The sequence below is a fragment of the Phyllobates terribilis genome, unplaced genomic scaffold, assembly GCF_046119375.1.
Source record: "Phyllobates terribilis strain yellow unplaced genomic scaffold, ASM4611937v1 Scaffold_11__3_contigs__length_659146591, whole genome shotgun sequence".
NCBI lineage: Eukaryota > Metazoa > Chordata > Amphibia > Anura > Dendrobatidae > Phyllobates > Phyllobates terribilis.
The window spans coordinates 340,438,515-340,988,422 of NW_027362771.1; the positions used below are offsets into that span (position 1 = coordinate 340,438,515).

The window sequence follows — 549,908 nt, forward strand, 5'->3', positions numbered from 1 at the left end:
TTTGGGCTTCTAGCAGTGTGTGGGACTTGTTCTATTAGTCCTTCTATACTGACCTCCAGCAGGTTGCAAATTGAATATAATTTTTTTCTGCATCTAGCTCTGAAAAAATATTTGGGCTTCTAGCGGTGTGTGGGACTTGGTCTATTAGTCCATCTATACTGACCTCCATCAGGTTGCAAATTAAAAATAATTTTTTTCTGCATCTAGCTCTGAAAAAATATTTGGGCTTCTAGCGGTGTGTGGGACTTGGTCTATTAGTCCATCTATACTGACCTCCATCAGGTTGCAAATTAAAAATAATTTTTTTCTGCATCTAGCTCTGAAAAAATATTTGGGCTTCTAGCAGTGTGTGGGACTTGGTCTATTAGTCCATCTATACTGACCTCCATCAGGTTGCAAATTGAATAAAAAAATTTTCTGCATCTAGCTCTGAAAAAATATTTGGGCTTCTAGCGGTGTGTGGGACTTGGTCTATTAGTCCATCTATACTGACCTCCATCAGGTTGCAAATTAAAAATAATTTTTTTCTGCATCTAACCCAGCCAATAGTTTTGGCCTAATACCACAGTTTGGCCACTCAGCTCTGCTCGGTTACCATCCATTGTTTTTTTGTGCAAACAACTCCAGAGTTGTGAATTAGTTAACCACCAAAATGAGTGGAAAAAGGCCTGCTGCTGGTGGAAAGGGGAATAGGCGTGTTGGGAAGGGGAAAAAAGGTTGTGTCCGTGGGGTAGGTGCAGAAGAAAGACCATCTTCCAGCCAAACTAAAATGTCTACTTCTTTTAGCGGACAATGTGATAAGATCCCTTTCTTACGGCCACGCCAATCGCTACAAATTCCAGATGAGGCACAAAAACAGCAGGTGCTTCAACGGATATCAAGTGCTCCTTTAAGTGGGCTCTCCTCCACATCAACTTCAACATCACAAATACTCCAGTCCTCAAAGGTGTCACCCAAATCGCACTTGCTTCCTCACAGCTCCCAAATCTCCAGCTGCCCGTCTGAGTATGAGGTAGAACAGATGGTTGAGTCTGCAGAGCTGTTTACTCATACTATAGCCTGGGAATCAGAGGTCGACTCCAGCGCTTCTGTGAATCCAGACGAGGAAATGATCTGCACTGATGCCCAGAATCTTTATGAGTCGGATCCAGGACCAGACGCAGAAGGTTCTGACCATAATGTAGACCCTCATTCCCAAACTGTAACTCCTGTTGGTGGAGACAATGAGGAAGACGATGATAAGACTCAAATACCTGATTGGAGCGACAACTTTAGTTTTTTGTCAGGGCAGAAACAGGTTGGCTCTGAGGACGACGGGTGTGATAACGCACAGGGTGATGATGATGAGGTCGGAGATCCCACTTACTGTCAACCCACAGTCAGCCAAGAGATGAGGTCAGCAGAGGAGGTGGAGGAAGATGCTAGTGACGACGAGGTCAGGTTGCGCCTTCCTGGACAGAGACGTAGTACTGGAAGCACGTCAACAACTGCATCCTCAAACACAACTCTGCCTCTCACCACAAGTCGTGGTGGCTCTTCAGGTCGCATGGGTGCTAAGCCTTGCATAGCCTGGGCATTTTTTCAGATCGATAAAGATGACCCAACTCGTGTTATCTGTAACATTTGTCAGCAAAAGCTAAGTAGAGGCCAAAAAATACATAGTTTGAGTACTTCATGCATGAACCGGCACATGGACATGAAGCATAAGTTGCAGTGGGAAGCTCAGTGTGCTACAATGCGGTCTAGCCGGCCGGGCCAACCACCGTCTGCCATATCTTGTGCATCCGCGGCCTCTTCATCCTCTGTGACTGGGGGGACAGCAGTCACACCTGTTTTGGGGCGCAGACCTGCCACCTCTTTACCCGCAACAGCCAGCGTGATTGGCAGGTCATCATTTTCTTTGGAGGTGGTAACACCAGCTGGTCTTGAGCGCTGTCCGACATCGATAGCACCACCTTTGGATCAAGGCAACCTAACATGTCCGCCTGCATCTTCCTCACAGACCGGCAGTTTGCCGGGGACACCCTTATCAACCCCGTCTAAGCACAATAGCCAGCCCTCGGTCCCTCAGATGTGGACAAGTAAAAGACCATTTCCTCCTAGCCATGAGAAAGCTAAGAGGTTGAATTTCACCATCTGCAAGCTCTTGGCTACAGAAATGCTGCCTTTCCGCCTGGTGGACACAGAGGATTTTCGAGACCTTATGTCCGTCGCAGTGCCCCAGTACCAGATGCCCAGTCGGCACTACTTCTCAAAGAAAGGTGTGCCTGCGCTCCACCAGCATGTCGCACACAACATCACCGCTTCTTTGAGAAACTCTGTGTGTGACAGGGTGCATTTCACCACAGACACTTGGACGAGTAGGCATGGACAGGGGCGTTACATGTCGCTGACTGGGCACTGGGTAACTATGGTGAGAGCAGGACAAGGGGCTGCTGTCCAAGTCTTGCCGTCCCCACGAGTTGTGCGTCAATCCTCTTTATGTCATTTTTCCTCCACTGCTTCTGCCTCCTCAACCTCCTCTCGGTCTTCCACCTGCACCCAAAGCCTGTCTGGTCATGCCACAAGCTTTCTAACTGCGCAGAAGGGATCCTGCACACCTCCTTACTATGCTGGCAGTAGGGCTCAACCTCATCAGGCGGTTTTTACATTGAAATGTCTGGGAAATGTGAGTCACACAGCTGAGGAGTTGTGGTCAGCTCTGGAGAACCAATTTCATGAATGGTTGTCTCCACTGGACCTGAAACCAGGGAAGGCCGTGTGCGACAATGCTGCAAACCTGGGTGCGGCCCTTCGCCGGGGCAATGTCACACACGTGCCTTGTATGGCTCACGTGTTGAACCTGGTTGTCCAGCAATTTTTAGCCCACTATCCCAGACTAGATGGCCTTCTGCAGAGGGCACGGTCGCTGTGTGCTCACTTCCGCCGTTCGCATCCCGCAGCTCAGCGACTTACATCTCTACAGAAGTCGTTGGGCCTGCCACTTCACCGGCTAAAATGCGATGTGCCTACCCGGTGGAATTCAACTCTGCACATGTTGCAGCGACTGTGGCAGCACCGACAAGCCCTGGTGCAATACGTTCTGACGTATAGCCTGGGCCAACGAGATTCAGAGGTGGGGCAAATCACGCTGGAAGAGTGGTCTCAGATCAGGGACCTATGCACCCTTCTGCACAGTTTTGAAATGGCGACGAAGATGTTTAGTGCTGACGATGCCATTATCAGCATGACTATTGTATTGATTTACATGCTGGAGCACATGTTAAACAGAATTCGGAGTCAGGTGGTGGCACAAGAGGAGGTGGAGGAAGTAGAGGAGGAGGAGTTGTATGCGGAAGGGCTAACATCTGCAAGGTCCAGACGGTCGGCAGCACCAGGGCGGCAGGCATGTGAGGGTGGGGGAGATGATTTTACCAGGGCGCATGGTAGCAGCCAAACTAGTGAGGAAGGTGCAGGAGCCCAGGAAGAAGTGGAGGACGAACTGATGGAAGACTCATCAGATGAGGGAGACCTTGATCACATTTCTGTTGTGCGAGGTTGGGGGGAGAGGACAGAGGAAGGAAGCATGATTGTTACCTCGCCACCAACACAACAGGGACTTGGTGCTCCTGGATGCGCAACACACATGAGTGCCTTCTTGCTGCACTACCTGCAACATGACCCTCGAATTGTGAGAATTAGAAATAATCCTGACTACTGGGTTGCCACACTGTTAGATCCCCGGTACAAAAGTAAATTTGCAGAAATTATTCCTGCCATAGAAAGGGATGCACGCATGCAGGAGTATCAGCAGAGACTGTTGCAGAATCTTACATGTGCTTTTCCACAAAATACCAGTGGTGCACGTAGTGAATCTCACAGTTCCAACTTGCCAACCGTGGTCTGTATGGAATTGTTCAATAAAGGGCCCAAAATTAAGATAACATAGATGGGAGAGGTCTCTATGAATAGGAATTCCTAAGTATTTGATACCCTGTGAGGGCCAGGCAAAGGGAAAGTTGGACTGGATGGAATCCTATATGGATTTAGGGAGGGAGACATCGAGGGCCTCAGACTTCGCTGCATTGATTTTAAAATTTTACCATGTAACAAAGTGATCTATTTCAGCCATAACAGCAGGGATGGATATATGTGATTGAGTGATATATACTAGGACATCATCAGCAAATAGAGAGCACTTGTACTCAGTGCCTCCCACCTCAATCCACCTAATATTGGGGTTATGGCGAATTGATGAGAGCAGGTGCTCTGTCACTAGGATGTATAAGAGAGGGGACAGAGGACATCCCTGCCTTGTCCCATTGGTGATTGTGAAAGGTGATGAAAATGTTCTGACGCACCCCCTGGGCCTTGGGACACCCGGAGCCGGACCCTTTTTGGTGGATGCTGGTGGTTGTAGTCTTCGTGGCGGCGATCCGGTTCCGTGGCTCAGGGCGGTCAAACCAGTGGCGGAACTATTTATGTGGTTTTGATGTTTAAATGTCCGACTACGCCACCCGTGGATTGCGGTCAGAGTGAACCGCCGCTACAGGGCAGACCGCTAAGGCTGGTGTTGTGGGTGCAGCAGAGCGTAGCATAACTCCCCACGGGAGGAGTATAGCCTCAGGGCAGTGTATGCGGAGGATGGGGGTGATGGTGCAGGGCAGCAGCAGTAACGACACGGAGTCAGTGATGCAGTTCAGGGCCTTTACTCACAGTTCTTATTATCCAGACCACGTCTGCAGGTAACGGCTGCCCACGTCGTACTGTGCTCACCAGGTGAGGGGCTCAGACAACTCCCAGATAACTTTGGAGCGCTTCACAGGACCCCCTTTGTGTGTCCTTTGTCTGGCCTTTCTTACCAACACTTCTGTCCGGCTGCCTCGGGCCTCCTCTTGGTAAACTTGGCGCCAGTTTCCCTGACCCTATGTGGTGCCTTCCCAGCGGGTGGAGCAAGGGGCTGCGCCACATAAAATGTCAGAGCCTCCGGTTTCTAGCTGAGGGTCGTTTCCTGCCTCCACTAGTTCGGGGACCGGTCTCCCCCTTTGGCCTGACCCCTCCACGCAGGTGGATTCGGGCGTGCGGTGGCGACTCGCCCGTCCGCACCCCTGGGATCCCTTCATTCCTCGTTCCTGGAGCCTTCTCCGCTCCTCTTCCTTCCTTCTCCCTCTTGCAGGCCTGGGCCTCTGTTACTAGGCCCGCCTCCGGAGCAGAGCTCATGCAGAGCCCCTGCTCCCTGCCACTTCTGCTCAGACTTCTCTGCACTGAACTAAGATGGTGCCCACCTTTTATACTCCCTTCTCAATGCACCCAGGAACTGCTTCCTCCCTGCTCCTGCACTGCAGGGTTCCCCTTCCTCAGTGTTCCCTCCCCCCACTCCAGCCAGGGACAGGGACTGTCGTGCCCATCTCAGGGGCATATTGGTCGCCCTGCCCCACGGCAATGTGGTGTAATGCATGCAGGTGTCGGGTCCTGATCCACACTCCATCCTTATCTGAGAGTGAGATATCACACCTCTGGGTGAGGTGCAATACGTCTGTAGCAACCGAGCCCTCGGTGCTACAGTTCCATTTATCTTCAGCCTAGGTGACGTATTGTGATACAGGGCCGTGATTTTGGCTATAAAAGGGTCCCCTAGACCCCTACCCCAAGCTTTTTAAGAGAATCATATATGGCGTGCCAGGAGACTCTATGGAATGCTTTCTCAGCATCCAACGAGAGTATCTACTTACAAATTTTTAACTGCATCTAGCCCAGGAAATACTTTGTGCCTAGTAGCAGTGTCTGCTAGTCAGCGGATTATCCCGGCTGTTAAGCAAGCTACACCACCTGTAGTTTGGACACTTAATTTTTTCAAAGGAAATGCTTCGGGACCACGGGATACTTAGTGAAGAGCATCAGGAGGCACCCCAAGGCATAGGGGCTGGGACTGGCACTAGGATGCCTTGCGGTGGACAGCCGAGCTCGATCCTTATAAAAGCTTTTTAACTGCAGCAGCTTTAGTGGACGCTACTGGAGCTGGAATTACACGGCTGCTGGCATGAGACTTGCCCTCCAATAGATCCTTGTAAATGGATTTAAAGTGTATTCATTCAAATTAGAAGGACAATTTAAATTAAAAAGCTTAGAGCTGCATCCACCACAGGGGGGCTCTCTCGACCCACCAGCGGACAGGCACCAGTATTGGGAGAGGGGGGCTGGCCGTCAGGGTTCACCGTGGCTCTGGCACAAACCCGGCGACACGGAGGTGGCACGGGCAGGAGCGGACTGGCCGTCTCGGCTTCTCACTTTTTGGATTTTAGAAGGGCATGACATGCCTATATCTGTGTCTCCCCCTCCTTTTACTCCTCCACCTCTTTTCTTTTCGCATGACTATATGTACTTGTCACTTTTCCATGTGTTAGTTGTGTCTTCTGAGCAGTTTGTCAGCTTTTGGACACCTTTGAAGGTGTTTTCTATGTGTTTCTATGTGTTTTTGTTTGCCTGCCATTGGTTTTAACGGTGTTCGAAGGTGTTCGACGAACAGTTCGACGAACAGTTCGGCGAACACACGGGTGTTCGACGAACCGAACCGAACTCGAATACTACGGGGGTGGCTCAACACTAGTGAAGACTGAGAGGAGGGGGCATCTTTGCATGCAGTATGGACAGGGGATTGCCTTGCACACACAACAGGGGGTTCTATTGCACGCACAACAGCGGAAGAAGCAGTGGTGACACCCGCTGACAATGGTCGTGGACCCTGGGGTTCACCCCACAAAGTCGGGTGCTTTGCTGCCATGTGCCTGATCATGCTGGTGGTGGTCAGGCTGGTAGTTTTGTCACCCTTGCTGATGCTGGCATGGCAGGTGGTACAAATGGCCTTTTTGGGGTTATCAGCAGAGTCTTTAAAAAAATTCCAGACTCTGGAAGACCTACAGGCTGTACTGGCAATGTCCCTCATGTTGGTGTTACGCGGAACTGTTGCCTGCCTTCTGTGTGCGGCCACCACACTGCTTCTTCCTGCCTGTTGGGGTACTCTGCCTCCCTCACCCTGTGTGCTGCTGGCCTCGCTCTGCATGTCCTCCTGCCACGTGGGGTCAGTTACTAGATCATCCACCACCTCCTCCTCTTCCACTTGTGCACCACGATCCTCCTCCTCACTTCCTGGCAATTGTGTCTTGTCATCGTCCACCTCTTGTGACAAATTGCCAGCGTCGACTTCCTGTGGCCGTGGCTGTTAAAATATTTGGGCATCGCTACATGGGATCTCCTCTTCCACCACTTCAAGCGGAGCAGGCGAGGGGCACAAATCTGGAAATGGACCAGCGAACAGCTCTTCAGCGTGTCCAAGTGTGGGATCAGTTGCTGTCTGACGACACTCGGCATGGTGGGAGGAAGGAACATCAGGGTGAGGAGAAGTATGCGGTCGAGACTCATGGCTACTAAGATTTGACCGTGTGGAACACAGACCGGAGCTGGTGGTGGCCAGGTAACTGGAAGTATTATCTGCTCTCCAATTAATAACCTATTCACACTGATCAGGTCGCAATACTGGTGTTGTTCTGTGCTTCCCTAGTAATTCGGTCAAGAACTGGGAGTGAGAAGATGTGGCTGTTGGTTGTGGCACATATTCACCTTGGCCAAGGCCACGTCTTCTGCACGCACCATCACCAGAACGTCCAGTTCCACGTCCCTTGCCACGCGCCTTGCCCATTGTAAATGAAGTAAAATAGCTTACACTCGCACTATCAATGGAAAAAGGGTAATAAAAAGGAGATTACAACCGTGGAAGAGGAAAACCACAGTTCTATTTCTCTGGCCTACACCCGACTCTTTTAAACAATCTGAACAATCAGGGAGAAACTATTACTGTTTTTCTTTACGGGAAAAATACCAAAAGCTGGATATTAGAGATTTTTTACCGCGGAACGGCAAAACCACAGTTATAATTTACTGGTGTATACCAGACTCTTTTAAACAGATATATTGGTGTCTGAACAAGCAGGAGACACTATTACTGTTTTTCTTTACAGCAAAAAATGCCAAAAGCAGGATAATACAGAGATTTGACCCGTGGAACTGTAAAAACCACAGTTCTATTTCTCGGGCCTACACCAGACTATTTTAAACAGATATATTGGTGTCTGAACAATCAGGATACACTATTACTGTTTTCTTTACAGCAAAAAATGCCAAAAGCAGGATAATACAGAGATTTGACCCGTGGAACTGCAAAACCACAGTTCTATTTCTCGGGCCTACACCAGACTATTTTCAACAGATATATTTGCGTCTGAACAATCAGGAGACACTATTACTGTTTTTCTTTACGGAAAAAATACCAAAAGCTGGATAATAGAGATTTTTTTACCGTGGGACGGCAAAACCACAGTTATAATTTACTGGTGTATACCAGACTCTTTTAAACAGATATATTGGTGTCTGAACAATCAGGAGACACTATTACTGTTTTTCTTTACGGCAAAAAATGCCAAAAGCAGGATAATAGAGATTTTTCACCGTGGAACGGCAAAACCACAGTTATAATTTACTGGTGTATACCAGACTTTTTTAAATAGATATATTTGTGGCTGAACAGTGAGCGACACACTCAAACTGTTTTTTTTTAGGTAAAAATGGCCCAAAAGTGGATAATACAGAGGTTTGAACCGTGGAACTGCAAAACCACACTTCTGTTTCTCTGGCCTACACCAGACTCTTTTAAACAGATATATTTGTGTCTGATCTGTCACAGACACACTTTTTTTTGGGGGGGGGGGGGTGACACCAAAAGGTTAATAAGACAGGTATTTGTACAGTGTGAAGGAGGAAAAAAGAAAGAGGATTTAGATGAAAAAAAATGGATTTTTCCTGGCCCCCGAGACCTGGAGCTAAGGCCAGAAATTTCAGCAACAGGAGCACACAGGACTGTAATGCAGCGTTTGCTGGTATAACCACTGCGTCTCCTATACAGCCTGCCTGTCTGCCTGCCTGATATCTGGGATGGATATTAGTCCTGAGAAGGACTGTTTGTTTGATCTGGCTGCCTTTAGAGACCCTACACTACCTATTTCGCAGTATAAATCTCTCCCTAGCTCAGCAGCACTTTCCCTACACCGGGTGTCTGTGTCCAAGATGGCGGCGCCCGGTTTTAAATACTCGAGGTGACGCTGTGCGGCCAGCCAATCAATGTAATGCCCACAACCAACATGGCTGCGGCATTACAGTGACTGGCTGGCAATCCCTGCATGTTCATTGGCTCTGTAAAGAGCGCCAAACATGCAGGGCGGAGACCCGAGCTCCCGCCCGAGTAACCCGGAAATGCTCGGTGCTCGCCGAACATCCTGAGTAGCGTGATGATCGGGCGAGTACCGAGCAGTGTCGAGCATGTTCGCTCAACACTAGTAACCACCCTTGCACGTCTAGAGATGTTGAAAGTCTGTTGAGACCATCTCAAACAGATAAGTAGTTTGGATGTTACCCATAGGTGCCCGGGTTGATGTGTTGGGATGTTTATCTTTCAGACACCCACACTCCCTGGTCACGTACCTCTTAATATTTCTGTGCATGTACGGCCAGAAGAAACATTCACGGATAAAATTTGTAATCCTTTCCACTCCCAGGTGTCCCATGTTTTCATGCAGTTCTTTGAAGACCAACCTGCGGAATACTCTGGGTAGTACCAACTGCCGGTTTTGTCCATCTTTACGATACAGGATATCGTCTTCACTGAGGTAGAGCTTTGTCCATTCTTTAATTAAAACAGATACTGCTGGTGACTCATTGTCTCTTTCTCATTTATTTGGAAACCGATTTTGGTCCACATAAAGTAGTATTCTACCAATTATCTGATCTTCCCGTTGTGCTCTATGGATTTTCCCTTTTGGTAGTTGTTTAATAGACCGGGGGTGATCTTGTTCTCTTGCTTTTATGGTGGTTTCCACCATCAGCGGACACACATGGTGTGTCTTCCGCCTGATAAGCTTGTGACTCGCCCCCTGGGCCTTGGGGCACCCAGGACCGGGCTTCTGTGCGATGCTGGGGGTAGTAGTGGCAACCCGATCCCGTGGCTCAGGGTGGTCAGACCAAATTGTGGCAGTCTATTTATCAGTGTTTTGAATGTCCGACTACGCCACCCGTGGATTGCGGTCAGAGATAACCGCCGCTGCGAGGCAGACCACTGAGGCTGGTGTTGGTGTGCAGCACAGGGGTAGGACAACTCCCCACGGGAAGAGTGTAGCCTCAGGGCAGTGTAGGTGAATGCTGGGGGTGATAGTGCAGGCTGCAATAGTAAGAGTTCAGAGTCCGCTTCAAACAGTCCAGGGTCTTTATTGCAGATGTTATTACTGACCCAACAGGAGTACCGGTTAGGAATGGGCCTGGGTATCTGAGAGCATTCGGGCGAGCCCCAGTCTCTCCTCTGCCTCACGGACTCCTCAGCTGCTGCTGACCTGTCCCTCTTCTCTGAGAACCCTTCTGGACATTTCAGAAGTGGGTTCTTGTCTCTCTAACCCTGCCCCAGTTCCAGCTTTTAAAGGGGCAGCCTGCTCCCCCTACTGGCCTGGGACAGGAGGTGCTGCATGCTAATGGTCCCTGACCAGGGAACCTCCCTCCTGCTCTCAGACACAGCCTTTAATATTTGTGGCATCCAGGCCTGGGGTGACACACTTGTACTGCTTGAGTAGTGCTCTCTATTGCTTCCAGACAGACTTCCTCCGAGCATTCTTACATGAACTCCTCAGGCTCTAGTGGCATTCTTGACAATCCGTCAGCATCCGCATTGCATTTTCCTGGCCTGTACTTGATGCTGAAATTGAAGTCAGCTAGTTCAGCGATCCACCTCTGACCCATTGCATTCACTTTGGCTGTAGTAAGGACATAGGTCAAAGGGTTGATGTCAGTGTATACCTCAAACTCTTTTCTGTAGTAGAGATAATCTCTAAATCGTTCACAGATAGCCCATTTCAATGCCAGGAACTCCAATTTTCCGGAATGTAGATGGTAATTCTTCTCAGTGTCTGTTAACGTTCTAGAACCGTAACCGATGACTCTCAATTATCCATCTTTATGCTGATACACGGCAGCTCCCAACTTGAGAAGCATCACAGTGAAGAACAAATGGTAAATTGAAATCAGGATATCCCAAGATGGGTGGTTTTACGAGGTAGTCTACTAGTTCTTACAATACCTCTTGGTGGTCTGCTGTCCAGAGAATGGGCTGTTGGGACGAAATGGCGCTCTTTCTTTTAAGCCCCGTCCTACCCGTTCTCCTTTTTCTCCATGGGTGTTGTTGTCTCTGTCGTCCCCCCCAAGAGGAGGTATAGTGGGACGGCAATCCTGGAAAAGTTCCGAACGTAAGTACAATAGTAGGAGAGGAATCCTAATATCTGCCTCAACTTCCCGACGATAGAGGGCCGCTTGTCTTTTAAGGCCAGTATCGGAGCGATTTCTGCTGGGTCCATGGTATATCCTTCTCCAGACACAATTTTCCCTAGAAATCGGACTTGTCTTTTGAACAGTTCACACTTCTTTGGGGTCAACTTAACTCCGTGTTGTTGATACTGTTGTAATACGGTCCTCACGTGTTCAACATACTCCCGGAAGGTTTTGCTGTGTACTACATTGTCATCCAAGTACGGCTGGCAGATATCGTCTCTCAATCCTTCTAAACATGTCTCCATGCTCCTCTGGAATTCTGCTGGAGCTGAACTGAGCCCAAACGGTATGCGGATCCACTCACATAATCCCCATGGTGTGATGAATGCTGTCAAAGGTCTACTGGACTCTTAAACAAACCCTTGATGGTATGCTTTACCCTGATTGAGGACAGAGAACCAGGTATTTCCTGATAAGCTATCCAGCATATCTTGGATCTTTGGTATCGGATGCCGATCAGGCACTGACTTTCGGTTTAGTTCCCGGTAATCACAGCAGAGTCTCAACGTACCGTCCTTCTTCCTAACACAAACAATAGGAGAAGAATAAGACGACTTCGACTTTTGGACCTAACCTCTGTTGATTAGTTCTTGTAAATATTCTTTCACTTCACGGTGTAATGGTTTCGGCACAGACATGTAACTTCTGGTTACTGGGGTTGTGTCTTTCAAATTAATTTTCAGCTGCAACGACGGCCTATATCAGAGACATCTTTAGAGAATGCATGACACTCTTCTCTCAGCATCTGTTTTGCTACCGCTCGATCTTCAGCACACAAGTGTTCCAGGGGTACTGGGGATCCCCGGACTCCGAGTTGGGTCGTGCAATTTCTTCCCCTGGGTATCTCCTGTTCCTTGGTGGGAAGACTGAATTCACTGTAGACCCGTGGGCAGGTCTCACACTGGCTGGATACACTGTTTTAATGGTTTCGATGTGACCTAACACAGTCTTTGGATACAGTCTAATTTTGTGTCTCATAGTATTCATCACCGGTACTGTCACTCGAGCAAACCCACCAGTAGGAATCGTAAGCACAGTCTGACCTTGAACTAGGTCTTCCGGAAGTTCTGAGGAGTCTTTTGGCATGAACAGTCTTTTCTGGACCTTTCTTCCCGGTTCTACCCGGACTCCACCCCTCACCCCCACCATTTGGTTTGCAGGGATGATGGTTGGGCACAAGCCTACCTTGACTTCTTTTAGGTCCATTGTATTCTGTGCTTTCTTTACTCTATGAATCACATTTTCCCCCACGGTGTTAGGTATGGCGAGCGATGTGGCGATTGCATCCACCACCAGCGCCCCTGCCTTGTGTTTCGTGATGACCTCACTGATTACATTATAACCCAGGATAGGATCCTCTGCCACGTTCTAATCACTGGTCACGAGAAAAGGTACCAAAAGCTTGATGGTGTTGTTGTTCTTCGTGGCCCTGAGTTGGAAAGTCACTTCCACCCAGCCTATGAAAGGGATTTCGGTCTGGTTGACGGCTTTGCCGTGGAGTTCCACTGGTTCCAAGAGTTATTTTAGTGACCGAAGGCTAGTGTGTAGCACGTAGCGGCTTCTCCATGCTTTATTTAAAAGGCTCGCTTGGGCTCCTGTGTCCCACAGTGCTTTTACTAGGAGTCCATCTAGCTGGCACTGTATAAAGCACCTTTCACCGATTAGGCTGATGAGGCTGTCTTTACTGACTGAGGAATTCTCCTCCCAGGAGTACATCGTTTGACCTCTGCACTAGGCATTAAGTAACTGATGCCCCTGTCTCCCTTGCAGCAGTTGTAGACGGGAACACACTTGGGGATAGTACTGACGCAGCCGTTTTACCTCATGCGCCATTCTGGGGTTTGGTGAGATTTGGATTTGCTTCTGTGGCCTTCTCCGTGTCACAGTTAAAATCTGGTAATCTCCTGTCTTTTAACCCAAACGACCGTGACCATTGGCATTCCTCGGCATAATGTCCTTCCTCACCACATCTTAGACAGTGGACACACACCGTACTCTGATTTGATGAACGGCATGCTACACAAGCAGGGTATCTTCTGTTTTGGAATCCACTCCTGGGTCTGAGGGATACCGGTTCTGGCCTGGAACTAATCAACTGGGGGTCTCCAACTTCAGCTCACTCATTTTGGTGATTTTAAGAGCAGAGCATTTCTTTAACTTCTGTTCGCTATCTGACTCCAAATGAGCTACCTGATTCATTTTTTCAATTAGGACTTCATCCAAAAGGCCAGGATCTTCTATATACTGTTTAAGCAGCAACTTGATGTCTTTGCTGATTAACCCCGTTCCTAATGATCTCAAGAACTTCTTCTGGATTAGTCCAGCATCAAACTTCTGTTCCACTTCTACATCTCTGAGTGCAAACAACAGTCTGTCCTTCAGTTCAATTGCTCTGAACAAGAAACTTTGGGGTGATTCATTATTTTTCTGTGAGAGATTAATGATTCGGTGGAACAATTCTGAAGTACTCTCTTCTTCATAGTGCCCTTTTAAAATCATCTTCAGCTGTGGCAAGGTCAATTGAGTCTTCATTTCTAGCATACTACGGAGGTTCAGTCCTGGGCTGATTGCTTTCACAACCCCCTCAACGATCTCATCTGGCTGGTAGCCTTTCCATAAGCCTGTCATATAAGACAGTTTCTCTTTCTGTTCACACTCTCCAATCTTTCCCAGGATCTTGAATTCTTTCCTTATGGTGATTTGTGGTGTTAGAGAGGACTGTCTCACTGATTTATCTAACCCGAGCAGGTTAAAGGTCTATCACCCATTCAGATGTTTTGGTCGATTCCTGCAGGGCTGTTGTTAGGGCTTTGAATTGTTCTTTCAATTCCTGTAGTTCAGTCTGTGGACGGAGATTCCCGCTTTTGGTAATTGTTGCCGCCCCTCCTTCCTCCAACTTCAAACTGGTTAGAAACTGTGTTAGTTCCTGGAGTTATGTCCCCATGATGTCTTCAGCTTCTTTCTCCCCCAGCTCATCCATTTTTTCATTAATGGCAGCTAACAGTTGCCTGCGGTTGTGTGCTTTGGAAATCTGTTCTTCTGAAATCTTTATATGTTCTGCTACTGTTCTCAATTCTTCACAGGTTAGCTGAAGAAGCAACTCACTAATTTTGTCCATTTGTATTTCCACATCCATTGCTGCTAGTGAGTTTTCTTTAGGGATGGTCCCCTTTAACTGATGTAGCAGAGTTGAGTTGAGGTGCTGTGCTGCTGTGTTTTTCCAGACACTTTTCCTCTTCTCACTCTACACACTAATTCCCACTCAGGACTCCCCGTACAGGCCACTAATGTTACACATGCCGCTAGGTTCAGATAGGGGCTACACAGGTTACATGAATTCTTTGGAATCCTGGGGGTACCGTTACTCAGGGCGACCATAGACCATGTGCTGCAGCTTCTCTCAGGCACACAGGGGCATTGACCCTCAGGCACATACATGTAGGTTGTTTCACTTGCTGACCAGACACACTTGACAAGAGTCCTCATAAACGGTAGAACAGTAGCATTTAATAAGAAGCCACACAGCCAGTGCAAGTTAAGTCTTATGAGCAACAGGCTCCAGTGACAAACAGTACAGTTTCCTTAGCAGCACAGCAGTTCACAGTCTTCCCAGTAGTACAGGACAGCACAGTTCTAATGCAAAGGCACATTAATGAACACAGCATTCTTTACCGCACAGTGAGATGGAGGAGGATAGAAGGGGAGTTTGCCGAGGGAATTGATGCCTGTGACACCATTTCTTCCAGTCCTTATCTTTCTGCCTGATAATACTCTGCACTGCTAGTTCAGGAACTCTACCTGACCTGTGCTTAGCTTCACCCTGTACCCTTCGCAGACCCCCAATTGCCAGGTAACCCTTCAGTGACCTGCAATCACGTTGCAGAGGTCAGATGGGAGCTCCATTTAAATGCTGCTGTCACAAATTGACAATGCAATCTAAATAGTTAACAGCAGCGATTGGAACTCAACTCTACTCACTACGGTTAGGGACAGATACCAGCTATGTAACATAGCAGCTACTATGTGTGAAGGGTGCTCAGCTCATGAGCTCCCTCCACAATTGTGCTGAAGTACAGGTACACCATTTTGTACTAAGGGGTTAACAGCTTCCATTAAGAATATAAAGAAGGAAAAGCTGCCTTTATATTGTATATGTTTAAATTATGCATGTAATGGATGTAATACAGTGTCATCTGTCCACCATAGGCTGTCATGTTAAAAACTCAAATACACAACAAAATTTTTGTTTTTGAGTGCCTATACATAACAAAATAAAACCATAAACTTCAAAGAGGGTGTATTTAACAGGATCATAATTAAAAACAACTGGTCCTTAGAAGGTCTTAAAATCAGGTAACTGCAGACTCAAATGTATAACATTTGTAAAATTATGTGTCAATATTTATTTTACGAAAACCAAACCAAGACATGCAGAAACAGTGTGTGAAAAATGAAGTACTCCTTTACTGCTTCCATAGGAATTAAAGGGAACCTATCACCATAAAAAACACTATTAACCCAGTGCCCACACTTAGCTGAACACTGCGGGGAGAAAATCAACTTTATTCTCCCTGCAGCGTTCCGGTTTCAGGCATGGGGGTGGCACCGCCGCTCGTCCAGTCACAGCTCTGAGTATACAGAGTGGTGGCTGTAACCGTGCCCCTGGCACTGACTGAAAGCCAGCCCCAATGCAGAGCCAGTGTCAGTCAAGGCCGGGGGCACGGTTACAGCCGCCCTCTGTATACTCAGACCTGTGATGAACCAGTGCTGTGCCGCCCCCATGACTGAAACCCGAATGCTGCCAGGGGGAAAAAGTTTATTTTCTACCTGCAGCGTTTGGCTAAGTGCGGGCAACGGGCAGGTTAGTAACACTATTAACCTGCAGATTAACCCCAAATCTGCAGGTTAATAGCATTTTATTCTGGTAATTGGTTCCCTTTAAGAGGGTAAATAGTAGTCAGGTACTGCTAACCAAATGCCCTTGGTTAACTGCCCATCAGCAATTGTGAACACTTCTCTAAAAGCAGAAGTTTTATCAGTTTGCTGGTCTTAAGCATGCAGGTGTGTGTTAACACAATACAAAGGCTAGATAGATAGACTTGGCTCCAAAAGGGGTTTTTACATAAGAGGTAGTCTCTACACTGTGTGCAGAATTATTAGGAAAGTTGTATTTTAGAGGATTATTTTTATTATTGATCAACAACTATGTTCTCAATCAACCCAAAAGACTCATAAATATCCAAGCTTAAAATTTTTGGAAGTTGGAGTGGGTTTTTTTTAGATTTGGCTATCTTAGGAGGATATCTGTTTGTGCAGGTAACTATTACTGTCACGAATTATTAGGCAACTTAATAAAAAACAAATATAATCCCATCTCACTTGTTTATTTTCACCAGGTAAACCAGTTTCAGTGCACAAAATTTAAAAATAAACATTTCTGACATGCAAAAGCAAAAACCAAAATAATTAGTGATCAATATAGCCACCTTTCTTTATGATGACACTCAACAGCCTTCCATCCATAGATTCTGTCAGTTGCTTGATCTGTTTTCGATCAACATTGCGTGCAGCAGCCACCACAGCCTCCCAGACACTGTTCCGAGAGGTGTACTGTTTTCCCTCCCTGTAGATCTCACATTTTATGATGGACCATAGGTTCTCTATGGGGTTCAGATCAGGTGAACAAGGGGCCCATGTCATTGTTTTTTCTTCTTTTAGACCTTTACTGGCCAGCCACGCTGTGGAGTAGTTGGATGCATGTGATGGCGCATTGTCCTGCATGAAAATCATGTTTTTCTTGACCGATACTGACTTCTTCCTGTATCACTGCTTGAAGAAGTTGTCTTCCAGAAACTGGCAGTAGGTCTGGGAGTTGAGCTTCACTCCATCCTCAACCCGAAAAGGTCCCACAATTTCATCTTTGATGATACCAGCTCATACCAGTACCCCACCTCCACCTTGCTGGCTTCTGAGTCGGAGTGGAGCTCTCTGCCCTTTACTGATCCAGCCTCTGGCCCATCACAAGTCACTTTCATTTCATCAGTCCATAAAACCTTTGAAAAATCAGTCTTAAGATATTTCTTGAACCATTCTTGAAGTTTTATCTTATGTTTCTTGTTCAAAGGTGGTCGTTTTTCAGCCTTCCTTACCTTGGCCATGTCCCTGAGTATTGCACACCTTGTGCTTTTTGATACTCCAGTAACGTTGCAGCTCTGAAATATGGCAAAACTGGTGGCGAATGGCATCTTGGCAGCTTCACGCTTGATTTTCCTCAATTCATGGGCAGTTATTTTGTGCCTTTTTTGGCCAACACGCTTCTTGCGACCTTGTTGGCTATTTTCCATGAAACGCTTGATTGTTCGGTGATCACGCTTCAAAAGTTTGGAAATTTCAAGACTGCTGCATCCCTCTGCAAGACATCTCACAATTTTGGACATTTCAGAGCCCGTCAAAACTCTCTTCTGACCCATTTTGCCAAAGGAAAGGAAGTTGCCTAATAATTAAGCACACCTTATATAGGGTGTTGATGTCATTAGTCAACACCCGTCCTCATTACAGAGATGCACATCACCAGATTTACTTAATTGGTAGTTGCCTCTCAAGCCTATGCAGCTTGGAGTAGGACAACATGTATAAAAAGTATCATGTGATCAAAATACTCATTTGCCTAATAATTCTGAACACAGTGTAGTGATGAGCGAGTGTGCTCATTTAAACTTTTAACCGAACATGCTCAGGTGCTTGCTGAGTATCTTCGGCGTGCTCGTATATTATGTTCGAGTCCCTGCATCTGCATGATTTACAGCTGTAAGAAAGCCTCAACACATGCAGGGATTGCCTGTTTTTTAGGGAATCCTCACATGTGTAGAAGCTATCTTACAGCTGTAAATTGTTCAGATGCAGGGACTCAAACATAATATACAAGCACGCCACAGCTACTCGGCAAGCACCCGAGCATGCTCGGGTAAAGGGTTAAACGAGCGCGCTCGTTCATCACTATTAGTCTCCTTTACTAAATGTGGCTACCAGAGCAAGCAGCTGATCAATCAGTAGCAAATAATTTATTTTGCTAGGTGACGTATTATTAGTACTATTGGTATACATTAACAAGGAACAGAAATAGCAAGGTGTGTCACGGATGCAACATTAACTTACACTAGCATGTTGGTGTACCCATCAACAACTCCACCTAGGAATATGGCCCACCAGCTATCCTCAGTTGACATTTGCTTTCTTTATGCCATAAACATAACAACTTGGCCAAAACAAGTGTGTATGCTTATGGGGAAACTGAGGGAGAAATGCAAGGGCAGACATACCACTGGTGCAACCTGTGAAGTCGCACAGGGGCCCAAGATGTAAGAGGGCCCACTTCTACCACCAAAGAAGGTGAAAATGTGCATTATGATGAGCTATTGGACTACAAAGGGCCCATAAAATGTTCTTGCGCAGGGGCCTTCTTCTGTCCATGTCTGCCACTGGAGAAATGTGTGAAGACAGCATAAGTTACCCACACATTTAGTGACATAGCTAAGTGGACACCACTAACCTAGCGGTCAGAGAATATTGGCTAAGTTGTCCAGAAAGGGAAAGAGACACAGAAAAAAGATTGGCAAACCCGAAAACAACACTACATACTGTATGTCATTGCAGTGCCATGCTGGAAACATTTTCATCTTGCCTGGGGATCTGGACAGACATAATTTTATTTAAATTTCCTTCATTTCCTCCAAATATGCCCCCCATTTTATAATTATCATGGAACCAGTAAAAATGTACATTTAATGTGGAAGCAATTTAGGTGTCCTGTGTACAAATTATTCCAGAGAAAATGATTCTGTTTCCGTTTGTGACCCAGGCACTGTGAACAGCTGCTGAATTAATGATCTGGGTGCGCTGGGTACACAGCATTCCAGGGCAAATACACATTTCTTTCCATCAGTGAAGCGGTTAGAGAGAGCACTTATGCATTAGGGCCGTCAGCTTGCAAACAAATGGAGCCCCTTTTTTTAAAAAATATTTGAAGACAGCAAAGTGCAGGGATGCAGGAAACATCCATTATACCCGTAATATACAGTGAATTAGGTACATATATGATGGAAAGACAGGCACTCTTAAGGTATATAGACAAGGCGTATCTTAGACATAGGTGTTCCCACATTAATTATTTTTGAAGCAGAAGATGCTCCAGGAAAACGCTGGAGGTGTTTTCCCTGAAGCCTCTTTTCTGACGTCCGGTTGGATATCTTTTGTGGCGCCTTTGCTGTTGGTGTTCTTTTCTTTAATTCCATATCTAGCATAGTGGTGGCTTCTAAATGGAAGCTGCCAGAAGAATCGACCAGTTGCTTCTTTTACCTGCTTTAGTGGCTTTAAAATCCTGAAAAGTTTTTTAAAAAAAAGTTATAAAAGACCGAACATATAGACAGCAATTCATTTTGACATTGCTGTGCATATGTTCCTTCTTTCTGTATTTTTCTTTAGAGTTCTTGGCATTTGCACAAGCAGTTAAAGAATTCTGTCGATCTTCATAAATACAGTATATCAGAAAGTGAGTACACCACTCACATTTTTGTAAATAATTTATTATATCTTTTCATGGGACTACACTGAAAATATGACACTTTGATACAATGTAAAGTAGTCAGTGTACAGCTTGTATAACAGTGTACATTTAGTGTGCCCTATAAATAACTGAATACACAGCCATTAATGTCTAGAACAATGGCAACAAAAGTGAGTACACCCCTAAGTGAAAATGGCAAAATTGTGCCCAATAAGACATTTTCCCTCCCCGGTGTCATGTGACTCATTAGTGTTACAAGGTCTCAGGTGTGAATGGGGAGCTGGTGTGTTAAATAGGTGTTATCGCTCTCACACTCTTTTATACTGGTCACTGGAAGTTCAACATAGCACCTTATGGCAAAGAACTGACTGAGGATCTGAAAGAAAGAATTGTTTCTCTACATAAAGATGGCCTGGGCTATAAGAAGATTGCCAACACTGTGAAACTGAGCTGCAGCATGCTGGCCAAGACCATACAATGGTTTAACAAGATAGGTGCTACTCAGAACTGGCCTCGCCAAGGTCGACCAAAGAAGTTGGATGCATGTGCACCGCGTCATATCCAAAGATTGTCTTTTCAAAATAGACGTATGAGTGCTGCCAGCATTGCTGCAGAGGTTACATAGATGGGGGGCTTAGCCTGTCAGTGCTCAGACCATACGCCACACACTTCATCAAATAGGTCTGCATGGCTGTCATCCCAGAAGGAAGCGTCTTCTAAAGATGATGCGCAAGAAAGCCAGCAAACAGTTTGCTGAAGACAAGTAGACTAAGGACATGGATTACTGGACTGTTCTGTGGTCTGATGAGACCATGATAAGCTTATTTGGTTCAGATGGTGTCAAGCGTGTCTGCATGAGTGCTGCCGACTGTGGGGAGCTACGGATCATTGAGGGAACCATGAATGCCAACATGTACTGTGACATAATGAAGCAGAGCATGAACCCCTCTATTCGGAAACTGCACTGCACGGCAGTAATCCAACATGATAACGTCCCCAAAGCCAGTTCTTGACAAGTTAACACTTTTCTGTTCATTTGTTTACAGCTCTTGTCTTGGAGTTACCTCCTAATCCTGCCCAATTCCAGTACAATGCATACAAGCTAGGCAACAGCAATGGTCGGTCTCCTAGGTTTTACTTTCTATCCTGTGTCTAACCAACAACAGCAATGCCACATTGTGCAGATGCTGCTTCTCATGGGCTTGTAGTTGAAAAGGCAAAAAGAAATTACTAAGTATCTATCATTAGGTCATCTGCTGGCCTACTCCTTCCTGTCTCACCGTCTTACTTTTGGAAAACTGAGATATGATATTTTACAACATCCTATGTTTAAATGCTTATGTGCTTAAAGGGAACCTGTCAAGTCCTTATTCGATATTAAACTGCTCCCAATGTGTAACTAATGATGCAATGTGCATCATTAACATGGTCTTCTCAAGCAAAGCTTCCCACTATTTATCTCAAAAAAACTTTTTAACCTTAGGTGATTTCTTCACATATGTTCTTTTTCAGTCATAGGAGTGGTGCTTTCTATCCTTCCATTCACGGTCAGTCACAGTCTTCTTTAAATTATTCATGCCCATCGCAGCCTGATTGATTGCCTGAACTGCCTCGATGTCACGACAATCGCTCAGTAAATTTTATGCTTGCGCACTATCAGGTTCTCGTGCATGCGCACTGTATCTGGGTGTACGTCCCCAGCTTTATTTCATATCTGGGCATGCTCTGGAGCTGCGGGAACAGAGTGCCGCGCGCTCACAACGCATACATCACCTAGCCACTGACTCACCGTGGCTCCAGAGCATACGCAGATATGAAATGAAGCTGAGTAACTACACCCAGATTTAATGCGAATGCGATTGCCGTGACATGAGAGAAGTCCAGGCAATCAATCAGTATGCAATGGGCATGAATAATTTGAGGAGGACCGTGACTGGAAGGATAGAACGGACCACCCCTATGACTGAAAGAGAATGTACTTTAATGCAATTACCTAAGGATAAAAAGTGTTTTTTTTAGATAAATAGTGGGAAATTTTGCTTGGGAAGACCATGTTAGTGATACATCGGAGCTGCTAGTATTTTTACTTACCGTAATTATAAATTGGTGAATGAGGGAGTTTATCTTGTTTTTCTTTATTTAACTTTCTTTTTACGTCTTTCAAGTTCCCCTTTTTAGACTACTTCTGATTTGCTGGATTACGTCGGATCCTCATGTTTTTTTTTTTGCTTTTTAATAAATTAATGAAAGTGTGGGGGAGTGTTTTTTCTAAATAAACTATTTTTTCCTGTGTGTGTGATTTTTTTTTATTGCTGGGTTAGTAATGGGGGTGTCTGATATATACCTCTCCATTACTAACCCCTGGGCTTGATGCCAGCTGACATTGCAAAGCTAATGATGACCCTAGCAGAGGCTGGACAGACATCTGTCAGAGACAGTTTAGTGAATCCTGCATTGAGCAGGGGGTTGGACACGATGACCCTGGATGTCTCTTCCAACGCTAACATTCTATGATTCTATGATGCACATTGCACAAATTAGTAAGACATTGGGAGTAGTTTAATATCAAAAAAGGACGTGGCAGATTGTACAAGCAGCATAGATCTGTAGTGAGCACATTAAGCAGAAAAGCAGAAATATGATTGTTTCTGGAACTTAAACATGGACATATGTTACTTCGTCAAACCTTTTCAGTAGGTCACCTGATGGGAAATATCTTAATAAACAGTGTTGTGTCCTTCATATCTTTTTTTTGGAGTGGGTGCTTACTTTGATATGCTAAAATGTACAGGAAGATCTAATGGTTTTCCTAAATCTACCACCAAACCATTTTGCTGTTGGGTAGGCAGATCTGGAAACTACTATGCAGAACTGAGAGGAAGAGAACAAGGAGGTGAAAAAAATTGCAGCTGGTGCTTTACAACTTTGAAAGGAAAAAGTAAAACATTTTAAGTACATGTAATAAGAAGCAGTGATTTCCCTGAAGAACCCTTGCAGTATGTGCCATTAGTGAGTAAAGACTGCCATCTGCTGGCCAGCCGAAATCAAGCAGAACCAAATTGTGCTGGAAGATTTGCAGGGGGAGTGAGTTCGGGTGTTAGACCTGATCAGATGACCCACAGGAAGGACTTCTCTGTGAGCCATACCGCAGGCAGATTTGGCGCAAGCAAGAGAGCAAAGCAGATGTGCTCCAGAGACACCACTGTGACAGTGTGACAGGCCTCAGCTGGAAGTCTGCGCCACCTAGTTGCCGGTCACCGCTTGGCAAGGACCGAATTCTCCTCAGGAGAACTCCAAGTTCCGTTTATGCTGGTCAGGACCAGGATCTGCGCCCTGCGATTGAGGAGGAACAGCAAGAGTGAGCAGTGCAGTCACTTCCAGCTTTCACCTATGGTACCAGGGTCGCCTGGGACTAGGATTTCAGGTTGGGAGGGGGCCGGTTGGTGCGTGGGAGGCTCAACGGGCTTTGATAGACTAGGTCAGAGAGAGGCTTGTGGCCTAGCAGGAAAACCCGTTGACCACGCCAGGGCCTGATCGGGATAGAGAACTTACATGGTGACTCCCACGACTGGGCGCACCACCCTTGTGAAAAGAACATTACTGTTAAGCTATGTGCCCACGATGCAGAAATGAAGCAGAAATTTTCCTGAGCATTTCTGCATCTCCTTGGCAGAAAAAATGCATGCGGATTTTACATGCGTTTTTTCTACCAGGGAGAAGCGTTTTTGCATGCATTTCTGCATGCGGGTTGTCAAGCGCTTTTCCAAGCAATTTTGAGCATCACTTGGAAAGTGCTTGACAAGTTGGTCACACAATATAAATCCATGCAACTGGCATGGATTTATATTGTGTGACCAACTTACGCTGCTTTAAATGCAGCATCAATAGTAAAAAAAAGAATTAAAAAGTAAAAAATGAAAAAACACATTATACACACCTCTCTGACGGCCCCCAGTCCCCTCTCCGGTGGCGTCCTCTGTCCTCGGCGTCCCGCGGTGTACTGAAAGGACCTGCGGTGATGTAATTTAGTCAGCTGACAGGTCACATGACTAAATGACGTCACCGCAGGTCCTTTCAGAACACCGCGGGACGCCGAGGACAGAGGACGCCACCGGAGAGGAGACCAGGAGCCGTCAGAGAGGTAAGTATAATGTTCTTTTTTTTTTTTTAAGTTTTAATTCTTTTTTTACTAATTGTACCTGGGTCGAATGAGAGTCTCCTCTTCTGCAGGCCCGGGTAACATCCGCGCATTGAACCGCATAACATCCGCATGCTTACATGTATACATGTGAATGTTATGTGGTTCAATGCAAGTCAATGGCGGTGATTTCGCCGCGTTTACGCACAAGAAATGCTTGAGCTGCGGATATTTCCGCAATGATAATCCGCAGCGGAAATTTCAGCAGCATGTGCACAGCACATGCGGATTATCATTGGGAAACATGGCAGACAACTTAACATGCGTTTTTAATGTGTTTTCGAGGCGGAAATGGCGCCGCGGAAACGCATTAAATCTCGTGGGCACACAGCCTAAATTAGTGAAAGATTTTCTTTGCTATTCCAAGATTATTGGTATACTGTTGATTTTTGCCTTGCTACTAACACTAATTGTTTAAAGTCATTGCTATATATAAATTGAGTTATATTAATCCCTGACTGTTTTCCTCCTTGTGATCTCTGTGTTGCATCCCGGCACCTGTATTACATACACATCAGCTGATGGTAGACATGCCTCCTGCATCTGGGACGATGGGGAGAGAGAGTGGTGAGGGGACAGTGATGCTACATTCTCTTTCAGCACTTTGTCAAGCATGGCTATAAAAGTAAATTGAGACAATATTTCCTGGTTTGCAATGGGGAACTATCAAAAAACTCCTTGATTATAAAGCTAGCAGACTGTATTACCGTTTTTCAGAGGTTGAGGTCCCTTTGTGCTCAGCAAAACATTTTATTCTGCTGCCTGTCACTGATGGAAACAAGAAAAGTTCAGTATTGGCAGACAATTCAGTAATATAAATATGATTGAAAGACTTTCAGCTACTTTGAGCCAGTTAGCCTTCAGCCAAGTGACAAGACTGTAGAGACAAAACAACCATAACTAAGGCCCCATATATATATTAAAATAAACACAAAACACCAAGATGGGTGGAAGTCGGTCACAGCTTTACTCTCTTTTTCTTTTACAAAAAACAACAATAAACTTGACACAAGGATCCAAGGGATGTGCGAAACACCAAATCGGTATGCAAATCCACGAGGTCACCAATTTTCGCCATCATATACGCGTTGTGACTTGATTGATTACAGAGAACTGTTGACAAACAGTAAACAAATATTATAAAGTGCTTGTTTAGAAATATACCTTAAGGAGAGAGAGTGGGAGATGCAACTGGACCCCAAGTTACTGGGGGAAGAGGGATGGACCCTACAGCATAACATACAGTATATGTATGGGAAGGCCACAGAATCCTATTGGCTACGGGGATGAGGAGGAAGAGGAACTACCGCTCTTTGAAACAGAGAAAGCCAATCAAGGAGTATGAGGCAGAAATTGATAGCTATCAAAGATACTTGCTCCACAGTCTGGGACACAAAATTTAACCCTATCAGTGTCCATCACACTGGAAGCAACCATAAGCCAACCCCCTAGTTTCACCAGAATATCAAGCTGCAGTTCAACTGAGCCTTTTTAATAAACAGACTAGGACAGTGGCCAGAATTTAGTTTGGTATAAATGCAGAAGCTTGTGTCCTGATATAAACATATTTTTGGAGAGGGCCTTCTGACACTAATGGGGTTATAACCTCAAACACACAAAATTATGCGGTGCCAGCATGAACGTAATCACTTGTTCCTTAGGCTGCGTGCCCATGATCAGGAATAGTAGCATTTTGGAAGCAGCGTATTTTCACTGCGTTGTATAGTACAAGCAGTACAAGCACAGTGGATGGGATTAATAGAAATCCCATGACCACTGTGCTTTTTTTTTTATGCCGCTTAAACTCCGCGAGCCACTGCATGTCAATTTCTCTTGCTGGAACGCTCAGTCTTCTGTGTGGACTTTCTCCTTAGACTTGCATTAGATGTGGTAAATCCACAGTTAAAAAAAAGGACATGCATTGTAAAGTGCGTTTATGCAGCTCAAACGCACACAAAAAACGCATCTATATCATAAATAAATAAATAATGTAAAAAAATGATGTGGGTCTCCCCTAATTTTGATAACCACCCCAGGTAAAGCAGACAGGTGCGGGCTTATATTATCAGGCTGGAAAGATCCATGGATATTGGTCCCTTCTCAACCTAAAAATACAAGCTACTCCAGAATTGGTGTACCACATGAGATGCACCAATTCTGGCGCTTGGTCCAATTCTTTCCCAATTTCCCTGGTGCAGTGACAATCGGGGTAATACTTTATGGGGTTGATGTCAGGTTTGTAGTGTCAGCTGGCATCCAGCCCAGGGGTCTATCAGACACCCCCATTACTACCCCAATAATAAAAAAAAACACACAGGAAAACTAGTTTATTTTAAAACACACTTCCCCACTCCTCATTCACCAATTTATTCCAAAGCAAAAAAAAAACATGAAGATCCGACGTAATCTAGCGAATCAGAAGTAGTCCAAAAATGGGAACCTAAAAGACATAAAAAGGGTTAAATAAATGAAAATAAGAAACATTCCCTCATTCACCAATTTATTATTAAATAAAAACTGATGCAGCTCCGTCGTAATCCATTGAGGTTCCCACTACGTCCAGCAATTCTGTACAGCATCCTATGGTATTTCTTGTTTTAATTTATCTAACTCTTTTTATGTTTTTCAGGTTCCCAGTTTTGAACTACTTCTGATTCGCTGGATTGTGCTGACAGTACAAAGCTAACATCAACCCCATAAACCATATCCCCGATTGCCACCACATCAGGGCAATCGGGAAGAGCCAGGCAAAGTGCCAGAATTGGCGCATCTAGTGGATGCACCAATCCTGGGGCGGCTACATAATTTTTAGGCTGGGAAGGGCCATATAACCATGGCCCTTCCCAGCCTGATAATATAAGCCCGCACCTGTCTGCTTTACCTGGGCTGGTTATCAAAAATAGGGGGGATCCCACGTCATTTTTTAAAATTATTTATTTATTAATTAGGTTAATACAAGTATGCAAGGCTCTAATTAATCTCAGGAATATCTATCTATCCCATATCTATTTAATCTATCTCATATCTATCTCATATCTATCTATACTTTACAAAAATGCATGAGTCAAGAATGCATGTGTTTTTGCGGCATACAAAAACGCATAAAAAAACGCAAATGAGCAGAGGTGCGGAATTCATGCGGAAATTCACCTACGTCAAAGCCTGTACAAACATTGATCATGTGCACATATCCTTAGAATTAATAAATACCTGACTTAGGGCAGGTGCAGACGACCATAGATTCTCTCATCCGAGAGAATCAGGCTGATTATGCAAATGACACTGTGATCAAACTCTAATCCAGCATGCTGCGACTTTTCTCTCCGACCAGCTCAGTCCAAGGAATAAATTGGATATGTGCGCAGTCCCATAGTATAACATTGGTTCAAGTGCAATCCGATGTTTTGTCGGATTGCACTCGGACGGAAGATATGGTAGTATGAGAGAGCCCTTATTTCTACCTTTTAGGCTATGTGTGCACATTCAGTATTTGATTGCAGAAATTTCTGCAAGGTTTCTGCATCTCTTGGCAGCAAAAACACACGTTTTGCCACGATTTTGGTGGGTTTTTTTGGTGCGTTCTTGACGTTTTTTTATGCGGTTTTGTACAGCAATGAATGCTTTTTGGAGCTAAATAAAAATATTTGAAAAAAGAAAAGAGGGAGATCGCTTTAACCCTTGGATTACCGTCGGACCTGGGGTGAGTATATTAGTTAATTTAAATGGTTAAAGAATGTGTCTGTTTTATTTCAAATAAAGTGTTTTATTCTCAGTGTGTGTGTTTATTTAACTCTTTACTTACAGGTTTAGTAATGAGAGTGTCTGGCTTCATTACTGAAGCTAGGGTTAGGTATCAGCAACACCTAATACCATTAACCCTAATCCCATTACTCCTAATGCTGCACTTGTTTTGTCAATACATGCAGATCCACCACATGTAATGACATTTCAGTAGGTTAAAATCTGCGTCTCCGTTACAGAAATTGCTGCGGGTGAGTTTGGGTACGTGCCTATGATCAGGAAATGCTACGGGTTTGACGCTGCATATTTATGCAGCATCAAACCCGCGGCGGCCAGATGTTACAGCATAGTGAATGGTATTTCTAGAAATCCCATGTCCACTATGCATCTGAGGCTGCGGATCACTTGCGGACACTGACATGCCTTTTCCGTCTTTCAGGACCACAGCATGTCAATTTCTCTTGCGGAGTCGCAGGTCTCTGCAACAGAAATTTGACCACTAGAATGTATTAAATGCAGTAAATTTGCATAGTTCAGTGAACACATGTGGATTTACCTGTGTTCAATAGAACGCAGCATTTTGGACACAGCTAAAATATGCTGCCTCCAAAGCGCTGATACGTCCGGATCGTGGACACATAGCCTAAAATTAAAAAAATGGCATGGCCTCTCGAGCCATTTTCATAACCAGCAGAGGGAAAGCCAACCTCTGGGGGCTGATATTACTAGCGTGGAAAAGGGCCATTAGCCAAAAATGTTCCCTGGCTATTAATAACATCCCACAGCTGTTTACTTAGCCTTTACTGGCTAGATTACAGGGGGACTCCAGAAAAAAATTGACGTAGGGTCCCCCTATAAAATCTAACCAGCAAAGGTTAGGCGGACAGCTGCGAGCTGATATTAATACCCAGGGAAGGGGCCATGTAGCCCCCTTCGAGGCTAATAATATCATCTCTCAGGGGCCCCAGAAAGGGCGCATCCATAAGATACGCCAAATCTGGTGCTTAGCCTTGGCTCTTCCCACTTGCACTGGTCCGGTGGCTAGTGGGGTAATAGGGTTGGGGTTCATGTCATCCTTGTATTGGCAGCTGACATGAAGCCCAGGTTAGTAATGGAGGGCATCTATAAGACACCCCTATTACTAACCCCGTAGTAAAGGTTTGGAAATAAAGAGATGGCAAGAATAAAGTATTTTATTTTAAATAAAATTCCACACCATTTTAATCATTTATTTAAAAATAAAAAACACAGTATACTCACCTAATGCCCATTCTGCTGAAGCCATTGCCTCCTGTAAAAAAACAAAAAGTAAAAAACAACCATATCCCTCACCTGTCCGACGTGATGACATAAACCAGAGTGTCCGACAAAAATCTGGGTCGCTTCTAGAGCAGTCACATCAGCAATCACTGGTGTGACTGTTCTAGAGGACACTACTCTTTACACTGACAGGAGTGTAATCATTCCTGTCAGTGTGTAGCGCTGAGCTGCTGGGAGTGAGGTTACATGAGTTCATCAGCTGATGATCAGCTGATGAGCTACAGTGACCTCACTTACGGCACCAGTGCTGCGTGAGAACATTCTCATGCAGCACTGGTGCCGTAAGTGAAGTCACTGGAGCTCGTCAGCTGATCATCAGCTGATGAACTCAAGTGACCTCCATTCCGGCATCTCAGCGCTATACACTGCTGGGAACGATAATGATCCTGTCAGTGTATAGAGTGCTGCTGGGTGATCCATTCACCGTGGGACACTCGCGATTACAGCGGATAAGTGAATATAAAGTGTTTTTTATTTTAATATTGATTTATTTTAACTTCTTTTTCTTTTTTTTTTACACTGAGCAGAGACGCCAGCTGAGGAGACTACGTCTCCCCTGAGCCATACCTGCTCTCGCTATTATCAGCGGGAGTGGCCGTAAGATGATGGGAGGAGTAGTCTCCCGCAGTCAATTCTTTGTGCGTTTTTGCCGCGTTTTTGACTCATTGACTTGAATTGAGTCAGTCAGATACTCAGCAAAAATCTGCAGCAAATCCGCAAATATTTTTATACCTGCGTTTTTGCTGCGGATTTGACTGACTCAATGGAAGTTAATGGGTGAAAAACACTGCAAAAACACACAAAGAATTGACATGCTGCAGATTTAAACGCAATGACAATCATGACAGGAAAATTCCTTATCATGTGCATGCCACTTCAGGATTGCCATTGCATTAGCTGGCACAAGGATTCCTTAACATTTTTGGCCCACTTTAGCGCAGAGAAAATGCACCAAAAACGCACAGTGTGCACAGAGCCTTAGGGTTCGCTCACACTGGCGTATGACACGGCTGAGTTCTCTCCGATGTTTTATCAGATAGCACCCGGCCCAGTGTTATATTATGGGGCAGTGCATATCTGCAATTATTTTATCATGCTGATTTGGCATGAGAAAGCAATCACAGCATGCTGCGAGAGGCTCCAACATTCAGATCACGCTCACCCATGCAAGTCTATGGGTGATTGTGAAACATCTAACTGCACTTGAAAAACAGATAATCTTTAATACTACCACAGGTCATTGGTACCTTTACCACAGACTATAGATGATTTAATCTTTTGAAATTTAAATTTGTCAACTTTGGTGATTGTTTCCAAAATATTTAATTCATGGTGAATTTAGTAGGTACTCCAATTGCCCTAAAATGTATAGGTGTGGCATGTATGTGTTGAAAAATTGGGATAGTAAAATAGGAGTTGAAAAACAGATATAAACAGTTCCTTCCCATCACCCCAATCTGTTTTGCTCCATGACTAGCGGTGCCTGACTTCTAGTAAGCTTCTGGGGGCCCCCACTTCCCTTGGTTGTACCATATACTGCCCACTTTGGCTGTTATATTTATTTCTCATAATATGAGGACTTTGGGTGCACAGACCTGCCTGCACGACACTTTATTTGGCAGCAATCAGTGGGCGTCCCCTGTCTTTGATTCTTCACAGCTGTTACTTGGGGTATCATATTCTGTCGTTTGTCCATTCCATTGTTTTCCATTTAATGTAATCATGTCTTATGATATTTCCTATTTCAATTAAATAATGTTTTTTTTTATGCCAGTTAAACTCAATATTCTCCTTTTGAAACATGATTAATTGAGTTGGTATTCATATGCGGCTATCGGCACTCTTTCAGGCTGGTCATGCTGTGTATTCTTTGGTAATGTGTTTGGCCTTTTTTCTTCTATGAACAGTTAATTGTCTACATAAAAAAAATATTTTTCCAAGAAAATTCAACCCCTTCCCAAAAATAAATGACAAAAGAAAGTTAGATAGGTATGTGACTAAATAGCATTGACATTAAACATATACAGTCATGACCGAAAGTGTTAGCAACCTTAAAATTGTTTCAGAAAATGAAGTATTTCTCCCAGAAAATTATTGCAATTACACATGTTTTGTTATACACGTTTATTTCCTTTGTGTGTATTGGAACAGCACAAAAAAAAACAGAGAAAAAAGGCAAATTGGACAACTCTTTCAACCATGACTCTACATGACACATCACAGTATATAAAGTATTGTGCAATACATAGAGATAAATGCGGCAGGGCATGTAAGAGCAATATCAAGATATATATAATGACCAAAGAATTTGCATTGATGTACAGTGGCGACCAAAAGATGTGCATTTTTTTAAAAAGTGTGATTACTTCTGTCTGGTTGTTTTGATGCCATTTTCCTGGTGATTTTAGTAAATCAGAAGCAAATGGCTGTCAGCTATAAGGACGAAAATTGTGTTTGACATTGTTTTATCCCTTTATATGTTAGTTTTCAACATTTGCTGGGCCAAATTTTTTGTATATTTTGTCATGGGTAGTCAAATTTTGCCTAAAATTCTCTCTTTTTTTGTGTGTGTTTTTAGGTAAAACATGGCAAAAACAAAGCCAAATTCATCACCCGATGTCAGGAAGCTTATTATTCTGAGAGGGAAGTCAGGCAAAAGCCAAAAAGAGGTAGCTATGGAATTCAACTGCTCTCAGAGTCAAGTGTCACGTATATCAAAGAAAGAAAAAGAATGTTATGGAACATCTGACAAACCTAGAAGTGGACAACCACTCCAGAGTTGATCAGATTATTGAGAGCAAGTCAGTATCTGATGTCCATAAAAGTGCTGTACAGATTTCGCACTAAATGAACAAAGACTATGGGGTCAAAATGAGTTGCCAAACTGTGTTGCGACAGATAAGAGCAGTAGGGCTGAATGCAGTAGGGCTGAATGTAGGAGTTCAAGAAGCCTTTCATCTCTGCAAAGAACTAGAAGGTCTAACTTGAGTTTGCCAAAGAGCACAGCCAATGGAAAGAGACAGATTGGTCTAAGGTGTTGTGGTCGGATAAAGTCAAGTTCAATCTGTTTGGTAGTGATGGCAAGCACTATAGCAATTTGAAAACGTAATGATGTAAGGTACCAAACACCTACAGTGAACCATGGTGGTGGCAATGTCATGGTTTGGGGCTGTTTTCGGCATCTGCCATTGACCATCTGCATAGAATTGATGGAAATATGAATGCTACCATGTACAAGGATATACTAGAGAATGTAATGCAGCCATATGGTAAAACCAAAGTAAACAGGGGATGGAAATTCCAACAAGACAATGATCCTAAGCACACATCCAATTTAGTAAAAAATTGGTTAGCAAAGAAAAATGTTCGCCTGTTGCAATGGCCAAGCCAATCACATGATGTAAACCCTATAGAGCAGCTTTGGGATGAGTTAGGGCAACCAGTTGGGGCCAGTACCCATAGCAATGAAGATGAATTGTTTGCACATTTGCAAATGGAATGGAGCAAGATACCTCAAGATGTATTGATTACCCTAGTGGCTTCAATGCCCCGTCGATGTAGTGTAGCAATTAAAGCAAGAGGTTATGCAACAAAATACTAAGTTATGACATTGTAAACAATGAATTACTCTCTATGTTGTGATCAGTAAATAGTATATGCAGCAAAACTTTTGGCCGTCAGTTTTCTTTAATTAAATGACCATTCCTATACGCTATGTAAAGGTAGTAACTAGTGTTGAGCGAGCATGCTCGACACTGCTCGGTACTCGCCCGAGCATCTCACTACTCACTACTACTAACTCGGGCGGGAGCTCGGGTCTCCGCCCTGCACATTTGGCGCTCTTTACAGAGCCAATGAACATGCAGGGATTGCCAGCCAGTCACTGGAATGCTGCAGCCATGTTGTTTGTGGGCATTACAGTGATTGGCTGGCCGCACAGCGTCACCTCGAGTATTTAAAACCGGGCGCCGCCATCTTGGACACAGTCGCTCCGGATCAGACAGTGTAAGGAGAGTGCTGCTGAGTTAGGGAGAGATATATAGTGCGAAATAGGTAGTGTAGGGTGTCTAAAGCCTGCCAAATCAAACAAACAGTCCTTCTCAGGACTAATATCCATCCCAGATATCAGGAAGGAAGGCAGGCTGTATAGGAGACGCAGTGGTTATACCAGCAAACGCTGCATAACAGTCCTGTGTGCTCCTGTTGGTCAAATTGCTAGACTTATCCCCCGGTCTCAGGGGCCAGGAAAAATCCTTTTTTTTTTCATCTAAATCCTGCATTTTTTTTTTTCCTCAGTCAGACTGTACACGTCTTATTAACCTTTTGGTATTCCCCGCCCCCCAAAATCAAAAAATTGAGTGTGTCTGTGACTGTTCAGACACTAATATATCTGTTTAAAAGTGTCTGGTGTAGGCCAGAGAAATAGAACTGTGGTTTTGCAGTTCCACGGGTCAAATCTCTGTATTATCCTGCTTTTGGCATTTTTTCCATAAAAAAAACTGTAATAGTGTCTCCCTGACTGTTCAGACACAAATATATCTGTTTAAAAGAGTCTGGTGTAGGCCAGAGAAATAGAACTGTGGTTTTGCAGTTCCACGGGTCAAATCTCTGTATTATCCTGCTTTTGGCATTTTTTCCGTAAAAAAAAACTGTAATAGTGTCTCCCTGACAGTTCAGACACAAATATATCTATTTAAAAGAGTCTGGTGTAGGCCAGAGAAATAGAACTGTGGTTTTGCAGTTCCACGGGTCGAATCTCTGTATTATCCTGCTTTTGGCATTTTTTGCGGTAAAAAAAACTATAATAGTGTCTACCTGACTGTTCAGACACCAATATATCTGTTTAAAAGAGTCTGGTGTAGGCCAGAGAAATAGAACTTTGGTTTTTCTCTTCCAAGGTTCTAATCTCCTTTTTATTACCCTTTTTCCATTGATAGTGCGAGTGTAAGCTATTTTACTTCATTTACAATGGGCAAGGTGCGTGGCAAGGGACGTGGAACTGGACATTCTGGTGATGGTGCGTGTAGAGGACGGGGCCGTGGCCAAGGTGAAATTGTGCCACAACCAACAGCCACATCTTCTCGCTCCCACTTCTTGACCGAATTACTAGGGAAGCACACTACAACACCAGTGTTGCGAACTGATCAGTGTGAACAGGTTATTAATTGGATAGCAGATAATACTTCCAGTTACCTGGGCACCACCACCTCAGGTCTGTCTTCCACACGGTCAAGTTTTAGTAGCCGTGAGTATTGACCGCATACTCCTCCTCACCCTGATGCTCCTTCCTCCCACCATGCCGAGTGTCGTCAGACAGCAACTGATCCCACACTTGGACACTCTGAAGAGCTGTTCACTGGTCCATTTCCAGATTTGTGCCCCTCGCCTGCTCCGCTTGAAGTGGTGGAAGAGGAGATCCCATGTAGCAATGCCCAAATATTTGAACAGCCACGGCCAGAGGAAGTCGACGCTGGCAATTTGTCACAAGAGGTGGACGATGACGAGACACAATTGCCAGGAAGTGAGGAGGAGGATCGTGGTGCGGAAGTGGAAGAGGAGGAGGTGGTGGATGATCTAGTAACTGACCCAACGTGGCAGGAGGACACGCAGAGCGAGGCCAGCAGCACACAGGGGGAGGGAGGCAGAGTACCCCAACAGGCAGGAAGAAGCAGTGTAGTGGCCGCACACAGAAGGCGGGCAACAATTCCCCGTTACAACAACACGAGGGACGTTGCCAGTACAACCTGTAGGTCTTCCAGAGTCTGGAATTTTTTTAAAGACTCTGCTGATAACCCCAAAAAGGCCATTTGTACCACCTGCCATGCCAGTATCAGCAGGGGTGACAAAACTACCAGCCTGACCACCACCAGCATGATCAGGCACATGGCAGCAAAGCACCCGACTTTGTGGGGCGAATCCCAGGGTTCACGACCAGTGTCAGAGGGTGTCACCACTGCTTCTTCCGCTGTTGTGCGTGTAATAGAACCCCCTGTTGTGCGTGCAAGGCAATCCCCTGTCCATACTGCATGCAAAGATGCCCCCTCCTCTCAGTCTTTATTTGTTATGGCAGTTTCTCAAGAAACAGCATCAACGTCCACGTCCCACAGCAGTGTTCAATTATCCCAGAGCTTTGAATGAAAGTGGAAATTCGCAGCCAACGCCCCACAGTCCTAAATTCGCACATTTCACTACTGCTTGCATTGGAAATGCTGCCTTTTAGGCTGATGGAGAAGGAATCCTTCCGCAACCTTATGGCGGTGGCCGTCCCTCGGTACTCGGTCCCCAGCCGACACTATTTTGCCCGGTGCGCCATCCCCGCACTGCACAAGCATGTGTCCCAAAACATCTGCCGTGCTCTCAACAACGCAGTGACTGGGAGAGTCTACCTGACAACGGACACGTGGACAAGTGCTTGTGGCCAGGGACGGTACATCCCCCTGACGGCACACTGGGTAAACAAAGTGGAAGCCGGGACCCAGTCGGACCTTGGGACGGAACACATCCTCCCCACACCGAGGATTGCGGGCCCTATGTCAGTCAGAGTTGCCCCCACAGTGTACAGCTCCTGCACATCCTCCTCCTCCTCCTCATGTTCAGCCTCCATCTCAGATATCACCACATCAGTTACAAGCTGGAAGCACTGCAGTACTGCCTCAGCCAAGCGGCAACAGGCTGTGCTGAAACTCATAAGCTTAGGTGATAAACCTCACACTGATTGTGAGTTGTGGACAGCTGTGAAAGAGCAGGCAGATCTGTGGCTGAGACCGCTGAACCTACATCCAGGCATGGCCGTGTGTGACAATGGCCGTAACTTGGTGGCGGCTCTGAGGGAGGCGAGATCACACACGTACCATGCCTGGCTCATGTGCTTAACCTCGTGGTTCAGCGGTTCTTAAATCGTACCCTGAGTTGCCAGATCTGCTCGTCAAAGTACACCAACTGTCAGCTCATTTTCGGAAGTCGGCTACAGCTTCCGCCGCCCTTACTGTGTTGCAGCAGCGTTTCAGCTTCCGGTACACCAACTGGTGTGTGATGTCCCCACACGTTGGAACTCTACCCTCCACATGTTGCAAAGGATTTGTGAGCAGAAGAGAGCAGTTGTGGAGTAAGAGCTGCAACAAGGCCGTTGATATTCAGGTCAGACTCCACACATAAGACCTCATGAGTGGACCTGGATGTCTGACATATGTACCATCCTGACAAACTTTGAGGAGTCCACCAAGATGGTGAGTGGCGATGACGCCATCATTAGCGTCAGCATCCCACTTGTCTGTCTTTTGCAATGCTCTCTGCAGAGAATTAAAGACGAGGCATTGCAGCCAGAGTATGATGAGATGGATCAAGAAGCCGTAATGGGCGATTACACACAGCCCAGCCTCATCTCATCCCAACGTGCATTGAGGGACAATGAGGGAGAGGAGGAGGAGGAAGAACAGGAGCTGGTATCATGCGCTGTAGACGGTAGTACCTATACAACTGTCATACAGTCGGTTCAGCTTGGGTGGCCTGAGGACAGGGGGGAGGAGGAGGAGGAGGAGAGCATGGTCAGTCGTCATCTTGGTGAGGACACAGAAGTCTTGCCCGTTACCAGTCTGGCACGCATGGTTGACTTTATGTTACGCTGCCTTAACCATGACCCTCGGGTTGTTAAAATGTTGGGTGACAGTCATTACTGGTTGGTGACACTTTTAGACCCCCGCTACAAGGAGAACTTTCACTCTCTTATTCCTGAGGTGGAGAGGTCTACAAAAATGGAGCAGTACCAGAAGGCCCTGGCTGCAGAACTGTTAAAAAAATTCCCATCTGAAAACACTAGCAGCAGAGGTCACAGTTCGTTGACCAACCAAGGCGTACAGGCGAGAGAGACACAACTCCAATCCAGCAGATGCAGGGGAACACTGTCAACGTTCTGGGACAGTTTTCTGAGACCCGCCCAGCTTACAGGCCCTGAGGCGTGGGGTACTCTCACAAGGAGTGGAAAGTTTCAAAAGATGGTGAAGGAGTACCTTGCCGACCGTACCAGCGTCCTCCGTGATTGCTCTGTGCCTTTTAATTATTGGGTATCCAAGCTGGACACTTGGAAAGAACTCGCTCTGTACGCCTTGGAGGTCCTGGCCTGCCCTGCCGCTAGCGTGTTATCGGAGCGTGTTTTTAGTGCCGCTGGGGGAATTATAACTGATAAGCGCACTCGCCTGTCAATTGACAATGCTGACAAGCTGACCCTTATCAAAATGAACAAGGGCTGGATTGGGCCAGACTTCTCATCACCAACAAATGACACTAACATAAAGTCAAATCCACTGTGTTATTTCGGGAGGTGTATTCACATGCACCGCTTCACACCCACACATGGGTATACGCTTCTTCATTTCGGCTGTATTTTGCTCTTCTCCTTATCCTCAGCCTCCACCACCACTATACCACCAGGGTGACCGTGGTCCGTGTTGCCAGCATTGCAAGTTCCTCCGTCCTAATTTTTGGCAGCTTTTGCTTGGAAGGCATATGCCAAGACTATGGGAGACCCACTCCCCAATAATGGGAATAATGTTTTTAATATGCTGTACTGCATGGCTCTTGTAAGGGGCATGAAAACCGTCTTGTTAAGCTACTCTGAACTCCATGTCTCTTCCAAGGGGCATTAAAACCGTCTTGTTAATCTACTGCGACCTCCACCACTTTTCCAAGGGGCATTGATATTGTCTTTTTATTCCACTGCGACCTCCACCATTATTCCAAGGGGCATTAAAATCGTCTTCTTAAGCTACTGCGACATCCACCACTTTTCCAAGGGGCATTGACATTGTCTTTTTATTCTACTGCGACCTCCACATTCTTCCAAGGGGAATTAAAAAAGTCTTGTTAAGCTACTGCGACCTCCACATCTCTTCCAAGGGGCATTAAAACCGTCTTGTTAAGCTACTGCAACATCCACGTCTCTTCCAAGGTGCATTAAAACCGTTTTATTAAGCTACTGCGACCTCCACGTCTCTTCCAAGGGGCATTAAAACCATCTTGTTAAGCTACTGCGACCTCCACCACTTTCCAAGGGGCATTAAAACCATCTTGTTAAGCTACTGAGACACACACATCTCTTCCAAGGGGCATTAAAACCGTCTTGTTAACCTACTGCGACCGCCACCACTTTTCCAAGGGGCATTAAAACCGTCTTGTTAAGCTACTGCGACCTCCACCACTTTCCAAGGGGCATTGATATTGTCTTTTTATTGCACTGCGACCTCCACCATTCTTCCAAGGGGCATTAAAATCATCTTGTTAAGCTACTGAGACCCACACATCTCTTCCAAGGGGCATTAAAACCGTCTTGTTAAGCTACTGCGACATCCACGACTTTTCCAAGGGGCATTGATATTGTCTTTTTATTCCACTGCAACCTCCACCATTCTTCCAAGGGGCATTAAAACCATCTTGTTAAGCTGCTGCGACCTCCACGTCTCTTCCAAGGGGTATTAAAACCATCTTGTTAAGCTACTGTGACCTCCACCACTTTTCCAAGGGGCATTAAAACCGTCTTGTTAAGCTACTGCGACCTTCACCACTTTTGCAATGGGCATTGATATTGTCTTTTTATTCCACTGCAACCTCCACCATTCTTCCAAGGGGCATTAAAACCGTCTTGTCAAGCTACTGTGACCTCCACCACTTTTCCACGGGGCATTGATATTGTCTTTTTGTTCCACTGCGACCTCCACCATTCTTCCAAGGGGCCTTAAAACTGTCTTGTTAAGCTACTGCGACCTCCACGTCTCTTCCAAGGGGCATTAAAACCGTCATGTTGAGCTACTGCAACCTCCACGTCTTTTCCAAGGGGCATTAAAACCGTTTTGTTTAACTACTGTGACCTCCACGTCTCTTCCAAGGGGCATTAAAACCGTCTTGTTAAGCTACTGCGACCTCCAACACTTTTCCAAGAGGCATTAAAACCATCTTGTTAAGCTACTGTGACCTCCACCACTTTTCCATGGGGCATTGATATTGTCTTTTTATTCGACTGCGACCTCCACCATTCTTCCAAAGGGCCTTAAAACTGTCTTGTTAAGCTACTACGACCTCCACGTCTCTTCCAAGGGGCATTAAAACTGTCTTGTTGAGCTAATGCAACCTCCACGTCTTTTCCAAGGGGCATTAAAACCATTTTGTTTAACTACTGCGACCTCCACCATTCTTCCAAGGGGCATTAAAACCGTCTTGTTAAGCTACTTCAACCTCCACATCTCTTCCAAGGGGCATTAAAACCATCTTGTTAAACTACTGCAACCTCCACGTCTCTTCCAAGGGGCATTAAAACCGTCTTGTTAAGCTACTGCAACCTCCAACACTTTTCCAAGGGGCATTAAAACCATCTTGTTAAGCTACTGCGACCTCCACCACTTTTCCAAGGGGCATTAAAACCATCTTGTTAAGCTACTGCGACCTCCACGTCTCTTGCAAGGGGCATTAAAACCGTCTTGTTAAGCTGCTGCGACCTCCATGTATCTTCCAAGGGGCATTAAAACGTCTTGTTAAGCTACTGCGACCTCCACCATTCTTCCAAAGGGCATTAAAACCGTCTTGTTAAGCTACTGCGATCTCCACGTCTCTTCCAAGGGGCATTAAAACCGTCTTGTTAAGCTACTGCAACCTCCACGTCTCTTCCAAGGGGCATTAAAACCATCTTGTTAAGCTACTGCAACCTCCACCACTTTTCCAAGGGGCATTGATATTGTCTTTTTATTGCACTGCGACCTCCACCATTCTTCAAAGGGGCATTAAAACCATCTTGTTAAGCTACTGAGACCCACACGTCTCTTCCAAGGGGCATTAAAACCGTCTTGTTAAGCTACTGCGACCGCCACCACTTTTCCAAGGGGCATTAAAACCGTCTTGTTAAGCTACTGCGACCGCCACCACTTTTCCAAGGGGCATTAAAACCGTTTTGTGAAACTACTGCGACCTCCACGTCTCTTCCAAGGGGCATTAAAACCGTCTTGCTAAGCTACTGCGACCTTCACCACTTTTCCAAGGGGCATTAAAACGTCTTGTTAAGCTACTGCGACCTCCACCATTCTTCCAAAGGGCATTAAAACCGTCTTGTTAAGCTACTGCGATCTCCACGTCTCTTCCAAGGGGCATTAAAACCGTCTTGTTAAGCTACTGCAACCTCCACGTCTCTTCCAAGGGGCATTAAAACCATCTTGTTAAGCTACTGCAACCTCCACCACTTTTCCAAGGGGCATTGATATTGTCTTTTTATTGCACTGCGACCTCCACCATTCTTCAAAGGGGCATTAAAACCATCTTGTTAAGCTACTGAGACCCACACGTCTCTTCCAAGGGGCATTAAAACCGTCTTGTTAAGCTACTGCGACCGCCACCACTTTTCCAAGGGGCATTAAAACCGTCTTGTTAAGCTACTGCGACCGCCACCACTTTTCCAAGGAGCATTAAAACCGTTTTGTGAAACTACTGCGACCTCCACGTCTCTTCCAAGGGGCATTAAAACCGTCTTGCTAAGTTACTGCGACCTTCACCACTTTTCCAAGGGGCATTAAAACCGTCTTGTTAAGCTACTGCGACCTCCACCACTTTTCCAAGGGGCATTGATATTGTCTTCTTATTCCACTGCGACCTCCACCATTCTTCCAAGGGGCATTAAAACCGTCTTTTTAAGCTACTGCAACCTCCACGTCTCTTCCAAGGGGCATTAAAACCATCTTGTTAAGCTACTGCAACCTCCACGTCTCTTCCAAGGGGCATTAAAACCGTCTTGTTAAGCTACTGCGACCTCCAACACTTTTCCAAGGGGCATTAAAACCATCTTGTTAAGCTACTGCGACCTCCACCACTTTTCCAAGGGGCATTAAAACCGTCTTGTTAAGCTACTGCGACCTCCACGTCTCTTGCAAGGGGCATTAAAACCGTTTTGTTAAGCTGCTGCGACCTCCACGTATCTTCCAAGGGGCATTAAAACCGGCTTGTTAAGCTACTGCGACCTCCACCATTCTTCCAAGGGGCATTAAAACCGTCTTGTTAAGCTACTGCGATCTCCACGTCTCTTCCAAGGGGCATTAAAACCGTCTTGTTAAGCTACTGCAACCTCCACGTCTCTTCCAAGGGGCATTAAAACCATCTTGTTAAGCTACTGCAACCTCCACCACTTTTCCAAGGGGCATTAAAACCGTCTTGTTAAGCTACTGCCACCTCCATGTCTCTTCCAAGGGGCATTAAAACCATCTTGTTAAGCTACTGCAACCTCCACGTCTCTTCCAAGGGGAATTAAAACCGTCTTGTTAAGCTACTGCAACCTCCACCACTTTTCCAAGGGGCATTAAAACCGTCTTGTTAAGCTACTGCGACCTCCACGTCTCTTCCAAGGGGCATTAAAACCGTCTTGTTAAGCTACTGCAACCTGCACCACTTTTCCAAGGAGCATTAAAACTGTCTTGTTAAGGTACTGCGACCTCCTCCACTTTTCCAAGGGGCATTGATATTGTCTTTTTATTCCACTGTGACCTCCACCATTCTTCCAAGGGGCATTAAAACCGTCTTGTTAAGCTACTGCAACCTCCACATCTCTTCCAAGGGGCATTAAAACCGTCTTGTTAAGCTACTGCGACCTCCACCATTCTTCCAATGGGCATTAAAAGCGTCTTGTTAAACCACTCTGAACTCCACAGCTCTTCCAAGGGGCATTGAAATGTTGTTTTTAACTAACTCTAACCTCCACGACTCTTCCAACGGGCATTGCATTTCCTCCTAATTTTAGTCAGCTTTTGCTTTTAAATGCATAGGCGAACACTAAGGGAGACCCACTCCCCAATAATGGGTAGAAGGTTTTAGTATGCTGTAATCCACGTCTGTTTCAAGGGGCATTGCAATTCCTCATAATTTTTAGAAGCCTTCCATTCACTGCTTAGGCCAACAGTGCACAGGAGACCCAGTTGCTATAAATGGAAAAAACGGTTTAGTTAAGGCCCTCTGACTTCCATGTCACTTCCAAGGGGCATTGGAGTGCCTCGAAATTTTTTGTAGGCATTGCACTCACTGTATGCGCTATAACTGTGTAGCCGAACCGCTCCTTTTGGTATAGAAACATATCCTACAGGACATTTTCGGTTTACTGGTCTGATATTGATGTGAATGGTCCCTGTTCCTCCTGCTCTTTCTCCTTTGCCACCACCTCATCCATCATTCATCACCTGAAGCTTTGTTTTAACGGGAGTCATAGAACTGGGATAGTAGCAGGAAAACATCCAGCAATCCTCGGAGGAGGTAGGATATGCGCCAAATCGCTGACCACCTCAGGCCTAGCCGCTACTACAGACATGCTCTTGCATTCCAAGAAAACAAAGCAGATGCTAACTTCTATCATCATCATGCTCCTCACCTTGGCACTCTCAAATCCCCTGATGGAGAAGCCAGGGCCCACCAGAGGAGTCTGGTTCTTTGGTGGGCTCGTCCAATGCTGCCCTAAAGCAGGCCAGGCTAAGAAAAGTGTGGGGGAAGTTCACAGGAGAAATAGGGGCGGCTGAGGACCGTTTATGGACACCCGGCCGCCCCCAGGTGGCTGGGGACCGTGTGTGGAAACCCGGCCGCGGGGTGGCTGGGGACCGAGTATGGACACCCGGCCGCCCCCTGGCGGCTGGGGACCGAGCGTCAACACCCGGCTGCCGGGCGGCTGGGGACTGAGTATGGATACCAGGCCGCCGATGCAGCCATGACATGGTGGCCGACATCTGCCTCCACATGCCTAAAAGGCCCAATTTCAAGTGCAAGCAAGCTAGCAGTATGGTATTGCAGCCAGGGGGTGGGTGGGTGGCAGGTTGCACACTTACACTTGCATTCCAAGAAAACAAAGCAGATGCTAACTGCTATCATCATCATCATGCTCCTCACCTTGGCACTTTCAACTCCCCTGATGGAGAAGCCAGGGCTCACCGGAGCAGTCTGGTTCTCTGGTGGGCTCATCCAATGCTGCCCTAAAGCAGGCCAGGATAAGAAAAAGTGTGGGGGAAGTTGACAGGAGAAATAGGGGCGGCTGGTGACCGTTTATGGACACCCGGCCGCCCCCTGGCAGATGGGGACCGTGTGTGGACACCCGGCCGCAGGGCGGCAGGGGACCAAGTGTGGACACCCGGCTGCTGGGCGGCTGGGGACTGAGTATGGATACCAGGCCGCCGACGCAGCCATGACATGGTGGCCGGCGTCTGCCTCCACATGCCTAAAAGGCCCAATTTCAAGTGCAAGCAAGCTAGCAGTATGGTATTGCAGCCTGGGGGTGGATGGGTGGCAGGTTGCACACTTACGCTTGCATTCCAAGAAAGCAAACCAGATGCTAACTTCTATCATCATCATCATGCTCCTCACCTTGGCACTCTCAACTCCGCTGATGGAGAAGCCAGGGCCCACCGGAGGAGTCTAGTTCTCTGGTGGGCTCGTCCAATGCTGCACTAAAGCAAGCCATGCTAAGAAAAGTGTGGGGGAAGTTCACAGGAGAAATAGGGGCTGCTGGGGACCGCTCATGTACACCCGGCCGCGGGGCCGGCTGGGGACAGAGTATGGACACCCGGCCGCCGGGCGGCTGGGGACTGAGTATGGATACCTCACTGCCGAAGCAGCCATGAGGTAATGGCCAGCTTCGGCCTCCTCCAAACTAAAAGGCCCCATTTCAAATGCAAGCTAGCAGTATGGTATTGCAGCCTGGGGGTGGGTGGGTGGCAGGCTGCATACTTGCGCTTGCATTGCAAGGAATGGGGGAGGTACAATTGAACACTGCCCTGGGACAAGGACTTGCACGGGGATAGTTGCAAGTCTGCATCTTCTGATGCGGCAAGGATCACTTCTGATTGGCACACTTTTAGGCAGTGACCTGGGTGTCAGAGATGCTTCCAGGGGTCTTCCCCATGCTGTTCCCATGTCTTTTCAGCACTGTATGCATGTGTCACACAGCACATGGCCAGATAAGATTGTAAAATGTTAAAATGACATTTCCCGGTGAATGCATTTGTCACGGTTGAAAGCAATACAAAAGTGCAAAAACGCATAAAAAATGCTACTTGTGAACATAGCCCAAAGTGAGGAGGAGTATTTTTGTTTTTGGTTATTTATTTTACCTTATAAACAAGTCTTTACCCTGGAAAGGAAGTTCCTTAACATATTTCACAGGAAAACAGTTTCAGTTTCGTTTTTGAACGTTTTATTGTGAGCCCGTAAAAGTGGTTTAATACCTCTGACCACGTTGTTGACAGCAGTGACCTGGGAGTCAGAAATGCTTCGTGGGGCGATCCCCATGCTGTCCCCATGTCATTTGAACACTGTCACTATCGTTTTGGGCATTTTTTAGGCTTTCTACAGACTGCCGGGGGTGCCGCTGCAAAAATGCTCGGGTCTCCCATAGACTAACATTGGGCTCATTGCTCGGGTCGAGCACCCGAGTATCACAGTGAGCTTGGCCCGAGCTTCAAGCACCCGAGCATTTTAATGCTCGTTCAACACTAGTATTAACGTAGCCAATAGAGATCAATTGAGAACAATACCTTGAGACATGGTGTATGGGCACAATAGGGAGGTGCACAGAGGGGGGCGCACAGTCAAATGTTAAAATATTCTCTTATGTTATACTAGATGGTGGCCCGATTCTAACGCATCGGGTATTCTAGAATATGTATGCGGCCGACCGGGCGCAATTAGCAGAGCGGTGTTTAAGTTTGGCGCCAAAATCGCTGATTGGTCGCGGCCGGTAACCGCGACCAATCAGCAAAGCGGTGTTTAAATTTGGCGTCAATATTGGTGATTGGTCGCGGGCGGTGGCCGCGACCAATCAGCGAACCGTGTTAGTGAGGACTGGAGGACGCGACCAATCAGCAGAGGGGTGTTTAAATTTGGAGCCAAAATCGCTGATTGGTCGCAGTCGCGACCAATTAGCAGAGCGGTGTTTCAATTTGGCGACAATACTGCTCATTGGTCGCGGCCGGCGACCAATCAGCAGAGTGGTGTTTAAATTTGGCACCAAAATTGCTGATTGGTCGCGGCTGGCGGCCGCGACCAATCAGCAGAGTGGTGTTTAAATTTAGCGCCAAAATCGCTGATTGGTCACGGCCGGCGGCCTCGACCAATCAGCAGAGCGTTGTTTAAATTTGGCGCCAATCTCGCTGATTGTTCGCGGTTGGCGGCCACGACCAATCAGCAGAGCGGTGTTTAAATTTTGCGCCAAAATCGCTGATTGGTCGTGGCTGACGGCCGCGACCAATCAGCAGAGTGGGGTTTAAATTTGGGGGCAATAATGCTGATTGGTCGCGGCCGGCGACCGCAACCAATCAGCAGAGCGGCGTTTAAATTTGCCGCCAATATCGCAGATTGGGCGTGGCCGGCCACCGCAACCAATCAGCAGAGCGGCGTTTAAATTTGCCGCCCATATCACTGATTGGTCGCGGCCGGGCACCGCGACCAATCAGCAGAACGGTGTTTAAATTTTCCTTCCATATCGCTGAGTGGTCACTGCCGGCCACCGCGACCAATCAGCAGAGCGGGGTTTAAATGTGGCGCCAATAATGCTGAGTGGTCGGGCCGGCGACCGCGACCAATCAGCAGAGCAGTGTTTAAATTTGCCGCCCATATCGCTGATTGGTTGCGGTGGACGGCCGCGACCAATCAGCGATATGGGCGGCAAATTTAAACGCCGCTCTGCTGATTGGTTGCGGTCGCCGGCCGTGACCAATCTGCATTATTGGCGCCAAATTTAAACCCCGCTCTGCTGATTGGTCGCGGTGGCCGGCCGCGACCAATCAGCGATGTGGGCGGCAAATTTAAACGCCGCTAAGCTGATTGGTCGCGGTGGCCGGCCGCGACCAATCTGCATTATTGGCGCAAAAAATTTAAACCCCGCTCTGCTGATTGGTTGCGGTGGACGGCCGCGACCAATCAGCAGAGCGGGGTTTAAATTTTTTGCGCCAATAATGCAGATTGGTCGCGGCCGGCCACCGCGACCAATCAGCTTAGCGGCGTTTAAATTTGCCGCCCACATCGCTGATTGGTCGCGGCCGGCCACCGCGACCAATCAGCAGAGCGGGGTTTAAATTTGGCGCCAATAATTCAGATTGGTCACGGCCGGCGACCGCAACCAATCAGCAGAGCGGCGTTTAAATTTGCCGCCCATATCGCTGATTGGTCGCGGCCGGCCACCACGACCAATCAGCAGAGCGGGGTTTAAATTTGGCGCCAATAATGCTGATTGGTCACGGCCGGCGACCGCAACCAATCAGCAGAGCGGCGTTTAAATTTGCCGCCAATATCGCAGATTGGGCGTGGCCGGCGACCGCAACCAATCAGCAGAGCGGCGTTTAAATTTGCCGCCCATATCACTGATTGGTCGCGGCCGGGCACCGCGACCAATCAGCAGAACGGTGTTTAAATTTTCCTTCCATATCGCTGAGTGGTCACTGCCGGCCACCGCGACCAATCAGCAGAGCGGGGTTTAAATTTGGTGCCAATAATGCTGATTGGTCGCGGCCGGCGACCGCGACCAATCAGCAGAGCGGCGTTTAAATTTGAAGCCCATATCACTGATTGGTCGCGGCGGGGCACCGCGACCAATCAGCAGAACGGTGTTTAAATTTTCCTTCCATATCGCTGATTGGTCACGGCCGGCCACCGCGACCAATCAGCAGAGCGGGGTTTAAATGTGGCGCCAATAATGCTGAGTGGTCGGGCCGGCGACCGCGACCAATCAGCAGAGCAGCGTTTAAATTTGCCGCCCATATCGCTGATTGGTCACGGCCGTCCACCGCAACCAGTCAGCAGAGCGGGGTTTAAATTTAGCGCCAATATCGCTGATTGGTCACGGCCGTCCACCGCAACCAATCAGCAGAGCGGGGTTTAAATTTTGCGCCAATAATGCAGATTGGTCGCGGCCGGCCACCGCGACCAATCAGCAGAGCGGAGTTTAAATTTGCCGCCCATATCGCTGATTGGTCGCGGCCGGCCACCGCGACCAATCAGCAGAGCAGGGTTTAAATGTGGCGCCAATAATGCTGATTGGTCGTGGCCGGCCACCGCAACCAATCAGCTTAGCGGCGTTTAAATTTGCCGCCCATATCGCTGATTGGTCGCGGCCGGCCACCGCGACCAATCAGCAGTGCGGGGTTTAAATGTGGCGCCAATAATGCTGATTGGTCGCGGCCGGCGACCGCGACCAATCAGCAGAGCGGGGTTTAAATTTGCCGCCCATATCGCTGATTGGTCGCGGCCGGCCACCGCGACCAATCAGCAGAGCGGGGTTTAAATTTGGCGCCAATAATGCAGATTGGTCACGGCCGGCGACCGCAACCAATCAGCAGAGCGGCGTTTAAATTTGCCGCCCCTATCGCTGATTGGTCGCGGCCGGCCACCACGACCAATCAGCTGAGCGGGGTTTAAATTTGGCGCCAATAATGCTGATTGGTCACGGCCGGCGACCGCAACCAATCAGCAGAGCGGCGTTTAAATTTGCCGCCAATATCGCAGATTGGGCGTGGCCGGCGACCGCAACCAATCAGCAGAGCGGCGTTTAAATTTGCCGCCCATATCACTCATTGGTCGCGGCTGGGCACCGCGACCAATCAGCAGAACGGTGTTTAAATTTTCCTTCCATATCGCTGAGTGGTCACTGCCGGCCACCGCGACCAATCAGCAGAGCGGGGTTTAAATTTGGTGCCAATAATGCTGATTGGTCGCGACCGCGACCAATCAGCAGAGCGGCGTTTAAATTTGCCGCCCATATCACTGATTGGTCGCGGCGGGGCACCGCGACCAATCAGCAGAACGGTGTTTAAATTTTCCTTCCATATCGCTGATTGGTCACGGCCGGCCACCGCGACCAATCAGCAGAGCGGGGTTTAAATGTGGCGCCAATAATGCTGAGTGGTCGGGCCGGCGACCGCGACCAATCAGCAGAGCAGCTTTTAAATTTGCCGCCCATATCGCTGATTGGTCACGGCCGTCCACCGCAACCAGTCAGCAGAGCGGGGTTTAAATTTAGCGCCAATATCGCTGATTGGTCACGGCCGTCCACCGCAAACAATCAGCAGAGCGGGGTTTAAATTTTGCGCCAATAATGCAGATTGGTCGCGGCCGGACACCGCGACCAATCAGCAGAGCGGCGTTTAAATTTGCCGCCCATATCGCTGATTGGTCGCGGCCGGCCACCGCGACCAATCAGCAGAGCAGGGTTTAAATGTGGCGCCAATAATGCTGATTGGTCGTGGCCGGCCACCGCAACCAATCAGCAGAGCGGCGTTTAAATTTGCCAACCATATCACTGATTGGTCGCGGCCGGGCACCACAACCAATCAGCAGAACGGCGCTTAAATTTTCCTTACATATCGCTGATTGGTCACGGCCGGCCACCGCGACCAATCAGCAGAGCGGGGTTTAAATTTGGCGCCAATAATGCTGATTGGTCGCGGCCGGCGACCGCGACCAATCAGCAGAGCGTCGTTTAAATTTGCCGCCAATATCGCAGATTGGTTACTGCCGGCCACCGCGACCAAACAGCAGAGCGGCGTTTAAATTTGCGCCCATATCGCTGATTGGTCGGGGCCGGCCACCGCGACCAATCAGAATGCAGTTTAAATTTTCCTTCCATATCGCTGATTGGTCGCGGCCGGCCACCGTGACCAATCAGCAGAGCGGGGTTTAAATGTGGCGCCAATAATGCTGATTGGTCGCGGCCGGCCACCGTGACCAATCAGCAGAGCGGGGTTTAAATGTGGCGCCAATAATGCTGATTGGTCGCGGCCAGCGACCGCGACCAATCAGCAGAGCGGCGTTTAAATTTGCCGCCCATATTGCTGATCGGTCGCGGCCGGCCACCGCGACCAATCAGCAGAGCGGGGTTTAAATGTGACACCAATAATGCTGATTGGTCGCGGCCGGCGACCGCGACCAATCAGCAGAGCGGAGTTTAAATTTGCCGCCCATATCGCTGATTGGTCGCGGCCGGCCACCGCGACCAATCAGCAGAGCTGGGTTTAAATTTAGCGCCAATAATGCTGATTGGTCACGGCCGGCCACCGCGACCAATCAACAGAGCGGCGTTTAAATTTTCCGCCAATATCGCAGATTGGGCGTGGCCGGCCACCGCAACCAATCAGCAGAGCGGCGTTTAAATTTGCCAACCATATCACTGATTGGTCGCGGCCGGGCACCACGACCAATCAGCAGAACGGCGCTTAAATTTTCCTTACATATCGCTGATTGGTCACGGCCGGCCACCGCGACCAATCAGCAGAGCGTCGTTTAAATTTGCCGCCAATATCGCAGATTGGTCACGGCCGGCCACCGCGACCAAACAGCAGAGCGGCGTTTAAATTTGCCGTCCATATCGCTGATTGGTCGCGGCCGGCCACCGCGACCAATCAGCAGAGCGGGGTTTAAATGTGGCACCAATAATGCTGATTGGTCGCGGCCGGCGACCGCGACCAATCAGCAGAGCGGCGTTTAAATTTGCCGCCCATATCGCTGATTGTTCGCGGCCGGCCACCGCGACCAATCAGCAGAGCTGGGTTTAAATTTAGCGCCAATAATGCTGATTGGTCACGGCCGGCCACCGCGACCAATCAGCAGAGCAGCGTTTAAATTTTCAGCCAATATCGCAGATTGGGCGTGGCCGGCCACCGCAACCAATCAGCAGAGCGGCGTTTAAATTTGCCAACCATATCACTGATTGGTCGTGGTGCCCGGCCGCGACCAATCAGCAGAACGGCGCTTAAATTTTCCTTACATATCGCTGATTGGTCACGGCCGGCCACCGCGACCAATCAGCAGAGCGTCGTTTAAATTTGCCGCCAATATCGCAGATTGGTCACGGCCGGCCACCGCGACCAAACAGCAGAGCGGCGTTTAAATTTGCCGTCCATATCGCTGATTAGTCGCGGCCGGCCACCGCGACCAATCAGAACGCCGTTTAAATTTTCCTTCCATATCGCTGATTGGTCGCGGCCGGCCACCGCGACCAATCAGCAGAGCGGGGTTTAAATTTGGCGCCAATAATGCTGATTGGTCACGGCCGGCGACCGCAACCAATCAGCAGAGCGGCGTTTAAATTTGCCGCCAATATCGCAGATTGGGCGTGGCCGGCGACCGCAACCAATCAGCAGAGCGGCGTTTAAATTTGCCGCCCATATCACTGATTGGTCGCGGCCGGGCACCGCGACCAATCAGCAGAACGGTGTTTAAATTTTCCTTCCATATCGCTGAGTGGTCACTGCCGGCCACCGCGACCAATCAGCAGAGCGGGGTTTAAATTTGGTGCCAATAATGCTGATTGGTCGCGGCCGGCGACCGCGACCAATCAGCAGAGCGGCGTTTAAATTTGCCGCCCATATCACTGATTGGTCGCGGCGGGGCACCGCGACCAATCAGCAGAACGGTGTTTAAATTTTCCTTCCATATCGCTGATTGGTCACGGCCGGCCACCGCGACCAATCAGCAGAGCGGGGTTTAAATGTGGCGCCAATAATGCTGAGTGGTCGGGCCGGCGACCGCGACCAATCAGCAGAGCAGCGTTTAAATTTGCCGCCCATATCGCTGATTGGTCACGGCCGTCCACCGCAACCAGTCAGCAGAGCGGGGTTTAAATTTAGCGCCAATATCGCTGATTGGTCACGGCCGTCCACCGCAACCAATCAGCAGAGCGGGGTTTAAATTTTGCGCCACTAATGCAGATTGGTCGCGGCCGGCCACCGCGACCAATCAGCAGAGCGGAGTTTAAATTTGCCGCCCATATCGCTGATTGGTCGCGGCCGGCCACCGTGACCAATCAGCAGAGCAGGGTTTAAATGTGGCGCCAATAATGCTGATTGGTCGTGGCCGGCCACCGCAACCAATCAGCTTAGCGGCGTTTAAATTTGCCGCCCATATCGCTGATTGGTCGCGGCCGGCCACCGCGACCAATCAGCAGTGCGGGGTTTAAATGTGGCGCCAATAATGCTGATTGGTCGCGGCCGGCGACCGCGACCAATCAGCAGAGCGGCGTTTAAATTTGCCGCCCATATCGCTGATTGGTCGCGGCCGGCCACCGCGACCAATCAGCAGAGCGGGGTTTAAATTTGGCGCCAATAATGCAGATTGGTCACGGCCGGCGACCGCAACCAATCATCAGAGCGGCGTTTAAATTTGCCGCCCATATCGCTGATTGGTCGCGGCCGGCCACCGCGACCAATCAGCAGAGCAGGGTTTAAATTTGGCGCCAATAATGCTGATTGGTCACGGCCGGCGACCGCAACCAATCAGCAGAGCGGCGTTTAAATTTGCCGCCAATATCGCAGATTGGGCGTGGCCGGCGACCGCAACCAATCAGCAGAGCGGCGTTTAAATTTGCCGCCCATATCACTCATTGGTCGCGGCCGGGCACCGCGACCAATCAGCAGAACGGTGTTTAAATTTTCCTTCCATATTGCTGAGTGGTCACTGCCGGCCACCGCGACCAATCAGCAGAGCGGGGTTTAAATTTGGTGCCAATAATGCTGATTGGTCGCGGCCGGCGACCGCGACCAATCAGCAGAGCGGCGTTTAAATTTGCCGCCCATATCACTGATTGGTCGCGGCGGGGCACCGCGACCAATCAGCAGAACGGTGTTTAAATTTTCCTTCCATATCGCTGATTGGTCACGGCCGGCCACCGCGACCAATCAGCAGAGCGGGGTTTAAATGTGGCGCCAATAATGCTGAGTGGTCGGGCCGGCGACCGCGACCAATCAGCAGAGCAGCGTTTAAATTTGCCGCCCATATCGCTGATTGGTCACGGCCGTCCACCGCAACCAGTCAGCAGAGCGGGGTTTAAATTTAGCGCCAATATCGCTGATTGGTCACGGCCGTCCACCGCAAACAATCAGCAGAGCGGGGTTTAAATTTTGCGCCAATAATGCAGATTGGTCGCGGCCGGACACCGCGACCAATCAGCAGAGCGGCGTTTAAATTTGCCGCCCATATCGCTGATTGGTCGCGGCCGGCCACCGCGACCAATCAGCAGAGCAGGGTTTAAATGTGGCGCCAATAATGCTGATTGGTCGTGGCCGGCCACCGCAACCAATCAGCAGAGCGGCGTTTAAATTTGCCAACCATATCACTGATTGGTCGCGGCCGGGCACCACAACCAATCAGCAGAACGGCGCTTAAATTTTCCTTACATATCGCTGATTGGTCACGGCCGGCCACCGCGACCAATCAGCAGAGCGGGGTTTAAATGTGGCGCCAATAATGCTGAGTGGTCGGGCCGGCGACCGCGACCAATCAGCAGAGCAGCGTTTAAATTTGCCGCCCATATCGCTGATTGGTCACGGCCGTCCACCGCAACCAGTCAGCAGAGCGGGGTTTAAATTTAGCGCCAATATCGCTGATTGGTCACGGCCGTCCACCGCAAACAATCAGCAGAGCGGGGTTTAAATTTTGCGCCAATAATGCAGATTGGTCGCGGCCGGACACCGCGACCAATCAGCAGAGCGGCGTTTAAATTTGCCGCCCATATCGCTGATTGGTCGCGGCCGGCCACCGCGACCAATCAGCAGAGCAGGGTTTAAATGTGGCGCCAATAATGCTGATTGGTCGTGGCCGGCCACCGCAACCAATCAGCAGAGCGGCGTTTAAATTTGCCAACCATATCACTGATTGGTCGCGGCCGGGCACCACAACCAATCAGCAGAACGGCGCTTAAATTTTCCTTACATATCGCTGATTGGTCACGGCCGGCCACCGCGACCAATCAGCAGAGCGGGGTTTAAATTTGGCGCCAATAATGCTGATTGGTCGCGGCCGGCGACCGCGACCAATCAGCAGAGCGTCGTTTAAATTTGCCGCCAATATCGCAGATTGGTTACTGCCGGCCACCGCGACCAAACAGCAGAGCGGCGTTTAAATTTGCCGCCCATATCGCTGATTGGTCGCGGCCGGCCACCGCGACCAATCAGAATGCAGTTTAAATTTTCCTTCCATATCGCTGATTGGTCGCGGCCGGCCACCGTGACCAATCAGCAGAGCGGGGTTTAAATGTGACACCAATAATGCTGATTGGTCGCGGCCGGCGACCGTGACCAATCAGCAGAGCGGCGTTTAAATTTTCCGCCCATATCGCTGATTGGTCGCGGCCGGCCACCGCGACCAATCAGCAGAGCTGGGTTTAAATTTAGCGCCAATAATGCTGATTGGTCACGGCCGGCCACCGCGACCAATCAGCAGAGCGGCGTTTAAATTTTCCGCCAATATCGCAGATTGGGCGTGGCCGGCCACCGCAACCAATCAGCAGAACGGCGTTTAAATTTGCCAACCATATCACTGATTGGTCGCGGCCGGGCACCACGACCAATCAGCAGAACGGCGCTTAAATTTTCCTTACATATCGCTGATTGGTCACGGCCGGCCACCGCGACCAATCAGCAGAGCGTCGTTTAAATTTGCCGCCAATATCGCAGATGGTCACGGCCGGCCACCGCGACCAAACAGCAGAGCGGCGTTTAAATTTGCCGTCCATATCGCTGATTGGTCGCGGCCGGCCACCGCGACCAATCAGAACGCCGTTTAAATTTTCCTTTCATATCGCTGATTGGTCGCGGCCGGCCACCGTGACCAATCAGCAGAGCGGGGTTTAAATGTGGCGCCAATAATGCTGATTGGTCGCGGCCGGCCACCGTGACCAATCAGCAGAGCGGGGTTTAAATGTGGCGCCAATAATGCTGATTGGTCGAGGCCGGCGACCGCGACCAATCAGCAGAGCGGCGTTTAAATTTGCCGCCCATGTCGCTGATTGGTAGCGGCCGGCCACTGCGACCAATCAGCAGAGCGGGGTTTAAATTTTGCGCCAATAATGCTGATTGGTAGCTGCCGGCGACCGCGACCAATCAGCAGAGTGGCGTTTAAATTTGCCGCCAATATCGCAGATTGTTCGCGGCTGGCCACCGCGACCAATCAGCAGAGCGGCGTTTAAATTTGCCGACCATATCACTGATTGGTCACGGGCGTCGATCGCGACCAATCAGCATCGTATTAGTGAGGACCGGGGAGCGGCGCTGCTTGTGCGGCTACTTCCGCTGCGAGAAGCCGGGAGATGAGCGGCAGCTCGCAGCAGAAGCATCCCGATCGGCGGTGCCGCTCCCCAGTCCTCCGTTCACACTTGCCGTCCGGAGATCAGCGGGCCAAGCCGCTGATCTCCCGACGTTAGCCGCATGGAGGTGAGCGGCGCCGCCTGTCGGGGTACTTGTGCTGCCAGCAGCGGGGAGATGAGCGGCTAGCACCGCTCATCTCCCGACTGCATCGCCGCTGACCTCCGTGCGGCAGATGAGCCGCTAACGGCCACCATCTTTTCTGAAATCCCGCGTCGCTGATTGGCCGCGGCCAGACCAATGAGCGACGCGGGATTTCCTGGACAGACAGACAGACGGACAGACAGACAGACAGACGGGATAAGACAATCATATATATAGATAGGATTACAATTACCAATTAGGAGTACAGATATAGGGGACTTTTTTGCCTCTTATTTTAGGAAATATATAATCCATTCTCTCTTTTATTGTTTTTAGCTATACTTCTTCCCTACCTTAATTGTACACTACCAATTGTTGTCATAGTTGATGTAATAAACTTATTTTTGCTTTGTGAGACTGTCCCCTGGGACTCTATACTTGCATCTTACTATGGGTGAGTTTCATCACTTGGTGATTGATTTATGCACATGTACCTTATTAGTACTGTGTCATTATTGTTAACTGACACTAATAGGAGAGTTAGAAGATTAGTGAGCCATGATTTCAGCATATGCAAAAAGAAAAGAAAGGGCGCAAGAAAAGAAATTTTACCTGTAATCACAGAGACATCAAATGTAAATATGCATGCACCTCAAAAGGAAAGAAATTCCAATGAAGGTAACTTACTAAAGTCTATTATCCAAACAAACCTAAAAGACTCAAAAATCACTCAATTTTTTCGGGTGGCCCCAGGGCGACACCCCAAAAGAGAAAGAGAACAAGAGGGTGTAGGCAGTGGAAGAACTAGAAGAAGACAACCCCACGGCACAGAGCACCACTCTGAAAAAGACGAAATCAGGTTAAACCCAATAAGCATGATACCAATAGGGAAACCTGATGATCAGGATAGTGGTATATATAACTTATCGAGCTATACACTTACTAATGATGAATGCTCCCTTCTAAGTAAGGGGCTCTCATTTTGTCCCACAGCAGAAATAGACACATTCTCGCTTTACCTTGACTTTAATTAGTTTTTTAGGAAACTCACCGTACAAAGACATTTTTTACTTGAAGAAAAAAATGGTAAAAATGTTAAGAGAAAACACCCCCATGATGAACAAGAGACAGAAAAGGATAGAACCACAATAGATGAAATGATACATGTAGACATCAAACACCCAAATAAAAATTTTTATCCTCTACACCATAAGGGGTCACATATTGAGGCATTCCAACAATTAATATTAAAGGAAGTAAGATCAATTCCCCGCATGAAAATGAGGGATAATTTGAAAAAAGAAGAGAGAGCAGCCATTGAATCTATCAGAGAAAATAATGATATTATCATTCGTAATGCAGATAAAGGAGGAGGAACTGTCCTTATGGACAGATCTTGGTATGTGGAAGAGGGCATGAGAATATTGAGTGATACGGAATTTTATGAGAAGTTGGAGGATGATCCTAATATCAGTATCTTTATAAAGTATAATCTTCTAATTAAGAAGGCTTACGAAAAGGGGATACTCAATAAAAAAGAAAAGAACTTTTTAGATATTGCGCAATATAGAATACCTTTTTTCTATTTTCTGCCCAAACTGCATAAAGATCCAAAAAATCCTCCTGGACGCCCAATAATATCAGGGATCCAATCCATTACAAGTAATCTATCGCATTATGTAGATTTATTTTTGCAGACATATGTGCTGAGATTAACATCATATCTAAAGGACTCGTCACAATTAATTAAAGAATTAAGGGCTCTACCACCCATGGAGGGATGCGTTTTTCTCTCTCTGGATGTAGTGGCCCTCTATAATAATATTTCACATACGTTGGGAATAAAGGTCATCAAAGAGGTTTTAACTGGAGACACTAATATGCCTATAAACCAAAGAGAATTCATTCTGAACGCAATAGCGTTCATATTGGAGAACAATGTGTTTTCCTTTGAGGATGGATTATATAAACAGATCAAGGGCTGCGCGATGGGGACGAGATTCGCACCAAGCTATGCTAACCTTTTTATGGGCGCGGTGGAATCCGTCCTCATCGCGCAGCCAGGATCATCCACGAGTGGAGTACTTTTCTATAGGCGCTTTATAGATGATTTATTCATTATTTGGCATGGATCAATGGAGGAGGCATTGAGCTTTGCGTATAAAACTAAATAACAATGATTTGGGGTTAAAATTCACGGCCACAGCATCATCCACTTCTCTCCAATTCTTAGATCTATGGGTGCAGTTCGACCACCTGGGGAGAATATTCACAGCCACGTTTTTTAAACCAGTGGATGTGAATAGCTACCTCAAATTCAACAGTGGACACCTTCCTGGATGGATCAAAAATGTCCCTTATGGGCAGTATTGGAGAGTCAGGAAAAATTGTACTCTGGATTCTGACTTTAAGGTGGAATCCAAGATTCTCAAAAAGAGATTCTTGGAAAAAGGCTATCCAAAAAAACTTTTAAAAGATGCATATAAAAGAACGTGCACCCTGGACTCGTGCTTGGACAGAAGGGAGAATCCGGATAGGGCTTCTGTAAGAACAGAGGAAAAGACAAAGTGGAGTTTAATTACTACATTTTGCCAATCCAGGTCAGTAGTACGGGAGTTATTACAGAAACATTGGTTTATTTTAAAAGGTGACCCCATTCTCTCCAAAAGTATTCCAGAGAAACCAAATATTATCTTCAGGAAGAATAGAAGTTTAAAAACCTTGCTTGCTCCCAGCAACACGAATAGAAAAAAAAAAAGAAAAAAATAAGGGATGTGACGACTAATACTAACACAGGAGGCTGTTTCGCATGCAATACACCTAAATGTATGTGTTGTGGCGTTATAACCAATAATGCAAAAACCTTTAAATCTAATACCACTAATGAGGTTTTCCAGATCAAACAGAGATTAACATGCCAATCCACCTATGTAGTATACCTGTTGGAGTGCCCTTGTGGCTTGCAATACATAGGCCGGACAATTCAGACGGCCCATGCCCGATTAAATAAACATAGATCTAATATAAGGGCAGGATATCAATTACATAGTGTCTCTAGACACTATGCAAACCATCACCACAAAGACCCGAGTAAGATGAAAATAACCATTATTGACCATATTGTGGATAATGGACCAGAACGATTGAGTACACTTATAAAGAAAGAAAGTTTTTGGATATACAAAATGGGTACTTTGTACCCTGAGGGTTTGAACCTTACGATTGAAAACACATCAAACCATTAAATCTGAGAAGGTTTAATGTTGTCCCTCTCATATCTTTCCCGGGTTGTCATCAGCCGTTCAATGATGGCTTGCGGGGTTACCTGCACAGGATTAAAGGTATGGTATGACGTAGCATAGCAGGAGATTTGCTTGCCCTTTCGGGTTGGTATTTAGTTCATTTTTCCTATTGTCGTCAGTTACTTAGTCTACTGGAAGCATAGATCATGTTAATGGATAGCATTGGGTTTTATGAGCTTTATAATAGTAGTGGGCAATTGTACAAGGTTATTTTTGGCCATTTTATATGAAAGTGTACTGTCTCTTTAAGAAACTTAACTTTTGAATTGGGGGTTGGTAATCGTAGTATAGCATTGTCAGGACACCCTGGGAAGGTTCCCAGGGTGTTTTTAAACATTTATGGGGTTTATAATCGTAGTGGGTAATGGTACAAGGTTATATTCGGCCATTTTATATGAAAGTGTACTGTCTCTTTAAGAAACTCAACTTTTGAATTGGGGGCTGGAAACTGCAGTATAGCACTGTCAAGACACCCCAAGAAGATCCCCAGGGTGATTTTAATAATTTTTAATAGTTGGTAATAAATATTTAAAAAAAAAAAAAAAAAAATGTTATTTATTTTTTTAAACACAAATAGGAAGTTTTTACTAAGAATTGTGATTTTATGAATCCATGTAGGGATTTTTTAGTGCACAATGCTGTTTCCAGGGGAAATAAGAGGTTAATTGGTTAAGAATGCATTACATGGAGTTTTTCAATGAAAGGGTTAATTGATTACAACACGTGGTCTAAATTATGTAAAATACCACCCCTTTATAAAGCTGTCATTGTAACATTCTCCTTTACCCCACCTGATGAAGACGGCTTAGACCGTTGAAACGCGTTGTGGCAGTGGTATTGGAGGAAGAATAAAAGTCGGTTGCCATCTATTAAATTGTCCAGTATTCCTTTGGCGCTCCCTGAGACCGCTGCACCATTGTTTACTTATGATTTCAGCATAAGCACTTTATGTATTTCTCCTAGAGTAATATAAACAATCATGGGATTCATATGAGTGGTGTGTTAAACTTTTTTGTAGATTAATTTTTCTCCCTCCTATATGAATTATCTCAATTTTTGGCCTGTGCATTGTTACTGATGATTCTTTTTGCCCATTATCATTGTTCCCAGGGTGACATTGCATCCTCTTTTTGTTCACCTCGTCTTTGACCAGTTTTTATGTTTGTAATGAATTTTTGCATAATTAATAAAGTATTGTTAATAGATTATATTGATGAAGTCAGCACTCCATTTTTTTCTATTGTTATCAGTCAATAGGAATTTCTTCCAAAAATGTATCCATTATATTAAAACTTGATAGGGTATCAAGTTACTGGCACAATGAAATTGCTATTAACCTACCTAATCATCAATGTTCCTGTGAACCTTTTAATAAGTTGCAGTTAAATGTCAGAATTTTGGGGAGTTTTCTTTTGTAGTTTTAAAAAACAATTATTCCCCCATTCACAAAAGCTATTGCACAAGAAATGCAAAAAAATAATTATATTTGCTTGTGACAAGCAATCACATTTGACATTGATCAAAGATCTTTTTTTCAGTTGCTGTCTTGCTTCTGCTTTCTAGTGCATTAAAAATGTAAACATACTTTAATTCAAATAGATATAGACTTGGAGAATACAGGACCTCTATTTCTGTGACTGGTGGGCATCCCTACAGTGAGACCTTCAGCGATTAGACAGTTATCAACCACTGCCTTCTGTGAAGAAAATATACTAAATTCACATTCATCATGATAGGGTTAGTTTCAACTTGTCTTGAGCAGCACATAGCTCTGCAGTCTCCTTCTTTATTGCTGGGGAGCGGATACTCCTCTTTGAGTGACAGTTTTGGTTAGTAGCTTCGCACTAATGCTGAGTGTATGCTACTGTGACACATTAATAGTTAGTCAGTCCTTCTGAAATCTATACTGTTATCACTATATTTGCATAGCAGTGCACTTGAACATGCACATGGCTGGAGAAGCTCAGAACTGCGATTAGGAGAAATGATGTGCAAACTACCGATGGTGGGAGTCAGCGGATTGTGGTTTGGAATACAGATAACAAGTCAAAAGCTTAAAAGGAGGAGGAGTTGAGCAGCTAGCTGATGTATAGTAATCAATGAGCTGGAGAGAGGTAGCTGGGATCTCAGCCTGAAATATAACTACTGTGCATACTTGGCCAGGCTCATGGCAGCAAGCTGTACACTATGTAAGATAAAAGTACTCACAGCAGGAGAGTAACAGTGGATAGAAAAAAAATGTTATTCACAAACTTGCTTATTCTCATGGTGTCTAACTAACTAACTATACCAATTTCAGAACATGACAATACCCCTTTCAGGTCTTGCACACATGCTCATAGAAATGCATGAGGCCTTACTGTACATCTCACAGAAAAACAAGAATTAGTACTTCTCTACTGTGAAGCTATTCTCCTAAGAAATATTTTTTAAAAGTGAAAAACTCTCCCATACCTGGCACCCAAAAGAGCATGGAATAGTGGCTTCACGAGTTCATCAGGAAGTGGTGGTAAAATTCTGTAAAGAACCCACTGGGACCCTGACCGGATGAGCCTAATGCACTAGCAAGTGTCCCTTTTACAGCTGTTACACCAAGCTTTTTGCTGAACTAAACTTATCATCTCCACATTTACTAGATAAATGTTGGATGAACACACTGACTTTTGTGGGATTGATTTCCTATCTAATAATTACCTTCATTGAGTCCAATAATTGTAGAAACATAAATTTGTTCTGGGCTAAGTTATTACACTGTGTACACAGCCAGCAACCCTTTGGCTTTATTGCCTTGTGGCTTACAGTGAAGTCATCACAGATTCCCCTGACTTTAAATGGATTTGTTTGTACCATATAACTAATGTTTATATTACAAGAAGCAGAGGAAGGAGAGATATCTGGGAGTGCAGGCCCGTAACATTTTGTAACCCTTTCCTTTCATGCAGCTAGCAGAGACTATCATTCTAGAATTAAGTAACTCGATCAGGTCAGATGACATTCTGGAAACAGATTGAAAAGAGATTCTCGCTGCATCTGTATACAGCAGTTACTGAGAATTTATTACAAGTCATGTGAGCTGCCAGACCTTCCATTAAAAATTACTTAAAGCCTTGAACACTATATTGAAAGAAATTGTAAAAGCAAAGGCATTTGGATGCCCAAGAAAAAGGTGCAAAATGTGGTTTACTGTGTTCATCTCTTGACAAACTTGCCAATGTATGCCTCGGTAAAATAATGCAGGGTAAATTATGTCCTGCATTATTGAAAGAGAAGCAATTGTTCTAAATACTTATCTAACAGTTAATATTTAGGTCTGCGCATCCTTTCACGTGGTGTGTCATAGGGTGGGTGACTGACTACCTTACTACTCCTTGTCCCAGCCCCACATTAGCTTTTGTTGTCTCAAGTTAAAATTAAAGCACCACTCCAGCGTTTTTTTTATTGCAGTGTACCATTGCGCGGGGCAGTAGCCGTGGGCAAGGTACTCATTTCCCCAGCATGTTACATGAAAGTAGAGGTCCTGGCTGGGTGTGTGGACTTGTACTATGGCAGTGCTACGCCATTTCAGACTGCATGTTACCAATGACTTGGGTTGGCCAGGACCAAATGTTGAACAGTTCAATGAGGGAGACCACAAGTCAAAAATAAACTTTTTACTGAATGATAACTTGGTGGGGATTATATAAAGTAGATAGTGGGTACCCAAATGTTTCCTTCACAATACGGAGCATTTTCTACACACAGTTCTAATTGCTTTCTTAGCAGCAATAAGAGAAAAAGCCGGCACTATTCAAAAACGCATACCTTGCTTGAAGATCAGAAGATATTCCAACTGGAGCCGGCCCATGCCGTGACAAGCAGGTGCACACACTGAAGGAGAGATATCCAGATGCAATAGAAAGTAGATGAAGGTGGCACTCTGCAGCACGGTAAGTGCAATGATAAAGGAACTTTATTCCAAAAGCACACACATATTACATGGAGCTGGGGAAGCAGGAGTCATCATAGACAACGGCCGTTTCGCTTCTTAACAACGCCTCAAAAGGTCCAGGTCCAAACAATCAACCACCCCTCCCATTGATTGTTAGTACCTGGACTCGTTGAGGCATCGTTGAGACATGAAACGGCCGTCGTCCATAAGGACCCCGGCTTCCCCAGCTCCATGTATTATGTGTGTGCTTTTGGAATAAAGTTCATTTTTCATTGCCCTTACCGTGTTGCAGAGTGCCACCTTCATCTACTTTCTATTGCTAAATGCTTTCTTATTACTCATCACCCACTTTCACTTTCCTTCACCACAACCCAGCTCAGTACCACAGTCCAGCTAGCAAGACTCCTATTCTGAACTTGCGGTTCCGTGTCTTCTTTCCCCTCAAGTGAACCATGTTGCCAGTATCGCAGGTACTTAACTTTTCTGTCACTGACGCCTTGGAACTCCTGCCACTCTCTTCAACATGCGTTCTTTGTCCCGTCTCGGCCTCTCTGAGCTATAAACTCTTGGATGAACTACTAGGCATCCTCTCCCAGAACTCGTCTCAGATTGATCACTCTGTTCTTCTGCTGGTTTTCCTTTTTTTCATTGCTCCAGTTCACACTAACCACTGTCTTGGTGGCTCCTCACTTCTGAACACCCACATCATGCGGCACTGCTTACTGTACAGACCTTAGGTCTACTTCAGACGTACACTGGGCCCTATCTTATGTCCTGACAGGAAACTTTCTCTGCCCCTTCACCTTATTCCCTCCCACTCTGGGCTAGTCTCAAACATTAACCCTAACTTTTCCTACTGTAGGGTAGAACACAACACCATCCCATCACTATAATGCATTACAGATCACAATAATACTCTTATTCTTCAAGGGGGAACATGGGCAGTATGTCCATCTCCTTATAGCAGTGCTGGAGTGGTGCTACTAACGTAAGGTCCCTGCACCTAGTATTATACTGATCACTCAACACTTGTAGACATTTTTTTAGTAAATATCAAGGTTAGCCTGCTACTTTGTACAAGTTTTTAATTTTGACCCACTGTGTATTTGAGCTTGACATTCCTGCTTTAGACTGTGCACCCTAGTTTAGCTGGTTCCAATACATTAACATTATTCTGTCAGGTGTAACTTGTCTGTCAATTGACAGTATCCATCTAATGCTAATTGTTACAAGTCTGCTGTCTTTAATTACCTACCTATCCTCCTACTTTCATGGATTACTCTTTGACCAATACATGTGTAGCGCCTCGTGAGTTCGGCCGCTACAGGGGTATTGCACCTCTGCCTGAGGTGTGATATTCCACTCCCGGGTAAGGATGGAGTATGGACCAGGGCTCAGTTAGCTGCATACAGCACACACACCCCATTTCCGAGGGACAGCTCAACGGTGCTCCCACTAGACAGAAGTGCAGGCACGACCGACTATGTCCCTGTCTGGAGTGGGGAGGGGGGTGGAACACCCAGTGCTGTACTGTAGGGGCAGATAGGGGTTGGTTCCTGAGCGTAGGTAGGAGCCCATTGGTTGCTGGTCACCTGGGTTCATGGTCAGAGGGAGGTATAAAAGATGGGCACCATCTTAGCTCTAGAGAGAGAAGTTTGTTCTGTCCAGAGAGGAGAAGACAGGGAGTAGAGGCTCTGTAGGAGCTCTGCTCCAGAAGGGCCTAGTGAGAGGCTGAGGAGGAGGTGAAAGGGAGCTGAGATTGTGGCTCATCCCAGCTCCAAGAGAAAGGAACAGAAAGGAACAGGAAGGAACAGAAAAGGAGAAGAAGAGACAGAGAAACAGAAGGGCTCAGGAACAAGAAGGTGGAAGGGACCCTAAGAACCCATGAGAATCCAGGGTGAAGGGTCAGGCAGATTAAGGGTACCGGACCCCAAGTTGGTGGAGGAGAAACTACCCTCAGCCAAAGACCAGTCGTCGTGATCATTTATTGGTGCGACACCTCATCAAACCTGCTAGGAAGGCACCATATAGGACAGCGGAGCACGGGGCCCACGTTTACCCGCACAAGTTCGCGGCAGCTGGACAAAAGAGGGTCACTGGTGAGGCAGGCCAGAGAAAAGACAAAAGGGGGTCCTGAGCCATACTTCTGAACTGCCTGGGAGTTGACCGAGCCCCACAGCTGGTGGACGCAGCACGGCTCAGGCGGTCACTCCCGGTGCCGAAGTGACCCGGAGCACATGAACTGTGAGTAAAGACCCTGGACTGTAACTTGTTGTCTGTGTGCTCCTTTGCGCCTCCAGCACTACCGGTACTGGGACTCTCACCACCATCATTCCCACCATCTACTACACTGCCCTGGGGCCGCACTCTTCCCGTGGGGAGTCACACCACCTCAGCTGCACCCACCATCAGCCCCAGCGGTCTGCCCTGCAGCGGCGGTTCCTAATAACCGCAATCCACGGGTGGCGTAGTCGGACATTACTTAAAACACCTAAAAGACTGCCACTGGTCTGACCACCCTGAGCCACGGAACCGGGTCGCCACTACTACCCCCATCGTTCCCCTACTGCCCGGATCCGAGTACCCCACGGCTCAGGGGGCGAGTCAGCTTTGGCGTAGTCGGCAGGATTTCGTGCCCGCTAACAACGGGTACTGCGCGCCTGAAAAGAGACTGTTTCGTTGTACTAAAGATGGCGCCCGCCCTAGAAGAACGAGCGCCATAATGTGCGCGCCAAAAGACCACAGGAGGCCGCCTCCCATCGTGGGCCGGGTACCAGAATGGCGCCAAAGAGGAAGCCCGCCCCCAACAACCATGAGCACGGCTGTAGAAATGTCCGTTAACGTGGGGGGGGCTGCCCCTGAGAGTGATTGTCAGCAGAATGCCCCAGGACCACCCCCCATGGGGGCGGAAAGAGAAGAAAACTGAGGGGCAGGGGGTGGTCTGGATCAGTCCAGACAGACCGCACCCGGGGATGGACGCCCTCAGCAGCATCAGCCTCCTGGCCCGAAGCCTGCTGCAGGCCGAACCGCTCTGCAGCCTAGCAGAAGTCCTAGCGCAGCTCCCCCGAGACCCGGAGCGTGCGCGAGCTGCACTGGAGGATCTGGAGAGGAGGATGGTCCAAGCGCAGCGGGGTGCGCTCAGCGAGTGGAGAGAAGAACTGGCCCGGCAGGCTGGAATCCACCAGCGACAAGCCTCAACCGCGCCCCGGAGTCTGCCTGCCTCTGAGGACGGCGCAGGAGGAGAGAGGACCGGAGGCGACGCCGCGGAGGAAGCCACGAGGACTGAGGCAAGTGAAGGGGACATCACCACCCCAGGCCCAGCAACCGCAAGCCTGCCCCAGCCTCCCGTCGCAAAACCTGAAGCCCCACTCACCGCACCTGTTGCCGCGCCGCCACTGCTCCCAGCTAGGCCTCAAGCGGCGAGCGCCGCGGCCCGCCCCGCCCGGCGCCACGCCCCTTGACCCCGGGCGCCGTAAAGCGAGAAGCGTCATCGGCCCGGTCGCAAGGCCTGGATGACCCGGGCGCCATTACTAAGCCTGCGCCCCTGTCCCGGACGGGACTGCCACCTAGCGCAGCCGAGAGACCCCCGGCCTGGTCGCAAGGCCGAGTGCCCCCGGGCGCTGCTCCCAAATCAGGTCCCCCCACTATACCACGGCTGGGTGTGGACCTGATTGCACATCATACCGGTCCGGATGGACTGCCGCTGGAGTGGCCGGCTGAAGTGACCAGCAGTCAGCCATGGAAAATCCAGCCCCCGCGCGAGCCTCTGATACCGGCTCCAGAACCCGTAGAGGTCACCCTACCCCCACTGGAGGACGCCCAATTTGAGTGGGACCCCGCCGGCGAGAACTTGATGGGGTTCTCTCAAGAGACCCGGGCAGACGCGGTCCGTCGTCTGGAGGCCTGTCATCAGCAACTGGCGACCTTTGAGTGGGAACGACGAGAGAGGCGCGTCAGAGAGGAACGGCTCCAGGCCCAGAGTGCTGAACAAAAACGTAAGGCTCGCCAAGACCCCCGAGCAGCCCGTGGTCCCCGAATCACCGGGACCATAGTCAAATTCCACATGGAAAACGGCTGGGGTTTCATCAGGGGCCCAGAAACCGCAGGCGACGTCTTTGTGACCCGCAGGGACGTTGAGAGTCATCTACCTGAGGGACACCGTGGCCGTGACTTGTACCCTGGTGATGTGGTCACCTTCACCCGCCATGTAGGCGCAAAAGGACCGTGCGCCCTACATGTTCATCGGCTCACTGAGGAGGAGCTACAACACCGCGGCTATGAGGAGAGCCAAGAGGACCCGGACGGGTCTGAAGAACCGTATGAGGAAGAAGAAGGAGCATATGGAGGACACCGCTACTAGTAAGTAGCCACGTACCTGTGTACATAGTTACCCGTCAGGGTACAGAGACCTGTTTACTGCTATGGAACTGTTGACCGTGTGAAAGTTGCCCCTCATCCCCTACCAGGCTGAGGACTGTGAGCAGCCAATCCCCTATCCCCACCGGCCGAGGACTGGGAACGGCCAATCCCTTGTATATAGTTGCGCTTCTTAAAGCGACCCCTACTGGTTTTATACAAAAACCGCAACGTCTACCTCAAGACAAGTTTACTGGACTGTTGCACCTTTACCTGGTCGCAAGTTGCACCGCGGCCATGATCCAAGAATACAAGAATGTGTTTTGCCTAAAAATGTTTTATATGAAGAGTTTAATATGCTGCTAGAAAATGTTTTACATGATCTTGAAACCGTTTTATATGACAAGTGACAAAAGAGTTCCAGTAGTGTTGAAAATGTTTTATAATGCCTGGTGAAGAAAAAGTATGTCCCATAAAGGGAATTGAGCTGTGTTGTCTGTTTCTAAATGTGAAAAGTTTTAAAAAGTTTTGCATGTCCTGTAATCAACTGTTTTGCTCTTTTCCAGCCCGAGGACGTGCTGTGCTTTACCAGGGGGGAATGTAGCGCCCCGTGGGTTCGGCCGCTACAGGGGTATTGCACCTCAGCCTGAGGTGTGATATTCCACTCCCGGGTAAGGATGGAGTATGGACCAGGGCTCAGTTAGCTGCATACAGCACACACACCCCATTTCCGAGGGACAGCTCAACGGTGCTCCCACTAGACAGAAGTGCAGGCACGACCGACTATGTCCCTGTCTGGAGTGGGGATGGGGGTGGAACACCCAGTGCTGTAGGGGCAGATAGGGGTTGGTTCCTGAGCGTAGGTAGGAGCCCATTGGTTGCTGGTCACCTGGGCTCATGGTCAGAGGGAGGTATAAAAGGTGGGCACCATCTTAGCTCTAGAGAGAAAAGTTCGTTCTGTCCAGAGAGGAGAAGACAGGGAGTAGAGGCTCTGTAGGAGCTCTGCTCCAGAAGGGCCTAGTGAGAGGCCGAGGAGGAGGTGAAAGGGAGCTGAGATTGTGGCTCATCCCAGCTCCAAGAGAAAGGAGCAGGAAGGAACAGAAAAGGAGAAGAAGAGACAGAGAAACAGAAGGGCTCAGGAACAAGAAGGTGGAAGGGACCCTAAGAACCCACGAGAATCCAGGGTGAAGGGTCAGGCAGATTAAGGGTACCGGACCCCAAGTTGGTGGAGGAGAAACTACCCTCAGCCAAAGACCGGTCGTCGTGATCATTTATTGGTGCGACACCTCATCAAACCTGCTAGGAAGGCACCATATAGGACAGCGGAGGACGGGGCCCATGTTTACCCGCACAAGTTCGCAGCAGCTGGACAAAAGTGGGTCACTAGTGAGGCACGCCAGAGAAAGGACAAAAGGGGGTCCTGAGCCATACTTCTGAACTGCCTGAGAGTTGACCGAGCCCCACAGCTGGTGGACGCAGCACGGCTCGGGCGGTCACTACCGGTGCCGAAGTGACCCGGAGCACATGAACTGTGAGTAAAGACCCTGGACTGTAACTTGTCTGTGTGCTCCTTTGCGCCTCCAGCACTACCGGTACTGGGACTCTCACCACCATCACTCCCACCATCTACTACACTGCCCTGGGGCCGCACTCTTCCCGTGGGGAGTCACACCACCTCAGCTGCACCCACCATCAGCCCCAGCGGTCTGCCCTGCAGCGGCGGTTCCTAATAACCGCAATCCACGGGTGGCGTAGTCGGACATTACTTAAAACACCTAAAAGACTGCCACTGGTCTGACCACCCTGAGCCACGGAACCGGGTCGCCACTACTACCCCCATCGTTCCCCTACTGCCCGGATCCGAGTACCCAACGGCTCAGGGGGCGAGTCACATGCATATGTCCTGACAGGTAATACACCTTTATCTTTTGCTACCCACTCAAGGGTCACTCTGTAAGTTACAAGCGTTCCTCTGGGCTTAATGCTAAACTCATGTTTTATATTCTCTCAATGGAATCTTAAAACAATGTCAGAAGCAGAAAGAGAAGCTAGCTGCAAGTATGAAAATCACATATGATTGGTCAAGTGAGGACCATTCGAATTGGCAAGGAAAGCATGTTACATACTGTTAGGATTCAGCATGATACTGTCACTGCCAAAGTTCCTGACTTACCCAGAAAGGGCCTCTTTAATGATTTTTTTTCAATGGATAGTTTCGATCAATTCAGGAAGGTCATTAACTTACACACACGATTAAGCTGACGTAAATACATTTTGCAGGCCTAGACCTGACAAAGTTGATCAAGGATATAGAAATAAGGCATAGTGCAGGACTGAAGGGGCTTTCTCCATCATTTTTAAAACTGGTTAAACAAAAGGGGTCATTATAAACTAAAAAAAGATGTGATATTTATCACTTTTCCCCCTTACTTCAGCATTTGATGGTCTTCACTGATTGGTTGAAGGGTCAGGTGACTGATGGATAAGATGTCAACACTCCCAGTGGGATAACATACAGTCAACTGAGCCTGCAGCCAATCATTGGCTCAGTAGTTGGGAAGCTGAATGGACCAGCTAATGGTGAAACCTCTGCAGCAGCACTAGAGTAGTGGGGGTTTGGATAGGTAACTAGAACATATTTTTAAGCATGAGAATCAGGACAGATGCTGGTCATTCTAGACTATACCTGGTCCCCTTGTTGCTGGAAACTATGCACTTAGTCCCAATTCATCAATCAGTTTTCAACAGACTTCTGGTGTAAAATTGTTTGAAATGTTGCAAAATGTTTGCGCATTTGTTCACTGTTGGTATTTTTACACCAGTCCCAGCCAGCTCCACCAACTTTTCAAAAGGAGGGGGTATGGCCAAATACATCCGACAAATACATTTTAAATTTACGCCACAAACATGGCATAATTTAGGGCATAACTGAAATGTACATCAGTCTCTGAGTGGCATACAGTTCTTACAGCAGCTATGAGTCTTTCCAAACTCATTAAAAAGCGCATGCTTCTTAATAAATTTGATGCATCTTACTCCCCCCCCACAGGCTTCATTAAGACTGGCATTCAAAATACTAATCTTGATAAATTGCTGTAGTGTTTGCAGATACAGAGAGACAGGTCTTTCCATAGGTCCCAAGACAACCAATCTCTTGATAGCTCGCTCTCTATTCTGACTCCATACCTGCGCTGCGAGTGTAGGGTGCTCTTGAGAAACTGTTTCTAGGCTGTCTCTATGTACCATTACTCACATGAAGAGATTTCATCATGTATCTTGACTCGACTGCAGGTGGAACGTATGAAGATTCCAGAAGAAGGTTTATTTTCAAGCTGAATTATTGTATTATGCACAATTACAGTAGCTGTAACAGCTGCAGTAGGTAAGAATAGACTATTCTGAACCAAAGCTGCAAGAAAAGAGGCTTCATAAGATGGCTGATACAGAATGAGGAAGAAAAAGAAGGGTGGTTGCTGACATCAGAGCTAAGGAGGCAGACAGGAAAAGAGTGAGGGCAAACTTCTAAAGGGCAAACCTTATTGCATAGCAGCAATACAGTACAATACTATATGATTCCCAAGTCGTTTGACATGGCACTCTCTCATTAGCCAGCTCTGTCTTAATATCCACCTAAAGTTTAGGACTATCTGTAGTGGCCCAACACAGGGCAGCTGCTTTCTTAAAGGGATTATCACATGAGCCCACCACTACCCTGCCTCCCGGCTTCCTGCGTTCCGGGGACTGTGCACTCTTGAAGACTGACAGTTCAGACCAACAGCATGGCTGTGCTGCTGGACAGACCTGTGCGCTCTGTGATGCTGCAAGCAGAGGCAGCTTTGCCTCTGTAAGCACTGGAGGAGCGCAGGGCAACTGAAGGTGGATCCAGCCGCTGACAAACTGCAAAGGTGATCAGTAATGGAGTCAACGAGCAATAAACTCTAGAATAAAAAATCCCACTGTTCTTGAGAACAGAAAAGATTTTTAATAACAGGCAAATTGCAAACATGCTTGTTTTTACAGGCACTTTGAAATTTTAACCATTTAATAAGATGAAATTAACCCTTTAAGGGCTCAGAACTTATACAGGTCTGGTTTCCCATCGTGTGCAAGCAGCAGGTCCTGCTACATATAAATGTGGTTACTGCCGCACACAATGTAGGGGCTCTGGCTTCCTTTACTGTCCTCCTGGGCACACCATGTGGCCACATACTGACTAATATCCAGCCTCCTAGCTCTTTTTATAGTCTATGATTCTACAGTGTCATCTAGTTGCAACAAGTAGCATTGCAAACCTACCTTCACTACAAGCAGGGTTTCCCCATGTCCACATAGCATTTGCTTTCTCATTTAGCACAGAAGCACTGGGACTCTATATGCCTCCATTCATTCTTTGTGCTATTTGCAGTATCATTAACACTGCATAAACTTACAGATAGGTTTTTTTTATTAACCTACTCAATAAATATATCTGTGAAAAATCAAATGAACATTGGAGCAGCAGATAGAGCTGCATGAATTTTGGAGGTAAAAACTGTGCTGGTGTGATTGGGGTACATTAAAGAGAGTCTGTCATCACAGAATTACTGATCAAACCATGTACAGGTGTTCAGTGCTTCATGGCGTGACAAAACATTTAAGTGCATCTTCCCACCTACTTGTTTTCCCTCTATCTCTAACCTCCCTACTTTGCATCATTCGTCTGAGTTAGAACCCTTGAGCCTGTGGTTTGTGGTTGGCTTCTCTGTCTGCCGAACCACAGCAGATACACCTTTTCTCTGGGTGTTTAGTTTCTGTTTTCCTTGCTTTAGTCTTTTTAGTATAAGGGTATGTGCACACGATGCAGAAATGAAGCAGAAAATTTCTGCAGCATTTCTGCATCTCCCTGGCAGAAAAAACGCATGCAGATTGTGCATGCGTTTTTCCTGCAGAATACATGCGGATTCACATGCGTTTCCGCATGCAGATTGACAAGCGCTTTCCAGGCGATTAGCATCACTTGGAAAGTGCTTGACAACTAGGTCACACTATATAAATCCATGCAAACAGCATGGATTTATATAGTGTGACCGTAAAACAATGCTTAAAATAAAGCTATACTCACCTCCGATGTCCCGGCGTGTGCTGCAGCGCTCGTTCCTGTCTGGTTCCTGGCTGCCGGCATATCGCGAGACAGAGCGGTGAAGGGCCTGCGGTCACATGACTGTGACGTCACTGAAGGTCCTTCAGCGCTGCCGGCATGCAGAGAGAAGCCGCCGGACAGGTGAATATAAACTTTATTTGTTATTTTATTCTTTTTTTCACAGATACAATGGTACCCAGGTCTGGATGAGAGTCTCCTCTCCTCCAGACCTGGGTACCATCCGCACATAGAAACGCATATTATCCGCTTGTACAAATGTACAGACACGGATTATATGCGTCTCAATGCAAGTCAATGGCAGCAATTCCGCTGCGCTTCCGCAAAATTAATGAACATGCTGCGGATTTATGAGCGCTGCAGAAACGCTGCGGAAAAATCCGCAGCATGTGCATTGACATTGCGGAATGCCATTGGGGACCATGGGGTGCGGATTACCAAGCGTTTTTGATGCGATTCCGCTGCGGAAATTCCACAGCGGAAACGCATGAAAAACGCATCGTGGGCACGCAACCTAAGGCTATGTGCCCACAATGCGGATTTGGTGCGTTTTTTGTGCGTTTTTTTCCGTGTGGAAATGCAGCCTATCTTATCCCATGACTTCATATGACATTTTGCTGTGCACATGTTCAGGATTCAGCTTTGTGAGCCGGCGCGTTATCTTGGTGAAACATCACTCCAGCCCGCAGTTTGCCGTGCCTTTTCTCCTTGATAGCCTCCCGCAATCTTCTTATTTGTTCTGCGTAGTAGGAGCCCGTAATAGTGGCTCCCTTCTCCAAATAGTCCACCATAATAATTCCTTCAGCGTCCCAAAAAACGGACGCCATAACCTTCCCTGCTGAGCTTGACACTTTGAATTTCTTCGGCGTCGGTTCGTTGGCTCGTTTCCATGTCATCGATTGTTGTTTCGTTTCGGGATCAAAGTGGTGGATCCAGGTCTTGTCCATGGTCAAAAAACGTGACAAAAAATTTTCCTTGTCTGCTTGGAACTTTTTGAGATTTGCTATTGAAATGTCAACTCGTTTCTTCTTTTGCTCGTCGGTTAACATTTTTGGCACCCAACGCGCCGAGACCTTTCTCATATGCAATTCTTTTGCAAGGATTCTTTGAATACTGCCATATGAGATCCCTGTGACCTCAGTTACATGCCTGATAGTCACTCTTCGATCGGCCAATACAACTTCTTCAACTTTTTTCACGTTTTCTTCATTGAGGGACGTGGATGGGCGTCCTTCACGATGTTCATCTTCCGTCGATGTTCTTCCCAGCTTAAATTTCTTGGCCCAGCGTACAACTGTGGAATATGGAGGAGAAGAGTCCCCCAATGTTTCCACCAAGTCGCTGTGTATGTCTTTGGTAGTCATTTTTTTCAAGCAGAGGTATTTGATGACAGCTCTGAGCTTGTTTTTTTCCATTTTGATGTTCACTCCTCGGCAGTTCCTATTCAAATGAATGTAGCTCCCGGGAATCGTGGCATATTTAAGTGATTTTTTTTTCCTGGACTAGTGGGTACCTAAGAGAGAAGAAAACATTTTATTTTAATTTCTGTGTGCAATAGAAATAACCAATTATCATTACTTTTGGATCGCCCTCGTATCTTCTGTTTCTTTTTAGGAAGTAGGCGGCATATTCACTAACAGTATGTACTTAATCCTTTATTTCATATTTCGTGGTTTGTTTTACTCGCTCTGGGATCTCTTTCTATTTCAGCACACTTTCCCTTCTGTAGGTAATTTACACTCTGCTCTGCCCTTTGGTTCTTTGAGAAGAATGTGAAGCGCTCGACGGCCTTTCAGGCAGCATAGGTCGGAGTTGCCATCTTCTCGCAGGGTCAGTTGCAGTTTTTAGTGTTGCCTATTTTCCCGAGTGAGTTGCTACACTATCATAACACTTTGACTGACAGATCTGGCTTTATAGAGCCAGACAAGGACGTATATATTCTGTGCTGACAGACAGTCTCCCTTTAAAGACTAACCATTGTTTTAATTTTTATTTCATAAATTAATAATACACATGAAAGTAAGAAACCTTAAAGTATATCTTATCAGAGTAATTTGCTTCTTTCTCCTCCTGGACTGATCTTTCACTCAATTCATGGGTAAAATCAGTATTTGATGAAGACAGATTTTCCCTTTATTGAGATAGGAGAGATGACATTTAGTGCTTTTAAAATTTTATGGAGAGGGGAGGAGGCGCTAGAGGTAGACACAGACATTCTGCTGCAAGTTGCCCTTGAATGATACAGTTCTTCGTTGAACTTCATGAGCACCAACTCTCATCTTCTATCTAAGTAATGGGAAAATCTGATTTTACTGAATACAAATGTTACCTATGAGTTGAGAATTTTTTAAGAATATAAGATTCAATAGAAGAAAGAAGCAGATTTCTCTGATAAGATATATTACAAAGTTGCTTATTTTCATGGGTACTATTGATTTACAAAATGAAAATAAAATGACGCCTACTCTTTAGGGTGAAATATAACTGGTTATATTAAAACAAAAGGAAAAGTTCCAAAACATGTTGTGCAGTCCATGCAACAGGACAGGTACATACATGCCTACACAAATAGCGACTTCAAGGGGTTCATTAGTAAAAAAGGGTCATTTCAACCTGTGCCTTGTTCTCTCTGTTGCAGGTGACAAACATAAACCTTTAGGGCATATATAAAATGCTATTATCACTATTAATACCCACGCTGGGAGGTTTGTACGTGGTAGGCGGCAGTACGATGCAGCTGTTTGTCTTATGTAAAATGGGCAGTCAGCTGTGACTCTTTACAGAAGGCAGTAACTTGAGATATATTCGTGCACTTTATGAGTGATTTAGTCACTTGCAAACCTCTAATAAACACTCATAATTTGCAGTTTACCAATATATGATATGCAGCTGCCCTCACTCTGCTACTTCTAGGCAATTGATTTGCATAAGAGCCTTTTACGCAATGAATTATATATGAGGAATTTGGAATGTAACACTGATAAAACCCCACCACCCAAAAGCCTTTTTTTTTTACAGAGAATATATTAGTATATAGAAAAAATGCAAAATGCTTGCAAAATTACGTTGTCTGAAACAAAAATTAAGAACGTAGACAACCGTAATGAGTAGATTCACAGTTAGCAAAGCTGTACTTGCATCATACAGAGTTACATGAATAGCTGTTACTTAGTATAGTACTGATAGGAGAACTGGTACCTTCATGAGGTTATCAGTCCAATAAAAGAGCAAGGAATCATAGACAAATCAGCATAGTCTTGTTTTGTCATATGCATAGTATACAAAGCTTATGAACATGGCTATTTAACACTTTTGAGCTTGAGCAGCATATGTAGTGCCAAGGGGAGAATACTTTTCCCAGTAGTCATGAGAAAAACTAAGTACACCCCCACTTAATTCTATGGTTTTATATATAAGAGCATAATAAAAAAAATGTGTTCCTTATAAGGTGTTAAAATTAGGTAATTACAACCTCAGATGAAACACAGCACATGACAAATTTCATCATGTCATTATTTATTTTCCAAAAACCAGGCCTAAATGCAGAAGCAGTGTGTAAAAACTTAAGTACATCCTTACTGCTTCCATAAGAATTAAGATGGTGAGTAGCAGCCAGGTGCTGCTAATTAAATACCTTTGATTAAATGCTCAGCAAGTGTGACCACATCTAAAAAAGCAGATGTTTTGGCAGTTGTTGATCTGGGAGCATTCAGGCGCATTTTACCACAATGTCTAGGAGGAAAAACATCAGCAATGATCTTAGAAAAATAATTCATGCTGCTCATCTATCTGGGAAGGGTTGTAAGGCCATTTCCAAACAAGTATAGAATCTATATTTCTACAGTAAGGCTGTGTGCCCACGATGCATTTTTTAAGCGTCTCCGCAGCAGCAAAAATGCTGCAGAAACGCTTAAAAACGCATGGTAGAAGGCCTGCCATGTTCCCCAATGATATTTCCGCTGCGAATTATCATTGCGGAAAAAAACGCAGCACTACCAATTATTTTGCGGAAGTGCTGCGGTTTCGCCGCCATTGACTTGCATTAGACCGTATGGATTACACATCACTGTATATGTAGATGCGCATTCCATGCGTTCCAATGTGCGGATGGTACCCAGGTGTGGAGGACAGGAGACTCTCCTCCGGACCAGGGTACCATAGAAAACTGTAAAAAAGTAATAAAATAAAAAATAAATATATACTTACCTTCTGGCGGCCCGCACTGCGCTCCTCCTTGCATGCCGGCAAATCGCGATGTACTGAAGGACGGGTCACGCGACGCTGACGTCGGCAGGTCTTTCAGTGCAGTGTACCGCTGCTGGCAGCCAGGACCTAGGGAAAGCAGGACACCGGGGGCCATCAGAGGGTAAGTATATATTTGTTTTTTTATTTTTTGACAATCTCTTGGGTCACACTATATAAATCCATGCCGTTTGCATGGATTTATATAGTGTGACCTAGTTGACAAGCACTTTCCAAGTGATGCTAATATCGCTTGGAAAGCTCTTGACAACCCGCATGCGGAAATGCATGTGAAGAACGCTTCACTTCCGCTTGTCCCTGGCAGGAAAACGCATGTACAATCCGCATGTACAATCCGCATGCGTTTTTTTCTGCCAGGGAGATGCAGAAACCTTGCAGTCATTGAGTTGACCATGAACTTCTCTGTATGCCAAAGTATTTTAGAGTCAACATATCCAAAAGCTAAAGCTTGGCTAAAACTGGGTCAAGCAACAGCAGTGATCCAAAGCACATCAGCAAATCTATATAAGAATGACTGAAAATTAAGGAATCAAGGGATTGGAATGGCCCAATCAAAACAATTAAAATATTGGGGCGGGCGCTGAAGAAAACTGCACAAATGAATACCCACAAATCTCAATGAACTTAAGCAACGTTGTAAAGAAGAGTGGCCAATGTGAGAAACTGATAAAGTCATACAGGAAACGATTACTTCACATTATTGCTGCTAGAGATGGCTCAACAAACTATTAATTCATAGGGTGTACTTAATTTTTCACACACTACTTCTGCATGTTAGCCAGGTTTTTGTTAAATGAATAATGACACTGTGAAACTTGTCATGTGTTGTTGTTCATCTGCGATTGTATTTATCTAATTTTACAACTTTCTAAGGACCATATTTTTTAAAAATTATGTCCAGATACTCAAAATCATAGAAGTCAAAGAGGGTGTACTTAGTTTTTCTCATGACTGGAGATACACTATATGGTAAAAAAAAAGTATCACACAAACCTTAATCATTTAATTCAGGTTTTTAATTAAGTCCCATTGCCACAGGTGTGTAAAATTCATGCAATACAGTCTGCCTAACATGTGTGAAAGAATGGGTCATTCTAAAGAGATCACTAAATTTGAGCGTGATTTTGTAATATTGTCACTATTGTAACAAGTCAGTTCATGAAATCTCTTTGTCCTAAATATTTCACAATCAGTTGTGAGTGATATTGATGGAGAATGAAACCGGTTAGGAACCACAGCAAATTAGCCAAGAAGTGGCAGACCACGTACAGTTGGCTAGTGGGGCCACAGAGCGCAAATATGCATAAAAATTCCCAACGATCTGGTATCTCAATATTTGCAGAGTCCAAACCTCTTCTGGCTTTAACATTAGCACAAATACTATATACCCAGAGCTTCAAGGCATGGGTTTCCATAGCCAAACCACAGCAAGCAAGTGCTACAACTCCAAGCACAAATTGTTGGATGGAGTGGCATAAAGCATGCCAACACAGTGATAAATCACACTTCTCTTCAGGCAGTCTAGTTAGTCCTCATAGTTCCAGTGAAGGGAAATCCTAATGGTTCATCATACTAACACATGTTGTACAATTGTATACTTACAACTCTGTGAGAACAGTTTGGGGAAGGCTCTTTTCTGTTCCAGTATGACTGTACGCAATGCACAAAGCAATTTCCATAAAGGTACATTAGGGGAGTTTGATGTGGAAGAACTTTCCACTGATCTGCACAGAGCACAGATCTCAACCCCATCAAAAACCTTTCATTGACAATGGTTTGCTCAGTGCTCAGCATAATTGAGTACATCCCAACAGATGTGTCAGAAAACTTTTAGTTTCCTTTAAGAAACAACATTTTTTATGGGATACCATACTAAAAATCCTCCCACAATTGTGGGTTATTGATTGCAAACAAGATTTGTTATTTTGTATACCCAAAAAAGTAATTTTCCTAACAAATTCATTAAAGAACATGTTGTAAAAATGATTATACCCCAATGCAAGTCTTAGGAGCAAAGCTAAAGTTTACACTACAAAATTCTGATTAACAAGAATTCAGTCACAGGTAAGTTTAATTATTCATTAAACAGTTGCAGAGCAGATAGTTCACTATGAAAAGGACAATACTTAACCAAGAAAACCTCTTTCCATTTAAAGCTGTCAGCAATGGCACCACATGGAAAAGAAATGTCACAAGACTTGACAAAGAAAATAATTTCTTTACATAAGAAAGGTGAATACTACAAGAAGATCAGCAAAGTTTTAATTATCAGTCAGAATACTGTAGCAAAAGTCATACAAAATTTTTACAAAGATGGAACTGCAATCATCTCACAGTGATGTCCAGGCCAACCATGGTAGTTAAAACCTAAACAAGAGAGGTTTCTGATGAGAAAGGTTGAAGAGAATTGATATGCTAGGTCACTGCAGTTGCCTAAAGAAGTAGAAAGCCAAAACAGGATAAGTGTTTCCTGACACAATACAGTATACTGCAAAGGAATGGCATACATGGGTGCCGTCCATGAAGTAAGCCTCTCAGGGCTGGCTCCAGGTTTTCGTTGGCCCCAGGTGAAAGACTTTCAGTGTGCCCCCTTAACACATGCCACAATGCATGATGCACATATACGGCAGAGAAATACAGGTATAGTACAGTATAGAATAAATATGACCACTCATAATGTGCCCTAAACAAGCCCTACACTATGCCGTGGAATAAATAATTGCCCCTCACTGTGCTCTTTGCACAAAAATTACCCCACATCGCCTCTCTTATGTTACATAGTGTCCACACTGTCCCCTCTTATAAAATATTCCCATTATACTGTTCCACTTTTTTTTTATAATGACTACCACCATACTGTACGTCTTGATGAACTACAATTGTCCTCCATTATGAGATATACCCAAAACACCTTCCTTCTTTATGAACTATGACCTCCACATTGATTTCCCCCAATGCTGACCCTCCACTATGCCTCCACTCCATCTTGAGCCCCCTCTTCACATTGTCCCCTCACTTCTTACTGAGCCTCATCTTAACACTGTCTTTCCAATGCTGCCGCTTCTCCATTCTGATCCTCATACTGCCTCTCCTTCATAGACAGTCACCCATACTGCCCCATCTCCAGTCACAGACTCCCCACATTGAGTTCCCCCTATATACTGCCAATCTCCATACTGAATCCTCGCACACTTCCCCAACTCCATACAGAGCTCCCCCCCATTCTGCCCGATCTACATACTGAGTCCCCACACTGTCTTATTTATACACAGTGACCCCCAACACTACCCTATCTTCATATAGGGCCCTGTATACTGCCCCATCGCCATCGTCCCTCTATTCTTCTCATTCCCCATACTGAGTCCCTTATACTGCAGCATCTGCATAAAAACGCAGCTGTACTACCGCATCCCCATACTGGCCCCTTTCCAAATTAATCCCCTCTGTGTATTAAGGCAATGGAGGGGAAATACGGGGTCTTGTCGGACAGAGGAGTTGGGAGAGTGAGGGATCTAGAGGCACATAAGAGTCTTGAAAGGAACAAGAGAGGTAGTTCTTGAGGGAAGTACCAGTGTCTGGAGCGAGATTAATGAGTGCGAGATGTATGTGGGGTGGAATGAGAGGTCTATAGGAGGGCCAGAGGAGTCTGATGGTGGAGTTGGGAGTCTGAAGCGAGACATAGAAGGATGGAGGAGCTTGGGTGGCAGACAAGGTGTCTTGAAAACAAAAAAGTCTGGCAATGGGGACAGTGGGGTCTGGAAGAGAATATGGCTTTCTGGCAGTGGCTTTCTCCTCTCTCCCCTTTGAAAGCCCATGACAAAAGATCCGAACTGAGAATTGTGTGTGGGCAGGGGTGGATTAAGAGTAGCAAGGGCCCCGGGCAGTTTAGAAGGCACGGGCCCCCTCCACACACACACACACCTGATGTATCACATGTCACATGATCCCCTGTGATAGATGATGTGATAGTTCACGTGAAATTAATTTGGCACAATATTAATTATAATATTTTTTTTAAGGCTGTGTGCCCACTATGCGTTTTTTAAGCGTTTTTCCGCTGCGGATTATCATTGCGGAAAAATCTGCAGCATTACCAATTATTTTGCAGAAGCGCGGCGTTTTCGCCGCCTTTGACTTGCATTGGAACGCATGGAATAAGCATCACTGCATCTGTACATGCGGAATCCATGTGTTTCAATGTGCGGATGGTACCCGGGTTTGGAGAAGAGGAGACTCTCCTCCGGACCCGGGTGCCATAGAACCTGTAAAAAAAGAATAAAATAAAAAATAAATATTATACTTACCTTCTGATGGCCCCGGGTGTCTTTATCCGATGTGTCCTGGCTTGCCGGCAGCTCGCGATCGTCTGAAAAGGACCTGTCGTGACGTCATTTAGTTATGTGACGGGTCACGCGACCGCTGACGTCGGCAGGCCATCAGAAGGTAATTATATATTTATTTTTTACTTTTTACCATTCTTTTACGGTCACACTATATAAATCCATGCTGGTTGCATGGATTTATATAGTGTGACCAAGTTGTCAAGCACTTTCCAAGTGATGCTAAAATCGCTTGGAAAGCGCTTGTCAACCCGCATGCAGAAATGCAAGTGAAGAACGCTTCACTTCCGCTTGTCCCTGGCAGGAAAAAACGCACGTAGCCATCTATGCACAGCAGGAGGCCGCACGGTGCCATCTATACACAGTGGGAGGCTGCACGTAGCCATCTATACACAGCGGGAGGCCGCACATAGCCATCTATACACAGCAGGAGGCCACACATAGCCATGTATACACAGTGGGAGGCCGCACGTAGCCATCTATACACAGCAGGAGGCCACACGGTGCTATCTATACACAGCAGGGGGCCGCACGGTGCCATCTATACACAGCAGGGGACAGCACGGTGCCATCTATACACAGCAGGGGGTCGCACGTGGCGATCTATACACAACAGGAGGCCGCACGGTGCCATCTATACACAGCAGGGGGCCGCATGTAGCCATCTATACACAGCGGGAGGCTGCACGTAGCCATCTATACACAGCGGGAGGCCACACGTAGCCATCTATACACAGCGGGAGGCCGCACGTAGCCATCTATATACAGCGGGAGGCCACACGTAGCTATCTATACACAGCAAGGGGCCACACGGCGCCAACTATACACAGCAGGGGGCCGCACCGCGCCATCTATATACAGCAGAAGGTTGCACGGCGCCATCTATACTCAGCAGGAGGCTGCACGCAGTCACACACACACAAACATATACAGACATATACATACATACACGCAAAACACATTTGAAACACAAAAATACATATAAACAGACATCACACAATGATATCTGCCTGCACACACACACACTCACACACACACACACTCACTCAATCACACATACACACACTCACTCTCACACATACACACTCTCTCACATACACACTCTCTCACACACACACTCTCTCTCTCATACACACACACTCTCACACAGACTCACACAGACTCACCATCCCCCGGCTCGGCTCCATTCCTCCAGCTCCTCTCCGATGCAGCACTGCAGGCCGGGCACGCACTGCTTGATGTCACAGCTAGGAGACACGGCCGCGCACAGGGCCGTGTCTCCTAGCAGTGACGCGGCCGGGCCAGCACAGGGAAGTTAACTGCTGCAGTGCTGGCCCGGCCGAAGAAGAAGTAGCGGCCGTGCGCCACTGCTGGGGAAGCGGTCCGGGGCCCCCCCGCCACTGTCTGCCAGTATGTGCCGCGGCGCCGCACATATAATGAGGGCAATCTGGCCACAGACACCCCAGAGCCCTGGGCCCCCTGGAGGCGCGAGGCCCCAGGTGGTAGCCCAGATTGCCCTCATTATAATCCGCCTATGTGTGTGGCGGAATCAGGAGAGACATTTGATGACTGAATGAGCTGACTGTGGTCACACAGCCTCTTGTTTTACTTTGTGGAACCTTCTTGAATGCTTAATTTCCAGGGCTTCCTGTAGAGCCTGTGTCTCTGCACATGTCTCCTCTCCCATGTCAGAGACGCAGATTCACTCACCGCTGTGGCCCCGTCCCGCTCCTTCCCCTCCTCCACCTGCTGCCACCTCCCGCCCTCTTACAGTGGCAGCGCGCCTTTCTAAAGTGCTCCCAACCTGTTGAGAGGTGCCTGAGCAACGTGTTAGTTTTCTCTTAGATGCTTGATAGTTCTCAGGTCCCCAGTGCTCATATCCCAGTATACATGACCTGTATATCCACGCCTGCCAGGCCTGCCTGTGTTACAGCTATATCTTCCAGCTCACCTGCCTGCCTGTATGCCAGCCAAGTTTGCCAGCATCTGCCTGCCTGTATTTCAGCCGTGCCCGCCAGCTCCAGCCTGTCAGTGAATCAGCAGTGCCAGTCGGCATACCTGCCTTGTCTGCCTGTACTTGCTAAGTCTATCCATTCCTGGCCATTCCAACTTCCTGTCCCTTGGGGGTTAGCGCCCAGTTTTTTGTCTGGGATGTACTATGCCCATATCTTCAGCTCCTCGAGCACTTACCGTCTCTCTGCTGCTGCACCCACTTCGTCTGGTCCTCTGCGGCGCTTTCATGATGTCTGCAGCGTGATGAGATGAACTCATCATGTTGAACGTCGGACAGGGAGAAGATCCCAAAAGTGCCAGCGCTCACATCTTCATTTGCATTGGCGTCTGTAAAACGAATACAAATGAATGCCCTCAGAACCTGCACTACCTCCCCCCACCTTCTAACGGCGAGTGCGCCCCCCCCCCCCCCCCATTTGTCCAGGGCCATGGCACTTGCCCGGGTGAGACGGGCTCTGAAGCCCATGAACAAAAAATTCTACAATATGCCAAGCCTCATGCTGAAAAATAAAATATGAAGATTACTGGGACTCTACACTGGAGTGATGAGACCAAGATAAATGTTTTTGGAACTAATGGCTTCAAAACTGTATGGTGCAAAAGTGAGGGGTATAAAGAAAAATGCATGTTGCCTACCGTGAAACATGATGGCAGTGTCCTTACGTGAGGCTGCATGAGTACTGCAGGGGTTGGGGAGCTTCATTTCATTGATGAGTGTCATGATTTCACAGATGTACTGCTCAATATTGAAAGCAAAGATGCTACCATCACTCAGTGCCCTTGGTAATTGTACACTTTTCCTGACATGACAATGATCTTAAACACACATCTTAGGCCATTGTTGCATTTCTAAAGAATAACAGGGTGAAAGTGACTCAAGTATGTCTCCTGATGTGCACCCAATTGAACATCTATGGAGAATTCTGCAGAGTCAAGTTGAGCGTCACTCTCCATCCAGCATCCTGGCCCTAAAAGAAGTAATTCTTGAAAAATGGAAAAAGATAGATGTTGCAATATGTCGCTAATTTGTTCATTTCATGCATAGAAAACTTGGTGTTATTCTTAAAAATTATGGAGGTCATACAAAATACTAGATGTAATAGTTTTTGATATGGGCTGTATTCATTTACCCTTTTACTAATTCGAGTAAAACTGAAGATTTTGTAACGAAAATTATATTACTAACCTTACTTTCATGTTAAGGGGTAAAAAATGTTCTATAAAATTCAGTCTTTGAAATTGTTCCTGTGTTCAGTGAGATATTGATTAAAACCTTACTTTTCAAAGGGGGTGTACTCAATTATGCTAAGCATTGTATCGTTACATACACTTCAGAATCAAGAAGCAATGTGTACAGTTGCACACATATACCGCAGACTCCCATTGTAATGAAAAAGTACACCATACAAATCTATCCAGTAAAATACTATAGACATATTAGATAAATAAATGTTAAGGGCATACCACAACTTACTGTATATACCAAATGTGAAGCTGAAACATAGCGTGAATTTAGCCTTAAGGTTAATAAATGTGTTAAGTTGTAATGGACATAGAACTTCTTTCCTGGAAATTTGTTTTTACATAGACTCTATAGCCTAGTTTATAGTTTATGTTGATTAGTGTGAAAAAAGCTTAATTAAATTCACAGCGATTCAAACTTGTTACAAAATAAAACATGAAAAAATCCAATGGAGGGGGTGAATACTATTTACAGGCACGGTACATCACAGAATTGCTGAATATGCACTTGTTTTGAAAAATGCATATTCAAACTCAGATTTTTTATACCTGTAAACATCTATAACTATTGAACATTTCTTTTAAGCAAATATTTCAAATGCTTCAAAAATCCTAAATAGCATTAAATATAGCAGAATATTTAATAAAGAGGTATGTTATGTCTAAAAAAATACTTCCCAACAAATCAAGTTCTGCACTTCTTTCAGGAAAGCTAATATTTTACCAAATTGTTGATTTGTACAAAATCCTTCATCTGGTAACTGGTGTAGATACCGTAGCTGTCACACCAGTCAGTGCGCACCTTTTTGCTTGGGCTTCATGGCAACATGTGTCTTTGGCGAGTCACGTGCAACTAGCGACAGAGAATCCAACACATTTGAAAATATTTGACACTCTGTGTCGCAGAAGTTCCTTGGTCGCAATGTGACACCATAGCAAATCGTTACATGCGATGTTGCAATTTGACACTGCAATCTCAATGTTACGCTATACATGTCACTATATAGCCCTAGCCCAGGCCATACGTACCAACCCTCCTGAAACAGTAATAATGGTCTCGATTCATCAAGAATCTGCAGCGTCTGAAAGTGGCGTGTGCCTTTCCACAAACCTTACTTCAGTTGGTGACTGGAGTAATATTAGTGAAGGAAGGAATGCCACAGCGCATCATGAATTTGACAAGTAGGGATTGCCATGTCCCTGTAAAGGTGGATAAGTTGTTTTTACACCCTCTGTGAAGACTTCTTATGTTAATGTATTGTAATAACCTGTTTTGTATGTAATTTTACATGTACTTTGTAGCAGTTTGTTAGACTGTTACAAGTGTTGAGAACCATATTGAAGAATTCCAGTAAAGTTGGCCTCCCTGATTCGTCACATGAATTTAAGGTCCCCATTCCATCATACCACTTGTGGCCCAAAAAGGGGTAAGCAACAAGTCCCCACAAAGCACACACACTCAGGGGTAATGTAGTTTCCGTGTATAGGGATACGGAAGTAACCATCGGCAAGTCTTGTCCCTAACATCTAAATTGGCATAGTTGGCAGAGTGGCGATGCCTTGCAGAAATTTTGTTGTGGGGAAGTCATGTGGCATAGTGAAGATGGTGCCTTAATACAGTTCCAAAATGGAGGATGGTGTTGAAGTGAAGATAGAAGATACCGGCCATCATGGAAGTGGAGGACATGGAAGAGCGTGAACGTTTGGCCATCCCATAAGGCGTACAGCCCAAGGAAGAAAATGCCCTGCGGAGATGGCCCCACCCACTGTGGGAGGTGTGCACCGGCAAAAGGCGTGAAAAGTCCTGCCTACCGCGAGGTAATCGACGAACACAGGATGAGTGGCTGATTGGCGCAGCAAAGATGGCGCCTGAAGTGAACTTCTTAATAGTGAATGGTGTCATAGTAAGAAAAGAAAGTACCACTCATTGTTGGAGTGGAGGGCACCTTCCATGACGTCATTCAGTCATGTGACAGGTCACGCAACCGCTGACGTCGGCAGTCGCGTGACCTGTGACATGACTAAATGACGTCATGGAATGTCCTTTTACACCACCGCGAGACACCGGGAGAACGGACGCATTGGAGGCCATCGGAAGGTGAGTATAATGTTTTTTGTTTTTTTTAACCATTTTTATTCTTTTTTTTAACTAACTTGGTCACACTATATAAAATCCATCATGTCGGTTGCATGGATTTATATAGTGTGACCTAGTTGTCAAGCACTTTTCCAAGAGATGCTAAAATCGCTTGGAGAGGGCTTGACAACCTGCATGTGAAATCGTATGTGCAAAACGCATGATAAATGCTTGTCCCTGGCTGAAAAAATGCATGTAAAATCCGCATGCGTATTTTCTGCCAGGGAGAAGCAGAAACGCTCAGGAAAAATCCGGAGCATTTCTGCATCGTGGGCACATAGCCTTAATCAGTAGGCCACAATTGGTTATTGAGGAATCAAAGGCTAAAAATTCAGAACAGTGTTACAGAAGGCTACTACTATGTGCAAGGCCGGAGCGCGGAGATAGGTAAGGAAGTCACAACGACACACATTGTGTGACTATTATACTAAGGAAGATTCTTCCTTTTCTGTGAGTACCTGTGTCACGTACACACTTCTCAGCACATGAAGTGAAGTATGCCTGCAGGGGTTAATTTATCTCCTCTCACTCAATCCAGCACTCAATCTCTGTTTTAGGCTATAAAGTGAGCTTAAATCACACCCTGACACATTCAGCACACCCCAATTTCTTACACTTCCACCACTCATCAAACACACGGGGTGATGAGTCGCGAAATCTATGTTACTGTCAGACAATCAAAAAGGTCACACACTCTCTTAAAGGCTATAGGTTATTTAGAGCGAACAAGCATCAACTTATTAAAGGTTTTAAGCTTTAATATAAAAATATACAGTGCTTACAATAAATATATAAAAAGGTAAAAAACAAATGTGCAAAACAAAAAATGAAATAAAAAGGGAGAAAATTACAGACACACCTAAATGTTTCCATCTGCAGTTATCATCTGTTTTCCTGAGGGAACGAGAAAGGAATCATGGAGCACATTAGCCTTTAAGCTGCATCAACGTGTGAACACTTCTCTTTGTGTCACACAGCTTTTTCTAGTCTGGACCTTGGGTTCATATTTCCCAGATGACCTGGATTGGTCTATTTAAAAGATGCTGTCTGTGAATGGACAATGAGCAAAGATGTGGCATTTCAAATATCCTGTGTCTAGTACAGACCATTTGCTAACCCCTTTGAAGCTCATGGTTCAGGAGCTAAGGTGCCAGGTTTGACACCTCCAGCAAAAGTACCTCTGTGCTTACGATACTGGTATATCCAGTTTCAGCCTTTTGTCAACTAAATGTAACTCTACTGCTGTTATACTTTTTCCCTTATTGATTTTATATTTTCCTTCACAAACTGCTGTAGCATAAATAGAGGTGATGAAGGTATAACTCTCATAGGCAGCTGCCAAGGACAACGTGACAACAGGGCAATGTGTCAAACCAGTCCTGGAGGACTAAGTAGAATCTTACTATGACCACTAAGGAGCATGGGATACTGCACCATCGTGGAGGATATTAATAGTGTGACTTTGTCACACTGATACTGTACTGAACATCTTGTTATGCCATTCACTATGAAACCAAGGTATTTGCCTCTGACTTACGCAAAAAGAAATGTTCAAGAGAATACATGGCTGTTGCCATGTGTTGAGAGCCATATTAAAAAAATCCAGTAAAGATGTTTTTAATATGGCTGTTGTCCTCCCTGATTCGTCTTATAAATTTAAGGTCTCCATTCCATTATACCACTTTTTGGCCCAAAAAGGATAAGCAACAAGTCCCCACAAAGCATACGCACACGTAGGGGTACCTGAGCAGGGTGTATAGCGATACAGAAGTAACCATCAGCAATTTCTGACCCTTTCTCCCCCATCCCGCCCCAGCTCTGTGCACTTTGTCAGAGCTGAGTGAAAATGTAAAAAACCACAAAATTTTGCAACTTCACATTGCGCCAAAATTTTGCAACTTTTTAAAGCTTTTTACACCATAATTCTGGCATAAAAGCTTTGAAGAATTGGGCCCAAAGTTTCCAAATCTCTAAGGTGCTTCCAAAGCCTTCCAAAACTTCCTGGAAAGCAAGTTTCAAGAGGCTTTAGAGGTACCCAAACAAACATTCATGGGGTTTACAAGGTGTGGGGGGGGGCATGCAAGAGATGTGGAGGGTGTGACCTGAAAAAGGTAAGTATCTATAAGAAAAAAAAATTCCTGCAGTGCTTTTCCTGTGTCACATTCATTTTATTCCCAGTTGGTGTCACAATTCCACCAATCAGTGTGTCTGGGATGCAGTTACTGACAGCTCAGCCGTCCAATCTGGTGCAGGAGCGTGTTAAAGCTTTCAGTACTTTGATTGACAGTCATCCTGTCTGGTGCAGGAGTGTGCTGAGCTGTCGGTGTTTTGATTGACAACTTGGCCGTCCAATCTGAGGCTGCCTTCAGGTGTTCCCTGTCCCAAGTGTTTGCCCAGCTACTCACCTGGGCTGTCAGTGCTAGATCTCTGCCAGGTGTAAATTCAGCTCTGTGTGGTTTGTTCCTCTGTGCCTTGCTTTGCTTGTGGATCTTTTTGCTGCCTGACCTTGGACCTCATTCTGACCATGCATTTTTCCTAGCCCCTTTGCTCTGATCCGTTATTCGGCTGATATTCTTAACTCGGACCATTACCTGACTACACCTTTCTCTCTTCCCTCTGTTTATGACATACCCTCCTGGCTCCTGACCTCGGACTCCTTGACTACCCTGACTCACGACTTGTCCGTGAGAAGTGACGCAGCATCACAGTTAGGCTGCCAAGTAATCTGCATTCATAATGTAATTTTATTCATATTTTTATGGATGAAGTCTCCCTCAAAATTTTATGACAGAAAGGATAAAATATAACTGTAGGAAAAAAAGATCACACATCCAAATATTATACATTGTACAATTACAGCTAAGCAAAGTAACTTAGTTCTTAGTATACCTTTTGATCAGAATTTATAAAGCCCCGTCACATCAAGGTGAACGTATTACTGGGTCCCTAACCTATAAGGTGTAGCACCACATGGCAACCACCGCTGCAGCTACACCAAGCTGGCAGGGCAAGCAACCCATGTGCCCACAGCATCAATGCTGAAAGGCAAAGCCCCCACAGTCCCAGGTCATACCACCTCAAAGGCACGGCACCAATGACCCGCCAAAGCGCCAACACCAAATGAATAGATCTAACAAACTCACCTGATATGTTGTCTCAGACAAAAACCTGAGCGCAAACTAGGTGAGACTAGTGATGAGCGAGTATGTTCGGTTAACCCTTTTGCCGAGTATTCTCGGGTGAGTACCGAGTATCTTCAGCGTACTCGGTGATATGTTTGAATCACTCCTGTGTGCATGATTTGCGACTGTTTGACAGCTTTAATACATGTGAGGAATGCTTGTTTCTTAAGACTAGACCTTCTGTGAAATAAAATATGATTTTGCTATACTCTGTCAGGTGATGTCTATGCTTTGTGTGTCTATATGTGTCCACAGAGCAGCTGTAACGTGAATTACTTGCTGTCGAGATCATGATGTGATCTATTGACTTTGTATCATGACAACCTGGGAGTGTCTAAAAAATTTTGCAAAAAGGAAAGGAAGCACAAATTTGTACATGCATGTTTGAGTTTTGAGGGGTGTTTGGCTATCATTCTGGCAACAAGCATACACAGAAGATGCTATTCATGGTCAGTGGATTGCGTGGTGTAATATGTTATGTTTTAATACGATTTTTTTTGCCAATGCTTTTAATGAAAATCTTGCATTGTGGAACTTTTGGATGCTGTATGTTTTCATTAAAGAAAATCTTACATCGAATCAATAATTTAGAGTAGGAAATGCAATAAGAGTGGTCTCATCTAATATTAACAAAAGTTGCCAGCTTTATTGTTTTAAGCAAAAATACACTGTAAGTGGAAATAATGGGCTCTGCTCTTCATGGGTAAGGGTTGAATTGGCCATACTATGACTGCTATCAGGAAGAACTTTATACTGTGTGATTATGTCACCAGAATGTGCTATGCTGTTTCAACAGTATAATGCTGTAAGTGAAAACTCAGCAGCTACAACTCAATAATAAGACTTAGGCCACGGCCCCACTATCAGTATTTGGTCAGTATTTTTCTTTGGAGTGGGAGCCAAAACCAGGAGTGGGTGATAAATGCAGAATTGGTGACTTGTTTCTATTATACCTTTTTGTCTGATTGTTTCTCACCTGGTTTTGGCTCCCACTCCTGAGAAAAATACTGACCGAATACTGACCAAATTATGGCAGACACAGTGTATATATATGGTCAGTCAAAGAACAGACAAAATATAGGCGAGGAAAAAAGCGTGATTATACACCTATATCAACCCTATCAGTGAGTCAGATGAAGTAACCCTAACCTCCGCAATGATAGTGGGTCATGTAGATGAGTAGAGATCCTGCGTCATTGTTAGTAAGAAAGAAAAGACTCAAAATAGTGTAATACCTGGTGGTCTGTGGTGTGTGTGGCACGCTGACCCCTAAAAATGTATATGAGCCCACAGCTAACAACAAAACATACCTTTATTGTTGGCTCCCTGTCCTGAAAAAAGACACCTCTCTTGGACTAAAAGGACAGGGACCCAACAATAAAGGTATGCTTTGTCGTTAGCTGTTGGGCTCACATACATTGGATAATTTATGTGCTAAGTACCTTACTTCTACTGTGGATTTTCCTAGAGCGAAATTTTTTGCTGTTGCATTTTTCCAAAAATTCCATATGTACATTATGTAGCACTTATCTATTTTTCATGGCAGTAATGCAGTTCCAATTGTCTATATTTACATTCTAGCAACCTAGAGTGCAGCTAAGTATATATTTTAATAACTGTTTTCCTAGCTGGCACCTAGGAGGTGCTGGTCAGTAAGTATCTATAAGAAAAAAAAATTCCTGCAGTGCTTTTCCTGTGTCACATTCATTTTATTCCCAGTTGGTGTCACAATTCCACCAATCAGTGTGTCTGGGATGCAGTTACTGACAGCTCAGCCATCCAATCTGGTGCAGGAGCATGTTAAATCTTTCAGTACTTTGATTGACAGTCATCCTGTCTGGTGCAGGAGTGAGCTCAGCTGTCGGTGTTTTGATTGACAACTTGGCCGTCCAATCTGAGGCTGCCTTCAGGTGTTCCCTGTCCCGAGTGTTTGCCCAGCTACTCACCTAGGCTGTCAGTGCTAGATCTCTGCCAGGTGTAAATTCAGCTCTGTGTGGTTTGTTCCTCTGTGCCTTGCTTTGCTTGTGGATCTTTTTACTGCCTGACCTTGGACCTCATTCTGACCATGCATTTTTCCTAGCCCCTTTGCTCTGATCCGTTATTCGGCTGATATTCTTAACTCGGACCATTACCTGACTACACCTTTCTCTCTTCCCTCTGTTTATGACATACCCTCCTGGCTCCTGACCTCGGACTCCTTGACTACCCTGACTCACGACTTGTCCGTGAGAAGTGACGCAGCATCACAGTTAGGCTGCCAAGTAATCTGCATTCATAATGTAATTTTATTCATATTTCTATGGATGAAGTCTCCCTCAAAATTTTATGACAGAAAGGATAAAATATAACTGTAGGAAAAAAAGATCTCACATCCAAATATTATACATTGAACTATTACAGCTAAGCAAAGTAACTTAGCTCTTAGTATACCTTTTGATCAGAATTTATAAAGCCCCGTCACATCAAGGTGAACGTATTACTGGGTCCCTAACCTATAAGGTGTAGCACCACATGGCAACCACCGCTGCAACTACACCAAGCTGGCAGGGCAAGCAACCCATGTGCCCACAGTATCAATGCTGAAAGGCAAAGCCCCCATGGTTCCAGGTCATACCACCTCAAAGGCACAGCACCAATGACCCGCCAAAGCGCCAACACCAAATGAATAGATCTAACAAACTCACCTGATATGTTGTCTCAGACAAAAAGCTGAGCGTAAACTAGGTGAGACTAGTGATGAGCGAGTATGTTCGGTTAACCCTTTTGGCGAGTATGCTCGGGCGAGCACCGAGTATCTTCAGCGTACTCAGTGATATGCTTGAATCACTCCCGTGTGCATGATTTGCGACTGTTTGACAGCTTTAATACATGTGAGGAATGCTTGTTTCTTAAGCATTCCTCACATGTATTAAAGCTGTCAAACAGTCGCAAATCATGCACATGTTAACCTAACATACTCACTCATCACTAGGTGAGACCCATTTTGTAGGCTCCTGCTAATTTTAAAAACATCTGGGCCAAATGGGAGGAGTGCTGATACCAAGAAAACCTTGAAAATGAGGAGGTAAGGTTCGCTGTTACATGGCAGTGGACTTTATACATTGTGATAAAAATGTCTACCAAGAACTTCATTATTTTGCTTAATCACAATAGATCAATGTAGAAGATTTGCAAAGATTTGCAAGTAAGGTCCATGTCTTTTTTCTACATTTATGTTTTATGACAGAAATGACATGCAGCAGATTTTACAATCGATGGTTTGAGTGCAAACAACTGTCTACAAATCTGCAGTGTGTGAATGAGGTTTTGTAAAACACCAAGTATATGAATTGTACTGTACTTTAGATTCTTCATGAAAAAAACTGAAACAAATACAAAACACATATAAAGACAATACAACACAGCATAGAAAGCTGAGAAACTTTATAGGTTCATTGCTTGCTTATCCGATGTTACAGACTGTATTATAATATTAAAGTATGTCCAGAGATTTTACTGGCGATTGGAATTCTGAGAAGTGTAGTCTTTAGACAAGTACTGATACAAAATATCCAGTAAAAGAAGAAATAACTGACTGCATTATAGAAGCTGGGACTACCAGCAGTCCTGAACTATTTTACAAGTAATAAGTCAGAATTTGCAAAGGATAAGTAATGTAATGTTATTGCAAGTTTTATGTCCATTATATCTATAAATACAATATAACATTGTGTTCACTAGAGTTTAAAATGTTTGGTGCCTACTCCATATATTAATCAATATAATAATTTTGATTTTCCTTTTTTTGACAGTGTAGCTTCTTTTTTGTAAGTAAATCACTCCAGTTGGTTGGAGTAAATGTCATGAAGTTGTGCCTTTCCTTACCTGTCACCTTGGATCAACATGTTCTGAGATGACTAGACCTTCTGTGAAATAAAATATGATTTTGCTATACTCTGTCAGGTGATGTCTATGCTTTGTGTGTCTATATGTGTCCACAGAGCAGCTGTAACGTGAATTACTTGTGTAGCGCCCCGAGGGTTCGGCCGCTACAGGGGTATTGCACCTCAACCAGAGGTGTGATATTCCACTCCCGGGTAAGGATGGTGTGTGGACCGGGACTCAGTAGGCTGCATGCATCACACACACCCCATTTCCGGGGGACAGCTCAACGGTGCTCCGACTAGACAGTAATGCAGGCACGACAGATTCTGTCCCTGGCTGGAGTGGGGAGGGGGGAGGAAAACCAAGTGATGTAGGAGCAGATAGGGGTTGAGTTTCTGGGCATAGGTAGGAGCCCATTGGTTGCAAGTCACCTGGGCTCATACACTAGAGGGAGGTATATAAGGTGGGCACCATCTTAGTTCAGACAGACAGACAGTGAGTAGGGTGAGTTGAGAGAAGAGGAGTTCAGCCAGAGAGGGCTGACAGGGAGCTGTGGCTCAGTCTGGGCCCAGCTCCACGAGGCAGGCCTAGAGTGAAGGCCAGGGCCAGAAGGAACAGAAACAGAAAGGAACAGAAACAGAAAGGAACAGCAAAGGAAAGAGAAGCACCCAAAGTGTAGAAAGGCCCAGAGACACGAAGGCAGAAGGAACCCTAAAGGCCCAGGAGATTGCAGGTGACGGGTTGGCAGAACAGGGTACCGGATCCCAAGTTGGTAGAGGCGACTAATCCTTAACCAAGAACCGGAGGTCGTGATCATCTCTTGGTGCGACCCCTCGCTACACCTACTAGAAAGGCTCACCACATAGGGTCAGGGAGGTGAGCACGAAGCCCTCCCAAGAGAAGGCCCGCGGGAGCTGGACAGACGTAGTGTCACTGGTGGGGCACGGCCAGAGAAAGGAATAGAAGGGAGTCCTGTGACACACTCTGGAATTGCCTGGGGGTTGACCGAGCCCCCGCATCTAGTGGACGCAGCACGGCTTGGGCAGTCATTGTCGGCGGAGTGATTTGGAATATAAAGAACTGTGAGTAAAGAACTTGAACTGCAACCCCACGTCTCTGTGCTTCATCGCCGCACCAGCACTACTAGTGCTGGGACGCCCGTGAACTATCACCCCCATCATCTACTACACTGCCCTGGGGCTGCACTCTTCCCGTGGGGAGTCACACTACCTCATCTGCATACACCATCAGCCCCAGCGGTCTGCCTTGCAGCGGCGTTCCGCACTGACCGCAATCCACGGGTGGCGTAGTCGGACAATTAACCTAAAACTTACCAATAGACTGCCACTGGTTTGACCACCCTGAGCCACGGGACTGGGTCGCCGCCAGGGAGACTACAACCCCCCCAGAGACCTGGTTCCGGGTAACCCACTACACGCGTACGCTAGGCCCAGGGGGCGCGTCACTTGCTGTCGAGATCATAACGTAATTTATTGACTTTGTATCATGACAACCTGGGAGTGTCTAACAAATTTTGCAAAAAGGAAAGGAAGCAAAAATTTGTACATGCATGTTTGAGTTTTGAGGGGTGTTTGGCTATAATTCTGGCAACAAGCATACACAGAAGATGCTATTCATGGTCAGTGGATTGCGTGGTGTAATATGTTATGTTTTAATACGATTTTTTTGCCAATGCTTTTAATGAAAATCTTGCATTGTGGAACTTTTGGATGCTGTATGTTTTCATTAAAGAAAATCTTACATCTAATCAATAATTTAGAGTAGGAAATGCAATAAGAGTGGTCTCATCTAATATTAACAAAAGTTGCCAGCTTTATTGTTTTAAGCAAAAATACACTGTAAGTGGAAATAATGGGCTCTGCTCTTCATGGGTAAGGGTTGTATTGGCTATACTATGACTGCTATCAGGAAGAACTTTATACTGTGTGATTATGTCACCAGAATGTGCTATGCTGTTTCAATAGTATAATGCTGTAAGTGAAAATTCAGCAGCTACAACTCAATAATAAGACTTAGGTCATGGCCCCACTATCAGTACTCGGTCAGTATTCTGTCAGTATTTTTTCTCAGGAGTGGGAGCCAAAACCAGGAGTGGGTGATAAATGCAGAATTGGTGACTTGTTTCTATTATACCTTTTCTCTGATTGTTTCTCACCTGGTTTTGGCTCCCACTCCTGAGAAAAATACTGACCGAATACTGACCAAATTATGGCAGACACAGTGTATATATATGGTCAGTCAAAGAACAGACAAAATATAGGCGAGGAAAAAAGCGTGATTATACACCTATATCAACCCTATCAGTGAGTCAGATGAAGTAACCCTAACCTCCGCAATGATAGTGGGTCATGTAGATGAGTAGAGATCCTGCGTCATTGTTAGTAAGAAAGAAAAGACTCAAAATAGTGTAATACCTGGTGGTCTGTGGTGTGTGTGGCACGCTGACCCCTAAAAAATGTATATGAGCCCACAGCTAACAACAAAGCATACCTTTATTGGTGGCTCCCTGTCCTGAAAAAAGACACCTCTCTTGGACTAAAAGGACAGGGACCCAACAATAAAGGTATGCTTTGTCGTTAGCTGTTGGGCTCACATACATTGGATAATTTATGTGCTAAGTACCTTACTTCTACTGTGGATTTTGCTAGATTGAAATTTTTTGCTGTTGCATTTTTCCAAAAATTCCATATGTACATTATGTAGCACTTATCTATTTTTCATGGCAGTAATGCAGTTCCAATTGTCTAAATTTACATTCTAGCAACCTAGAGTGCAGCTAAGTATATATTTTTATAACTGTTTTCTTAGCAGGCACCTAGGAGGTGCTGGTCAGTTTTTTCTATTTACAGGTCATACATAGTTTGGTCTTTTCTGTGGTAACATACAGATGAGAAAATCTGGACTATAAAAAATCAACGCCTTCGAAATGTGGTGCTGGAGAACAATATTATCAATACCATGGAAGGCAATAAGGATAACCAAATCAATTTTCGAACAAATCAGGCCAGACATGTCACTCGAAGCTAAAATCACTAACATACGACTTGCCTACTTTGGATACATCATACAAAGAGAACAATCGCTGGAGATGAACATCATAGTCGCAATAACAGAAAGAACAAGGCAAAGAGGAGACCAGCATCCAGATGGCTTGATACGATCAAGATAATGGCAGAGAAGACCCTGATGGACCTATCTAAGCTTGCATAAGATCGATCTTCCTACAGATCATTCATCCATGAAATTGGCATGGCTTGAGATCGAAAAAAAAAAACTTCTGAATTATAACCTCTGGACAAACCTAGCTCTTCAACTTTTGATACTACAATGAGTAACTCTATATCCATGTGCAAATCTGTATTATATTCTGTGACAAACACAGCTCTGTTACACCTGTGCCTTGCTGTTGTGTTAATGTCACTACATTGTTCATCTAGTTCTGCAATTGAGCTCAACTCGGCTGTCCTGCTATGCATCTCTGCTTTGTACTCTGTGACAAACTCAGCTCTGCAACACCTGTGGCTTGCCACTGGGTTAACTTTACTGCACTGCTGGTCTGGTCCTGCCAGTGAACTCTGTTACATCTCTATGCCGGTTCTGCCTTTGCATATTATAGCAAATTCAGCTATGAAACACCTGTGCTTTGCTGCTGATTTAACTCCACTACATCGATGGTCTGGTCCTGCCACTTAAACTATTTCGCTGTGCAGTTCTACACTATTTCATATCCCAGTCTCAGCACTGTTGTTTAGGTTGCTTCCTGTGTCAACTCTTCTACATCATTAAGCCTGCCAAGCTTATTTGTGGATTACAACTCTGCTTCTACAGTTGCCATAAACCACTGGGTAGCACTGTAGCCTTGTAACACTGGGGTCCTGGGTTCAACTCCCACCAAGGACAACGTCTGCAAGGAGTTTGTATGTTCTCCCCGTGTTTGGGTGGGTTTCCTCAGGGTTCTCCGGTTTCCTTCCACACTCTAAAGACATACTGATAGGGAATCTAGGGAAAGTGCCGATAATGTCTGTAAATAATTCCTACTCTGCTACATCAGCTGTCATTGCTCTTGCTCAGCTACTTCAATTGTTGTTGTTCCAGGTCTAACTTTTCTGACACTGTTAAACCTACTTCTTTGCCCTTCTGCATCACTGCCACCCAATAGTGCTGCATAACAATTGCTCTTTCGGACTTGGGGCTTCATGTATCCTTAAGAAAGATAAATAAACTAAACTGAAAAATCTGCATTTGCCATTTTACAGCAGTTAAAAAAAAAAGTATACAGCCAGAAATTCAGTATGCTAAAAAGACACTAGCTTTGCATACTATTATACTATGGGCCCATCATATTGCAGGTTTGCCTTATATACTTCAAGTGCCTTATAAATATACTATACACAGTATTTATTTTTAGCTACTGTGATTGTCGGAAACGTATAAACGTATGAAACATTAAGGGTGTTAAAGAAGTATTTTTAAAGAACGGCAGGACAAAATCTTGGCTTACTGACATTACCCTTGCTATTTATAAAATGTAGCATTTATACTATATGAACATGCATAAGTAAATTGCAATTACTGATGCCCGCTGAAAAAAACACATTTAATAAAGGATGAAAAATGTTTCTGGCTTTACCATGAATTGCAAGATATTTTTCAAAAACGAAAACCCGAACCATGAATGGATACATTTTAATTAGCACCCATTCAAATACATACCTGAAGGGAAAACAAGACTGACAGTTTCTTTTTTAGTTTTTCTTAACGTGTAACGTTGTATTACAGTTGCAGTCAAAATGCCTGATTCAGTTCCAGTTATACACAATGTCACTGTGTGCTGTGAAAATCACCTCCACCCAGAACACATTAGGTGAAATTACATCATCTCAGCAGAAGTGAAGCAAACCATTTTCAATGTACGCCATTTGTGCAAACAAGAATCAGTGAGACCATAAAGATTTATTTACATAAGATCCAGCCACAGTTTATCAGGAAACTCCATTATTTCTAATGAAGAGACCCATTGCTTCATCTTAGTAAAAAAGAGAAAAAAATTGTAGTATTCCAAATCTTGCAAAAATATTTAGACCTTTATTGAATAATTATTTTAGATATTTCTCCCAGGAAGATAGCATAACTTGTTTAGGCCATGTTAACCTATCGGGTATATTTGGTGTATGCCAATCTTTAAAGCAAACAAGAATTCTTAAAGGCTACAAGTCTGCAGTCTCTCTATGTGACTGCAGACTTGTGAATCCTCAAATCACATACACTATGCTCTGTGAGGATTCTCCACTGCTGACGCCAGGAACGTCGATCAAGTGACCGCAAATATGTGATTGTCAAGATTTCTGTTGCCTTCTACAGTTTGACCACTAGTGGCCACTATTGTTCACTTTAATAATTATTCTGCGGTTTCACTCCTTACCACTGGAGGCTGCTGTTGTGTTCTGCAACTGCCCTTTACCAAGATGGCAGATTCTGAATCTATGGAATCCATCTTGTTTCCTGTTTGGGGGTACTTAAAGCCACATGGATCTCTCACTCATGGCTTGAGTATTTTGTCTAGCTGTTAGCCTAGTTTCAGTCTCCAGCTCCTGAACATTCTTATCCAGACTGTTCTAATTTATCTATGGATTGTTTCCTACAACTCCTTGCTATCTCCAAGAACTTCTACTACCGCTTGCTGTTCCTGCTTGTGATCCTTCAGCCACTGGCTTCCAGCAGGAAGATAGGTTAACATGGCCTAAACAAGTTATGCTATCGGGTATATTTGGTGTATGCCAATCTTTAAAGCAAACAAGAATTCTTAAAGGCTACAAGTCTGCAGTCTCTCTATGTGACTGCAGACTTGTGAATCCTCAAATCACATACACTATGCTCTGTGAGGATTCTCCACTGCTGACGCCAGGAACGTCGATCAAGTGACCGCAAGTATGTGATTGTCACGATTTCTGTTGCCTTCTACAGTTTGACCACTAGTGGCTGCTATTGTTCACTTTAATAATTATGCTGCAGTTTCACTCATTACCACTGGAGGCTGCTGTTGTGTTCTGCAATTGCCCTTTACCAAGATGGCAGATTCTGAATCTATGGAATCCATCTTGCTTCCTGTTTGGGGGTACTTAAAGCCACATGGATCTCTTACTCATTGCTTGAGTATTTTGTCTAGCTGTTAGCCTAGTTTCAGTCTCCAGCTCCTGAACATTCTTATCCAGACTGTTCTAATTTATCTACGGATTGTTTCCTACAACTCCTTCCTATTTCCAAGAACTTCTACTACTGCTTGCTGTTTCTGCTTGTGCTCCTTCGGCCACTGATTACCAGCAGTATTACGCTAGTATCGTAACAGTGATATGCATACTCTTGGCCACATTCCAACTAGACTGTTTTCAGCCCCGCTCAATACACTTGCATTGAGCAAAGCCATGTGCATCTAGTCGTAATGTGACCGGGAGTATGCATATCACACACTTGCGGTCACTTGATCACTGTTCCAGGCTTCGGCACCAGAGAATCCTCACAGAACGCAGTGCGTGCAATGTGAGGATTCTTAAGTTTCCAGTCATATAGAGTGACTGCAGAATTGTACAGTAGTTTTAGACCAGACAACCCTTTTAACTATGTCACAAAAGTAGCAATAAAAATTACAAAAACTGGATAATAGATTGTCAGTTTGACAGAGGTTAGGTTTTTTAGGACATTTGTTGAAACAAATCCAATGTTACATGACAATAGGAATTTGTCTGTATTTGCAAAACAAGCCTGTAATATAAAGTGCCTATTAATTACCACAAAAGCATAATAAAATCCTAAAATGTTCCTTAATAAATCCGCAAATGCTTTTTGTGGTTGCTTGTGTGAGTGATAAACTTAAGAGGACCTATGTGTCACTGATGCAATGGAAAATAAGCTTTAGTTCCCATGGAATATTGTAACTGTATAAGCTAGACTCATAGGCCATCCTACTTATCCTGGTCAGAGGAATTTACAAAGGTTTATATCGTACCATTCTACAAGCTGGATCTGACCTTATGATGGATCCAAATTAATGAGGTGTATCAGAGTTCCATCAGAGCGTCTGTCATTTTGAGGGTAAGCATAGCGTCACTCAAATTTTTCATGTTGAACTGAACATATAATGTAATAGTGACTGCAGAGTGGAATAAAAGTTTAGCACTTAGTTTAGTATTTAGCACCTAATGAGTTAACTTTTTAAAGTCCAAATGGGCATTACCAGACGGCTTTCCCTGGGGGGGGTGTACTTCTTCTCCCTGTATGATGTTGACCAATCATAAGATGGCGGGAACACTTAACCCTGCTGTTCTGTTTGTATTATTGACTATACATTTGTACTGTTCGGGACAACATGACCCGATCTTGTAAAGTCTGTTAATTTTGACATTTAGCTATTCAAAACGTATTATATGAACACCAGTTGCATTACTTAGATGTATGTGAATATGGTTGGTCAAAAACAAATGAAAAATAGAAATCAAAACTTTAGTTTTCTAAAGAAAATAAAGCAAAGTGTTGTACAGGTTCACTTATTTCTATATTCAGGCATTCTTACATTCTGCACATAAATAACTCACCTGAGCTGTACATAAATATTTACTACAACTAGAACATGTAATATTTGTTTTATCACACAAAGATGGACAAATGCTGCATTTTTTCCTTTTTTGTCTTTTTCCAGTGCTGGTGGAGGCCATGGGTTCGCTTTGTTGAGCATGCTGCTGGATACGCTTTACTATGACTGCTAATCTTTCACCTTGGGGTTTTACTTTTCTTCCTAAAATAGATGGCATAACAAGTGACTTTCCTAATTCTTCCAGAAACAGTCTTTGTTTATGCAGTTTATTGGCATTCCAATTGTGGTTCATTTCACGCTATAAAACAGATGCATTGTAGGCAGATACATCAACAATGTTATAAAATAAAACCATTGGCCACCGATTGGTTTTTCGTCTACTTGTGTACCTAGCTATTAGTTGATCTGGTGTATCAACTGCCCCTTTGGTGGAATTATAATCTAAAATCATCTACGACTTTTTGTCATCTCGACTACTTATTGCATTGTTATGGGGCATCATGCTCATCAGAATGACCTGTTTGATTTTTTTGGGGAATGTAAGAAACCACTGTCATATCTCCAGTAAAGTAAAACGTTTAACTATGAACAGGATACCTTGCGGCAGTTCAGGCTTGCTTTTTCTTACAGTGCCCAGCATTGTAAGTTTTGGTTTTAGCAACAGCTGCCCCAATTGGTGTGATGTAAAAAAGTTGTCACATGTCACATTTTGTCCATATGTAAAATCTGAAATGACTCACATACCCTGATTCTTTTCAGGTTTTTCTCCATGCATTTTTCCTGTATATACCTGAGCATTTAGAGCAGGGGTCCTCAAACTTTTTAAACAGGGGGCCAGTTCACGGTCCCTCAGACAATTGGAGGGCCGGAATATAGTTTTTTAAAAAAACTATGAACAAATTCCTATGCACACTGCACATATCTTATTTTGAAGTAAAAAAAACAATACAGGAACAAATACAATATTTAAAATGAAGAACAAGTAAAGTTAAATCAACCGGTATTTCAATAGGTAGGTAACTGTACCCAATAGGTAGCATAGGTCCCCAATAGGCAGGTAAATGTCCCCAATAGGCAGGTAAATATCCCCAATAGGCAGCAAAGGTCCCCAATAGGCAGCAAAGGTCCCCAATAGGCAACATGGGTCCCCAATAGGCAGCATAGGTCCTCAATGGGCAGGTAAATGTTCCCAATAGGCAGGTTGTTTCCCCCTTATAATGCCATATGCAGGCTGTTCCCCCCTTATAATGCCCCATGCTGGATGCCACCCCCCATATAATGCCCCATGCAGGATGTCCCTTTCTCACACCATATAATGCCCCATGCAAGATATCACTCCCCTGTCTTTATAATGCCACATGCAGGATGTCCCTTTCTCCCCCATATAATGCCCCATGCAGGATGTCACCCCCATATCATGCCCCATGCAGGATGTCACCCCCCATATAATGCCCCATGCAGGATGTCACCCCCCCATATAATGCCCCATGCAGGATATCACTCCCCTGTCTTTATAATGCCCCATGCAGCATGTCACCCCCCCATATAATGCAGCATGTCACCCCCCCATATAATGCCCCATGCAGCATGTCACCCCCCATATAATGCCACATGCAGGATATCACCCCCCATATAATGCCACATGCAGGATGTCACCCCCCATATAATGCCCCATGCAAGATGTCACCCCCCCATATAATGCCCCATGCAGGATATCAGTCCCCTGTCTTTATAATGCCCCATGCAGCCTGTCACCCCCCCATATAATGCAGCATGTCACCCCCCATATAATGCCCCATGCAGCATGTCACCCCCCATATAATGCCACATGCAGGATGTCACCCCCATTATAATGCCCCATGCAGGATGTCACCCCCCCTTATAATGCCCCATGCAGCATGTCACCCCCCCATATAATGCCCCATGCAGCATGTCACCCCCCCATATAATGCCCCATGCAGCATGTCACCCCCCCCATATAATGCCCCATGCAGCATGTCACCCCCCCCATATAATGCCACATGCAGGATGTCACCCCCCCATATTATGCCCCATGCAGCATGTCACCCCCCCATATTATGCCCCATGCAGCATGTCACCCCCCCATATTATGCCCCATGCAGGATGTCCCTTTCCCTCCATATCATGCCCCATGCAGGATGTCACCCCCCCATATTATACCCCATGCAGGATGTCACCCCCCCCATATTATACCCCTTGCAGGATGTCACCCTCCATATAATGACCTATGCCTCCATACATTAAAAAAAAAAATCCAATACTCACCTCACTTCTCACTTGCTGCCGCTGCCGCTGCTCTGGTCTGGACTCCAGCGTCGCGGCGGCGTTGTCCCGCTCTGCGTTGCCTGTGACGGCACTCGGGAGGGCGCGGTGTAAAGACGTCACCGCGCCCTCTGACCTGAGACGTCACAGGAAGCGCAGAGCACGGAAGACAGCAGATCTGCGGAGGCACGGGGAGAGGTAAGTATCCGCCTGCCGGGACCCTGAGCAAGCGGGGGGAAGGGCGGGCAATGGCACCACTCTCCGCTCCTCCGCCCATAGCCCGGCGGGCCGGATGAAAGTCCTCCGCGGGCCGCATGTGGCCCGCGGGCCGTAGTTTGAGGGCCCCTGATTTAGAGTGTATGAACTGCTGCTGTCACAAAGTGTTCATATCTTGATGCTGTACTTTGCTGGCTTACTTGGTATATATTGTTTGAGTGGGCACCTACCTAAATAAAATAGCACTATATAAATAAACAATAATAATAATAATAATAATAATAAAATAGCAGCAAACACTAAACAGTGTAGCAACAATAAGAGATTATACACTAAAGTGAAACAGACCTGTACACAAAGACCATCCATCTGCAGTAACTGAACATATGGAGGGAGACCTGTTTAAAACACTATCGGGTCATATTGACCTGAACAGTATATATGTAACAATCTTTATTTCATACAGAAAGAGTTTAAAAAAAAAGAAAGAAAAAGAAAAAACACTCATAATAAGAACATCTATCCATAAACAAACTCGCCTAACCACGATTTACAGATCCTCATAATGAATAATCTGCAGCTTCACAAACTTTTTTTTTGGGTCAAATAGACCCGAACAGTACAGCGGGGTTAAAGGAACCAAGGACATGCCCCCACCATAGCTTAGAGGAGGTTTCTCAGTGACAGACAGCCCTGATCTCCTAATCTAACATCTTGCATGAGTCAGCGTGGGCAGCGGCAGTGCAACTGAGTTTAGCTATGTCACTTTACAAATATTTGTAGGATCTTGTTGCTTAGTGCAGAGAGACTAGAGAGAGATTGATATTGAGCCAGGTTCATCGTTTCAGGAGAAGAGTCACTAGGATTAAATACTTTATCAGTTTCCCTAATAAAGAAATAGTTACCATTAATATTTTTAAATCAAAGCTGAGTTTAGCTGATAGTTCATCATAATTAAAGAGGACCTATCTTTTAAACGTTTAAAATGAAGTGCTAATCAACCTATTTGGATAGAGCTGGACAAATCTAGCTTCTTTTTTACAACTGATCACCATAAGTGGCCTCATGCAGCAGAACATCAGCCACTCAAATGTGGATATATTTTCATGTGCTATTCAGTCAAAAATCAACATTGGACAATTCTGTCAGATAGGAGTCATTTATCTCTTCTTTCCAGACAGATGTGTACTAATTCTAGACACTTGTGTGGCATGGGATTAGGTATTAGAAGCAGGATTTTAGGGTGCCAGGAACCACAAATGGCTTTATATCTGACAGTCTCTAAGCTCATAAAGGGCTGGCAGAGAAGTCAAAAAATATTTATAGACAAACTTTTACTGAGTTTTAAATTATTACATTTTACATTATATCAGCTCTTTAGTATGTGACCAAACGAATATGCAGTAGAATGGACATGGGGTACAGTAAGAGTGTCTGAGGCAGTGTCAGTGTAGTAACCAAGGGTCAGGCTTGGGAGAAATACTATGTTATGACTTTCACAAGTTGTAGCAAGACAAGAAGGAATAGACAAGGAGTGTTGATGAACTCAATAGTCTTTTACTTTTCTCCAAAGCATTACATTTATACCTTTATGAGGGACATAGAATATGTGATTATTGCATCAGATGTGGGTATGTGTCTCCATATTGCCGTGCACTTGGCTTTGCACAACCCACATGCTTATTAATCTTCCTATCAAAATGATCATGATTAGGCATGCTGGAGTGTCTATAGCCAACAGACTGAGTGCTTAGATCTTCCATCACCAAAGAAAGTCGAAACATAATCTATGTGCTTACCTTTGGGTGCAAAAACAGCGCATATGTTACCAGCTTTATGTTGCTGCAGATTTCACAGCTAAAAAATGCAACTTAAATTTGGTTAAATTTTTCTACCCTGTATATTGTAAGCCCATGAGAGCAGGGTCATCTTCCCCTCAGCACCTCAGTACCTGGCTGTCATTGCTAGCTTGTTTACAGAAGGGGCCGGAGCTGTACTTGCAGGCAGAGGCCTACATGACGATGATTGGGCCCAAAGAGCAAAGCAAGTTTGAATTGGGGCTATGAGATTGGATCAATAAGCGGAGGGAGGAGAAAGTAAAGGGGAGTATAAAGGAAAAAGTGAGGGAAAGGAGGCCATTCTTGGTCGGATCCCGGAGAGAAGAGTCCCACTTGCCCACCCTCTTTTTCATGGAATTTAGGCATTTATTATGGATATGTTTTATAAGACTGTTTGGCTTATGTTTAACATTTGAGAATTCTTTATTGTGAGTCACAGTGGGGGGTGCTTGGGGTTGGTTGAATTTGTTATGGGGGAATTTACATGGATGGTTCCCTTCAGGACGGAATTATGATTGGCTGATCTGGCACTTAGTGGGGCTCTGGACGGGGGTGTACCCTGAGAACCAGCGGTCGTGTTCTTTTACCACTGATGGTTGTGTGGTGCCCTCGAGTTGGGAGTTACGGCCGAGGGTAAAAAATAATTCTTTTGGAAAATACTTTGTTTTTTTCATGTGCCGGATCTTGTAGCCTCAAGGACATCCCCCAATTCTTTCAGTAATTTATATTTGGTTATTATTGTTGTTTGCTAATAAATGGCCGCTATGGCCAATTATATCCAAAAGAAAGTTTTCAGTGTATTATTATTATAAGTTAAGAGGTATGGGGGCTGAGGGAAATTAATATAGGGGATTGTTTCAATGGACCGATTTGGGCCATATACTGTCTTGTATTTGTATATTCATACCTCCCAACTTTTGAAGAACAGAAAGAGGGAAAGTGGAGCCAAACATTTTGACCACGCCCATTTACCATTTCTTTCTCCCCTGGCTGAAGGAGATGTCAGAGGGGCGGCAGTAGTGAGAGAAATTCAGATGCCTGAGACTGCAGGGCACAGACCCAAATCCTGGACTCTCCGCTGTATCTGGAACAGTTGGGACTAGAAATTAGCGGATCGATTCATGGGTCTCTGCTCCAGTGTCCAGGTCGGTGGTACCTGGCAGCTGGATGGGTCTTACCGTCTAGCTTCCCCAATGCAGCTTTTGATCATCCAGGGCCATAGCGACGTCATCTGTGCATCCTGCTCATCTCTAGTTGGGACCTGTGGATTATTTTTTGTTCCTTCATTCACAGTCAGAGCCGCCAGAACTTTCTCATCTTTATGTAGCTTCACTATATGACATCAGGCTGTTTGATGTCTGTAAGGCTGTGTCACACGTAGCATAAATACTGTGTTTTTTTTGTTTTCTTCAGATGTCCGTGTAGCGCCTCGAGGGTTCGGCCGCTACAGGGGTATTGCACCTCTGCCAGAGGTGTGGTATTCCACTCCCGGGTAAGGATGGAGTATGGACCAGGGCTCAGTTAGCTGCATACAGCACACACACCCCATTTCCGAGGGACAGCTCAACTTCTAGACAGAAGTGCAGGCACGACCGACTATGTCCCTGGCTGGAGTGGGGAGGGGGGGTGGAACACCCAGTGCTGTAGGGGCAGATAGGGGTTGGTTCCTGAGCGTAGGTAGGAGCCCATTGGTTGCTGGTCACCTGGGCTCATGGTCAGAGGGAGGTATAAAAGGTGGGTACCATCTTAGAACAGGGTTCAGTTCAGTCTGTGCAGAGAGAGGAGAAGACAGGGAGCAGAGGCTCTGTAGGAGCTCTGCTCAGAGGCAGGCCTAGAGAAAAGGCCGGAGCCTGAGAGGAGAGGGAGAAGTGGTCCTGGAGAAGAGGCCAAGGGAAGGAGGAGAAGACAGAACAGAAAAGGAAAAGAAGAGACAGAGAAACAGAAGGGCTCAGGAACAAGAAGGTGGAAGGGACCCCAAGAACCCACAAGAATCCAGGGTACAGGGTCAGGCAGATTAAGGGTACCGGATCCCAAGTTGGTGGAGGAGAAACAACCCTCAGCCAAAGACCGGAGGCTGTGACCATTTATTGGTGCAGCACCTCATCAAACCTGCTAGGAAGGCACCATATAGGACAGCGGAGAACGGGGCCCACGTTTACCCGCACAAGTCCGCGGCAGCTGGACAAAAGTGGGTCAATGGTGAGGCAGGCCAGAGAAAGGATTGAAGGGGGTCCTGTGCCATGCTCCTGAACTGCCTGGGGGTTGACCGAGCCCCTCACCTGGTGGACACTGCACGGCTTGGGTGGTCACTGCTTGCGCAGAAGTGACCCAGAGCACCTGAACTGTGAGTAAAAGAAATTGGACTGCAGTACGTTGTCTGTGTGCTCTTTCGCTCCTCCAGCACTAACGGCACAAGGACTCTCACCACCATCACTCCCACCATCCACTACACAGCCCTGGGGCCGCACTCTTCCCGTGGGGAGTCACACCATCCCAGCTGCATACATCATCGGTCCCAGCGGTTCCTAATAACCGCAATCCACGGGTGGCGTAGTCGGACATTATCTAAGACATCTAAAAGACTGCCACTGGTCTGACCATCCTGAGCCACGGGACCGGGTCGCCACTACTACCCCCATCGTCTCCCTATTGTCCGGTTCCGAGTGCCCCACGGCCCAGGGGGCGAGTCATCCGCATCAAACTACATAATAACAATCTTCTCTGATTGCATTTTTGCTGCATTTTGTATGCATTTCCGCTTTGTTTGATGCGTTTTTGGTGCAGATGTGAAGCTGCTATTCTCTGCAATCAAACCTCTGCTATGGGCCATACAGGTATGTATAGATTTACTATTCTATACCCTGTATGGCCATAGTAGAGGTCTGATAACTCCAAAGTGGTGACAGATTCCCTTTAAGGGAAAAATAAATTCAAACCTACAAGGCCCTGTGTGAAAAAGTGTTTGCCCCCTAAACCTAATAACTGGCTGGGCCACCCTTAGCAACAACAACTGCAATCAAGCGTTTGCGATAACTGGCAATGAGTCTTTTACAACGCTCTGGAGGAATTTTGGCCCACTCACAAAATTGTAGTAATTCAGCCACACTGGAGGGTTTCCGAGCATGAAGTGCCTTTTTAAGGTCATGCCACAGCATCTCAATTGGATTAAGGTCAGGACTTTGACTAGGCCACTCCAAAGTTTTAATTTTGTTTTTTTTAAACCATTCGGAGGTGGACTTGCTGGTGTGCTTTGGATCATTGCCCTGCTGCATAACCCAAGTATGCTTCAGCTTGACGTCACAAACAGATGGCCAGACATTCTCCTTCAGGATTTTTTGGTAGACAGCAGAATTCATGGTTCCATTTACCACAACAAGTCTTCCAGGTCCTGAAGCAGCATAACAGCCCCAGAACAAAACACTACCACCACTATATTTTACTGTTGGTATGATGTTCCTTTTCTGAAATGCTGTGTTACTTCTATGCCAGATGTAATGGGATATACACCTTCCAAAAAGTTCAACTCTTGTCTCGTCAGTCCACAGAGTATTCTTCCAAAAGTCTTGGCGATCATCAAGATGTTTTCTGACAAAACTGAGACGGGCCTTTATGTTCTTTTTGCTCAGCAGTAGTGATGAGCAAGCATGCTCGCTACTGCTCATTGCTCGCCCGAGCATCTCACTGCTCGAGATGCTCGGCTCTCACCGAGTATTTCCGGGGTAGCTCGGCGGGAGCTCGGGTCCCCTCCCTGCATGTTTAGAGCGCCAATCAACATGCAGAGATTGCCTGCCACTCATTGAAATGCCGCAGCCATGGTGCTTGTGGCATTACAGTGATTGGATGGCCGCCCAGCGTCATCAGGTCTATAACAGACCTGGCGCTGCTGTGCTCGTCACAGTAACTCCGGAATCAGGCAGAGTAGGGAGAGGTGCTGCTGCATCAGGGAGAGATTTGCTTGTGTATTAGGTAGTGTAGGGAGAAAAACCGTACATTACACATATCCATCTTAACAAACAGTCCTTTTGAGGACTAACTAATCCATCTGCAGAAATATCAGGCAGGCAGGGTATATGCAGGCAGTGTATATAGCAGACTGCAGTGCATATAGCACAAGAGGCTCCATTCCAATTCTGCCTTCTGCTGCTGTTAGATATTTCTTTACAAAGGCCCAGGTCTCAGGGGACAGGAATAATTCTTTTTGGATCTTAATCCTCATAATTTGCTTAAAAAGCAATCCAGAGAACACCGTTTGTCTGCGCCATTTGCTTGTTGGCACTGCAGAATACAGCCAGGTCCTTTCCATATTACAGCGCTAGAAATCCAGCTGTTTAAAACCGTGTTTTCTCCGTCACACGGATCACATATACGTTGTCAGAAAATACTGCCATTTCTGGCCTCCATTAAAAATTTCTTTCAGTGTGTCATTGAAGCAATTCACACCAGTTTGCTGTTCAAACTAGTTACCTACAGGCCAGGTATTTAAAACTCTGCTTTCTCCGTCACACGGATCATATATACGTTGTCAGAAAATACTGCCATTTCTGGCCTCCATTAAAAAATTTCCTTCAGTGTGTCAGTGAAGCAATTCACACCAGTTTGCTGTTCAAACTAGTTACATACAGGCCAGGTATTTAAAACCCTGTTTTCTCTGTCACACGGATCACATATAAGTTCGCTCCAAACTCAGTCATTTGTAGTGAGTGTGGAAGATACTGTCTTCCATTTAAAATGGGCAAGGCACGTGGCAAGGGACTGGGAAATGGATGTGATGGTAATGGTGCATGCAGAGGCCAAGGACAAGGCCGAGGGCAAGCTGAAATTGTGCCACAACAAACACCAATATCTTCTCGATCGACCTTCTTGTCCCAATTTCTAGGGGACCGCAGCACACCACTATTGAACCCAGAGCAATGTCCAAAGGTTGTTGGTTGGATAGCGGATAATGCTTCCAGTCACTTAGTCACCACCACCACCCTGTCTTCCACACGGTCAAGTCTCAGTAGCCGTGAGTCTGGACCGCATATTCCTCACCCTGATCCTCCTTCCTCCCACTATTCCGAGTGCCCGGAGACAACTGATCCCACACTTGGACACTCTGAAGAGCTGTTCACTTTTCCATTTATAGATTCGGACCTCTCGCCCGGTCAACTTGAAGTGGGGAAAGAGAAGATCGCATGTAGCGATGCCCAAATATTTGAGCAGCCACGGTCACACGAAGGCGACGGAGGGAAAGTGTCACAAGAGGTGGACGATGATGAGACACAATGGCCAGAAAGTCAGGAGGAGTACCAGGATGCGGAAGTGGAAGACGAGGTGGTGGATGATATAGTAACTGACCCACCCTGGCATGAGGACATGCAGAGCGAGGACAGCAGCACACAGGGGGAGGGAGGCAGAGCACCCCAACAGGCAGGATGAAGCAGTGTGGTGGCCGCAGACAGAAGGCAGGCAACAGTTCCCTGTAACACCAACACAAAGGAAGTTGCCAGTACAACTGTTAGGTCTTCCCGTTTCTGGTTGTTTTTTAAAGACTCTGCCGATAACTCCAAAAAGGCCATTTGCACCACCTGCCAGGCCAGCATCAGCAGGGGTGGCAAAACGACCAGCCTGACCACCACCAGCATGATCAGGCACATGGCAGCAAAGCACCCGACTTTGTGGGCCGAACCCCAGGGTCCAGGAACAGTGTCTGCGGGTGGCACCATTGCTTCTTCCGCTGTGCATACAAGCCAATTCTCTGTCCATGGTGCATGCGAAGATGCCTCCTGCCCTGCACCTGTCGTTGCACACTCTCAAGTAGCAGCATCAGGAAGCACGTCCATGTCCTTGTCCCAGCACAGCGTTCAGTTGTCCATACGCCAGTCCTTGGAACGCAAGCGCAAATATGAAGCCAATGCCCCACAGGCCACACTATTAAATTCTCACATTTCACGACTGCTTACGCTCGAAATGTTGCCTTTTAGGCTCGTGGAGACGGAAGCATTCCACAACCTGATGGCGGCGGCCGTCCCTCGGTACTCGGTCCCCAGCCGCCACTATTTCTCCCGGTGTGCCGTCCCTGCATTACACAAGCACATGTCCCAAAACATTAGCCGTGCCCTCAACAACGCAGTTACTGGGAAAATCCACCTAACCACGGACACGTGGACAAGTGCTTGTGGGCAGGGACGGTACATCTCGCTGACGGCACACTGAGTTAACATAGTGGAAGCCGGGACTCAGTCGGACCTTGGGACGGAACACGTCCTCCCGACGCCAAGGATTGCGGGCCCTAGGTCAATCAGGATTGCCCCCACGGTGTACAGCCCTGCACCTTATCCTCCTCAGCCTCCTCCTCCTCTTCAGCCTCCATCTCCGAAATGACCACATCAGTCACAAGCTGGAAGCACTGCATCTATGCCACGGCCAAGCGACAACAGGCTGTGCTGAAGCTAATATGCTTAGGTGACAAACTGCACAATGCTGAAGAGTTGTGGACAGCTCTGAAAGAGCAGGCAGATCTGTGGCTCACACCGCTGAACCTACAGCCAGGCATGGTCGTGTGTGACAATGGCCGGAACCTGGTGGCGGCTCTGCTCTGAGGCGAGGCAAGCTCACACACGTACAATGCCTGGCCCATGTGCTTAACCTTGTGGTTCAGCCTTTTCTCAAATCCTACCCGGAGCTGCCGGATCTGCTTGTTAAAGTACTCCGCCTTTGTGCCCATTTTAGAAAGATAGCTACAGCTTCCGCCGCCCTTGCCGTGTTTCAACAGCGTTTGCAGCTTCCGGCTCTCAGACTGGTGTGTGATATCCCCAGGCATTGGAACTCTACACTGCAGATGTTGGAAAGGATTTGTGAGCAGAAGAGGGCATTTGTTGAGTACCAGCATCAACAAGGCCGTCGGTATTCAGTTCAGACTCCACACATAAGACCACAGGAGTGGACATGGATGTCAGACATATGTACCATCCTCCAAAACTTTGAGGACTCCACCAAGATGGTGATCGGCGATGACGCCATAATTAGCGTCACCATCCCGCTTCTCTGTCTTCTGAAACGCTCTCTGCCCACAATCAAAGAGGATGCATTGCAGGCAGAGCACAATGAGATGGAGCAAGGAACTATACAGGGTGATTACACACAGCCCAGCTTCATCTCATCCCAACGTGGATTGGGTGACAATGAAGAAGAGGAGGAGGAAGGACAGGAGCTAGTTTCATGCGCTATTGACGGTACTACATGCACAGCTGTCATACCGTCTTTTCAGCGTGGATGGCCAGGGAACAGAGAGGAGGAGGAGGAGAGCATGATCAATCATCCTCTTGCTGAGGACACGGACGTCTTGCCTGTTAGTAGTCTGGCACGCATGGCTGAGTTTATGTTACGCTGCCTTTCCCATGACCCTCGCGTTCTCAAAATTTTGGGTGACAGTCATTACTGGTTGGTGACACTTCTAGACCCACGCTACAAGGAGAACTTTATATCTCTTATTCCTGAGGCGGACAGGTCTACAAAAATGGGGCTGTACCAGAAGGCCCTTGTTGCGGAACTATTAAAAAAATTCCCATCTGAAAACGCTGGCGGCAGAGGGCACACTTTGTTGGACAACCAAGGAGTACAGGCGAGAGAGACACAACTTCAGTCCAGCAGAGGCAGGGGAACACTGTCAAAGTTCTGGGAGAGTATTCTCAGCCGCTCCCATCGCACAGGCCCTGAAGCGCGGGGTACTCTCACAAGGAGTGCAAAGTTTGGGAAGATGCTGAGGGAGTACCTTGCCGACCGTACCAACATCCTCCGCAATTCCTCTGTGCCTAACAATTATTGGGTATCCAAGCTGGATACGTGGAATGAACTGGCTCTCTATGCCTTGGATGGCCTGCCCTGCCACCAGCGTTTTATCAGAGCGGGTTTTTAGTGCCGCTGGTGGAATTATAACTGATTAAGCGCATCTGCCTGTCAACTGAAAATGCTGACAGGCTGACTCTTATAAAAATAAACAAGGGCTGGATTGGGCCTGACTTCTCAACACCACCGATTGATAGCAGCGTAACATAAACTCAAATCCAGTGTCTTTTCTTGGGAGGTGTATTCCCATGCACCTTTTCACACCCAGACATGGGTATACGCTTCCTGATTTTGGCTATTTGCTCTTTTTCTCCTCCTTCTCCTCATCCTCCACCACCATATCACCAGGGTGTCCGTGGTCCGTGATGCAACACCCACATAATTTTTTTAAATGGTGTTCATGATGCCCGTAAAAAAAAATTTTTAGACAGTATGTTCATGTGGGGGTAAATGTTTATCAGCCCTTACACTTAGTGCATGGGCATTACAAGTATAGGAGGCCCGCTCCTTTCTAATGGGAACATTTTTTTATGAGGCCCTCCTCCACGTCTCTTCCAAGGGGCATTGGAGTTCCTCCAAATTTTTGGCAACCCTTGCATTCACTGCATAGGCCAACACTATGGGAGACCCACTTCCTAATAATGGGAACATTGTTTTCAGGAGGCCCTCTGACCTCCATGTCTCTTCCAAGGGGCATTGAAGTGCCACCAAATTTTTGGCAGCCCTTGCATTCACTGCATAGGCCAACACTATGGGAGACTCTCTCCTTCCTAATGGGAATTTGTCGTTACTGTGGCCCTGCTCTCTGTGTCTCTAAAATCTTATTGGCGTTTTTCCTAAATTTGGTCAGCCGTTGGACTCACTGCATACCCTATAATTGTATAGCAGACTCTCTCCTTTCTAATGAGAATTTGTCATTACTGTGGCCCAGCTCTATGTGTCTTTAATTTCTTATTGGGGTTTTTCCAAAATTTGGTCAGCCGTTGGACTCACTGCATACCCTATAACTGTATAGCAGACTCTCTCCTTTCTAATGGGAATTTGTCGTTACTGTGGCCCTGCTCTATGTGTCTTTAATTCTTAGTGGGTTTTTTCCTAAGATTGGTCAGCCGTTGGACTCACTGCATACCCTATAACTGTATAGCAGACTCTCTCCTTTCTAATGGGAACATGTCGTACTCGTTACTGTGGCCCTGCTCTATGTGTCTTTCAGAGTCCCTCCATCATCAATGAAACAGGATGTGTCTAATGATGTGTCACACACCACATTGCCAGATAAGGTTGTAAAATATTAAAATTACATTTCCCGGTGAATGCATTTGCCTTAAAAAATGACATTAAAAAAAAAAATCTTCCTTTAGTATAAAAACAGAGTCGCCAATGTTACCTCAATGTAATCACATTGTTCAGCTCCTGCACCTCCTCCTCCATCTCCGAAATGACCACATCAGTCACAAGCTGAAAGCACTGCCCCACTGCCTTGGCCAAGCGGCAACAGACTGTGCTGAAGATAAAATGCTTAATGCTTTGGTGACAAACTGCCCAGTGCTGCAGAGTTGTTGAAAGCTGTAACACAGCAGCTTGATTTGTGGCTGTCACCGCTGAACATACAGCCAGGCATGGTCGTGTGTGACAAGGGGTGGAACCTGGTGAGGGAGAAATGACAGCCGGAGTAGATACGGTTTCCCTCTATGCCAGTCCTTTCACTGAGCTAAAGAATATGGCTGTGGTAAAATACAACTCCCACTGAGAAGCTGTTTCAGATTGAAAAACATTGTGCCCACCAGAGGATTTGATTCTGAGGGCTCACCTTTATCCCCAGCTCAAGAGCCCCATAGCAGCTGTAAAGTTACATGAACTTTCCTGATGTAGAAGCCAGGGCACACCAGAGGATTCTCTGGTGGGACCGTCCAACCCTGCCGAGAAGCAGCCCTGGCTAAGAAAAGTGTGGGGGAAGGTTCTCGGACACTCTATGGCTGTTTTTTTAATGTGGATCGGACATGCTTATGCAAGTTATTTCTCAAACCGCATTGCAGATCAGGCCATTGCCCAACTCAGTAGTCATGAAATTAAATGCGCAAAGAAAGATGTTTGTGTGTCAAAGCACCACCGAGAAGTGCGAGTTGATGTTGGGCAGGATGCAATTGCTTCTGCAACAAGCTGCTTTAGAGGACTTCCTGGGAGACATGACACCCAGAGTAGATACGGTGTTCCTCTATGCGAGTCCTTTCACCAAGCTAAAGAATATGGCTGTGGTGAAATACAACTCTTAGCAAAAAAAGCTGTTGACTGGCTCCGTACTGTCCCTGGCCACATTCACCTGTCCACGTGCTTGTGGTTAGGCGGTCCTTCCCAGTAAGTGCACTGGGGAGGGCACAGGTAATGTTGTGGGACCCGTGCTTTTGGAAGGCGGAGACGATACTGGGAGAAACAGTGGTGACTGGGGGCCGAGTATGGACACCCAGCCGCCGCCGGCATGAGGTTATGAAAAGCTTCCGCCTCCACGAGCCTAAAAGGCCACATTTCAAGTGAAAGCAGCTTTAGAGGACTTCCTGGGAGAAATGACAGCTGGGTAGATATGGTTTCCCAAGTCCTTTTGTGTCACCCAGGGGGAATATAGGGGACTCTGTACCCGGGCCTTTTACCTTGTTTAGGAGGTCACGGCAGTCGGCTCCCGGGCCAGTACTCTGGGTCTCTCTTTAAAAAGGGGTTTTAGTGTACAGTTTGTCTCGTGACGCCACCTGTGGTTTCCGGTAATGGTTATCGGCGCTGCTGCAGACCTCTGGGGGGTGATGGGATGGCAGCTGGGATGTTTCTGCTCCCCACAGGCGCGGAGCGGGCCCCCGGGGCAGTGCAGGTGCAAATGGTGGTGATGCTGGTGCTTGCAGTGCAGGAGAGATGGCGCAGCAGGAGTAACTGACAGAGACAGGGGATTCACTTCAGTATCTTTACTGGTGCGGATGTCAGGTACGGTCCAGGGTACTCGGTAGGAAGGGTGCACTTCAGGACTTCTCCCCAGTGAGCGGGTATAAGGCCTCCTGGTCCGTGTCTCCCTCTCTCTAAGCTCCTGGCCAGCCTGCAACTGGGCCTAGCGTCTGTGTCGTGCTGTTCCTCCACCTGTCGCTTGGTAATAGGACCTTTTTCTGGCAACCACTATCCCTGGACACCGGGGCCTTCATGGTTCCTAGTCCTGTCAATGGTTTAGTGTCAGGGTAAAAAAGAATATATATTTTCTCTATTTTTCCACTTTTATACTTTTATACGCTTTGCTTATGTACTAACCACCATTTTGTGTCTTATAACAATAAGCTTTCCTTGCTACGTGTTACTCAGATCGAAACTTATGCTAAGATGGCGCCGGTATCAGCCAAGCACCTGTTTCAGAGAAATGAAACCAAAACATCAACTGACTGTTGTCTGCCCAGAGACTGAGTTAAGGAGATGTGGACCAATCAGGAGTGGCCAGATACTAGACATTTATGGCTTACCCTGCCCCGAACAACCCCTTTCCCCTCCCCATTATGTAGTGTATTTAAGTTTGTGCATGCGGAAATAAAGACAGAACATTGCTGAGATCGTGGCTTGCCAGTAGCCTTCTGAGCATGCTCTGAGTTTGAACCAGCTTGTTGTCTGACTCATTCTTTGAATGGTTGACCCATGCTCATAGCCTTAATTTGGAGTGACTGGAGGACGAGTGGAATGTCGCTACGACCCCGACAAATGGCGCCCAACGTGGGGCGTGGCTAGCGGTACGCCGCCCTCCCGGACCCATATTGCTGACTTCCCTGGTGGTGACCGCGGCGGCTGAATTTGAGGCCTGATCAACCTCCATCGAACACGGTAAGTCGAGATGTATTTTATATGTCTCACTTGCCTGTGTGTCAGCCGCAGCAGTTCCTGTGGGATTATCAGTTTGGATCTGGGTGGGTGACCGGTCGAGTGGTGAGACCTCAGGCGTCCCGCGCCACGTCCCGTACCAGCAACTGTGAGACCGAGTGACGTCGCATGCCTGCGCGTGCTCGTGTGCACACCACCTCCTCCTCCCCCGGTCACTGTACTTTTCTTAGATAGCTGCCTCCCGTGACTGATAGTCGATTCCAAGCCATCCCTAGATTGTAGTGTAAGGAAGAAAGAATCTGTGACGAATTGAGGAGTGCTCTTCGTCTACCACAGAGACTGCTGTAAAGTCAAGGTTAGGAAAGGAGATAGATTGAGGCGTCTCTCTATCTCATCAGTGTATTGAGGTGTGCTCTACACTGACGGGTGGTGACCTGTAATCAGGGTGCCGTGGTGAGTCGCACTGTAAAGTCGCCATTCAAGGTTAGGGAAGGGGATAGATTGAGGTGTCTCTCTATCTCACCAGTGTATTGAGGTGTGCTCTACACTGCCCGGTGGCGACCTGTGGACTGCATCAGTGATCTGAGTCGCGACAGATCATTGCATTCTATAAGAAAATGTTGCGTATGTTTAAATCTGAAAGACCTGGCAAGTTGCCGGATGGTGCTGTGGGAGTTATCCAGCTACTAGAGTCACGGGAAGGCAAGGAGGCTGTTAAGAATGTTAGGAATCTGTATTAAATGATAAGACTACACAGTACGGGCAAGCTTCAGCCTTCAGTGTGAAAGAATGCGTTATACAAAATAAGGGAAGTAGACTGATGAAGGACACCTGCACCAGGCTCAGACACATCTTAGAGTAGATGGTGCAGGGGGGAACAGAGAATGCCGAGCCTTTGTTCGGATACATGAAAGCTGCAGAATGTGATTTGTTATGTGACCCTAAATTGGCCGTAACCCCTTGATGCCTGTTACTACACCGAGCCCTCAGCCACCACCCTGTAATGGCGCCGACGCTAAATCATCGGAAGGATGGACGTGTCGTATGTGTGGAGAGCAGAACCCGCCCTGGGCGGAGTTCTGCTGTGTCTGTGGGGCGGGCCGCCCATGGCACGATGCCCAGCCTGCCTCCAAGAACAATCCCACTCCCACTCCAACTCCTCCCTCCAACGGCCATCTTACTACACCTTTTCCTGCCTCCAAGAACAATCTCACTCCCACTCCAACTCCTCCCTCCAACGGCCATCTTACTACACCTTTTACTTGTTGTGGGAGGCCCGGAAAGTCCCAATCCGGCCTATATCCACTACTAGATCCGTCCGGTGCTTATTACCAGCCGCCAGCACGGGTGGAAAAGCCCGCAGTCCCAGAGCACCCATCTGAAACTAATGTGATACCCTCTGCTCCAGTCCACGATGCTGAGGCGCTCCCTCTGTTCCCCATAGGGGTCGCCCATAATCCTGGAGATATCCTCCTCAACTCCTCAGAATTTCAGGCCAGACTGCTCTCCCTCCGCCAACATACTGTTACTCAAGACGATACGGAGCCAGATGAGGGATGGGCTCAAGATACTCCAGCGCCCCCCCCCTTTACCCCATACGTCTCCTACGGCATCCTCCACCCCACATTCATAACCCATACTCCGGCCCTTGCTCCAAGCAACTGCTGAAAGAGCACCACCCCCCAGCCCCTCAGAAGTCTGGGACCCCTGCCGCTCCCGGAACCTAGTAGACCCATCAGGACGCCCCGTCACTCTGTCAATAGGCTATGGTGACATCCTTACACATCGGGTGGGGGCCATAATCAACCCTGCAAACACCCGTATGAGCCATGCTGGAGGATTGGCTCGTAAAATTGCCCTTGCTGCTGGTTCCACTCTGGCTGCAGAATGCCAGGCTCACTTAGCCGAAAACGGAGAGCTTTCAAAAGGCCATGGATTCCACAAAAGCAGGATCCCTTAGTACGTATGAATCTGGCCTAGAATACATGAAACAGTTAAAAGCCTGGGCTCAGAATCGCTTGTCAGATCAAGCTGGGTCTGTACAAGATGTTCAACAAGATCCTGATGAATCTGTGGAAAGATATGCTGCAAGACTCAGCATGCATTTTGAGGATCTCGGATACAGTCCTCACGTCAAGACGCAGGCCGCCCTGTTGGTTCAGGCCCTAGTAGATGGCCTACAAGACGCTCTCAGAGATGAGGTTCTGAGGGTACGCCCCGAGATCCGTTCTTCTTCTTTTAACGACGCGGTGGACATTGTCAAAGCTTTCCAAAAAGCCATGCTAAAAATGGAAAAGGATACTAAGCCAAAGAAGAAAGCCGCTCCTGCCATGGTATATCAAGCTCAAGAAAGCTACCCACCCCCCGGCAACCAACATGGAATCAAGTGGGTAATGGTTAAAGGCACAGGTGATGATACTCCTCCCACATATAGAAAACAAGACAGAAGAAATGACAAGGGGCCACCTAGAGACAAGAGACAATCTCGTGATTCTGAAGGACGCATACTGTGTTGGGAATGTGGTAGCCCTAATCACCTTCTCAGAGACTGTCCAACCCTGCCACTTTGCTTCCACCTTCTAGGGGGGAAGACGAACAGGGTGAAGGTCCATTGGTGGAACCTCATGATTGTATAAAAATTTTGCAGGAAGAGACTTCTGCTCCAGAGAATATGGTGGCACATCCGCTCGCACACCCTGCCTTGCACCTATGGACTGATGGATCCCGTTTCGCAGACCCTCAAGGGAAGTTCCACACGGGATATGCTGTCACAACAGATCTAACAGTCCTCAAGGCTGAAGCTCTACCACCATACATGTCTGCACAAGAAGCTGAACTTGTAGCTCTCACAGAAGCCTGCCACCTGGCAGCTGGAACAACGGCAAACATATATACCGATTCTAGGTATGGACATGGAATTTGCAATGATTTTGGACTCTTGTGGAAGTCTAGAGGATTCATCACAGCTGCAGGTACACCAGTGAAACATGCCTCATGGATTAAGGCCCTAATGAAGGCCCTGGAACTACCCATTCAGGTTGCTGTTATCAAGGTCAAGGCTCATGGAAGACTAGATTCCAGGGAAGCCAGGGGCAACCACCTAGCTGACCAAGCAGCCAAGACTGCAGCAGTGGAGAATGTGTCATCAAAGTGGCAGGAAAAGGAAGAAGAGATGGGGGAGACCCTGCAAACCGTAGCTGTGGCGCTCACTAGAGCAAGAGCCAAAGAACAGCCGGCGGAAGACCATACAAGTCCAGCGGAGACACGAGTGGAATCCAGGGGGGTCAGGATGCCTGCAGAAAAATTGTGTGAGGAACAAAGGAAGACCCCCACTGAAGAAGTCAAGCAATGGAAAGCGGCAGGAGCCGTGCTGGCAGGTCGCAAAGATTTAAAGATCGACTCAGCTCTTTATCAAGTGGACGGAAAACCTTGCTTGCCCAGGCGCATGTACTCAGCCGTGGCAGCATGGGCTCACGGGCCTACACACAGAGGAAAGAATCAAGCCTTGGCATGTATCAAGAAACTGTACTTTGCACCCGGAATCTCTTCCACTGTGACTGCATACTCAAAATCCTGCTCTGTCTGCGCTACCTGCAACCCAACGTGTACGGCACGGGTCCCTCTCCAACACCTGGCTAAACCAGACTACCCTTGGCAGAGAATACAAGTCGACCATATCCAAATGCCTAAAGCAGGAAAATATGAGTACGTTTTGGTAGCCGTGGATATGTTCTCAGCCTGGCCCGAGGCCTACCCGGTTGTCAACATGACTGCTAAAGTCACAGCCAAGAAACTGATCACTGAAATTGCCTGCAGATTTGGAGTTCCCCAAGTCATAGAATCGGATCAAGGACCAGCTTTCACAGCAAATATCTACAAAGAACTTTGGAACATGTTGGGAACAGATTTGGGCCTCCACACTCCATACCATCCTGCCAGTTCAGGCAAAGTGGAAAGGATGAATTCCACACTCAAGACCCAGCTCTTTAAAATGACCCAAGATCATCCCCTCCCCTGGCCCGACCTACTCCCTATAGTATTGTATCATATCAGACACACCCCACAAGCTAAACATGGGCTAACTCCCTATGAAATTTTGTTTGGGACCCCACCTAAAATAGGAGAAATTAGGCCCCAAGAGTTGTCTGAAACACATGATAGAGTAGTAAAATTTGTGATTGCTCTGTCTAAAGAATTGACTAACACCCGCTCTGCAGTGTCTGCTTCTCTCCCAGAATCCACAGGTGATGCGGTACATGATTTCACCCCAGGCGACCTGGTGTACGTAAAGAAGTTTGTCCGGAGAGACTGTCTCCAACCCAGATTTGAGGGCCCCTACACTGTGATCCTGACTACTCCTACAGCTCTGAAGCTTGAGGGCAAGAGCACCTGGATTCACGCCTCCCACTGCAAGAGAGACAGAACGAGCCTATAAAAGATGACTACCTTCTTCTATATCCTTTCCATATGCTTACTGTCTGTCCCAGGGTGGACAGCTACCACATTCTGGGTAGATACTCACGCAAAAATCCAGACGTATCGATTCGATTACTGTGACATAGTGAATTGCGCAGGAATAACATGGTATGCTGCATAGTCCCCTTATACAGGAAAGCTATAAACAATGCTGTTCCAACCCCCCATGACAGAGTCCAATTGAGAGATCTAGTTTAGGGTCAGTTGGGAGAACTCCATGTGTCATTTAGGCTAGGGCTAAATTGTTTGGGGGCGTCCCATAAGGGTGCAGTCTCTAAAATGATTGGGTGAAGAAATCCACCTCCCCTCTCCCCACACATGGACAGTCTCAAAGGCCCCGAAGCAAGGGAAAGCTTAGTGTTTAGGGGGGAATGTCAGGGTAAAAAAGAATATATATTTTCTCTATTTTTCCACTTTTATACTTTTATACGCTTTGCTTATGTACTAACCACCATTTTGTGTCTTATAACAATAAGCTTTCCTTGCTACGTGTTACTCAGATCGAAACTTATGCTAAGATGGCGCCGGTATCAGCCAAGCACCTGTTTCAGAGAAATGAAACCAAAACATCAACTGACTGTTGTCTGCCCAGAGACTGAGTTAAGGAGATGTGGACCAATCAGGAGTGGCCAGATACTAGACATTTATGGCTTACCCCGCCCCGAACAACCCCTTTCCCCTCCCCATTATGTAGTGTATTTAAGTTTGTGCATGCGGAAATAAAGACAGAACATTGCTGAGATCGTGGCTTGCCAGTAGCCTTCTGAGCATGCTCTGAGTTTGAACCAGCTTGTTGTCTGACTCATTCTTTGAATGGTTGACCCATGCTCATAGCCTTAATTTGGAGTGACTGGAGGACGAGTGGAATGTCGCTACGACCCCGACATTAGCTTCAGGTCGACCAGGGACTTGTAGTCCTCCTGGTATGCCGATGATCCCTACTGGGTATAAAGGACCCTGTAGGCGCGGACCCGGTGTCCGGTTTGTGTCTCGGGGTGAGCCTATGATCCTCCTCTGCCCCCTCAACTCCTTTCTCCTCTCCTCTTGCCTCCGGCCACACTGGGGGCCCTCAATACAGCAGCAGACGTGCTGCGTCTTCACTGCTCTCAGTGGCAGCACACTCTCTGAACTACTAACTAACTGAACTGCCTGGCTCCACCCTCCATATATATATCCCTATCCAGGCTCCCTCTGGTGGTATGAGGTGGAAGGGTGGAGGTGTTTGTTTGTCATGAGGGCCTCTTGTGGAGAAGTTTATCCATGCACCCTTTTGGGTCCTGTGGTACCTGTAAACAGCAGGGTGCCACATTCCCCCCTAGTACAATTCAGTACTCCTGGACTGAAGCATTTTGTAACAGGTTACAACAATAACAATAATTATAATAACAATAATAAAGTTGCAGTAAGTCCCGTAACCCGGTGTCCATTTCACCGAAGATGGTATAACATGAGTAACATGAGGGACCCGCCTGAAAACCCTCAACGTAGGCCCTGGGTGTGGCTACAAGGCATAAGTGATCCAGGTGTTGGACCACGTCTTCGGCCACTCCAAACGGGTTTTTGTTCAGTGGTCAAATAAGGGGGGCACTTTTGATGAGTGCAACTATTTACAAGGACAGTTTTTGGCTGCTCACAGTCCTCAGCCTACAAGTCTCTGTACCCTGACGGGTAACTACAGGCACACATTCATTTCAGTTTATACAATAAACAATAGGCAATACCCAACTGGGTAACTATTTATAATGTAGGCACTTTGTATTTTAATCCATAAACCTGGCAGGGATTTGTCCTTGTGTGCTGCGTGTGGACCTTCGTAGCACTGGGGTGATACTGGTGTCTGTGCATGCACTCTCTGCTAACCTATCAGGTGTACGTGCTGGTAGATTATAAAACTACAATTTGTAGAACTCACGGGTATGTGGTTATACAGGTCCACTAGGTCAGGTAGCTTTTCTGGCCACTGATTCCTTTCGTCCAAGGGTAGGGTTTTCAACAGGTCTATAACAATGTTGTTCATTTTCTCGCACATACCGTTGGTTTGCGGATGATATCGCATAGTCCGGATCTTCTCGCATCCATACAGGTGGCAGAATTCCTTGAATAGCTTAGCATTGAAAGCAGGGCCTTGATCTGTGAGCACCTTTTCCGGATATCCATGGGGTCTGCAGAAGTAGGCTTGGAACGTTCTTGCTGCAGTTTCTGCTGTCAGGTCCTTGACAGGGGCTACCACCAGGAACTGGGAATAGTGATCCACCATGGTCAGGGCATAGGAGTAGCCTGACCTGCTGGGTGACAGTTTGACGTGATCCAGAGCAACAATCTCCAGGGGTTGGATTGTTTTGATGGACTGCAAGGGTGCTTTCTGGCTGCCGTAGTCTTTCCTTCTGAGGCTACAGGGTCCACAATTCCGGCACCACCTTTCTATGGAACTCCGCATTCCAACCCAATAGAACCGGTCCTTCAGCAGGGTTTCCAGCTTCTTCCAGACAAATCGACCTGCTTGGTCGGGGTAGGCCTCTAACACCATCTGGATATCTGTCCTAGGTAAAACAATCTGCCACACCATTTCATGGGTCTTGGGGTTGACATACCTTCTGCACAGCTTCTCTCTGTAGATGAACAGCCGGCTTCTCTCATTCCACAGGTGTTTGGCTTGTGGGGGAGCATTCTTCTCCAGGTGAGAACCTTCTTGGGTTATCAGTCTTTTGATGAGGCTGACAACTGGGTCACTGTCCTGGGTCTCCTTCCAGCTGTGATGGGGTAGAGGGTTTGGCGTCCTACCCTGACATCTTCTGGAGGCGTGCTGCTCGTGGACCATTCCATTTCTGTGGAAAGCAGGTAGTTCAATTTCTTTGAGATCATCCACTTCATCCTCGGTGTCCGACTGGTGGGGCATTCTTGACAAGGCATCAGCATTGGTATTCTTGTGACCAGCCCGGTACTTGATTGTGAACTGATACTTCGACAACCTGGCTACCCAACGCTGTTCCATGGCTCCCAACCTGGCTGTCTCCAGGTGTGTCAAGGGATTATTGTTGGTAAAGGCCGTGAATTTAGTTGAGGCTAGATAATGCTTGAATCTTTCAGTGATAGCCCAGACCAAGGCCAGGAATTCCAGCTTGAAGGAACTGTAATTCTCCGGGTTCCTCTCAGTAGGGCGAAGCTTCCTACTGGCATAGGCAATTACCTTCTCTCTGCCGTTTTGCTTCTGGGACAACACTGCTCCCAGTCTTTCGTTGCTGTCATCGGTGTACAACAGGAAAGGCTGGCTGTAGTCAGGGTAAGCCAGGATTTCTTCACCAGTTAGGACTTCCTTCATTACAGCAAAGGATTCAGCCTGTTCCTTACCCCACTGGAATGGGGGATTTTTACCTCTCTTGGACTGTCCTACCAGGAGATCTTGTAAAGGTGCGGCCTTTTTTGGTGTAATCCTTTATGAACCTCCTGTAGTACCCGACCAGTCCCAGAAACTGACGTACTTCTTTGATGTTTCTCGGTTCAGGCCATTTCTGGATGGCAGTGACCTTCTCCGGGTCCGGTGCTACTCCCGCTGAGCTGACTACGTGTCCCAGGTACTGAACCTTCTGCTTGAGCAGGTGGCACTTGGAAGGTTTTAGTTTCATCCCATACCGGGACAATGCTTCAAATACCTCCGCCAGGTGCTTCAGATGGTCTTCATACGTCCTCGAGTACACGATAACGTCATCCAGGTACAGCAGCACTGTCTCAAAGTTCCGGTGTCCTGAGCAACACTCCATCAGCCTCTGGAACGTCCCGGGGGCGTTGCAGAGCCCAAACGGCATACTGTTGAACTCGCATAATCCCATCGGGGTGGTGAAGGCTGTCTTCTCCCGGTCTTCCTCAGCAACAGAGACTTGCCAGTACCCACTAGTGAGATCCAATGTAGAGAAGTAATTGGCAGATTTTAGTGCAGCCAGGGATTCCTCTATATGGGGCAAAGGGTATGCATCTTTATGTGTTATTCGATTAATTTGTCTATAATCTACACACATCCTCATGCTACCGTCCTTCTTTCTGACCAGGACCATGGGAGCTGCCCAGGGGCTACAACTATCCCTTACTACCCCTGCCTTTTTCATGTCATGCAACATTTCATTGGCTTTTTGGTAATGTGCTGGTGGTACGGGTCTGTAACGCTCTTTAATGGGTGGATGGTTACCGGTGGGTATGTGATGTTGTACCCCTTTAACCCTTCCAAAATCAAGTGGGTGCTTACTAAACACTTGTTCATATTCCTGAACCACCCTGTAAACACCGTGTTTCTGATGGACAGGAGTGACGTCAGTCCCAACATGGAGCTGTTGACACCATTTCTCCTGCTGAGCTTCGGAGTCATTGTCCTCCACTGTATCTGGTGGGGTCAAGGATTCCGCTGTGTGTATGTGTCGTGCCCCCGGTGGGGCCTTACTGTCTGGGGCAGTATATATGTATATCACGGTGGCTGGCCCAGGGTGGACAGTGCGCCAAAAAAGGGGTTTAATAATATGAAAATAAAAGTTTGTGATGCCACCTGTGGATTCTGGTAAGAGGTTACCAGCGCTGCGATAGTCCACTGAGGCTGATGTTAGGGGCAGCTTTGATGGGACGGCTCCCCACAGGTGGAGCAGGCCTCAGGGCAGTGTAGGATGAATGGAGGTGGGTGCGCTGGGCGTTGTGGTGCGGTGAGGAAAGTTGGCGCCAGTAAAGAAACAGACAGAGGCACTTCATGCAGTCGTCCAGGGCTTTACTTACAGTTCTTTAAGGCAATTCACTAGTGCGCTTACAGGTGATAGCCTCCCTCGTCGCGCTGCGTTCATCGGGCAGGGGTTCAGCCCTCATTCAAGCAGCTTAGGGTTGCTTGGCAGAACCCAACTTTCAGATGTGCCTAACTTGACCTTCTCACCGTTGCCCTACGCTGCCCACTCTCAGTCCCGCTCGGGTATGCTGAAGTCCTTCCTGTACGTCGGATCCGGGACCAACCTGACCCACTGGGGTTTTGAATGCGGCAAGCACGATCCCTCCTGTCTCCTGGCAGGAGCGGGGCGTACGAGTGCCGTCCTGTACGCGCCTTTTCCCTGGGATCCTTTTTGTAGAATGGAGCCTGCTCCCTGCTCCCCTCCGGGCCTCTATCCTGGGCCCTAACCTGTGGAGCAGAGCTCTGACTGAGCCTCTGCTCCCGGACTGTACTGAACTGACTGGACCCTAGACCTAATATGACTTCCTATTATATACTTACTGTATATGTGCTTTCTGTTTCTACTTCCTCCACCCACATCCACTACTGGTTCCCCCTACCTTTGGGTTCCCCCCTACTCCAGCCAGGGCCAGGGCTCAGCAGAAAAACTACGTTGCGTCTTGCCCCTCCTGCTGGCCTGGAGCGGTGTAGTGTTGGATGTAGGTGGTTGGGGTTCTGTGCAGCTCTCCCATCTTACCTGAGAGAAGGGAGACACCACACCTCGGGGTGAGGTGCAGTATCTCTGTGGCGACTGAACCCTCAGGGGCGCCACATATGGCATCATCATTCACAGTATACAGTCGGGCAACAGTGGCGTATCGTGGCAATTTAACTTCTTCCTCCCCACAATTTAGGCGACGTACAGGTACCCTTCCATTGCGTACATCAACTACCCCTCTAGCAGTTAAAAATGTAGGTCTGTGTTCTGAACTGATGGGCTCCACTACCGCCTGGTAGTTCTGTCCCTTGAGACCTATTGCTGCCCTACACCAAATCAGCATTTCACTCATTGGGGGAATCACAATGGGTATCGGGTCTGTCACCCGTACATTACCAATCTCACCACCTGTTAGTTTTAACTGTCGCTGGTACATGAGGGCTCGAATTTCTTTCTGGATCACCTTCCTCTGCCTTGGTTTGGCAGTGTCAGCCATCTGTTGGAGTAAGAACAACACTTCTCCCAAACAGTTACCAACAATATTTGTACCAAGTATCATATACAAGTTCGTATCACCAGGGTTAGACTCCACTACAATCAGCCCTTGGTCCTTTAGTTCCGCTCTCCCCACCTTCACTGTCACGTCCTTAATCCCTACTAGGTTAAGAGGAAGGCCATTGGATGCATACAGAGAGAGATTTGGGGCTGGCGGATGGAATTCATCTAGGCACCAGTACCTTTTGTAGAGGATGTCAGGTATGATGGTTACCTGTGACCCGGTGTCCAGTAGTGCAGGTGTTGCTATTCCGTCCAGCACGATGGACAGGAAAGGCCTTCCTCCTACAAACCGGTGGTACCAGCTTGATGGGCCTGGTTGGTCTACTCCTGGGTGTCGGCCTTTGGCCCCAGGGTTTGCTCATTTAAAGGACAGTTCCGCGCGGTGTGGCCTGCCTTGTGGCAACGGTAGCAGATGAACTCTCCCGGAGGGCGACGTTGGTCCTCCCACTGGGTGGCGTTTTCTTCCTTCTTCTCCTCATCCAGGAGACATCCTCAGGACTGTCGGTGAGTAGGATCCTTCCTTCCGGCTCAGGCTCCGTCTGTAGCTGCAGGGTGCTCAGGACAGTGGCCAGGGTTTTACTTAGCTGGCGCACTTCAGAGCGCAGGCTGTCCAGCTCGCTAGGGGGCACTTTTTGCGTCTTTGTTTCAGCCGTTAATGAAGGAGCAGTGGGTGCTGCGGGCACTGGGGTGGCCCCACCCTGGTAACGCTGGATAGCAGTATCTGATGGTTCCAGGGGCTGCAGACCCTTAATAGCCATGTCCTTCAGGGTGTCAAAGGTGGCATCTGGATGATCCAAGGCCCACCACCGTACAGTTCTGCTCTCCTCCTGGGACCTCAACCCCCGGATGAACTGTTCCGTCAGCATTTTATTTTCATCTTGTATACTGGCTGGACTAACCTGTTTCAGGGCCCGCAGGGCTTCCTGTAAGCGCCAGGCGTAGTCTCGGATACTGTCCTCAGGTTTCTGGACACAGTGGTAGAACCTCATCCGGAGATCCGTCTCAGTGCGGTTTTCAAACACAGTTTTCAGTCTCTTAAAGATAGTGGATACTGATTCCTGGTCTGTCGCTGGCCAGGTTTCAACTTACCGCTCTGCGGCACCAGTCAATTGTCCCAGCACAACAGCGGCTCTCTGCTTACCAGTCATAGAATACATGTCCAGTACACCGCATATTTTCCTTTTGAATCCAGACAGGGTGTCTGGTTTGCCATCATACTGGGGAAGCCATTTCGCTCCAGGGATATACGGCAGGGCCATGGGTATCAACGAAGTCACGACCCCTGCTGGTGGGGCGGCCGCTCCGGCTTGAGCAGCGCCGGGCGCAAGTTGAGCATCAGGAGCGTTAACCAGTGCCCCAGCGTTTTGGTGGTCGTCGGCCATGGTTGCGCCCCCCTAGTAAACCGTAGCCTACCTCCTGTTTCTTTTTCGGGTAGGCCGCAGCTCCGCAGACGACGGTCTCCTTCCAGGACCTGACACTTCCTGGTGCTGCGTCAGAGCGCGAGGCGGGGCTTGAGTTTCGCGCGCTTCCAAAAGTCACGCCTCTCTGATTCCCGCGGTTAGCCCCTCTTCTTCCCGCGCAGCGGCGCGGTAATGGCGGCGATGTTCACCACAGTACAAACACAGTTCAATTAAGGCACACAGTACCCGGTGGCAACGGGCACGAAATCCTGTTCGTGACGCCAGGAAAGAGAGCTGTGTCACCCAGGGGAAATATAGGGGACTCGGTACCCGGGCCTTTTACCATGTTTATAAGGTCACGGCAGTCGACTCCCGGGCCCGTACTCTGGGTCTCTCTTTAAAAAGAGGTTTTAGTGTACAGTTTGTCTCGTGACGCCACCTGTGGTTTCCGGTAATGGTTACCGGCGCTGCTGCAGACCTCCGGGGAGTGATGGGATGGCAGCTGGGATGTTTCTGCTCCCCACAGGCGCGGAGCGGGCCCCCGGGGCAGTGTAGGTGCAAATGGGGTTATGCTGGGGCTTGCAGTGCAGGAGAGATGGCGCAGCAGGAGTAACTGACAGAGACAGGGGATTCACTTCAGTACCTTTACTGGTGCGGATGTCAGGTATGGTCCTGGGTACTCGGTAGGAAGGGTGCACTTCAGGACTTCTCCCCAGTGAGCGGGTATAAGGCCTCCTGGTCCATGTCTCCCTCTCTCTAAGCTCCTGGCCAGCCTGCAATAGGGCCTAGCTTCTGTGTCGTGCTGTTCCTTCACCTGTCACTTGGTAGTAGGACCTTTTTCTGGCAACCACTATCCCTGGACGCTGGGGCCTTCGTGGTTCCTAGTCCTGTCAAGGGTTTAGCTTCAGGTCGACCAGGGACTTGTAGTCCTCCTGGTATGCCGGTGATCCCTACTGGGTATAAAGGACCCTGTAGGCGCGGACCCGGTGTCCGGTTTGTGTCTTGGGGTGAGCCTATGATGCTCCTCTGCCCCCTCAACTCCTTTTGTCCTCTCCTCCTTGCCTCCGGCCAGACTCGGGACCCTCAATACAGCAGCAGAGGTGTTGCGTCTTCACTGCTCTCAGTGGCAGCACACTCTCTGAACTACTAACTAACTGAACTGCCTGGCTCCACCCTCCATATATATATCCCTATCCGGGCTCCCTCTGGTGGTATGAGGTGGAAGGGTGGAGGTGTTTGTTTGTCATGAGGGCCTCTTGTGGAGAAGTTCATCCATGCACCTTTTTGGGTCCTGTGGTACCTGTAGACAGCAGGGTGCCACACTTTCACCAAGGTAAAGAATATGGCCGTGGTGAAATACAACTCAGCAAAAAAAGCTGTGGACTGGCTCCGTACTGTCCCTGGCCACATTCACCTGTCCATGTGTTTGTGGTTAGGCAGTCCTTCCCAGTAAGTGCACTGGGGAGGGCACGCGTAATGTTGTGGGACCCGTGCTTGTGGAAGGCGGAGAAGATACCGGGAGAAACAGTGGCGGCTGGGGACCGAGTATGGACACCCGGCCGCCGCCGGCATGAGGTTATGAAAAGATTCCACCTCCATGAGCCTAAAAGGCCACATTTCAAGTAAAAGCAGCTTTAGAGGACTTCCTGGGAGAAACGACAGCTGGGTAGATATGGTTTCCCAAGTCCTTTCACCAAGTTAAAGAATATGGCTGTGGTGAAATATAACTCAGCAAAAAAAGCTGTGGACTGGCTCCATACAGTCCCTGGCCACATTCATCTGAGCATGTGTTTGTGGTTAGGCGGTCCTTCCCAGTAAGTGTACTGGGGAGGGCACGGGTAATGTTGTGGGACCCGTACCGTACTTGTGGAAGGCGGAGACGACATCGGGACAAATAGTGGCGGCTGGGGACCGAGTATGGATACCTGGTCGCCGCCGCCATAAGATTGTAGACAGCTTCCGCCTCCACGAGCCTAAAAGGCCACATTTCAAGTGCAAGCAGATGTCAAAAATTTGGCAGTATAGCATTGCAGCCTGTGGGTTGGTGGGTGGCTGGCTGCATACTTGCGCTTGCATTCCACGGAATGGGGTAGGGACAACTGAACGCTGCACTGGGACAAGAACGTGGACAGTGATTGCTGCAAGTCTGCAACGACAGGTGCAAGGCTTGAGGCATCTTCGCATGCGCCAAGGATCACTTATAATGGGCACACTTTTAGGCAGTGACCCAGTCAGAGATGCTTCCAGAGGTCTTCCCCATGCTGTTCCCATGTCTTTTCATCACTGTATCTAATGATGTGTCACACACCACATGGCCAGATAAGGTTTTAAAATGTTAAAATGACATTTCCTGGTGAATACATTTGTCTTGGTTGAAAGCAATGCAGAAGTGCAAAACGCATCAAAAACGCTACGTGTGAACATAGCCCAAGGTGTGGAGGAGTATTTTTGTTTTTGGTTATTTTTTTGCCTTATATACAAGTCATTACCCTGGAAAGGATGTTCCTTAACATATTTCCCAGGAAAATCCATTTTGGTTTCGTTTTTGTATGTTTTATTGTGAGTCCGTAAAAGTGGCGTAATACTCTGACAACGTTGTTGACAGCAGTGATCTGGGAGTCAGAGATGCTTCCAGGGGTCTTCCCTATGCTGTTCCCATGTCATTTGAGCACTGTTCCCATCGATTTGGGCAATTTTATAGGCCCTCTGCAGACCGCCGGGGGGAGCCGCCTGGAAAATGCTCGAGTTTCCCATAGACTTATACTGGGCTCGTTGCTCGGGTCGAGCACCCAAGTATTCCAATGTGCTCGACCCGAGCGTCGAGTACCCGAGCATTTTAGTGCTCGCTCATCACTACTCAGCAGTGATTTTCATCTTGGATCTCTGCCATGCATGCTATTTTTGCCCAATCAAATTAAAGTAATTTGAGAACTTGAGATACCCCTCTAACAAGATTCACAGAAAGATCCTATTATCAAATTCTATATAATAAAACACAGCCTCCATAACAGAATCTGCTGTGGGTCAAGCACCTGCTTAGTACATTCTTAGATATAAGTGTGGCCTGATGCAGGGCCGGCGTCAGCACCCGGCGCACCCGGGCAAATGCCGGGGCCCTGAGCAGGCAGAGGGGCCCACTGGCGGTCGCGCACCCCGCTGGGCTATGGGCGGAGGAGAGCGGTGTCAGCGCCCGCCCTTCTCCGCCGCTTGCTCAGGGCCCCGGCAGCTGGATACTTACCTCTCCCCGTGCCTCCACAGATCAGCTGTCTTCCTGCTCTGCGCTCCATGTGACGTCTCAGGTCAGAGGGTGCGGTGACGTCTTTACACCGCGCCCTCCCCTGAGCCGTCACAGGGAGCGCTGAGCGGGACAACGCCGACAACGCTGGAGTTCGGACCCGAGCAGCGGACAGCAGGTAGCAGGTAGCAGGTGAGGAGAAGGGAGGTGAGTATTTGATTTTTTTTTTAATGTATGGAGGCATGGGGCAGTATAAAGAGAAGTGGGGGTGGCATCCTCCATGGAGCATTATAAAGAGAGGGGGGGGGCATCCTGCATGGGGCATTATAAAGAGGGGGGGTGACATCCTGCATGGGGCATTATAAAGAGAGGGGGGGACATCCTGCATGGGGCATTATAAAGAGGGGGGGGTCCTGCATGGGGCATTATAAAGAGAGGGGGGGACATCCTGCATGGGGCATTATAAAGAGGGGGGGTGACATCCTGCATGGGGCATTATAAGGTGGGGAACAGCCTGCATGGGGCATTATAAAGGGGGGGGCAGCCTGCATAGTGCATTATGTGGCGGGGGAACAGCCTGCATGGAGCATTAAAAGGGGGGGGCTGTATGGGGCATTATGTGGGGGGTAACAGCCTGCATGGAGCATTATAAGGGGGGGGACAGCCTGTATGGGGCATTATGTGGGGGGTAACAGCCTGCATGCAGCATTATATGGGGGCCAGTATCCTGTATGGAGCGTTATAAGGGGACCGGTATCCTGTATGGAGCGTTGTAAGGGGACCGGTATCCTGTATGGAGCGTTATATGGGGGCCAGTATCCTGTATGGAGTTTTATAAGGGGACCAGTATCCTGTATGGAGTGTTATATGGGGGCCAGTATCCTGTATGGAGCTTTATAAGGGGACCAGTATCCTGTATGGAGCGTTATATGGGGGCCAGTATTCTGTATGGAGCCTTATATGGGGGCCAGTATTCCGTATGGAGCCTTATATGGGGGCCAGTATTCCGTATGGAGCCTTATATGGGGGTCAGTATTCCGCATGGAGCCTTATATGAGGGCCAGTATTCTGTATGGGGCCTTATATGGTGGCCAGTATTCCTTATGGGGCCTTATATGGGGGCCAGTATTCCGTATGAAGCGTTATATGGGGGCCAGTATTCCGTATGAAGCGTTATACGGGGGCCAGTATTCCGTATGGAGCCTTATATGGGGGCCAGTATTCTGTGTGGAGCGATTCACTGGTTTCTGAGCTATTGTGGAATTTACAATAGATATCACTCATGTAATGTAAGAAGTGAAATCTTTACATTGTACTATATATATATATATATATATATATATATATATATATATATATTTCTCCGCCGTATCTCTGCATCATGAATCGTGGTATGTGTTAAAGGGGCCCACTGAGACTCTTTCGCCCGGGGCCCAGAAAAACCTGGAGCCGGCCCTGGCCTGATGGCTGTTTGCCCTGAGACTAAGGATGCACACTAGAGATGAGTGGATTTGTTGAGATTCGAATTTTCAAAATCGCACGGATTTTACAGAAAATTTGATTTGCAGCTAATATATTCTCTGTGAATTGAATGTCTTTTATTGTGCTTTGAAATTTGTAGAGACTCCAGAGCATAATAAACATAAGATATATAAGAAAAAAATCCTCACCTGACCTCTCCAGCCACCCCTACTGCTTGCTATCCCTCGTCCGGTCCTCGGCGCCTCTTCTCACTGTCACCAAGCTCGGAAACACCGGTCCCCTTCATTCTAGGCCATGACTTCAGGTGAGTGTTAATTTTTTTTTTTTTTAACCTTTTGACGACCCTCTATGCTTCAGTAAAATGGTGGCCAACTGGTTGCCATTGTGTTGAATTTATGTGGAGTGAATTAAAAAAAATCAATATTCTGGAGAATATGAAATTTTGTAAAATTTTGTAAAATTAAATTCCACTTGAATAAATTCGCCCATCTTTACTACACAATAATATAGAGCGGGAAATGTAGACATTACTCTTACAGCATCTGATCACTTCTTACTTGTACAATAGGGAATTACCTACGCAGCAGTTCAATAGTATACATCTATTATCAGGATTGAGATGTTGTAAAAGCCTGTGTCCTCCCATTGATGCTGGAAATCAGTAGGGAATTTAATCTTACAATTATGACCACTAGGTTTCTAAATGTCATTTTTAACAATGTGTCCGCAGGCAAGGTAAGATGGCTGGAAGCGAAACACAGCAGCAGCACAAACCACTCTCATGATCTGGACTTTAGGATAATGGCTCTTACTAACACTGATACTAACACTGAAACACTGTAACAAACTCTCTGAGCAGCACTAAGTTAGCCATTCTTAGCCACTGATTGTAAATGAGAATTCTTTCATTTCATGATAGTATTGAGAAAATGGGAAAAGAGATCATGAGCTAGTTACACACTAATTAGAAAGTAGTCATTATGCAAGGATTTAATAATATTTACATAAGGCATGGGAAACACTTCAACTTAATAGGAATCTCTCACCATGTTTTTGCTACCTAATCTGAGATCAGCATAATGTATGGACAGAGACACTCATTCCAGTGATGTATCACTTACTGGGCTGCTTGCTGTAGTTTTTATAATATCAGTGTTTTATTAGCAGGAGATCATCACCAGAGGACTAGCAAACTTGCTGACAGGTAGTCCAAACACGGCCCTACCATAGATTGGCAACTTTCTGTCTATGCACAGTGTACACAGAAAGCTGTCAATCAGCAGTGTGGATAGAGCTCTGCATTCATCGAAGATCAGCAGGAGATAATACAGTATTTAATCAAAACTGCAGCATTCAGTAAATTAAGTGACACATTGCTGGAATCAGTGCCTCTGCTTCTACATTATGCTGCTCTCAGATGGGGTAGCAAAAACCTGGTGACAAATCTTCACTTATGAATACCATTCTTTATCTTAATGCTTAAAAGGTCTTGCAGAAAGGTGCAAAAAGTGGAGTCTGATGCATGTACAATTATAAATTTTTCTTGCAAGAAAAAAAACAGACATTTTTCTGTGCGTGGTAAACTGGCAGCTCTTAATAGGGCTTCCACAGAAAGAATTACTGCCAACCACTCTATCAGATCCCAGGGGTTTCCCTGACCTTCACTCTTTAACCTCTGTGCAGGGATCTGGCCTAAAACACAGAGACCCCTTAGCTGGTGTCACAAAGTAGACTGCTGACCGATGTAGCAAGCTGGTGGCAAGAGGGGTCTTAGAGTGGTTACCAAGAGGTAAAGGTCAAGGACAGAATCATAATGCTAGGAGGCGATCAGAATACAAGCAAAGGTTAGACAACAGAATAATCAAAATAGCACCACAGGAGCAGAGAGCCTGGATGTGGACCAGGTAAATCTGAACTTTATAACTAGCAGAGTGAGACAGGGATCAAGGAACTTAACTAGGAAGCAGCCCTGCCCAGGTTCTAGAGAATTACACAGTAATGCCATGTTATCGCCTCACTCCACCTGCAGCCAAGTCGTGGGTGTTATACATGTGCCCCTGCTATGTACTGTGTAATGGCTGTGTCTGACCTACAGGGACATGTTCTGATTATACCAAATCTCCTGGACAGGGAGGACACAAAAGAGTATACAGGCAGGAAAACATGGGATCGCAAATGGGCAGTGAAAGGTTTTGTCTCTCAGAAAGGATCATCCATGATCCCACACTGCCCTGTCTGTTTACTCTTTAGCTTTCTCCCCTACCAAGGAGATGTGGTATGATTAGTGATGAGCAAGCACTAAAATGCTCGGGTACTCGTTGTTCAAGTTGAGCAAATTGAAATGCTCGAGTGCTCAGTCCGAGTAACACGCCCAATATAAGTCTATGGGAAACGCGAGCATTTTTCCGGCGGCTCCCCCCGGCAGTCTGCAGAGGGCCTAAAAATTGCCCAAATCGATGGGAACAGTGCTCAAATGAGATGGGATCAGCATGGGGAAGACCCCTGGAAGCATCTCTGACTCCCAGGTCACTGCTGTCAATAACGTTGTCAGAGTATTACGCCACTTTTATGGACTCACAATAAAACATACAAAAACGAAACCAAAATGGATTTTCCTGGGAAATATGTTTAGGAACATCCTTTCCAGGGTAATGACTTGTTTATAAGTCAAAATAAATAAACAAAAACAAAAATGATCCTCTACACCTTGGGCTATGTTCACATGTAGCGTTTTTGATGCGTTTTTGCACTTTTTCATTGCTTTCAACCAAGACAAATGCATTCATCAGGAAATGTCATTTTAACATTTTACAACCTTATCTGGCCATGTGGTGTGTGACACATCATCAGACACATCCATACAGTGCTGAAAAGACATGGGAACAGCATGGGGAAGACCCCTGGAAGCATCTCTGACTCACAGGTCACTGTCAAAAAGTGTGCCCATCATAAGTGATCCTTGGCGCATGCGAAGATGGATGCCGCCATGCACCTGTCGTTGCAGACTTGCAATAATCACCGTCCACGTCGCAGCGCAGCGTTCAGTTGACCCTAACCCATTCCTTGGAATGCAAGCGCAAGTATGCAGCCAAACACCCACCCACCCACAGGCCGCAATAGTAAACTGCCAGATTTCTGGGCAGGTGCTTGTGATGCGCCTCCTGGGCCGTGGGGTACTCGGTAGCCGGGCCAGTCGATGCTGGGGGATGTCACGGTGGCAGTGAACCGGTCCGTGACCCAGGGCAGTCAATTAAAGGAAAAGGTAAAAGGGGAATAAAGTTCTTAGAGATAATGTTCATGACGCCACCTGTGGTATGCGGCTATATGGGGCCGCCACTGTGGTGCAGATCCTCTGGAGCTGAGAGTGATGCAGCAGAGTTGGTTCAGCTCTCCACAGGCAGAGCTTAGCTCCAGGGCAGTAGCTGGTGATTTTATGAGATAGATGTTGTTGGCGCGGTGTAATGCAGGTGATGGCGCGGTGTAATGCAGGTGATGGCGCAGATAATGACCAGTCTACAGCTTAATGACGGTTTCCTCTTATCTTTACTTGCGGTTTGTTAAGCGGACCGGGGCACGGGTATGAGCTGGTAGTAGAGGTCCGGGCGGCCTGGGAGCAAGTTGGGGATCCACCTCGCCAGGTGAAGTTTTAGGCCTTCCCTCTGCGCTAATCTCTTTGGCCCTGCTGCTTGAAGGTATGCTGCGGCCCTCGTACCTGAGTAAAACGTCTTTTTCCTCACCTGTATGGCAGGCAGCTCAGGCCTTCCTTAAGTGTTGCTCCCACATGGCGGTGCTGGGCCCTATGGTGCTGCTGTGTTGCAAGGCGTCTGGTAGGGCCAGGAGACCTGCAGTCTCCTGCCTTCCAGATTCTGCTGCTGGGCCTTCAGTGCCCAACAGCAACGGACTCCGGTGTCCGGTTCCTTTGCGCTTCTCTCCTTTGGGGCGAGCTTGTACACAGCTCCCTTCCCCAGGTCCTTCCTCGTCGCTCTCCTGTCTCCAACTCCTTCAACTCACTCTTACTAACCCCGCCTCCAGATTCCAGTTTGAAGGAGAGGAGCTCCCCTTTCTGGTCTGGAGCCAGGAAAGTGTTCTATGCTGGTAAACCTGATTAGGGGACCCCTCCTTGCTTCCAGGCATGGCATCACCCATTCTGAGGGAGGCAATGCCACTGTGGCAACCGGAACCATGGGGTGCCACATTTGCACTTGAAATGTGGCCTTTTAGGCTTTTTGAGGCGGAAGCTGTCCACAAACTCATGGCAGCGGCGGCGGCCGGGTGTCCATACTCAGTCCCCAGCCGCCACTATTTCTCCTGGTGTCGTCTCCGCCTTCCACAAGCATGGGTCCCACAACATTACCTGTGCCCTCCCAAGTGGACTTAAGTGGGAAGGACCGCCTAACCACAAACACGTGGACAGGTGAATGTGGCCAGGGACGGTTCATCTCATTCGAGCCAAGTCCACAGTAAAAAAGCAGCCATAAAGTGTCTGGGTACCTTCCCACACACTTTTCTTAGCCAGGGCTGCTCCTTACTTGGAATGCAAGCGCAAGTATGCAGCCAGCCACCCACCCACAGGCCGCCATAGTAAACTGCCAGATTTCTGGGCAGCAGCTTGCACTTGAAATGTGGCTTTTTAGGCTCGTGGAGGAGGAAGCTGTCCACAGCCTCATGGCGGCGGCCGGGTTTCCATACTCGATCCCCAGCCGCAACTATTTCTCCCGTTGTCGTCTCCGCCTTCCACAAGCACGGGTCCCACAACATTACCTGTGCCCTTCCCAGTGCACTTACTGGGAAGGGCCGCCTAACCACAAACACGTGGACAGTTGAATGTGGACAGGGACGGTACGGAGCCAGTCCACATTAAAAATGCAGCCATAGAGTGTCCGGGAACCTTTCCACACACTTTTCTTAGCTACGGCACGGTTGTATGGGCCCACCTGAGAATCCTCGGGTGGGCCCTGGCTTCTCCATCAGGAGAGTTCATGATAGGAGCAAACTTTGCAGCTGTAATGGGGCTTCTGAGCGGGGGAGAAAGGTGGGCCCTCAGAATCAAATCCTCTGGTGGACCCAATATTTTTCAGCCTGACACTGCTTCTCAGTGAGAGTTGTATTTCACCACAGCCATATTCTTTAGCTTGGCGAAAGGATTGGCATAGAGGGAAACCGTATCTACTCCGGGTGTCATTTCTCCCAGGAAGTCCTCTAATGCAGCTTGTTGCATAAACAATGGCAGCCCGTCCAACAGCAGCTCGCAATTGTCGGTGGTGCTTCAACACACAAACATCTTTCTTTGTGCCTTTGATTTCAAGACTACAGAGTTGGGCATTGGCCTGATCAGCTATGCGGTTTGAGAAATAACATGCATAAGCACATCCAATCGACATTTAAAAAGCAGCCATAGAGTGTCCGGGAACCTTCCCACACACTGTTCTTAGCCAGGGCTGCTTCTCGGCAGGGTTGGATGGGCCCAACACAGAACCGGAGACTCCTTCGGTGGGCCCTGGCTTCTCCTTCAGGAGAGTTCAGTGCCGAGGTGAGGCCATGATGATGATAGAGGCCACCATCTGCTTAGTTTTTCCGTTACTTGGAATGCAAGCGCAAGTATGCAGCCAAACACCCACCCACCCACTCACAGGCCGCAATAGTAAACTGCTAGATTTCTGGGCAGCTGCTTGCACTAGAAATGTGGCCTTTTAGGCTCGTGGAGGCGGAAGCTGTCCACAACCTCATGGTGGCGGCTGGGTGTCCATACTTGGTCCCCAGCCGCAACTCTTTCTCCTGGTATCATCTCCGCCTTCCACAAGCGCGGGTCCCTGTGTAGCATCGGCGTCCCTGCCTCCTGCTAGGCAGGGACGCTGTTCCCCTCACCTCTCCGCTCCGTGCCCGGCGTCTTCCTCCCGCTCTGCTGGCAGCGCGCGCTGCTTCCCGGCCACTGTGCTTAGGGCGCGCGCGCGCGCGCTCCCCCTCTCTTAAAGGGGCCGCGCGCGCCGTCCTAAGGAGTCCCCGGCCAATGGCCAGAGGACCTCACCATATATAAGGCACCTCCTCCAAAATGGAGGTGCCCGAGCAATGTTGTTGCATAGTCTATCACTCTGCTTCAGCCCTCAGGTCCTGTTACCAGTTACCTGCCAGTTACCTGCCAGATTCCTGCTTGATACCCGCCTGATACTTGTCTATCTACTTGCATTCCTGCGGTCTGACAGTCTGCCTACCAGCCCTGCCAGTCTGTCTATGGATCTGATTGCCCGCTCACCTGGGAGCGCTCATCTGCTACCTGCCTGCTAGCCTACCTGGAGGCTCTGCCGTCACGTGCTGTGACCACCTGCCTGCCCAGAGACTCTTACCCGCTCACCTGGGAGCGTCCGCCTGCTACCTGCCTGCTAGCCTACCTGGAGGCTCTGCCGTCACGTGCTGTGACCACCTGCCTGTCCAGAGACTCTTACCCGCTCACCTGGGAGCGTCCGCCTGCTAACAGCCTGCTAGCCTACCTGGAGGCTCTGCCGTCACGCGCTGTGACCACCTGCCTGTCCAGAGACTCTTACCCGCTCACCTGGGAGCGTCCGCCTGCTACCTGCCTGCTTGCCTACCTGGAGGCTCTGCCGTCACCTGCTGTGACCACCTGCCTGTCCAGAGACTCTTGCCCGCTCACCTGGGAGCGTTCACCTGCTACCTGCCTGCTAGTCTACCTGGAGGCTTAGCCATCACTTGCTGTGACCACCTGCCTGTCCAGAGACTCTTACCCGCTCACCTGGGAGCGTCCGCCTGCTAACAGCCTGCTAGCCTACCTGGAGGCTCTGCCGTCACGCGCTGTGACCACCTGCCTGTCCAGAGACTCTTACCCGCTCACCTGGGAGCGTCCGCCTGCTACCTGCCTGCTTGCCTACCTGGAGGCTCTGCCGTCACCTGCTGTGACCACCTGCCTGTCCAGAGACTCTTGCCCGCTCACCTGGGAGCGTCCACCTGCTACCTGCCTGCTAGCCTATCTGGAGGCTTCGCCGTCACTTGCCGTGACCACCCGCCTGTCAAGAGACTGTCCCCATCACTTGCCGTGACCTCCTGCCCTTCTACCCAGAGACTGTCCCCGTCACTTGCCGTGACCTCCTGCCCTTCTACCCAGAGACTGTCCCCGTCACTTGCCGTGACTACCTGCCCGCCTACCCTGGGAGCCACCCGCTTCCTTACAAGGACTGCCCCTTTGTATCGTAGCTCAGAGGTTCCACCTCCCAGACCCGTTACACCCTGAACATTACTGCTGTTACTTTTCTACGGGAATCTGCTTGCCTCCTACCAGTGTGGAATATTTCCAGTAAATTATGGTACAACTTCATGGTATTAGCACTGCCCCCAGTACCAGTAGCGAATCCATCCCCAATTTTCTTCTCAGGAATTTTATTTGGTAGACTGAGTGGCTGCCCAAATACATTAGTTTCTCATAAAGTAGCTGAAGATAGAGTGGCAGTAGGTGCAAGTTTCTCCAGCCTGTTAGATATCAGAGGGTGAACGGCAGCACATTGGCTCAGTGGTTAGCACTGAAGCCTTGCAGTGCTGGGATCCTGGGTTTAAATCCCAGCAAGGAAAACATCTCCCCGTGTTTGTGTGGGTTCCCACCTCAGTAAAAAAGTAGCCATAGAGTGTCCGGAAACTTTCCAACACACTTTTCTTAGCCAGGTCTGCTTCTCGACAGGGTTGGATGGTCCCACCAGAGAATCCTCGGGTGGGCCCTGGCTTCTCCATCAGGAGAGTTTCATGATAGCGCAAACTTTGCAGCTGCTATGGGGCTCTTGAGCAGGGGAGAAAGGTGAGAATCAAATCCTCTGGTGGGCCCAATGTTTTTCAGTCTGAAACTGCTTCTCAGTGGAAGTTGTATTTCACCACAACCATATTCTTTAACTCAGTGAAAGGACTGACATAGAGGGAAACCGTATCTACTCCGACTGTCATTTCTCCGTCACCAGGTGCTGCCCATTGTCACACTCCACCATGTCTGGCTGTATGTTCAGCAGTGAGAGCCACAGATCAGGCTGCTGTGTTACAGCTTTCAACAACTCTGCAGCGGTGGGTGGTTTGTCACCTAAGCATTAAGCATGTTATCTTCAGCACAGGCTGTTGCCGCTTGGCCAAGGCAGTGCTGCAGTGCTTTCAGCTTGTGACTGATGTGGCCATTTTGGAGATGGAGTCCGAACTGGAAGAGGAGGTGCAGGAGCGGAACAATGTGATTACATTGAGGTTACATTGGCGAGTCTGGTTTTCATACTAAAGAAAGATCCTACTGTGCTTTTATTTATTTATTTTTTTAACGTTATTTTTTAAGACAAATGCATTCACCCGGAAATGTTATTTTAACATTTTACAACCATATCTGGCCATGTGGTGTGTGACACATCATCTGACATATCCTGTTTCATTTATGATGGAGGGACTCTGAAAGCCTATTTTTATTGGGCCATCAGGCGGCCCTTACTATTCTTAAAGGGCCAGCAGTTGGCTGTCGCTATTGTTAGAGAACTATCAGCCGCGCATGCTTTGATGTTCCCATTATTAATTAAAAATTTGGATGCAACCCAATACCCCTTTGAAGAGACATAGCGGAGGATTTCAGTAAAAAATTGTTCCCATTATAAAGGAGCTGGTCTCCTATAGTGGTTATGCCCATGCTGTGACTGCAAGGGCTGCCAAAATTTGGGAAAAAACCCACTAACAATTTAAAGGCACATAGAGCTGGGCCACAGTAACGAGTACAACATGTTTCCATTAGAAAGGAGAGGGTCTGCTATTCAGTTATAGAGTATGCAGCGAGTGCAACGGCTGCCAAAATTTAGGAAAAACCATAGTAACAATTTAAAGACACATAGAGCTGGGCCACAGTGATGACATGTTCCCATTAGAAAGGAGAGGGTCTGCTATACATTTAAAGGGTAAGCAGTGAATGCAAAGGCTGCCATTGCAAGAGACGTAGATATGTTGATATGGTACATATGGTAGTGATATGGTGGTGGAGGATGAGGATGCGGAGAAAGAGGAGGACAAGAGCAAATAGACAAAATCAGGAAGCGTATACCCATGTCTGGGTGTGAAGATAGAAGTGCATGGGAATAGAGTTAGACCTCCCAAAAAAAAGACACTGTATTTGAGTTTATGTTACGCTGCTATCATTCGGTGGTGTTGAGAAGTCTGGTCCAATCCAGCCTTTGTTAATTTTTATAAGAGTCAGCTTGTCAGCATTTTCAGTTGATAGGCGGATGTGCCTATCAGTTATAATTCCACCGGCAGCATTAAAAACCCGCTCTGACAAAACGCTAGTGGCAGGGTAGGCCAGGACCTCCAAGGCGTAGAGAGCCAGTTCATGCCACATATCCAGCTTGGATACCCAATAATTATAAGGCACAGAGGAATCACGGAGGATGTTTGTACGGTTGGCAAGGTACTCCCTAAGCATTTTCCGCAACTTTTCCCTCCTTGGGAGATTACCCCGCGCATCAGGGCTTGTGCGATGGGAGGGTCTGAGAAAACTGTCCCAGAACTTTGACAGTGTCCCTCTGCCTCTGCTCAATTGCATTTGTGTCTCTCTCGCCTGTAATCCTTGGTTGTTCAACAAAGTGTGCCCTCTGCCACCAGCGTTTTCAGATGGGAATTTTTTTAATAATTTCGCAACAAGGGCCTTCTTGTACTGCACCATTTTATTAGGCCTGTCCTGCAAGGGAATAGGAGACAGAAAGTTCTCCTTGTAGCATGGGTCTAGAAGTGTCATCAACCAATAATGACTGTCACAGGAAAGGCAGCGTAACATAAACTCAACCATGTGTGCCAGATTGCTAACAGGCAAGACTTCCATGTCCTCACCAAGAGGACGACTGACCATGCTCTCCTCCTTATCTTCCTCCTCCTCTTCTTCCATCTCCATGTCCTCAGGCCATCCATGCTGAACAGACGGTATGACAGTTGTGCAGGTATAACCATCTAAAGCGCAGGAAACTAGCTCTTGTTCTTCCTCCTCCTCTTCCTCATTGTCACCCAATCCATGTTGGGATCAGATCAGGCGGGGCTGTGTGGAATAACCCTGTATGGTTCCTTGCTCCATCTCATTGTGCTCCGCCTGCAATGCATCCTCTTTAATTGTGAGCAGAGAGCGTTTCAGAAGACAGAGACGCGGGATGATGACACTAATTATGGCGTCATCAACGCTCACCATCTTGGTGGAGTCCTCAAAGTTTTGGAGGATGGTACATATGTCTGACATCCATGTCCACTCCTGAGATCTTATGTGTAGAGTCTGACCTGAATACCGACGGCCTTGTTGATGCTGGTAGTCCACAACTGCCCTCTTCTGCTCACAAATCCTTCCCAACATCTGCAATGTGGAGTTCCAACGCGTAGGGATATCGGAGATCAGTCGGTGAGCTGGAAGCTGCAAATGCTGCTGAGGCACGGCAAGGTCGGCGGAAGCTGTAGCTGACTTTCTAAAATGGGCACACAGGCAGCGTACTTTGACATGCAGATCCAACAGATCCGGGTAGGTTTTGACCACGAGGTTAAGCACATGGGCCAGGCATGGTATGTGTGTGAGAACACCTCGCAATCCTCGGGAGGACGTGTTCCATCCCAAGGTCTGACTGGATCCCGGCTTCCACTATATTAACCCAGTGTGCCGTCAGCGAGATGTACCATTCCTGCCCACAAGCACTTGTCCACGTGTCCGTCGTTAGGTGGACTTTTCCGGTAACTGCGTTGTTGAGGGCACGTCTAATGTTGTGGGACACGTGCTCGTGTAATGTGAGGACGGCACACCGGGAGAAATAATGGCGGCAGGGGACCGAGTGCAGAGGGACTGCCGCCGCCATCGGATTGCGGAAAGCTTCCGTCTCCACGAGCCTAAAAGGCAACATTTCGACTGCAAACATTCGCAAAATGTGTGAATTTAGTAGTATGGCCTGTGGGGCGTTGGCTGCATATTTGCGCTTGCGTTCCATGGACTGGGATAGGGACAACTGAATGCTGTGCTGGGACAAGGAAGTGGACGTGCTTGCTGATGGTGCTAGTTGAGAATGTTCAACGACAGGTGCAGGGCGGGAAGCATTTTGGCATGCGCCATGGACAGGGGATTGGCGTGCAGACAAAACAGTGGAAGAAGCAGTGGTGTCACCCGCAGACACTGTTGCTGGACCCTGGGGTTCGGCCCACTTAGTCGGGTGCTTTGCTGCCACGTGCCTGATCATGCTGGTGGTTGTCAGGCTGCTAGTTTTGCTACTCCTGCTGATGCTGGCCTGGCAGGTGGTGCAAACAGCCTTTTTGGGGTTATCTGCAGAGTCTATAAAAAATAACCAGACTCGGGAAGACCTAACAGTTGTACTGGCAACTTCCGTTGTGTTGGCGTTATGACAAACACTTTCCCGCCTTGTGTCTGCGGCCACCACACTGCTTCTTGCTGCCTGTTGTGGTGCTATGCCTCCCTCCCCCTGTGTGCTGCTGTCCTCAATCTGTATGTCCCCCTGCCAGGTTGGGTCAGTTACTATATCATCCACCACCTCGTCTTCCACTTCCGCACCTTGGTCCTCCTCCTGATTTTCTGGCAATTGTGTCTCATCATCATCCACCTCTTGCGACAGTAATTGCACTTTCCTACCATTGCCTTTGTGTGATCTTGGCTGCTCCAATATTTGGGCATTGCTACACGCGTTCTCCTCTTGACTCGCTTGAAGCTGGCTGGGCGAGAGGCCCGAATCTACAAATGGAAAAGTGAACAGCTCTTCTGAGTGTTCAAGTCTGGAATCAGTTGTCTCCGGGCACACGGCATGGTGGGAGGAAGGAGGATCAGGGTGAGGAATATGCAGTCCAGACTCACGGCTACTGAGACTTGACCGTGTGGAAGACAGGGTGGGGGTGGTGTTGGCAAAGTGACTGGAAGCATTATCTGCTATCCAACCAACAACCTTTTTACACTGCTCTGTGTTTAATAGTGGTGTTCTGCGGTCCCCTAGTAATTGGGACTGGAAGGTCGAGCGACAAGATGTGGGTGTTTGTTGTGGCACAATTTCAGCTTGCCCACGGCCACGTCCTTGGCCTCTGCATGCACCATCATCATCACGTCCACTTCCCCGCCACGCACCTTGCCCATTTTTAATGGAAGACAATATTTTCCATGTTCGCGAGAAATGGCTGATTTTGGAATGCAGTTATATGTGATACATCTGACAGAGAACCACAATTTTAAATAGCAGGCCTGTAATTTGCTAATACTATTCTTCACAGACACCTAGTGTGAATAGCTTGACCAACACACTGCAATGGAATGAAAATGGAAGAAATGTATGATTTTTGAACAGTCTTATAGGTGATATGCCTGACAGAGAACCACGGTTTTAAATAGTAGGCCTATAATTTACTAATATTATTCTACACGGAGACTTAGTGTGAATAGCTTCACCGACATACTACAACGGAATGGAAATGGAAGAAATGTATGATTTTTGAACAGTCTTATAGGTGATATGTCTGACAGAGAATCACGGTTTTAAATAGTAGGCCTGTAATTTACTAATATCATTCTACACGGAGACCTAGTGTGAATAGCTTCACCAACACACTGCAACGGAATGAAAATGGAAGAAATGTATGATTTTTGAACAGTCTTATAGGTGATATGTCTGACAAAGAACCACGGTTTTAAATAGTAGGCCTGTAATTTACTAATATTATTCTACACAGAGAACTAGTGTGAATAGCTTCACCGACACACTGCAACAGAATGGAAAAGGAGGCCAATATTTTCCACGTTCAGTTCAAATTTCTGGATTTTTAACGCTGAAATTTGGAACAGGTCTGGCTTTATTCTGCAATGAGAAAAAGAAAATGGAGCAGAAAATTGGTGTACTCTGGATTGCTTTTTAAGCAAATAACCAGGATTAAGATGAAAAAAAAACATTTTACCTGGCCCTTGATATCTGGGGCTATGTCTAGAAATATCTGTAATTATTACAGCAGCAGCAGACAGGACGTTCAATGGACCCTCTTGTGCTGTAACATACACTGCAGTCTGCCACATACACTGCCTGCCTGCCTGCCTAGCACTGATTATATGCAGCTCGATTAGTCCTCAGAAGGACTGTAAATTCAGATGGATATATATATATATATATGTTGTGGAATACCTATACTAACAGGACGTTCAATGGACCCTCTTGTGCTGTATCATGCACTGCAGTCTGCCACATACCCTGCCTGCCTGCTTAACTCCTGCTATCACCACTGAATATATGCAGCTGGATTAGTCCTCAGAAGGATTGTTAGTTCAGAGGAATATAGATATATGTTGTGGAATACCTATACTAAGTATAAACAAGCAAATCTCTCCCTGACGCAGGAGCAGCTCTCCCTACTCTGCCTGATTCCAGGGTAGACTGTGACGAGCATGGCGGCACCCGGTCTTATATACACCTGATGATGCTGTGCGACCAGCCAATCATTACAGTGCGTGGCAGGCAATCCCTGCAAGTTCATTGGCTCTCTAAAGAGCTCCAAACATGCAGGGAGGGGACCCGAGTTCCCACCCGAGCAACCCAGATATACTCGCTGAGCACCGAGCTTGTTGAGCATAGTGATGCTTGGGCGAGTACCGAGTAGTGGCGAGCATGTTCGCTCATCACTAGGTATGATCAGACCATGTTCCTGTATGGTGAGACACAGCCATTACACAGTACACAACAGGGGCACATTTATAAGAATATTTCAGCACAGGAACATTTTTTTAAACACATTGAATTGTTGAAATTATTATTATTTCAAGATCTATTAATTAAAATGTACTTTAGTCATGGGAAAACCCCTTTAATGTTACTCGAATGTATGTATTTTTGGCTAAAAATGTAGGACCATTTGGCTTCTACAGTCTCTATGTATCACACAACGTAGCAGACTTTTGAATGAGTTAAAGGGCTATTCTTATTATATTAAATGTGTAATATTGCTTAAAGGGAATCTGTCAGTAGAATCAATCCTTCTAAACTGTCTACATGGGCATGCAGATCATAGAAAGATGAATAGAATGATATCTTGATATCTGTAATCTGATGTCTTATTTCAGAAAAACCCGTTTTTTTTTAATATGGAAATGTGCTGTTAAGATCTATGGCTGGAAACAGATATTGCTGAGAATCTGCCTCCAGAGCTTATATGAAATAAGAGGGGGCAATACCAGAGTGACACATGTAATGACTGACTGTTTGTTCTCCTGATCTATATGTCTCATGCTGGTAACTCCCTAAGATAGCTCAGGAGGGTTGATCCTACTGATAGATGCCATTTAAGTGCATGTAAAAACAAGAAACTTTGCAATTTGTTATTTAAAAGCCTGTATTTAAAAGCAAGAATTAATTTTATTGCTTAATGCTTGCTAACTAGGTATTAGCCACCACAGTATTATATAAGAGGTGGTAAAGAGTGCAGTGATTACAAGCCCTTTCCTATACAGCTGGATCCAGCCATCTTCAGTGCCCCTGCGCTCCTCAGGATGCTACAGAGGCAAATCTGCATCTGATTGCAGCATCGTAAAAATGCCCGGTTTAGGCGAAGCGCCTCAAAAATGTCACTGGTCTGTACTGTCAATCAGTAGTGCACATCCCACGGCAAGCAGGAAGCTGGGAGGCTGGGGAGTGGTGCGCTCCAGAAGATGAATGAAGAAATAACCCAGTTATGTCCATAAGTGAGCTTTTTTTGATAGCAGTACTTGTAAGCTTTATCTTTCTTTTCTGGAACCATCTTCTAAGTTGATTTATAACCTGTTGAATTTGATATGCTGTAAATTCACACAGATTACCCTTGTTATATGAAACTTTATTAAGCTAATTATCAACTTATTGTGACATCACTCTGAGTATTTTCTCTTTGCTGTGACATCACGTTGAGCATCATCCCTATGAATTTCTAAAGTAAACATAGAATAGTGAACATTAAAATAATTATATTTTTTTATGTTCAATGGTCTGTGGTAAAAAAAAGTCACATCTCTAGAAAATTAATACAGTGTCCAAAATGTACCACAATTGACCCTAAATGAGGTCGCATCTCCTACCGACCTCCCCCATCAGCCCAACACTGTGCGCCTGTTTACACATGAATGTACAATCCTATTTGTAAATAGACTATTATCCTTTTTATATTTCCCCGCAGCACAGTATGGTCACTTTACTGTATTTTTAGTTTAGAACAACTTGGAGAATATAAAACTGCGAGGAAACCTAAAGTCCATATAATTTGCTGTTATTGCTGCACTGGGCTCCCTGACGTCCAGTGTAATATCGGCTTTTCTACCCTGGTTAATACTTCATCAGTTCTATGTGTCAGGAGCTGAACAAAGTCTGTTTGCTCTGGGTTCTTTTCTCTTTGATTATCTGCCCTGGGGAAGTTGATACTGTCAGTGGGTAAAAGAAGATATTCATTACAATAAAAAAGGTGAATGACCTCTCATGGTCATTTGACAGATTGACAACTGCAAAATGAATATTGTATATGTAAAGCTGTTCATCACACTGAAGATATGACTTTTAACATGGCTCCTCATCAGTTTTGACAACATAATATTGCACTACTATCATTAGAGACGCAACATCTGGAAGGATGTAATGCTGCGGAGGCCTATATAATCTGAGTCAGAGGAAGCATAGAGGCAAAGTTCTAGTGTAAAATCATTCTCCTAGCAAATGGAAAAATCTATTTTCAGGTAGAACACTTTCATACCTTCCATCGTATGTGTCCACATACAAACCTAGTCTGGTTCCAGTATTTACTGGTCTCCCATTCCCCAAACATATGTCTACATTGGGAATGGGCACAGTCATTGAGTACCACTATGTGCAGCATAAAGAGCCTCTGTGTGAGCAACTGGACTCATGCCACTAACGTAGGAAAGGGGCCATGCAACATAGAGCAGAGACTTGCAACATGATACCTGAAGCTGCTGTACAAAATCCATCATAGTATAGATATTACCGCATTACAGCGACATGGAATGGAGGTTACAATGACAGACACGTGTTGTAAGACATTTCTGTGTGTGTTTGTGTCTGAATTCACTGCCGTGACTTTAGTTTTCTTACAAGCTAGCAGTTCCAGGGGTTGTCTGGAATGAGGCCAGGTAAGTCAGTGATCTCATGCAGCTGCATATGGGGGGAGCCAGCGTATCCAGGTTATAAGTTAAAGACACATAAAGTACATTCTTTATGTGGATTTTTAAGTTTAAGCCTGCTGTGCTGGAGGAATCCCTCAACTTTAACCTTTTGTGCTTCGAAAAGTAATGTCACTGTGGTCTCCCGTTCCATTCCCAACTGATCTTCTAGATAAATGTAATACAGAGCTTCACTGTCTCAATATAGTGTGACAAAATTTAGCAGAAAGCCAAGTTCAGCTCTATGACATACATTGAAAGAAGAAGGGAAAACTATGGTTCACAGAGAAAGCAAGATTTTCTGCCAATCTTTCCAGTAGCTGTGATGGTGAGAATACCCCAAAATGCAATAATGGTCTTGCCATCAGAAGTGACTTAAAGGGATTACCAGAAATTATTTTTTTAAGGAGCTACAAATTGACTGGTAGGTAGTTACTACCTACCTACCTGTTCTACCCAGTGTCAGCTCAGAGTGATCACATACTGCTCCTGCCAGCGATTCAGTTGCTCCATGTCAAAAGAACAGCTCCTCCTCTTCCAGATTGCTCTGTCGACGGGGCGGAACTGCAGATGCTCTGTCGACAGGGCGTGACTGCCGACATCATGCTAATTGACAGTCAGGGACGTGGCAGTCACACCTAGTCAACATAGCGGAAGAGAAGCAGCTGCTCTGTCGAAGTGATGTCACCGGGAGCCACAAAATCGACGGTAGGAGCGATCCATGACCGCTCTGAACAAGTAGAGATCGGCATCAGGCACACCAGGCAGGTAGTTAGCAACTACCTGCCTGTAAGTTCTTAGGCCCATAAGAAAAAAATAAAATAGTTCTGAATAACCGCTTTAACTCCAAGAGACCCTATTTAAGTCAATGTGGTTATCTAGGATGTTCCTATAAAAATGTTCCAATTTTTTATTTTATCTTCAATTGTTGTTAGAATTACCTACTCTATTGCACATTATAAAATGTATTTATTTTTCCCATGTCTTTTAGTTCTTATTTTTTATACTAAACTTTGTTCTTCTGAATAGAAGTCACATTGCTGGCTAAAATATCCTGCTTCTGTGCTGCCCTAAGGCCTTCCCTTAGTAACCTCAGTCTGTTACATTCTGTACAAGAGGTTACTTTTTCTAACTATACAAATAAGTATTCTAAAAATATTAGCAAGATCAACAGCCAGGGAATCTTTCTTTTCCTTTCCTCCCACACACTTGAAAGAAAGCAATGGGTGGAGGTCCTCTCGAGAAGGCATCTTACAGCAGTGATGTCTAATTGGTAGTTTGTAGGGCCATGTGCATCCCTATATCTTTTTTTTCTTAGTTTGTGGCTTGAAGCTTATATGAAAGCATCCCCACCCTTCTTATATGGTATTTTACTTGCATTTAAATTCCCATTAGAAGATGAAGTTGGGATACTCATTTTTTTCTGCCAAACATCATTATCACAATGGTATACTGAATGTAAACAGCAATATAATAAAACACTCCTATTTCTGATTTTATTTAGCTATAATATCATCTTCTCTCATCCAACAAAATATTCCAGTGTGGAAATGGCTAACACAGAACGATGTAAAATAACTTTATAGCTAAGGCTCTGTTCACATCTGCGTGTTCCTATTGGAATCCACAAAGTGTAATGCATATCTGACCGTTTTTTCCAAACTGTATTTATCTGTGTTCCGGTATGTTCCCTGCATCCAATATCTGCTGTACATCCACTGATCCCTGCTAATTTCATTCTATCTGTCTTTGGTATGTTTGATCCCATCTGCACGTTTATTACCTCAATCCTTTGATCCCAATACACACTGGTCCCTAATAGTGTTGAGCGAGTATGTTCTATTAACCCTTTCGCCGAGTACGCTCGGGCCGAGCTCCCAGTATTTATAGCTGCTTGGTGATAAGGTCGAATCGCTCCCGTGTGCATGATTTGCAACTGTTTGACAGCTTAATTACATGTGAGGAATGTGTAAGAAATAGACATTCCTCCCATGTAATAAAACTGTCAAACAGTTGCAAATCATGCACACAGGAGCGATTCAACCTTATCACCGAGCAGCTATAAATACTCGGAGCTCGGCCCGAGCATACTTGGACAGAACATACTCGCTCAACCACTCCCTAACCGTCTGTTTCCTGAATACATGTAGCCTCTGTGTCCTAATTACTCCCCCTCCCCTCCACCCCGTGCTTTTGTGAGCAGTCTTCCTGCGGATGTTCCCCTCCTGCACACACCTGACACACCTCATGTGCTGTTCAGAGCTCCATAAGCCAAGCAAGCGAAGTCTGGCACAGACGGGTCTGGCTATGAAGGGTCGCTTTTAAGGGTCAAAAATTGAAATATGCCAGAAGTGACCAGAAGGTACGAATAACTATTTACTACTTGTACTTAGATTCCCTTTCTCATTCACACTTAACATTCATTATACTTACATATAACCTTACTGTCCTTGTACCACTAATCCTTACTCTCCTTCGCTATCCCCAAACCCCAGCACCCTCTAACCAAATAATCATCTCTCCTTCCCTCTTATCTTCCCACCTGACCTCATCTGCAGACCTGCTCCTCAACCTCTGATCTATTCTACCAAAACATAACAGAAGCCAGACACTCTCCTTCTCCCACCTGCTCTCCCTCTCTCTGCTTCTCCTCACTGCTGGCGACATATCTCCCAATCCTGGACCCCCACAGCTTGCACCTCCCACCAATTCCCCCACTATCGCTTCAAACCAACTGCAAACTACCGCAACTTCTCTAACGTAAAATCTGTGCCCCTGACGGCCACACACCTGCTCCCTCTCTCTGGAGCACTCCGGAATGCCCGCTCTGTCTGCAACAAGCTCCATTTTGTCAATGACCTCTTTACCTCTCACGATCTCTCCTTCCTGGGCATCACAGAGATATGGCTGACACCCTCCGACACTGCCTACCCTGTTGCTCTGTGTTACGGTGGCTTGCACTTCATCCACATTCCTCGCCCTGGTAACAGACATGGTAGAGGAGTGGGTCTTCTCCTCTCTAACAACTGCACCTTTAGCCCTACTCCTCCTCTAGCCTCCCTTATTCTCCCTTCTTTTGAAGTCCACTCTGTCCGCATCTACTTTCCCTCCAACCTCCAAGTGGCTGTCATATACCGACCTCCAGGCTCGGTCACTGCCTTTATTGACCAATTCTCCACCTGGCTACTTTACTTTCTGTCTGCTGACATTCCCACAATCATCATGGGCGATTTCAACATCCCCACTGATACTCACCAGTCAACAGCATCCAAACTCCTGTTGCTTACTTCATCCTTTGGACTTACTGAGTGGTCCTCCTCAGCCACCCAGACATACGGACACACACTTAGACCTCATCTTTACCTGACTCTGCTCCCTATCTTACCTCATAACCCCCCTACCCCTATCTGACCACCATCTACTCACCTTCTCATCTCTGTCCTCCTCACCTGTCACCCATGTCCAGCAACTAGCACACCTTCATAGAAACCTTGCACATCTAGACATTCACACACTCTCTGACTCTATTCTACCACTGACATCAATATCTTCACTCCACGACACAGACAGCGCCACTGCTTTCTACAATGCCACTCTTGCATCAGCTATTGACTCGGTGGCCCCTCTTGTGCATAGCAGAGCGCGATGAGTCAACAGGCAACCTTGACACAACAACCTCCCTAAACAGCTTCGACAAGCGTCCAGGGTTGCAGAGCAGCGTTGGAAGAAAACACATACTCAAGATGACTTCACTGCATTCAAACAAGCAACACTCGCATTCAAATCAGCACTCACCTCTGCTAAACAGGCCTACTTCACAACCCTCACATCTTCAATATCTTACAAGCCCAAACAGCTATTCAACACTTTTAACTCTCTCCTCCGCCCTCCACTGCTCCCTTCAACCTCCATCATCTCTGCTGAGGAGTTTGCCACACACTTCAAAAACAAGATTGACCAAACACAGCAAGTCTTTACTGTCTGACCACCACAACCCCTTTGTTTTCCACACCATTGCCCTTCCCCCATAACCTCCCTTCCCAACATCACGGAAAGAGATCTTACTCGTCTCGGCTCCAAATCACACCTCACCACTTCTGCACTCGACCCCATCCCACCTCCTCCTCAACCTCACCCCCACACTCATCCCATCCCTAACCCATCTCTTCAACCTATCATTAACTTCTGGTACCTTCCCCGCTGACTTCAAACATGCCACAATCACGCCTATCCTCAAAAAGCCATCCCTCGACCCAACCGCCTTGTCCAGCTACCGCCCCATATCACAGCTCCCATTTGCCTCCAAACTACTTGAGCAACACGTTCACGCTGACCTTTCCTCCCACTTCTCATCTAACTCTCTCTTCGACAACCGACAATCTGGTTTCCGCCCCCACCATTCCACCGAAACTGACCTTACCAAAATCACCAATGACTTACTTACAGCCAAAGCTAACCGACAATTCTCTGTACTCCTTCTTCTTGACCTGTCCTCTGCTTTCGATACAGTTGACTACTGCCTCCTACTACAAATCCTCTCTTCCTTCAGCGTCTCCTCATACCTTTCTAACCGCACATTTAGCATCTCTCACTCCCACACTACCTCCTCACCCCGCCCCCTCTCTGTTGGAGTCCCTGAAAGCTCTGTCCTAGGACCCCTACTCTTCTCAATCTATGCCCTTGGCATGGGACAGCTCATAAAATCACATGGCTTCCAGTACCATCTGTATGCTGATGACACCCAGATCTACCTCTCTGGCCCAGACGTCACCTCTCTGCTGTCCAGAATCCCAGCATGTCTAGCAGCCATATCCTCCTTCTTCTCCTCCCACTTCCTCAAGCTCAATGTGGACAAAGCTGAACTAATCATCTTTCCCCCATCTCGCATATCTTCCCCACCTGATCTTTCTATCACAATAAATGACATCACACTTTACCCTGTACCAGCAATCCGCTGCCTCGGAGTAACCCTTGACTCTTCCCTGTCCTTCAAACCCCACATCCAAGCTCTCACCACCTCCTGTCGCCTCCAGCTCAAAAATATTTGCAGAATCCGTCGTTTCCTCAACCTTCAATCTACTAAACTGCTTGTGCATGCCCTCATCATCTCCCGCCTCGACTACTGCAACATCCTCCTCTGTGGCCTACCTGCTAAAACTCTCGCACCCCTCCAGTCCATCCTTAACTCTGCTGCGCGACTGGTTCATCTCTCGCCTCACTACTCCTCTGCTAACCCCCTTTGCAAATTACTGGCTCCCAATTGCCCAGCGTATCCAGTTCAAACTACTAACACTAACCTAAAAAGCCATCCATAACCTCTCTCCTCTGTACATCTCTGAACTAATCTCCCGATACATTCCCTTACATAATCTCTGGTCCTCCCAACACCTCCTTCTCTCCTCCACACTTATTCGTTCCTCGCCCGATCACCTCCAAGATTTCTCCCGAATATCCCCCATCCTATGGAATTCTATGCCTCAACATGTCCGATTATTCGCCACACTTGGATGCTTCAGACGGAACCTGAAAACCCATCACTTCAAACAAGCTTACAGCCTGCCATGACCTTGCCTGCTGCCACCTCAACAACACCAGAGCTACTGCAACCCCCCAGCCTACTGTCTCCTTCCCCACCATCCTGTAGAATGTAAGCCCATCAGGGCAGGGCTGTCTCCTTCCCCACCATCCTGTAGAATGTAAGCCCGCAAGGGCAGGGTCCTCTTCCCTCCGTACCAGTCTATCATTGTTAGTTTGCTTACTGTAAGTGATATCTGTACTTTGTATGTAACCCCTCCTCATGTATAGCACCATGGAATCAATGGCGCTATATAAATAAATAATAATAAAATAATAGGGTCTGTCTTGCTGATGTTGTGGTGTCCATCTTTTTACTAATGGAAATATTTCACCATTCTGCACTAAATCTTCCAGGAAATGATGCAATCTGCTTTGGAAGCTCCTAAGAAAGCCAGGGAGAAACAGCTGTATCGCTCACGTTGTCAGGATACTTCACTTTGAAGCTCAAAACCTCCATATTCTGCTATGTACACCAGAGCTTACCTAGGACGTCAGATGACAGTATTGCATGCGTTAACAATTTTCTATACCGTCTTTTTCAAAGAGAGATATAATATGAAAAGGCAGCCTAATAATAATATTATATAGCACCAACATATTGTCTTCCTGTTTACAATTAGGAAAACAACAAACAAGTAAAATAAATAATGAATTTTAAGATAATCTTTGTTATAAATTTCAGCAATACGTTCACCTATATTCACCCTACACCTTTACTTGTAGCTTAAAGGGGATGTCCAGTATTTGGACAACAGTTCTTTAATGTTATAGACCCCCATTTAAAATATAATAACAGATACTTACCTCTCATACCGTTTTAGCATTGTGAGCTCCAGGTCTACTGACGCTCACCTGACATTCTTATGCCATGTCAGCGCTGCAGCCAATCAGCGTCTGGTAATGGGCTGCAGCGCCCACACCTTCCCCGACATCTGAGTTTCATCTGAGGGAAGTGTGAGCACTCCTGCCCGAAAATTGGATCAAGTACATAATAAGGGCTCACAGAAAAGGACAAAAATTTAAAAAAATCACAAAAAGAACAAAAAAGCCTTACCAACACCAGGTCACATTGTGCATCACACATATCTGTGTGACTGATGCCCTATGCAAGCCTTATCTGTGTGCATCTTTAATACTAGGCAACCACCCTCTCCCTGAATTGGTAGGTTTGTTAGTGGCTGTTTGCATCACTATTTTGCATCTGTGCCGCCCCCGCCTTTATCATGGGGGTCTGCTGCACCCTGCTAGTGCAATGGTAATCTGACCTGGAGTTGGTAAGGTTTTTTCTTTTCTATGATGTTTTTTAATTTTTGTCCTTTTCTGTGAGCCGTTTTTAATTTAAGTGTTAGAACTCGCAAGTATGAGGACTCTTGACGTGGGTTGCGAGCTTGCGTATTTTGGCCAAAATATCGACCAACACTTCAAGTAATGTATTTATTTTATACATTATTTTTCATCTTTTTATAGCACATTTTTCCATTTTATGTAGAATGCAGCAGGGACCTTTAGTGTTGGTTAGGTGAATTGGGGCATCTGTCTTGTGGGGTGCACTTATATAATGCTTGGCAGCCTGCCTGATCTAATAGTATGGGCGTCATCAATAGGACTGTGAGCCAGACACTGTGCATCACACGTATCTGTGTGATTGGTGCCCTATGCAAGCCTCATCTAAGTGCATCTTAAAAGGGAACCTGTCACCAGAAATAACGCTATTAACCTGCAGATATGGGGTTAATCTGCAGGTTAATAGCGTTATTATGCTGCTTGGCGCCTTCACACAGCTAAATGCAGCAGGTATAAAATTAACTTTATTTTCCCCAGCAGCATTCAATTTCAGTCATGGGGGTGGCGGTGGTTCAGTCACCGCTCAGAATACAGAGCTGCGGCTGTAAGCGCTCCTCTGGCCCTGACTGACAGCTGAACCCCAATGCAGAGCCAGTGTCAGTCATGGCCGGGGACACGGTTACAGTGGCTGCTCTGTATACCCAGAACTGTGACTGAACTTGTGGAGCCCCCATGACTGAAACTGAATGCTGGCTGGGGAGAATAAAGTTCATTTTCTCCCTGCTGCATTTGGCTGCGTGCAGGCGCCTGGCAGCATAATAACGCTGTTAACCTGCAGATTAACCCCATATCTGCGGGATAATAGTGTTATTTCTGATGACAGGTTCCCTTTAATACTACACAGCCACCCCCTCCATGAATTTGTAGGTTTGTGAGTGTCTGTTTGCATCAGTATTTTGCACCTGTGCTGCCCCCACCTTTATCATGGGGGTCTGTTGCACCCTTCTAGTGCAATGTCAATCTGACCTAGTGTTGGTAATGCTTTTTTCTTTTCTGTCATTTTTTTTAAGTACATAATAAGGTATAACATTCAGTTGCGTATTGAAAAATCCACAGTCGGTTGAAGGAGAGAATATGAAGTAACCAGATCAACTGTGCCCCTCTAGGGTGCACTATAAGCTAAGAGCAGGTATATAACTTAGAATGGAAAAGGAGGAATGAATATGTCTGATCTATGTAGGGTAGGACCAAGACTAAAATAGAAAAGAGTCAGTCACTAATAGTGGAACAGAAGGAGACCAACAATACTCCAACAGCTAAGGTAAAAACAGGAGAGAAATAACAATAAGACAAGGAATAGAAAAGAAAATAGGAACAGATGTATGTATCCAAGGCCCAGTCAAGGTCAAAAGGAATCTTAAAGCATAACCATCGCTTTAATTTCATGAATCGATAGTACACATGAAAATAAGCAACTATGTAATATATCTTATCAGAGAAATCTGCTTTTTTCTCCTCGAGGATTGATCTTTCATTCTTAAAATTCTCAATTCACAGGTAAAATCTGTATTCAGTGAAGATAGATTTCTACATTAAAGGGGTTGTACACTACAATTTAAAATATGCCAAAGCGTTTTTATGATGAAAAGCAACTACTTTATAATTACCTCCCTCTGCTTTTTCTGCCTGTGAGCGGCGCTATCACTGGCCGCTCACAGGCAGCACATGACCCCCCCGCTGACGTCACGTCTATTGAGGCATGACTCAGCGCTGGGGTCCCCATGGTGGCTGCTGGGTGTGACGCGTGGGGATAACCCCGCCTACAACCCAGCAGCCACCGTGGAACGCTGAAGAGAGAGACCCCCGGCTGGACTTGTCGTGACGTCAGCAGATGTCAGAGTCGGCTGCAGCCGGGGGTCACGTGATGCCTGTGAGCGGCCAGTGATAGCGCCGATCACAGGCAGAAAAGGCAGAGGGAAGTAATTACAAAAAAGCTGCTTTTCAACATAAAAATGCTTTGGCATATTTTAAATAGTAGTGGACGGTTTAAATAGAGATGACGGTTGCTACTGATAAGATTCTATGTTACACGCACGTAGCCTAAGTTCAGATAGGGGTGAAACCGGTTACATGAATTCGTTGGAAACCTGGGGGAACCGTTATTCCAGGCGACCATAGGCTGCAGCTTTTCTCAGGCACAGGACAGATTCAATTGCTGACCAGATACATTTGACAAGAGTCCTCATAAACGGTAGAACAGTAACATTTAACAAGGCACGGGCAGTGCAATGTAAATGTGTCTTTGAGCAACAGGCTCCAGTAATAACAGTACAATCTCCTTTGCAGCACAGCAGTACACAGTCTATTATCCTGTATCACAGTACAGCACAGTTTTAATGCATACACAACCACAGGCTTTTCCTTCACAAGGACTGAATTGTACACAGCATTCTTTATCCTGCATGGAGATGGAGGGGGGGAAGTTTGATGATCACTGTGACACAATTCCTTCCAGTCCTTATCTTCCTGCCTGATAATAGACTTCCTGAACTAACAATGCAGGGTATCTGACCTGTGTTGAGCTTCACCCTGGACTTGAATCCTGTTCTCTTTCCTTCTTTCCTGCACTTCTGTGAGATACAGATCACACACACCACTTCTCCCTTTGGCAGCAGCCAGAATACTAAACAAGTTCCCCTCAATCCCCCTGGGGCTCTGCTAACCACTTCCTGTCTCTTGTGACTGTGTTAACTCGTATAGTTGCTGGATGTTTTTGAAGCAACAGCATTACTTCTGTATGTCACCCTCTTCCCTCCTTTTTGAATGTCGTCCTCGACATTCGCCTTAATTGGTCAATCTGACCAATTCTGAGAAAGTGGTGAAAGTTGAGTAACTTTATATACAAATTTCTAAACATTGATAACAACCTATTCTATGACCTTTTTCTTGTAGTACTCCTGTAAGAAATAAACAATTAACACAATCAGCGTCTCTTCAGCTGGAGCTTTTCATACGTCTTCAACCAGCTCTCTCTCTCTCACACTAGGCCTTATCAGTTCTTTGCTTCTACAAAGTCTTTTAAGGAAAATCAAAGCATGAAAACAAGTCTTCCCACCAAGCAACATCTTCCATACAGCCTCTCAGTGGTGAATACCACTCAAGTGGGCTCACCTGGTCCACAGGGAGAGATACCTGTTTCCAGTCGACAGTCCTTGGCACTTGACTCGGTTCACCAAGTGTCTTGTATGTCAGCATCATGGGCCTCCTCACTTCTCGAGTCGACATCCTCCTGGTGGGTTGTTCCTCAGATACCATGGGTTCTTCAGTCACAGGAGTTTCTTCCGCTGCACTCATTTCCCGTGCTTACTCAGAAACTCTTGGAGCTGCCTCTGTAAGTTCCTGTACTTCTCCTGAGTCACCTGTTTCCGCACGGTCTGGTAATTCCGCTCCTCCTGAGTGTCGATCAGTGTCTTCAGGGACCGGTGTTCGATCATCAGAACTGAATTGGACTTCATCTGTACTCCTTGGTACGAACTCTGGAGCCTCAGGACTTAGTTCACTCTCCTGAGGATGGTACATCCCTCTCCTTGCCGGTCCGAGAAATACAATGGTGTGTTCCTTTCCATCAGAACTTTCAAGGTCACTCTCCACCTCCGGAGCTTCAGTCTGTGGCTGTCCCTTAGTCGATCTCGGACGATGTCGGTCTACTTCTGGGAAGTCTTGTTGAAGTGGGAGATAATCACAAGGTAGTAGTAAATTTTGATGGACTATTCTGGTTTTCTTGTCTCCCGTTTCCAATTGGGATTTCATACACTGGGCTGTCATCAGCTTTCCTCCTTACGACCACATACACCTTGTCTTCCAAGTACTAACAAAGGTTTCCTGGACCGCCTTATTCACGTACGTTCTTGACTAGCACCCGGTGCCAATTCTGCTCCATAACATTTTCGATCATAGTACTCCTTACATTTGCTCTGTCCTTGCATAACCACTTTGGTCGCTATGTTGTATGCCTATGCCATCCGTTCCTTCCATTTCCGAAAGTACACCAGATACGTTCTGTAAGTCTCTGACACCGGAGTATCAAACATGATGTCAATTGGCAGTCTTGGCGATCGTCCATACAATAGGAAAAAGGGTGAGTAACCCGTTGCATCGCTCTTTGTACAGTTATAGGCATGTACCACTTTTGACAGAGAACCCTTCCAGTCTTTCTTCTCATCAGGTGTTGAAGTGCGCAACATCGACAATGTCCGGTTAAAGCGTTCCACTTGTCCATTACCCTCTGGGTGATAGGGCTTTGTGTGGGATCTCTGAATTCTACAGTACTTTCCTAGCTTGGCAAAGAGCTGGTTCTCAAATTCTCTTCCTTGCTTGTGGTGTTACCTACTAGGGAACCCAAACCTCAAAGCAAAATCATTGAATATCTTCTCTGCCGATATTCGACCCGATTTATTGGTGGTGGCATATGACGCGCCCCCTGGGCCGTGGGGTATCCGGAGCCGGGCCTGTAGATGCTGGGGGTTGTAGTCACCGTGGCGGTGACCCGGTCCGTGACCCAGGTGGTCAATCCAAGGGTAGTAGATGTATATAGGTTATATAATGTCCGACTACGCCACCTGTGGAGTGCGGTTAATAGAGACCGCCGCTGCGGAACAGTCCTCTGAAGCCGGTGGTATAGCAGCAAAGGTGGAATAACTCCCCACAGGAAGAGTTAGCTTCAGGGCAGGGTGTGTGGATGATGGTGGTTGTGCAGGGTGTCGCTGTGCAGAAATAACCACAGAGTTTGTATAGTGCAGTCCCAGGGTCTTTACTGGTAGCAATTAGACAGGCCTGGACTGGAGTACTGGCTAGAGATAAGAGTCTGGTCAGTCTGGGAGCAAGCATAGAGTCCTCCTGGACAGGTGGAGTTGTAGGCCTGCCGTTCTCACTATACTCTTTTGGCTATTCTGCTTGTAGCTGTGTTGTAGCCCACGTCCCTGAGTGTAGCGTGCTGTGCTCACCCGTGTGGCTGGCAGCTCGGGCCTTGTGGATGCCTTGCTCCCTCGGTGCTGCTGAGCCTCCGGGCGTCTTATGGGACCAGGAGACCTGCAATCTCCTGCCCTGTGGTATCTGCTGCTGGGCCTGAAGGATCCCACAGCCTCGGACTCCGGTGTCCGGTTCTCTGTGTAGTCCAGCTAGGACGAGCTATCTCCAGCTCCAGTCCCTAGCTCCTCTCTCTTCAGTGTCCTAAACTCAACTCCTTGACACTGGACTAAACTAACCCCGCCCCCAGATACCAGTTGCCAAGGGGAGGAACTCCCCTTGCTGACCTGGAGCCAGGAAAGTGTTGCATGTATAGTGTACCTGACCAGGAAACCCCTGCTTGCCTCCAGACATGGCATTACTTCTTTTGAGGGAAGCAATACCACTGTGGCAACCAGACCCTCTGGGGTGCCACACATTTGCTTGAGCAAATCGATTGAAATGGTCCCTCACCACCAAGATGTATTCGTAACCACCCTTGCACGTCTCGAGATGTAGAAAGTCTATTGAGACCATCTCAAACGGATACGTAGTTTGGATGTTGCCCATAGGTGCCCGGGTTGATGTGTTGGGACGTTTATCTTTCAGACACCCATACTCCCTGGTCAAGTACCTCTCAATATGTTTCTGCATGTACGGCCAGAAGAAACAGTCACGGATCAAATTTGTTGTCCTTTCCACTACCAGGTGTCCCATGTTTTCATGGAGTTCTTTGAAGACCAACCTACGGAATACTCTGGGTAGTACCAACTGCCTGTTTTGTCCTCCTTTACGATACAGGATACCGTCTTCACTGAGGTAGAGCTTTGTCCATTCTTTAATTAAAACAGATACTGCTGGTGACTCATTGTCTCTCTCCTGTTTACTTGGAAACCGATTTTGATCCACATAAAGTAGTATTCTACCAATTATCTAATCTTCCCGTTGTGCTCTACGGATTTTCTCCTTTGGTAGTTGTTGAATATACAGGGGGTGAAATTGTTCTCTCGCTTTTATGGTGGTTTCCACCATCAACGGACTCCACAATGGTGTATCTTCCTCCTGATAAGCTTGTACTGCTTGGGTAATGCTCTCAATTGCTTCCAGACTGACTTCCTCCAAGCATTCTTGCATGAACTCCTCAGGCTCTAGTGGCATTCTCGACAATCCGTCATGCTGAAACTGAAGTCAGCTAGTTCAGCGAACCATCCCTGACCCGCTGCACTCAGTTTGGCTGTCAGTGTATACCTCAAACTCTTTGCTGTAGTAGAGATAATCTCTAAATCGTTCACAGATAGCCCATTTCATTGCCAGGAACTCCAGTTTTCCAGAATGTAGATGGTAATTCTTCTTGGCATCTGTCAATGTTCTAGAACTGTAACCAATGACTCTCAATTTTCCGTCTTGATGCTGATACAGGGCAACTTCCAGTCCAACTTGAGAAGAGCCACAATGAAGAACAAATGGTAAATTGAAATCAGGATATCCCATGATGGGTGGTTTTACCAGGTAGTCTACTAGTTCTTTCAATACCTCGTGGTGGTCTGCTGTCCAGAGAATGGGCTGTTGGGACAAAATGGGGTTGTTTCTTTTAAGCCCGGTCCTACCAGTGTTCTTCTTTTTCTCCGCGGGTGTTGTTGACTCTGTCGTTCCCTCCTAGAGGAGGTATAGTGGGGTGGCAATCCTGGAGAAGTTCAGAAGGTAAGTACGATAGTAGGAGAGGAATCCTAATATCAGCCTCAACTCCCTGACAGTAGAGAGCCGCTTGTCTTTTAAGTCCAGTACCGGAGCGATTTCCTCTGGGTCCATGGTATTTCCTTCTCTAGACACAATTTTCCCTAGAAATTAGACTTGCCTTTTGAACAGTTCACACTTCTTTGGGGTCAACATAACTTTGTGTTGTTGATACCGCTGTAATACAGTCCTCACGTGTTCAACATGCTCCCGGAAGGTTTTGCTGTGTACCACATAGTAATCCAAGTACGGCTGGCAGATATCGTCCCTCAATCCTTCTAAACATGTTTCCATGCTCCTCTGGAATTCTGCTGGAGCTGAACTGAGCCAAAACGGTATGCGGATCCACTCATATAATCCCCACGATGTGATGAATGCTATCAAGGGTCTACTGGACTCTTCGACAAACCCTTGGTGGTATGCCTTACCCTCATCGAGGACAGAGAACCAGGTACTTCCTGATAGGTTATCCAGCATATCTTGGATCTTTGGTATCGAGTGTCGATCAGGTACTGACTTTCGGTTTAGTTCGCAGTAATCACAACAGAGTCTCAATGTACCGCCCTTCTTCCTAATGCAGACAATAGGACAGGAATAAGAAGACTTAGACTTTTGGACCCAACCTCTGTTGATGAGATCTTGTAAATATTCTTTCAATTCACGATATAATGGTTTTGGCACAGACATGTAACTTCTGGTTACTGGGGTTGTGTCTTTCCAATTGATTTTCAATTGCAACAACGGGATATAGCCTATATCAAAGTCATCTTTAGAGAATTCATGACACTCTTCTCTCAGTATCTGTTTTGCTATCGCTATATCTGCAGCACACAAGTGTTCCAGGGATACTGGGGGATCCCAGGACCCTGAGGTGGGTCGTGCAATTTCCTCCCCTGGGCAACTCCTGTTCCTTAGTGGGGAGACCGAATTTACTGTTGACCCATTGGCGGTTCTTACACTGGCTGGATATACCGTTTTAACGGTTTCAGTCTAATTTCTTGTTTCGTAGTATTCATCACCGGTACTGTCACTTGAGCAAACCCACCAGTAGGGATCGTAAGCACAGTCTCACCTTGAACTAGGCCTTCCGGAAGTTCTGAGGAGTCTTTTGGCACGAACAGTCTTTTCTGGACTTTTCTTCCCGGTTGTACCCGGACTCCACACCTCACCCCCACCATTTGGTTTGCAGGGATGATGGTGTTTAATTAAACACAGCTGGACTCCAATGAAGGAGTAGAACATCTCAAGGAGGATCACAAGGAAATGGACAGCATGTGACTTAAATATGAGTGTCTGAGCAAAGGGTCTGAATACTTCTGACCATGTGATATTTCAGTTTTTCTTTTTTAATAAATTTGCAAAAATTTCTACCTTTCTATTTTTTTCAGTCAAGATGGGGTGCAGAGTGTACTTTAATGAGAAAAAAATGAACTTTTTAGAATTTACCACATGGCCACAATGAAACAAAGAGTGAAAAATTTAAAGGGGTCTGAAAACTTTCCGTACCCACTGTATCTCATACAACTCATCTATATAGAGTGCTCTCCCCGAATAAGCTGACGCGAGACGTGCATTGGGGAACCTGCCCCCACCTCATGCAGGTTGTGCGGATAAATATACATTGACTCTTTGAAAGGGGTTTCCCATGTGGTTGTATTACTCTATAGACAAATACTGACAATGAGATAAATAGCATTTTGTTCCTAATATCTTATATCTATAGGAATTATCTTGAATTTACTGAATTAATACTTGTTATTATGTATGGTACTTTGTATGCTTCCCACTTTGGAATATAATTCCTGCAATATGCTTGTTACTCCTTTTAATGTCTGTTGTACAATTGTATCTATGCATTTCTGATCTGGAGACCTGGATGTGTGGGATCTCTCTGCTACTTCTCCTTATTTTAATATTTCTATTGAATTTAATAAAAATATATTGGTTTTAAATTAAAAGCAGCCTTACTTCTTCTTTTTTTGGATTCATTTGTGATTTGAAGTGCGGCATTGTATAGGCCAGATATTCTTTTTGGATAAGCTGATAAGATTCTGTGTAGATAGAAGGGGAAGAAGTGAGGAGCTAGAGGCAAAGCTCCTCCTTCCTCCTACCCCACCGTCCACATAAAATCTTATCAGCACCAACTTCCATCTCCTATCTGAGTAATTTAAAAATCTCTCCTCACTGAATACAGATTTTACCATTACTTGAGAATTTTGAGAATGAACCCTTGGCCCTTCTGCCACACAGAGAAGCACCAGTATCAGGGGCGGAACTACCGCCCGTGCAGCCGGTTCATTGAACGGGGGCCCCGAGGGAGAGGGGGCCCCTCCAGCAGGGCCGCCATCAGGGCATGACTGCCCTGACTCCAGTATGGGGCCCGGCCGGTAGGGGCCCCCTCGGAGCCCCGTTGGGGGCCCCCCTCTTGTGCGTCTCTCTCCTCATGGGGCCCCCGGCCCCATGCTAAGCGCCGAGTCCAGGACATCTCAGCGCTGCGCTCCTGCGGCAGCGCCTTCATGATTCCCCTGACTTCCGGTCATGTGACGGCGCCGTCACATGGCCGGAAGTCAGGAGAACATGGTGTCAGCGATTTGGACGAGCGCCAGGATTCTGCAGGGATCGCATGGGGGTAAGTATAATAAGTTTTATTTTTTTTAAAATACAATTAACTAGGAGTGAGGGGAATGGGAGATGCACATGTGGGGGGGGGGGGTGAGAGATGCATATGTGGTGGAGGGGGATGAGAGAGGTGCACATGTGGGGGAGGGGGATGAGAGAGGTGCACATGTGGGTGAGAGGGATGAGAGAGGTGCACATGTGGGGGAGGGGGATGAGAGAGGTGCACATGTGGGGGAGAGGGATGAGAGAGGTGCACATGTGGGGGAGGGGGATGAGAGAGGTGCACATGTGGTGGAGGGGGATGAGAGAGGTGCACATGTGGGGGAGGGGGATGAGAGAGGTGCACATGTGGTGGAGGGGGATGAGAGAGGTGCACATGTGGGGGAGGGGGATGAGAGAGGTGCACATGTCGTGGAGGGGGATGAGAGAGGTGCACATGTGGGGGAGGGGGATGAGAGAGGTGCACATGTGGGGGAGGGGGATGAGAGAGGTGCACATGTGGTGGAGGGGGGTGAGAGAGGTGCACATGTGGTGGAGGGGGATGAGAGAGGTACACATGTGGTGGAGGGGGATGAGAGAGGTGCACATGTGGTGGAGGGGGGTGAGAGAGGTGCACATGTGGTGGAGGGGGATGAGAGTGGTGCACATGTGGGGGAGGGGGATGAGAGAGGTCCACATGTGGTGGAGGGGGATGAGAGAGGTGCACATGTGGTGGAGGGGGATGAGAGAGGGGCACATGTGGGGGAGGGGGATGAGAGATATGCACATGGGAGTGGTGAGAGATGCACATGGGGGGATGAGAGAGGGGCACATGTGGGGGAGGGGGATGAGAGATGTGCACATGGGGGGGATGAGAGCTGCACATGGGGGAATTGGGAGAAAATGAGCTGCACATGGGGGAATTGGGAGTAGGGGGATAATGAGCTGCACATAATGAATGTGGGGTGGGGGAGAGTAAATGATGATGGGGTGGGGAGAGCACGGACATGATATAATGAATTGGGGCAGGGGGTGCATGTAAATAATGAATGTGGGGAGCAGGAAGTATAGAGAAGGGGGCGTTGCGGATGCAGGAGTGTAACTGGTAACAAATTGGCGGAAAGAGTAGAGGTTCTAATTAAATTATATATTAAGTGCCTATTTACAGTTAATGGGGGCACCGTGGTGGATTACAATTTATATTTGGAATGGTAGGTTGCATAATAACTAACCATATATTGATGGTGGATGCACGTCTGTATTCAGCTGCGTAATGTAGAAGTTGGGGAATGTGCTCTAGATAACTGTGTTATTTTATGCAGAGACGAGTCCTGGCTGGAAGACGTGATGGCGGTCTGTGCTGGATGAAGGAGAAAAGCGTAGCTGAAGGACTTCACCTAGAGACGTCACCAGTGAGTCAGTGTATTACATGTACACTTACACTATATACTATGTACCGGGCTCCTGTGTATAATGTCACTGGTGATCACTGTATTACCTGTACACTATATACAGAGCTCCTGTGTATAATATCACTGGTGATCACTGTATTACCTGTACACTGACACTATATACAGAGCTCCTGTGTATAATGTCACTGGTGATCACTGTATTACCTGTACGCTATATACAGAGCTCCTGTGTATAATGTCACTGGTGATCACTGTATTACCTGTACACTGACACTATATACAGAGCTCCTGTGTATAATGTCACTGGTGATCACTAGATTACCTGGACACTTACATTATACATACCATGTATAGAGCTCCCGTGTATAATGACACTTATGGTAATATTAGTAATGTGGTGGTAATATTAGTAATGTGGTGGTAATATGTGGTCTGGTCATGGTGTGGCAGTTTTTCTCCCTTCTGTGTGGTATTATTTGGTCTCTATGTTGTGGTAATATGTGGTCTGGTCATGGTGTGGCGGTATTCCCTGTATGTGGTATTATTGGTCATTTAAAAAAAAATGTATATGACACATTCCCTTAAAGAAAACTAAATAAAAATATATCTAAAAAGAGTATTGGATATTTTAAGAAAATTTTAATAGGTTAGAGTAGGGCCCGGCCAGAAGAGTCTACCTTATCGTGGTGGTGGCTTTAAAAATCTTTTGGCCAAAACAAAAGCTGATGGCTATGTATGTGGCGCCGTCACATGGCCGAACGTCAGGAGAACCTGGTGGCAGCGACGTGGACGAGCGCCAGGATTCTGCAGGGATCGCATGGGGGTAAGTATAACAAGTTTTATTTTTTTTAAATACAATTAATTAACTAGGAGTGGGGGGAATCAGAGATGCACAGGGGGGAATCAGAGATGCACAGGGGGGAATCAGAGATGCACAGGGGGGAATCAGAGATGCACAGGGGGATGAGGGATGCACATGGGGGGGTGAGGGATGCACATGGAGGGGTGAGGGATGCACATGGGGGGGTGAGGGATGCACATGGGGGGGTGAGAGATGCACATCGGGGGGTGAGAGATGCACATGGGGGGATGAGAGATGCACATGGGGGGATGAGAGATGCACATGGGGGGGATGAGAGATGCACATGGGGGGGATGAGAGATGCACATGGGGGGGATGAGAGATGCACATGGGGGGGATGAGAGATGCACATGGGGGGGGTGAGAGATGCACATGGGGGGGATGAGAGATGCACATGGGGGGGATGAGAGATGCACGGGGGAGGGTGAGAGATGCACGGGGGGGATGAGAGATGCATGGGGGGGATGAGAGCTGCACATGGGGGGGTTATGTTTACATAACTTTGTTTCCTTATGAAGGGCAGGGGGGGGCCCCCAAAAATTTCTTGCACAGGGGCCCACTACAGTCTGTGTCCACCCCTGACCAGTATTATATCTGGAACATAGCAGTTGTGCAGGCTTGCAACAGATTTTGCATGCAGTCCAGGAGTTACATCTCTGGGCAGGTGTCTTATTGTAGAAATATGACATGTTCCCTTGAGTCTGAGAACACTCACTTGTATGGAAGGAAAGACATCCAGTCATGGCCGAAGGTGTTGGCCGCACCCTTGAAATTGTTCCAGAAAATGAAGTATTTCTCCCAGAAAATTATTCAACTGCACGTTTTGTTATACACATATTTATTTCCTTTGTGTTTATTAGAGTAAAAAAAAAAAACAGAGGAAAAAAGGCTAATTGGATATAATTTCACACAAAACCCCAGAAATGGGCAGGACTAAATTGTTGGCACACTCATCTTAATATTTGTTTGCACACCCTTTGGAATAAGTAACTGCAATCAATCACTTCCTATAACCATCAACAAGCTTCTTACACCTCTCAACTGGAATTTTGGACAATTCTTCTTCTGCAAACTGCTCCAGGTCTCTCATATTTGAAGGATGCCTTCTCCCAACAGCAATCTTAAGATCTCTCCACAGGTGTTCAATGGGATTTAGATCCGGTGTAACAGGCCAAATTAACCCCCGTCCAGATTAATCCCGGGTATAGTTTTGCCCAGGCCAGAGTATACCCCGGGGTATAAACTGCCCCAGGCCAAACTATACTCAGGGGTTTAAAATAGCCTAGGCCAAACTATACTCCTCCAGGCTACAATATACCCTCTCCAGTGGATAAACTGCCCTAGGCCAATTTATACCAGGGGGTATAAAATAGCCTAGGCCAAACTATGCCCATCCAGAATATACCCCTCTATTTTATGAGCCCTTGTAAATGAGATAGATTTTAGATGCCATTTTTTAATAACTTAAAACTGACTTCCATGTAGTGGCAAGATATTTGTGTTGTTAATCACATGATGAAGATTGATCTTACAATACAATGTGACCGAGAAGTCTAACATCTGAGATGTGTCATGTTTGTTGTAATGACTCAGATGTTAGAGTTCCACGTCTATGTGTTTAGAACTTTAACCGGTTCCCGACCGCCCACTGTAGATAAACGTCGGCGCTTGCCGGGCTCTGTGCAGTGCCGACGTTTAAAAACGGTGGGTGGTCTCGCAGTGCTCAGGACCCCCAGGGTCCTGCAAGCACTGCGATTCCGGTGCAGAGCGTTAGCTCTGACAGGGTACATCATCGGGACCTGATTAGATCAGGTCCCAGTGATGTTAACCCTTTACTGTCTTCTATATGCTGTGATCTATAGTGATCGCGGCATATAGGAGACAGCAGGAAGAGAGGGGGTCGTCCACTTACCTCCGAAGACCTCCGTTTCGATTGAGGACCTGGGGTTGCTATGGCAGCTGGAGGTCACATGACCGCCTCCAGCTCTGCCATATATGGTGTCCTTCCTGTCTGACTTCAGCCTGTATGTAGCTGAAGTCAGACAGGAGACTCTGACTGAAACAGTCAGTGAAGATCTCATATAATGTAATATATGTGTATTACATTACATGAGATCAGTGATCAGAAAAATAAAAATTAATGTCCCATACAGGGACTAAGTAAAAATGTAAAAAAAAGTAAAAAAAAAGTTTTTAAACTATTAAAAAAAAAAATCACAAAATAAATAAAAATAAATAAATAAAATATTAAACCAATAAATCCGTAAATTATTAAAAAACCAAAAAAAGTACACATATTTGGTATCGCCGCGTCCGAAACAACCCGAGCTATAAAACTGTCACACTAATTAACTCCTTCTGTGCACACCGTAATAAAAATAAATAAAAAACGGAGCAAAAAAATATGCTTTTTCATCATATCGCCAAACAAAAAGTGGAAAAAAATGCGATCAAAAAGCAGAATAGAAATAAAAATGGTACCACTGAAAACGTCATCTTGTTCCACAAAAAAAGCCGCCATACAGCTCCATCAGCCAAAAAATAAAAAAGTTATAGCGCTCAGAATAAAGCAATGCAAAAAAAATATTTTTTTTTCTATAAAATTGTTTTATTGTGTAAAAGCGCCAAAACATAAAAAAAATACAGTAAGTGTAGTATCGCTGTAAACGTACTGACCCGAAGAATAATGCTGCCTGATCACTTTTACCACACGCAGAACGGCATAAAAAAAAAACTCAAAAAACAATTCCTGAAGTGTTTGTTTTTGTTAACTTTACCTCCCAAAAAACGGAATAGAAAGCGATCAAAAAATGTCACGTGCCCAAAAATGGTTCCAATAAAAATTTCAACTCGTCCCGCAAAAAACAAGCCGTCACATGACTCTATCGGCCGAAATATGGAAAAATTATAGCTCTCAAAATATGGTGATGTAAAAACTAGATTTTGCAAAAAAAGCGTATTTTAGTGTGTGACAGCTGTCAGTCATAAAAACCCGATATAAATCTGGTATCTCTGTAATCGCACCGACCCGAAGAATAAAGTAATCTAATCAGTTATATCACACTAGGAACGGCATAAAAAATAAATAAAACAAATATTATTCACCTGCTACTGATTTGTTTATTATGTCTCCCAAAGATCCCAGTAAGGCTCTGCTCACATTTATCCTGTGCTCTGCGCTGAGCACTTACACCAGAGTTTCCGTGTAAATCTCTGAAATACGTGATTCAGCCACAACCCATGATGGAAGATTCCCTGTAATGAGGCAGATATAGGCCACTGTGGATGCCGTCTAGCCTGGGATCCCACGGTGTCATTTGTTTTAGGCGTGCATAAAAGTGCGGTTGGCCACAGTTTTGTGCACTTCTGAAAAAAAGGACACCACTAAACAGAGGCCAGACGGAGTCCAGAGTAACTCTGCTGCCTCATTACAGTGAATGGATCCTGCAGGGGTTTCATCTGAATTACATCACTTGGAAAATTAGATGGAAACCCCGATGTAAGTGCTCAGCCTAGAGCGCCGGATAAATGTTACGTAAAATGTTCCCAATAAAAGCTTCAACTCAGTCCTCAAAAAAAGCTAGTCCCCACTCAGGTCCATCATCTGTTAAAAATATAAGGGACTTCCAAGTTACTGGTAGCAGAAAGGCTCTGGAAAAGCAAAATGGTCCTTGCCCCCCAAAAGAAATTCAGAAAATTTTGTGCTCCCAAATCCAAATGCCTATTCTACAATAATTTGTTCTCCAATTGTCAAATAGCGCTCCTTCCCCCTCAAATCTCACCGTATGGCTAAGTGGTACAATACAGCCACATATGGGGTATTGACACTTTTAGAAGAAATTGTGTGACACATTTCGGCACCATTTTTACCCATTGCCCTGTGTGAAAATGTAAAATCTGAGGGTAAAACATTTTTTTGTGGTAAAAATATAATTATGCTTTTTTCACTGCCCAATGGTATAAATTTAAAAATTAAAAAATGCTCACTACTTCCCTAGATGAATTCCTTGAGAGGTGTAGTTTACAAAATGGGGTCACTTGTGGGGGTTTCTGCTGTTTTGGCATGTCAGCGACTCTTCAAATGTGACATGGTGTCTGCTGCCTATCCCAGCCAACATAGCGCTTCTTTCTCTTCCGAACCCTGCCGTACACCAAAGCAGTGGTTTTCCCCCACATATGGGGTATCGGCGTACTCAGGAGAAATTGTACAACAAATTTCATGGTGCAATTTATCCTGTTACCCTTATGATAATGCAAAATTAGGGAATGAAAAACATTTTTTATGGGAAAAATGTGAAAATTTTATTTTTACGGCTCAATATTATAAACTTCTGTGAAGCAGCTGGGGGTGCAAGGTGCTCACCACACATCTAGATAAGTTCCCTAAGGGGTCTAGTTTCCAAAATGGTGGCACTTGTGGGGGGTTTCCACTGTTTAGGCACATTAGGGGCTCCCCAAATGTGACATGGCGTCCGCTAATTATTCAAACAAATTTTACATTCAAAAAGTCAAATGGCGCTCCTTCCCTTTCAAACCCTGCCATGTGCCCAAACAGTAATTTGCCTCCACATATGGGGTATCGGCGTGTTCAGGAGAAATTGCACAACAAATTTCATGGTGCAATTTATCCTGTTACCCTTATGATAATACAAAATTAGGGAATGAAAAACATTTTTTGAGGGAAAAATGTGAAAATTTTATTTTTACGGCTCAATATTATAAACTTCTGTGAAGCAGCTGGGGGTGCAAGGTGCTCACCACACATCTAGATAAGTTCCCTAAGGGGTCTAGTTTCCAAAATGGTGGCACTTGTGGGGGGTTTCCACTGTTTAGGCACATTAGGGGCTCCCCAAATGTGACATGGCGTCCGCTAATTATTCAAACAAATTTTACATTCAAAAAGTCAAATGGCGCTCCTTCCCTTTCAAACCCTGCCATGTGCCCAAACAGTAATTTGCCTCCACATATGGGGTATCAGCAGGTTCAGGAGAAATTGCATAACAAATTTCATGGTGCAATTTATCCTATTACCCTTATGATAATGCAAAATTAAGGGATGAAAAACGGTTTTGTGGGAAAAATGTGAAAATTTTATTTTTACAGCTCAATATTATAAACTTCTGTGAAGCACTTTGGGGTTCAAGGTGCTCACCACACATCTAGATAAGTTCCCTAAGGGGTCTAGTTTCCAAAATGGTGTCACTTGTGGGGGGTTTCCACTGTTTAGGCACATCAGGAGCTCTCCAAACGCAACATGGCGTCCGCTAATTATTCAGACAAATTTTACATTCAAAAAGTCTAATGGTGCTCCTTCCCTTCCGAACCCTGCCGTGCGCCCAAACAGTGGTTTTCCCTCACATATGGGGTATCAGCACGCTCAAGAGAAATTGCACAAAAAAATTTGGGGTCCATTTTTTCATGTTACCCCTGTGAAAATAAAAAAATTGGGTCTAAAGTAACATTTTTGTGAAAAAAGTTAAATGTTAATTTTTTTCTTCCACATTCCAAAAATTCCTGTGAAGCACCTGAAGGGTTAATAAAGTTCTTGAATGTGGTTTTGAGCACCTTGAGGGGTGCAGTTTTTAGAATGGTGTCACTTTTGGGTATTTTCTGTCATAAAGACCCCTCAAAGTGACTTCAAATATGATGTGGTCCCTAAAAAAATGTTTTTGTAAATTTTGTTGGAAAAATGAGAAATCGCTGGTCAACTTTTAACCCTTATAGCTCCCTAACAAAAAAAAATTTGGGTTCCAAAATTGTGCTGATGTAAAGTAGACATGTGGGAAATGTTATTTATTAACTATTTTGTGTGACATATCTCTCTGATTTAAGGGCATGAAAATTCAAAGTTTGAAAATTGCAAAATTTTCAAAATTTTCGCCAAATTTCCGATTTTTTCACAAATAAACGCAAGTGATATCGAAGAAATTTTACCACTATCATGAAGTACAATATGTCACGAAAAAACAATCTCAGAATCAGGGGAATACATTGAAGCGTTCCAGGGTAATTACTTCATAAACTGGCAGTGGTCAGAATTGAAAAAATTGGCCCGGTCACGAAGGCAAAAACAGGCTCTGGCGCGAAGTGGTTAAGATTTAAGTCAGTTATTTTCTCACATAACTTACCAGACTAAACTGAACCCCCATTAAGATATTGAAAAATTAAGTAATTCTTTTGTATATCACTCATCGCTGTTGATATGTGGGGGGGTGTATAATCTGGCATGAGGGAGTATGAAATGGCCTAGGCCAATTTATACCCCGGAGTATAAATTGGCCTAGGCCATAATATACCCAGGGTGTAATCAAGCCTAGGCCGCTTTAACCCCAGGGATAGTCTGGACTCAGGGTACACTGTGGCCTGTTACACTGGACTCATTGCTGGCCACTTCAGAGCTCTCTAGCCCTTTGCTTCCATCCATTTCTAGGTGCTTCCTGAAGTGTGTTTGGGGTCATTGTCCTGTTTGAAGACCCATGACCTAGGATGCAAACCCAGCTTTTTGACACTGGGCACCACATTGCAACCCAAAATCCTTTGGTAATCTTCAGATCTCATGATGCCTTGCACAAAGTCAAGGTACCCTTTGCCAGAGGCAGCAAAACAACCCCAAAAACATATTTGAACCTCTACCACAATTGACTGTAGGTACTGTGTTCTTTTCTTTGTAGGCCTCATTCCGTTTTTGGTAAACAGTAGAATGATGTGCTTTACCACAAAGCTCTATCTTGGCCTCATCTGTCCACAAGATGCTTTCCCAAAAGGATTTTGGCTTACAGTTTATCAAACTGCAGTCTAGCTTTTTTATGTCTCTGTGTCAGCAGTGGGTCTCCTGCCATAGCGTTTAATTTCATTCAAATGTCGACAGAGTTTGCGCTGACACTGATGCATCCTGAACCTGCAGGACAGCTTGAACTTGATTGGTGCTGCTTATCCACCATTCGGACTATCCTGCGTTTCAGCCTTTCGTCAATTTTTCTCTGTTGTTCACGTCCAGGGAGATTAGCCACAGTGCCATGGGTAGTAAATTTCTTGATTATGTTGCGCACCGTGGACAAAGGAACATCAAGATCTCTGGAGATGAACTTGTAACCTTGAGTTTGTTGATATTTTTTAACAATTTTGGATCTCAAGTCCACAGGCAGTTCTCTTCGCCTCTTTCTGTTCTCCATGCTTAGTGTGGCACACGCAGACACAATGCAAAGACTGAGTCAACTTTTCCCTTTTTTATCTGGTTTCAGGTATGATTTTCATATCGCCCACATCTGTTACTTGCCACAGGTGAGTTTGAACGAGCATCACATGCTTGAAACAAAGTTGTTTACCCACAATTTAGGAAAATTGACAACCATTTTTTTCCAGCCCATTTTGATTTTTTTTCTGAAATTATGTCCAATTTGTCATTTTTTCTCTGTTTTTTGTATTGTTCCAATATACACAAAGGAAATAAACATGTGTATAACAAAACATGAGTAATTGTAATAATTTTTTGGGAGAAATACTTAATTTTCTACAACAATTTCAAGGATACCAACATTTTGGCCCAGGATGGGTGACATATATATCAGGAAGGGGCCCTGGATGAGGGACATTACTATATAATGGGGGGGGCAACACATATGTCCTTTTAGGATTTAGATCACTACAATTGCCCATACATTTGAACAACATTCAGGAGGGGGTGGGCCACATTCAAATTTTGCATTGGGGCCCAATTTTTTACAATTTTGCTGGTTTTGCTTCGGCACCTCCAATCTCGTCGCAATCTCCATACTACTGCTTGGTTCACATGGATGAGTCGTCCTATGTCATCCACACAGCGTGCAGAATCGCACTTCTGCGCAGGTGTACTTCTCTTTGCCCTGCTAAGGGCAGAGCAAAGTACTGTAATGTGCATGTGTCGGCTTTACTTCTGGGTCATTAGCGCTATTTGGCCTCTCCCGGCGCATGCACATTACAGTACCTTGCTCTGCTCTTAGGGGGGCACTGTGTGAATGATGTAGTTTGTGCAAAGTCTATCAATGTAAGCTCTTTTAAGAGCTGCCAGGTTTTGACTCTCAATTGACCCATGACTTTCACATTTATAAAAAAATAGGGAAAATGTAAAACATATCCTTGATTCAATAACCTGAGTCAATCTCTTCTTTGGACAGCAAGATCCATGGGCCTTTTATACAAACTAGGAAATGCCATCAATGTCTAAAAGACAGTCTATAGTGACTAATCTACAATCCATAAAAAGCTAAGCAGAGACATCAAAAGCAAAATGGCAACCAGCTATCCTAGAGTAGTTCTATTGCTACTTCAGTTTAACCATTGACAGTATCCATAGCTCGGCCTGCTGTGATCAGATATTGTTGGCATATCTTAACAAGGTGAGACAGCCACTTAAAATAGATTTTAGGTTGATTCACAGCTGCTTACTAATAAAATTAATTCAAAGGACACTGGTCTAGTAGCCACGTCAGTAGTCCGTGACGGCTTGACAAGAGCCATACGAACCTCTTCCTACTTGCCGACACCCTTGGCTCCTATTCTGATTTGAAGGCCCAGCGTGATGGCCTACTAATAAAAAGTGCTGGGTATGCTGGCAGGTTGTAGGAAGTTTGCAGTGCTCTGGTCTGGAAGTCACGGTCTGCTGAGTCTAAGTGAAAATTAATGCTGCTGTGTCACCCAGGGGGATATAGGTGACTCGGTACCCGGGCCTTTTACCTTGCTTAGGATGTCACGGCAGTCGGCTCCCGTGCCCGTACTCTGGTGTCTCTCTTGAAAGAGGGGGTTTTTAGAGTACAGTTTGTTTCGTGACGCCACCTGTGGTTTCCGGAAATGGTTACCGGCGCTGCTGCAGACCTCCGGGGGTGATGGGATGGCAGCTGGGATGTTTCTGCTCCCCACAGGTGGAGCGGGCCCCCGGGGCAGAGTTGATGGATGGGATGCAGGTGAGAGATGGCCAGGTCAGGGGGAATGACGGACACTCACATAGGGGATTCGCATCAGTACCTTTACTAGTGTAACGGCAGGGATGGTCCAGGATACTTGCTAGGAAGGGTGCACTTCAGGACATCTCCCCAGTGAGCGGGTATAAGGCCTCCTGATCAGAGTCTCCCTCTCTCTAAGCCTCTAGCCAGCCTGAAACTTGGCCTAGCTTCTGTGTTGTGTTGCTCTCTCACCTGACCGCTTGGAAGTAGGACCTTTCTTTGGCCACCACTATCCCTGGACGCCGGGGCCTTCGTGGTTCCTAGTCCGGTTATTGCTGGTAGTTTCAGGATAACCAGGGGTCTGGAAGCCTCCAGGGAAGTCGGTAGTCCCTACTGGGTATAGAGGACCCTGTAGGCGCGGACCCGCTGTCCGGTTTGTATTTCGGGGTGAGCCTGTGATGCTCCTCTGCCCCCTTAACTCCTCTCTCCTCTCCGCCTCCGGCCACACTCGGAGCCCTCAATTCAGCAGCAGACGTGCTGCGTCTTCACTGCTCTTAGTGGCAGCACACTCTCTGAACTACTCACTGACTGAACTGCCTGGCTCCACCCTCCATATATATATCCCTAACAGGTGGTATGGGGTGGAAGGGTGGAGGTGTCTGCATGTAATGATGGCCTTCCATGCACCCTTTTGGGTCCTGTGGTACCTGTGAACAGCAGGGTGCCACACCGCCTCTTGCATTGTTGAGGCCCGACAAATTCTGTATCACTAATGTCATAGAGCATGCATACAGTTGGTTGTGGTGTAGACCAGAATGGCAGAAGAAATGTGATCTGAGCTTGGAATGATTGTTGATGCCAGATGGGGTGTCATTATTTTTGGACAATTGAAGTGGAGAAGTGTTCCTTGATCAGATTAATTTTGATATTAGCTAAACCAAGCAGGCTGTTGGTATATAACACACACAAATATATAGATCTGTGGACCAGTTAAAGGGCTTGTTCAGACCTGTGGTATTGATGACTTTTCCTAAGAAAAGGTCAGCTCAGCCCCTATTTAAGTGAATGGGAGATAAGGTGCAGAGAATAGACACTACACAGTTTACAGAGATGTACTGTTCCATATCACCACGTTATACATCTGCCCCACGTGATCTGCAAACAACTGATCGATAGGGGTGCCGGGTTTCAGTCCCCCACCCAAGCTGATATTGATGTCATATTCAAAGGATAAGTCATCAACATCCAAGTATTGGACAACCCCTTTTAGGTTTGCAGTAGTAATGTAATAGTATGGGAAAGCACTGCCTTTGCACACCCTATATGGTAGGAATTGAGGATTTGTGTAAATGCTATAGACTTAATGGCTACAGTTTATTGCTAGAAATACCCACAATGAATAGATCTAGTAATGAAAAGTGTCACATATAATTTCAAGCAAGATCCGTGCACAACAGAAAGTTCAGTGTAATGCAAAAGACTATACCACATCTCAATACAGTAAAAAAAAACTTAAGAATGAGGAAAAACATTAGAACCTTAATAGTGTTGAGCGAGCACTAAAATGCTCGGGTGCTCGAAGCTCGGGCCGAGCTCGCCGTGATACTCGGGTGCTCGACCCGAGCAACGAGCCCAAAGTTAGTCTATGGGAGACCCGAGCATTTTTGCGGCGGCACCCCCGGCAGTCTGTAGAAAGCCTAAAAAGTGCCCAAAACGATAGTGACAGTGCTCAAAAGACATGGGAACAGCATGGGGATCGCCCCAGGAAGCATTTATGACCCCGAGGTCACTGCTGTCAGCAACGTGGTCAGAGGTATTAAGCCACTTTAACGGGCTCACAATAAAACGTTCAAAAATGAAACTGTAACGGTTTTCCTGTGAAATATGTTAAGGAACTTCCTTTCCAGGGTAAAGACTTGTGTATAAGGTAAAATAAATAACCAAAAACAAAAATACTCCTCCACACCTTGGGCTATGTTCACAAGTAGCATTTTTTATGCGTTTTTACACTTTTTCAACCGTGACAAATGCATTCACCGGGAAATGTCATTTTAACATTTTACAACCTTATCTGGCCATGTGCTGTGTGACACATGCATACAGTGCTGAAAAGACATGGGAACAGCATGGGGAAGACCCCTGGAAGCATCTCTGACACCCAGGTCACTGACTAAAAGTGTGCCCATCAGAAGTGATCCTTGCCGCATCAGAAGATGCAGACTTGCAACTATCCCCGTGCAAGTCCTTGTCCCAGGGCAGTGTTCAATTGTACGTCCCCCATTCCTTGCAATGCAAGCGCAAGTATGCAGCCTGCCACCCACCCACCCCCAGGCTGCAATACCATACTGCTTGCTTGCTTGCACTTGAAATTGGGCCTTTTAGGCATGTGGATGTGGAATCTGGCTACCACGTCATGGCTGCGTCGGCGGCCTGGTATCCATACTCAGTCCCGAGCCGCCCCGGGGCCCAGGTGCCCACACACGGTCCCCAGCCACCTGGGGGCGGCTGGGTGTCCATAAACGGTCCCCAGCCGCCCGTATTTCTCCTTGGAACATTCCCCCACACACTTTTCTTAGCCCGGCATGCTTTAGGGCAGCATTGGACGAGCCCACCAGAGAACCAGACTCCTTCGGTGGGCCCTGGCTTCTCCAACAGGGGAGTTGAGAGTGCCAAGGTGAGGAGCATGATGATCATGATGATAGAAGTTAGCATCGACTTTGTTTTCTTGGAATGCAAGTGTAAGTGTGCAACCTGCCACCCACCCACCCCCAGGCTGCAATACCATACTGCTAGCTTGCTTGCACTTGAAATTGGGCCTTTTAGGCATGTGGAGGCAGACGCCGGCCACCATGTCATGGCTGCGTCGGCGGCCAGGTATTCATACTCAGTCCCCAGCCGCCTGGCAGCCAGGTGTCCACGCTCGGTCCCCAGCCGCCAGGGGGCGGCCGGGTGTCCATACTCGGTCCCCAGCCGCCCCTCGGCCGGGTGTCCACACACGGTCCCCAGCTGCCTGGGGGCGGCCGGGTGTCCATAAACGGTCCCCAGCCACCCCTATTTCTCCTTGGAACATCCCCCCACACACTTTTCTTTGCCCGGCCTGCTTTAGGGCAGCATTGGACGAGCCCACCAGAGAACCAGACTCCTCCGGTGGGCCCTGACTTCTCCATCAGGGGAGTTGTGAGTGCCAAGATGAGGAGCATGATGATGATGATAGAAGTTAGCATCTGCTTTGTTTTCTTGGAATGCAACCTGCCACCCACCCACCCCCAGGCTGCAATACCATACTGCTAGCTTGCTTGCACTTGAAATTGGGCCTTTTAGTTTGGAGGAGGCCGAAGCTGGCCACTACCTCTTGGTTGCTTCGGCAGCGAGGTATCCATACTCAGTCCCCAGCCGCCCGGCGGCCGGGTGTCCACGCTCGGTCCCCAGCCGCCAGGGGGCGGCCGGGTGTCCATACTCGGTCCCCAGCCGCCCCGCGGCCGGGTGTCCACACACGATCCCGAGCCGCCTGGGGGCAGCCGGGTGTCCATAAACGGTCCCCAGCCACCCCTATTTCTCCTTGGAACATCCCCCCACACACTTTTCTTAGCCCGGCCTGCATTGGACGAGCCCACCAGAGAACCAGACTCCTCCGGTGGGCCCTGTCTTCTCCATCAGGGGAGTTGAAAGTGCCAAGGTGAGGAGCATAATGATGATGATAGAAGTTAGCATCTGCTAACCCCTGGGCCGTGGGTTACCCAGTACCGGGCTGGTAGATGCTGGGGGTTGTAGTCACAGTGGCGGTGACCCGGTCCGTGACCCAGGGCGGTCAATCCAAGGGAAATTATATGTATAGGTTTTATTAAAGAGTCCGACTACGCCACCTGTGAAATGCGGCTAAAGGGGGGGCCGTCGCTGCGGAACAGTCCTCTGAAGCTGGTGGTATTGCAGCAAGGATGTTATGACTCCCCACAGGAAGAGTTAGCTTCAGGGCTGGGTGTGGATGTTGGTGGTTGTGCAGGGTGTTGTAGTGCAGTAATAACCCTCAGTCAGTATAGTGCAGTCCCAGGGTCTTTACTGATGACATTTAGGCAAGCCTGGAATGGGGTACTGGCTAGAGGTAAGAGTCCGGTCAGCCTGGAAGCAAACATAGAGTCCTCCTTGCCAGGTGAAGTTGTAGGCCTCCCCTTCTCACTATACTCTTTGGCTTTGCTGCTTGTAGCTGTGCTATAGCCCACGTCCCTGAGTGTAACGTTCTGTGCTCACCCATATGGCAGGCAGCTCGGGCCTTACTCATGTGTTGCTCCCTCATAGCGGTGCTGGTCTCTCTGTGCTGCTGAGCCTCCGGGCGTCTGATGGGGCCAGGAGACCTTCAATCTTCTGCCCTACGGTATCGGCTGCTGGGCCTTCAGTGCCCCACAGCCTCGGACTCCGGTGTCCGGTCCTCTGTGTTTCTCTAGCTAGGATGAGCTACCTCAGCTCCAGTCCCCAGCTCTTGTCTCCTCGACGTCCTAAACACAACTCCTCACACTAAGACTAACTAACCCCGCCCCCAGATCCCAGTTGCCAAGGGGAGGGGACTCCCCTTTCTGGTCTGGAGCCAGGAAAGTGTTGCACGTTTAGTATCCCTGACTAGAGGATCCCTGCTTGCTTCCAGGCATGGCATTACCTCTTTTTAGGGAGGCAAAGCCACTGTGGCAACCGGACCCCTGGGGTGCCACATTCCCCCCTAGTTAATTTCAGTACTCCCGGACTGAGAATATTTTTCCAAAAGTAACAAATAACAACAACAAGGCATATAGAAAATTATAAACATTACAGTCTTTAACAGGTTACAGCATAATCTGCAACCAGGTGTCCATTCCACTGCGCAAGGTGCAATTTGATGAACATGAGGGACCCGTCCGAAAACCCTCAACGTAGGCCCAGGTCGTGGCTGCAGGGCATTGGTGATCCGGCATTGGACCACGTCTTCGGCCACGCCAAACGGGTTTTTGCTCAGTGGTCTTTGAATATAGCACCAATAAGGGGCACTTTAACAAGTGCAACTATTTACAATGGAAAGTTCTTTGGTTATTCACCGTCCATAACCTACAAGTCTTTATACCCTTACCGGGTAACTGGATAAACACATATAAAATTTTCAAATTGGAAATGTCTCTGGCATACCCTTACGGGTAACTATATACAGCATACATTTTAATACTCTTATACTTTAAACTTTACATTTTAGTTTCTCCAACGAGCAGGGAGCTGACCTTTTGTACTCCTGGTCGACCTACGTAGTACACTGGTGGTCACTGCGCTACCCTGGTCCCTTGTGTCTACCCCTGGTGTGGTGGGTTCAGTGTGAACTACACTACGGGCAGTTTGAGGTAGCACTGGTAGGTTGGGCAATTTCCTACGAACTCTTTGGCTCACCGTGGGTACGACAGATTCACTACTAGCAGAGGGTAGATTCTCCTGGTCTGCTGATGATGAAACTTCTGTCTCTGGGGCCAACTGGTCTTCCAGCTGTTCTGGGACTTCTGCAGCTTCCGGTGAGGCCGCTTGGAGAAAGGTAATGACCGTTACTACAATTGCATTGTTTACCTGTGTCCACGACCGGGGAAATTCTCCGAGTACTGTTTGGACCACTTCCTCCACTTCTTCTGTGGGCTGAGGGTTGTCTTGATTTTCATTAGTGTGTTTTTACTGCTCAGGACATATCTTCAAGTGGTCTCTTGAGACTGCTGCTGAAGTTTCTCCTCCATCTTTGCTGATGAGGCACACTTTGGTGTTATCGTAACTCTAGGGTAGGATGGTGTACGGCTCTACCTCCTACTGATCATCTAGTTTGTGGAGTCGTCTCTTCCTCTTAAGGACTTGTTCTCCAGGTAACAAGGGGACAGCAGGTGCGTGTTGATTATAAGTTTTCTCTTGATTTTGTCTTGCCTGGGACAAGCTTCTTTCAACACTCTCTTGCACTTTGCGGTATTGTTGCTGCCGCTTGGTATCCCAATCCGCATCTGGTGAAGTTGTCTCTGGTGTTAGGACTCCCATGTCCAAGTCGATGGGCAGCTTACCAGGTGTTGCCCTCATCAGGTAAGCGGGTGTACAATTGGTGGAGTTCACTGGGATGTGATTATATAGATCTACCAGATCTGGCAACTTCTCTGGCCACAGGCTGCGTTCTTCAAGGGGCAACGTCTTCAACAGGTCTATCACCACCTGGTTCATCTTCTCACACAACCCTTTGGTTTGGGGGTGATACGGCGTTGTCCTGATTTTCTTGCAGCCGTACAGGTTGCTGAATTCCTGGAACACCTCTGCTTCGAAGGCTGGACCTTGGTCAGTAAGCACAGAGTCAGGGTAACCGTGCGGGCGACAGAAGTGCTGTTGAAATGCCTTGGCTGCCATCTGAGCCGTCTGGTCTTTCACTGGCACTACTACCAGGAACCAGGAGTAGTGGTCTACGATGGTGAGAGCGCAGACATAGCCTGACCTGCTTGGGGCTAGCTTCACGTGGTCCATGGCTATCAGTTCGAGTGGCTGTTTGGTGATGATGGGCTGCAGGGGAGCCCTCTGGCTGTCACGGTCTTTTCGTCTGAGGTTGCATGGTCCGCATTCTCGACACCATCTCTCGATTGCTTTTCTCATGCCAGCCCAGTAGAATCGCTCACGTAGCAGGACTTCCAACTTCTTCCACCCGAAGTGACCTGCTCCATCATGGTACGCTTCTAAGACCATCGACGCATCCCGCCTCTGGACTACTACCTGCCAGACTAGTTCATGTGTCCGGGAGTTGATACTTCTTCGACACAGCATACCCTTCATAGATGAACAGCTTGCTCTTCTCCTTCCATAGCTGTTTGGTCTCCTGTGGAGCATCTGGATCAGGGCACGTGTCAGCCTGTGTCAGCAACTCCTTTACCAGGCGGACAGCCGGGTCGCTATCTTGTGTCTCTGCCCATCCATGGTGGGGCAATGGGTTGAACGTGACCTCTCTATTGGTGTAGCACCTGTTCTTCACACAATGGGAGCACTGGGTCACCCCATGACGATGGAAAGCGGGGATCTCTATCTCCTCCAGCTCTTCCGGGTGCCGTCCCCCATCTGGCAAGTTGGGCATCCTGGACAGCGCGTCAGCATTTGCATTTTTGTGCCCAACCCGATACTTGATGGTGAACTCGTAGTTAGATAGTTGGGCCATCCATCGTTGTTCCAGGGCACCAAGCTTCGCAGTTTCCAGGTGCGTCAGCGGGTTATTGTCCGTGAAGACCGTAAATTTGGAGGAGGCGAGATAGTGCTTGAAGCGCTCTGTCACAGCCCAGACTACGGCGAGGAACTCCAACTTGAAGGAACTGTAGTTATCGGGATTCCTTTCCGTGGGCCAGAGCTTCCTGCTGGCATAGGCAATTACTCTCTCTCTGCCCTGCTGTATCTGGGACAGCACCGCTCCTAACCCCACGTTGCTCGCGTCCGTATGGAGTATGAAGGGTTGGCCATAATCGGGGTAGGCCAGGACTTCGTCTCCCGTGAGGGCCATCTTCAGTAGGGTGAAGGATTCATCTTCTCGCTTATCCCATTTGAACGGAGGCTTCGGGATTTTGGCCTTCCTGGACTGGCCTACTAGGAGGTCCTGCATGGGTGCCGCTATCTTGGTGAAGCCTTTGATAAACCTTCGGTAGTAGCCTACCAACCCGAGGAACTGCCGCACTTCCTTAATGGTGGAGGGTCTTGGCCAGTCTTTGATTTAAGTGACCTTTTCAGGGTCTGGTGCTACACCTTCGGCGCTTACCACATGACCTAGGTACTGTACCTTGGGCTTCAACAGGTGGCATTTGGACGGCTTCACCTTCAGGCCAAACCCAGCTAGGGCTTCAAACACCTCTGCCAGGTGCTTCAGGTGGTCTTCATAGGACGTGGAGTAGACAATGACGTCATCCAGGTACAGCAGGACTGTCTCGAAGTTCTTGTGTCCCAGACAGCACTCCATCAACCGCTGGAAGGTTCCTGGGGTGTTGCAGAGCCCGAATGGCATGCAGTTGAACTCGCTGAGACCCATCGGCGTTGTAAATGCGGTCTTTTCTTTATCCGCCTCTGCTACAGGAACCTGCCAATACCCACTGGTGAGATCCAAAGTAGAGAAATAATTAGCAGATCTTAATACAGCTAGGGACTCTTCAATTCTGGGTAACGTGTAGGCATCCATATGTGTAATGCGGTTAATTTGCAAGTAGTCAACACACATTCTCATTGTACCATCCTTTTTCCTGACGAGAACTAATGGAGCTGCCCAGGGGCTACAACTATCTCTTATTACCCCAGCCTCCTTCATCTCCCGTAACATCCCTTTGGCACATTGATAGTGAACTGGGGGTACAGGCCGGTACCGCTCTTTAATGGGTGGATGATCTCCCGTGGGGATATGGTGTTGTACCCCTTTTACCTGCCCAAAATCTAGTGGGTGTTTGCTGAAGATCCGCTCATACTCCTGAACCACCCGGTATACTCCATGTTTTTGGTGCTGAGGGGTGGAGTCAGTGCCCACGTGTAGCTTCTGACACCAATCCTCCATCTGTCCCTTAGAGCCATTATCCTCCGCCGATTTGGATGGAGGCAAGGGTTCCACTGCCTTTATAGAGTTGTTACTGACTGTGAATAATTTAGCAAGGGTAGCATACCGGGGTAAATGAACCTCTTCCTCCCCACAATTCAGGATGCGGACTGGCACTCTCCCATTGCAGACATCAACCACCCCTCTGGCTGTCAAAATGGTGGGCCTACTGTCCGAGTATACGGGCTCTACCAGGGCCTGGTAATCTCGACCCCTGAGACCGATTGCTGTCTGACACCATATCAACATTTCACTTCTAGGGGGCATGGCAATGGGGAATGGGTCACTCATCCTTACACTGCCAATTTCACCACCAGACAGTTCTACCTGTTGTCTTCTCATCAGGGCTTTGATTTCTCTCTGCAGAACCCGCTGCTGACTAGAACTGGCAGTCGCCGCGACCTGCTGTAACAAGACAATAATTTCTGAAAGACAATTTTCTATAACATTAGTGCCTAAGGTTATCATGGGATGACTTTCTCGGCGATCAATATCAACAATTATCATTCCTTGCGATAGCAACTCTACTTTGCCGACTTTTATGGTCACCTCTTTATACCCCACCTGAGGCAAGGGTTGACCATTGCTGGCATAGATGTTAAGATGTTCATCTGGACGGCGGGTAATGTCTGAATCAGTCCAGTGTTGCTTATAAAGGACATATGGCATCGTGGTCACCTGGGACCCAGTGTCCAGCAACGCGTTCATTGGGATGCCATCAAGCACGACAGGTAGGACCGGCCGTCCTCCCACGTACTTGTCTCGCCAACTTTGTGGGCCTGGTCGCCTTACTCCTGGGGGTTGGCCCTCTGTTTAAATTACAGTACCTTGCGTAGTGTCCCGCCTTTTGACAGCGGCGGCAGATGGGTTGTCCATCCTGGTCATAGCGATCGCTGTAACTCCCTCTGATCGGTGGAATTCTTTTCTGTCGTTGCCACGGGACGTCATCTGGACTGGAAGCCAGCTCGATCTTTTCCTGGGGAGACACTTGCAGGGCCTGCACGGTTTTGGTTAACGCTTTTGGTCAGCTCTTGGACCTGAAGGCGCAGGGCTGCAGACGGGTCATTGTCCAGCGTCTGCGCGTCAGCCTCCACAGGTGCTGGGGAAAAGGATGCCACCTCCTGGTGGTAGGTGATAGCTGGGCGCCGGTGGGATGCAGTGCCTCCTGGTGTTGATTCCAGCAGCACCCTGATGGCTCTGTCTTTAAATTGTGTAAAGTCCAGATCAGGGTTTTGCAGAGCCATAATGCGCAGCTGCATCCTGTGAGCGCTGGACAGGAGTCCCTCAATAAACTGTTCAGTTAGCAATCTGTTCTCATCATGCACACTGTCAGGGTCTACCTGTTTGATGGCCCGCAGCGCCTCCTGCAGGTTAAGAGCATAGTCCCATACACTGTCCTGTACTCTTTGTTTGCACCCGTAAAACTTCATTTTAATTTCTGCTGCAGTGCGGGTGTCAAAGGTATCCTTTAACCAGGCCAGTATTTCTTTTACAGTGCCTTTGTCACTGCCTCTCCAGGACTTCACTTCTCTCTGAGCTGGCCTATGAGGATGCTGACTTTTTGCTACTCAGACAGGGGGTATACTTTAAACAAACTGCGCAATCTTTCCTCAAAGTCATTCAGGGTGTGCGACTCTCCTGAGTACTGGGGCAACCATGCCGCCCCCGGTATGTATGGCATTGATAACGGCATTACAGTGGCAGCGGCCGCGCCTGCGGCTGAACCCTCTTCCATGTTGGGCATCTTCCTCCCCCCTAGTGAACCGCGGCCTACCTTCCTGCTTGTTGAGCCGGCTCCGGTCCCTCAGACGGGAAGAGGAGAACTGCTCGACTAGCAGTTCCTGGTGCAGGACCTGGCGTCCCCTTGCGTCTGACGTCAGGGCGTACGCTTCCTGGCATGGCGGCCTCCCTCCGGGACCTGACGCTGCGTCAGTGCGTGAGGCGGGGCTTGGGCTTCGCGCGCTTCCAGCGGTTACGCCCCTCTTCTTCCAGCGCGGCAACTCGGAAATGGCGGGAAACAGCGGCAATTGGCGCGAAACTTCACCACGGTATGCGACACAGTTCGTTAAGGCGCACAGTACCCGGTGGCAACGGGCACAAAATCCTGCCGACTACGCCAAAGTTGAAACGCCCCCTGGGCCGTGGGGTACCAGGTGCTGGGCTGGTAGATGCTGGGGGTTGTAGTCACAGTGGCGGTGACCCGGTCTATGACCCAGGGCGGTCAATCCAAGGGAAATTATATGTATAGGTTTTATTAAAGAGTCCGACTACGCCACCTGTGGAATGCGGCTAAAGGGGGGGCCGCCGCTGCGGAACAGTCTGAAGCTGGTGGTATTGCAGCAAGGATGTTATGACTCCCCACAGGAAGAGTTAGCTTCAGGGCAGGGTGTGGATGTTGGTGGTTGTGCAGGGTGTTGTAGTGCAGTAATAACCACAGAGTCAGTAAAGTGCAGTCCCAGGGTCTTTACTGATGACAATTAGGCAAGCCTGGATTGGGGTACTGGATAGAGGTAAGAGTCCGGTCAGCCTGGAAGCAAACATAGAGTCCTCCTTGCCAGGTGTAGTTGTAGGCCTCCCCTTCTCACTATACTCTTTGGCTTTGCTGCTTGTAGCTGTGCTATAGCCCACGTCCCTGAGTGTAACGTTCTGTGCTCACCCATATGGCAGGCAGCACGGGCCTTACTCATGCGTTGCTCCCTCGTAGCGGTGCTGGTCTCTCTGTGCTGCTGAGCCGCTGGGTGTCTGATGGGGCAAGGAGACCTTCAATCTCCTGCCCTACGGTATCTGCTGCAGGGCCTTCAGTGCCCCACAGCCTCGGACTCCGGTGTCCGGTCCTCTGTGTTTCTCTAGCTAGGACGAGCTAACTCTGTTCCAGTCCCCAGCTCTTGTCTCCTCGACGTCCTAAACACAACTCCTCACACTAAGACTAACTAACCCTGCCCCCAGATCCCAGTTGCCAAGGGGAGGGGACTCCCCTTGCTGGTCTGGAGCCAGGAAAGTGTTCCATGTTTAGTATCCCTGACTAGTGGATCCCTGCTTGCTTCCAGGCATGGCATTACCTCTTTTTAGGGAGGCAAAGCCACTGTGGCAACCGGATCCCTGGGGTGCCACACAAGCGTAAGTGTGCAACCTGCCACCCACCCACCCCCAGGCTGCAATACCATATTGCTAGCTTGCTTGCACTTGAAATTGGGCCTTTTAGGCATGTGGAGGCAGACGCCGGCCACCATGTCATGGCTGCGTCGGCGGCCTGGTATACATACTCAGTCCCCAGCCGCCCGGCGGCCGGGTGTCCACACTCGGTCCCCAGCCGCCAGTGGGCGGCCGGGTGTCCATACTCGGTCCCCAGCCGCCCCGCGGCCGGGTGTCCACACACGGACCCCAGCTGCCCGGGGGCGGCCAGGTGTCCATAAATGGTCCCCAGCCGCCCTTATTTCTCCTTGGAACATCCCCCCACACGCTTTTCTTAGCCCGGCCTGCTTTAGGGCAGCATTGGATGAGCACACCAGAGAACCAGACTCCTCTGGTGGGCCCTGGCTTCTCCATCAGGGGAGTTGAGAGTGCCAAGGTGAGGAGCATGATTATGATGATAGAAGTTAGCATCTGCTTTGTTTTCTTGGAATGCAAGCGCATGTATGTAGTCGCGGCTAGGCCTGAGGTGGTCAGCGTTTTGGCGCATATCCTACCTCCTCAGAGGATTGCTGGATGTTTTCCTGCTACTATCCCAGTTCTATGACTCCCGTTAAAACAAAGCTTCAGGTGATGAATGATGGATGAGGTGGTGGCAAAGGAGAAAGAGCAGGAGGAACAGAGACCATTCACATCAATATCAGGCCAGTCAACCACACGTCTTGTAGGATATGTTTCTGTACCAAAAGGAGAGGTTCGGCTACACAGTTATAGGGCATGCAGTGAGTGCAATGACTACCAAAAATTTCGAGGCACTCCAATGCCCCTTGGAAGTGACATGGAGGTCAGAGGGCCTTAACTAAACCGTTTTTTCCATTTATAGCAACTGGGTCTCCTGTGCACTGTTGGCCTAAGCAGTGAATGGAAGGTTTTCCAAAAATTATGAGGAACTGCAATGCCCCTTGAAACAGACGTGGATTACAGCATACTAAAAACCTTCAACCCATTATTGGGGAGTGGGGCTCCCTTAGTGTTCGCCTATGCATTGAAAAGCAAAAGCTGACTAAAATTAGGAGGAAATGCAATGCCCGTTGGAAGAATGGTGGAGTTCGCAGTGGAATAAAAAGACAATATCAATGCCCCTTTAAAAAGTGGTGGAGGTCGCAGTAGCTTAACAAGACGGTTTTAATGCCCCTTGGAAAAGCGATGGAGGTCGCAGTGGAATAAAAAGACAATATCAATGCCCCTGGGAAAAGTGGTGGAGGTCACAGTAGCTTAACAAGACAGTTTTAATGCCCCTTGGAAGAGACGTGAAGGTCGCAGTGGAATAAAAAGACAATATCAATGCCCCTGGGAAAAGTGGTGGAGGTCGCAGTAGCTTAACAAGACAGTTTTAATGCCCCTTAGTAGAGTGGTGGAGGTCACAGTAGCTAAACAAGACGGTTTTAATGCCTCTTGGAGAAGTGGTGGAGGTCGCAGTAGCTTAACAAGACGGTTTTAATGCCCCTTGGAAAAGACGTGGAGGTTGCAGTAGCTTAACAAGACGGTTTAAATGACCCTTGGAAGAGTGGTGGAGGTTACAGTAGCTTAATAAGACGGTTTTAATGCTCCTTGGAGAAGTGGTGGAGGTCGCAGTAGCTTAACAAGACGGTTTTAATGCCCCTTGGAAGAGACGTGGAGGTCGCAGTAGCTTAACAAGACGGTTTAAATGCCCCTTGGAAAAGTGGTGGAGGTCGCATTAGCTTAACAAGACGGTTTTAATGCCCCTTGGAAGAGACGTGGAGGTTGCAGTAGCTTAACAAGACGGTTTAAATGCCCCTTGGAAGAGACGTGGAGGTTGCAGTAGCTTAACAAGACGGTTTAAATGCCCCTTGGAAGAGATGTGGAGGTCGCAGTAGCTTAACAAGATGGTTTTAATGCCCCTTGGAAAAGTGGTGGAGGTCGCATTAGCTTAACAAGATGGTTTTAATGCCCCTTGGAAGAGACGTGGAGGCTGCAGTAGCTTAACAAGACAGTTTTAATGCCCCTTGGAAAAGTGGTGGAGGTCGCATTAGCTTAACAAGACAGTTTTAATGCCCCTTGGAAGAGACGTGGAGGTTGCAGCAGCTTAACAAGACGGTTTTAATGCCCCTTGGAAAAGTGGTGGAGTTCGCATTAGCTTAACAAGATGGTTTTAATGCCCCTTGGAAGAGACGTGGAGGTTGCAGTAGCTTGACAAGACGGTTTAAATGCCCCTTGTAAGAGTGGTGGAGGTTACAATAGCTTAACAAGACGGTTTTAATGCCCCTTGGAGAAGTGGTGGAGGTCACAGTAGCTTAACAAGATGGTTTTAATGCCCCTTGGAAGAGACGTGGAGGTTGCAGTAGCTTAACAAGACGGTTTAAAAGCCCCTTGGAAGAGAGGTGGTGGTTACTGTAGCTTAACAAGATGGTTTTAATGCCCCTTGGAGAAGTGGTGGAGGTCACAGTAGCTTAACAAGATGGTTTTAATGCCCCTTGGAAGAGACGTGGAGGTCGCAGTAGCTTAACAAGATAAGGGTCAGCTTGTCAGCATTGTCAGTTGACAGGCGAGTGCGCTTATCAGTTATAATTCCCCCAGCAGCACTAAAAACCCGCTCCGATAACACGCTAGTGGCAGGGCAGGCCAGGACCTCCAAGGCGTACAGAGCGAGTTCAATCCAAGTGTCCAGCTTGGATATCCAATAATTAAAAGGCACAGAGGAATCACGGAGGATGCTGGTATGGTCAGCAAGGTACTCCCTCACCATCTTTTGAAACTTTCCACTCCTTGTGAGAGTACCCCGAGCCTCAGGGCCTGTAAGCTGGGCGGGTCTCAGAAAACTGTCTCAGAATGTTGACAGTGTACCCCTGCCTCTGCTGGATTGGAGTTGCGTCTCTCTCGCCTGTACACCTTGGTTGGTCAACGAACTGTGACCTCTGCTGCTAGCATGTTCAGATGGGAATTTTTTTAACAGTTCTGCAGCAAGGGCCTTCTGGTACTGCCACATTTTTGTAGACCTCTCCACCTCAGGAATAAGAGAGTGAAAGTTCTCCTTGTAGAGGGGGTCTAAAAGTGTCACCAACCAGTAATGACTGTCACCCAACATTTTGACAACGCGAGGGTCACGGTTAAGGCAGCGTAACATAAAGTCAGCCATGCATGCCAGACTGGTAACGGGCAAGACATCCGTGTCCTCACCAAGATGACGACTGACCATGCTCTCCTCCTCCTCCTCCCCTGTTCTCAGGCCACCCACGCTGAACCGACGGTATGACAGTTGTACCGTCTACAGCGCATGATGCCAGCTCCAGTTCTTCCTCCTCCTCCTCCTCTCCCTCATTGTCCCCCAATGCACGTTGGGATGAGATGAGGCTGGGCTGTGTGTAATCGCCCATTACGGCTTCTTGATCCATCTCATCATACTCTGCCTGCAATGCCTCCTCTTTAATTCTCTGCAGAGAGCGTTGCAAAAGACAGACAAGTGGGATGCTGACGCTAATGATAGCGTCATCGCCATTCACCATCTTGGTGGACTCCTCAAAGTTTGTCAGGATGGTACATACAGTATGTCAGACATCCAGGTCCACTCCTGAGGTCTTATGTGTGGAGTCTGACCTGAATATCGATGGCCTTGTTGCAGCTGGTACTCCACAACTGCTCTCTTCTGCTCACAAATCCTTTGCAACATGTGGAGGGTAGAGTTCCAACGTGTGGGGACATCACACACCAGTCAGTGTGCCGGAAGCTGCAAACGCTGCTGCAACACAACAAGGGCGGCGGAAGCTGTAGCCGACTTGCGAAAATGAGCTGACAGGTGGCGTACTTTCACGAGCAGATCTGGCAACTCGGGGTACGATTTAAGAAACCGCTGAACCACGAGGTTAAGCACATAAGCCAGGCATGGTACGTGTGTGATCTCGCCTCAGAGCCGCCACCAGGTTACGGCCATTGTCACACACGACCATGCCTGGATGTAGGTTCAGCGGTCTCAGCCACAGATCTGCCTGCTCTTTCACAGCTGTCCACAACTCACAAGCAGTGTGAGGTTTATCACCTAAGCTTATGAGTTTCCGCAGAGCCTGTTGCCGCTTGACTGAGGCAGTACTGCAGTGCTTCCAGCGTGTACCTGATGTGGTGATATCAGAGATGGAGGCTGAACATGAGGAGGAGGAGGATGATGCGCAGGAGCTGTACACTGTGGGGGCAACTCTGACTGACATAGCGCCCGCAATCCTCGGTGTGGGGAGGATGTGTTCCGTCCCAAGGTCTGACTGGGTCCCGGCTTCCACTATGTTTACCCAGTGTGCCGTCAGGGAGATGTACCGTTCCTGGCCACAAGCACTTGTCCACGTGTCTGTTGTCAGGTGGACACTTCCAGTAACTGCGTTGTTGAGGGCACAGCAGATGTTTTGGGACACGTGCTTGTGTAGTGCGGGGATGGCACACCGGGCAAAATAGTGTCGGCTGGGGACCGAGTACCGAGGGACGGCCACTGTCATAAGGTTGCGGAAGGATTCCGTCTCACCAGCCTAACAGGCAGCATTTCCAACGCAAGCAGTTGTGAAATGTGCGAATTTAGGACTGTAGCCTTTGGGGCATTGGCTGCCAATTTGCGCTTTCGCTCAAAGCTCTGGGATATGGACAATTGAACGCTGCGGTGGGACGTGAACGTGGATGTTGATGCTGTTTCTTGAGAAACTGCAATAACAAGTGGAGACTGAGAGGAGGGGGCATCTTTGCATGCAGTATGGACAGGGGATTTCCTTGCACGCACAACAGGGGGTTCTATTAAACGCACAACAGCGGAAGAAGCAGTGGTGACACCCGCTGACACTGGTCGTGGACCCTGGGGTTTGCCCCACAAAGTCGGGTGCTTTGCTGCCATGTGCCTGATCATGCTGGTGGTGATCAGGCTGGTAGTTTTGTCACCCCTGCTGATGCTGGCATGGCAGGTGGTACAAATGGCCTTTTTGAGGTTATCAGCAGAGTCTTTAAAAAAATTCCAGACTCTGGAAGACCTACCGGTTGTACTGGCAACGTCCCTCGTGTTGGTGTTACGGGGAACTGTTGCCCGCCTTCTGTGTGCGGCCACCACACTGCTTCTTCCTGCCTGTTGGGGTACTCTGCCTCCCTCCCCCTGTGTGCTGCTGGCCTCGCTCTGCGTGTCCTCCTGCCACGTTGGGTCAGTTACTAGATCATCCACCACCTCCTCCTCTTCCACTTGCGCACCACGATCCTCCTCCTCACTTTGTGGCAATTGTGTCTCGTCATCGTCCACCTCTTGTGACAAATTGCCAGCGTCGACTTCCTCTGGCCGTGGCTGTTCAAATATTTGGGCATCGCTACATGGGATCTCCTCTTCCACCACTTCAAGCGGAGCAGGCGAGGGGCACAAATATGGAAATGGACCAGTGAACAGCTCTTCAGAGTGTCCAAGTGTGGGATCAGTTGCTGTCTGACGACACTCGGCATGGTGGGAGGAAGGAGCATCAGGGTGAGGAGGAGTATGCGGTCGAGACTCACGGCTACTAAAACTTGACCGTGTGGAAGACAGACTGGAGGTGGTGGTGCCCAGGTAACTGGAAGTATTATCAGCTATCCAATTAATAACTTGTTCACACTGATCCGTTCGCAATACTGGTGTTGTAGTGTGCTTCCCTAGTAATTCGGTCAAGAAGTGGGAGCGAGAAGATGTGGCTGTTGGTTGTGGCACATTTTCACCTTGGCCACGGCCCCGTCCTCTACACGCACCATCACCAGAACGTCCAGTTCCACGTCCCTTGCCACGCGCCTTGCCCATTGTAAATGAAGTAAAATATCTTACACTCGCACTATCAATGGAAAAAGGGTAATAAAAAGGAGATTAGAACCGTGGAAGAGGAAAACCACAGTTCTATTTCTCTGGCCTACACCAGAATCTTTTAAACAGATATATTTGTGACTGAACAGACAGGGAGACACTATTACTGTTTTTCTTTACGGAAAAAATACCAAAAGCTGGATAATACAGAGATTTGAACCGTGGAACTGCAAAACCACAGTTCTAATTTACTGGCGTATACCAGACTTTTTTAAATAGATATATTTGGGGCTGAACAGTCAGCGACACACTCAAACTGTTTTTTTTATGTAAAAAAGGCCCAAAAGGGGATAATACAGAGATTTGAACCTTGGAACTGCAAAACCACAGTTATAGTTATGTGGCGTACACCAGAATCTTTCAAACAGATATATTTGTGTCTGAACAATCAGGGAGACACTATTACTGTTTTTCTTTACGGAAAAAATACCAAAAGCTGGATAATACAGAGATTTGAACCATGGAACTGCAAAACCACAGTTCTAATTTACTGGCGTACACCAGACTCTTTTAAACAGATATATTGGTGTCTGATCAGTCAGGGAGACACTATTACAGGTTTTTTTTTACAGCAAAAAACACCAAAAACAGGATAATACAGAGATTTGACCCGTGGTACTTCAAAACCACAGTTATAGTTATGTGGCGTACACCAGACTCTTTTAAACAGATATATTGGTGTCTGACCAGTCAGGGAGACACTATTACAGTTTTTTTTTAAGGCAAAAAATGCCAAAAACAGGATAATACAGAGATTTGACCCGTGGAACTGCAAAACCACAGTTATATTTTTCAGGCCTACACCAGACTCTTTTAAACAGATATATTGGTGTCTGACCAGTCAGGGAGACACTATTACTGTTTTTTTTTACGGCAAAAAATGTGAAAAGCAGGATAATACAGAGATTTGATCCGTGGAACTGCAAAACCATAGTTATAGTTATGTGGCGTACACCAGACTCCTTTAAACAGATATATTGGTGTCTGACCAGTCAGGGAGACACTATTACAGGTTTTTTTTAAGGCAAAAAATGCCAAAAACAGGATAATACAGAGATTTGACCCGTGGAACTGCAAAACCACAGTTATATTTTTCAGGCCTACACCAGACTCTTTTAAACAGATATATTGGTGTCTGACCAGTCAGGGAGACACTATTACTGTTTTTTTTTACGGCAAAAAATGTGAAAAGCAGGATAATACAGAGATTTGACCCGTGGAACTGCAAAACCCCAGTTATAGTTATGTGGCGTACACCAGACTCTTTTAAACAGATATATTGGTGTCTGACCAGTCAGGGAGACACTATTACAGTTTTTTTTTACAGCAAAAAATGCCCAAAACAGGATAATACAGAGATTTCAACCGTAGAAGTGCAAAACCACAGTTATTTTTTTCTGGCCTACACCAGACTCTTTTAAACAGATATATTGGTGTCTGACCAGTCAGGGAGACACTATTACTGTTTTTTTTTAAGGCAAAAAATGCCAAAAGCAGGATAATACAGAGATTTGACCCGTGGAACTGCAAAACCACAGTTATAGTTATGTGGCGTACACCAGACTCTTTTAATCAGATATATTGGTGTCTGACCAGTCAGGGAGACACTATTACAGTTTTTTTTATGGCAAAAAATGCCAAAAACAGGATAATACAGAGATTTGACCCGTGGAATTGCAAAACCACAGTTATATTTTTCTGGCCTACACCAGACTCTTTTAAACAGATATATTGGTGTCTGGCCAGTCAGGGAGACACTATTACTGTTTCTTTTTACGGCAAAAAATGACAAAAACAGGATAATACAGAGATTTGACCCGTTGAACTGCAAAACCACAGTTATAGTTATGTGGCGTACACCAGACTCTTTTAAACAGATATATTGGTGTCTGACTAGTCAGGGAGACACTATTACAGTTTTTTTACGGCAAAAAATGCCAAAAACAGGATAATACAGAGATTTGACCCGTGGAACTGCAAAACCACAGTTCTATTTTTCTGGCCTACACCAGACTCTTTTAAACAGATATATTGGTGTCTGACCAGCCAGGGAGACACTATTACAGTTTTTTTTTACAGCAAAAAATGCCAAAAGCAGGATAGTACAGAGATTTCACCCGTGGAACTGCAAAACCACAGTTCTATTTTTCTGGCCTACACAGACTCTTTTAAACAGATATATTGGTGTCTGAACAGTCACAGACAAGCTCAATTTTTTTTGGGGGGGGAGGGAATACCAAAAGGTTAATAAGACGCATATTTGAACAGTCTGACTGAGGAAAAAAAAATACAGGATTTGGGATGGATATTAGTCCTGAGAAGGACTGTTTGTTTGATTTGGCAGGCTTTAGAGACCCCACACTACCTATTTCGCACTATATATCTCTCCCTAACTCAGCAGCACTGACCCTACACTGGCTGATCCGGAGCGATTGTGCACAAGATGGCGGCGCCCGGTTTTAAATATTCGAGGTGACGATGTGCGGCCAGCCAATCACTGTAATGCCCACAAACAACATGGCTGCGGCATTACAGTGACTGGCTGGCAATCCCTGCATGTTCATTGGCTATGTAAAAAGCGCCAAACGTGCAGGGCGGAGACCCGAGCTCCCGCCCGAGTAACCCGGAAATGCTCAGTGCTCGCCGAACATCCCGAGTAGCGTGATGCTCGGGCGAGTAACGAGCAGTGTCGAGCATGCTCGCTCAACACTATTAATGATACTTTGCTCTCATAATCACCATAATCACACACAGCTCTGCAGTGAGATAAGAACTAACACAGCACAGCAGAAGTGAATTTCATCTCATTACAAACATTTGCAGCAGCGCTTGTCCTTTCATAATGCTAGTAGCTCTGCTGCAGAGCTGTGCCTGATTATAACCAACACAGTACAGCAGTGTTGAACCTTGTCTCAGTGCAAACACATTTGCAGTGATGTCAGCTCTTCTGTACTACTCCTCCCACACTCGCTACCTATAAGATGAAGCTGAAGCACTATGAGTGGACACTTGCTGTGCAAATGTGTCAGTGCAACAGAAGTGAACTTCATCTCATTATAGTGTTAGCTCTGCTGTACTGTGTTAATTCTCATCTCATTATAGAGCTGTGTGTCAGCATGAGAGCAGAGAGCAGCCATTACAAATCACTGTGGTTGTGGAGACATGAGGATCTGTGGGTGCGCTCGTCCGCTGGTCCAGTTGTCTTTAGAAAGACTGCATGGACTAGGGCTTATCCCACTGAACGCCCGCACTCCTTCCCTGTGGGCATAATACTACTTGGACAACACAGAGTGAAGGTAAAACAGTGTGGCATTACTTTTTTGAACCACCAACTGACAATAACATATAGAACAGTCCCACTAAATACACAAGATGGTGCAAATTACAGAGTCTCACCCTTCCGCTGTCTCAATGAGATTACAGAGGCTGCAACTTTGGGGCTTCCAGGGCCGACTACCCCCCACCAGTGTCACCCCACTTTTGGCAAGCACCTACAGACTGGAGGTAGAGGAGCTGAAAGTCCATTGAGGTACATGGCCAGGTGACCTGATTGGCCCAACCTGGCTTCTCCAAATGTCTCCATGGGCCAGGTGACCTAATAGTCCCATCCTGGCTTCTCCGAATGTCTCCATGAGGCCAGGTGACCGGATTGTCCCAACCAAGCTTCTCCGATCATCTCCATAGGTTCAGTGATTGTCAATGGATCAGATCTGTCCCACTCCAACTGGGGTCGTGGTCATTAAGCTGGCGTTCTGTAGAGTATCAAATCTGTATGTTGGAGACATGGTTCCTTGGCTGCTGTTCTTTAGAGTTTCACTGCAGAAGTATAGAGGTCCCTTTTTATACCCACATCTGTTCTTCAGGCCATCATCCACAGGTCAGAGGGAAGGTGGGATGCGGTCAACTCTCATTTTTCAAATATTCAATCAATCTGCATAGTTTGTCCGTCAATGTTTGCAGGTCAACAAGCAGCATGGACTGATACAATGGGTAATCAACATATTAGCAAACATTGATTTTACAATGAGCCTGCGTCCCTGTCCTTCAAGGATAGCAGCACAATAAACTGTAGAAGTTGATATAATAAGTAAACAGCAGCCATTCAACAATTCACAGACATCAATTTAATCTACAGCAAGAGTCAAAATTCAGACTCATAAGAATAATAGCTCATCTCTACGGCTCTACTAAATACACATCTGGCATAATTAAGAATAAATGCTGTGTCATCACGGTGGTAATGTCCCATTTCATTTAAAATAAGCTCTATAGACATATTCTTAGGGAGATCTAAGTCCGGCTCATACAGTGCGTACGGAAAGTATTCAGACCCCTTTAAATGTTTCATTCTTTGTTTCATTATAGCCATTTGGTAAATTCTAAAAAGTTCAAAGTACACTCTGCACCCCATCTTGACAGAAAAAAAAATAGAAATGTAGAAATTTTTGCAAATTTATTAAAAAAGAAAAACTGAAATATCACATGGTCATAAGTATTCAGTATTTTAATAAATGTGCGAAAATGTCTACATTTCTGCTTTTTTTTCAGTCAAGATGGGGTGCAGAGTGTACTTTAATGAGAAAAAAATGAACTTTTTAGAATTTACAAAATGGCTGCAATGAAACAAAGAGTGAAAAATTTAAAGGAGTCTGAATACTTTCTGTACCCACTGTAGATCTTAACAGCTCATTTACATATAAGAAAAATGTGGATTTCTCTGGAATAAGACATCAGAACGCAGATATCAAGACATCATTTTATTCACCTTCCTATGATCTACATGCCCATATAGACGACTTAGGAGGGTTGATTTTAGTGACAGATTCCCTTTAATAGACAAGACATATCAACAGAATATTGATGTGCTTCAGTAGAGTCCTCTCTTGCAAGGCACCATGGAGTGATAGGGGAATGCATACAGAACAGAACTTTATTTCTGTTAATAGTCTGAATTGAATGTCTTAGCTAGGACTCCAACAGTACAACCGAAGTGACAATAATCATTGTTCTGCCTTAAAGGGAATCTGTCTGCAGGTTTTTGCTACCTCATCTGAGAGCAGCATGAAGTAGGCAAAGAGACCATGAATCCAAGGACGTATCACTTAGCTTACTGTCAATGTTACTGTTTTCTGACACAATTTTTTAGATGGTGCACTGCTTTCTCAGTGCCAATCAGGTCTTATTACACATGGCCAAGTGAACACTACACCTTTTATTTGACTTGCTACCCAGGATGGCAAAGGGACACATGAAAGGCAGGGTCTTCCCTCCATGGAGCTTCTAAATTTGTTTCCAATGCTTAAAAGGTCAGATCTGCCATATCAATATCGGTGTTAATAGCATAAAAGCATCACCTGGCTATATGCTGCGGCTCAAGCAACATTTTTGCATAATTAAAGAATAGACAAGGCTGTGTTCACATCTGCATTGGAGGCACCATCTCAGATCCAGCAAGACACTATGATGGATACCTGCAGGGCCCCTTATTGTCTATAGAGTCTACCCCATGCCGTGAGTGTCCGTCATGCATGGGATTCATCATTTATGCTCTTTCCGTATTCCGTTCCCATAATGGAACAGAAATACAAACGCAGATGTGAACGGAGATAAACTTACCGTACGTATAAAAAACACTGTAAACATTTCAACCGTAATGTGTCCCATCCATCATAAATATCCCAAATTCTAGGGGAATCCTCCGCTCTTTACAGAATTCAGCCTGGAGTCCACAATAATATACTTGCATCTGTTTCTATGCAATGCACACATAAATATGTATCCAACATTTCTTTAGAGTTATTCCTGTCCCGCTCACAAATAATTCAACTGAAAATGCGGAGTTGATTGGTGCGTTATAAAACGGCTACATTATACGTTGAGTTACAAACGTGCTCATGTGGTGTGTGTGGTGTAGGGGTTAAGCAGACAGGGTGGGACCCCAGTGTAATGTGAGTCCCTCACACACTCAGTCCTCTCTGCACTCAGCAGTAGTTGTATGATGGCTGGAGGACACTGTTTGCTGCTGCTGCTGCTTCTTCTTCTGGGGGGAGTTCTTCAAGACATGGGATCTGAAGGTAAATTGTTTGAGGGATGATGGGGACAAGGGATAATTAAGGAAGGATGTGCATACACTTATACAAAAGGAATTATTTAGAAAGTTCAATCTTTACTGGATCCTCCCTTTCATTCTGTATCTGGAGTAAGAGCCTGGGATTCCCTCTCCAGGATTTGAACTTCTCCAATGTATTTCATGTCCAGATATGTGGTTGCTGCCTTATCTATGTCATATTCTTCACTGCCACCACATATTAGGTTTGCCCTGGTTGGTCTTTTTCTCTGTTAGTAACTTGTTGCTCTTAGAATATACAACTGGTTTACTTTTGCTGCTGCATCTAAATATCATTGTTCTCTGTAATATTCATCTGTAACAATAATTACATGTATTGGTCCTTGTAAAAGTACGTCCAATAGGCTCCATACAATTATATTTCTGCTCATCTATTTATTCATTCATTCTGTCATTCATTTCTCACTTCTCTGTAAGATTATATCACTCAATGAAATCAATAAGTGTACATCACTTTAATTATGTATAGCTGACGATGAATAATATTTGCTGTATAATAGTCATTTATTATAGGATCAGCCCCAATATTCCTACCTGTTCCCCGCTCCTACCAGGTAATAGCATACTGTCATGTGATCCCATTCTTCTTCACATTGACCATTTCTTCAGTCACTTTGTACAGTTATATGAAAAAGTTTGGGCACCCCTATTAATCTTAAGCTTAATGTTTTATAAAAATTGGTGTTTTTGCAACAGCTATTTCAGTTTAATATATGTAATAACTGTTGGACACAGTAATGTTTCTGCCTTGAAATGAGGTTTATTGTACTAACAGAAAATGTGCAATCTGCATTCAAACAAAATTTGACAGGTGCATAAGTATGGGCACCTCACCAGAAAAGTGACATTAATATTTAGTAGATCCTCCTTTTGCAAAAATAACAGCCTCTAGTCGCTTCCTGTAGCTTTTAATGATTTCCTGGATCCTGGATGAAGGTATTTTTGACCATTCCTCTTTACAAAACAATTCCAGTTCAGTTAAGTTTGATGGTCGCCGAGCATGAACAGCCCTCTTCAAATGATCCCACAGATGTTCAATGATATTCAGGTCTGGGGACTGGGATGGCCATTCCAGAACATTGTAATTGTTCCTCTGCATGAATGCCTGAGTAGATTTGGAGCGGTGTTTTGGATCATTGTCTTGATGAAAAATCCATCCCCTGCGTAACTTCAACTTTATCACTGATTCTTGAACATTATTGTCAAGAATCTGCTGATACTGAGTGGAATCCATGCGTCCCTCAACTTTAACAGGATTCCTGGTGCCGGCATTGGCCACACAGCCCCAAAGCATGATGGAACCTCCACCAAATTTTACTGTGGGTAGCAAGTGTTTTTCTTGGAATGCTGTGTTTTTTTGCCGCCATGCATAACGCCTTTTTGTATGACCAAACAACATAATCTTGGTTTCATCAGTCCACATGACCTTCTTCAAAAAAGAAATTGGCTTCTCCAAATGTGCTTTTGCATACCTCAGCCGACTCTGTTTGTGGCGTGCTTGCAGAAACGGCTTCTTTCGCATCACTCTCCCATACAGCTTCTCCTTGTGCAAAGTGCGTTGTATAGTTGACCGATGCACAGTGACACCATCTGCAGCAAGTTGATGCTGCTGCTCTCTGGAGGTGGTCTGAGGATTGTCCTTAACTGATCTTACCATTCTTCTTCTCTGCCTTTCTGATGTTTTTCTTGGCCTGCCACTTCTGGCCTTAACAAGAACTGTCCCTGTGTTCTTCCATTTCCTTACTATGTTCCTCACAGTGGAAACTGACAGGTTAAATCTCTGAGACAGCTTTTTGTATCCTTCCCCTGAACAACTATGTTGAATAATCTTTGTTTTCAGATCACTTGACAGTTGTTTTGAGGAGCCCATGATGCCACTCTTCAGAGGAGATTCAAACAGGAGTACAACTTGCAAGTGGCAACTTTAAGTAGCTTTTCTCATGATTGCATACACCTGGCTATGAAGTTCAAAGCTCAATGAGGTTATAAAACCAAAAAAAGTGCTTTAGTAAGTCAGTAAAAAGTAGGTAGGAGTATTTAAAACAAGAAAATGATAAGGGTGCCCATACTTATGCACCTGTCAAATTTTGTTTGAATGCAGATTGCACATTTTCTGTTAGTACAATAAACCTCATTTCAAGGCAGAAACATTAGTGTGTCCAACAGTTATTACATATATCAAACTGAAATAGCTGTTGCAAAAACACCAATTTTTATAAAACATTAAGCTTAAGATTAATAGGGGTGCCCAAACTTTTTCATATAACTGTATATGTGTATCTATGGTGACAACAATTTATACCGCTATAAGACCAATGTGTGGTCCATTATCATTCTTGTATCTGCCATTTGTCTTATCCCTCTTGATTCATGTGATTGTTGAACAGTTTAGTGCCCACGATGCAGAAATGAAGCAGAAATTTTCCTGAGCATTTCTGCATCTCCTTGGCAGAAAAACACATGCGGTTTTTACATGCTTTTTTGACGTGTATTTGACGCGTTTTTGCATGCTTATTTGCCATGCGTTTTTCCAATGCATTGTATAGGCAAATACGCATGCAGAAACGCACAAGACTTGGTCATGTTCGTATTTTTTCTGCGAGTAAAATCTGAGCAGAAATAATATGGACCATGTGCACAGAACTTGCAGAATGTCATGGGATAAGGTATGCAATGCGTTTCTGGAGCGTTTACGCGCTACAAATACGCACCAAAAAACGCACCAAAAATGCATCGTGGGCACACAGCTTTAGGGCACAGCCCCACTATCAGTATTCGGTCAGTATTTTATCTCAGGAGTGGGAGCCAAAACCAGGTGAGGAACAATCAGAGAAAAGGTATAATAGAAACAAGTCACCAATTCTGCATTTATCCCCCACTCCTGGTTTTGGCTCCCACTCCTGAGAAAAATACTGACCGAATACTGACCGAGTACTGATAGTGGGGCAGTGGCCTTAGGCTAAGTTCCCACAATGAGCTTTTGGTGAGTTTTTGATGCTGTAGAATTTCTGCACCTATTATTTAAATTAGATTACTTGCGTTTTCTCATTGCGTTATTGTGTGTTTTTTTAACATGAGTTTTTACTGTGTTTTTGACGCTGCGTTTTTTGTCTCTTTTTGGTGTGTCACACTTTAAATATACTTAGGTGCAGATTTTTGATGCGTTTCCACAGCAAAAATGCGCTAAAAACACGTGTGCGTTTTTTACCTATGGATTTTCCGCATCTAATGTAAATCTATGGGGAATATACGCACAGAAAACTCAGCGTACCCGCAAGATAAATTGACATGCTGTTGATTTGAAACACGCACCGCAGGTCAGTTTACACTGAGTAATAAAAAGCACAGTGGGCATCAGATCTCTATGACTCCCATCCCCTTTGCTGGAACTGTAAGTTGCTGCGTCTTTGAAGCAGTAAAAATACACAGCTTCATAAACTCACCAAAAGCTGATTATGGGAGCGTAGCCTTGAGCGCCCATCTTCCTTCTACATTTGGCTTACCATGTGTAAATATATATCTTTCCCTTGATACTTTATATTTAATTTAACTATCTGCACCTCTCAAGATACACCTTGGTCTTATGTTGTACAAAACTATACAATTATTAGTCCTAGACCAAGTCACTGACAAATTGTGCCACTTTGATATGTAACAAAATAGCTCAGTATTTCTGTTATGATGTACAATAAAAAATGATATTGTGGTACTGAGCATTTCTTTTGATAAGCAAATATGGATAGAAGAATACATAACAGACAGATGGGAGTTTTGCTTGATGTAACCTTGGGTGACTTGGGAATAAGCAATCCTCACTGGTAATAATGGCATCACAATTTGCGCTATGTAACTTTTTAGATTCCGTAATTTACGGTGGAAATGTTTCACATCCAAAACAAGTAGGACAACCCTCATACTGTCACCCAATCTTATAAACGTCTGCTCCCCGAAAACTGATAATTACCCCTCATTAGTCCTGCCATCTGTAAACCAGATCCATCTTCATATTTTTGGAAATATGGTCTAAGTAAAGTGCGAAATCTTTCTCAGACTTAAATGTCTGCGTGACAACAAACATCTCAGTGTGTATTATGTGTTCCGTTATTCCAGTATTATAAATGAGGACTATTTCATGCAAAGTTGTGGCAAAGCAAGGAAGCGGGGAACACCATGCTGTGCAAATGCATTAAAGGCCAATTAAAATGGTTTCATATATGGCGGCAACAACTGTGTGTAGGACTTAGATATTTCGCATTTATTACTAACATCTACCAATATCTCTGAGCTCTATAGTTTACTACTGAGCAGATATCCTATTCCTTTAACTGGCCTGGAATGTAATTGTTCCAGCTTCAGTGCAAAAATATTTCATCAAATTAAAATGTGTAAGTATTTAGAAATGCACTTATAGTACTAACATAATATTCATGTAATATTAGTTATTAAAGCGGTATTTTATCCAGTGCCATAGCGTGGGTGTGTGGGGATGGGGGTGCGGTTGAGCAAGTTGCCAGAGTCTATAGGGGTACAAAATTTCACCCCTTCACCCTTTTCCAAGCCACCCTCCCTGTCAAGTGATTGGTACACTCTGCAGAGGCAGCGATCAAAATGACAATGCTCAGCAAAATGAAGTGAGCTTTGTCATCTAGGTTGCTGTCTATAATGATGAACTCATCTTTACTGCTGTACCCTACATAAACTGCATCGAAGATCACAGAAGAGCAGCTATTGAATGAAGATGGTATTGAATCATGTGCAGTGGACATAATTGAATATTGTTTTCATCCATTAAGAGCATCTTTTATATTTTTATACTTTATCTAAGCTTTAGGGCAAGGGTTAGGCTTGGCGCTTCACTGCTGCAGAATGTCAGTCTTAATTCTGCATATGATCATTCTGCACCATTAGGATTGAGGATAACTTACTAATCACAAGGAGTTTGACTGCTGGGACCCCCAAGGACTGGATTTTTCAGAGCCCCATTTTGAATGGAGTATAGCTGCATATGCTCAACACCTACTCCACTCATTATCTATGGGACTGCCTAAGAAAGCCAAGTACTGCTTTCAGTTACTTCCAGCAGTCCCCTTGACAATGGCCAGAGCAGAGGTCCAGCATGCTCTCCTCTGCTTTATTGAAGACTGGGACTCTGCGGAACTTGGTCCTAAGGTTCCAGAGCCAAGTTCTCAGGATCACTGCAGGTCTTCTAAAGTATGGATAGTGGAGAACCTCATTCATATTTTGAGAATAAACTTTTAAATGATGGTATATTCTAGAGATATGGGAAACCCCTTTATGGAGAAAAATATGATCTATTTCTTTTTCAAAAATAGAACAACTTTTATTCAAAATTTGTATTGGATATTGCAGCTCATCCCCAATTAAGCTGATAAAAGACATGCTGTTTCTAAGAGGAAATATGATAGACTTTTTTTTCTAATTCTTTATGATCAATAATTTACAAAGAGGTCTTACTTTCTGGTCCTGGAAATTACAAATTAGCTGTTGCTAGTTTTATCAATTTTCCTAAATTACACCTAAGGACAGTAACAGCTGATCTATACCATATGTTTTTGGTGCCAGTAACTATTGGACGATTAACTGTCAATGTCCTTTGAATAGGACACAAGAGTCATTTTTACTTGCAGGAAACCTCTTTAAAATTGAAGACATGTGAGTACCAAATGTCATCATGCCTTAATGAAAATCCAAACAATGTGATCCCGATGGAGTGATAAACATTTAATTAGCTTCCTACACTAAAGGGAAGTCACCAGTTGCAAAGTCAAACTTTGCTGAATCCCTTAGGCTTTTATAGAAGTAAACACTCCTTAATGGAAAACCGGAACAAGATGTCTTTTAAAAGTAATGCAGAACTTAAGATGCATAATGTGGCAGTTTCCCAGCTCATCACGTCTAATATGAATGTACTGTAGTTATTCTAACAATTGTTATATGTAGGTATGATGTAGTCCCCCTCATATATATGACTAGCATACAGTATGGCGCTTTCTTCGCATGTGCACATTTTAAGGGAACCTGTCTGACATATATAGGGACATTAGTGGAGACAGGGTGACACTAGATCAGCCAATAAGGTCTCCACTCCCTCCCCCCTTTCCCTAGAGTCTGGGTTCCCTTTTCCTCTTCCCTTTGTGTTGCACTTAGTCTTTCCCACACCTTGAGTGACACTGTCATCAGGTTTTTTAGACCTTAAACTACTGTCATCTAAGTAAAGCATCTAAAATGTTGATTATGTCTATGCCTGTAAGTCCATTTCTCTATTTTCTAGAAATCCATCAGTTAATGTGTATGCAAATGAACTTGAAAGTGCAGAGGGCGTGACTTGCACCTACATTCCTCCCTCTTTCTTCTCCCACCACCGGCCTTCTATCAGTGACGGACAAGTCACTCTTCTCTGTGACCTGCTCCCCCACCCAAGATCTTGCGCTGGTGCCATCACTCTCGGGAGCAGCGCATGCACAGATGTATAGTCCAACAACAGGAGAAGAAAGAGGGAGAGAAGTTTGAAATTTTTTAAGCGCAGGTCAAGCCCCATGCACTTGTGGCTCATGTGCCTAAATATTCGCTAATGGAAGATAGAGAAACCTATTACAAAGGTATAGACTTAATCAACATTTCAGATGCATTGCATAGAGGACATTAGTTTAGGATCTAAAATCCTACTGACAGGTTTTGATAAAGGAAAAAAGCACAGGTACTATAGTCCGATCATGGAGCAATTAGTGTTATTCACAAAAATGCTAAAACAATTAGGAAAACTGTTGTTTCCCTCATTTTTAGTTCCGATAATATCTGTGCGACTAGACATAATAACTGACATCATAATATTAATATAAAGCAGGATACTACTGTAACAGACTACTTTGGCAAATTTTCACTATAGGATGTAATGATTGTGTGGACTACTGTTACATCGCCAGATGATAGTTTTGTAGTTGGAATTTATGAAATTAATTTTATATGTGTGTTTTGCATTAAAATTTGAATTCTATTGACTACAGGGAGGTTTTGTAACGAACAGTCATGGAACAGTTCATTCAGATATATCATCTAAAAACAGAAATATAATGTTGAGAATCTTTTAAGATAATCCATTTTTTTGTAAAATAAGTGAAGGCTAGGTAACATGAAAAGTGTCTTTATCGAACGTTATGGAGTTTTTAAAATGTTTAGAACACCATTGCGTCTAGGGGTAATTACATCCATAGATACAGACTCTGGCCAAGCATGCCATCTGACAGATACAAGCTATCTAAATGAAAGAAGAAGCATAGGAAGGTTCTGTAAGGTCCCATATACTTGTATGGGCGCCGTACAATGGCTGCATAAAACTTGGAGATTGCACATAGATTTAATATAACTAGGTGCATAAATCCCACAACTTAGGCTACTAGGCAATTTACCACTCTCTTGTAAATAATCTTGCCCTATTGCCCCATAATTTAGGCTATAAAGCCAAACCTGAATCACCATTGGCACAGAGCTGTTTAAGGGGTCCTTGCCCCTTATAAGTGCAAAGTAGGAGACCTGTTGGTCCACTAAGAGGTCTTCAGTGGCATTTTAATGGGTAAAGGTTGAAGTGGCACTAGTAACCTTGTTAGACTATGTTCATACGTTGCGTTTTTGTTTCGTTTTTTTGCAGCCAAACCTGCTCTTGGCAGTAAAGAAGCAGCTTCAAAAAGGCAGGTTTTGCTCCGTTTTTGCTGTGCATTTGCTGCGTTTCTTGTGCATACTGATACATTTTAGTACCCCCCAAAAAAAGATAATGCAACTTCCTTAAGGCTATTTGCATATTTATTCCTAGGAAGCATTGCATGACTTATAAGTCTCCCCATAAAAGCTTAGCCATCTACTTAACCCCTTCACACCCACCCACCTCCCTGATCAGGTCAAATTTTACAATTCTAACCAGTGTCACTTTATGAAGTAATAACTCTGGAACGCTTGAACGTATCCCAGTGATTCTGAGACAGTTTTTTCGCGACACATTGTACATCATGTTAGTGGTAAAATTTAGGTCAATATTTTTTGTGTCAAAATATTAGAATATTGGCTAAAATTTTGAAAATTTTGCAATTTTCAAACTTTTCATTTTTATGCCCTTAAACCACACAATATAGTTAATTAATAACATTTACCACATGTCTACTTTAATCAGCACAATTTTTGAAACATAATTTGTTTTTGTATGGAAGTTAGAAGGGTTAAAATTTGATCAGAAATTTCTTGTTTTTCCAACAAAATTTTCAAAACCATTTTTTAGGGACTACATCCCATTGGAAGTGGCTTTGAGAGGCCTATGTTACAGAAAATACCCAAAAGTGACACCATTTTAAAAACTACACTCCTCAAAGTGCTTGAAACCACATTCAATAAGTTAATTAACTCTTCAGTTATTTCATAAGATTTAAAGCAATTTGGAAGGAAAAAATGAAAATGTAACTTTTTGCCACAAAAACGTTGCTTCAGCCCCAAATTTTACATTTGCACAAAGGGGAATAGGATAAAATGAACCATACAATTTGTTGTACAATTTCTCCTGAGTACACTGATACCACTACCACATACTGTATGTGTGGCACCCCAGGGATCTGGTTTCCACAGTAACAGCAATGTTATGTCTGAGAGCAGGTGGGAGGTCTCTTGGTCAGGAATCCTATGCATGCCACACCTCCTGCCCAGTCCTGGGAGGGGAAGAACTTCCCCTATATAAACCTAGGGCTGAGGCAGGGTTAGTGAGTAGAGAAGAAGTAGAGACAGAGAAAAGAAGCAAATATAGGAACAGAACATCAGGAGCTCTGTGGGAGCAGTGTTACAAGGAGTCAGGGGCTGGCAGCTGCAGAGCTCGCCCTGACTGAGAAGATTTCTTACCGGACCCGGAGTCCGAGGCTGTGGGGACTAACTCCTACCCAGCAGCAGAATCCGTCAGGCAGGGGATTCCAGGTCCTCTGGCGAAGAAACCCGAAGGCACGGTCACACGCATGGGACCAGCACCGCCGTCGTGGAGCGGAAGCTACTAGAAGGCCCCGAGTCACCGGCCATACGGGTGAGCACCACACGGTACACTCAGGGACGTGGGCTACTTATACCCGCCTCTAGCAAGGTAGCCAGAAGAGTACAGTTAGTTTGGGAGGCCTACAACTCCGCCTGGCCAGGGGAGATCCCATCTGCTCAAGGACTGACCAGGCCCCAATCGCTAGCCAGTACTCCGGGAGGGTCTATCTTTGTCACCAGTAAAGACCCTGAACTACACCGTACCGTCTCCGAGTGGTTCCTGCTACCCCCATCATCCACGTCGGCTGCCCTGAGGCCATACCCCTCCCGTTGGGGGTTATACTATCACGCTGCACAATCCTACCACCGGCCTCAGCGGTCTGCCCTGCAGCAGCAGCTCCTTAGCTGTACTCAACGGGTGGCGTAGTCGTCCAACATCTACCGCTGATACATCACCGCTCAGTTTGACTCCCTGGGCACGGACCGGGTCACCGCCACGAGACTACAACCCTCAACAGATCCGGCTCCGGGTAAGCTCCCGCGTGCGCAACGCAGCGCGACACAGGCCCAGGGGCGCGTCAACTTTTGGCGTAGTCGGCAGGATTTCGTGCCCGCAACCACCGGGTACTGCGTGCCTGAAAGAGACTGTTCAAACTTACCTGTGGTGAAGATTCCCGCCATCCGGTGCCATTTTCAGCCTTCTTCCCGCCTTCCGTGGAGTTTTCCCGCCGTTGGACGCCATCTTGAAGACGTCGCGCGGGAAGAAGAGGGGCGTGGACTCCGAAAGCGCGCGAGAACTGAAGCCCCGCCTCACGTCCGGACGTCGCGTAAGGTCCTGGAAGGAGCCCAGCAGACGCCGACGTCACAGGAGCGCGACGGAAGGTCCTCAACCCTGACGATCTACTGCGGAGCCGCGGCCTATGGAAGAGGATCATCGCAAGGTAGGCCACGGTCCACTAGGGGGGAGGAGGATGTCGAATACGGAGGAGAGTTTCACTGCCTCAACCCCCGCCAGCGCCATCGCTGCTGCAGTCATGCCTTTCACCATGCCCTATATCCCGGGAGCGGCCTGGCTACCCCAGTACTCAGGGGAGTCACATACCCTGCATGACTTTAGAGAAAAGCTGGATAGCCTCTTCCAGGTGTACCCCCTCACAGAAGAGCAAAAAGTGAGCATCCTGGTGGCCCAATTAACTGGGGCAGCCCGAAGGGAGGTAAAGTCCTGGCCACCTGGGGGGAGGACTGTCGCAGGGATACTAACCCGGCTGAGGGACACCTTTGATACCCGCACCTCAGCCGAGATCAAGCTCAGATTGTTATGTTCTGCTACCAAAGCTAAGGAAAGAGAGGAGATCTGTCCCTACTATAGGACTCAGCTGAATCCCTACGATGTAACAGGGAACCTGATCCTGCGATCAGACCTGCTAAAGTCCTAATCTAGTCTGTACGGAGACCTATAGATTTGGGGAGGGAATCCCTACAAGTACTAAGGACTGGGAGGAATATGGGACACCTCCTAACAGAAATAGCAGCAGACAGACGAACAAACAAAATAGATAGAACCTAGAGGTCCGTAGACCAAGCAAACTAACAGAGTTAGATACAGAGCACAGGCTAGCTAGAAAGTAGATATACAATGAAGTCCAGCAAAGCCAGAAGGGCGGAGCAGGATTAAATAGGCCAACAAGGTCATGTGACCAGCAAAGGAAAAAAAACCTAACAGCAAGGTTCTAACAGTACCCCCCCTTCTAAGAGGATCCTCCGGATCCCCTAGGACCAGGCTTATCAGGAAATCTCCTGTGAAACGCTCTGATAAGTCTGGACGCGGAAACATCATCTGACCTCACCCAAGAGTTATCCTCGGGTCCGAAACCTTTCCAGGCCACAAGATACTGCAAACTACCTCTATACCGTCTAGAGTCAAGGATGCGAGAAATTTCATATTCCCCGTCCTCCACCACCGGAGGAACAGAGGCAGAGGCGTCACCATCCGACACAACAGCTTTTTTTAACAGAGAGACATGAAAGACCGGATTAATTCTCCAGGAGGTAGGAACCTCCAACCTAACAGCAGATTGGTTGACAACCTGAAGCACCTTAAAGGGCCCTACAAACTTGGGACCCAATTTCTTAGAAGGAATCCTCAACCGCAGATTCCTAGAGGACAACCAAACCATGTCACCAACAGCGAACAAAACCTCCTGTAGTTTCCTATCAAAGTAGTCTTTAGATTTTCTGTTGGCCTCCTGAAGATTACCACGCACATCCGTCCAAACTCTTTCCAAATCACCGGAAAAATTCTCCTCCTCAGGCACGGCAGATCCCAACTTGGAGAACGACCCAAACGACGGATGTCTCCCAGAACAACAAAAAAAAGGCGAACAACCAGCAGAAGAAGATGTATGATTGTTCAGAGCAAATTCGGCAAGTGGCAGAAACTCAGACCACCCCTCTTGATTGTCTGCCACAAAACAACGCAAGAACTGCTCAACATCCTGGTTTTTCCTTTCTGTCTGGCCATTAGATTCAGGATGATATCCGGACGAAAACGACAAATGAATTCCCAACCTGTCACAAAAGGCACGCCAAAAACGAGCCACGAACTGAGGACCCCTATCAGAAACAATGTCAGTAGGAACGCCATGAAGTCTGACAATTTCCTTGACAAAGGCCTTAGCGAGAGTTTTAGCGCAGGGCAGTTTGACGAAGGGAACCAAGTGACACATCTTGCTAAAACGGTCCACGACCACCCAGATGACAGTAAAACCCTCAGAGGGGGGAAGGTCAGTTATAAAGTCCATAGCCAAATGTGTCCAAGGAGCACTGGGGACCTCCAAAGGACAAAGCAACCCCGCAGCAGGAGTATGTGAGGACTTAGATCTAGCACATATAGTACATTGGCGCACCCACTTAATGACTTCCTTCTGCCATCCAGGCCACCAAAAACTGCGACCCACCAGTCTCTTGGTCTCAGAGATTCCGGGATGACCTGCCAACCGAGATTCGTGACACTCAACAAACAAATCTCTCCTAAAGGTCCCAGGCACAAACAACCTCCCATGAGGAGTGTTAGATGGGGCATTCTCCTGAGCTTTAAGAATCTCATCTTCCAAAACGGAGTCTAAAGCAGCTATCACAACACCTTCTTGTAAAATGTTTTCCTCTTTCTCAGCACCGACTATGGGAGAAAAACTGCGAGACAAGGCATCCGCCTTAACATTCTTAGTACCAGGGATGTAAGTAACGGAGAAATTAAACCGCGAGAAAAACAGTGCCCACCTAGCCTGACGGGCATTCAGGCGCTTGGCAGCGTCAAGATATATCAGATTTTTATGATCCGTAAGAACCTGAACGGGAAATTCCGCACCTTCCAAGAAGTGGCGCCAGTGTTCAAATGCGAGTTTAATAGCCAATAATTCCCGATTACCAATATCGTAATTCAGTTCAGTCTCCGAAAATTTTTTTGAAAAAAATGCACAGGGATGTAATCCATCCCCGTTATCCTGAGACAATACTGCGCCAACCCCCACCGAAGAAGCATCAACCTCAACCAAAAACGGCCTAGTAACATCAGGCTGCATAAGGATGGGAGCAGAGGTGAACCTCTCCTTGAGATACACAAAAGCTTCAATGGCCTCAGAAGACCACTGAACCGCATCAGCACCTTTCCTGGTGAGATCAGTCAGAGGTTTGACAATACTAGAAAAAATTTTTATGAATTTTCTATAGTAATTGGCGAAACCCAAAAACCTCTGTATTGATTTCAAACCAATAGGCCTAGGCCATTCCTGCACAGCCTGAACCTTAACCGGGTCCATCTCAAAACCTTTGCTGGAGATAATGTAGCCCAAAAAACTAATTCTCTGTACAGCGAACTCACATTTCTCCAGCTTAGCAAAAAGCGAATTGTCCATTAATAACTGTAATACCTCACGCACGCTCCGCCAATGAGACTCCAGATCAGGCGAATAAATCAAAATGTCATCCAAATACACAACCACATTTTTACCGATCAAAGGTCTAAGGATGTCATTAATCAGATTCTGAAAAAATGCAGGAGCATTAGTAAGACCAAAAGGCATAACCAGATTCTCAAAATGACCCACAGGAGTGTTAAAAGCAGTCTTCCATTCATCACCCTCCTTCATGCGCAACAGATTGTATGCCCCCTTAAGGTCAATTTTAGAGAACCACTTGGCCCCCAATAACTGGTTAAACAGATCAGGAATCAATGGCAGTGGGTAAGGATTGCGTACCGTAATTTTGTTAATCTCACGAAAATCCAGACAAGGACGTAAACCGCCGTCCTTTTTTTTTACAAAAAAAAATCCAACCGCCACAGGAGACTTAGAGGGCCTAATGTGACCGGCGGCCAAACTTGTCTGTATGTATTCCTCCAAAGCCTTCCTCTCAGGAATAGTAAGGTTAAATAAACGACTTTTAGGAAGAGTCGCTCCAGGGACAAATTCAATAGAACAATCATAGTCTCTATGGGGAGGCAAAACCTGCGATTCTTTCTCAGAAAAAACTCTCCAAAAATCCTGAATAGGAACAGGCAATTCTCCCCTATCCAAAGCTGCAATACGCCCGTTACAACACTTGTCATAACATTTATGGCTCCAGGATTTAATTTCATTGGTAGACCAATCCAGTACAGGATTGTGAAATTTTAACCAGGGCAATCCCAATATTACTGGAGAAGGCAAGTTATTCAACACTACCAAATCCAATTTCTCATGGTGAACACCATTAATAGTGAGAGGAAATTCACTGACCTTGAGAGTAATATTCTTCAAAGGGGAGCCATCCACAGAAACCACAGCAATGGGGGATGATAAAGGTTCAGGTTTTAAATTGAGTTTTTCCACGAATCCCCCATCAATAACATTCAGTGTAGACCCACAATCAACAAACACCCGAAATTCCATTAATTTTTCCTGAGCAATCGTGGAAGCAGCTAAAAATATACCCTTGGAATTTAAACAGGCAATACGGGCATGACTGACCATTTTTTTTTCTTTCTTCATACGAAGCTCACAGCCTTTAATCAAATGACCAGATTTTCCACAATAGAAACACAAGCCTTCTGAAAAACGACGGTGTTTTTCTTGAGAGCGAGGTGCCACCGATCCAATCTCCATCGGTTCACCACTGTTAGTACACACATTATCATAACCAGAAACTGACATAGCAGAGGATTTGCTCTCATTAACCCTAGCACGCAGTCTTCTGTCCACCCGTATAGCTAATTGCATAGCCTGTTGCAAATCCTCAGGTGTAGGATAAGCAATTAGCAGGTCTTTAACCCTTTCACTGAGCCCAGCAAGAAATAGACTTTTCAGAGCAGAATCGTTCCACCCTGTTTGAGTGGACCAACGACGAAAATGTGTACAATATTTTTCCATATTACCTGATCCTTGTTTTAAACGTCTCAACTCAGTCTCAGCTGATGCCACACGGTCAGGATCATCATATAATAGTCCTAAAGCAGAAAAAAAACTATCCACTGATCTGAAGCATGTATCACTAGGTTGCAAAGAAAAGGCCCACTCCTGAGGCTCTTTGCGCAAAAGTGACATTATGAACCCTACGCGCTGGGATTCATCCCCAGAGGACTTGGGTCTCAAACGAAAATACAATAAGCAAGCATTTTTAAATGAAAAAAATTCTCGATGTTCACCAAAAAATAAATCCGGCAAACATACCTTAGGCTCCAAGAAATATGCTCCAGGACAGTTACTCACGTGCTGACGGAGCTCGGCCACTTCCAGAGAGAGTCCCTGCAGGTGTTTAGCCAAATCCTGAACCGACACCATGATGGAACAAAAAAAAATCTTTCCTTAGAGAATTTACAGGCTGGACTTACTGTTATGTTCTGCTACCAAAGCTAAGGAAAGAGAGGAGATCTGTCCCTACTATAGGACTCAGCTGAATCCCTACGATGTAACAGGGAACCTGATCCTGCGATCAGACCTGCTAAAGTCCTAATCTAGTCTGTACGGAGACCTATAGATTTGGGGAGGGAATCCCTACAAGTACTAAGGACTGGGAGGAATATGGGACACCTCCTAACAGAAATAGCAGCAGACAGACGAACAAACAAAATAGATAGAACCTAGAGGTCCGTAGACCAAGCAAACTAACAGAGTTAGATACAGAGCACAGGCTAGCTAGAAAGTAGATATACAATGAAGTCCAGCAAAGCCAGAAGGGCGGAGCAGGATTAAATAGGCCAACAAGGTCATGTGACCAGCAAAGGAAAAAAAACCTAACAGCAAGGTTCTAACACAGATTCTACGGGTGCAAACAGCGGGCACATGAGAGTATAAGGGACTATGCATTAAACCTACAAGAAGCCCTGAGAGCCATTAAGCAGACCGACCCTGACGGCGTGGGAGACGAGGACAGGCTGTTGACTGAACAATTTATAGAGGGTTTATATTGCAATGCCCACCGAACCCAGTTGCGGGCAATGGCCTTACAGGACCCTCATCTGGGATTTGCACAGTTCAAGGACAGAGCCATCCGGGTGCTCCGAGAACCGGCACCAGGTGGCGTTGTGACCCATAGACGCCCCACTACTACTTACCACCAGGAGGCGGCGCCCTTGTCGGCAGGGCCTGTGGGAGCTGATGCGCAGGCTTTGAGCAATGACCCGGCTCCAGACCTGCACCATCAGGTCCAAGAGCTAGCTAAAAGCGTTGCTGCGCTAACCCGAACTGTGCAGTCTTTACAGGTTTCTACTCCAGGGAAGATCCAGCTGGCATCCGGACCGGAGGACATCCCGTGGCGTCGACCAAGGAGGACCCCACCGGCCAGAGGAAGACCCAGCGACCGATACAACGAGGATGGACGACCCATCTGCCGCCGCTGTAATCAACCCGGACATATGGCAAGGTACTGTCCTTTAAACTGGCACAACCTAGGGTAGAGGGCCAACCCCTAGGAAAAAGATCATCAGGCCCATCGAACTGGCGCGACAAATATGTGGGAGGACGTCCAGTCTTGCCTGTGGTACTGGATGGCATTCCTATGAGTGCCCTACTGGACACCGGGTCACAGGTCACCACCATCCCGTACGTGCTCTTCAAGCAGTACTGGAATGACTCGGATATTACCCGCTACCCTGACGACGACTTGAGTATCATCGCCAGCAATGGTCAGCCCGTGCCACAGATCGGATTTAAAGAGGTGACCATTAAAATTGGTAGAGTTGAACTGGCAGCACAGGGACTGATCATTGTAGACATTGACAAACACGAGAGTCACCCAAAGATAACTCTAGGAAATAATGTAATTGAAAATTGTCTTGCAGAGGTGATTTTCCTTTTACAGCAGGTTGCCAAGAACGCCAGCTCCGGCGAGCAGCGAGTGCTCCAAAAAGAGATCCGGGCACTGATGCGACGGCAACAGGTGGAACTCTCCGGCGGTGAGATTGGTAGCGTGAGAATGTGTGACCCTTTCCCTATTGCCATGCCCCCAAAAAGTGAAATGATGATTTGGTGCCGGGCAGCTATTGGTCTGAGAGGTAGAGATTACCAGGCAATGGTAGAACCAGTTTACTCAGACAGTAGGCCCACCATCTTGACAGCACGGGGGGTGGTTAATGTACGCCATGGGAGGGTGCCCGTTCGCATAATCAATATCGGGAAGAGGGAAGTGTACCTGCCCCGGTATGCCACGCTAGCCAAATTATATACCATTAACCAAAATGCTATACAATCTGTGGAACCCTTGCCTCCATCTCACCCGGAGGAAGGTAACGGCTCTAAGAAAACAATGGAGGACTGGTGTCAGCAACTACATTTGGGTACTGACTCCACTCCCTCACACCAGAAACAGGGAGTCTATCGGGTGGTTCAAGAGTACGAGAGAGTGTTTAGTAAACACCCGTTAGACTTCGGGCGAGTCAAGGGGGTAGAACACCACATCCCCACGGGAGACCATCCTCCCATAAAAGAGAGGTATCGACCCGTACCCCCTGCACACTACCAACACGCCAAGGGGATGCTTAGAGACATGAAGGAGGCTGTGGTGATCAGGGATAGCTGTAGCCCCTGGGCAGCTCCACTAGTCTTAGTCAAAAAGAAAGACAACACCATGAGGATGTGTGTAGATTACCGGAAAATCAACCGTATCACACACAAGGATGCGTACCCCTTACCAAGGATAGAGGAGTCTTTGGCTGCTTTAAGATCTGCTAACTTCTTCTCTACCTTGGATCTCACTAGTGGGTACTGGCAGGTTCCTGTAGCAGAGGCGGACCGGGAGAAGACCGCATTCATCACCCCGATGGGACTTAGCGAGTTTACCTGCATGCCGTTCGGACTCTGCAACGCACCAGGAACCTTCCAACGATTAATGGAGTGCTGTCTGGGCCACAGAAACTTCGAGACGGTCCTGTTGTACCTGGACGATGTCATCGTATATTCTAAGACTTATGAGGACCACCTGAAACACCTGGCGGAAGTGTTCGAAGCTCTGGCAAGCTACGGCCTAAAGGTGAAACCCTCCAAGTGTCACCTCCTGAAACCAAAGGTGCAGTACCTGGGACACGTGGTGAGCGCTGACGGAGTGGCTCCCGACCCTGATAAGATCACCGCAATTAAGGAATGGCCAAGTCCCTCCAGTGTAAAGGAAGTGCGGCAGTTCCTCGGGTTGGTAGGCTACTACCGCAGGTTCATCCCCGGTTTCACCAAAAAGGCAGCTCCTATGCAGGACCTCCTGATAGGCCAGTCCCGGAAGGCCAAGAACCAGAAGCCGCCCTTCAGATGGGAGAAGTTGGAAGAAGAGTCCTTCCGCCAGCTGAAGATGGCCCTCACGGGGGATGAAATCCTGGCGTACCCGGATTACAGCCAGCCCTTTATCCTCTACACCGACGCAAGTAACATCGGGCTAGGAGCCGTGCTGTCCCAGATCCAGCAGGGGAAAGAGCGAGTAATCGCTTACGCTAGCCGAAAACTGCGACCCACCGAAAGAAACCCTGAGAATTACAGCTCATTTAAGCTAGAGTTCCTGGCAGTGGTGTGGGCAGTCACCGAACGCTTTAAGCACTACCTCGCTTCTTCCCGGTTCGTTGTGTACACGGATAACAACCCGTTGACACACCTGGACACGGCAAGACTCGGTGCCCTAGAGCAGAGATGGATGGCCCGCCTGTCCAACTACGAGTTCACCATCAAATACCGGGCAGGACGCTCCAATACCAACGCGAACGCCCTGTCCAGGATGCCAAACCTACCGGACGTAGGAGAAGATCCAGAGGGACTGGAAGAAGTCGAACTCCCCGCGTTTCACCGTCATGGGACTATCCAGTATTCCCATCGGGTAAGGAGTAAGCAAGGCGCTACGTTTAACCCCTTACCTCACTACAACTGGGCGGAAACGCAAGACAGTGACCCTGCTGTCCGGCTGGTGAAGGAGATGCTGACTCAGCCAGAGGCTCGCCTTGACCCAGACGCTCCGGAGGAAGCCAAGCAACTGTGGGCAGAAAAGAGTAGACTGTTCCTTTTCAAGGGGAAGTTGTGCCGCAGGATGGTTAACTCCCGGACGCATGAACTAATCTGGCAAGTAGTGGTGCCACGACGAGACGCAGCCATGGTGATGGAGGCATACCACGATGGAGCTGGGCATTTCGGATGGAAGAAGCTGGAGTTCCTGCTGCGCGGGCGGTTCCATTGGGTAGGCATGAGGGGAACCATCGAGAGGTGGTGCAGAGACTGTGGCCCGTGCAACCTGAGGAGGAAGGACCGTGCCAGTCAGAAGACTCCCCTGCAGTCCATCGTCACCCGGCAGCCGTTGGAACTGGTAGCCTTGGATCATGTAAAACTGACCCCAAGCAGAAGTGGCTACGTCTACGCGTTAACCATCGTGGATCATTACTCCCGGTTCTTGGTTGTCGTCCCCGTCAAGGACTTAACGGCTCAAACAGCAGCTAGAGCCTTCCAGCAGCACTTCTGCCGTCCACACGGGTACCCGGACCAAGTGCTGACGGACCAGGGACCTGCCTTTGAAGCGGAGGTCTTCCAGGAATTCTGCAATCTGTATGGCTGCCGGAAGATAAGGACGACACCCTATCATCCGCAAACTAATGGACTTTGTGAGAAAATGAACCAGGTGGTAATGGATCTTCTGAAAACGTTGCCCCTGGAAGAACGCAGTCTGTGGCCTGAGAAGCTGCCCGATCTGGTGGACCTATACAACCACATCCCGGTAGGTTCCACCAACTGTACCCCGGCTTACCTAATGAGGGCGAGACCTGGTAAGTTACCTGTTGACCTGGAAATGGGAGTCCTGACACCCGAGGACACTTCACCAGAAGCAGACTGGGACACAGAGAGGCAGCACCAGTACCGGAAAGTACAGGAGAGCGTGGAGCGAAGTCTCTGTCAGGCTAGGGAGAAACAAGAGAAAACTTACAACCAGTATGCTCCCACTGTTCCCCTGGTGCCCGGAGAGCAGGTCTTGAAGAGGAAAAGACGGCTCCACAAGTTGGACGACCAGTGGGAGAAGGACCCGTACACCGTACTGCCCTCAAGCCACGAGAACCCGAAGGTCTGTACCATCAGTAAAGACGGAGGGGAGACCACAGCCATTGTATCCCGGGATCACCTGAAGAAGTGTCCTGAACAGCTACGGAACCCTGAAGAGGAACAAGAAGACCATCGACCCGTAGAGGAAAGGGAAGATATGGTTAGTACTGTGCTCGGAGACTTCCCTCGGTCTTGGACTCAAGTCAATGGTGCAGTTGTGGTACCCGTACTCACCTTCCTCCAACCAGCATCCCAAGCACCTACGGAGCAACAGGTAGAGCTGGAAGAACAGCCGGTCCAGGAGGCAGAAGACCCCACACCAGCAGACCAGGAGGACCAACCCTCTGCTTGCAGTGAGCCTGCCATATCCCTAGTGAGCCAAAGGGCCCGTAGACCGCTGCCCAGTTTACCCTTAACAGCTCCTACACCCTGTAGTTCAGGGCCAGACAGTCAGCTCCGTAGGTCCACTAGGGCCACTAGAGGCCAGTTACCCGCACGTTGGAGGATTTGAAGTGTATAAATTGTTTTATTTGTGGTTACCTGTTTTTCTTGTTGCTTGTGTATAATTATGTGTTTCTAGTTGTTTATAGGAGTCTTTGGTGGATTTACCGGGAATCCTGTGTACATAGTTGGAGCGTAACCCAGGACGGACTAAAGACTGTTAAGGACTCGGGGCAGGACAGACCCCTACCTGGTTACGTCTCCCTGTTTTGGTGAAATGGACACCTTGCTTTCTTCAAAGACTGCACCCGGTTACGGACATGCCGTGACCACCTTTATGTGTTTCTTTATTGTATTGTTATTGTTATATCTTGTTATGTTTTTCTAAAATATGTTTAGTCCCAGAGTACTAAATTTCACTAGGGGGGAATGTGGCACCCCAGGGATCTGGTTTCCACAGTAACAGCAATGTTATGTCTGAGAGCAGGTGGGAGGTCTCTTGGTCAGGAATCCTATGCATGCCACACCTCCTGCCCAGTCCTGGGAGGGGAAGAACTTCCCCTATATAAACCTAGGGCTGAGGCAGGGTTAGTGAGTAGAGAAGAAGTAGAGACAGAGAAAAGAAGCAAATATAGGAACAGAACATCAGGAGCGCTGTGGGAGCAGTGTTACAAGGAGTCAGGGGCTGGCAGCTGCAGAGCTCGCCCTGACTGAGAAGATTTCTTACCGGACCCGGAGTCCGAGGCTGTGGGGACTAACTCCTACCCAGCAGCAGAATCCGTCAGGCAGGGGATTCCAGGTCCTCTGGCCAAGAAACCCGAAGGCACGGTCACACGCATGGGACCAGCACCGCCGTCGTGGAGCGGAAGCTACTACGAGGCCCCGAGTCACCGGCCATACGGGTGAGCACCACACGGTACACTCAGGGACGTGGGCTACTTATACCCGCCTCTAGCAAGGTAGCCAGAAGAGTACAGTTAGTTTGGGAGGCCTACAACTCCGCCTGGCCAGGGGAGATCCCATCTGCTCAAGGACTGACCAGGCCCCAATCGCTAGCCAGTACTCCGGGAGGGTCTATCTTTGTCACCAGTAAAGACCCTGAACTACACCGTACCGTCTCCGAGTGGTTCCTGCTACCCCCATCATCCACGTCGGCTGCCCTGAGGCCATACCCCTCCCGTTGGGGGTTATACTATCACGCTGCACAATCCTACCACCGGCCTCAGCGGTCTGCCCTGCAGCAGCAGCTCCTTAGCTGTACTCAACGGGTGGCGTAGTCGTCCAACATCTACCGCTGATACATCACCGCTCAGTTTGACTCCCTGGGCACGGACCGGGTCACCGCCACGAGACTACAACCCTCAACAGATCCGGCTCCGGGTAAGCTCCCGCGTGCGCAACGCAGCGCGACACAGGCCCAGGGGCGCGTCATATGTAATGGTAAATTACTGTTTGGGTGCACAGAAGGGCTCAGAAAGGAAGGAGCGCCATTTTAGCTGGCAAAAATTGCGGACGCCATGTCACATTTGAAGAGCCCATAACATGCCAAAACAGCAGAAACCCCCACAAGTGACCGCGTTTTAGAAACTACACCTTTCGACAAATTCATCTTGGTTTGTAGTGAGCATTATTATACCTCAAGCGATTCACACAATTGTATAACATTGGGCTAAGTAAATGGAAACTTACCATTTTTTTCACTAAAATGTTGCTTTGGTCCCAAGTTTTTAATTTTCAGAAGGGGTAATAGGAGAATATGAACGTTACAATTTGTAACACACTTTTTCCTGCATTCGTCAATTCCCCATAGTAGTAGTAGTCGCATTAGTAGTCGAAAACTACTTTTGAGGCACAGTGCAAAGGTCATAAGGTGCCATGACACATTGTCAGAGCCTCTAAGGTGCCAGAGCAGCAGAACCCCCCACCCCTTATAAGTGACCCCATTTTACAAACTAGACCTCTCAATTAATTCATCTAAGGGTGCAGTGATCATATTGACACCACGGATGTGTCCCAGAATTTTATACCTTTTTGGCAGTGAAGAAAAAATAGTTACATGTTTACCACAAAAATGGCACCAAAATTTGTCACACAATTTCGGTTGAACATGCCATATGGGGTATATGTGGCTATATAGTACTGCTTAGCCACATGGCGAGACTCGAAAGGGAAGGAGCACTATTTGACTCTTGGAGAACAAACTTTTGGAGAATAGTTTGCGGACTCCATATACAGAGCCCCTAAGTGCCTGAAGAGCAGAATTCCCTTCCTCAGGTGACCACTTTTGGAAATTGTATCCCTCTGGAATTTATCTGCAGGTGTAGTAATGATTTTGACTCCATGGGCGTTTTCCAGAAACAAGCTGCAATGGATGTTGCTGTGTGAAATTTGCAAATCTGCCGTTGTAGTGCCCGTGTGTTGTATTGCCCAGTACATTCTAGTGCCCATACATTGTGCCCAGCTTGTGCTTCTGGAGACAAACTGGGTACAATTAAATAAAATTGTGATAAATTGTGATAAATTAATCAGGCTTTCATCGCTACAGAAATGCTAAACATGGATGCTAATTGCGATTTAGGCACACTGTGGGGCTCAGAAGGGAGGAGGGCATTAGGATTTGGAAGTGCAGAATTCGCTGGATGAGGAGCCATTTTGCTTTTCCAGAGCATTTGTGCTATCAGGAACGTGGAAGCTCACTATATTTCCATTGAAAGATGAAGGACCTGAGTGGGGACTTGCTTTTTTGTAGACTGAGTTGAAGCGTTTATTGGGAACATACATTGGGGTTTCCATCTAAATCTCCGAATGACATGATTCAAATGAAACCCCCAAAAGGGATCCATTCACTATAATGGGGCAGCATAGTTATTCTGGACTCCATCTGGCCTCAGTTCAGCGGTGTCCTTCTAGAAGTACACAAAACTGTGGTCGACCGTGCTTTTATGCGCCCTTAAAAAGAAAGACACCGCCAGACGGCGTCCACAGTGCCTCCATCTGCCTCAATATAGGGAATCTTCCATTGTGGGTTTCATCTGAATCAAGTATTTCATAGATTTACACGGAAACTCCGGAGTAAGCGCTCAGCGTAGATGTAAACCAAGCCTTACTGTGATTTTTGGGAGGCAGAATAAACAAATCAACAGCAGGTCAAGAATTTATTTTATTTCTTTTTTATGCCGTTCCTCTTGCAGAATAAGTGATTACATGACTTTATTCTTCGGGTTGGTGCAATTACAGTGATACCAGATTTATATTGTTTTTTTATGTTTGGCTACTATCACACACTAGAAGACGCTTTTTTTTACAAAAAAAAGTTTTTGCATCACCATATTCTGAGAGCTATAATTTTATTTCTTCGCTGACAAAGCTGTATATCAGCTTGAGTTTTGCGAAACAAGATGCCGTTTTCAGCTATAATATTTTTATTTCCATTCAACTTGTTGATCGCGATTTATTCCTCTTTTTATTTGGCGGCTTGATGAAAAAGCATAGTTTTTTGTCTCATTTTTTCTTTATTTTTTTACGGTGTTCATTGAAGCAATTAGCTAGTGTGACAGTTTTGTAATTTGGGTCATTTTGGACTCGGCGATACCAAATATGTTCACTTTTTTTGTTTTATTTTTTACATAAAAATATATATTTATGGATATTTTTTTATTTTTGGTTTTGTGATTTTTTTTTATATTTTTACAATTTTATATTTTTACAATTTTTTTAAACTTTTTTTTTACTTAGACCCTCTATGGGACTTTAACTTTCATTACTCTGATTGCTGGCTACTTACGTCAAGCTCCAGGTGATGATTGTACAGGCATAGCTCCTGTGCCCGCACGATCACCATGACGTTAGTTTACATCATAGGTCATGAAACCCTTCCCATCCACTACATAATCTTATGTCAAAGGTCATGAAGGGGTTAAAGGGAACCTGTCACATGAAAAAACGCTATTAACCTACAGGTTTGGGGTTAATCTAATAGTTCTGAACCTGCCCGGCACCCGCTCTTAGAGCCCCACTGCCAGGAGGAAATTAACTTTATTACTCCCGGCAGCATTTGGCTTCCAGTCCAAGGTGTGGCACCGGAGGGGTTCAGTCACCACTCTGTGAGCGGTGACTGGAACTGTGCCGGCGCCACCCCTATGACTGGAAGCCGAATGCTGCCTGGAAGAAGACAGTTAATTTACTCCCAGCAGCGCGGGTCTAAGTGCGGGCATCGGGCAGGATCAGAACACTATTAACCTGCAGATTAACCCCATATCTAATAGCGTTTTTGACCTTGATAGGTTCCCTTTAAGAAAAAACTTTAATCTCTTTAGCTCCCCAAACATTTTAGACTAAAGTCGTCTGAACCTGGCGATATCGATGGGTTTGGCTGAAGGCCTAATTTGTATGGGGGGTCCAGACAATTGAATGTCGGGGGAGTTAAGTATCAGGCATGTCTGATTTCGGACTACTGATCCTTTTGTTCTCCAGGAGATAAGTCAAAACTAGACATGCCTGGTGGTACCTATCTCATAAAGAGACAAGAGCACTCAACAGAGGGAGCACTCTTGTATATGGAAGAGGCGGTCGAGATGGCTCCTCGCTGAACAATCGGCCAAAGCACCGTTTGGTTGGCAGCGATCTAATGTGTATGGTGGGTTTTATACACCCCATCGAAAAACCTCACACCCAGTCAACCAGTCTCCTGCTTTACACTGATGCAATCATTTATGCTTTGACTTAACACCTTTAATCACTTGGAAAGTTGATGTTGACTTATAGGTGGCACTAGAGTTCCTGTCCTCTTCATCTGTGAAAATGGAGACCACATGTGCACAATGGAGACCACAATCTTTGGTGTTTCCTTTAGCTTGTCCCAATAAGGCAAGATTGCTTGCAATAGAGTTTACTAGAGCAACTTCTGAAGCTACAATACCTAAGGCTTCTAATATGAACTTCCCTGTGAAGAGGTTATTTGCATATTTTATTTCCCAGGGAGCACTGTATGGCTTGTACGTCTCCCTTAGACATGTGAGATTAATAACCTTGAAGCAGTGTAGTCCAGAGTCATATTAATGCCATCCTGCAATAGCCAACTATTTGGTCAATAGACCACCATAGTGTTTTGAATACTAAACCATTGCATAGAGAGAACTATATGCAGATTTGCCATTTAGATGATGTTAGAATCATAGGGGTATAGATATTTGATCAGATTAGTTGTGTATATAATCTATAGAATAGCTTACAATTTGTAGAATGCAAAGTGAATCAATCCAGCTAAGGATGAAAAAGAGATAGAATTAGGACCACCCTAATCAGTAAATGTCCTCAGTGAACGTCTTATTCTCCACATAACCTGGAGGGGGAACAGACTTTTAAGATGCACAATGATACAGAAGCTGCATACAAGTATAATTGCCTCTGACCTTAAGAACAGACATATATATTTGTATTCCTTCTACAAAAAAATAAGCAGCAGTTGAGTGACATCTCGCTTTTCTTAATAAAAATGAACACAAATAATACAGAAAACAGTTCTTTACTTCACAATGTGCCACTTCTGTTGCTTACTAATACAAGTTTATAATAGTCTTCACCACTAGGGATCTGCTGCCGGAAATAATACTACATTAAAAAATATATAATAAAGACACCAGCTCCCAAGGCTTTTACTTGACGTGGTGTGTAGTGGGTGGGCAGCCTTATGTGTCTGCTGTCCCACTCCATTCACTAGACTCAAGTGACATCTATTATTAGGTTGGGTCATCAGTAGTCTGGGGGTATGTCAGCCAGCAGCTCTCAGCGCGATTACTATCCAGAAACATGCCAAGGCTGAATCTCACAATGCGGACCCTGGCATTTTATACATTGTCACCTTCCCCGCGGAAATCCACTTTAATTCTATCTCTTCTCACATGGAATCTCATTTAAATATATCATCCTGTCCGGTGTTTTGCTAGTAATACAGAGATCAGCGCACATTTGTACTCCCTTCTGTAACCACCGTCTGTCATTTTGACACGTAGGTCAATACACTCAGTATTTAATCAGATTAATTTGCATCAAAATAAGTGTACAACATAAGTAAATTACATATGGGCTTAAGGGACACCTTTTGCGAGATTATGTAATACACAGAATTTTCATGAACGTTTCTTAACACTAATATTATGTGTATATGTATTCTCCTTCATAGTCCTGATTTAGCTCAGAGCGTAGTTTAGCTGACATTATTTATTGGCCTCTCTCTTGGGGACACGGGCAATGTCTTACTAACACTGCTTGGGAATTCAAGTGTTTGTGGCATTTATTCCTATCTGCCACCCATTTACACAACATGCATTAATATATTATATAACAAATCAGAATATGTATCCATAATAATAGAGAGTTTGCCTGTGTTACCAAACCACACACCACAAGGCAAATGCTCTGAGATCAGTACTGACATATTGAAATGTGTTGAGTCACAGCACTAAGTAATTATGTACAGACACCAAGAAAATTAATTGGTATCATTCCAAGACTGAGAAAGTCTTCTATATGTAAAAATAAGTTTCATGTGTACAGAAGACCATAAACGTCATCCTAGAATCTGTGTATTACCAAGTGCCTTTTATAAGGCTATCAAGCCTTGGTGTTTACAGCCACTGTCATATATCAAAGGTTCTTGTGTACTAAACTTAACTCAATGGCAGCGACAGTTGTAGCACTTAGAATTTTACATGTCAATCAGAAGCAACATGATCTCATGACAGCTAGATACTTGGATTACAAGGTCAGGGCCCGTAGGATGTTCTGTGACCTGGTGACTTCAACAGGTTCTAGTTCTGTTCATTCATAACATCTCACTGATGGGCGCTTGTAAGAGGTGTGTGGGTTTGGGGGAGGACCGCAATGGAGCTCAGACCATGCGTCTGGATCACTTTTTCCATCAGGGTGTGCCTAGGAGTTAATGGGACAGACAGAGGGGTCTGTGTTTCTGTGACTCCGCACCACACGTCTGACATTAAATGTTCCTTCTTGTAAGAAAACACTCTTTGAAAAGTAAGTCTGAGGGGGGAGAAAGTTCTGTTTTTGCACACCCTGTGACTACACCCCGGAGCTACGCCCTACAACGGCTCCTGTAATGTGCACATAACTCTTTCATATTAAGAGCTCCTATCATAATCTTGTCCTTCTGACTAATTCTTTAATGATGCCTTATAAATTCTAGTAAAACTACTAATTTCCTATACCTCTGAACCACAGGAAAATTCCACATAGTTTTCAAACTTGTAGCGTATGATTTGCACTATAAGGATGCCACGTGTGATGCCTCTTATTCCTAGGCTTATGCCACCCTTTCCCCTATATTTCAGCTAGAGGTAACTGGATTTCCCTAGTTCATTGCTAGAAGACACTTAAAGAGGTCGTCCACTACTTTTACATTAATGACCTATCATTCGGATATGGCAATTATGCAAGAGGTGGTGGGGGGAGATATGGCAATGATGATGGAGGAGGTGGGGGAGATATGGCAATGATGGAGGAGGTGGGGGAGATATGACAATGATGGAGGAGATATGACAATGATGGAGGAGGTGGGGGAGATATGACAATGATGGAGAAGGAGGGGGAGATATGACAATGTTGGAGAAGGTCGGGGAGAGCAATGTTGGAGAAGGTGGGGGAGAGCACCTCATTTGCCAAGCTGTCTACTTGTAGTGGCCGCCGCAGGGTACTACACATCCACCTCCTTTTGATTTGAATAGGAGGCGAATGTGTAGTCCCCTGCGACGGCCACTACAAGTAGACGAAGCAGCTCCGCAAGTGAGTACTTCCTGCCGGTGACCACCGACACCAGTAGCAGCTGATCGGCGGGGGTGTCTGGTTTTGGACACCAGCCAATCAGACATTGATGACCTATTCTAAGGATAGGTCATCAATGTAAAAGTAGTGGACAACCTCTTTAAATACAATCTTAATGAAAAATGTTATAATTCTGAATTAGATTAGTCAGCATGGATGTAGGTTTATTCCATAAATAGAGGTGGAATAGAGAGCTTGCATCCTACAAAGAAAAATCTAGAACCTGTGAAAAATGGTGTTGATGTCAGATTGGTAGAACCACTTACCAATGTGCTCTTCAAACACGAGCATCGGGGGCCATGGGAACTGCATTATATTGTATGGAGGACCATGGGGAGTGCATTAGATTGTATGGAGGACCATGGGGACTGCATTATATTGTATGAAGGACCATGGGGAGTGCATTATATTGTATGGATGACCATGGGGAGTGCATTATCTTCTATGGAGGACCATGGGAAGTGCATTATACTGTATGGAGGACCATGGGGGTGCATTATATTGCATGGAGGACCAAGGGGGGTGCATTATCTTCTATGGAGGACCATGGGAAGTGCATTATATTGTATGGAAGACCATGGGGAGTGCATTATATTTTATGGCGGACCATGGGGGTGCATTATATTGCATGGAGGATCAAGGGGGGTGTATTATATTGTATGAAGGACCATGTGGAGGCACTCTTACTTGCACCCTAGGGTTCCAATGGTTTAAGGCATTTTGCACTTTAAGCTGCAGTAGTAAGTGTACAGTCATGCCCTTTATTGTATGTGCTTGAATGTTCCAATGGGTCATTAGGAACCATGCAAAACAGTTATAATTTATAGATTTCCTGAACAGTTGTACATATGCAATAAAAATGTAAAAAATATTGTAAATAGGATTCTTCATGAGACCCTAAAAATGGAGTTAATGGAACTATATCGGGATACATACTGCAGAGTAGTATCTACTGTACCAGGGTCATGCTGTCACCTGTAGTGGGGTAAAAGACTGAAGTGCTGGAAGGAGCACAAAATACCTGAAAGCCTAGGGATTTAGTCATGGTTAATACGACCTCGCTCTGTGTTTCATCCCTACAAACCTTGTTCTACTATGGACTAAAGGGTGACTGGAGTACTTCCAGTGGCAAACCGCCAATGATTGCAGGCCATGAGACTGCTATGGGGCCCAAGAGCCAGGGGGGCCCGGTGTCAGCGCCCACACCGGAACCTCTCCGCCCATCAGCAGCCACATTGGACCTCCCACTCTAGCCGTCAGCGCGAGCAGCGATAACGGAAGAGGGAGCGTCAGCAGACGCTTCCGCCCCCATCATTCTGCCTCTGCGTCTGACGTGTCAGAACAGCGATGATGTCATTACAGCGTGGCCATAATAGAGTATTGAGGACCATGGGGGTGCATTATATTGTATGGAGGACCAAGGGGTGCATTATATTGTATGGAGGACCATAGGGGGTGCATTATATTGTATGGAGGACCATGGGGGGTGCATTATATTCTATGGAGGACCATGGTGCATTATATTCTATGGAGGACCATGGGGGGTGCATTATACTGTATGGAGGACCATGGGGAGTGCATTATATTGTATGGAGGACCAAGTGGAGTGCTTTATATTATATGGCGGACCATGGGGAGTGCATTAGATTGTATGGAGGACCATGGGGACTGCATTATATTGTATGGAGGACCATGGGACTGCATTATATTGTATGGAGGACCATGGGGAGTGCATTATATTGTATGGACGACCATGGGGAGTGCATTATCTTCTATGGAGGACCATGAGAAGTGCATTATATTGTATGGAGGGCCATGGGGGTGCATTATATTGCATGGAGGACCAAGGGGGTGCATTATCTTCTATGGAGGACCATGGGAAGTGCATTATATTGTATGGAGGACCATGGAGAGTGCATTATATTTTATGGCAGACCATGGGGGTGCATTATATTGCATGGAGGACCAAGGAAGTTGCATAATATTATATGAAGGATCATGGGGAGTGCATTATATTGTATGGAGGATTATGGTGAGTGCATTATATTGTATAGAGGACCATGGGGAGTGCATTATATTCTATGGAGGGCCACGGGGACTGCATTATATTGTATGAAGGACCATGGGGAGTGCATTATATCGTATGGAGGACCATGGGGAGTGCATTATATTGCATAGAGGTCCATGGCGAATGCATTATATTGTATGGAGGACCATGGGGAGTGCATTATATTGTATGGAGGACCATGGGGGTGCATTATATTGCATGGAAGACCATGGTGAATGCATTATATTGTATGGAGGACCATGGGGAATGCATTATATTGTATGGAGGACCATGGGTACTGCATTATATTCTATGGAGGGCCATGAAGGGTGCATTATATTTTATGAAGGACCATGGGTGGTGCATTATATTCTATGGAGGACCATGGGGAGAGCATTATATTGTATGGAGGACCATGGGGAGTGCATTATATCATATGGAGGACCATGGGGAGTGTATTAGATTGTATGGAGGACCATGGAGAGTGCATTATATTGTATGGAGGACCATAGGGAGTGCATTATATTGTATGCAGGATCATGGGGAGGGCATTACATTGTATAGAGGACCATGAGGATGCATTATATTCTATGGAGGGCCATGAGGGTGCATTATATTCTATGGAGGGCCATGGGGATTGCATATTATTATATGAAGGACCATGGGGAGTGCAGTATATTGTATGGAGGACCATGGGGACTGCATTATATTGTATGAAGGACAATAGGGAGTACATTATATTGTATGGAGGATCATGGGGAGTGCATTATATTGTATGGAGCACCATGGCGAGTGCATTATATTGTATGGAGGACCATGGGGGGTGCACTATATTCTATGGAGGGCCATGGGGATTGCATTATATTCTATGGAGGACCATGGAGAGTGCAGTATATTATATGGAGGACCATGGGTGTTATGATCTGCTACAAGCACTAAGGAAAGACAGGAGATCTGTCCCTACAATAGAACTAAACTGGATCCCTACGATGTAACGGGGAACCTGATCCTGCGATCAGACCCGCTAAAGTCCTCAGCTAGTCTGTACGAAGACCTATAGATGCAAGGGAGGGATCCCTACAAGAACTAGGGACTGGGATAAAGTTGGACACCTCCTAGCAGAAATTGTAGCAGTAAAAGACAAACACACAACATAGAACATAGAGGTCAGAAGACCTAGCAAAACTAACAGAGAAAGGTAACAGAGCACCAAGCTAGCTCAAGAGTAGTAATTACAATGAAGTCCAGCAAGGCCAGGAGGGCGGAGCCGGATTAAATAGGCAAAAAAGGTCATGTGACCAGCAAACAAGAAAAAAACCAACAGGAGAGTTCTAACAATGGGGAGTGCAGTATATTGACTGGAGGACCATGAGGAGTGCGCTATATTGCATGGAGGACCATGGCGAATGCATTATATTGTATGGAGTACCATGGGGAGTGCATTATATTGTATGGAGGACCATGGGGGTGCATTATATTGCATGGAGGACCATGGGGAGTGCATTATATTGTATAGAGGACCATGGGTACTGCATTATATTGTATGGAGGACCATGGGGAGTGCACTGCATTGTATGGAGGACCATGTGGAGTGCATTATATTGTATGGAGGACCATGGGGAGTGCATTATATCATATGGAGGACCATGGGGAGTGCATTAGATTGTATGGAGGACCATGGGGACTGCATTATATTGTATGGAGGACCATGGGGAGTGCATTATATTGTATGGAGGACCATAGGGAGTGAATTATATTGTATGGAGGATCATGGGGAGTGCATTATATTGTATAGAGGACCATGGGGAGTGCATTATATTCTATGGAAGGCCATGGAGGGTACATTATATTCTATGGAGGGCCATGGGGATTGCATTATGTTATATGAAAGACCATGGGGAGTGCAGTATATTGTATGGAGGACCATGGATAGTGCATTATATGGTATGGAGGACCATGGGGAGTGCATTTCATTGTATGGAGCACCATGGCGAGTGCATTATATTGTATAGAGAACCATGGGGAGTGCATTATATTGTATGTAGGACCATGGGGGGTGCACTATATTCTATGGAGGGCCATGGGGATTGCATTATATTCTATGGAGGACCATGGGGACTGCAGTATATTATATGGAGGACCATAGGGATTGCAGTCTAATGTATGGAGGAACATGGGGAGTGCATTATGATGTATGGAGGACCATGGGGAGTGCATTATATTGTATGGAGGACTATGTTGAGTCATTATATTCTATGGAGAACCATGGGGAGTGCATTATATTGTATGGAGGACCATGGGGAGTGCATTATATTCTATAGAGGACCATGGGGAGTGCGTTCGATTGTCTGGAGGACCATGGTGACTGCATTGTATTGCATGGAGGACCATGGGGAGCGCATTATACTATATGGAGGATTTTGGTGGGCCCATTATACTATATGAAGGACTATATGGAGCACATTATACTATATTGAGGACTATATGGGGTCTATTATACAATATGGAAGGCTATATGGGGCCATTATACTGTATGCAAGCAAATCAACAGTATGAAGGTTTGTGTGGGGTCCATCATACTGTGTGGAGGGCTGTGTGGGGGCCATTATACTGTTTCGAGGGCTAGTGCGGGCCATTATACAGTGTGGGACCATTATACTATATGTAGGTCCATTATACTGCATGGAAGGCTGTGTGGGGGATCATACTGTGTTGGGGTCACCATACTTTGCCTTGGGAGTTGAGGTGGGGTACAGTAGGGTCAATACACTGTGCATTTGGAGACTAATGTGGAGGAATACGCCATGGAGATGTCATACTGTGTTTGGGGGGCACTTTTGTTGGCAACATACTTTATGGGGGCTGTAAAGATGGTCGGTTGTGGATTTTAATAATCACCTAGGCAGGTTATCGATGCAATTAGTTTTATTCCTTCCAACCACGGTAAACAGCAATTCCAGGTAAATGTCCAACAGTGTAATCCGATGTTTAGTTTTATGTTTAAACCCCTGATGAAGCATTGGTGAAACGTATGTCAGGTGTTTGGTAGGTGAGCTTATTATCCATGTTGGTATTTAACCTTTAACATATTTTTTGATTGTTTGTGAGAATTACTTATATTTACCAGGCTTTGTCTCTGCATATTAATTTTTTCAATCGTTAATTATACATAGTATACCTATTTGTTTTTTTCAGTATAGAAATAGTTTTTTTAGAAGCACACATATGCATGTATATCCATTATTCATATGGTGAATTATACACCAACTCTGTCCTATATATATATATATATATATGTATATATATATATATATATATATATATATGTTTAATACAACTTGGATATTTTCTTAATCCTGATGTGATCATTTATTTCTGGCACATTTTTTCTTCGGATACTCAGCTGATGAATGAGCAAAACCCCCACTGTTCTGCTGATTAAAGATGGCGAAGCGTATTGGAGGTGGTATAGCTCTGTGTATTATATAGTGATTGTAAATAGCATTACAGTTCCTCCTACTCACTTGATGACCTATCCTAAAGGAAAGGAAAACCCTTTTCCTCTGGCTGCTGTTTGGTTTAAAAAAAACCCACATGGGTCTTACTTACCTTCCTCGGGTCCAGCACTGAGTCTCCACCGCTGCGCCTGATTTCTGTTATTGTCTGCAGTGCTGACTTCATGTCGACAGTGCTGCAGTCAATGACTTAGTTCAGAGGCTCCGCTCGAGTTGATGGTACAAACCTATCAGAAATTCTGAGCTCACCGATTGGCTGCAGCTCTGTTGACGTGACGTCAGCACTACATACAATAATAGACACACGGAGCAGCGGTGGAGACTTAGAGCTGGACCTGGGGAAGATGGGTAAAGCACAGTTTGTTTGTTTTTTTAAAACAAACTGCAGTCAGGGGGCAAAGGTTTTGCAAAACTGGAAAAACATTTAACAATAAAGCCGAGGTAAACCCGTTAATGGGGATATTTTTTACTTTTATGGAGATATGCTTTTATATAAAAGATAGATCATAGACCCTAAAACCTGACCACATGTAAGCCACGTGTTACTATCTCAGAAAGCAATAATTGGGACCCTGATCAAATTTTTATTTTTTTTTTGCAGAGTTTCATAAATTCCCTCTAGCCTTGCCAAACCTGAAGACAATGGCTGCTAACACTTATACAAATATACATGTTCAGCAAAAATGATTGTGAAAAAGTAGTGTTCAGCAATGTAGAAATGCCTGCAGATGTTTCATGGGGCGCTCTGTTCAGCAGCTCAGTTTATAGAAGATATCCAGAAAATGCAGTTGTATAAATAGCGGAGCGATATTTAGATGTGCACGGCCCTCTGTGTATACCGTGTGTTGTCTGCAAGAATAATCCCCCTGTGTGCTGTGCTCTGCATTGTCTATGTGCATGGAGATGTGCGCGCTGGTGTGTGGGGTGCCGTCATTTGTGTGACAGTGGATCTGGGTGTTTATGTGTGTGGGAACATTTCCTGGATGAGTTTTTAGTTTCACTCCGAGGGACAGAAATTGGACGCAAACTGTGAGGTCAGAAATTATGCAGAAGAGAAGATGAAAACTGTGGGTAGTGGGGGGAGAAGAGAGACACCTATAGATATAAATCCAGGATATGTAGCACTGGAGCCCATATATTGGCTGTACTGGTATGTCCACATATTGACTGAATATTCTGCATATATAATACGGGTCTGAAGCAATGTGGAATGGGAACTCGATGCTGTGTGTGTCCTGGTGTTAATTATTAGCAGCTCTGTGCATTGTGTGCTGCTTGTGGTATGTGGCTTAGAGGTATGTACTAACACCATGCACATTTAGTGACACCACCCCATATATCCGCCTGATGGTACTAAGACCACTCTATTATTCCTCAACACTAATCATCCTAATATCTCTCAGCCCCCCACCCCACCCAGATCTACCCTTACATCCCAAAAGATCATCTCTCCCTTTCCCCAGGGAAGGCTTTGTGGTCAGGTTGAATTAAGATCCCATTTAATTAAGTACAGAATCACTAAGAATGTGGTTAAGGAAGAGTGTGGGAATGAAGAATTCTGTTATATGAGGAGGAGAAGGACAGGGGAGAGGGACAAGAGAATAGCAGCCCGGTGCCAGTGACTGACTAAGCATCTTCCTCCCTACTCACTCATTTTTTCTACCTCATTCCCCTTCACTCCTCCTCCTCCTCCCTTTGTGTCATTCCCTCCATCACTACATCTTTAACCTTTCCCATGTTTTATGTTCCAGCTAAAAATACCCCAAAACATTAATCAGAGAGCCCCTGGGGACCGGTGTATTATTGTGCGCATTTACTGGGGAGAAATGAAGTGTGAGAAAGAGGTAGATTGATACAGGGAACGAGAGAGGGGGTGTGAGGAACAGAAGGAAAAGAGGTCGGGAATCAGTCTGTGCGAGCGGGGCTTGGAGGAGGAGGCGTAAATTGTGGGTCTCTATAAATTCTGCTTTATTTTGATACAGCCTCTGGAAAGATGACAATATTATCCACACACTTCATTCTCTCCTAGTAATCTCCTGCTTCTCTCCACTTCACATCACCTGCTGTACCTATAATAAAGGCACTCACCCTTCTCTGTGCCTATACCCCTACAGCGCCCCTATTTCCACTTCCCCCATCAGCGACGGTAATAAAATAAGACGCGCAGGTTGTTGGATTAGTTCTTGTATTTGTAGCTTTAGTTCAGTTCAGGTCACTTTTAATCTTGGAAGGGTAAGAAATAGCCAACGTTTTCTAAAGGACCCAGAATTGTCAGCGAGTTCTTTAGTAGTTTTTTTAAACCCAGGGGTCAGACGTGATCCCCTTCCACCCTGAGAACACAATGAATTAGAAGTCAGCGTTTGGTGCATTTTTGTGCATCAATTAGTTTAGGCTACTTGCATATTTTTATTGTGTTTTTTTAGGCTAAGTTCCCATGTTGAGAAACAAATATAAACAAAGCGCACACAAAACGCAATGAAACAAACACAAGTAATCTAATCTGTAGCAACAAAAAATCATCTACAGCTCATTGTGGGAATGTAGCCTTACACACTGATCAGCCATAGCATTAATAGGATTGCTCACTACTTATATATTGATTTTCTATCAATATCCGATCGGTGTTGGCCCCCACTGATTAACTGTTTGCAGCTCAAGAAGTGTACGGAGTCAGCACAGCTCCATGTGACTCACTCCCAGAGCCGTGGGGTACTCGGCAGCCGGGCCTATGGATGCCGGTGGCTGGACCGGTCTGTGGCCCAGGGCGGTCACCAAAAAGGGGATTATTTGTAGGGGATTTGTAAAGTGTTTGTGATGCCACCTGTGGAATGCGGCTAAAGAGAGCCGCCGCTGCAGAGCAGTCCTCTGAGGCAGATGTTAGGACTGCTTATGATGGAATGGCTCCCCACAGGTGGAGCGGGCCTCAGGGCAGCGTGGGGTAATGGATGGTGGTGCAGGGGAGAGACGACCAGGACAGTTCAGGAAGAAATGACGGACACTCACACGGGGGTTCGCTTCGGTACCTTTACTGGTGTAGATTCAGGTATGGTCCAGGGTACTCTGTAGGCAGGGTGCACTTCTGGACTCTCTCCAGTGAGCGGTTATAGGGCTTCCTGATCCGTTGCTTCCACTTGCTAAGCTTCTGACCTGCCTGGAGCTAGGCCTGGCTTAATTGCTGTCTCTCTCTCTTGCACCTGCTGACCTGGTGGTAGGGCCTTCTCTTGGAGATCACTCTCCCTGGACGCTGGGGCCTCCGTGACTCCTAGCCCTGGTACTGTAGTCAGCGTTGGTCGACCTAGGACTTGTAGTCCTCCAGGTGTCCGGTGGTCCCTACTGGGTGTAAAGGTCCCTATAGGCACGGACCCGGTGTCCGGTGTATGTGACTCACCCCCTGGGCCGTGGGGCACTCGGATCCGGGCAATAGGGGGAACGATGGGAGTAGTAGTGGCAACCCGGTTCCGTGGCTCAGGGTGGTCAGGCCAGTGGTAGTCCGTTATGTGATATTGATTATGTCCAACTACGCCACCCGTGGATTTGCGGTTATTAGGAACCGCCGCTGCATGCAGACCGCTGGGGCTGATGAGATGTGCAGCTATGGTAGTGTGACTCCCCACGGGAAGAGTGCGGCCCCAGGGCAGTATAGTGGATGGTGGGAGTGATGGTAGTGAGAGTCCCAGTGCTGATAGTGCTGGAGGAGCAAGGAGCACACAGACAACAGGTTGCAGTCCAGGGTCTTTACTAAACAGGAAAACTGACCCACAAACAGTCCCAGCTAGGAGGGGACCTGGATGTCTGAGAGCAACGGGGAAATTGGCCCTGGTCAGGGTGAGGGTGTAGGCCTACCGTGCTTTCTGCGCTCCTTCTGGCTATCTCCTCCTCATAGGATAACAGCCCACGTTTCCGAGCTTTCCGTGCTTTCTCGCCTGTATGGCCTGCGACGTGGGTTCCTTTCTGCTCCCAGCCTTGTACGGCTTTACTGGTCCCTTCGGTTGTGGCAGGGCCTCCAGGCTTCTTAGGCCAAGGAATGTACAGTCCCTTGCGGACTGGTTCTCTGCTGGGGGATGTGGAATCCTTCCAGCCTCAGACACCAAAGTCTGGTAAAATTAAGTCTTTTCTCTGCCAAGACAGGCTCTCTTCGCCTCTAGTCTCTGGCTTGTGGCTCTCTCCTCCTGCCACACTTCCTCTTAGGTGCAATCAACTGTCTGTCCCTGCTCCACTCTGGGACACGTCTCAGAGCTGAGACAGGCAATCCAGTTTTCCCTAACCCTGTCCCCAGTACCAGCTTTTATAGGGGCAACCTGCTCCCCCTACTGGCCTGAGACAGGAGGCATTGCATGCTAATGTTCCCCTGGCCAGAGAACCTCCCCCTTGCTCTCAGGTACAGCTTTAATTACACTTGTGGCATCCAGGTAGGGTGACACATTCCCCCCTAGTGAAATTTAGTACTCCGGGACTAAACAATAAACAAAGACAATATGCATAACAATAAAACATTAATAGACAGACAACGCACAAATTGAGTTCTTAAGGTCACAGTGTGGTCTGTGACCGGGTGTCCATATCACCAATACAACGGGAGCCTTAACCAGGTGGGGGTCTGTCCTACCCCAAGTCCTTCACAGTCTTAGTTCATTCCTGGGTTAGGCTCAGAATGCAGTCCACACAAGGTCCCGGTTATAAAAAGTCCATAACCTGTGAGTCCTTACGGTAGCTGCAAGAAACTGAAACAGAGTATTACCAAACATGCATGTAACTTGGCAAACAATTCAACATTTGGCAACAGGGTCATTTACAATCTTAGTACACTCTATATTCTCCAGCGAGCGGGTATCTGTCCCTTTGTGCTCCTGGCTGACCTCCTTAACCCACTGTCTGGTGGTGGACCAACCTGGCTTTCCCCACTAGCGTTAGGGGTACAGCTACTAGCTGGGTGTACAGGTAGGGCAGGCAGCTGTCTGCGGGTCCTTTGGCTTACCGCAGGCATGGCAGGCTCACTGTCAGCAGAGGGTTGACTCTCCTGGGCTGCTGGAACAGGCTCTTCTGCCTCTGGAACCGCTTGCTCCTCTTCACCTTCCGGCTCTGGTGTTGGTTGTTGCTGGGCCGGTTGCAGGAAATGCAGGACGGGTACCACTATGGCATCATTTATGCGAGTCCAGGACTGAGGGAACTCTCCGAGAACGGTGCTGATCATTTCTTCCTTGTCCGCTGCGGGTTCAAGGTCACTCTGATCCTCTTCTGCACTACGGAGTTGCTCGGGGCACCTTTTGAGGTGGTCTCTGGAGACGACACTAGTAGTTTCTCCTCCGTCCTTGGTGATCACGCACACCTTTGGGTTATCGTGGTCAGACTGCAGTACGGTGTAGGGTTCCCTTTCCCACTGGTCGTCCAACTTATGTAGCCTTCTTTTTCGCTTTAGGACTTGCTCACCAGGTTCTAGGGGACTAGCAGGGGCGTGTTGATTGAAGAGTCTTTCTTGCTTCTCTCTCACCTGGGCCAGGCTCTTCTCCACACTCTCCTGTACCTTCTTGTACTGCAGTTGCCTTTCCGTATCCCAGTCCGCATCCGGGGAGGTGTCCTCAGGTATTAGGACTCCAGGTCTACGGGCAGCTTACCCGGTCTGGCTCGCATCAGGTAAGCCGGGGTGCAGTTTGTAGCGTTCACCGGGATATTGTTGTACATGTCTACCAGGTCCGGCAGTTTTTCTGGCCACAGGCTGCGTTCCTCCAGGGGCAACGTCTTCAGGAGATCAATGACTATATTGTTCATCTTCTCACACATCCCATTGGTTTGGGGGTGGTAAGGCGTTGTACGAATCTTCTTACAGCCATAGAGGTTGCAGAACTCCTGGAAGATTTCAGCTTCAAACGCTGGACCCTGGTCTGTCAGGACCTGTTCCGGATACCCGTGTGGACGGCAGAAGTATTGCTGGAAGGCTCTGGCCGCTGTTTGGGCTGTCAAGTCCTTTACCGGGACCACCACTAGAAAACGGGAATAGTGGTCCACGATTGTCAGGGCATAGATGTATCCGGACCGGCTTGGAGCCAATTTGACGTGGTCCAGAGCTACCAGCTCAAGAGGCTGCGTGGTGACGATGGGCCTCAAGGGTGTCTTCTGGCTGGTGCGGTCCTTCCTCCTCAGGTGACAAGGGCCACAGTCTCTGCACCATTCTACAGCTCCTCTCATGCCGACCCAAAAGAATCTTCCTCTTAGCAGGAACTCCAGTTTCTTCCAACCAAAGTGTCCCGCTCTGTCATGGTAAGCCCCCAGGACCATAGCTGCATCCCGCCTTGGGACCACGACTTGCCAGGTCAGCTCGTGCGTCCGGTGGTTAACAATCCTTCTGCACAACTTGCCTTCGTAGAGGAACAGCTTGCTCTTCTCCTTCCATAGCTGCTTGGCTTCCTCTGGGGCATCTGGATCTAGGCGGGCATCTTCCCGGGTCAGCAGATCTTTCACCAGGCGGACAGCAGGGTCACTATCTTGGGTTTCAGCCCAGCTGTGGTGAGGTAGGGGATTCATCATCACAGTTGTTAGATCCTCCTCCTTCACGCGGTGAGAGTGTTGAGCGGCTCCATACCGGTGAAACGCGGGGAGTTCTACCTCTTCCTGCTCTTCTGGGTCTTCGTCACCTTCAGGTAAGTGAGGCATTCTTGATAGGGCGTCCGCGTTGGCGTTGGTTTTGCCTGCCCGGTACTTGATCACGAAGTAATAGTTGGAGAGACGGGCCATCCACCGCTGTTCCAGGGCACCCAGTCTTGCATTGTCCAGGTGTGTCAACGGGTTGTTGTCCGTGTACACGGTGAACTTTGCGGAGGCCAGGTAATGCTTGAAGCGTTCCGTCACGGCCCACACCACCGCCAAGAATTCTAGCTTGAAGGAGCTGTAATTCTCCGGGTTCCTCTCGGTGGGCCTCAGCTTCCGACTGGCGTATGCGATCACCCGTTCTCTGCCCTGTTGGTTTTGGGACAGTACGGCTCCCAGTCCCACATTACTGGCATCTGTGTGGAGAATGAAAGGCTGGCCATAATCAGGGTAGGCCAGGATCTCATCCCCAGTGAGGGCCAACTTTAGCTGGCGGAAGGACTCCTCTTCCGGTTTATCCCACTTGAAGGGTGGCTTTTGGCTTCTGGACTTGGACTGTCCGATCAGGAGGTCCTGCATAGGAGCTGCCATCTTAGTGAACCCGGGGATGAACCTTCGGTAGTAGCCTACCAACCCGAGAAACTGTCTCACCTCTTTGATGTTCGAGGGGCTTGGCCAGCTCTTGATTGCCGTGACCTTGTCAGGGTCGGGGGCCATTCCTTCCGCACTTACCACGTGCCCTAGGTACTGGACCTTTGGTTTCAGCAGGTGGCACTTCGATGGTTTCACCTTCAGGCCATAGCCTGCCAGGGCTTCGAACACCTCAGCCAGTTGCTTGAGATGGTGCTCGTAGGTCTTCGAATAGACGATCACGTCGTCCAGGTAAAGGAGGACCGTCTCGAAGTTTCGGTGCCCTAGACAGCATTCCATCAGCCGCTGGAAGGTCCCTGGTGCGTTGCAGAGCCCGAAAGGCATACAGTTGAATTCGCTCAGTCCCATCGGGGTGGTGAAGGCGGTCTTCTCCTTGTCAGCCTCTGCCACAGGAACCTGCCAGTACCCGCTAGTAAGGTCCAAAGTAGAAAAGAAGTTAGCAGATTTTAGTGCGGCTAAAGACTCTTCTATTCTAGGCAGCGGATATGCGTCTTTGTGAGTGATACGGTTGATTTGTCTATAGTCCACGCACATTCTCATGGTGCCGTCTTTCTTTTTCACCTGAACCAAGGGGGCTGCCCAGGGGCTACAGCTATCTCTAATGACCCCAGCTTCCTTCATTTCCCGCAGCATACCCTTGGCGTTCTGATAATGTGCAGGGGGTACAGGTCTGTGCCTCTCTTTTATTGGTGGGTGGCTCCCTGTGGGGATGTGGTGTTCTATCCCTTTTACTCTGCCGAAGTCTAGCGGGTGCTTACTAAAGACTCTCTCGTACTCCTGTACCACCCGGTAGACTCCTTGTTTTTGGTGCAGGGGAGTGGAGTCAGCACCCACATGGAGTTTCTGGCACCAGTCCTCCTTTTGTTTCTGGGAGCCATTACCCTCCGCCTGAGGAGATGGAGGTAAGGGTTCCATGGCCCTGATAGCTTGGTGTTCGACAACAAACAGTTTGGCGAGTGTAGCGTACCTGGGTAAGTGTACTTCCCTCTCCCCAATGTTGAGGATGCGGATGGGCACCCTCCCATGACGGACATCAACCACCCCCCGGGCTGTCAAAATGGTGGGCCTGCTGTCTGAGTACACGGGTTCTACCATGGCTTGGTAGTCTCTACCTCTCAACCCAATTGCAGTCCGACACCAGATCATCATTTCACTTTTGGGAGGCATGGAAATGGGGAATGGATCACTGAGTCTTACGCTACCGATCTCACCACCAGACAGTTCTACCTGCTGCCGTCTCATCAGGGCTTTTATCTCCTTGTTGAGGACTCTCTGTTGGCTGGAACTAGCATTCACCGCCACCTGTTGTAGAATTACAATTACCTCTGAAAGACAATTTTCGATTATGTTAGTACCCACAGTTATTTTAGGGTGACTTTCATGACGGTCAATGTCCACAATAATCACTCCCTGTGCCGGCAGTTCAACTTTACCAATTTTAATGGTCATCTCCTTGAACCCCATCTGCGGCACGGGTAAGCCATTACTGGCGATGATGCTCAAGTTACTGTCTGGATACCGTGTGATATCAGCATCAGTCCAATACTGCTTAAAAAGTACATAAGGGATAGTGGTTACTTGCGACCCAGTATCCAGCAAGGCGCTCATGGGGATACCGTCCAGCACCACGGGTAAAACCGGGCGCCCCCCAACGTACTTATCACGCCAATTATAAGGGCCTGGTGATCTTATGCCTGGGGGTCGGCCCTCTGCCCCAGGTTGGACCCGTTTAAATTACAGTACCTGGAAATGTGTCCGGGCTGGTTGCATCGACGGCAAATGGGCTGTCCATCCTCTGCGTAGCGGTCTGTGGGCCTCCCTCGGAACGACGGGATCCTCCTCTGTCGACGCCACGGGACATCCTCCGGACTTGAAGCCAGCTTGATGGGTCTTGACGGGTCCACTTGCAACGCCTGGACGGTCCTGGTCAACGCCGCGACGCTCCTGGTCAGCTCCTGGACTTGGTGGTGCAGGCCTTTCGACGGGGCTTGGTTCAGGGCCTGTGCATCAGACTCCACGGAGTCCATAGAGGAGGGCGCCGCCTCCTGGTGGTAGGTGATAGCAGGGCGCCGGGGGTTTATAGCGCCACTGGTTGCAGATTCACGGAGCACCCTTATGGCCCTGTCCTTAAATTGGGCAAAGGTCAGGTCGGGGTTCTGGAAGAACATGAGGCGCAGCTGGGCCCTGTGGGCGCTGGACAGCAGACCCTCTATGAATTGTTCTGTTAGCAGCTTATCGGTTTCCTGCACACTGCCAGGGTCAGTTTGTTGAATAGCCCTCAAGGCTTCCTGTAAATTTAAGGCATAGTCTCTGATGCTGTCCTGTGCCCGCTGCTTACATCCATAGAACCTCATTTTAATCTCAGCGGAGGTACGTGTATCAAAGGTACCCCGCAGGCGGGCCAGAATACCCTTCACAGTCCCTTTCTCCTCAATGGGCCATGATTTTACCTCCCTTTGGGCTGCGCCAGTTAACTGCCCTGTCAATATGCTGACCTTCTGTTCCTCTGTCAGGGGGTAAACCTGGAACAAACTATACAGTCTTTCCTTGAAGTCAGTTAGGGCATGGGGCTCCCCTGAGTATTTGGGCAGCCAGGCCGCTCCAGGGATGTAAGGCAGGGAAAACGGCATCACCGCTGCTGCAGCTGCGTTGGTGGTAGTGGGCTCCTCTGTGTCCGACATCTTCCTCCCCCCTAGTTAAGCGTGGCCTACCTTCCGGCGATCCTCTTCTGTAGGCCGCGGCTCCGCTGCTGCTGCTATGGACGAGGACCTGGCGTCGCGTCCTGATGACGTCAGCGTCGCTCCCTCTCCCTTCCAGGACCTTGCGCAGCGTCGGTGCGTGGGGCGGAGCTTCGGATCTCGTGCGGTTTTGACGTCCACGCCCCTCTTCTTCCCGCGCGGCGTCCTGAAGATGGCGTCCGATGGCGGGAGGACGGCAGAAGACGGCGGGAAACGGTCCAAGATGGCGTCTGATGGCGGGAATCGGCTCCGGATGGCGGGAAACGACTCCGGACGGCGGGAAACGGTCCGAGATGGCGTCTGATGGCGGGAAACTTCTCCACAGGTAAATTTACAACAGTCTTTTTCAGGCACGCAGTACCCGGTGGTTGCGGGCACGAAATCCTGCCGACTACGCCAAAGCTGACTCACCCCCTGGGCCGTGGGGCACTCGGATCCGGGCAATAGGGGGAACGATGGGAGTAGTAGTGGCAACCCGGTTCCGTGGCTCAGGGTGGTCAGGCCAGTGGTAGTCCGTTATGTGATATTGATTATGTCCGACTACGCCACCCGTGGATTTGCGGTTATTAGGAACCGCCGCTGCATGCAGACCGCTGGGGCTGATGAGATGTGCAGCTATGGTAGTGTGACTCCCCACGGGAAGAGTGCGGCCCCAGGGCAGTATAGTGGATGGTGGGAGTGATGGTAGTGAGAGTCCCAGTGCTGATAGTGCTGGAGGAGCAAGGAGCACACAGACAACAGGTTGCAGTCCAGGGTCTTTACTAAACAGGAAAACTGACCCACAAACAGTCCCAGCTAGGAGGGGACCTGGATGTCTGAGAGCAACGGGGAAATTGGCCCTGGTCAGGGTGAGGGTGTAGGCCTACCGTGCTTTCTGCGCTCCTTCTGGCTATCTCCTCCTCATAGGATAACAGCCCACGTTTCCGAGCTTTCCGTGCTTTCTCGCCTGTATGGCCTGCGACGTGGGTTCCTTTCTGCTCCCAGCCTTGTACGGCTTTACTGGTCCCTTCGGTTGTGGCAGGGCCTCCAGGCTTCTTAGGCCAAGGAATGTACAGTCCCTTGCGGACTGGTTCTCTGCTGGGGGATGTGGAATCCTTCCAGCCTCAGACACCAAAGTCTGGTAAAATTAAGTCTTTTCTCTGCCAAGACAGGCTCTCTTCGCCTCTAGTCTCTGGCTTGTGGCTCTCTCCTCCTGCCACACTTCCTCTTAGGTGCAATCAACTGTCTGTCCCTGCTCCACTCTGGGACACGTCTCAGAGCTGAGACAGGCAATCCAGTTTTCCCTAACCCTGTCCCCAGTACCAGCTTTTATAGGGGCAGCCTGCTCCCCCTACTGGCCTGAGACAGGAGGCATTGCATGCTAATGTTCCCCTGGCCAGAGAACCTCCCCCTTGCTCTCAGATACAGCTTTAATTACACTTGTGGCATCCAGGTAGGGTGACACATATGTTTCGGGGTGAGCCTGGTACGCTCCTCTGCCCCCTTCAACTCCTCTCTCCTTTCCTCCTTGCGTCGGCCGCACTCAGGGCCCTCACTACAGCAGCAGCAGACGAGCTGCGTCTTCGCTGCTCTCAGCATCAGCACGCTCTCAGACTCTCTCTCTCAGTCTGACTAAAGACTAACTTCTCACTGAGCTGCCTGGCTCCACCCTCCCTATATATATCCCTAACAGGCTCCCTCTGCTGGTCTGAGGTGGTAGGGTGGAGGTGTGTGAATGTAATGAGGGCCTCTTGTGTAGAAGTCCATCTATGCACCCTACTGGGTACTGTGGCATCTGTGCGAAGCAGGGCGCCACATTCCCCTCTAGTACAATTCAGTACTCCTGGACTGAAGCATTTTTTTTCAAAAACAGGTAACAACAATAATAATTATAAATAATAGCAATAATAATAATAACATTAATTAAGTCACAGTAAGTTCCGTAACCTGGTTTCCATTTCACCGATGAAGGAACATGAGGGACCCGCCTGAAAACCCTCAACATAGGCCCTGGGCATGGCTACAGGGCATAAGTGATCCAGGTGCTGGACCACGTCTTCGGCCACGCCAAACAGGTTTTTGTTCCGTGGTCACTTAAGGGGCACTCCAGGGAGTGCAACTATGTATAGGAACAGTTTTTGGGCTGCTCACAGTCCTCAGCCTACAAGTCTCTGTATACCCTTACGGGTAACTAAATACACATTTAATTTCAGTTTGCATAATAAATAATAGTAGGCAACACCCAACTGGGTAACTATTTACACTGCAGGTATTTCTAACTTATTCCTTATACCTGACAGGGATCTGGCCTTTTGTACTGCGTGTTGACCTACTTAGTACTGGGGTGTTGTTGATGTTTGTGTTTGCACTGTCTGCTACCCTGTCAGATCTACGTGTGGGCAAATTGTAGAACTGTCTTAACCTCTCCATGGGACTGGCAAGTACACTGTTTACTGGGCCTTCTGGCTCCACTTCTACCGGTGATCCTTCTTCCAGGGATTCTTCCTGAGCAGGCTCTTCTGGGGCGCTTACAGGTCTGACTTACATAGTTACATAGTTAGTAAAGCCGAATAAAGACTTGCGTCCATCAAGTTCGACCTGTTAGTTCTGTAATTGCTAAAGTTGATCCAGAGGAGGGCAAAAACCCCAAATGATTTAGCCAATCTTCACCTGAGGAAAAATTCCCTCCCGACTCTGAAACCAGCAGTCAGAATAAATCCCTGTATCAACCTACTATTTTATTCTATTTTTAAGTATATGCAGAAATCTGCCTGGTATCTAGAAAAGCATCCAGTCCCCGCTTGAACTGGTTTAGTGAATCCGACATTACCGTCTCCTCACTCAGTGAATTCCATATTCTCACTGCTCTTACCGTAAAGAACCCCTTCCTATGCTGGTGCTGAAACCTTTTCTCTTCCAGTCTTAGTGAATGCCCTCTTGTTACCGTAATATCCCTCCTTTTGAACAAATCCCGGGCAAGGTCTCTATACTGTCCCCTAACATATTTGTACACATTTATTATGTCCCCCCTCAACCTTCTCTTTTCCAAGCTGAATAGTCCTAGTTTTGCCAACCTCTCTGGGTATTGCAGTCCCTCCATTCCCCTTATTAATTTTGTTGCCCTCCTTTGTACCTTTTCAAGCTCATTTATATCCTTTCTATATATTGGGGCCCATAACTGAGCACAGTATTCCAAGTGTGGTCTGACCAGTGCTTTGTACAGTGGAAGAACAATGTTCTCATCCTTTGCAGCTATACCTCTTCTGATACATCCCATTACCCTGTTTGCCCTTACAGCAGCCGCCTGACTTTGGGCACTCCAATTTAGTTTGCTATCAATCAAGATGCCCAAGTCCTTCTCCATCTCTGAATTCCCCAATGATTTCCCATTCAGTGAGTACTGGTGACTTCCATTTTTCCTTCCCATATGTATGACCTTACATTTCTCCTCGTTAAACCTCATTTGCCATTTAATGCTCCACCTACCCAGCTTATCCAAATCCCTCTGTAGGTCTGCACTGTCCTCTTTTGTATTAATTGTTTTACATAACTTTGTGTCATCTGCAAATATTGATATTTTACTATTTATCCCGTTGACTATGTCGTTAATAAAGATATTAAATAACATTGGGCCTAGTACAGACCCCTGTGGTACCCCACTAGTGACGCTTACCCAATCTGAGTATATTCCATTTATAACCACCCTCTGCCTTCTATCCTTTAGCCAGTTAGCTACCCACTTGCAGACATTTTCCCCCAGCCCCATCATTCTCATTTTGTATACCAACCTATTATGTGGCACGCTATCGAACGCTTTTGAGAAGTCGAGATACACGACATCCACTGGTTCCCCCTGATCTACTCGAGAGCTAACCTCCTCGTAGAAGTCAATCAGGTTTGTTTGGCAGGAACGATTCCTCATGAATCCATGTTGGTTCGGGGTTAATAGATTATTAGCATCAAGATGCTCCATGATTGCCTCATTAATAAAGCCTTCAAAAATTTTGCCCACAACGGACGTCAGACTCACCGGCCGATAGTTTCCGGCGTCACTTTTTGCTCCCTTTTTGAATATTGGCACTACATTCGCCTGTCGCCAATCAAGTGGTACAGACCCAGTCTCAACAGAGTCCTTAAATATAAGATATAACGGTCTGTCTATCACATGACTTAGTTCCCTTAGTACCCGTGGGTGTATGCCATCAGGTCCTGGTGATTTGTTTATTTTAATGTTACTGAGGCGTTTCTGTACCCCAGCTTGGGTTAGATTTGTCATACTTAGTGGAGGATTAAGCTTGTCACTTCTCATTTCTCCTGTTAGTTCTTTTTCCTTTGTGAAAGTTGACGAAAAAAATTTATTTAATAGATTAGCTTTATCCTCATCTTTCTCTATGATTTTGCCTTCATCACTTTTTATCAGTCCAATATTATTCGATTTAATCCTTTTACTATTTATGTACGTAAAGAACAGTTTGGGATTTGATCTACTTTCCCTAGCAATACGTCTCTCTGTTTCCTCCTTCGCTATTTTTATTTGTTTTTTGCAGGTTCTCGTTTTTTCCTTGTAACACATTAGTGCCTCCTTACTGTTTTCCTGTTTTAATCTCTTGAATGCCTCTTTTTTGCTATTTAACGCCCCTTTTACGTTCTTATTCAACCATATTGGTTTCCTCTTATTTCTGGCCCTTTTATTCCCATACGGTATATACCTCTCGCACTGAGTATTCAGAATTCTTTTGAAGGTTTCCCATTTACTATTCGTATTTCCTTGATTAAGAACTTTGTCCCAGTCTATAAGTTGAAGGTTTTCTTTCAGCTGATCAAACTTCGCCCTCCTAAAGTTTAATGTTTTAGTTGTTCCCTTATTGATAACCCTACTGAAGGGCATTTTGAAATTGATAATATTATGATCGCTATTACCTAGGTGCCCCCCTATCTGTACCTCAGTTATTCTGTCAGGCCTATTAGTCAATATTAAGTCCAACACGGCCTTCCCTCTCGTTGGTTTCTGCACTAGTTGGGAGAGATAATTATCCTTGATATTTGTCAAGAACCTTTTTCCTTTCTGCGATCTACAGGTTTCTGTTTCCCAGTCAATATCCGGGTAGTTGAAGTCCCCCATTACAATCACCTCATTATGTTTTGCTACTTTGTCTATTTGTCCTAATAGCAGTTTCTCATTCTCCTCTGTTATATTGGGTGGCTTATAGCAGACCCCCAGTAATATTTTATTATTATTTTTTGCCCCCTCTATCTCTACCCACATGGACTCGACCCCCTCTTCTCCCTCTCCTATATCTTCCCTTAGTCTGGGCTTTAGACGTGACTTTACATATAAGCAGACTCCTCCGCCCTTCCCCTGTTTCCGGTCCCTTCTAAATAAACTATAATCTGTTAAATTTACCGCCCAGTCGTAGCTATCGTCTAGCCAAGTCTCTGTTATACCTACGATGTCATACCTCTCCTCCGATATAAGCGCCCGCAGCTCATCCGCCTTATTGGTCAGGCTTCTTGCGTTGGTCAGCATGCAAGATAAAACTTTGGGGTTATTTAGCATCCTATTCTTCTCTAACGATCTAACTGTACTATCCCCACCCCCCTCTCCACCCTCATTATATTCACTTCTCCCCTTCCCCCTTGCTTGCCTCACATCCCACCTATTTCCTTGGTTTCCCCCCCCCCGTCTCTAGTTTAAAAACTCCTCCAACCTATTAGCCATCTTCTTCCCCAGCACCGCTGCACCCTCCCCATTGAGGTGCAGCCCGTCCCTACGGTAGAGCCTGTAGCCGACAGCGAAGTCGGCCCAGTTCTCCATGAACCCAAACCCTTCTGCCTTGCACCAACTCTTTAGCCACTTATTCACCTCCCTAACCTCCCGTTGGCGCTCCTGTGTGGCTCGCGGGATTGGTAGTATTTCTGAGAAAACTACCTTGGAGGTCCTTGCCCTAAACTTCCTACCTAGATCCCTGAAATCATTTTTAAGGACCCTCCATCTACCACTCACTTTGTCATTGGTGCCAATGTGGACCATGACCGCTGGGTCTTCGCCAGCCCCACCCAGTAACCTGTCAACCCGATCCGCGATGTGCCGGACTCGAGCGCCAGGGAGGCAGCACACCGTTCGGCGATCCCGGTCTTTGTGACAGATTGCCCTGTCTGTCCCCCTAATAATAGAGTCACCCACTACCAGGACCTGTCTAGCCTGCCCTACACTTCCCCCCTCCCCCTCATTACTGGAGCATACACTCCCCCGGCGGTCAGAGGATCTGTCGTGCTCCAATAATGCCGGTTCTGAACCAGCCTTCCTATACTTCTTCCCTCTATCCCTTCTAACTGTTACACAGCTACCTGCCTGTTCAGCCTGCGCTTCCCCACTAAGCTCCACCCCCAGTGTTGACCCATTGAGTGTCTGCTCGGTGAGCAGCAAACTCCGTTCCATGTTGTCGATGCTCCTCAGTACCGCTATCTGAGCACTTAGATCCAGGATTTGGGCTTCCAAGTGCACGATATGCTCACATCTCTCGCAGCAGTATGGATCCCTGAGCGGTAGCTCAGGGAATGCATACATTGCGCAAGATGTACACTGCACGGCTCCGGCCAACATGGACGTCATTCTAAATATGGGGATACAGTCAGTATATATGTACAAGTACAAAACACAATTATTTATATATAGGTGTATTGACGGGGATCAATTAGGGATGTGCAAGTGTATCGATTAGATATCGGCGCGGGATCAGTTAAGTATGGACGGGGGATCAATTAAGTATCAATTAAGTATGGACGGGGGATCAGCTGAGTGGGTCAGGTGGATTAATTAAGTATGGACGGTGTGTCAATTAACTATGGACTGGGATCAATAAGTATGAACTGGGGAAATAATTAATTGTGGACTAGGGAATCAATCAATTAATTATGGACAGGGGGTTTAATTAAATAGGATGGGGGGTAAAGCAAATAAATAGGTATGGACGGTGGGTCAATTAACTAAGGACTGGGGATCAATAAGTATCAATAATATCAATAAATATGGACTGGGGAAATAATTAATTGTGGTCTGGGGAATCAATCAATTAATTATGGACAGGGGTTAATTAAATATGGTGGGGGATAAGGCAAATAGATAGGGACTGGGGATGAGTAAAAGTGGACAAGGGGAATCTATTAAATAGGACAAGGGGGATCAATCAATTATGGGCTGGGGGGGTCAATCATTTAAATGTGGTCAGGGGGATCACTTTAATATGGACGGGGGGTGGTCGGGGATCAATTAAATGAGGACGGGGGGTCAATTTAATGTGGTCAGAGGGATCAGTTAAATATGGACGGGGGTGTTAAGGGGAATCAATTTAAATATGGACGGGGTGATCAATTAAATATGGATGGGGGGTAATCAATTAAATATGGACTAGGGAATACAATACAATTACAATACAGATACAAATACAATACAGTACAGTACACACTTGGGTTCAGTAGGGCCGCTTATCGCGGCCTCCTGCCCCTCACTCACCTCCTCTAGGGACGCTGCACGCTATCACAGCGCGCTTGTCCCTCCGGTCGCCTCTTACCGGTCCTCCTGATCACCTCCTGGTCACCACCACCTGGCACCCTCCGCTGGCCGGCACTGCACGCTGCCACAGCGCTCTCTTGCGCTCGTCCCTCCGGTCGCCTCCTACTGGTCCTCCCGGTCCGCTCGGTCACCTCCGCCTGGCTCTCCTCCCTTCCCAGGAGCTCTCTCCACACACAGCACAACTCTTGCAGCACACGGCAGGCTCCGCCTCCACCACTTCCTGAGTTGCAGTGGAGGGTCTTCTGGCTGTTGGTAGAAGTGCATCACAGGTATTTTTACGGCTCCATCCAGTTGAGGCCAATCTGCCGGGAAATCTCCTAAGACAGTATGGAGTACATCATCTTTGGGTTCTTCTGTCACTATAAGAGGTACTTCTTCCCATCGCTTCAATAGACCTGGGCACAACTTCAAGTGGTCTCTTGAGACTGTTGCAGTTGTTTTTCCTCCATCTTTACTGATTAGACAGATTTTTCTATTGTCGAACCTGGAATCCAACACAGTGTAAGGCTCTCTTTCCCACTGGTCGTCGAGCTTGTGATTTCTTCTCTTTCGCTTCAGCACAACTTCTCCAGATCTTAAGGGTTCTGTTGGTGCACTCTTGTTGTACTGTGCTTCCTGCTTATCTCTCACCCTATTTAGACTGTCTTCGACACAGGCCTGTACTCTTTTGTACTGCTCCTGTCGGGTCGTATCCCAGTCTTCAGTGGACATATCTGCTTCTGGCTCTAACACTCCAAGCTCCAGGTCCATGGGCAACTTTCCGGGTCTTGCTCTCATGAGGTACGCTGGAGTACAATTGGTGGAACTCACAGGTATGTGATTGTAGAGATCTACCAGGTCAGGTAGTTTGTCTGGCCACTGATTCTTTTCTTCTACAGGTAAGGTCTTCAGCAGGTCTATGACGATATTGTTCATCTTATCACATAGACCATTGGTTTGGGGGTGGTACGGCGTAGTCCGAATCTTCTTACACCCGTACAGATGGCAAAACTCTTTGAACAGCTCGGCTTCAAAAGGCAGGGCTTATATCCGTCAGCACCTTATCCGGGTATCCATGGGGCCTGCAGAAGTATGCTTGAAACATCCTTGCTGCAGTTTCTGCCGTCAGATCCTTGACGGGGGCTACCACCAGGAACCGGGAGTAGTGATCCACCATGGTCAGTGCATAGGAGTAGCCTGACCTGCTGGGTGACAGCTTGACGTGATCCAGAGCGACGATCTCCAGGGGCTGGGTTGTCTTGATGGACTTCAAGGGTGCTTTCTGGCTGCTGTAGTCTTTTCTACTGAGACTACAGGGTCCACAATCCTGGCACCACCTCTCTATGGAGCTCCGCATTCCAACCCAATAAAACCGACTCTTCAGGAGGGTTTCCAGCTTCTTCCAGCCAAAGTGCCCTGCTTGATCGTGGTAGGCCTCTAACACCATCTGGATGTCTGTCCTGGGCACTGCGATCTGCCATACCATCTCATGGGTCCTAGAGTTGACATACCTTCGGCACAGCTTCTCTCTATAGATGAACAGCCGGCTTCTCTCATTCCACAGTTGCTTGGCTTGTGGAGGAGCGTCCTTCTCCAGGGAGGAACCTTCCTGAGTTATCAGTTCTTTGATACGGCTGACAACCGGGTCGCTGTCCTGGGTCTCCTTCCGACTGTGATGAGGTAAAGGGTTTAGTGTCTTACCACGATACCTCCTGGAGGTGCGCTGCTCGTGGACCATCCCATTTCTGTGGAAGGCAGGTAGCTCAACCTCCTCCAGGTCATCTACTTCTTCTTCAGTGTCCGACTGGTGAGGCATTCTGGATAAGGCATCGGCGTTGGCGTTCTTGTGGCCTGCCCGGTACTTGATGGTGAACTGATAGTTTGACAGTCGGGCCATCCAACGCTGTTCCATGGCTCCCAACTTGGCTGTCTCCAGATGTGTCAAGGGGTTGTTGTCAGTATAGGCCGTGAACTTAGTGGAGGCTAAGTAGTGCTTGAATAGTTCAGTGATGGCCCAGACCAAGGCCAGGAACTCCAACTTGAAGGAGCTATAGTTTTCTGGATTCCTCTCGGTAGGACGAAGCTTCCTGCTGGCATAGGCAATCACCTTCTCTTTGCCACACTGCTTCTGACTCAACACAGCTCCTAGTCCCTCGTTGCTGGCATCAGTGTACAGCAGGAAAGGTTGGCTGTAGTCAGGGTAGGCCAGGATTTCTTCGCCAGTCAGGATCTCTTTCATCACTGCAAAGGACTCAGCCTGCTCTTTACCCCACTGGAAGGGGGTGGTTTTGCCTCTGTTGGACTGTCCTACCAGGAGATCTTGCAAAGGCGCTGCCTTCTTGGTGTAGTCCTTTACAAATCTCCGGTAATACCCGACCAGTCCCAGGAACTGACGTACCTTCTTGAGATTCTTCGGTTCCGGACATTTCTGGATGGCAGTGACCTTCTCCGAGTCTAGTGCTACTCCTTCTGGACTGACGATGTGCCCCAGGTACTGAACCTTCCGTTTGAGCAGGTGGCACTTGGAAGGCTTCAATTTCATCCCATACCGGGACAACGATTCAAATACCTCCGCCAGGTGCTTCAAATGGTCCTGATACGTCTTGGAGTACACTATCACGTCATCCAGGTATAGCAGCAGGGTCTCGAAGTTACGGTGTCCCAAACAGCACTCCATCAATCTCTGGAACGTTCCAGGGGCGTTGCAGAGTCCGAACGGCATACTGTTGAACTCGCAGAGTCCCATCGGGGTAGTGAAGGCCGTCTTCTCCCAGTCCTCCTCAGCAACTGCTACTTGCCAGTACCCACTAGTGAGGTCAGGGGTAGAGAAGTAATTTGCCGACTTTAGTGCAGCCAGGGTTTCCTCTATACGGGGCAAAGGGTTTGCATCTTTATGTGTTATGCGGTTTACCTGTCTGTAATCTACACACATCCTCATGCTTCCATCCTTTTCCTGACCAGGACCAGGGGAGCTGCCCAGGGGCTACAGCTATCTCTTATTACCCCTGCTTTCTTCATGTCATGCAACATTTCCTTCGCTTTCTGGTAGTGTGCTGGTGGTATGTGCCTGTAACGTTCTTTGATGGGTGGATGGTCACCTGTGGGTATATGGTGTTGTACCCCTTTAATCCTCCCAAAATCAAGTGGGTGTTGCTGAATACCTGTTCGTATCCTGGACCACCCTGTGTACACCTTGTTTTTGATGGACAGGGGTGGCGTCAGTCCCAACATGGAGCTGTTGACACCAATCCTCCAGCTGAGCTTCGGAGTCATTGTCCTCCACTGTATCTGGTGGGGTCAAGGATTCCACTGTGTGTATGGCATCGTCATTCACAGCATACAACCTGGCAACAGTGGCGTATCTTGGTAATTTAACTTCATCCTCCCCACAATTTAGGAGACGTACGGGTACCCTCCCATTGCGTACATCAACTACCCCTCTAGCAGTTAAGAGTGTAGGTCTGTGCTCTGAACTAAGGGTAGTTCTGTCCCTTGAGACCTATTGCTGCCCTACACCATATCAGCATCTCACTCATTGGGGGAATCACAATGGGTATCGGGTCTGTCACCCGTACATTACCAATCTCACCAACTGTTAGTTTTACCTGTTGCTGGTACAGGAGGGCTCGAATCTCTCTCTGGAACACCTTCCTCTGCCCTGGTTTGGCAGTGTCAGCAATCTGTTGGAGCAAAAACAACACTTATCCCAAACAGTTACCAACAATGTTTGTACCAAGTATCATATACAAGTCAGTATCACCAGGGTTAGACTCCACTACAATCAGTCCTTGGTCCTTTAGTTCTGCTCTCCCCACCTTCACTGTTACGTCCTTAACCCCTACTAGGTTAAGAGGAAGGCCGTTAGAGGCATACACACAGAGGTTCGGGGCTGGCGGCTGGAGTTCATCTACGGACCAGTACCTTTTGTAGAGGACATCAGGTATGATGGTTACCTGCGAGCCGGTGTCCAGTAATGCTGGTGTTGCTATCCCGTCCAGCACGATGGACAGGAAAGGCCTTCCTCCTACGAATCGGTGGTACCAGCTTGATGGGCCTGGTTGCTTTACTCCTGGGTGTCGGCCCTCGGCTCCAGGGTTTGCTCGTTTAAAGGACAGTTCCGCGCTGTGTGGCCTGCCTTGTGGCAACGGTAGCAGATGAAGTCTCCTGGAGGGCGACGTTGGTTGTTAGTCCTCCCACGGGGTGGTGTCGTCCTCCTCCGGGGTGGCGTTGTCCTCCTACGGGGTGGCATTGTCCTCTTTCTTCTTCTCATCCAGGGGACATCCTCAGGACTGTCGGCGAATAGGATCCTTCCTTCCAGCTCAGGCTCCGTCTGTAGCTGCAGGGTGCTCAGGACAGTTGCCAGGGTTTTACTTAGCTGGCGCACTTCAGAGCGCAGGCTGTCCAGCTCGCTAGGGGGCACTTTTTGCGTCTTTGTTTCAGCCGTTAATGAAGGAGCAGTGGGTGCTGCGGGCACTGGGGTGGCCCCACCCTGGTAACGCTGGATAGCAGTATCTGATGGTTCCAGGGGCTGCAGACCCTTAATAGCCATGTCCTTCAGGCTGTCAAAGGTGGCATCTGGATGATCCAAGGCCCACCACCGTACAGTTCTGCTCTCCTCCTGGGACCTCAACCCCCGGATGAACTGTTCCGTCAGCATTTTATTTTCATCTTGTATACTGGCTGGACTAACCTGTTTCAGGGCCCGCAGGGCTTCCTGTAAGCGCCAGGCGTAGTCCCGGATACTGTCCTCAGGTTTCTGGACACAGTGGTAGAACCTCATCCGGAGATCCGTCTCAGTGCGGTTTTCAAACACAGTTTGCAGTCTCTTAAAGATAGTGGATACTGATTCCTGGTCTGCCGCTGGCCAGGTTTCAACTTACCGCTCTGCGGCACCAGTCAATTGTCCCAGCACAACAGCGGCTCTCTGCTTACCAGTCATAGAATACATGTCCAGTACACCGCATATTTTCCTTTTGAATCCAGACAGGGTGTCTGGTTTGCCATCATACTGGGGAAGCCATTTCGCTCCAGGGATATACGGCAGGGCCATGGGTATCAATGGAGTCACGACCCCTGCTGGTGGGGCGGCCGCTCCGGCCTGTGCAGCACCGGGCGCAGGTTGGGCATCAGGAGCGTTAACCGGTGCGGCTTGCTGGTCGTCGGCCATGGGTGCGCCCCCCTAGTAAACCGTAGCCTACCTTCTTCACTTCTTATCAGGTAGGCCGCAGCTCTGCGGGCGACGGTCTTCTTCCAGGACCTTGCGTCACTCGCGTCTGACGTCAGAGCGTCCTCTGGACTACTTCCAGGACCTGACGCTTCCTGGTTCGACGTCAGGGGCGGGGCGTGTCCTGGGCTTCGCACGCTTTTCACAGTCACGCCTCTTGGGTTCCCACGGTTACGCCCCTCTTCTTCCCGCGCGGCGACAGGAAAATGCCGGACAATGGCGGGAAACAGCGGCAATTGGCGGGAAAACTTCACCACAGTGAGTATTACAGTCTTTTAAGGCACACAGTACCCGGTGGCGACGGGCACGGAATCCTGTTCGTGACGCCAGAAGTTGACTCGCCCCCAGAACCGTGAGATACTCGGCAGCCGGGCCTATGGATGCCGGTGGGGGATATCACGGTGGCTGGACCGGTCCGTGGCCCAGGGCGGTCACCAAAAAGGGGATTATTTATAGGGGATTTGTAAAGTGTTCGTCACGCCACCTGTGGAATGCAGCTAAAGGGAGCCGCCGCTGCAGAGCAGTCCTCTGAGGCAGATGTCAGGGCAGCTTATGATGGAATGGCTCCCCACAGGTGGAGCGGGCCTCAGGGCAGCATGGGGTAATGGATGGTGGTGCAGGGGAGAGACGACCAGGACAGTTCAGGAAGAAATGACGGACACTCACACGGGGGTTCGCTTCGGTACCTTTACTGGTGTAGATTCAGGTATGGTCCAGGGTACTCGGTAGGCAGGGTGCACGTTTGGACTCTCCCCAGTGAGCGGGTATAGGGCCTCCTGATCCGTTGCTTTCACTTGCTAAGCTTCTGTCCTGCCTGGAGCTAGGCCTGGCTTAATTGCTGTCTCTCTCTCTTGCACCTGCTGACCTGATGGTAGGGCCTTCTCTTAGAGATCACTCTCCCTGGACGCTGGGGCCTCCGTGACTCCTAGCCTGGGTACTGTAGTCAACGTTGGTCGACTTGGGACTTGTAGTTCTCCAGGTGTCCGGTGGTCCCTACTGGGTGTAAAGGTCCCTGTAGGCGCGGACCCGGTGTCCGATGTATGTTTCGGGGTGAGCCTGGTACGCTCCTCTGCCCCCTTCAACTCCTCTCTCCTTTCCTCCTTGCCGTCGGCCGCACTCAGGGCCCTCACTACGGCAGCAGCAGACGAGCTGCGTCTTCGCTGCTCTCAGCGTCCGCACGCTCTCAGACTCTCTCTCTCAGTCTGACTAAAGACTAACTTCTCACTGAGCTGCCTGGCTCCACCCTCCCTATATATATCCCTAACGGGCTCCCTCTGCTGGTCTGAGGTGGTAGGGTGGAGGTGTGTGAATGTAATGAGGGCCTCTTGTGGAGAAGTCCATCCATGCACCCTACTGGGTTCTGTGGCACCTGTGCGGAGCAGGGCGCCACACATGTATGGGGCCATTCTTGATCTCTGCCGCTCAGCTCATATTAAACTGAATAGGAGCTAAGCTACAATGCCCGAGAACATCGTCTACAGTGCTCAGAGCTGTGCTATTACCGTTCTATGTCTACAGTGCGCAGGGCTGTGCTATTACATCTCTATGTCTACAGTGCGCAGGGCTGTGCTATTACATCTCTATGTCTACAGGGTGCAGGGCTGTGCTATTACATCTCTATGTCTAAAGTGCGCAGGGCTGTGCTATTACATCTCTATGTCTACAGTGTGCAGGGCTGTGCTATTACATCTCTATGTCTACAGTGTGCAGGGCTGTGCTATTACATCTCTATGTCTACAGTGCACAGGGCTGTGCTATTACATCTCTATGTCTGCAGTGTGCAGGGCTGTGCTATTACATCTCTATGTCTGCAGTGTGCAGGGCTGTGCTATTACATCTCTATGTCTGCAGTGTGCAGGGCTGTGCTATTACATCTCTATGTCTGCAGCGTGTAGGGCTGTGCTATTACATCTCTATGTCTACAGCGTGCAGGGCTGTGCTATTACAGCTGTATGTCTACAGTGCGCAGGGCTGTGCTATTACATCTCTATGGCTACAGTGCGCAGGGCTGTGCTATTACATCTCTATGTCTATGTGGCACCCCAGGGTTCTGGTTTCCACAGTAATAGCAATATTACGTCTGTGAGAGGGTGGGAGGTCTCCTGGTCAGGAATCCTAAGCATGCCACACCTCCTGCCCAGTCCTGGGAGGGGAAGAACTTCCCCTATATAAACTGGGGCTGAGGTGGGGTTAAAAAAGAACACAGACAGAGACAGAGACACAGTCTGGTCTGGTGTGGATCAGTTACAGGGAAAATAAGAACAGGAGCTCTGTGGGAGCAGGGATAAAAGGAGTCCGGGACTGGAAGCTGTAGAGCTCGTCCGAACTGAAGAGATCTCACCGGACACGGAGTCCGAGGCTGTGGGGACTGTTCCATACCCAGCAGCAGAAACCGACCGGCAGGGTATTTCAGGTCCTCTGGCCAAGAAACCCGAAGGCACGGTCACACACAAGGGACCAGCACCGCCGTCGTGGAGCGGAGGCTACCAGAAGGCCCCGAGTCACCGGCCATACGGGTGAGCACCACACGGTACACTCAGGGACGTGGGCTACTTTTACCCGCTTCTAGCAAGGTAGCCAAGAAGAGTACAGTTAGTTGGGGAGGCCTACAACTCCGCCTGGCCAGGGGAGATCCTGTCTGCTCACGGACTGACCAGACCCCGACCGCTAGCCAGTACTCCCGGGAGGGTCTATCTTTGTCACCAGTAAAGACCCTGAACTACACAGCACCGTCTCTGAGTGGTTCCTGGTGCCTGCGTGCAATTCTACCATCCCCATCATCCACGTCCGCTGCCCTGAGGCCATACCCCTCCCGTTGGGGGTTATACTACCCACGCTGCACAACTGTACCACCGGCCTCAGCGGTCTGCCCTGCAGCGGCGGTTTCGTAACCGCATTCAACGGGTGGCGTAGTCGAACAATATCACATCTGCCACTAAAAACATCGCCACTTAGTTTGACACCCTGGGCACGGACCGGGTCACCGCCACGAGGACTACCACCCCCAACGGATCCGGCTCCGGGTATTCCCCAAACATGGCCCAGGGAGCGCGTCAACTTTTGGCGTAGTCGGCAGGATTTCGTGCCCGCAACCACCGGGTACTGCGTGCCTGAAAAAGACTGTTAAACTTACCTGTGGTGAAGATTCCCGCCATCCGACGCCATCTTTTGCCTTCTTCCCGCCATCCGTGGAGTTTTCCCGCCATCCGACGCCATCTTTTGCCTTCTTCCCGCCATCCGTGGAGTCTTCCCGCCATTGGATGCCATCTTGAGGACGCCGCGCGGGAAGAAGAGGGGCGTGGACTCCGAAAGCGCGCGAGAACTGAAGCCCCGCCTCACGTCCGGACGTTGCGTAAGGTCCTGGAAGGAGCCCAGCAGACGCCGACGTCACAGGAGCGCGACGGAAGGTCCTCAACCCTGACGATCCACTGCGGAGCCGCGGCCTACGGAAGAGGATCATCGCAAGGTAGGCCACGGTCCACTAAGGGGGAGGAGGATGTCGGATACGGAGGAGAGCTTCACTGCCACAGCCACCGCCAGCACCACCGCTGCTGCGGTCATGCCTTTCACCATGCCCTACATCCCGGGGGCAGCCTGGCTACCCCAGTACTCAGGGGAGTCACATACCCTAAATGACTTCAGAGAAAGGCTGGATAGCCTCTTCCAGGTGTACCCCCTCACAGAAGAGCAAAAAGTGAGCATCCTGGTGGCTCAATTAACAGGGGCAGCCCAAAGGGAGGTAAAGTCCTGGCCACTTGGGAGGAGGAGGACTGTCGCAGAGATACTAGCCCGGCTGAAGGACACCTTTGATACCCGTACCTCAGCCGAGATCAAGCTTAGATTCTACGGGTGCAAGCAGCGAGCACATGAGAATATAAGGGACTATGCACTAAACCTACAAGAGGCCCTGAGAGCCATTAAGCAGGCCGACCCTGACGGCGTGGGAAACGAAGACAAGCTGTTGACTGAACAATTTATAGAGGGTCTACATTGCAATGCCCACCGAACCCAGTTGCGGGCAATGGCCTTACAGGACCCTCATCTGGACTTTGCACAGTTCAAGGACAGAGCCATCCGGGTGCTCCGAGAACCGGCACCAGGTGGCGCTGTGACCCACAAACGCCCTGCTACCACTTACCACCAGGAGGCGGCGCCTTTGTCGGCAGGGCCTGTGGGAGCTGATGCACAGGCTTTAAACAATGACCCGGCTACAGACCTGCACCATCAGGTCCAAGAGCTAACTAAAAGCGTGGCCGCGCTAACCCGAACTGTGCAGTCTTTACAGGTTTCTACTCCAGGGAAGATCCAGCTGGCATCCGGACCGGAGGATATCCCGTGGCGCCGATCAAGGAGGACCCCACCGGCCAGAGGAAGACCCAGCGACCGATACAATGAGGACGGACAACCCATCTGCCACCGCTGCAATCAACCCGGACATATGGCAAGGTACTGTCCTTTAAACTGGCACAACCTGGGGTAGAGGGCCAACCCCTAGGAATAAGATCACCAGGCCCATCGAACTGGCGTGACAAATACGTGGGAGGATGTCCAGTCTTGCCTGTAGTACTGGATGGCATTCCTATGAGTGCCCTACTTGACACCGGGTCACAGGTCACCACCATCCCGTACGTGCTCTTCAAGCAGTACTGGAATGACTCGGATATAACCCGCTACCCAGACGACGACTTGAGTATCATCGCCAGCAATGGTCAGCCCGTGCCACAGATCGGATTTAAAGAGATGACCATTAAAATCGGTAAAGTCGAACTGGCAGCACAGGGACTGATCATTGTGGACATTGACAAGCGCGAGAGTCACCCAAAGATAACTCTAGGAACTAATGTGATTGAAAATTGTCTTGCAGAGGTGATTCTCATTTTACAGCAGGTTGCCAAGAACGCCAGCTCCGGCCAGCAGCGAGTGCTCCAAAAAGAGATCCGGGCACTGATGCGACGGCAACAGGTGGAACTCTCCGGTGGTGAGATTGGTAGCGTGAGAATGTGTGACCCTTTCCATATTGCCATGCCCCCGAAAAGTAAAATGATGATTTGGTGCCGGGCAGCTATTGGTCTGAGAGGTAGAGATTACCAGGCAATGGTAGAACCAGTCTACTCAGATAGTAGGCCCACCATTTTGACGGCACGGGGGGTGGTTGATGTACGCCATGGGAGGGTGCTCGTTCGCATAATAAATATCGGGAAGAGGGAAGTGTACCTGCCCCGGTATGCTACGCTAGCCAAATTGTATACCATCAACCAAAATTCTGTACAGTCCGTGGAACCCTTGCCTCCATCTCATCCAGAGGAAGGTAACGGCTCTAAACAACAAATGGAGGACTGGTGTCAGCAACTGCATTTGGGTACTGACTCCACACCCGCTCACCAAAAGCAGGGAGTCTACCGGGTGCTCCAGGAATACGAGAGAGTGTTCAGTAAACACCCGCTAGACTTCGGGCGAGTGAAGGGAGTGGAACATCACATCCCCACGGGAGACCATCCTCCCATAAAGGAGATGTATCGTCCCGTACCCCCTGCACACTACCAACACGCCAAGGGGATGCTTAGAGACATGAAGGAGGCTGGGGTAATCAGCGATAGCTGTGGCCCCTGGGCAGCTCCACTAGTCTTGGTTAAAAAGAAAGACAACACCATGAGAATGTGTGTAGATTACCGGAAAATCAACCGTATCACACACAAAGATGCGTACCCCTTACCAAGGATAGAGGAGTCTTTGGCTGCTTTAAAATCTGCTAACTTCTTCTCCACTTTGGATCTCACTAGCGGGTACTGGCAGGTTCCTGTAGCAGAGGCGGTCCGGGAGAAGACCGCATTCACCACCCCGATGGGACTTAGCGAGTTTACCTGCATGCCGTTCGGACTCTGCAACGCACCAGGAACCTTCCAACGATTGATGGAATGCTGTCTGGGACACCGGAACTTTGAGACGGTCCTGCTGTACCTGGACGATGTTATAGTTTATTCCAAAACCTACGAGGACCACCTGAAACACCTGGCGGAAGTGTTTGAAGCCCTGGCAAACTACGGTCTGAAGGTGAAACCGTCGAAGTGTCACCTGCTAAAACCAAAGGTGCAGTACTTGGGACACGTGGTGAGTGCTGACTGAGTGGCTCCCGACCCTGATAAGATCACCGCGATTAAGGAATGGCCAAGACCCTCCAGCGTAAAGGAAGTGCGGCAGTTCCTCAGGTTGGTAGGCTACTACCGAAGGTTCATTCCCGGTTTCACCAAAAAGGCAGCTCCTATGCAGGACCTCCTGATAGGCCAGTCCAGAAAGGCCAAGAACCAGAAGCCGCCCTTCAGATGGGAGAAGCTGGAAGAAGAGTCCTTCCGCCAGCTGAAGATGGCCCTCACGGGGGATGAAATCCTGGCGTACCCTGATTACAGCCAGCCCTTTATCCTCTACACCGACGCAAGTAACATCGGGCTAGGAGCCGTACTGTCCCAGATCCAGCAGGGGAGAGAACGGGTAATTGCTTACGCCAGCCGAAAACTGCAACCCACCGAAAGAAACCCTGAGAATTACAGCTCATTCAAGCTAGAGTTCCTGGCAGTGGTGTGGGCAGTCACCGAACGCTTTAAGCACTACCTCGCCTCTTCCCGGTTCACCGTGTACACGGATAACAACCCGTTGACACACCTGGACACTGCAAGACTCGGTGCCCTGGAGCAGAGATGGATGGCCCGCCTGTCCAACTATGAGTTCACGATTAAATACCGGGCAGGACGCTCCAATACCAACGCGGATGCCTTGTCCAGAATGCCAAACCTACCGGACGTAGGGGAAGATCCAGGGGAACTGGAAGAAGTTGAACTCCCCGCGTTCCACCGTCATGGGACTACCCAGTATTCCCACCGTGTAAGGGGTAAGGAATCCACTACGTTCAACCCCTTACCTCATTACAACTGGGCGGAAACGCAAGACAGTGACCCCGCCGTCCGACGGGTGAAGGAGATGCTGACTCAGCCAGATGCCCGCCTTGACCCAGACGCTCCGGAGGAGACCAAGCAACTGTGGGCTGAGAAGAGTCGACTGTTCCTTTACAAGGGGAAGTTGTGCCGCAGAATGGTTAATTCCCGGATGCATGAACTGGTCTGGCAAGTAGTGGTGCCAAGAAGAGACGCGGCAATGGTACTGGAGGCATACCACGACGGAGCTGGGCACTTCGGATGGAAGAAGCTGGAGTTCCTGCTGCGCGGGCGGTTCCACTGGGTAGGCATGAGAGGAACCATCGAGAGGTGGTGCAGAGACTGTGGCCCATGCAACCTAAGAAGGAAGGACCGTGCCAGCCAGAAGACTCCCCTGCAGTCCATCGTCACCAGGCAGCCGTTGGAACTGGTAGCCTTGGACCATGTAAAACTGACCCCCAGCAGAAGTGGCTACGTCTATGCGTTAACCATCGTGGATCACTACTCCCGGTTCTTGGTTGTAGTCCCCGTCAAGGACTTAACGGCTCAAACAGCAGCTAGAGCCTTCCAGCAGCACTTCTGCCGTCCACACGGATACCCAGAGCAGGTGCTGACGGACCAAGGACCTGCCTTTGAAGCGGAAGTCTTCCAGGAGTTCTGCACTCTGTATGGCTGCCGGAAGATAAGAACAACACCCTATCATCCGCAAACCAATGGACTCTGCGAGAAGATGAACCAGGTGGTGATAGACCTTCTGAAAACATTGCCCCTGGAAGAACGCAGTCTGTGGCCTGAGAAACTGCCTGATCTGGTGGACATATACAACCACATCCCTGTAGGTTCTACCAACTGTACCCCGGCTTACCTAATGAGAGCAAGACCTGGTAAGCTGCCTGTTGATCTGGATATGGGAGTCCTGACACCCGAGGACACTTCACCAGAAGCAGACTGGGACACAGAGAGGCAGCAGCAGTACCGGAAAGTACAGGAGAGCGTTGAGCGAAGTCTCCGTCAAGCAAGAGAAAGACAGGAGAAGACTTACAACCAGTATGCTCCCGCTGTTCCCCTGGTACCTGGAGAGCAGGTCTTGAAGAGGAAAAGACGGCTCCACAAGTTGGACGACCAGTGGGAGAAGGACCCGTACACCGTACTGCCATCAAGCCATGAAAACCCGAAAGTCTGCACAATCAGTAAGGATGGAGGAGAAACCACAGCCATTGTCTCCCGAGATCACCTGAAGAAGTGTCCCGAGCAGCTACGAAACCCTGAAGAAGATCAAGAAAACCCTCGACCCGCAGAGAAAAGGGAAGAGATGGTCAGTACTGTACTCGGAGACTTCCCTCGGTCTTGGACACAAGTAAATGGCGCTGTTGTGGTACCCATCCTCACCTTCCTCCAGCCAGCATCCCAAGTGCCTACGGAAAAACAGGTAGAGCTGGAAGAGCAGCCGGTCCAGGAGGCAGAAGACCCCACACAAGCAGACCAGGAGAATCGACCCTCTGCTTATAGTGAGCCTGCCGTGCCCCTAGTGAGCCAAAGAGTCCGTAGACAGCTGCCCAGCTTACCTTTGACAGCTCCTACACCCTGTAGTGCAGGACCAGTTAGTGAGCTCCGTAGGTCCACTAGAGCCACTAGAGGCCAGTTGCCCGTACGTTGGAGGATCTAAAGTGTTTAGACTGTTTTATTAATATTTACCTGTTTACTGTTGCTTGTAAATAATTATGTTTTTTTCCAGTTATTTTATAGGTGTTTTTGTGGATTAACTAGAACTCTATTGTATATATGTTTGGAGCGTAACCCAGGAACGGACTAAAGACTGTTAAAGACTCGGGGCAGGACAGACCCCTACCTGGTTACGGCTCCCTGTTCTTTGGTGAAATGGACACCCTGTTGCTTCAAAAATTGCACCCGGTTGCGGACACGCCGTGACCACCTTAACATGTTTTTCCTTATTGTATTGTTCCTGTTTATACCCTGTTATGTTTTCAAAAAAAAAAATATGTTTAGTCCCGGAGTACTAAATTTTACTAGGGGGGAATGTGGCACCCCAGGGTTCTGGTTTCCACAGTAATAGCAATATTACGTCTGTGAGCAGGTGGGAGGTCTCCTGGTCAGGAATCCTAAGCATGCCACACCTCCTGCCCAATCCTGGGAGGGGAAGAACTTCCCCTATATAAACTGGGGCTGAGGTGGGGTTAAAAAAGAACACAGACAGAGACAGAGACACAGTCTGGTCTGGTGTGGATCAGTTACAGGGAAAATAAGAACAGGAGCTCTGTGGGAGCAGGGATAAAAGGAGTCCGGGACTGGAAGCTGTAGAGCTCGTCCGGGCTGAAGAGATCTCACCGGACACGGAGTCCGAGGCTGTGGGGACTGTTCCATACCCAGCAGCAGAAACCGACCGGCAGGGGATTTCAGGTCCTCTGGCCAAGAAACCCGAAGGCACGGTCACACGCAAGGGACCAGCACCGCCGTCGTGGAGCGGAGGCTACCAGAAGGCCCCGAGTCACCGGCCATACGGGTGAGCACCACACGGTACACTCAGGGACGTGGGCTACTTTTACCCGCTTCTAGCAAGGTAGCCAAGAAGAGTACAGTTAGTTGGGGAGGCCTACAACTCCGCCTGGCCAGGGGAGATCCTGTCTGCTCACGGACTGACCAGACCCCGACAGCTAGCCAGTACTCCCGGGAGGGTCTATCTTTGTCACCAGTAAAGACCCTGAACTACACCGCACCGTCTCTGAGTGGTTCCTGGTGCCTGCGTGCAATTCTACCATCCCCATCATCCACGTCCGCTGCCCTGAGGCCATACCCCTCCCGTTGGGGGTTATACTACCCACGCTGCACAACTGTACCACCGGCCTCAGCGGTCTGCCCTGCAGCGGCGGTTTCGTAACCGCATTCAACGGGTGGCGTAGTCGAACAATATCACATCTGCCACTAAAAACATCGCCACTTAGTTTGACACCCTGGGCACGGACCGGGTCACCGCCACGAGGACTACCACCCCCAACGGATCCGGCTCCGGGTATTCCCCAAACATGGCCCAGGGGGCGCGTCATCTACAGTGCGCAGGGCTGTGCTATTACATCTCTATGTCTACAGTGCGCAGGGCTGTGCTATTACATCTCTATGTCCACAGTGTGCAGGGCTGTGCTATTACATCTCTATGTCTACAGTGTGCAGGGCTGTGCTATTATAGCTCTATGTCTGCAGTGTGCAGGGCTGTGCTATTACATCTCTATGTCTACAGTGCGCAGGGCCGTGCTATTACATCTCTATGTCTACAGTGCGCAGGGCTGTGCTATTACATCTCTATGTCTGCAGTGTGCAGGGCTGTGCTATTACAGCTCTATGTCTACAGTGCGCAGGGCTGTGCTATTACATCTCTATGTCTACAGTGCGCAGGGCTGTGCTATAACATCTCTATGTCTGCAGTGTGCTGGGCTGTGCTATTACATCTCTGTGTCTACAGTGTGCAGGACTGTGCTATTATAGCTCTATGTCTGCAGTGTGCAGGGCTGTGCTATTACATCTCTATGTCTGCAGTGTGCAGGGCTGTGCTATTACATCTCTATGTCTACAGTGTGCAGGGCTGTGCTATTACAGCTCTATGTCTACAGTGTGCAGGGCTGTGCTGTTACAGCTCTATGTCTACAGTGTGCAGGGCTGTGCTGTTACATCTCTATGTCTACAGTGTGCAGGGCTGTACTATTACATCTCTATGTCTGCAGTGTGCAGGGCTGTGCTATTACAGCTCTATGTCTACAGTGCGCAGGGCTGTGCAATTACATCTCTATGTCTGCAGTGTGCAGGGCTGTGCTGTTACATCTCTATGTCTACAGTGTGCAGGGCTGTGCTATTACATCTCTATGTCTACAGTGTGCAGGGCTGTGCTATTACAGCTCTATGTCTACAGTGTGCAGGGCTGTGCTGTTACAGCTCTATGTCTACAGTGTGCAGGGCTGTGCTATTACATCTCTATGTCTACAGTGCGCAGGGCTGTGCTATTACAGCTCTATGTCTACACTGCGCAGGGCTGTGCTGTTACATCTCTATGTCTACAGTGCGCAGGGCTGTGCTATTACATCTATATGTCTGCAGTGTGCATGGCTGTGCTACTACATCTCTATGTCTACAGTGCGCAGGACTGTGCTATTATAGCTCTATGTCTGCAGTGTGCAGGGCTGTGCTATTACATCTCTATGTCTAGAGTGCGCAGGGCTGTGCTATTACATCTCTATGTCTGCAGTGTGTAGGGCTGTGCTATTACATCTCTGTCTACAGTGCGCAGGGCTGTGCTATTACATCTCTATGTCTGCAGTGTGCAGGGCTGTGCTATTACAGCTCTATGTCTACAGTGTGCAGGGCTGTGCTATTACAGCTCTATGTCTACAGTGTGCAGGGCTGTGCTGTTATATCTCTATGTCTACAGTGTGCAGGGCTGTACTATTACATCTCTATGTCTGCAGTGTGCAGGGCTGTGCTATTACAGCTCTATGTCTACAGTGCGCAGGGCTGTGCAATTACATCTCTATGTCTGCAGTGTGCAGGGCTGTGCTATTACATCTCTATGTCTACAGTGTGCAGGACTGTGCTATTATAGCTCTATGTCTGCAGTGTGCAGGGCTGTGCTATTACATCTCTATGTCTACAGTGCGCAGGGCTGTGCTATTACAGCTCTATGTCTGCAGTGTGCAGGGCTGTGCTATTACATCTCTATGTCTGCAGTGTGCAGCAGGGCTACATCTCTATGTCTGCAGTGTGCAGGGCTGTGCTATTACCTCTCTATGTCTACAGTGTGCAGGACTGTGCTATTATAGCTCTATGTCTGCAGTGTGCAGGGCTGTGCTATTACATCTCTATGTCTACAGTGCGCAGGGCTGTGCTATTACATCTCTATGTCTACAGTGCGCAGGGCTGTGCTATTACATCTCTATGTCTGCAGTGTGCAGGGCTGTGCTATTACATCTCTATGTCTACAGTGTGCAGGGCTGTGCTATTACAGCTCTATGTCTGCAGTGTGCAGGGCTGTGCTATTACATCTCTATGTCTACAGTGTGCAGGGCTGTGCTATTACAGCTCTATGTCTGCAGTGCGCAGGGCTGTGCTATTACAGCTCTATATCTACAGTGTGCAGGGCTGTGCTATTACATCTCTATGTCTACAGTGCGCAGAGCTGTGCTATTACCGTTCTATGTCTACAGTGCGCAGGGCTGTGCTATTACATCTCTATGTCTACAGTGTGCAGGGCTGTGCTATTACATCTCTATGTCTACAGTGCGCAGGGCTGTGCTATTACATCTCTATGTCTGCAGTGTGCAGGGCTGTGCTATTACATCTCTATGTCTACAGTGTGAAGGTCTGTGCTATTACATCTCTATATCTACAGTGCGCAGGGTTGTGCTGTTACATCTCTATGTCTGCAGTGTGCAGGGCTGTGCTGTTACATCTCTGTGTCTGCAGTGTGCAGGGCTGTGCTGTTACATCTCTGTGTCTGCAGTGTGCAGGACTGTGCTATTATAGCTCTATGTCTGCAGTGTGCAGGGCTGTGCTATTACATCTCTATGTCTGCAGTGTGCAGGGCTGTGCTATTACATCTCTATGTCTATGTAGCACCCTGAGGACTCGGCTGCTACAGGGGTATTACACCTCAAGTCAGAGGTGTGGTATTCCACTCCCGGGTAAGGATGGAGTGTGGAACTGAGCTAGTAGGCTGCATGCACTACACACATCCCATTTCCGGGGAACAGACCGATGGTACTCCCACTAGAGAAATGTGCAGGTACGACAGTGTCTGTTCCTGGCTGGAGTGGGAGGGGGGTGGAACATCCCAGTAGTGTAGGGGCAGATAGGGGGAGCAGCCTGGGTAAAGTTAGGAGCTCATTGGGTGCTGGTCACCTGAGCTCACACATAGAGGGAGTATATAAGGTGGGCACCATCTTAGATCAGGGTCAGTCAGTCTGTTGTCAGTCTGTGAGACGTCAGTCTGTCAGAGTGTAACCTGAGAAGCAGAGCAGAGGAGAAGAGAGAGAGACCCAGAGGCGCAGAGGGGACCCCAAGAGCCCATAAGAGAGCTAATAGGGTGAAGGGTCGGCAACAGGGTACCGGATCCCAAGCTGGCAGAGGCTACAGCACACCTTAGCCAGGAACTGGAGGTCGTGGGCAGGATCTGCCACGATCACCCACTAAATCCACCCGGAAGGCAGACCAAGAATAGGGTCAGGGAGCCCAGAGGAGGCTTGACCAACAAGAGGCCCGAGGGAGCCGGACTTAGGTGGATCCCTGGTGGGAACGGCCAGAAGAAGGGAGAGTCAGAAAGGAGCTCAGGACCACACTCCGGAGTTGCCTGGGAGTTGACCGAGTCCAGGACCTGGTGGACGCAGCACGGCTTGGGTGGTCACTGCTGTACACAGTGACCCGAGCAACACCAGTAAGTAAAACCCTGGAACTGCATTTTATGCCTCTGAGTCTCCTTGCTGCACCTTCACAACCACCATCCTCCACGGCTGACCCCCTGAGGCTATACCCCTCCCGTTGGGGGTTATACTACCTAAGCTGCACACACATCACCAGCCTCAGTGGACCCTGCTGCAGCGGCGGCCTTTTGACCGCAAATCAACGGGTGGCGTAGTCGACACAAAGAACTCTAATAACATCTGTAGGACTGCCACACACTGAGTTTGACACCCTGGGCACGGACCGGGTCACAGCCACTCAGAGACTACAACCCCCATCTGATCCGGCTCCGGGTATCCCTAACAGCACTGGCCCAGGGGGCGCGTCATCTACAGTGCGCAGGGCTGTGCTATTACAGCTCTATGTCTACAGTGCGCAGGGCTGTGCTATTACATCTCTATGTCTGCAGTGTGCAGGGCTGTGCTACTACATCTCTATGTCTACAGTGTGCAGGACTGTGCTATTATAGCTCTATGTCTGCAGTGCGCAGGGCTGTGCTATTACATCTCTATGTCTACAGTGCGCAGGGCTGTGCTATTACATCTCTATGTCTGCAGCGCGTAGGGCTGTGCTATTACATCTCTATGTCTACAGTGCGCAGGGCTGTGCTATTACATCTCTATGTCTGCAGTGTGCAGGGCTGTGCTATTACAGCTCTATGTCTACAGTGTGCAGTGCTGTGCTATTACAGCTCTATGTCTACAGTGTGCAGGGCTATGCTGTTACATCTCTATGTCTACAGTGTGCAGGGCTGTGCTATTACATCTCTATGTCTGCAGTGTGCAGGGCTGTGCTATTACATCTCTATGTCTACAGTGAGCAGGGCTGTGCTATTACAGCTCTATGTCTGCAGTGTGCAGGGCTGTGCTATTACATCTCTATGTCTGCAGTGTGCAGGGCTGTGCTATTACATCTCTATGTCTGCAGTGTGCAGGGCTGTGCTATTACATCTCTATGTCTGCAGTGTGCAGGGCTGTGCTATTACATCTCTATGTCTGCAGTGTGCAGGGCTGTGCTATTACATCTCTATGTCTGTGACGCGCCCCCTGGGCCAGTGCTGTTTGGGGATTACCCGGAGCCGGATCAGATGGGGGTTGTAGTCTCCGAGTGGCGGTGACCCGGTCCGTGCCCAGGGTGTCAAGCTCAGTGTGTGGCAGTCCTTATAGATGTTACTAGATGTTCTTTTATGTCGACTACGCCACCCGTTGAATTGCGGACAATACGGCCGCCGCTGCAGCAGGGTCCGCTGAGGCTGGTGATGTGTGTGCAGCTCAGGTAGTATAACCCCCAACGGGAGGGGTATAGCCTCAGGGGGTCAGGTGTAGAGGATGGTGGTTGTGGAGGTGCAGTGAGGATGGTAATGAGACTCAGAGTCGGGCTGTGCAGTTCAGGGTTTTTACTTACTGCTGTTGTTCTGGTCACTCCGGCCTTGAGTGACCGCCCGAGCCGTGCTGCGTCCACCAGGTCCTGGACTCGGCCAACCCCCAGGTGATTCTGGAGCGTGGTCCTGAGCTCCCTTTCTGACTTGTCCTTCTCTCTGGCCTTCCCCACCAGGGATCCACCTAAGTCCGGCTCCCTCGGGCCTCTTGTTGGTAAACCCTTGTCTCTGGGTTCCCTGACCCTATTCTTGGTTTGCCTTCCGGGTGGATTTAGTGGGTGGTCGTGGCAGATCCTGCCCACGACCTCCGGTCTCTGGCTAAGGATTAGGGCCCTCCACCAGCTTGGGATCCGGTACCCTTGTGCCAACTCTTCACCCTCTGATCTAATCTTGGGTTCTTGGAGTTCTCTCTTCTCCCCCTCTGGGTCCTTCTTTCTCCTCTCTCTCTCTGGGCCTTGGAGCTGCTCTCCTCCTCTGCTCTCTTCCTCTGACTCACTCTACCAAAGACTGACAGACTGACTGACTGACCCTGATCTAAGATGGTTCCCACCTTATATACTCCCTCTATGTGTGAGCTCAGGTGACCAGCACCCAATGAGCTCCTAGCACTACCCAGACTGCTCCCCCTATCTGCCCCTACACTACTGGGATGTTCCACCCCCCTCCCACTCCAGCCAGGGACAGACACTGTCGTACCTGCACATTTCTCTAGTGGGAGTACCATTGATCTGTCCCCCGGAAATGGGATGTATGTAGTGCATGCAGCCTACTGAGCTCAGTTCCACACTCCATCCTTACCCGGGAGTGGAATACCACACCTCTGGCTTGAGGTGTAATACCCCTGTAGCAGCCGAATCCTCAGGGTGCTACATTCCCCCCTGGTAAATCACAGCACGTCCTCGGGCTGTTAAAGATAAAAACATCCAAAACATACAATTATTTTTCATAAACATCAACATATAAACATATAAAACATCATATATATATCAGCAATAAAACGTTTTCATAAATAACATTCTTGTAAACATTCCTGTCTCTGGTTCCTCCGGTCACGGTGCAACTTGTGACCGGGTAAAGTGCGACAGTCTCTTGAAGAAAAATGGTTTTCCCATAAAACCAGTAGGGGGCGCTTTAGGAAGCGCAACTATATACAAAGGGGATATGGCCGCTCTCAGTCCTCGGCCAGGTATTAGGAACTAGGGACACACGGGCATTAGTTCACACTTTGTCCCAACGGGGAACATATTTTAAATAAATAACAGTTCTTGGTACCCCGACGGGCAACTTTATACAGTCTCTCTCTACCGTACTTCAACGACGGCGTCCTCCTGCTCTTTCTTGTTGGTTGGTTTCAGTTTCAGACCCGTCCGGGTCCTCTTGCTCCTCCTCACACCGCAGCTCCTCCTCCGTCAGGCGATGCACATGGAGGGCGTAGGGTCCTTTGGCACACTTGTGCCGGGTGAAGGTGACCTCGTCCCTACATACAGGTCACGACCTCTGTGTCCCTCCGGCAGATGGCTTTCTACGTCTCTGCGGGTCACAAAGACGTCGCCGGGGGTATGATGGTCTCTAATGAAGCCCCACCCATGCTGCATGTTGAATTTTATCACAGTCCCGGTGGAAGGGGGACCATGAGCTGCACGGGGATTCCTCCTGGTCCGGCTCTTCTGCTCCGCGCTCCTTATCTGTGCTTGCTGTTCCCGGACCCGCCTCTCTCTCCGCTCCTTCTCGAAGACTTCGAGCTGCTGGCGGCAGCACTCTGCACGCTCCGCTGCGGCCGCCCGAGTCTCCTGAGTGAACCCCATGAGGTCTTCTCCGGTGGGGTCCCACTCAAACTGTGCCTCCTCCAGCGGGGGTGAGGTCCTCTTTACAGGCTTCGGAGCCGGAATTAGGGGCTCGCACATGGGCCTTGCTCTCTGGAGTTCCAGCTGAATGTACTCCTGGGGCCATACAAAGGGCTGCCCATCCGGGCACGTATGCTGGGCAAATAGATTTTCACCCAGGTGCGGCACTCTAGATGTTGAGGGCGCGTTGATGGTAGCGGCGCCCGGGTTGACCAGGCCTTGCGACCAGGCTTGGGGCACCCTAAAGGCAAAGGGCACCGTAAGAACGGCGGCGCCCTGGGTTACTCGGCCCTGCGACCAGGCCGGTGGCTCCGTGGAGGTAGGGGGCGCTGTTGGAATGGCGGCGCCCGGGTGTACTAGGCCCTGCGACCAGGCCGATGGTATTTCCTGCTTTGCCGCGCTCAGGGTCGAAGCGCGTGACGTCACAGGGGTCGCGGCCGCGGTTTACGGTTGAGGCCTAGTCTGCGGCGGTGACGATGCAGCGACGGGCACGGCAGGGGGAACTTCGGGCTCTGCGACGGGGAGCTGGGGCAGGCACGCGGTTTCCCGGCTCGGGGTAGAGACGTCCCCTTTACCTGCCTCCGTCCGTTCAGCTCCCTTCTCGGCGCCGTCTCCGGCCTTCAGTCCTCCTGCACCATCCTCAGAGGCGGTCTGTCTCCTCGTCTCGGGTGGCGTGCTCCGCTGACGGGTTTCGGTCTGCTGGGCCATCTCTCGGCTCCACTCCGCCAACGTCTCTCGCTGTACCCGGGCCATCCTCCGTGCGAGGCTCTCCAGCGCAGTCTGTGCACACTCCCGGTCTCGGGGGAGCTGTGCCAGGACCTCCACTAAGCCTAGTGGGGTCGTTGCTTGCAGCAGGCTCCTGACCACTGGGTCGGTGCTGCCTGACTCTCCCTCCATCTCCGGGTAGGCTTTCTCTGGACTCCTCTCCAGACTTCTTGTCTCCGGGTGCGCTCTCTCCAGACTGCTCCAGGCGACACCCATCTTTGCTCTCTTGTTCTGTCTCCGCCCACATTGAGGGTGGTCCCGGGGCAACTTTGTGATTGTCAGTTCCAGGGGCAGTTCTCTCACGCTGATGGACACTTCCAGCATCACAGTCTCTGTTGGTGGGCGCGGTTTCCGCTTTTGGCGCCATTCTTTGACCTGGCCCACGATGGGAGGTGGCCTCTTGCCACCCTCTGGCACGCCCATAATGGCGTCCGCTCTTCCAAGGCGGGAAATCTTTGGAAATGGCGGGAATCGTCTCCCAGTGGCGGGAAACTCCATGGATGGCGAGAAAAAGCTGCAAATGGCGGACAACCGGCGGGAAACGACCTGTGATGGGGTCCGTTGGCGGGGACCCTCCGGAACCGGCGGGAGACTTCTTTTTAAGGTAACGGTGTACTTTTCTTCAGGCACGCAGTACCCGGTTGTTGCGGGCACGAGATCCTGCCGACTACGCCAAAGTTGACGCGCCCCCTGGGCCAGTGCTGTTTGGGGATTACCCGGAGCCGGATCAGATGGGGGTTGTAGTCTCCGAGTGGCGGTGACCCGGTCCGTGCCCAGGGTGTCAAGCTCAGTGTGTGGCAGTCCTTATAGATGTTACTAGATGTTCTTTTATGTCGACTACGCCACCCGTTGAATTGCGGACAATACGGCCGCCGCTGCAGCAGGGTCCGCTGAGGCTGGTGATTTGTGTGCAGCTCAGGTAGTATAACCCCCAACGGGAGGGGTATAGCCTCAGGGGGTCAGGTGTAGAGGATGGTGGTTGTGGAGATGCAGTGAGGATGGTAATGAGACTCAGAGTCGGGCTGTGCAGTTCAGGGTTTTTACTTACTGCTGTTGTTCTGGTCACTCCGGCCTTGAGTGACCGCCCGAGCCGTGCTGCGTCCACCAGGTCCTGGACTCGGCCAACCGCCAGGTGATTCTGGAGCGTGGTCCTGAGCTCCCTTTCTGACTTGTCCTTCTCTCTGGCCTTCCCCACCAGGGATCCACCTAAGTCCGGCTCCCTCGGGCCTCTTGTTGGTAAACCCTTGTCTCTGGGTTCCCTGACCCTATTCTTGGTTTGCCTTCCGGGTGGATTTAGTGGGTGGTCGTGGCAGATGCTGCCCACGACCTCCGGTCTCTGGCTAAGGATTAGGGCCCTCCACCAGCTTGGGATCCGGTACCCTTGTGCCAATGTAGCACCCTGAGGATTCGGCTGCTACAGGGGTATTGCACCTCAACCCAGAGGTGTGATATTCCACTCCCGGGTAAGGATGGAGAGTGGAACTGAGCTCAGATAGACTGCATGCACTACATACATCCCATTTCAGAGGAGCAGGCCGACGGTACTCCCACTTAGAAATGTGCAGGTACAACCGAGCCTGTTCCTGGCTGGAGTGGGAGGGGGGTGGTACATCCCATGTAGTGTAGGGGCAGATAGGGGAAGCAGCCTGGGTAAAGATAGGAGCTCATTGGGTGCTGGTCACCTGAGCTCACACATAGAGGGTGTATATAAGGTGGGCACCAACTAGAATCAGGGTCAGACGCAGAGAGTCAGATGCAGAGAACAAGACAGCTGCAGAGGAGCAGACAGCAAGCAGAGAGGAAGTCAGCCTGCAGCAAGAGAGAGACCCTGAGTGAGAGAGGAGCAAAGAAGGAGTACCCAGAGGGGGAAGACTGAAGGGACCCAAGAACCCAAATTAGAGCACCGGGTGAGGAGTCAGCATCAGGGTACCGGAACCCAAGCTGGTGGGGGCAAAAACAATCCCTAGCCAGAGACCGGAGATCGTGGGCAGCGTTTGCCACGGTCACCCATCACATTCACCCCGAAGGCACACCACATGAAGGGTCAGGGAACCCAGGGCCAAGGGTGTCCCAACAGAAGGCCCGAGGGAGCTGGACCTAGGTGAATCACTGGTGGGGACGGCTGAAGAAAGGACAGAGGGAGAGCTCAGGGCCACGCTCCGGACTTGTTTGGGGGTTGGCTGGATCCAGGACCTGGTGGACGCAGCACGGCTCGGGTGGTCACTAGCAGCTGGAGTGACCAGTACAACATCTGCAGTAAGTAAACACCCTTAACTGCACAACCCGAGTCTGTCTTCATTGCCGGCTGCACCGCACCATCACAACCCCCATCCTCTGCGCCTGTCCCCTCTGAGGCTATACCCCTCCCGTTGGGGGTTATCCCACCAAGCTGCGCATCCACCATCAGCCTCAGCGGACCCTGCTGCAGCGGCGGCCACAGTGACCGCATCACAACGGGTGGCGTAGTCGACACAAAAGAACTTTAGTAACATCTGTAAAGCTGCCACATAACACTGAGCTTGACGCCCTGGGCACGGGGCCGGGTCACAGCCGCTCGGAGACTACAACCCCCCATCTGATCCGGTGCCGGGTATTCCCCTCAAAAAGGAATATGTCCCAGGGGGCGCGTCAACTTTGGCGTAGTCGGCAGGATTACGTGCCCGCAACACCCGGGTACTGCGTGCCTGAAGAAAAGTGCAAGTTTACCTCAGAAAGAAGTCTCCCGCCGGTTCCGGAGGGTCCACGCCATCGGACTCCATCACCAGTCGTTTCCCGCCGATTGTCCGCCATTTCCAGCTTGTTCCCGCCATCTGCAGAGTTTCCCGCCACTGGGCGACGCTTCCCGCCAAAACCACAGATTTCCCGCCTTGGAAGAGCAGCGGACGCCATTATGGGCGTGCCAAAGGAGGGCAAGAGGCCACCTCCCATCGTGGGCCGGGACAGAAAATGGCGCCAAAAGTGGAAACCGCCCCCACCAACAGAGACTGTGATGCTGGAGGTGTCTGTCAGCGTGAAAGAACTACCCCTGGAGCTGACAGTCACCGAGTTGCCCCGGGACCGCCCTCTAAGTGGGAGGAGACGAAGGAGAAGAGAAAAGATGGGTGTCGCTTGGAGCAGTCTGGAGCGAGCGCACCCGGAGGCAGGAAGCCTGGAAAGGAGCAGCAGAAAAGCTCACCCGGAGATGGAGAGAGAGCAGAACAGCACCGGCCCGCTGGCCAGGAGTCTGCTAGAGTCCGAGGAAGGAGGGCAGAGCAGCACCGGCCCGCTGGCCAGGAGCCTGCCGGAAGCAGAGCAGAGCAGCACCGACCCGATGGTCAGGAGCCTGCTAGAGTCCACAACCCCGCTAGGTCTAGCGGAGATCCTTGCACAGCTCCCCCGAGACCGGGGGTGTGCACAAACTGCCCTGGAGGGCCTCGCACGGAGGATGGCCCGGGTACAGCGGGAGATACTGGCGGAGTGGAGCCGGGAGATGGCTCAGCACGCAGAGACCAGTCAGCGGAGCACGCTACCCTGGAAGAGGAAGCAGACCGCCTCTGAGGATGGCGCGGGAGGACCCAAGGCCGGAGACGGCGCCGAGGAGGGAGCCGAACGCATGGAGGCAGGTAAAGGGGACGCCTATACCCCAAGCCGTGACACCGCTCACCTGCCCCAGCTCCCCGTCGCAGAGCCCGAAAGTCCCCCTGCTGTGCCCGTAGCCGCCACGTCACCGCAATGGACTAGGCCCCGACCGGAAGCCGCCGCAGCGACCCCTGTGACGTCACGCGCCTCGACCCGGAGCGTGACAAAGCAGGAAATACCACCAGCCTGGTCGCAAGGCCTAGTACCCCCGGGCGCCGCATCACCAACAGCGCCCCCTACCTCCGCGGAGCCTCCGGCCTGGCCGCAAGGCCAGGTAGCCCAGGGCGCCGCCGTATTAACGGTGCCCTTCACCTTCCAGGTGCCCCAGGCCTGGCCGAAAGGCCTGGGCAACCCGGGCGCCACCACCACCGCGCCCGCGCCCGTAAAACCAAGGGTGCCACACCTGGGGAAGGACTTGTTCAGCCAGCTCACATGGCCGGACGGGCGGCCCTTCATCTGGCCCGAAGGATACCATGAGCTGGGACGGCAGCAGAGACTAAGACCCCTGGATGAACCCCTGATTCCGGCTCCGAAGCCCGTGGCACGGATCTCGCCCCCGCTAGCGGAAGCGCAGTTTGAGTGGGACCCCACTGGAGAAGATCTAATGGGGTTCACTCAGGAAACTAGGGCAGCTGCAGCAGACCGCGCCGAGTGTTGCCGACAGCAGCTCGAGGAGTTCGCGAGGGAGCGGAGAGAGAGGCGGGTCCGGGAACAACAGGCCCAAATAAGGAGCGCCGAGCAAAAGAGCCGGACCAGGAGGGACCCCCGTGCAGCGCACAGTCCCCGTACCACCGGGACTGTAATAAAGTTCAACCAGCAGCACGGGTGGGGCTTCATTCGAGACAACAACACCCACGGCGACGTCTTTGTCACGCGCAGAGACGTGGAGTCCCATCTGCCGGAGGGGCACAGAGGTCGTGACCTCTACATCGGAGATGAGGTCACCTTTACCCGGCACAAGTGTGCCAAAGGACCTTACGCCCTCCACGTACACCGCCTGACGGAGGAGGAGTTGCGGTGCGAGGAGGAGGAGCAAGAGGACCCGGACGGGTCTGAAGTTCAAAGAGCAGGAGGAAGACGCCGTTGAGTGCGGCAGAGAAGTGCTGTAAATAAGTTACCCCATGGGGGTATAAAGAAACTGAAACTGTTGATACTTATATATAGTCCCCGTTGGGACCAGTGAACTGTTTACCCGTTTACCCCTTAATCCCACTGACCGAGGACTGAGAGCGGTCATTCCTCCCCAATACCTGGCCGAGGACAGAGAGCGGCCAACTTCCCCTGTATATAGTTGCGCGTCCTAAAGCGCCCCCTACCGGTTTTATAGAAAACCAGATTTTCTAAGAGACTGTCGCACTTTTCCCGGACACACGGTGCACAGTGTCCGGAGGAGGAACCAGAGACAAGAGAAGTCTACGAGAATGTTTATATAAAAAAGTTTTATATATATAATGTTTTATATGTTTTATAAGTTTATATGAAAAATTTTGTATGTTTTGGTGTTATTTATGTCTTTACAGCCCGAGGACGTGCTGTGATTTACCAGGGGGGAATGTAGCACCCTGAGGATTCGGCTGCTACAGGGGTATTGCACCTCAACCCAGAGGTGTGATATTCCACTCCCGGGTAAGGATGGAGAGTGGAACTGAGCTCAGATAGACTGCATGCACTACATACATCCCATTTCAGAGGAGCAGGCCGACGGTACTCCCACTTAGAAATGTGCAGGTACAACCGAGCCTGTTCCTGGCTGGAGTGGGAGGGGGGTGGTACATCCCATGTAGTGTAGGGGCAGATAGGGGAAGCAGCCTGGGTAAAGATAGGAGCTCATTGGGTGCTGGTCACCTGAGCTCACACATAGAGGGTGTATATAAGGTGGGCACCAACTAGAATCAGGGTCAGACGCAGAGAGTCAGATGCAGAGAACAAGACAGCTGCAGAGGAGCAGACAGCAAGCAGAGAGGAAGTCAGCCTGCAGCAAGAGAGAGACCCTGAGTGAGAGAGGAGCAAAGAAGGAGTACCCAGAGGGGGAAGACTGAAGGGACCCAAGAACCCAAATTAGAGCACCGGGTGAGGAGTCAGCATCAGGGTACCGGAACCCAAGCTGGTGGGGGCAAAAACAATCCCTAGCCAGAGACCGGAGATCGTGGGCAGCGTTTGCCACGGTCACCCATCACATTCACCCCGAAGGCACACCACATGAAGGGTCAGGGAACCCAGGGCCAAGGGTGTCCCAACAGAAGGCCCGAGGGAGCTGGACCTAGGTGAATCACTGGTGGGGACGGCTGAAGAAAGGACAGAGGGAGAGCTCAGGGCCACGCTCCGGACTTGTTTGGGGGTTGGCTGGATCCAGGACCTGGTGGACGCAGCACGGCTCGGGTGGTCACTAGCAGCTGGAGTGACCAGTACAACATCTGCAGTAAGTAAACACCCTTAACTGCACAACCCGAGTCTGTCTTCATTGCCGGCTGCACCGCACCATCACAACCCCCATCCTCTGCGCCTGTCCCCTCTGAGGCTATACCCCTCCCGTTGGGGGTTATCCCACCAAGCTGCGCATCCACCATCAGCCTCAGCGGACCCTGCTGCAGCGGCGGCCACAGTGACCGCATCACAACGGGTGGCGTAGTCGACACAAAAGAACTTTAGTAACATCTGTAAAGCTGCCACATAACACTGAGCTTGACGCCCTAGGCACGGGCCGGGTCACAGCCGCTCGGAGACTACAACCCCCCATCTGATCCGGTGCCGGGTATTCCCCTCAAAAAGGAATATGTCGCAGGGGGCGCGTCACCAACTCTTCACCCTCTGATCTAATCTTGGGTTCTTGGAGTTCTCTCTTCTCCCCCTCTGGGTCCTTCTTTCTCCTCTCTCTCTCTGGGCCTTGGAGCTGCTCTCCTCCTCTGCTCTCTTCCTCTGACTCACTCTACCAAAGACTGACAGACTGACTGACTGACCCTGATCTAAGATGGTTCCCACCTTATATACTCCCTCTATGTGTGAGCTCAGGTGACCAGCACCCAATGAGCTCCTAGCACTACCCAGACTGCTCCCCCTATCTGCCCCTACACTACTGGGATGTTCCACCCCCCTCCCACTCCAGCCAGGGACAGACACTGTCGTACCTGCACATTTCTCTAGTGGGAGAACCATTGATCTGTCCCCCCGAAATGGGATGTATGTAGTGCATGCAGCCTACTGAGCTCAGTTCCACACTCCATCCTTACCCGGGAGTGGAATACCACACCTCTGGCTTGAGGTGTAATACCCCTGTAGCAGCCGAATCCTCAGGGTGCTACATCTGCAGTGTGCAGGGCTGTGCTATTACATCTCTATGTCTGCAGTGTGCAGGGCTGTGCTATTACATCTCTATGTCTGCAGTGTGCAGGGCTGTGCTATTACATCTCTATGTCTGCAGTGTGCAGGGTTGTGCTATTACATCTCTATGTCTGCAGTGTGCAGGGCTGTGCTATTACATCTCTATGTCTGCAGTGTGCAGGGCTGTGCTATTACATCTCTATGTCTACAGCATGCAGGGCTGTGCTATTACAGCTCTATGTCTACAGTGTGCAGGGCTGTGCTATTACATCTCTATGTCTACAGTACGCAGGGCTGTGCTATTACATCTCTATGTCTACAGTGCGCAGGGCTGTGCTATTACATCTCTATGTCTACAGTGCGCAGGGCTGTGCAATTACATCTCTATGTCTGCAGTGTGCAGAGCTGTGCTATTACATCTCTATGTCTACAGTGTGCAGGACTGTGCTATTATAGCTCTATGTCTGCAGTGTGCAGGGCTGTGCTATTACATCTCTATGTCTACAGTGCGCAGGGCTGTGCTATTACATCTCTATGTCTGCAGTGTGCAGGGCTGTGCTATTACATCTCTATGTCTACAGTGTGCAGGGCTGTGCTATTACAGCTCTATGTCTACAGTGCGCAGGGCTGTGCTATTACATCTCTATGTCTGCAGTGTGCTGGGCTGTGCTATTACATCTCTGTGTCTACAGTGTGCAGGACTGTGCTATTATAGCTCTATGTCTGCAGTGTGCAGGGCTGTGCTGTTACATCTCTATGTCTGCAGTGTGCAGGACTGTGCTATTATAGCTCTATGTCTGCAGTGTGCAGGGCTGTGCTATTACATCTCTATGTCTGCAGTGTGCAGGGCTGTGCGATTACATCTCTATGTCTGCAGTGTGCTGGGCTGTGCTATTACATCTCTGTGTCTACAGTGTGCAGGACTGTGCTATTATAGCTCTATGTCTGCAGTGTGCAGGGCTGTGCTACTACATCTCTATGTCTGCAGTGTGCAGGGCTGTGCTATTACATCTCTATGTCTGCAGTGTGCTGGGCTGTGCTATTACATCTCTATGTCTACAGTGTGCAGGACTGTGCTATTATAGCTCTATGTCTGCAGTGTGCAGGGCTGTGCTATTACATCTCTATGTCTGCAGTGTGCAGGGCTGTGCTATTACATCTCTATGTCTGCAGTGTGCAGGGCTGTGCTATTACATCTCTATGTCTACAGTGTGCAGGGCTGTGCTATTACAGCTCTATGTCTACAGTGTGCAGGGCTGTGCTGTTACAGCTCTATGTCTACAATGTGCAGGGCTGTGCTATTACATCTCTATGTCTACAGTGTGCAGGGCTGTGCTATTACATCTCTATGTCTACAGTGCGCAGGGCTGTGCTGTTACATCCCTATGTCTACAGTGCGCAGGGCTGTGCTGTTACAGCTCTATGTCTACAATGTGCAGGGCTGTGCTATTACATCTCTATGTCTACAGTGCGCAGGGCTGTGCTATTACAGCTCTATGTCTACAGTGCGCAGGGCTGTGCTATTACAGCTCTATGTCTACAATGTGCAGGGCTGTGCTATTACATCTCTATGTCTACAGTGCGCAGGGCTGTGCTATTACAGCTCTATGTCTACAGTGTGCAGGGCTGTGCTGTTACAGCTCTATGTCTACAATGTGCAGGGCTGTGCTATTACAGCTCTATGTCTACAGTGCGCAGGGCTGTGCTGTTACATCCCTATGTCTACAGTGCGCAGGGCTGTGCTGTTACATCCCTATGTCTACAGTGTGCAGGGCTGTGCTATTACATCTCTATGTCTACAGTGCGCAGGGCTGTGCTACTACATCTCTATGTCTACAGTGTGCAGGACTGTGCTATTACAGCTCTATGTCTACAGTGCGCAGGACTGTGCTATTACATCTCTATGTCTACAGTGTGCAGGACTGTGCTATTACATCCCTATGTCTACAGTGCGCAGGGCTGTGCTGTTACATCCCTATGTCTACAGTGTGCAGGGCTGTGCTATTACATCTCTATGTCTGCAGTGTGCAGGGCTGTGCTATTACAGCTCTATGTCTACAGTGTGCAGGGCTGTGCTATTACAGCTCTATGTCTACAGTGCGCAGGACTGTGCTATTACATCTCTATGTCTGCAGTGCGCAGGGCTGTGCTATTACATCTCTATGTCTACAGTGCGCAGGGCTGTGCTATTACATCTCTATGTCTACAGTGCGCAGGGCTGTGCTGTTACATCCCTATGTCTACAGTGTGCAGGGCTGTGCTGTTACATCCCTATGTCTACAGTGTGCAGGGCTGTGCTATTACATCTCTATGTCTACAGTGCGCAGGGCTGTGCTACTACATCTCTATGTCTACAGTGTGCAGGACTGTGCTATTACAGCTCTATGTCTACAGTGCGCAGGACTGTGCTATTACATCTCTATGTCTGCAGTGCGCAGGGCTGTGCTATTACATCTCTATGTCTACAGTGTGCAGGGCTGTGCTGTTACATCCCTATGTCTACAGTGCGCAGGGCTGTGCTGTTACATCCCTATGTCTACAGTGTGCAGGGCTGTGCTATTACATCTCTATGTCTACAGTGAGCTGGGCTGTGCTATTACATCTCTATGTCTGCAGTGTGCATGGCTGTGCTACTACATCTCTATGTCTACAGTGTGCAGGACTGTGCTATTATAGCTCTATGTCTGCAGTGTGCAGGGCTGTGCTATTACATCTCTATGTCTACAGTGCGCAGGTCTGTGCTATTACATCTCTATGTCTGTAGTGTGTAGGGCTGTGCTATTACATCTCTATGTCTACAGTGCGCAGGGCTGTGCTATTACATCTCTATGTCTGCAGTGTGCAGGGCTGTGCTATTACAGCTCTATGTCTACAGTGTGCAGGGCTGTGCTATTACAGCTCTATGTCTACAGTGTGCAGGGCTGTGCTGTTACATCTCTATGTCTACAGTGTGCAGGGCTGTGCTATTACATCTCTATGTCTGCAGTGTGCAGGGCTGTGCTATTACATCTCTATGTCTACAGTGCGCAGGGCTGTGCTATTGCAGCTCTATGTCTGCAGTGTGCAGGGCTGTGCTATTACATCTCTATGTCTGCAGTGTGCAGCAGGGCTACATCTCTATGTCTGCAGTGTGCAGCAGGGTTACATCTCTATGTCTGCAGTGTGCAGGGCTGTGCTATTATAGCTCTATGTCTGCAGTGTGCAGGGCTGTGCTATTACATCTCTATGTCTACAATGCGCAGGGCTGTGCTATTACATCTCTATGTCTGCAGTGTGCAGGGCTGTGCTATTACATCTCTATGTCTACAGTGTGCAGGGCTGTGCTATTACAGCTCTATGTCTGCAGTGTGCAGGGCTGTGCTATTACATCTCTATGTCTACAGTGTGCAGGGCTGTGCTATTACAGCTCTATGTCTGCAGTGCGCAGGGCTGTGCTATTACAGCTCTATATCTACAGTGTGCAGGGCTGTGCTATTACATCTCTATGTCTACAGTGCGCAGAGCTGTGCTATTACCGTTCTATGTCTACAGTGCGCAGGGCTGTGCTATTACATCTCTATGTCTACAGTGTGCAGGGCTGTGCTATTACATCTCTATGTCTACAGTGCACAGGGCTGTGCTATTACATCTCTATGTCTGCAGTGTGCAGGGCTGTGCCATTACATCTCTATGTCTACAGTGCGCAGGGCTGTGCTATTACATCTCTATGTCTACAGTGTGCAGGGCTGTGCTATTACATCTCTATGTCTACAGTGCGCAGGGCTGTGCTGTTACATCTCTATGTCTGCAGTGTGCAGGGCTGTGCTGTTACATCTCTGTGTCTGCAGTGTGCAGGGCTGTGCTGTTACATCTCTGTGTCTGCAGTGTGCAGGACTGTGCTATTATAGCTCTATGTCTGCAGTGTGCAGGGCTGTGCTATTACATCTCTATGTCTGCAGTGTGCAGGGCTGTGCTATTACATCTCTATGTCTACAGTGCGCAGGACTGTGCTATTACATCTCTATGTCTACAGTGCGCAGGGCTGTGCTAGTACATCTCTATGTCTGCAGTGTGCAGGGCTGTGCTATTACATCTCTATGTCTACAGTGTGCAGGGCTGTGCTATTACAGCTCTATGTCTGCAGTGCGCAGGGCTGTGCTATTACAGTTCTATATCTACAGTGTGCAGGGCTGTGCTATTACATCTCTATGTCTACAGTGCGCAGAGCTGTGCTATTACCGTTCTATGTCTACAGTGCGCAGGGCTGTGCTATTACATCTCTATGTCTACAGTGTGGAGGGCTGTGCTATTACATCTCTATGTCTACAGTGCGCAGGGTTGTGCTGTTACATCTCTATGTCTGCAGTGTGCAGGGCTGTGCTATTACATCTCTATGTCTGCAGTGTGCAGGGTTGTGCTGTTACATCTCTGTGTCTGCAGTGTGCAGGGCTGTGCTGTTACATCTCTGTGTCTGCAGTGTGCAGGACTGTGCTATTATAGCTCTATGTCTGCAGTGTGCAGGGCTGTGCTATTACATCTCTATGCCTACAGTGCGCAGGGCTGTGCTATTACATCTCTATGTCTGCAGTGTGCAGGGCTGTGCTACTACATCTCTATGTCTACAGTGTGCAGGACTGTGCTATTATAGCTCTATGTCTGCAGTGCGCAGGGCTGTGCTATTACATCTCTATGTCTACAGTGCGCAGGGCTGTGCTATTACATCTCTATGTCTGCAGCGCGTAGGGCTGTGCAATTACATCTCTATGTCTACAGTGCGCAGGGCTGTGCTATTACATCTCTATGTCTGCAGTGTGCAGGGCTGTGCTATTACAGCTCTATGTCTACAGTGTGCAGGGCTGTGCTATTACAGCTCTATGTCTACAGTGTGCAGGGCTATGCTGTTACATCTCTATGTCTACAGTGTGCAGGGCTGTGCTATTACATCTTTATGTCTGCAGTGTGCAGGGCTGTGCTATTACATCTCTATGTCTACAGTGAGCAGGGCTGTGCTATTACAGCTCTATGTCTGCAGTGTGCAGGGCTGTGCTATTACATCTCTATGTCTGCAGTGTGCAGTGCTGTGCTATTACATCTCTATGTCTGCAGTGTGCAGGGCTGTGCTATTACATCTCTATGTCTGCAGTGTGCAGGGCTGTGCTATTACATCTCTATGTCTACAGCATGCAGGGCTGTGCTATTACAGCTCTATGTCTACAGTGTGCAGGGCTGTGCTATTACATCTCTATGTCTACAGTGCGCAGGGCTGTGCTATTACATCTCTATGTCTACAGTGCGCAGGGCTGTGCTATTACATCTCTATGTCTACAGTGCGCAGGGCTGTGCAATTACATCTCTATGTCTGCAGTGTGCAGAGCTGTGCTATTACATCTCTATGTCTACAGTGTGCAGGACTGTGCTATTATAGCTCTATGTCTGCAGTGTGCAGGGCTGTGCTATTACATCTCTATGTCTACAGTGCGCAGGGCTGTGCTATTACATCTCTATGTCTGCAGTGTGCAGGGCTGTGCTATTACATCTCTATGTCTACAGTGTGCAGGGCTGTGCTATTACAGCTCTATGTCTACAGTGCGCAGGGCTGTGCGATTACATCTCTATGTCTGCAGTGTGCTGGGCTGTGCTATTACATCTCTGTGTCTACAGTGTGCAGGACTGTGCTATTATAGCTCTATGTCTGCAGTGTGCAGGGCTGTGCTGTTACATCTCTATGTCTGCAGTGTGCAGGACTGTGCTATTATAGCTCTATGTCTGCAGTGTGCAGGGCTGTGCTAATACATCTCTATGTCTGCAGTGTGCAGGGCTGTGCGATTACATCTCTGTCTGCAGTGTGCTGGGCTGTGCTATTACATCTCTGTGTCTACAGTGTGCAGGACTGTGCTATTATAGCTCTATGTCTGCAGTGTGCAGGGCTGTGCTACTACATCTCTATGTCTGCAGTGTGCAGGGCTGTGCTATTACATCTCTATGTCTGCAGTGTGCTGGGCTGCGCTATTACATCTCTATGTCTACAGTGTGCAGGACTGTGCTATTATAGCTCTATGTCTGCAGTGTGCAGGGCTGTGCTATTACATCTCTATGTCTGCAGTGTGCAGGGCTGTGCTATTACATCTCTATGTCTACAGTGTGCAGGGCTGTGCTATTACAGCTCTATGTCTACAGTGTGCAGGGCTGTGCTGTTACAGCTCTATGTCTACAGTGTGCAGGGCTGTGCTATTACATCTCTATGTCTACAGTGTGCAGGGCTGTGCTATTACAGCTCTATGTCTACAGTGCGCAGGGCTGTGCTGTTACATCCCTATGTCTACAGTGTGCAGGGCTGTGCTATTACATCTCTATGTCTACAGTGCGCAGGGCTGTGCTACTACATCTCTATGTCTACAGTGTGCAGGACTGTGCTATTACAGCTCTATGTCTACAGTGCGCAGGGCTGTGCTACTACATCTCTATGTCTACAGTGTGCAGGACTGTGCTATTACAGCTCTATGTCTACAGTGCGCAGGGCTGTGCTACTACATCTCTATGTCTACAGTGTGCAGGACTGTGCTATTACAGCTCTATGTCTACAGTGCGCAGGGCTGTGCTATTACATCTCTATGTCTGCAGTGCGCAGGGCTGTGCTATTACATCTCTATGTCTACAGTGCGCAGGGCTGTGCTATTACATCTCTATGTCTACAGTGAGCTGGGCTGTGCTATTACATCTCTATGTCTGCAGTGTGCATGGCTGTGCTACTACATCTCTATGTCTACAGTGTGCAGGACTGTGCTATTATAGCTCTATGTCTGCAGTGTGCAGGGCTGTGCTATTACATCTCTATGTCTACAGTGCGCAGGGCTGTGCTATTACATCTCTATGTCTGCAGTGTGCAGGGCTGTGCTATTACAGCTCTATGTCTACAGTGTGCAGGGCTGTGCTATTACAGCTCTATGTCTACAGTGTGCAGGGCTGTGCTGTTACATCTCTATGTCTACAGTGTGCAGGGCTGTGCTATTACATCTCTATGTCTGCAGTGTGCAGGGCTGTGCTATTACAGCTCTATGTCTGCAGTGTGCAGGGCTGTGCTATTACATCTCTATGTCTGCAGTGTGCAGCAGGGCTACATCTCTATGTCTGCAGTGTGCAGCAGGGCTACATCTCTATGTCTACAGTGTGCAGGGCTGTGCTATTACATCTCTATGTCTACAGTGCGCAGGGCTGTGCTATTACATCTCTATGTCTGCAGTGTGCAGGGCTGTGCTATTACAGCTCTATGTCTACAGTGTGCAGGGCTGTGCTATTACAGCTCTATGTCTACAGTGTGCAGGGCTGTGCTGTTACATCTCTATGTCTACAGTGTGCAGGGCTGTGCTATTACATCTCTATGTCTGCAGTGTGCAGGGCTGTGCTATTACAGCTCTATGTCTGCAGTGTGCAGGGCTGTGCTATTACATCTCTATGTCTGCAGTGTGCAGCAGGGCTACATCTCTATGTCTGCAGTGTGCAGCAGGGCTACATCTCTATGTCTGCAGTGTGCAGGGCTGTGCTATTACATCTCTATGTCTACAGTGCGCAGGGCTGTGCTATTACATCTCTATGTCTGCAGTGTGCAGGGCTGTGCTATTACATCTCTATGTCTACAGTGTGCAGGGCTGTGCTATTACAGCTCTATGTCTGCAGTGTGCAGGGCTGTGCTATTACATCTCTATGTCTACAGTGTGCAGGGCTGTGCTATTACAGCTCTATGTCTGCAGTGCGCAGGGCTGTGCTATTACAGCTCTATATCTACAGTGTGCAGGGCTGTGCTATTACATCTCTATGTCTACAGTGCGCAGAGCTGTGCTATTACCGTTCTATGTCTACAGTGCGCAGGGCTGTGCTATTACATCTCTATGTCTACAGTGTGCAGGGCTGTGCTATTACATCTCTATGTCTACAGTGCGCAGGGCTGTGCTATTACATCTCTATGTCTGCAGTGTGCAGGGCTGTGCTATTACATCTCTATGTCTACAGTGCGCAGGGCTGTGCTATTACATCTCTATGTCTACAGTGTGCAGGGCTGTGCTATTACATCTCTATGTCTACAGTGCGCAGGGCTGTGCTGTTACATCTCTATGTCTGCAGTGTGCAGGGCTGTGCTGTTACATCTCTATGTCTACAGTGCGCAGGGCTGTGCTATTACATCTCTATGTCTACAGTGTGCAGGGCTGTGCTATTACATCTCTATGTCTACAGTGCGCAGGGCTGTGCTATTACATCTCTATGTCTACAATGCGCAGGGCTGTGCTATTACATCTCTATGTCTACAGTGCGCAGGGCTGTGCAATTACATCTCTATGTCTGCAGTGTGCAGGGCTGTGCTATTACATCTCTATGTCTACAGTGTGCAGGACTGTGCTATTATAGCTCTATGTCTGCAGTGTGCAGGGCTGTGCTATTACATCTCTATGTCTACAGTGCGCAGGGCTGTGCTATTACATCTCTATGTCTACAGTGTGCAGGTCTGTGCTATTACATCTCTATGTCTACAGTGTGCAGGGCTGTGCTATTACATCTCTATGTCTACAGTGCGCAGGGCTGTGCTATTATAGCTCTATGTCTGCAGTGTGCAGGGCTGTGCTATTACATCTCTATGTCTACAGTGTGCAGGGCTGTGCTATTACATCTCTATGTCTACAGTGCGCAGGGCTGTGCTATTACATCTCTATGTCTGCAGTGTGCAGGGCTGTGCTATTACATCTCTATGTCTACAGTGTGCAGGTCTGTGCTATTACATCTCTATGTCTACAGTGTGCAGGGCTGTGCTATTACATCTCTATGTCTGCAGTGTGCAGGGCTGTGCTATTACATCTCTATGTCTACAGTGTGCAAGGCTGTGCTATTACATCTCTATGTCTGCAGTGTGCAGGGCTGTGCTATTACATCTCTATGTCTACAGTGCGCAGGGCTGTGCTGTTATAGCTCTATGTCTGCAGTGTGCAGGGCTGTGCTATTACATCTCTATGTCTACAGTGCGCAGGGCTGTGCTATTACATCTCTATGTCTACAGTGTGCAGCGCTGTGCTATTACAGCTCTATGTCTACAGTGTGCAGGGCTGTGCTATTACATCTCTATGTCTGCAGTGTGCAGGGCTGTGCTATTACAGCTCTATACATGGTGTACATCCAGCCAGCGGCAGAGACGCAAACAACTGATGGGTCAGATTGTTCGTTGTCATGCTCCCACTGATCTGATATTAATGACCTGTCCTACAGATAATGGACAACTCCTTTAAAGCCACTGACAGGGGAAGCTGATACCATTGATTATGTCATGATAATGTTGCCTGTCAATGGGTGGGATATATTAGGCAATAAGTGACCAGTCAGATTTTGAAGTTGATCTGTTAGATGCAGAAAAAGGCAGGCATGACTGACAAAGGCCAGATTATAAAAGATGGACAATGGGATGTTTTCAGCATGCAGTGAGCAACAGTGATCATGGGTGTACAAGAGTAACTGATGGCTGGTAATGGGGCGAGCAAAGGATTGTCTATATGGTCTCATCCCAGAAAAGATGTACTGTAGCACAAATTTCTGAAAAAGTTAATGTTGACTATGAGAAAAAGATGTCAGAAAATACAGAGTGCCATGATGACATTCACTTTGCCAGTCCTTCAGGACCACACATTTTGCAGGAAGGGAGCTAGCTAAAACTCAAAAGTATGTTTCAGCCCTTTAATGGAGTTTCCACTTGAAAAAAAGTGAACCCCAAATGCTTTTATATACCTAAAATAACAAACATAGCAGGTACTCACCATCCCCTGGTCCAGTGCTGGTCCTCTGCCACTGATCTGGTCCCAGTGTTTTGGCCTAGCAGTGACATCACATTGACAGTTCACATCACCTCTGCAGCCAATCACTGAGCTCAGCGGCTCATGCCATCTACCTCGGCCATCTACCTGCAGCCAATCACTGAGCTGTTGAGCAATGTGATTGGCTGCAGCAATGATGTGAGTTGCCAACATGACATTGAGACCGAAGCTGAGCCACTAAGCAGGCTCTGTACTGGGGGAGGGTGAGTACCTGCTCTGTGTGTTGAGTATATAAAAGCGTTTGGGGTTCACTTTTCTTATAGCAGAAAACCTATTTAGTTTTTTACATCAGTATTTGTAAGCAAAAACCAGGCCAGGAACTATCAGAGGAAACGAATAATAGAAACACCACTTCTGTATTTATCACCCACTGCTGGTTTTGGCTTATAAATACTGCTGTAAAATACTGACCAAATACTGAACGTGTGAACGTGGTTTTCGCAATTGTGTCGTTTTCAGTGATCAAACCCATACGTAACCTGCATTTATACCATATAGTATCACTATGCTTTAAAAGTTTCTGACGAGAAAAACATTTTAACAAAACATTTAATACGTTTTATTGATTATTTCAGATCTTAGCGACATCATACAACAGAAATCAAGTCTTTGCAACTAGGCAGATTTACAGTCTTACATAGTGCAGTTATGGTGATGATTTATCCATGGGGGCCCTACTTTCCTTAGGAAACAAAGCGCCGTGGTCTTATTCTTAAATTTCAACGTGTTGTGCATTCATAGATGCTCTTCTGGATACCACTAATGTAATACATGGTTATATCAACTAATGTCTCTTCTTACCAAGGCATTCCGTCATTTAGGTCACACGTCTGATGGCTCTTGCTTGAACGGACAAATGGCAGCATTATCAGCTGTTCAGAAGCAAGACCCTCAGTAGTTAGATGATTCCTCGGCCACCATCAATTAAAAAATGGGGGTGTCTGTGTTTTGTCGAGCTTCTATAAGGCAATAAGGCCACGCTCATACGTTCAGTATTTGGTGAGTACTTTACCTCAGTATGTGTAAGCCAAAATCAGGAGTGGAACAATCAGAGGAAAAGTATAATAGAAACACGTCACCACTTCTGTATTTATCACCCACTCCTGGTTTTGGCTTAAAAATACTGAGGTAAAAAACTCACCAAATACTCAATGTGTGAATGTGGTCTAAGGTTGGTTTCACATGTTCTGATATTTCCGGTACTAGAAAAACCAGTAATGGAGATATCCGTGTCTGAGTGCGCCTGTGTGGCACACATGTGGCACACATGTGGCATACATGTGGCAATGGTGTGCCGCATCAGGATGACACGTACCAGCGCTCGGAAATCAACAGTACAGTTAGCGCATTTCCCAAGTGCAGGGTGCTGAACGCTGCCTAAGAGACAAAAGTCTGCTTGTGTGTGGGAATGTAAGATCTTGCTGCAATTAAAACCGCCTGTGGCCTAGAGGCGGAGTGCTCAGTCAAAGCTTATATATAGAAAGAGAAAACTGACTGGCACTTCCAAAACAAGAAATAGGTGTGCCCACAAAGTACGTCCTGACGCTGGCACTGGTGTTAGGGCATAATCTTTCCTCAGCGTTCAGTAGTGAACACTGCGTGTGCTCACAGAGCAAGAAGAAATTAATTGGCCGGCGAGCGTCAAAATATAGCTGCCGAACCAAGCACTGCGGGACTCGGGAATTTGCCCGGGGTTTGGATAAAATGTCATCGAGGGGTTCCCCACCCCTGATATACAGTATTTAATAAGAAATTAACTTTTCCCACAGTCTTGTCCTGTCACAGTATAAATAGTAACACTTTGTTAAAAGTTGAACATGCCAGATATACTTACTAATTAACAATTTACTAAACCTTATTTTCTATTTCTTAGGCTGTGTGCCGACGATGAGTTTTTGATGAATTTTTGACGCTGCATATTTTCGCTCTGCCAAAAAACGCAGCAACTTACGGTTCTAGCAAAGTGGATGGGATTTGTAGAAATCTCATGCCCATTGTGGCTTTTTTTTTTCATGCAACATAAACTGACTTGCACTGCATGTTTTACCTCCGCAACATGTCGATTTCCATTGTGGGTATGTAACATGGGTACTTTAGATACAGTGACACAGAAACACAGAGCAGCCAATATGGGGTTAATAAACAGGGGAGGTTTATGATAACAGGGTCAACCTCCATGCAGGGAGTAACAGGGGAAAATATGGGGGAAAAACAAGGGAAGTAGCAGGTAAAAGTCTTATTACTGACAGTTCACAGTTTAACTAGATGTAGCAGAGTCGAACCGGTTGTAATTGACAGTTTTTTCACTTAGCTGACTCTTGCTCCTCACAAGGCAGTTGCCAGCTGATGCCAGCATTGATTTTTCAGGCGTCCCCGCCCAAACAATGCTCCGTCTTCTGGCGGCAGCGGGCGGTCTCCAGTTTTACCCGCTGAACCCCTAGTCCATAACACGGCACCTCACGTGCTCGGCTCCACGGACCCTGCGTCTCTTCTCCCTCTGGTCGGCTTGACTCTTCCGGTCCACTGCACTCGGATCTTGCTCCAAGTATTGTAGCCAGGAGCCTAGACCCTCTCACATTGCTCTGCTGAGCAAGACCCAGCTCCACTTTTCCGCACAAACGTCCTCGTCCCTTCCTCTACCTAGCCACGCCACCAGTTCCTCGGTCACCTGACCTCCCAGCTCTCACTTTGGACACGCCCCCAGCTTCCCAGTCACCTGACTCCTGTGCTCGCAGTCTGTCTTCCCCCTGCAACCAGAGGCACGGCACGGCAGTTCCGGATCCTTTGCTCTGAAAGTACTTACACCCCGGTTTTTCCCCTTACACTCCCGCTCTCCTTTAACTCACCATTCCACGGACGAGAGTTCCTTCATCAAACATTCACATTCTTGGACTTTCTGGACGATACGGTACCATATGAATTGATCTTGTTCGTAACGGTGAGGAGGCACTCCTGTTGTTGTCCGTTCTGACCGGCGTAACTCAGTTTGACCGATGGGGGGTGCAGGGTCACTCGGATTTCCAATCTCCGCCTGCCCGGTGGCTTCAACCGATGTTGTTCCCTCGCCACCTGCACTGGGGACTGCAGGTAATCGAGTGCTGGGGCTCGGAGGTAGAATCAACAACTCTTCTTCGTCCACATCGTGGCTTGGGGCAACTGTGACAGGACCCTCTCTAGAAGCAGGTGATTCTTCTCCATCCTCATCATCTTTAGACAGACAGGGTCGCAGCATACTACGATGAACTACTCTGGTAGGGGCTCCTTCAGCCCCGTCGTGCTATTCACTCGGTTGTTGTAGACCCACACCAGCTCGGCCACAAACTCAGGCCACCGTACCTTCCGATCTTCCTCCAACGTGCGGAGCATTTGTGTCACCCATTGACATAATTGAGCAACTTCTCTGTCAGTCTGTTGAAGTCGGATCCAGTCATCTCTTGGCCGCCCTAGCACTTGTTCGTCTGATCTCTCCGATCTGTCCCTGCGCCGCAGCCAGAGGTCCCACAAAACTTCGGAAGCTAGGGTTCTCATCCGCCTCCAAATCTTCATTTCCGTCATGATCAGACCGTTCATATGTCACTCTGGAGAGGGCGTCGGCGTGAGTATTCTCTGCCTTAGGCCGGTATGCGATCTTATACCGGTACCTGGCCATGCGGGTCACCCACCGCTGCTCCAGGGCCCCCAATTTTGAATTCTCCAGGTGGGCCAGCGGGTTGTTATCTGTTCTCACCAGTACTTCAGACCCGGACAAATACTCTGCAAACTTCTCAGTCATTGCCCAAACCAGAGCAAGCAACTCTAATTTGAAAGAGCTATAATTATCCGGGTTCCTCTCAGAGTCGTGTAGGGAGTGGCTGGCGTACGCAATCATGCGTTCTTTCCCCTCCTGTACTTGGGATTACACGGCTCCCAGACCATGTAGGCTCCCATCAGTGTGGAGTATGAAGGGTTGGGAGAAATCCGCATAGGCAAGTATTGGGGCCTCGGTCAGGGCCATTTTTAGGGCACAGAAGGCCTCTTCCTGGCTGCTTCCCCACCGAATTGCCTGATTCTTGGAGCCCGCCGGCACTCCCTTAAGTAGCTCCAGCAATGGGTTGTCTATGCTGGTGAAGTTCTTCACGAATCTTCGGTAGTACCCGGCAAGTCCCAGGCCTGAACGTCCTTCACTGTCTTCGGGGTAGGCCACTCCTGTATGGCAGCCACCTTTTCCTGGGTGGGCCTGACTCCTTCACCAGACACAGTATGACCGAGATATTCAATCTGTTTGCGGAACAGGTGGCACTTATGGGGCTTCTGTAACATACCTGGCGGCGTCTTTGCATAGTGGTCCATCTCCCACTGTGCAAGAGCGCGCAATTGATCTCCAATCCAGAATGTCTCTCTGGCTTCCCTCCATGCTGTCAGTTTGCTTCTCTTTCTGCTGCTTAAGGGCGGCGCCCGATCACTTCCTGCTTTTTGTACCTGCTGCAGGCACACCCCTTGTGCGTCCTCAGCCTATTGCTGTCTGTCACCTGGTATTTAACCCAGCTGCTCCAATTAACCCATGCCTGAGCATTGTGTTTCATTCAGTGTGGTCTTTCACTCTGAATGTGCCAGGTCCTCTTCTGTGTTCTCTTGTCTGCCTATCCTGGAGGCTGTATTTCCAGGCCTGTCTGAACACACTCCCTGCCTGTTCGTTTCGCCTTCTAGGGGCTGCATTCCTAGACCCGCTCCTGTATCTAGTCTGTCCTGTCTGAACACGCTCCTAGCCTGTTCCTCCCGCCTTCTAGGGGCTGCATACCTAGACCCGCTCCTGTATCTTGCTGCTGTGTCTGTTCTTGTCTGTATACTCTTCTAGCCTGTTTTCTGTGTTTCTCTATGTCCGTACCTTTCCTTTTTCTGCAGAGTCTGAACTCGTACCTAACTCCTGCTCGTTGTCACTGTACTCCCGTTTGTGAGTTTGTGGTCCACTCGCTACTTCACAGCAAGTACCCTGTGGATATCTGGTTCTGCCTTTCCCTTCCTGTCTGTTCCGTGTGAACAGAGTCCTGTCCCCCCTGCTCTGCCTTGCTCACCGCTCCGGTGGTTCTAGCCTGCTCTGCCTTTGCTCACCGCTCCGGCGGTTCTAGCCTGCTCTGCCTTTGCTCACCGCTCCGGCGGTTCTAGCCTGCTCTGCCTTTGCTCACCGCTTCGGCGGTTCTAGCCTGCTCTGCCTTTGCTCACCGCTCCGGCGGTTCTAGCCTGCTCTGCCTTTGCTCACCGCTCTGGCGGTTCTAGCCTGCTCTGCATTTGCTCACCGCTCCGGCGGTTCTAGCCTGCTCTGCCTTTGCTCACCGCTCCGGCGGTTCTAGCCTGCTCTGCCTTTGCTCACCGCTCTGGCGGTTCTAGCCTGCTCTGCCTTTGCTCACCGCTCCGGCGGTTCTAGCCTGCTCTGCCTTTGCTCACCGCTCCGGCAGTTCTAGCCTGCTGTGCCTTTGCTCACCGCTCCGGCGGTTCTAGCCTGCTCTGCCTTTGCTCACCGCTCCGGCGGTTCTAGCCTGCTCTGCCTTTGCTCACCGCTCCGGCGGTTCTAGCCTGCTCTGCCTTTGCTCACTGCTCCGGCGGTTCTAGCCTGCTCTGCCTTTGCTCACTGCCTCGGCAGTCTCGCTCTGCTCTGACTCCTTTGCTCACTGCCCTGGCAGTCTCGCTCTGCTCTGACTCCTTGCTCACTGCTCTGGCTGTCTCGCTCAGCTCTGACCCTTTGCTCACCGCTCCAGGCGGCCTTGTCCTGCTCTACTCTCGCTCACCGCTCTAGGCGGTCTCTTCCTGCCCTGCTCTCGCTCACCTCTCTGGGCGGCCTCACTCTGCTGTGTTTGGCCGCCACATCTGTGGTTCTGTTCCTGAGTCCCAGTGTGTACTGGGTCCTATCCCGCCTGTGTTCCTACCTGCTAGTGCCTCCCTGTCTGCACTCTAGCCGTGCTTGCCTGTACCCCCCTGCCTGCATACCCACCTGCCTGCATACCAGTCGTGCCTGCCTATACCCACCAGTCTGTGTGCCAGCCTAACCAGTCTGTTCCTGTATTCCCCAGTGTGGGTCAACAGCCGTGTCCGGGGTCTGTCCTGGAGTAGCACCTGGTCCCTCTGCTCGGTTCCTCCTTGGTGCACTGGCGTCGTATGCCGTCGTGCGACCCTGGTCGGATCGGGTGAATACCTAGTTACGCCCCTCCAGGCATTCACTCTCCGGCACGGTCCAGTGGAATCACACGCACACGCCGCTCAGCCCGGGCGTGTGCATTACAGCTTCACCTTTAGGCCATGACTCTGTAGGCGACTCAGTACTTGCATCAGTCGCTGGAGGTGCTCCTCGAAGGTGGCGGCATAGACAATTATGTCGTCAAGGTAAATCAGTGTCGCCTCGAAGTTTAAATCGCCCAGGCACCTCTCCATCAGACGCTGGAATGTCCCGGGGGCGTGAGTCAGGCCGAAGGGCATCCGATTGAACTCAAACAGTCCCATGGGTAATATGAACGCGGTCTTCGCACGGTCATGTTCGGCCACGGGCACCTACCAGTACCCACTGGCCAGATCCAAGGAGGAGAAGTATCTTGCCTTCCCTAAGGCCGACAGGGACTCTTCGATTTGGGGTAGTGGGTAAGAGTTCCGTACTGTACAGGCATTCAGTCATCTATAGTCCACACAGAACCGCAGGGTCCCATCTTTCTTCCGGACCAGGACAATCGGGGCTGCCCACGGACTCTGACTCTCCCATATCACACCATTCTGTAACATATGGGCTAGCATCTCCTTAACCTCTTTATACATCTGGGGAGGTATCTGCCGGGAATCTCATGGGTAATGGCTTCGGTGCAACCAAAATCATCCTCATGGCGAGCAAAGACTTCCTGGTACCGCTCCAGCTCCTCCTAAACCTGCTGCACCTGTCGAGGTGTAAGTCCCGTCAATTCAGCCCGCATTCGTTCTAGGATTCTTCGTCCCCCCTTCGCACTAGCCCGGTGGGATTCCGGCGGCACGGTGACCGCCAGAGTCCAGCGGTCTCCTCGTACAGCGGACAGCTGTACCACATCAGGTCACACCAACTTCTCTGGCATTCCCAGAATCTGGGCTATTTCTGCCCTGGGAGGGAGTGTGAGATCATCTTCGCCCAGATCAACACACCGCACTATAACAATGCCACCCTGGACGGTGGCCAGTGTCCGAGCCACCAAGAGTCCGGGGGTACTTTGTCCATCGATGTTGGTTCTATCTGAACTTCGACCCCCTCAAGAGGTGTGCAGGCCCGTGCGGGTAACGTGAGTATAGTTTGTCCGGGCAGTAAGGTGAGCGCCGTGGCTGCTGGCACTATTATTTTCCCCAGGATCTTCCCTTCACTCAACGTCTCCTGAGCCTGGGCAGCTCGGATTAGTTGTTGAAAGACCCTCCTTTGGGGAGTTCGCGGGTCCCACTTGTTTAGAGGAATATCCTTCGGCTCACTAAGCAGGATTTGCCCGATCTCTTTCAGCACATTCATTCCGAGGGTCACCGGGGGTCCACTTCCGGTTCCCCCTGCGACCAGGACGACTCCTTTTTTTCCCACATCTTTTCCACACACTCGGATCTTCATCCACACCACCCCTGCGACCGGGATGGGTAATTGATTAGCTGCTGTGAGTCTAATTACTGGTCCCCATTCAGGCCGCCCTATCTCTGGAAATCGCTGTTGAAAGTAGGCTTCTGTCATCGTAGTCACCTGGGACCCGTGTCAATCAGGCAGTGAACAGCCCGACCGCTTATTTCGGCCCAGACAGTCGGGCTGGTGGAAACCAGGTCCTTGGGACTTCCTCTTTTTCTTTCCCCTTCCTCCGGCTCCGGGCTGTGTCCCCCAAACACGGAGCCCGCTAGTTTAACGGCTGCTGCGACAGGGGCCGCCCTCGGCTAGCACAGCCCCTGGCATAATGTCCTGCGCCTCCACACTTCCAGCAGGTCGTGCCTCTGTCTGTGTAGGGCTGCCTCACTTCTCTACTGAACTCTTCTGCAGGGCGGGGCCTGAATTCAATTCTTTCCATAACTGGGGCAATCGATCTGGGTATGTCTGGTGTCGGGGCAGGGGTCTTCTTGAGACTGGACCATTCATCCCGCATCTCTTGTATCTCCTTTCGCATCTCTCGAGCCCATTCCGGTTCAGCTGCAGGCGGGGTGTGTACCTCGTTACTCCGGACCATCCCTGGCAGGGCGGTCACCCCCATCTCCTGCTCTCTCACACGTGCCTCTGCCCCCACCTCTAGAAAAGTCATATGTGGGTTGGCGCGCAGGCGCTCCCACAAGGCATGCTTCAGCTGCACATCACTGAGGCCTGCAACAAACTGGTCCCTTAAGATCACGTCAGGGGGGCCCATTCCCAAATTCCCCATGTCGTCTTTTCTAGTGATATAGGCATGCACCCTCTGTAAGGCATTAACATAGTGCGTCACAGTCTCCCCCCTCCTGCTGCACCTGGTGAAACAACCGTATCCTCAGCTCTCCTACATTGGTGGGATCCCCATGCATCTCCTCCAGTATCCGCACCACTTTTTCTACAGTATCCCGGTCATGGGGAGGGCGGTACATCACGGATTGTCGGGCCTCGCCGTCCATGGCCAGTAAGGCTATTTCGGCTTGCATAGCTGGGGTCATCGGGTACATACGTAACATACTCCTAACTCTCTCAATCCAGTTCCACAGCATCATATTGTCCCCGGTGAACTTTGGGAGATTGCTGAGCATGGCCCCCAGTGGCAAGCTAGATTTAGGAGCTCCCAGGATGGGCTGCCCTGCAGTGTCTGTGTCTAACGACTGCATCCTGCCGACTACGCCAAATGTAACACGGGTACTTTAGATGCAGTGACACAGAAACACAGAGCAGCCAATACGTGGTTAATAAACAGGGGAGGTTTATGATAACAGGGTGAACCTCCACGCAGGAAGTAACTGGGGAAAATATGGGGAAAACAAGGGAAGTAGCCAATAAAAGTCTATTACTGACAGTTCACAGTTTAACTAGATGTAGCAGAGTCGAACCGGTTGTAATCGACAGTTTTTTCACTTAGCTGACACTTGCTCCTCACAAGGCAGTTGCCAGCTGATGCCGGTGTTGATCTTTCAGGCGTCCCCGCCCAAACAATGCTCCGTCTTCTGGCGGCAGAGGGCGGTCTCCGTTTTACCCGCTGAGCCCCTAGTCCATAACACGGCACCTCACGTGCTCGGCTCCACGGACCCTGCGTCTCTTCTCCCTCTGGTCGGCTTGACTCCTCCGGTCCACTGCACTCAGATCTTGCTCCAAGTACTGTAGCCAGGAGCCTGGACCCTCTCACACTGCTCTGCTGAGCAGGACCCAGCTCCGCTTTTCTGCGCAAATGTCCTCGTCCCTTCCTCTCCCTAGCCAAGCCACCAGTTCTCCGGTCACCTGACCTCCCAGCTCTCACTCTGGACACGCCCCCAGGTTCCCAGTCACCTGACTCCTGTGCTCGCAGTCTGTCTTCCCCCTGCTACCAGAAGCACGGCCTCGGCAGTTCCTGGATCCCTTGCTCTGAAAGTACTTATACCCCGGTCTTCCCCCTTACAGGTATACTGAGTTTTGTCTGCAGATTTTTCACAGTGAATTGTATTAGATGCAGGAAATGCGCAAGTAAAAACGCCTACGCATTTTTAGTGGACTTCCAGTGTGGAAACGCATTGAAAGCGCATGTAATCCGTACCTGACTGCATCAATAAAGTTTTGTCAAAAGCAAATACCAGGAGGTATCAAAAACAAAGTGACGCGCCCAGGGGATGGGGATGACTCGGTACCTGGGCCTTTACTTGGTTTGGGGATGTCGCGGTGGTTGGCTCCCGGGCCCATACCCTGGGGTCACTCTTGAAAAAGGGGATTGGAACTTGGATAAGATAAATAAGTAAATAGTTTGTGACGCCACCTGTGGTACCTGGTAAGGATTACCAGCGCTGCTGCAGACCTCCGGGGGGGTGATGGGATGGCAGCTGGGATGTTTCTGCTCCCCACAGGCGGAGCGGGCCCCCGGGGCAGTGTGGAGTTTGATCGTGGGTAGTGATGCTGGGGCTTGTAGTGCAGGCGGGATGGCGCAGCAGGAGTAACTGACAGAGACAGGGGATTCGCTTCAATACCTTTACTGGTGCGGATGTCAGGTACAATCCAGGGTACTCAGTAGGTGCACTTCAGGACTTCTCCCCAGTGAGCGGGTATAAGACCTCCTGGTCCGTGTCTGCCTCTCTGTATGCTCCTGGCCAGCCTGCAACTGGGCCTAGCTTATGTGTCGTGCTGTTCCTTCACCTGTCGATTGGTAGTAGGACCTTCTGCTGGCAACCACTATCCCTGGTAACGCTGGGGACTTCGTGGTTCCTGGTCCTGTTAAGGGTTTAGCTTCAGGTCGGCCAGGGACTTGTAGTCCTCCTGGTATGCCGGTGATCCCTACTGGGTATAAAGGACCCTGCAGGCGCGGACCCGGTGTCCGGTTTGTATATTCGGGGTGAGCTTATGATGCTCCTCTGCCCCCTCAACTCCTCTCTCCTCTCCTCCTTGCCGTCAGCCACACTCGGGGCCCTCAGAACTCAGCAGCAGACGTGCTGCGTCTTCACTGCTCTCAGCGTCAGCACGCTCCCAGACTCTCTGACTCTGTCTGACAACTCTGACTGAACTGCTTCAATGAATGGGAAAAATGCAAGGAAAAAATGCAGTGAAAATGAATGTAAAAATGCATATACACTGTGTGTATTTTACACAGCATTTTTCCTGCCAACACTCTACTTTTTGGTGTAGAAAAATCTGCTGCAAATAATCAATGTGTAAACATACCCTTAGTCATATCCCATAGGGCGTAAGTACCTTTGATAAGCTAGGCACTTATCACCTTCTACCCAAACTAACTGGTATCAGTATTCATGCACTCCAATTCACTGAGGAAACATGTATGATGTCTTTACAATCTTTTGCAATATTTTTTTTAGAAGGATTGTTAAAATTAAAAGTGTTTTCCAGGTTCAGAATATTGATGGCTTAGGCTGTGTGCCCACGATGCGTTTTTTAAGCGTTTCCGCAGCAGCAATTCCACTGCAGAGACGCTTAAAAAACGCTTGGTAGAAGGCCTGCCATGTTCCCCAATGATAATCCGCATGTACTGTGCACATGCTGCGGAAATTTCCACTGCAGATTATCATTGCGGAAAAAAACGCAGCACTACCAATTATTTTGCGGAAGCGCTGCGTTTTCGCCACCATTGACTTGCATTGGAATGCATGGAATCCGCATCACTGGATCTGTACATGCGGAATCCATGCGGAGACTCTCCTCCGGACCCGGGTAACATAGAACCTGTAAAACAAAAGAATAAAATAAAAAATAAATATTATATTTACCTTCTGATGGCCCCCCGTGTGCTTGTCTTCGCTTGCCGGCAGATTGCGGTGGACTGAAGGACCTGCACTGACGTCATTTAGTCATGTGTCGCGTCATGCGACCGCTGACGTCGGCAGGTCCTTCAGTGTACCGCGAGGTGCCGGCAAGCCAGGACGGATCGAAGCAAGACTCCGGGGGCCATCAGAAGGTAAGTATAGATTTATTTTTTTATTTTTTACCATTCTTTATGGTCACACTATATAAATCCATGCCGTTTGCATGGATATCCGCTTGTCCTTGGCAGGAAAAACACATGTACTTCTTCTGCCAGGGAGATGCAGAAACACTCAGGAAAAAATCCGGAGCATTTCTGCATCGTGGGCACATAGCCTTATTGTTAGAATTGGCCCTCAATATTAGAATGGTGGAGGATTGACTCTGAAGTCTCTTTAATATTTCCATCATGCCCTCTACCTGCACGCTGTCTGCTTAGTAGCAATAGTGCAGGGTATGGCATTGTTGCCTCATTGAATCGTATTGGTTAGCCCTGCATTATCCTGCACCGCTGCTAGTAAGTAGACGTCATGACTTGACAGTTCAAGAAGGGATTTCTGGTACTTCCAGATCTTACCCATCCTTTATCTTTAACGTTCCTTTAAAATAAACAAATGACTGCATGCGATATAGGTTAAATGGCCACAGCAGCCTTTTATTAAACAATACACACAATCTGAGGCAGCCACAACAATGGCGCTGCAGAACATTATAAACAATATATTAGTAACCATGTAAACATTACATATATAATAACAGATAAGTCTGGTTCAGAAACACCCCCAACGGATATCCTTGGCTGCAATACACCAGCCCAGGGATGAGGTATTAATATCCCATAATTAATACCCCTACCACTTGCAGGACCTACGCCCAGAAGTTACCTAGACCTGTAACAGAAGCCACTATTCTCCAATAGTGACTTCCCACCAAAATGGACATTACCAAGACCAGCTTCTGAACCAGACCTGTCTCCCACCACTGCCCCGGACACATGACATCTTACATGGCCTGGGCCTGCCACACACCCAAAGCTTGTTCTATACCATCCCTCAAGCCCAATGACCATAAGTCAATACCAATCTCATTGAGATGCACACCATCTCAAGTGCTCCCTTGATGGCACCTCTAAGTCCTTGTGCCTCACCACCACACCACCATTCCTCGCAACGAAATGAGCCACAGTTTTGTTTACCTTTATCCTGGTCTTGTTAATATACTGTCACGCAAGGTGTCGCAAAGACTAAGTGTAACACGAAGGGATCAGGGGAAGGGAGCCAAGACATTAGGGAATGGGGGTGTGGAGACCGCCTAGGCTGATCTGATATCACCCGGTCTCCCCTATCGTCCCTATATTGGTTCCTCACCAATCACCGCACAGGAACCTAAAACCCTGTAGTTCCCTAGAGCTAGACCCTGGTTAAAGAAGGTGGAGGTAGTCAGTCCCCATTAACAACTGAAGACAGCAAGGCAGACAGACATGGGGGAAAGTAACTTAGCTTGAGCCAACTTCAGAGATATTACACACACGTCCTCTTAGCACCAGAGAGGAAGTAAGCAGACTGCACTAGCTCCAAGCTTTCACAAGAAAACATGTGAATATCACGGGTGCCTAACTATTGCAAACTGAAAGTATTTAAACACCCAGGCCAGAGTGTTAATTAGCAAGAGGAAGGTGTCTGTAATGCCAAACAAAGAGATCTTCTGCAACCAACTGCAGGACAACTGTCTGTCACATCTGACACACCTGTGACAGTACCCCCTCCTCTACGATTGGCTTCCGGACACGCAGGACCAGGTTTCTCAGGATAAGAGGTGTGAGATGAACGAACCAACCTGGGAGCGTTCACCTCTGAAGCTAAAACCCACATCCTCACTTCTGGCACATCACCTATCCAGTGCACTAAGTATTGTAGGGAACAATGTTGGAGATGAGAATCTACAATCCTCGAAATCTGAAAGTCCACATTACCATCAACCATTATTGGGTTCCACATATTTGTTGAGTAAGGACCTGTGGAAAACATTGTGGACCTTAAGGGCCTGCGTAAGCTCAAGATAAAACGCTGCTGGGATAATGACAGCGGTTATTTTGTAGTCACCAATAAACCTAGGTCCCAGCTTCCAAGAAGGGACTTACAACTTAATATTCCTGGTAGACATCCACACAAAGTCATTCACATTCAGGTCCGGACCTGGCAAGCGTTTTCTGTCAGCCATGCGTTTATACCTGTCTCCCATGATCTTTAAATTGCTCAGAACCCCCCCGGCACACCGAGGAGAGCGACGAAGCAAAACATTCCTCCTCAGGAACTACCGAAGCTCCTCCCCCACTAAAGGTACCAAATTGTGGATGGTAACCATATGCACCAAAGAACGGTGACCTGTCAGCGCATTCTTTACGGTGATTATTAATGGCAAATTCTGCCAGCGGTAAGTAGGATTCCCAATCCTCCTGATTTTTGGAGACAAAACACCTGAGGTAGGTCTCCAAATTCTGATTGATGCGCTCGGTCTGTCCATTCAACTGAGGGTGGAAGGCAGAGGAAAAGGACAGTTGCACTCCCAGTCGAGAACAGAATGCTTTCCAGAACTTGGAAAAAAACTGTGTCCCCCGATCTGACATCACATCGGAAGGAACCCCGTGAAGTTTCAGTCTCATTTATGGAGACTTGAGCAAGTGTCTTGGCATTTGGAAGTGCAGGTAATGCGACAAAGTGAACCATTTTACTGAACCTATCTACAACCACCAAAACCACCGTTTTGCTTGCAGAAACCGGTAGGTCAGTAATAAAATCCATGGACAAGTGTGTCCATAGCCTACTAGGGATAGGTAGCGGAAGAAGAGTACCAGACGGACGGGTATGCGAAACCTTAGTAAGCGCGCAAATACTACAAGCAGATACGTGTTGAAACACATCCCGATGCAAAACGACAAGAGAGGAGGTCCGCGGTTGCCTTACCACCTGGATGACCAGCAAGCACTGAGTTATGATGTTCCTTAATTACTTTACGGCGCAGATTAGATGGTACAAATAACCTTCCTGAAGAGCAGGAGGCAGGGGCGTCCTCCTGAGCTTCCAACACCTCTCTCTCCAGTTCAGGATGTAATGCCGAAATGACTACCCCTTCTGTAATATCCTCCAGCGATGGATAAAATCAAAATTATCTTAGTCCAATAAAAGTACGTAAATTTGAACTAGACAAGTTGTAACCACCATAAATTAATCCCAGTGACCATTATCACCAGTCAAATCGACGCGTTTCGACGAGTTATGAGTCTTAATCATGATAATTTAGATCATGATTAGGACTTATAAGAGTCGAAACTTGTCGATTTGACTGGTGATAATGGTCACTGGGATTAATTAATGGTGGTTACAACATGTCTAGTTCGAATTTACATGCTTTTATTGGACTAAATAAAGATAATCTTGATTTTATGTGAAAAAAATAGTAGAAACAGCACTCCAAAAATAGAGGTGTGGCAACGTTTCGGCTGAATACAGCCTTTTTCAAGCCTTGAAATCTTGATTTTATCCATTGCTGGAGAATATCTTTTTCGTGTGCATCTATATTGACCCGAACTAGGGCGGCTCCCTGCGAGAACTTTGTGGAGACAACTTGATGGACTGAATACTGGTGAGCTGACTCTCCCTTTCCATTCCCTGCTTCTGTAATATCGGGACAGAGTTCTCATGGACGAAAAGTGACAACAAAATTGAACCTAGTAAAAAACAGGGACCATTTAGCTTGCCTAGAGTTGAGACATTTAGCTGACTGGAGAGATGACAGGTTCTTATGGTCAATAATAACAGTAATAGGATGGATAGCCCCCTCCAACCAATGTCTCCATTCTTCGAACGGGAATTTGATCGCCAAAAGTTCCCTATTACCCACATCATAATTTCTATCAGCTCAGGACAATTTTTTAGAAAAGAAGGCGCACGGACGCCATTTACCAGGGGACGAACCCTGAGACAACACAGCCCCAACCCCCACATCCGATGCATCAACTTCCACAATAAAGGATTGGGAAACATCAGGTTTACTGAGTATAGGTGTAGTGGCAAAATAATTCTAAGGAAGAAAAAGCCGAGAGGGATGCATCTGAGCATTTGGAAAAATCATACCCCTTCCTAGTTCTGTCAGTAAGGAGTTTCACAATTACTGAGTAATTTTGGATGAATTTCCGATAAAAATTAGTAAAGCCCGGAAAACGTTGTAGAGCCTTCAGGTTCTTGGGATGGTCCCAATCAAGGACAGCACGGATCTTCTGCTGATCCATCTGAAAACCCAAAGATGACAACAAGAATCCCAAAAACTGCACCTCCTGAACGACGAAAACACATTTTTCTAGTTTGGCATATAGTTTGTTATCCTTTAATATCTGGAGCACCTGTTTAACATGCCCCCGATGTGTCTCAAAATCAGGTGAGTAAACCAAAATATCGTCTAGATAGACCACCACAATTCTCCCCACCAAATTCTGGAAAATATAATTTATGAAATGCTGGAACCTCGCAGGTGCATTGGTGAAACCGAAAGTAATAACCAGACTCTCGTAATGCCCTTCAGGGGTATTGAACGCTGTTTTCCATTCATCCCCTTCTCTGATTCTAACCAGATTGTAGACTCCCCTTAAATCCAATTTAGAGAATACCTTAGCTCCTACAACCTGGCTGAACAAATCTAGAATCAGAGGAAGAGGGTATGGATCTCGGGTGGTAATTTGATTTAATTCCCGGAAATTAAAACAGGGACGCAGACCGCCCTCTTTTTTCTTCACGAAGAAGCACCCTTCCGCAACGGGCGAAGATGAGGGCCTAATGTGTCCCTTCTCCAGACTTTCCACAATGAAATCCTTAATGGCTTGTCTCTCAGGGCCAGAAAGATTATACAATCTGGACTTGGGTAGTTTAGCTCCGGGGGTCAGATTAATAAGACAGTCATATGCACGATGAGGAGGCAAATCCTGACACCCCCTCTCAGAAAAAATGCCCTCAAAACCAGACAGAAAAGCAAGTAATATTTCCATAGAGACTGTAGTAAGGGAAATATCTAAACAGTTTTCATGGCAGTAATCTCCCCATTCAATAATCTCCCCGGTTTGCCAATCCACCAACGGATTATGTTTCCCCAGCCAGGGAAGACACAAACCACAAAACAATTGGGGTAGGAAGACTGCCCAGGACATAGCAAGGAATTATTTCAAAATGAACCGACCCCACCCTCATTTTAACATTATGTACAATCTGAGTAAATCCTTTCTGTGCAAGTTACGCTGAGTCGATGGTGAAGATGGAAATAGGCTTAGCTAAAGTACAGCAAGCAGGACCATGAGTTTTCACAAACTCAGCATCAACCATGCTGACTCCAGCTCCACTGTCAACAAACAGAGAAATTTTCTCGGTTTTGCTCTCTAATACCACCTCTGCTGTCAGGACAAACTGGGAACTACAGGTTGGTGACAAATGCACCCCTTGCTTATCCAACTCCAGACTACCAAGAGTTAATCGAGTCTCCTTTTGCTTAGGAATTGAAGGACAGGTCCCAATAAAATGTCCCTCTTTACCACACAAAAAAATACACCTTATAAAATGCCTTATCAAACGAAACGTAAGACACTGATGATAACTCTGCCGAGATGCCATCATTCACTGAGTCCCCCGCAGGATAAAATAAGTGATGGATAAGTCAAAACTTATTAGGTTCCCACTTGGGGACAACACCGAAATGGGCCCACCATGCACCCCAAATCCACTTCATTATTCAGGTTTTCCATCACTACCTCAGGATGCTCCTTTGCCGATTTCAAGTTTCCCGGCCGAAAATTAGGCGCTCCAGGATCAAACGGGATCCTGAAACCTTCAGAAAAACCCAACTCAATTAACTTAGCCGCCTGTCACAGGAGTATCAAGTGTGATAGACAGTCGTGCTGGATCTGGCTGTAGAAGGTCATTGCGCTTGGCATTGCAGATGACTTGTTGATCCTCTCATCTCTGTAGTGTAGTGATATCCTTCTCCCTTTAGGAACGAGCAGTGACCTCCACCTTCTGCTGCTAATTGACACACCCTTACTTGGTAGATAAAAACGCTCAGTGTCTCCAGAGAGTCGCCGGTGATAGTATATATATATATACTAGTAGTCCAGGCTTGGAGTACTAGTAGTTGGTTAGTTTCTTATTGGAGTTCCCTTGGAGAAAAGTTGGCGTGATCTCTCTGGTATCTTCTCAAGCTAAATGTATCCCCTTTGTTTACCTTGTTGTCTTTAGCTTTAGTGGGGCCTGACTAGTATTCACCCCGTTTCATCACTACATAGGGCCTAGCTCTAGGGACATTCAGGGATTAGGTTTCCTGCCGGTGATAGGTGTGGAACCTATTTAGTTGCGATAGGGTAATCAGGGTGATATTAGATCTGCCTAGGGGTCTCCACTCCCTCTTACCCTAGTTGTTGGGCGCCCTTCCCCCTCTTCCTGTGGTTGTACACTTGTTCCTTCCCTCACCTTGCGTGACACCGCCTCAGTATCCGGGTATCTATTTAAAATCTGAAGCATCGCCCCAACCTTCACCGGAGTTCTCCCTCTTTCCATGACACTTGCCTGCCTTTACTTTTGTTCGCTTAAAGCATTTACTGAGCCCGTGACTGCCCCCGCAACCAAAACACTCGTGTTTAAATTTTATGTTCCCCCAAACTTGCACTGCCCCTTGTTGAACTGCCAACAAAAACCTTTCTTTTGGGACGCTGAAGATCCACTGGCTGAACCAGAACCTCCGGCACTTCTTCGAAAGGGCTGAAAAGCGGTGGCTATCATCAAACGCATCCACATGGAAATATTTTTGTGGTCCCACTGCATGCCAGTCCTCATAGTCTTCTTTTGTCTAAACTGCTCATCATATCTGAGCCACGCCAAGCCACCATAAACCCTATGCGCTTCACCTATTGCATCCATATAGCCAAAAAGAAATGAGCAATGCTCAGGCTCCTTCTCCCCAATAACACTTGCTAAAATTGCAAAAGCCTGTAGCCAATTTGCAAACGTATGCGGAATTAACCGATACCTACGTTTCTCTTTTTCATCCTTTTCTTTTTTCGAATACCTAGGTTTGACCTTATCAAGGTTAAACTTTTCCAACGGGAGCAAAGAAAAAATTTCCACATACTCCCCCTTCCAAATCTTCTCCTTCACCTCCTTCTTCATATGCTCCCCCAATGGGCCCTCAAAACATACAGGTGCATCTCACAAAATTAGAATATCATCAAAAAGTTAATTTATTTCAGTTCTTCAATACAATATGCAGCATTTCTGCATCGTGGGCACTTAGCCTTAGTGCGGGCTGTTTCAGCTATTCACAGGGCTGATATGGTGCAGGAGCAGCTACGGATGACATGCGCCTCCCAGTCGAGCGAGCTCTCGGCGGTCCCAGCTGCCGGAGTGCTACTCCCCAGCAGGTGAGATACGGAGCAGGAGACGCCCCAGGAGCCCCCTCGGGGATCCTCTGGGGCCAGGGGGAGCAGTGGGGGTCTGTTGCTCCTTCTCTGGTCCCCAGGATGAATCTTCTCCGTAGCTGCGGCCTACCAGAAGTAAGCGTGCCCGCGGCGCGGCCTAATTCCTGTTCGCGGATCATCAACATTAACAGAAATAAACACTTGAAATAGATCACTCTGTTTGTAATAACTATAATATATGAGCTTCACTTTTTGCATTGAAGATCTGAAATAAATTAACTTTTTGATGATATTCTAATTTTATGAGATGCACCTGTATGTATACCTCACTCCTGGACCTATCATCTAACCGAACCACCTCATCCTCCTTATCCTTTTCAGTAATACTCTTTTCCTGCACTACCACTGAAGAACCACTCTGCTGTTCTCCCTCAAGCATATCCTGCGATATGACCCCAGACTGCTAGTGTGACAAAGCAATAGTTAAAAAAAAAGGATAAGAATGGTAAAAAATAAAAAATAAAGATTATACTTACCTTCCGATGGCCCCTGGTGTTTTCTCCGCTCCGTCTGGGCTATTGTATGGGTCGCGGTGGTGTGAAAGGACCTGCCATGACGTCATTTAGTCATAACAAAGAGAATGACGGCACTTCCACTACAAAAACTAGGTGTGAGCAGGTGCTTACTAAGAGCAGCTACCTCCATATATAATGAACAAATAAAGTAGCACACTGTAACACTGAGTATATAGATGTGAAATATGAAATATGAATAGCATAACTGCTGTAAAAAATAGAAATAAATGAAAAATTTTTTGAAAAATTTTTTTAGCGCATGAAATATGAAGTATGGAAAATGAATAGCATTACTGCTGTAAATAAATAAGAAATCTTAGCGCATAAATTGGCCAATTCATGTGTACCTGACAGCCGCGGTAAGGCTACTTTATTTGTTCGTCATTTAGTCATGTGACAGGTCACGTGACCGCCGACGTCAGCGGTCAGCGGTCACATGACTAAATGACGTCATGGCAGGTCTTTCACACCACTGCGACCCATACAACAGACCAGACGCATCGCTGAGGAGCCGGGGGGCCATCGGAAGGTAAATATAATCTTTATTTTTTATTTTAAGTTCTTTTTTAACAGGTTCTATGGTACCTGGGTCTGGAGGAGAGTCTCCTTTTCTCCAAACCCGGGTACCATCCACACATTGAACCGTGTGATATCCGCAAGTGCAGATGCAGTGGTGCGGATGTCACGTGGTCCAATGCAAGTCAATGGCGGCGATTACGCTGCATGTCCGCAAAATTAATGGACATGCTGCGTATTTTTCCTCAATGATAATCCGCAGCGGAAATTTCCGCAGCATGTGCACAGCACATGCGGATTATCATTGGGGACCATGGAAAACGTATTACCAAGCACATTTTTAAGAGTTTTCGCTGCGGAAATTCCGTGGCAAAAACGCTTGAAAAACGCATAAGGGGCACGCAGCCTAAGTCCAACAAGGCCGCAAGATCCGCCATGGCTCCACTACAGTGTCTAATCTGTGTCTATCTGCGTTCCAGAAAGCAAGAGGAGGTAACTGACCCCTGCACTTCCTTATATTTCCTCTACCTCCTCCCTTCCAATCAAAACCCCCACATGTATCCCTAATCACCTATTCAAATCCTTTAATCCCTTCACTCCCCCCCCTCCGTATTGTCATGTGGCCTGTACGCCCTATGGGGCTCCCTGGCATTTTTTAAACAATGATGAAGTTGCAGCCCTTGTACAAGTGCCAAAACATGTTAAAAAAGCTGATTGGTGATGGTGCCAAGAGTTAGGCTACGTTCCCACGATTATTTGGTGAGTTTTTGATATTGCAGATTTTCTGCAGCATTTCTGCACCTGTTAAGTAAATTACGTTACTTACATTGTTTTCATTGCATTTTTTTTACATTCATTTTTATGGTGTTTGTCTATTTTTGGTATATCATGCCTCAAAAAAAGCTGCTTTTGTGGCACCCTGCTGTTCACAGGTACCACAGGACCCAGGGTGCATGGATGGACTTCTCCACAAGAGGCCCTCATTACATACAAACACCTCCATCCTTCCACCTCATACCACCAGAGCGAGCCCGTTAGGGATATATATATGGAGGGTGGAGCCAGGCAGTGAAAATGCTGCAAAAGCACCGACAGAGTTGACATGCTGCAGATTTGAAAAAACATATTGATGGTTAAAATCCACAAGGAAAAAATAAGCATGTGCATGAGATTTCAGAAATCTCAATTCTTTTTGCTAGTACTGTAAACTGCAGTTTTTTTCCCTTGAAAAATACATGGAAAAAAAAACAATGGAAAAATGTAATGTGTAAACAAGCCCTAACCTTTCTGTTCAAAAACGCTTTAAAACTCTGTCATTTGCATTGGATGGTTATTAGGCTAAGTAGAGATACTGTGCCTTTATTTTTCCGCTCACAGGCTGTAGAACATGGATTCAGATTAGTAGCACTGTGCATTGTAGTCAGACTTTTATTTTGTTTTCAATAATGTAAATCAGCTCAGTTCCACATCTGGAAAAGGAAGCTTGCTCAATTAAAATAAAAAAGTAAGGAAACTTAGCATTAAACAGTCAGGCTTTATTCTTTACCAGTAGCTCTATACAAGTCTCCAGTCTCTGCATAGCACAGAAATATAACATGTATGACAAACACGATACAGTCCACCCAGGAAACCTCCAAAATAACATACCTAACAAAGTACCAGAACTTCGCTAACATGACTTATTCTGACAACTGCCTAATGGAAAAACATACAAGAATAGTAAAACAAACAGACTTGTATAATGTCATTCCTCCTAAAAAGGGACAGACTTTTCTGTCCAGACTAGAAAGTTCAACCATGTTTTATTGCTATATACTGAGCACTATAATTTTTACGTTACTTTCCAAAGCCCATCATTAGTGGTGAATGCACAGAACAGCTTCACGTGTATATAACCCAAACACTCCAAACTGGTCTGCTCTTATGGGGGCACTGTAGCACTGTTGCTTGCTCTTTTAAGGGGGTAATGAGGGTCCCTGAAAAAAGATGTTCATGGAATTTAAACACTGCTTACTCTAGTTTTGAGGCAACTGATGCCTCTTAAAGTAAACCTGTCACTAGAAATAACGCTATTATCCTGCAGATATGCGGTTAATCTGGAGGTTAACAGCATTATTTTGCTGCCCGCCGCCTGAACGCAGCCGAATGAAGATGGGAGAAAATTTATTTTATTCTCCCCGTCAGCATTCGGTTTCAGTCATGAAGGGGGGGCGCCAGTTCAGTCACCGCTCTAAATATACAGAGCGGCCGCTGCAACCACTCCCCCGGTCCTGACTGACAGCCGGCCCCAATGCAAAGGGAGTGTCAGTCAGGGCCGGGGGCGCAGTTACAGCCGCTGCTCTGTATACTCAGTGCGGTGACTAAACCAGCGCGACCCCCGCTCCCGTGACTGAAACCGAATGCTGGCGGGGAGAATAACTTTTATTTTCTCCCTGCTGCATTCGGCTGCATGCAGGTGCCAGGCAGCATAATCACACTATTAACCTGTATATTAGCAGCATATCTGCAGGTTAGCATTATTTCTGGTGAAGGATTCCCTTTAAAGGGAATCTGTCATCATGTTTTTGCTATGTATTCTGATAGCAGCATAATGTAGAGTCAGAGACTTTGTTTCAAGCGATGTATAACTTATTGGACTGCTTGGTTCAATTTTGATAAAATCACTGGTTCATCTGCTACAGATCTCCCTGTTCCCTGAATGATGAGCTCTGTGTAACCCAGCCCATACCAGTACTTGCAATAGATGAATCCCATGTGTAACATCACTGCCGGCGTGCCTGCATGGCTTCCCATCCCCCACCATGCAGGGACACTGACTTACTCACCACCCTGGGCCGTGCAGTTCCTTGTCCTCTACTTGCTGTGCATGCTTCCTAGCTGCATGCTTAGGGCGGTCACGCCTGCACTTCCTGATTCTTAAAGACACAGTGTGCGCATTCCTAATGTGTCCCCAGCCTATGGCTGGGAGGCACTTGGTACTTAAAGCACCTCCACCTCTTGGGAGGTGCCTGAGCAACACGCTCTTTCACTGTGTCTGTGCAACTGCTGCCCTGTCATGCCCGCTCCTGCCCCTACCACATCCCTGCCAACCTAGGGGCTGAGTACCCAGGCCTGAACCTGTTTGTTCCTGTGTCAATTCTTGTCTGAATTGGGACTTTTCCCTGTACCTGTTTAGTATCTGTGTCTTATCTTTCCCCTCACCTCTTTTGTCTGAAACCTGCAGTGTCTGAACCTGTACTTATCCCTGAAACCTGTAGTGAGTGCCTATCTCTAATCTGTCGCTGTGCAAACATTAGTGTTTAGTGAGTACACTTGCTACTTCATTGTAAGTACCCTGTGTGAACTTGATCCAGTCTGTCTTGTTCGTACCTATCCTTGTATGCGTCCTGTGTGAACCTGACACTGTCTACTCCTTGTGAACAGAGTCCTGCCCTGCCTGTCCACCTTTGCAGTTCTTTGCCTGTCCGTCCAGTTTGAACTGGGTCTTATCCATGTCTGTATATCAGCCATGTCTGCCAGTACCTGCCGGTATACCAGCCTGACCCATCCGCAACTGCCAGTGCTTATCTGTATATCAGCCGAACCTGCCAATACCTACATATCGTGTTGAAGGTCAGCAGCCATGTGTCTGAGTTCTATCCTGGTGTAGCAGCTGGTTCCTCCCCTCTTGGGCTCTCCTCAGATCACGGCACCATCAGTTGTCTTGCATCCGAGGTCAGTCTGTGAGTGGCACTTAGTGATGCCCCTCCAGGCACTCCTCGGTCCCTGGCACAGTGGGACAATCCACGCTCGCGCTAAGCAATCCAAGTGTGAGCGTAACACCAAGCACCACTCTGTTGTCTGAGCATAATTGGTGCTATCCTCCACAAGTTTGTAGCAACACAGAGAAATCCAGGAACCAGGGCTCCATTTGTAACTTCATTAGTACAGAAGAATTACTGCGTTTTGGCTGCACAGGACCTTTATCAAGCCATAGAAAAAGAGAGATATGCATATCTTTTATGGCTTGATAAAGGCCCTGTGTGGCCAAAACATTGCAATTTGTCTTTACTAATGAAGTTACCAAAGAAGGACATCTGATGTCCTGGTTCCTGGATTTCCCCGCCCTCACCAGTGATTGGCAGTTTTCTGTGTATATAATTTTCTGCAGAGGCAGAGAGCTGCCTGCAGCCAGTGGTGGGGGTTGGGTTATACAGCTCATGAATATGGAGGACTACATGGTTAGAGAATACTAGTCCTCTAGTGATAATCTTCTGCTGATAAAACACTGATTTTATTGAAACTAGAGCAACCAGCCTAGTAAATGACATATCACTGGAAACAAGGTCTCTGCTCTTATATCATTCTGCTTTCAGATTAAATAGCAAAAACCTTCTGACAGGTTCTCTTTAAATGGACAGAATCATAATTGTTTTGAAGATGTTGTTGTGCTCAACTGCACTTATAAAACATACAATAAAACCATGATAGCATTGCAACCAAAAAGGATGAAAAAGGATTACAAAATGCACTTGTTTTTAAATGATATTCTGCACTGTAATAGAGTCTAAATTTTTAGCAGCAAGTTTTCTCCATGACGTACTGTATTTTTCCACAATGCCATCCTTTATATAGAATTATGGTCCTTTTATTTGCCAATTGTCTGCCAAAGTCTCTATATTAAAAACCCGTTAGCCAACCAAAACAATCCAAAAAAGGTAAGGTAAACAATGCTTAAAGAGTATTTCCAGTAATTTGTTCAAAAGTTTTTTTTTGCAAATACATACCTCAAAATACACTAGTAAACCACTAGGGGGAAGAAAGATTTTTTTTTTAGGACTGGCATTTAAACACACCAGTTTTAAACGAAGGGCATGCTGATTATAAGTTTGCCACTTCTTAGACATATAATTTCATAGCAAACACAGAAAGTGCACTATAGTTTGTGCAATTTTTACATTTATAATAACATTTTTTATTATGTTGGCTCTGCCCTTTCCTAGCTAACACCACCCACTTTTCTCATAACTTTTCGAAAGGAGCAAGAGGAGTCAAAAGTTGCAAATGGTAGCATCACTATGAAATTTGGTAAAATGTCCAACTATTTTTTTAGAAGAAAATACTGATATAAAGCCATTGATAAATTCCTGCCAAACTTTTACATAAAAAATCCAAACTTGTATAATTGTTTCCAATAAAATGAGTAAAACCTCATTTGAACAATGTTTTATGTGTGTTTCACTTTTGCGTGCTAACCCAAGGAAATACTGATCAGGCGAAAAGTTCATGAAAATTTGTGTAAAGTGGAGGAGCTCCATTTCAAGCTTCCGTACAATTGTACTGATTACTACAGGCAGCTTTTCCTCTTTTCCTATGGTATTTTGATACTTGTTTCCTTTATCTATGATAATAACCCCAATAATGTAATGCTATCCTATGCTTTAATAATGCATTTATGAAAAAAAGTGTTCATCTCAAAAATGAATTATTATTATTATTATTATTATTATAGATTCTGATGCCCTTGACTTGTATGACCTTTAACCTAATTTTAGTCAAATATTTCATAAATGCAATTCAAGTGACAATTTTCTTCAAATAAATGTAGGAAAATTCAAGAAGGGGGCTGGAAGCAAGTGTAACTAGAAGGAAGCCCCACATGACCGGGATGGGCCAGGAGGGTGTAATTTTAATCCCAATATCGGGATTGGTTATAAGCCTGGAGGGGCGGGCATTGGGATTGGGAAAGGGGGGGGGAGATATAATAAGGAAAAGTGCGGGAAAACGGTCAGTCCAGGAAGGAAGTCAGCGGGGAAAGTTGCTGAACTCAAAAAAAAAAAAAAAACGGCCACTTTCCCATTGTTTGGTACACTTACCAGGACTGTGGAGACCGTTGATTCCCTGATCACCAAGCTGAGGGAGGCTGCCAGATCCAGGCGTGGAGGGTGGCTCGAGTCCCAGCTGTCGGGATTGCTGGGGAACGCCGGGGCAGAAGAACCTCCGTCGGGATATGGAAGAAGCGGCAGAAGGACGCGGCCCCCCGAGAGGCTCTCCCCGGAGATGGTTAACACGGGCAGCAGGCGCAGGCTGCGGAGCCCCTCAGGGGACCCTGCGTCCGGTGAGCGGGCTGGCAGAACCCCCCGCCAGCGCGCCCGCCGCGGCAGGAATCCGCCGAGCCGGCCTGCGGGCTCCTCCAGCATCGGGTCGCGGTCCGCGACCGAAGTGCCCTGCTCTGCTGTAGTGCGGCCTGCTCCGGAAGCGCGCCGCAATACTAGAGCCCGGGCTGCGCCGGAAGCAAGGCCCGCGCTGCAGTCGCGTCACCTTCCGGTGGGCGGCACCTTACCGGAAGTGCGTCAAACGTCACTTCCGGAATCGGCGTCACGTGACAGGGGCGCTCAGGAAGCGAGCGGAGGGCGCCTGGACACGCCCCAGGCTGCATGAGTCGGCGCTGATTCACGGCGCCGCTTGCCCATCAGAAATCGGAGCCCCAGAGCGGATGAGCGGACCAGAGGGACCACCAGCACGGCAGGCACACCTGGCGATGTACCAGTCGGGGTGCCTGCCAGGAACATCAGCAGAAGGAGACAGCAGCCCAGGTGCACGGGCAGGCAGCAGCAATTCGGGGACCTGCTGCCTGGCTCGGGTCAGCAAACTCATGCCACTGGAGCGGCGGGCAGCAGTACAGGGCTGCCTGGCAGTCACCCACGGACCACCACGGATCGGGCTAGGGAGTCCGGGTCTGGAATTCGAGGAGTGCCGCGGACCGGAGCCGGGACTGGCGAGAGACGATTGGCGGGGACATCGGCACGTGCTCAGGTCCCCCCTGGTGACGAGGAGGCCAGGGGCGCGGGCCTTGAGCAGCAGCAGGAGTCTGGCGAATCGGAGTGTGGCGAGGATCAAGGCAAATCCAGGATTCATCAGGACTCAGGACGTTCAGCTGGCGGGGACACAGCACCTGCGCAGCTTGGTGAGTATGCGTCCATGTATTGTTTGTCGCCTGCTGGGTCATTAGTGGATGGGGGAGGTGATAGGCAGTTGGCTGGGCCCAGCGGGGAAAATACTAGGGGAGGTCGTGGGTCAGACGTAGTGGGTCTTAGGGACATTTTGTTTAGCATGTCGCAAATTTTGGCTAGAATAGACGGTGGTGGAGTTAATCAAGGAGGTTTGTTACCTGCGGCGGCGTGGGTACCTAGTCAATCGGTGTTGTCGCAGGTGGGGAGCGAGTCGGCCAGGTTGGTGGTGAATGCAGCCGGGACACCTTCTGGGGTATCGGTTTGTGTACAGACAGAGAAGGACAAAGCGGATACCGTAAAACTGGATGATAGGGCAAAAGGGGAGGTATATGTGTGCTTTGAGGGGCCGTTGGAGGCACACTTAAAAAAAGAGGAAAAGGAAAAAACTTGGCGGGATGACTATGTTGAATTTTTTTCCCTTCTTCCGCTGGAAAAGTTTAATCTGGATAAGGGTAAAAAGGACGATAGTAAAAAAGAGGAAGAAGAGAAGCGTAGGTGGAGGTTGATTCCTCAGATGTTTCTCAATTGGTTACAAGCTTTTGCAATAATGGCTAGCGTTATTGGGGAAAAAGCTCCGGATATCTGCTCAGGTTTATTTTGCTACCTTGATTCTATTGGGGAGGCTCATCGTACTTACGGGGGTCAGGCATGGTTACGATATGATGAGCTATTTCGGCAGAGAAAAGCTGTCCGCCCGGAGATCAGATGGGATCAAAAGGACATTGGTTTGTGGTTGAAGGTTATGGCCCCGGTGAGGTATGGGCAGTCCTTTCACGAGAGCAACAGTAGCGGGAATCAGTCAGCAGGACACGGGGGAAGTAGTCAAGGGGCACACAGCACTAAAAAGGAAGCTGGAACTTGCTGGCAATTTAATGATGGCCAATGCAAGTACGGGACCTCCTGTAAATTTAAACATGTGTGCTCCCATTGTAACGGAAGTTCGCACGGAGCATCAAAATGCTTTAAGAAGGGTAAGGGAAAGCCGACAGTGGGTACCGGTCAAGGGGGTGACTCCGGTGAGGGTTCACGCGATGGCCCCCTTTCTAAGTAGGTATCCGGATCAGTTCAAGGCTAAGGTCATTGCGGATGTATTTTTGGAAGGGTTTAGAATCCCTCCTCCTGATCATGAGGTCCCCTTTTCAGTTAAAAATTTAACGTCGGCTTCCCTTCATCCGGAAGTGGTTAGTTTGAAGTTGGCTAAGGAGGTGGAATTGGGCAGGATGGCTGGACCATTTCAGGAATTGCCTAGTAGCAAGGTGATTATCTCGCCGATGGGGGTTGTGCCCAAAAAAAGAGCTGAATAAGTTTCGTTTAATTCAGCATTTGTCGTACCCGAAGGGGCTTTCGGTTAATGATGGCATTGCGCAGGAGTTGTGTTCAGTTGAATATACATCATTCGACGCGGCGGTGCATTGGGTACGGAGATACGGGCCAGGCTCGTTGCTAGCTAAGACTGATATCGAGTCAGCCTTTAGGTTGTTGCCAGTTCACCCGGATAGCATCCCGTTGTTAGGTTGTTTTTGGGAAGGGGAGTACTATGTGGATAGGTGTTTGCCTATGGGTTGTGCGATTTCGTGTTCTTTGTTTGAAACGTTTAGCTCCTTTTTGGAATGGGTAGTGAAGGACCTGGCTTCTGTTAAGTCGGTCATTCATTATTTGGATGACTTCTTGTTTATAGGCCCCCCCGCAATCGTTGTTGTGTAGGAATTTGTTAGGTACTATGGTGTGGGTAGCGGAGCATTTTGGCGTACCGTTAGCAGAAGAAAAAACGGAAGGCCCTTGCACCATTTTAAGTTTTTTGGGCATTGTAATTGATACCGAAAGAATGGAGTGTCGGTTACCTGATGATAAATTGAGTTTGCTTAAGCAGGAGGTCGATAGGATCGGGAAGTTGCGCAAGGTGACCCTGAGGGAGCTACAGTCGCTGTTAGGGCGTTTGAATTTTGCTTGCAGGATTATGCCAATGGGCAGAATATTTTGTCGCAGGTTGTCAGGAGCGACAGCAGGAGTGCGTGCGCCGCATCATTTCATTCACCTTAATAAGGACCACAAGGAGGATCTGAAAGTTTGGAAATTGTTTTTGAAAAGTTATAACGGCAGGTCGTTAAACCAGCAGGAGTTTTTGAACAGTTTTGATTGTGAGATATTTACGGATGCGGCAGGAGGTGTCGGTTACGGGGCCTACTGGAAGGGGCGGTGGAGCGTTGGCGAGTGGCCGAAGATGTGGAAAGAGAGGGGTCTTACAAGTAACTTGCCATTTTTGGAATTGTTTCCTATTGTTGTTGCGGTTACTATTTGGGGAGAGTGTTTTGCCAACAGGAGAATTCGGTTTCACTGCGATAACATGGGAGTGGTGTCTGTCATCAACAGTTTGTCGGCCTCGTCTCCGCCTGTGATTAGGCTGCTGAGGGAACTAGTACTTTGTTGTCTTAAGTTGAACGCTTGGATTACAGCAGTCCATGTTCCAGGTGTACAAAATTCCATAGCAGATGCCTTGTCTCGTTTTCAGTGGGATCGTTTTCGGACGCTAGCTCCAGAGGCAGAGGACGTGGGACAGGAATGCCCTTCGCGTCTGTGGCAGCTGGTTATGGAGGAGCGGGACGGTTAATACGGGAGTCCATCACAAGGCAGACCTGGGCATCATACGAGGCATCGTGGCGAGTATGGCAAAGTTGGATTATGCAGTGAGGTGTGATGGAGAGTGATGGAGATAGAGAGATGGCAGTGTTGTTTCTCGTGGGAAGAGCAGCTGAGAGCGGATGGTCGGTTTCAAAAGTTGGCAAGTTTGTTGCAGGTTTAGCGTTTGGTTTTAAATTGCAGGGGAGGAAGGATGTTACGAAGTCCTTTTTAGTGAAGCAAGCTCTCAAGGGCTTTAGGAGAGGAGGTAAAGAGTTGGATAAACGGAGGCCAGTAACCTTTAGTATTTTGGAACGTTTGGGTTTTTTTATTGGATAAGATTTGTTGTTCAGTTTTTGAAGCCACACTGTTTAGGTTGGCTTTTTCATTGGCGTTTTTTGGCGCACTAAGAGTAGGTGAATTGGTGGCACCAAGCAGGAATAAGGTTGGGGGTTTGTTTGCTGAGGATATGAGTGGTCGGAATGGGGGTATTGAATTTTGGATTAGGTGGGGAAAGACGGATCAATTGGGCAAAGGTAAACGAGTAATATTGGGTGAGGTTATGGGATCTTTTCTTTGTCCTAAGAGATGTTTATTGGCTTATTGGCAGGTTTGGCCAGGGCGGAAGGGCCCATTATTGTGTCATGAAAATGGAGACTTTTTGTCACGTTTTCAATTCATAGCGGTGTTTAAAAAGGGGATTGCTGAGCTGGGCCTTAGCCCTGAGGTATACCGGTCACATTCATTCAGAATTGGTGCGGCATCAGAAGCGGATGGCTTGGGGTTAGGCAAGGATGTGATAAAACGTATTGGGAGGTGGAGTTCTGATCGTTACCTGTCTTATGTAAGGCATTAGGTATGCGGTCTTAGGTAATTTGCCTTTTGAGATTCGAATACCTTTTGGTTGTCTTGTTGCTGGTGGCGTCCCGTTGTTAGTTTGAATGCTAGGACACTCTTTCGTCCATTGTGGGGCGCTGAGGGCGGACGTGAGGCCGGACGGTAGGCAATTGGGTTTTAGCAGGGAGCAAGCGGTGGTTCGGTGGTTGGGTTTTCGAGGGATGGTTTGGAGAAGGGTGCTGCCAGAATTCCATAAAGCAGCTCGTTTGGATCGGGCGCAGGATATTTTGGTGGTGCATATGGGGGGAAATGATTTGGAGGGCTCGGCCGGTTAGGGAATTGATGAGGGACATTCGAATTGATCTGTTAAGGTTATGGACATCTTTTCCTGAGATGTTGACAGTGTGGTCTGACATTGTGCCCAGAGAAAAATGGAGGGAGGCCAGATCATTGAAGGGAATTAATAGGGCACATATAAAGTTGAACAGAGCTATATCAGCTTTTGTTACCAGGAACGGGGGAGTAAGCGTGCGGCATCTTGATTTGGAAGCGGGAGTTGGAGATTTTTTGGGAAAAGGACGGCGTACATTTGAATGATATTGGCATTGATTTATGGGCATTGGCCATACAGGAGGGGATCGAAAGGGCTTTTGCGGTGTTGGGGCGCTCATGAGCCTGAGGTGGTCAGGGCTGTTCGTTGGTGGCGGGGGGTGGGGTTCTTGGAGTTGTCACAGAAGTGTCGGTGGAAAGAATATTGGATAATCACAGGCAGTGCCTTGATTAACCGGGGTGATCTGGCATTTGGTTTTGGGCTCTGGACGGGGTTTTACCCTGGGAGCTTTTGGTGCCCTTGAGCTGGTGATGGACGGCTGAGGGTAATATGGTGGTTCGAGTTCGGTTTAATTTATGCCAGATCTAATTTTAACTCCAAGAACCCTCCCTTCCTATTTATTTTATAACACTGTTAATATGTTAATGTTGTTTGTTAATAAAATGGCCGCTGTGGCCAAATTTATCCAAAGAAATACAGGTGCAGTGTTTTTATTTGGTGGGGGAAAGGTGAGTGCTGGAAGATGGGGGCATGTTGAACCATGGAACCCGTGTTGGCAGTACACGGTCATGATAATGTCACCATAGAAAGCAAATGATATATGGTTCAGGCAGATAACATGTAAAGTATAATCCACTACCATATGTCAACATGGGAACAGAACTCTCCTATTGTGTAGTTTTGTGTATATCATACATAGTTACATAGTTAAAATAAACACACTTCATGGGCAAGGTAGTATATAAATCACCATATGAGTATATATATATATAGACTATTATAAGCTCTATAATTAATACTACCTAATATTGGACTGAATAAGCTCCATCGTCAGAAAAAGTATACAAAACAGAAAAGGAAAAAAAAAACGAAACCAGAGCCTCAGAATATATAAAGATATAAGTTCACAAGTTTATTATAAATAGGCAAACAAAAAAGGGGGTTATGTGTACAAAATATGCGAAGTATAAAATAACCCACCCCACATGGCACGACTTCAAGACAGGTCCTATATTCCACCCGATAAGATCATATATATATAGTAACATATAGAAGATAAAGACGTCACTATGGTAAGAAAGATCCACATTGTGCATTCATTTAAATGTCCATATAATAGTGCGCATAACAAAATTGTTGTGCAATTGTTGGAAACGCAATATATCAATATTAGTTCATAAGTGGCTAAATGGATGCACCTAGTGTTATCCACTGCCCTCTACTGCCTCCAACTCTAATCTACAGTCATTCATAGCACGGTAATATTATACATACCAAGGGCATCAAAGGATCACAGGGCAGTCGAGGGGAAATAACAGGTCCGTCCAGAGAGTGCACGAAGGGAAGACCGAAACGCGCGTCGGGGCTTTCCCCGCCCCACGTGTGCACTCTCTGGACGGACCTGTTATTTCCCCTCGACTGCCCTGTGATCCTTTGATGCCCTTGGTATGTATAATATTACCGTGCTATGAATGACTGTAGATTAGAGTTGGAGGCAGTAGAGGGCAGTGGATAACACTAGGTGCATCCATTTAGCCACTTATGAACTAATATTGATATATTGCGTTTCCAACAATTGCACAACAATTTTGTTATGCGCACTATTATATGGACATTTAAATGAATGCACAATGTGGATCTTTCTTACCATAGTGACGTCTTTATCTTCTATATGTTACTATATATATATGATCTTATCGGGTGGAATATAGGACCTGTCTTGAAGTCGTGCCATGTGGGGTGGGTTATTTTATACTTCGCATATTTTGTACACATAACCCCCTTTTTTGTTTGCCTATTTATAATAAACTTGTGAACTTATATCTTTATATATTCTGAGGCTCTGGTTTCGTTTTTTTTTTTCCTTTTCTGTTTTGTATAGTTACATAGTTACATAGTTTATAAGGCCGAAAAAAGACAAGCGTCCATCCAGTTCAGCCTATTTCTTGTGCACTGCAGCTATTCCGCAGCGTTGATCCAGGGGAAGGCCAAAAAAAAACCATGCGGTATAGGCCAATTTACATCATTGAGGAAAAATTCACTTCCCGACACCAATCTGGGAGTCAGATTAAATCCCTGGATTAATTAACTATCACTAAGCATAAGATGTAATTTTATTGTTCTCAAGAAAGGCGTCCAGGCCTCTCTTGAACTCATTAAGTGAGTTGGACATCACCACTTCCTCTCCCAGAGAGTTCCAGAGTCTCACTGCTCTGACCGTAAAGAATCCCCTTCTATGCTAGTGCAGGAACCTCCTTTCCTCCAGACGCATAGTGTGCCCCCTCGTCTTTGTCACCATCCTTGGTATAAACAGGTCATGGGAGAGATCTCTGTACTGCCCCCTGATGTATTTATACATGTTTATGAGGTCTCCCCTAAGCCTTCTCTTTTCCAACGTAAATAGGCCTAATTTTGACAACCTCTCTGGGTATTCTAGTCCCTCCATTCCCTTTATTACCTTAGTCGCCCTTCTTTGTACCCTCTCTAGCTCCAATATGTCATTCCTGAGCACCGGAGCCCAGAACCGTGCACAGTATTCTAAGTGCGGCCTTACCAGCGCTTTATACAGAGGAAGAACAATGTTCTCATCATATGCCCCTATTCCTCTTCTGATGCATGCCATGACTCTATTTGCCTTCGCAGCTGCTGCCTGACACTGGGCACTCCAATTTAATTTGCTATTAACCAAGACGCCCACATACTCTAGAACAGTGGTGTCCAACCTTTTGGAGTCTCTGGGCCACATCGGAAGAAGAAGAGTTGTCTTGGGCCGCACATTAAATACACAAACACTAACAAAAGCTGATGAGCAAAAAAAGGTCTCTGCATAATTTTTGTGATTTCCGCCACCACAGATAAGCAAAAAAATCACCACATAATAATCAAAATTATGCAGCGGCCCATTCATAGAGCATTTTAAAATTGTCGAGCAAGTGCCAAAATTGTGATTACTAATATAGAAAATGTACATATCTAAGTAATAAAATGCTACACTGAGGCTGGTATATACATCACATAAGATACACTTATACTGCTGTAAATACATCACATAGGATACACTGAGACTGCTCTATGTACATCACATAGGCTACACTGAGACTTCGGCTATATACATTACAAGACTACTGTATATACATCAGATAGGATACATCAAAACTCTGATGTATATATCACATAGGATACATTCAGACTGTTGTATACATCACATAGGAGACATGTGACCGCTGCATTTATAATAATAATCATTTTATTTATATAGCGCCAACAAATTCCGCAGCACTTTATAATTAAGCCGTGACTTGTACAAACATTAAGGACATTGCAAAGTAACACATAGATCAACAGTTACAGAAAGAGTGAGGGCGCTTGTCACAAGCTTAAGATCTTTAAGAAAATTGGGGGGGGCGCAATAGGTAAAAAGTGCTTATCATGTACGGTCCAGCCATCATTATAATAAAAAGGGAATTTCAAATAAGCTGCATGATCCAGTCATCACTCAGTGTCTGTCTAGGTACAGTTGCCAAGTGCTACTGGATGCAAGGAGGAAGTGGACATAGATTTACATCACAGAGGATACACTGAGACTCGCGTATATACCGTATTTTTCGGACTATAAATCGTGTGCCCACTATGTGTTTTTGGTGCGTATTTGCAGCGCCTAAACGCTCCAGAAACGCATTGCATACTTTATCCCATGACTTCCTATGACATTCTGCAAGTTCTGTGCACATGGTCTGTATTTTTTCTGCGCAGATTTTACTCGCAGAAAAAATACGGACATGACCAATTCTTGTGCATTTCTGCTTCATTTCTGCATCGTGGGCACTAAGCCTAAGACACACCGGACCATAAGGCTTAGTGCCCACGATGCAGAAATGAAGCAGAAATTTTCCTGAGCATTTCTGCATCTCCTTGGCAGAAAAATGCATGCGTTTTTTACATGCGTTTTTGACGCGTATTTGCATGCGTATTTGCTTGCGTTTTTCCAATGCATTGTATAGGCAAATACGCATGCAGAAACGCACAAGAATTGGTCATGTCCGTATTTTTTCTGCGAGTAAAATCTGCGCAGAAAAAATACGGACCATGTGCACAGAACTTGCAGAATGTCATAGGAAGTCATGGGATAAGGTATGCAATGCGCTTCTGGAGCGTTTACGCGCTGCAAATACGCACCAAAATACGCACCAAAAACGCATCGTGGGCACACAGCCTAAGCTGCACCTAAGTTTTAGAGGAGGAAAATAGAAAAAAAAATGTAAGCAAAAAATGTGGTTATAATGCCCTGTTAAGGGGGAGGGGTTCTGCTGCTGACACTGTTATAGGGGTAATGTCCTCCAATTCTGTTAATATCCCTCATCCTGGTATATATGGCCCCCTCCTTCCTGTTATACTTGGCCCTCATCCCCATCCTGATATGCATGGCACCCAATCCACCATCCTGATATGCATGGCACCCCAATCCCCCATCCTGGTATGCATGGCACCCTCATCCCTCTTCCTGGCATGTATGGCACCCTTCATCCTGTTATGTATGGCCCCCCTCACACCCATGCTGGTATGTATGGCACCTTCATCCCTCTTCCTGGTATGTATGGTACCTACATTCCTCTTCCTGGTATGTATGGCACTCTTCATCCCTGTATGTATGGCCCCCCTAATCCTGGTATGTATGGCCCCCCTCATCCTGGTATGTATGGCCCCCTTCATCCCTGTATGTATGGCCCCCTTCATTCCTGAATGTATGGCCCCCTTCATCCCTGTATGCATGGCCCCCCTCATGCCTCATTCCTGTATGTATTGCCCCCCTCATGCCTCATTCCTGTATGTATGGCATGGCCCCCCTCATCCTTGTATGCATGGCCCCCTTCATCCGTGTATGCATGGCCCCCTCATCCAGGTTTGCTTGGCACCCCCTGATCCCCGTCACGTGCACAGAAAAAAAATAAACAATCATACTCACCTCCTCTCTCCTCCAGCGCTGTCTTCCGCTCTGTGCCGAAATAGTTACTGCTCCCCACGCCGGGACTGCGTGCATGGGGAGCAGTGACCATTCATTCTCCCTAATAGCGCGGACGGGAGTGGTGAATATTTATGGTCTTTAATAGCGGGCACACTGACAGCCGAGCGCAGCAGGAGCCGCGCTGCGGCTACAGCGTGCGCGCTATTAGGGAGAATGAATATTCACTGCTCCCCATGCACGCAATCCTGGCATGGGGAGCAGTGACTATTCCGGCACAGAGCTGGACACAGTGCTGGAGGAGAGAGGAGGTGAGTATGAAAGTTATTTTTTTTCTGTGCAGCATGTTGGGGATCAGGGGGTGCCAAGCATACCAGAATGAGGGGGCCATGCATACAGGGATGAAGGGGGCCATGCATACAAGGATGAGGGGAGTCATACGCACAGGGATGAAGGATGCCATACATACCAGGATGAAGGGTGCCATACATACCAGAAGCCGCGCTGTGGGCACACTGTGTCGGTTATTAAGAAAAATGAATATTCTTTAGTAGCAGGCACAATGTTGGCTGCAGCAGGCGGCTGCTGCCTCCTGTGCCCCCCTACCCCGCCGCTGTCGCTTCTCCCGCATCCCCCACCACCCACAGCCACAATATTTATGTACATCGGACTATAAGGCGCACCCCCCACTTTCCTCCAAAATTTTGGAGGCCAAAAGTGCGGTTTATAGTCCGAAAAAATCACTTAGGAGACACTGAGGCTGCTGATACATCACATAGAGACTGCTGTATAAATCATAGGATACATTGATACTGCGGGATATACAGTACAGACCAAAAGTTTGGACACACCTTCTCATTTAAAGATTTTTCTGTATTTTCATGCCTATGAAAATTGTACATTCACACTGAAGGCATCAAAACTATGAATTAACACATGTGGAATTATATACTTAACAAAAAAGTGTGAAACAACTGAAAATATGTCTTATATTCTAGGTTCTTCAAAGTAGCCACCTTTTGCTTTGATGACTGCTTTGCACACTCTTGGCATTCACTTGATGAGCTTCAAGAGGTAGTCACTGGAAATGGTTTTCACTTCACAGGTGCACCCTGTCAGGTTTAATAAGTTTGATTTCTTGCCTCATAAATGGGGTTGGGACCATCAGTTGTGTTGTGCAGAAGTCTGGTGGATACACAGCTGATAGTCCTACTGAATAGACTGTTAGAATTTGTATTATGGCGAGAAAAAAGCAGCTAAGTAAAGAAAAACGAGTGGCCATCATTACTTTAAGAAATGAAGGTCAGTCAGTCCGAAAAATTGGGAAAACTTTGAAAGTGTCCCCAAGTGCAGTTGCAAAAACCATCAAGCGCTACAAAGAAACTGGCTCACATGAGGACCACCCCAGGAAAGGAAGACCAAGAGTCACCTCTGCTTCTGAGGATAAGTTTATCCGAGTCACCAGCCTCAGAAATAGCAGGTTAATAGCAGCTCAGATTAGAGACCAGGTCAATGCCACACAGAGTTCTAGCAGCAGACACATCTCTTCAACAACTGTTAAGAGGAGACTTTGTGCAGCAGGCCTTCATGGTAAAATAGCTGCTAGGAAACCACTGCTAAGGACAGGCAACAAGCAGAAGAGACTTGTTTGGGCTAAAGAACACAAGGAATGGACATTAGACCAGTGGAAATCTGTGCTTTGGTCTGATGAGTCCAAGTTTGAGATCTTTGGTTCCAACCACCGTTTCTTTGTGTGACGCTGAAAAGGTGAACGGATAGACTCTACATGCCTGGTTCCCACCGAGAAGCATGGAGGAGGAGGTGTGATGGTGTGGGGGTGCTTTGCTGGTGACACTGTTGGGGATTTATTCAAAATTGAAGGCATACTGAACCAGCATGGCTACCAGAGCATCTTGCAGCGGCATGCTATTCCATCCGGTTTGCGTTTAGTTGGACCATCATTTATTTTTCAACAGGACAATGACCCCAAACACACCTCCAGGCTGTGTAAGGGCTATTTGACCAAGAAAGAGGGTGATGGGGTGCTACGCCAGATGACCTGACCTCCACAGTCACCAGACCTGAACCCAATTGAGATGGTTTGGGGTGAGCTGGACCGCAGAGTGAAGGTAAAAGGGCCAACAAGTGCTAAGCATCTCTGGGAACTCCTTCAAGATTGTTGGAAGACCATTTCTGGTGACTACCTCTTGAAGCTCATCAAGAGAATGCCAAGAGTGTGCAAAGCAGTCATCAAAGCAAAAGGTGTCTACTTTGAAGAACCTAGAATATAAGACATATTTTCAGTTGTTTCACATTTTTTTGTTAAGTATATAATTTCACATGTGTTAATTCATAGTTTTCATGCCTTCAGTGTGAATGTACAATTTTAATAGTCATGAAAATACAGAAAAATCTTTAAATGAGAAGGTGTGTCTAAACTTTTGGTCTGTACTGTAGACTCACCTAGACTCTTGAGATGCAGAGCTGCAATGGCGGGAGCGTGCTAAGAGGGAGCAGCGTACTAACTCCAAGGGCTGGCAAAATTTGGGCAGGCGGCATTTAAGCACTGCGGCCCACTGGAAATCTGTTTTGGGCTGTATCAATAGCCACTCTTGCCTGCCTGCAGCCCACGGGCTACAAGTTGGACAACTTTGCTGTAGAATGTAATGCACTACTCTGGAAAAATATTCCCCCCCATCCCCCTAAGAAGTCTACAAATATGACTGGATTGCAAGTGATAATTTTAATAAAAAAAACACATCTGAATCTATATACGCTTCATTTGCAATCCAGGTAAATCAGTTGACTTTTTAGGGGGGCCGAATATTTTTTCAGAGCATCGTAAACATAAGTTTTTCCAATTTATGAGTATTGGTAATTTGGCAGCTGGGTAATCCACCTCAATGTGACTGAGTTTTCTTTATTCACTTATACCTATAGCGTTAAGGAAATAATCTTTGTCTGATGCAAACTTTGTCGATTTTTCTACAATGCTCATTGATGCACGGAGGAGGGAAAATGTGTTCAGCGTTTAGCAATTATTATATTTGTGTAGATGTGAAAGTAGTAAGCACCATAAAGCGGTGCACAAACTGCAGATGTCTTTTGCTCTAACAAAAGATGCAAACGCATATTTATTTTTGAAAATTTGTCCCTTGAAATGTTTCTTCACAATATAACAATGTTCTTGTATTAATACAGTACAATTTCTCATGTTATGTAAGCTGAATTCAATGCAGCCCTACAAATCACAAAGCGGACCCGTCTCCTTGAGTTGTCATTTTCTGATTCAGTGATATATCAAAAAATACCTATGTTACAAATGCATATTTTTACAGTCTCCCCCATTATTTTTTATGTGCTGTTAACTTCTGCATAATGTCAGTAGAGGAGAATAAAGAGACTACAGATTTAGCATTCAAATAACTTATTAAAAAGAAAATCAGTGAAACAGTTTGGTTTGATGACATTTTTTTCCTTTATTTATTAGTATGCAGAAACATATTGGGCCATTATAATTTAGTTATTATGCAGAGTACAGGAGCAGAAAAGTATCTATAGTCAGACAGCCTTGAATTTCTATATATATTGAAGTGGTAATTATTTTATTGCTCTTAATTTAAAAAAAAAAACACAAAAAACATTCAACTAATCATCTAAAGTAGATTGTTAATATATATTTTTTTAATTTACATATTTAAAAAGTAAAAGGAAACAAAAGATGGACATGCAAAAGAGTTGGAAAGGATTAGAACTACATGGACAATTTTCTCCAGATATAGCTGTATTTCTGACCTCGGTGTGTCTACTATAGCAGTTAATACGGCTAAAGGTCCCTTCTCCCATTAAACGACCGGAGATCAGCTATATACAAGCCAGTCTAAACTTTAACCTGATTAGACATCCCGAAGAAACATTCTATGTGCACCAAATGATCGTTTATATGATCGTTCTGTGCCATAGAATATGATGTTAACGACAGCATAACTCCTGTTTACAAGGGGCAATGTGCAGCTCATAACGATAATGTTTAAGCCTGCATAAAAATCAACCCACCTGTTGCACAAGCCTTTTACTAATTCATTGGGTGATTGCTGGCCTGTGTAGACAAGGTAATAGTCGTGAACGTTCCTACAGAAGCTCGTTCCCCAAACTCCAGTACTACACACAACCTTTATTTATGGGCTTCATCAGGGTCATGAGGCATTAATAACCCTGATGAAGCCTGCAAAGGTGAAACACATTGGAAGGGCTCTTCCTCTGTTTTAATAGCGCTTTATTCCTTTGGTTATTAGACATTACAAAATAGAATACAATATCTAATGGTTAATTAATGGAGGAAGTCCTTTTACACTAGTCATACAATTTGAGGCTATTAAAGCTGCAGCAACAAATAAGTAAACCTATCTATATGCATATTACAATTGAATGATTCAACTAGCGTAGCAATTGGAGCTCTTTGGATATATTTAAACATGGTAGGAACAGAGTTTAGGGTCAGGCATCTGTGCTGGGAGGAGAAGCAGATGCTTTCTCTTTTAGGTCTTGATTCACTGCTAGCACTATACAACTGACCACATTATGAAAGGGCTAAAGCCCAAGCATGCATTGACACGTGCCTTAATCAACTAAGGATCTAATGTGTTCACCTGATTTTAGGGTACAATCACAGTGTGTGTTGAGCAGGCAGAAAATGACATGCCACATCTTGTTATTGACTGTTATAGTACTTTTTCTGTTGGTTAGCCTTCTCCTTTTATATAATCCACACCCCTAAAAAAAGCCCTCCTAAATTTGTCACAACCCTCTTGCATATCACTCGGTTAAAAGGCTCTCTCAGGTTGACATCTCTGGTATGTAGGAATATTGATGAATATGGAGCAGACAATAACCTATTCCAGGTCGGACCTGGCATATTTTCCAACATGTTTTAGAATGTGTCATGGAAAAGTCATAAAAAAATTAACAAATGCGTCACATGGGGTAATTTGATAAAGCAGCCCCACTAAACGGCTGAAGTATTTCCTACACAAGCTTCTGGGTGGCTCATGACAGTGACTTTATTTATTATATGTATTATGTTATTATTGCAAGATCCAGCCTACTTTTTCCTATGCTTACTGTGAATGGGCACATTGCAGCTTTGCTCCACGGTCACAGCCAGAATAGGCGTCATCTTGTTTAGATAAATTAAACTTTTGAGGCCAAGCAGACCTTCATAAGTCCTAAAATCCCTTTTTTTCAGTTCTCTCTTTATATTCTTAAATTTAGATGAGATTTCATACACATTTTACCTTCAAATAGTTTAGCTACAATGTATCTTCTTTTACATAAGGCTGTGTTCATACATTGCAGTTCTTGTGTGCGTGCATGTGTTTTTCTTTTCCTTTTACGTATCTTTTTTACGTTTTTGTAAAATAGCAAAACAGAAGTTTTAATGCAATCGCAGCTTTTTTTTGCCAATATCGCCCAAGAAAAAAAACTTATTTAAAGTTAACATTTGACTACAGCCTAAATTGGCAGCGCAGCATAGATTTCTCCTAACAGTAGTTGTCGCATTAGTTATTTAGTATATCGCTTCTATATTTCTAATGTTCACTAGAAATTTGATTTTGCAGTGTAGACTTTCCACGCTTTCTTGTCCTTACACTTGCACATGCAGTGCTCCTTGTGAACGCTTCCTCATGCTAGACATTAATGGTGATCTCACAGCTTCACTATTTTTATGGAGCACTATTTTCCATCTTTTCATTCCTTAGGGAGACCTGCAGAGTATCAACGTTATGGACATGCATCACTGAGCTATGATTAGAGAGGGGAAGGTTTACAAAAGAATATTTAATGGGAGCCAGCAACTACTGGGTTACTGAGTTAATTCTAATAGGACTTAACTATGGCGTCAGTTTTTTGGCATACAAAAACATGTCATACTTACAGAGCAGCTTAAGGATTCTTAGCACAGAATATGAGGGGATGGAAAAGAAGAATATTGATGAATATGAGCCGACAAAAAAACAATTCCAGGCCAAACCTGGCATTAAGATGCTGAAGAAATTATTGAAATGAAATGACATGCTGTATGTACTCAACATGATTACGACCCACTGCCGCTTGATATCTTTCCAGTGGCAGCACCACCAAAGTAAAAATAGGGGCGTTATGTGGGCTGTTGTTTATGGCATACCCTGGTCTCCTTTTAAAGGTAACCTGTCACTTTGTACATGCAGTCTGATTTGTGGACAGCATGGTATAGAGAAGGAGAAGCTGACAAGAATGGAAGAAGATTCAGTTCAACTTATATTTTATTCATTGAATTCCCTGGTGTTTGCATGTATGAGTCCAGTGGGCAGTCCTACTAGTGATTGACAGCTATCTCTGCAGGCACAGTCATACAGGGAAGACTGTCAATCACTAGGAGGACTGCCCACTGGACTTGTATGCTACAAACACCAGGGATTTCAATGAAAGAAATGCAAATTTGATTTGAACTTTTTCAACAAAAATATATATTAGTTTGATCAGCTCCTCCTGCTCTATAACCTCCTGCCTGAAAATCAGAGACCATATCCAACATGACAGGTTCCCTTTAACTCTTCAACCACCTTTCAAGAATAAGGGTATATTCACAAGCAGATATGTTGCACACATTTCTGTGATAGTCCCATTTCTCTGAATAGTTCCTGCAGAAATCGACGATGTTGAAACAACCTCATTCAGATCTTTTAAATGGAATTTGTCAACAGGTTTCTGCTATGGAATGTGAGAGCTGCATGATATAAAGGCTGAGATCCCGAATCTAGGGATGTGTCACTTACTAGGCTGTTTGCTGTAGGTTCCATAAAATCAGTGTTTTTTCAGCAGGAGATTATCACTGCTGGACTAGCTGTCTCGTGCCTCCTAGTCAACTGCTCTGTGTAACTCTACCCACACCATTGATTTATGGAAAAATGCAAGAGCGCAATAGGGTCTTATCCAATTAATAAATGTTACATAAGTATTAAAAACTGCTCACCTAATAGGGTAGTGTGGGACACAACACCTATAAATCCTGGACTCCAAATGCTGCAGCTTCCTATGGATATGTCAGAGATAGATGCTGGGAAAGGAAGTTGTTTCTGCGCTCTCTGGAGTCACGACAAATCATTAGTTTCAGAGTTTACCGACTCCTTCCTCAGGACAACCATACAACCACTTATGGTTGTCCTGAGGAAGGAGTCGGTGGACTCTGAAACACGTAGATAATAAACCTACATTTTTATCCATACTAATGGTTTGTCGTGACTCCAGAGAGCACACCATTGATTGGCACCTTTCTCTCAATGCACATTGTACATAGAAAGCTTCTGATCAGCGGTGTGGGCGGGGTTACACAGAGATCAGCTTTCTGAGCACTGCTACATCTGCAGCAGAGAAACAATGATATTAACTAAGTGATACATTGCTGGAATCAGGGTCTCTGTCCCTACCTCATGCTGCTCTCAGATAGAGTAGCAAAAGCCTGGTGACTTATTTTCTCTAAGAGCTTGAGTCACTCCCCCGAGTCCTCATGACCAGCGTGAAATTTAAATCACTTTCATCTCCATTTCTTTTTGACACAAGTTTGACTTGGAGCAAAATGCAAGATCTCTGGTGAGAGGAATCTAAGGCAAACTGTACTGGCTGTGTTTGTACTGAAAGACTCTGCCACTGCCATGCACTGAATGTGTTAATGCCGCCACACACTGCAGGTTCCATATAACTGCATATAACCCTGCAGGTCCGTCATCTTGATGTGGTTTTCCTGCTGTCTGTGAATCTCCCGAACACTGAATCATCCACATTGGCATCAACACACTGACTATTATACCTCCAAATATAGTAACAGTGAGCAGCCCAGCCCTGCAAAGCAGCCCTTAGACTCATGCTATATAGAACTCAGTTTGCTCCATGAAACAAGCCCCTTTCCTGGTTAGTCACACTGCCTCATTGTACAGCATCTTCAGCGAATCACTAGGGATCAGTACACACCACCCATTCACTAATCACAGGACTGTACTCTGTGTTTATTCCTTTGCCTTATAGGTTATTGGATTTCTGTGTGCGCAACAAAGTTTGTTTTCTTCACTTTTTCTTGTTTGTATCATGCATTTTTCAGTTGGTGTGTGATCCCACAGCATAAAAGCGGGAAAAGCTGAAATAATATTTTCCTACAGAACTGAAAGGCCTTCTGTTTTTCAGCAAATGAGTCACAAACACTCTCTCAATAGCACATGCATATTAACAGCTTTCAATAAGGAGAGCGGCGTACACTCATTTACAATTGTACATTACGCCCCCTTCAATAAATACCACGATCTAATCTTCTCTGCCGTTCTGATTCTAAATTATGATAAATGTTTTTAAAAAAACGTAATTAATAGTTTATTCATGTTGAAAAATACAGAATAGCTTTGTAGACAGTGATGGGGTAAACTCTGCACTAGAATTATGGATAGAATTCTAATATATAGCTTTTGCAAGTATTCTTTTATATAACTAAATTATTGAAACAAACAAAATCAAATGTAAAAAAAAAAAAATTATATGAAAAAGTTATTAGTGGTTTACAACAAGTCCTATATAGTTTATTTAGATATTGCTAAATTAAGAACCAAGCTCCAATGCACAGTGAAATGTAACTTTTATTTAAATACACTCCTCATTGAAATTGCACCACCAACATGGAAAAGTCATGGAGTTCTGGAAATCACAGAATGGATAGACATGTTAATGATAAGAAAATGAGGAAAAACGTAAAATTTTTTTATAAACATCTCAATTTATTAAGTATTGAATATGAGAACTACACACAAAAATACATGCCTTTGCACGACTTAGTTATGTAAATCATCAAGATCTGCTGCTGGCAGCTCCATTTGCAACTGCAGACCATGATTGAATGGAGAAAAGTCCAGAGACACTGCAGGCCATGGTAGCTCATGTAGGCCATGCAGGCTGCTCATCGTAGCACAAGAAACATTTGGCCTTGTTGTCATGTTGAAAAGCGGCTCCTGCTACAGTTTGAAGAAATGGCCGTACAACTGGTTCCACAACCATATCAATGTAAAGCCAAGTTGTTAGTGTGCCTGGAATAAGGACTAGAGGGATCCAGCAACCTGTACATTATGGCATCCCACACCATAATCCCAAGAATAGGATCGATGTGACGTTCCCACGTGACACGAGGATCAGTTTGACATTGCCCTTGTGGTTTCCAGACTAATTTCCAGTTATAATTGAGTCCAACACAAAGGAAGGACTCATCGATGAAGAAGATAGAACTCCATTACTCCATCCAGCATTGGGTCTCCATCTGGAAACCATATGGGCAATGCCAAGAAGAGGCTTTGACTAGGAAACATCACACCAGCCCTACACTCAGGCTTATGGTGTGGAGTGGCATAATGTATGGTAGCTGGATCCCTCTAGACTTTATTCCAGGTACACAAACAGCCCAGCATTGCAATGATTTGGTGGTGGAACCACTGGTACGGCCATTTCCCAAAGTGTCTTAGGAGACGTTTTTCAACACGACAACGCCAGGGCACATGTTGCTTGTGTTACTGTGAGCAGCCTTTATTGCCTAAACATGCTACCATGGCCCAGACTTGTCTCTCATTGATCACTTATGGGATGTCATTGGTCATCAATTGCAAAGTGAGCTGCAGCAGCAGTGCATTTTGATGATACGCATGCCCAAGTGCATTCAGAGTGGCAGAACATTCCTCAGACAAACATTAATAACCTTATTAATAGCATGCCAAGGTGTGTAACTGTGTGTATTTCTGTTCATGGCACTCATACTCAACAATGAATAATAATGAGATGTTTTGAACATTTTGTTTCCTTTTTTTTATAATTTGCATATCATTAACATGTCCATCGATCCTGTGATTTTCATAATTAGACAACTTTTGTTTCTTGGTGTTGCAATTTCAGTGTTGAGGAGTGATATGAATATCAGACGTAATTTACTGTGACTCATAGATTAAAACACCTTCAGCCAACTACATCCCCCTCAGACATGTTTTGTCTTGGTGGTGCACTCATGGGTGGTATATGAGGCTTTGAGTACGGTAGTGAGGAGAAACATATTGGGGGACTCATTTATGTAAAATTATTTTAATCATCTTATATATTGTATTACAGCCTTAAATCTTGTGGTACATATTGTGATACAGCATATTAATCTGGCAGTAATTCAGCATGTGACCAAGTGAACACTTCTGAGCATATAATCTTCTACTCTTAATTAAGAAGAGGCTTTGCTCTTCTCTAATAAAATAATGCAAGGGTGCCATGATGGTTGACTGATGGTAGAATTCTAATACACATTTGAAAAAATAAAATTAGAGTTTGGATTTTACATCCTTCTCTAAATGCAAAAATTACCAACAGCTGGAACACAATGTGTTCATTATTCCTCCTCTGCTATACTTATGTTTCCATTTTCAGTTGTGCTTGGATAGAACAACCTATTGCCAAGCAGACCAGTGGAATATTTCTCATCACACAGGACGAGTGGGCTGTTCTTGTACTTGTTCTTGACCTGTTCTTTTGTGAAGCTGTAATTATATGTGGTTATTTTGGTGACTTTGCACGTTCAAGGAAATGGAGGTAACCAGAAAGAGTATACAATGTATGCAATTTCTAAATGGTTTCAGGAGCTGCTTTGTAACTTGCAGATAGGCAACCTATTTCCTCCAAAGGCCTACAGCTATCATATGCCTTGGATTATAGTTTGTGGCTAATACCAACTTCAATGGGTTCCGCCAAAAATTCTATTTTGTATTCTGAAAGATTGATTGTCCATTCATATCTACTGTCGGTGCAACAAAGATCAGTTTTGGATTTACAATGCCCAATGTATTAACCCCTTAAGCCCCGCGGGTGGTTTGCACGTTAATGACCGGGCCAATTTTTACAATTCTGACCACTGTCACTTTATGAGGTAATTACTCTGGAACGCTTCAACGGATCCCCCTGATTCTGAGATTGTTTTTTCGTGACATATTGTACTTCATGATTGTGGAAAAATTTCTTCGATATCACTTGCGTTTATTTGTGAAAAAAACGGAAATTTGGCGAAAATTTTGAAAATTTTGCAATTTTCAAAATTTGAATTTTTAAGCCCTGAAATCAGAGCGATATGTCACACAAAAGAGTTAATAAAAAACATTTCCCACATGTCTACTTTACATCAGCACAATTTTGGAAACAAAATTTTTTTTTGTTAGGGAGCTATAAGGGTTAAAAGTTGACCAGCGATTTCTCATTTTTCCAACAAAATTTACAAAACCATTTTTTTAGGGACCACATCACATTTGAAGTCACTTGGAGAGGTCTTTTTGACAGAAAATACCCAAAAGTGACACCATTCTAAAAACTGCATCCCTCAAGGTGCTCAAAACCACATTCAAGAACTTTATTAACCCTTCAGGTGCTTCACAGGAATTTTTTGAATGTGGAAGAAAAAAATGAACATTTAACTTTTTTCACAAAAATGTTACTTTAGACCCAATTTTTTTTATTTTCACAGGGGTAACAAGAAAAAATGGACCCCAAAATTTGTTGTGCAATTTCCCCTGGGCACGCAGATACCCAATATTTGGGGAAAAAACACTGTTTGGGCGCACGGCAGGGCTCGGAAGGGAAGGAGCGCCATTTGACTTTTTGATTGTAAAATTTGCTTGAATAATTAGCGGACGCCATGTTGTGTTTGGAGAGCCCCTGTGTGCCCAAACTTTGGAGCTCCCACACAAGTGACCCCATTTTGGAAACTAGACCCCCCAAGGCACCTTTATAGATGCATAGTGATGAGCACTTGGAACCCCCAGGTGCTTCACAAATTGATTCGTAAAAATGAAAAAGTGAAAAAAAAAACACTTTTTCATTTTTACGAATCAATTTGTGAAGCACCTAGGGGTTCCAAGTGCTCACTATGCATCTAGATAGGTGCCTTGGGGGGTCTAGTTTCCAAAATGGGGTCACTTGTGGGGGAGCTCCAATGTTTGGACACATGCATCTAGATAGGTGCCTTGGGGGGTCTAGTTTCCAAAATGGGGTCACTTGTGGGGGAGCTCCAATGTTTGGGCACACAGGGACTCTCCAAATGCAACATGATATCCGCTAACAAATTGAGCCGACAATTTGTTAGCGGATATCATGTTGCATGCCGCTCCCTGCACATAGTACCGGGTGTCAGCTGTGACAATCAGCTGACACCCGGCGGCGATCGCGCCCGCACAGCCTGTGTGCGCGCGCGATCGCCATGACGTACTAATACGGGTCTGGCTCTTAAGTCCCAGGGCACAGACGCGTATTAGTACGTCAGATGTTATTAAGGAGTTAATGTTGATCCCTCAAGTAATTATTTTTTTGTATTCAAAAATCCATCATACAGTTCCAGAGATGTGGGACTTTTATTTAGTGCTAATTTTTAAGGTCTTTACTAAGTGGGCATTGATCACAGGGTAATTATGCAGAGCAGCCTAAAGCCAGAGAACCTGTGAGCATTGTCCCATTAGTAAAGACCAAAAAAATCATCACTAAATAAAAGCCCATATCTCTGCTACAGTCTGGTGGCTTTAGAAAAAAATTGATTACTCAGGGGAGCAGGGAAGCTGACCCCTAAAGTTATTTATTATCAGGGAATTCCCACAACAGACATATGTGGCACCCCAGGGGTCTGGTTACCACAGTAATAGCAATATTACGTCTGAGAGCAGGTGGGAGGTCTCCTGGTCAGGTGCCCTAAGCATGCAACACTTCCTGCCCAGTCCTGGGAGGGGAAGAACTTCCCCTATATAAACTGGGGCTGAGGCGGGGTTAGGAGAGAAGAAGAGGAGTCCCAGACAGAGACACAGTCTGGTCTGGAGTGGAGCAGATACAGGGAGAGCAAGATCAGGAGTAGAGATGAGCGGTGTTCGACTAGAACTGTTCGCCAATCTCAAATTCGAGCTGTTTTGGGTGGTGTTCGAGTTGTTCGACGAACCCGAACGATTTGCAAAAAATTCGGCTGTTCGAGGTTATGTTCGATAACTGTTCGTGCACCAAAAGCGTGTCCTGCATGTCTGGCGCTATTTAGAGCACCAATCATGCAGGGATTGTCTGCCACTCACTGTAATGCCACAGCCATGGTGGTTGTGGCATTACAGTGATTGCCCAAATCGATGGGAACAGTGCTCACAGTGAAACATGAAAAGCCGGCAATTCATCAGCGGCATACACCGGTACCCGACAATTTAGAACCGAAAGAATAGAGCTTCACACATAGATTAGATAGATAGAAACATGTCAGTCACACATATAAGAAGCACAGTGACAGTGTTGCTTACTGTACTTGTCATTTAGTGTAAAGGATTTATCAAAAAAATAATAGTGTTTTCATGCACCGTCTCTTTAAGAAAGCCGGCCGGCAATTCAGCATCTGTACCCGACAATTTAGAATAGAAGGAATAGAGAATCACACATAGATTAGATAGATAGAAACATGTCAGCCACATATATACGAAGTACAGTGACAGTGTTGCTTACTGTACTTGTCATTTAGTGTAAAGGATTTATTAAAAAATATAATAGTGTTTTCATGCACCGTCTCTTTAAAAAAGCCGGCCGGCAATTCAGCAGCGGTACCCGACAATTTATAACAGACAGAATAGAGCTTCACACATAGATTAGATAGATAGAAACATGTCAGTCACATATATATGAAGTACAATGACAGTGTTGCTTACTGTACTTGTCATTTACTGCAAAGGATTTATTAAAAAAAATAATAGTGTTTTCATGCACCGTCTCTTTAAAAAAGCCGGCCGGCAATTCAGCATCTGTACCCGACAATTTATAACAGACAGAATAGAGCTTCACACATAGATTAGATAGATAGAAACATGTCAGTCACATATATAATAAGTACAGTGACAGTGTTGGTTACTGTACTTGTCATTTAGTATTAAAATAAAGGATTTATTATTAAAAAAAATTGGCGTGGGATTCCCCGTAATTTTAGTCTCTAGCAGAGGTTAAGCAGACAGCTGGGGCAGATGTTTGAAGCCTGGGAAGGGGGTAATACCCACGGAGCTTCCCAGGCTACTAATATCAGCCCCCAGCTGAATACCTAGCCTTTACTAGCTATTAAAATGGAGGACCCCCCCAAAAAAAATGACGTGGGGTCCCCCATAATTTAATAGCTAGCAAAGGCTAGGCAGACAGCTGGGGGCTGATATTAATAGCCCAGGAAGGGAGCCATGAATATTGGCCCCCTCCCAGGCTAGAAACACCAGCCGTCAGCCGCCCCAGAAATGGCGCATCCATAGGATGCGCCAATTCTGGCACTTAGCCTCGCTCTTCCACGCTGCCCTGGTGCGGTGGCAGGGGGTAATAGGGTTGGGGTTGATGTCAGCTTATAATGCCAGCTGACATCAAGCCCAGGTTAGTAATGGAGAGGCGTCTATAAGACACCCCCATTACTAACCCCATAGTCAAAGTTAAAAGAAAACACAAACACCCAGAATAAAGTCCTTTAATTGAAATAAAGACACATTCCTTTATTGTTCTAAATTAAACCATACTTACCATCACGCCCATTCCAGCTCAAGCCAACGATCTCCTGCAATAAAAGAAAAATAATAAAGCAACCTCATCCTTACCTTTCCATGGTTCCCATGACAGCTTCAGCTCTGCTACATCGAGATAACAGGCTGGACCGCAGCAGAACGCTGCCATCCAGCCTGTCATCCCGCAGACACTGAGAAGCGCAGGCATGCTTGCGCTCTGCAGTGTCTGGCTGTGACGGCATAAAGATGAGACGAGTTCATGTCCAATGAACTCGGCGCACCTCATGCACGTCACTGACAGCGTGGGAGAATTCTCCTGCACTCAGCACTTCAGCGTGAGAATTCTCCCACGCTGTCAGTGACGTGCATGAGGTCAGCTGAGTTCATTGGACATGAATGAGCTCACCTCATGCACGTCACTGACAGTGTGGGAAAATTCTCACGCTGTAGCGCTGAGTGCAGGAGAATTTTCCCACGCTGTCAGTGACGTGCATGAGGTGAGCTGAGATCATTGGACATGAATGAGCTCACCTCATGCACGTCACTGACAGCGTGGGAAAATTCTCCTGCACTCAGCGCTTCAGCGTGAGAATTTTCCCACGCTGTCAGTGACGTGCATGAGGTGAGCTCATTCATGTCCAATGAACTCAGCTGACCTCATGCACGTCACTGACAGCGTGGGAGAATTTTCACGCTGAAGTGCTGAGTGCAGGAGAATTTTCCCACGCTGTCAGTGACGTGCATGAGGTGCGCCGAGTTCATTGGACATGAACTCGTCTCATCTTTATGCAGTCACAGAGAGACACTGAGGAGCGCAAGCATGCCTGCGCTTCTCAGTGTCCGCGGGATGACAGGCAGGATGGCAGCTTTCTGCTGCGGTCCAGCCTGTCATCTCGATGTAGCAGAGCTGAAGCTGTCGTGGGAACCATGGAGAGGTAAGGATGAGGTTGGTTTATTATTTTTCTTTTATTGCAGAAGACATTGGCTTCAGCTGGAATGGGCGTGACGGTAAGTATGGTTTAATTTAGAACAATAAAGAATTGTGTGTTTATTTCAATTAAAGGACTTTATTCTGGGTGTTGTGTTTTTTTAAATACTTTACTAGAAATTCATGGTGGTCATGTCTAATATTGGCGTGACCCCATGAATTTCGGGGTTAGGGCCAGCTGATAATGCCAAGCTGGCCTTAACCCCTTTATTACCCAGTGAGCCACCGCACCAGGGCCCTGGATGAGTTGGGTACAGCGCCAGAAGATGGCGCTTCTATGAACGCGCCATTTTCTGGGGCGGCTGCGGACTGCAATTTGCAGCGGGTGGGGCCCAGAAAGCTTGGGCCTCCCTGCGCTGCGGATTCCAGCTCCCAGCTGCCTAGTTGTACCTGGCTGGGCACAAAAATAGGGCGAAGCCCCACGCATTTTTTTTTTAAATTATTTCATGAAATTCATGGAATAATTAAGAAAAAAAGGGCTTCCCTATATTGTTGTGTCCAACCAGGTACAAATAGGCAGCTGGTGGTTGGGGGCAGCCCGTCCCTGCCTGCTGTACCTGGCTGGACACAAATATAGTGCGAAGCCCCACGTCAATTTTTTTTTAATTATTTCATGAAATAATTTTTTTAAAAAAGGGCTTCCCTATATTGTTGTGTCTGGCCAGGTACAAATAGGCAGCTGGTGGTTGGGGGCAGCCCGTTCCTGCCTGCTGTACCTGACTGGACACAAATATAGGGCGAAGCCCCACGTCAATTTTTTTTAAATTATTTCAGGAAATTCATGAAATAATGAAAAAAAAATTGATGTGTGGCTTCGCCCTATATTTGTGTCCAGTCAGGTACAGCAGGCAGGAACGGGCTGCTCCCAACCACCAGCTGCCTATTTGTACCTAGCCGGACACAACAATATAGGGAAGCCCTTTTTTTCTTAATTATTCCATGAATTTCATGAAATTAAAAAAAAAATACGTGGGGCTTCGCCCTATTTTTGTGTCCAGCCAGGTACAACTAGGCAGCTGGGGGCTGGAATCTGCAGCGCAGGGAGGCCCAAGCTTTCTGGGCCCCACCCGCTGCAAATTGCAGTCCGCAGCCGCCCCGGAAAATGGCGCGTTCATAGAAGCGCCATCTTCTGGCGCTGTACCCAACTCATCCAGGGCCCTGGTGCGGTGGCTCACTGGGTAATAAAGGGGTTAAGGCCAGCTTGGCATTATCAGCTGGCCCTAAGCCCGAAATTCATGGGGTCACGCCAATATTAGACATGACCACCATGAATTTCTAGTAAAGTATTTAAAAAAAACACAAACACCCAGAAAAAAGTCCTTTAATTGAAATAAACACACAATTCTTTATTGTTCTAAATTAAACCATACTTACCATCACGCCCATTCCAGCTGAAGCCAATGATCTCCTGCAATAAAAGTAAAATAATAAAGCAACATCATCCTTACCTTTCCATGGCTCCCACGACAGCTTCAGCTCTGCTACATCGAGATGACAGGCTGGACCACAGCAGAACGCTGCCATCCAGCCTGTCATCCCGCAGACACTGAGAAGCGCAGGCATGCTTGCGCTACTCAGTGTCTGGCTGTGACGGCATCCAGATGAGCCGAGGTCATGTCCAATGAACTCGGCTCACCTCATGCACGTCACTGACAGCGTGGGAAAATTCTCACGCTGAAGCGCTGAGTGCAGGAGAATTTTCCCACGCTGTCAGTGACGTACATGAGGTGAGCCGAGTTCATTGTCGGCTCATCTGGATGCCGTCACAGTCAGACACTGAGGAGCGCAAGCAAGCCTGCGCTTCTCAGTGTCTGCGGGATGACAGGCTGGATGGCAGCGTTCTGCTGCGGTCCAGCCTGTTATCTCGATGTAGCAGAGCTGAAGCTGTCCTGGGAACCATGGAAAGGTAAGGATGAGGTTGCTTTATTATTTTTCTTTTATTGCAGGAGATCGTTGGCTTCAGCTGGAATGGGCGTGACGGTAAGTATGGTTTAATTTAGAACAATAAAGGATTGTGTCTTTATTTCAATTAAAGGACTTTATTCTGGGTGTTTGTGTTTTCTTTTAACTTTGACTATGGGGTTAGTAATGGGGGTGTCTTATAGACGCCTCTCCATTACTAACCTGGGCTTGATGTCAGCTGGCATTATAAGCTGACATCAACCCCAACCCTATTACCCCCTGCCACCGCACCAGGGCAGCGTGGAAGAGCGAGGCTAAGTGCCAGAATTGGCGCATCCTATGGATGCGCCATTTCTGGGGCGGCTGACGGCTGGTGTTTCTAGCCTGGGAGGGGGCCAATATTCATGGCTCCCTTCCTGGGCTATTAATATCAGCCCCCAGCTGTCTGCCTAGCCTTTGCTAGCTATTAAATTAGGGGGGACCCCACGTCATTTTTTTTAGGGGGGTCCTCCATTTTAATAGCTAGTAAAGGCTAGGTATTCAGCTGGGGGCTGATATTAGTAGCCTGGGAAGCTCCGTGGGTATTACCCCCTTCCCAGGCTTCAAACATCTGCCCCAGCTGTCTGCTTAACCTCCGCTAGAGACTAAAATTACGGGGAATCCCACGCCAATTTTTTTTAATAATAAATCCTTTATTTTAATACTAAATGACAAGTACAGTAACCAACACTGTCACTGTACTTATTATATATGTGACTGACATGTTTCTATCTATCTAATCTATGTGTGAAGCTCTATTCTGTCTGTTATAAATTGTCGGGTACAGATGCTGAATTGCCGGCCGGCTTTTTTAAAGAGACAGTGCATGAAAACACTATTATTTTTTTTAATAAATCCTTTGCAGTAAATGACAAGTACAGTAAGCAACACTGTCACAGTACTTCATATATATGTGACTGACATGTTTCTATCTATCTAATCTATGTGTGAAGCTCTATTCTGTCTGTTATAAATTGTCGGGTACCGCTGCTGAATTGCCGGCTGGCTTTTTTAAAGAGACGGTGCACGAAAACACTATTATATTTTTTAATAAATCCTTTACACTAAATGACAAGTACAGTAAGCAACACTGTCACTGTACTTCATATATATGTGACTGACATGTTTCTATCTATCTAATCTATGTGTGATGCTCTATTCCTTCATGTCTAAATTGTCGGGTACCGGTGTATGCCGCTGCTGAATTGCCGGCCGGCTTTTTTAAAGAAAGCGTCTTCTGAGCAGTTTGTCAGCTTTTGGACACCTTTGAAGGTGTTTTCTATGTGTTCCTATGTGTTTTTGTTTGCCTGCCATTGGTTTTAACGGTGTTCGACGGTGTTCTAAGGTGTTCGACGAACAGTTCGACGAACAGTTCCTCGAACATCCCGGTGTTCGACGAACCGAACCCGAATACTAAGGGGGTGGCTCAACACGATCTCCTGCAATAAAAGAAAAATAATAAAGCAACCTCATCCTGAGGAGCGCAAGCAAGCCTGCGCTTCTCAGTGTCTGCGGGATGACAGGCTGGATGGCAGCGTTTTGCTGCGGTCCAGCCTGTTATCTCGATGTAGAAGAGCTGAAGCTGTCCTGGGAACCATGGAAAGGTAAGGATGAGGTTGCTTTATTATTTTTCTTTTATTGCAGGAGATCGTTGGCTTCAGCTGGAATGGGCGTGACGGTAAGTATGGTTTAATTTAGAACAATAAAGGATTGTGTCTTTATTTCAATTAAAGGACTTTATTCTGGGTGTTTGTGTTTTCTTTTAACTTTGACTATGGGGTTAGTAATGGGGGTGTCTTATAGACGCCTCTCCATTACTAACCTGGGCTTGATGTCAGCTGGCATTATAAGCTGACATCAACCCCAACCCTATTACCCCCTGCCACCGCACCAGGGCAGCGTGGAAGAGCGAGGCTAAGTGCCAGAATTGGCGCATCCTATGGATGCGCCATTTCTGGGGCGGCTGACGGCTGGTGTTTCTAGCCTGGGAGGGGGCCAATATTCATGGCTCCCTTCCTGGGCTATTAATATCAGCCCCCAGCTGTCTGCCTAGCCTTTGCTAGCTATTAAATTAGGGGGGACCCCACGTCATTTTTTTTAGGGGGGTCCTCCATTTTAATAGCTAGTAAAGGCTAGGTATTCAGCTGGGGGCTGATATTAGTAGCCTGGGAAGCTCCGTGGGTATTACCCCCTTCCCAGGCTTCAAACATCTGCCCCAGCTGTCTGCTTAACCTCCGCTAGAGACTAAAATTACGGGGAATCCCACGCCAATTTTTTTTAATAATAAATCCTTTATTTTAATACTAAATGACAAGTACAGTAACCAACACTGTCACTGTACTTATTATATATGTGACTGACATGTTTCTATCTATCTAATCTATGTGTGAAGCTCTATTCTGTCTGTTATAAATTGTCGGGTACAGATGCTGAATTGCCGGCCGGCTTTTTTAAAGAGACAGTGCATGAAAACACTATTATTTTTTTTAATAAATCCTTTGCAGTAAATGACAAGTACAGTAAGCAACACTGTCACAGTACTTCATATATATGTGACTGACATGTTTCTATCTATCTAATCTATGTGTGAAGCTCTATTCTGTCTGTTATAAATTGTCGGGTACCGCTGCTGAATTGCCGGCTGGCTTTTTTAAAGAGACGGTGCACGAAAACACTATTATATTTTTTAATAAATCCTTTACACTAAATGACAAGTACAGTAAGCAACACTGTCACTGTACTTCATATATATGTGACTGACATGTTTCTATCTATCTAATCTATGTGTGATGCTCTATTCCTTCATGTCTAAATTGTCGGGTACCGGTGTATGCCGCTGCTGAATTGCCGGCCGGCTTTTTTAAAGAAAGCGTCTTCTGAGCAGTTTGTCAGCTTTTGGACACCTTTGAAGGTGTTTTCTATGTGTTCCTATGTGTTTTTGTTTGCCTGCCATTGGTTTTAACGGTGTTCGACGGTGTTCTAAGGTGTTCGACGAACAGTTCGACGAACAGTTCCTCGAACATCCCGGTGTTCGACGAACCGAACCGAACCCGAATACTAAGGGGGTGGCTCAACACTAATCAGGAGCTCTGTGGGAGCAGTGATAAAAGGGGTCAGAGACTGGAAGCTGTAGAGCTCGTCCTGACTGAAGAGATCTCACCGGACACGGAGTCCGAGGCTGTGGGGACTGATCCATACCCAGCAGCAGAAACCGACCGGCAGGGGATTTCAGGTCCTCTGGCCAAGAAACCCGAAGGCACGGTCACACGCAAGGGACCAGCACCGCCGGCGTGGAGCGGAGGCTACCAGAAGGCCCTGAGTCACCGGCCATACGGGTGAGCACCACACGGTACACTCAGGGACGTGGGCTACTTCTACCCGCTTCTAGCAAGGTAGCCAGGAAGAGTACAATAGTTGGGGAGGCCTACAACTCCGCCTGGCCAGGGGAGATCCTATCTGCTCACAGACTGACCAGGCCCCGATCGCTAGCCAATACTCCCGGGAGGGTCTACCTTTGCCACCAGTAAAGACCCTGAACTACACCGCACCGTCTCTGAGTGGTTCCTAGTGCCTGCGTGCAATTCTGCTATCCCCATCATCCACGTCCGCTGCCCTGAGGCCATACCCCTCCCGTTGGGGGTTATACTATCCACGCTGCACACCCGTACCACCGGCCTCAGCGGTCTGCCCTGCAGCGGCGGCTTCATAGCCGCAATCAACGGGTGGCGTAGTCGAACAATATAACATCTTATTCTAAGTTTTGCCACTTGGTTTGACACCCTGGGCACGGACCGGGTCACCGCCACGAGGACTACTACCCCTATCAGATCCGGCTCCGGGTATTCCCCCTGCACAGCAGCAGCAGCACAGGCCCAGGGGGCGCGTCAAATTTGGCGTAGTCGGCAGGATCTCGTGCCCGCAACCACCGGGTACTGCGTGCCTGAAAAAGAGACTTTTATACTTACCTGTGGTGAAGTTTCCCGCCATCCGACGCCATCTTCTGCCTTCTTCCCGCCATCCGTGGAGTTTTCCCGCCATTGGACGCCATCTTGAGGACGCCGCGCGGGAAGAAGAGGGGCGTGGACTCCGAAAGCGCGCGAGAACTGAAGCTCCGCCTCACGTCCGGACGTTGCGTAAGGTCCTGGAAGGAGCCCAGCAGACGCCGACGTCACAGGAGCGCGACGGAAGGTCCTCGACCCTGACGATCCACTGCGGAGCCGCGGCCTACGGAAGAGGATCATCGCAAGGTAGGCCACGGTCCACTAGGGGGGAGGAGGATGTCGGATACAGAGGAGAGCTTCACTGCCACAGCCACCGCCAGCGCCACCGCTGCTGCGGTCATGCCTTTCACTATGCCCTATATTCCGGGGGCAGCCTGGCTACCCCAGTACTCAGGGGAGTCACATACCCTAAATGACTTCAGAGAAAGGCTGGATAGCCTCTTCCAGGTGTACCCCCTCACAGAGGAGCAAAAAGTGAGCATCCTGGTGGCTCAATTAACAGGGGCAGCCCAAAGGGAGGTAAAGTCCTGGCCACTCGGGAGGAGGAGGACTGTCGCAGAGATACTAGCCCGGCTGAAGGACACCTTTGATACCCGTACCTCAGCCGAGATCAAGCTTAGATTCTACGGGTGCAAGCAGCGAGCACATGAGAATATAAGGGACTATGCACTAAACCTACAAGAGGCCCTGAGAGCCATTAAGCAGGCCGACCCTGACGGCGTGGGAAACGAAGACAAGCTGTTGACTGAACAATTTATAGAGGGTCTACATTGCAATGCCCACCGAACCCAGTTGCGGGCAATGGCCTTACAGGACCCTCATCTGGACTTTGCACAGTTCAAGGACAGAGCCATCCGGGTGCTCCGAGAACCGGCACCAGGTGGCGCTGTGACCCACAGACGCCCTACTACCACTTACCACCAGGAGACGGCGCCCTTGTCGGCAGGGCCTGTGGAAGCTGATGCGCAGGCTTTAAACAATGACCCGGCTACAGACCTGCACCATCAGGTCCAAGAGCTAACTAAAAGCGTTGCTGCGCTAACCCGAACTGTGCAGTCTTTACAGGTTTCTACTCCAGGGAAGATCCAGCTGGCATCCGGACCGGAGGACATCCCGTGGCGCCGACCAAGGAGGACCCCACCGGCCAGAGGAAAACCCAGCGACCGATACAACGAGGACGGACAACCCATCTGCCGCCGCTGCAATCAACCCGGACATATGGCAAGGTACTGTCCTTTAAACTGGCACAACCTGGGGTAGAGGGCCAACCTCTAGGAATAAGATCATCAGGCCCATCGAACTGGCGTGACAAATACGTGGGAGGACGTCCAGTCTTGCCTGTGGTACTGGATGGCATTCCTATGAGTGCCCTACTGGACACCGGGTCACAGGTCACCACCATCCCTTACGTGCTCTTCAAGCAGTACTGGAATGACTCGGATATAACCCGCTACCCTGACGACGACTTGAGTATCATCGCCAGCAATGGTCAGCCCGTGCCACAGATCGGATTTAAAGAGGTGACCATTAAAATCGGTAAAGTCGAACTGGCAGCTCAGGGACTGATCATTGTGGACATTGACAAGCGCGAGAGTCACCCAAAGATAACTCTAGGAACTAATGTGATTGAAAATTGTCTTGCAGAGGTGATTCTCATTTTACAGCAGGTTGCCAAGAACGCCAGTTCCGGCCAGCAGCGAGTGCTCCAAAAAGAGATCCGGGCACTGATGCGACGGCAACAGGTGGAACTCTCCTGTGGTGAGATTGGTAGCGTGAGAATGTGTGACCCTTTCCCTATTGCCATGCCCCCGAAAAGTGAAATGATGATTTGGTGCCGGGCAGCTATTGGTCTGAGAGGTAGAGATTACCAGGCAATGGTGGAACCAGTCTACTCAGACAGTAGGCCCACCATTTTGACAGCACGGGGGGTGGTCGATGTACGCCATGGGAGGGTGCCCGTTCGCATCATAAATATCGGGGAGAGAGAAGTACACCTGCCCCGGTATGCCACGCTAGCCAAATTGTTCACCATAAACCAGAATTCTGTACAGGCCGTGGAACCCTTGCCTCCATCTCAACCAGAGGAAGGTAACGGCTCTAAGCAACAAATGGAGGACTGGTGTCAGCAACTACATTTGGGTACTGACTCCACTCCCTCACACCAGAAACAGGGAGTCTATCGGGTGGTTCAAGAGTACGAGAGAGTGTTTAGTAAACACCCGTTAGACTTCGGGCGAGTAAAGGGGGTAGAACACCACATCCCCACGGGAGACCATCCTCCCATAAAGGAGAGATACCGACCCGTACCCCCTGCACACTACCAACACGCCAAGGGGATGCTTAGAGACATGAAGGAGGCTGGGGTAATCAGGGATAGCTGTAGCCCCTGGGCAGCTCCACTAGTCTTGGTTAAAAAAAAAGACAACACCATGAGAATGTGTGTAGACTACCGGAAAATCAACCGTATCACACACAAAGATGCGTACCCCTTACCAAGGATAGAGGAGTCTTTGGCTGCTTTAAAATCTGCTAACTTCTTCTCCACTTTGGATCTCACTAGCGGGTACTGGCAGGTTCCTGTAGCAGAGGCGGACCGGGAGAAGACCGCATTCACCACCCCGATGGGACTTAGCGAGTTTACCTGCATGCCGTTCGGACTCTGCAACGCACCAGGAACCTTCCAACGATTGATGGAATGCTGTCTGGGACACCGGAACTTTGAGACGGTCCTGCTGTACCTGGACGATGTTATAGTTTATTCCAAAACCTACGAGGACCACCTGAAACACCTGGCGGAAGTGTTTGAAGCCCTGGCAAACTACGGTCTGAAGGTGAAACCGTCGAAGTGTCACCTGCTAAAACCAAAAGTGCAGTACCTGGGACACGTGGTGAGTGCTGACGGAGTGGCTCCCGACCCTGATAAGATCACCGCGATTAAGGAATGGCCAAGACCCTCCAGCGTAAAGGAAGTGCGGCAGTTCCTCGGGTTGGTAGGCTACTACCGAAGGTTCATTCCCGGTTTCACCAAAAAGGCAGCTCCTATGCAGGACCTCCTGATAGGCCAGTCCAGGAAGGCCAAGAACCAGAAGCCGCCCTTCAGATGGGAGAAGCTGGAGGAAGAGTCCTTCCGCCAGCTGAAGATGGCCCTCACGGGGGATGAAATCCTGGCGTACCCTGATTACAGCCAGACCTTTATCCTCTACACCGACGCAAGTAACATCGGGCTAGGAGCCGTACTGTCCCAGATCCAGCAGGGGAGAGTACGGGTAATTGCTTACGCCAGCCGAAAACTGCGACCCACCGAAAGAAACCCTGAGAATTACAGCTCATTCAAGCTAGAGTTCCTGGCAGTGGTGTGGGCAGTCACCGAACGCTTTAGGCACTACCTCGCCTCTTCCCGGTTCACCGTGTACACGGATAACAACCCGTTGACACATCTGGACACTGCAAGACTCGGTGCCCTGGAGCAGAGATGGATGGCCCGCCTGTCCAACTATGAGTTCACAATCAAATACCGGGCAGGACGCTCCAATACCAACGCGGATGCCTTGTCCAGAATGCCGAACCTACCGGACGTAGGGGAAGATCCAGAAGAACTGGAAGAAGTTGAACTCCCCGCGTTCCACCGTCATGGGACTACCCAGTATTCCCACCGTGTAAGAGGTAAGCAATCCGCTACTTTCAACCCCTTACCTCATTACAACTGGGCGGAAACGCAAGACAGTGACCCCGCCGTCCGACTGGTGAAGGAGATGCTGACTCAGCCAGATGCTCGCCTTGACCCAGACGCTCCGGAGGAAACCAAGCAACTGTGGGCTGAGAAGAGTCGACTGTTCCTTTACAAGGGGAAGTTGTGCCGTAGAATGGTTAACTCCCGGACGCATGAACTGATCTGGCAAGTAGTGGTGCCAAGAAGAGACGCGGCTATGGTACTGGAGGCATACCACGACGGAGCTGGGCACTTCGGATGGAAGAAGCTGGAGTTCCTGCTGCACGGGCGGTTCCACTGGGTAGGCATGAGAGGAACCATCGAGAGGTGGTGCAGAGACTGTGGCCCATGCAACCTAAGAAGGAAGGACCGTGCCAGTCAGAAGACTCCCCTGCAGTCCATCGTCACCAGGCAGCCGTTGGAACTGGTAGCCTTGGATCATGTAAAACTGACCCCCAGCAGAAGTGGCTACGTCTGTGCGTTAACCATCGTGGATCACTACTCCCGGTTCTTGGTTGTAGTCCCCGTCAAGGACTTAACGGCTCAAACAGCAGCTAGAGCCTTTCAGCAGCACTTCTGCCGTCCACACGGATACCCAGAGCAGGTGCTGACGGACCAGGGACCTGCCTTTGAAGCGGAAGTCTTCCAGGAGTTCTGCACTCTGTATGGCTGCCGGAAGATAAGAACAACACCCTATCATCCGCAAACCAATGGACTCTGCGAGAAGATGAACCAGGTGGTGATAGACCTTCTGAAAACGTTGCCCCTGGAAGAACGCAGTCTGTGACCTGAGAAACTGCCTGATCTGGTGGACCTATACAACCACATCCCTGTAGGTTCTACCAACTGTACCCCGGCTTACCTAATGAGAGCAAGACCTGGTAAGCTGCCTGTTGATCTGGATATGGGAGTCCTGACACCCGAGGACACTTCACCAGAAGCAGACTGGGACACAGAGAGGCAGCAGCAGTACCGGAAAGTACAGGAGAGCGTTGAGCGAAGTCTCTGTCAAGCAAGAGAAAGACAGGAGAAGACTTACAACCAGTATGCTCCCGCTGTTCCCCTGGTACCTGGAGAGCAGGTCTTGAAAAGGAAGAGACGGCTCCACAAGTTGGACGACCAGTGGGAGAAGGACCCGTACACCGTACTGCCATCAAGCCATGAAAACCCAAAAATCTGCACAATCAGTAAGGATGGAGGAGAAACCACAGCCATTGTCTCCCAAGATCACCTGAAGAAGTGTCCCGAGCAGCTACGGAACCCTGAAGAAGATCAAGAAAACCCTCGACCCGCAGAGGAAAGGGGAGAGATGGTCAGTACTGTACTCGGAGACTTCCCTCGGTCTTGGACACAAGTGAATGGCGCTGTTGTGGTACCCGTCCTCACCTTCCTCCAGCCAACATCCCAAGTGCCTACGGAAAAACAGGTAGAGCTGGAAGAGCAGCCGGTCCAGGAGGCAGAAGACCCCACACAAGCAGACCAGGAGAATCGACCCTCTGCTTATAGTGAGCCTGCCGTGCCCCTAGTGAGCCAAAGAACCCGTAGACAGCTGCCCAGCTTACCTTTGACAGCTCCTACACCCTGTAGCTTAGGACCGGTCAGTAAGCTCCGTAGGTCTACTAGGGCCACTAGAGGCCAGTTGCCAGTACGTTGGAGGATCTAAAGTGTTCAGACTGTTTTATTGGTATTTACCTGTTTACTGTTGCTTGTAAATAATTATGTTTTCCAGTTATTTTATAGGTGTCTTTTGTGGATTAACCGGAATTCTTTGTATATATGTTTGGAGCGTAACCCAGGAATGGACTAAGACTGCTAAAGACTCGGGGTAGGACAGACCCCCACCTGGTTACGGCTCCCTGTTCTTTGGTGAAATGGACACCCTTATTGCTTCAAAAACTGCACCCGGTTGCGGACACGCTGTGACCGCCCTAACGTGTTTTCCCTTATTGTATTGTTCCTGTTTATATCCTGTTATGTTCTCAAAAATATGTTTAGTCCCGGAGTACTAAATTTTACTAGGGGGGAATGTGGCACCCCAGGGGTCTGGTTACCACAGTAATAGCAATATTACGTCTGAGAGCAGGTGGGAGGTCTCCTGGTCAGGTGCCCTAAGCATGCAACACTTCCTGCCCAGTCCTGGGAGGGGAAGAACTTCCCCTATATAAACTGGCGCTGAGGCGGGGTTAGGAGAGAAGAAGAGGAGTCCCAGACAGAGACACAGTCTGGTCTGGAGTGGAGCAGATACAGGGAGAGCAAGATCAGGAGCTCTGTGGGAGCAGTGATAAAAGGGGTCAGAGACTGGAAGCTGTAGAGCTCGTCCTGACTGAAGAGATCTCACCGGACACGGAGTCCGAGGCTGTGGGGACTGATCCATACCCAGCAGCAGAAACCGACCGGCAGGGGATTTCAGGTCCTCTGGCCAAGAAACCCGAAGGCACGGTCACACGCAAGGGACCAGCACCGCCGGCGTGGAGCGGAGGCTACCAGAAGGCCCCGAGTCACCGGCCATACGGGTGAGCACCACACGGTACACTCAGGGACGTGGGCTACTTCTACCCGCTTCTAGCAAGGTAGCCAGGAAGAGTACAATAGTTGGGGAGGCCTACAACTCCGCCTGGCCAGGGGAGATCCTATCTGCTCACAGACTGACCAGGCCCCGATCGCTAGCCAGTACTCCCGGGAGGGTCTACCTTTGCCACCAGTAAAGACCCTGAACTACACCGCACTGTCTCTGAGTGGTTCCTAGTGCCTGCGTGCAATTCTGCTATCCCCATCATCCACGTCCGCTGCCCTGAGGCCATACCCCTCCTGTTGGGGGTTATACTATCCACGCTGCACACCCGTACCACCGGCCTCAGCGGTCTGCCCTGCAGCGGCGGCTTCATAGCCGCAATCAACGGGTGGCGTAGTCGAACAATGTAACATCTTATTCTAAGTTCTGCCACTTGGTTTGACACCCTGGGCACGGACCGGGTCACCGCCACGAGGACTACTACCCCTATCAGATCCGGCTCCGGATATTCCCCCTGCACAGCAGCAGCAGCACAGGCCCAGGGGGCGCGTCACATACATAGACTGGACTTGGGATGAAACATAGAATACCCCTTTAATTGTGAATGTGTGTGTGAAGATCTGAGGTCATGGGTTGTAATAATCACCTAGGCAGGTTAACAATGCAACTGTTTTTAATTCCTGACATCCATGGTCTTAAAGCAATTCCAAGTACATGGTCACAATGCAATGTTCCCAGTTCACAAGATCCAATCCCGACGATAGATATCACGACCGTAGCACGTATATAAAACTCCAGCTGGCAACAACAGTTCTTAAGGTAGTTCCTCACATCCAGACAATAGATATCACGACCGTAGCATATGTATCAGGCTCCAGTCGGCAACAACATATAGTACAGTCCCAACCAGGGTTCTCCAAATGTCTTTGTGGGTTCAGATATGGGCAGAAGAGCAGACCTGTATTCCACTTGATGGAGCCATGGCTCCTTGGGTTCATGTCCTGAAGAGAGCGTCACGCAAGGTAAGGAAAAGACTAAGTGCAATATGAAGGGAAGAGGGGGAGGTAGCCCAAACACTAGGGAAAGGTTTGTACCTGTCTCCCATTATCTTCAAATTACTCCGAACCCGTCGCCACACAGAGGAGAGCGACAAAGCAAAATGTTCCTCCTCAGGAACTCCCGAAGCCCCTCCACCACAAAAAGTACCAAACTGTGGTTGGAAACCATATGCACCAAAGAACGGTGACCTGCCGGTAGATTCTTGGCGATGATTATTAATAGCAAATTCTGCCAACGGTAAGTAAGATCCCCAATCCTCCTGGTTTTTGGAGATAAAACACCTGAGTTCAGTCTCTAAATTCTGATTAATTCGTTCGGTCTGCCTATTCGACTGAGGATGGAAAGCAGAGGAAAAGGGACAGCTGCACCCCCAGTCGAGAAGAGAAAGCTTTCCAGAACTTAGAACTCAATTGGGTCCCCCGATCTGACACCACATCAGAGGGAACCCCGTGAAGCTTCACAATCTCATTTATAAATACCTGAGCAAGAGTCTTGGCATTCGGAAGTACCGGTAATGCGACAAAGTGAACCATTTTACTGAACCTATCTACAACCTACAGTCTTGCCTGCAGATACCGGTAGGTCAGTAATAAAATCCATGGACAAGTGTGTCCATGGCCTGCTAGGAATAGGTAGTGGAAGAAGAGTACCAGACGGACGGGTATGTGATACTTTAGAATGCGCGCAAATACTACAAGCAGACACATGTTCAACCACATCCCGATGCAACCCCGGCCACCAAAAACGACGAGAAAGGAGGTTCGCAGTTGCCTTACCACCTGGTTGACCAGCAAGCACAGAGTTGTGATGTTCCCTAATTACTTTGCGGTGCAGATTAGATGATACAAATAACCTCCTCTAAGGGCAGGAGGCAGGGGGGTCCCCCTGAGCCTCCAACACCTCACCCTCCAGTTCAGGGTACAATGTCGAAATGACTACCCCCTTCTGAAAAATCGGGGCAGGGTTCTCATGGTCATCACCACCAGGGAAGCTCAGCCAGGGAAGCTCAGCATCAGCCTTGACATTTTTGACCCCTGGGTGGAAAGTGACAACACAATTGAACTTAGTAAAAAAAAGGGACCATCTAGCTTGCCTAGGGTTGAGACGTTTAGCCGATTGAAGATATGACAGGTTCTTATGGTCTGTGATAACCGCAATAGGTTGGACAGCCCCCTCCAACCAATGTCGCCATTCTTCGAATGCCAATTTAATCGCCAAAAGCTCCCTATTAACCACGTCATAATTTCTCTCAGCCAAAGATAATTTCTTGGAAAAGAAAGCGCATGGACGCCATTTACCAGGGAACGGACCCTGAGACAACACAGCCCAAACCCCCACCTCCGACATATCAACTTCCACAATAAAAGATTGAGAAACATCGGGTTGACTGAGTATAGGTGCAGTGGCAAAACAACTCTAGGGAGGAAAAAGCCTGCAGGGCGGCATCCGACCATTTAGAAAAATCAGACCCCTTCCTTCCATGTCATGAGGGGTTTCACGATTACCGAATAATTTTGGATAAATTTCCGGTAAAAATTAGTAAAGCCCAGAAAATGCTGTAAAGCCTTCAGGTTCTCAGGACAACCCCAATCAAGGACAGCACGGATCTTCTCTGGATCCATCCGAAAACCCGCAGATGACAACAGGTACCCCAAAAACAGCACCTCCTGGACGGTGAAAACACATTTTTCTAGTTTGGCATATAGTTTGTTATCCCTTAATATCTGAAGCACCTGTTTAACATGCTGCCGATGTGTCTCAAAATCAGGTAAGTAAACCATCCAGATAGACCACCACAAACCTGCCCACCAAATGATGGAAAATATCATTTATGAAATGCTGGAACACCGCAGGTGCATTCGTCAGATCGAAAGGCCATAACCAGACTCTCGAAATGCCCCTCAGGGATATTGGACGCTGTTTTCCATTCATCCCCTTCTCTGATTCTAACCAGTTTGTAGGCTCCCCTTAAATCCAACTTGGAGAACACCTTAGCCCCCACAACCTGGCTGAACAAATCTGGAATCAGAGGAAGAGGGTATGGATCTTGGATGGTAATTTGATTCAATTCCCGGAAATCTAAACAGGGACATAGACTGCCATCTTTCTTCTTCACGAAGAAGAACCCTGCCGCCACGGGGTCTGAAGGTCTGATATGTCTCTTCTCCAGACTTTCCGCAATGAAATCCTTCATGGCTTGTCTCTCAGAGCCAGAAAGATTATACATATTATAAAGATTATACAGTCTGGACTTTGGTAGTTTAGCTCCAGGGGTCAGGTTAATAGGACAGTTACATGCATGATGGGGAGGCAAATCCTGACACCCCCTCTCAGAAAAAACGTCCTCAAAACCAGACAAAAATGTAGGTAAGGTCTCTGTAGAGACTGTAGAAAGGGAAATGTTTAAACAGTTCTCATGGCAGTAATCTCCCTATTCAATGATCTCTCTGGATTGCCAATCCACTATCGGATTATGTTTCACCAATTCACCAACCAGTGTAGACCCAGTACAATTGGAGTGGGAAGATAGCAAGGAATTATCTGACAATGAACAGACCCCACCCTCAGTCTTACATTATGTACAATCTTTCTATGAAAGTGGCGCTGAGTCGATGGCAAAAGCAAGTAAGCCCATGAGTTCATACAAACTCAGCATTAACCATACTAACTCCAGCTCCACTGTCTACAAACACAGAAATTTTCTTAGTCCTGCTCTCTAGCACCACCTCTGCTGTCAGGTCAAACCGAGAACTGCAGGTTGATGACAAACACACACCTTGATTATCCAACTCCAGACTACCAAGGGTTAATCGAGTTTTATTTTGCTTAGGAATAGAGGGACAGGCACCAATAAAATGTCCCTTTTTTCCACAAAAAAAACACACGCCCTTTTTTTTTCGGATCCCAGGGGAAACATAGGATGCAGAGGCACCCCCTAACTGCATGGGTTCTTCCACCTGCTCCAGTACTGGTTCACCCCAGACTGCTTGCCTAGAAAAGGGACATTACCCCAAAATGAGGGCTCCGGAGAAGGTGGTCTCACCCACCTATCCTGAAGGCGTCTATCAACATGTATAGCCAAAGACATGGCAGCCTTCAAGGACTCTGGGGTTTCATACACTGCCAAGGCATCTTTCAACCTTTCAGTAAGGCTCTGACAAAATTGGCTTCTAAGAGCCATGTCATTCCATTTGGTATCAGTTGCCCATCTGCGGAATTCGGAGCTATACGTCTCCACTGACCAATTCCCCTGCTGAAGGCGATGCAGCGTGGACTCCGCCAAGGAGATTCGATCAGGATCATCATAGATGAGGGCTATAGCCCTGAAAAACCCCTCCACAGACTGGAGGCAAACAGAACCCTGCGGCAAAGAGAAAGCCCAGGATTGAGGATCTCCTTGCAACAGTGAGATCACAATCCCCACTCGCTGCTTCTCATCTCCAGAAGAGTAAGGACGAAGTTTAAAATACAATTTACAAGCTTCTTTGAACACAAAAAAACTTGTCCCTACCTCCTGAAAACCTGTCCGGGAGGGCAACCTTGGGCTCAAACTAGACCAGCCTACCCACAGATATAGCTGACATTCCAGTGTCAAACACACCCTGGAGGTGACCACCCGCAATTTCAATATATAAATAAGATTTTTGAGGTCCTGCTTGGTAAATCAAAGGTGCACGTCCTGGTCTAGAAGTCTCCATATTTATTTCTATGGATCCATGTGGTTTCATAACCCAAGTTGGAAACTTTAGATATGACCGTGGTCCTAGGAATCCAAAGGATCCAGTTGTACTAGTCTGAAGTTCTGAGTGACACAAATCCCATTGTCCATGAAACTCTACTTGAGGAAAAGAACCAGAAAGTAAATCCATTTGATCAAACTTAGCTTCCATGATACAGCCATGAAATGTAGGAATATTTTCCAAAAGATCTGGAGTATTATTTCCACCAATTCCACCAAGCAAAATACTGTGGTATGTGAAAAGCTTCTGTTTGGTCCATGAGAGAGCCAAAATATTAGTGAAGTTGTCCAGTGTTAAAGTCATCTGAGACTCCGCAACCTGTAAATCTATTCTGTGGGTCTCACTATTTTTTAGAACAATCCATTTTGGCAAGGTCAGAATGGTTTCTTCTGTGCCTCTTTTCAAACGAGTCTGAAAAATAATAAAAAAATAAAACATTTCAGCTAATTGTATGTCACTTTTTATTGATTAACAAATACTTTTCTGTGAATAATGTAGCATGGAGTTTCAAAAGAATTACTCCTCTGTATACTATAAGAATATATGCACACATAGATTTTAGGGTTCCCATCTTTTCCCTATACTTTCGACTGTAAACAGCAGGCAGCTTGTAAAATGACATGCTACTTTCTCTTATCTCCTTCACGGTTTGTGAAACCTGAAGCAGTTAAAAGAAAAGACTGAGCATGTGTACAGCAATATTGTTTTTAAATTTCTGCGCATTAAGTTAATTTTTGCATTGCTTTTTCAGGCAGATTCCACGTGGAATCCGACTGATAATGACGAGGTGTGAACATACCCTTAAAGCTCCACAAAAGTGGTGCGTTTCCTGAAGTGGTTTCCACTGGAAAACAAGTTGTTTTTTACTGCCTCAAAAAAAAAATAATTATGTGTGCACATTCTCTAATTTGGGCCTTTTGGGTACACGAGTGCAGGCAAAAGTGGCCCAGAAGAAACTATCAAATCGTCTTTAGTTAAGGTTTCAAAGCTGCATTGGAAGAATTAAATCTGATGGCTGCTATGAGCAGCAGCTCCACTTTTTCTGAACTAGTTTTTATACTCATGAATCGAAGTATTTAATAAAAAAAGTTTTGGGAAGAGCCACCAATTACATTTTTGTTTTAAAAGGAAAATCAAAATTCTATTACTTAATTATACTGTGTAGTGAATGATTTTAATGCACTGATACAATGTTAAAAAAATCGAGGGACTCACCGGGTAAACTCATGTGACCACATATTTCAGTGGGTTATAAATTTACATGGCATTGGACTAGATGTGAATGATATGTATAAAACAATATGTCAATGCCAGGGTTCGAAGCGAGTTTTTGGAACCCATGAAAAATACCACTGTTCATTTTCCCTTTGCCAGTTATGTACATGTAGATTTCACATATTTTCCATGGACCTAGAGTGATATTATGTCTGCTATACTTTTGTTGGCCTGAAGTGGTTAAGTGGTTCCTGTGGTGCTTGTAGAGTGATGAAGTAAGGAATATTATTGTCACTTGCTCATAATGGCCATGGGATGTTACAGGTTAACAATATATACAATTCCAGGCTGGATTCATGTCATTCCATTTGGTATCAGTTGCCCATCTGCGGAATTCGGAGCTATACGTCTCCACTGACCAATTCCCCTGCTGAAGGCGATGCAGCGTGGACTCAGCCAAGGAGATTCGATCAGGATCATCATAGATGAGGGCTATAGCCCTGAAAAACCCCTCCACAGACTGGAGGCAAACAGAACCCTGCGGCAAAGAGAAAGCCCAGGATTGTGGATCTCCTTGCAACAGTGAGATCACAATCCCCACTCGCTGCTTCTCATCTCCAGAAGAGTAAGGACGAAGTTTAAAATACAATTTGCAAGCTTCTTTGAACACGAAAAAACTTGTCCCTACCTCCTGAAAACCTGTCCAGGAGGGCAACCTTGGGCTCAAACTAGACCAGCCTACCCACAGATACCCCAACATTAGGGACCTGCAGCTGCTGTTTCTGCTGCTGAACCTCAGAGCGGAGGTCAGTCACCTCCAGAGACAGCTTGTGCAGCTGCCTGCCAGCATTGCAACGGGATCCATGAACCAAAGGAGAGAGAAATAAAAACCACACCCCAAAAAAATACCACACACACAAATAAAACTACGTGTCAGGTTTTTTTTTTCTTATTTATGCACGGCCAGTGATAATGTCACGCAAGGTGAGGGAAAGACCTAAGTGCAACACGAAGGGAAGAGGGGGAGGAAGCCCAAACACTAGGGGAGTGGAGACCCCTAGGCAGATCTAATATCATCCTGCCTACCCTATCGTCCCTATATAGGTTCCACTACTATCGCCAAGCAGGAACCTATGCCCTGAATGTCCCTAGAGCTTGGCCCTAGATAGGGAGGGGACAGGGTGAGCATTAGTCATGCCCCACTAAAAACTAAAGACAACAAGGTAGACAAACAAAGGGGATACACTTAGCTTGAGCAGACACCAGAGAGATAATGCCAACTGTCCTCAAAGGGCACCAGAGAAGAAATTAGCCGACTGCTAGTGCTCCAAGCCTGCACAGAGGTACATAGAACTAACACCGGTGACTCTCTGGAGAAACTGAGACTATTTAACTACCCAGAAAGGGTGTGTCAAACAGCAGCAGAAGGTGGAGTTCTCTGCTGGGTCCTAAAGGAAGAAGGCTATAACTATACTACAGAGATGAGGGAATCAAGAAGGTGTCTGCAATGCCAAGAGCAGTGACCTTCTACAGCTGGCTCCAGAGCGACTGTCTGTCACATCTGACACACCCATGACAGAGAGGGAGCCAGAGACTTTATATCCACAGCTCCCATTCGGGACATTCCTCCACAGGATTGGGAAAGATGGGGGAAGGTAGTCCTTCACTGTTCAACTAACCTGCATGTTCGTCCTAAATTGTTTAGATCAGTAAACTGCAGAGGGCTGATGCAATACGTAGTCAGCAGGCATTAACAAATTAACATACAACAAGAGTCAACATACAGTCTCAATGGCTCAATTGAGGTGCCTGAGACACTAACGAGATTAATGCAATGATTGCTTTTGTATTTACCTTTACCAATCTCCTGTCTGGCCTTATGTATATACAAGATCAAGCAGTCTTCCTCTGCTTACTGTCACTGAATGGAAACATTGATTCCAGAGGCTGAACACTTTCCAGGTAAAATTAGTGCACTTAAGCTGACGAGCATGCAAATTTCTAATAAAACACAACAATAAGTTTGACGTAACCAGTGCTCCGTGCTGGAAAAAGTCTGTATCCCTTAGAGCCGTGGATTCCCTTGTACGTGCATTGGTCCAATAGTCTTTAGTACAAGGACAGCTCCTCACACTGTGCAACACTTCTAGACACAGCGCTGGAATAATGCAAACTATGCCTGTCATTCTAGATGGACTAATGTGATCAGTAGCACACTATGAAATGTTTATGTATGCAGTAAAATCTTTGTCATAACATCTGTCTTGTCTTAAAGGACATTCTCAGTTCACTCACAGTCTTCTTATTATATTACACATAGTAGATGAAAGCACTGTGAAAGTACAGGATATTGGCGAACACCATCTGCAGAACACCATGTTATTCTACAATATCAAGACAACTCTTGGATAGAGCACGTTTTAGATTCCATTATACAAAGGCAAAGATTACTTCTAAATTGAATGCTATAATAATAATTACATGGAACGCTAATAAATCAGGATTTAAATAGATTTATTACGCCTGTCAATGATAGGGAGTACACTTTTTACTCTAGTTTTCCATAAGCCTTGCACAATTATTTAGTATATTAAAATTTCTTCAATGCTTTATCCCAAAATGTAAATTTTAAAACACACCTGGCGGTAATGGGAACCAAAGGTATTTTAATGGCATAGTATTCCTCTTTTTGATGCACCATGAGTCAGGGGACCTGATGCCAGAAAAGCGTTGGTGGTATGGATTTTTTTTTATAAATTTGCTGTACCTATTTTAAACAATTTGAAATAACGCAGTGGCGAAATTTTAATATATATTGATTGAGTCGGATTATTCTTTCTTTGGATTTGCAAGGCACGCCAGGACAGGTGGCGAGATTTCAACCACGATTACTTATCTTTGGTGAGCTGGCTATTTTTAGTTTTACAAACCATCACATTGTGCTTTGGCAGGTACAGTTAATTCATTTAGCTTTGAAATTATAAAGTTATTGTATCTCTGTATCATAAGCATTCAATGCATATTTAAGTAGCAATTTTTACAACTAGTTTTCAAGATGTCTGATTGCAGTCTATGAGTTGCTTATATTCGATGGTTAAAAATCTGTCTCTGGTCATGGGATTAGCACAAATGCATAAATATTCATTATACAATAAGTAACCAATATATATGTTTTATTTATTGGTGACATTTCTGTAAGGATTCAGTTATGCATTTACTGGTCTATTTTGTGATACTGGCAGTATACTGTAACTACAGTGGTAGGTAAGTGTAGCACCAGGATTTACATTTTTCCTTTTTTTAGACTCTGTTGTACTCTACTCTGCACATTAACATTTCACATGTATTCATTTTGGAAGGTGTTTCAGGACCATGAGCTTTACTTTTAAACCAGTGATCACTAAGCATGTTTATCCGTTACTCTTACAGGACAAGAGAATTCAGAAGAACCTGACCCCCAGGGAGTTTCAGACATCAGTCTGCATATGACATTTGTGTCATTTCAGAATTCGGGTCTGCTATTCCTCGCTTCTGGAGAATCCCAATACCTACTAGTAGAGCTGGTCAATGGGACAATCAGGGTGAGTCTGTGTACTGTGCGGAGACCTGTTCAGCTTCATTCACAAAACAGGTTTCTGTTCAATTAAATCTGTAGGGAATCATATTTGATACTAAGACTTTACTCGTGTTGAGTCATTTTAGAGATGATCTGTTGTGGCAAATGCTTGTATTCTGCTTTCCTTCCTGGATAAATTGATACCTGCAGAATTCCATGCCCATCCTCAATAAGATATCTCACTATACAGTCCTACAATTAACAAAAACCTAAAGAAATGAATTGGAATATAAGTTGGTATGCACGCAACGTGTAGGCGCATGTTCACACTGGCCACTAAACAGACAAAACCTAAGATAAAAACAAAATGAGCAAATACCCTGCAGTAAATAAATAAATAACAATAGTGCATGAAAATAACATATGGTACTTAGTTACAATTTTGATCAAAAATGTAAAAGCCATCCCACCATGTCAAGGTGACACTCCTACGTTTGTCAACATTTACTTTTTTTGTATTTTATTTTACATTTTTTACCTAGTTTTTTATATTTTGTTTTACATATCATATACTTACAAGTGCTTCTCACTAAATTAGAATATCATCAAAAAGTTAATTTATTTCAGTTCTTCAATACAAAAAGTGAAACTCATATATTATATAGAGTCATTACAAACAGAGTGATGTATTTCAAGTGTTTATGTCTGTTAATGCTGATGATTATGGTTTACAGCCAATGAAAACACAAAAGTCATTATCTCAGTAAATTAGAATAATTAACAAAAAATACCTGCAAAGGCTTCCTAAGCGTTTAAAAAGGTCCCTTAGTCTGTTTCAGTAGGCTCCATAATCATGGGGAAGACTGCTGACTTGACAGATGTCCAGAAGGCAGTCATTGACACACTCCACAAAGAGGGTAAGTCACAAAAGGTCATTGCTAAAGAATCTGGCTGTTCACAGAGTGCTGTATCCAGGCATATTAATGGAAAGTTGAGTGGAAGGAAAAAGTATGGCAGAAAAAGGTGCACAAGCAACCGGGATAACTGCAGCCTTGAAAAGATTGTTAAGAAAGGCCATTCAAAAATTTGGGGGGGATTCACAAGGAGTGGATTGCTGCTGGAGTCATTGCTTCAAGAGGCACCACACACAGACGTATCCAGGACATGAGCTACAAGTGTCGCATTCCTTGTGTCAAGCCACTCATGACCAATAGACAACGCCAGAAGCGTCTTACCTGGGCCAAGGAGAAAAAGACCTGGACTGTTGCTCAGTGGTCCAAGGTGTTGTTTTCAGATGAAAATAAATTTTTCATTTAATTTGGAAATCAAGATCCCAGAGTCTGGAGGAAGCGTGGAGAGGCCACAATCCAAGATGCTCGAGGTCTAGTGTGAAGTTTCCACAATCAGTGATGGTTTGGGGAGCCATGTCATCTGCTGGTGTAGGTCCACTGTGTTTTATCAAGACCAAAGTCAGCGCAGCCGTCTACCAGGAAATTTTAGAGCACTTCATGCTTCCCTCTGCCGACAATCTTTTTGGAGATGGAAATGTCATTCTCCAGCAGGACCTGGCACCTGTCCACACTGCCGAAAGTACCAATACCTGGTTTAAAAACAACAGTATCACTGTGCTTGATTGGCCAGCAAACTCGCCTGACCTTAACCCCATAGAGAATCTATGGGGTATTGTCAGGAGGAAGATGAGAGACACCAGACCCAACAATGCAGACGAGCTGAAGGCTGCTATCAAAGCAACCTGGGCTTCCATAACACCTCAGCAGTGCCACAGGCTGATCGCCTCCATGCCACGCCGAATTGATGCAGTAATTGATGCAAAAGGAGCCCCGACCAAGTATTGAGGGCATTTACTGAACATACATTTCAGTAGGCCAACATTTCAGATTTTAAAAATTATTTTTCAAGCTGGTGTTATAAAGTATTCTAATTTACTGAGATAATGACTTTTGTGTTTTCATTGGCTGTAAACCATAATCATCAACATTAACAGAACTAAACACATGAAATAGATCACTCTGTTTGTAATGACTCGATATAATATGAATTTCACTTTTTGTATTGAAGAACTGAAATAAATTAACTTTTTAATGATATTCTAATTTAGTGAGAAGCACTTATATATGCTTCCCAAGGGGGTCATAAAAGACCTTTGAGGTCATTTACACATTACATATATTTTTCTGTATAGCAGTTTTTCCCTATAAATGAACCAGTCTAGATGGCAGAAGGAAAGAAGTTAAATCCGCGCCATGCATTCACAATGGCACAAGTTTAATATCATTATCCTGACAAAACAGCTACTGAGACAAAATATGAAATACAACAATAAAAGCTAAGCATTACTGCATTGTAATGCCTCAGGGAATAACTTGTATTGGGCATGTCTAAATCCAACATGCCCCATCCTTCTGTTGCTCGACTTCTGCCAGCTTTAGTTACAGAAAACACTGAACTCACTAAATATACCTTTAAGAGCTACTGAAAACAAACAAAAGAACAGATGGTAAATGGCTTCTGTGATATTAACAGGTACAGATGTAGCGGAGCATAATGAGTCATAATATCATGTGTTATATGTGCATTTTACATACTTTTTTGGGTCATCTTACTATATTACCATAATACAGAGCTCTGCTGCATCTGTATATAGAACCATGAAGCTGTTATAAACACATCCCAGAAAAGAACATTTATCTCTGAAGCAACAAAAACACAGGCAACAAAAAAAGGATATTACCAGGGGGGAAATCCTAACAAAACACACTGCTTCTTGTGGGAACCATATGAGGAAAATACACCCATTCACAATGTCTGAAATGCTTCTATTCCTGAAGATGTGCTTGCTCACTGAGATGCACAAACACAAACTTCCGCTATAAATCAGTTTGTTCCTTGAATCTTAATTAAGACCAAATGTAGGATACAGAAATTGTCCTCAGCTGCCCCCATCTGTCCATATACATGTGTACACACATTTCTTCCTATAAGTTTCCTACCAGGGAAGCTAAACACAACAGCGGGTCTCATTCTAATAATATGTGCTCATTAATTAAAATGGTTGTCTACTGAAAACAGTGAGAATTCGGCTTTCATTGTGCCAGAGGGTAAAGAGTATTGCAGCGGGGTTTCCTGATATCCAGAAACCATCTTCTTTAATGTAGAAAAAAATTAGGTAAATAATAAAATTCCACATAGAGAAGTTGTATAAATCTCTATGCAGAGAGCGCCCCCTATAGGAGGGTGCAGGCAAATTGAATTGTATTATTTATCTGCGGTGAGTTAAGGAAAGATGATTTGCAGCTATCAGAATCTCTATATAAAGATCCCTATAAGGAATTCTAGACCAACTTATATACCATTTAACTTTATAGCTTTCTACCCAAGATCACTATTCTACACTCTTAACCATCTAGAAGTTCAGGTATTAGAGGGGTTATCGGGGATTTTATTTAAATTGGGCAAAAAGTAGAGAATATTACCACTTCAGGAAATGGACCACTTTTGTGGAGTTTAAGGCTGTGTGCCCACGTAGCGTTTTTCAAGCGTATATGCTGCGGAATTTCCGCAGCGTAAACGCTTGAAAAACGCATGTATATCCGCACCCCATGGTCCCCAATGGCATTCCGCAATGTCAATGCCCATGCTGCGGATTTTTCCACAGCGTATATGCTGCGGTCAAAAATCCGCAGCATGTTCATTAATTTTGCGGAAGCGCAGCGGAATCAATGTGCGGATGGTACCCAAGTCTGGATGAGAGGAGACTCTCATCCAGACCTGGGTACCAAAGAACCTGTAAAAAAAAGAATAAAATAAAGTTTATACTTATCTTCTGATGTTTTCCCTCCGTCGCGCTGTTGTCTGAAGGACCTGCCACGTCATTGAGTCATGTGACCCACCACATGACTCAATGACGTCACCGCAGGTCCTGCACACAACAGCGTGAGCCGCTCAAGACTCCGGACGGGGCAGAGAATGCATCGGAAGGTGAGTATAAAGTTTATTTTTTATTTTTTACCATTCTGAACAAGTTGTCAAGCACTTTTCCAAGTGATGCTTGGAGAAGTGCTTGATAACCCGCATGCGGAAATGCATGCAAAGACGCCTCACAAACGCTTCTACCTGGCGGGAAAACCGCATGTAATATCCGCATGCGATTTTCCCGCCAGGGAGAAGCGTAAAAAATATGCTTCAGGTCCGCAACGTGGGCACATAGCCTTAAGGGTATGTTCACACCTCGTCATTATCAGTCGGATTCCACGTGGAATCTGCCTGAAAAAGCAATGCAAAAATTAACTTAATGCGCAGAAATTTAAAAACAATATTGATGTACACATGCTCAGTCTTCTCTTTTAACTGCTTCAGGTTTCACAAACCGTGAAGGAGATAAGAGAAAGTAGCATGTCATTTTACAAGCCGCCCGCTGTTTACAGTCGAAAGTATAGGGAAAAGATGGGAACCCTAAAATCTATGTGTGCATATATTCTTATAGTATACAGAGGAGTAATTCTTTTGAAACTCCATGCTACATTATTCACAGAAAAGTATTTGTTAATCAATAAAAAGTGACATACAATTAACTGAAATGTTTTATTTTTTTATTATTTTTCAGACTCGTTTGAAAAGAGGCACAGAAGAAACCATTCTGACCTTGCCAAAATGGATTGTTCTAAAAAATAGTGAGACCCACAGAATAGATTTACAGGTTGCGGAGTCTCAGATGACTTTAACACTGGACAACTTCACTAATATTTTGGATCTCTCATGGACCAAACAGAAGCTTTTCACATACCACAGTATTTTGCTTGGTGGAATTGGTGGAAATAATACTCCAGATCTTTTGGAAAATATTCCTACATTTCATGGCTGTATCATGGAAGCTAAGTTTGATCAAATGGATTTACTTTCTGGTTCTTTTCCTCAAGTAGAGTTTCATGGACAATGGGATTTGTGTCACTCAGAACTTCAGACTAGTACAACTGGATCCTTTGGATTCCTAGGACCACGGTCATATCTAAAGTTTCCAACTTGGGTTATGAAACCACATGGATCCATAGAAATAACTATGGAGACTTCTAGACCAGGACGTGCACCTTTGATTTACCAAGCAGGACCTCAAAAATCTTACTTATATATTGAAATTGCGGGTGGTCACCTCCAGGGTGTATTTGACACTGGAATGTCAGCTATAAAATTTCAAAACATGGTGTACATTAGTGACGGCCAGATCCATACTATTCAAATTTCTGTGGACAGTTCCAATATACAGCTGACTGTGGATAAAACTTCCATTCAAATCTCTCTTAATAGTATACGTCAAAAGTGGAATTTCCATGGTGATCTTTATCTTGGTGGTGTGGATGACGTTACTTTAGCAAAGATGCGGGAAGGTCCTCTTGGTAACATTTTCATAGATGATATGGAGTATAAATCTTTTTCTGGATGCATTATGAACTTAAGAATTAACGCTAAAGATATAAAAATACAGGATGCTTTGATAAGTAAAGATATAATTAATGGTTGTCAGGAATATGATGACTATGCAGAATATGAAGACTATATCACTACCATCATTTCCACCACAACTGCTCCAACATTTTTTGAGAATCTTTTTGACATTTGCAAGTTGGAGCCCAATAAAGCCAAAACAATATTTCTTCTGAACCCTAAACCCATAACTGTAGCCAAGGGAGGATTTGCAGTTCTTGAATGGAGACATGTTAACCCAACAATTGACTTGGAAAAAGCTGGTTTACGTCAATCTCAGCTGGTTTTTAGTATAGTTGGCAGCACTCAACATGGCCAGTTGGAGCTTGGGATACCAGGAGGTGAAACCAGAAAAAAATTTACATTGCTGGATATCAGCAGTCACAGAGTGCGATACATCCATGATGGGTCAGAGTCATATAAAGACCAACTAAATCTGGAGATGTCGTTAGCCAGTGGAATAAATGTCCCTGAGTGTCTAAGAAAGGCCCAGCTTTTCAACCTTACAATAAATATTTCTCCTTCTATTGCTACACCTGTTATTCAATTTCCTAGAGGAAACACATTTTGGATTTTGCCTTATGGACGGAAGGTTTTATCAGTGGATGATATCAAGATTACAGACTCAGATACACCGTGTGACTTGCTCACAGTTTATGTTACTGGTAATTATGAGCAAGGACAATTTGAAATTCAGGGCAAGCTTGGAGAATCTGTTCATCAATTCTCCTGCAAGGATTTGGAAACAGGTCGAGTAATGTTTGTACATAAGTCTGGACATGAGTCACATCTCACAATACAGGCCAGTGATGGAACTTCAAGAAGTCCTCCAGAGCTTGTCAACTTTTTAATAGTGGCGCCTTTAATAAATACGAGTCAGAATGCTGTTGTTGTACACCAGGGAACATCTGCGTTAATCACACCTTCCAACCTACCTGTAGTCACCAATGCGGATGAATTGGGAATGGAAATTACCTATCAACTGCTTGATATCCCCAGGCTAGGTATGTTACAAACACTAGTACCTGGAGAAGGTTGGAAAGTAACAGATACCTTCAAACAAGATGATCTGGAAAGGTCTGGTGTAAGGTATCTCAGTGCTGATTCAGAACTTCAAGAAGAGGAGTTAAGTGAAGACATGAAAATTCAACTAAAGCTAGGTACACAAGTAGTGAGTAATAACACATTTAAGGTCAAAGTAAAAAAGTCAAGTTTACAGATGATGAGGATGATTCCTATAAAGGTAGGAAAGAAGCGAGAAGTCAACTTCACAGACAAACATTTGCAAGTGGATACAATCATGAATGATCAAGAACTAGCATCATTCATATACTTTATTATTCAATCCCCACGGAAGGGAAATTTGCTGTTGGATGGAAGGAGAATAATGGAAGGATCCCGTTTTACCCAGGAAGATGTGAACAATAGGCATGTCAGCTATACAGCTACAGTGCGAAATACCATAGAGATGGAGGACCAGTTTCAATTCCAAGTGTTACATAACAGCAAGAACTCCCCAGTCTTTACATACAAGATTGTAATTGGTGCAGATCCAGATGCTCCACAACTTACTAATCAACTACTGCATGTACTAGAAGGTGAATCAGGACTTATAACCCAAGATCACCTTTTTATAAAAAGCAGCAGAAGCACCAATTTTATTTATGAAGTAATTGATGGACCTCAACATGGAATGTTAATTCGAAAGGGAAGTCCTCAGTCAGGTCAAGAAGAAGGAATAGCAGAGTTTAGTAATGATGACATTCTTGAGGGTCTTCTCTTTTACAAGCATGATGGTTCAGAGACCACTGAGGACGATATACCATTTGTAGTTTTTAGGCAGCTTGAGGGAAGTGCTTCAGACACTAGTGGAGAAGGAGAAGAGAAAGAAGAGGAGGTGGTGAGAGATGTTTTCCGTGTATCTATTCAGCCTGTTAATGACAATGCACCTAAACAAATAGTACATAAAGTATTCAATGTCATTCGTGATGGACAGAAGTTGTTGACTACCAATGATATTGCATTTTTAGACACAGATTCGGGTACAACAGACTCACAAATAGTTCTAGTGAGACACGGGGTGTCATTTGGAAGAATCGTATTTGAAGATGAGCCATCACTTGTAGTTATGAGATTTACACAGGATGATATCAGAAGGCACAGAATTCTCTTTGTCCATAGCGGTCCTGACCAAGGTTCAATACAACTACAGGTATCTGATGGACTACATCATCTTACCACTGTTTTAGAAGTTCAGGCATCCGATCCTTATATTCACATTGCCAACATCACTGCACTTAATGTGCTCTCAGGAGGAGAAGGAACTCTGACACCCGCAAACCTTAAGATTGAAACCAACTTGGACTTGCGTACAGAAGATGACATAAAATATTACATCAAAACTAAACCAAGGTGGGGAGAAGTTTTAAAGGAAGAAAAACATGTAGAATCATTTTCACAACAGGATTTAGCAGATGGGTTAGTAGTTTATCGGCACAGTGGAGAAGGAGGAAACAGGGATCATTTCAGGATTTCTGTTGAGGCTAACCAGGTAGTAGCAGTAGGTGACATCAAGGTAGAAGTAATCTCAGATTCCCCACCTGTGCCACTGAATGTGATACATAATGAGAAAGTATATGTCTTTCAAGGTGAAGCAGCAGAAATCAGGAAGGAGTATCTTTTGGTGAGTATTTCTATTTGCATGTTTTATATCAGCATTAAACACAGTATTATTACCTTATATTGGCTCACAGGCCTTCTGCATGTCACTCTCCAGCTGATGATACTAACAAATGCTATTGTGCTTGGCTGACATCAGACATGTCATAGAATTTATTAGAAGCAATTTTACAAAGAAAAAATATACATACTGTAGATGTCAGTATAATTCATGATGTTTCAGTACTTCTAAACCTTGTTCATATTGTCACAACAGACACTGGTTACAGAGCATGTCAGAAAGTAAAAAGAGCTCCTGACACTGGAGTAGTATTCACATGTAAGAATATGACAGTTTGAACAAGGTCTAAGAGGAATGAAATTTAATTTTATATGTGAGCAAATCTACAGCAGACATTTTAATACTTTGCATGAAACTTATCAGAAATAGTTTCTCAAAAGATTTGTTTTCAGTAAAATGATTAAATGGAAAGATCCATTTATGTGTTCATTTACTTATTTTAGTTAGTCATATTGTTTTATCTATCTCACCAGTAGCACAGCAGAAGTGCTATTTAATCGCTCATCCTCTACTTACCAGTCTAAACAGCACAGCTGACAACTGTACTGTGAAAATGATATGTTTCAATACTTTTAGATAAATATATAAATATATATATATATACAGTACAGACCAAAATTTTGGACACACCTTCTCATTTAAAGATTTTTCTGTATTTTCTTGACTATGAAAATTGTACATTCACACTGAAGGCATCAAAACTATGAATTAACACATGTGGAATTATATACTTAACAAAAAAGTGTGAAACAACTGAAAATATGTCTTATATTCTAGGTTCTTCAAAGTAGCCACCTTTTGCTTTGATGACTGCTTTGCACACTCTTGGCATTCTCTTGATGAGCTTCAAGAGGTAGTCACCGGAAATGTTCTTCCAACAATCTTGAAGGAGTCCCCAGAGATGCTTAGCACTTGTTGGCCCTTTGCCTTCACTCTGCGGTCCAGCTCACCCCAAACCATCTCGATTGGGTTCAGGTCTGGTGACTGTGGAGGCCAGGTCATCTGGCGTAGCACCCCATCACTCTCCTTCTTGGTCAAATAGCCCTTACACAGCCTGGAGGTGTGTTTGAGGTCATTGTCCTGTTGAAAAATAAATGATGGTCCAACTAAACGCAAACCGGATGGAATAGCATGCCGCTGCAAGATGCTGTGGTAGCCATGCTGGTTCAGTATGCCTTCAATTTTGAATAAATCCCCAACAGTGTCACCAGCAAAGCACCCCCACACCATCACACCTTCTCCTCCATGCTTCACGGTGGGAACCAGGCATGTAGAGTCCATCCGTTCACCTTTTCTGCATTGCACAAAGACACGGTGGTTGGAACCAAAGATCTCAAATTTGGACTCATCAGACTAAAGCACAGATTTCCACTGGTCTAATGTCCATTCCTTGTGTTCTTTAGCTCAAACAAGTCTTTTCTGCTTGTTGCCTGTCCTTAGCAGTGGTTTCCTAGCAGCTATTTTACCATGAAGGCCTGCTGCACAAAGTCTCCTCTTAACAGTTGTTGTAGAGATGTGTCTGCTGCTAGAACTCTGTGTGGCATTGACCTGGTCTCTAATCTGAGCTGCTGTTAACCTGCGATTTCTGAGGCTGGTGACTCGGATAAACTTATCCTCAGAAGCAGAGGTGACTCTTGGTCTTCCTTTCCTGGGGCGGTCCTCATGTGAGCCAGTTTCTTTGTAGCGCTTGATGGTTTTTGCAACTGCACTTGGGGACACTTTCAAAGTTTTCCCAATTTTTCGCACTGACTGACCTTCATTTCTTAAAGTAATGATGGCCACTCGTTTTTCTTTACTTAGCTGCTTTTTTCTTGCCATAATACAAATTCTAACAGTCTATTCAGTAGGACTATCAGCTGTGTATCCACCAGACTTCTGCACAACACAACTGATGGTCCCAACCCCATTTATAAGGCAAGAAATCCCACTTACTAAACCTGACAGGGCACACCTGTGAAGTGAAAACCATTTCCGGTGACTACCTCTTGAAGCTCATCAAGAGAATGCCAAGAGTGTGCAAAGCAGTCATCAAAGCAAAAGGTGGCTACTTTGAAGAACCTAGAATATAAGACATATTTTCAGTTGTTTCACACTTTTTTTGTTAAGTATACAATTCCACATGTGTTAATTCATAGTTTTGATGCCTTCAGTGTGAATGTACAATATTCAAAGTCATGAAAATACAGAAAAATCTTTAAATGAGAGGGTGTGTCCAAACTTTTGGTCTGTACTGTATATGTATATATATATATATATATATATGTATATATATATATATATATTTGTGTCTGTTGTGGTCAATTTTTCAGATTGACCCATGTTTTGGTTTTCACAAAGTATGCTGCTTCAGTGTTTTTAGATCTTTTAGTGAGTTATTTCTATGGTTGCTGAAGTACACTTATCAGCATTTCATGTGTTTTTAAACTTTTACTGACAGATACATCAAATTTGTGTAAAGACTCAATATTTACAGTGATGACCCTTATTTTTCAAAACATCTGCCCTTTGCCCTGACAGCTGGATCTCAGCTTCTGGGCCAAATGATGACTGATGACAACCCATTCTTACCTAATCTGTGTTTGGAATGTATCACAATTTCTGTGTTTTTGTTTGTCCACCTGTTATTTGAGTATTGACCACAGGTTCCAAAAGGTATTGAGATCTGGGGAGTTTCCTGGCCATAGACCCAAAAAGTCAATATTGTGCTCAAGCTACGAAGTCTCACTTTTGCCTTGTGGCAAGTTGCTCCAGCATGCTAGGAAAAGCATTGTTCATGCCAAAAGTACTCCTTAATTTTTGGGACAAGTTGTTCTTGAAGGACGTTTATATACCATTCTTTATTATTATTATTATTATTATTATTATTTATAGCGCCATTTATTCCATGGCGCTTTACATGTGAAAAAGGGGTATGCATAGCAAAAACAATTGCAATAATCTTGAACAAAATGTGATGGCAACTGGTACAGGAGGAGCGAGGACCCTGCCCACGAGGGCTCACAATCTACAAAGGATGGGTGAGGATACAGTAGGTGAGGGTAGGGCTGGTCATGGAGCGGTATGGTGGAGCGATGGTTAATGCAGGTTGTAGGCTTGTCGGAAGAGGTGGGTCTTCAGGTTCCTTTTGAAGATTTCCACTGTAGGCGAGAGTCTGATATGTTGGGGTAGAGAGTTCCAGAGAAGGGGGGATGCATGGGAGAAATCTTGTATGCGATTGTGGGAGGAGGAGATAAGAGGGGAGTAGAGAAGGAGATCTTGTGAGTATCAGAGGTTGCGTGCAGGTAAGTACCGGGAGACTAGGTCACAGATATATGGAGGAGACAGGTTGTGAATGGCTTTGTATGTCATGGTTAGGATTTTGAACTGGAGTCTCTGGGCAATGGGGAGCCCGTGTAGAGATTGACAGAGAGGAGAGGCCAGGGAATAGCGGGGGGACAGGTGAATTAGTCGGGCAGCAGAGTTTAGGATAGATTGGAGAGGTGCAAGAGTATTGTAAGGGAGGCCACAGAGCAGGAGGTTGCAGTAGTCAAGGCGGGAGATGATGAGGGTGTGCACTAGTGTTTTTGCAGATTCATGGTTGAGGAATGTGCAGATCCGGGAGATATTTTTAAGTTGTAGTCGGCAGGAAGTGGAAAGGGCTTGGATATGTGGTTTGAAGGAGAGTTCAGAGTCCAGGGTTACCCCAAGGCAGCGAACTTGAGGGACTGGGGAGAGTGGACAGCCATTGACGTTGATAGATAGGTCAGTTGGGGGGGTTGAATGAAATAGCGGAAAGATGATGAATTCTGTTTTGTCCATGTTAAGTTTTAGAAATCTAGCAGAGAAGAAGGATGAAATAGCGGACAGACATTGTGGGATTTTGGTTAGTAGGGAGGAGATATTGGGACCAGAGAGGTAGATCTGTGTGTCGTCGGCATAGAGGTGATAATGAAAACATTGGGACTCTATGAGCTGTCCCAGGCCTAAGGTGTAGATGGAGAAGAGTAGGGGTCCTAGAACTGAACGTTGGGGGACACCGACAGATAGGGGGTGAGATGAGGAGGTGGTGTGTGAGTGGGAGACACTGAATGTCTGGTCTGTCAGGTATGAGGAGATCCAGGATAGGGCCAAATCTGTGATGCCGATAGATGAGAGAGTCTGTAGTAAGAGGGAATGGTCCACTGTGTCGAAGGCAGATGACAAGTCCAGGAGGAGGAGGACAGAGTAGTGTCACTTGGATTTGGAGGTTAGTAGGTCTTTGGTGACTTTAGTCAGTGAAGTTTCAGTAGAATAGTGCGGTCGGAAACCAGATTGTAGGCGGTTGAAGCCGGACGAGAGGTGGGAGGACAATTCAGAATGGACGTGTTGTTCCAGTAGTTTTGAGGCATAGGGGAGAAGTGATATGGGGTGATAGCTAGTCAGAGAGGATGAGTCAAGGGAGGGCTTTTTGAAGATGGGTGTGATCGAGGCATGTTTGAAGCATGAGGGGAAGACACCAGTTGTTAGTGACAGGTTGAAAAGGTGGGCTAGGGTTGGGATGAAGATAGTGGAAAGGTATGGGATGAGGTGGGATGGGATTTGATCAAGTTCACAGGTGGTGAGGTGTGATTTGGAGAGTAAAGAGAAAAGGTAATCTTCCGTAATGGTGGAGAAGGTGGTTATGGAGGAGGATTGAGTAGGTGTGGGGAGGGGCTGTGGGGACTTTAGGCAAAAGCTTTGTATGATGGTGTCAATCTTCTGCTTTAAGAATGAGGCAAAGTCTTCGGCTGACATAAGAGGAGAGGGAGGAGGCACTGGGGGATGGAGGAGAGAATTGAAGGTGTTGAATAGCTGTTTAGGGTTGTGAGACAGGGAGGATATGAGAGATGAGAAGTATGTGTGTTTTGCTGCAGTGAGTGTGGACTTGAAGGTAGTGAGGGACTGTTTGAATGCGATGAAGTGCTCATTGGAGTTGGATCTTTTCCATCTACGCTCAGCAACCCTGGAGGCTTGTCGCAGTTCTTTAGTTAGACTGGTGTGCCAGGGTTGTCTGTTGATTGTGCGAGCTTTGGTATGTGTGAGGGGGGTGACCGAATTGAGAGCTGCAGCTGTTGTGGTGTTGTATAAAGTGGCAGCAACATCTGCATCATGTGAGAACCTAATGACTGTAAGAAGGAGAAGGGATTCAGAGAGTGAGTGTAGGCCAAGGTGTTTAAGATTTCTGCGAGGGTGTGCAAGTTTGTTGAGTGGGGATTGGTGCCCTGGAGAGGAGAGGATAGAGAATGTAAGTAGGTTGTGGTCAGAAAGAGGGAGAGGTGAGTTAGAGAGGTTAGATGGGGAACAGAGGCGGTTGAAGATGAGGTCCAGTGTGTGGCCATCTTTGTGTGTGGCTGCGGAAGACCACTGATTAAAGCCGAAGGCAGAAGCGAGGGATAGAAGCTTAGAGACAGCTGAGACGGAAGTGTCAATGGGGATGTTGAAGTCACCCATGAGGATATTGGGGATGTCAATGGAAAGGAAATGAAGTAGCCAGGTGGTGAAGTGGTCAAAGAAGGTGGTGGTTGATCCAGGGGAGTGGGAAATGACAGCCAGTTGGAGGTTGGATGGGTAGTAGATGCGCACACAGTGCACCTCAAAAGAGTGGAGATTAATGAAGGGCGGCAGTGGGATTTGGGTGAAGGAGCAGTTATCTGATAGGAGGAAACCTATTCAACCACCATGCTTGCCGGTAGGGCGGGGGGTGTGGGAAAGGTGAAATCCCCCATACAAAAGTGCAGCAGGAGAGGCAGTGTCGGAAGGGGTGAGCCAGGATTCAGTGATGCAGAGGAAGGAGAGCTTGTTAGTGATGAAGAGATCATGGATGTAAGAAAGTTTGTTGCAGACGGAGCGAGCGTTCCATAGAGCTCCTGTTAGAGGGACTGGGGAAGTGGGGCCGAGGGGATGGGTATAAGGTTAGAAGAGTTACGAGAGTTTGAGATAGATCGTGGGTAGGAGGTGGAAGTGATTGTAGGGATATGGTGAGGAGGGCCAGGATTTGGAGAGATGTCGCTGGCAGTGAGGAGGAGCAGAGAATGTGTTAGTAGGTGGGAGCAGGAGAGGGCATGAGGTGGCTGTCTGTGTTTGGAGACAAAGGATAGAATGTTAAGGAATAGTTCTGAGGAGGAGGTGAGATGAATGGGGAGGATGGAGGGAGAGATGAAGAGTTCATTACTAGGTGTAAGGATTAGGGGTGGTTGTAAAAAGTGAAGGATTAAGGGGGTGAGAGTGAAAACAAACACAAACATTGTTTACTGTGACTTAGTATCCAGTTACCTTCAGTTCCCTTCAGGTTCAATTCAGGTATAATTCATATTTCTCACACTTAAGCAATGGACACATTTAAGGTGATGAACATACTCCTAGTTTACAATATATTTGTAACAGAATGCATTCAGCTGTGAACCAGAGGGGAGTGGTCTGTGCTCATCTTGATCAGCTGATTAAGGCTGAAACAGATGTTGAATAGTCAAAGGCTGACTAAACAAGGTCATAAATGAAAGTGGGGGTAGCTGGTGTTACTTGAAAAACATACCATTAGTATATAGGGGCAGAGAGGCAGAGAGAAATCTGCATGGAAATCAGGATGGGAAAGCTGAGTCACGTACCTGTAAGAGGAATGGATAAACAGATGCTGATTGGAGTGCGATGGTGGCAGGTAACAAAGTACAGTCTGCATGCATCATATTATTCAGGATTAATTCATATTTTTCACACTTAAGGTGATGGACACAGACTAAAGTCTAACAGGCTCCTAGTTCACAATATATTTGTAACAGAAAGCAAATTATTAATGGCAATGTTCTTAGGCAAAATTATGAGTGAGCCCACTCCTTTGGATGAAAAGCAACCCCACACGTGAATGGGCTCAGGATGCTTTATTGTTGGCATGACATAGGACTCAAGGTAGTGATCACCTTTATCCCAGTCCTTTAAAGTCCACTCCCATTACTTCCTGCAAAGATATTTTCTCTGAAGAAGCTCCCTTAAGACTGTTGGGTCATCTGGGAGAGTGATTGCTCGGAGAAGAAAAGGCGAGGACTACTATGAGTCTTGTGTCATGCTAACAGTAAAGTATTCGGAGACCATTCGTGTGAGATTCCTTTTCATCCAAGGGAGTGGGATCATTAACAATTTTGCCTAAGAACACTGCCATTAATAAAGTATGGTATCTAAACATCCTCCAACAGCAACTTCTCCCAACAATCCAGGAGCTATTTGATAATGAACAATACTTTTCCCAGCATGATGGAGCACCATCTCATAATGCAAAAGTGATAACTATGTAGGTTGCTGAACAAAATATTGACATTTTGGGTCCAGGAAACTCCCCTAGAATATAAGTACTAATTGGAACCTGTGGTCAATCATCAAAACATGGGTGGACAAACAAAACTGCAAAAATTATAATAAACTCCAAGCTACGATTAGGCAAGAATAGGATGTCATCAGTCAGGATTAGGCCCAGAAGCTGATATCCAGCTGCCAGGGTGAAGTGCAGAATTCTTGAAAAATAAGGGTCATCACTGTAAAGATTGAGCCTTTACATAAACTTGATGTATTTATCAATAAAAGTATGAAAACGTATTAAATGGTTCTAATTGTACGTCAGTAACCATATAAACGTCTGAAAAAAAGATCTAAAAATACTGGAACTACAAACTGTGTGAAAACCAAAATTTATGTCAGTATCAAAACTTTGTTACATCTTGGTACAACTCTAAATATAACAGAAATAATTCTATAAGTCACACAGGCTTTCTTTCTTTTGCAGTTATTGATTTAAAGAAAAGTTCCACTTCAGTCCTTTATAAAAAGAAATATAAATCTTTTCAGCTCCTTGAGCTAAAATACCATAATAATGTACTGATTAGATGCTTAAAATAGGCAAAGGGAGAATTTGCTGTACATTTTATGAATTGTTAAGCCCCTCAGAGTATGGATTTTCACTTGAATCCAAATATATTGCTATCTCCTTGGAAACTAGCAAATAATCATTTAGAAATATGATACTTCACATTTCTGTATACTTACTTATTGGAAATGATTACTACCTCTATAACGGTTGTCATCTTTAAGCAATAGAATGGTTCAGGATAATTGATATTATATAATGGCAAAACTACTACCCTAGAAACTACTAAGGGGCCTCAAGGCTGATGGACCTCTTTAGGTCCCATACCATTGTGAAGATGCTTTAATATGGGATATATGACACTACTCTATGTCTTTTAGTGGTGAAATAACTATATTTCTGTTTATTTTCAATAAGGTCAGGCCCAGTGCCTGTTCGCAGAATACAGGCCTCTTTTTCTCTATTACCACCTATAGGGCAACAATAATGACCTCCACATGTAGAGGAAGCTCAACAGTAACATAGTATTTGTAAATTGCTGAGTATACCAATAGAGCTTCACTTTAAATTGAACCTGTCACCGTAATATACTACTTAAGGGGACATGTCTGCTCTAATGTAAGCCTCCAAAAATTGTGCTATTTGGCTAATTGAGACTAATAAAGAATACAGTGGACTCATAGTTTTGAGTCCTCTGTTTGCATGAAGGGAGCACCAATGACAATCTGTATTTACTGTGCTGCAGCAATGATATCATATCGACACATGTGATTGCTGCAGGCAATCGCTGGCCTCAGTACTGTGACTGTGTGACAGATTTCAGACTTCTGCAGTCACATATGAAGACGGCACATCATAACTTCAGCACAGGAAACAAAAGCCTATAGGGAGCATCAGAAATTAGCTCTGTATCTAACAAGTAGGAAATGCTTTTTTATTTTATGTAATTTCCCTGTTTTTTTGTTAATCCTAGAGAACCCATTTAAACATTTTTTAGAATATTGGTAATTTTTTGAAATTTCCATATCACTATCTATATTTACTTCACTAATGAGTCTCACATTATGCTGACACTTCCTGTTAGGTAGAAATAATTTTTTAGTAGTTATCTCAGTATCATCAAAGGCAGGACTATAATTAAATACCGTATATACTCGAGTATAAGCCCAACAGAGTATAAGCCGAGGCACTTAATTTTACCACAAAAAACTGGGAAAACGTATTGACTCGAGTATAAGCCTAGGGTGGGAAATGCAGTAGCTACTGGTAAATTTCCTCATGCTGGTAAGTATTGCCCACTCATCCCCAATCCTGGTATGCATGGCCCCCTCATCCCCAATCCTGGTATGCGTGGCCCCATCATCCCCAATCCTGCTATGCATGGCCCCATCATCCCCAATCCTGATATGCATGGCACCCCTAATCCCCAATCCTGGTATGCATGGCCCCATCATCCCCAATCCTGGTATGCATGGCTCCCCTTAACCCAATCCTGGTATGCATGACCTCATCATCCCCAATCCTGGTATGAATGGCACACCTCATCCCCAATCCTGGTATGCATGGGCCCATCATCCCCAGTCCTGGTATGCATGGCACCCCTCATCCGCTATCTTGGTATGCATGGCCCCATCATCCCAATCCTGATATGCATGGCCCCCTTATCCTCAATCCTGGTATGTATGGCACCCCTCATCCCCAATCCAATCCTGGTATGTATGGCACCCCTAATCCCCAATCCTGGTATGCATGGCGCCATCATCCCCAATCCTGGTATGCATGGCTCCCCTCAACCCCATCCTGGTATGCATGACCTCATCATCCCCAATCCTGGCATGAATGGCACCCCTCGTCCCCAATCCTGGTATGCATGGCCCCATCATCCCCCATCCTGGTATGCATGGCACCCCTCATCCCCAAACCTGGTATGCAGGGCCCCCTCATCCCCAATCCTGGTATGCATGGCCACCTCCTCCCCAATCCTGGTATGCATCGCCCCCTCATCATCAATCCTTGTATGTATGGCACCCCTCATCCCCAATCCAATCCTGGTATGCATGGCCCCCTCATCCCCAATCCTGATATGCATGGCCCCCTCAGACCCAATTCTGGTATAAATGGCCCCCTCATCCCAATCCTGTTATGTATGGCCCCCCTATCCTGGTTTGCATGGCCCCCCATCACTGCACACATTAATAAAAATAAACAGTCATACTCACCTTCCTCCCCTCTGCTCCAGCACTGCTCCTGTTCTGCCAGCAGCAGCTCGCCTCCGCATCTGAGCAGCGCATGACATCACTGCCATGCGCTCTCAGACGCCGAGGTGAGCTGCGGGGATATTCACTCCTCTCCACGCCGGGACTATGTGCTTGAAGAAGAGTGAATATCCCTGTTCTTTAATGGCGTGCGCACAGTGTCAGCAGGGCCGCAGCTCCCGATGCGGCTCAGCTGTCTTGTGTGCCCGCTACTAGAGAGAATGCATATTTACCCTTCTCCACTCCCATGGGCGTGGAGAAGAATAAATATGCATTCTCTTTAGTAGTGGGCACAGAGGATCACTGAGCCGCAGCGGCAGCTGCAGCACTGCTAACACTGTGCACATGCTATTAAAGAACTGAATATTCACCCTTCTCCACTCCCATGGTCGTGGAGAAGGGTGAATATTAATTTCCCTTTAGCAGCGGGCACAAGTGGTAGCTTCAGCAGCCGGTTACTGAGTGTGCCCCGCTCCTCCACGGCCGTAACCTCCCCTCCCCCCACCACTACCCACCACCAGACTATGTATATACTCGAGTATATACCCGAGCATAAACCGAGGGGGGCTTTTTCAGCCTAAAAAATGGGCTAAAAAAGTTGGCTTATACTCGAGTATATACGGTATATCATCTGTATATTGATAACACAATGATGGTCATGCAACATGGTAGCTGGTTCAGAACCAGGCGGTCAGCGAAGGGACAAAATTGTAAGGCAGGAGTAGTCAAAAAATCAAGCAGAAGCCAAAATCAGGATTGTCCACTCGAAATACAAGCAAGATACACAGAAGTTCAATGAAGCTAGTCAAGTTATAACTGGAAGTGGACAACAGGATTTCAGGAGCTTAAATAGGTTGCAATCCCCTCCATCTTCCCAGGCCACACAGAAGGGAGCAACCACTGGCATAATTTAACTCTAGATCTCTCAACCAGGATGGAATTACTGGTCCCACATGACACAGAACTAAATTTGTCACCTGCAATGACAGTGCGGTGCCACCTGGCAACAGGAGCAGAGACAGGAAAGGCAGGCACCGATACAGATGTCACAGTTCACAGTTCACCTCATCCCTCTTCCTGCATACTAAATGCCTAAAACACTGCTATAAAAGTCCATGATATTCAGACTACAGGTTCCTAAGGTTAATGTAGTGGATGTAAAGCATGACTCCAAATACTGTTGACAGAAGGAGTGATCTCTCTCTCTCTCATGTGCAGAAAATAGAAAAACATTATCATCACAAAATAAAAAAAAACAGATTAGGAAAATGAATGTACATCAGTATGTGGTTCTAATTAGTAAAAAATATCAGTCCTACATTTCCTTTAAACTGTATAGAAACTGTGATGCTTATCGTTATACTATTTTGGAAGCTGAAAGCAATTTTGGAACTTTACTTATAAGATTATGCACTGACGAGTCATAATTTATCTTGTGTCATCAGGTCTCTGCAGAGGGTATATTCCCAAATAAAATTGCATACAGTCTGATGGGTTCTCCATATTTTGGACACTTGGTTTCTGTTAGTGGAGAACTATCTTCTGATGGATCACCAAGTTTGGACTTTGTATATACCTTTACTCAGGAGGATATTAACAAGGGAAGGATCTTGTATTTGCACTCGTCCACAGACATGCTGCCTGACCAGATGATGCTAGAAGTGTCTGCAGGTGGAACAACTCAAGAGATAGTGGTTCCTCTTGAAATATTATCTGTTAACATACCATTGGAAGCTAATGAACTGAAGATGGTAGCGGGTGGAACAACTGCCCTATCTAACAGCATTCTCCAAGTCCCCAATGACTATTACTTGGGTCTCAACTTAGATGTTATAATACTTGAAGCTCCAAAAAATGGTCGTATTATCAATCAAGAGAAAAATAATTTACGAGACTTCAATTGGAATGAGGTATGGATCGCATTTACATTTTTTATCACTTGTATTAAGATTATACTACTCACATTAAAGGGAGTTGCAGATCTTTCTACTCATGTTTGTAGGGAATTCCAGTTTGTACATAGTCAAGGAGATTTTAAAAGCGTATTTAATGGTTGTGGACCATTCTTGTAAGACTTGTCATCATATAAAGAATTTGAGTATCCCAAGGCACTTCTGGAATGAGCACAATGACGGCCCCAGATGTTTGACATTTCAAAGTATTGAAATGTTTTGTAATTAAAAGCAGCTTGGACAAAGAAAGTCTTGAAAACTGGATCCTAATGATTAGAATGATTCTGTATTAATCACTAGGATTACATAATAAAAACATATTTAGTCTGCCTATAGATGAGATTTTTTGATTCATTTATATGATGTCCATTCAATGATTCTATACTAATATGATTTTGAACATTTCTCTCCAGCTGGACCAAGGGCGAGTATTTTATGAACATGATAGCAGCAAGACCGGAAATGACAGTTTCACTGTTATGGTTAATGCTTCAGATGTGAACCACCATAGCCGGCCGGTAACAATCAGTGTCATTGTCCAGGCTGTAAATTATGAGAAGCCACATGTGGTCACCAACAATGGCCTTCAGGTAAGTTTAGGCAACTTTGATAACTGTGCTCTTGGCCTTGCAGGTGGCTGATCACTATTCACTATTATTTAGTAAGGGCATAATCAGTATTGTCTGTGTGCTGTGCATTTTATCTATGGGACTAATTACATGTAGGTCTTTTTTCGGAACAATAGTCTGCAAAATAAAAGGAGCTATGCCTGGTCTGTTTTGTGGACAGAACTCAAGCGAATGGGTCTGCAATAAAGATGGATAGCACACTGATGGCATTATTGTGCCATTTGTTTTTCACGGATTGGTTGCTTGTAGACACTTGGAAAACATCCATTTTTATTTTGCACACAAGAAAAACAAATGGTAAATCGACACAAAATTCACAAATCAATGAAAAACTAACCACCTCACAGATGGAAAAAAATGTAAGATTTTTTTGCTGATGCCTTTAACTTTGACAAAGTCCAGGGATTCCCTTCTACCTTGAGCACATACGTTTCTCCCTACTCATTGACCTGACCTCTAGCTTCTGGAGCATGTGCAGACACGCATGATTGTAGGATGGCCGTGGTGAGATGGATGTCCCAACACAGCCCCATAGTGATCAAGGTTTAGGGGGGCTCAATTAGAAAGAGTAAGCAAATCCTTAGGTGCATGGTTTTTTTTCAATACTGTCATACAAATAACAAAATAAAATAAGTGGTACAAATCGTTTGCACCTTACATCTAACACATGTAACAAGACTTTTCTGATAAATCTGAACTACTTCTGGTTCCTGTTTAACTTTTTACTCATCTGTGATGAACATTTCCCTCACAGGTCGTTTACGGGTGTATAGCAAAGCATGCCTCCTAAAATAGCTCTAAAATAAACCCTTGTAAAAAATAAAGTTACTTGTTGCAGGGTTAAATAAAACGACCACAATATTGGATAAGATTTACTTGTTTCTTTGGAGTCTATGAGGCTATATTATAGATGTATTAAACAAGCAACAATGAAAAAAGTATTCGTTTGCTGCTGGTTTTCTACCTTTCACATGCAAATTGTGAACTTCACCATATCCGCATCAGTATTTAGTACTGCGGCATTTCCGCTGCATGAGGTCTGCTGCCGAAATGTCCTATGGAAACTTACAACTAATATTCAATCTTAACCCCCCGTGTGTGAATGAATGATACGAAAATATATCACTGAGCCATGATTGATCCACAACTGGGAGAACTAAATTGACTATTCCTGTAATACAGGCATGTATCCACTAGGTGTCCTCATTGCTCCTTATTATAGAATCTTCTACTATGTCTGCACCATTTCACTAGTCACAATGATATCCAGTTTGCCCATAGCAACAAGACCAGCTGACAGGTTCACAGCACAATTATTGGTAGCCGGCGTGTAACACTCATATACATTAGGAGATTGAGTATCAGCAGTTGCAATCTCAAAGAAAGGAGCAAGGTTTGTTTGTACACGATTTTGTGGGGGAAATCCTTCCAATAGCAGTTTCATAATTCATCAAAAACTGCTACAGTATTTCTTCTAGTAAGCAGAACTGGAGCATTAGAGATCAGTGAATATATATACAGTACAGACCAAAAGTTTGGACACACCTTCTCATCTAAAGATTTTTCTGTATTTTCATGACTATGAAAGTTGTACATTCACACTGAAGGCATCAAAACTATGAATTAACACATGTGGAATTATATACTTAACAAAAAAGTGTGAAACAACTCAAAATGGGTCTTATATTCTAGGTTCTTCAAAGTAGCCACCTTTTGCTTTGATGACTGCTTTGCACACTCTTGGCATTCTCTTGATGAACTTCAAGAACTAGTCACCGGAAATGGTTTTCACTTCACAGGTGTGCCCTGTCAGGTTTAATAAGTGGGATTTCTTGCCTTATAAATGGGGTTGGGACCATCAGTTGTGTTGTGCAGAAGTCTGGTGGATACACAGCTGATAGTCCTACTGAATAGACTGTTAGAATTGGAATTATGGCAAGAAAAAAGCAGCTAAGTAAAGAAAAACGAGTGGCCATCATTACTTTAAGAAATGAAGGTCAGTAAGTGTGAAAAATTGGGAAAACTTTGAAAGTGTCCCCAAGTGCAGTTGCAAAAACCATCAAGCGCTACAAAGAAACTGGCTCATATGAGGACCGCCCCAGGAAAGGAAGACCAAGAGTCACCTCTGCTTCTGAGGATAAGTTTATCCGAGTCACCAGCCTCAGAAATCGCAGGTTAACAGCAGCTCAGATTAGAGACCAGGTCAATGCCACACAGAGTTCTAGCAGCAGACACATCTCTACAACAACTGTTAAGAGGAGACTTTGTGCAGCAGGCCTTCATGGTAAAATAGCTGCTAGGAAACCACTGCTAAGGACAAGCAACAAGCAGAAGAGACTTGTTTGGGCTAAAGAACACAAGGAATGGACATTAGACCAGTGGAAATCTGTGCTTTGGTCTGATGAATCCAAATTTGAGATCTTTGGTTCCAACCACCGTGTCTTTGTGCGACGCAGAAAAGGTGAACGGATGGACTCTACATGCCTGGTTCCCACCGTGAAGCATGGAGGAGGAGGTGTGATGGTGTGGGGGTGCTTTACTGGTGACACTGTTGGGGATTTATTCAAAATTGAAGGCATACTGAACTAGCATGGCTACAACAGCATCTTGCAGTGGCATGCTATTCCATCCGGTTTGCGTTTAGTTGGACCATCATTTATTTTTCAACAGGACAATGACCCCAAACACACCTCCAGGCTGTGTAAGGGCTATTTGACCAAGAAGGAGAGTGATGGGGTGCTACGCCAGATGACCTGGCCTCCACAGTCACCAGACCTGAACCCAATCGAGATGGTTTGGGGTGAGCTGGACGGCAGAGTGAAGGCAAAAGGGCCAACAAGTGTTAAGCATCTCTGGGAACTCCTTCAAGATTGTTGGAAGACCATTTCCGGTGACTACCTCTTGAAGCTCATCAAGAGAATGCCAAGAGTGTGCAAAGCAGTCATCAAAGCAAAAGGTGGCTACTTTGAAGAACCTAGAATCTAATACATATTTTCAGTTGTTTCACACTTTTTTGTTAAGTATATTCCACATGTGTTAATTCATAGTTTTGATGCCTTTAGTGTGAATGTACAATTTTCAAAGTCAAGAAAATACAGAAAAATCTTTAAATGAGGTGTGTCCAAACTTTTGGTCTGTACTGTATATATTTTTGGCATGAAATCGATGAGGTTATTTATGGTTCTCTGAGGAATGTTCTGCCATGCTGAACGCACTCAGGCACGGAAATCATCAAGATCCGCTGCTGGCATTTGTCTTTACAATTGCTGACCAATGACGGCCCAGATGCAAGACAACCTCAGAGATGCTGCAGGCCATGACAGCACGATTAGGCCACTCAGTCACACAAGCAGCATACCATTTGGCATTTTCATGTTGAAAAACGTCTCTTGTGACACTTTGGAAAGATGGCCGTACCAGTGGTTCCTTGATTGATCAATTCTGTACTGTAAGTGAAATTGGACGTCACGTACCAAGCCTTAGGCGTCAAACAGTGTCAACACAAACAGTCACAAGGTGTTTTACAACATTGGGCTTTGAGCCAGACATCCAACTACAGGTTTTTCCTTGACCTCCCCACCGCTCTCAAAGGCTGTCATGGTGCAGAGCAAGAGGGCAATGGAGGCTGGAATGGAGGTTTATCTTGTTCATCGATGAGTTCCACTTTTGTCTTGATGCAATTATAAAAAGAGATTGGTTTAGAGACCTCGTGGATAACGCCTTTAAGAGGCCTTCACAAGGGAAGAGGGAACGTCACGCCAGTCCTACTCTCAGAATTATGGTGTGGTAGTATATATTAAAGAGGTTGTCCAGTACCCTGATTCAGTTACTAGCTTTGCCATAAATGCTTAAAGGGAATCTGTCACCACATTTGACCTATCTAAACTATTAATATGGGCATACAGGTTATAGACTGTGAGGAGAGTGATACCTCTATGTCTTATATCACATGCCTTTTGATTTATAAATCATCTTTTATCACTTTATATAAATGATCTGTTCCGGGCTCTGGAGCGGACACTGTCTGGAAGATAACTCTGCCTCCAGAGATTATTATACATAAAGGAGGAGTTACCAGTGTGATGTGTGATGGTTACCAGTGTTACCAGTGTGATGTGTGATGGCCGCTCTCTGCTCTCCTGATCTCACTGCAGAGCTGTGTGTGATTATACCTGACACATCTGCAGGTTCCTCTCAGCTCCATCTCACAGGGAGACAGGGTTGCAATATTATTCACCAAGTCCAAGAAAATTCTAAACACTAGACACTGTGAAAATATCACTATACACTTAATCCCATGTGGTTATTCATTTCAAACCCATCGGATAGCAGAGACTCTAGTTTAAATAAAAAATTAATATTTTTATTTGTTATTCATATTAAAAAAACAAAAACAAGAAAATAGAGAAATGACAGGGGACATCCAGGAAAGAGAGATGCAATATACAGTACAGACCAAAAGTTTGGACACACCTTCTCATTTAAAGATCTTTCTGTATTTTCATGACTATGAAAATTGTACATTCACACTGAAGGCATCAAAACTATGAATTAACACGTGGAATTATATACTTAACAAAAAGGTGTGAAACAACTGAAAATATGTCTTATATTCTAGGTTCTTCAAAGTAGCCACCTTTTGCTTTGATGACTGCTTTGCACACTCTTGGCATTCTCTTGATGAGCTTCAAGAGGTAGTCACCGGAAATGGTTTTCACTTCACAGGTGTGCCCTGTCAGGTTTAATAAGTGGGATTTCTTGCCTTATAAATGGGGTCTGGACCATCAGTTGTGTTGTGCAGAAGTCAGGTGGATACACAGCTGATAGTCCTACTGAATAGACTGTTAGAATTTGTATTATGGCAAGAAAAAAGCAGCTAAGTAAAGAAAAACGAGTGGCCATCATTACTATAAGAAATGAAGGTCAGTCAGTGCGAAAAATTGGGAATGCTTTGAAAGTGTCCCCAAGTGCAGTTGCAAAAACCATCAAGCGCTACAAAGAAACTGGCTCACATGAGGACCGCCCCACGAAAGGAAGACCAAGAGTCACCTCTGCTTCTGAGGATAAGTTTATCCGAGTCACCAGCCTCAGAAATCGCAGGTTAACAGCAGCTCAGATTAGAGACCAGGTCAATGCCACACAGAGTTCTAACAGCAGACACATCTCTTCAACAACTGTTAAGAGGAGACTTTGTGCAGCAGGCCTTCATGGTAAAATAGCTGCTAGGAAACCACTGCTAAGGACAGGCAACAAGCAGAAGAGACTTGTTTGGGCTAAAGAACACAAGGAATGGACATTAGACCTATGGAAATCTGTGCTTTGGTCTGATGAGTCCAAATTTGAGATCTTTGGTTTCAACCACCGTGTCTTTGTGCGACGCAGAAAAGGTGAACGGATGGACTCTAGATGCCTGGTTCCCACCGTGAAGCATGGAGGAGGAGGTGTGATGGTGTGGGGGTGCTTTGCTGGTGACACTGTTGGGGATTTATTCAAAATTGAAGGCATACTGAACCAGCATGGCTACCACAGCATCTTGCAGCGGCATGCTATTCCATCCGGTTTGCGTTTAGTTGGACCATCATTTATTTTTCAACAGGACAATGACCCCAAACACACCTCCAGGCTGTGTAAGGGCTATTTGACCAAGAACGAGAGTGATGGGGTGCTACGCCAGATGACCTGGCCTCCACAGTCACCAGACCTGAACCCAATCGAGATGGTTTGGGGTGAGCTGGACCGCAGAGTGAAGGCAAAAGGGCCAACAAGTGCTAAGCATCTCTGGGAACTCCTTCAAGATTGTTGGAAGACCATTTCCGGTGACTACCTCTTGAAGATCGTCAAGAGAATGCCAAGAGTGTGCAAAGCAGTCATCAAAGCAAAAGGTGGCTACTTTGAAGAACCTAGAATATAATACATATTTTCAGTTGTTTCACTCTTTTTTGTTAAGTATATAATTCCACATGTGTTAATTCATAGTTCTGATGCCTTCAGTGTGAATGTACAATTTTCATAGTCATGAAAATACTGAAAAATCTTTAAATGAGGTGTGTCCAAACTTTTGGTCTGTACTGTATAGCTAGGTCATATCACATTCAGCATGATTATATAGCAAAAAACTAAACCACCTTGTTCACATGATGTATATTTAGACCAGTACTATAGACATATGTAAACAGATTTGACAAAGTGCAAATTGTGCAATACTCAGTCGATCAATGTAATAATGAAATAAAATAGAGTATGGGGAATCAGACATTTGAATCAATGATCATAAAGTGCTAAGTGCTTATATTTAGAAAGAAAATGCCTGCATTGCCCCATTCCATTAATTAGACCGAAAACAACTGTTTACAAATATGCCAAGTGCCATGGGATAGTTAATATGCCTATTGAAAATTGCTACAAACTGACCACATTAACAGCATTTACCTCTCAGAACCCAGACGCCGTTTCGCTGTTAAGCTTCTTCCGGGGGTGTGAAACAGCGTAGGGGTTCTGAGAGGTAAATGCTGTTAACATGGGAAAAGGTCATTTATATCAAGAGATAAAAGATGATTTCTCAACTACAAGGCATCTAGTATGAAACATACACAGGGGACTTTTCTCAGCAGTCTATAACCTGAATGCCCATATTAATAGTTTAGATAGATTAAATGTGGTGACAGATTCCCTTGAAGGACAATGCCCCTTAAAGAGCACCTGTCAGCAGGATTGTACTCAGTAAACTACATACACTGTCAGGTGGACGATATTACACTGATTAAAATGATACCTTGGTTGATTAAATCCGTCCTGTGGTTCTTGTGTAATCTTTACTTTCAGTTTGGAAATAATGATAAAATAGGTTGCATGTCAATGAAGGCACAGTGAGCTGCCATAAGAGCATATAGATGAATATGTAAGCAGAGCACCAGATGGAGCGCCCCCCACAGGCCAGCCCGGAGCACGAGCATATCATCTCCAAACTGAAAGTAAAGATTACACAAAAACCACAGGATGGATTTCATCAGCCAAGGTATCATTTTAATCAGTGTAATGTCGAACACCTGACAGTGTATGTAGTTTACTGGGCACAACCCTGCTGACAGGTGCGCTTTAATAACCCCATATACCTTTTCTGCCAAGTTTCATGTTGTTTTATGCCTTTTGCTTTACTTCATGTGCCTTGGCACCAGCTCTGTTGTCATAGCAATAATTTCCTCTTCAGCAACTTCTGCGCCCTTCTGACTACATTTCCCATTATTCCTTGTGCTAGGCTGCAAGCCAGCAGTGAGCACAGACCTGTAACGCCACCTAAACTCCTCCTTCTCCTGTCCCAGCATCACAAACAGCATCAGCACAATCTCCTGTATAGGACACTGCAGGGGCTAGAAGTAATTACATAAAGCATCATTACACCACAGCCCTAATAATAAATATTGTCTCCTACTGCCCCTCACTGACATAGATGATGGGATGGATCAATGGATGGGGAGAGATCTGAATGCAAAGAATCTTTGCACTATTAGTATCATGAAGACAACTGCTTAATAAGGCAATGCCACTCACCAAAGACTACTGCTTAACAGGCAATGCCATTCACCAAAGACAACTGCTTAAAAGCAGCAACCCAATTAAATTACTACCAATAACTGAAAGTTTAAAAAAGCATCTAATAGGTAAATGATGGCTGTATCTCAGGTTAAATAATAAAAATAAGGTTGCTAAATAAAACAAAATATAAATAGCAAACTAAGGTGAGAGATGGTAAGTTAATTGCTCTCACCTCATGTGTAATAAAAGTTCAGTGTCGCCATATCATGTAGATATGACGCCTCTGTCACTCCCGCTCTATTCCCCTACCAGCACCGCCTCCTCGTGCTTGACTTACAGCCTCTATGCTGTGTGAGTTCAGGCAAAGGAGATGTCAGTCAAGCAGGATCAGGTGGAGCTGGATGGTGAATAAAGCTTGAGGGACACAGGCTTCAGATCTACCATAGCTCTTTCACCTCTTTTGCATATCAATTGAAACGCTGATTTCTCAGTAATGGAAAAACAGACTGGCCATGTAAAGGTATAGCTGGACTTATCTTTGAAAGAGCTACATGTGCATTTAAATAGTTTGGGGTGTGAAATCCTGATGATAGATTCCCTTTAAAATTCTATTTTTGTATAATGGGTTGTTCACATCTTCACAAGTTTTCCCCTATCCACAAGATGGGAGATAACTTGGTGAACACTGGGAGCCCCAATATTCATGCATTCATGAGACTTTGTTGAAATGTTTGCAATGGGCCTGCATGATTGTCAATCGGACTTCAGGAGGTAGTTGAGCGCTGCACTTGGCCATCTCCATCAGTCCCATAGACAATAAGTGGAGCAGTGCGCACATGTGTAGCCAGTCACTCTTCCATTACAATGAGGCATTTCCAAGGGGAAAATCAGTGGATTCCATCCCAGAGAAATTAAAGTCTTGGCTTCCAGTAAAAGCATGTAGAATAATTCTTGGTTGTATATCATCAGGGGTGGGAAGCGAATGTTTAAAAGCAAAAAGCATTATTTGTGTGGGAATTATAGTACGAGAGCTTGTCTTCTGAACAAGGGCTGTGATCTCTAACTATAAATATCCTCTGACAACAATAGCTGCTAGAGGCGGAAAGCGTAGCTTGTTTGCATGCAGGTTTGATGTACAGGACGCCTGCCTACCTTTTCTATGCTCTGGTAGCTGCCATAAAGTTTAGTCTTATACCGGGAAACATATTATTTTATACCCTTTCATTAAACCAGCTTCTTGCATTGTGTTCCTTGCGAAACCTATTGAACTGTAAGGTAAACCATCACATGATGAGCTACATTTCATAAAAACAGGTTCTGTAACTACTGTGGCCATTACCTGAAAGGACTACATGCTATTGCACAATACCTGGAAATCTGCTTATTTCATGTGAATCTCCAATTAGAAACAACTTTAAGGATTATGGAATATGATTGTTCTCGAATCCCTGCCATTATAAGTAGGAGCAATTCTGACAATGAAGGGCAGTGTAGAGGTTGAAATTTCTTGGTGTTCACCTGACAGCATTTATTCAGTAAATGTGTTACACACACTTACACACTCACCCTATAGAAATAAACGTGTACCCCTGGTAGATGGTTGTCCGCTGAATGGCCAACCCCAAACAAGGTGTACATCTGTAAGGAGCAGGGTTGACAACCGTACAGAAATTCCTGGACAGTCCGGAAAAACAGGACACTTTTTTTCCCCGTCCGTGATTTTTTTGAAGTTGAAAAAAACTAATACAGATTATTTTGATTGCAATTATCATCATTTTACAGTTTATAATGAATGCAGATGATGTCTTCTTATCAGAATTATGGGCTGTAGCCATGGATCACTTATATTCATAATAATTTATTGTGTGTCCATAAAAAATATTGTCTGTCCGTGATTTTTGGATAAGCTGCCCAGAAAAAAAATAGAAAGTCAAATTGGCAACCCTGGTAGGAACTTGGATATACCTGACAGTGTTCACCACTACAGTCCCGTACATTAATGTGTCTGTAAAAAAACTGTATCTGAGTAGTAGGGTCTGTAAGTAAGGTCAGGTTCAGATGGACGTATTTCATGGTCTGCAGCAAAATCACAATGTGTATGAAGGTGTAGATTTAGGTCTTGAGACCTGGGGTCATATTTTTGGGGTTTGTTTTTTTTAGCACAGCCACCATCCATATCAATATTTACATGTATACAATTATACATGACACTACTCAAGCCAGATAGGGTGTGGAAATAGATTTGGGCTGTGGTTTGGATCTTCCCAAACCCTCATATTAAGGATAAACATATATATGCCAGGTTATTTGTTGCATGATGAAACTACTGCTGTGTAACCTGTGATCTATTTGTGCTACTTTGGATTCATGTTAGCTAACTTGGCATGGGTTTAGGTAGGGTCACTTTTGAGACATATTTATGAAATAGAAACTTTTAAAGTCACAAAAAGATGTTTTGTACTCTATAATCAAGATGGTGCGAAAGGTAATCCACAAAAGTAGACCTAAAGCACCACGTCGCTTTTAAGGGTTTGTCCATGACTACAATAATGATGGCCACAGCGCCACACAGTGTATAGTGGTTGTTCTAGGGTACTACAGTTCAGTGAAGTGAATGAAGGCTGAGCTGCAGTACTTGAGAACGGCCACTACATAGTGCACAAAACTGTTGCGTTCCAGTTCAATACACTGTATACTCCTGACTGCCTTGGGACCTACTAATAGCTGAGTGGTGCAGGTGCCAGATGTTGGATCCCCTTGGACCCCACTGATATTGATCAGCTATCTCAAAAATAAATCATCAACATAGTAGTCCTGGACAGTCAGTTTAATATAAAATACATCATAGCTAACAAATATTAATAAATGCAAGTTACATCACATGCATGAGAAATCTCACAGTAAATCTCTACGCATCAGATACTCTTGCCTCAGTGCCTCATATGCAGTGATATTGAAAACTTAGTCTGATAATCCACAAAATACACACATGGCTGAAAATTTGTACTGACATGGTTTTACTGCAATTCAGTGAGGTTTTCAAGCTGATTATTATTGCCAGTGCTTCTTTACAGGTAAGCAGCAGTATTGCTTGGCAAAAAACAGTGAGGGCATATCTATCAATTAGAAGAATAGACTGATTTGCATTAAAAACACATATCACCACAGTTTTGAACCGTACTGGTGGTTGATATGCGCGTTTCTATCTAAAGTGATTTTATACCTCCCAACTTTGAAACACAAGAAAGAGGGACACATTCAGTGGATATAAAAGTCTACACACCACAGGTTTTTGTCATGAAAAAAAATCAACCCAATAAGAATAATTTTAGAACTTTTTCCACCTTTAATGCCACCTGTAATCTGTGCAAATCCAACAGAAACAATCTGAAATCATTTTCAGGGGGAAATAAAACAAATAAAAGAATGTGGTTGTATAAGTGTGAACACTCTCTTATAATTGGGTATATCGTTGTGTTCAGAATTAGCCAATCACATTTAAACTCATGTTAAATAGTAGTCAGTACATAGCTGCCATTATTTACAGTGATTCAGAATGAGCACATATAAAATTTAGCTGTTTCAGTCCGATTTTCTTGCCATTTTCTTAGTTACATTTTACAGCAAAAGCCATGGTCCATAAACAGCTTACAACACAGCAAAGGGATCTCATTGATAAAAGCTATCAGTCAGGAGAAGGGTACAAAAAAATATCCCAGGCTTTAGATATAACATGCAACACTGTGAAGACGGTCATCAAGAAGTGGCTTAAATTTGCATGACAGTGACATTACCTACAACTGGACATCCCTCAAAAATTGCTGAAAATACAAGAAGAAAAATGGTCCGAGAGGCTGCCAAGAGGCCTACAGCAACATTAAAGGAGCTGAAGGAATTTTTGGCAAGTACGGGCTGTGCCAAAAGTATGTGGGAAAACGTGTTATGGTCTGATGAGACCAAGGTTTTGGCCATAGTTCCAAAAGGTATGTTTGGCACAAAACCAACACTGTGCAACTCCAAAAAGAACAGCATACCCACAATGAAGTATGGCTGAATCAGCATTATTAATTGGGAATGTTTTAGGCAAATGCAAGATTCAGGACTTTGCTAAAAAGATGAAGATGATGTACAATTTCAACTTTCATCACGACAATGACCTTAATCATACCTCCAAATCAACAAAAAAATGGCTTCGCCGGAGGATCAAACTTTTGCACTGGCCCAACCAGAACCCAGACTTTGATAAAATTGAAAATCTGTGGTTTGACCTGTGGAAGGCTGTACACAGTAGATGTCCTCTCAACCTGACAGACTAGGAGCATTACTGCAAGGAAGAGTGGACAAAGATTGCCAGTTCTAGATGTTCCGTGTTGATAGACTCCTACCCAAAATGTCAGAATGCTGCCTTGAATACAAAGGGTACTTCAAGAAAGTATTCTTTAACAATGTTTATATTTATGAAACCACTTTATTTTAGTTCTTTGTTTTTATTTTCCCACCCAAAAGGATTTCTTTTTTTTTTCAATTGAATTGAACAGATTAAATGTGGAAAAAGTTTTGAAATGGTTCTTCTTGATATGATTTTTTATATGACAAAAACTTGACATTTTAGTAAACCTGCCTGAAGAAGGAGTCACTATGCTCTGAAGGCTTCCAAACATAATTTTATGTATCCAATGTATTTATAGCGTACAAAGCGAGCCGTGGCAATTTCTCTAGATTGGTGAAAAAAATAGCTTAACAGCAACATTATGACAAAAGTCCAAAGTTTATTAACACATTATAAAGGACAACGTGTAACATTGAAATATATCAATCCTTGGTAAACCTAAGCGTTTCAAACTCAACCGTTCTTGAGCAACCATGACTAAGAACGGTTCAGTTCGAAATGCATAGGTTTATCAAGGATTAATTTGTACCAATGTTGCTCGCTGCCCTTTGGACTTTTATCCTAATGTTGCTGTGAAGGCGGGTTTTTGGCACATTTTTATTGATGCTGTCACAACATGCTCCTGTTACATCCCAGGCTCCAGACATTCACGGTATCATGGTGTGGTTGGTTTGAGCAAATTAAATTTATTTTTTAAGGGAATTTCTTTATCACAACAGTCCACATAAAGTATTATGCTCTCCATAGTACCCCATAGTATATTCCTCCATTGCTTAGTATTATGTCCCCACAGTCACTCACCCACAGTACATTCCAAAATACAGAATGATGCTCTCACACAAAGAATGATGTCCACAATTCCCCACAACACAAACACAGTATGATGCCCCCCACAGCCACCCTACAAAAAAAGATGCCCACCACAGTGACCCACACACAATAGGATGCCTGCAAACTCCCTTCCACATGATTCCCCACTGTTCCTGTATTACTGAACTGGTCTCTGCCGCCAGCCCAGGTACTGCCTGAAGGATCTGCCAAGACATTCAGGTCATGTGAAATTCTCAGGTCACTTGACATAAGGCTAAGTGCCCACGATGCAGAAATGCTGCAGATTTTTTCTGCATGTCCCTGGCAGGAAAAACGCATGCAGATTTTACATGCGTTTTTCCTGCCAGGTAGAAGCGTTTGTAAAGCGTCTTTGCATGTGTGACGCCTCTACTCGAAAGCCCCTTTTTACCCTGGGAGATGGGGGACTCGGAGTCGGTTCCTGTGATGGAGAGATGGGGTACAGCCATGGCCCGAACTCGCTCCGTACCCAGGGCCGTCACAATTAAAAGGATGGTATGGGCTTATCCGGGTTGAGTGGGTGATCTCGACTACGCCACCTGTGGCACCTGGTGATGGCCACCAGCGCTGCTGCAGTCCGCTGAGGCCTGGTGTTAGGGCAGCCGGCGTTGTTACTACTCCCCACAGGCAGAGCAGGGCCTCAGGGCAGAGGGACAGGATGAAGGGGGTAGTAGTCCGGGAGGTCTGGTGCCGCGTGATGTGGTGTAATGCAGAATAAAGAGTCTGGAGGCCATTAGGGGTGAACTTCCAGGGTTTTTACTCACGTTGTAGAGTACAGCTGCAAGGCTTCTCCCTGCTCCTCGCAGAGTTCTGCGGTCACCTGAGACGGGGGGGTCCGACAACCTCCGAGTAAGTCCAGTGTTCAATCAGGACACCACACCAGAGTGTTCCTAGACTACAGACCGAGTGCTTTTGACGCGCCCCTGGGCCTGTGTCGCGCTGCGTTGCGCACGCGGGAGCTTACCCGGAGCCGGATCTCTTGAGGGTTGTAGTCTCGTGGCGGTGATCCGGTCCGTGCCCAGGGAGTCAGACTAAGTGGCGCTGTATCAGCGGTAGATGTTGGACGACTACGCCACCCGTTGAGTACAGCTAAGGAGCTGCTGCTGCAGGGCAGACCGCTGAGGCCGGTGGTAGGATTGTGCAGCGTGATAGTATAACCCCCAACGGGAGGGGTATGGCCTCAGGGCAGCCGACGTGGATGATGGGGGTAGCAGGAACCACTCGGAGACGGTACGGTGTAGTTCAGGGTCTTTACTGGTGACAAAGATAGACCCTCCCGGAGTACTGGCTAGCGATTGGGGCCTGGTCAGTCCTTGAGCAGATGGGATCTCCCCTGGCCAGGCGGAGTTGTAGGCCTCCCAAACTGACTGTACTCTTCTGGCTACCTTGCTAGAGGCGGGTATAAGTAGCCCACGTCCCTGAGTGTACCGTGTGGTGCTCACCCGTATGGCCGGTGACTCGGGGCCTTCTAGTAGCTTCCGCTCCACGACGGCGGTGCTGGTCCCATGCGTGTGACCGTGCCTTCGGGTTTCTTGGCCAGAGGACCTGAAATCCCCTGCCTGACGGATTCTGCTGCTGGGTAGGAGTTAGTCCCCACAGCCTCGGACTCCGGGTCCGGTAAGAAATCTTCTCAGTCAGGGCGAGCTCTGCAGCTGCCAGCCCCTGACTCCTTGTAACACTGCTCCCACAGAGCTCCTGTTGTTTCTTCCCATAGCTGCTTCTCTTCTCTGTCTCTACTTCTGGCATGGCCCAGGAGCTGGGCCCAGCCGGAGCCACAGCTCCCTGTCAGCCCTCCTGGCTGAACTCTCCCTCTGAACTCCCTAACCCTGCCTCAGCCCCAGGTTTATCTAGGGGAAGTTCTTCCCCTCCCAGGACTGGGCAGGAGGTGTGGCATGCATAGGATTCATGACCAAGAGACCTCCCACCTGCTCTCAGACATAACATTGCCGTTACTGTGGAAACCAGACCCCTGGGGTGCCACATTCCCCCCTAGTGAAATTTAGTACTCCGGGACTAAACATATTTTTAGAAAAACATAACAAGATATAAACAATAATAATACAATAAGAAAAACACATAAAGATGGTTACGGCGTGTCCGCAACCGGGTGCAGTCTTTGAAGAAAAGCAAGGTGTCCATTTCACCAAAACAGGGAGACGTAACCAGGTAGGGGTCTGTCCTGCCCCAAGTCCTTAACAGTCTTTAGTCCATTCCTGGGTTACGCTCCAACCATGTACAAAGGATTCCCGGTAAATCCACCAAAGACTCCCATAAATTACTAGAAACACATAATTATTTACAGGATATGGCCGCTCTCAGTCCTCGGCCAGTGGGGATAAGGAATGGCTGCTCACAGTCCTCAGCCTGGTTTAAGATAGGGGCACATGGGGAACAATTCACTAATCCCAACGGGGACCATATTTTAATTAGCAGCAGTCCTTGTACCCTTACGGGTAACTATTTACAGCTCTTTATTCACGCTACTTCCCTTCAGTAGCTATGTCCTCTTTGTGCTCCCTCCTGAGGGTAGTCCTCAGACCCGTCCGGGTCCTCTTGGCTTTCCTCGTATTGGTAGTACTGCAGCTCCTCCTCGGTTAGCTGGGTTAGTATCTCTGCGACAGTCCTCCTCCCAGGTGGCCAGGACTTTACCTCCCTTTGGGCTGCCCCGGTTAATTGGGCCACCAGGATGCTCACTTTTTGCTCCTCTGTGAGGGGGTACACCTGGAAGAGACTATCCAGCTTTTCTCTAAAGTCATGCAGGGTATGTGACTCCCCTGAGTACTGGGGTAGCCAGGCTGCCCCCGGGATATAGGGCATGGTGAAAGGCATGACCGCAACAGCGGTGGCGCTGGCGGGGGTTGAAGCGGTGAAGCTCTCCTCCGTATCCGACATCCTTCTCCCCCCTAGTGGACCGTGGCCTACCTTGCGATGATCCTCTTCCGTAGGCCGCGGCTCCGCAGTGGATCGTCAGGGTTGAGGACCTTCCGTCGCGCTCCTGTGACGTCGGCGTCTGCTGGGCTCCTTCCAGGACCTTACGCAACGTCCGGACGTGAGGCGGGGCTTCAGTTCTCGCGCGCTTTCGGAGTCCACGCCCCTCTTCTTCCCCCGCGGCGTCCTCAAGATGGCGTCCAATGGCGGGAAAACTCCACGTATGGAGGGAAGAAGGCTGAAGATGGCGCCGGATGGCGGGAAAACTCCACCGATGGCGGGAAGGAAGCGGAAGATGGCGCCGGATGGTGGGAATCTTCACCACAGGTAAATTTGAACAGTCTTTTTCAGGCACGCAGTACCCGGTGGTTGCGGGCACAAAATCCTGCCGACTACGCCAAAAGTTGACGCGCCCCTGGGCCTGTGTCGCGCTGCGTTGCGCACGCGGGAGCTTACCCGGAGCCGGATCTCTTGAGGGTTGTAGTCTCGTGGCGGTGATCCGGTCCGTGCCCAGGGAGTCAGACTAAGTGGCGCTGTATCAGCGGTAGATGTTGGACGACTACGCCACCCGTTGAGTACAGCTAAGGAGCTGCTGCTGCAGGGCAGACCGCTGAGGCCGGTGGTAGGATTGTGCAGCGTGATAGTATAACCCCCAACGGGAGGGGTATGGCCTCAGGGCAGCCGACGTGGATGATGGGGGTAGCAGGAACCACTCGGAGACGGTACGGTGTAGTTCAGGGTCTTTACTGGTGACAAAGATAGACCCTCCCGGAGTACTGGCTAGCGATTGGGGCCTGGTCAGTCCTTGAGCAGATGGGATCTCCCCTGGCCAGGCGGAGTTGTAGGCCTCCCAAACTGACTGTACTCTTCTGGCTACCTTGCTAGAGGCGGGTATAAGTAGCCCACGTCCCTGAGTGTACCGTGTGGTGCTCACCCGTATGGCCGGTGACTCGGGGCCTTCTAGTAGCTTCCGCTCCACGACGGCGGTGCTGGTCCCATGCGTGTGACCGTGCCTTCGGGTTTCTTGGCCAGAGGACCTGAAATCCCCTGCCTGACGGATTCTGCTGCTGGGTAGGAGTTAGTCCCCACAGCCTCGGACTCCGGGTCCGGTAAGAAATCTTCTCAGTCAGGGCGAGCTCTGCAGCTGCCAGCCCCTGACTCCTTGTAACACTGCTCCCACAGAGCTCCTGTTGTTTCTTCCCATAGCTGCTTCTCTTCTCTGTCTCTACTTCTGGCATGGCCCAGGAGCTGGGCCCAGCCGGAGCCACAGCTCCCTGTCAGCCCTCCTGGCTGAACTCTCCCTCTGAACTCCCTAACCCTGCCTCAGCCCCAGGTTTATCTAGGGGAAGTTCTTCCCCTCCCAGGACTGGGCAGGAGGTGTGGCATGCATAGGATTCCTGACCAAGAGACCTCCCACCTGCTCTCAGACATAACATTGCCGTTACTGTGGAAACCAGACCCCTGGGGTGCCACACTTTCCTGTCTGTGTGTGTAGATAGGCCGGGTCTCCCTCTGAACTCCTCTCAGAAAAAGGGTACGGGTGGCAGCTCCACTCCTTCCGTTACCTGGTGCGATCCTCAGGGCCTACCGGGCTTTCCCGACCAGGACATGGAGTAGCAAGGTCGGGTGTCGGGGGCCGGGACCCCTCTTGCAGCCAGACTCCCTCTGAATATATAAGGTTGGCGAGGACAGGTGGCGTATACCGCTCCGTCTGCATCCTCCCTGGGATCCATTTGCTGTGGAGCTACACTCTTAAGCTCCGGGCCTTCTTGGTCATGGTCCTTGACCGGGTTGAGACATTCATTATCTACAACCTGCCCCTCGACTCAAGGCTAAGGTACGAGGGCCGTGTCTCCGTCCTCTGCAGGCCCACACAGGATCCACGCTCAGGGAGGGAGATCACAATCCAAAGACAGTCAAAAGAACCCAGAACCAAAATGGCTCTTTTTTAAATATGAAATTTAAAGTGTCACTAAAATGTGAGTCCTCCACCCTCACCCACTAAATGGTTCCCCTAACTCTTGGTTCCCCAGTCTCCCTGTAACCAGGAGGGCAGCACCTAGTGCCTTCTAGCCCCCTCTGGTGGAGACATGTGGTGTTGGATGTGGAGGTGGAGTCCTGACCATCGCACTGTTCTTACCTCAGAGGAGGAACACTACACTCCATTAAAGAAGTGCAGCATCCCTGTGGCGGTCGAACCCTCAGGGGCGCCACACATGCATTTCTGCATGCGGGTTATCAAGCGCTTTTCCAAGCGATTTTAGCATCACTTGGAAAACTTCTTGACAACTTGGTCACACTATTTAAATCCATGCAACCGGCATGGATTTATATAGTGTGACCAAGTAATAGTTAAAAAAAAAAAGAATAAGAATGGTAAAAAATAAACGATGTACGATGCGTCCTGGCTCCCCAGTGGCTCGTGGTGGTGTAAAAGGACCTTCCATTATATAATTTAGTCATATGACAGGTCATGCATCGTACAGGAGACCGGGGGACATCAGAAGGTAAGTATAATGTATATTTTTTATTTTAAATTCTTTTTTTTACAGGTACTATGGTACCCGGGTCTGGAGGTACCATAGTACATTGAATCGCTTAATATTCGCATGTGCACATATAGTCATGCGGATATTAAGCCATTCAGTGCAAGTCAATGGAGGCAATTACGCTGCGTGTCCGCAAAATTAATGGACATGCTGCGGATTTTTCCACATTGATAATCCGCAGCAGAAATTTCCGCAGCATGTGCACAGCACATGCGGATTATCATTGGGGACCATGGGGCACGTATTACCAAGCGTTTTTTTAAGCATTTTCGCTGCGGAAATACCGAGGCAAAAATGCTTGAAAGACGCATAGTGGGCACGCAGCCTAAATGTCCTTGCAGGACTTTGAGGCTCTACCTAGACAAAATGGTGAAGAAACGATCTGTTGGCTGCTTGATCAACCACTTTATTCAACTGTATGTGTTTTATAAGAATCCAGTCAAATGCAGTTGAAGTCTGAAAATACTCCCGACCTCCCGGGACAGCCCCTCAAAATTTGTGCCTATCCCACTGAATCTGGAATGATTGGTATTAGAGATGAACATATCATGCAAAATTTAAATTTGCCTGTTTTCGCAGATTTTCCTGCCAAATGCGATTAGTGGAGGAGTTATTCTCCATAAATTGAATGTCCCTTGTTATGCTCCAGGTCCAGGAGAGACCCTGGAGCATAATAAACTTAATATGTATAAAATAAGGAAAAACCTTATACTCACCTCACCACTCACCTTTTATGCCCCTTTGCGCCTCACTTTCACACGTCTGGTCCTCGTCGCATCTACTAATCCCCAGCGTTCATGCTGAAGTTCCCAGAAGGGTTCTGCTTAAGCATTCGAAAGGGTCACAACGTCATGGTGTGCCATGCCGTGACCTTGCTTGCTCATGAGCAGAACCGTTCTGGATCTCATCAGAGCCAGAAGTCTCTGCTCAGTGTGGAAAGACCAGGGATTTAGTGCGAGCGGCATCTATCAGAAGATTCGACCTGGACGGGACAGGTGACAGTGAGAAGTGGTGGAGCCAGAAAATATAACTATTTTTTAAAACTTTTGATGGCTCTTTACAGTTTACAAAAATGTCACCCAGTGGACTCCATTTTGTGAAATTAGAAGTCGATTTCAAATCTACTCAAAATTAGTTGCTCATCTCTAGTTGGTAAGTATGGTGTAAGCCTGATTACAAACTGCACTTGCTCTATTTCTAGTCATGACAATATATTCAAGTGCATTGTATTCTTCTCCACCAGAGGTCGCACTGATTGCTAAAGCTGTCGGATTGCACTTCTGACTCTTCCATCATCAGTGGGAGGACTCAGTCACCAGCAATAAACAAACTCTCCTGCTGTCTTGCACCTAGAAGCTAGTAAACACTTCTTAAAGAGAATCCAGAACGGATATTACTGATGGCATGCACTAGAAGCAAAACGCTTACTGTCATGTGCATAAAAGAAGTACGCTGCTCCAGAAAATTAAGGGATAACTTAAGCATCACAATATAACCCCAAGTCTGTTAAAGGGTATATATCATTTTATTTTCTATTTTACACCTAGTCCCTTACTAAAATGTGCAGCAGATAAGTGGAGTCTGGGTCCTAAGACCCCCACTGAGCACTTAAAAAACACTCGAGTGCGCTGAACACCAGACAGAAGGCACTCAGAGCAGTGTTTGGGCTCAATAGAAATACTTGTACAGGGTATGGGCCATAGACTTTGTATTAAGCCTATTCACCACTCTCTGTACACTCTCACAGAGGAGTTCAGCGCTTTAGAGCGTTTTGTTTTTAGTGACCGGTCAGGGGGCTTCAGGATTCAGACTGTCAGCTGTACCTTAAGAAGTGGCTTGATATTATGTAAAAAATAAATTGTTCATTATGATGAGTTATTGGACTGCAAAGGGCTCATATATTGTGCTTGCACAGGGGTCCTTTTCTGTCTTTGTCTGCTTCTTAACCCCTTCACGACATATGACATACATGTACGTGATATGTCGTGTCCCGGCCTTTGATGCGGGCTCACAAGCTTAGCCCGCATCCTTCCCAGCAAATGATGGCTGTTAACCTGTTAAATCCCGCTGTCAAATCCCAATGTCAATCTCTGACAGCGGCATCTAACATGCACCGGCAAGCGGCCCATCGTTCCACGCTCCCATCGGCGCACCGTATATCTGTCTGAGATGATTTAGTGAATCCTGCTTTGTGCAGGGGGTTGGACCAGATGACCCAGGAGGTCCCCTCCAACTCTACCATTCTATGATTCTATGACCATGACGTGATCCACTGGCGGACACAGACACAAGAGGGCCCCTGTGCAATAACACTATATGGGCCCTTTTCAGTTCAATAGCTCATCATAATGTACAATTCCACCTGATTTGGGGGTGGAAATGGGCCCCCATTACCTCTTAGGTTTCCTGTGTAGCTGCACAGGTTGCACCAATGATATGTCCGCTTCTGACGTGATCATCTGTGCCTGTCATTACGATCCTCCTGAGAAGCCAGCCCGTGGCCGGCGTTCATAGGAGATCGTGATGTTCACTATATATAGCGTTGCTGATGCATTGCCATGTATAGCACAAGCAATCTCGCAACTTCAGATCCCCTAAGGTGACTAACAAATACAGTAGAAAGGGAAAAAAGTTTTAAAAAATATGAAGAAAATAAAAAAAAACACAAGTTAAATCACCCCCTTTTGCCCCATTAAAAATAAATAAAAAGTATACATATTTGGTATCACTGCGTTCGTAAAAGTCCGATCTATCAAAATATAAAGTAAATTAATCCGATTGGTAAACTGCATAATGAGAAAAATAACAAACACCAAAATCATGTTTTTTTTGGCCGCCGCAACATTGCAATAAGATGCAATAAGAGGCAATTAAAACATCTTATCTAATTCAAAATGGTATCCGTAAAAAGATCAGATCAGGGCATAAAATAAACCCTCTCACAGTCCCACATCCTGAAAAATTGGCAAAGTCCTGTAATACGCATGTGCGGGGAAAGGTCACAAGGTGTTGGCTTATATGTACTACAATACCTTGCTCTGCGCTCAGCAGTGCAGAGAGAAGTGCGCCTCCGCAGGAGCGCGATGGAGGACACTGTGCGGATGATGTAGGACGCTTCATCCACACAAAGCAAGAAGGACAGCGATTGCAAGAAAAGAGGAGGTGCCAGATCAAGACCTGCGACGTCCATCAAACCGGACCACTCTGTAGGGGAGTATAATAAAATCTCGTTTTTTGGTTATGCAGAGTGCATTGGGAACATATTTAAAGCATTCTAGAATGCTGAATATGAGGGCTAATAGGTGGATGCTGGCCCTAATTTATATGACAAAAACCTGGTGACTGGTTCCCTTTAATAGTTTACAGGCTCCTTGCTAAACTGTCATGGTGTCATGAGGATCTAAAGTCTTGTAGAGGAACCTGTGTTGAGTCCAAGCATCTGCCATTTTTATTTGCATTCGCTAGAGAAATCCAAAATTGTCAGGTCCTCTATGGGCATCTAGTTCTGTTCACACTGAGCACATGTGAAAAATGTGAGAGAGTCTGAAAATCTATGATAAACATTATGCCGTCTGCTACATCATCCAGCATGACTGGTTTGACTCTGGGTCAGTGATGGTTTGGTGAAGCATATCCTTGGAAGGTCACACAAACGTCCATGTGACAAAAGTTCCTGGGGTAGAGTTTCAGACCCTACATTGATTGATTGATCAGCGGCCCCGATTTCATCTTAGTACAGGAAATCGTGTAGCCAGTTCATGGATGATGAAGACATTGACGCTATTGACTTGCCCTCACTATCCTGAGAGTTGAATCAATTGAGAACCTCTGAAACACTATGTATCAAAGCATCAGATGCCATCAACTAGCGTCACAAGCAGTTCAGAAGTTCATTGATTCCGCGTTCCAGTGTAACGTGGCGTGGGGCAGTAGCCGTGGGCGAGGTACTCATCTCTTACACCCCAGCACGTTACATAAAGGTGGGGGGTCTTGGCTGGGTATTTGGACTTGTGCTATGGGGATAATACGCCATTGCAGGACACATGTTACTGATTACTTTGGTTGGCCAGAACCAGATGCTGACTACTTCAATGAGGGAGACCACCAGTTGACAATAAACAGTTTTTTACTAAACAGCAACTTGGTGGGAACTATGTACATTAGATAGAGGGTGCAAAACTTCATAAACATTTCCTTTAACAGATGGAGCATCTTCACATACATTCTTCTTGTCCTTCTCAGAATGACTCAGTTCTGCCTTACTCAGTCTTATATCTTCACCACCACCCAGCACAGTACTACAGTCCAGTAAGTGAGAGTCCTATTCTCAACCCGCAGTTCCGCATCCTCTTCTCTCTTAAGGGAACTAGTTTGCCAATATGACTGGCACTTAGCTTCTCTGCCTTTGACAACTTACAACTCCTGCTCCAGGCACTCTTCATCTCACGTTCTCTGTACCGTCCCGGCCCTTTACCGCTCTAAGTTGTAAACTCGGGACCATACTGCTAGGCGTCCTTTCCCAGGATCCGTCTCCAGTGCATAACTCCGTCCTTCGGTCACTTCTCTCTTCACTCAGGATCACGCAATCCACTGTCTCGGTCTCCACTCACATCAGGGACACCCATGTCATGCAGCTCTGCTCACTAGTCAGACCATTGCTCTGCTTTTACTGCACACTGGGCTCTATCGGAGTTCCTGACAGCAAACTGTCTCTGTCCCTTCACCTTACCCCCTCCCACTCTGGTGTACTCACAAATATTAACCCTAACTCTCCCTATTGTCGGGCAGAACACAACACCATCACCAAAAACGCATGTCAATAAACAATAGAATACACTTCAACAATACACGTCTCTTCAAGGGGGAACGTGGGCAGTATTTCCATCTCTTTACACCAGGTTTGGGAGAAAATCCCCCAGGACACCATCCACCATCTCATCAGAAACATGTCCAGATTTCAGGAGTGCATGGCGGCCATACAGGATAATGAGACACTTTATGGGTTGCCATGATAAAATTCACACAGATTGGATCATGCTGTGAATTCTATTTTTTACCTTGATTTTCAAGGGTAATTTGGAATCCAGTCCTCAGTTGGTTAATGATTTTGGTTGCCATTGACCATTCATACGCCATTTTGTTTGCAACTAATTACCGTGCACAATTTACATCAGTAAAGAATTTCAACTTGAATCCTTTACTCATCAAGATCTTTAATATTTTTGAGCAGTTTAATGTTGGAAACATCTTTGGCTGACAAATAATATATTTGGTGACACTAAAACTAATGATCGCACAAAAATGAATAAAATATAAATAAAATTATATAAATTCAACATCATACTGACCACAGAATAAAGTTAACACTTTATACACCTTGTAAATAGTGTAATATTTTCAATGCAAAAAACAAATGGCAGAAATGCTGTTTTTTTCCCTACTTCGCCCATTAAAGAGTAAATTAAAGGGGTTGTCCACTAGTTTTACGTTGATGCCCTATCCGTAGGGTATCGGTGCCGGCAGCGGCAGCCGCCGGCCGGAAGTGCTCACCTGTGGGGCTCCGCCGTCAAGTGGTAGTGGCCACCGCGCTGTACTGCACATCCGCCTCCTATTCAATTGAATGGGATAGGGCATTGAATACAGATAGGGCATCAATGTAAAAGTAGTGGACAACCCCTTTAATTCAGTTATATGTACCTGAAAATGGTGCCATATACAAGCACAACTCATCCCACACAAAGAAAAACAATCGTTCATACAATAAAAAAATAAAATGTTGGCTCCTGAAATGTGACAATGAAAAAAAGTTTGGTTATTAAAGCCAAAATATGCCCTGGTTCTTGAGGGGTTCTAATCTGCAACATCTGTTTATATATACAGGATATTAGTTTAGTTTTTTTCCTCTCCATTTTTAGCTTTTGCTAGTTTAATGAGTTAATCTTTTCCTCGTACACCATCCAAGCCATTAATAATAAAAAATGAGCATCACCATCACCAAAAACGCATGTCAATAAACAATAGAATACACTTCAACAATACACGTCTCTTCAAGGGGGAACGTGGGCAGTATTTCCATCTCTTTACACCAGGTTTGGGAGAAAATCCCCCAGGACACCATCCACCATCTCATCAGAAACATGTCCAGATTTCAGGAGTGCATGGCGGCCATACAGGATAATGAGACACTTTATGGGTTGCCATGATAAAATTCACACAGATTGGATCATGCTGTGAATTCTATTTTTTACCTTGATTTTCAAGGGTAATTTGGAATCCAGTCCTCAGTTGGTTAATGATTTTGGTTGCCATTGACCATTCATACGCCATTTTGTTTGCAACTAATTACCGTGCACAATTTACATCAGTAAAGAATTTCAACTTGAATCCTTTACTCATCAAGATCTTTAATATTTTTGAGCAGTTTAATGTTGGAAACATCTTTGGCTGACAAATAATATATTTGGTGACACTAAAACTAATGATCGCACAAAAATGAATAAAATATAAATAAAATTATATAAATTCAACATCATACTGACCACAGAATAAAGTTAACACTTTATACACCTTGTAAATAGTGTAATATTTTCAATGCAAAAAACAAATGGCAGAAATGCTGTTTTTTTCCCTACTTCGCCCATTAAAGAGTAAATTAAAGGGGTTGTCCACTAGTTTTACGTTGATGCCCTATCCGTAGGGTATCGGTGCCGGCAGCGGCAGCCGCCGGCCGGAAGTGCTCACCTGTGGGGCTCCGCCGTCAAGTGGTAGTGGCCACCGCGCTGTACTGCACATCCGCCTCCTATTCAATTGAATGGGATAGGGCATTGAATACAGATAGGGCATCAATGTAAAAGTAGTGGACAACCCCTTTAATTCAGTTATATGTACCTGAAAATGGTGCCATATACAAGCACAACTCATCCCACACAAAGAAAAACAATCGTTCATACAATAAAAAAATAAAATGTTGGCTCCTGAAATGTGACAATGAAAAAAAGTTTGGTTATTAAAGCCAAAATATGCCCTGGTTCTTGAGGGGTTCTAATCTGCAACATCTGTTTATATATACAGGATATTAGTTTAGTTTTTTTCCTCTCCATTTTTAGCTTTTGCTAGTTTAATGAGTTAATCTTTTCCTCGTACACCATCCAAGCCATTAATAATAAAAAATGAGCAATACATTCCTTGTTCCATTTGCGCATAAATTCTTCATTCCAGAGATAATGTCCAGCCGTGATGCATCTCCCAGTCTCCTTGGTGCAGTTTGAGCAAAATCAACAACCCCCAAATTTGTAGTATTCAATGTTCTGTTTAGGGAATTTAAAGTCAATTTCCTCTAATTTTTTGTATTAATTTTTTTAGGACAAATGTATTTATTTTTATCCATCCACTCACAAAACAGAAATGTAGAAAGAACTGACAGCAGGTTGTTCTAAAAACGAACATAGGTGGAGAACGTCTTTAATATTTGTAAACAAGGTTATAAGAGCGGAGTGTTCAGTTGTTTCTTCCAGGAAGCATTTCATTACCTTATCACAAATGATAAGGCTACAGCAGATAAGCTGACGTTGACATTGACTTCAGAAGTCTTGTTTTCCTGTTCTCAGAGGCTATTTAAAAGACAATGAAAAGATTTTCCTTCTTTTTACATACCTAAAATAGCCAAATGATGTATAGTTGCTGTCTATCGGTGAAGATAACAACTTGTACTAGGGCTCCCAGATTTTTAAGAATTTGCTGTGAAGCTTTATCTATGTTACACAAAGAATCTATTCTGGCACAGAAAACAATGGTGGAGTTGGGGAGTGATAAAGAGCATAAGTAATAGGTTTAAAGGGGCTATCCTCCAAATGTTTTGCAAAAAAAATGGTCAAAAATGTTTAAAAATAAAAAAACAAAATACAGTATAGTATAGTTTACGGATCGCCCACACTCTTCCTCTCCACCATCTCACTATTTTTTCTTTTGGCATGTAACCACTGCATCCAATTACCGGGTGCAGCAGTGTTTGTGTAACCACTGCAGCTGGTGATCGGCTGCAGTAGTCATATGTCTATATAACAAGAACAGGATGTACCAAAATTAGGTATTTATGGTATATCCTGTGTAAATGTCTTATATTAGAATACTCCTTTAAAGGAACAATCTAGGAACACTTAGCTATAGGGATTTGAAGTATTTTACTTATTAATGGAAGCAACTTGTTTCTGCAAAGGATTTGTACAATGTCTGTCAGAAAATGTGGAGATGTAAGTTACCATTAGTGATAATCTGATCATAAAGTACATAGTCTTCCTCCAATAAGAAAAATATGTTAATGAAAATGCCATTGCTGTCTGGAAACATCCTTTTGAAAAGGCCTCCCTGATACATTCAATGACAGATTTTCCAGTGGTCTCTCCTAATAGGGCAATTTCCTAGTACAGGAAAAAGGTCATTAGTAAAGGCATTAGCCAGATGTAAATACTTTCTCTGCATATGTGTAAGAAAATCTGCCATTTTCAAGAATGAAAAATACTAAATAGAGGTATATTCAGCCCAAATAAATATATCACAAACCTCCTGCCTAGTGATAAAATTACACTTGTTTGCAGGTTGTAGTATGTTTAGCTTCATATTTAAAGGGATTGATAACGTGAGCTGTAAACTGAGCTGTAACGTGAGCTGTAACCTGAGCTGTAAACGGAGCTGTAACGTGAGCTGTAACCTGAGCTGCAACCTGAGCTGCAACGTGAGCTGTAACCTGAGCCTTAACCTGTGCAGTAAACTGTACTGTAACCTGAGCTGTAACGTGTGCTGTAACGTGTGCTGTAACCTGAGCGGTAACCTGAGCTGTAATGTGTGCTGTAACGTGTGCGGTAACCTGAGCTGTAACGTGAGCTGTAACGTGAGCAGTAACGTGAGCTGTAACCTGAATTGTAACCTGAGCTGCAACCTGAGCAGTAACCTGAGATGCAGCCTGAGCAGCTTTTCTGGTCACATGATCTCCAGCTGAAAATCTCCTGCTTCCTGTGATGTCACGTCAGATTGTCCCTCACTTCCGGGCTCTGAAAATTGAGGGTGGGGTGTGATCTTCAGCATGGGTGGGTGGGGCTTGTTGCATGAGTGGGAGTGGCTTCATTCAGCAGAGCTCACTCGTCATCTGTGAATGTTGCGATATAGCGGTATCATTAAACAATCAGTGATGTGCTTGGCAGCTCCAGCTTTAGGCTAACGCAATATGACAGCACGTTTCATGTGACAGCAATGCTCAGAAAAGTCACACGACAAAAGATGAACAAAGATGTAATTTTGCTAAAAACAAATTGACTATCACAAACAAGTCAGATGTAAGTTCAGTGTCGGACAGGGGTGCCAAGGGCCAACCAGTAACCAACTCCAGGGCCCCACATTTCAGCTACATGCAAATGTTACATTATCACCAATCACAAATGAACCCCTTTCCGACCTGGTCAGTAATAGTACGTAGCTATGCCCTGAGCCTATAGGGCCAGCTACGTACTATTACTTGCGCTGCGATCGCGCCCGCACACAAGCGGTGTGGGGCGATCGCCGCCGGGTGTCAGCTGATTGTTACAGCTGACACCCGGTGCTATGTGCAGGGAGCGGTCCTCGAAGTTGATCGCAGCATTGCGGTGGCAAGGGGAGGTGATCACTATACTCACCTCTCCTGCCGGCGTCCAGCGATGTCTGCTGTGGCTTCCGGATGTTGCCATGACGACCCGATGTCGTCATGACAACATCCGGGTCACCAGGAGGCAGGACGTTACTTTGGTCATGCGCAGTGCATGACCAAAGTAATGTCTCCCTGCGTGCAGCGCTGACAGGCTGCATGGCACAGGGAGCTGCTGCTCTCTGCCATGCAGCCGATCAGGCTGCAAAAAGTGAAAGTCCCATAGTGGGACAATGTGTAAGAGTAAAAAAAAAAGTAGAAAAGTGAAAAAAATAAAATAAAAAAAATGAAAACAATAATCCCCAAAAAATAAAAATATATTGAACCCATAATATTTATTATGAAAAAATAAATAAACCAATAAAAGTAAACATATTTGGTATCGCCGCGTCCGGAACGACCTGACCTATAAAACTGTCCCACTAGTTAATCCCTTTAGTGAAGACGGTAAATAAAAATAAAAAAACGAAGCAAAAAACAATGCTTTATCATCCTACCGCCAAACAAAAAATGGAACAACACGCGATCAAAAAGACGAATGTAAATAAAAATGGTACCGCTGAAAACGTCATCTTGTCCCACAAAAAAACAAGCTGCCACACAGCTCCATCATCTGAAAAATAAAAAAGTTATAGCTCTCAGAATAAAGCGATACAAAAAAAATTATTTTTTCTAGAAAATAGTTTTTATTGTGTAAAAGCGCCAAAACATAAAAAAAGATATAAATGTGGTACCGCTGTAAACGAACTGACCCGAAGAATAACGCTACATTATCAATTTTATTACACGTGGAACGGCATAAAAACGCCCCCAAAAAAACAATTCCTGAATTGCTGGTTTTTGTTTATTCTGCCTCCCAAAAATCGGAATAGAAAGCAATACAAAAAATGTCACATGCCCGAAAATGGTACCAATAAAAACATCAACCTGTCCCGCAAAAAACAAGCTGTCACATGACTCTGTTGGCCAAAATATGGAAAAATTATAGCTTTCAAAATATGTCTTTGCAAAAAAAGTGTCATTTAGTGTGTGACTGTCAATCATAAAAACCCGATATGAATCTGGTATATCTGTAATCACACCGAAGAATAAATTCGTCTAATCACTTATACCACACGAGGATCGGTGTAAAAAAATAAACTCTAGGATTAGGGTTGTGCTAGAGTTAGGGTTGTGGTTAGGGTTGGGCTGGGGTTAGGGTTGGGCTAGGGTTAGGATTGGGGTTGGGGTTAGGGTTGGGGCTAGGGTTGGGGTTAGGGTTGGGGCTAGGGTTGGGGCTAGGGTTTTATTAGGGTTGGGATTTTTTCAAAAGTAAAGAAAAAAAAATGATGACAATATGGCGACCAGTGTTGAGCGCAAGTGCTCGCTACTTGAGTTAGCATCGGGTGCTCGGGTATGCACTGAGTATCGCAAGTGTTCGAGTGACATGCTCGAGTCTCTGTCCCATATGCTTCGCGGCCAAAAAAAAGTTGCTGGGATGGCCTGCCATGCACGAGTGATCCCCGCATGTTTTTTTTTGGGTGTCTAACAACCGTGAAACATGCGGGGCAGGGACTCAAGCATGTCACTCGAGCACCCGTGATACATGGTGCATACCTGAGTACCCGATGCCAACTCAAGTAGCGAGCACTTGCGCTCAAGACTAATGACAACTTATTCAATATGATGACCTAATGTTATCAAATTCTGTCGTATCTCTGGGTTCAAAATGTACACTATACCCCTTGATAAAATCCTTGAGGGGTCTAGTTTCCAAAATGGAGTAAATTGTGAGGGGTTTCCACTATTTAGGCACATCAGGGGCTCCCGAAATGCGACATGGCATCCGCTCTTGATTCCAGCCAATTTTGCGTTCAAAAAGTCACACAGTGCTCCTTCCCTTCTGAACCCTGATGTGCACCCAAATAGTGTATTTTCCCCACATATGGGGTATTGGCGTACTCAGGAGAAATTGCACAACAGTTTTTAGGTTCCATTTTCTCCTCTTACCCTTGTGAAACTAAAAAATTTGAGGCTAAAAGATCATTTTTGTGGAAAAAGTTAGATTTTTTTATTTTCACGGCTTCATGTTCTAAACTTCTGTGAAGCACCTCGGGGTTAAGGGTGCTCACCACACATCTATATAAGTTCCCTGAGGGGTCTAGTTTCTAAAATGGTGTCACTTGTGTGGGTTTTCCACTGTTTAGGCACATCAGGGGCACATCCGCTCAATATTCAAGCAAATTTTACATTCAAAAAGTCAAATGGCGCTCCTTCCGAACCCTGCCGTATGCCCAAGCAGTGGTTTTCCCCCACATATGGGGTATCGGCTTACTCAGGAGAGATTGCACAACAAGTTTCATGGTGCAATTTCTCCTGTTACTCTTATAAAAATGCAAAATTGGGGGATGAAAAACATTTTTGTGGGAAAAATTTAAAAATTTTATTTTCACGGCTCCATGTTATAAACTTCTGTGAAGCACTTGGGGGTTCAAGGCGCTCACCGCATATCTAGATAAGTTCCCTGAGGGGTCTAGTTTCCAAAATGGTGTCACTTGAGGGGAGTTTCCACTGTTTAGGCACATCAGGGGCTCTCCAAACGCAGCATGGCATCTGCTAATTATTCAAGCAAATTTTACATTCAAAAAGTCAAATGGCGCTCCTTCCCTTCCGAACCATGCCGTACGCACAAACAGTGGTTTTTCCCCACATATGGGGTACCGGCTTACTCAGGAGAGATTGCACAACAAGTTGCATGGTGCAATTTCTCCTATTACCCATATGAAAATGCAAAACTGAGGGCTGAAATACATTTTTGTGGGAAAAATGTGAAAGTTTTATTTTCATGGCTCCATGTTATAAACTTCTGTGAAGCACCTGGGGGTTCAAGGTGCTCACCACACATCTAGATAAGTTCCCTGAGGGGTCTAGTTTCCAAAATTGTATCACTTATGGGGGGGTTTCCACTGGTGGGGCACATCAGGGGCTCTCTAAACGCAACATGCCGTTCACTAATTATTCAAGCTAATTTTACATTCAAAAAGTCAAATGGCGCTCCTTCCCTTCTGTGCCCTGCCGTGTGCCCAGTGTTTTTTCCCCCACATATGGGGTATCTGCATGCTCAGGGGAAATTGCACAACAAATTTTGGGGTCCATTTTTTCCTGTTACGCCTGCAAAAATAAAAAAATTGGGGTCTAAAGTAACATTTTTGTGAATAAAGTTAAATGTTCATTTTTTTCTTCCCCATTCCAAAAATTCTTGTGAAGCACGTGAAGGGTTAATAAACTTCTTGAGTGTGGTTTTCAGCACCTTGAGGGGTGCAGTTTTTACAATGGTGTCACTTTTGGGTATTTTCTGTCATAAAAGCCCCTCAAAGTCACTTCAAATGTGATGTGGTCCCTAAAAAAATGGTTTTGTAAATTTTGTTGGAAAAATGAGAAATCGCTGGTCAACTTCTAACCCTTATAGCACACTAATAAAAAAAATTTTTGGTTCCAAAATTGTGCTGATGTAAAGTAGACATGTGGGAAATGTTATTTATTAACTATTTTGTGTAACATCTCTCTGATTTAAGGGAATAAAAATTCAAATTTTGAAAATTGTGAAATTTTCAACATTTTCGCCAAATTTCCAATTTTTTCACAAATAAACGCAATTGACATCGAAGAAATTTTACCACAATCATGAAGTACAATATGTCACGAAAAAAAACAATCTCAGAATCAGGGGGATCCGTTGAAGCGTTCCGGAGTAATTACCTCATAAAGTGACAGTGGTCAGAATTGTAAAAATTGGCTTGGTCATTAACGTGCAGACCACCCTGGGAAGTCTGCACGTTAATGACGTTCATATAAGAGGGGGTGGCACAGGGGCCCACTGGAGGATTCTCCTGTTCTCCTATGGGCCAGTCCAAGCCTGCATAAGTTGCAGTCGCATGTGACCTGAATTGAAGTCAATTGCAGATGAGTCGCGTGCAACTTGCAGCCAGTGACAGAAAATCCAACACATTTGGAAACATTTGTGACTCTGTGTCCCAGGAAGGTGCAGGTCGCAATGTGCCACGATGGGAAATCAATGTGACACTGCCACTTCAGTATCCCATGGCACATGTCGCCGTGTAGCCCTTGCCTTAGCCCTTCCATCCCATGTGTCCCTGGAAGAGATATTTACAGCAGAAAGTTGCATGTATTCTCAGCAGTAATGCTATGATGAGTTTCCAGCATGATAGCACATACATCCAGATATACAGTATTTCGATGCTACACAATGGATTCACTTTATTTCTCTCACAGCACATCAGAAAATTGCATTTTGTAATCAAATATCTAAAACAAAGTCCATTAGTTTCGATAGATGGCTCACGGATTGGATGACTGATGGACAAATACATCTGTCTACTCCATCTGTCATAAACAGCGCAAATGAGAACCCAGCCTAGGGATATGTTCACACGTGTACTGACGATGTGGAAGTGATCGACTGCAGCAGCTGGTACAATACTTTTCACTGCAGCAAGCCTTACCCATCACACGTTTGCCATATTTTTCCTCATTTACTTCAATAAAAGAAACTGCAGTATTAAAAACCTTGTGAAAAAAAAACAACCCCAAGGTTCTAATGAATGATAGCCACCAATTATGGTTGATACTGCGTGTACTTACTTTGATTTTCCTATAGTTTGTGTTGTGGTCATTAGAATGGCATATCTCATCCTTGCATCATATGCAGATAATTATAATAATTATGTATTACTTGTTGCTTAGCTCATGTTTTGTATAGGTAATCTGTACGTGCCCTGGTTGTACAGTGCACTCACTATCCTGGTTACCATGTGTGCAGAGCTCTCCCTTCTGTATACAGAGCTTATTACTTTGTTTATCGCTGCAGCAGAAGACTATTGTCTCTCTCCTCCCGCCATCAATTATCCACCTGCTACAAGTCATGTGAGCCCTTTCCGAAAACTGACCTGGGAATCTAAGACCAGGGAGCAGCGGGTGATTGATACAGGTGTAGGGAGGGGCAGAAACATGTTAGTATTGTAAAGGGAAACTGTACTGTCCTCGGAAACTTCAGAAAATTAAAAACTGTTTTTCTTTGCAACATTGCATATTGTTTCATTATAAAACTAGAGAAAGAAAAAAGGGTATTTGCGATATGTGCACTGTTCAATACACTCAACGAATTCACAAAACTACCAAAAATAAATGGCAGAAATAATAAAAGGCCCATATAGAACCAAACATTTAGAAACAAGGCCGGAAGTGATGGTTGCAGAATGCGGGGGGTGATATGTCCCCTCTCCTCTCCACTGACCCTATTCTCTGGTTGTACCTTGCCGCTACTTATTTCCATGTATTGTAGGTTCACTTTGTCTACTATTATTTTTTGTTTTATTAAGTAGCATTCTGCAGACATCACTCCGATATCTGGGGATGTTAATGGGGTTGTCCGGTCCAAAGTGATAAGTCTGCAGTCATTCTGTGTGACTGCAGACTTATGAACCCCCCCAGCATGCACTGTGCGCTGCAAGGATTTGCTGGTTTCTGAGCCGGGGCTGTAGGGTATGTATTTATTATACATGCTCCCGTCCAGAGGCCAACTAGTGGCCGTGGTCTCGTTACACACACTTGTATTCAGCGAGGCCGCGCCCAGTCTGGTGACACGACCGTCTAGAGGACGTGGCCGTCCAGTGGGTGCTGCCTCGCTCCATACAAGTATATGGAGCAATGCAGCACCCACTAGTTGGGTTTTAGCCGGGAGTATGTATAACTCATACATACCTGCCGGTCTGGCTCAGAAACAGGTGAATTCCCACAGCGCACAGTGCCATTAATAAGTCTGCAGTCACACAGAGTCACTGCAGACTTTTCATTTTGGACCAGGCAACCCCTTTAACCTTACAGTATTGTATATGGAGGGAAGGATTTCGGAATTGTGCACTTATTAGGGTGTGGACTCTTGGTAATATTTGGTCTTTTCTTCTGCTCTTTTGTTTTTAAATGGTCCTTTATGTGTTTTGGAATAATATTTATAATTCTTGGCATTAGTTGTAGTAGTTTTGTGTATTCTCTGAGTGTATTTTCTAATCCTCATTTCATAAACTGCTTTTTTTCTTTTTAGTTTGGTTTTGCATGTTATTTTGGTGTGGAACTCTATATCTAGTATTAGGACTCAACATTTTGCCCATTATAGTATAAATAGACATTTTAAATGAGAAAATTTGGCATATTGATGATAATTCTACTGTACACATAACATTTCTTGTTTGCATGCTAGATACTGGAAGGTGACACTGCCATTGTCACCAGTGACACCCTGCACGCTATTGATGATGACTCTGCACCTGAAGACATTGTATATTCTTTCATCCCTCCGTCCAATGGAGATGTGATTGTGAGGGGCTTTCCTGGTAGAGTTTTAAGCTTTTCACAAAGAGATTTGGAACTGGGAATGGTACAGTTCACACATAAAGGTGAGATGCCTCAACTGTCAAAGTATATAGAAATATCTCCTCTATATCTTTTCAGTCATCAGAAATAGGCCCATGGGTGAGTGAATGATAAAGTGGTTTTCGAGGAATAGGTTATGTGCCGGTGTCTCCAGTGTTTGTTGACAGCAGAGGAGACTTATAGATGATTTTATTATTTTTACTTAGAGGGAGGCTATGGGGATAAAAAAAAATGTATTCCAGGAAAAAACCCTATAATGAGTGCAAGCTAGGGTAGACAGATGGAATTGGGGTAATAGGGCAGTAATATAATGAGAAGCAGGCCAGTGCTTGTAGCATATCCTTTCTTATGGATTTAAATGATAAGTAATAGGCTGTAAAAATGTGTGGATTAATCTGATAGTTGTGCCAATATACATGCCATTGGTGTGCCAGAACATGCCATTGTAGTACCACCCCAATCATTACAGTTCTGATAACAAATAACCTTAAGGATGTAAAATGGTCAATGAATGGATAAAGCCAATAGATATGTCATTGATTAAAGCAGGGCTGTGGAGTCGGAACCCATTTTGGTGGAGACAGAGTCGGTAGAAAATGGACCAACTCCGACTCCTAAAATTTATAATAAATTGGGTACAGTAGTTCAATGCAGTTTGTGGGGAATATTTTTTCATAAGAATTTGGGAAAGTTCTGAAATGTCCTATAAATGTCTGTCCTATTCCTGATCTAAGGGTCTAGACTTTTAGAGATGAATCTGTGCTGCAGTAAATTTATCACTTAAACATGAGCCATGTATGAGGGAGTCCGAGTCGGAGTCGTGGAGTCGGAGTTGGAGTCGATGTCATGGAAATTGAGGAGTCAGAGTCGGAGGTTTGGCTTACCGACTCTACAGCCCTGGATAAGAGGAAGACAACTGCACTGTAATACATAAGTTGATGCCACAATCAAAAACAGTAGTAATAGTTTGGTAGCATTTAGTCTGTAGATTTTGAGGGAAATTGACTAATTCTGGCACTTCATATGCCAATCTTAAATAGCAGAGCACAGGTATAAACTGAACCAAATTTATTTATAGGTGTACACCTATCGCAAGAAAATTAACCTCCAATGAACTGGCATACATTTTATTTAGAATTTTTGCCAATCTCTGTTGTAAATTATAGCAGATTTATTGGGCCAACAATTTATCAGTTTTGAAAAGAGAGGGGATCAGCACAAAGTGGTTATTCAGTTTTTCTGCTAAAATGCATGATTTTCCTACAATCACAAAAGTTGCATAAAGCCCTAGATATGTTTTTCCCTAATGTTTTAATACTCCAGTTAGGATATTTTTGTAATAATTTACCAAATTATATTTTTAATCAAATTTATTTTCTATCATTTTCACAAAACCAGATACTTTTAAAATGAAGTGGGTAGAGCAATAAACTTGATCCCTAGCAATTCTAGAGATCCATTTCTCCTGCAGCAGCTGTTGCAGAGTATAAAAGGCCATCCATGTATAATGTATGGACATGCCAGGTCAGCCAGGAAACTCTTCAAATGATGTTGAGCAATTTATAAATACCAATAAGTGGATGGAAGAAAAATAATATTTGGGAGCTATAGGTAATGGTTTTCTAGTAAAAGAAAGGTTGGAATTAACTACTAAATAACTAAATTAAAGTCTATTTTCCTTTTGTTCAGGAGAGTTGGATGGGGGATTCTTCTTCAAAGTTTCTGATGGAGAAAATGAATCAGAACAATTGTTTTTCCACATTCGAGCAACACCAATCACAATCATTATGGAATCACTACAAAACCTTATAGTTTGTCCACGTAAGAAACAAAAAATTTCTTCATACCTCAATAATAGAACCTTTATTCTTACATTTAGAATATTTCTTCTTTTTTCATGGCAGGTTCCCTTCAACAAATTACCAAGCATTATCTGAGTGCAGTAACCAATGAGCAGAAGGGATCCCAGCCTGTACTGGTGTATCATATAGAAAACCCCCCACTGATTGGTAAAATTGTACACGGAGGAAGCAGCGAGGTGTTGACCAACTTTACCCAAGAAGAGGTGAGTAGAGTATCCTGCTGCACCCGTTTGTATGTTCCTTACCGTATGTTAAGTCATGACACACAACTCATTTGCATTACAGGTAGATTTAGGTTTAGTGTTTTATCAACATCTGGAGTCACGTATCCCATTTTGGAGTGCTCAAGATTTCTTTTCATTCCATGTGCAATCTCCACGGGCAAATTCCCAGCAATTTATATTAAATGTGACAGTGACATTCCAGAGTTTTTGTCCACAGCTGCATACAAAGCTCTGGAAGAACACAGGTAAGATTCATTTATGATCCTTTCATCTACAGCATTTGTCTGGCCATGCATATTATAGTAATGTTGGCTGAGGCCTATGATTTAGGCAAGACTGAATGGCTATCTAATGGGGCCTTAGGACACTGCCCTGATGGGAGATGGGTGCAAAAAAAAAAATCAGGCAGTTGGGTTTAAGTTACCCAATTCTTTTTTTTCGATAGAGAAAACAATATTAGAGGTGCATGGTAGCTGTATACACCTTCTCCTGATTGAGAACATAAGAAACCAGGCATGCCTGGGGCAAGGAGTTGGGAGGAATGGCTGTCAGCTAACATGTATAGTCTTTATAAAATATAAATTCTCTGAACACAGAAATGCTAATTACATGTGTTCTGTGTGCATGAGTAAAGAGCAAATAATAGGATACAAGCTGAGATAGGTTAACTATTGTCTGTTCATGATAAAGCACAGGCTAGTCACTCATCAGTGTCTGCTGGTCACCCCAGTTAATCTATGCATGGCAAAGTCTTAAAATTCAACTAATCTGTGGCTACGTCCAAAGTTCAGCTCATGCCATGGGTGTAGTTCACAAGGTCTGTGTGACATGCTCCAAATAAAACATATACAGTTGCACCTACTTTACAAACTGAGCAAGTATTGTTTAACAATATGATTATTATCAATTCATGCACCCTGTCAAAATCGGAATATTTTGCAATAAGAATGTGCTTTGTGCTATAAAATTCAAGATGATGGAAATCAGATTAAACTAACCAGCACTGTTTTGTGATAATGGGGAATCTTAAACTAGAACAGTGTATTTTTAGAAAATAAGTAATGTATTGATTCAATATTAACTTAGTGTTACCTCTTGTGTCTACACAGGTCTCAGTATTCAGCAGGGTGGTTCTTCACCGATAACGCTAAACTCCCTGGATGCTTCCAACCTTCTGGCAAATTCAAGCTTCACAAAACTCACACATGATACAGTTTTCTTTGTCATCAGTTTTCCTTCACATGGTCATCTCTCTATTAATGGTATCACTCTGAACACAGAAAATCCATATTTCTTACAATCTCATCTGGAAAATGGAAGTTTGGTCTACACCAACGCCAAGTCTGAGAGCCTGGTTGACAGCTTTCAGTTTATGGCACAGTTAAGGCCAATATCTACTTCTGTTCATGAAGCCAACAATGTGATAGCCATAAAAGAATACTTTAATATAACCTTAACCAGTGCACCCATTATTCCTTCTGTTATATCTCCACCAAAGTTGAAGTTACACTTAGCAGCGGGCTCAAATATTTCACTTACTGAAGATCACTTATCAATAGATCACTCTCTTGCCTCTTCAGGTAACATACTTTATACAATACTGGATTTACCACTAGGTGTATCAATAGACACAAGTGGAAACCAGTCTACTCCAGTCCTCCAATTCACACAGGAAGACCTTACTAAATCAAACCTCATCCTCTTGGCTAACCAAACTGCAGTGTCAGGTGAAATCAGATTTAATATAACAGATGGACTGCAAACTCCTTTTCTAGGAAATCTACCCATAAAGGTTCTCCCAATCCATCAGGCTATTCTTGAAATCAAACAGATATCTGGAAAGTCCAACATTACACTAGGACATATCTCACCAACACTTGACAGAAAGGCAAATACATTTGTGTATAAGATAACAAAAAAGCCAACTTATGGCCATGTTGTTGTTGCCCAAGTACCGGTGTCACAGTTTGAATGGGACCAAGTAAATAACAATGAGGTATCCTATGAATTTACTAATTTCCTCTCCACCCAAGATGAATTTGAATTTGTTGCCATCGCCCATATGGATGAAGAATATATTGGAAAAGTGACAGTACAAGTATCTGCAGTTGTGAAGATGGGAGATAGACAAAAGTGGCCTAGAGGATGTACAATTAAACTAGGACCTGAAGTTATCGATACAAATGAACTAGGTACATATACAAAGAGCATACCACAGTTTATAGTACTTCGTCATCCAAGAAAAGGGAGGTTGGTAAGATTTCCCTATGAAGGTGGCAGAGGAGACAAGACGAGCACTAATGTCTTCACACAAGGAGAGCTAGAAAGGGGACTTATTGGTGTGGAGTTATGGGCAGATGACCAGGATGGCCCAGACATACAAAACGATCGCATTAGTCTGTTGGTCAGTGCCAGTGGTGTGCCTCCTGCCAATGTTACTGTAAGATTCAATACCATACCATACAATTCTTCTGACGTAGACAGTACTATTCTGCTCAGTGCTCCCGAGAGCTTGTCAACCACCACAAGTTCACAAACATCCAGGACCGAGGAAGGCAAACATGAGATGCATGTAACTCACATACAAATTACAAGTACAGAGCCAACCACTCTTTTAGAATCTATGAGCAATGAGCCAACAACTCAATTAGAAACGACTACAGACTCACTTTCAACAGTATCTGATAAAGTTGTCACCATAAACATGGTGCCAGCTACAAATTCACCACAAAAAACTGAGGTGTCTACAAGAATTTTTCCAGTTTTAACAAATTCTACACATCCTAACACCTTATCCCCAGACCTTTGGATGTCATCAAAATACCTAAGTGACATCACAACTCAGGATTTTATCTTAAATAGTTCATTGAGTATAAATGCATCCAGCTCACCTCATCCAGCCCTGGAGGGTACATTTCTTGGTCTTAACTCGCACATGTATAGCATTGTACTTCCAGTCTGTCTTATATTGCTCTTGATCTTACTTGGTCTTCTTCTTTTGGCTTACTTTGTACGCAAGAAAAAGATGGGAAAACATCATGTCCAGAAAGCAGCAACATCAGCAGCAAAGACTGAAAATGGAGCTTCAGAAAAGCAAACATTTCGTCCAACTGAGCCCGATAGAGGGTTCCCTCTCCATGATGTTGGAGATCATAGAAGTAATGGTGCGACTGTACAACCTGGTAGCCAGTACTGGGTATGAACACAGAATGAAAGATTCTCTGGGTTGGCACTAAACGCGGGATATTTCCTCCCAACAACACTCAGGATGGAAAGTGGGATTACAAACTTAACTACTCAGCACTTTTCTTACAAAAGCAGTGCCATGTTAACCTGCTATATTAGGCACTAAAACTGGGATTCATCCTACTGGACTCAACATTTTCTTGCAAATCTTCCCTGAACATGTAACTGGTTTTGCAGCTATTTGATATCTATACAACTGAAAATGTGCATTGTATTTTCCTGCGGGTACAAGTAAAATATGATGGAGGAACATTAGATATTTTGTAAAACAACAATAACAGATCCATCTTTGAGATACTGAGGCCTCCATACAATAAGTTAGAGGTCAATTCTAACTTAAATATACAGTGTGCATATTTATTGGCCTTCTAAATCAAGTTGCTGGGAGGAAACCTTTCAGTATCTTGAAGCTTTTATTATTCTATACAATTTTACTAATTGCCTTGTGTCCTCTATCACATTCTTCTTATTTTTGTGGCAATGTTCAGGTTTTCTTCTCTGCTGGAATCATGGGATTTACAGTACTGAGAGACTTATTGTTACAGGGCAGAGAGGACAGCCATCCATTGTTTCAGATTGTGCCGGACACAATTGTCTTCGAGATGCATCCAGTGCGTTCCCTTCCTACTGTCAGCTTCACTTTGTATCAAGGAATGCTGTTCGGTCTGAGTGGCTAAATAGATGAACAGCTGCAGGTTCCAGCAATAATTGATCAGCACCTTATTACACCTAACTCGGCATACAGCAAAGATAAGGGGAACCAATGCAGCCAAAACTATGTCCATATGTGGGTTCTCAGTTAAAGCTGCTGTATACCGGCACAATGTCGCCATGGATCTTGTCTGCTACATACGACCATAACCTAAAGCAAAAGCTTGACTTGCATTGAATCGCTTGGATTCCGCATCACTGCATCTGTAGATGCGGAATCCAAACGTTTCAATGTGCAGATGGTACCCGGGTGTGGAGGACAGGAGACTCTCCTCCTGACCCGGGTACCATAGAACCTGTAAAAAAAAGAATAAAATAAAAAATAAATATTATATTTACCTTCTGATAGCCCCCGGTCTCCTTGTCTTCCCTTGCCGGCAGATCGCGGTGGACTGAAGGACCTGCGCTGACGTCATAGTCATGTGACGGTAGGTCCTTCAGTGTAGTGCACTGCGAGCTGCCTGCAAGCGAGGACGGAGCGAAGCAAGACTCCGGAGGGCCATCGGAAGGTAAGTATAGATTTGTTTTTTTATTTTTAAACATTCTTTAAGGTCATACTATATAAATCCATGCCGTTTGCATGGATTTATATAGTGTGACCAAGTTGACAAGCACTCTCCAAGTGATGCTAAAATCGCTTGGAAAGCGCCTGACAACCCGCATGCGGAAATGCAAGTGAAGAACGCTTCACATCCGCATGTCCCTGGCAGGAAAACGAATGTACAATCCGCATGCGTTTTTTTCTGCCAGGGAGATGCAGAAACGCTCAGGAAAAATCCAGAGCATTTCTGCATCGTGGCCACATAGCCTTACATTGAAAGATTATCAGGAATGAGCATTCTTCATTGTTCACAACAATCTTTCAGTATAAACAGGCTAACGACTACCCGATGAACGAGCAAAATACTCGTACATGGGGTGAAATGTTCTATTGGGCAGCGCGAAAGATCACAGTTCTCGGTTGTGCATCGTCCAGTGTAAATGGGACTCACATTGCCGAGAGCAATGGCAGCCTATGCGCTCCAAGTGCGCATTGTCTACCATAGTGTATTAAACAACCACCAATCAGTAAATGTTTAGCCATCATCGATCGTTTAATGGAAAAGGATTCTAAGCCACTGTCATACACTTTTGGCAGCGACTAATCTCCCCTGAGAACTAAAAAAAAAATCAGGCATGTAAATATCCATCAGCCCATTGTATCCCTTTGACACCTCCCGAGAGGGTAAGCCAGGGCATCCCCAAGCACATTATTTTTATTATTTATTATGACGCCATTAATTCCATGGCGCTTTACATGTGAAAAAGGGGTGTGCGTAGCAAACAACAAGTACAATAGTTTGAACAAAAACAAGTCACCGACTGGTGCAGGAGAGAGGACCCTGCCGTGAGGGCTCACAATGGTTGTTCCTTCTGAAATCAGTGTATTTGGTGACTGTATTGTAAAAGGTTGGCCTGCTTTTAATAATAAACCCAAGATAAATTCTAAGGAGAAAGGAAACATACAGTAATTCAGATATCCAACATCATTGTGATGCATTAGAAGGGTTTTCTGGGACTTTACGGTCTCTACCGATCAGCAGAATAACAGAGCCAGGATAGACTTTCTAGAGCACCACAGTTCCTCATTTTGCTCATTACAAAAGGTATCGTCCAAATATTGGTGGCAGATCATAAGGACAGGCCATCAATAGTAAAGTTCTTAAAACACTTTTAAAGTTGAACATTTTACAGATATACAAACTAATAATGAGGCAATTACTTATCTTTATAAATCAAAATTGGAGGTACATTTTAACAAACCCTTAAAAGCATCTTGTAAGTACAAGAAGTGGATTGACGGTCAGAAAGTTAGCACGCTACTATTCTTACTCAGGGTCTGTTAAGCCCCCGTCTCACATAGCGAGATCGCTAGAGAGATCGCTGCTGTGTCACGGTTTTGGTGACGCAACAGCGACCTCACCAGCGATGTCGCTATGTGTGACACTTTGCAGCGATCAGGCCCCTGCTGTGAGGTCGCTGATCGCTGCAAAGTGTCCTGGACCATTTTTTGGTCGTTGCCCTCCCGCTGGTCAGCACACATCGCTGTGTGTGAACAGCGGAAGCAGCGATCAGGCTGGTAACCATGATAAACATCGGGTTACTAGGGGCACACGCGCACCTCGTAACCCGTTGTTTATCATGGTTACGAGCCTGCTAAAGTGAGCAGTAACCTCCCGCTCACCGTAGCAGAGTGGTAACCATGATAAACAACGGGTTACTAGGTGCGCGTGTGCCCCTAGTAACCCAATGTTTATCATGGTTACCAGCCTGCTCCTGCTTCAGCAGGCTGGTAACCAGGAGCAGGACATCGTGGAAAGATTCTTTCCACGATGTCGCTGCTCCCCTGATCGTTGGTGAGCCTGCCTGTTTGACAGCTCACCAGCGACCACATAGCGACGCAGCAACGATCCCTGACAGGTCGTATTGTTGTCGGGATTGTTGCAGCGTCGCTAAGTGTGACGGGGCCTTTAGTGGCTGAATATTGTTCCCATCCAGAGTCCTGTAAACATGAGAAAACTGATATCACAGATAACAAAAGGTGCTTAGAAACTAGTGTGTGAGATTACTGATCACAACTAAAGGCCATCACACACAGAGGAAAGTCAGTCTAAACAACTCATTTTGACCATAATGAGGATCATCGGTTGCCTCATTGAAGCAAACAATTCTTTCTCTTGACCGATGGCCTACTGATGATCACCTGTCATTCTTCAAAAGACCAATTGGACAGGTTGGATTTTTTAGGCTGACCATAAGCACTGGCTGTATCATTAGCCGAAAAAATCCAATACGTCTGATGAAGTCCGGGATGCTTTTTTTTTACATGTTTGCGACTGTTCTCCACCTCACGAATGACAGTTTTTCGGCCCACATATTAGCTAATGTATGGGGGCCTTACTACATCTCGGCAATCTTGATGTGTATATTAAGGATAAAGGTCAACACCCCCATATAAACAGTGACTAGACAAGATTGGTCATTTTAGGACTGTATCGATCTCTGTATTACATGAGGTGGGCATCGCTGCCAAACATCTACTTTACCCAAGAATGCAAAATCAATTACTTATATTTATCTATCAGCAATGTATGTAATGTATATGGCCCTCATAATTAGCTATATCCATAATTTCACATCCACAACCAGTGGATATTCTATATACAGGCTTGCCATGATGTTCTAAGAGAGTATACAATTAATAGTGACAAACTAACTACCTCAATATAGTATATGAATAACCAAAAAGCTTAAAAAGGAGGGAATAAAGGTTTATAGCTCTGAAAACCAAAGATAAATGTTGCAGCTTAGATAGTGATTTTTACCCCAGATATTTAACCATGAGGAAACACTGTATTCAGCAGATGCGCCTGACTGAGATATGTCTGTCCTCTTTGTGACGACATAAAGTAGGTGTAACAAGACTACTTCCAAAATTACAGTCTCTCCTCAGAAAGTCAAAAACAACACGTATAAAAGAAAATGTATATATAGGTGAAGCGGCCTCATTTATCAAGACTGAGAGTTGATAAAGGAGGCCCAAATTATAGATAAGAACTAGTGCAGACAAGTGTTAATGTCAAAGTAGCCAGGTTATAGCTTTAAACTTCCCATTGTGCGTTGGAAGATAAAAGAACGGACTGCCGCTGTCTGCACTAGTACCGATACATCAGGCAATAAGTAGGTCTACGGCGTTCACCCCATCATGCTAATTTATTTTCCATCACGTAGTTTCAGGGCCTACCATTTAGCAGTAAACATGTTTCTACACAGGCTGCCAGTACTTCATGATGACTACGCATCTCTCATCTCATGTCCTGTCATTATCTGCTATTTGTATGTATTGTAAACACATATCATAGTACTGTCTCATCAGCTTACTTTCCGCCATTTCATTAAAAAAAGAAAAAATATCTGTGATGTCATCGATACGCTATATTTGTCAAATGTACTGAAATATAATGTACACATAATGTACCAATAAAATGGAATACGAACAAGAAAATATGTCTTTAAATTACAGGTCACGGATCCGTGCGTTCTAAATTATACACGCAGCGGTCTACGGTAGCACACGGAGAGCCTGTCTGTAATACAGGACTGTAGCGACTGCATGTGCCTCACACAGGGTGGCGGCATAGGGAGCAGTGTGGCCTGTGTGACCCCATAGGTGCTGTAGTATGCTCGTATGCAGGAGTCTTAATTCAACAATCAGCCTGTGGAAGGGCATAAATATGAATTACCAGTGGTCTCCAAATTTATGTGGAAGCAGACAGCGCCGGCTTTCCTTCCTGGGGGCATGCAACAGAGTGGCTACATTCATCACTCATTATACTGAGCAATGGCTGTAAACATATTCTGGCACTTTGATTGACAGCTCTCTCTGCACAGATGTGCTGCAGACCAAGGTGTCAAAGTGCCGGTGCCGCCACTTAAAGTATAGTGAGTGATGACTAATCTGTGCACGCCCCATGACTAAAGGACAGTGACTGCTGGAAGAAAATAAGTTCATTTTGCACAGTGGCCCAGTGAGTCGCAAGATAACCTTGCAGTGCTGGGTTTCTGGGTTCAAATCCCACCAAGGACAACATCTGCAAGGATGTTCTCCCCGTGTGTTTTCGTGAGTTTCCTCCCACACTCCAAAGACATAGGGATAGGGAACATCGAGTGTGGGCAGTGATGATGATGTCTGTAAAGCGCTTCAGAATATGATGGCGCTATATAAGCAATGAAAAATAAATAATAAATGTTCTCCTGATAGCCGCACTTTCATTAAGGTGGCCAGGAAGCATTGTAACATTATTTACCTGCAGATTAACCCTATATCTGCAGGTAAATAGCTTTTTTTCCCCCTGAGGTGACAGGTTCCCTTTAAAGGAAAAAGTCATGTTGTTTCTCTTAAGTAAGTCATTATGCAACATATCCAAGAAAATAGCTGTAGTTAAAGTATTATTCCCATCAGTTTCGTCAGGAGCGCACTGATACCCAGCCTCCTGCTTGACTAACAGTTTGGATCATCGCCATCATTTATTTTAACCACAAGACTGAACTGCGAGCTCCCGATGCTGCTAAATGAAGGATCTTTACCTTTGCAGCTTTGAAGGAGTGCAGGGGCACTGAAGCTGGCTGGGGACGGGCGCCAACACTGCACTCCAGCGTTCTGTACTACTTCAGAGCGATGCTATATCGGAAAGAGCGTGTAAACATTGCGCATTTTGGCTACCACCGATTGATTGCAGCGGTGGCTTGTAAACTATGAAATGAGCTGAAAAACAAAAAATAAAATTGTATATAGGAGAACGCTGCATAATTTTAATGGAAAGAAATTGGAAAGTTGCTTGCTTTTACAGGCACTTCTCAATTATACCAATTCTTTTAAGATGGGAACAACCCTCCAAGGCTTAGTCACAAGGATGAATAGTGCTGCAGCTTTCTTTTATACCGCACTTTGTATAATTTTGTTTGCATTCAGAAGATCTTTGCTTGCAGACATGGAATGGAAAGAAACCTTCATTTTCTCTCCATCCTTATATTTTTTCAGGTTAACATTAGCTCCTTATAGTCAATCCTTTCCAATGTAAAGTTAGTGCATATTTAATAATCTATATTTTAGAATGGTAATCTCCAGAAAATGCTCTGCACAGTAAAAGTTGGAAGCTCCTAATGTCATATTATAGCAGTTTTTGGTGTATATTTCTAAAAATAATTGTCAGCTAACAGTAAGATAAAAATAGGGGGGGAAAAAAGTGTCAGTTTTTACGGATAAAAAAAAAATTATGAAAAACTGGGACTGTGATGAGCCCTTCGTGAAATTATTTTCAAGGGCTAGAAGATTAAATATGACTGTATGCTGGCATCTGCTTCACAAAGGCATATGTACATAATACCATTAGTATACAATTATATTAGAGTCAGTTGTGGACATTACACATTCTGAGGATCTGCATATTATATATTGTGTATATACTGTATATCAGCTCTTTCTTGCCACGGTCATCCGACCTAGTGAAATATAAGGCAGCTGTCTAAAGTGAAATACACCTGCTCATGAATTTTTAAGGACTGAAGAAATAGTCATGCATGACGAGTGGGCAGACTGGCACAGAAAGTGTTAGTGATACACTGTTTTATGAGTGGCCTCACCTATGGAGCCATCAAAAATTCTTCCACCTGACCCCTTAGAAGCTCGCCACTTTTTAAAAGAACAACTATTTTTAGCAATAATCTGAAAACTATTCTCCAGCACTGAAAAGATGCAACTTTTTTCCTCTCTGGCATCTTTTTTACCACCAGTCTATAACAGTGAATTATAAATCTCGACTCCATGATGAAGAGTCACTGACCGACTGCGGCATCTGAAGCCAACCAATGACTCAAAGCAAACTTGTGCTGCTCCTTCTCATAGATCCACACACAAACATCATCGGAGTATGTAAAGTACATGTAAATGTTAGTTTCCCTTTATTATTTACATTAGGCAATTGCATAACTAATAATTCCCCCAACTAATAATGCTGCTGTCTTCTTCCAGTGTAAACCTGATGCGGAGTGCATTCTGCTCACATCTGCAGAGCAATGGTGAAGAGATTGAGATTTTTCCACAGCTTTATAAGCGGGGTATTCCTTTCTTCAAAATTTAAAAGGAGTTTTTTTGGCATTAGGAAATTGATAAACCATATCCCGAAATATGAAGCTGAGCTGCATTATCCAGGAACGGTCACTACATAGTAAATGGAGCTGTGCTCGGTTCACTGTCTACATATAATGATATGGTTTGTGGGGGGTCTGAACATCAGATCTCCATCAATCTGATATTGATGATCTATCCTATCCCCTTGGTACATACACATCAATGATCATGTCCAGATATTGAATGAGGGAAGTGGGTTGCTCCAGTGTCGTTGACTGCATAGCAATGTGGAAGTTGGAGTAAAATGGGGGGTCTGAAGCTGCTGCAGATTGACAATAAAGTACCTTACCAACCAGGGTCTACAAAAAAACTTTTTCTTCAGGTGCCAAGGTTTTTTGAATGGATTTTGGGTATTTTGAGGGTGCGGAATTCAAAAATCCCATTACTTTTGGCTGAATTGGTTTTAGTTTTTGAGATAATTCATCAATGAAAATAATGCATTCCCCAAATGTGACTTGTGTGTGATAACAAATGCAATAACTTCTGGTCTGTCTTTTGACTCTTTAACAGTGTCTTAAGTAATAAAATATCCCATAGAATTATTTTGTATTTCAATAGCTTACAATGCAACTTTTTGAAGCCAGAATTCTACTATAATTAAATATCTCAGAAACTGGAGCCAATCTGGCAAAATCAAAGTCATTTTCTTAATCAGTACCATAAACTTAATATAAAACCGTTCAGACATCGTTGGCACCAAAATCACTGTATACCAGTGCAATAGGTGTAGGCGTTGCGTTTGAGCCCACGCTCACGTGCCTCGGGAGGAACACAACGGTCCCTTTGACTCCTATGAGAAGACCAATATTTATACAGACCTGTAATAGTTGGAGACCACGTTGAAGATTTTGTACTGGGGCCCATGAGCTTGAACTTACACCACAAAGGGAACATGTCAACAGCTTTTTGCTATGTAATCTGACAGCAGTATGATGTGGGCACAAAAATCCTGATTCCAGTGATATATCACTTATTGGACTGCTTGCTGTAGTCTTGATAAAACCACTGTTTTACCAGCAGAAAATTACTATTAGAGGACTACAGTCATGGCCAAAAGTATTGAGAATGAGACAAATAGTACATTTTTCCAAAGTTTACTGCTTCATTTTTTGTAATGGCAATTTGCATATACTCCTGAATGTCAAAGAGTGATCAGCTTAACAGCAATTACTGTACTTGCAAAGTCAATATTTGCCCAGAAAATGAACTTTAACCCCTAAAACACATTTCAACATCATTGCAGTCCTGCCTTAAAAGGAGCAGCTCACATCGTTTTAGTGATTGATCCATTAACACAGGTGTGGGCGTTGATGAGGACAGGGCTGGCGATCAATCAGTCATGATTAAGTAAGAATGACATCACTGGACACTTTAAAAGGAGGCTGGTTCTTGGTATCATTGTTTCTCTTCAGTTAACCATGGTTATCTCTAAAGAAACACGTGCAGCCATCATTGCACTGCACAAAAATGGCCTAACAGGGAAGAGTATCGCAGCTACAAAGATTGCACCTCAGTCAACAATCTATCGCATCATCAAGAACTTCAAGGAGAGAGCTTCCATTGTTGTCAAAAAGGCTCCAGGGCGCCCAAGAAAGACCAGCAAGCGCCAGGACCGTATCTTAAAACTGTTTCAGCTGCGGGATCGGACTACCAGCAGTGCCGAGCTTGCTCAGGAATGGCAGCAGGCTGGTGTGAGTGCTTCTGCACGCACTGTGAGGCGGAGACTCTTTGAGCAAGGGCTGGTTTCAAGGAGGGCAGCAAAGAAGCCACTTCTCTCCAGAAAAAACATCAGGGACCGACTGATATTCTGCAAAAGGTACAGGGAGTGGACTGCTGAGGACTGGGGCAAAGTCATTTTCTCTGATGAATCCCCTTTACGATTGTTTGGGACATCTGGAAAACAGCTTATTCGGAGAAGAAGAGGTGAGCGCTACCACCAGTCTTGTCTCATGCCAACTGTAAAGCATCCTGAAACCATTCATGTGTGGGGTTGCTTCTCAGCCAAGGGAATCGGCTCACTCACAGTCTTGCCTAAAAACACAGCCATGAATAAAGAATGGTACCAGAATGTCCTCCAAGAGCAACTACTCCCAACCGTCCAAGAGCAGTTTGGCGCCCAACAATGCCTTTTCCAGCATGATGGAGCACCTTGCCATAAAGCAAAGGTGATAACTAAATGGCTCATGGAACAAAACAGAGATTTTGGGTCCATGGCCTGGAAACTTCCCAGATCTTAATCCCATTGAGAACTTGTGGTCAATCATCAAGAGAACGGGGGACAAACAAAAACCAACAAATTCTGGCAAAATGCAAGCATTGATTATGCAAGAATGGACTGCTATCAGTCAGGATTTGGTCCAAAAGTTGATTGAGAGCATGCCAGGGAGAATTACAGAGGTCTTGAAGAAGAAGGGGCAACACTGCAAATATTGACTTGCTGCATTAACTCATTCTAACTGTCAATATAACCTATTGGTACTCATAATATGATTGCAATTATATTTCTGTATGTGATATAAACATCATACAAATAATAATAATAAAAACCAGAGGCCAGCAGATCATGCGAAAATATAATTTTGGTGTCATTCTCAAAACTTTTGGCCATGACTGTAATAAACCTGATGCCATGTAGTCTTGCATATTTCTGGGCTGTATATAACCCTGTCCACACCAATGATTGGCAGCTTTCTGTGTACACTGTGCATAGGTAGAAAGCTGCCAATCAGTGGTGTGGGTGTGGTTATACAGAGCTCAGCATTCAGAGAACTGCTAGATTTGCAGAAGATAAAACTGTGAAGCAAGCAGCCCAGTAAGTGATACATAGCTGGAATCAGGGTCTCTGCCACTACATCATGCTGCTCTCAGAAGGAGTATCAAAAACCTGATTACAAGATTTCCTTTAAAAGTACCATCTGTGAAAAAAGGCAGCCACTGAGTATTAGAGTATGATCACATTACAACCATAAACGAATTGAACAGATAATCCAAAAAAAATTTCTATATCGTGTAAATTAAGAAAACCTGACTCTTTGCACTAAATACATGTACATATTTAGGTACTTTTGCAAAACACAGCCAAATATTTGATTTGGTGGAGCTGATTACTAAAGGATCGGGTGACATGAGACAGAGGCTCTATGTGACATAATACAGTTCTTAGAAATCTATTCCTCCCCCAGCAGACTGGCAATGACCCATCCACACAGAAGTCCTATGCTATGTATCCTAATTATTCTGCATGGGGATGGTCAGACAAAAGAAACAAACAGAGCACTTCCAGATGTTATAGAGACTGTGGCAATAAAGAGGGGGTGGTCACATTCCATAGATGCCAACATTTACAACACACGCTACTGTTGTAAAGCACACCTCTATGCCAAGTACGTATCAATGCACACATCACTCATGTCACAGCAGAACAGCACGATCTGGGAGAAAAAGAATTAAGGAAGGGCTCTAAAAATATTGTATTTGTGAGCTTACAGGGCATAGATGCCCCTTAATCAGGCTAGCTTACAATAAAGAGAACACATCACATAAGCCAGTATCGTGCGACGAACTAAGGAAATTAGGTGTATTAGAATCATATAATGTTAGAGTTGGAAGGGCCTCCAGGGTCATCGTGTTCAATGCAGGATTCACTAAACCATCTCAGACAGATATCTGTCCAGCCTCTGTTTGAAGACTTCCATTGAAGGAGAACTCACCACCTCTCGTGGCAGCCTGTTCCACTCATTAATCACCCTCACTGTCAAAAAGTTTTTTCAAATATCTAATCTGTGTCTCCTCCCATTCAGTTTCACCCCATTGCTTCTAGTCTTTCCTTGTGCAAATTAGAATAAAGCTGATCCCTCTACACTGTGACAGCCCTTCAGATGTTTGTAGAAAGCTATTAAGTCTCCTCTCAGTCTTCTCTTTTGCAAGCTAAACATTCCCAAATCCTGTAACCGTTCCTCATAGGACATGGTTTGCAGACCGGTCACCAAGTTCTGGTCGCTCTTCTCTGAACTTGCTCCAGTTTCTTCATGTTCATGTCTTTTTTAAGATGTGGTGCCCAGAACTGGACACAGTATATTTTTGCATTAGTTAACAGGAAGTATAAAATATGTCCGAAGATCATTAAAAGGGGTGGTCATGTCAAGAAAGCTAGCCATCCCAAATTGTAAAGTAGTAATAGATGCTTGCTAGTCAAAATGAGTAGCGGATCATGTAATACATGGAAAGTTGAGTCCAAAGCAAGAGCAATTTTCTGCCTTAGGACCGTTGTAGAGGTCTGTGACAATCGGTCCGAAGTCGGATTACAATGCACGGGCTGGCCGCATATCTTCTGATGCGAGCATGATAGCTTCATATATTTCTATGAAGCAGTCACGCTCGGGTCAGATGTGTGGCCAGCCCACACATTGCTATCAGACATCGGACCGATTATCATGGACATCTGAAACAGCATTTTCCTGGCACACATTGATGTATTAATGCAACTCCTCTATGGGTGCTTTCACATTGCGTTCTGTGTCCCTGTTGGGGCATAAGTCCGAAATCCCCTACAAAACTGCATCCGGACGTATGCACCGATGGGGCCATAGACTGTAATGATGCAGACAGAGCGAACGTGCTCTCTGACGTGCATAATTTTCGGGAGTGTACGCCTACTGGAGGCAGACACTTAGACATAATAGACACAAAACGTAATGTGAAAGCATCCTAATAGATCAAGGTGTAGAAAGTGTGTAAAACACACAATTATTATGGTGCTAGTCTTGAAAGAGAGTTTCTTGGAGTGAATTGGATAGAGATTTACCAACAATTCTACCCTACTAGGATAACTATTGCTGTACTGAATAGTCACAATTTACAACTAAAATGAATAATAAAGTTGTCTTTGTGCAAGGAAAATTTCTAGGCACGCTTCTTACAAATACTCCAAAAATATGCTCAGACTGGTATTGTTACAATAAGTCCACGGCCCCACTATCAGTATTTGGTCAGTATTTTTTCTCAGGAGTGGGAGACAAAACCATGAGTGGGTGATAAATGCAGAATTGGTGACTTGTTTCTATTATACCTTTTCTCTGGATTGTTCCTCACCTGGTTTTGGTTCCCACTCCAGAGAAAAAAATACTGACCAAATACTGATAGTAGGGCCATGGCCTAAGGAGAAGGGTCACAGACTTTCATACATGCACACTCATGAACCGGCTGTCAAAAAGAGGAAGATGAAGACCAGGACCCAAATATTATAGGTTGTTTGGGAAGCACAAGAAGAGGATTTTGTGTTCCCTGATGGAGTGAACCCCCGCACTGAGACCCCATAGCAGCCGCTATGGCTACTGTTCTGCCACTGCTGCTCACCTTACCAGACAGAGCTTAAATGGGTTTTACAGGTTCCACATTAAATTTGGCAATCAGCTTATGCAGATTGCCAAATTCTGACAATGTGCAAGTTGCACATTTTTAGGAAAATATGTTTGTACTAGATGGTGGCCCGATTCTAATGCATCGGGTATTCTAGCATATGTCTCCCGACCCTCCTTTATAATGCCCCATGCAGGAAGTCACATCCCCCGTATATAATACCCCATGCAGGATGTCACATCTCCCGCATATAATGCCTCATGCAGGAAGTCACATCCCCCGTATATAATACCCCATGCAGGATGTCACATCCCCCGCATATAATGCCCCATGCAGGAAGTCACATCCCCCGCATATAATACCCCATGCAGGAAGTCACATCCCCCGTATATAATGCCCCATGTAGGATGTCACCTCTCCCCCATATAATGCCCCATGTAGGATGTGACCTCTCCCCCCATATAATGCCCCATGCAGGATGTCACATCCCCCCCATATAATGCCCCATGTAGAATGTCACCTCTCCCCCCCATATAATGCCCCATGCAGGAAGTCATATCCCCTGTATATCCATCCCCCCATAGTGCCCCATGCAGGTCCCCATGCAGGAAGTCATATCCCCTGTATATCCATCCCCCCATAGTGCCCCATGCAGGTCCCCTATGGCCCCATACAAAAAAAAAAAAAATCCAAAAACTCACCTCCCTTCTCAGCTGCTTCTCTGGACTCCAGCGTAGCCTGCATGTTCACGCTGTGCGCTGTGACCGGTCAGGAGAGAGCGCGGTGTAAAGACGTCACCGCACCCTCTGACCTGAGACGTCACAGAGCATCAGCGGAAGACACAGGAGCTGCTGCGGAGGCACGGGGAGGGGTAAGTATGACGCCGGAGCCGGGGTCCTGATCGAGCGGGGGAAGGGACGGGAGGAGAGGGGAGGGACGGGAGGAGAGGAGAGGGGAGGGGGGAGGAGGGGAGGGGTAAGTATGACACCGGGTGCGGGGTCCTGATCGAGCGGGGTGAGGGACGGGAGGAGAGGGGAGGGGAGAGGAGAGGAGGGGAGGGGCGTCACACTTGTCCTCGGGAGATGAGCGGCCGTAGCCGCTGATCTCCTGACGATAGCCGCATGTAGGTCAGCGGCGTCTGCGGTCGGGGGACTTATGCTGCGAGTAGCTGGCTGCATCGCCGCTGACCTCCGTGCCACACATGAGCCGCTAACGGCTGCCATGTTTTTCAGAAATGCCGCATCGCTGATTGGCCGCAGCCGGACCAATCAGCGACCTGGGATTTCCAGGACAGACAGACAGACGGGATAAGACAAATTATATAGTAGATGGCTACATATAAATACCATCTTACAGTTTACATATAGGAAATTCTTAAAAAAAAAAAAGGCATAGCCTGTGTTATAGCCTAGAGAGATACATTCACATCCCTATGGGCTTTAGAGATGAAATCAACCAGAATTTCTTGCCGGTTGTGTCATGATGTAAAACCTCTTCTGCATTATAGGAGCTTAGTTAAAGGGTTATTCTCATTTCAGACATGTATGACATATCCACAGGATTTAACATTTCTGAAAAAGTTGTGAGTCCCAGAGTTATGACCACCATCCATCTTGAGAAAGGGCCCTGTGTGTCTCATGGCTGTTGTGAAAGGTGAGACGGCCAGGCATGCAAGTCTCTCTCCATACACTTCTATGGAAGCTAAAAAAAAAAAAAAAAAAAAAAGTGGAGTGCATCTTCTCAAGACAGATGAAGGGTCCAGAGGTAGAACCCACATCTTTCAGACTTTTATGATCTAATCCATGGATGAAATGAGAATAAAGCCCCCTATTCACAGACTAATGTTGCTGATCCTGCCTATAAGATCATGTTTGGCCAATAGTCTAACATATATGGGAGCCCTGGACAATTGATTGTTGGGGGAGATAAGGATCCAGCGTGTTTGAGTTCGGATTTCTGATCCTTTTGCTCTCCCTGAGATAAGCCGTCACCAGAGATGTATGGCAGCGGCTTTCTCAGAGCATCCAGGAGCACGCGGCAGAGCAAGAGCTCCTGTGTATGGGAGAGTCAGGGGAGCCATCTGCTGGCAGATCGATCAGCTGAACCATCATTTGGCCAACAGCCGTATAATGTATATTGTGGGCTTTAGTCTTTTTCGCTGTTCAGGGTGTGTCTGTTAACGGTTTCTCATAACAATTAGTAAAAACATAAGTGATTGGCTGCGGTGATCACATGCTGCAGTCGTGACATCATGGCTGCAGCCATGTGAAAGACATAGGACAGCAGTGGAGATCTGACACTGGAGCCGCAGGGTGGTGGTGGTTAGGAAGGCTGACTATTTCACACAGTGGAAAATACCTTGAAAACCCTTTTAAGTTTATGCTTTTGAGTCATGTCATTATAAAGACGATCCGGAGGAGATTAGTCTAGACTTCTAACATGTAGCACTCAATAAAACGTACAACTTGAATCAACAAGCAGCTTTGCTCCAACAACCTCCATTGCAGATTTATGAAACAGTCTCAAAGAAAAACTTTCATTTCCCATAAAAACCAATCACAGAGCAGGTTAGTTTCCCAGAATCAGGGCTGTGGAATCGGAGTTGTGGAGTCGGTGTCCATTTTGGTGGCGTCGGTATAAAATGGACCGACTCCAAAAATATATAATAAATTGGGTACAGTAGTTCAATGCAGTTTATGGGGAATATATTTTTTTAAGAATTTGGGAAAGTTACAAAATGCCCTATAAACTTCTGTCCTATTCCTGATCTAAGGGTCTAGACCAGGGGTCTCAAACTCGGCTGGGTATATGGGCCGCACATGGAAAAAAATTAGAATTTGGGGGGCCGCATTTTTTGTTCAAGGTGACAATTTTAGTGATACCATTTTTTTTGTATACACCTTTTGAACATTTTGCCGTGTTTATTTTTTTTATAGCTTGGGTCGTTATGGATGTGGCGATAATAAACGTCCACTTTTTTGTGTTTACATATAAAACAGCATTTTTAGTGCCCAATATTTTTTCATGCTTTATTTTTATTTTTTTGATTTTTACAATTTTGTTTCCCCCAATTGGCCACATACAGTAATATTGTCTTACAATTAGCATCATATAGTAATAATGGCAAACATCTTGTAGTAATGTTCCCGATCCAGGTCGCCATCCTGTGGCTCTGTGCCCCAATCCAGGTCGCCATCCTGTGGCTCTGTGCCCCAATCCAGGTCGCCATCCTGTGGCTCTGTGCCCCAATCCAGGTCGCCATCCTGTGGCTCTGTGCCCCATCCAGGTCCCCATCTTGTGGCTCTGTGCCCCATCCAGGTCCCCATCTTGTGGCTCTGTGCCCCATCCAGGTCCCCATCCTGTGTCTATGTGCCCCATCCAGGTCTCTATCTTGTGGCTATGTGCCCCATCCAGGTCCCCATCTTGTGGCTCTGTGCCCCATCCAGGTCCCCATCTTGTGGCTATGTGCCCCATCCAGGTCCCCATCTTGTGGCTCTGTGCCCCATCCAGGTCCCCATCCTGTGGCTATGTGCCCCATCCAGGTCCCCTCTTGTGGCTCTGTGCCCCATCCAGGTCCTCATCTTGTGGCTATGCGCCCCCTGTGCTGTTCTTCACACACATAAAATAGAAGAAAAAAAAATGATTCTCACCTGTCCTCCGTTCCCTTGGCGTTCTTCCTGCAGATGTGGCCCGCAGGCACCACAGAGTCAGACCCCTTGACAATCCCGACCTGGTCCAGGAGGAGCCGCCGACAGCAGCGCTGAATTGCCACACAGAGACCGTCTCCCAGCACAGCATTTCCAATGCCAGCCGCTGGCCAATCAGAGGCCAGCAGCTGATATCTGCGTATGGCAATGACGTCATACTCGTTGCGCCGACACGCAGATATCAGCTGCTGGCCTCTGATTGGCAGGCGGCTGGCATTGGAAATGCTGTGCTGGGAGACGGTCTCTGTGTGGCAATTCTGCACTGCTGTCGGCGGCTTCTCCTGGACCTGGTCAGGATCATCAAGGGGTCTGTGCCTGTGGGCCGCATAAAGCAGCCTCAGGGGCCGCATGCGGCCGGCGTGTTTGAGACCCCTGGTCTAGACTTTTAGCTGAGATGAATCTGTGCTGCAGTTTATGTACATGATAAGTAGTGAAGCTCCTCCTCTACAGATAAGGGGAAAAAAAACAAACAAACACACAGGGAAGGAATGCTTGAACTCATCTCAGAACTGCTGGAGTGAACAGGAAAGCAGGATTAAGAACAAAAAAAGAAAAGGTTCTTGCTATTATAACTAATAATGCTTCAAACATAAGTACAATTAAACTGATGAATGAGAATAATGAATGTGAACAGCAGCTAGAAGAACATTTCAGATTCAGTATGTTGGAGATGGAAGGCCACAGTCCTGTTCCCATAACAGAGGAACAAACAGATATTACTACAGAAGAACAGCACAATGATTCTTTACAATTAGATGATCTTGTTGAAGCTGCTTCACACTTCTCTCCTATTCATCACATACGCTGTGTTGTGCACACGCTGCAGCTGACAATAAGAGATAGTCTGCAAGAGGGACATGCTGCAACTCTGATTAGCAAAGTGAGGAAATTGCCTATTGCTGCCAGAACCCCTAAAATTGATTCCATCATGAAGAGACGTGCTGGGAAAGGGGCAATTGTGGAATTACAAAATACACTGCTCTCAAAGAAGTGGAAGAGTTCAATCATTCATCAAAACTGACTGTGCACGAGGAAATTCCTTTATACCCTGAAATTGTTAGAGATGTTGCCCATGTGGTTACTGCTTTGCCTGCAACCCAAGTTAGTGTAGAGAGGTTGTGTTATAGCCTTAAAATAATTAAGTCAGATTTGAGGTCATCTATGAAGGAGGATCTGATGGAGGCCATACTATTTCTCAGAACAAATTCATAGACCGTACTGAATAACATTTGTGCATTTTTGTTGAAAACTGTTTTTTCCCCATTTACTGCATAGTGTATAATAAATTGTAAATATGCAAAAGTTTTTTTTATTCTAAAGTTGTATTCCAATAAATATATTTTATGTTCTATCTAAAGAGCTTGATTATTGTATCATAATAATGATTAAAAGCCTGATGTTACCATTTTACTACAGTAAATTTATCACTTAAACATGTATGAGGGAGTTGGAGTCATGGAAATTGAGGAGTCGGAGCCAGAGGTTTGGCTTACCAACTCCACAGCCCTGCCCAGAATCACAATAAGAAATGAAAGCCGCATTGTGATTGGTTGCTATTGGCAACAGGGACTAAAAGAAAAACTATTCATTGCAAATAGCAACCAATCACAGAAGTATTCATTATTTATTTCGGTTTTCAAAAATTAAACCTGCGTTGTGACAAGCTGCTATGTGAAACAGACGATTTTTCTTTTAGACGGTGTCAAACGTCTCCCCTTGTTGTAACAAACTTGAACTAAGATACTGGAAAGTAATTGTTAGAATTATAGAAATGCCTCTACAAGTTATTGTGAATTTCCATGTGAACGTTATTTGGCATTCAGATACAAATGACTAAAGAGGTCGTCCGGTGCCTCTCACTTCAATATTGGAGGCAAGTGCTGCTGAGGACGTTACCATCGCACTTACCTGCCGTGCCGCTTGTAGGATTGGCAGGTATCGTGTACCGGTCCTACTATAATGGACAGGACATATCTGCCAGTCACTCCCGTGTCTCAGCAGATATGTACGGTCGTAATGTCATCGGCACCAGGCATCCCCGTAACGGCTCATGCAACACACAAAAATGGTAAGGTGCCATAATAGCAGACCAGCATTAAGAAGCTGAAACACCAAGACAGTGAGGAGCAGAAGTGTCCATGCACATGCACTCCAATCCTGTGCCAGTTATTAACCAGCTTTCACACACCAGGAGAAGACAATGTTGACTCATGGTAGCCATATAATATGATAAGGATTGTTAGTTGTGCACTATTACATATTATGAAATAGTTGGGGAAATTAAGCTAAATAATCAAAAATTCTGCCAAAATTTGCATTAAAAAAAGAATTTATCTTTCTTGTTCCACATTATGCATTTTAAACATTTTTATGCCTTGTCTATCCGACAAGGTGTGTTGACCTTGTTGGAAAAATCATAACTTAAAAGCAATACTGTGATCCCAAATTTAGCTGCAAACGTCTAGCACAAATGGTGCAATTAGAAGGGGCAAATGGTTCATAAGAACACTTGATCCTGACTATTGGCCCTCAAACATGCTGGCAAGCACCTGCCGAATGAGCAAAATGCTTGGAAATCGGGTGATTGGAAATTTTATGCCGGCATAAAAATCATCGTTATTATAATGCCCCATGTAAACAGGAGATGTGCTGCTGATAACATAATAATTAGAACATTTTGTCCCATCAGTATTCATCAGCCTGTGTAAACAGGCCAGGAGACGAACGCTAATTGACTTGTAAACAGTTATTAAATAAGCGTGAAATAAAAAAAGCACTCCTACCAATTTTTTATTCCCTAAACTGGTCTAAATGTACATGTAATGTAGTGCAAGGGTTCGCTCACATGATCGTATACATCGGAAGAGTGCCAGCAGATATTTATCAGATAGCACTCAGACCAACCTTATTCTATTGGGCAGTGCTAATCAGTGTTTTTTCTCATGCAGATTCTGCTTGAAACATTTTTTCCAGCATGCTGCTATTTGCTGCACAAATCGGATTGCACTTCCTCATTCAAATGTATGAGGATATCCAAGTGCAGTCCAATTTTCGCTGACTCACACAATACAGAAGATAGAGAAATCTTGTTTTCCATCTTCTCCTCACCAGTGATACGATTCTCTCAACCGAGAGAATCAGGTCACACTAAAATGGCACTCCGATTATGTAAATGACACTCGGATTAATTTCATCTATCAGATTCTCTCGCATGAGAGAATTTATGCTCGTGACACCGGCTTAAGGGTGTTAATATACTCTCTGAATGTAGTCTTCCCTAGAGGTTAGGACTGTCCCGAATATGGTCACCGTGACGTGGTGGTATGGCTTTTATGTTTTTTGGATCAAAATTATTTTAGCCAAGTACCCTGTATTATTTTCATGCACTAATGCCGTTTCTTTATTTACTGCAGGGTATTTGCTCATTTTGTTTTTATCTTAGATTTTGTCTGTTTAGTGGCCAGTGTGAACATGTGCATGCAGCGTGTAGGCGCACCAACTTATATTCCAGTTCATTTCTTTCATTTTTTGTTCCCAGATTTCCAGCAGCGCTCCAGTTCTCGTCTCGTTCACGTTACTGAAATTCTGATCACACTGGAGTTTATGTGTGAACCGGAAGTCGCTTACAATGTTACTACATGCAGTCTCGTTCTAACGTTACAAAGACGAGCCACTTCCGGTTCACACACAAACCCTTGATGTGATCCGGCGAGTCGGAATTTCAGTCACTTTGGTGACAACAGGACCAGGGAAGATGCAGATTGGTGAGAATATTAATACATCTACACTAGATTACATATACATTTAGACAGGTTTAGGGAATAAACATTTTTTTTTATGAGAGTGCTTCTTTCACAGGCCAAAATCGACATGACTAAATCCACCATAAGCCAACTAATCAGTAGTGTAAACTTAGACTTGACAGTATAACAATGCACCAAAATGATCAAACAGCATGAACTACAAAGCGTTTCTAGTCGCAATTTGCACTAAGAACAGTATTGATAACAAGATAATGAATGTAGGAGAATAAATATTTAGAGATGGGACTAAAATGCATTGAAAAAATACAACCACAAGATACAAAATGTGAAGTAAAAAAAAAAAAGAGAAATACAAAAACATGCACTATACAAGCAGCCAGCAATCTGCATCTAATGTATACTCTCTATAGTATACACTGTGTAATAAAGGATGGTCGGGATACATTCAGTACAGGTCTTTAACACTTTGCACAACCAGTGAAGTAACACAAGAAAACATCTGTGCATGGAACAAGCAGTCAGACAATCTACAAAGGCATTCTAAAACAATGTACAACTTAAGGCAGCACATGGCATACTGACCGAGCAGCTTGCACTCAGGTAACTACAGATCTCGGCTTCCTGACGTGTGACCACTGACTATACAAAACTTTGGTGGAGTATTATATTGTGTGGATGTCTTCCTTGTCACTGCCTTGCTCTGAATACTTAGTGGATTACATTCCGATTGGGTGACATCACTCCCTCTAGGGCACTCCAGAGTGCGTGTATGCAAGCAGATCTATACAAACACTGAATCAATCTCCACCCTGCCCATGACATATACAGACGCACCCATTACTTCTGGGGCTAATGCTTGCCAGACACTGAAAATCTCTGCAATGAAATTAGTTATTAAAATAAGAGTAAGGGACAGTCTGCTTACTGGTAATCACCGGAGAGAAGAAGCATTTAGGACTTGATTTCTGTGTATAAGAGATTATCAAAATATAAAATTATTATAAAAAAAAAAAAAAAAAGAAGAAGCTTTTGAAGAAAATATTAATCTAGAAATTGCAAAAAAATATGCATAAAAAAGGTAGTTATTAATGTTAGGTGAATAAGAAAAAAAAAAAAGTCTTCTTAGTACTCTCCTTTTCCTTGATGTCATATTACAATTAAAACTGAGAAATATATACAGTATATATATTCTCAGTTTTAATTGCAATGCGAGATAAAGGAAAACTTTTCTGTGAGGCTCAGGAACTTGGCCATGTCCTCCTCCTCTCATGGTTGTGTGTTTGTGTGGCTGTAAGGCAACTGGCTGCAGCAGAAGTCTCCTTGCTGTGCCCTATCTGCAGTAAGATAAAAGATAGCGAAGACTCACCCCTTGGTTAAGACATGGGTCAGTCAGCCAACACCCGAAGATGGAACAGATCCTTTGTTCTTTACAATATTTCCACCAGACTATTTCAGGATCACACAGAAAATACTGCAATCAAAGGGTATGTGTACACATCAAGTATTTGCTGCAGACATTTCTGCATGAAAAAAAAAATATCTCTAGACTGGAAAAATGCTGCATAAAAAAACTTGCGTTTTTGCCGCTTTTTTTTCCTATTCATTAGAATGCAAAAGCAATGAAGGACTGACATGATGCAGATCTGAAACTAAAGTCTGCATGGAAAAAAAAAAGTAACGTGCATGAGATTTCAGAAATTGCATTCACTTTGCTAGGACAGTAAAAGAGCAAAATGCTGCATTTTTCGTGGCAAAAACACGCAGAAAAAGTTTGGGGGAAAATGTGTCGTGTGAACATACCCTAACAAACAGTGACGGCAACTATTTTTCTGGTTTAATTTAATTCAATTCATCTCTATGTTTAGTATTCCTTAAAGTACTTTGGCGAATTAAAAGGCTGATTATTATTGATTTTGCGAAAGGCTGCTTTCACTGTGTGCACATGACACATGCATTATAACAAAATGGTTGGTAACCCATGGTCTCCCAGCAAATATCCACCCTCTAGAAATACACAATAAAGCTCTGATTTATTTTTGCTCTCATAACACAGCAGCATATTCACCAGTATAAACACCCACTTTTTCTAGATCAAATTTCAGGTTTGTTTTTTTAAAAGTTAACAGTTAATATTTTGCAACTTCCCTTCTTCCCTTTTCATTTTAAGAGTGTCCTTGGAGTGCACATGGAAGGGATGGAAGAGATGGTCTCCGTTATCAAAAGAGGTTCAGCAGGAAACACAAACCAAGTCCAAGTCACAAGCTGTCATACATCTTTAGCGTTTTCTCCAGCTCCTGACTCACCCTCCTATAAAACATAATCTGTTCCTTTAAATAATGCTGGATAGCCATTTTAAAGTCTAGGAGTCTCCTCTGATGGAAATGGTTAATCTCTGCCTGCAAGGCAAAGCCTACAACACGACACCTTTTCCGGATTCCATCAGCTTCCTCTTGCTCCATCTTCCCTTCATCGCTCATGCGCTGGCTGTCCTTTACCTTAGCAAATGCTCCTGAAGGAAAGTTTAATAAAAAGTGAAAAGTTAGATATTAGGCAGAAAGCTAGATCTCATTTTCAGAAAAAAATAGAACATGAAACTCTTTGCTTGTTAAATTGATGCCTGAGGCATGACTGCTCAGTGGGGAGTGCTGCGGTCTGGAAGCACAAGGACCATGGATTCAATGCTAACTAAGCTAATAACTATGAAGTCAGGATCGCTTCACCAGGCTTTTGTAGGGTTTGCTAGGTAGGAACTCAAGTTTCCTCCCACACCAATCAATACTATAGAGCAGTGTCAATCTTTTACTTTCACTGTCAGCAATGATTGTGAGGGGGAGGTTGAATGACTGCTCCCTCTTCTGTCCACACTTTACATTATAGTTGGAAGCACATCCCCATTTACACGAGAGTGCTGCCAATCAACAATCATTTTAAAGCTTACATAAAAAGAATTTGTTGTTAATTGCATCTTTTATCATTTGATCACTTGGCTTGATCGCAAAGGTAAATGATCGAGGACCAGCACTCATACAGATGACTGGGCGGACAGCGTCTTGAAGGCCCCAAAGCTGCACTTACAACTCAAGATTTGACACTAGTTTTTTTTAGGCTCCAACCAACTGCCAGAAGAGCTGAGAAAAAACTCCTTAGTTCTGACAAAGACAAGGTTAAGGCTATGTGCCCATGATGCAGAAATGCTCCGGATTTTTTCCTGAGCGTTTCTGCATTATACAAAGTATAATGTATATTTTTTATTTTATTCTTTTTTTTTTTTTTTTTTTACATGTTCTATGGCAGTGGTCCCCAACCTTTTTTGCACCAGGGACCGGCTTGAAGCAAGATCATTTTTCCATGGCCCAGCAAGGAGAGGGTGGGGTGGGCGGGGCTTTGGTCATATGGGGGCAGGGTAATGGAGGGATTTGGAGTTTAGTGCATACTTATCATATAGTGTAGACCAGGTCCCCGCCAGGAGCTATGCCAGGAGCCCCACATAATGTGCTGTGCCAGGAGCCGCATCACTGAGGCCCCATCACGCCCTGCAGCAGGACAGGGCAGCTGTCCTGACAGCTGCTGTTCAGCTGCATTTACTTCATCCCAGGGGCGGACACAGACTGTAGTGGGCCCCTGTGCAAGAAATTTTTGGGGGCCCCCCCCGCCCTTCATAAGGCAACAAAGTTATGTAAACATAACCCCCCCATGTGCAGCTCACCCCCGTGCATCTCTCATCCCCCTCCGTGCATCTCTCATCCCCCCCATGTGCATCTCTCATCCCCTCCCCGTGCATCTCTCATCCCCCTCCGTGCATCTCTCATCCCCCTCCGTGCATCTCTCATCCACCCCCCGTGCATCTCTCATCCACCCCCCGTGCATCTCTCATCCACCCCCCGTGCATCTCTCATCCACCCCCCGTGCATCTCTCATCCACCCCCCGTGCATCTCTCATCCACCCCCCGTGCATCTCTCATCCACCCCCCGTGCATCTCTCATCCACCCCCCGTGCATCTCTCATCCACCCCCCGTGCATCTCTCATCCACCCCCCGTGCATCTCTCATCCACCCCCCGTGCATCTCTCATCCCCCCCGTGCATCTCTCACCCCCCCGTGCATCTCTCATCCCCCCCGTGCATCTCTCATCCCCCCCGTGCATCTCTCATCTCTCCCCTCCCCCCATGTGCATCTCTCACCCCCCCATGTGCAGCTCACCCCCGTGCATCTCTCATCCACCCCGTGCATCTCTCATCCACCCCCCGTGCATCTCTCATCCACCCCCAGTGCATCTCTCACCCCCCCCCGTGCATCTCTCATCCCCCCCCCGTGCATCTCTCATCCCCCCCCCGTGCATCTCTCATCCCCCCCCCGTGCATCTCTCATCCCCCCCGTGCATCTCTCATCCCCCCCGTGCATCTCTCATCCCCCCCGTGCATCTCTCATCCACCCCCCGTGCATCTCTCATCCCCCCCCGTGCATCTCTCATCCCCCCCCGTGCATCTCTCATCCCCCCCCCCGTGCATCTCTCATCCCCCCCCGTGCATCTCTCATCCCCCCCCGTGCATCTCTCATCCCCCCCGTGCATCTCTCATCCACCCCCCGTGCATCTCTCATCCCCCCCCGTGCATCTCTCATCCCCCCCCGTGCATCTCTCATCCCCCCCGTGCATCTCTCATCCCCCCCGTGCATCTCTCATCCACCCCCCGTGCATCTCTCATCCACCCCCCGTGCATCTCTCATCCCCCCCCGTGCATCTCTCATCCCCCCCCGTGCATCTCTCATCCCCCCCGTGCATCTCTCATCCCCCCCGTGCATCTCTCATCCCCCCCGTGCATCTCTCATCCCCCCCCCGTGCATCTCTCATCCCCCCCCCGTGCATCTCTCATCCCCCCCCGTGCATCTCTCATCCACCCCCCGTGCATCTCTCATCCCCCCCCCGTGCATCTCTCATCCCCCCCCGTGCATCTCTCATCCCCCCCCCGTGCATCTCTCATCCCCCCCCCGTGCATCTCTCATCCCCCCCCCGTGCATCTCTCATCCCCCCCCCGTGCATCTCTCATCCCCCCCCGTGCATCTCTCATCCCCCCCCCGTGCATCTCTCATCCCCCCCCCGTGCATCTCTCATCCCCCCCCCCGTGCATCTCTCATCCCCCCCCGTGCATCTCTCATCCCCCCCCGTGCATCTCTCATCCCCCCCCCGTGCATCTCTCATCCCCCCCCGTGCATCTCTCATCCCCCCCCCGTGCATCTCTCATCCCCCCCCGTGCATCTCTCATCCCCCCCCGTGCATCTCTCATCCCCCCCGTGCATCTCTCATCCCCCCCGTGCATCTCTCACCCCCCCCGTGCATCTCTCATCCACCCCCCGTGCATCTCTCATCCCCCCCGTGCATCTCTCATCCCCCCCGTGCATCTCTCATCCACCCCCCGTGCATCTCTCATCCCCCCCGTGCATCTCTCATCCCCCCCGTGCATCTCTCATCCCCCCCGTGCATCTCTCATCCCCCCCGTGCATCTCTCACCCCCCCGTGCATCTCTCATCCCCCCCGTGCATCTCTCATCCACCCCCCGTGCATCTCTCACCCCCCCGTGCATCTCTCATCCACCCCCCGTGCATCTCTCACCCCCCCGTGCATCTCTCATCTCTCCCCTCCCCCCATGTGCATCTCTCACCCCCCCATGTGCAGCTCACCCCCGTGCATCTCTCATCCACCCCCCGTGCATCTCTCATCCACCCCCCGTGCATCTCTCATCCACCCCCCGTGCATCTCTCATCCACCCCCCGTGCATCTCTCATCCACCCCCCGTGCATCTCTCATCCACCCCCCGTGCATCTCTCATCCACCCCCCGTGCATCTCTCATCTCTCCCCTCCCCCCATGTGCATCTCTCACCCCCCCATGTGCAGCTCACCCCCGTGCATCTCTCATCCACCCCCCGTGCATCTCTCATCCCCCCGTGCATCTCTCATCCACCCCCCGTGCATCTCTCATCCCCCCCGTGCATCTCTCATCCCCCCGTGCATCTTTCATCCCCCCGTGCATCTCTCATCTCTCCCCTCCCCCCCGTGCATCTCTCATCTCTCCCCTCCCCCATGTGCAGCTCACCCCCGTGCATCTCTCATCCCCCTCCGTGCATCTCTCATCCCCCTCCGTGCATCTCTCATCCACCCCCCGTGCATCTCTCATCCACCCCCCGTGCATCTCTCATCCACCCCCCGTGCATCTCTCATCCACCCCCCGTGCATCTCTCATCCACCCCCCGTGCATCTCTCATCCACCCCCCGTGCATCTCTCATCCACCCCCCGTGCATCTCTCATCCAACCCCCGTGCATCTCTCATCCAACCCCCGTGCATCTCTCATCCAACCCCCGTGCATCTCTCATCCACCCCCCGTGCATCTCTCATCCACCCCCCGTGCATCTCTCATCCACCCCCCGTGCATCTCTCATCCACCCCCCGTGCATCTCTCATCCACCCCCCGTGCATCTCTCATCCACCCCCCGTGCATCTCTCATCCACCCGTGCATCTCTCATCCCCCCCGTGCATCTCTCACCCCCCCCCGCATCTCTCACCCCCCCGTGCATCTCTCACCCCCCCCCGTGCATCTCTCATCCACCCCCCGTGCATCTCTCATCCCCCCCGTGCATCTCTCATCCCCTCCGTGCATCTCTCATTCACCCCCCGTGCATCTCTCATCCACCCCCCGTGCATCTCTCATCCCCCCCGTGCATCTCTCATCCCCCCCGTGCATCTCTCATCCACCCCCCGTGCATCTCTCATCCACCCCCCGTGCATCTCTCATCTCTCCCCTCCCTCCCATGTGCATCTCTCATCTCTCCCCTCCCCCCATGTGCATCTCTCATCTCTCCCCTCCCCCCATGTGCATCTCTCATCTCTCCCCTCCCCCCCATGTGCATCTCTCATCTCTCCCCTCCCCCATGTGCATCTCTCATCTCTCCCCTCCCCCCATGTGCATCTCTCATCTCTCCCCTCCCCCCATGTGTATCTCCCATTCCCCCCACTCCTAGTTAATTGTATTTAAAAAAAAATAAAACTTGTTATACTTACCCCCATGCGATCCCTGCAGAATCCTGGCGCTCGTCCAAATCGCTGACACCAGGTTCTCCTGACTTCCGGCCATGTGACGGCGCCGTCACATGACCGGAAGTCAGGGGAATCATGAAGGTGCTGCCGCAGCAGCGCAGCGCTAAGATGTCCCGGACCCGGCGCTTAGCATGCGGCCGGGGGCCCCATGAGGAGAGAGACGCACAAGAGGGGGGCTCCGAGGGGGCTCCTACCGGCCGGGCCCCATACTGGAGTCAGGGCAGTCATGCCCTGATGGCGGCCCTGCTGGAGGCTGGAGGGGCCCCCTCTCCCCGCGGACCGGCTGAAAAACCCCAACGGCCCGGTCCTGGTCCGCGGACCGGCGGTTGGGGACCTCTGTTCTATGGTACCTGGGTCCAGAGGAGAGACTCCTCTTCTTCAAACCCAGGTACCATCCGCACATTGAAACGCATGGAATCTGCATCTGCAGTGATGCATAATCCATGCGTTTAAATGCAAGTCAATGGCGGCGAAAAAGCAGCGCTTCCACAAAATAATTGGTAGTGCTGTGTTTTTTTCCGCAATGATAATCTGCAGAGGAAATTTCCGCAGCATGTGCACAGCACATGCGGATTATCATTGGGGAACATGGCAGGCCTCCTACCATGCGTTTTTTTAAGCGTTTCTGCAGCGGAATTGCCGCTGCGGAAAAGCATGAAGGGCACACAGCCTAAAAGTTATGCACTCTGTGTGTTTAATTCATGAAGGTGTTTTCGACAGAATTGTGGCATAATACACTTTCAAATGCTAAAAATTTTGTGATTTTTGGAGCTTGTACACCAGTTTTGTCCGGCTCCACCAAAGTGAGCAGAGCTGGGGAGGGCTGGATGTGGTAAAATAGCCTGACAAATTCATAAAAAGTTGTGGTGTAATTTACATCAGAAACATTGCTCAATTCCCTTATTGAGGGAACACTTCTGGAGGAGGTGAACGCCAGTTGTAGGATTCGCTGTATTCATTAAGTGGTGTGACCCTCTTACTCCAGGGATCAGGGTTCTTTAAGATTGGTATGAACAATGCCACTATTAAAAAGGGGTTTTCCCATGAACAAAAGTTAATTTTAATAAACAGGTCTTGGAATAGTAATAACTTCCACAATTGCATGTGTTTAATTAAAATGTTCCTGTGCTGAGATAATCTTATACATGTGCCCCTGCTGTGTACTGTGTAATGGTTGTGTCTGACCGTGCAGGAACATGGTCTGATCATACCACATCTCCTGGGCAGGGGAGGAAGCAAAGAGTATACAGACATTACTGGAGGAGATCGTACTGATTCTTTTTGTGAGGTAAAACATTTCACTGTCTGTTTTTAAACAATGTTTTACCTCAAAGAAAGAATCAGTTGTGATCCCATTCTGTAATGTCTGTATACTCTTTTACTCCCCCCGCCCCCCCCGTCCAGGTGTCCAGGAGCTGTGGTATGATCAGACCATGTCCTGCACGGTCAGACACAGCCATTACACAGTACACAGCAGGGGCACATTTATAAGATTATCTCAGCACAGGAACATTGTTTTTAAACACATCCAACTGTGGAAGTTATTATTCCAAGATCTATTGAGTAAAATGAACTTTTATTCATGGGAAAACCCCTTTAATGAATTGGGCCTTTTATACAGTTAGGTTCAGAAACATTTGGACAGTGACTGGATCTTCGTGATTTGCACCCTGCATGTCACTATTTTGAATTTAAAATTAAACAACTGAGATGCAATTGAAGTATAGACTTTAAGTTTTAATTAAAAGGAGTTGAACAAAAATATTCTGCGAAATGTTCAGGAATTGCAACCATTTTTCTACAAATCCTCCTCATTTCAGGGGCTCAAAAGTAATTGGAAAAATTAAATTAATCATAAATAAAATGTTTATTTTTAATACTGTACTTGGTAGAGAATCCTTTGCCGGCAACGACTGCTTGAAGTCTGGGAGCCATGGACATCACCAAACAATGGTTTTCCTCCTTTGTGATGCTTTGCCAGCCTTTACTGCAGCAGACTTCAGTTGTTACTTGTATACGAGTCATTCTGCCTTAAGTTTTGTCTTAGGCATATGAAATGAATGCTCGATGGGGCCAGAGATCTGGTGATTGACCTGGCCACTGCTGAGTATTTCACTTATTTGCCTTAAACTCCTGGGTTGCTTTCGCAGCATATTTTAGGCCATTGTCCATCTGTACTATGAAGCACCAATCAACCTTGCTGCATTGGGTTGAATCTGAGCAGAAAGTATCGCCCTGTACATTTCAGAATTTGTTGCTGCTTCTGTCTTCAGTCACATCATCAATAAACACTATTGACCCAGCACAATTGGAAGCCATGCATGCCCATGCTATTACACTGCCTCCACCATGTTTTACAGAGGATATGGTGTTCTTGGCTCATGAGCAGTTCCAAGCCTCCTCCATACTTTCTTCTTGCCATCATTCTGGTACAGGATGATTTTTGTTTCATCTGTCCAAAGAATGCTTTTCCAGAACTCGGCTGGCTAGTATAGATTTTTTTGGCAGAGTCTAATCCGGTCTTTCTATTTTTAAGGCTGATTAATGGTTTGCACATTGTGGTCTGTATTTACTCTCTTTATGGTAGACTTCGATACTGAAACGCCTACTTCCTGGAGAGTGTTCATCACTTGGGTGGATGCTAAAGATTTCTTGTTCCACTCTCTTCACCATGGAAAGAATTCTGCAATCATCCACCACTGTTGTCTTTCCTGGATGTCCAGGCCTTTTTGAGATCCAAAACTCACCAGCGCACTTTTTTTTTTTTTTTTTTTTTTTTTGCAGAAACTATTGATTTGGCCACTCCTAACATTCCTGCTATCTTTTGTATGGATTTTTTTTTTCAGCTCAATGATGGTTTGTTTCACGTCCATTGTGAGCTCAATTGACCGCATGTTGTGTGTTCACAGCAACAGCTTCCAAATGCAAATGCCACACCGGGGATATTAGCTTCAGAACTTCTACCTGCTTGATTGATGATGGGTTAAGGAGGAAAGAGTCAATGCAGCCTATTAAAGTTCTTTTGAGATATTTGTATAATTACCTTTGGTCCGTTGAAAAACAGACAGCTAAATATTAAAGAGCTGTAATTCCTAAACTCTTACTCCAATTAGGATGTGAATACCCTAAAATTAAAGCTGAGAGTACTCACTTTTAAGCTGATCTTGATTATATAACTGTATCTTGAATATGTTTTGGTAAACAGCTAAAATGACAAAACTGTCCAAATATTTCTGGATCTAACTGTATGTCAAAATGCTTATACCTTCATCAATCACAATATTCGGTACATGAGAAGTTTCAGGAAGTGACAGGTACTGTTTCAGTCACTACCTCAACCTCCTACTATCACCCCTTTCAATCTGAAAAAAAAAAGTGTCCACAAAGTGGAGACCTACTGTGGTTTTTAGCAGGTTTTTCCACAACATGAACCTTTACTTGCGCTTATGGCTTTAAAACTGAAATAAGCAATCACATTTGACTTTTCTTCCAAGTAAGGCTGGGACTGCACTGTGACTGTGGCTGTTGTAGCAGTCGTGGTCTCCTAAAGGTTGCAGTGCAACCCTATTCACCTGTATCTTGCTGTGATGTAGCATCAGCACATAGCAATCTTTGGCCATGCAACCTGTGTCTTGGCCAAAGTCACCATGAGGCCGTGACCTAACAAAAGCTGTGCTTCCTTTAAACAGTTTATCAGGGGAGACACTGAGTTGATCCTCAGTAATTGGATATTGATGACCAATTCAAAAGATAAGTCATCAAATTAAAAAAAAAAAATCTTTGCATCTAGACTTAACGCAGAGGAATGTAAGGTCTGGACATGACATTGATGTCCTTTGTGCATCTTTGACAATATGAGGTGTCTACAAGTTCTACCTCCTAATATTTACTATAGTTTTAAGTCTTCTAGACATGGCTTTACTGAATATACTCTTTAATAAGGTCATATCACACCCCAATGATTTCACTCATAGCCCTTCTTAGTAGGTCGTACAACAGCTCTGATATTTTGAGAGGATTTTCATGCCTCAACAAGAATACACAGTAGCGCTAAAAGGAGAGAGACAAGAGAAATGACCCTAACCAAACCAAGTTAGGCACACAGAAATGCTAGCACTACCTCAGAGACTAACAAGTCACATAACACTAATTTAGGATTCTGTACTGTAAGCAAAGAATGCTATATATAGTGGTCTGGGGGAGACGTGCATATTTCTGATATACTCCCTTGCAAATTCAGCATTTATGCATAGATGGCAGAATTTGTGCAGGGAGCTTCTTCATCTTTCAGGTTTACATCACATCTAATAGTCTAAAAATACACTCAGTGTTTTTAGCATAAAAAACATAAAAATTACAAAATCTTTGAAAAACTGGATGGAACTTTAGAATTTCAGAGAGGAAATTAGTTATCCAGATTTTCTCACAATTTTGTTCTGACTAAAAGAAGGGAGTCCTGAATAGGGAACGCCCCTCTGTTTCATTGCAAAATACTACATGACTATTCAATGATATTTAGTTATTAACACTTAATGCCAAACACTGCTCTGTCGCAAATCTGAAGCACAATAGAAATATAATCAGCATATCACAAGATTATTTAAAGGGTTTTAATCCTCTTAGCAAGTTATCACCTATCTTCTGGATCGGCTATTTACTAATCGCTGGTGTCCAATCACTGTAACCCCTTCCAATCCTGAGAACAGAGATTTAAAAGGAACAGTACTGGGATATCTCCTGCAGTGCCATAGACAATTAAGCGATGACTGCACTGGCATAGCCACTAATCTATTATAATGGCCATTTCAAATCCCCCATATCTGAATCGGTGGGCCGCCCTGTGTTCAGACATGTAGTAATCAGCAAGTTATTGGGTATTCTGTGGCTAGGTGATTACTTGTTAAGATGTCAATAGCTCTTTAAAGGGAATGTCACTAGGTTTTTGTTGTCCTATCTTAAAGCAGCATTTAGTAGGAGCAGAAACCTTGATTCCAGCGAGGTGTCACTTACTGGGCTGGTAGCTGTAGTTTTGATAAAATCATTGTTTTATTTGCTGCAGATCTACCAGTTCTCTGAATGCTGAGCTCTGTATAACCCCGATCACAACACTAATTGCATAATTTACTGCCGACAATGGAAATTTTATCAGAACTACAGCAAGTAATCTAGTAAGTGGAAGCTCTGAAATCATGGTCTCTGCCCCTACATCATGCTATTTTCAGATGAGGAAGCAAAAACCTGGTGACAGGTTCTTTTAACTGTAAGCACCATTTCCTTACCTTTCTGTAGATGAATGATGTCTGGAAAGTTGGAAAGTAATCCTTGATACAAGGACAGGGTATCAAGAAATCTAAACTGATCATTTTTGGGTTGTTCAGCAAACATTTCTCCAACAAACTCATAGGTGCGCCCAGTATGAGAAATTGCGCCAATCAGTGGCTCAGATCCATAAGGTGGGTCTAGTTGGAAGGAATGGCTTAGATTCTGCAAAGCGCCACCAAGCTTTTGAAACTCCTTACGAAAGCCCCCCAAGTGCTTACGTGCTAGCTCAGAGACTACACTGCTTAACTGGAGAACACTCTCATCCATCTTTTTTGAGAAAGCTTTGAAAGTATCCACACGTTCTTCTACATCTTGGAGATCCTGATGCTCAGTAGGTATCTGCAAGGTCAGCAAAAAACTGGCACCAACCATTTCATCCCTCTCAGTGCGTCTTTTCCCAGCTTTCCATTGTTTTTCATCACGGCAGGTTAGGAAATGCTGAAAACCATCATACTGAGAAAGCACTGGATGACTTGTCATATGGTCCATCCACAGGACCAATCTACGCTTACGCTTTTGGATAAAATCTTCTTCAAAGCGTCCTGTGGCCTGCTTCTCTGGCAAGTGGGGGACAGAAATGACAGTAAATTTGTGCAGGAGGCGGTTATACAACCAGTCAAAGTGCTTGTACCGTCTGTAAACTGGAGAGTTGGTGTGACCTGGAGTCAGCCTTCGGAAAAACAAAAAGGAGATTTTTATGGAACTTTCAAACAAACATTCTAAGTAATTGCTTCCATTTAGTTTATTCTTTTCTTTGATCTATTTAGACACAGAGCGGTCTTTATTTCTCAATTAAAGCTGTAATATGAGACAAAATAGGATTAACCATTTCACCCCTACTCTGACAACTGTCTACAGCATGATCACCCTCCCAATTTCTGGTCTGCAAAAGGACACAAATATTAGATCCACTCCTTTTCCAAAAACCTGAGCTTGCTAGCCAAAAATGTGAAGAAGAAAAAAACTGTAGCTAATTAGCCATGTTGTCTGCAAGATTTTTAATGTGTTTTAGGCTGGATTCATACATCTGTAATATATGGTCTATGCTGCAATACCCTGACCGACCAAGGATCTACTGACCTGAACTGACTGCCTCATATAGGTCAGGAGGCCCATGGGTGAGCACGGTATTGATGTTGCCTCACATGAAAAGAAAATAAGTGAAGGATAGAAGCTGTGCTATGAGTGAATAAAAACAGCAGCAACCTGGATATAAGCCTAGCCGCACACCCAGCCTATATTACTGGAAGATAAAGTCCTTTAACAGAAAAAAAAGAATTTGGATTATGCAGCAAACTGCATATCAAGGGGTCTAAACATTTTTTTACATGTCAGGTATCCATAGCCTTTTTATGTTCCTTTAAATCAGGAAACAATGGCACAATTTTTCTATGAAGGACAAAGAAATAAATGTAACTTGTCACAAACAAAATGGTGACTAGATGTATTCCCTTGCAGTCTTTGCTAGCCAAATGCAATGATACAATGCTCAAGCTAACTGAAGGCCATTGTTTATGTGACACTCCTACACACTTTAGCCTGACATGAAGGCTTCTCCTAATAAAACCTCTGCAAACCACAATAACATAATATTTCATTGCTTATAAATACACAACACAAACCAAAAGTGCATCACTCGACAAATACCAGGCATTGCTCAACAAATATACAGATATATACAGTGCACTTTGTGCAAACATAGATTTTAGCATTTACTTCAGTACACACAGAGCTGAACATTGCCCTACACAACATACATTTTACTTGCAATATAAGAAAGGCTCACACTTTTCAATCCTACATTCTCCCTCACCTGTAAGAGATGTAACTCTTAATCCCCTTGAACTTTGTCTGTTTGGTAGGTTCCTCCACAGAACAAATGAAAGCATTAGGATCTGGCTTCCATAGTGGCCCCTTTGGTCCCATCTCAATTACATAGGTTTCAGACACTCTGCCAAACTGGGGAACATCTCCAAGTATAAAGGCTTCCACACCTGACCTTACAAAGCTAGAGAACCGGTTCAGATTTCGACCCACCACACTACCTCTCTTCCCACTGGCTATGCTATCCTGGCGTTCCAGCTGAGGTCGTGGTCTGTGGGCATACTCAGGCCTTGGGTAATAATTGTGCTGTTTCTGACTATGTGGAACCCCGTTTGAGCCACCGGGCTCTTCAGCCACAGACTGTCCATCATCCCAGTCATCCCATTCGTCATCATCTTCTTCATCGTCATCGTAGCTCCCATGATGAGTAGCGTCTGTGTAGCTCGCATGGTGTGTTGGGTAGTCTACTTGGACTGAACCAGAACGGGGTGGTTGAATAATCTCCACATATGAAGCAGGAAAAAGTCCTGTTTGACCACGGCTGTTTGTACCCTGAAGCCAACCATCCAAAGAAGCATCACTCAACAATTGTAGCTCCTCATTCTCCCGGATATCGATTTCTTCCTTGTTTTCACTTTGAAAGTTATATAGGGCCCGAGCTTTGAAGGCCATGATGAGGAGAATCAAAAGGAAAGTGCTGCAACAGGAAAAGAAAACATTTAATACATATGCCAGGAACACCTGAATCAAGCACACATTTTTATATTCTCTGTCTCAAACTGCATATATGAGATTATTATTAGGAATAATAAAGATACTATCTGAACCATAGGTTTCATGAAAAAAGGGTATGTCTACATTGAATACTGTGTATAAATAAATATACTCTACATAAATCGTAAAGTAATGCCAACAGTATTAGATTTGTGGAGCCTGACTCTTGGCACCCCCCACAAATAAGCTGTGTAAAGAAGCCAGAAAACTTTGGAGCCCCTAGTAGGTATTGCAGCTTTGTGCCATTCAAGTGAACGGGACATGACTGCTTTATCGCTTTCAATCCTATTAACAAGCATCAGCAGTGCTTGTTAAAGCAATGCAGTCTTGCCCATATTTTCTTAATGAAACCAGGCACTCCTTTATCGGTTTGCATTACTAGACCTAAGTTAGGCTGGTCATAGACACTAGATGGCTGTCGACTGAATGATGCTTACGTTGACAGCCATCTCAGCCAACTCTCCCATACACTGGAGAGCTCGCTCAGTCAAGTGCCCCTGTGTCCTCTATGAGAAAGACACCGACTGACACAGCCTGCGGCTTATCTCAAGTAGAACAATACAATCAACCTGGGCTGTAGAGTTGGTAAGACAAACCACTGACTCCAACTCCACAGCACTGGTAGGAGCTTAACTACTGAGTGTGTACATAAAGTGCAGCACAGATTCATCTCAACTAAAAGCCGAGATCCTTAGATCAGGAACAGAACAGACATTTAGAGGACATTTCATAACCTTCCCAAATTCTTATAAAAACATTTATAGCACATTATGCATTGAACTACAGAACCCAATGTATTATATTTTAGGAGTCTGAGTTGGTCCATTTTGTACCGACTCCACCAAAATAAGACACAAACTCTGACTCCACAGCCCTGCAATCAGCAATCCAAAATCGGACATGCGCCATCGATATCTCTGCCGACCATCAGGAAGGCGGCACCCCCATACACATTAGATGGCCGAACCCATCAATATCGACAGGTTCAGCAACAGTAGTCAAAAGTGTATGGTGGTCTTTACAGCCACCAGAGCAGCACTCAAGCTGACAAGCCTGATGACCAACATGCCCCTAAACTGCTAGTTGACTCCTGGAACGCAGCAGGAATGAGCCTTTGCTACACTGGGTTATTTTTATACAGTGCCCCAAGTAAAAACTGGACTTCCCAGAATATCAATCATAAGAGCAAGCACTGTAGAGACCATCATCCAGTAAAGAATTTTGGGATATTTCAGAAGTTTGAATAATTTTTCAGAGCAGTTCTGGCTGCAACACAGGACAATACAAGATAAGAAATATCAGGTATTTACATAGTAATGTAAAAATCAGCGGTCTGTCGCTACAGATCACAGGACAATTAGGAGCTGTAAATTCTCAAAGTCTGGTGCATGTTTGTGAGCCATTTCTAGATTTATCTGGGGGAGCGGACTAATTTCACAGGCTAGCAATCAGTATGACAGGCAGGATGGTTATTACAGTAGGAGTAAATCACAAAAGCAAATATTATGTGCATGGACCAAAAGGCCAAAGAAAAAACACTAAACATTCTCTCAGAAGAGTGGAAAATTTGCTAGAGTAGTCTTTTAATGAGGAAAATGACTGAGAGGGAAGAAAACCTAATATTTTCATGACTGATCTTCTCTTTCATCAATACACAATGTAGATGTCCCAGTTTCTGCAAACCTTTATGCAACACTTGCTTCCCCTACATTTCTAACTCCTGCACATCTGGATAAAGAAGAATAACAGAATAAATTCCAATGATTCTTTCCATGCGTTTGGCACTTTGAAGGGAACTTGGTGTAGTGTTTAAGGAGTTAGCGGAGCAGATATCCAGGCTTGCAGCTTTAAAAGTAAAAAGTTATAGGAGATTTCATTATTTGCATTAATAAATTGTCAACGACATAGAAGTCAACAGCGTGTTATGCAAGAACTGGATTTTATACCGGGTTTGCTTTTTATGTAAATATACCTTAATTTTATAATGAAAGTTTGTTTTACACATTTGCACTTCTATTCCTACCTGCAGTTAGTGAATTAGAACATTTTTGTTCTAAAGCAAACAAAAGAAAAGGACATGTTATAATATAAGGCACAAATTGTAATGGTTCTGTGATCCATCTGCAAAACAATGAAAGCACATGTACCAAAAAATGACATTAGAAACCAGCCTTCTGTTCACTTTGGCGTCATGTCTCTGGTGCCATGACTGATAGGACATCTATAAACCAACCATTACATGACTTAACCCATGGAGTCTCTTTTTTAGCTTCTTATCTTAAGGTCAGACGGACGATATTTTGTCGGATCGCACTCGAACATAGAATACAGTAGTGTGAGCAAGCTCTTAGTCGTGTGGTAAGGCTCGTTAAAGGGTTGATATTGACTTTAAGGATTGCTACCTCCAATAGGTGGTGCTAGAGTCCTAGTCCTTTTCCGCTCTGAAGAGGGTATTTGCATATAACATTACCCATGACATAATTGGTCCATCAAGTTTTCACTTCACTTTTTCCTACTTGTCAGAATTCATCAGGGGTGCACAACCTTTTCTGTTCTGAAGGCGACATTATCCTACTGAACAATTTATAAGGTCTGCAATAAAACTTTAAGGGCTATTACCTTTTCAGAGGTTTTTGGCATATCAAAAGTACATGCCATAAGTGTCTAAGATGCAGTTTCCACCACCAGGACTGAACTCCTACATATCTGGAGAATATGGGGGCTCTTTTTCCACCCAATCAGCACTCTAGCGTAGAGAGGAGGAGACCAGGCTGCACACTTGCAATTCTCTCCATTGACGATTATGGGTGTTGTAGTAGCTGGCTGCATTTCACAATTTCCATAAACGAGAATGTTGAGAGCTGCACGCATAGGCAGCCACCACTAACTCACATGTCTGTTTGGAGTGTTAAACAGGGGTCCAGGAACCCTAATATCTTGATAAATGGGGGACCCAGATAATAGTACACAGTGCATTATTCGTGCCTGCACATCCTTGCTCATGAGCAGAGCGCTATTCTACTTCCGTCTGCCATAGAAAATACTTTATACAGAAGGTTTGGGGGCCACACAAAATAGCATGGCAGGCCACATGTGGCCCTGGGCCACAGGTTGGGCACCCCTAGAATAGATCATACTACTTTATTTTTGCAGCGGAAAAGCAACTGAAAAAGAAGAACATATATGAGTGTGAACAGAGACTGAGCCGGGGACCTTCACAATCAGAACAGGTTTTCAAGATCTAAAGAAGCATCTTTCTATCCACAGACAGCAAGCAGAGATCTTGAAAATTGTTAAGAAATTTAAGCTAAGTGTTTCAAAAATGTGCAGAACTTATATTTAGGAGACGTTCACATGTTCAGTATTTGGTCAGTTTTTTACATCAGTATTTGTAAGCCAAAACCAGGAGTGGAACAATCAGAGGCAAGTATAATAGAAGCATGTTGTTGTTTTTTACCCACTCCTGGGTTTGGCTTACAAATACGGAAGTAAAATACTGACCAAATACTGAATGTGTGAACGTGGCCTTATACAATTGCTAAGCTCGATGATGATATTTTAAAGGGGTTGTTTAGAATATAAAAATACGGGCGAGGAAGGGGGGGTACCATTAGAAGCATTTACCTATTAAATCCCCCACTGCTATAATGATGCACTGTGTACACATGAATGCCACTTCCAATAATAATTATTAGCCTCAGCGCTATGAGCCTTGAGGCCAGCGCTTGTCTGGAGCAATCACATGCAGAGTTGTGTAGTCAGAATAAAATGGACCGACTCCGACAATGTATAATAAATTGGGTTCATTAGTACAATGTTGTTTTCATAATAATTTGGGAAAGCTATGAAATGTCCTATAAATGTCTGTTCTGTTCCTGATCTAAGGGTCTTGGCTTTTAGGTGAGATGAATCTGTGCTGCACTTTATGTACATGCTCAGTAGTGAGGCAGGGCAGGGGAGTCGGTATGAAAATGGACCGACTCCTAAAATATATGAGTTGGGTACAGCAGTTCAATGCAGTATGTGCTGTAAATGTTTTCATTTAGGCTTTTAGTGGAGATGAATCTGTGCTGCTCTTTATGTACATGCTCAGGAGTGACGCAGGGCAGGGGAGTCGAAGTCAGGGAAATTGAGGAGTCAGTGGGAGGTTTGGCTTACTGACTCCACAGCCCTGGTCACATGCATCAGATTGCATTTATTGTTGCTGCACAGTAAATAAAAATCGCCCAAGAACACAACAGTGGTGGGGAATTTAGAAAAGAAGTGATGCTTATTTCATAATTTTGCTTTTCTGTGTCCTGGCACTTTTTTTGTTGATCTCAGGCAACCATGTTAAAGTATACTTCTAAATTTTGCAACAGTGTTCTACATATATGGGAGTGTAAGGTTGCCAGCTGCTGGCCTCAGGCAGTCAGAATAAATGTCCTATGTACAGAAGGCTTGGCTGCATATTTGCAAAGAGTCATTTTAAAGGAGTAAGTCTTGAGGTTTCTGGTGTAGGAGTTATACATGTTACATCATGCAGGACGGTGGAGGATCCCTACAGCTTACACGTGCAATTGTGTCAAAAGGCTATAGATTTGAATGTCCCCTTAGCCTTCTTATAAAATTGCATGTACGTTGTCATATACAGCATAAAGAATCAAAAAGAAGTCCTGGGAGAGGTTATTTTGTGGATCGAGACAAATTAATTCCTGGCAATAATGAGAAGAAGGTGCACCATCACAACCCAAAGACAGGTCTAATGGATGCGGCAGAGTCCTGTCAGGGCACAGACCCTAAGTGGCAACAGTATTGGGTTGTACAGGAGAACACCGGCATACTAGGGCATTTAATGAGGTACATACAGTATGTGGCCATAGCAGGTTACGAGCACCACATTGCAAATCTGCAAAGCAGCTGTGTGTAAAGTTATAGTAACATGCAAACAGATGGACTTATATCCCAGCAAACCTGTTCAGCAGCACATTGAACAGATTTTCGTTAAGTAAAACGTCACTTTTTTAATTTTGTTTTTCTGATGCTGCAATTTTTTTTTTTACATATATTAATAAATGAAAAACAAGTTAAACCTTTGTGACAAGCTGTATTCTCAAAAGTAATGGTACACAAAATGGCTGTCACTTAGTGGACTTTATTGCCGATCCCAGGCCCTAGTATCACTGCATGACAACTTTCTCCAGGTAGGCTTTGTTGGCCACGTTCACACCTTCAGTATTTGACATCATTATTTGTAAGCCAAAACGAGGAGTGGAACAATCAGAAGAAAAGTATAATAGAAACACGTCACCACTTCTGTATTTTTCATCCACTCCTGGTTTTGGCTTATAAATACTGATGTAAAATACTGACCAAATACTGAACGTGGCCTTAAAGTGATATTACTCAATAAAGGTCTTATGCCACCGCACCTATTAATGTACGAAAGGGAGAAATGCGGGTGTGCCGCGCTGCTGGTAAGGCTTTCACAGGAAGCAGATGAATAGAAATAGATTGTAGTTTATTATCAACGTGTTTCGAGGTCCAACAGACCTCTTCCTCAGGGGAACCTCAATAAAGATCACCTAGAAAAGTAATAACGATGCTTGATGGCCAACCAAAAATGACTAGTATTGATGCAAACTTGCAGCCACTTGTAAACTACTGAGCAGGTCTACACAAAGCAGCCATGAGGCATCTGTCAGCTGGGATATTTTACATATGAAACACCTTACTAGTCACATGTAAAACATTAGCAAATTCTGAGTTTCTAGTCGCACAATAGGGTGTTTAGGAGAGCCAGCAGCCTTTCTTGTACACCATGTTCTACCTCTGCCATTTTGTGGTGCCCTTTCTCCCTGATCACCACCTTCTGTCTAAGGCCACGTTCACCCATCAGTATCTGGTCAGTATTTTACACCAGTATGTGTAAGTCAAAACCAGGAGTGGAACAATCAGCGGAAAAGTATAATAGAAACACGTCACCACTTCTGGTTTTGGCTTACAAATACTGATTTAAAATACTGAACGTGTGAACGTGGCCTTAAGTCCTAGATTATTTACAGGTCTTTCCAGCAGGATAAGTAAGGTCCTGTGTGAGAAGTGCCCAGTGCCAACCTCCATGCCATTGCTTAGCAAGGTCCTCATTTTGTGCCCAGGTTACAGTATATATGATCAGATGTAGCTTCTTCTGGAAACTTTGTGTGTTAGGGGTAAATATGTAGAATTGTAACTTGTGAAGAGCAGTATGTGTATCTGCTACATGTAAATATTTAGAGACATAGGCACACATCACCACCGGGACTGCCGCTCACACAAGACATAGGCACACATCACCACCAGGACTGCCGCTCACACAAGACATAGGCACACATCACCACCAGGACTGCCGCTCACACAAGACATAGGCACACATCACCACCAGGACTGCCGCTCACACAAGACATAGGCACACATCACCACCGGGACTGCCGCTCACACAAGACATAGGCACACATCACCACCAGGACTGCCGCTCACACAAGACATAGGCACACATCACCACCGGGACTGCCGCTCACACAAGACATAGGCACACATCACCACCAGGACTGCCGCTCACACAAGACATAGGCACACATCACCACCAGGACTGCCGCTCACACAAGACATAGGCACACATCACCACCGGGACTGCCGCTCACACAAGACATAGGCACACATCACCACCAGGACTGCCGCTCACACAAGACATAGGCACACATCACCACCGGGACTGCCGCTCACACAAGACATAGGCACACATCACCACCAGGACTGCCGCTCACACAAGACATAGGCACACATCACCACCGGGACTGCCGCTCACACAAGACATAGGCACACATCACCACCAGGACTGCCGCTCACACAAGACATAGGCACACATCACCACCGGGACTGCCGCTCACACAAGACATAGGCACACATCACCACCGGGACTGCCGCTCACACAAGACATAGGCACACATCACCACCAGGACTGCCGCTCACACAAGACATAGGCACACATCACCACCAGGACTGCCGCTCACACAAGACATAGGCACACATCACCACCGGGACTGCCGCTCACACAAGACATAGGCACACATCACCACCAGGACTGCCGCTCACACAAGACATAGGCACACATCACCACCGGGACTGCCGCTCACACAAGACATAGGCACACATCACCACCAGGACTGCCGCTCACACAAGACATAGGCACACATCACCACCAGGACTGCCGCTCACACAAGACATAGGCACACATCACCACCGGGACTGCCGCTCACACAAGACATAGGCACACATCACCACCAGGACTGCCGCTCACACAAGACATAGGCACACATCACCACCGGGACTGCCGCTCACACAAGACATAGGCACACATCACCACCAGGACTGCCGCTCACACAAGACATAGGCACACATCACCACCGGGACTGCCGCTCACACAAGACATAGGCACACATCACCACCAGGACTGCCGCTCACACAAGACATAGGCACACATCACCACCAGGACTGCCGCTCACACAAGACATAGGCACACATCACCACCGGGACTGCCGCTCACACAAGACATAGGCACACATCACCACCAGGACTGCCGCTCACACAAGACATAGGCACACATCACCACCGGGACTGCCGCTCACACAAGACATAGGCACACATCACCACCGGGACTGCCGCTCACACAAGACATAGGCACACATCACCACCAGGACTGCCGCTCACACAAGACATAGGCACACATCACCACCAGGACTGCCGCTCACACAAGACATAGGCACACATCACCACCAGGACTACTGGTTACACAAACAGGTAGGACGTGAATTTCAGCTCCAGCTCAGATCCCAAGACAAACAATACAGGAACTCACCCCAAGTGTGATCCGCCTGCAGATACCGCAATATCCAGCCCAGGAACATTCACATAGCTATGGCTCCATGGTGAGACCTTCCTCCAGCTGGGAAGGCAGACTAGCAGCCAGCAGGACTTTCTGGGGGGCAGGAAAGTATTTACATCCACCAGAACTGAACTCTTGATGCAGCTGGAATGTGACCAAGATATCCAGGAAACAAGCACAGTCCACAAAAACAAATGTCCAACTTCCCGTGTGATGAGAGGAGTCACAACCTCAGGAATTCAGCCCTTCAAAACCCCATTTCCGTCTGCAGAGAAGGACAGAGCCGTCCATAGGCGGCCAGCAGCGCCTGCCCAGGGCTTGTCAGCAGAGCATGCACTCTCTCATCCCTGGAGCCACAGGCTGGAAGTTGGAGGAAAGAAACTGCAGTGAAAGTCCCCAGGAGAAGAGTCCTACATGTCCCTGCGAGTCCTCAGCAGCAGCCAGAGGATGTTACCTTCACCCTGGAGGGTGTGACAAAACCAACCCTGCAACCTGGGGGGATGGGAGATCTCTTCCCAGGATAAAGGATCTTTTAGGATCTTGTTAGAGGAGTCATAGGAGCCCTCTCTCCTTCTTCTTCTTACCCCTGTGCTGTGCCTGGCTCCTCCTCTGCTCATCCCCCTTCCCAGAGGAGGTCCTCCAGCATCAGGGAGCTCCCACACAACCTTTGACTGTTTATTTTGTGATAATATGAAAATAATATAGAGATGGAGAGGCCTGGAGTCATCTACCATTGCTGGCTGCTTCCCCTGCACAGTTCCCATTACTCTTCTCTTGTATGACTTGCATTGCAGGGTTAGAGGCTTACACTTCTACATCATGCATTAGAAATGATGTGATATTTATTTATTTCTGCAGCCCTGCATCAATAGGGGCATCTCCCATATGCCTCATAGTGTCGCCCAGCATATTACATTCACTTCATTGTTTTTTCCATGATGTCAGGTGTAGGACTGAGACCTAATGGGGCGTGAAAGAAAGTGTGAGGGCACTGGGAGAGGGAGCGAAACTGCCCCAATATGCCCTCTGCAGGGGAAATCGTGCACATACAACACAACTCTGGTACATGGGATGCACTGCCAAATGTATAGCTATATATTGTAAAATATATATTGGGCTTTGTTCACACCTGTGTTTTTTGAGCTCTGTTTCTTTGTTCCGTTTTAGAAACAAAATTCATGTGGAAACCAGATCTATTACATAACAGATGCAAACAGAAGCAGAAGGGCCCTATTGACCATAGTAGGGTCTGTCTGGTTTCCGATATGGTGAGACCCTTCTACTTCCCTTTTCACATATTATTAAACAAATGCCATTTCTTTTTGCAGGAAATAAAACCAGTAAATGGAACTCAAAGACGGAAATCTAAACAGAGCCTAATACTGTTCCTTGATAGGAGCAGTACCACAAAAATTATAAATATCCTGGATCGCCTGACATGCCTGGCACCAGTGGCCCCCAATCAGAATCCACTGACTTAGGGTAATTTCACACATCAGTGTGTCCAGTACATGTGGTGACAGTTTCCACACATACCGGAGACACTGACACACGTAGACCCATTCAAATGAATGGGTCTGCGCACATGTCAGTGTGTTTCCACGGATCGTGTGTCTGTGGGCAAAACACGTTGACATGTCCGTTTTTTATCTGCTGCACGGACTGCAAAACGCCCCACACTGATGACACACGGATCACATCAGTGTGTCATCTGTGTGACACGTACCGGCGCCTCGGAATCAGCGGTACAGTTAGCGCTGTTCCCAAGTGCCGGGTGCTGAAGCGATCACTTATCATTGTCCACTGCCGGTGCTGCAATCAGTGCTAGCAAGGGGTAATGTTGAGAGTTGTATTCTCCTGCTGATGTCTTCAAAAACTATAAAAATAAGAATAAAATGAAAAAATCCTTATACTCACCTGTCTTGAAGCGACCGCACACACCAAGGAGCCGGAGAGAATGACTCGCTGCGGCAAGCGTGCCCCGGACCTCTGCTGAGCTCAGTGAGTGACAGAACACCGCTCATGAGCTCAGCACAGAGCAGGAGCCCACTCGCTGCCGCAAGTCATTCTCCTCGGCTCCTCGGCGTGAGCGGTCAGATAGATTACAGCGGGGACACTTAGGACAGGTGAGTATAAGAATTTTTTCATTTTATTCGTATTTTAACAAGCGGACACTGCTGGAGCAGAATACTGTCCTCAACATTGCCCCTTGCTCGCGCTGATCGCAGCGCCAGCAGGGGACAATGATGAGGGCAGCGTTCAGCACCCGGCACTTGGGAGCAGCGCTAACTGTACCACTGATTCCCAAGCGCCAGTACGTGTGATCCTCATGCTTGCACACGGTTGACACAGGTATATACGGACATGGATATCTCCGGTACTGGTTTTGACGGTACTGGAAATATCAGGATGTGTGAAAACGGCCTAAGGCCGCGTTCACATATTCAGTATTTGGTGAGTTTTTTACATCAATATGTGTAAGCCAAAACCTGGAGTGGAACAATCACAGAAAAAGTATAATAGAAACACGTTACTTTCTATATACTTTCTGTATTTATCACCCACTCCTGGTCTTGGCTTACAAATGCTGATGTAAAATACTGACCAAATACTGAACGTGTGAATGTGGCCTAAAATGCAGTCCATTCGTTTTTCTTCATGGGCAGCTCGGTGGCTCAGTGGTTAGCACTGCAGCCTTACAGCACTGGGGTCTTGGGTTCAAATCCCACCAAGGACAACATCTGTAAGGATTTTGTATGTTTTCCCTGTGTTTACGTGGGTTTCCTCCGGGTTCTCCGGTTTCCTCCCACATTCCAAACTGATTGGGAATCCCCAATGGGGACAGTGATGATGTCTATAAAGCGCTGAGTGATTAATGACGCTAAATAAGCAAGTAAAATTAATAAATGGGGCCTGGCATTTGACTGGACAATTTTTGTCCAGATCTGCAATCAACGTTCAGAACAAGGATGTGAATGGATCTATACATTTATTACCAATATCCAAGGATGTGTTTCCAACCAACAAACATTATTATTAGCAACTTTTTATTTTATTTTTTTGCAAATCTATTTTGAATAGGGAAAAACTACAAAAACACCAGATAACGGTTTTGAAATAAATGATCAGATTTGACTTCTATGGAGTATTTGCACACAGGTCCTTTCTGATTCTACAACAGTACTTCGTTGTAGAAAGGTGCAGATTTACCTAAAGCTTTACCCTTTGCATTGTAAAGCGAGATTTTCACAGTAAGGCCACGTTCACAAGCTCAGTATTTGGTCAGTATTTTACATCAGTATTTGTAAGCCAAAATTAGGGGAAGTCAGCATATTGGCACCACAGGTGTGTCACAGAATTTCATACCATTGAGTGGTGAAGAAAAATTAATTACATTAATTAAAATAACATTTTTGCCACTAAAATGTTATTTTAGCCCCAAGGGCTAAATAGGAAAAAGGAAACACAGTTTGTTGTACAATCTTTCCTGAGTTCATCAATATCCTACATGTAATCAGGAACTACTTTTCAGGCACAGTGGGAAGCTCAGAAGGGAAGGAACGCCATATTGGAGAGCAGATTTTGTTGTTATAGTTTGTGGGTGCCATGTCACATTGGCAGAGCCCCTGTGGTGCCAGAACAGCAGAACCTTTTTTTTTAACTACAAAAATGTTGCTTTAGTTCCAGATTTTAAATTTTCACACAGGTAAATGGGTAAAAAAAAGTGTCACCAAAACTTGTTGACTTTTCGAACACAAATTTTACTAGAATAGTTTGTGGACTCCATATACAGAGCCCCTAAGTGCCAGATAAGCAGAATCCCCCGTCTAGTTACCCCATTTTGGAAATTACACCCCTCTGTAAATTTATATACCAGGGACAATTTTGACTCCATAGGTGTTTTCCAGAAACAAGCAGTAGTGGATATTGATGTATAAAAATTGCAAATCTACCATTGTAGTCCCCGTACTTTGCAATGCCCAGTACATTGTGCCCAGTTCAGAAGTGCACAAAACTGTTATGTTATGTGGTTGACCGCACTTTTATGCACACTTAAAGAGATAGACACCACCAAATCATAGACCAGAGTCCACAGTGTCTCCATCTGCCTAATTATAGGGAGTCTTTTGGCGGGGGTGACATCTGAATCACGTATTTCAGAGATTGAAACAGAAACCCCGGTGTAAACGCTCAGCGTAGAGCACAGGACAAATGTGAGCCGAGCCTTACTGCGATCTGTGGGAGGCAGAATAAACAAATCAACAGCAGGTGAAGAATTGGTTTTATTTTTTGGGTCACTATGATTACAATGGGTTTTTTTTAGGTTTAGCTACAATAGCACACTAAAAAAAGCTTTTTTTCTTACCAAAAAAGATTTTGCATCACCCTATTTTGAGAGCTATAATTTTTCTGTATTTCTGCAAACAATCATATGAGGGCTTGATTTTTGCGGGATGAGTTGGAGTTTTTAATGGTAACATTTTCAGGCACATAATATTTTTTGATCTCTTTCTATTCCAATTTTTGGAAGGCAGAATGTACAAAAAGCAGCAATTCAGGAATAGTTTTTGGTTTGTTTTTTTATGCCATTCACAGTGTGGTAAAATTGATAAGGCTGCTTTATTCTTCAGGTCAGTATGATTACAGTGATACTACATTTATATCATTTTTTTTTAGGATTTGCCTCTTTTACACAATAAAAACAATTTTATAGAAAAGTAATTATTTTTGAATCATATCAATATTTTTCAGCTGACGGATCTGTACGGTGGCTTGTTTTTTTGCGGAACAAGATGACGTTTTCAGCAATATCATTTTCAATTCCACTTTCTTTGATGAAAAAGCATTGCTTTTTGCCATTTTTTTGGTTCTTTTTTACTGTGTTCACTGAAGAGGTTAAATAGTGTGACAGTTTTTTACATCGGGCCGTTCTGGACACAGGAATACCAGATATGTGTACTTTTTTGTTTATTTTTGTTTTTACATTAATATACGTATTTATTGGTATGATTTTTTTTCTGGGTCCCAAATATGAGTACCCAGCAAAATGGGAAGCTATATAAACATAATGTCCAGCTCAAAGAAAGGGAGGCCACACCTTTACCAGCACTAAATGCAGACACCTGAAACTTAGCTGAATAAAATGAACTGCAGTATAAGTTGGTATGCATGCAAAATAGGAGCATGTCCACAGTGGCCATTAAACAGACAAACCCCAAGATAAAAACAAAATTAACATATACTCTGCTGTAAGTAAATAAGTAAAAGCAATAGGGCATATAAATAACATTGGGTACTTAGTAAACACTGTTTTTGATAAAAAAAAAAGCATAAAAGCTATCCCACCAGCACCAAGGTGTACCCAAATCGGGATCGTCCTTACTTCAAGTATTAAAACCTTACCATTGTGTCAAAGTGTCGTCAATGTGAATAAAGGTCAAGCAGAACCAGTTTCCGAATATGGATACAAAGTAAATGTCACGCAAGGTGAGGGAAAGACTAAGTGCAACACGAAGGGAAGAGGGGAAGGAAGCCCAAACGCTAGGGAAAGGGGCAGGAGCGTACAAAGGAATCATGGGGCCCCATAGCAGAAGTTCTAATTGGGCCCCTCCCCCAAAAAAATTTAAATAATTGTCAGGGTCACAGAAAAGCATATCTTACAACTTTCCAGCCTTTACATAGTAATTTTCCTCCTGCTGAAGTCCTAGATTCCTTTTTTATTGCCCCCATAAAGTATGATATCAACAAAAGTGCCCCCCCCAAACAGAGTATGATATCCCCATGGAGAATTCCTCCACATGCACAGTATAATGACCGTACTTTACCCCACCTCAACTCCCAAGGCAAAGTATCGTGACCCCAACACAGTATGATCCCCCAACTGTGACCCCCACACAGCCCTCCATACAGTATAATGGCCCTACATACAGTATAATGGCCCCACAACTCTCCCACTCCACAGAGTATAATGCACTCGCCATGGTCCTCCACAGAGTATAATGCACTCGCCATGGTCCTCCACAGAGTATAAGAAACTCGCCACGGTCTTCCACACAGTATAAGACACTCACCATGGTCCACCGCACAGTATAAGACACTCGCCATGGTCCTCCACACAGTATAATGCACACGTCATGGTCCTTCACACAGTATAATGCACTTGCCATGGTCCGCCACACAGTATAAGACACTCGCCATGGTCCTCCACACAGTATAAGACACTCGCCATGGTCCTCCACACAGTATAAGACACTCCCCATGGTCCTCCACACAGTATAATGCACTCCCCATGGGCCTTCACACAGTATAATGCACTCCCCATGGTCCTCCATGCAGTATAATGAACTCCCTATGGTCCTCCACGCAGCATAATGCACTCCCTATGGTCCTCCACACAGTATAATGCACTCGCCATGGTCCTCCACACAGTATAATGCACTCCCCATGGTCCTCCATACAGTATAATACACTCTCCATGGTCCTCCATGCAGTTTAATTCACTCCCCATGGTCCTCCACACATCATAATGCACTCCCCATGGTCCTCAACACAGTATAATGCACCCCATGGTCCTGTACGCAGTATAATGCAGCCCCCCATAGGGTAAAATGCGGCCCCCACCATAGGGTAAAATGCAGCCCCCAGTCCTCCAGTATTATCAGTACTCACTGATTTAAAAAATAAATAAATACATACTTACCGCTCCTCGTTCCCCGCTGCTTCAGTCTCTGCAGCGCGTCGCTCTCATCACCACAGCAGCTGCCAGCTCCACTGTCTGACACAGCGTGGTGCGTCATCATGCCACTGTGTCAGACACAGAGGAGAAATGATGGGAAAGGGAGTGTCACATGATGCTCCCTCCTCCATCATTGATTTCAACCAGGGCCGGCTGCAGGTTTTCGTGGGCCCCGGGCGAAAGAGTCTCAGTGGGCCCCGTTAGCACATATCACGATTCATGATGCACAGATACGGCAGAGAAATATCGGTATAGTACACAGGGCCCAGGCTGTCCCCTCGTCCTTCACATATGCAAACATGCACACACAGTACGCAGACATGCACACACACAGTATGCAGACATGCACACACACAGTACGCAGACATGCGCACACACACACAGTACGCAGACATGCACACACACAGAACGCAGACATGCACGAGCATACACACAGTATGAAGATATGCACGCACACACAAAGTATGCAGACATGCACGCACACACACAGTATGCAGACACGCACACACACAGTATGCAGACATGCACGCACACACAAAGTATGCTGACATGCACACACACAGTATGCAGACACGCACGCACACACACAGTATGCAGACATGCACGCACACACAAAGTATGCAGACATGCACGCACACACACAGTATGCAGACACGCATGCACACACACAGTATGCAGACATGCGCTCACACACACAGTATGCAGACATGCGCGCACACACAGTATGCAGACATGCGCGCACGCACACAGTATGCAGACATGCGCGCACACGGTACGCAGATGTGCGATCACACATGGTACGCAGACATGCGATCACACACAGTACGCAGACATGCAATCACACACAGTACGCAGACATGCGATCACACACACAGTACGCAGACAGGCACACACACACGGTACGCAGACATGTGATCACACAAACAGTACGCAGACATGCGATCACACACACAGTATGCAGACATGCGATCACACACACAGTTTGCAGACATGCGATCACACATGGTATACAGACATGCGATCACACACGGTACGCAGACATGTGATCACACACACACGGTATGCAGACATGCCATCACACACACGGTACGCAGACATGTGATCACACACAAACAGTACGCAGACATGCTATCACATACACGCGGTATGCAGACATGCGATCACACACACGGTATGCAGACATGCGATCACACACACGGTACACATACATGCAATCGAATACACAGTACACAGACATGCGATCACACACACAGTACGCAGATATGCATGCGCACACACAGTACGCAGACATGCACGCACACACAGTATGCAGACATGCACACACACAAACACATACACAGATATGTACACATACAGACATACACACATATTTGAACACATTCTTAAAAACACATAAAACAGACATAAATATATATACACAGTCATGCACACACACACACACACAAGACACATTAGAAATATATTTAAAATGGGGATTGGGGAATCTGGCGACAAGCCTCACTTACCTGCCCCGGCCTGTCTCCCGTTCAGCTGTGCAGGGCCGCCGGCATGTCTGATGGCCATCACAGACATGGCCCTGGACCATCAGGGGGGCTCGTTCGCTGTCGGGGCCCTGGACCTTCAGGGGGGCATCCTCACCGTCGGGTCCCCTGGGCCATCAGGGGGGGCCCCTCACCATCGAGGCCCTGAACCTTCAGGGGGGCCCCCTCGCTGTTGGGGCCCTGGACCATCAGGGGGGGCCCCTCACCGTCGGGGCCCTGGACCATCAGGGTGGTCCCCTCACCGTCAAGGCCCTGGACCATCAGGGGGGTCCCCTCACCGTCTGGGTCCGGGCCGCTCCCCCAGCATCTGTACAGCCAGGACCTCACTCCGTCGCTGCAGCTTGTCTGCCGGCACTTCCCCAGACATAGCTGCGCTGTCTGTGGCTGTGTCTGCTAGTAATGACGCGGCAGGGGCGACATACAAGCACAATTAAAGGTGCAGTGTCGCCCCTGCGTGTCATTACTACCATACACAGCCGCATAGCGCGCAGCTATGTCTGAGGAAGTGCCGGCAATCTAGTTGCAGCCTGCTGCGACGGCGGATCAGGGGGGCAGGAGCAGGGGGGGCCCGATGCAAGGGTGGCGGGAACCCCGATGCAGGTACATGGTGCAGGCGACTGCTATGGGGCCCCCCGGCTCACGGGCCCCATAGCAGTCGCGTGGCCTGCCGCCATTGGCAGTACGCCACAGGAAAGAGGGTGTGGAGATCCCTAGGCAGATCTAATATCACCATGCCTACCCTACTGTCCCTATATAGGTTCCACACTTATCGCCGAGCAGGAACCTAAGCCCTGAATGTCCCTAGAGCTTACCCTACACAGGGAAAGGAGAGGTTGAGCACTAGTCAAGCCCCACTACAAACTAAAGACAACAAGGTAGACAAACAAAGGGGATACACTTAGCTTGAGCAGACACCAGAGAGATAACGCCAACTGTCCTCCAAGGGCACCAGAGAAGAAACTAGCCGGCGCCGACACCTCTCTGGAGAAACTGAGAGTTTTTAACTACCAAGCAAGGGTGTGCCAATCAGCAGCAGAAGGTGGAAGTAGCTGCTGGGTCCAAAAGGAAGAAGAATACAACAATACAAAAGAGATGAGAGGATCACAAAGGCGTCTGCAATGCCAAGCGCAGTGACCTTCTGCAGCCGGCTCCAGAGCGACTGGCTGTCACACCTGACACACCCGTGACAGTAAATGGGAAGCTATATAAAAGTAATGTCCAGCTTAAAGAAAGGGGCACTGCAGTAACATAAGCCAACGTTTAGAATTGTTGTGGTGTTGTACAGACAAGATTATAACGAAACGATCAAGCGTGAGGAATACTACAGTCTCTTCCAATAAACCTTTGTGCTTTCTATACTGATTTTTCACGTATCCCATGCTAGAAATATTCTTTCATTATCAAGCCAGGAAGACCCCTGGAGTTCAGCATATCTGTTTCCCAGAACTTTAACAATGTTAGTCACTCCCTAACTACAAACTACTCTCCTAATGACTCATGAAGTTCTCCCATTCGATAATACCAGTTCTTAGCACAAAGTGTACACTAATATCTTCAGCGTACTAGTTGAAGAAGAACATGTCAGAGTATGTTCACATGATGTGAGCAGACCTGTTCTGAAAACCCCGTGAAAACGTGCTCATAAAACACTAAAAAAATGAACATATTCATTCCTATGTACACTGCTCAAAAAAGTAAAGGAAACACTTAAACAACAGAATATAACTCCAAATAAATCAAACTTCTGTGAAATCAAACTGTCCACTTAGGAAGCAACACTGACTGACAATCAATTTCACATGCTGTTGTGCAAATGGAATAGACAATAGATGGAAATTAATTGGCAATTATCAAGACATCCTCAATAAAGGAGTGGTTCTGCAGGTGGGGACCACAGACCACATCTCAGAACCAATGCTTTCTGACTTATGTTTTGGTCACTTTGAATGTTGGTTGTGCTTTCACACTCGTGGTAGCATGAGACGGACTCTACAACCCACAGACATTGCTCAGGTAGTGCAGCTCATCCAGGATAGCACATCAATGCGAGCTGTGGCAGGAAGGTTTGCTGTGTCTGTCAGCGTAGTGTCCAGAGGCTGGAGGCGCTACCAGGAGACAGGCCAGTACACCAGGAGACGTGGAGGGGGCCGTAGGAGGGCAACAATCCAGCAACAGGACCGCTACCTACGTCTTTGTGCAAGGAGGAACAGGAGGAGCACTGCCAGAGCCCTGCAAAATTATCTCCAGCAGGTCACAAATGTGCATGTGTCTGCACAAACGGTTAGAAACCAACTCCATGAGGGTGGTATGAGGACCCGATGTCCACAGATGGGGGTTGTGCTCACAGCCCAACACCGTGCAGGACGCTTGGCATTTGCCACATAACACCAGGATTGGCAAAGTCGCCACTGTGCTCTTCACAGATGAAAGCAGGTTCACATTGAGCACATGTGACAGACGTGACAGAGTCTGGAGACTCCTTGGAGAGCGATCTGCTGCCTGCAACATCCTTCAGCATGACCGGTTTGGCAGTGGGTCAGTAATGGTGTGGGGTGGCATTTCTTTTGAGGGCCGCACAGCCCTCTATGTGCTCGCCAGAGGTAGCCTGACTGCCATTATGTACCGAGATGAGATCCTCAGACCCCTTGTGAGACCATATGCTGGTGCAGTTGGCCCTGGTTTCCTCCTAATGCAGGACAATGCCAGACCTCGTGGCTGGAGTGTGTCAGCAGTTCCTGCAAGATGAAGGCATTGAAGCTATGGACTGGGACAGGTTCCCCAGACCTGAATCCGATTGAGCACATCTGGGACATCATGTGTCGCTCCATCCACCAGTCTGCACCACAGACTGTCCAGGAGTTGGTGGATGCTTTAGTCCAGGTCTGGGAGGAGATCCCACAGGAGACCATCCGCAACCTCATCAGGAGCATGCCCAGGCATTGTAGGGAGGTCATACAGGCACGTGGAGGCCACACACAATACTGAGCCTCATTTTGACTTGTTTTAAGGACATTACATCAAAGTTGGATCAGCCTGTAGTGTGCTTTTCCACTTTAATTTTGGGGGTGACTCCAAATCCATGCCTCCATTGGTTAATAAATTTGATTTTTGATTTCCATTCTTGATTTTTGTGTGATTTTGTTGTCAGCACATTCAACTTTGTACAGAACAAAGTATTCAATGAGAATATTTCATTCATTCAGATCTAGGATGTGTTATTTGAGTGTTCCCTTTATTTTTTTGAGCAGTGTATATCCTCGATTCCAAAAAAGTTAGGGTGCTGTGTAAAATGTAAATAAAACAAAAATGCATTGATTTAGAAATCATAGCCATATTTTATTCCCAACAGAACATAGATCACAAATCAGAAGATGAAAGTTAGACTTTTTTATTTCATTTGAAAAAATTGACTGATTTAGAAATTCCAACTTTTTTGGAATTGGGGTCATAAAAATGACTTGCTGTTCATGCAGGTGCATCTCCCTAAATTAGAATATAATCAAAAAGTTAATTTATTTCAGTTCTTCAATGAAAAAAGTGAAACTCATATATTATATAGTCATTACAAACAGAGTGATCTATTTCAAGTGTTTATTTCTGTTAATGTTGACGATTATGGCTTACAGCCAATGAAAACACAAAAGTCATTATCTCAGTAAATTAGAATACTTTATAACAACAGCTTGAAAAATGTTTTTAAAATCTGAAATGTTGGCCTACTGAAATGTATGTTCAGTAAATGCACTCAATACTTGGTCGGGGCTCCTTCTGCATCAATTACTGCATCAATGCAGCATAGCATGGAGGCGATCAGCCTGTGTCACTCTTGAGGTGTTATGGAAGCCCAGGTTGCTTTGATAGCAGCCTTCAGCTCGTCTACATTGTTGGGTCTGGTGTCGCTCTTCTTCCTCTTGACAATACCCCATAGATTCTCTAAGGGGTTAAGATCAGACGAGTTTGCTGGCCAATCAAGCACAGTGATACTGTTGTTTTTAAACCAGGTATTGGTACTTTTGGCAGTGTGGACAGGTGGCAAGTCCTGCTGGAGAATGAAATCTCCATCTCCAAAAAGCTTGTCGGCAGAGGGAAGCATGAAGTGCTCTAAAATTTCCTGGTAGACGGGTAGGCTGACTGTGGTCTTGATAAAACACAGTGGAACTACACCAGCAGTTGACATGGCTCCCCAAACCATCACTGATTGTGGAAACTTCACACTAGACCTCAAGCAGTTTGGATTGTGTGCCCAGGGCTGCCATCAGGGCATTACTGCCCTTACTGCTGTATGGGGTCCCATGAGCAGCAGTACAGAGGGGGGCCCAGTGGGCCCCACCCCTTGTGCTTCTGCTCACGGGGCCCCATGCTGTGACAAAGTGCCGAGCGCCGGGGCCCTGTCCCTCGGCTTGACTGCCTTACCGGAGCTCCGCAGGCTGCAGCTGCGCAGCTCCCTCTTGGTAGTTACTAGATCAGAGTTGATTTTTTGAGGGAATGATGTCACCGGAAGGGGCGGGGCCTCATCACTCCAGGTCAGATCAGATATGAGAGAGCAAAGTTGTGCTGCAGCTGCCAATGAACAGGCTGTGTACACACAACACAATCCTGAGTGGCTGAGCTGAGGCATACTGGAGATACCTGGAGATGGAAATCATGGCTTTTAAATTTTTTCCATATAGAACTAACTGTAAGTGTCTAAGATGTATTTTGGGGGCATAAAAAGTGCATCATGTGAATGAGCATACTTGAACCGGTAGTGAGCAGAGCATACATGAACCAGGAGCGGGCAGAGCATACATGGACCGGGAGCGGGCAGAGCATACATCAACTGGGAGCGGGCAGAGCATACATGGAGCGGGCAGAGCATACATGAACCAGGAGCGGGCAGAGCATACATGAACCAGGAGCGGGCAGAGCATACATGGACCGGGAGCGGGCAGAGCATACATCAACTGGGAGCGGGCAGAGCATACATGGAGCGGGCAGAGCATACATGAACCAGGAGCGGGCAGAGCATACATGAACTGGGAGCGAGCAGAGCATACATCAACTGGGAGCGGGCAGAGCATACATGGAGCGGGCAGAGCATACATGAACCAGGAGCGGGCAGAGCATACATCAACTGGGAGCGGGCAGAGCATACATCAACTGGGAGCGGGCAGAGCATACATGGAGCAGGCAGAGCATATATGAACTGGGTTGTGGGCAGAGAATACATGAACTGGGAGTGAGCAGAGCATACATGAATTGGGAGCGAGCAGAGCATACATGAACTGGGAGTGAGCAAAGCATACACACATGGTTAAAATTGTTGGTATCCCTCATTTAATGAAAGAAAAACGCACAATCGTCACAGAAATAACTTGAGTCTGACAAAAGTAATAATAAATTAAAAATCTATGAAAATGAACAAATGAAAGTCAGACATTGCTTTTCAACCCTGCTTCCACAGAATTCAAAAAAAAAAAATAAACTTATGAAATAGGCCTGGATAGAAATACAAGGCACAGAGTAAACCAACCACACTTAGGTGAAGCTACGGCTGACAGCCATCTCGGACTGCCAGCTCAGCTAAATAGCTGAACAATCAAGGGACCCAGGAGCACTGAACAAGAGCTCAGCATCACCCAGTCTCAGATTGGACGGCTGAGCTGTCAATAAAAACACACACAGCTCAGTACACCCCTGCGTCAAACCTCATTCACCCAACTGTAAAATTTTTGCATGAACATACCCTTACCGCTTCTTTCTCTAAAAATAAGCCATAGAGCCGTGTACATGTTATTTACACAATTCTGGGATTCACGTGCACTAATGACTTCTACTTTGTTGAATACTTTTTAAAGGGCCGGTTCAGTCAGTAAAAAATGTAATTAAATGCTAAATTATAATGCTTACTAATATGTAAATGGGGCAAGTTGCTTATGCCAGAACTCTTATGTAAACTCCTTAAAAAAGTCATAATACTTTAGAGGGAAATCAAACTTTTGGCGTCTTCACACCAGTCTTGGCCAGTTTTGACTAAATGAGCAGAACATGGAGAAGAATACTACTGCATAATGTTTATGGGTATTTGAACAGAGTGTTTTTGAGGAGTCTTTTAGAGTGGGTCAAAATGCTGAAGAAAAAAACTTCTTAAAAGACTCTTCCTATTTATTTCTATTCTAAAACCACATTGCTGCTCATATGTTCAGTCTTGAGAGTTTTTCTTCTGCGTCAGGTTTTGAATAATGCCTGACGGAAAAAAAGAAGGTGCATGTCACTTCTCTAAAGCATCTCCTGTAGGAGACTGCTGCAAACTAGGCATTGTCAAATAACGCTGCAAAAATAAACGTTTCAGCATAAAAGCATCCTCCAAAAAACTGTGTGCATGCAGCCTTATATGTTTTTTTTCTTTAGTTACTTCCCCAGAGATAGTCTTGCAACATTTGCACCCCATTTATGTCCTTAACCCTTTCCCAACATGCGGCGTATATATGCTGCTCTGTGGGAGCTGCGTTCCCGCAAAGCGCAGAATTTATACGGCATAATGATCGTGCGGGCTCATGCTGAGCGCCGCTGTGATCAGTTCAGAAGCTCCTTTCGAACAAGGGGTCCTATGTGCAAATGTAACATCACCTAGAATAAAGTTTTGAGTTGAAAACTGTTTGATTTCAGTTTGTAATAACCTGCTAATGCTTATAATTTCAAAAATGACCATTTTTTTGGTCTTTATTAAAATGAAAAGGTTGAAAACTCTGCTGTGCATAATAATTTGGAACATGCATTTTGAGTGCAGTTTGAGTTTTTTATTTTTTTAAAAATATATACTGTTATCATAGGCAGTTTGTACAAAAACCTTTCAATTGTACTCTAATAGTTATTTGACTGGAAAATTACAATGACTGCAATTCATATAGGTAATTTGGGAAAATCTGAGAAAATATTATTTGCAGAATAATTTGGAACACAGTGTAAAGTCGTCTTATCAATTTTACCAAATGCGGAACGGCATAAAAAAAAAAAACTATTCCTGAATTGCTTGTGTTTGTTCATCCTGCCTCCCAAAAATCTGAATAAAAAGCGATTAAAAAATGTCATGTGCCCCAATATGGCACCAATAAATATGTCAACTCGTCCCACAGAAAACAAGCCCTCACATGACTGTCGGCCGAAATATGGAAAATGATAGCTCTCAAAGTATGGCGATGCGCAACAAAATGTGTCTTTTAGTGTGTGACAGCAGCCAAACATAAAATCCCCATATAGATCTAGTATCACTGTAATCACACCGACCCAAAGAGTAAAGTTGCCTAATCACTTATACCACTCGAGGAACAGCGTAAAAAATAAATAAAACCAATTCTTCAACTGCTGTTTTCTTGTTCATTCTGCCTCCCAAAAATCACAGTAAGGCTTGGCTCACATTTATCCTGCGCTCTGCGCTTACACTGAGGTTTCCGTGTAAATCTATGAACTACGTGATTCAAACGGAACCCCTGGCGGAAGATTCCCTATAGTGAGGCAGATGGAGGCACTGTGGACGCCGTCTAACCTGTGATCTGGCGGTGTCCATCATTTTAGGCATGCATAAAAGCAGGGCCGGCGTCAGCACCCGGCGCACCCGGGCAAATGCCGGGGCCCTGAGCAGGCAGAGGGGCCCACTGGCAGTCGCACACCCCGCTGGGCTATGGGCGGAGGAGAGCGGTGTCAGCGCCCGCCCTTCTCCGCCGCTTGCTCAGGGCCCCGGCTGCCCGATACTTACCTCTCCCCGTGCCTCCGCAGATCAGCTGTCTTCCTGCTCTGCGTTCCCTGTGACGTCTCAGGTCAGAGGGCGCGGTGACGTCTTTACACCGCGCCCTCCCCTGAGCCGTCACAGGGAGCGCTGAGCGGGAAGACGCCGACAACGCTGGAGTTCGGACCCGAGCAGCGGGCAGCAGGTAGCAGAAGGGAGGTGAGTATTTGATTTTTTTTTTTTAATGTATGGAGGCATGGGGCAGTATAAAGAGAAGGGGGGGGGCATCCTGCATGGGGCATTATAAAGAGAGGGGGGGACATCCTGCATGGCGTATTATAAAGAGGGGGGGGCATCCTGCATGGGGCATTATAAGGTGGGGAACAGCCTGCATGGGGCATTATAAGGGGGGGGGCAGCCTGTATGGGGCATTATGTGGGGGGTAACAGCCTGCATGGAGCATTAAAAGGGGGGGGCCTGTATGGGGCATTATGTGGGGGGTAACAGCCTGCATGGAGCATTATAAGGGGGGGACAGCCTGTATGGGGCATTATGTGGGGGGTAGCAGCCTGCATGCAGCATTATATGGGGGCCAGTATCCTGTATGGAGCGTTATAAGGGAACCGGTATCCTGTATGGAGCGTTATAAGGGGACCGGTATCCTGTATGGAGCGTTATATGGGGGCCAGTATCCTGTATGGATTTTTATAAGGGGACCAGTATCCTGCATGGAGCGTTATAAGGGGACCAGTATCCTGTATGGAGCGTTATATGGGGGCCAGTATCCTGTATGGAGCTTTATAAGGGGACCAGTATCCTGTATGGAGCATTATATGGGGGCCAGTATTCTGTATGGAGCCTTATATGGGGGCCAGTATTCCATATGAAGCGTTATATGGGGGCCAGTATTCCGTATGGAGCCTTATATGGGGGCCAGTATTCTGTGTGGAGCGATTCACCGGTTTCTGAGCTATTGTGGAATTTACAATAGATATCACTCATGTAATGTAAGAAGTGAAATCTTTGCATTGTAATATATATATATATATATATATATATATATATATATATATATACATATATATATATATATATATTTCTCCGCCGTATCTCTGCATCATGAATCGTGGTATGTGTTAAAGGGGCCCACTGAGACTCTTTCGCCCGGGGCCCAGAAAAACCTGGAGCCGGCCCTGCATAAAAGTGCCGTCAGCCACAGTTTTGTGCACTTCTGAAAAGAACACCGCTGAACAGAGGCCAGACGGAGTCCAGAGTAATTCTGCTGCCTTACTATAGTGAATGGATCCGTCGGGGGTTTCATCTGTGACGTCACTCGGAGATTTAGATGGAAACCCCAAAGTAAGTGCTCAGCATAAGAGCACCGAATAAATGTGATCCAAAATGTTATGTAAAATGTTCCCAACAAAAGCTTTAACTCAATCCACAAAAAAAGTCCCCTCTCAGTTCCATCATCTTTTATCGAAAATATGGGGGGCTTCCACGCTACTGGTAGTACAAAGGCTCTGGAAAAGCGCTATGGCTCCTTGCCTCCACCCCCCCAAAAAAAATCCAGCGAATTCTGCCCTCCCAAGTCCACATGGCCCCCTCCCTTCTGAGCCCCAGTGTGTCTAAACCACCTTTAGCATCCACGTGTTTGGCATTTCTGAAGCGATGAGAGCTCGCCTAATTTACGAGTGCACAAGCTGGGCACAACGTACTGGTCACTACAACGTACTGGTCACTACAACTTACTGGTCGCTACAATGGCAGTTTGCAATTTTCACCAGCAACATCCACTGCTGCTTCTTTCTAGAAAACACTCATGGAGTCAAAATCATCACTACACCTGTAGATAAGTTTCCAAAGGGGTATAATGTCCAAAATGTGGTACTTGAGGGGTGATTCTACTATTCTAGCACTTAGGGCTTTCTGTATATGGAGTCTGCAAACTATTCTAGGAAAATCTGTGCTCCAGGAGGCAAATAGCGCTCATTCACTCCAGAGTCTCACTGTGTGGCTAAGCAGTACTGTACAGCCACGTATGGGATATTTTTACATTCAGCAAAAATTGGATGACAAATTTCAGTGCCATTTTTACCCATTTCCCAGTGTGAAAATGTAAAATCTGGGGCAAAACAAAATTTTGGTGGTAAAAATGTAATTATTTTTTTCTTCCCTTGCCCAATGGTATAAAATGCTGTGACACACCTGTAGTGTCAATATGATCACTGCATCCCTAGATGAATTCATTGAGAGGTGTAGTTTGTAAAATGGGGTCTTTTATGGGGGGGTTCGGCTGTTCTGGCACCTCAAGGGCTCTACCAATGTGACATGGCACCCGCAAACCAGTCCAGCAAAATCTGAACTCTAATATGGCACTTCTTCCTTTCTGTACTTTGCACTGTGCCTCAAAAGCAGTTTTCGACCACATATGGGGTATCAGCGTACTCAGGAAAAATTGCACAACAAATTTTGGGGTCCATTTTCTCCTGCTAATGTGTCACCCCAGGCCTGGATGCCACAAATATGAAAGGCTGTGTCTGAGAGCAGGAGGGAGGTTCCCTGGTCAGGGACAATTAGCATACAGCATCTCCTGTCCCAGGCCAGTAGGGGGAGCTGGCTGCCCCTATAAAAGCTGGAACTGAGGGCAGGGTTAGAGAGAACTGGACGACCTAGCTCAGGACTGAGACTAGTCCCAGAGAAGGAGGGACAGTTCAGCTGTAGCCAAGGAGTCCGTGAGGCAGAGGAGAAGCTGCGAGCCAGGGACAGAGGCGACGAGAGCCGGTCCTGGCTGAGAGAACTACACTACCGGACATTGGGGTCCGAGGCTGTCAGGGTTGCAAGCCCAGCAGCAGAGAACCAACCCGCGAGGGATTTCAGGTCCCTTGGCCTAAGAAGCCTGGAGGCTCCGCCACACAGAGGGAACAGTACAGCACGGAGAAGCAAAAGGTACCTAAGGCCCGAGTCGCAAGCCATACAGGCGAAGTACACGGCCTGCTCAGGGATGTGAGCTATTACACCACGAAAAGGGGGATAGTCAGCAAGGGCAGAGAGAGAACGGTAGGCCTTCACACTCACCCTGACCAGTGGGGCTCGCCCGAATGCTCTCAGACACCCAGGCCCATTCCTACTCGGTACTCCTGTTGGGTCAGTAGTAATACCTACAATAAAGACCCTGGACTGTTTGAAGCAGACTCTGAACTCTTATTACTGCGGCCTGCACTATCACCCCCAGCATTCACCTACACTGCCCTGAGGCTACACTCTTCCCGTGGGGAGTTGTCTTACCCCTGTGCTGCACACCAACATCAGCCTCAGTGGCGCCTCGCAGCGGCGGTCATCCCTGACCGCAATACACGGGTGGCGTAGTTGGACATTCAAAACACTGATAAATAGACTGCCACAATTTGGTCTGACCACCCTGAGCCACGGGATCGGGTTGCCACTACTACCCCCAGCATCGCATAGAAGCCCGGTTCCGGGTACCCCACGGCCCAGGGGGCGAGTCACTATCCTTGTGAAAATGAAAAGATTTGGGGCTAAAACAACATTTTTGTGGAAATAAGAGATTTTTACATTTTCACAGATCAACGTTGTAAAATTCTGTGAAGCACCTGTGGGTTCAAAGTGCTCACCACTTCTAGATAAATACCTTGAGTGGCCTAGTTTTCAAAATGGGGTCACTTGTGGGGGTTTTCCACTGTTTAAGTACATTAGGGGCTCTCCAAACGTGTCATGACAACCGCAGACCATTCCATCAAAATCTGTATACCAAAACATCACTCCTTCCTTTCTGAGCCCTGCCGTGCACCCAAACAGTAGTTTTCCTCCACATTTTGGGTATCGTGGGACTCAGGAAAATTTTCACAACGAATTTTATGGTGCAATTTCTCCTGTTACCCTATGTAAAATGCAATATTTGGGGCTAAAAAACATTTCACGGCTCAATGTTATAAACTTCTGTGAAGCACCTGGGGGTTCAAGGTACTAACCACACATCTAGATAAGTTCCCTGAGGGGTCTAGTTTCCAAAATGGTGTCACATGTGGGGGGTTTCCACTGTTTAGGCACATCAGGGACTCTCTGAATGCAACATGGAGTCCGCTAATTATTACAGTAAATTTTGCATTCAAAAAGTCAATGGCGCTCCTTCCCTTCCAAGCTCTGCTGTGCGCCCAAACAGTAGTTTTGCTTCACATATTGGGCGTCTGCGTACTCAGGAGAAATTGCACAACAAATGGAATGGTGCAATTTCTCCTGTTACCCTTGTGAAAATGCAAAATTTGGGGCTAAAACACATTTTTGTGGGAAAAATTTGATTTTTTTTTCCTTTCATGGCTCAGCATTATAAACTTCTGTGAAGCACCTGGGGATTCAAAGTGCTCACCACACATCTATACAAGTTCCCTGAGGGGTCTAGTTTCCAGAATGGTGTCACTTCTGGGTTTTTTCCACTGTTTAGGCTCATCAGCTGATTACGCCAGCAAATTTTAAATTCAAAAAGTCAAATGGCGCTCCTTCCTTTCCAAGCCCTGCCATGCGTCCAAACAGTGGTTTTCACCAACATATGGGGTATCGATGTGCTTAAGACAAATTGCAACACAATTTAGGGTCCATTTTCTCCTGTTATCCCTGTGAAAGTAAATAAATTGGGTCTAAAGGAAAATTTTTAGTGCAATGTTTATTTTTTTCTTCCTGAAGAGTTAATAAACTTCTTGAATGTGGCTTTGAGCACATTGAGGGATGCAGTTTTTAGATTGGTGTCACTTTTGGGTATTTTCTGTCATATAGACCCCCTCAAATTCACTTCAAATGTGATGTGGTCTCTAAAAAAAATGGTTTTATAAATTTTGTTGTAAAAATGAGAAATCGCTGGTCAACTTTTAACCCTTCTAAGTTCCTAACAGAAATTTTTTTTAATTAGCCAGAGGAAGCAGCTAGCTTCCTCTGGCTAATTAACACCCTGGCATGGGGGTATAAATACCTGCTGTCTGCTAGAGGGAGTTGCCGGCGATACTCATTACCCTTTGTGAAGGCTCGGAGCAAGTGTATTACTTCATCCTCTCTGGAGCTCTGAGGATGGGTGTTCATCTCTCTGAAGTCGACTAAAAGCCAAGCTATCTTCCCTTGTTTGTTCCCCCTTGTTGTCTTTAGTGGTCAGTGGGGATCGACTAGCGCTCATCCCCCTCCCTTCCCTAGCCAGGGCTTAATGCCAGGGAAAGACAGGGTGAGGTTCGTGTGCGGCAATTGGTGAAGAGCCAATATAGGGACGTAAGTGGAGACAGGGTGATACTAGATCAGCCTAGGAGGTCTCCACTCCCCCTTTTCCCTAGAGTCTGGGCTCCCTTTCCCTCTTCCCTTTGTGTTGCACTAAGTCTTTCCCCACACTTTGCGTGAAAATGGCGCCCCACTGGGCGATATTTTTAAGTGGTCCTCCAACTGCCAATCCCTTTGTATTATCAAGCCTCTTATAGTAGTAGGTTCCACCTCCCAGGTCCCGTTGTATGTGGCAGAGTTCCCACAGGTGTTCTCCGAAGAGGCCTCCCAGAAATGACCTCCACAAAGAACTGATGACTGTTCCATCCAGCTCCTTGAAGGGGCAACGTTACCTAAGGGCAGAATTTTTAACCTGTCAAAACCCAAGAGGCAAGTCATGAGGGAATATATACGGGAAAATTTGAAAAATGGGTTTATCCGCCCTTCTAAATCACCGGTTGGAGCAGGGTTCTTTTTGTGGCCAAAAAGGATGGCAGTTTAAGACTGTGTATTGACTATTGTGAGCCCAATTGCTTAACTGCACATAAACAGTACCCTCTCCCACTCATCCCTGATCTCTTTAACCAACTGGTGGGGGCAAGTTGGTTTACTAAGCTGAATCTCCGGGGGGCTTACAATCTGGTTCGTATTAAGTATAGGGATGAGTGGAAGACGGCCTTCAATACTCATGAGGGTCATTATAAGTATTGTGTCATGTCCTTTTGGCTCTGTAATGCTCCAGCTGTGTTTCAGACGCTTGTAAATGATTTTCCGTGATATTTTGGGTATTTGTGTTATTGTTTACATTGATGATATCCTCATCTTCTCCAGGGACCTGGCTGCACATAGGGACCATGTGCGCACTGTCCTGAAAAGATTGGAGGATCATTATCTTTATATCAAAAAAGAAAAATGTGTTTTCGAGCCATCCCCCATGGGGTTTTGGATGGACCCCGTGGAAGTGAGGGTGGTGTTGGAGTGGCACAACCGGTTAACCCCAAGGGATTGCAGCATTTTTGGGGTTTTGCCAATTATTACTGGAGGTCTATTAAGGGTTTTTCCAAGGTGGTGAAACCGCTCACTGATCTTACCCATAATGGGACAGGCATGTCTAATTGGGGACTGGAGGCTATTAAGGCCTTTAATACACTTAAGAAGGCCTTTTCCTCTGCTCCAGTTTTGGTCCAACCTGATATCAATAAGCCTTTTGTGGTGGAAGTGGATGCCTCTGAGGTAGGGGTGAGAGCGGTGCTCTCCCAGGGTTCCACCACTCTAACACATTTGAGGCCTTGTGCATTTTTTTCTCAGAAATTCTCTCCTCCAGAGCTCAATTATGACATTGGCAATCGTGAACTTCTTGCCGTAAAATTAGCTCTGGACGAGTGGAGGCATCTCCTTGAAGCAGTTAAGCACCCATTCACAGTGCTTACTGATCATAAGAATCAGTTTTTTTTAGAGAATGCTAAGAGACTGAACTCGAGACAAGCCCGATGGGCCTTGTTTTTTATCAGATTCAATTTTTCGATCTTTTATCTCCCTGGGATCAAGAATGTTCAGGCAGATGCTCTCTCTATGAGTCTTTGTCCTAGTGAGTCTGAAATTAAGGAACCTGATTTCATTTTTCCAAATAGCATTGTAGTCTGTTCTGTCAATTTAGCTTGGGGGTGGTTAAGGCTCAAGGAATGGCTCCGTCCAGCACACCTTATGATAAATGATTAGTTCCAGTGCAGTTACGGTTGGGCTTACTCAGAGAGTGTCATGACTCGGTCACAGCGAGCCACCCGGGCATTAAGGGGGCGTGTTACCTGATAAGCAGAAAGTATTGGTGGCCGTCCTTGGGTAAGGATGTTGAGGCTTAAGTTAAGGCATGCAAGATCTGTGCCAGAAACAAGGTGCTTCGCGTTGCCCCGGCAGGGAAACTTCTCCCTTTGCCCATTCCTTTATTTCCTTGGTCCCACATATCCATGGACTTCATTACGGATCGCCCTGACTCCAAGGGTATGACTACGATGTGGGTTATTGTGGACCGATTATCTAAACTATGCCATTTGGTTCCTTTGACTCCGTTGCCCAGTGCGCAGGACTTGGTAGATTTGTTCCTTCTTCAGGTGGTAAGATTACATGGGGTTCCTATGAATATTGTCTCCGATCGTGGGTCCCAGTTTATCTCCAGATTCTGGAGGGCTTGCTGTAAACGCCTCTGATCGGAACTCTCATTTTCATATGCATACCATCCTCAAACTAATGGGCAAAAGGAGCGAACGAACCAATGTCTTGAGTCCTATCTAAGATGTTTTTGCTCCCATACTCACCATGATTGGGGATCATACTTAGCCTTGGCAGAGTTCGCCCTAAACAATAGACATGACAAGGGCTTGGGAGTGTCTCCCTTCTTCTGTAATTTAGGATTCCATCCTAGGTCTCCATGTTTTGAGGGAGGGGACGATGTATTTCCGGTGGTTTCTGCTACTATCCATCACCTCCGGAAGGTTTGGGAGGAAGCCCATATCCATCTCAAGAATGCAGGGGAGAGCATGATGAGTGGGCCGATAAGCATCATCATCAAGGTTGCAAACTCAGAGTGGGGGACAGAGTTTGGGTGTCTACTGAGAATCTCAAGATTAAGGTACCATCTCCTAAGCTCGCACCCAGGTTTATAGGACCATTTCCCATTATCGAGGTTGTCAATAAGGTGGCTTTTCGGGTCGGTCTGCCTTCTTCTTTGCGGGTTCCCAATGTTTTTCACAAGACATTATTAAAGAAGGTGGTTACTCCACTTATGACCATGGATCCTTCTCCTCCTATTCTGGTAGACAATACTGAAAAATTTGAAGTAGTATTGTGGTTCTCGTAGAGTTTGGAACTCCATTCAGTATTTGGTTAATTGAAATGGGTACTGTCCTGAGGAGAGGTCCTGGGTCTCAAGAGGTAATATACATGCCAATCATCTTATCGCTGAGTTCCATAACAGGTTTCCGGACAAGGAGGCTGGTGAGAACCCAGAGGTCTCTCCTATGGAGGGGGGTACTGTTAGGAATTGTGGTTCTATGCTCCCACCTAAGAATGGTCCAGGTCCGGTGCTACGCTACTCCGGTCACAGGTAATGCCATTGTCCTGACCCTGGAGGTGCAGCTACTACGCGGGCAGGGAAACCAGCCCAATCTTATGGAGCATCGCATTCTGGTGTTGTAGGATGTGGGGCGCCATTGTCACGCAAGGTGTGGGAAAGACTGGCATTCTGGTGTTGTAGGATGTGTGAGGATGTGGGGCGCCATTGTCACGCAAGGTATGGGAAAGACTAAGTACAACACGAAGGGATGAAGGGAAGGGAGCCCAGACACTAGGGAAAGGGGGAGTGGAGACCTCCTAGGCTGATCTGATATCACCCTGTCTCCCCTATCATCCCTATATTGGTTCTTCACAAATCGCTGCACAGGAACCTAAACCCTGTATTTCCCTAGAGCTTGGCCCTGGATAGGGAATGGGGGGATGAGCACTAGTCAGTCCCCACTAACAACTAAAGACAATAAAGAAGACAAACGCGGGGGAAAGTAACTTAGCTTGAGTCCACTTCAGAGAGATTACACCACACGTCCTCCTAGCACCTGAGAGGAAGTAAGCAGACTACAGTAGCTCCAAGCCTTCACAAGAGAACATCTGAATATCACCAGCGCCTCCCTATTGCAAACAGAAAGTATTTAAACACCTAGGCCTGGGTGTCAATTAGCAGGAGGGAGGTAGTCGCTGGGTCCTACAGTGAGACCCATCTAAGAAGGTGTCTGTAATGCCAAACGAAGAGATCTTCTGCAACCAACTGCATGGAGACTGTCTGTCATATCTGACACACCCATGACAGCCATGTCTCTCACTGATTTCTCTGCCCAGGGAACATGGGATGCTGTGTTCCCTGGCTGCCAGGCAACGCAGGATGCTACTGTGCCTGGCACTAGGCAGTGGTTGGATTGTGTCCATTCTACTGTGCACTAGCAGGATTGATTGGTAGGTATTCAACACCTGATCATTAGGCTGACTATTTAACTCTGTTCCCTGCTCAGTCATTTGCTGTTTATTGCAGTTCCTATGTGCTGTGATGGTGAGTGGTGCTAGCAGTAGCATTATTATCTATTCAGGGGTTTTCTCATTTTCTCTTCTAGTTACACTTCCTGGGGTTCTTGCAGAGGTACTCACCTGGTCCTTGACTAGGCACTGACCACGTCACCAGACGCCAGCTGTCTGGCGACAATGGGCCTGGGAAGGGCTCTTCCAAAGTTCCCCTTCCATTTACTGGGAGCTGGGTGAATTTCCTGCCACTCAAGGGCTCACCTAGCTTTTCAGCTTGTGCCATGTGCATCTGTGGCTGCGCCTTTGCTGGTTTGGTGCCAGTCTTGCTGGGTCTCTCTGCGTAGCACATAACAAGTAGGTTGTTGTTCTGCCTGTTGCATTCAGATCACCTTTCTACAACTACGCCTCTCATAGGTAAGCTCGGCCCCGTGGCACAGTGGGTTCGCTAACCACATGCGCCACCTGCGTACGTAACAGTTTGCTAAGAGTTGTGTCAGCAGCTGAGCTACCAGTGAGAAAGCCAGGAAAAAGTTTGGTGGGATTTCTAATATCCTGCCTAGCAGGAGATGCCCTAGCATGGCTCAACCAACTCTGGGATAAGGGGGCTCCTATCACCGTGGACCTACAGGCCTTCTGAATGTTCTTCAATTATTCGAATCTGGAATCTTCTGCAACATCTTCCCTTCCCACATCTGGCACTGCCCTTCCACAGACCACCCATTCCCTAGCCTGTTGAGGCAGCTACTGGTGCAGAATCCATGAAGGTCGACCGTGGTTGGCTGGCTGAGCAGAAGCCGGAACTCAGTTGTGAGAAAGGATTGCGGTATCGCTGCGGTTGCGTGGAACATCCTGACGGGATTTGTCCTGAGAAGTTTAAAAAGCACCACACGAGGTCTCCAGACTAGAACGGGCACTTGAGTTCTCAGCTCTGGATGACCTATGAGGAAACCAGACAGCATATGGAAGGCGATCTTCTCCATATACAATGCTACGATCTGGACCTCTAGTTGCTTGGAAACGACTTGACTGTCTTTTGGTAGGGCTTGTCCTTCACCTGACAATACCCTCACCCGATTCTGGAGCTGTCGCACAGGAATCTGTCAGCGATTCTTCATAGTTTGCAGCACGAAATTTCCTGCGGAACAGAACCCTCCACTTGCCATGGATACAGTCACAGTCATGGGTGAAGAGGGGATACTCCCGCCAAGGACAGCCTCTCCTACTGATCGAAGGCTTTGGAGTTTTTTAGACTTCTCGGGACAAATCCCGTCAGGATGTTCCACACAACCGCAGCGATACCGCAATCCTTTCTCACAACTGAGTTCCGGCTTCTGGTCAGCCAGCCAACCACGGTCGACCATCATGGATTCTGCACGGGTAGCTGCCTCAACAGGCTAGGGAATAGGTGGTCTTTGGAAGGGCAGGGCCAGATGTGACTGTTTCCTCACACGCATCACCTGTCTGGGCTGCTTCTGGAAACTGGGAAGGGAAGATGTTGCAGAAGATTCCAGATTTGACTCATTGAAGAACATTCAGAAGGCCACCAGGAAGGCCTGCAGGTCCACTGTGATAGGAGCCCCTTTTTCCCAGAGTTGGTTGAGCCATCCTAGGGCATCTCCTGCTAGGTAGGACATTAGAAATCCTACCTTAACCCAGTCAGAAAAAAACTGATGGACCAAAACCTCATAGTGCCGCATGCACTGTTTTAGGAAAGCAAACCTTCTTGCCGCATGTAACGGGTCTGGGAGGTGGAACCTCTGTGCAACTATACAAGGGGGCAGTCCATGTAAGGAAGCGGGTGGCTCCCAGGGAAGACGGGCAGGTAGTCACGGCAAGTGACAGGGACAGTCTCTGGGTAGAGGGGCAGGTAGTCACGGCAAGTGACAGGGACAGTCTCTGGGTAAAAGGACGGGTACTCACGGCAAGTGACAGGGACAGTCTCTGGGTAGAGGGACAGCAGGCAGGTGGCTGGTGAGCGCTCCCAGGTGAGCGGGCGAGAGTCTCTGGACGGGCAGGTGGTCACGGCAAATGACGGCAGAGCCTCCAGGTAGGCTAGCAGACAGGTAGCAGGTGAGCGCTCCCAGGTGAGCAGGCAAGAGTCTCTGGACAGGCAGGTGGTCACGGCAAGTGACGGCAGAGCCCCCAGGTAGGCTAGCCGACAGGCAGCAGATGAGCGCTCCCAGGTGAGCAGGCGAGAGTCTCTGGACAGGCAGGTGGTCACGGCAAGTGACGGCGGAGCCTCCAGGTAGGCTAGCAGGCAGGTAGCAGATGAGCGCTGCCAGGTGAGCAAGCAGGCTGGTCCATAGACAGACTGACAGGTGTAGGAAAGCAGACCGTCGGACCGCAGGCTTGCAAGCAGGTAAATGGATATCAGGCAGGTATCAAGCAGGAATCAGGCAGGTAACTGGCAGGTAACAAGCAGGAATCTGGCAGGTGACTGGCAGGTAACAAGCAGGAATCTGGCAGGTGACTGGCTGGTAACTGGTAACGGGACCTGAGGGCTGAAGCAGAGTGAAGGCTTTGCAACAACATTGCTCGGGCACCTCCATTTTGGAGGAGGTGCCTTAAATATGGGAGGTCCTCCGGCAATTGGCCCGGGGACTCCTTAGGACGGCGCGCGCGGTCCCTTTAAGAGAGGGGGAGCGCGCGCGCGCGCGCCCTAAGCACACTGCCGGGGAAGGAGCGCGTGCCGGAAGCAGCGGGGAGAGAAGCGCTGGAGGATGCCGCGCCAGGAGCGGGGAGGTGAGAGGGACGGCGTCTCTGCCTAGTACGGGGCAGAGACGCCGATGCTACAGTACCCCCCCCTTTAGGCCCCCTCTTTTTTTGGCCAGAAAGAAATTTTTCAAGGAGAAGCAGGGCGTTGATGTTCTCCCTGGGTTCCCAAGTTCTCTCCTCAGGACCAAACCCCCTCCAATCTACCAGAAAAAAGGTCTTTCCTCTTACCCTCTTGGAGGCCAGAATACTCTCTACCTCAAAGACGTCATCAGCGGAAACCGGAGCAGGAGGGGCACCTGGATTATTGGAAAAAGAGTTAAAGACAACGGGTTTGAGGAGAGATACGTGGAAGGAGTTGGGAATCCGCAGGGTGGCCGGGAGTTTTAATTTGTAGGCCACAGGGTTAATTTGCCTGAGGACTTCGAAGGGACCGATGAATCGAGGGCCCAACTTGAAGGAGGGTACTTTGAGCCGCACATGTTTGGACGAGAGCCAAACCTTGTCTCCCGGACGGAATTGAGGCGGATCCAGACGTCTCTTATCAGCATATCTCTTCATCCGCTCAGAGGACAGAAGAAGAGCGGACCTGGTACTCTCCCAAATAGTAGAAAATTCGCTGACAAGAGACTCCGCAGCAGGGTTGTCCACAGAAACGGAGACAGGGAGCGGAATCCGGAGGTGCTGGCCATAGACAATAAAGAACGGGGACTTGGAAGAGGATTCGCTCTCGTGGTTTTTATAAGAGAACTCGGCCCAAGGAAGGAGGTCCACCCAATCAGAATGGTGGGCATTAACAAAGTGCCGGAGATAGCTGGTAAGGATCTGATTGATCCGCTCCACTTGACCATTGGACTGAGGGTGGTAAGCGGAGGAGAAGTCCAGGGTGACGTCCAGCAGTTTACATGTGGCTCTCCAGAAGCGTGAGGTAAACTGAACCCCTCGATCCGACACGATGTGGAGGGGTAGGCCATGGAGACGGAAGATATGGCGAATAAAGTCCTTAGCCAGCTCAGGTGCAGACGGAAGACCAGGCAGGGGAATGAAGTGGGCCATTTTAGAGAAGCGGTCTGCGACCACCCAAATGACAGTACACCCGGCAGAGACAGGAAGATCGGTAATGAAGTCCATAGCGATGTGTTGCCACGGGGCAACAGGTATGGGAAGCGGCAGGAGATGACCAGCTGGTAAGTGTCTGGGAATTTTGTTGCGGCCACAAGATGAACAGGCAGAGACGAAGTCTACCACATCCTTACGCACGGTAGACCACCAGTAATGCCGGGAAATGAGTAGGAAGGTCTTCTTTTGGCCGGCATGGCCAGCTAGTTTAGAAGAATGACCCCAGCGAAGAACCTTCTCACGGTCTGGAGGTGCCACGAACGTCTTGCCGGGTGGAAGACGAGTCAAATCCAAGGGGGCCACATTCATCACCTTGGAGGGGTCGATAATGTGCATAGGCTCCTCCCCTTGGTCGGAGGACAGGAAGGATCGGGACAAGGCATCAGCTTTGACATTTTTGTCCGCCGGGCGGAAATGAAGGATGAAATCGAAGCGAGCAAAGAACAAAGACCACCGGGCTTGACGTGGATTAAGTCTCTGGGCATTTTGGAGATATGCCAGGTTCTTGTGATCCGTATAGATGATCACCGGGTATAGAGCCCCTTCAAGCAGGTAACGCCACTCCTCCAGCGCCTATTTAACGGCAAGCAGTTCTCGGTCTCCTATGGAGTAATTGCGCTCAGAGGAGGAGAAGATTTTAGAGAAAAAGCCGCAGCTTACAATTCTCCCGGAGGAAGACTTCTGGGTGAGCACCGCTCCGGCTCCAGAGGAGGAGGCATCAACCTCCAGGTAGAACTGTTTGTTGCAGTCCGGACGGTGCAGCACAGGGGCAGAGGAGAAGGCTTGTTTCAGGGAAAGGAAGGCCTCCTCAGCTTCGGATGACCATACCTTGGGATTTGCTCCCTTACGGGTGAGCGCAGATATGGGCGCAGTCCGTGACGAGAAGTGAGGAATGAAGAGACGATAGTAATTAGCGAAGACCAGGAATCGCTGTATCGCCTTCAAGCCCTCCGGACGGGGCCACTTTAGGACAGCAGAGAGCCTCTCGGGATCCATTCGCAAGCCTGTCTGGGAGATAACATAGCCCAAGAAAGGAAGAGAGGTCTGCTCAAAAAGGCACTTCTCGTATTTAGCATAGAGGTGGTTCTGCCTGAGCCTAAGCAGGACCTGACGAACATCCCTCCGGTGTGTGGGAAGATCCGGAGAGAAGACCAAGATGTCGTCCAGGTATACCACCACGCAGGAGTAAAGAAGGTCACGGAAGATGTCGTTGACCAGTTCTTGGAAGACGGCGGGAGCATTGCAGAGACCGAAGAGCATCACACGGTACTCATAGTGTCCGTCCCGGGTATTAAATGCTGTTTTCCACTCGTCTCCCTGACGGATACGGACCAGGTTATAAGCTCCACGTAGATCCAGCTTGGAGAAGATCCTGGCGCCTTTAAGACGATCAAATAACTCAGAGATGAGCGGAAGGGGGTATTTATTTTTAACCGTGATCTGATTGAGTCCTCTATAGTCAATACAGGGGCGCAGCGAGCCGTCTTTCTTTTTGACAAAGAAGAATCCGGCTCCAGCCGGGGAGGTAGATTTCCGGATAAATCCCCTAGCCAGATTCTCTTCAATGTACTCAGACATGGCCCGGGTCTCGGCTGCAGACAACGGGTAGATACGCCCACGGGGAGGAGTGGCGCCAGGTACCAGGTCGATCGGGCAGTCATATGGCCTATGGGGTGGCAACGTCTCTGCTTCCTTCTTACCGACGACGTCCGCATAGGGCCAGTAAGGAGCCGGGAGACCTGGTAAATTAGCTGGAGTAGGCGGAGGGCGAACTGGGCGGACCGGAACCAGGCAGGTCCTATGGCAGTCTGGACCCCATCGGAGTACTTCACCGGATCGCCAGTTCAATACGGGTTCGTGTGTCTGGAGCCAAGGTAGACCTAGCAACAGGGAGTGAGAAAGTCTGGACAACACATGGAATGAGATTTCCTCAGAGTGCAGCATTCCCACCTGCAGGGTTATGGGTTCAGTGACGAGCAAGATGGTCTCCGAGAGAAGTCTTCCATCCACGGAGGCGACTGATAATGGTTCAGCCAGGGACTTGGTGGGAATACGGTATCTCTCTACCAGAGACTGGGAGATGAGGTTTCCAGCAGCTCCAGAATCCAGGTAGGCAAGTTCAAAGTGACGGTTTTCTCCCCAAGCAATAGAGACCGGTAAAGTCAGAGACGGAGAGGGCTTACTTTTGTCTAGGACGACCTCTCCGAGCGGTCCTAGACACTGGCGTTTCCCGGCTTCTCCGGGCAGGAACGGATGAAGTGCTCCATACTGCCACAATAGAAACAGCTTCCCTCGGCTCGGCGAGATTCTTGGCGAGATTTGACCATCTTGGTCTGGTCGATCTGCATAGGTTCAGGCGAGGGCGCCCGCGGAGTGACTGATTGAGAGGCAGGTCTCAGGGAAGTAGGAGCAGAGCAAGAAAAGTCTTTCTCCCAGGTAGTCTCTTTGGCACGTTCTTGGAACCGAATGCCAATCCGGGTAGCTAGTGACACCAGGTCATCCAGAGTGGTAGGAATGTCCCGACCAGCTAACTCGTCCTTAATTCGACCGGAAAGACCCTCCCAGAAGACGGACACCAGAGCCTCATTTTCCCAGGCAAGCTCAGAAGCGAGGGTGCGGAACCGTATGGCATATTGGCCCACGGTGAGACTCCCTTGGCGGAGACGTAGCAGTGAGGAGGCAGAAGAGGTTTTCCGTCCAGGTTCATCGAAGACTTTCCGGAAAGCAGCGAGGAAAGACGGCAGGTCGGACACCAGGGGATCCCCTCTCTCCCACAGGGGATTTAGCCATGCCAGTGCCTCCCCAGTAAGATGGGACATGATGAAGGCCACCTTGGCTCGGTCGGAGATGAACTGGTATGCCAATAGCTCAAAGTGCAGGGTGCACTGGTTTATGAAACCCCGAGCTAAAGTAGGTTCGCCGGCAAAGCATGGAGGTGCCAGAAGCCGAGGTCCATAGTCGGGTACCATGAAGGGACTGGATTGCGGTACCGCAGGAATGGGCATGGCTGGACCAGAGGTAGACATAGACAAGTCACACAATGCGCCTAGACGAGAGTTAACGGACTGTAGATAGGACAGTACCACCTCCTGCTGAGTTTTCTGACGTAAGACTTCCTGGTGCAGATCGGAGATCTGGGGGCCACCGGGTTCCATGGCCCGAGCAAACTGTAACGGGTCTGGGAGGTGGAACCTCTGTGCAACTATACAAGGGGGCAGTCCATGTAAGGAAGCGGGTGGCTCCCAGGGAAGACGGGCAGGTAGTCACGGCAAGTGACAGGGACAGTCTCTGGGTAGAGGGGCAGGTAGTCACGGCAAGTGACAGGGACAGTCTCTGGGTAAAAGGACGGGTACTCACGGCAAGTGACAGGGACAGTCTCTGGGTAGAGGGACAGCAGGCAGGTGGCTGGTGAGCGCTCCCAGGTGAGCGGGCGAGAGTCTCTGGACGGGCAGGTGGTCACGGCAAGTGACGGCAGAGCCTCCAGGTAGGCTAGCAGACAGGTAGCAGGTGAGCGCTCCCAGGTGAGCAGGCAAGAGTCTCTGGACAGGCAGGTGGTCACGGCAAGTGACGGCAGAGCCTCCAGGTAGGCTAGCCGACAGGCAGCAGATGAGCGCTCCCAGGTGAGCAGGCGAGAGTCTCTGGACAGGCAGGTGGTCACGGCAAGTGACGGCGGAGCCTCCAGGTAGGCTAGCAGGCAGGTAGCAGATGAGCGCTCCCAGGTGAGCGAGCAGGCTGGTCCATAGACAGACTGACAGGTGTAGGAAAGCAGACCGTCGGACCGCAGGCTTGCAAGCAGGTAAACGGATATCAGGCAGGTATCAAGCAGGAATCAGGCAGGTAACTGGCAGGTTACAAGCAGGAATCTGGCAGGTGACTGGCAGGTAAAAAGCAGGAATCTGGCAGGTGACTGGCTGGTAACTGGTAACGGGACCTGAGGGCTGAAGCAGAGTGAAGGCTTTGCAACAACATTGCTCGGGCACCTCCATTTTGGAGGAGGTGCCTTAAATATGGGAGGTCCTCCGGCAATTGGCCCGGGGACTCCTTAGGACGGCGCGCGCGGTCCCTTTAAGAGAGGGGGAGCGCGCGCGCGCCCTAAGCACACTGCCGGGGAAGGAGCGCGTGCCGGAAGCAGCGGGGAGAGAAGCGCTGGAGGACGCCGCGCCAGGAGCGGGGAGGTGAGAGGGACGGCGTCTCTGCCTAGTACGGGGCAGAGACGCCGATGCTACACCGCAGCTCGCATTGATGTGCCATGCTGGATGAGCTGCACTACCTGAGCAACTTCTGTGGGTTGTAGAGTCCGTCTCATGCTACCACGAGTGTGAAAGCACAACCAACATTCAAAAGTGACCAAAACATCAGCCAGAAAGCATTGGTACTGAGATGTGGTCTGTGGTCCCCACCTGCAGAACCACTCCTTTATTGAGTGTGTCTTGATAATTGCCAATAATTTCCATATATTGTCTATTCCATTTGCACAACAGCATGTGAAATTGATTGTCAATCAGTGTTGCTTCCTAAGTGGTCAGTTTTATATCACAGAAGTTTGATTTACTTGGAGTTATATTCTGTTAAGTGTTCCCTTTATTTTTTTGAGCAGTGTATTTGGACTTTATCTAGTACTGTCTATCCCCTTTCTGCTGCATGACATTTTATCACGGAGCAGGCATATGGAGTAGGCTCAGGGGCTGTTCCACAAAACCAGCACTTGCATCTAACAGAAGCAAAAGGAGTTCACTCTAATCACTCATGTGTAACCACTTAGAGCAGGGGTGGGGAACCTCAGGCTTGTAGGCTGTTTACAGCCCACGATTACCTTTTCTTTGGCCCCGGGCAGATTCCCAGGGACCGCAGTGCTTGGGCCGGTAGCTGTGTTTTGATGGCCACTGGCCCATTAATTTCTTCTTGCTCTGTTAGCACTTAAACACAACGTTCACTACAGAATGCTGAAGCGCCTGCAATGAAAGATTATAGCCTGACACCAGTGCCAGCGTCACGATATACTTTGCGGATGGAGTTAGCACTCGATTTGTATGGCCCCTGAAGGATGGTATAAATATCCAAATGTCCGTTAGCAGAAAAAAGGTTCCCCACCCTTGACTTAGAGGGAATCTGTCACCAGGTCTGTCACCTGAGAGCAGCACTAAATAGGCTTCTTGCTGTACAATTGTTAAAAACGACTTAAAAAAATAAAAAATAAATACATTTTATGAGTTTTTTTCCACAACAAGAAGACAACACAACTCTGGGTAACCATACGCCTTATATCATACAGCCATAAGTCACCTTCTACTAGTCACCTAATGTATTTCACATTTCTCATATTTGTCTGGAGCTATTATTCTCTCCTTAGTATTATTATTATTACAGCGACATTTAGTCCATGGCGCTTTACATGTGAAAGGGGTATACATAGCACAAACAATTACAGTAAATTTTGAACAATACAATATTACTGTATTATCTATAAAATCATTGTTTATTTATTTATTTTTATTTTTTAAAAACATCATTTTTATTAGAATTTTCATGAAACAAAAATAGTCCAGTTTAGAGAAGGTGATCAAGTAGACTGCAGACTGGGCAAACATTGTTAATATTTGTTGATTTAACTGGAATGTCGAGAAAAACAAAATTGAGAACAAAAACAAAATACACAATGCAAGATTGACCTTTCAGTTTTTAACTAATAGTCGAACATAAAAGCCAGATGATGTTGTAATTATTTAATTAATTAATGCCATCAAGAAAACTATTTTTTTTTCCTCCCCTCCCCTTTTTAGGTCAAATGCAAAAAAATCATTGTTTTATCAACAGTATATCTATTATCACTAAAGGACTAGTATATCTGCCGCCCATGAGCTCTGTATAACCTCACCTCCTCCAGTGATAGTTTTCTGCCTATGCAAAGTGTACACGGAAATCTGCCAATCAGTGTGTGTGTGTGTGTGGGGGGGGGGGGGTAATACAGAGCTCAGCATTCAGAGAACTGGGAGATCTGCAGCACATAAAACTGGCATGTTATCAAAACTGCAGCAAGAAGCCCAGTGACACATCTCTGGAATCAGGGTCTCAGTCCCTACATCATGCTTCTCTCAGATGAGTAGCATAAACCTAGTGACAGATTCCCTTTAAATGCTGCTGTTAATCTCTGACAGCAGCATTTAAGTATCACAATCGGAGTGAAGAACCATAGGTTCCCCAGCTATGTGATTTTGGGGTGCTGATGTGTTGCTATGGTACTGGAGGCAGCAGAAGGCTCCCGCTGCTGCCATATTGATGCTCCTGTGAAGCCTATCCACGGCAGACCACGATCTTTACTATGTATTGCAACACCAAAGTAGAGCTGCATATAATACAACTGATCAAATGATCGCAGTCACCCGGAAAGACTAAAAATAAGCTGAAAAGTTAAAGATTTTAAAAGTATATGTTAAATGACGTCTCTTCCTATCCAAAAATAAATTAAAATACAGAAAATAAGCACATTCAGGAGCCGCCGTGTCCATAAGAGTCCGATCTATAAAAACATAAACTGATTTGACCTATAAAGGAAAACTCCAAACACTAGAAAAATTATAAGCGCCCAAAATGCTTTTTTTGAGGAGTGTGGGGGGAGGGGTCACTACACCTGACCCAAAACATGCAATAAACAATGATCAAAACATGTCACATTGATACCCCAAATAAAAACCAATAAAACCCACAGCTCAGTGTAAAGAAAAGGTCACCACAGCTCAGAGACTGAGAAACAATGCAGGTATCAGGCTCGGAAAATGGAGACACAATCCACATTTATTGATTTTATTACAAAGTCCAGAGTTTTTTAAGCCACTAAAATAATAAAAACTCGAAGACGCGTCAATGTGAGGAACACTGCGCTCCCTCAATGGACGGCGACATCCCGCCGCGGGGAGCGTCACCTCAGGCTGGCCGTAGCGCCGCCGCCCAGTACTCATTATTACACAGCGCCCCCAGTGGTGCCTTGTAGAAAACACACTACGTATATCTCCCGCCCACAGACTAAACCTCTGCTCGTGAGCTGTCACATGGCGTAGTCATGTGACCATGACGTCATGAAAGGTCCTTCTGAGGAAAGGTGCTGAACAGCTAGTGCAGCAGTGTCTGTGACTGGCCACCGGCGGGTGCGGTGCAGCCTCCTACCCGGCTCCAGAGGTGAGTGCGGTGCTGGCACCTTGTTACTATGTGAGTGGCATATCCGGGGGCACGTGTGGTAGTGACTGCTGACGGGCGCTGTACAGTGGGCACGTGTGGTAGTGACTGCTGACGGGCGCTGTACAGTGGGCACGTGTGGTAGTGTCTGCTGACGGGCGCTGTATTGTGGGCACGTGTGGTAGTGACGGGTGCTGTATTGTGGGCACGTGTGGTAGTGACTGCTGACGGGTGCTGTACAGTGGGCACGTGTAGTAGTGTCTGCTGACGGGCGCTGTATTGTGGGCACGTGTGGTAGTGACGGGTGCTGTATTGTGGGCACGTGTGGTAGTGACGGGTGCTGTATTGTGGGCACGTGTGGTAGTGACTGCTGACGGGTGCTGTACAGTGGGCACGTGTAGTAGTGACTGCTGACGGGCGCTGTACAGTGGGCACGTGTGGTAGTGTCTGCTGACGGGCGCTGTACAGTGGGCACGTGTGGTAGTGACTGCTGATGGGCGCTGTATTGTGGGCACGTGTGGTAGTGACTGCTGACGGGTGCTGTAGTATTGTGGGCACGTGTGGTAGTGACTGCTGACGGGTGCTGTACAGTGGGCACGTGTAGTAGTGTCTGCTGACGGGCGCTGTATTGTGGGCACGTGTGGTAGTGACGGGTGCTGTATTGTGGGCACGTGTGGTAGTGACGGGTGCTGTATTGTGGGCACGTGTGGTAGTGACTGCTGACGGGTGCTGTACAGTGGGCACGTGTAGTAGTGACTGCTGACGGGCGCTGTACAGTGGGCACGTGTGGTAGTGTCTGCTGACGGGCGCTGTACAGTGGGCACGTGTGGTAGTGACTGCTGATGGGCGCTGTATTGTGGGCACGTGTGGTAGTGACTGCTGACGGGTGCTGTAGTATTGTGGGCACGTGTGGTAGTGACTGCTGACGGGTGCTGTATTGTGGGCACGTGTGGTAGTGACTGCTGACGGGTGCTGTAGTATTGTGGGCACGTGTGGTAGTGACGGGTGCTGTAGTATTGTGGGCACGTGTGGTAGTGACTGCTGACGGGTGCTGTATTGTGGGCACGTGTGGTAGTGACTGCTGACGGGTGCTGTATTGTGGGCACGTGTGGTAGTGACTGCTGATGGGCACTGTATTGTGGGCACGTGTGGTAGTGACTGCTGACGGGTGCTATAGTGTGGCCACCTGTGCCACCTTCTTCTTGGTAACATAGAAGCCAATCTTTTTAAATAATTTCTAAATGCACATTTGCTTTTGCACAGAAGATGGTACAGCATGAGCTGTACTAAGTGCACACCTGATCCACTGTACAAAGTGTCCCCAGCTTAGTCCTGGGGAATCCATGCTGAATGGAAAAACCCTGTGTGGATCCGTGACAGAATCTGCCTGTATGGGGTGCGGATCCTGTATCAGATCTGCTGCAGATTTTAGCCTGCGTACTGCAAAGAGTGAAATCTGCTGTGATCAACCGCGCCAAGAAGTCATATTCTGCTGGTGTAAACATCCACAGAGCAGGTCAATTTCTGTGTGTGTGTGTATATATATTTTCTGCCAGTGATAGCGCCGCTCACAGGCAGAAAAGGCAGAGGGAGGTAATTATAAAGAAGTTGCTATTCATCATAAAAACGCTTTTGCATATTTTAAATAGTAGTGTTCATCCATAGAATATTATTATTATTGCACCGTTTATTCCATGGCGCTTTACATATGACAAATATGTTCAGGAAAATTGTCCGTTGTGTCCATTTTAATACTGCATAAACATTTATAGAGACTTTGTTTTTGCTGCCCCATCTGAGAGCATTATAAAGTAGGGGTAGAAATCCTGTCTAATAGTGGGTCACTTACTGGGCTTCTTGCTGTGGTTTTGATAAATTGCCGTTTAACTGCAGTATTTCTGCTAGTTCTCTCAATAATAAGAACCTATGTATGCCTTGATATTCATAAGCTCTGTATAACTCCACCCCCACCTCTGCTTGGCAGCTTTATTCCTATGCACGGTGTATGCAGAAAACTGTCAATCAATGGTGTGGGTGGAGTTATACAGAGCTCATCATTGAAAAGATAAGCAGAGCTGCAGCAGATAACAGTGATTTATTCATTTTTTTTTCTTCAAAACTACAGAAAGAAGCCTAGTAAAGTTGCATTTACACTGAAATATTATCGAGACTAAACAGGCTGCCGATCACTCAATAAATGAGCAAAACGCATGTCCATTGGGTGAAATGATCTATTGTGGAGTGCAAAGATCCATCAATCTTGGCTATGAATCGTCCTGCCGAGAACAGTGCCAACCTATGCCCACTAAGTGATCTGCTACAGGTCGTTCAGAGCCCATCTTCCTATGTAAACAGGCTATCAAGCGGTCGGTGGTTTAAGCAACTGGTGGTGGGCAAGAATTTATTTAGTGCTGCTGGTCGGTCAGTGTAAATGGAATCTAAGTGACACACCACTGGAATGATAGTCTCTATCCCTTTGGTATGCTGCCCTGAGATTGGGAAGCGACATGTACTTTTATGATGGCATTTTTTTTTTCTCTGGTCTGGTGCAGTATTCTGAATTTACAGGTTTGTTGTGCTAAGGCAACTTTAGGACCCTCTAAGGGTACGTGCCCACAATCGGGAATAGCAGCGTTTGGATGCAGCTCACCTGCCCTGTGTCCAACACACTGCATTGTACAGTAGAAGCAGAGTGGATGGAATTTATAGAAATCCTATGCCCACTGTGCTTCTATTTGACGCCGCGTAAACTCACCCGTGGGGCGGCTTTAGGAGCCGCAGCATGTCAATTTCTGTTGCAGAGATGCTAGTCTCCACAACAGAAATTTCCACAATAGAATGTATTGGGTACAGTAACTTCATATGTGTTCAATGAACACGTGCAGATTTACCTGCGTGATCAGATGCAGCGAAAATATGCTGCATCCAAAGCGCTGCTATAACCTGATTGAGGGTACATAGCCCGATAAACCTATGTATGCCTCTAGTTTGCTACAAATAAATACTTGCATGTTCCCTCAGACTGTCCTCATCTCCCACCTGGATTATTGCTATGTCCTCCTCTCTTGCCTCCAAACTAACACTCTTGCACCTTTCAAAACTATCCTTAACTCTTTTGGTTGATTAATCTACCTCCAATCTGCCAATCCCTTCACTTGCTTCCAATTCCCCAGCAAATCCAGTTGAAATTATAAACAGTGATTTACAAGGCTGTCCATAATCTGTCTCCTCCAAACTAGCGTAATCTCCTGATACCTCCCCATACAAAATCTCTGGTCCTCACAAAACCTCCTCCTCTTTTCCATGCTCATACGTTCTTCACTCAACAGTCTTCAAGATTTTTCCCGAGTATCCCCCATCCCCTGAAATTCAGCACCTCGGCATGTCCGACTATCTTCCACAATGAAAACCTTCAGACACAACCTGAAAATCTACAGCCTACAATAACCCCGCTGCCAGCTCACTACCACTGGAGCTGCTCCATCCCGCAACCCACTGTCTCCCCAATAGCATGAGGACGGGGTCCCCTCTCTCCCTCTGTACCAGTCGGACACTGTTAGTTTGCTTACTGTGTTTTATATGTATTACATCTATGTAAACCCACTTCACATGTACATCACCATAAAATTAATGGCACTTTAAAAATTACTAATAATAATTAGGCTCGGTTCACACATTGGATATTTGTAGCAGACTTCTAAGCAGAAATCCAGAGTTTCTGAATCAAAAATCCATGCTTATGCTTGTATTAGGCGTTGTTCCCACTTAGGACCTCATGCTGTAAGATTCTTAAAAACTCGCTCACTATGCTGGAGCTGTAAAATGCAGTGGATTTTCCATAAGCATTTTTTCACTGTGTGGGAACTTGCTCTAAAGCAGCAAATGTGCAGCATAATACAGCACCAGCTTGCTAATTCATGCAATTTTGTAAATCTGCCATGTGTCCGTGGACCTTTAAGCCCCCCCCCATACATGTTGCACTAATGTCGGCCCTACCCGCCTGTAGTGACAGGTATAGCTTACACTAATATGTATGGGGGCACCGGCCAACTGATTGTCAAGGGAGAGATTGATTGGGCATGTCTGATTCCGGACTGCCAATCACTTTGTTCCCCCTGAGATAACCCGCTGGCAGACAACTGCTATCTCATGGAGCACACCGGAGCGCTCAGCCGAACGAGCACTTCTGTGTATGGGAGAGATGGCTGCTGGCCTAACCATCTGCCGAACCTTCGTGCAGCCGACAATCATCTGATGTGTATGGCCGGCTGTAGTCTCCTCTGTGTGGTGTAGCACACGCCTTGCAGTCGCACATATTGCAGTCTTGCAGCCAGGACAACATGCCTGTTGTTTCAAGCAGTTTGGCTGTGGCAGATTGTTTGTGAAGACTTCTCCTACCAAGCCGTTAATTACACATAATGTCTGTCGGGCAATCCACCAACTATGTGACGTTTCCAGATATGAAAAAGGCTTGAGAGAAAATTGCCTTCAGTCTGTGCATCCTTGCTGCAGTGTGACTTGGTAAATAGGTATTTCTATACATACAGTGAAATCTGGGGGGAGGGAATATCCCAAAGAAAAAGCTTGTCATCATGCTTTCTGCTCTGCACACATTGTTCACCATTCTGTTATTGGGCTTTGTGTATGTATACCGGTGTATCTGTAGGTTCATTGGTGTGCCTCCACACACGTGTCATTTGTCCTTTCTAATTTTCTGTCCTGCACAGATTACATGAACAGCAGATGATGGACTCCCTCACTGAGGCCCTTGCGGGGAGCTTCGCTGTTTCTTCCCACCTCAATAGTACTTCAGCTCCTCATCCAAGATTGGCTCAGTATAAAGGCAAATACAGCTCTCTGGAGCAGAGCGAGCGCAGGAGGAAACTGCTGGAACTACAGAAACTGTATGTGATCAGCACTGCTGAGTATTACTTTCCATTATTTGTCTGACTGCTGATTTCATCGGGTCACATTAGACCATTAGTATGCCCTTGATACTTTTTATCTTATCTCCTTAGTGATCACCAATACATCTTTAGTTTTTACTGACCTGAGATACAGGTGACAAGGGTGGGGGCTTCCTCTTTAACCCCATCAGCAACCTGAGATTGCTATTGTGGTCCTCATGGTTCATCGCCAAATAACGGCCTTAGTCTGACGGCTATAGTGACTTGTTCAGAAGTTAGTAACATTAAGGAGGTAAAAATAACATTTTTCATTCCTGTCATGCCACTTTGCATTAATTCCTCAAACGCACCTGAAGGGTTAATGAACTACCAGACAGCAGTTTTGAATACGTTGAGGGGCGCTGATTTAAAATGGTATCACTTTTGAGGTTTTTCCAATATTTAGGTCTCCCAAAGTCACTTCAAAACTGATTAGGTCCTTAAAAAAAATAATTTTTGTAAATTTCCATGAAAAATTACTGCTACATTTTTAAAACTTCCAACATCCTAAAAAAATAAAAGAAAATTTTATAGATGGTGCTGATGAAAAGCTGAGATGAGGGAAATGTTATGTATTAACTATTTTGTGTGGTATGACTGTCTGCATTAAAGGGATAATCATTCAGAGTTTGAACATTGCTAAGTTTTTGACAATTTCTAATATTTATTTATTTATAAAACATATAAATTTATCATTAACATAAAGTACAATGTGTCACGAAAAAAAGTCTCCAAATCACTGGGATATGTTCAAACATTCCAGAGTTATTGGCTTGCCACATAAAGTGACACATGACAGATTTGAAAAAAATGGCCTGGTCACTAAGGGGTTATGTTGAGGACCTAAAATATATATGACCATATCCTATACATAACTTAACTTATCATTCATTCTGTTTAGATGTAACATAAAGTGAAATGCAAATGTTATGTGACTGTTTAGCTTCAGTTCTGTTACAAGTACTTCTCACAAAATTAGAATATCATCAAAAAAAGTTAATTTATTTCAGTTCTTCAATACAAAAAGTGAAACTCGTATATTATATAGTCATTACAAACAGAGCGATCTACTTCAAGTGTTTATTTCTGTCAATGTTGATGATTATGGATTACAGCTAATGAAAACACAAAAGTCATTATCTCAGTAAATTAGAATACTTTATAACAACAGCTTGAAAAAATGTTTTTAAAATCAGAAATGTTGGCCGACTGAAATGTATGTTCAGTAAATACACTTAATATTTGGTCGGGGCTCCTTTTGCATCAATTACTGCATCAATGTGGCATGGCATGGAGGCGATCAGCCTGTGGCACTGCTGAGGTGTTATGGAAGCACAGGTTGCTTTGATAGCAGCCTTCAGCTCGTCTACATTGTTGGGTCTGGTGTCTCTCATCTTCTTCTGGACAATACCACAGATTCTCTATGGGGTTAAGATCAGGCGAGTTTTCGGACCAATCATGCACAGTGATACTGTTGTTTATAAACCCGGTATTGGTACTTTTGGCAGTGTGGACAGGTGCCAAGTCCTGCTTGAGAATGAAATTTCCATCTCCATAAAGCTTGTCGGCAGAGGGAAGCATGAAGTGCTCTAAAAATTTCCTGGTAGACGGCTGCCCTGACTTTGGTCTTGATTAGTGATGCTCAGCTACTTGTTGCTCGGGTCGAGCAAATTGGAATGCTCTAGTGCTCGGTCCGAGTAACAAGCCCAATGTAAGTCTATGGGAAACTCGAGCATTTTTCTGGCGGCCACCTTCCCCCGGCGGTCTGCAGAGGGCCTAAAAATTGCCCAAATCGATGGGAACAGTGCTCAAATAGCATGGGGAAGACCCCTGGAAGCATTTCTGACTCAGGTCACTGCTGTCAACAATGTTGTCAGAGGTATTACGCCACTTTTACGGACTCGCAATAAAAACTACAAAAATGAAACCAAACTGGATTTTCATGGGAAATATGTTAAGGAACATCCTTTCCAGGGTAATGACTTGTATATAAGGCAAAATAAATATACAAAAACCAAAATGCTCCTCCACACCTTGGGCTATGTTCACACATACCTTTTTTGACTCATTTTTGAACTTTTGCATTGCTTTCAACCAAGACAAATGCATTCACTGGGAAATGTCATTTTAACATTTTACAACCTTATCTGGCCATGCGGTGTGTGGCATGGGGAAGACCCCTGGAAGCATCTGACTCCCAGGGCACTGCCTAAAACTATGGTCATCTCATCAGACGTAATCCTAGATTACTGCGGTAATAATAAAGACATTTTTGGCAACGTGACAAATCTTAAACTCCATTTAAAATGGGCAAAGTGTGTGTCAAGGGATGGGGAAGTGGAAGTTATGGTGATGGTGATAGTGCACGCCGAGGCTGTGGGCAAGATGAAACTGCCTTCTGAGGGAGCACCACAAACACCCACGTTATGTCGAACTACCTTCCGGTCCCAATTTCTAGGGGGCCGCGGAACACCACTATTGAAGCCAGAGCAGTGTGAAAAGGTTGTTGTTGGATAGGTTGTTGTGTTCCACATGGTCCAGTCTCGCTAGATGTGAGTCTGGATCACATTATTATTACTTTATCGCCATTTATTCCATGGCACTTTACATGTGAAAAAGGGGTATACATCGCAAAAACAATTACAATAATCTTGAAAAAAAAATGTAACAGCGACTAGTACAGGAGAGGAGAGGACCCTACCCGCGAGGGCTCAGTCCACAAGGCATGGGTGAGGATAAAGCTGGTCTTGCAGTGGTATGGTGGAGCGAGGGTTACTGCAAGTTGTACGTTTGTCGCAAGGGATGGATCTTCAGCTTCCTTTTAAAGGTTTCAACAGTAGGCGAGAGTCAGAAATGGTGGGGTAGAGAGTTCCAGAGAAGGGGGGATGCACGGGAGAAATCTTGTATGCGATTGAGGGGAGTAGAGAAGGAGATCTTGTGAGGATCGGAGGTTGCGTGCAGGTAAGTAACAGGAGACTAGGTCACAGATGTATGGAGGAGACTGGTTGTGGATAGCTTTGCATTCCAAGGTTAGGGTTTTGAACTGGAGTCTCTGGGTAATGGGGAGCCAGTGAAGGGATTGACAGAGAGGAAGGGGACAGGTGGATTAGTCGGCAACAGAGTTTAGGATAGATTGGAGGAATGCGAGCGTGTTAGAAGGGAGGACACAGAGCAGGAGGTTGCAGTCGTCGAGAAGGGAGATGATCGCATGCAGTATTGTTTTTGTAGATTCGTGGTTGAGAAATGTGCGGATCCGGGAGATTTTTTTTACTTGGCGTCTGCATCTTCCTCACCCTGATCCTCCTTCCTCCCACTATTCCGAGTGCCCTGAGACAACTGATCCCACACTTGGACACTTAGAAGAGCTGTTTTGTTCATCTTTCCATTTATAGATTCTGGCCTCTCGCTCGGTCCACTTGGAAGTGGAAAGAGCTTGGATATGTGGTTTGAAGGAGAGATTAGAGTCCTGGGTTACCCCAAGAGCTGTTCACTTTTCCATCGATAAATTTGGGACTCTCGACCGGCCAGCTTCGAGCAGGGCAACAGAAAATCACATGTAGCGATTTGAGGAGCCATGGTCACCCGAAGGTGACGGTGGGAAAGTGCAAATACCGTGGATAATAATGAGACACAATGGACAGAAAGTCAGGCGTGCGGAAGTGGAAAACGAAGCGGTGGACGATGAAGTCACTAACCTAACCTGGCAAGGGGACATGTAGAACAAGGACAGCAGCACACAGGGGGAGGGAGGCGTAGTACCACAACAGGCCGGAATAAGCAGTGTGGTGGCCACAGACACAAGGCGGTCAACCGGTCCCCGGAACACAAACACAACGGAAGTTGCCAGTACAACTGTTAGGTCTTCCCAAGTCTGGTTCTTTTTTAAAGACCTATAATATGACACTATGACGAGCATAGCGGAGCCAGGTCTTATATAGACTTGATGATGCTGTGCGGCCGGCCAGACCACTGTAATGCCCACAGCCAACATGGCTACGGCATATTACAGTGCATGGCAGGCAATCCCTGCATGTTCATTGACTCTCTAAAGAGCGCCAAACATGCAGGGCAGGGACCCGAGTTCCCACCCGATCAACTCGGAAATAATTGCTGAGCTTGTCGAGCACCGTGATGGTCGGGCGAGCACGTTCGCTCATCACTAGTCTTGATAAAACACAGTGGACCTACACCAGCAGATGACATGGCTCCCCAAACCATCACTGATTGTGGAAACTTCACACTAGACCTCAAGCAGCTTGGATTGTGTGCCTCTCCACTCTTCTTCCAGACTCTGGGACCTTGATTTCCAAATGAAAATTGGAACTCGGGGAACCTTATGGAGTGTGTCAATGACTATTTTCTGGACATCTGTCAAGATAGCAGTCTTCCCCATGATTGTAGGGCCTACTGAAATAGAGTAAGGGACCTTTTTAAATGCTTAGGAAGCCTTTGCAGGTGTTTTTTGTTAATTATTCTAATTTACTGAGATAATGACTTTTGTGTTTTCATTGGCTATAAGCCATAATCATCAACATTAACAGAAATAAACACTTGAAATAGATCACTCTGTTTGTAATGACTCTCTATAATATACGAGTTTCACTTTTTGTATTGAACTGAAATAAACTTTTTGATTATTCTAATTTAGTGAGATGCACCTGTAGATATAAACACTAACCTGAGATATTTGTGGGTTATTTAGTACACCTTCTTATACAGACATGGGTTGGTTCAGAAGGTTGCAAGCATATTACAGTAAAAGTTTTCCCAAGATGGACATTTATCACCTAGCCACAGGATTGGCGATCGATATCTGATCGCTGGGGAAGTCTACTGCTTGGGACCTTTAGCAATCACAAGAACAGGAGTCCTTCCTGAGCCTTCCATTCTTCTTTACTGCATGTCCTCAGTGAGGCGTGATAGCTGAGCATGTGCTGCTGCTCCATTCACTGTCTATGGGGATTGGTTGTCTTGTCAGTCTATAGAACTTGATTTGAGCAGCACCATGCGTTTTAAAGGGAATGTGATATGCCACAGGAGAAGGCTGGTGCGCTGTCCGATCAAGGAAGGAGATGACACAGCAGCTATATGAAGATGCCTTTATTCAATATCTTCAAAAGCACCAGCTTCTAACCCGCTCCGCTCCAGAATGAGTAAGAACTTGGTGCTGTTTCCCACTCCATAGGTAAATATGTATATTCCCTCACACCACCATAACCACCTCTTCTTCTGTAAAGGGAATCTGTCACCAGATTTTTGCTACCTAATCGGAGAGCAGCATAATGAGACCATCAGAGACTCCGATTCCAGCAGTGCATCACTTACTGGGCTGCTTGCTGTAGTTTTAATAATCTCCTACTGATAAAACTGATTTTACCACTAGAGGACTAGTAAACCTGTTGCCAGGTAGTCCTCCATATTCATGAGATCTGTATAACCCCGCCCCTCCACTGATTGGTAGCTTTCTGCCTATGCACAGTGAACACAGAAAGCTGTCAATCAGAGCTCATCATCTAGAGAATTGGTAGATCTGCAGCAGATGAAGCACAGATTTTAACAAAACTGCAGCAAACAGCCCAGTAAGTAATACATAGCTGGAATTGGTGTTTCTGCCCCTACATCATGCTGCTCTCAGCTAGGGTAGCAAAAACCTGGTGACAGATTCCTTTTAAAGTTCTCCCCAATGTAGTTATGCAGTGATGAGAAAAGAGGGATTGGGCACCCTCAGCACCCTCAGCAATCAGATACTTATCCTGTGGATAGGTGATAAATGTATAACTGGAAAACCACTTTAGTTTTGCCATACCACCAAACTTAAAGTTGCAAGTGACCTTGCAAATATGATACAACTAAAACACGACTATCTCTCTCATAGATAGCAAATGGAAGTGATTTTATAGCAATTCACCCCTATCATGGATTATTAACCTTATCTGTAGTAATTTTGGTCCCAAGAGCAGATCACAAATCTGTATATTGAGTGCATCTACATATGAATAATTTTAAGCGGACATGTTTTGCATAAATAAACACGAGCGCTTCTGGACAATATGCACTCGAAGCTCACATTCCATGTAAGAATGATACAATTTCTGCTGTTATAACTATTCATTGCCAGAAAGCGCTTGGACTATATAAACCATGCTCGCCGGCTCGCATCTGGAGATTGGACAGACCAAGATGAAGAGAAGGATGAGGATGGGAAACAAACAGAAGACATAGATGAAGACGCAGAGGACATGGATGTGGAGCCTTGCAAAAAGTTACCCAGACACTATGCTAACCAGGTACTAACTTTTTTATTAACGTTTTAATAAATAGGTGATAGGTGAATATTTTTGTTTTTTAACCAAACCAGTGTTCCACAATAGCAGGATGGAGTAGGTAGGCAAACGATATCATCCAATCGCTCATACTATATACTGAAATGCCACAGTCTCCTTTGAACGCCAGCCACCAACATGACAGGCATGAGGGTCTTCAGCAGACCCCTAACTTTCATGGCAACCCATCGGCACCTCGCGATCGTGAGGCATGGGGCTGATGGACGCTTGGAACAGCACGCTATACATATCGCTGTGAGAGATTGACAGCGGCATCTAAGTTGTTAACCACAGTGGGCAGAGCTCAGCTCTACCTGCTGCTGTTAGAGGCAGATGATGGCAGAATAACACCGCCATCTTTTGCAGGGAATGGTGCAGGCTTGACTTGTGAGCCTGCTTGAAAGATGTGGTCCAGACTAATATCAGGAAGGGGATAAAGTGGCTGTCTCATTGGACCATTTCTATAAATTGCCATCACTAATAATATTATTGCAATTAATAATCTATTTCTCTTTTTAATGTCTAGCTCATGGTATTTTTTTGGCCTTTTTATGTGTTTCTCTCTCTCTCTCTCTCTCTCTCTCTCCAGATTATGCTTTCTGAGTGGCTAATAGAAATTCCTCAAGATCTGGCTGATCTTTGGATTCTTGTAGTCTGCCCCACTGGAAAGCGTTCTTTGGTTGTGGCTTCTCGGGTGAGATCTATTTTGTTGTCTGTCATTATAGATTTGTTATTGCTTTGCCTTTCATGAAGTGTATATTAGATCTCTTTTCAAATATTCCTTTGCTGGTTGCGACATAGCAGTTATTCTGTACAGAAGATGTATGTCGTACATATGGCTCACATGTGATTGCATATTGCTTAGTTATTGCACCAGTCAGTACTCATTAACTTCTCTGTAGAATTTTGTATTGTCATTGTGTGCTTTATGTGCAGTTGTTTGGTTTTTATTTTGCCTTTTTTCGATGCATCTATTCAATCTATTCTTTTTTTTTTTTTTAACTAGCATATATAAGATGCAAAATGAAGAGAAAAAAAAAATGTGCAAAGCTTCTTTCATTCTGTAACTCTTTACATCTGGACTGCATTTGTGGCAAATGAAAAAAATTGTGAACAGAGCCAAGAATGCTTCTTGCATGACAATTTGGCACAGTTTTTGACACACAGGAGTGGATTACTAGGATATGCCACCAATGTTAACACTTGTCAAGAGAATGAAGCAGCCATAAACATTAAGGTGCAAAGGGCCATACTGCAAATGATTGAGGCCTCCTCATTGAGAGATTTGGGGTCTCTTTTACATGTTCTAGAGAAAAGACATTAGTCCATCAAGTTGAACCTTTCTCCACCAGTTATACATTCTCTATTGCTGGATTACTTATAACTCATCACGCCATTAGTGGTGAGAAAAGCATCCGGTCCTTTTATATGCTGATACCGCTTCTGCCATTACTGCCTCTTGTGGAATCGCCTTTCTGCCACATGTTATGAAGGCCCCCTGGCCCTTAATAAGGTCATTGAAAGGAATAAGTCATATGCCAGTCCTTTGTATTGACCAGACGACGACGATGATGATGATATAAAAATATATAATATTATTATTATTATTATTATATATATATATATATATTTTTTTTTTTGGGGCAGGGGGGTTCTCATAGTCAGACTATAATTGATCACACACTAATGGCACACATACTAGGGTTATGCTATAAATATTATCCACATAAATTCTCTTTAGGCATCTCTCAATTGTATAATAAGATTTTTTTCAATTATGTATACCTTTCTGTTTCTCCTGGTAGGATGCCTCCATATTAATTTATTTTTTTTTGTTACCCACCCTACATAGGGTTCTACTGCAGCTTATACTAAAAGTGGGTACTGCGTGAACAGGTTTCCATCATTACTACCAGGTGGAAATCGGCAAAACAGTGCCAGTGGTAAAGGTAAGTCTGATTGTTAGTGTTTGCTTGATTAAACATGTTTTTAGTGTAGATGAGATGTGAGACCTAAACTTGCTACTGACTGGTATATACCCTAGTGCAGAACAGGAGAGAGGAGAGCGAGAGGGATTAGTAACCTACTGCGGCTGCTATGTCTACTGTGGCATCTGATATAGAGGCAACAAATGCATTCAGTTCATGTGCATAAAGTCATATAAAAGTGATGGTATAATTTATAAAGTGCATGTACCTTGTACAAGTGAATAATTTTCACGAAGTATATGCACAAATTAAAATCAAATGAGCACATGAAAACCTTCCACCATATTATCTAAGGGCAAGTAAACAGTACTAGACGCTAGACAATAACTATTGTTTCACACCTTAAGAGCTCCCATACACATTAGACTAATATTGGACGAACCCACCAATGTAATCCATTGACAAAGTTGTGCAGATGCAACCTTTTTGTATGGCAAAAAAACTGATTTCAACTGGATCTGTGTTTTTTTTTTTTTTTTGTTTGTTTTTTTTTCCTTAACATTGAAGTCTATGGAAAACTAATCCATTTAATAGGCATCCGTTTTTCTTCCATTTCAAAAGGATCAGTTTTTTGCTTACTGGATGAGTTTCAAATGGAAGGAAAACGGATGGTTTACTGGACATGTGAACGTAGGCTAATGTTTATGGGGGTGCCAGCCAACGGATTGTTGGGGGAGATGTCAATCAGTTGTGTCCAATTTTGGGCTGCCAGTTGCTTTGCTCTTCCAGAGATAAGCCACTGGCAGAGATGTCTGTCAGCAGCTTTTTCATAGAGAACACAGTGCACATTAAGCAGCCATCTAAGTGTCTGGCCACCTTAGGCTATGTGCCCACGATGCAGAAATGCTCTGGATTTTTCCTGAGTGTTTTTGCATCTCCCTGGCAGAAAAAACGCATGCAGATTGCACATGTGGATTGTACACGGTTTTTCCTGCCAGGGACATGCGGATGTGAAGCGTTCTTCACATGCATTTTCGCATGCGGGTTGTCAAGCGCTTTCCAAGCAATTTTAGCATCACTTGGAAAAGTGCTTGACAACTTGGTCACACTATATAAATCCATGCAACCGGCATGGATTTATATAGTGTGACCGTAAAAGAATGGTACCCGGGTTTGGAGAAGAGGCGACTCTCCTCCGGACCCGGGTACCATAGTACCAGTAACAAAAAAACAAACAAAAAAAAAAGAATAAAATAAAAAATATACATTATACTTACCTTCTGATGGTCCCCGGTGTCCTTATCCGATGCGTCTTGGCTTGCTGGCAGCTCGCGGTGGACTAAAAAGGACTTGCCATGACTAATTTTTTGTGGTACCCGGGTCTGGAGGAGAGTCTCCTCTTCTCCAAACTCGGGTACCATCCGCACATTGAAGCGCATGGAATCCACATCTGCAGATGCAGTGATGCGGATGTCATGCGATTCAATGCAAGTCAATGGCGGTGAAAACGCCGCGATTCCGCAAAAATAATTGGTAATGCTGCGGATTTTTCCGCAATGATAATCCGCAGCGGAAATTTCTGCAGCATGTGCACATGCGGATTATCATTGGGGACCATGGCAGACCTTCTACTAAGCGTTTTTTAAGCGTTTCTGCAGCGGAATTGCCGCTGCGGAAACGTTTAAAAAAAACGCATAGTGGGCACACAGCCTAAGACTGCAGGTGCCATTGTTTGGTATCTAGGACGATTTACTTGCCTTTAGATAATATGGTGCCACAGCGTCTGAATACTGTACAAAATAGAAGCGGCATTCGAGATTGGCTTATCACCAATCAAGGTCCTGTCCTACGTAGTAGTGTTCACTGAACATCAAGCGTGACTTTTGTTTGATGTGGGGTGAATCCTGATTTTAATTTCTGCATTCACATGGTGTTAATTATTCACCTATAAATCATATAATTAGTTTAAATGAATTTATGCACATGAGCTGAATGTGTTTTCCCCCAATATAGTCATTATTATTATTTTAGTTATGTAATCATATTTGCAGTATGGTACTTAAAGCGGGTTCTCTGAGAAATGTGATAAAACGAGTGAAGTACTTTTCAATATTAAACATTTTTCAAAATACCTTTTTATTTAGCAAAAAAGTATGCCTTATCAAAAACCTAAAGAAATGAACTATTTGCTAAATAGCAATAGTGCATGAAAATAGCACAGGGTACTTAGTTAACATAATTTTGATTAAAAAAAAAAAAAATGTAAAAGCCATCCTGCCACGTCAAGGTGACCCTAATCAGGACAGTCCTAAAATGTGAATAAGGGTCGAGCAGGACCAAGAACCCGACTAATGGACACCCAATACTCACTGCACTGCAAAAACTGTCATTCTCGATCAGCTAAAGAAAGATGTTTGTCTTCTCCTTTACTGAGGAATGCTGGTTCACGATGCCTGATTGGGCGCTGCTTTGATCTGACTTATGTCTTGAGCAGAGGTTCTTCACGCAGCCCATACTGAGTGTCCTCTGAAATCTAAGACAGGTGCTCACTGATTTATGGCAGGTGCCATCTTTAAAATCCTGACAGAGCAATAGATAAAGAATATCTTTTTGCTAAATAAAGGTATTTAGAAAAAGAAATGTAATATTTAAATGTGTATTATATATTTTATAACAATCTCGGAGAACCCCTTATATGGTACCCCATAGAAATGCTTGAGAAAAGTTTGAGATGGAACTGAAACATTGCTGCTGTAAGTCATGGATTAAATAAAGGCACTTTCACTTTTTTGTACCTGGAGTACTGACATTTTTTTTAGATTAATATATTACATTTAGGAAGAGTTATAAGAAATGTTAGCATCTCCAATTTACAGAAAATCCAAAAATGACAAAGGCAGCACTCCATAGGTGACGATTTATTGGCCAATCATGTCAGGGCGACGTTTCGTTCCAAACTGAGGACCTTTTTCAAGCAGTGAATCATTGTTCAACAATCCTATAAATAGGTGTTCCAATCAGTTAGTGATTAATATATAAATACATTTTCATAAGATTTATACATATACAAAGTGCTAAATATTTGTGCTATAATTTATATAATATCTCAAACAAACAAATTTTACATTTCATGTCAATAACCATCACCTATCCATATTCTAGTTCAATTGATGCCAATTACCACACATGCGCATAATCTATAATAATTCTAATAATCAGTATGATTCACCCTACCACTAACATACATGTAATATAGAAAAGTGATATTACACTGTCAGATTTTTTTTTTCTTTTTAACTGATTTTGAACATATTTGGATTTTTCTAAGTGGGGCACAATGAAAATGACAACTTCACCATATGCTACTTTAACAGTATAGAGCAAAATGGCCCGTAATGGGGAAAAATGTACTAAAGAAAGGGGTTGGGGGAAGGGAGATTTGGGAGTAGGGGAGAGGCAACAATTCATTATGAGACCAAGGCTTCAGTGGCAAGTTGTGGATAAATGTATGTGATCCATGGCAATCAGATTGTGGTAAACTTGCCTTGTGTTTCTGTAAGAATACTGCTTAGCTTTTCATTGATTTTTAATTACTCTAATCTGGATTTTGGGATTTTTTTTGGGGGGGCGGTGACCAAACAAAGCTTTTTCCCAGGTTTTAGCAATGGTTTGCTTGGAAGCTAAAAATATATAGGAAAGCGGTTTGAATTGGAAGGGTATCATTTTAGCTGCTTTCAAATTTGAGGAGGGGGGCATCTTCAGAAGTTCAGCATAGAAGAGAGAAAATTAGACCATGCACTCTAGAGCAGAACCGACTCAGTCTAGGACATGACCACCAGCTAGAGATCTTTTCTGGCAGATGATGTCAATGTTGCATGTTCTCTATTACAGACTACACCATTCTAGACTGCATATATAATGAGGAGTCTCGCACATATTACGTGTTAGATGTCATGTGTTGGAGAGGACACCCGGTGTACGACTGCCAGGTAAGTCCTGAATATAATCCAGATAAGAACAAGACTTTTCTGCTTCTTGTTAGTCCAGAAGAGTGTTCGCCGGTTTCTCCATAATGGAGACTGGTCACTGAATAGGTGTAGTAATTTTTATCTATAACTGACTTTCTAGATTTGGAACATAAATGGTTTAATAGTGTAACCCTGACATGTTCTTGTGTGTCGTCTTTGCAGACATTGTATAGTTATTATACAGCAATTGATGTAAAGACGTTTTAATCCTCCTCCGTTTCATTTGCTCAGTGATAATGGCAGTTCTCTTTCACAGACTGACTTCCGATTTTACTGGCTCCAGTCGAAGCTGCAGGAAGAAGACGGGTTGTGTAATATTTCCAAGGTCAACCCTGTAAGTAAAGAATTAGATGGAATTACAGAGACCAGTAAGTAGAGGAGTAGTCCCCAACCAAGGGCTAGTAGCCGCATAGGCTTCACATTGGAGGCCCTGGGTTCTGAAAGTATGGTATCATATTCTCTCCTCCTACAAGAATTGCAGAAGGAGAGATGACGATATGCCGGTGTATGCCGTCATTGTGCAGCGTGTCTTCATGTCTATTCCTCTATGATTGTGGAAACGCAGATGTTAACGCATTCTGATCACATTACATAGCAACATAATAACATGACCTCCTGTCTTCTCATGACACAAGATGATAGAAATAGAAATTTGTGCCGTATCTATAGCAAAAAATATGTACACTTCATCCATGTAGCGTAACAGCACTGACTGACATTATTAAGAAAAAACAACTCGTGTATGCAAAGTCTGAAGTGAGATGCTGGAAATGGACTTTTCATCATTTATTTTCAGTAGGTGGGTAACATGCTAAAATGAAAGTGTAGTGTATGTTAAAATGACAGGTCTGTCCCTTATACATGTGGAGTGATTGGTCATGAATACATGGCTATGATGTTACATGTTGACATGCAATCCTTGCATCATTAATAGCAAAGCTAATTCTCAAATCTACAGTTAAAAGTACAGGAAAAATTATTTTTTTTGGTAATCATTTTATTTAAATTCTGGCCTATTCCTTCCCTTGTCCAGTGTGGAGATGTCATCATTAACCACAGTCTTGTATGCCATCCATGCCCGTTTTCGATAAGGCTTGCCCAGCCTATTGCCCGAAAAAGCCATTGTACAATGTAGCATTAACAGAAACATGTCCTAACCCCCCCTTTCCCCTTTTTTTTGACTAGAAAAAGGCTCGTTACGTGTCAGTCATATATGACTCTGTACACAATCTGTTTTTCGCAGCACCATTTAATCAGTTACAAGACCATTTTCAGTTTCCCATACAACACAATTGCAATCTATCTATCTATCTATCTATCTATCTATCTATCTATCTATCTATCTATCTATCTATCTATCTATCTATCTATCTATCTAAAAATTTCTGTTAATGCTACATTGTACAATGGCTTTTTCAGGCAATAGGCTGGGCAAGCCTTATCCAAAACGGGCATGGATGGCATACAAGACTGTGGTTATATATATATACAGTACAGACCAAAAGTTTGGACACATCTCCTCATTTAAAGATTTTTCTGTATTTTCATGACTATGAAAATTGTACATTCACACTGAAGGCATCAAAACTATGAATTAACACATGTGGAATTATATACTTAACAAAAAAGTGTGAAACAACTGAAAATATGTCTTATATTCTAGGTTCTTCAAAGTAGCCACCTTTTGCTTTGATGACTGCTTTGCACACTCTTGGCATTCTCTTGATGAGCTTCAAGAGGTAGTCACCGGTAATGGTCTTCCAACAATCTTGAAGGAGTTCCCAGAGATGCTTAGCACTTCTTGGCCCTTTTGCCTTCACTCTGCGGTCCAGCTCACCCCAAACCATCTCGATTGGGTTCAGGTCTGGTTACTGTGGAGGCCAGGTCATCTGGCGTAACACCCCATCACTCTTCTTCTTGGTCAAATAGCCCTTACACAGCCTGGAGGTGTGTTTGGGGTCATTGTCCTGTTGAAAAATAAATGATGGTCCAACTAAACGCAAACCGGATGGAATAGCATGCCGCTGCAAGATGCTGTGGTAGCCATGCTGGTTCAGTATGCCTTAAATTTTGAATAAATCCCCAACAGTGTCACCAGCAAAGCACCCCCACACCATCACACCTCCTCCATGCTTCACGGTGGGAACCAGGCATGTAGAGTCCATCCGTTCACCTTTTCTGCGTCGCACAAAGACACGGTGGTTGGAACTAAAATCTCAAATTTGGACTCATCAGACCAAAGCACAGATTTCCACTGGTTTAATGTCCATTCCTTGTGTTCTTTAGCCCAAACAAGTCTCTTATGCTTGTTGCCTGTCTTTAGCAGTGGTTTCCTAGCAGCTATTTTACCATGAAGGCCTGCTGCACAAAGTCTCCTCTTAACAGTTGTTGTAGAGATGTGTCTGCTGCTAGAACTCTGTGTGGCATTGACCTGGTCTCTAATCTGAGCTGCTGTTAACCTGCGATTTCTGAGGCTGCTGACTCGGATAAACTTGTCCTCAGAAGCAGAGGTGACTCTTGGTCTTCCTTTCCTGGGGCGGTCCTCATGTGAGCCAGTTTCTTTGTAGCGCTTGATGGTTTTTGCAACTCCACTTGGGGACACTTTCAAAGTTTACCCAATTTTTCGGACTGACTGACCTTCATTTCTTAAAGTAATGATGGCCACTCGTTTTTCTTTACTTAGCTGCTTTTTTCTTGCCTTAATACAAATTCTAACAGTCTATTCAGTAGGACTATCAGCTGTGTATCCACCTGACTTCTGCACAACACAACTGATGGTCCCAACCCCATTTATAAGGCAAGAAATCCTACTTATTAAACCTGACAGGGCACACCTGTGAAGTGAAAACCATTTTCGGTGACTACCTCTTGAAGCTCATCAAGAGAATGCCAAGAGTGTGCAAAGCAGTCATCAAAGCAAAAGGTGGCTACTTTGAAGAACCTAGAATATAAGACATATTTTCAGTTGTTTCACACTTTTTTGTTAAGTATATAATTCCACATGTGTTAATTCATAGTTTTGATGCCTTCAGTGTGAATGTACAATTTTCCCCTTCTCCCATGACAGCACCACCTGAGAGAGGGTATCCGCCCACCAAGGACAGGAACCTACTGAATAAAAAGGCGGTACCTCTCCTCCGCATCAGTTTTTTGGTTCCTGTCCCTGATGGGAGCCTCACCAGGTGGTACCTCACGTACCTGGATTATGGACGGTGCGGCCTGGAGGCCGTGGAAGCAGCAGATGGTCCCTGTTCCCAGCCCGTCTGGCTGCTGCCCGGGTCTGCGTGTGGGGAGGAGGTGCTGTTTCTGGATTCCTCCCCGCGTGCGCCGGGGCCTGCGGCCGGGTCTGCGCCTCGCAAAGATGAACTGAGCGCGCCGGCCGGCAGGTCTTCCGGGCTGCGCACGTGGGGGTCGCGTCGCACCCTGTGGCGGAGCGCGCCGGAAGTCCGGGCTGCGCACGCACGGGGTGCTGACGCGCCCTATCACGGAGTGCGCCGGAAACCGGGTCTGCGCATGCGCGGGTGGGAAGCTGTCATCCCGCTGCAAGCGCGCCGGGTGCCGCTGGGCTGCGCACGCCACAGCCATCAAAGCAGCGCAAGCAGCTCAAACAAATGGAACGGGAATCTTCCCATCGACAAAGTCACAGCAGTGAGGGGCGTACGAGTTCCGACAAGACTGGTCAGAAAAGACTTCGTCAGTCCACCTCCGCCAGATGGGAGCCCTCATGTGAACGGCAACCACCGCCTCCGGTACCCTAGTCTGAACGGCAGTGTGGTGAGTGATCTTCGTGAAAGTCTCACCTTGAATAATGTGCTCTTCTCTCTCTCTCTTTTCCTCCTTCTTCTCCTTTTATTTCTTGGGGCAGGAGGCGAAGAAGTGTAGTGCTAAAAGTAAAAACAGGGAGTGTGCTTTATGCAAAATCGGTCTTCCCACCTCCTATGCCAAAAACCTATGCTCGGACTGTATTCAGAAAACCATTGCAGAGGAGTCCCCCAGGTTTTCTTTAGAATTAAAGGATCTAATCCAGACAGAGGTCAGAGAGTCCTTAAGAGGCTTAACCTCACTCAAAAAGAAGAAGCGAAAACTAGTTTCTTCAGAATCAGAGGAATCGGTGGAGTCCCGTTTTACGAGAGAACTGCCTTCCTCCTCTAATCACTCCTCATCGTCATCGGAGTCTTCGGATGATGATGGGGGGGGCAGACCTTGTTTTTCGGTTGAGAATACTGAGAGACTAGTTAAAGCCGTCAGAGGGACTCTGGGTATTACCGATACCAAAGTGCCCAGAACAGTCCAGGATGTTATGTTCAGGGGCTTAGACCAAAGGAGGAGACGCTCATTCCCGGTCAATGACAGGATTAAATCTCTGATAGAAAGGGAATGGAAGAAACCGGAGAGGAAGGGTCAGCTGCCGTCATCCTCCAAGCGGAGGTACCCCTTTGAGGATGAGGATGCGGCTAAATGGGACAAAACCCCTAAGATTGACGTGGCCATTTCAAAATCTTCAAAAAAAAAAAAAAAAAAATCCACTCTGCCCTTTGAGGATTTAGGAGCCTTAAAAGACCCGCTGGATAAAAAAGCGGAGTCCTTCCTTAAGCAAACCTGGGAGTCGTCAGCAGGGGCCCTTAAACCGGCAGTAGCAGCGACCTGCACTGCTAGATCTATGATGATCTGGCTTCAACAATTGGAAGACCAGATCAGGGGGAATGTGTCCAGGGAGAAAATTCTATCAGACCTTCCTCTTGTGCAGGGAGCGGCTGCATTCCTGGCAGATGCATCGGCAGATTCAGTTAGGCTGGCTGCCCGGTCTGCAAACCTCTCTAATGCAGCCCGTAGGGCGCTATGGCTCAAGAGCTGGCCAGAAGATGTGCAGTCAAAGTCTAAACTGTGCTCAATCCCTTGTGAGGGGGACTTCTTGTTCGGCAAAGGTCTAGATGACATCCTAGATAAAGCCGCAGGCAAAAAACATGGATTTCCCACGGTGTCTGGTTCCCGATTTAACAGTTTCTTTCGGAAGAGAAAATACAGCCGCAGTAAAGCTCCCAGAGACCAAGGTAGCTGGAAAGACCGAAAGCCGTATAGCAGAGGCTTCATGTTTGGGGGTCCCTCCTCCGAGAATAAGAAAGCCCCTAAGTGACAGTTCCCCCCGGGTGGGAGGAAGATTGTCCCACTTCCTGCCTGCCTGGAAGGAAATTTCATCCAATTCTTGGATCTTAGGGATAATCAGGAGGGGGCTCACATTAGAGTTCAAAAGCAGGCCCAAGAACACTGTCAAAATATCAGCCCCAGAGGTTTAGCGGAACAGATAGCCTTACAGCAGGAAGTTCTCTCTCTGCTCATGAAAGGAGTTCTGGTGGAAACACCTGCACCCGAGCAAGGAAGAGGATTCTATTCGACTCTCTTCCTAATAAAGAAGCCGGACGGCTCCTTCAGGACCATTGCGAACTTAAAGAGACTGAACGACCATTTAATCTACAGGCCTTTCAAGATGGAAACAATAAAATCAGCCATAAAGATGTTATTTCCGGACTGTTTTATGTGCGTCCTCGATCTGAAGGACGCCTACTACCACGTCCCGATTTTGCCAGATCATCAACAGTTTCTAAGAGTAGCTGTACAATTCGGCAGGCACGTAAGGCATTTTCAGTTCGCAGCTCTTCCCTTTGGCATTTCCATGGCGCCGAGAGTCTTCACAAAAATCATTCTGGAGGTCACAGCGCACTTGAGGGAAAGAGACATTTTGGTCATCCCTTATCTGGACGACTTCTTAGTAGTGGGCAGATCAAGTCAACTCTGTGCTCTAGCCCTGGCGGACGTCATGGCCAGTCTAAGACGCCTAGGTTGGCTGTTAAATCTGGAGAAGTCAAGGCTGGAACCAAAGAGGGTTCAGTCTTTCCTGGGTAGTGTTGAGCCACCCCCGTAGTGTTCGAGTTCGGTTCGGTTCGTCGAACACCCGTGTGTTCGCCGAACTGTTCGTCGAACTGTTCGTCGAACACCTTCGAACACAGTTAAAACCAATGGCAGGCAAACAAAAACACATAGAAACACATAGAAAACACCTTCAAAGGTGTCCAAAAGCTGACAAACTGCTCAGAAGACACAACTAACACATGGAAAAGTGACAAGTACATATAGTCATGCCAAAAGAAAAGAGGTGGAGGAGTAAAAGGAGGGGGAGACACAGATATAGGCATGTCATGCCCTTCTAAAATCCAAAAAGTGAGAAGCCGAGACGGCCAGTCCGCTCCTGCCCGTGCCACCTCCGTGTCGCCGGGTTTGTGCCAGAGCCGCGGTGAACCCTGACGGCCAGCCCCCCTCTCCCAATACTGGTGCCTGTCCGCTGGTGGGTCGAGAGAGCCCCCCTGTGGTGGAGGCAGCTCTAAGCTTTTTAATTTAAATTGTCCCTCTAATTTGAATGAATACACTTTAAATCCATTTACAAGGATCTATTGGAGGGCAAGTCTCATGCCAGCAGCCGCGTAATTCCAGCTCCAGTAGCGTCCACTAAAGCTGCTGCAGTTAAAAAGCTTTTATAAGGATCGAGCTCGGCTGTCCACCGCAAGGCATCCTAGTGCCAGTCCCAGCCCCTATGCCTTGGGGTGCCTCCTGATGCTCTTCACTGAGTATCCCGTGGTCCCGAAGCATTTCCTTTGAAAAAATTAAGTGTCCAAACTACAGGTGGTGTAGCTTGCTTAACAGCCGGGATAATCCGCTGACTAGCAGACACTGCTACTAGGCACAAAGTATTTCCTGGGCTAGATGCAGTTAAAAATTTGTAAGTAGATACTCTCGTTGGATGCTGAGAAAGCATTCCATAGAGTCTCCTGGCACGCCATATATGATTCTCTTAAAAAGCTTGGGGTAGGGGTCTAGGGGACCCTTTTATAGCCAAAATCACGGCCCTGTATCACAATACGTCACCTAGGCTGAAGATAAATGGAACTGTAGCACCGAGGGCTCGGTTGCTACAGACGTATTGCACCTCACCCAGAGGTGTGATATCTCACTCTCAGATAAGGATGGAGTGTGGATCAGGACCCGACACCTGCATGCATTACACCACATTGCCGTGGGGCAGGGCGACCAATATGCCCCTGAGATGGGCACGACAGTCCCTGTCCCTGGCTGGAGTGGGGGGAGGGAACACTGAGGAAGGGGAACCCTGCAGTGCAGGAGCAGGGAGGAAGCAGTTCCTGGGTGCATTGAGAAGGGAGTATAAAAGGTGGGCACCATCTTAGTTCAGTCCAGAGAAGTCTGAGCAGAAGTGGCAGGGAGCAGGGGCTCTGCATGAGCTCTGCTCCGGAGGCGGGCCTAGTAACAGAGGCCCAGGCCTGCAAGAGGGAGAAGGAAGGAAGAGGAGCGGAGAAGGCTCCAGGAACGAGGAATGAAGGGATCCCAGGGGTGCGGACGGGCGAGTCGCCACCGCACGCCCGAATCCACCTGCGTGGAGGGGTCAGGCCAAAGGGGGAGACCGGTCCCCGAACTAGTGGAGGCAGGAAACGACCCTCAGCTAGAAACCGGAGGCTCTGACATTTTATGTGGCGCAGCCCCTTGCTCCACCCGCTAGGAAGGCACCACATAGGGTCAGGGAAACTGGCGCCAAGTTTACCAAGAGGAGGCCCGAGGCAGCCGGACAGAAGTGTTGGTAAGAAAGGCCAGACAAAGGACACACAAAGGGGGTCCTGTGAAGCGCTCCAAAGTTATCTGGGAGTTGTCTGAGCCCCTCACCTGGTGAGCACAGTACGACGTGGGCAGCCGTTACCTGCAGACGTGGTCTGGATAATAAGAACTGTGAGTAAAGGCCCTGAACTGCATCACTGACTCCGTGTCGTTACTGCTGCTGCCCTGCACCATCACCCCCATCCTCCGCATACACTGCCCTGAGGCTATACTCCTCCCGTGGGGAGTTATGCTACGCTCTGCTGCACCCACAACACCAGCCTTAGCGGTCTGCCCTGTAGCGGCGGTTCACTCTGACCGCAATCCACGGGTGGCGTAGTCGGACATTTAAACATCAAAACCACATAAATAGTTCCGCCACTGGTTTGACCGCCCTGAGCCACGGAACCGGATCGCCGCCACGAAGACTACAACCACCAGCATCCACCAAAAAGGGTCCGGCTCCGGGTGTCCCAAGGCCCAGGGGGTGCGTCAGAACATTTTCATCACCTTTCACAATCACCAATGGGACAAGGCAGGGATGTCCTCTGTCCCCTCTCTTATACATCCTAGTGACGGAGCACCTGCTCTCATCAATTCGCCATAACCCCAATATTAGGTGGATTGAGGTGGGAGGCACCGAGTACAAGTGCTCTCTATTTGCTGATGATGTCCTAGTATATATCACTCAATCACATATATCCATCCCTGCTGTTATGGCTGAAATAGATCACTTTGTTACATGGTAAAATTTTAAAATCAATGCAGCGAAGTCTGAGGCCCTCGATGTCTCCCTCCCTAAATCCATATAGGATTCCATCCAGTCCAACTTTCCCTTTGCCTGGCCCTCACAGGGTATCAAATACTTAGGAATTCCTATTCATAGAGACCTCTCCCATCTATGTTATCTTAATTTTGGGCCCTTTATTGAACAATTCCATACAGACCACGGTTGGCAAGTTAGAACTGTAAGATTCACTACGTGAACCACTGGTGTTTTGTGGAAAAGCACATGTACACTGCGTTCCAAATTATTATGCAAAAAGTGTTTAGGAGTGATAAGGGAAGAATTTGTTTGTTTGTCAGTTAAACTCATTGATGGTGATGTGTGTCAGGGCTCTTTATATCACTGTAAGCAATTGCAGACACCTGTGCTAATTAGTTTGGCAGGTGTGTCCAATGAAAGGCAAGACTACTTAAGAAGGCTCTCTCACATTATTAAGCAGCCTACATTTTCTGCCAAAATGGGAAAGAAAAAGGATGTGTCGGCTGCTGAGAAGCAACAAATTGTGGAGTGTTTAGGTCAAGGCATGACTACAATCAACATTGTGCGATGATCAGGATGAAGTGTCTTGGCAATCAAGAAGTATGTAGCTGATTCACAGTACACACGTGTGCGTGCTGATAAGGGCAAATTGAGGACTCTTTCCTACAGGCAATTACGTCAGGTTGAAAGAGCAGCGGCAAAAAAGCCTTGTCATAGCAGCAGACAAGTTTTTGAAGCTGCTTGTGCCTCCAACGTCCCCCGAACAACAAGATGCAGGGTCCTTCAGAGGTTTGCAGCTGTGCATATGCCATCCTGTCGACCTCCTCTATCCACTTCACACAAGCAGAAACGGCTCCAGTGGGCCAAACATTACATGAAGACTGATTTCAAAACTGTTTTGTTCACGGATGAGTGCCGTGCAGCGCTCGATGGTCCAGATGAATGGAGTGGAGGATGGCTGGTTGATGGACACCCCACGCAAACACGGCTACAGCGCCAACAAGGAGGAGGTGGAGTAATGTTTTGGGCTGGAATCATGGGGAGAGAGATTGTCGGCCCCTTTAGGATCCCTGAAGGCGCTAAAGATGAACTCCATAATGTATGTGGATTTTCTCAAACAGCACTTCCTGCCATGGTTCAAGAAGAAGAACCGTGTATTTCACAGCAAGATCATTTTTCTGCATGATAATGCACCATCTCATGCTGCACATAAAACATCTGCATCTCTGGCTGATATGGGCATAAAAGGGGACAAACTTATGGTGTGACCCCCATGCTCCCCTGACCTCTACCCCATTCAGAACCTTTGGAGCATCATTAAAAGGAGTGTCTATGATGGCGGGAGGCAGTTCACATCTAAGCAACAGCTCTGGGAGGGTATTCTGTCCTCATGCAAAACAATTGAAGCAGAAACCATCCAAAACCTGACAAATTCAATGGACGAGAGAGTTCAGAAGCTCCTTTCGAACAAGGGGTCCTATGTGAAAATGTAACATCACCTAGAATAAAGTTTTGAGTTGAAAACTGTTTGATTTCAGTTTCTAACAACCTGCTAATGCTTATAATTTCAAAAATGACCATTTTTTTGGTCTTTATTAAAATGAAAAGGTTGATCGAAAAGTTTGGGGGATCTAAGAGTGTGGCAACCCAGTAGTCATGATTACTTCGAATTCTGACAATATGAGGGTCATGCTGCAGGTAGTGCAGCAAGAAGGCACTTATGTGTCTTGCGCATCTCGGAGCCCCAAAATTATTTTCCGGGCTAGATGCAGCTAAAAATTATTTTTAATTTTAAATCTGGTGAAGCTTATTATAGATGGCCTAATAGGATCAGTGCTGCACACTGCTACAAAGCCCAAATTATTTTCCAGTCAAGATACAGATAAACATGATTAGTAATTTGAAAGCTTAAAACTGTTGGTAGGGTGATTTTAACCAATCATCAAGCTTTTACTCTCCCCAGGATGACACAGGGGTAGAAAAGTCGTTTCGGATCCATGATTTGTTCATCTTTATGAACGTGAGTCTGTCTACATTATCAGTGGAGAGCCGCGTGCGCTTATCTGTCAGCACACCACCAGCAGCGCTGAACACACGTTCAGACAGAACGCTGGCTGCGGGGCATGACAAGATCTCCAAGGCGTAAGTGGCTAGCTCCGGCCATTTATCCAGATTGGAAGCCCAAAAAGAGCAAGGGTCCAGTGACACAGTCGTGGCTTCAATGTTTACTTGGAGATACTCCTGTACCATCGTCTCTAGGCGTTGACTATGTGGCAGACTTCTTGTCTCCTGTGGCCTTGCAAAGGATGGGCTAAAAAAGTGGTGAAATGATTCCGCAAAATTGATGTTACCAGCAGATACTGTGGTTCTGTTACGGTTTGAGTGCTGAACACTTGACGGTCCCACGGTTGGCAAGTTGGAACTGTGAGATTCACTACGTGCACCACTGGTATTTTGTGGAAAAGCACATGTAAGATTCTGCAACAGTCTCTGCTGATACTCCTGCATGCGTGCATCCCTTTCTATGGCAGGAATAATTTCTGCAAATTTACTTTTGTACCGGGGATCTAACAGTGTGGCAACCCAGTAGTCAGGATTATTTCTAATTCTCACAATTCGAGGGTCATGTTGCAGGTAGTGCAGCAAGAAGGCACTCATGTGTGTTGCGCATCCAGGAGCACCAAGTCCCTGTTGTGTTGGTGGCGAGGTAACAATCATGCTTCCTTCCTCTGTCCTCTCCCCCCAACCTCGCACAACAGAAATGTGATCAAGGTCTCCCTCATCTGATGAGTCTTCCATCAGTTCGTCCTCCACTTCTTCCTGGGCTCCTGCACCTTCCTCACTAGTTTGGCTGCTACCATGCGCCCTGGTAAAACCATCTCCCCCACCCTCACATGCCTGCCGCCTTGGTGCTGCCGACCGTCTGGACCTTGCAGATGTTAGCCCTTCCGCATACAACTCCTCCTCCTCTACTTCCTCCACCTCCTCTTGTGCCACCACCTGACTCTGAATTCTGTTTAACATGTGCTCCAGCATGTAAATCACCGGAATAGTCATGCTGATAATGGCATCGTCAGCACTAAACATCTTCGTCGCCATTTCAAAACTGTGCAGAAGGGTGCATAGGTCCCTGATCTGAGACCACTCCTCCAGCGTGATTTGCCCCACCTCTGAATCTCGTTGGCCCAGGCTATACGTCAGAACGTATTGCACCAGGGCTTGTCGGTGCTGCCACAGTCGCTGCAACATGTGCAGAGTTGAATTCCACCGGGTAGGCACATCGCATTTTAGCCGGTGAAGTGGCAGGTCCAACGACTTCTGTAGAGATGTAAGTCGCTGAGCTGCGGGATGCGAACGGCGGAAGTGAGCACACAGCGACCGTGCCCTCTGCAGAAGGCCATCTAGTCTGGGATAGTGGGCTAAAAATTGCTGGACAACCAGGTTCAACACGTGAGCCATACAAGGCACGTGTGTGACATTGCCCCGGCGAAGGGCCGCACCCAGGTTTGCAGCATTGTCGCACACGGCCTTCCCTGGTTTCAGGTCCAGTGGAGACAACCATTCATGAAATTGGTTCTCCAGAGCTGACCACAACTCCTCAGCTGTGTGACTCACATTTCCCAGACATTTCAATGTAAAAACCGCCTGATGACGTTGAGCCCTACTGCCAGCATAGTAAGGAGGTGTGCAGGATCCCTTCTGCGCAGTTAGAAAGCTTGTGGCATGACCAGACAGGCTTTGGGTGCAGGTGGAAGACCGAGAGGAGGTTGAGGAGGCAGAAGCAGTGGAGGAACTTTGACATAAAGAGGATTGACGCACAACTCGTGGGGACGGCAAGACTTGGACAGCAGCCCCTTGTCCTGCTGTCACCATAGTTACCCAGTGCCCAGTCAGCGACATGTAACGCCCCTGTCCATGCCTACTCGTCCAAGTGTCTGTGGTGAAATGCACCCTGTCACACACAGAGTTTCTCAAAGAAGCGGTGATGTTGTGTGCGACATGCTGGTGGAGCGCAGGCACACCTTTCTTTAAGAAGTAGTGCCGACTGGGCATCTGGTACTGGGGCACTGCGACGGACATAAGGTCTCGAAAATCCTCTGTGTCCACCAGGCGGAAAGGCAGCATTTCTGTAGCCAAGAGCTTGCAGATGGTGAAATTCAACCTCTTAGCTTTCTCATGGCTAGGAGGAAATGGTCTTTTACTTGTCCACATCTGAGGGACCGAGGGCTGGCTATTGTGCTTAGACGGGGTTGATAAGGGTGTCCCCGGCAAACTGCCGGTCTGTGAGGAAGATGCAGGCGGACATGTTAGGTTGCCTTGATCCAAAGGTGGTGCTATCGATGTCGGACAGCGCTCAACACCAGCTGGTGTTACCACCTCCAAAGAAAATGATGACCTGCCAATCACGCTGGCTGTTGCGGGTAAAGAGGTGGCAGGTCTGCGCCCCAAAACAGGTGTGACTGCTGTCCCCCCAGTCACAGAGGATGAAGAGGCCGCGGATGCACAAGATATGGCAGACGGTGATTGGCCCGGCCGGCTAGGCCGCATTGTAGCACACTGAGCTTCCCACTGCAACTTATGCTTCATGTCCATGTGCCGGTTCATGCATGAAGTACTCAAACTATGTATTTTTTGGCCTCTACTTAGCTTTTGCTGACAAATGTTACAGATAACACGAGTTGGGTCATCTTTATCGATCTGAAAAAATGCCCAGGCTATGCAAGGCTTAGCACCCATGCGACCTGAAGAGCCACCACGACTTGTGGTGAGAGGCAGAGTTGTGTTTGAGGATGCAGTTGTTGACGTGCTTCCAGTACTACGTCTCTGTCCAGGAAGGCGCAACCTGACCTCGTCGTCACTAGCATCTTCCTCCACCTCCTCTGCTGACCTCATCTCTTGGCTGACTGTGGGTTGACAGTAAGTGGGATCTCCGACCTCATCATCATCACCCTGTGCGTTATCACACCCGTCGTCCTCAGAGCCAACCTGTTCCTGCCCTGACAAAAAACTAAAGTTGTCGCTCCAATCAGGTATTTGAGTCTTATCATCGTCTTCCTCATTGTCTCCACCAACAGGAGTTACAGTTTGGGAATGAGGGTCTACATTATGGTCAGAACCTTCTGCGTCTGGTCCTGGATCCGACTCATAAAGATTCTGGGCATCAGTGCAGATCATTTCCTCGTCTGGATTCACACAAGCGCTGGAGTCGACCTCTGATTCCCAGGCTATAGTATGAGTAAACAGCTCTGCAGACTCAACCATCTGTTCTACCTCATACTCAGACGGGCAGCTGGAGATTTGGGAGCTGTGAGGAAGCAAGTGCGATTTGGGTGACACCTTTGAGGGCTGGAGTATTTGTGATGTTGAAGTTGATGTGGAGGAGAGCCCACTTAAAGGAGCACTTGATATCCGTTGAAGCACCTGCTGTTTTTGTGCCTCATCTGGAATTTGTAGCGATTGGCGTGGCCGTAAGAAAGGGATCTTATCACATTGTCCGCTAAAAGAAGTAGACATTTTAGTTTGGCTGGAAGATGGTCTTTCTTCTGCAGATGTTACTGTTGCTTTAACACCTACCCCACGGACTCAACCTTTTTTCCCCTTCCCAACACGCCTATTCCCCTTTCCACCAGCAGCAGGCCTTTTTCCACTCATTTTGGTGGTTAACTAATTCACAACTCTGGAGTTGTTTGCACAAAAAAACAATGGATGGTAACCGAGCAGAGCTGAGTGGCCAAACTGTGGTATTAGGCCAAAACTATTGGCTGGGTTAGATGCAGAAAAAAATTATTTTGAATTTGCAACCTGATGGAGGTCAGTATAGATGGACTAATACAAATAGTCCCACACACTGCTAGAAGCCCAAATATTTTTTCAGAGGTACTGTAGATGCAGATAAAAATTATTTTTAATTTGCAACCTGATGGAGGTCAGTATAGATGGACTAATAGACCAAGTCCCACACACTGCTAGAAGCCCAAATATTTTTTCAGAGGTACTGTAGATGCAGATAAAAATTATTTTTAATTTGCAACCTAATGGAGGTCAGTATAGATGGACTAATAGACCAAGTCCCACACACTGCTAGAAGCCCAAATATTTTTTCAGAGCTAGATGCAGAAAAAAATTATTTTTAATTTGCAACCTGATGGAGGTCAGTATAGATGGACTAATAGACCAAGTCCCACACACTGCTAGAAGCCCAAATATTTTTTCAGAGCTAGATGCAGAAAAAAATTATTTTTAATTTGCAACCTGATGGAGGTCAGTATAGATGGACTAATAGACCAAGTCCCACACACTGCTAGAAGCCCAAATATTTTTTCAGAGCTAGATGCAGAAAAAAATTATATTCAGTTTGCAACCTGATGGAGGTCAGTATAGATGGACTAATAGAATGATGCTATGCCCAAAAGATTTTACTTCACTAGGTGAAGTAAAAAAATTGGTATTCTATACACAGGTGTTATATCTTGCAACACAGATAGGCTACTCCACTGACTAACACACTCTGCAATAGGCCAAAAAGGATTAGCTTTGCTAGATTCAGCCAAATGCTGTGAAAATAACTTGCACAGCACTGGCACAGACCTGCCTGGCAAAAACTGATAGGAACTCATGTAACCTAGTCCTGAAAAGGACTCCAATTACAATTAGTCTTTACTCCCACAACCTATCTATTTAAGAGCACAGACCTCCCTGATAAAAGTCGTAGGAAATGCTGTAACCTAGTCCTTAAAAGGACTGCAATCACAACTATTCCCTACTCCCAAGCTATCTGTATATTTGTGCGAAAATTGGCTTGAAATTAACAAGGTATAGCGCACACAGCAACAGCGGTGCCGTCTAACACGCAGCTGCAGCAGTGAGAAAATGGTGGCGACGGGGAAAATGGCTTGGTCTTATAGGGCAAGGACATGTGACATACACTGCCAATGACACATGCCCTTGCTTGTGTGAAAAAAAGCACTTCGCTCCGTGTGTGCGCTGCTGATAGGCTGACAGATTGCACCTCCCCACTGCAAATGCGGGAAAGAGAAAAAAAAAATGGAGATCTTCATTGTTCCTGCAGAGATCCATCCCCTGCCCCTCCCCCCGCTGTACACTCAAACTGCGTATTAACATTAATTTTCATCATTACTGAGAAAAAATCCAGTTATGATTTTGGTGCACGAACAGTTATCGAACATAACCTCGAACAGCCGAATTTTTCTCAAATTGTTCGTGTTCGCCGTCCGGCTCGAACACCGCCCAAAACAGCTCGAATTTGAGATTGGCGAACAGTTCGAGTAGAACAACGCTCATCTCTATTCCTGTGTCTCATTCTGGACTCAGAAAACCAAACCTGTCTTCTGCCAGAGGAAAAGAAACTGAAGATCAGATCCCTAACATCTCAGGTTGTCAGCAATCCGACCATGACCCTGAGGAGTGCAATGTCTCTGTTGGGTACAATGACGTCTTGCATCCCGGCGGTTCAGTGGGCCCAGCACCATTCCAGATGTCTTCAACAGGAGATTCTGGCAGCGGACAGGCGGCTCAAAGGTCGCCTGAATGGGAAAATATCTCTTCCAGATGTTGTGATCAACTCCCTGGACTGGTGGACATCTCCGGTCAACCTATCTTTGGGGGTTCCTTGGACCTTCCAGGTGTCGGATACAATTACAACAGACGCAAGTGCGGAAGGTTGGGGAGCTCACCTAAGGGATCGTTCTGTACAAGGCCTCTGGTCGGACAGCGAGACAAGTCTCTCTTCCAATATGAAAGAGCTGTTGGCAGCCAGAAACGCGCTAAAAGAATTCAGTTCTGTTCTTCAGGGTCCTCACGTCAGGATAATGTCAGACAACAGATCAACAGTCGCCTACATCAATCATCAGGGGGGTACCAGATCTCTCCCTCTGATGTTAATAGCGGATCAGATCTTCAGGTTTGCCGAGAGTCGGCTGGTTACGCTCTCGGCACTGCATATAAAAGGGGAAGAGAACATAAAGGCCGATTTCTTGAGTCGTCACATCTTGAAACAAGGAGAGTGGGAGTTGAATCCAGCCGTTTTTCAGCAGATTGTGGATCGGTGGGGACAGCCCCAGATAGATCTGTTTGCAAACAGACACAATCGGAAGACCGAAACCTTTTGCTCCCTGAATCCAAAAGAGGGGGCGTTTGCGGTGGACGCGCTGCAGATTCAGTGGGATTTCACTCTAGCTTATGCCTTTCCCCCTTTAGTACTGATCCCTACTATCCTGAGGAAGATCCGAGAGGAACGGGCGAGGGTTATATTGATCGCCCCGTTCTGGCCCAAGAGACCATGGTTCACTTGGATGAAGAGAATGTCCCAAGCAGATCCATGGGTTCTTCCGGACATCCCGGATCTCCTCAGGCAGGGCCCAGTCTGTCATCCCCAAAGATCGGGCCTGCATTTGACGGCTTGGATTTTGAGAGGTCGCTATTGACGCAAAGGGGGGCACTGTATAATTATGACTTGGCAGCAAATAGATGGATCATTAGATTTATTAAAGCCTGTCATAGATCCAGACCTATTCCTGTTCCAAGAATGCCTCCTTGGGACCTTAATTTAGTTCTGGAAGCATTAACCAAACCTCCCTTCGAGCCCTTAGAGAAGGTTTCAGAAAAAATCTTAACTTTAAAGACTGCGCTATTGGTGGCCCTGACATCAGCTCGTAGAGTCAGTGACTTACACGCACTATCCGTTAACCATCCATTCACTCAAGTATGTATGGATAGAGTAATCTTAAGACCAGACCCGGCCTATCTTCCAAAGGTAGCCTCCAAGTTCCATAGGACGCAAGTAATCACTCTCCCTTCCTTCTATCCTAATCCTAGGGATTCTGAGGAACATAAGCTTCACACCTTAGATGTTAAGAGGGTGTTAGTCCAGTATTTGGAAGTGACAAAAGCCTGGAGAAAGAGTGACGCTTTATTTATATCCTTTCAGGGGGCTAGGAAAGGACTTAAGGTTACAAGGGGGACCATAGCTAGATGGGTCAGGGATACTATTACCTTAGCCTACTCTTCTAAGCAATCTGCCGATTCCTGAGAACCTGAAGGCCCATTCCACCAGAGCGGTAGCTGCTTCCTGGGCTGAGAAGGCGGATGTGCCCATCGACATTATATGTAAGGCGGCAACTTGGTCATCCCCTGCTACATTTTACAAACATTACCGTCTTGACCTTTCCTCTTCTACTGATCTGTCCTTTGGTAGAAGGGTGTTGCAAGCGGTGATCCCTCCCTCTGGTATTTGATCTCTATAAATCTCTCAGGTGGTGCTGTCATGGGAGAAGGGGAAAAGATCCTAGTTACTTACCGGTAACGGGATTTTACAGAGCCCATGACAGCACCCTATTAATTCCCTCCCCTTTATCACTGTGGTGTGCACTTTTTTTAAGGTGTTTAGTACATATGTTGAGGTGGTGGTTATGTATTAACCTGTCTTCGGAGGCCCTCTCATGCTCTGAAACAAAAAACTGATGCGGAGGAGAGGTACCGCCTTTTTATTCAGTAGGTTCCTGTCCTTGGTGGGCGGATACCCTCTCTCAGGTGGTGCTGTCATGGGCTCTGTAAAATCCCGTTACCGGTAAGTAACTAGGATCTTTTCATAGTCAAGAAAATACAGAAAAATCTTTAACTGAGAAGGTGTGTCCAAACTTTTGGTGTGTGTGTATATATAGATAGAATATTATAATAAACACTACCGTTCAAAAGTTTGGGCTCATTTAGAGATTTCATTATTTTTGAAAAAAAGCACATCTTTTTCAATGAAGCTAACATTAAATGAATCAGAAATACAGTCTATACATTAATGTGGTAAATGACTATTCTAGCTGCAAACGTCTTGTTTTTATTGCAATATCTTACATAGGTGTGTAAAAACAGAAAAAACTGCCCGGCACTTCCAAAACAAGAAATAGGTGTGAACAGGTGCTTACTAGGAGCAGCTACCTGCATATACAATTAACAAACAAAGCAGCACTCTGTAACGCTGAGTGTGCGAACATGAAATATATGAAATTTGAATAGCATTACTGCTGTAGAAAAATAGAAATAAATGAGAAATCTTAGAAATCCCACACACAAGCAGACTGATTGATAGGGTCCTGTTATTTTTGAGAAACTCCTTACCGTGGCTACCAGGTACACATGAATTGGCCAATTTATGCGCTAAGATTTCTCATTTATTTCTATTTTTCTACAGCAGTAATGCTATTCAAATTGTATATATTTCATGTTTGCAATTGTATATGGAGGTAGCTGCTCCTAGTAAGCACCTGTTCACACCTATTTCTTGTTTTGGAAGTGTCGGCAGGTTTTTCTGTTTCTCTGTATAAGCTTTGACTGAGCACTCCGCCTCTAGGCCATAGGTGTGTAGAGACCCATTTCCAACAACCACCACTCCAGTGTTTTAATGGTACATTGTGTTTGCTAACTGTGTAAGAAGGCTAATGGATGTTTAGAAAACCCTAGAACACCCTTGCACAAGTATGTTAGCCCAGCTCACATACTTGAACAGTTTTCAGTTAGCCCTGAAAGCGGTTTGGCTGATTTGAGAAGCTATAAAATTGATCTTCCTTTGAGCTAGTTGAGAATCTGGAGCATTACATTTGTTTGTTCTATGAAACTCTCAAAATGGCCAGAAAAAGAGAACTTTCATGTGAAACTCGACAGTCTATTCTTGTTCTTAGAAATGAAGGCTATTCCATGCGAGAAATTGCCAAGAAACTGAAGATTTCCTACAACGTTGTGTACTACTCCCTTCAGAGGAGAGCACAAACAGGCTCTAACCAGAGTAGAAAGAGAAGTGGGAGGCCCCGCTGCACATCTGAGCAACAAGACAAGTACATTAGAGTCTCTAGTTTGAGAAATCGATGCCTCACAGCTCCTCAACTGGCAGCTTCATTAAATAGTACACGCAAAACGCCAGTGTCAACGTCTACAGTGAAAAGGCGACTCCGAGATGCTGGCCTTCAGGGCAAAGTGGCAAAGAAAAAGCCATATCTGAGACTGGCTAATAAAAGGAAAAGATTAATATGGGCAAAAGAACACAGACATTGGACAGAGGAAGATTGGAAAAAAGTTTTATGGACAGACGAATCAAAGTTTGAGGTGTTTGGATCACACAGAAGAACATTTGTGAGACGCAGAACAACTGAAAAGATGCTGGAAGAGTGCCTGACGCCATCTGTCAAGCATGGAGGAGGTAATGTGATGGTCAGGGGTTGCTTTGGTGCTGGTAAAGTGGGAGATTTGTACAAGGTAAATGGGATTTTGAATAAGGAAGGCTATCACTCTATTTTGCAGCACCATGCCATACCCTATGGACAGCGCTTGATTGGAGCCAATCTCATCCTACAACAGGACAATGACCCAAAGCACACCTCCAAATTATGCATGAACTATTTAGGGAAGAAGCAGGTAGCTGGTATTCTATCTGTAATGGAGTGGCCAGCACAGTCACCAGATCTCAACCCCATTGAGCTGTTGTGGGAGCAGCTTGACAGTATGGTACGCAAAAAGTGCCCATCAAGCCAATCCAACTTGTGGGAGGGTCTTCAGGAAGCATGGGGGGGGAAACTTCTCAAGATTACCTCAGCAAATTAACAGCTAGAATGCCAAAGATCTGCAATGCTGTAATTGCTGCAAAGGGAGCATTCTTTGACGAAAGCAAAGTTTGAAGGAGAAAATTATTCTTTCAAATAAAAATCATTATTTCTAACCTTGTCAATGTCTGGAATATATTTTCTATTCATTTTGCAACTCATTTGATAGATAAAAGTATGAGTTTTCATGGAAAACACAAAATTGTCTGGGTGACCCCAAACTTTTGAATAGTAGTGTATGTATATGTATGTTGTTTTCTGACATTTATATTTGTATACAGCGATCGTTTGTTTTTGTTTTTTTACAGCCAGTGCTCGGATTGAAAGTACAGTTGTGTTAATGAGCCCTTACAATGTAATATATTTCAGAGACCTCAGAACTACAGGAATTCCAGCGCATTGAAAAAAATCCATTCTGTTTTATATACTTTTTTTTTTTTTTTTTTTTTTCCCCTTTTCTTTTTTTCATGAAGTTCAAGTTCGTTGGTCTGCCGAATTTCCCCTGCTCATTGGATGCCATTCAGAGTGTCCTCACACAGTCCTATCCCTACAAGGTATAGTATTCATTATACATTAGTATATATTAAACAACTCTTTGACAGTTTTCTTTTAAGCAAAATCCCATTAGTAGGCCATAATACACCTAAACATTGTGGAGCGAATTGGCCTCATCTTTTAAAAAATAGGGAGTTGTGTTAGGAAGGAGGTTGGGGAGAGGGAGAGGGTTAGAGCTGTTCATGCTGGTAACATAGATGAATCCGTTGCTATGATTAGAAACCAGTGGGTGCCATACTTGCTCTTGATTGCAACTGACAGCGAGAAAAACTAGGGTAGTTTCTGGCACAGCCGACTGGATATAAAATGTCAGTTTAATTGAAATAAGTTAAATAGATGGACACTTATCGGTTTGTGTTCTTGCTTCATTACTAGGTGGATGGCCTGTTATTTTACCACATGCACACACACTATACTCCAGGTAGTACTCCGCTGGTTGGGTGGCTCCGTCCATACATGGCACCTGAAATTCTAGGATTTCCTGCCCCACCAGGACCCCTTACAGAAAAGCCAGCATACGCACAAGAGCAAATGCGACAAATTCTTGAACACAAGAAGGATGGGAAAGGAGCAGCGGAGGGTGGACGCTATGAACTAGAACATCTGTCAACCATCCCTCCATCTTAAGAAGTTTGCGGGCACCCGCTCTCCAGGATGGTGCTGCCATTCAGATAACAATACCAGTGTTTTGGTCTTCGTATTGTTCTGGACCTGACATGGAGTTAATGTACAGCGGTGCACTATTTATAATCCTGCAATATACATTTTCTAATATTTTTTAAAAAAAATAAAAATACATTTTCAAAAATGTACATGTGAATTTTTTGCTGATCTGTAACTGCACTTTGTTTACTAGTAAAGATTCCTAGATATTTCTAGCTGTGTCGTCTTCATCACAACACTGACCTAAAATATCTTGTAACTGTCTCATATTAAATGATGTATTGTACGGGCGGGACCATGCTCAGCGGATTTTGCTCAAATTAAACTGTAGATTATTGTGACCTGCCCGTCCATCATACATGTCAAATCATGAGGCGGTTACAGGTCATGATTACAAGTTGGATTGTACCCTATGCAGTGCAAAGGGTGAAAATCTGCTTCAGAATTGATGAATTGTGGATTCTAAAATTAATTTCTCCCAATGTACGTTATGGACATCTACAGTCCTGCTCCTCAATATTAGCACCCATGAAGTTTAAGTACATAATGTGGATTATTTCTGGAAAAAAATGAATCAAGTGAAACAGTTTTTTGTATAGAGCACTCGTGTTAAATACAAAAGATCAAATGATAAACAATAATTTAAAACAAAAAACAATGGGAGGGAAAAATAGAAAAACCTAAAGCTTGCTGTGTCACTGGTATTGGCACCCTTTACATTAATTTAATATGGAAACACATTTTGACTCGCCTGTGGTAAATTACAAAAAAGATTCACCTTTGATTGTCGGTGCCCAATTGACATGAATTAGACAATGAATGATGACTTCGGTGTTTTAAAAAGCCACATGGTAGGCCCTGTTTTTTGTCACAATGGTGAAGACAAAGGAGATGTCTGAGGACATTGACATTAGAACTGCTATTATTAGCAAACAGAAGACTTCCAAAGGGTATAAGACCATCTTCAAAGACCTTGGTATCCTAATTTCAACAGTGTGCAATGTTATTAAATGGTTTGACAAGCACGGAATTGTCAAGAACCTCCCTGGACATGGGGGAAAGAGGAAAATTGACAAGAGATATCTTCGAAGGTTGGTGCGACTGGTGGAAAAAACACGTCAAATATCCAAAGACCTGAAGGCCAGCCTGGAACAGACTGGGATCATGGTTTCAACAAGTACCATACACCGAAATAAATTAGAGAAATAGACAGATGAACTGGTATAAATGTACAAATTAATTTTATTAGAATATATTGTTAGAAATTATATAAAGACAGCATACAGGGTGGGTGCAATAAGGAATATATAGAAATATATATATATATATATATATATATAACCCTATATATGGGCTAATACCAGGAGAGAATTATAGTAAGATACAGGCTCTAATCGATACATAGGTAAAAACACCATATCAGAAGAATATGTTCATAATCTCCAACTATTGCAATATGCCCAATGGCCAAATGCACCTCACATATTCGTTGGTGACTAATATGAAAATGTTGATGGCCAATTTGTGAAAGCACAGTGGCCCAAATTTTACAGAAAAGAGGCATAATGCAAAAAATAGGTCAAAGACTGAACAAAAGATAAACAGATCAAGACGCTGAGCTGTGTATACATGGAGACCTCCTGATAAATGTAAAGCTGTTTGCCGAATTGCTTACCAGGGATGGAGAAAAGGTGGTGAGAGTAGAACGGCGCCCGATGCGCGTTTCGCGGTACAACAGTCCGCTTTGTCAAGGGCAGAAAGTAACTACTACTGCCCTTGACAAAGCGGACTGTTGTCTCTTTTCTGTAAAATTTAGGCCACTGTGCTTTCACAAATTGGCCATCAACATTTTCATATTAGTCACCCACGAACATGTGAGGTGTATTTGGCCATTGGGCATATTGCAATAGTTAGAGATTATGAACAAATTCTTCTGATATGGTGTTTTTACCTATGTATCGCTTAGAGCCTGTATCTTACCATAATTCTCTCCTGGTATTAGCCCATATATAGGGTTATATATATTTCTATATATTCCGTATTGCATCCACCCTGTATTCTTTCTTTATATAACTTCTAATAATATATTCTAATAAAATGAATTTGCACATTTATACCACTTCATCTGTCTATTTCTCTAATTTATTTCCATGTTCTTTGGACCGTTAACGGTTAAAAATAAGGGGGGGGGGGTCTACTGCCCAAGGCCGGTTAGTGACCCACCCCTTTATGCTTATGTTTTCTTTGGCTATGCATAGTTGCTTAAGTACCATACACCACACACTAAACCAAGCTGAGCATTCTGGGCAAAGGCCAAGAAAGAAACCCTTGCTGAAGAAAAGACATAAAAAGGAACTACTGATTTTTGCCAAAAAGTACCTTGACAAACCACAATCCTTCTGGGAAAATGTTCTGTAGACAGATGAAACAAAAAAAAGAGCTTTTTTGGCATTGCAAAGCAACAGTTTGTTTACAGATGGCATAATAAAGCTTATAAAGAAAAGAACACCTTACCAACAGTTAAGCATGGTGGAGGACCCATAATGCTGTGGGGTTGCTTTGCTTCGTTTGGTACTGGAGGCCTTGACCATATCACAGGAATCAAGAAATCAGAGAATTATCAAGAGATTTTAGAACGAAATGTCCTACCTAGTGTAAGAAAACTTGGTTTGAGTCGAAGATCATGGGTCCTGCATCAAGACAATGACCCAAAGCACACATCCAAAAGTACACAGAATGGTTGAAAAAGAAAAAATGGACTATTGTAAAATAACCAGCAATGAGTCCTGACCTCAATCTCATTGAAAATCTTTGGGGTGAGCTGCAATCTGCCATTGGGAAAAAGAACCCTGCAAATATTCAAGAGCTTAAACAAACTGCAAAGGAAGAGTGGGAGAAAATTCGAGCTGAGAAGTGCAACAGGCTTATAGATGGCTACAAGAAACATTTGGAGGCTGTCAGCAATGCCAAAGGGTGTGCAGCCAAGTATTAATTAGGGGTGCCTTTATTGCTGCACATGCTGTTTCTTCTGTTTCTTCTTTGAAATTGCAACATGGAAATTGTTTTTCAATGTTTTATTGTTGTATTACTTTGGACAACTAATTAAAAAATCCCGAGGATAGAACTTTGGTACATTTCCATACACTTCTGAAGATATTGTAGTCTATGAAAAAATTAAAGTGGTGCCAATAATGGTGAGCAGCACTATATATAAAAGTGACATTGATGAAGTGTGTGATTTATATTTTAAGGATACATTTAAAAAGCTTATTCAGAAACTGTGGCAATGATATATGCAGCTCTTTTTTTAATTCTGGAAATCTGTGGATCATGAGAGATCACAGATTTAAGATTATTTTGGTCTTCTCGGATATTTATGATTTTAGAAAAAAAAAATTATTTGAAAATAATACGGGTAGGTTCACACGACCGTATAAAAAAAAATCATTGTCTCATCCAGAGAAGTGGAATGATGTTTTTCTCACTTGTCAGCCAGGTGCAATCTGTTTTTTCACAGCAGCTATTAATAATTACCGAGCCAGTTACAGTTTCCGATGTTACAGAATTGCAATGTATCCGTAAAAATCAGATGCTATACTGTGGCTCTGTATGGCATCCGGTTTTCTTTTCTCCTCACACCCATAGACTTGAAAGGGTGAGTCTCATCCGATTTCCATAAGAAAATCCTTCATCTGCACTGCCTCAATGAATAACCTTGGTCTGAGTGCTCTCCATTTTTTTAACGGATATCACTCGGACTGAAACTATGGTCGTGTATACAATCCCTAAAACTGAGTGCAGCATGATGCCACGTTGTCAGGCAGTGATTCACTGATGAAGACGAAGATGCAATTATCTCGAATAAGAATTGCAATACACAATTCACACACTTTAAAACCTTTAAGGAATAAACATCCCAAACAAAATATGGCACATACAGGTGCATCTCACAAAATTATAATATCATCGAAAAGTAAATTTTTATTTCAGTTCTTCAATACAAAAAGTGAAACTTATACATTATATAGAGTTATTACAAACAGAGTGATCTATTTCAAGTGTTTTATTTCTGTTAATGTTGATTATTATGGCTTACAGCCATTGAAAACATAAAAGTCAGTATCTCAATAAATTAGAATACTTTATAATAACAGCTTGAAAAATCTTTTTAAAATCAGAAATGTTGGCCTATTGAAATTTATGTTCAGTAAATGCCCTCAATACTTGGTCCAGGCTCCTTTTGCATCAATTACTGCATCAATGCGGCGTGGCATGGAGGCGATCAGCCTGTGGCACTGCTGAGGTGTTATCGAAGCCCAGGTTGCTTTGATAGCAGCCTTCAGCTCATCTGCATTGTTGGGTCTGGTGTCTCATCTTCCTCTTGACAATACCCCATAGATTCTCTATGGGGTTAAGGTCAGGCGAGTTTGCTGGCCAATCAAGCACAGTGATACTGTTGTTTTTAAACCAGGTATTGGTACTTTTGGCATTGTGGACAGGTGCCAAGTCCTGCTGGACAATGACATTTCCATCTCCAAAAAGCTTGTCGGTAGAGGGAAGCATGAAGTGATGACATGGCTCCCCAAACCATCACTGATTGTGGAAACTTCACACTCGACCTCAAGCAGCTTGGATTGTGTGCTTCTCCACTCTTCCTCCAGACTCTGGGACCTTGATTTCCAAATGAAAATTGGAACTCTGGGACCTCATGGCGTGTGTCAATGACTGCCTTCTGGACATCTGTCAAGTCAGCAGTCTTCCCCATGATTGTGGAGCCTACTGAAACAGACTAAGGGACCTTTTTAAACGCTTAGGAAGCCTTTGCAGGTGTTTTTGTTAATTATTCTAGTTTACTGAGATAATGACTTTTGTGTTTTCATTGGCTGTAAGCCATAATCATCAACATTAGCAGAAATAAACACTTGAAATAGATCACTCTGTTTGTAATGACTCTATTTAATATGAGTTTCACTTTTTGTATTGAAGAACTGAAATACATTAACTTTTTGATGATATTCTAATTTTGTGAGATGCATCTGTATTCCCACTACTATTATAGCCAGTACTGTAGGTTAATCAATTCCCTGTCATTGGTGAACAATGTTAAGAAAATCTCTGAGGCTGCATTCACTCATCCATTTGCCATAGTCCATGATTCACAGACTAGCCATGGGTCTCCTGACCTGAACTCAACAACTTCATAGGATTATATGAGGCTGTCAAGGTCCCAGGTCAGGAGATTCGCAGCTGGTTCATCCACATACTAGAACTGAGACACCTGGATGTATGGATCTGGCTTTGGCCGAATTCAAATGCCCATAAAACTCGGGCTATTATTATTATTATTTATTATTATAGTGCCATTTATTCCATGGCGCTTTACATGTGAAAAAGGTGTATAATACAAGAACAATTACAATAATCTTGAACACAATGTGACAGCGACTGGTACAGGAGGAGCGAGGACCCTGCTCGCGAGGGCTCACAATCTACAAGGGATGGGTGAGGATACAGTAGGTGAGGGTAGAGTTGGTCGTGCAGCGGTATGGTGGAGCGGTGGTTACCGCAGGTTGTAGGCTTGTCGGAAGAGGTGGGTCTTCAGGTTCCTTTTGAAGGTTTCCATGGTAGGCGAGAGTCTGATACTTTGGGGTAGAGAGTTCCAGAGTAGGGGGGAAGCACGGAAGAAATCTTGTATGCGATTGTGGGAGGAGGAGACAAGAGGGGAGTAGAGAAGGAGATCTTGTGAGGATCGGAGGTTGCGTGCGGGTATGTAACGGGAGACTAGGTCAGAGATATATGGAGGAGACAGGTTGTGAATGGCTTTGTATGTCATGGTTAGGGTTTTGAACTGGAGTCTCTGAGCAATGGGGAGCCAGTGAAGAGTGACAGAGAGGAGAGGCCGGGGAATAGTGCGGGGACAGGTTGATTAGTCGAGCAGCAGAGTTTAGGATAGATTGGAGGGGTGCGAGAGTGTTAGAGGGGAGGCCACAGAGCAGGAGGTTGCAGTAGTCAAGGCGGGAGATGATGAGGGCGTGCACTAGTGTTTTTGCAGATTCATGGTTGAGGAATGTGCGGATCCGGGAGATATTTTTGAGTTGGAGTCGGCAGGAAGTGGAAAGGGCTTGGATATGTGGTTTGAAGGAGAGTTCAGAGTCCAGGGTTACCCCAAGGCAGCGAGCTTAAGGGACTGGGGAGAGTGGGCAGCCATTGATGTTGATAGATAGGTCAGTTGGGGGGGTTGAATGAGATGGCGGAAAGATGATGAATTCTGTTTTGTCCATGTTAAGTTTTAGAAATCTGGCAGAGAAGAAGGATGAAATAGCAGACAGATATTGTGGGATTTTGGTTATTAAGGAGGTGATATCAGGTCCAGAGAGGTAGATCTGTGTGTCATCAGCATAGAGGTGATAATGAAAGCCGTGAGACTCTGAGCTGTCCCAGGCCGAAGGTGTAGATGGAGAAGAGCAGCGGTCCTAGAACTGAACCTTGGGGGACACCGACAGATAGGGGGCGAGATGAGGAGGTGGTGTGTGAGTGGGAGACACTGAATGTCCGGTCTGTTAGGTATGAGGAGATCCAGGATAGGGCCAAGTCTGTGATGCCGATAGATGAGAGGGCTATGGTCTGATCGCAAAGCCTGGCCTAACTGGCAGGTTTCCTGACCTAAGCTAAGTGACTCTATTATTTGTGACTCTATTAGTTGTCTCAAGTTAAAAGACCCACCAGTCAGGAGTATTGCCATTCCAGCATTATCCATGGTTTAGACATGTCAAGTTGGTCAAAGACAGTCAAGAAAGTGCAAAGAAATAGCAAGAAAGTCCCATTGAATCCAGCTTGTGCTTCCTGTGTAAATGACCACAATATTGGTATTCACGGTGAGCCACCAAAGTGTCAGGATACGGCCATGTTCAGTATTTGGTCAGTATTTTACATCAGTATGTGTAAGCCAAAATCAGGAGTGGAACAATCCAACAAAAGTATAAGGTTATATGCACACGGTCAGGAGTCGCTGCTGGGTTGAAGCTGCGGACTTATGCAGCGTCAAACCCGCAGCATCCAGATGTTACAGCATAGTGGATGGGATTTCTAGAAATCCCATGTCCACTATGCATCTTTCCTGCAGATCACCCTTGGCAACTGACATGCAGCGCGTTTTTCCAGACCGACCGCAGCATGTCAATTTCTCTTCCAGGTTCGCCTGTGGACTTTCCCCATAGACCTAACCTCTATGAGGAAAGTCCACAGGTGGAAAAAAAAAAAAATGGCGCCTCACATTTGCATAATGAGGCAGCTCCGGACAGTGAGCACATAACCTAATAGAAACACGTCACCACTTCTGTAGTTATCACCCACTCCTGGTTTTGGCTTACAAATACGGAGGTAAAAAATTCATCAAATACTCAACATGTGAACGTGGCCTAATAGGGATAATCGCCAGAAAATTCTTGTATACAGTTGTGCTCAAAAGTTTTCATACCCCGGCATAATTTTTCCTTTCTTGGCCTTGTTTCAGAGAATATGAATGTTAACAAAAAAACTTTTTCTCCACTCATGGTTATTGGTTGGGTGAAGCCATTTATTGTCAGACTACTGTGTTTTCTCTTTTTAAATCTTAATGACAGCCAAAAACATCCAAATAACCCTGATCAAAAGTTCACATACCCTTGTGATTTTGGCCTGATAACATGCACAGAATTTGACACAAATGGGTTTGAATGGCTGCTAAAGGTAACATCCTCACCTGTGACCTGTTTGGTTGTAATCCGTGTGTGTGCATAAAAGCTGAGTGAGTTTCTGGGATCCAGACAGACTCTTGCATCTTTCATCCAGCCACTGATGTTTCTGGATTATCAGTCATGGGGAAAGCAAAATAATTGTCAACGGATCTACGGGAAAAGGTAGTTGAACTGTATAACACAGGAAAGTGATACAAAAAAATATCCAAGGAATTGATAATGCCAGTCAGCAGCGTTCAAACTGTGATTAACAAATGGAAAATCAGGGGCTCTGTAAAAACCAAACCACGGTCAGGTAGACCAACAAAAATTTTGGCTACAACTGGCAGGAAAATTGTTCAGGATGTAAAGAAAAACCCACAAATAAAATCAGCTGAAATTCAGGACTCTCTAAAAACTAGTTATGTGGTTGTTTCAAGATGCACAGTAAGGAGGCACTTTAAGAAAAATGGGCTAGAGGCCAGAGGAAAGCCATTACTGTGCAAATGCTATATGTGCTGCCATTTTCTTTTCCTGACTTGTCTTTGAGGTAGTGACCACTTGCTTCTGTGTCCCAATCTCTGCACCAGCTCCCCTTTTTTTGCCTGCACT

At 46.2% G+C, this 549,908-nt stretch overlaps 3 protein-coding genes across 3 annotated transcripts; 2 read left to right on the forward strand and 1 right to left on the reverse strand.

Moving 5' to 3' along the window:
- Window positions 1-199,396: 199,396 nt before the first annotated feature.
- Window positions 199,397-428,397, forward strand: CSPG4 (chondroitin sulfate proteoglycan 4). Its single transcript, XM_073652795.1, has 10 exons — window positions 199,397-199,530; window positions 362,892-363,043; window positions 367,643-371,200; window positions 382,807-383,271; window positions 383,727-383,903; window positions 418,121-418,316; window positions 419,983-420,114; window positions 420,198-420,358; window positions 420,441-420,624; window positions 421,489-428,397. Exons 1-10 carry the CDS (start codon window positions 199,452-199,454, stop codon window positions 423,579-423,581), a joined length of 7,197 nt encoding a protein of 2,398 aa, XP_073508896.1. The 5' UTR covers window positions 199,397-199,451; the 3' UTR covers window positions 423,582-428,397.
- Window positions 428,398-445,906: 17,509 nt separating this feature from the next.
- Window positions 445,907-467,443, reverse strand: SNX33 (sorting nexin 33). Its single transcript, XM_073652796.1, has 4 exons — window positions 466,783-467,443; window positions 458,122-458,829; window positions 456,266-456,978; window positions 445,907-446,404 (listed from the first exon to the last, which is right to left on the reverse strand). Exons 2-4 carry the CDS (start codon window positions 458,802-458,804, stop codon window positions 446,151-446,153), a joined length of 1,650 nt encoding a protein of 549 aa, XP_073508897.1. The 5' UTR covers window positions 458,805-458,829; window positions 466,783-467,443; the 3' UTR covers window positions 445,907-446,150.
- Window positions 467,444-502,970: 35,527 nt separating this feature from the next.
- On the forward strand, window positions 502,971-541,796 carry SNUPN (snurportin 1). Its single transcript, XM_073650786.1, has 9 exons — window positions 502,971-503,113; window positions 507,838-508,014; window positions 514,175-514,343; window positions 514,969-515,073; window positions 516,232-516,328; window positions 520,199-520,296; window positions 520,592-520,669; window positions 540,837-540,917; window positions 541,294-541,796. Exons 2-9 carry the CDS (start codon window positions 507,854-507,856, stop codon window positions 541,543-541,545), a joined length of 1,041 nt encoding a protein of 346 aa, XP_073506887.1. The 5' UTR covers window positions 502,971-503,113; window positions 507,838-507,853; the 3' UTR covers window positions 541,546-541,796.
- The last annotated feature ends 8,112 nt before the right edge of the window (window positions 541,797-549,908 follow it).

Coding starts and splice junctions, on each gene's coding strand:
- CSPG4 (XM_073652795.1), top strand. CDS start 199,452: ATGATGGCTGGAGGACACTGTTTGCTGCTGCTGCTGCTTCTTCTTCTG. Junction 363,044..367,642: donor TGGTCAATGGGACAATCAGG/GTGAGTCTGTGT, acceptor ATTATTTTTCAG/ACTCGTTTGAAAAGAGGCAC. Junction 420,359..420,440: donor CCAACTTTACCCAAGAAGAG/GTGAGTAGAGTA, acceptor TTTGCATTACAG/GTAGATTTAGGTTTAGTGTT.
- SNX33 (XM_073652796.1), bottom strand. CDS start 458,804: ATGGCCTTCAAAGCTCGGGCCCTATATAACTTTCAAAGTGAAAACAAG. Junction 456,979..458,121: donor AAGAGTTACATCTCTTACAG/GTGAGGGAGAAT, acceptor GTTTTTCCGAAG/GCTGACTCCAGGTCACACCA. Junction 446,405..456,265: donor CATCATTCATCTACAGAAAG/GTAAGGAAATGG, acceptor ACTTTCCTTCAG/GAGCATTTGCTAAGGTAAAG.
- SNUPN (XM_073650786.1), top strand. CDS start 507,854: ATGATGGACTCCCTCACTGAGGCCCTTGCGGGGAGCTTCGCTGTTTCT. Junction 508,015..514,174: donor CTGCTGGAACTACAGAAACT/GTATGTGATCAG, acceptor ATTCATTGCCAG/AAAGCGCTTGGACTATATAA. Junction 520,297..520,591: donor ACCCGGTGTACGACTGCCAG/GTAAGTCCTGAA, acceptor TCTCTTTCACAG/ACTGACTTCCGATTTTACTG.